This window comes from Schistocerca gregaria, chromosome 7 (genome assembly GCF_023897955.1).
Source record: "Schistocerca gregaria isolate iqSchGreg1 chromosome 7, iqSchGreg1.2, whole genome shotgun sequence".
NCBI classification, from domain to species: Eukaryota; Metazoa; Arthropoda; class Insecta; order Orthoptera; family Acrididae; genus Schistocerca; species Schistocerca gregaria.
Genome location: NC_064926.1, coordinates 397,813,912 through 398,390,627, shown reverse-complemented (window position 1 = coordinate 398,390,627; position 576,716 = coordinate 397,813,912).

Below are 576,716 nucleotides of genomic sequence, written 5' to 3'. Positions count from 1 at the left end.
GACACTCCAACATTTTAATATGGTATAGCTTTCTCATTTCAGATGGTGGACCTGTGAATTCACCTGAAGGGGCAGACGGAGCAACTCAATAAGTTTTTGGTGTGCAAATTTGATACGCCAAGTGGCCGTAGTGGAGCTGCAATCAATTTTTTTAGCAGGATGGAGGATATGAAGGAGCGTGCACAAGTAGTCTGGTGGTATGCAGGGACAAAATCGGCGACCCAAGTGCAAAGAAACTTTCGTCGAGTTTACAACACAGCGCCCCCGTCGTGCAAGACTATAAAGAAGTGGTGTGATCAGTTTTTGGCTACTGGGAGTGTTGCGAAAGGGCATGATGGTGGTAAGCCTGGGATCATACAACATCATGTGGAACAAGTGCGGCGGTCATTCGAACAAAGCCCACTGAAGTCAGTGCGACAAGCAGCTCGAGAACTTCGTATGAAACTTTCAACAGTGCACAAAGTGCTTCAATCAGCAATTACGTTTGTACGCATATAAAGTGCTGGTTGCGCAAGTAATCAAGCCTGATGATCAACCAAAGCGAGAAGAATTTGCATGTGTCATGTTAGATCGGATTTCCGCGGACGAGACATTTTTACCACGCGTGATGTTTACTGACGAGGCAACCTTTCACTTGTCAGGGGCTGTCAATCGTCACAATGTGCGCATCTGGGGTCCCAAAATCCACATGCACCTAGGGAACACATGCGCCGCAGTCCGAAAGTTAATGTGTGGTGTGGTTTGATGATAAATCGCATTGTTGGGGCGTTTTTCTTTCAGGAGCCAATTGTGCATGGAGCCATCTATCTAGACATGTTGGAACAATTTGCCGTGCCACTGCAGCCAAATGTGATGTTTCAACAGGACGGTGCACCACCCCATTGGAGCCTTGATGTCCGAAACTTTTAAATGACACATTCCCGCAACGATGTATTGGCCGTGGAGGTCCAAATCCTTGGCCGCCACGTTCGCCCGACAAAACCCCCCTCGATTGTTTCTTGTGGGGTTATGTGAAAGACCGGCTATACGCTACACCAGTAAAGGACCTGCAGGACTTGAAACAGCGCATAAGAATTGTCATCAACTCTGTCACAGAACAGATGCTCCGCAACACTTGGCACGAAATCGGTTATAGACTGAACATTCTTCGCGCTACCCGTGGCGCCCATGTTCAAGTGTACTGAGCCGTACACCTGTGTATGAAAACTTGATGAGCTGCTGTATGATTCCCTGTATTTGTTCGTCAATAAATTGTGTTTCCTCTCAGATTTTATGAGTTCAAATGTTGGAGTCTCATTGTGGACACCCTGCATATTTCTGGTTTCTGAATTGCCTTCAGATCTTCAACTCCTAAATACATTTCGTTTCAGGAAGAAACTTTGACCTTTAGTTGTGGTCAAAGTCAATCAATTTATCGGTTATGACATACTGCAGATCCATGTAGTAAGGCAAAATCTCCTTACTATCATATTTCATTTAAGTAAACAATAAAAACCTTACCGTTCTGGAAGCGAGTGGCTTTTACATTTGAGAATAGTTAGACCAGGACATTTTTCAATTAAGCGAGTAGCAACAGAGTTTTTTGATCCCATCATAGAATTACAACCATCAGAAGCAAATACTGTTTTCAGAAACATTGTACACAGAAAATGAATGCATTTGATTAGAATAACGGTTTTTACTTGTTGCACCTTCGCCTGCCTTACCACATTCACTGTGTTTAAAAATTTCACAAAGATTCAAAATTTACTTTCAAATTTATTTGTCTCTTTATCAAAATATGTAGTCACCATACATGACGTTTTAACAGATCTTACGTGTGTTCACTCATCAATGAGAACACTGAATTCTGTATGTCTCAGTTTTCTACAAGTCCGTCCTTGTGGATCTCCCCTGTCACGTTTTTTTACGACCTAAGAACATTTAGTGTGACGGAGAGGTATAGCGTCGGCGATTTTAGAATCAGGAAAGCAACTCTCAACGACGCCCTCCAGGTGATCTACAAAACTGAAAGGAAATTGTGTTCTGCTACGAATCCTGCCACTTCTTCGATGCCAACTATTAATACTGATTCAGTCTAAAAGCGATATCTAGATTACTACCGTTAACAGATGTGCTACTGTTCATTTTATTCTCTACTGTGTTTTTTATGACGTACACAATCATCTGTGAGCGTATATAGTCATGGCAATCTGCAAAACCTGTTTCTTGATTTTAAATGTGTTATTTACGACAGACCTTTATATTACGTGCAGTATTTTATCTACATGACAACTTGGCGTGAGGTCCAACTCAAAATGAACAAATTTTAAAACATAAGTTTCTGAAGACCTGAAGATAATAGCAAAGTGTATCAAAATCGGTTGCAAATATTAAAACGATCTTGGCTTTAGAAAATTTTTACCAAGTAAAACAGCTTGTTCCTTCTAACTACATTCAGTCTTTATGATAATGACTCCTTCAACTTCTGTTTTATTTTGGAATAAGGTACAATGAATTACGTAAATCACTAAGAAGGATGACCTATATGATTCACTAACGTATTCAGCATTTATTTTGCCGCACGAATACTGTTAGCGTACAGTATAGTTTCCGGAGAGCCAAAACAAAGAAGAAAATGTTTACAGAAGAAAGTGTAACGTGTGAGTAATTGTTTTTCACTTGCAGTGGTTCCTGATGTGTGAAGGATCAAACCACTTTTAGTGGTTTGGTATAGACCTGCCGAGAGTTCCTTAGACTCCTACTTACCCTCCATCCCTTGTAGCCTAGACTGTTTCGCGGAGCAGTGGAGTTCCACGGTATGCAGAAAGTACTACCCGAAAAACTGCCTTTTCTTTTTCGACATTTTTTTCTTACTTCTTAAAAATTTTATTATGATTTCTGTGTTATTATTTATGAATTAAAATTGAAATAATTACTGAAGAAAACATAGTTTCTCATTTTTTAAAAATATTTTATCAATTTCATTAACCGTCCCACTCATGCGAAAATAAAGAATTTACTTTTATCTTCTCTTAAATCTATAGTCTCGCGAATGATCCTTTCAGCAACCGAGAACTAACCATTGGATGAATCCAAAAGCAGTTGCGCTTCTTAATGTAAGTTTTCAAAAATCGAGACTTGTGATTTTTATGGCTGGGGGAGGGAGGGGGTTGTATGGTTGAAGAGATGCGTTCCGGCATTTAAAACTTAAGAAACTGAGCGGTAGGAGACAGGGTCTACAGGGAGAGGATAGTACCTCAACTACCTTCGGTATCTCTGGTGTAAGACACTCGATAGGTTTCCCAACACAACTGTTCCCTGCAGATTCCAATCGTTTGACAGTAGTCAGAGCGGTTTCCAGCTGCTTTTGAACGCCAACTAACACATCCCGTATTCGAGAACGCCATTCACGAAATTCATTTGACACAGTCGCTTTTTATTGCGTTGGTTCATCACTACAGGTTTCTGTTGCTCACTCTTAAATATGCCTGTTGTATGCCTTTTATCAATGACATTTTGATTCCGCCAGGAAAGACTAATTACGTGGGAAGTCAGTTTAATGGATTTAAGTGTGTCCAAAAGAGGCTATAAACATAAAAATCAACGAAAGGAAAACACGGGCTATACGGAAGTACGAGGGCGTGCTGAAAAGTAATGCCTCCGAATTTTTGATTGTGTTCTCAACATCGGTTCATGTATTACATGCCATGTATCAGTCGACAGACTTTCCGCATACGCTGACGCAAGTTGCAACTAACTGCCATTAGAGGGCTGAGAATTGTTACGTGTAACATGGCGCTGTGTAACGTAACTATGAAAAACCCTCTAGATATTGTCCACACATGAAACTCCCTCTTCTTCAGCATGTCAGTGCCAGAACACACAGGAGCGCTGTGGCATCTGCGAGAATCCGACGCCTTTGGTTCACTGTCATCTGTCATCTTCTTGGCTCTATCCGCTTTTTATCTGTTTCCAGAACTTAAGGAACACCTTCGAGGACTTCACTTTTATAGCGTTGAATTGGTAAAAGCGGAGCTAAGATTGTGGCTCCGTCAACAAAATCAAATGTTCATCAGTGACGGTATCAACAAACTGATCCCCCGTCGGGAGAATAGGTAGTACCGTATATCTATACCTAACACAGATGGCGCCAAGATAATCGAAGTCAGCGAATGTACTTTGAATTAGTTTTGGACGGTTGTCAATCTTCATTAATGTCTATTCATCCAGACATGCAAGTTGTAACGCCGGAAATGCATATCCTCCTATTTTCATCCATTGTACTATAAATTTTTTCCTTATTTTGTTATATATATATATATATATATATATATATGCATTTATGTCGATGTATAATTGGTTTGTTTTGTAAATATTATTTTTATTTTTACGCTGGGTCTTGCCTAGGGCAAACTATGCCATCGAACGATTACATCGATAGGTCGTGTGGTGAACCAAAGTGTTTAGGATCTTTGGTAGGGCTAACTTTGCCGCGTAGAGCGGGGGCAGAGTAGAGTCTGGCTGGAGTAGGGCGGTGCAGCAGGTGTGTTGAGTGACGCTCCCGCGAGTTGCCGCGCTGCCGGGATTTGGCAGCATTTAACTGCGCTCGACTTGCTATGATAGTTTCTGGCACGGTGCCGCGGACGGGAAACATTAGCAGGCACACATCAAGAGCCCGTTTCGCCTGGTGACTGTGTCGAGAAGAAGGTGCGCCAACATCCAGCTTCCGCAACAGCTACAGCCGACAATGAGTGACAGTCGCCACCTCCTCGATCGACGACTTCAAACCTTCAACCAACAAACAGGAAGACTGAAAGCACGTAAAGTTTTAGAACTGTATGGCAGGCCTCAGCTTTTCAAACTATTCTATTAACATCACTAAAACACAGCAACTTAGCATGAACCTTTGTTGCTCATTGACCCAATTGCATTACAAGCAGGATCCCTTCCTTTTCCGAAAGGAATTCGAGTGTCGTTGAAATTCAGACGCCAGCATTCAAGTAATATCATTAGATTTCACTGCTTTAATTTCAAAGTTCAGTTAAAGTATTCATAGCTGACTACAATACTTAGATTACACAAGCACAAGATAAGAGTGCGAGTTTTGTTACCATATTTTAGCTTACCTGTGACTGTAACTCAGCTTGGTACGTATTAAATTTTACTATTAATAATTGTTCAGAATCATTTAATTCAAGTTCAAAGTTAAATCTCTTATTTCTAAGTTGCGTAGATTCAAGTACCTTTTGAAGTGATTGTTGAGGTAGACCAAGACTAACCTTATTTTATTGAATTTCGTAGTGCTTCAGAAACAAAGTTCACTGTTAAATTCAGTCACTAAATTAACTTTCAATTATCCGTTTTTATTAATTATTTTGCTAAATTGAGTCAGAGTGTACCGAAATTTATTACTTATGACAAACATTCAGTTTCCACACAACACGTGTCAACCTTCAGTTGCCACGCTTTTAGTGCTAATTATATGTGCAATAACCTTTCTTTTTCAGTTATTGTAGTAGTTGTCCATAGGACTGGCGACCGTAATTTCCCCAAATCTCGAATATCTAATTAACGCCAGTTAAATGTTAATGTAACGACCGCACATTTACTTTCTTTATTAACTTTAACCCTTTTCAAAATTAATTCCACCAGTTTCATTTGCATTTTTCCTTTCATTTAGATGTAACCCTTTCCTCCCTCTTTACCGACAGATTAAATTCGGTGACGATTGCTTTTCCCAAATTTCCATTAGGTACACGCGGTTTAAATTTTGCTGTCATTAAGGTCAACAAGTGAGGGGGAGGTTACGAAGTAAAGAAATTGCGTTCGTCGCCATGGTGAATATCTTAAGAAATAAATATGAAGACATGAAGGATAAAAATGTGGAAAGTTAATAAAGTTTGTTTTATTTTAAAAGCTTTAAAAGTTTTCACTTAAAAATTCCGGGTAGCATTACTTTGCAGCACACCCTCGTAGTTAGATTAGTATATGAAACGCTAAAAGCAGTAGGTGAGTTGTGCTGTTTGGGTATCATAGTCACTGACGATGGCAGAATTATATAGAATACTGCTGTAGCAAGGAAAGCTTTTCTGAAACGGAAATTTGTTGACCTCGAATGTAAATGTAAGTGTTGGCAAGTAACATCGCTGTATAATTTAAATCAACAGTTGAATATAATTGAATCTGATCAATTACGTTTAATTGATAACTGTTGATGGTGATGTGAAGTGCAACGACCCATTATAAACTATATGTGAATACAGTTTATTGCGATTCTGTAGCGATTGGAAACAGGAAATTCTTTATCAGCTGTCAGACTCATCACACGGGATTACTGATAAAATTCACTTCACTTACAAGTACTCTTGCTATCAAGCTGCGTGGCTAATGACGATTAAGAAGCAAAGTACCGAAAAATTGCGTGTGGTAGTGATAAGTCTTACGACACGCTTTCTCTGAAGTTTATCATTATTTGGTAGCTGACGGGGACACACAGGTGTAATGTGTGTATCTTATAAAATTGAAATCGGTGATCACGTTTCAAAACTACAATAATGGCCACTTCGTTTCGGAGATATTATCCGATCAAAAGTATTCGGACACCTGTATGTAACGCGGCATTGACCACCAGATGTCACGAGCCGTTTGTATGAAAGGAAGTACCAGTAGAGAAACGTTAAGAACAGAATGGATCGGTCAGGAGAGTTTAGTGACTCTAATCCAGTACCAGCAATTTGATGTGACCTGACTAATAAGTCCATCAGGGATATTTCAACTCGTCTAAAGCCACCCGTGACAGCTTTGATGAGATTGTGAAGTGCAAACGCGAAGGGACAACCACAGCTGAATCAAGAACAGACAGACATGTACCGATGGATAGGGACCATCGAACATTGCAGAGGGTGGCTGTAAAAAATCCACGAAGTCACTGGAAGGTATCACTCGTGAGGTCGAAAGTGGTACCAACAGTACAACTGTCCGTAGGTAGTTAAAAGGTTAGGGGTGCAGTGGTCGACCAGCTCCACATAAACCGCTCATTTTTATAGTTAGGGCTAAAAGACGCTCGAGGTGGTGTAAAGGACGACACCATTGGGCAGTGGATGAAAATAAGTGATGCTGAGTAATAAATCACGCTATACGCTGTGCATGGCGCACATAAGGGTCTGGGTGTAGCGAGTGCCTGGAGAACGTTATCTGCCAACATCTGCAGTGTCAACAGTGAAGTATGAGGGTGGTTTTGGAAAGTTCTGGGAGTTACCACGAGAGGTCAGCGTTAGCGCAACGAGTTGTTCTCGTGATATTCATTGGACTGTTGCCTGTAAACACGTGCCATGTCAGTGCTCTTGGAAGAGAATCGTGGCGGTGACGTGGCCCTGTTTTTGTTCACGCGTACTGATTTGCGAGGATAGAAAAAATTGAAATTCGAGCTGTGATTAAGTACTTCGTAAAGAGGGGTATGAAAGCAAAGGGCATTAAGGCCGATATTCAACGGCTACCAAGCGGACAAATGAATTTAAATTTTGTCGGGAGTGCTTAGATGATGATTCGCGCAGTGGTCGGCCAAGATTTGTCACTACTCCAGAAATCATTGCAAAATTGCACAAAATGGTCATGGAGGATCGCCGACTGAAATTGCGTGAAAATGCTCAGGCTTGCCAGGTGTCATCTGAAAGGGTATATCACATTTTAACTGAAGAATTAGAAATGAAATATTTATCTGAAAGATGGGTGCTGCGACTCTTGACGCCGGATCAAAAACGCTTGTCTGGAACCGCGCGACCGCTACGGTCGCAGGTCCGAAACCTGCCTCGGGCATGGATGTGTGTGATGTCCTTAGGTTAGTTAGGTTTAAGTAGTTCTAAGATCTAGGGGACTGATGACCTCAGAAGTTAAGTCCCATTGTGCTCAGAGCCATTTGAACCATTTTGAAAAATGCTTGAGAAGGGACACATCGGAACAATGTTTGGCCTGTTTTATGAGAAACGAACAAGATTTTTTGCGCTTGGTTGTGGTCACAGATGACAAAATAACAGTGAAAGCAGTGAAAACACCCCGATTCTCCGCCACCACAGAAAGAAAAGATAGTTCCTTCAGTGGGAAAGGTTCAAATTGCTCTGAGGTCTATGGGACTTAACATCTATGGTCATCAGTCCCCTAGACCTTAGAACTACTTAAACCTAACTAACCTAAGGACATCACACAACACCCAGTCATCACGAGCCAGAGAAAATCCCTGACCCCGCCGGGAATCGAACCCGGGCGCGGGAAGCGAGAACGCTACCGCACGACTCAGTGGCAATGGCCAGGGCACCAGTGTTCTGGGATGTGGAGGGATTCTGTTTGTGGATCATCTCTCCACTGGGCGAAGAATTACTGGAGAGTACTATGCTAACCTCCAGGACAAATGTCAACAAAAGATACGCTAAAAAAGGGCAGGTTTAGCAAGGATGATAGTCATATTCGATCAAGACAATGTGCGCTTGCGCACATGTGCCGTTGCCATGACAAAATTACACAACTAAGTTATGAATTGTTGCCACACCCACCTTGTTCAACTGATATGGCTCCGCCAGACTTCCACCTCTTTCCAAAACTGAAAATTTTTCTTGGTGGACGTAGATTCACTTCAAACGAAGGATTGATAGTCGGATTTGACAACTATTTTGCAGGCCTGGAGGAAATTCATTTTCGAGTTGTGATCAAGGCATTGGAACATCGTTGGACCAAGTGCCTTAATCTACAAGGAGACTACAGTGAAACAAAAAAAAAATGTTTCAGTGGTGTAAGTACTGTTTTTCTATCCCGTTCCGAGAACTTTTCAAACTACCCCCGTATAAAGGAGGTAGTGATAAGGTATGGGGGTGTTTTTCGTGGCTAGGGTGTGGTCTCCTTGTCGTGCTTAAGAAATCGCCAAATGCGTAGGGTAAGAACACTGCGTGCAGTAGAGGAACACTTGGGAGACAATGATTGTCTGTATCAGCATGACAAAGCACCCTGCCATAAAGCATCATGTGTCAAGAGATGTCTCGTTGGCAATAACAGTCCTCAAATGGACTGACATGCCCGATGTGAGCCCAACGGGCACCTTTGGGGTGAATTAGAACGTCAGCTTCGCTTCGGACCCCTGCGTCCAACCACACGGCCGTCTCTGGTTTCGACTCTGGTGGAAGAGTGGGCTGCCATTCCTTCAGAGACATTCAGACACCTCACTGTAAGTAGCACCCGCAGACTTCAGGCCGTAATAAAGGTGAAGGGCTTGACACATCCCATATGTCCACCAGTCAGTATGGGATACTTTTGATCAGAAAGCGCAATTGTTAATATAAGTGCAGCTTTTCATCTTTGACTAATAGGAATGTACTGCAGGAGTTTACGTACCTGTGCCATTATTTACAGTATGAAAGCGGATCGTGTAATTAAAGATATTTCACACTTCACTGTAACAACTGACAAATTATGGTTGCATACAGTCACAAACCTACGTAAAAGCAGCTCAGCTAGTTAATATAGAGACGGTCTCTATTAATCGGAATTATAATAGGACTCAGAGCAACCAAATTACGTAACCCCCTTGTAAATGAGCACATTTTTTCATTCTATAGAGTACGTTTACATCCCTATTAAGTTACACTAATTATTTTAGACGGCACTTTACTGTTGCTTAACAATACATTACTTATACTGAGGGCTCCAGAATAAGGTAGACGCTGTACTACTGCAACGATGAAAATTAATATTACGACGATGTCAAACTTCATTTTTATGATTTAAAGAAGTATTCATGACATTAAAAATGTAATTATAATTTTATTATTTTCATTTTTGTGCTCAATGGATCAAAGACTTTCTAGTGCACGGAATAAATTAGCATTGTTTGTACTACGAAACTATATATGATTCTTAAGGGTTAAGCATGTAAAAATCCGATGTAAGACATTTTGTTGAGTCTGAATTTTGTTCTCGTATGGTCGGTAAAGAAGGAAAAGTTCCTTAATCGATGTAAAGGTATAAAGACTGTAAAAGGGAGAGAGAGAGAGAGGAGGTAAATACAAGTTATTCAAAACAAATATCTCTAAAGTGTAACGTCTTGTGATTTCCTATAACTAAAAATTGCAAGGTCTAATCTGAGGCTGTCCTGAATAACAGCGAAGAACATTTATGTTATCATATATTTTCTTCGTTTGATCACGGTTGTGATTCGCATGTTTCTTTTTGTTATGCGACGTGTTATGAATATTTTCATTATACGCGCAAACGTGCACACAGCTTTAATCGAACCTGCGTCTTTCGGAAACGATAACTTTTAATCAGTATAATTACGCGAATACCGTCTAAATCGCAACCGTGATCGCAAAAGTGTTTCCTGGACCAAATAATTCTTATAAAATGTGTATTCTCCAAAGCGAGCAGCATTGCACCATCGATGACTCGCAACAATTGAAAGAGTAAAAACAGTGCTTAAATATAAATTGCCACCTTTTAATAATTATTATTATCCCATTAAATAAATAAATAGCATTACAGTGGCTATCCAATCAATAAACAGAGGGCAATTCAACACTCTTTGATTATCAATATTAATGGAACAAAATGGCATAATTCTTGCACGTACGGAAGGTTATTTTACGTGTTTGAAGTGACCCCCACTAGCAGAAAAACAACGTTGATGTCGCTGAACTGTTGACTGAACTACTGCTATCAGTGTTGCCGATGTGATAGCCGCACAGGGCGCCTCGATGGTTTCTCGTAGCTCATTCAGTGTAGCTGGTTTCTACTGACACACTTCGTTTTTCAGGGTCCCCTATAGTTAGAAACCAAGAGGTGTGAGGTCTGGAGACCGTGGTGGGTACTCAACACCTCCTCTTTGGCCTGTCCGTCGTCCGAGTAGGCTCTGACATCTCTGTGGTAGTGAGGCGGAGCGCAATCTTGTTGTAGGTAAAAGCTTTCATTTCCAAACACCACTGGGATGGCAGGTAAAATCTCTGTTAGCAACATATGAAGATACACCTTACCAGTTACGGTACCTTCAAAGAAGAATGGGCCAATCAAACCGCACGATGGACCACAACACACATTAATTCCCGACAGATTAACATGTTTGTCGACGTGAATGTGAGGATTTTCAGGAGCCCAATACATGCACCTGTGGCTGTTTACAGTATCGTTCAGTTTAAATTGCACCTCGTCAGACCAGATCGCTGCAAACCGTTCATCCTCGCGGAGCATACCTTCAGACCTCTCGCACTGCTCCCTGCTTCTATCCAGGTCGTCTTTATTCATCGCGTGCAGTGATCTTGGAATGTACACTTTCCACTTTTCAGCCTTCAAAATACGTCACACCCTTGATCGGCTTACTTTCACGTACACCCTGCTTCACAGATTTTTGAGGTGATCAAGTAAAATGTTGCACCACAGCAGCGCTGGAAGCTGGATTTGTTGACGTTTTTGATCGGCCAGAGCTTTCCTGATGCTCGTCGTGAACAGTACCGTCGGCTCCAGATTTATACCGAATACGATAAACTAACTGTCGTATATTTTGGTGGCAGAGTTGCGTACACATTACGCCACTTCCGTTGTACCTCCATCGTGTTTTCGCTCTTCCAGTACCACTTCAATATGGCATTGTGTTGCTCAAAACTCGTACTTATGTGATTCATTACTGCACTGTCATCTGACGGAAAACGGGCGCCAAAATCTGTTGAGAAAACAATGGACTACGCTACTGCGCATAATTGCAACGATATATCATTTTATTCCAAAGATATTAACTATCAAAGAGTGTCTACATTTTATGGACCCTCTATGTTCGCAGATTAATAACTCGGATACCATATATTATCTCAGCTGTGCTAACGGATTCGTGATTTCCTCTCAGAAAGGTCACAATTCGTAGTAATAGACAGTACACCGAGCGAGGTGGCGCAGTGGTTAGACACTGGACTCGCATTCTGGAAGACGACAGTTCAGTCCCGCGTCCGGCCATCCTGACTTATGTTTTCCGTGATTTCCCTAAACAGCTCCAGGCAAATGCCGAGATGGTTCCTTTGAAAGGGCACTGCCGACTTCCTTCCCTAATCCGATGAGACCGATGACCTCGCTGTCTGGTCTCCTTCCCCAAACAACCCAACCCAATAGACAGTACATCATCCAGTGAAACCGAAGTTATAGGCCCTCAGCTTTTCTCTGTCTACATAAACGATCAAGTAGACAATCTGCGGATCACTCTTAGATTGTTTACAGATTTTACTGTCTTTCCGCCTGCTGTGGCGAAGCGTTTCTAGGCGCTTCAGTCCGCTACGGTCGCAGGTTCTAATCCTGCCTCGGGCATGGTTGTATGTGATGTCCTTAGGTTAGTTAGGTTTAAGTAGTTCTAAGTCTAGGGGACTGATAACCTCAGATGTTAAGTCCCATAGTGCTTAGTTATACTGTCGTTTATCGTCTAGTAAAGTCATCAGAAGATCAAAACGATTTACAAAATGATTTAGACAAGATATCTGCATGGCGTGAAAAGTAGCAATTGACCCTGAACAATAAAAATTGTGAGACCATCCAAATGAGAACTAAAAGAATTTATAACAGCACAACTCTGTGGATGATCATACATTTTCAACGTGTTTTACGAAGTTTGCTTTATTAGTTGTGCTGAATATTATTCTTGTAAGTATGTTGTCAAGTTACAAATGCTATTTCTTATTTAAGAAAGATAATACGTGTGGAATGTTAACACTTTGTAAGTAGACACGCTGGCCTAGTCAGGGAAAAGCTATTGTCAAAGGGTACAATCAATTGTAAATACATTATCGCTGGGCGTGCGAACGAGCCAAAAAAGTAGCAGTTCGGAGTCGCGAGGAGACTGTTGCCGTCTTTCGTTGTTTGTATTCGCCGGTGTGACTAAGCAAAAGTTCGGAAATAAAAAGTCTGTTTCTGAAGTGCGGAGCAGTGAAAACTGAAATAGTTGTTTTGACGGATGTTTAATATGGGCAAGCTACGCGTATGGCACTTTCGGGCACAGTGCAAATGCAGCAAAAATAATTCAAATAACATCAAGAGTACTGTGGGCCCTTGTTATTGGATATGGTATGGCAAGAAGATCAACCTGCGCCCTATTTTACCGCTAAATGAAGACGCTCGATAAACCAACGGCATCATAAAGCGAAGTAAGAACTAGACATTTTATAACTAGAAGTGTAATGGGCTGACCAGCATAGTTGGAATTTTATTACTTTAATAATGTTGTATTCGTGCATATTGTTACGTAAATAATTTTCCTAAGTCGTTATCCAAGTAGTATCCATGATATCCCTTTGTACGAACCGAGATAATCATAAAATGAACTGAGAATGAAGTGAACATTAATCTGCTAGATTATCAAAACATAATTATTCCAACTTTTGGACAATTACGTAATAATGATATCTTTGGCTGTAGTACGAATAATGTCAGAAATAGAATGACTACAACAACAACTACTACTACTACCACCACCACTACTGCTACGTGATCAGGCCCAGTGGACCGCACGCATCTACGAGTTTCCTCCTCCACTGTATTCTGTCCATTGCTGCTATCTGCCATCCATCCACATCTATTGACACTCGGTTTAAATCTTCATGGAGTCCATCCTTCCAACGCCTCTTGGGTCTCCCTGGCGGTCTCTTTCCTGTAGGTGTGAAATCCAGGAGCTTCCGAATGAGTGAAATAGAATAACGCAAAAGCTAAAAGTAGAGTAAGTCTCATAAATAAAATGGTAGTAAAACTTTCCGTAACTTGGACACTGTCAAAGCACAGTTTCTAATTTATACCTTGGGGCATAATTTATAACTTTATTACAAAGAAATATCAGAGTACCTGCTAGGTAAATGACAGTCCTTACCTATGAGTAAATTCAAACAATATTTCTGCTCGCTACAATTACGACAGTCAGCATTACGGTGAGTAACGTAACAAAAATTTTCTGTCCACAGCCAGTCAACAATCTTACTTTAACTGATCTTTGAAAATTAATATAATATGTTGTACGTGTTTGCTATTTGATTATTATCTGACTGCTGTGATATGTGTGGTGTGAAGTACTTGAAAGCGTGTGTTAGGTACTGTTCCTTCGTCATGACGCTATCCAACTATTCTTACATTACATTGCTTACGAGTATAAAGTTCAGTATCAGTTTAATTAATTTGTTCCGGTGAGGAACTGTCGACCGTTCGTTATTTTCATTAATGACATACTTTGAAATCTTTTTTCCAAATTTTCCACAAACTATCGTTAATTAAAAATTAGTTTATCTATTAAAATATATAAAGTTAATCGAACTTTGTTTAAATCGTAATTTCTAAAGTACTGAGCAGTGGCGATTCGGTTATAACTTCATCTACTTATCTCGGTTTTGCATTATCCTTCGGAGTAGATGCCTTTTCCCCACAGATTAGGGGCATTTTAAGTAGACGGTCATATCGATAACCCTAGTTAGTCGGAGAGGTAGGTGGTGTAACATTATATGATTGCCTTATCATTTTAAATCATTCACTAATCGAGCAGTCGCTCGGCAACAGCTACAGTTAGCAAATAATGTTGCGAGAATGTAAAAGGTGAACGACCTGTGACGTAACTTGTTTATTGTCGAAGCGCCGTCAGAGATGCAGTGAGTTGACTTTAAAAACCGCGGCGCGAAAAACGGACAGAAGAAGAACACTTTTACTTTTTTTTTTTTTTTTTTTTTTTTTTTTTTTTTTTTTTTTGATGTACGAGATATTCTCGCTGAACAGTTACTCATTCTTCTCATGTCTCTTGTAACTTTTGTCGGACGCGCATGTCTGGCCGCCGTATTATTATCGTTAAAAATATTATTTTAGTGTAAAGTAAAAGTACAATACTGCATAGCAGTAGATTTATTGTGCGACGTGTATGTGAAAACGTCAGAGGAATTATTTTTATTACGAGAAGTGCCAGTCAAAAAGGCGTCCATGTTAAAATTCTTCATTCTAGTGTAAGTTTATCTTTTAATTGCCATAAATTCAGATTTAAATGGAATTGGTGTATGGACTATTTATTTAGTGTAGAATCTGTCTCACTCCTTTATGAAGTTATTTAATTTTCTTTATGTTTCTGCCAAATAGAGAGTTCACAGTCACGAATTCTTTCGTCGAAATCGGACGGAAGTTGTATGCGGCGAAATATTTTCTCCGCGCCATATTCTACTGGTAAATGCACGATAAACTACGGTCCCTTAGGAAATTCATGTTGAGCTATCCAAAAATAATTATATTTTGAATAGGCATTTTACTCTCCTCTGCAGTGCAACTTCCGACTGATCAGACGATCCAACAAGAAACAGCCGCACACGGTCGGCGTTCGCAAATATACTACCACCGCTGATTATAGCTATATGTTACAGCACAAAAGTAAACATATTGTTATAATTAGCGACTACGAACGGGGGCATTTATAACTGTATGTTTACGTATACACATTACGTAAACATATCGTTATAGTGGGTCCTTTGAATTTCGGTTCCACTGTAAATCATAAAAACTTAAAGGCTGTCCATTGAACTAAATACCTCCCTAGGTATTTAGTTCAATGGACAGCCTTTAAGTTTACAAATCCCTACACTGGAAGCATCAAATAGAAAATTTTTCTTGAATGGCAAACCAGAGAGACCGTTTCATTTCCAGAATTCTCTGAGTGTGTAACGAATCTACTAAATGGACTGCATAGGCAATTCTTGCCGTCCTCTTGCGGAGTACTGGTGCGCTGTATGGCATTCGTAGCAGAGGGGATTGACGGAATAAATCGGAAGAATTACGAAGGGCGCTCGTTTTGCATTATTACGAAAGATGGGTGTGAGTGTCATGAATATAATAAGAGAGTTGGCGTGGCAACCATTAAAACAAAGGCGATTTACGTTGCCACAAGAACTGTGCAAGAAATTTCAATCACCGACTTCCTCATAAGAATGTCAAAATGTTGTTTACTCCCACTTATAGGGAGAAATGATGATCGTGATAAAGTTAGAGAAATCAGCGCTCGCACGGAAAGATTTAAGCGTTCATTTCCCTCTCCTGTTATGCGAGAGTGGAACAGTAGAGCAATACCGTAAAAGTGACCGTATGTACATACTACAAACACGTAAGTGTGAATTGCAGGGAAATCATGTAGATGTAGATGTACAAAGACAATAGAAACTATACTGTATAGATCAAACTGAAATATTGTGTTCCGTACGAGAGGAATCATGTAGATAGTTTGCATTATTTTAGTTTTCGTAATTATCAGACGTTGATCAGAAGGAACAGTTTGAGAATCGTAAATATGTCAATGCACGCACAGTTCAGTGTGAACATTCTGTAACGAAATAGCCGTGTAAAATGAAGCCCATCCAAGACGCTGTATATTTTTCTGTGGTGGTGGAGAACACATTCGGAGACTTTGACAGAGAAAGCGAGAGATACTGATAAGCCAACAGCTTGTTATCGGCAGCCACTGCACATGTTCCGACAACACACGGGATGCCTCGTAGCTTATGTTGTCAGTTGCTACGATTATTATTATGTTGATGACAAACACTCATCTTGTCGACTTTCGGTATTTTTGACCGTCAGCATTCGATCATTGGTGGTCTCCAAAACATGTTCAAATAACTTGTCAGTGTATTTCAATACATTAATTTTAGTAGTTTTCATCACTGACTTTTATTCTTCAGTCACTTCAGAACCAAATACTTTCATTATTATTTACGAGGGGCAAGTCAGTCTCGTTTTTGGTAGTTGTTCCATGTTACATGGGACTGTCCCTGTCTCTTTATTCATTTTAGTTAATGCTTCATTGTTTTTTAAATCAGGGACCAGTTTCTGATTCTTAATTCTATTCCTTCGTTTTTCAGACTGGACATTCATGACTGAAGGAGGTTTTTTATCAATTAAGGAGGACTGAGAAATTTACCTAGACTAGCCACACCAACTGTTACTCTGAAGCATTCTGTAACTCCCTATACCATATGGCATAGCATTTCTAAGTAAACTTCTTTTACTACGAAATTACAAATCTTATTTATTAAATACGTATAGGCCCGATCTTTTTTTTTTTGGGGGGGGGGGTTATGCGATACATACATAGTTTCCTAGCAAGATGCGTTATATTTTCTTGCTTGTTTAAGTCTGTTCGTTCAGTACTTCAAGATTTCACAGACAATAGTAAGTGTTCCTCTTTATCGAAGCATTAAATGTATGAAATTTTATGTACAGGTATATACCAGAAGATACAGCTTTTTGCGAAACGTGTTATGTGGGTCTGTAATCGATTTAAATAAATGCAGCTACAGCGGACTATTGAACTATAGCGGATTACTTAACTTTTCATACACTTTTATACTTTAATGGTTTTAACGCCTGTATTAGAGGAACTGTTGTTCTCTATGAACTGTCAATAACACCTGTATTTTAAGATCTGTTGTACTGTATGAATTGCCTGTGAATTATCTATAACTATTTAGCTGTCTCTGTGCCCGTTTTAAAATTATCTTTACCACTAGACCACCAGACCCGACATGTTGGCGCTAAAATCGTAATAATTAACGAAGAAATGATAGGAAGATAACTTAGTGAAATAAATGGAGCCCCCTGATTGGACAATTTGTACTCTTTCTTGGGAGACAGAGAGTGACTCTTTCGAGCAGAAGGAACGACCAGTTGGTTAGCTGATCTGGAAGGAGATCGACGTTTTTCACATTGAAGACTAAAGTTGTAGTATAGATACCGAGTTACCTATTCGGCAGTCAGTGCTGATAGGTTTTCAGATTGATCTGTGGTTTCATTGACATACTGCAGCATTGTTTCTAATAGTTGCGGTAGCTGAATACATCGTTTACTTTCAGAGCATGTTCTGCATCTACAACGACGATTTATTCTGTTGTGGATTATTGGTCCCACGATTATTTGAAGAGCATCGAAATCATAAATGCAATATCATTTTCAGACGATAGTCTTGGACAACATAAACCCGTTAGGCTGGCCGAGAGCGCTAACGCGCTGCTTCCTGGACTCGGGTTGGCGCGCCGGCCCCAGATCAAATCCCCCCGGCGGATTAACGACGAGGGCCGATGTGCCGGATGTGGCTTTTAGACGGTTTTCCACATCCCGCTAGCTGAATACCGGGCTGGTCCCCATGTTCCACCTCAGTTACACGGCTCGTAGACATCTGAACTTACTCTCACTTTTCCATGGATTACACTCGACGCAGTCAGTTGGGGTACACTAATATTGTCCCGGGGGGGGGGGGGGGGGCAGGAAGGGCATCCGGCCACCCCTTAACCGCCAAATCCGCTTAACGATGGCTGACCCTGCGTAACTGTGGGGCAAGGCTCAAGTCATAGGTAGGTAGATAGAAGTCTTGGACAACATAACGAACATGACACGGACGTTGTTAACTCAGGTAGCTGTTTGTATAGAAGTGCTAGTTGTTGGGAATCAGGAAAATAACATCCCAAACATTCAACACTAAGCCATTTGTCTGTTAAGACATGATCGGCATGAGGTTAGTGAGTCGTGTCTGCGTCCAACTTGGCTATGGAGGCCGGGAAAGAGGAACAGCGGGATCTAGTGCCGGTTTTGACTGTGGGAGTAGTGTCAGGAAGTGAAATTCATCACTGAACGTTTGCTGTATACGGAGAACACAGCATGCAGAGACGACAAAAATCATGGACACCTCCTAATATCGTGTCGGACCTCCTCTTGCCCGGCGTAGTGCAGCATCTAGATGGGCAAGGATTCAATAATTCATTCGAACTCCGTTGCAGAAATATTGAGCCATGTTCCCCCTACAAACGTCCATATTTACGAAAGAGTTGCCGGCGCAGGACTTGGTGCACGAACAAGCCTTTCGATTATGTCCCATAAATTTTCGATGGGATTCATGTTGGGCGATATGGAAGGCTCGAATTGCCCAGAATATTTTCACATAAAAATTCAATCGTTGTTTGGGAGCATGAAGTCCGAGAACGGCGGCAAATGGTCTACAAGCAACCAAACACAACCATTTCCAGTCAATAATCGGTTCAGTTGGACCAGAGGACCCGGTCTATTCCACGTATACAGAGCCGAAACCATTTAGGAGACACCACCAGCTTGCACAGTGCCTTGCTGACAGCTTGGGTCCATGGCTTCGTGGGGTCTGCGTCGCACTCGAACCCTGCCATCAGCTCTTACAAACTGAAATCGGGTCGCATCTGAACACGGCATGGTTTTCCAGTTGTCAAGGGTGCAACGAATATGGCGACAAGCCTAGGAGAGGCGCTGCAGGCGAAGTCATGGTGTCTGCAAAGACACTCGCGTCGGCCGTCTATTGCCATAGCCCATTAACGCCAAACTTAGCCTCATTGTCCCAACAGATACCTTCGTCGTAAGTCCCACATTGATTTCTGCAGTTATTTCACGCAGTGTAGCTTGTCTGTTAGCACTGACAACTCTACGCAAACACTGCTGCTCTCGGTCGTTTAGTGAAGGACGTCGGGCACTGCGCTGCCCATGTTGAGAGGTAATGCCTGGAATCTGCTATTCTCGGCGGACTCTTGACACTGTGGATCTCTGAATAGTGAATTCTCTAACGGTTTCCGAAACAGAATGTCCCATACGTGTAGCTCCAGTTACCTTTATTCATTCAGAGTCTGTTGATTACCGTCGTACGGCCATAATCACGACGGAAACCTTTTCACACGAATTTCCTGACAACAAATGGCAGCTCCGCCAATGTACTGGCCATTTACACCTTATGTAGGCGGCATTACTGTCATCTGTATATGTGCAAATTGTTAACTTATGACTTTTGACAGCTCGGTGTATGTCAGGTGCACGTGTGTGCGTGGAATAAACGATTTCGACAAGGTGGTGTGTCATTGAAAGACAGCTGTCGGGGAGGATCCGCTCATCGTGTCATTACTCCTTCTGTCGTTGCTGCGATGGATGCTGCCGTCAAAAATGACCGACGGCGGGCACTGCAGTGGAAGAAATTCGGCTCATGTTGGTCAACGGTCACGGTACCACTCACGCCATCATGATCGAGCGTCTGAAGCTTCGGTAAATCTGTGCGCAGTGGGTTCCTCACAGCCTAACGGAGCAGCAGAAGTCAAGGAGTATCGACATTACTACAGCAAGTGGTACGGTATCCGATGAAGAATATCTTTTCCTGTCCCATATTGTGGCGAGAGGTAAGGTACAGTGTCATGAATTCCAATCAAGAACAACTGCTTAGATGAGAAACATAGAAGTAGATATCTTCGGCGTCGCAAAGCAGCTTAAATCACTTAATAAAAGTAAGGCTTCCGTTCCAGATTGTATAACACTCAGGTCCCTCTCAGAGTATACTGATACAATAGCTCCATTTTTAGCAACTATATACAATCACTCGCTCACAGAAAGATCCGTACCTAAAGACTGGAAAATTGCTCTAGTCACACCCATACCCAAAAAGGGAAGTAGTAGTAACCCGTTGAATTACAGGCCCATATCACTAACGTCGATTTGCAGTAGGGTTTTGGAACATATACTATATTCGAACATTATGAAGTACCTCGAAGAAAATGATTTATTGAAACGTAGTCAGCACGGATTCAGAAAATATCGTTCTTGCGAAACACAACTAGTTCTTTATACTCATGAAGTAATGAGTGCTATCGACAGGGGATATCAAATTAATTTCAATTTTTTAGATTTCCAGAAGGCTTTATACACCGTTCTTCACAAGCGTGTTCTAAACAAACTGTGTGACTATGGAATATCGCCTAAGTTGTGCGACTGGATTCGTGATTTCCTGTCAGAAAGGTCACACTTCGTAGTGATAGACGGAAAGCCATCGAGTAAAACAGAAGTAATATCCGGAGTGCCCCAAGGAAGGGTTATAGGCCCTCTATTGTTTCTGATCTATATTAACGACATAGGAGACAATTTGAGTAGCCATCTTAGATTGTTTGCAGATGATGCTGTCATTTATTGTCTTGTAAAGTCATCAGATGACCAAAACGATTTGCAAAATGATTTAGATAAGATATCTGTGTCGCGCGAAAAGTGGCAATTGACCCTGAATAAAGAAAAGTGTGAAGTTATTCACGTGAGTACTAAAAGAAATTCGCTAAATTTCGGTTATGCGATAAGTCACACAAATCTGAAGGCTGTAAATTCAACAAAATACTTAGGGATTACAATTACAAATAACCTACATTGGAACGATCATATAGATAATGCTGTGGGTAGAGCAAACCAAAGACTGCGATTCACTGGCAGAACACTTATAAGGTGCAACAGGTCTACTAAAGAGACTGCTTACACCACGCTTGTTCGCCCTATTCTGGAGTATAGCTATGCGGTGTGGAATCCGCATCAAGTGGGACTGACGGAAGACATCGAAAAAGTTGAAAGAAAGGCGGCCCGTTTTGTACTATCGCGAAATGGAGGAGATAGTGTCACAGATATGATGCGTGAGTTGGAGTGGCAATCATTAAAACAAAGGCGTTTTTCGTTGCGACGGGATTTTCTCATGAATTTTCTATCACCTGTTTTCTCATCCGATTGCGAAAACATTCTTTTGGCACCCACCTACATAGGGAGAAATGATCATCACCATAAAATAAGAGAAATCAGGGCTGTCACAGAAAAAAATTAAGTGCTCGTTTTTCCCGCGCGCCGTTGGAGAGCGGAATGATAGAAAGACAGCTTCAAGGTAGTTCATTGAACCCTTTGCCAGGCAGAGTAATAATGTAGCTCTAGATGCAGATTATGAGCGGGTGAAGAAGCGCCAGAGCCAACAATAGAGGCACTTTGATTCACCCCTACCGAAAAAATCCAAAGCTGTGCACGCCAGCTTTGAGGAAGTCTTGATGGGCTTTTTCTTTGACTGCAATGGTCCGCTGCTCATTGACTTTCTGTTACAACTGTAACATGGTGCCACATTTAACACACAGCGATACATAAACACATTACAAAAACCGAAGAGCGCCATCAAGTGCAAACGGCCGGGAAAGGTGACGGACGGCATCATTCCGTTGCAGGATAATGACCATCCACATGTTGCCAAGGTTGTTTCCACTATGCTGCAAAAGTTTTGCTGTGAAGCCCTTACACATCCTCTCCATGCAATTCCAGTGTTTTTGGAACCCTGAATCAAGACATTTGCTTTGGACCAAGAGAAGCACGCCTAGGTACAATTATAGTTGTGTAGGCAACCGCAAACAGTTTTTCATGAAGGCAATGATCGTATAAATGTATTGTATCGGCAATTGCTTTTGAAATAATTAACAGTTTACTTATTTTTTCCATCTGACTCGTTTTCATTTGACGGCCCCTGTGCATACATACGTGCATTATACATACGTAAAAATTTGTCTAAGACAATGGACAATCACGCAAATCCGGGAATTGGAAACAACCCTCCAGTCGCTTACATAAACACACATGCGGACAGACATAAAAAAGTGAAAATAAAAAATTGGGATAAGTAGGCAAGCCTTACATGAACAAATGATACACTAGAAACTGAAAATGACATTTATGTTTGTGTTACGAAATTGCAATGATTGCACAAGAAAAATTGCGACTTTCAACGGGTGTTCCAAGATTAGCTTGATTCACTTTACGCAATTAATTCTGAGGGTTTGACGCAATGGTCATAGAAGATCTTTCTTGGACTGTTACTTAATTATTTGCAACTGGAACTGTTATTAGAAATCAGAATATCAAGTGCGTGCATCTGAATATCGCAGGTTTCATGTAGAGGATCTTTTGTTTTAAATATTAGGCATCAAGTGTTTGCTTTGTGATATAGTGTAAGTCAACTTTTATTTCTTTAAAATATACTGTTAACGTTTAACCATATTTTACTTACAAACCTGTTCTTCCTGTACAGATTCATAATTTTATGTGTTTTCTTAAATATGGAAGCATTTCTTTTGGTTATTGTACACTGAAGAGCCAAAGGAATTGGCACACCTGCCTAATATCGTGTAGGGCCTCTGCGATCACGAAGAAGTGCCACAACACGAAGTGGCATGGACTCGACTAATGTCTCAAGTAGTGCTGGAGGGAACTGATACCATGAATCCGTAAGAGTTCGACGGGATGGATATCGTTTCTGCACAGCACGTTGCTAGGCATCCCAGGTATGCTCAATAATGTTCATGTCTGGGGAGTTTGGTGGCCAGCGGAAGTGTTTAAACTTAGAAGAGTGTTCTTGGAGCCACTCTGTGGCTATTATGAACGTGTGGGGTGTCACATTGTCTGCTGGAATTGCTCAAATCCGTCGGAATTCACAATGGATATGAATGGATGCAGGTTATCAGACAGGATGTTTACATACGTGTAATCTATCAGAGTCGAATCTAGACATATCAGCGTTCACCCATCACTCCAACCGCAAACGCCCTGCGCCATTACAGAGCCTCCACCAGCTTGAACATTCCCCTGCTGACACGCAGGGCCCCTGCTGACACGCAGGGCCCCTGCTGACGTGCAGGGTCCATGGATTCATGAAGTTGCCTTCACACCCATACACGTCCATCAGCTCGATACAATTCGAAACGAGACTCGTTCCACCAGGCAACATGTTTCCAGTCATCAACAGTCCAGTTTCTATGTTGACGGGTCCAGGCAATCCGTGAAGCTTTGTGTCGTGTAGTCATCAACGGCACACGATTGGGCCTTCGGCTCCGATGTCTCGTTGAATGGTTCGCACGCTGGCGTTTGTTGATGGGCCAGCATCTGAAATCTGCAGCTATTTGCGGAAGGGTTGCAATTCTGTCCCATTGAGCGATTCTCTTCATTCGTCGTTGATCCCGTTCTTGCAGGATCTTTTTTTCGGCCGCAGCGATGTCGGAGATTTGATGTTTTACCTGATTGATGATATTCACTGTATACTCGCGAAATGGTAGTACCGGAAAATCCTCACTTCGTCGCTACCTTGGAGATACTATATCCCATCGTTCGTGCGCCGACTGTAACATCACTCTCGAACTCACTTAGCCGGTCGATGTAACCGAGAGGTTCTAGGCGCTTCAGTCCGGAACCGCGCTGCTGCTACGGTCGCAGGTTCGAATCTTGCCTCGGGCATGGATGTGTGTGATGTCCTTAGGTTAGTTCGGTTTAAGTAGTTCTATGTCTAGGGGACTGATGACCTCAGGTGTTAAATCCCATAGCGCTTAGATCCATTTGAACCATTTGAAACTCACTTAAATCTTGATAACTTGCCATTGTTGCAGCAGTAACTGGCCTAACAACTGCGCCAGACACTTATTGTATTATTTAGTCGTCGCCCAACGAAGCGCCGTATTCTGCCTGTATACATGTCTCTGTATTTGAATACACATGCATATAGCAGTTTCTTTGGCGCTTCAGTGTAGTTTTCGTGCACTATTTCATATGCCGTAGTGTTTGTTGTTGAAATGCGATAGAACCTGCAGTCATTTCAATATTACGAAGTCCGATAATCAATTTAATACTAATTTCAGCAAGGAAACATTTAACTTCTCAGCGAGTTACAAATTTGACCAATATTACAAATTTGACCAAAACATTTGCTCTCCAAGACAAAACTGAGGGCTGTTGCTACTTCCAGATGAAATTGCGTTAACTTTCGTAAAAGCTCCGAATTAAGTCAGTCATTTAATGACACAGGCCCCAGTTTCTTTCAACGTTGCCGCCATTGCTTTTCATTTTCATATAAAAATAATTCACAACCCGAAATTGCCTGCCATGTTAATTGCAAGTAAAGTAATTAAATTCCAATTAACGGGCGTTTACCTTAAAACATCATATTGAACTGAAATATTTTAAAGTAATACCAACATTGTGTGGAGTATACTGATTACTGTGAGCAGCAGACTGTGGCGCTTCTGGTTGAAACTATAGCCAACGAATTTTACCCCTCGGAAAAAAAACCTTCGGTTAATGCATTAAAAATATTGCTTCTTGTGCCTTTCCCAAAAGTCTGTGTGAGTTTTAATTTTATGAGTTATCCTTCCCTGTCCTCAAGTCGTTGAGCCATAATAGTATGCATTAGAAAAACTATTGGTATGATACACCTATATACCTATAGTGGCCTGTATATTTCCACTGTTTGCATGTTTATAAAAAGGGATGAATTTATAAGTCTTGAATTACTACCGATTTTCTAAATTATTTGCGTGACAGGTCCCATACGACTGTGAAATATACAGTGTTGACTCTGCAGGTTGTAAAAATACAAATATCATAAAGCTCCTAGGTTACACTCGAAGTTTATCTTTTATGAATATCTCGGACCTATTCTCCTGTAATGTTTTCCTTTATAAACGTGCATGTAAATAAAAAGCTTCACTAGTAATGTGTACCACATTTGCAGCAGGTCATCTCGCTGCTGAACCAGCAAACGTGACAGTCACATCACAATGGTGTGGATATTGTTGATGAATTTTTAAGGGAAGCGTGAGGGTCTGTCCTTTCTTTTTACCTATGTTACCAGTATCGGCTCAGCATGATGTCTGTGATCTATTTGCAAACATAACAATTCCATTTACGATTCAAAACAAAGTGATGTATCTGTATAGTTGTGGAGGCATAAATGAAGTGGTCGCCGTCATGTCTTGGTGGTCGACCATGTCATCATCTTACATCAACATATTTTTACGGGAAAAATTAGATGATGTTTTACACAGAGATGACAAAGTCATTGGATAGCGACATGCACATATACAGTTGGTGGTGGTAGTATCGCGTGCTCAAGGTACAAAATGGCAGTGTATTGGCGGAGCTGTCATTTTTACTCAGATGATTCATGTGAAAAGGTTTCCGATGTGATTATCGCCGCACGACGAGAATCAACAAACTTTGAATGCGGAATGGTAGCTGGAGCTAGATGCATGGGACATTCCATTTAGGAAATCGTTAGCGAATTCACTATTCCGGGATCCACAGTGTCAAGAGTGTGCCAAGAATACCAAATTTCAGGCATTACCTCTCACCACGGACAACACAGCGGTTGACGGCCTTCACATAACGACCGACAGCAGAGGCGTTTGTGTAGAGTTGTCATTGTTAAAGGACAAGCGGCACTGTGTGAAACAACCTCAGAAATCAAATTGGGACGTGCGACGAACGTATCTGTTAGAACAGTGCGGTGAGATATGGCGTTAATGGGCTATGGCAGCAGACGGCCGAATCGAGTGCCTTTGGTAACAGCATGGCATCAACTGCAGCGCCTCTCTGTGCTCGTGACCGTATCAGTTGGACCCTAGACGACGGGAAAACCAAGGCCTGTTCACAAAATGGCGCCCCAGGGCATAATTTCTGGTTGTCGGGATGTATGGCGGGCGACAGGCAGTTGGGCGTCCCAACGCTCTCCGGAGCTGGACATCGGGTCTCAGCTCGAAGCGAGACTCATCACTGAAGACAATCCTACTCCAGTCACTGACATTATAGGCCCAATACGTGTCTGGAGACGCTCCAAACAGAGGTGGGATGCCAGTCTGGCAGTTGCCCGCCATACGTCTCGATAACCAAGAGTTATGGTTTGGGGTGTCATTTCGTGTCATAGCGGGACCCCTTTGGTTGTCACCCGCGGCATCTTTACAGACAGCGGTTGGTCGACGATATTCTACGCCCCGTTTTGTTGTCCTTTGCGGGCTTTCAAATAAAATATGAAATGAAAAGCGTTGGTGTGTGGTGGCCACCAACTACGCGCCCTCCAACTCAACGTTCAAGAATTAAAACTTTTGGCCGGTTTCGTTGTCTAGGGGCTGGGAAACGTGGTTGCCGCATTACAGGCCAAATACTGCTGAGTCTACAGTATACGATAAGAATACACATATGAATCGATTGCTCGAACGTTTCTGTCACTCGGCAGCTGCGAATTATGGAAGTAACATGTAAATTTATAAATGAAAGATTGAAATTAAATAAAATCTCCAGGTACTATCTTAATGACTTTAAATGATGAGTAGGATAGTAGAAGTACTTTTCAGAATGCGGTATATTTCTGCAAAACACTTATTGGTGTCGATAGTCCAGCAATTAAATAACATATATGTTAAATAACAGGGAAACAGTAGATTCCTACAGCACGTAATTACGAGTAGTTATGAACAACAATACAACTCGCGTGATATTCACTTGTAAACGCACTCTACGCCTTCGCTTTAGAAGCCACGGAAATCTCACAAGTACACAAATATTACTATCCGCCGCGACCACTCGCAAACCGCTCCACTCTCTGCAGGTCTGTCACGACCGTCCGTCCGCCGCGCCGTCGCGTCCCAGCCCTTTCCGTGTCCTCTCTGCCGTATCGAGCTCCGGACTGCCCCTGTGTCCTCTACGGAAACTCGCTTCCATCCAGTCTCCCCATTCACGATTGCTGTGATGGGCTAGAGCGCTCGCGCCATGTCTTCGTGCCAACGCACAGTCACACAAACATTATGAAACAAATTCGAAATACTGGATTTACATTTAAATACACTATTGGCCATTAAAACTGCTACACTACGAAGATGACGTGCTACAGGCGCGAAATTTAACCGACAGGAGGAAGATGCTGTGATATTCAAGTGATTAGCTTTTCAGAGCATTCACACAAGGTTGGCACCGGTGGCGACGCCTACAACGTGCTGAAATGAGGAAACTTTTCAACCGATTTCTCATACACAAACAGCAGTTGACCGGCGTTGCCTGGTGAAACGTTGTTGTGATGCCTCGTGTAAGGAGGAGAAATGCGTACATTCACGTTTCCGACTTTGATAAAGGTCGGATTGCAGCCTATCGCGATTGCGGTTTATCGTATCGTGACATTGCTGCTCGCGTTGGTCGAGATCCAATGACTGTTAGCAGAATATGGAATCTGTGGGTTCAGGAGGGTAATACGGAACGCCGTGCTGGATCCCAACGGCCTCGTATCACTAGCAGTCGAGATGAAAGGCATCTTATCCGCATGGTTGTAATGGATTGTGTAGCCACGTCTCGATCCCTGAGTCAACAGATGGGGACGTTTGCAAGAGAACAACCATCTGCACGGACAGTTCGACGACGTCTACAGCCGGCCGCGGTGGTCTCGCGGTTCTAGGCGCGCAGTCCGGAACCGTGCGACTGCTACGGTCGCAGGTTCGAATCCTGCCTCGGGCATGGATGTGTGTGATGTCCTTAGGTTAGTTAGGTTTAAGTAGTGCTAAGTTCTAGGGGACTGATGACCACAGCAGTTGAGTCCCATCGTGCTCAGAGCCATTTTGAACGACGTCTACAGGAGCATGGACTATCAGCTCGGAGACCATGGTTGCGGTTACCCTTGACGCTGCATCACAGACAGGAGCGCCTGCGATGGTGTACTCAACAACGAACCTGGGTGCACGAATGGCATAACCTCATTTTTATCGGATGAATCCAGGTTCTGTTTACAGCATCATGACGGTCGCATCCGTATTTGGCGACATTGAGGAGAACACACATTGGAAGCGTGTGTTCTTCATCGCCATACTGGCGCATCACCTTGCGTGATGTTATGGGGTGCCATTGGTTACACATCTCGGTCACCTCTTGTTCGCATTGACGGCACTTTGGACAGAGGACGTTACATTTCAGATGTGTTACGAGCTGTGGCTCTACCCTTCACTCGATCCCTGCGAAACCCTACATTTCAGCAGGATAGTGCACGACAGCCTGTTGCAGCTCCTATACGGGCCGTTCTGGATACAGAAAATGTTCGACTACTGCCCTGGCCAGCACTTTATCCAGATCTTTCACCAACTGAAAAAGTCTGGTCAATGGTGGCCGAGCAACTTACTCGTCACAATACGCCAGTCACTACCTTACTCTTTATGAAGTGTGGTATCGTGTTGAAGTTGCATGGGAAGCTGTACCTGTACACGCCATCCAAGCTCTGTTTGACTCAATGCCCAGGCGTATCAAGGCCGTTATTACGGCCAGAGGTGGTTGTTCTGGGTACTGATTTCTCAGGATCTATGCACCCAAATTGCGTGAAAATGTAATCACATGTCAGTTCTAGTATAATATATTTGTCCAATGAATACCCGTTTATCATCTGCATTTCTTCTTGGTGTAGTAATTTTAATGGGCAGTAGTGCACTTGAAATTAAATAAATATTCTTATGGCTGGACCTTAAACACGCTCTAATACACATTATTAAATACATAAACAATAAAATAAACATATATCAAAAGAAAAGAAGCAAAGGGTAGGGCAGGAGGCTAATGTCTCCGTGCTTTCTAAAAAACAGTAAAAATTTCACCAATTTCTTCTTGAATAGTATATATCGGATATAAACAAAGACATAAATGAATAAATATGTTTATAAGCATGCTGCTACCGTTTTATCGTGTAACTCTGGAGTACTTATGGCCTGATGCGATCAATAGTAATCGGCCACTTTGACCTCCAATAACTCGTGTACTATTCAAGTTACATGCCTGTAATTCATACCAATTTAGGTTTACACTACTAGCTTCCTACAGACTCGGCGATCGACAAAACCGGATGAAGCGTTTATATTTTGGAAATTCGTTGCTGGGTGTTACTCGTATAATTTACTGTTAGATGCTAAACTTTACACTAATGAAGATATTGAAAATATGATTACACCATCAGAATCGTCGTGCAAATAATAGGAATGTACATGTTAATTATTGAGGTATCATGATTCATCTGGCTACTATTAATTTCTATACGAACTATGAAATGTCGGCCATGATGGTTTCACAAAGTCCGCCAGCTTTGGCCCTCCCGGCGCATAACGTCACCAAGGAATTCCCAGCCACGTGCCCGATGGACCACACGCTGGGGCTACTCCTCTCGTCCGGCAAACGTTCCGCACCACGTGTTTGCCGCCGGGGCCCCGGCTGGCCGAGCGGCCCGTGCGGCCACTGTTCCCTCTGAACATACTTTCAGGGCGCAACGACTCGCCGGTTACCTCACACCTCCATAGCAAGCCATCCTGTGCTTACATTTCAGCAAGATAATGCCCGCCTGCACACGGCAATAGTTTCTACTGCTTATCTTAGCAGCACTCCGTCTTAGGCCAAAAGTGGCCCATCGGGACCATCCGACCGCCGTGTCATCCTCAGTTGAGGATGTGGATAGGAGGGGCGTGTGGTCAGCACAGCGCTCTCCCGGTCGCTGTGATGGTTTTCTTTGACCGGAGCCGCTACTATTTGGTCGAGTAGCTCCTCAGTTGGCATCACGAGGCTGAGTGCAACCCGAAAAATAGCAACAGCGCATGGCGGCTGAATGGTCACCCATCAAAGTGCCGGCCACGCCGGATAGAGCTTAACTTCGGTGATCTTACGGGAACTGGTGTATCCACTGCGACAAGGCCGTTGTCTCACTGCTTATCTCATGCTTGCCAAACCCTACCTTGGTCAGCAAGGTAGTCGGATGTCTCCCCATGTGAGAACGTTTGGTATATTATGGGCAGAGTCCTACAACCAGCACGGGATTTTGACAGTCTAAAGTGCCAATTGGACAGAATTTGGCACGATATCCCTGAGGAGGGCATCCAAGAGCTCTATCAATCAATGCCCGGCCGAATAGCTGCTTGAATGAGGGCCAGAGTTGGAGCAACGCGTTAGTGACTTACCCAATTTGTAAAGCTGTTTTTCGGGAATAAATCACCAAATTTCTCAGAAATTGTAATAATTTGTTTACTTACACACGTACATCACATCTACTGATTTTCGCCCCATTGGGATAATTCATTCGTGGTGCGTCGTTTTTTGTTTTGTTTTAGAGTGTAAAAGCGTTTGATCTGGTCGCCGTCACGTCATGGTGGTCCACCAAGCTATCTTCTGTCTCTTATGCATTACTGTATTTTTACGTGAAAAATTCGAGACTGTTCTGAAATGCTCTCGAGCTTTTACGAATATTCTCGATTGTTAGTTAAGGTTTTCGAATGTTCTAGAATATTCTCGAATGATCTAGAACACAACTTACAAACGGCACATATCGCACTGATCCGCTCCGAAAAACTGTCCTTGACCTCTGAGTGTTGTGAAATGTAGTAAACACAGAGGAACAACTCAGCGGAAAGCCCGCATCTCGTGGTCATGCGGTAGCTTTCTCGCTTCCCGCGCCCGGGTTCGATTCCCGGCGGGGTCAGGGATTTTCTCTTCCTCGCGATGGCTGGGTGTTGTGTGTTGTCCTTAGGTTAGTTAGGTTTAAGTAGTTCTAAGTTCTAGGGGACTGATGACCATAGATGTTAAGTCCCATAGTGCTCAGAGCCATTTGAACCATTTGAACTCAGCGGAAAAATGTTCCCGCCTATAGAGAGAAACAATATAAACGAGTATTATCCTGTCAGAGAACAATTTTAGCAATGAAAATGATGTAGGGCAAGTTGAACAAACAAAGCACTGACCCAGAATATTACTTACAACAGGGGACGAAAAAATAATTTAATCCATCGATGCAAAGATGAACCAAGACAAAACCATGAACTTCAAACGCAATTCCTAAATTCGCTCAATATTCTCATTATGCCCACACAAGTCACTCATTTCAACTAACTTACCATTCAGCTTGGCTGCAATTTCCGGTAAGATTGGCGTAAAACATGACTTTCAATATAGCGCAAGAGCAAACATTCCTGTGTCGCGGGGGCAACTGAAGAGAATCATGTTTCTCGCACGTACAACTATACCTAAAGTATTGGATCACAACAAAAGTTGTCTTTGCCCCAGAAAACGAAAGATAATATGTAGTTTATAGGGGTATACACTCCTGGAAATGGAAAAAAAGAACACATTGACACTGGTGTGTCAGACCCACCATACTTGCTCCTGACACTGCGAGAGGGCTGTACAAGCAATGATCACACACACGGCACAGCGGACACACCAGGTACCGCGGTGTTAACCGTCGAATGGCGCTGGCTGCGCAGCATTTGTGCACCGCCGCCGTCAGTGTCAGCCAGTTTGCCGTGGCATACGCAGCTCCATCGCAGTCTTTAACACTGGTAGCATGCCGCGACAGCGTGGACGTGAACCGTATGTGCAGTTGACGGACTTTGAGCGAGGGCATATAGTGGGCATGCGGGAGGCCAGGTGGACGTACCGCCGAATTGCTCAACACGTGGGGCGTGAGGTCTCCACAGTACATCGATGTTATCGCCTGTGGTCGGCGGAAGGTGCACGTGCCCGTCGACCTGGGACCGGACCGCAGCGACGCAGGGATGCACGCCTAGACCGTAGGATCCTACGCAGTGCCGTAGGGGACCGCACCGCCACTTCCCAGCAAATTAGAGGCACTGTTGCTCCTGGGGTATCGGCGAGGACCATTCGCAACCGTCTCCATGAAGCTGGGCTACGGTCCCGCACACCGTTAGGCCGTCTTCCGCTCACGCCCCAACATCGTGCAGCCCGCCTCCAGTGGTGTCGCGACAGGCGTGAATGGAGGGACGAATGGAGACGTGTCGTCTTCAGCGATGAGAGTCGCTTCTGCCTTGGTGCCAATGATGGTCGTATGCGTGTTTGGCGCTGTGCAGGTGAGCGCCACAATCAGGACTGCATACGACCGAGGCACACAGGGCCAACACCCGGCATCATGGTGTGGGGAGCGATCTCCTACACTGGCCGTACACCTCTGGTGATCGTCGAGGGGACACTGAATACTGCACGGTACATCCAAACCGTCATCGAACCCATCGTTCTACCATTCCTAGACCGGCAAGGGAACTTGCTGTTCCAACAGGACAATGCACGTCCGCATGTATCCCGTGCCACCCAACGTGCTCTAGAAGGTGTAAGTCAACTATCCTGGCCAGCAAGATCTCCGGATCTGTCCCCCATTGAGCATGTTTGGGACTGGATGAAGCGTCGTCTCACGCGGTCTGCACGTCCAGCACGAACGCTGGTCCAACTGAGGCGCCAGATGGAAATGGCATGGCAAGCCGTTCCACAGGACTACATCCAGCATCTCTACGATCGTCTCCGTGGGAGAATAGCAGCCTGAATTGCTGCGAAAGGTGGATATACACTGTGCTAGTGCTGACATTGTGCATGCTCTGTTGCCTGTGTCTATGTGCCTGTGGTTCTGTCAGTGTGATCATTTGATGTATCTGACCCCAGGAATGTGTCAATAAAGTTTCCCCTTCCTGGGACAATGAATTCACGGTGTTCTTATTTCAATTTCCAGGAGTGTAGTTTGAGTAATTTAGTGGCTATACATATGACATGATGAAATGCACATTTTTTTCCGACTGAGTAAACAAATGAAAAAAAGACTAATGGAGGCGGGTCCTTTCAAGATAATGATGATTATTGTTTTAGGGCGGGATCCTTTCCAGCTAGTAGGGCATGAATATAAAGGAGTATGCCGGATTATGCTTATGTTTCTCAGATCTCTAAGGGAATAATCATCCCCCCCCCTAAACACACACACACACACACACACACACACACACACACACACACACACACACACACACACACACACACACACGCCGGCCGCGGTGGTCTCGGGGCTCTAGGCGCTCAGTCCGGAACCGCGCGACTGCTACGGTCGCAGGTTCGAATCCTGCCTCGGGCATGGATGTGTGTGATGTCCATAGGTTAGTTAGGTTTAATTAGTTCTAAGTTCTAGGCGACTGATGACCACAGATGTTAAGTCGCATAGTGCTCAGAGCCACACACACACACTCATACGCTGCTCCCGCTTGTGTCAGTCCCTTCCTGATATTAACATTTAAAGTTTTAAAGCCGTGTGTTGAACGAGCTTCCACTTTATTCTTACGCCAGTTGATATCAAGGAGAAATACAGAAGATATTACGGAAGCTCGGCCTCGATGTGTAAAATGATACCTCCGAAATGATATACAACTGGAAATGTATTTTCAGTTGCTCTGGCAACGCACTTAACGACTCTGCGTGAGTCGATAGAGCCATCGATTTGTGCGTCCGCCTAGTAAAGCCCAAAGTCACGCGCATATTGTCAAAGTGCAACAGATGTATCCACCAGTCTGAAGAACGCTAAGGAAATTTATTTCTCAGGGTCAAGATACATTTACAATATCCAGAATGGATAAAGAAAGGAAACTATAAACGAAAATTGTATACATCGTTAGCTGCTCAGCTGGCGGATATAAATTTCGCACGCGGGATAGCCATGCCTAGTTTCATCATCTTATCTCGAATACCACGTGTCAAAGGAAAACAAGTACGTGAAAGATCAAATTATACCATTCTTGCAGGATGAATGAAATAACACTTACGGGAGGCAGGCAAAAATTCGCCGATTCGTTTTCATTTGCTGTTAATCCATATGTTCTACGTCTGGAATAGCGACGTATAAAATGAATGACTTACTTGTAGTAGAGGACGGACAAAATACTATTTTGTTCCAGATAGGTTGTAGTGTTGAAACAGAGAATATGTACTACTATTCCGCTGGAAATAGATGCAATTGATATAGGACGGTAGTTCTGTGGATCAGTTGTACTTCCTCTTTTGTAGATGGCTGTGACCTTTACTCTTTTCCAATCGCGAGGAATACGTATCTGCTCAAAAGCCCTACATTACATTCTTGCAAAACGGAGATGACTCACTTGCGAATTCTGTTGAAAACTTGAGGACCCCTTCGTACCATGAGGCCTCATTGAATTTTAGCTATTAAAGCTGCCTCTTTAGACCATTGTTATTGATCACTGTGATCACTACGTTACTCATCTTAATAGCAGTACAACTGTAGCTGGTCAAAATGGTTCAAATGGCTCTCAGCACTATGGGACTTAACTTCTGAGGTCATGAGTCCCCTAGAACTTATAACTACTTAAACCTAACTAACCTAAGGACATCACACACGTCCATGGCAGAATTCGAAACTGCGACCGTAGCGGTCGCGCGGTTCCAGACTATAGCGCCTACAACCGCTCGACCACTCCGGCCTGCAACTGTAGCTGTTATCGTACCCAATTGCATTTCAGTTTACCTTTGTCTACCTGCAGATATTTGCTTTATTTCATATCTATTATACAATGAGCGCTGTTTATTAAGAAGCTTTCCGATATTGTCTGTATTCAAAGAGGGTTGTCTACCGTTTTTTATTTTCCTACTCTACACATTCATACTTCCATACACACACTTACAAGCCAAAACATTATGATTACTGCCCACCTATGTCGCGTTGTGGCGTGGCAAATGCATGACAGGGCGAGAAAAGCACTGGGTGTTTAAAATTAATTATATAAAAATAAACTTTAATTGTGAAAAGGGTAAATAACTTACAGAAATGTTTGATACAGCACTGAATGCAGTATTATCTTAAAGTTTTATTCCTGCCCAACAGTTAGTTCCCGACGTTACCGCTAGATGGCATGCGCAAATGAGTTATTCAGTTATCATGGAGTCGTGTAACAGGTGCGGAACGCGCTCAGTGTTGTTTATGGCTTAGTAAATCCAAATTCGCTACTACAGTTCAAACACAGTTCAAGACTAAATATCATAAACCACCACCTCAAAGATAAACTGTTAGTAATTGGTATAATCCTCTCACTGAATCTCGCTGTGTATCACATAGGACGCTGAGTCAGGGTCGGCCAACTGTTTCTGATGTAGCAATTGAAGAAGTTAGGCTACCTTACATTCGTAACTGAGCAAATCAAGGAGCCGTGCCAGCCTGGGACCGAATATGCCTTGTGTTACAGTATGGAAGGTATTACGGAAACGCCTGTCATTCAAACCCTACAAAATGGAACTGTTGCAAACTTTCTTAGTCACAAAGAAGAACGAGCTGAGTTTTGTGTAGAAATGATTGACAAAAGTGCAGACTGGAAATTATTTTCGTAATGAACTTGCGTTCATTGACAAAGCCGCCTCCCGTACCTGCGGCAAAATGAATTGGCATAATGTTCGGATATGGGGTGAGCCGAAACCACGTCACATAATCGAACATGCACCGGACTCACCTAAGTTAAATATTTTTTTAATCTTTGTTTGTAATTGTGAGCTGTAACAAGATTTACTGTCCATTCCTTTTTTCTAAGTCAACTGTAACTGGCATATTGTACCTGGACAAGTTTGATCATTTCTGATGCCTCAATTACAACAGCATATGCCACAAAATTTATTTTCCAGCAAGATAGCACGCCACCACATTATCGTAATGGAGTTGTCTTTTATCTCCGTAGGAATGTGCTAAAATGAATCGGACTTCATGGAACAATATCTTGGCTACCATGACCACCTGATTTAACCCCAGTGAACTTCTTTGTATGGGATTATATTAAAGACGGAGTGTTTCTTCCTCCGCTTCTGGGAAAGTTGATGAGCTGTGACAATGGATAACACAAGTAGTTGCCACCTAACGTCAAGGTTTGCTTCACAGAATTTGATAGGAAACTGATTACAGGTGGGGCATTTCTCGTGTTACAATAGGTAGCCACACTGAACATTTGTAAATAAGACTTGAAGATAAACTGTATTCAAAGTTGTATCTACCATTCCTGTAAGTTATTTACCTTCTTCACAATTAAACGTTACATTTTCTATAGCTAATTTATAAACACCCAATTTACAGGTTGTTTCCGTTAGGACTTGGAGAAATGTAACAGGACAGAGAGAATGCTCCACTGAATAATCTGAAGTAGGGAACTTGGGATCGGAGAAGTTAGCTTAAGGAGATATGGAAGTAAACTTATCTACCGCTTGGTCTGCCATCACTGTTTTCCAGCTTTATTTACAACTAACATGCACACAAGTTTACATGTACTGTGCTGTTTATTTACATGTATATTCTTTATTTCCTGCGAGGAAACAAGGAAGACGAACCTGATTATGAGGAAGTCTACCTGGCCGTCTGAATGGCCACCTGTGGTTGACGTAGGTGCAGAGTTCTACCTGAATTGTTGGAGAACGTACGTGAGAAGGTGTGGATACAACATGACGGTCCACCGCCTCATGTCAATTTGGATGTACGCAACCATCTCAATGCTGTATTTCCTGTAGCTGGATTGGAAGGGGAGGTCCTATTCCATGGCCTGCGAGTCCCCCTGATCTGAATATCCTTGATCATTTCCTATGGGAATGTCTGAAGTCACTTGTGTAAGAGACCCAAGTGGATACGGAGATGGAATTAGTTATTAGAATTGTAAGTGCCTGTGATATGAATCGAAACATAACAGGGATATTTGTCAGAGTGCGTCATGCTTGCAGTGAGGTTGATGGCCGTCAGTTTCAGCACGTTTTGTTAGATACAGTACAAATGGTACGTTCATTGTGACAATGATGCTACTTGCACTTAACTGTAACTAATATAAACAAAAAAGTATGCAGTAAAGTGATTTAATTCTTGTTACCTCCCTTAAGCTGGCATCTCAGACACCAGGTTCCGTAACTCAAATCGTTCAGTGGAGTATCCTCTATGTCTAGTTAAATTTTTGCACGCTCTTGCCGAAACACCCTGCATAGGCGAAGGAGAGACGAATGAGATAAACAAATAAACAGTCGCAGTGTTCCACATCCACAATGGATAAAAGTCTTAAACAAATAAATTAATTAAAAATCAACAATTTCTTCAAATCGCTCTACATTTCATTATTTAATTTTTTCACGTATTATTTCAAGTTTACTTCTGACCAGGAGGTCAATGGCTAAGAGTTACAGTGCGAGGTGCTAGGGCGAGCAGTGTATTTAACACTAATTTCTTCTCGAATCTTCATATGGAAATGATGCTGTAAGCCCCCCACGTTTCTCACTTCTACTGAGAAATGAAAGGGTTGCTCTACCGATGAACAGAATGAAAGTTATGTCCAAAATAACGATTTGATTTATTATGACTAAACTCAAAATAATAAACAAAACACATGAAATAATTACAATACATCAAACTGGATACTCAAATAAATGCTGTGAAGGTGAAGTTGTCCATAAACTAGATAGTGACATTTATGATGAAGTGGTATGTGGCGCTAATTCCTTGCAACTCAAATCTTAAGAGAAACACACAGCCAACCCAACATTAATTGTAGTGAGAAGTCAGACAATGAACACCCAAGACAGAACAAAGTTAGAAAAAGACGAACAGGCGCGCTCTGCTGAGCTCTGATTCTCACAGTGCAAATTCCCTAATCTGCCGGTGCTACGGACATACATTACCAAGCTGTCTTCTTAACTGCAAGGACATGATCTGACGTACCGGAAACGATGGCTGGTTGCTGTCGTGGTGTGATAATGTCGCGAGCATAGCCCGAAACAAATTGTCCTGGTCTGGTTGTTCCAGACTAAAGACTTCCTATCAATACAAATGCGCCTCTGAGGGAGACGAAGAAGGCTTGCCACACAATCACTGACAGTACAGTAATTGATTTTAACAAGCGAAGTCGCACAGTAACTCCGATACAGTCAACTTAAGCCAAAACTGCTCAAGACAGACAACGTAGGCCACTTGTACGCAGAATGCTCAGTTGCCAACTGTACTCAGAAAGTTACGTTGAAGTCGAAACTTCAGCAACTTCGTCAAACAGTTACAATTACATAAAAGTATATTAGACAGCCAACGGAAGGCAGGCTGTCCAGAGCAGCGAGAGCTCAGTCTTGTAACCTACTCCGACCGAAAGGCGAGAGCCGACTCCAACAAGAGCACCCGTACAAAACTGAACACGGAACATTCCCGCCCCCACGACAGTGGCCGTGGTTAAACTTCCAATCAGCAACTCGAAAACCGGCGGAAAATTCCACTCTATTGCCGAAGCACTACCATTCCACCAATGGAGATTCTTGGCGCCAATTTCTGCGCCGATTTTGCTACGTCACGGAGCTATGCCCTGCGCAAGCCAATCACAGTTACGATTTTGTAGAAAACGCGGGAATAATGCGCTCCAAGACTGCCTGTGAACACAAGTCATTCCCACGCCTCGCTGGTAGCCCGCCAGATAGTGTTTTCGCTAAGTTTCTGCAAAGTAACGGAATCTCTAGCCCAGCCGCTCCTCCAGGCCCCTGCAGGCGTGTCTCCGCCGCTCTTATGACAATGTCGGCTTCTGGAAAGCATTTACTCAACTCCCTCATCCCCATCGGCTTAGCCCTTTTAAGATCAGCAGAGCCCGCCTGTCACCGGACCACCCGGGTGACGAGAGATGCTGCGTAGGAGGGCCGCGTGTGAAGCAATAGCGACTTTTCACCGCATGCAATTAGAGGGGAAGATCGAATTACTCAGACTAACATAGAAATATGAGAGGGGGCTCATGCAACCTCTCAACAGCGTTGTACGATTATTAATAACATTCCTTTTTATCCGGTGCGAAAAGGCTGATGGAGTCACATGTTTGAAAATCTACGCTGAAGTTCAGTTCCAGTGAGTCTTGTCCAAAAGACTACGGTTTCACAACTTTGAAAATTTACGCTGAAGTTCAGTTCTACTTAGTCTTGTCCAAAAGATTACGGTTTTGATGTGTGGTTGTCCGAACTCAGCGGACTCAGCGTCCTATGTGATACACAGCGAGATTCAGTGAGAGGATTATACCAATTACTAATAGTTTATCTTTGAGGTGGTGGTTTATGATATTTAGTCTTGAACTGTGTTTGAACTGTAGTAGCGAATTTGGATTTACTAAGCCATAAACAACACTGAGCGCGTTCCGCACCTGTTACACGACTCCATGATAGCTGAATAACTCATTTGCGCATGCCATCTAGCGGTAACGTCGGGAACTAACTGTTAGGCAGGAATAAACCTTTAAGATAATACTGCATTCAGTGCTGTATCAAAGGAAGAAGTTCTTGGATTGCATTATCATACCCTCTATAACGTGTTTCACATAAATATACGGAATGATGAAATGTGCTAGAGGGTAATGAATGTGACCATAGGATCCGCTGAGCTCCGGAGCAGTGACAGCGAACTGGTAAGGGAACCGTATGAATTTCCCCTGACCGATTTTATACATATTGCCAAGGTGTGTACGATACTATGTGTTGTTTTAATATATATGTTGTTGTATTCTGTTCTGTAGGTCAAGTGATGTGCTTTAATTGTGTGCACATGTGCAGTTCAACATCAAATGACGCCACCCACACTAAAATCTTTTTTATGGAAATATTATTTGAATATTTAATGCTCGAAATATGAAACAAGTAAAGAGAAGTGTGAAGCACCGTACTAGCTAGTTTGTTAGCAAAATATGTCAGGTTCTTTTTGCATTTCAATTTCACTGAAATTAATACTGCCGTAATGCCATGGATTCAGAAAGAGAAATATTAGTGTGTTGCACATTTATCACTGACCATTTAGGAGTAAATTAATTTCTATGATTTTACGTAGCTGAGATAAAAGATAGCCATTATGCGGCAAGCGCAAGAATTTAACGAAAACTGGTATTAATCTTTGCAAATTAATTAAAATGGCACCGAAGGTAAATAATATAATTATTCCGCGGCTCTGTGGCGTTTGATACTGGTAATATTCAAGTGAGACGTTGCGGCCTCGCAAATGGCCAACAACAATCAGTCATAGGCTCGCGGATCGCGCTGTATTGCGCGTTCTGATACTCTCAAAAAATGTCATTAGTTTCCTAACATGTAGAGATGCTGAAGATACATAAAGAAAGGTTTTAAGAGCAAATTATTTTCTGTACATTTTTACGTTCGTCTTTCAAGAATCATAAAAGTCTTAATTCACGGCACTGTTCGTAATTCCATATGAATACATATTGTTCTCCCCTGGGCAACCAGTACAACGATTAGGACTTCAACATATGTAAACAGGAAGACACAACTCTCAACCCTGTTTGAGAAAAATGAGGCTGAAAACTTTAGGTGTGCTTATGCTCTTTGTACGGTCACTAACGTCGAAGGCGTCCGCAGCCGAGCGACTGAGCACGAGGTCTTCTGGATCGTATCTCGCTGCTAGTACTTTTTTTCATTCCAACTTAATTCTAACAACATTTTTTATGATTATGTAAATCATCAATATCTAATGAATTGTGTATTATTTTTATAACTCTTACCCTAAAAAATAAGAAAAACATTTTTTGGAAGAAGACTGAAATTAAAAAAACGGCCATGAGAACTTTCAGTCAAATCAATATAGAAAATTCATTTAAATTATTGTATCTACATCTGTGTCAAGTATAATGTGTAATCTACGCAGCACTGCCTGAATCAGGATGATACTGATCGTGCGAAAAGGGAAAACAATATTTACGAAGTATGCAGCATATGAAATGAACGCCGAACTGCCGGCCGGAGTGGCCGAGCGGTTCTAGGCGCTACAGTCTGGAAACGCGCGACTGCTACGTTGGCAGGTTCGAATCCTGTCTCGGGCATGGATGTGTGTGATATGCTTAGGTTAGTTAGGTTTAAGTAGTTCTAAGTTCTAGTGGACCGATGACCTCAGCAGTTAAGTCCCATAGTGCTCAGAGCCATTCGAACCATTTTCAACGCCGAATTTTTGCACGTACGTGGATTTATCAGTGTGACTATTGCAAAACAAACTGTTTTCGGTCATCACACAATTGAGCGGCTTACCACGCCACGCATATCAGCGAATGTTGTTGCAGACAACTGATGGTGTACAAATGACGGAATTTTTATGAAGTCTTCTCTAGAAGCTGTCACTGTATTCTGTTCGATGATGTACGCGCAGGTTTTAGTCATTCTACACACATAAAAAAGTCTTGCACCACATCGGTTCCGAGATTTCGGCAACGTGTATAGAAAATTGGAATAGAGATCAACATAAACATCATTTCCATCCTTTTTATTGCTCCTGAAAACCACACATTGCATGTTGTACCACCATACAGCGAGACCTTCAGAGATGGTGGTCCAGACTGCTATACACACCGGTACCTCTAGTACACAGCAGCACGTACTCTTGCGTTGGTGCATACCATCCACACGTTCATCAAGGCACTGTTGGCCCTGATTGTTCCACTCCTCAACGGCGATTCGTCGTAGATCCCTTAGAGTGGTTTGTGAGCCACGTCGTCCATAAACAGCCCTTTTCAATCTCTCCCAGGCATGTTCGATAGGGTTCTTGTCTGGAGAACATGCTGGCCACTCTAATCGAGTGATGTCGTTATCCTGAAGGAAGTCATTCACAAGATGTGCACGATGGGGGCGCGAATTGTCGTCCATGAAGACGAATGCCTCGCCAATAAGCTGCCGATATGGCTGCACCGTCGATCGGAGGATGGCATTCATGTACAGCCGTTACGGCGCCTTCCATGACCGCCATCGGCGTACGTCGGCCCCACATACTGCCACCCCGAAACAGCAAGGAACCTCCACCTTGCTGCACTCGCTGGACAGTGTGTCAAAGGCGTTCAGCCTGACCGGGTTGCCTCCAAACACGTCTCTGACGATTGTCTGGTTGAAGGCATATGCGACACTCATCGGTGAGGAGAACGTGATGCCAATCCTGAGCGGTCTATTCGGCATGTTGTTGGGCTCATGCAGCGGGAGAGACTGCTTACACCACGCTTGTCCACCCTATTCTGGAGTATTGCTGTGCGGTGTGGGATCCACATCAGGTGGGCTGACGGATGACATCGAAAAAGAACAAAGAAGGGCAGCTCGTTTTGTATTATCGAGAAATAGGGAATATAGTGTCACAGACATGATACGTGAATTGGAGTGGCAATCATTAAAACAAAGGGGCTTTTCGTTGCGACGGGATCTTCTCATGAAATTTCTATCACCAGTTTTCTCCTACGATTGCGAAAACAATCTGTTGCCACCTACCTACATAGGGAGAAATGATCATCACGATAAAATAAGAGAAATCAGGGCTCGCACAGAAAAATTTAAGTGCTCGTTTTTCCCGCGTGCCATTCGAGAGTGGAATGCTAGAGAGACAGTAGGAAGGTGGTTCATTGAACCCTCTGCCAGTCACTTTATTGTGAATAGCAGGGTAATCACGTAGATGTAGATGTGCTACTTGGTGTCGTGGTTGCAAAGATGGACCTCGCCATGGGCATCAGGAGTGAAGTTGCGCATCAGGCAGCCAATTGTGCACAGTATGAGTCGTAACACGACGTCCTGTGGCTGCACGAAAAGCAATATTCAACATGGTGGCTTTGCTGTCAGGGTTCCTCTGAGCCAGAATCCTTACTTAGCGGTCATTCACTGCAGTAGTAGCCCTTGGGCGGCCTGAGCGAGGCATGTCATCGACAGTTTCTGCCTCTCTGTCCTCCATGTCCGAACAACATTGCTTTGGATCACTCCGAGAAGCCTGGACACTTCCCTTGTAGAGAGCCCGACCTGGCACAAAGTTACTGTGCGGACGCGATAGAATCGCGGTGTTGATCGTCTAGGAATGGTTGAACTACAGACAACACGAGCCATGTACCTCCTTCCTGGTGGAATGACTGGAGCTGATCGGCTGTTGGACCCCTCCGTCTAATAGGCGCTGCTCATGCATGGTTGTTTACATCTTTGGGCGGGTTTAGTGACATACCTGAACAGTCAAAGGGACTGTGTCTGTGATACAACATCCACAGTCAACGTCTACCTTCAGTAATTCTGGGAAACGGGGTGATGTAAACCTTTTTTGGTGTGTGTATATGGTCCCTCATCCCGCACCTGTCTATAAAAATAAGGACTACACGAGCGGAGTACATTTTTCATTTTGGAGGAATGGCTTTAATGTTGCAGGTTGCCATTTCTACCTTGAAAAGTATAATTGGGAATGAAAAACAAAAACGGTACCAGCAGCGAGATTCGATCAAGACGCCTCGCGCGCGTAAAACTGAGAATTTTTTTCTCGAAAAAGTTTAAAAGTTGCGCCTTTTTGCTTACAATGCTTATGTCCTGGTCGTACCCTACACACCCCGGCAATAAGTCAAATACCGGCGAATGGAAGTTCGTACCGTCCCCATGTGAGTAACTTCCATATTTCCTTTGCTTGTCTGGGTCTGAGATTAGTCATAATGGCGTTTTGAAGCAGGCGATGGAACAGTATTATGAAATCATTGTCGCAGTTTTGTACTCATTCTACAGTTTCTCCAGAATGTTAACTACTAACAAGTATTTTAATAACGATGACGGTACCAGAGCCGTACGGTAGATATAAAGAGCCATACTCAGTCCTTTGTGAATGTATGTGGTTTCAAAGCTTTAGTCATATACGACGGACAGCTCCGGGCGCGTTCTATTCGAAACTTGGCGGACAACATGCTAGCCTAATACACCCGTGAGCTGCCTCTGCCGTTGCTCCCAGCTAGAATTGTTCCATCGAAGAACGTGGGCCAAACCCCGGTGTCGAATACCGCTACAGCCTGCGATATTACTTCGTGGACGACCGGCTCGGAACGGAACGCAGACGTTTCAAGTAACGCAACCTTTGAATACTCGAGTAAACAAGTTCAAATCCCTATACCAGGAATCAGCTTGTCTTGGACATGACGAAGTTTCCCCCACTTGGGCCTGGAAGTCTGACCTACGAAAGAGGATGTTTCGCAAGGTCTGAACGACCAGCGGCTGAAAAGCCTGCACACGTTCAGCCACCTCAAACGACTGAAATTGCGTCCTAACTGAAACAGACCACATTAGAACTTGAAACCCCGTCATGCCTCGAACAAATAAAATTAAAGACGCCCATAGGGAACCCAAAATACTCACCATTTGGTTTTGCTGCCGGTGCAGTGACAGTGTTTATAGATAAAAGTACTGGGTATTACGTTCACGTGTTAAGAAAACATTGTTTTTTTTTCAGGTAAACCCAAATATTTTCCAGCAACTTTGTGGCATTATCAATGCCAATTCATTATTCAAATCTTTAAAATATGAACAAGTTTTCAATGATAAATATTCTACGAAAATTAGGCTTAAAACAGTTCTTGTGTGTTGTCATTACCTTAATTTTTCTACGTTACGGGGTTGTGTAGAACACTCAGTACATTATCGGATACAGGTAGCCGCTAATATGTAAGTAAATGACGTTAATGTGAGTTTCGTTGGCGAGTTAACATATCGCTTTATACCTAAACATAATTTTGTTGCGCAAAATATATTTCGTGGCTACATCTGCGATTACTTGCATTTAGCTTTCGAAAAATCTTGTTTCCTCTGCATTCCCGTAATCTGTTGAGAAGCGCACACAAACACTACGATTATTTTTCGGAAGGTCGTTCATAAATAACAATTTCCAATTGCTACCTCAGGTAGTTCGTAACGAAAATGAGTCACGCTGACCAAATATTGTGCATGGACGCCACTGATATCCAGCAGAACTACCGAGACCTCAAGATGTCGCTGGGTTTCAGTGTTTTTAAATCTGTTCCTATTTTAGTTGGATGATGTATATGGGCTGGTAGGTCATCAGAAAATGTTCCATGGGAACTATCACTTTATAGAGCTCTGGGGTTTTCTGTGCTTATTTTTTTGAATTTCTTGCATGTTTGCACTATGTGTATTGGCTGACAAGGAGTAGCATTTATGTTCGTGTATTCCTGATCTGTTGAAATAATCTGTTGGTGTTTCCTGTCTTCTGGGCTTTTCCTGTGATATGTTGTCTGTTCTGTATCTGATTCGAAGTCCCTGTTCTTTAAAATGTTGCCTATTCTGTTAACAGTTTTGTAGTTTACAGAATAGGCCACATTTTAAAAAAAATCTATGAACTATTTTGTAGTTCAAAGTATAGGCAATATTTTAAGGAAACAGAACCTTAAAATAGGACAGAACAGGCAACACAAGACAGGCAAAGCTCAGAACACAGGACGGACTCACAAATAAATTCAACAGATCACGAACACATGAAATGGCCATTCAACTCTTGTCAATCAGTGTACCTAGGGCAAAAATGCAAGAAATTTAAAATGGTATACAGAACACCTCAGAGCTTTAAAAAGTAGCAGTTTGTACAACGTATTTCCTGACCACGTAACAGCGAACAACCGTCACCCAAATAAAATGAAAACAGATTTAAAAATATTAAAATCCAGACACAGCCGATTTCATAATATTACAATAGAATAAACCTTCTACATACACAAGGCGTTGCCACAAGGAAGACCGATTACAAACGACTACACCGCGCTATGCAATGTAACACTAACACATTAAAGGAAATATACAGAAAAGACAACTACACACACACACACACACACACACACACACACACACACACACACACAGAGAGAGAGAGAGAGACGCGCACACAAACGCGGAGGGAGCGAAACAGTAAAGAAAATTCCAATTTTAAGCCATACTGACTTGAGAACGAGTGAATGCTAACTGAGACTGACACACAACAGCGGCAGAAACCCTTTTTGTTCGCAGATCGTGGTCTAGTGGCTACCGTTGCTGTCTGTGTATCACGGGGTCCCAGGTTTGACTCCCCACCGGGTTGGGGATTTTCTCCGCCCGGGGACTGAGTGTTTCTGTTGGCCTTATCTTTCATTAAAAAATTGAGAATTTGTACGGGTGCTAATTACTTGCAGTTGAGTGCCCCACAAACCAAATATCATCATCACCAAAAACACTTTGTTTTGGTAAAGCTGAGAATTATTGTTTACGAATAAAATTCTGAAAATACGTGTAGTGTTTGTGTGCGCTTGTCAACAACTTATGGGAATGTAGATGAAAATGGTTTCCGTAAGCTAAATGTATGTAACGTACATATAGCCACGAACAACAAAATTACGCTCAGATATAAAATGATATGTTAACTCGCCAACCAAATTCACGTTAACGTCATCTAGTTGCATATGACAAGCTGTTTGCGTCCAATAATGTGCTGGGGATTCTACACAACGCAATAATGTTGAACTAAGGTAATGTTTTAGGTATAATTTTCAACGAAATTTTGTCTCTTCAAACATGTTCACGTTTTATAGATTTGAATAAATAATACTCTTTAACGATGGCGCAAAGATGCTGGAAAATATGTGAATTTACATGAAAAAAATTGTTTTCATAGCAAACGGAAACTTATACCCAACAACGATAAACCAAACAATCGGGAGACACAGTCATCTCAAGGAAAAAAAAATACGAAGTTCCCATGGACAGGACCCCAAACTAAAAGAAAAGTTAAAAATGGAAGTGCAAAGAGTCAATGAAACAAACTGAAAAAAGAGTGAAACCTGTGACAATATAGTGTAGATGCTCTTATGTGTGAAAGTCATGGAATGGACCACTGCTCTCCGCACGTGCAACAGATATTTTGTAAAGCCATGAATTCGCTACAGTTTGAACGTACGTGGGAGTGAAAGATATGTAAAACCAGGAGCTTGGAAAAATTTCCTTTGTGGCACAAATTTCGACTTTGCACTGTTACCAGAGGTACTTACTGAAACCAGCACTTGAGGATCTGTAGCTATCAGTAACAATAACAATGAGGAATTAACGCGAAGAGCAGTTTTATTGTGTGGTGCCAATTTTACATAATCAAAAGTATTTCAGTAGTGGGAGCGGAGTATCATGTCATGTTAAAGGAGTTATAATTGCCAATGTCTATGTACCAAGTGGAACCGACAGTCACGAAAAATCATCGTTTTGTAAAAATGACGCCCCTCTTCTATTTGCTGCTTTTGATGGAAATCTTATCCTTCGAATTGGTTTTGATTGTGTGATAAGTGTTAATTATCAAATTCGAAACACAAAGAAATGCGCCAAGTCGAAAATTTTGTCCAAGCCCCCGTTTGCACGACACGTGGCAAAAAACACATGGTGAGCGCTCGGCTTATATTAACGTCACTAGCTGAGCAAGGCGAACACATAGAATTTATCTACATCTACATTTATACTCCGCAAGCCACCCAACGGTGTGTGGCTGAGGTCACTTCACGTGCAACTGTCATTACCTCCCTTTCCTGTTCCAGGCGCGTATGGTTCGTGGGAAGGACTGCCGAAAAGCCTCCGTGCGCGCTCGAATCTCTCTGATTTTACATTCTTCATCTCCTCGGGAGGTATAAGAAGGGGGAAGCAATATATTAGATACCTCATCCAGAAACGCGCCCTCTCGAAACGTGGATAGCAAGCTACACCGCGATGCAAAGCGCCTCTCATGCAGAGTTTGCCACTTGAGTTTGTTAAACATCTCCGTTACGCTATCACGCTTACTAAATAACCCTGTGACGAAACGCGCCGCTCTTCTTTGGTTCTTCTCTATCTCCTCCGTCAACCCGACCTGGTACGGATCCCACACTGATGAGCAATACTCAAGTATAGGTCGAACGAGTGTTTTGTAAGCCACGTCCTTTGTTGATGGACTACATTGTCTAAGGACTCTCTCAATGAATCTTAACCTGGCACCCGCCTTACGAACAATTAATTTTATATGATCATTCCACTTCAAATCGTTCCGTACGCATACTCCCAGATATTTTACAGAAGTAACTGCTACCTTTATCTGTCAGAGAGACTACGGGTGCATGTAATGATGGATGTTATTGCCTCTGTCAATGTCTGCGATTACTGCGCCTATCATACCTAATAAAACAAACAAACAAACAAACATCGTCCGGACAGTCCCTGAAGGCCCAACGGTACTGACTGGCAGCCGTGTCATCCTCAGCCTTAGGAGTCACCGGATGCGGACACGGAGGCGCATGTGCTCAGCACACCGCCCTTCCCGTCGCTGTCAGTTTTCGTGGCCTGTGCCACTACTTCTGAATCAAGCAGCTCCTCAATTGGCCTCACAAGGGCTGAGTGCACCCAGTTGCCAACAGCACTCGACAGACCGGGACAGTGACCCATCCAAGTGCTAGCCAAGCCCGACAGCGCCTTAAGTCAGTGATCTGATTGGAATCGTTGTTACCAGTGCGGCAAGACCGGTGACCAACCTAATAAAACACCTGAGTGAAGAATTGTATCGCAGTAGGGAGTTTATGAGGCTAAATGTCAGTTTCTTGCACGAAAACCAACTATGTAAGAAAATAACACAAGCCTGGCATCAGGTCTTGTGGTGCGAATGTCACTACTGTACCAGTAGTTTTCTGCGATGGCGGATATGCGTAGCTAAACCTAAAATAGGGAATATAGTCGCACAATACACCAGGCAAAATTCTACAGAATATTGTCATCAACATTTACAGGACTTCTATTCACACAGTATCATTCTGAAATGACGTTGTCTTTAGAGTAATCAGAAGGTACAAAGCCAAAATAACAGTTCTCCAGTAGCGAAAATTGGGGGCCACCTTAATAAGATCGCATCCCAAAGGTATAGCCTCAGAGGAAATCCGCGCGGTCTTGGTCGGCTTGTCACGGTTCTCGCGGCTCCCCCTCCTTCGGGCATGAGTGTATGTGTTGTCCGTAGCGTAAGTTAGTTTAAGTTAGATTAAGTAGTGTGTAAGCTTAGGGGCCGATGACCTTACCAGTTTGGTCCCATAGGATCTTACCACAAATTTCCAAATATTTCCTTCGATAAAACCGCTTCTTTGCACCAGTTCCTGTAATGGTCAGTCACCGAAATGGGACTTTTGTGAACGATGCCACCGACGAAGAGGGAAACAAATGAGCACGAAACCATAACTTGCGCGCAGGGTTATCGTAGCAATCTCTGCCACAAACAGGAGTTTAACAAACAGGTTTGTCACAGGTTGATTGAAAAGACTGCCAACCGAATGACACGTAATGAAACAATGAACATCGAGGCACCCATGACCAAAGACGACATCAAAAAAATCTGTTAACAAAGTTGAAAAAGGAATATCAACAGGACAGGGCGGTTTCCATGCAGAATTTTACGAACATTACTGGGACCTTTTGGGACCTGTACAGTTAGAAATGGCAAATGGGTTATGGAACGCCGCACATACATAGAGGTTACTTGGGGTACCCCCCAACAACGTGTAGGACTTCCTTTTGCCCGACATACTGCAGCAACTCGTTGTGGCATGGACTGGAGGTCCCCTGCAGAAGTAATAAGTCATGCTGTCTCTTTATAGCCGTCCATAATTGTGAAAGCATTGCCGGTGCAGGAATTTGAGGATGATCTGACCTCTCGATTATGTCCCATAGATGTTCTATAGGATTCATGCCGGTCGATTTGGATGGCCAAATCATTTTCTGGAACGTCCAGAATGTTCTTCAAACCAATCGTGAGCAATTGTGACCAGTGACTTGGCATCATTGTTTGGCAGCGTGAAGTCCATGAAAGAGTTCAGATCATCGCCATATAGCCGAACATAACCATTTACAGTCAAAGATAGGTTTAGCTGGACCAGAGGACGCTTTCCATTCCATTTAAGCACAGCCCACACCATTATGGAGCCACCACCAGCTTGCACAGTGCGTTGTTGACAATTGAAGTCAAAGTCTTCGTGGGGTCTGCGCCATACTTCAACCCTACCATCAGCTCTTACCAACTAACGTAGGACGTCATGTGACGAGGCCAGGGTCTTCCAGTAATCTAAGATCCAACCGATATGGTCGGGAGACCAGGAGAGGTGCTGCAGGCCATGTCGTGCTGTTAGGAAAGCCACTCGCGTTGGGCGCCTGCTGTCATAGCCCATTAATGCCAGATTTCGAAGCGCTGTCCTGACGGATATGGTTGTCGTACGTCCCTCACTGATAACTGCTGTTATTTCACGCAGTATTGCTTGTCTGTAAGCACTGACAACTCTAGTCAAACGCCACTGCTGTCGGTCATCAAGCGCTGGACGTCAGTCACTGCGTTGCCTGTGGTGAGAGGTTGTAACCTCCCCACAGTAAAATATTATAAATAATATTCACATTTAGTGTAACCTCCCAGTAAAAAAGTTCCGAAACATCCCAACAGTGAAAAAAAGTATAATTATAACATTGAAATTTAGCGTAACCTCCCAAAAAATAAATTGCGTAACCTATCAATAATAAAATGTGACTAATCTCTCAACAGAATTGTGGCTCACTTATAACCTTTCAATAATTGACTGTGAATTTAAACAGGTAAATTTTGGACGTCAGCAGTGCTGCGTCATGGCCCTGAAAAATCATTCTGAATAAATAGAAAATACTTACCTCAATAAGGTCGCCGGATAACGCATATATATCTGCTCTTATAATAAATTTTTCTGGCACAGCCCAGTGCAATGCTGGCCGATAGATTTCTCATATATAAAAAGAGCGAGGCTGCTTTTTACCTTATACTACAACGCTCAGGCTCCGCCATCGCTCCGCACGACCGGCCCAGCCAACTCGATACACACGACTGCTAGCAACAACTTGCTGCAACTGTTACACAGTTCCTACTGCACACAACACTGCTCTTTGGTCTGAAATCCTCTTATAGCTTACTATCGCAGGCAGCGCAAGCAATCTATGGACATTACATCTGCTCGAGAATTCCTTAATCATGGACCTCTTACATAACCCTCCACTGGGGGGAAGGGAGGGGGAGGGCAAAAATTTGGCAGCGATGGTGAGTCAATTGGACTTGCCATGAGCAACAAAATTTTCAATACTCTATTTAGTTTACTAAGTCTACAGTCACAGAGTATATACATTATTGATAAGTGCAGAACGTATTAAGAAATGAAAATAGATTGCACACGCACTGAGTTCATAACATATTAAGAAATGACAAAATGTATATGGAATGAGTACATGCACATGCACTGTATAAGTCTTTAGCATTTTTACATGAACTGATCACATTAACAAATAAAATGAAGTGCACACACACTGTAGAAGTCTTTAACATTTGTACAAGAACTGAATACATTATGAAATGAAATAAAGTGCACATGCACGGTAAAAGTCTTTAGCATATTTAGGCCAACTGATCATATTAACAAATGAAATGAAGTGCAGATGCACTGTATAAGTCTTTAGTATTTTTACGTGAATTAAATATATCAGAGAGCGAAATAAAATGCACTCGCACTGCAGAAGTCTTTAGCATTTTTACAAGAACTGAATACATCAGGAAATGAAATAAAGTGCATACACACTGTATAACTCTCTAGCATTTTACAAGAACTAGGAAACGAATGGGAAGGATTGCATCATGGTTGTAGCACAGTAGGTTGCATGTAGCTGCACTGAAAGTCCATATCTTTCTACAGAATCACAACACCAAGAGATACAATCTGAAGTTCTCTTCCCTGAAGTATTTATTAGTGTAGCCAGGACACTGAAACGTTGTATTAATATTCTATATTATCATTTTGGTAGTACATTAGGTACACCAAACAGTAGGACCATAATAAGATCTCCATCATTCAAGATGGTGGACAGCTTGATATGTCAACACCACATTCTTGTAGAATCCATACTTTTACATCAACGCAGAATTAGTGCAAAAACCAAATATAGTGTTCCATGATCATGAAGATGGACAGGACATACGGATATTGCAGTAATTGCTGGTAATTAGGTCAGAAGGTGAAGGATACATCAAGTCTTGTGCTAGTCATCATTCGGAATTATGCAACCGATTTGAGTAATTATGGGCACTCATTGGCTAGTTACTGAACATTTATGTACTATGTATGGAGTATTACAGTACATAATTCATAAGCCATCTCGTTACAGTAATCATTGGCATATCATTTATGCATAAGTCATCTCATTACAACATTTATTGGCATAGCATTTATGGAATATAACAGAACATTATTAACAAGTCATCTTGTTGCAGAAATTATTGGCATAGCATTTATGCATAAGTAATCTCATTACTGTAATTATTGGCATAGCATTTACAGAGTATAACAAAACATCATTCATAACTCATCACATTACAGTAATCATTGACATAGCATTTATGCATAAGTCATCTGATTGCAGTAATCATTAGCATAGCATTTATAGAGTATAACAACATATTATTTACAGAAATTATTGGCATAGCATTCATGCTTAAGTCCTCTCATTATAATAATCATTGGCATACCATTTATACAGTATGACAAAACATCCTTCATAACTCATCTCATTACAGTAATTATTGGCATCATGTCATTTCATTACAGTAATCATTGCCATCATAAGACATCTCATTACAGTAATCAGTGGCATTCATTGGCCAGTTACTAAACATGTAGCAAGTACTGAGTATTACAAAACACTGTTCATAACTCATCTGATTGCAGTAATTATTGGCACTCATTGGCCAGTTTACAAAGTATTCATATAGTTTTACAAAACATGATTCAGTATTATTCACAAGTCATCATTCAAAACAGGAGCTATTGAGGGTAGCACAAAGCTACTGGTGTTTATATATGATATCATGTAAGTGGCATAAGAAATATTTAAAATGTAAGACATTGTAACTATTACTCAAGGTCTGTAGTCCAATAACAGACACAATGGAATCGATACATCAGAAAAATTTGCCTTATATTTAGGACTAGAAATATATCTTAAACTGGTAGCATTATTTAGTTGTATACTGGTAATAGTTGGGGCTGGCAATATTTTTTTTTTTTTTTGCTAGCATTGAGATTGATCATTAATTGCTGGGGGATGAAAATATTTGCTTTTGACTTATTGCTGGAAATAAAGATTAATAACGTCATTTGTCATGAGTCAGCTGTATGAAGTAGAGTATATGTGATCAAATTCATGAATGGTACACACAACTGGGTAAAAAAATGCAAGTATTAGAAAAAGTTTCATAACTAAGCGCTTATAGCATATTAATTTCATGAAAAGCTTCTTCTGGAAAAAATACAAAATAAATTACTGAACTGAAACAAGAAATGCATATTATGCTGAAAAGTAGTGAACTAAGAATTAACAGGTAATGAAATGTGCACTTAATATTATGTACTCTAGCTGTCTTTCCCAAAACATTCAGTCATTATACTATGTGACATAAGACATACTGTCAAAAGGAACTGCAAAAAATACTTAAATACCTATATAGCATTTCTTAACTTATAGAAAATATATAAATTTCTTCATTATCATCATTTGCAAAGAAAAACTTCATTATTCATATTAACATATACTTTATATATTTATTCATCGTCATTTATTATCATCTGCAAAAAATACACTTCATTATTCATTATTGATATCACCATTTACTTCATACATCTATTCATAGTATAGAGCTTCTTACTTCTAGCATATTTCATCACTAAAATTAACATGTGTAGTTCTGTCTCACAGCTTGTATCAGTCGCCTCGTATTCTGAAAGAAAAATAATTAGTTAAGACTGCTATTATACAGTGTGTATAGTATATTCTTGTTAATGCTTGTTAATTCTGATCCATTTACTTTTCATGACACAGTATTGCATTTTCTTTCGTTCATTCCGATGGTGAAATTTCCATTTCATAGTAAACCACTGTGGTTTGTTTAACTTATTTCTTTTACACATTATTGCTTTCTGAAAATGATGAATAAGGATTAATATCTTGCATTTAAATCATATACCCATTAAATAAAAACTTGTTTCTAGTGATATGACTAATCATACAGTTTAACATGACAGAAAACGTATTACATCAAAAACATAGACAGTTTTCAAGTGCGAAGATGTACACACAGTATCATAATGTAGTAGCAAAAAATGTGGAATAGTCAAGATGTTGAGATATCATAAGGCAAAATGTCAATGTCAACTGGTGTTTGTTACATCTTAAAGATTTCATAGTGCATACAGACAAAAATTCTACTTTAGATAGGAAAACAATCACACATACACACAAAAATGAAAAACGTAAACGATCTGATGTGTAACGACAAGAAACGCAACCTGCTAACCTTACCTTCCCGGCACTTGCCAAGAAAAAATATAATCATCATCAGTAAGTGGTCATATCTGGAAATGGCATTACAGTGTGATAAATCATAAAGTACGTTGATCCAATAAAGGGTTTAATATTGGAGACATGGAGATTGCCTTTGCTTTTTCTGGTTCTCAAAGTTTCTATATGTACTACATTGGGGTGAGGAATGCTGCGAATTCCATATGGATCTGCGTATAGAAGTTCAACATTCCAGGGAACATTCCAAAACTTTGAGTGGAACGTATGACCTGCAATACAAAATAAGTGTGTCTGTAATTTTACATCTACTCCTTTACCAGATACTCCTCCTTTTACTTTAGTTTTGCCCAATGGTAACGCAGGATAGGTGTTCTCTTTGTTACATTCGTTGATGTTTCTTCATTTATGACTGACATAGGTGATCCACAATCGATTACTGCGGAAAATGTGGATTATCCAATCTTTACTGCAATGACAGGGTGGGAAATGGTTTTTTGAATAACTGGTTTTTCATGCAAAAATGTGTCTCGGATGTCGTCAAAAGTAATAACATTTTCGTGAACAAGATTCTCTGTGTCAAAAGTATTGCTTACGTTGCTGGAAGATGCAACCTGTACTATATACAGTCAAGTTCATTCTATTGTGCTGTTATTTGCGGAAGGATGCTGTGGCATTTCAACTATTTGTACTGTTCTGTTATTTCGTCCTGGCGTATTTGGCTCGGGATGACACCGACTGTCTGGTTCATTCATGATAATCTTTTGTTGCGGATGATTCTGCTGCTGGTAAGACCGACTGTTACGCTGAAAACTGTGCTCACTACTTTTACATCTGTCATGATAGTCATTACTATACTGCGTGTTGCGATAGGAGTTCAAATGATGCGTCTTCTGTACGTAGTGATTTCCTTGTTGTGCTTTACTATTTGGTGGAGCCGACCCTATACGTGTAGGCGGCGAAACATTAAAGCTTGGTTGGCCTTGCACATTACATTGTTGGTTTGGTATGCTAACCGGCTGGTTCTGTTGTTGTTGTGGGGAAAAACCTTTATTGTTACCGAAATGTGTTTCCTGTTGCTGATAATTTTGACGATACTGATAATTAAAATTTTGTCTGTTGTTTAAGTTCTGGTGGTTGTCATTGCTAGAGCGTCTATCACCTTTGCTATTAAAATAGCGTAGCTGGTCGTAATTACTGTATGCTTGTTGGCCTTGGTTATGATGTGAAAAATTTTTGTTTATGAAAGAATTGTCTGATTGCTGAACTTCCAAAAGCTGTAGCAGATCTCTAAATGCCGAAATATTTTCTTTCTGCTGTCCTGTTAAAAGTGATACTCTTAACGATCGTGGTAATTTAGAAATACATAACTGGATAAGTGCTGATTCACTGTATGGCTCACGTAAGTTGCTGGTCATTGTCTGAAAGTCTACTGTGTGAGTGTCTGCTTTTGTTTTAAGAGTGGAAATTTCATCATGCAATTCAGTGTTCAACTGTTCGTTAGTATTAATTTCGTCTGATACTGGCGCAATGTTGGTGTCTACGTATGTTTTTGCTTTCGTAAATAACTTACGCTTATCTTCCTGTCTCTGTGCCGTAATTGTATCCATGACTTGTTTCTTTACTTCATTCTGTTCCTGTATAAATTTACGGTAACGCGTTTCAATGTTTTGTAGGTGGTGATTAAAACGTTCGTCAATTTGGCTGTTCTGTTGTTCGAATTTCTTGTCTACTTTCGCATCCAGTGTGCGTGAAAGTTCTGCTGACATTAATTTAAACTCGTCGCGTAACTGTGTTGCGTTTTCTGAACATTGTTTAGCAACTGCACTAATTTCATATCTAAGTAATTTGGTTGTGGCTGCATGTGTATTACATATTTCTTGTGCAACGGACCTAATTTCTTCACTACTATTCCTAGCACTAGCCTTAATTTCCTCACGTAACAGTTTTTTTTAGTTTCGTTACATTGCTCGGCAACGGCTGTAATCTGTTCAGTAAGCTGTTCGGTAGAGGTGTCAAGTTTTTCATTAATCTGAGATTTTCATTAAGTTGTTTGTAATTGTTGTCTTGTTTTTCATTCATCTGTTTGAGATTTTCGTTAAGTTGTTTGTTCAATTCATTGAGTTGTTGTTTGAGATTTTCATTATTTTCATTAATTTGTTGTTTGAGATTTTCATTAAGTTTTAGCAATAATGCCATAACTCGATCCATGCCAAAATCAGGTGCTGTATTCTCTGTGCCTGTGATGGTGTATCTGCATGTGTCACGTTTTGAGTACCGGTAACCATTTGGTCATTGTCTGATTCACAAAAAGGTTTGCCAATCGGATGTGCACTGTTGGTCACTACATCGGAATCAAATAAATTTGACGTGTTTAGTGTATATTGTTCAACTTCGTTAGAATCATTTATCTGTTCACTGTGTAAATTTTGCCTATCAGGTGTGTTGAACTGGGCAGCGTTCATTGTAACGGAAAGTGCCGCGTCATCAATTGTCGTTAAATTAAACGTGGACATAACTGAATTTGTTAGTTCATCATTTGGAATAAAATCACTACTGGTGGTCGGCACGCATTGAATGTCAGTAATTGGAGGATTATCATTAAGACACTGGGTATCGCTAGTATTATCCGTCAAATTATTCAGGTCAGCTTTTTCGCTCACTGCACATCGCGATGTACTTTTAGCAGTTTTTCGCGGCATTTTCACAAATCAAAGGTAAGCACAAAATCAAACAAAGACAAAGCAAAAAAGAGCAATAAATTGCCGATGATCTGTGGAAGAAAGACTGACAAATTATTAAATACGTTGCGCCAGATGCAAACTACATTTAACAAAGGTGTAAATAAGAGCAGATATGACTACTTCTCAGAAATTCACAAAAATACGATCCTAGCCGGTTGTCGACAAGTGTAACCTCCCCACAGTAAAATATTATAAATAATATTCACATTTAGTGTAACCTCCAATAAAATGTAACTAATCTCTCAACAGAATTGTGGCTCACTTATAACCTTTCAATAATTGAGTGTGAATTTAAACTGGTAAATTTTGGAAGTCAGCAGTGCTGCGTCATGGCCCTGAAAGATCATTCTGAATAAGTAGAAAATTCTTACCTCAATAAGGTCGCCGGATAACGCATATATATCTGCTCTTACAATAAATTTTTCTGGCACAGCCCAGTGCAATGCTGGCCGATAGATTTGTCCTGTATAAAAAGAACAACTGGTTTGTCTTTGCAATAATCGGGATGACCGAGGATTGGAGAAATTAGTAAATTCTTTAAATTGAAATGAATGATTGTCGAAAGTTACTTTTTATGAGAAAGATTATTATTAAGAGATTTTTTAAACATTATTTGGGACTCGATATAACAATACTACATATGCGCGAGGCTGCTTTTTCCTTATACTACAACGCTCAGGCTCCGCCATCGCTCCCCACGACCGGCCCAGCCAACACGATACACACGACTGCTAGCAACAACTTACTGCTACTGTTACACAGTTCCTAATGCACACAACACTGCTCTTTGGTCTGAGATTCTCTTATAGCTTACATATCGCAGACAGCGCGAGCAATCCATCGACATTACATCTGCTCGAGTGCACTAGCAACAAATTCCTTAATCATGGACCTCTTACAAGGTAATGCCTGAAATTTGCCATTCTTGGCACACTCTTGTCACTGTGGATCTTGGAATTTAGAATTCTTTAACGACATCCGATATATAATGCCCCATGCATCTAGATCCAACTCCCCTTCTGCGTTCAGAATCTGTTAATTCCCGTCGTGCAGCAATAATCTCTGCGGAAACCTTTTCACATCAATCACCAGAGTACAAATGACAGTTCCACCAATTCACTACCATTTTATACACTACTGCCATCTGTATATGTGCACATCGCTATCCCATGACATTCGTCAACCTCTTTGTATACCTCTTTTATTCAAAGACGGCATCATCGTGTCGCTACCTAAGGAAGGCAACACCAAGAATATTAATAAGATGAGGCCCATCACTCACTTAAGTGGTGACTATAAGATCAAGACTACGGCAGATAAACTGTCAACGTACACAGTTTTAAAGAAAAACTTTGAAGCTTAGCGGGTTCTCTAGCGGCATCTGCGACCTCCGCTACATAATAGTAGTCTCTTTGCGCACAGCAAGAATTTTGGTGCCCCTTTGTGCTTCGACTTCGAAAAGGCATATGACCTCATGAGGCACGAAAACCGTTCAGAAAATGGGATATGATGCAAGTTTCACGAATTTAATTAATTGGCTCATTGCAGATGCTTCATCACGGATCTTGATCAACCGCCATCGAGCTTTGAATCCGGCAAGGATGCTGATCCTGGTTGGCTCTGTAGGACATAGCTGCAGAGCCTGTCTTAACAAACATCAAGGCCGCAAATGCTGGTGGGACCATGGGAAACATCAGGAGACGTTGAACAGCTTACGCGGATGACATATGTAATGCCGTACCATCGTCGGAAGATATAGTTTTTGTGGAACCCATCATCAATGATTGTATTGTGCTAATAGTTGGCCAGCTAAATTAAAGAAGAAATGCCTACCATATATCGTTAGCGGCATCGACAACACAGGAAATTGACTGTTATCAACAAAACAGCGCCTACAAATCACTCGACATATACCTGGAGGCAATACCCGAGAAAGTGTCGACACGAAGTTTGGCAGACATGCTAAACAAAACTAGAACCAACATCAAAATGTACTGCGACAGGCAGCTAAAATTGTCATGGAAAGTACAAACACTCTCGTTAATAAATAAGCTGAGTTAGTGCTGGTCCTTCCAGCGTCAGTCCCCATAGCAGACAACATCCAACGACCACAACGCTTCTTTAACCTGCGGGGAAATATTTTTAAAGAGGATTACGAGATCTTAACACTTCCTACAACGGAGGGGTGGCCTAGATCTTACAGCGCAGGATTCGCCGAGCGGTCTAGGGCGCTGCAGTCATGGACTGTGCGGCTGGTCCCGGCGGAGGTTCGAGTCCTCCCTCGGGCATGGGTGTGTGTGTTTGTGCTTACGATAATTTAGGTTAAGTAGTTAGTAAGCTTAGGGACTGATGACCCTAACAGTTAAGTCCCATAAAATTTCACAAACATTTGAACATTTTCAATATTTGCCTAGATCTTACGGACGTAAGGCTGAAACGGAAATCTACGCCCATCAAGTGCAAGAGCAGAAGTATGGGAAATGGGAACCGTACTAGGGACCATAGCGAGTAGGCTTTCACGGCCGGCGTCTTCAGTAATTAAAACTTCCGGGTTAAGAGACCGTGGACCAATAGTACACTCCTGGAAATGGAAAAAAGAACACATTGACACCGGTGTGTCAGACCCACCATACTTGCTCCGGACACTGCGAGAGGGCTGTACAAGCAATGATCACACGCACGGTACAGCGGACACACCAGGAACCGCGGTGTTGGCCGTCGAATGGCGCTAGCTGCGCAGCATTTGTGCACCGCCGCCGTCAGTGTCAGCCAGTTTGCCGTGGCATACGGAGCTCCATCGCAGTCTTTAACACTGGTAGCATGCCGCGACAGCGTGGACGTGAACCGTATGTGCAGTTGACGGACTTTGAGCGAGGGCGTATAGTGGGCATGCGGGAGGCCGGGTGGACGTACCGCCAAATTGCTCAACACGTGGGGCGTGAGGTCTCCACAGTACATCGATGTTGTCGCCAGTGGTCGGCGGAAGGTGCACGTGCACGTGCCCGTCGACCTGGGACCGGACCGCAGCGGCGCACGGATGAACGCCTAGACCGTAGGATCCTACGCAGTGCCGTAGGGGACCGCACCACCACTTCCCAGCAAATTAGGGACGCTGTTGCTCCTGGGGTATCGGCGAGGACCATTCGCAACCGTCTACATGAAGCTGGGCTACGGTCCCGCGCACCGTTAGGCCGTCTTCCGCTCACGCCCCAACATCGTGCAGCCCGCCTCCAGTGGTGTCGCGACAGGCGTGAATGGAGGGACGAATGGAGACGTGTCGTCTTCAGCGATGAGAGTCGCTTCTGCCTTGGTGCCAATGATGGTCGTATGCGTGTTTGGCGCTGTGCAGGTGAGCGCCACAATCAGGACTGCATACGACCGAGGCACACAGGGCCAACACCCGGCATCATGGTGTGGGGAGCGATCTCCTACACTGGCCGTACTCCTCTGGTGATCGTCGAGGGGACACTGAATACTGCACGGTACATCCAAACCGTCATCGAACCCATCGTTCTACCATTCCTAGACCGGCAAGGGAACTTGCTGTTCCAACAGGACAATGCACGTCCGCATGTATCCCGTGCCACCCAACGTGCTCTAGAAGGTGTAAGTCAACTACCCTGGCCAGCAAGATCTCCGGATCTGTCCCCCATTGAGCATGTTTGGGACTGGATGAAGCGTCGTTTCACGCGGTCTGCACGTCCAGCACGAATGCTGGTCCAACTGAGGTGCCAGGTGGAAATGGCATGGCAAGCCGTTCCACAGGACTACATCCAGCATCTCTACGATCGTCTCCATGGGAGAATAGCAGCCTGCATTGCTGCGAAAGGTGGATATACACTGTACTAGTGCCACATTGTGCATGCTCTGTTGCCTGTGTCTATGTGCCTGTGGTTCTGTCAGTGTGATCATGTGATGTATCTGACCCCAGGAATGTGTCAATAAAGTTTCCCCTTCCTGGGACAATGAATTCACGGTGTTCTTATTTAAATTTCCAGGAGTGTAGAAATACTTCTCCCTGACGTTTCGTTGCCAGCTGCGGGCAACGAAACGTCAGGGAGAAGTATTTCTACGACTGGACCATACTAGGGACATCCAATAAGTAATGCGACACATTTTTTTCTCGACCAATTTGGGTTGAAAAAATATGGAGTTTATTGTGGAATGCCGTGGAATATTCCCGCGTCAGCACCTATAGTCTCATGAAGTTTTGATAGGCGGCTGCGCTGTTTGTAGCAATAAAAATGGCGTCTGTAACGGAGGTGCGTTTCAGGCAGAGAGCTGTTATTGAGTTTCTTTTGGCGAAAAACAAGAGCATCGCAGATACTCATTGACGCTTGCAGAATGTTTAGAGAGACCTTCCAGTGGCCTGCTCATGGAGGAAAGTTTGAAGAGCCTTGATATTTTGACCCTGTGATGGTGGCACAATCATTAGTGAGTCATTGGGCGAGGCGTCTGTCATCATTGCACCAAGGTCGCGCGAACCTCTCCGATCCCCATCGAGCTGGCCAGCCTCACACACCTTCAGGAAATTAAAGAAACGACTTTAGCGTGTTCGGCGCCACAAAAATGCAAACCAACTTCTCCTTCTTCTCACAGAAGACTGTGCACACGAGAGGAGCTCAGAAAACTTCGTTGTACTGTTCTTCCTCAGCAACCCTACAGCCCTGATCTTGCATCTCCCGACTTCGTATGTTGATGATGGGGAGGTGATTGATGCAGCAAAACGATGTCTCCGACATCGACCAGTGCAGTGGTGCCATGCGGTAATACGTGCTCTCCCAGTAAGGTGGCGAAAGACTGTCACATTCAACGGAGACTGTGTTGAAAGCTAGCGGTTTGTAGCCAAAGGACTGGGGAACAATGTGGCGTATTGGAATTCTGAACAAAACCAAACTGCTTTCAGAAAAAAAGTGTTGCATTACATATCGAACGTCCCTTGTAGTATTAACCTTAATTAATAGGTGGGTGACAGTAAGGTTGGAGCCACAAGTCGACATAAGAGCGATACCAAGGGTTTTAAAACATATTAGGACACATTTTCTCGATTTCAGTTACGTGAACAAGAAACACAATCCATAGCATATCTTAACAAACAGATGTATGGCTTTTAACGAAGAACAGAAAACAAAATCATCTGGAGGAAATCTACCTTCAGACGAGGTGGAAGATCATCTGCACAAATCTACACACGAACGTTTTAGCATCTAATGTTAAAGCCATGTGGTGCATGGTTTTCAACGAAAAAGTAGGAACCAACGAAAAATTATGCAACATTCGCCCGCAGAGGAACATTCACGCAGGAACCAATAAAAAATTATGCAACATTCGCCGCAGAGCAACATTCACATGTGAAACATGTAGTCCCGCCGATACGTTAATTCACAGGTTCACTTGTGGAACCGCCTCTGAGATCCGGTCTTATATCTGAAAGAGATTTGCTATCATAAATCTCGCAACCTCATACTGCACCGCCATAAAGGAAATAATAAGGTCGCAAGAGCTGCAATACTTAAGCAAATAGTGCAGCAATTTGGATAATCAGATATTCATCTACTTTCATTATTCACAACCGAACATCCGTTTTCAACGACTGTTACTCATATATAGAACTACCACATCAAGTAATAAGATTCCGTAAAAACTACAGACAATTATTTGGCAATTGCTGAACACAATGATCGCACCGGTTGCGAACAGGGTCCGCGCTCTGAGTGTTATGTACAATATTAATTATGTACACGTATAGACACTTCATCCATCCCGGGAACTGAGAATCCCGTCAATTTTTGTCTGTTACCGACACTGGTACTGGCAAGATACCGGTCCTGGAAATTCCAAGACTTTCGAGAAGTTTTAAGTTAAAAGTTGGGTATCAATTGGCAGAAAAATATTTTTCTTGTGATGTAAATACAAGTTAACATATGTCGCACTCTTTCCCTAATGTGTACTGTTAAAGCATTCTTATCGCCAAATTTCATGATTCTAGGTCAACGGGCAGTGCCGTCTAGGTTTTAATGAGTGAACTAGCGAGAATCAAAATATGTAACATAAACGGCCGTATCCTTTGATTTCAGTGATCTGGAAGCTTGCATTTATCACATCGACAAGGGACTATGTACCTTAATATGTGACATGAATCTCAACTTGATGGTATACGCGAAAGAACTTGCCCCCCTTCTAACAGCCGTGTACCGCAAGTCTCTAGAGGAATGGAAGGTTCCAAATGATTTGAAAAGAGCACAGGTAGTCCCAGTCTTCAAGAAGGGTCGTCGAGCAGATGTGCAAAACTATAGACCTATATCTCTGACGTCGATCTGTTGTAGAATTTTAGAAAATGTTTTTTGCTAGAGTATCATGTCATTTTTGGAAACCCAGAATCTACTCTGTAAGAAACAACATGGATTCCGGAAACAGCGATCGTGTGAGACTCAACTCGCTTTATTTGTTCATGAGACGCAGAAAATATTAGATCAGGCGCCCAGGTAGATGCTATTTTCCTTGACTTCCGGAAGGCGTTCGATACAGTTCCGCACTGTCGCCTGATAAAGTAAGAGCCTATGGAATATCAGACCAGCTGTGTGGCTGGATTGAAGAGTTTTTAGCAAACAGAACACAGCATGTTGTTATCAATGGAGAGACGTCTACAGACGTTAAGGTAACCTCTGGTGTGCCACAGGGGAGTGTTGTGGGACCATTGATTTTCACAATATATATAAATGACCTAGTAGATAGTGTCGGAAGTTCCATGCAGCTTTTCGCGGATGATGCTGTAGTATACAGAGAAGTTGCAGCATTAGAAAATTGTAGCGAAATACAGGAAGATCTGAAGCGGATAGGCACTTGGTGAAGGGAGTGGCAACTGACCCTTAACACAGATAAATGTAATGTGTTGCGAATACATAGAAAGAAGGGCCCTTTATTGTATGATTCTATGATAGCGGAACAAACACTGGTAGCAGTTACTTCTGTAAAATATCTGGGAGTATGCGTGCGAAACGATTTGAAGTGGAATGATGCTATAAAATTAATTGTTGGTAAGGCGGGTACCACGTTGAGATTCATTGGGACAGTCCTTAGAAAATGTAGTCCATCAATAAAGGAGGTGGCTTACAAAACACTCGTTTGACCTATACCTGAGTATTGCTCATCAGTGTGGGATCCGTACCAGATCGGGTTGACGGAGGAGATAGAGAAGATCCAAAGAAGAGCGGCGCGTTTCTTCACAGGGTTATTTGGTAATCGTGATAGCGTTACGGAGATGTTTAGCAAACTCAAGTGGCAGACTCTGCAAGAGAGGCGCTCTGCATCGCGGTGTAGCTTGCTCGCCAGGTTTCGAGAGGGTGCGTTTCTGGATGAGGTATCGAGTATATTGCTTCCCCCTACTTATACCTCCAGACGAGATCACGAATATAAAATTAGAGAGATTCGAGCGCGCACGGAGGCTTTCAGACAGTCGTTCTTCCCGCGAACCATACGCGACTGGAACAGAAAAGGGAGGTAATGACAGTGGCACGTAAAGTGCCTTCCTCCACACACCGTTGGGTGGCTTGCGGAGTATAAATGTAGATGTAGATGTACTGAGAAAATTAACAGACAAGGTCAGACAGTTAGATAACAAATGACAAAAAATATTTTTCCCATGTGATATAATTGCGGTTTAATAATTTTCGGATTTTTTGCTTTTGTCATAATATGAAACCTTGTGTTTTTGCCAAATTTCAAGATTTTGGGCCAAAGGGAAGTAACCTTTACATTTCGATGAGTAAATTTGTGCGTATCAAAGTATGTCACAAACATGACGGTATCTTTTGATTGCATTTCCTTAGAAGCCTAAGTTTTTTATACTGCCAAGGAAGCATAGCCGTTAGTATGCGATATAAATTTCTAGTTGATGCGTTTACCAGCCCTTATTATACGATGTTATTGTTGTGGTCTTCAGTCCAAGAGACTGCTTTGATGCATCTCTCCGTGCTACTCTATCCTGGGCAAGCTTCTTCATCTCCCAGTACCTACTGCAACCTACATCCTTCTGAATCTGCTTAGTGTATTCATCTCTTGGTCTCCCTCTACGATTTTTACCCTCCACGCTGCCCTCCAATACTAAATTGGTGATTCCTTGATGCCTCAGAACATGTCCTACCAACCGATCCTTTCTTCTAGTCAAGGTGTGCCACAAATTTCTCTTCTCCCCTACTTATAACTCCCGAGGAGATCACGAATGTAAAATTAGAGAGATTCGAGCGCGCACGGAGGCTTTCAGACAGTCGTTCTTCCCGCGAACCATACGCGAGTGGAACAGAAAAGAGAGGTAATGACAGTGACACGTAAAGTGCCCTCCGCCACAATGCCTCATTATTAGTTAAATTTCTAATCGATGCGTTTACCCGTTCCGCAGGAAAGGGGATCCAAGCATACGCTCGGACAGACAGACGGACAACAAAGCGCCCCTATTAAGGTCCCGTTTTCACGGCGTGAGGTGTGGGACCCTAAAAAAAGAAGGAAGCCGTCACAATTGCTTATTAAGACTGAAATATTCCAAAGTATCGAGCTTTCATTCATACAATGGAAGAAAGCCAAGAAACAGCACAAGGCAAAATACTGCTAAATGTTAATAATTGATAGTAGCATTACAATGTACAATACGAGTAATTTGTAAAGTTCGCAACAGTTACGTATTCTGTGGGAAAAGCAACGATAAGGGCCTGCAAATGTGGAAATTCCAATGGCATAAGCAACTTTGACCAGTGGGAGATTTGTGTCTTGATTCATACTAGTTACAGAATCCAAATGGAGTCTCTTCCTTCGGACATGTTCGAATGAACAAACATAACGTATAAACTGCGAGACACTTATGGCTTCGTGCCTTGGATCGAGCATATCGGAAACTGCGAATCTGGTCGCCTGTTTACGTGATACTGCCGTGAGCATCTACTGAAATTGGTTGAAGGACGTTAATAGCAGGAGTAGGTGACAAAGCGTTGGACGCCCACGCCTCATTACAGAATTTGTACGCTATGTAAAGCAGGAAAGGCCACGATTTGTGGTAAATCTGGCTACAGATCACAATGCTTGCGCAAGTATGAGTGTTTCGGAGCACACCGTTCAGCGTACATTGTTGAACAGTGCTGCACAGTAGACGTTTTCTCTTGGTGACCCAACTACATCGTCAGTTACTGTATGAATGGACGTGAAATCATCGAGATTGGACAGTGGATCAATGGAAACATGTCGTTTGGTCGGGTGACTCACGGTTTTTTGTTAGCACAGGTCGATGATAGCGTCCGGCCACGCCGCCATCGAAGCGGAAGGCTGTTCGATACTTGGACCGTGCCATGGGCGCTGGACAGTGGAGGCACCATGATTCTATGCGTGCTTCCCAACGATCTATGATAGTAATCGAAGACACGATGACAGCTGTGGGCTTCGTGAACATTACTGAGGAACAGCTGCATCCATTCATGCTGGATTTCTCCCCGCGACGGCTGTTACATCTTTCAGCGCGGTACTTGTGTGTTGCGCAAGGCCAGAAGTGTGCTACAGCGGTTCGAGGAGGATAATAGGGAACATCTGTTGATGTTTTGGCCACCAGATTCACCTGATCTGAATTCGAAGGAACACAACTGGGACGCTAACGGCCGTCAGCTCCGCGGCCATAAATCACTGTTTCGTAATTTACGGTAAATGCACGACATGTGGGTAGACATCTGGTGTCACATACTTTCAGAAACCTACCACGCAGGTTTTCTGCTTTACTGGGTGATTTAAACAATTAAAAAAAGCACGGAGAATGTCACTGGGTAGGGGAACGTTCAAAGTTTCGACATACCTGCACTGTTTGTTGTTTGTAGTAACGTGGTGCCTGCACCACAAGAGAAATCATGTTGTGTGTTGGAATTTGACCGAAGTTCAGGTGCAACGTGCATTCCGCTGTCGTTTCAGCAAGAAGGCGCCTAGGCACAACCGGATTTGTGGCTGACATAGAAAATTCTATGAAGCTGGTCGCATATGCGTAGGGGAGAACACTGATTGGCCACCCATGTCTGATGAAAATCTCGAGCGTATCCGAGATGCGTCCACACGGAACCCTCGGAAGTCCACAATACAGGCAGGTCACGAAGTTCAACTTTCTCAAACAACGGTGTGGCGTGTTTTGAAACGACGCCTTGATGTGAGGTCTTACAAGTCGCAGTTACTACAGCAATTGCGCCCCGGCGACCGTTGCAGAATGTGCGAATTTTCCTTTTCAGTTCTCCTGGATATGGCATAGGACACTTTTTCCGAACGACTCATCTCTTCGGACAAATCGACGTTTCATCTATCGCGTAAAGAAACCGCCATAACGTAAGAATCTGGGGGACACAAAATCCTGGTGACGTCGTCGAACTTGGAAGAGACTCACCGAAACTGAATGTGTCTTGTGCCGTTTCTGTTCACAAAGTTTGTGAACCTCTCTTTGTTGCGAAGGAAATTGTACCAGGAGTGTTATACCTGGACATGCTGCAAAACGGGTTGTTCCCTCACCTTCTCATTTTCACGCATGACGGCGCCCCGCCTTAATTTCACGTTGAGGAGAAGGGTTATCATGGCAACAGCATCCCACAACATTGGATTGGAAGATGTGAAAAAAAAAAACGAAGTTGATCATTGCGTTTGCCGCCCACGTCACTAGACGTCATACTCTGCGATATTTTTCTGTGCGGTTACATAAGAGATAGTCTTCGTTCCATTTATGGCAACTACTCTTCAAGAGATGAGAAATGTAATTGTTGTAGCTGTCGATTCAGTAAACAGGGACCTGGTGACTCGTGTGTGGGATGAAATAGACTACCGCTTCGATGTTACTCGAGCACCGCATGGTGCTCATGTTGACTGTATAGTCTAGCCTATGCGAACATAAAACTTTGAACCTTCATCTATCGAGTAACATACGCAATGTGTTTGTATCTTTCATAGTTTGCTTGTAACAAACAACTGAAATCTGTTCTTTCTTTTTGAATCACTCTGCATTATCGTTATAAAAGCGGAGCAACACGCAATTGAGCAAGCAATCGTAATTTCTTATCTCGTCAGTCTATTTTTATATGGCGTGGTTCCTATTCATTTGAACTCTGCGCACTGTTGCTCTACATGTTCACTCCCTGTAGTAAATGATTGTGACAGACAAGGTAACCTACTTCTTATCAGCTTTTCAGGGGCAAATATGCGAAAAAAGAAAGAAGGGACGTTGCCTCTATGACAACGAGGCTTTTGTCCTGTCAAAGGAACCGTCAGGGCATTTAGGTAAATTACCGAACATTTCGATAGCTGCACGAGGATTTTGGGGGTTAAACCACAAATCTTCTAAAGGGGGTAGTTCTCTTTTAAATGTCAAAAAGTCGATTTTTTTAGCTTAAAATTTTCTCTCCGATGTCTCCCTTATTGTGGTGTTCATCCTAAGCTCGCCAGAAGCTCCATTACCGATTTACAAGAAGATTTGTGAAAATCATTCGTAACGGGAAAGAAGTCAACATAGCGGCCAAATTGGCAGCATGTAATTTCAACGACAGCCTGACAGACATTATGGGCATTATGAATGTCCTTGAACTCGTCGTCGTCCAGCCTGCTACAACTTCTGCACAAAAGTGTACGAAAAGTGTATCGAGAGAACAGGGCAGCGGATGGCAGAAGCTGCCAAAGACATCCGCAGGACTACCATGGCGACGAAGGAGATGGTGGAGGACCTCCTTTTGGATCTGGAAGGATTTCTGTATAGTTTAGGAATCGCTAAACAGAGATATGTTGAACTTGACTTCACAAAATGGAACCTAAAATTTTAAGCATGATTTTCTCAAAACCGTATAAAATTTTTCAAATTGGTGGGAAAATAGGACCACGAAGATAAGATACGAGAAATTAGTGCTGATACGGAGGCGTATAGACAATTGTTTTCCCCTCACTCTATTTGCGAGTGGAACAGGAGAGGAAATGACAATTAGTGGTACAGGGTACCCTCCACCACGCACTTTACGGTGGCTTGCGGGTTATCTACGAGGGTAATCCCAAAAGTAAGGTCTGCTTTTTATAAGTACACAGACCTGTTTATTTCTACAATGGTTTACATCAGTTTACAGCTTGAACATCTAGCTATTTTTCGACATAATCACCATTTCTCTCTATGCATTTTTGTAGACGCTGTGGCAGTTTTTGTATGCTCATGTCATACCAGCTCGCCGCCATGCTGTTCAGACAGTTATGAACTTCTTCTTTCACCTCGTCGTCGGAGCTGAATCGCTGAAACCACAGTTAATGGTGACAGGTACTGTGAGACTCTGAAAACTCAAACGGGCAATTCAGAACCGGAGCAGAGGAATGTTGAGCAAGGACGTATACATCCTCCATGACAACGCTCGCCCACACATCGCTCGGCAAACTGTTGCTTTCCTACAACTATTTCAGTGGAACGTAATCACCCACCCACTCTACAGTCCTGACTTGGCGCCCAGTGACTATCACCCGCTCCCTAGTTAATAGAACATTTTCCCTGAAAGCGACTCATCTCCGACGACGAGGTGAAAGAAGAGGTTCGTAACTTTCTGAACAGCATGGCGGCGAGCTGGTATGACATGGACACACAAAAACTGCCACAGCATCTACAAAAATGAATCGACAGAAATGGTGATTATGTCGAAAAATAGCTAAATGTTCAAGCTATAAACTGATGTAAACCATTGTAGAAATAAACAGGTCTATGTACTTATAAAAAAAATAGGAGACCTTACTTTCCGGATTACCCTCGTATGTAGATGTAGAAGCATAACTTGAGATAGGTACGTACGATTTTGATCGGAATTTGATGTCCGCATTCTAAATTGTTATCTCTGCCAGTGTACGTAGTCGTTTTGCAATATCTTCAAAAGTCTATTTCCGATGCGCGCTTTTGTCTCGATGTTTTGGGCGAAGAAACGCGTCATATGCCACTACATTATTAGAATTTAATATTTTTCAGTTCTCTTACGCTAATAGAGAATGTATTGAAAATTACTTATACTTCAATTATTTTATTACAGGTCCAATTGAAGGGCTCCGGGAATTTCCACCAATGACCAGATTTCCGTCTACAAAGGGTCCTTCTGCCTGGTGCAGCGGTTACAGGAGGCGTCCGATGTGGACACAAAAACGATTTCTGTAAGATCAGAAGTGCAAAGTATTAAACTATATTACAGATTCAGCATTACTTTTCATTTTTCATGAAAAATTCACGAAAGTCATCTATCTTTCATGTATTCAAAGGGAACTACCGTCTTAATAGGCATTTAATAAGTTAACCAGTGCGTTTCAGCAGTGAAAATGCTCCTTTTCAGGTAGATTCTTTCAGCCTTCATTGGCGTGAAAGTTGCTGTAACACGTAAACTCGCGGAGAAAGACCAACGTATGTCACACCATGAGACGAAACAAGTTGGCCACAGCTGTGCCTACAGTTAGCGATATTCGGCAGCAAACGGTTGATTTTCGGATGCTTTGATAATTGTGAGATAGAGGAACAGTGGGTACTTTAGACCTAGTGATACGAAGAATATGCTAAAGATAATATGAAGTGCCTTATCTCGCGAAATGAAATGTATTTTACCCGTGAAGAAACCTTAAGCCGCGTGCACACTTAGCGCCAAAATCGTGGAATACGAGTCGTGGGACAAGTATCAGGGCAGTTCCGTGACATTTTTCTTGTGTTCTGTGACTGTTGCTATACAAAAATCGCAAGCATCAGGTTCGCCATCGAAACGCGGAACGTGCGACCGTGATAAGGGGTTTATCGTAGTCTGTATATTTTCCTAAGTGAGACAGAAGACAAAGATTTCTGATCAGAGGCGTATAGGGCTATATCGACAGCAGTAGAAAATGGGATAACGGAAGTAGCGATTCGTTTTGAATAGGAAGGTAGGGCAGAGAGTGAGTTACTGCGAACAGTTCAGTGATAGGGTTGTCCTCATCAGAATCGGCTGCAAACCAATCACGACTACAACAATTCAGGTATGCATGCAAACTTTGCAAGCTGGAGATGAGGAGATAAAGTACTCGTGTATGAGAACGGGTAATTCAGTAATAAAGGGAAATGAAAATCTAATAGTCATGGGGGATTGACATGCCATTGTAGGGGAAGGACCAGAAGAAAGGGTCACACGTTAATATGGACTTGGTAGTAGAAATGAGAGAGGAGAAAGACTAACTTAGTTCTGCAATAAATTTCAGCTAGTAATACCGAATACTTCGCTCAAGGCTCACAAGAGGAGGAGATACACTTGGAAAATTGTAAGTAGGCTGTTTACGTTTTTTTATTGGTAACGCCACATAGCGCTCTGTATGAAAAATCACTGGCTGTGCTGTGTGCAGTCAATGGCTGGTTGGCATTGTTGTAATACTCGCCATTGTAGCGTTGGGCAGCTGGATGTTAACAGCACGTAGCGTTGCGCAGTTGGAGGTGAGCCGCCAGCAGTGGTGGATGTGGGGAGAGAGATGGCGGAGTTTTGAAATTTGTAAGAAGTGGTGTCATGAACTGATATATATATATTATGACTATTAAGGTAAATACATTGTTTGTTCTGTATTAAAATCTTTCATTTGCTAACTATGCCTATCAGTAGTTAGTGCCTTCCGTAGTTTGAATCTTTTAGTTAGCTGGCAGTAGCGGCGCTCGCTGTATTGCAGTAGTTCGAGTAACGAAGATTTTTGGTTAGGTAAGTGATTTGTGAAACGTATAGGTTCATGTTAGTCAGGGCCATTCTTTTGTAGGGATTATTGAAAGTCAGATTGCGTTGCGCTAAAAAACTATTGTGTGTCAGTTTAAGCACAGTCTTGTATAAATTTTACAAAGGGGACGTTTCAAAATATCGCGAGACACGGGAAGATTCCAGTTAGACTACATCATGGTCAGACAGGGATTGCGAAATCAGATACTGAATTGTAAGGCGTATCTGGGAGCAGATATAGACTCGTATTCTAATCTGGTAATGACGAAGGGTAAGCGGAAGTTTAAGAGACGAGCCAGGAAGAATAAATATCCATAGAAGTGGGATACGGAAGTATTAAGGAGCGAAGAGGCTATGGAAATTGCGATAATGAATATCTTAGTAGGGAGTTGAGTTGAAGAGGAATGGACATCTCTGAAAAGCGCAATCACAGTAATTGAAAAGAAAAACATACAAGGTGACAGTTGTTGAATTATATGAAATAAAATCGTCATAACTTCTGAACGGTTTTCGTTGGCCCCGGGGCGTGATGGGAATTAGTATGCCCATGGCCACTCGGTTTAGCGACGAAGCCCACTTTCATTTGGATGGATTCACTGAGAATCCACATTTCGTGATCGAGAAGAGTCTTCACCCTCAACAGGTGACTGTGTGGTATGAAATGACCAGTCACAGAACAATAGGTAAGATATTCCTTGATGGCACGGTGACTACCGAGCGGTACGTGAAGGTTCTGGAAGATGATTTCATCTCCGTTATCCAAAGTGACCCTGATTTCTACAAGATGTGATTCATGCAAGACGGAGCTCGACCCCATCGAAGCAGAAGAGTGTTTGATGTCTTGGAGGAGCGTGTTGGGGACCACATTCTGGCTCTGGGGCACCCAGAGGCTACTGGCATGGGCCTCGATTCGTCGCCATATTCTCTGGATCTAAAACCATACGACCCCGTTTTTTTGGGGGGGGGGGGGCTTTATTAAAGACAAGGGGTACAGCAACAACCCCAAAATCACTGCTGAGCTGAAAACAGGCATTCAGGAGATCATCGACAGCATCGATGGTCCGACGCTTCAGCAGGTCACGCAGAATTCGCTATTCGTCTGCGCTACAATATCGCTAATGATGGCAGGCATATAGATCTTGTCGTATCTTAAATGTATCTGTAGTTACGTTTACATGTTGAATAAAGTGTGTGCACGCCGTAGTTTGTAACTAATTTACGTTTCTTCATGTAGTTCTTGTAGGTACAAGACAGGTAATTGCGGAGAAGTCATGGCTAACAGAAGAAATAATTCAGTTGATCGTCGAAAGAAGGAGCACAAAGACGTTCAGGGAAATTCAGGAATACAGAAACACACATCCTTAGGAATGAAATAAATAGATCCAGGGAAGCTAAGGCGAAATGGCTACATGAAAAATTTGAAGAAATCGAAAGAGAAATAATTGTCGGAAGGACTGACTCAGCATACAGAAAAGACGAAACAACTCTGTGTGAAATTAAAAGCAAGGGAGGTAGCATTAAAAGTACAATGGGAAGTCCACTGTGAAATGTAGAAGAGAGTGCTGGTAGGTGGAAAGAGTACAGTGAAGGCCGCTATCGCCATGAGGGGCGTGAGGGGCGGCGGGAATTATCTCATGACGTGATAAAAGAAGAAAGAGGAGTCGACAGGGAAGGTTAAGGGAAACCATTACTAAAGTAAAAATTTAAAAGAGCTTTGGAAGAATTAAAAATCTAGTATGGCAGAAGAGATACATAATATTCCATCGGAACTTCACAGTTCATTGGGGGAGTTGGCAACAAAACGAGTATTCACACTGGTGTGTTGAATGTATGAGACAGGCGATGTGCCATTACACTTTCGGTAAAATATCATTCACACAATGAGATTTTCACTCTGCAGCGGAGTGTGCGCTGATATGAAACTTCCTGGCAGATTAAAACTTTGTGCTGGAACGAGACTTGAATTCGGGACCTTTGCCTTTCGTGGGCAAGTGCTCTACCGTATGAGCTACCCAAGCACGACTCTCGTCCGGTACTCACAGCTTTACTTCTGCCAGTATCTCGTCTCCTACCTTCCAAACTTTACAGAAGCTCTCCTGGTAGAGCACTTGCCCGCGAAAGGCAAAGGTCCTGAGTGCGAGTCTCGGTCCGGCACACAGTTTTAATCTGCCAGGAAGTTTCATCATTCACACAGTTCCGAAGATAGCAAGAGCCGAGAAGCGCGAGAATTATCAGCTTAACAGCTCATACATCCAAATTGCTGACAAGAATAACGTACAGAAGAATGGAAAAGAATACAGAGAATTTGTTAGATGACGATCTTTTTGACTTCAGAAAGGTAAAGGTACCAGAGAGGTACTTTTGACGTTGCAGTTGATAATGGAAGCAAGACTGAAGAAAAATCAGGACTAGTTCCAGTGATTTGGAAAAACTATTCGACAATGACAGTGGTACAAGATATTTGAAATTCTGGGAAAAGTAGGGTAAGCTATATGGAAAGACAACATTGAAAATAATTCAAGATTCTGATAATATGTACATGAACCAAGGCGAAAAACAAGAGTGGGCTTTTATATGATGAAACCAGTTCATTACATGGATTGCCAATACATATGAAGGCATTGATGTAATGCTGTGTGAGCATTATCTATCAATGTGCCAGCAACACACAATTCATCGTGGATATCGGCAATGCATTGAACTACTCTACATCTAAACAACATTTTGTAGTCAGTTTGATCTCTGGATTGAAGGCCTTAGTGTAAGGAGGGAATACCACTTTCTTAATTCTGTGAAAAGGAAAGAAATTGTGCTTCTTTCAGGAGAAGGAGATATCTCATACATATATGCCACCTTCTATAACTTTTATAATACTATCTCTTATATCATTTTAGTGAAAGAAAGAGATAAATCCTGGAGATATCCCTATTTTTCTCCGAACGTAGTTTTATGAACTTCTGCAAAAAGGCAGCACTTATCGTTTGATGTGATGGTGCAAAGTACTGACGAATTGATTTATTTCGAGATTTCTGGAAGTGAATGTGTTATGTAAGAAATGTATAGTGATTCAGGAAAATGCACAGAGCAGAAGTGTAAGAAAAGGAAGAGAATCCTGGTGCTTGATTTAAAAATATTGTTAAATTTAAACATGCTCATGGTATTTGATACATACAAAAGAAACTTCCAGAACGAAAACAAGCTAACAACTGTAAATGTAAGAACTATCTATGTAATCTTGGTGATGTACAGAAAATTTCATTTCTATGATCTTTCAATGAATTGTTAGATCAAAAGATCGATAATTCTCTTTAGTGGTCTGCTAAGATTGCTGCCCTTAGCAAGACAGAGCGAAATGCGGCGATAAGACTCAACAATTTTTTTCTTCAATTCAACATCATTTCGTAACAAATGTTCTTTTTACTCACAAAAAATTTGGGCTTCGTAGAAGACGAGAAATTGTTTATTTAAACAAAATAAAAACAATCTCCTGTTTGCTATGAGTGAAACGGTGAATAGCACGGCAAGAAGTTCAAAACACTAGACGCAACGATTTCTAGGTTATGTAGTACATAAACAGTATAAGAAGGCAGAATATATCAATAAATACCCCTGCGGACTGCGCTACCTCAAGTAACTTCTACAAATGTATGCAGCTTATAAAAATTATTTAGCATCAAAAACTGTTTTGTACAAAGTACTCACGGTTTTTAAAACGGAGCTTGTTTTTCAACATGTTCACACTGCACAGGTGATCAGAGAGTGTTGGCATGCAGACATACAGAGACATCTGTTTAACCAGTAAGGAATTAAAGCTATTCACCATTTTACTCGATTCACCATATCACCCCGACTTACCCTATATGATGTCACAGTGTCCACATGGATAGCTTCCTTTCTGCCAGACAGCTAGTCTCTCTTTGTCGTTCATGCGGGCCCCTTTTGCCTTCTGCCCTGCCACATGATACATTATACGCGGCGAAATGACCGTCCGCCTGGTGTAAGTCTTTTTAAATGACGCCATTTCGGCGACTTGTGCGTTGATGGGGATGATATGATGATGATGAAGAGAACACACCACCCAGTCCCTGAGCAGAGAAAATCTCTGACCCAGCCGGGAATCGAACCCGGGCCCCTTTGAACAGCTTTCTGCCGCGCTGACCATCTACCGAGGCAGACATTATACATGGTAATATGCCTGGTGCCGCGATAATCAAGTTAGCAGTGACAATTTTTTATCGCCAAATCGCCCCTTTTATAAAGACCTTTAGCGTCCGCTCACTATGAAATATTTTCCGTTTCTTTTTAGATTCAAGCAAACTCAAAAGAATGGACCATATCTTCGTTACCTTTCGCTCGCCGTAGTATTGACGATATTACCTGAATACTAAATTTTTACTAGGAGCGATGGGTGTGCCTATGATCTTTTAACGTTGTGAGTATATTTTAGACATCCTATTATAAGTTTTAATATCCACCAAATGTGGTGACACTGTGCTTTCCTTTTATCATGTAGGTTGCATCTGATGACGCAGATTTTGGTTTGCGAAACCGATTGTGCTGTAATATCCAACAATTTCATAAGCTGTGTCCGCCTGTTAGAGCTGGTAACGTGTTTACCTACCATGCAGTGGGCCAAGGTTCGATTCCCGGCCGGGTTGGAGATTTTCTCCGCTCGTGGAGTGGGTGTTGCGCTGTCCTCGTTATCATTACTTCCTCATCACCGACGCGCAAGTCGCCCAGTGTGGTGACACCTCTCGGCCATCAATGCCACAAGATTCATTTTGTACTTCCTAACATCACACTTTCTTTTACTATCGGCAAAAAATGTCATAGCCTAGAATGTCATCCACTGACGCCTGTTCTCGTCAGCTCTGGATGTGTAATTATTTGACTTATTCAGCAAAAAATAAAACTGTTAATTTTTATATGTATAGTGAATGCTCAGCAAAAAAATTATCAAATGAACTCATTACTTTCTTAAAGCATTATTTTGATAATAAGCTTGCGCCACCTACAAAGTCTCACACTTTTTCCGACGATTGCTGTGTACATAATAAAAACTGTGCTTTGGAACAGTTTGTTTTTGCTTGCATAAGGTTGGGGAGATTTGAAAATATTGTGTGCTGATTTTTAGAACCGGGCCATAGCTTCCTGCCTTGCGACTGATGATTTGGTCGCATTGAGAAGAACATTATGAAAACATGACTAATTTATTAACCTGTGGAATCTAAAAAACTTGATAACAGAACATCATCAATAAAGGTCAGGGTCAGCGATGTTGAACAGGATCATGCCCGAAACTATAGCAGTCATCTAAAGCCAATGTTTCTTATCAGTGTTAAGAGTAAGACGAATGCAAAATTTAGTGTATATAGAGATCGTGTTTTCCGCTGCTGAAGTACATCAGAAGGCTTGCAGTGTTTTGACCAGTGTTTGAGTCAATATTCTGTAAAGAATTTTATTTGATGAACCTTGAACAGCAACTAACACAGACTGCTAAGTTCCATATAACAGTAACTGTCCCATAAGGGGTGTGAAACTCAAGGGTACAATGAAACTTGCATCACAGTGTGTTTGTAAGAGTGACGTGTGGTTCTATGAATCTCTGACTGCGGGATCGGGTTTGTTTTTCAAAATTGAAGATTCTTCTTCTACTTAGAGGATGACTCATTTATCTTGAAAGTCATGGAGAATAGTTTCAATATTGCTTCTTATATGTAATTTATATTTAAATGTGAAAGGCAATATTTCAGGCAAAAAACTATTTTAATATAATTTTCAAAAATTTTCTATAATAATTTTCATTTATGATAATATGAGTGTGCATTTATAATAAAAATGCCTTATAGTGCGTGTATGCAACACTTAACGACTGACTGTTCCATTAAAGTAGACTGAAATGAACTATTAGTTATTTTTTCATACTTCGGAGCAAAAAAGGGATAAGTTCATTTTTTAAATTTGCTGATTACTTAAAAACCGTTACATTCATTTTGTTGCTTTTGTCCCTGCAAAGTAACCTTCAGGTCCTCAATCAACCTGCGTAAATGGTGGTACGAAATACTGTTGTGGACTCTTTAAATTAGTTTTGCTTCCTGGCAAATTTTTAAAATTTGAGTTATCCATTTCTTGCGCCTAGATCTTAAATTTTGGTTTGCATACAAGCAAATAAACTACTAAAATTTACTAGTATTTGAGAATGTTATTTTAAGAAGCTGACTCCACCTGTTACCACCTACAATTTTATAGAGAAAGAGTTTTTGCAATGTATACGGAAATGAAACAATATATTGTTGCGGGATTGTAATGAGGTTTTCACTTTGCAGCGAAGTGTGTGCTGATACTAAACTTCCTGTCAAATTGAAACTGAATGGCAGAGCGGTACTTGAACCCAGGACCGTTGCCTTGTGCGGGGAAGTACTGTACCAAATTTTCCTTTTTTTGGCCGTCTTTCTTTCCATGTGTCCCTTCGTTGTTTTACGTTAGTGATTGTGTGCGGATGTCGCGTGACATCTTTCATATTCTATCCGCGAGAACTTCACTCAGTTTTTTTTTTTTTTTGTTACAGGTGCTGTCGAGTCTCCCGGCCGAAAACGCTGAGCTGTTGTGCTGGTTCCAACTGAGTTACCCGAGCACGACTCACGATTCATCCCCATAGCTTTATTTCGGCCAGTTGCTCATCTCCTACATTCCAAGCTTCACCGAAGATCTCCTGCGAAACTTGCAAGACTGTCACTCCTAGAAGAAAGGATAATGCGGATACATGGCTTATCCACACCCCTGGGGGGATTCCCGGGTTCGAGATCCGCTCCGGCAACGCAGTTAGGAAGTCTCACAAAATATTTCCATTATTATATTACTTGTGAATTTTTTGTGCTTCCTAATAAAATGTAGTGTGCATGAATGTGTGAAGGAAAGCTCTTTCGTTATTTTGTTTATTCCATACAAGCATTGCAGGTAGTTCTGGTACTAAATCGTTGATCATACGTTCGACACATTGTATTATTTCATTGAATTATTTCATTTCCGAAGCCCACACGGTACTCGAACTACTTGTGTTTCAAAATTATTGTTTTAACGCGACTTTTCTGTGTCCTACCAGTCTATGCTCAACATCTCTCAAGTAGAAATGTATTTACGTAGCGAAACCCAAAGGCTGTGTAACAAGATAACTGAAGGACATGCCCACAGGACTTAGACATTTACAGGTAGTAGAGAAAACTCAGCTTGCCTTAACAAAAAAATGCCTTCCGAGAAAATCTTTCTTCGTGAGCATATGCGGCCTTTTTACTGTATTTCGAATGGGGGCAGAAGGACTTGGGCTGTCACTGAAACTTCCACAGATATCTTTACAGAAGGCTAGGAGAGATAATCTCCTAGTGTGACACTCGACTGCTAGACCTGAGAGTAGAGACTTGGATGCTTGCCTTGATGAGACACATTTATGTCTGCCGCTAACGCTACACCTCTTCGTAAGACCTTAAAAAATTAGTCTAAATAGAGTGATCGCATAAATGGTTTTCTTTTTTTAAAATGAGTATCACATAGACATTCCTCTGTGACAGCAATAAATTTCTGAATCTTATTTAAAGAGGAAACAATTAATTTCCATCTGAGATAACTCCTGAGATCTTTGAAACATTTAGCGAAGGAGAAAGAACTGAAGCTGTTGCACTTGTATTATTGCAGTTTTATTTTTAGTCTTATAATGGAACTTCTTAATTCTACAATTTTCAATTTTTTTTACTTTACATGGGAAAAAAGTGAATCAGAAATACAAAAAAAATCATCTATTTTTTTTTATTGACGTGTTAAACATAAGACAACTTTAACCACCTAAGGTGGATGTTACATGTATAGATAATTCATTGGCAAGTAGCTGAATATAAGAGAATTTGTCACGAAAGAGTAGAAAATTGTTAACATGGCCAAACTTCTATTGTATTCAATTGAACAACAGAACACAAATTTGTGTTTGATACGAAAGAGAAATATTCCATTAATGAAGAAATTAATAACTCCTTCAGTGGCTCAGTACGGAATATGTAGTGAGATTTTTTTCTCTGATAGAAAAATATTATGTTGAAAATTTTCTAGCCTTTAGCTAAACAAATTTTTTCAAAATGATTTGCAGGTTTCGCTAACAGTGGTTACAGCTCATTGTCCACACATTTGTTCTTGAGAAAGAATTGACCTAATCCCCTATGTCTTTATGAACTTGAGTTGCGAATATCTCCTTTCACTCCTAGCTATTATCTCGTACAGGAAAAATAAGAACGATTCAGATTTTTACAAAAGTATTGGGAATAATGCCAGTAAAACTTTTTTCTAATTTAAGATAACTACCTTTGTGGAGATCTTCGATCAGGCAGTATTAAAGCTAGATAACAATTTCATTCTTTCGTTTTTTCTCATTGATATCACATTAATTATCATCATTGAACAGTTTCAGGATCATCTATGCTGTTTTGTATTGCACCATCCCACATCGTCAGATCATGATTATCATAAATCATTCTGAAGCTCTTCTATGACTGTCCATAAGCTCAAATCTATATCTCAGTGAGCAGCCAGGTGCGTCAACGGCAACGCAAAAAACATTTTTCTCACAGAGGCGTCCTACTTGACCTTAAACAAGATTCGTTGTTAAACTCGCAAGTAAATTTCGTCTTCACTCTCCTAAGCCGAATTTTCTTTTCATGTTCGAAATCCAAATGATATCTAAATTTGTCAGCAAGCATTTTTGCATCCATTATAATACCCTTAACACCTTCTTCTGACCTCATTTTTTTCTAAATAATTACCAACACTTGCATCCCCGATCCACAAAGTTTTCAGTAAATTCTTGGAGATGTTTGCTAACATGTTAAATAAAATTTCATTTCAGATCAATGTACGACAAACAAATTGGAATGCTTGTAGCTTTCTTGCAAATCTTTCGCCGTTATCCTACAAACGTTTCGTTTTCAGATCAATGTCTACTCGTAAGTTTTCGCTTCTATTATCGGGTACTTTCACCTGTGTCTCTTTTCGTTACTAATCATGTTACACATCATATCAGCTCTTCGCCACACACTGCCTACTGTCGGCAAACACTCAAGCACTTCTGCCACAGTTCACTTACCAGTTCTGTTTAATTAAAAGTAACAAGAACTAAATACCGCCTAATATCTATGAGAGAAATTTATGAATATAATAGGCATATAATTGAGGTCTTATTTCGATAGGAGAGATGGAACATTTGACAACAGCGGTTTGTCAACGGTAACCAAAGTGAATATTCATGGTCCAAGTATGGAAGTCAGCGAGAAATTTATCCAATAATGAGCAAAATTCTGTAATCGTGATTTCTGATACAACTGATTGCGTAAGTTCGGGAACGAACAGTGCCCCAAAAACCAAAAGTTGGATTTGATGGATATTATAGGAAACGTATTGTGTCTAAAACGAAGCACAGGTATTGACTCAATGGTTCTAGCTACATTAATTTGATAAGGAATTGACCAGCATATTTCATTAGTATAAGCTAAGTATGTATTTTCATATTGTTAATATGAATATGGATTCCGCTATTTTGATCCAAAGATCAAAAATTACTAATATCCTATGACTAAATCAATAGAACATAATAGGCATATAACTGAGGTCTTATTTCGATAGGAGAGATGGAAAATTTTATAACAGTGATTTGTCAACGGTAACCAAAGTAAAAAAAAATTTCATATATCAATAAGGCTAGATGTTGAGAAAAAATTAAAGATGTCTGACAGAAAAAAACTATCGAGGAAATCCTGTTGTACAGCAACAAAGAAATCTAACGAAAATGAAAAATTATTATTACCCATAGCGTAGAAACACGATTACCCTTTAAAAATCACGGAAATTCTCATCATGCCCAGCAATGCTAAATATCCAATTTACTAGAATCGCAGGGAATCAGTGATAGAAATGTACCTTCAGATTCCAAGAGGGAGCAAAAATCTCCACTTTTAGACAGAAATTTTTTGCAAGTTTATGTTTTTATCGAGGAAGAAATTCCACCCATCTGGTTTCGTTGCTGGAGAGCAGATCCATAACGGCAGAGGATCAAGGATGTATTTGTTTGTACGAAACGAATTTTAATTTCAAGATCAATGCGTTTTTTACGGGGCGGAAATTATACATTTGTTTTAAGAAAGGAAGAAGTTTTGTTAGTTTCACATAAGAAGAAATTTACCTTCAAGTTTTGCATTATAAAAAAAGAACATAAAGCAATGAAGCGATCAGTAGAAGGAAAAGGAGAGCGAATGAGTGGCTATTAGGGAAATGAGAGGACCGATAAAAAAATTACACACATATAAAATACAAAAGCATTTCCCGCTTAAGATGAGTTACCGCGTTAGAGTTGCGAGCAACACAGTTTGAAGTTGCCAGGAGGTTTTCTCCGTTCATAGAGTTGGTTCACCGAGAATTTATCTATTTAGTGAAGACATGTTTCCCTTAAATTTAGTCATTTGTTTTGTATTTTGTTAAATGTATAACGTATGCAACTTTGTATTTGCCTTCCTGTGGTAGGTTTTCAGTCTAATACTCCTCAAATTGAGCTATCCCTTACATATTCGAATAATGCTCTGAAACTAGGATTGTTCTCACATACTCGAATCAAGTTTTCCAGTAATTTGCGACTGGTTGGCTTCATATCGCTCAGCATAGTGCCGCTGAGGAATTCGCCGCATAGCTGATGTTTGCTTGTTCAAGCCTACACATTGACGGTTCAGACGGTCACGAATATGTACGTTGATATGCTTGCAAGAGTTTGCATGAGTGAAAATTGTTCAAGGCTAAAACAGATAGAACAGTCCGAAACTTGCGCGCAAATACCCTACAGATAGTCAAGTATGTTTGCTCAAAGTGCTTGATCATACTCAGGCTGCAGTTAGTAATGTAGACACATTAAGACATCAGCGAGTGTCTTTGCTTAGCTGCATTGTTTGCCCCGCTCGTGTAACGATCTTTGATTTCTCCTGGTGACGTGATAACCAGCGGGTTCCGCATCATTGCAGATTTTTCAGCTTAAAGATTTCAGACAAAAAATCTGTTCGCTAAATGCTTCCGACATTGCATTTCGTTCAGCTACAAACTGTCAGCTTGTCTTGGAACCCTATATATAGTCCCTAATGTGTTGGGGAGAGGCATCATTGGAAGTTATCTTAACGTCAATAACTAAAGGCAGAGAATATTCTCCCACCTATCCCCCTCGTTTCTTATAGACAGGGAGTGTGCTGTCAGCAGTAGGAGCTACCTCTGTTCACTGAAAGGACACAGTGACATATTGTCACGAGATACGCGACAGCTATATTTATTACAATAGTCTGAGTTGCAAATAGTTATCAGTTCTGCCCGCATTTATTCATTAGATCCGATTAATTATGAAATTCGAAACGTCTTCAGAAAAATATTAAAGTTCTACGACTCATAATTCATCGGCTTTGGAGACCATTAAATGCAATATCAACTAGTTATGTATGATTGCAACTGAGAGTAAAACAAATATCATAAAAAGCCGAAAGGTGAAATATCTACTTATGCTTTTAAAATTTGTGAAAGGCTGAATCGAAATCTTTCGTATAAAAGAAACTTTTTCTTCGTTGTTGAAAACAGAACTGACAATCGTACGTGGAAAAGTGTGTAAACGAGATTAAGTTGAACGACCAGCTGCGAAGAAAACTTTTTGGGGACTGAGAGATGGAAAATCAGGTGTTTATTAGGGTACGAAGTTGTGGATAGACATACAGGTGTCCAGTAGGTATCACTGACAGAGGTTTGTTGGTGTGTTGGAACGTCAAGAAGTGAGTAGTCGTTGGGGTTGAGGGTAGGCCGCAGTATGAAAAAAAGGGGAAGTGGAAGATTGTGTGCGAATGGGAAAGCGTGAGCCCATGGAGGAGGAATGAGTGGGGTGGAGTTGTAGTTTGGGAAATACGGAAGCGTCCGATCCCGCCCGTCTGCTTTGACCGATGACGTCACAAATATGGCGGAAACGCCCATAAACTACGATTCCAATATGACGCATATAAAGTCGTTACGTACACATTATGAGGACGAAAATACATCGAAAAACACACGTTCCACAAAAAGCCTAATTACACTAACAGGACAAGCGCGGGAAATAAGGGGGTTTAGGGTGGGGACAAACTAAATATAAACAAATTTAGACACCCACCCACAAACAAAACGACGAAAAAAACTAACATCACAAAACTCCCCAAATACTACTAAACACAATACCATCTGGAATCGGACACCTCCCTTGAGATATATAGCTCAAAAACATCTAACCTTGAGCTATATAGCTCAAAAACTTCTCCCCTTGACCTATATAGCTCAAAAACATCTTCCGATACCAATACCAACATTCACAGCCACACATTGGGATCGAACACTTCTCTTGACCTGTTATCCTTACATCTCCACATACAGCCGTCCCTGGCCCGAGACGACGGAACTTTAAGTAAGCCTCATTTCTTCACGCCTTCATCCAAAAACCCGAATAGTTGAAGAAATTTTATCAGGGACAACGCACTGTCACCCATCATAGCCGACAACCGAAAACTGTTGACCCTCTCAGTCATATCCATACCTACCAAAGAAATAAAAAAAAAGCAATTTACCATAATTCACACACGACGCTACACTCGCAAACTAAACCAAAAACATCACCTAACACACCACCAGAGAGCACTACCGATCGCATCCAAACGACACCTACAAACACGCCACTCTCACAAACTAAATTCCGCGCCGTCGTGACGTCACGAACAACAGCCTTACGTCACAGGTCAAAGCCGACGGGTGGGAGCGGACGCTGCGGTCGACCCGTAGTTTGTACGGCGAGTAAATATCGAGACGGATTTAGTATGCAAAATGGAGACGGTGGAAATGTCGTTGGAAGACGGTGTAGGGTTGTAAGATTGGTGTAATGTCGGTACATCCCAGCTGCTGAAGCGTACAATGAATGGAAACTGGAGAAAATAGGATTAGTGGAGTTGGCGTATGTAGTAGGTTGTAGGTGATCAATATGAGAAGAGGTTGGAATTTGAGATGAAGGATCCATGTGAGATCGATAAAGGATGCGGTAAGGGAGGGGGATTGCCTCACGATCGAGGATTCGGAGGGAGTGATAGAATTTAGGTCGTACAAAGGTTTCATAGCACTGGAGAGGTGTAATCCTCAAGTTCAGCCAGATTTAGTAGTAATACAGGGCTGCTACCAACGCTAGAGTTCATCTGTTCAAAGCACAAGAAAAGGTAACAGATCGTTGACGTCTGTAGCTGAAAGGTTCCGAAAGGAAATGTCGAATCTTACGCCTGGTATAGGGAATAGTGTGTGGACGTGCTTCGTATGGACTGTTTTGGGCGAGTTTCCCGCGAAGATTTTGAATCGCGCGTCTCGATATAGTTTTTCACACCACGCCAGCTGTAGTTGTTGACCCAGAAAAACAGGAGCCACTTTGAAACTCTTACAACAGGATTGAATTCTTTTAGGTTCTGGCGAAGTTGAATGCGCCAAAGAAGTAACTATCTTGATTCTGGATTAGTGTAAAGTATCATCTCATCTGTAACAATGTCGGAAAACCTTCATTCCAATCCAAAACTTTTTTTGTGAAATCAATTTCTTCGGTGACATTCGTGTAAATGACGTGTCCAGAAAGAAATTTATAAGAGTAGCAATCGTCGATTAGATCACAATCATGGTACCTGATTCGTCAATCTGGATACTGCGCGCGCATCTTTGTTCTTAATCGTGTGTATAAAAATGACAATTTTTAAACCCTGACACTACTAATCCCTTTTCATTAAACACTGTAATACCATAATTAGGAAAATCTCCTGATATCTGAAAGGATCTAAATCCTTTTGTGCAAAAATTCGGATTAGTACACGCAGGAGCAGCGATTTTCGGAGTCATTTGATAAGCTTTCACCCAAAGGCATTGTACTACAAAATGAAAACTAATTCTGTGGGCCTGTAAACAATAGACGGCACTGCATTTGTGTAAATTCGTTTTGGGCTTTAATTTTAAAACGTCTCGTGTAAACGGCCCCAGCCTGTTCGCATATGATGTAACTGTATACAGCGAGGTGACATACATACTGCTAGGTGCAGACTTTCGGGTCACCAGTGCCTGATGCAAAGATTGTCAACTGCAGACATCTAGAAATGTATCTTTCGCGTAAATAAACGAAAATATCAGATACGTTTGACTGCGCTGTAGGCGATTTGTAACGCGGAACAGTTAAAACCTTGAAGTGTCTGAAGGCTTATGTCTGTAGAGATTAAAGTCTGAACGATTACATAAATGTAGCTGCGAAAATGGTAAGCTTCTAAAGTCACATTTACTGGAATAATCCAAATAACTTATAATTGGAGGCCGTTGGAGCCCTCTTTGAATAAATTCGAAATTTTTCCTCAATCTCTGACGCTTTGTTTTGGGGTAAAGGACCCTATACACGTACCGACATACTTACAAACTGGACATGTGTACACGTTTTGATCGACAGACCATAGGATACGCGTTGTCGGGATGTCGCTCGGGTAGCCCCCCCCCCCCCCCCCCCCCCCCCCCCCCCCCGCTACCTGGAGAGAAACAGCGGATCCTGTTATCCTGTTGGTTGTGCTGTGACACGTCCGTAGAATACTGCCAAAACTACAAAACTACCTAGCTGTCAACGTAGGTGCAATGCAAATTGATGAAATTAAGCATTTGATGACCTAACCGCGTAAGCAGGTTTCGTAGAAGTCACTTCAGCAACAAAATCAGTTTCAGACGCTCCCACATCCACATAAGCTAATATATGGAAAAGGAAATACATCTGTACCTTTAAATCACTTGAAATATATATAGAAAACCAAACAGCTGTTTCCTTGACTTATTCCGATACAGTATCTTTATATTTAAGATGCTCTAAACGAAATACTAGCCTTGATGGCGGACAATGACTCCTCAAAATCCTAAAACGTCCATATTAATCAGGGATAACACTAGTTTCAGAAAAATTTCCTGCAAATTTGTCATGTTGACGATCGCATGTTCGGCTATAGACTTTAGCATTCGATATGGGCCTCTCACAAGACTTCATGCACGTGTATCGGAGATATATAGAAACGTCTCTTGGAGTGATTTATAACGATTGTCACAATGATTTATCGACGGTTAAAGCCATCATGGCAGTGCTGTCTCAGGAGTGAATAATCGTCAACTTACAAATTAAGCATGAAACACGCTTGTATTCAAATTTGTCGTATGCAGTTTAAAGGAAACGGAGCATCAAAATTGGCCACAAACATTTCACCATTCATTCATTTAACAATACATAAACGTTGTAAGACTTAGAGTATAACCAAGACGAGACAAACATCACAATGTTGGCGTAATGGATAACGTCGTCGTTTCTGTAGTCGAAAGGTGTGGGTTCCCATTTTGCCACATGCAAACATTTTTTCATGTTAGCTTTATTAGCATATTCTGGGATTCTCTCATGAATGTAATGTATGTTCTGCAACACTCGATGTTACTTACAGTCCTTCTGATTTGAGAATGATGGCTGAAATATTTAACAACGCCCGCGTGTGTGATTAGGCTTAAATCTAATAGGACAGCTTAAATTGCTGCGAGTGAATCGAAGTAATAATTCATATTTTTCCTTGTCACAGTCAATAATCGATCATGTGGTCGTCGATGTTTCTCGTGACATCAAAGTTTCAATTTTTCAGGGAGTGTTGTGAAGAGTTATTCTACTAGTCAGTGCCTAGATCAGCAGTCCTTGGTTCATCCTGCAATACAGACAGCGGATTTTCAACAGTAAAACGAGAATGTTATTCATTCTCGCAGTAGTTAAAATTCCGTGGTACTAATTTTATTTTGCAGATTAAAATTCAATAGTTCACATTTTCTTAAGACTGAGTCGTAACCATTTGTTCATAATTCAATCTTCATTACAATATCCTACAGCTGAGAAAGTGGATAACAGAGGCGAATGCTGACGTTTATCAAATCGAATCCTTCACTTCGGGCTTCGTCGGTCGGAATGCTTTGTTTGGTTTCGGTACTTGCTTGGACCTCGTGAAGAATGGAAATCGGTCACTCACATCTGCAGATCACTGAAGGAGAGTTCGGAAGTTGGTTATAAAATGGTAACTGACAAGTTTCTTCTTCCGGTAAGGAAGTTAAAAAATTCTCTAGTCCTCCCTATACGGTGGTACGTAGTTTGTTTTCTTAGCGTTGCCACTTACTGCATGTTTGGTCGGTGAAGTTCTGCGTTAGATTGCGCGTATCTGCGTACAAATGAGAAATAGAAACTACGCCACATCCACCTTCCCATGCAGGTTACAGATGTTTCAGCAACTTGGTTCAAACTGTCCACTGTCTAGACTACCCAGAGTGTGATAGTGAACGAGTCGCCTCAACATTGCGAAAACATGTTCTTAAAGATTACTGCGTTTTAAGCAGTTGATGTTCTTTGGGTTGCGTGGAATCAATTTCACTCATATAGGGAGCAAAGGAAAGAATGTATAGTCTATTTCCCACATTTGTGAGTGTAGAAATTGTTCAGGCTAATCAATGCGAATACGCGCACAGGTAATATGTTGCTGTAGCCTTAATCAATGGTTGTCAAACGTTTTGCTTAAGAGCCAATAGTGACCCTGTGGGGCGACATGTAGGGTGGGCAATGGCAGTGGCCATTGATTCTGTTTTCACCAAACCTTGGCTATTGATAGAACCTGACTACTTAAGCATTTTGAATCTACGTATAAGGCATCCCGTCAAATATTAACTGAATTGAAAAAAAAGTATTGAAACTACATGCATTTTCTGAAGACTTGCGTAGTGGCAGTCTTCCATACCTAGCCTGTGCTGTTGCTGATGCCATCGCAACGTGATCCCATGTTTTCCTGACTTCTGGGCACGTCTTAAAGCCGCCTTCACGCCGTATTATCTGAAAGGTCGGGCGGTTACAGCAGACAGTTCGCAGTCGGACTTTTACATTACGCCAAATATGTTTTAAATTATGGCATAATTAAATCAAAACTGTCACAAAATGATAGAATTGCGGATAATAGCTTTGTATATAAAAGGGTTTAGAAGAGTTTCATCACTAGCATTATGCGTGTTCTTTGGAAGCAACTAACACTAGTTGAGCGGACAGCTTGGCAACTTCTCACGTCGATTAGTGTGACCGAATTGCTCGTCATGTCGGAATTAGTGATCCACAGAAGAAACTATCAAAATGATACAAAGAAAAAGGAACTAAATGTGTAGACCGAAAGACGTTGTTTAAACATACAGAAAAGTAGTATTACTCTCCAGACAAATGAGCTAACAAGATTGACTTAAATCAGACGACTCACTTTTTTACTAAAAAATAACGGAAGAACTATCACAAAAATTTCGATGTGATTAGAACAAGTGCGACCACTTTGCAGGCAGGAGCGCTGGTATGAGGAACACAGGTTATGGCCACTGCTAGCGTCCTGGCCACTTTGCCACACCTTCCCTCACCGATCTTCGTATGAACTGGTACCGTAAAGCAGGGTGGCTCTGAAAGGCGAGGTGACTTTGAACAGCAATTTAGCGTCTTTTTAAAATGCTGCACTCTGATGTGTAAATATGGAACTAAGGCCAGTCATTAAATATTGCCAATAATCGATACTTTCAGATGATATGACAGCCGATATGAAATAACATTGTATAACAACGACAGAAAATAATTTTTGGAAATGTATGTTCCTACACAACCGCAAAAACATTTGCCTATTATTAGAAGTATTTTTGAGTTAAGAACTTCAAACGAGCTTTTATGGGTAAGATTAACATTTGAACATTCACAGAAAGCATAAAATGTTTATTCTTCGGTGACGTAAAAAAAAATAAAAATATGAAGCTTGTCCTTTAAGGGGTGCCTTTCAACAGCGCATACCCTATTCTTTGACACATCAGCTCCATGTAAAACGTGTTTCATTTAACTTTTCTTCAAAGAAAAGTGTAAAATAGTGTTGGACATGGTCATCACTGATGATGAAATTACACGTATGAGGAAATGGTATTCCAAGGTGGAATCAGAAGATGTTTTTTGTGTGTGTCCTAATGTTCCCATAGTCTCAGATTTGGAGAAAGATGACATTTGTAGTATTCTACCTGATTCTTCGGTAGATATAAGGGGAAGGCTTCATTTTGAGTTAAAATTCGATGTCTGACATCTGCTAGAGTGGACACTTTTTCGTGGCAGCTTCGGCTGTAGTGTTTACAGATGTAATTCTTTAAAATTTGATAACTTTTTCATTTCTTTTATTAAATTCAGACTGTTTAAAATTTATTTCATAACTAGCTCAACACCCATTTCCATTATTAGCAAAATTAATCCGTAATCATTCAAACAGTTTCAGGTGATTAAAGAAACCTCATAAAAATGCTCAAATTTTTATAAATAAGTTGCTTTCAAAACTATATTTATATACAAAATACCATGCTGTTTCATATGATAAGGGTCATTTAACAGTAATTGACATGACTCCCAAAGAGTAGGAAAATGTTTCCATGTTCAAAGTGACCCCGACCCATCGGGTGAAATTGAACAGTGAAAAAAAAAAAGCTATGCGTGGGGATAAAAATGTATAATCACCTTTAACATATTCAGCAACATCTCTTGCAACTTCCTAAACAGTTTCATGTCAATGTCTTCAGAAGTTTCTGTTTAATTCCCAAAAATGGATTTAAAATCTCCAAAGTCACCCCGCTTTACGGTAACCTTCATAAATTGTTTTACCAACGGTAATTGAAAATTAAGATGTATCACAAATGTTTACATTTTTGAATGTATTTTTTCATTCTCTCAGTGCAATTTATTAAAACAGCATTAATAATTTGATCTCGTACCACTTCCTACAAACATGTACCACGTTTGAAGATGAGTCTCTGTAAAGCACATTCACGAATCCTTTACATGCCGTTTAGCATTTTTACCATAGCAGCAGATCGGTGTAACTTGGCCGCGCTCGTGAGCTGTCAGTATCGGAAGACAAACGAAAGATCCCTCCACTCACTTCTATAAACCCTGCAATGGCCGCGCTACATAGCACACTGCCCCTGACGTAAGCAGCAAACTTTACTCAGCTCATGGCAGATACGACCATGTTAAAATTATTTTAAAATGTCATTACTTTCTGTATTGTCACTGAGAAAGGAAAAAATACTTAGTCTTGGTTAGCTGACGTTGCTGGATTTCTGCTGTTAGTTTCCAGATGCACATTCCACTGAAGCTCCAAAGAAACGGCATAGGCATGCCTATTCAAGTACATACATACGTAAACAGGCAGAGTACGGTGCTGCGGTCGGCAACGCCTATCAGACAAGTGTCCGGCACAGTTGTTAGATCGGTTATTGCTGCTACAATGGGAGGTTATCAAGCTTTAAGAAAGTTTGAACGTGTTGTAGTCAGCGTACGAGCGGTGGTACAACATTTCGGAGATAGCGCTGAATTGGGGACTTTCCCGTGCTACCATTTCACGAGTGTACGGTGAATATCGGGAATCCGGTGAAAGATCAAATCTCCGAAACCGCTATGGCCGGAAAGAGATTCTGCAAAAAAAGGGACCAACGATGACTGCTGGGCAATAAAGTGTCAGAGTTAGCGAAACATCGATATGGGCTTCCGGAACCGAAGGCCCACTCGTGTAACCTTGACTACACGACACAAAGCGTTGTGCTTCGCCAGGACCGTTAGACATTGGACTGTTGATGACTGAAAGCGTGTTACCTGGTCGGACGAGTCTAGTTTCAAGTGGATGGACGTTTAGGGGTATGGGAACAACCTCATAAATCCATGGCCCCTGCATGTCAGCATGGAATTGTTCAAGCTGGTAGAGGCTCAGTAATGATGTGGGTTGTGTGCACTTGGCGTCATAAAGGATCCCTGATACGTTTAGATATGACTCTGAAAGGTGATACGTATGTAAGTATCCTGTTTGATCACCTGCACCCATTCATGATCATTGTGTATTCTGACGAACTTGGGCAATTCCAGCAGTATAATGCGTCATCCCCCCACACGTCCAAAATTGCTCGAGTGGCTCCAGGAACACTCTTAAGTTTGAACACTTCCACACAGACCTTAACATTACTGAGCTTTTCTGGGACGCCTTGCAACGTGCTGTTCAGAAGGGATCTCCCCCCCCCCCCCCCCCCCTCGTACTCTTGCGATCGAGTTCGAGCTTCCCGAGCACGGAGTCTAGGGTTCGATTCCTGGCGGGGTCAGGGATTTTCACCTGCCTCGAGATGGCTGGGTGTTTGTGTTGTCCTCATCATTCAAGAAGAAGGGCGAGTTTAGATTGGGCAAAGCTTGGGAATTTGTACAAGCTCCACACAAACCGAACATCATCGTACTGTTGTGGATTTATGGAGAGCCCTGCAGGATTCATGTGGTCAGTTCCCTCCAGCACTACTTCAGACATTAGAGGAGTCCATGCCACGTCGTGTTGCGGCACTTATGCGTGCTCAGGGGCTCCACACGTTATCAGGCATGTGTACCAATTTCTTTGGCTCTCTAGTGTATAAAATACGGCTGGGAACTGCAGGCCGCTGTTTGGCGACCACGGGTTCATGATACGCAAAGCACAAGCTAATTTAAAAAATTTGCTAACTATATACAGGGTGATCTATTGATCGTGACCGGACCAAATATCTCACGAGACAAGCGTCAAACGAAAAAACTACAAAGAACGAAACTTGTCTAGCTTGAAGGGGGAAACCAGATGACGCTATGGTTGGCCCGCTAGGTGGCGCTGCCACAGGTCAAACGGATATCAACTGGTTTTTCAATAGGAACTCCCGTTTATTACATATTCGTATAGTACGTAAAGAAATATGAATGTTTCAGTTGGACCATGTTTTTCGCTTTGTGATAGATGGCGCTGTAATAGTCACAAACATATGGCTCACAATTGTAGACGAACAGTTGGTAACAGATAGGTTTTTTAATTAAAATACAGAACGTAGGTACGTTTGAACATTTTATTTCGGTTGTTCCAATGTGATACACGTACCTTTGTGAACTTATCATTTCTGAGAACGCATGCTGTTACAGCATGATTACCTGTAAATACCAAGTTAATGCAATAAATGCTCAAAATCATGTCCGTCAACCTCAATGCATTTGGAAGTACGTGTAACGACATTCCTCTCAACAGCGAGTAGTTCGTCTTCCGTAATGTTCGCACTTGACCTGACAATGCGCCGACTCATGTTATCAGGCGTTGCCGGTGGATCACTATAGCAAATATCCTTCAGCTTCCCCCACAGAAAGAAATCCGGGGACGTCAGATCCGGTGAACGTGCGGGCCATTGTATGGTGCTTCGACGACCAAACCACCTGTCATGAAATATGCTACTGAATAACGCTTCAACCGCTCGCGAGCTACGTGCCGGACATTCATCATGTTGGAAGTACATCGCAATTCTGTCATGCAGTGAAACATCTTGCAGTAACATCGGTACAACATTACTCAGGAAATAAGCATACATTGCACCATTTAGATTACCATCGATAAAATGGGGCCAGTTATCCTTCCTCCCATACTGCCGCACCATACATTAACCCGCAAACATCGCAGCGATCGTGGATTTTCCGTTGCCCAATAGTGCATATTTTGCCGGTTTACGTTACCGTTGTTGGTGACTGATGTTTCGTCGCTAACTAGAACGCATGCAATAATGTCATCGTCCCGTAATTTCTCTTGTGCCCAGTGGCAGAACTGTACACGACGTTCAAAGTCATCACCATGCAATTCCTGGTGCATAGGAACATGGTTCCGGTGCAAACGATGTTGATGTAGCATTCTCAACACCGAAGGTTTTGAGATTCCCGATTCTCGCGCAATTTGTCTGCTACCGGTGTGCGGATTAGCCACGACAGCAGCTAGAACACCTACTTGGGCGTCATTTGTTGCAGGTGGTGGTTGACATTTCACATGCGGCTGAACACATCCTGTTTCCTTAAATAATGTAACTATTCGGCGAACGGTCTAGACACTTAAATGAGGTCGTCCAGGATACCGAGCAGCATACGCCCGTTGGCATTTTGATCACAATAGCCATACGTCAACACAATATCGACCTTGGTAAACAGTCCATTTTAACACGGGTAATGTATCACGAAGCAAATACCGTCCGCACTGGGGGAATGTTACGTGATACCACGTACTTATACGTTTGTGACTATTACAGCGCCATCTATCACAAAGCGAAAAATTGGTCCAACTAAAACATTCATATTTCTTTAGGTACTACACGAATACGCAATAATGGGGTTCCTATTTTAAAAAAAACGCAGTTGATATCCGTTTGACCTATGGCAGCGCCATCCAGCACGCCAACCATAGCGCCATTTGGTTTCCCCTTAAAGCTAGAAGAATTTCGTTCTTTGTAGTTTTTTCGTTTCATGCTTATTTGTGAGATACTTTGCCCGGTCACTATGAATGGGCCACCCTGTATTTACTGATAATTACTTGACTTTTTCCGTTTTTAAGTTTAAGATATTCCGGGAATTTTCTCTTCTGACTTGTCACGTCAGCATTATGACACCAAGTTTAGATTTTCATGGGCACTAATTAATGGAATAAAATTCATGGTTTGGAGAAATATACTATATTTAACGCTATGGATAGGTTTATGATAATGTGAGTAAGAAGTTAAAATAAAAATAAAAAATGTAACGAAAAAAGTTTCTAACAATCTCCTGTACATGCAGTTAATGTTGACTGAAGGGAAAAGAGATCCACTTATTACATACAGTATCAAAATTAATAATGTTCAGCAGCAGGCCACTTAATGATTATCATATGGTGTTTGCTTTGTGGCTCATCTTGAATGTCCCTCGTTTATACTACACCACCTACCCAAAGTATTTTTAGACATTGTGATAGCTGTTTAATGCTAAGAATTTAACATTGACTTACAATTCATAATTTATTGCGTTTGTGTGTTTTTCTAGTATCTTACAAATTCGTCGAGTACCAAGTTAAACAAGGCAAATATAGTGTCCACCTTGAAAATATAAACGTATGCAAAGACTCAGACATGACTGGCGAATTTTACTCGTCAGTCAGGTGGATGAATTTCCTGATATTCCTGCTTGTGTTAAGCTCTTCTACGGTGTGAACCTCTCGTTATATGGAAGCCGCCTTACAGAGTACAAAGATAATAGTGCTGATAAATCAGCCATGGGGTCCTGGTTCCATATGTTGTGTGAACAAACGACAATTCATGAATTATATATAGTCATCAATTAGATGGTCATTCTGTTCTAAGCGGTTCCGAAGAGGTTAAGAATCTTGCATGTGACAGCCAAAAGACATAAACCTTGAGTTGTTCTGGTCTACCTCACCTTCTCTTTGTGCTAGGTGTAGCAAGTTATTTACATATCGAATCATTGTTTGTTCAGATCTGTTAAACTTCATTATATTTATAGGAGTAGTAGTAGTAGTAGTAGCTTTATTCATCTGTGGATATCTTCTGTAAGGATATAGGGCATGTCAAAGTATTTACAAGTTTAGATCAATTTAAAATACGCTAATTCGTATGTTAGTATTGTGACATGCATAGTTTGGGTGTAAGTATTTCTAGAAAGAAAAAAAAGAAAAAAAACCTGGGGTGTTATGTGGAATGTTGGATATTTTTATCAACCCCCTACTGTTTTAGCTAAGTTATCTTTCAGTGTATAAAATGTATTGCGCAACATGTACTTTAGCTGCCTTTTTAAATAAGTGTATTTTTTCAATTTCTTTAATCTCATTTGGTAACTTATTGGGCAGTTTTATTGCTTGTTAGAAAGTGCTGTTTTGAGTTTATTTTTTCTTGGTAAATGTAAGTTGTCTCTCATGTTGCATGGTCATGGACAGCTGTTTGTGCAGTGATTACCAATGTTCTTTTTGATGTGTACAACTGACTGGTAAATGTATTCACACGGAGCAGCTAAAATCCCCAGTGTTCTGAATGCTAGTTTACATACACTCCTGGAAATGGAAAAAAGAACACATTGACACCGGTGTGTCAGACCCACCATACTTGCTCCGGACACTGCGAGTGGGCTGTACAAGCAATGATCACACGCACGGCACAGCGGACACACCAGGAACCGCGGTGTTGGCCGTCGAATGGCGCTAGCTGCGCAGCATTTGTGCACCGCCGCCGTCAGTGTCAGCCAGTTTGCCGTGGCATACGGAGCTCCATCGCAGTCTTTAACACTGGCAGCATGCCGCGACAGCGTGGACGTGAACCGTATGTGCAGTTGACGGACTTTGAGCGAGGGCGTATAGTGGGCATGCGGGAGGCCGGGTGGACGTAACGCCGAATTGCTCAACACGTGGGGCGTGAGGTCTCCACAGTACATCGATGTTGTCGCCAGTGGTCGGCGGAAGGTGCACGTGCCCGTCGACCTGGGACCGGACCGCAGCGACGCACGGATGCACGCCAAGACCGTAGGATCCTACGCAGTGCCGTAGGGGACCGCATCGCCACTTCCCAGCAAATTAGGGACACTGTTGCTCCTGGGGTATCGGCGAGAACCATTCGCAACCGTCTCCATGAAACTGGACTACGGTCCCGCCGTCTTCCGCTCACGCCCCAACATCGTGCAGCCCGCCTCCAGTGGTGTCGCGACAGGCGTGAATGGAGGGACGAATGGAGACGTGTCGTCTTGAGCGATGAGAGTCGCTTCTGCCTTGGTGCCAATGATGGTCGTATGCGTGTTTGGCGCCGTGCAGGTGTGCGCCACAATCAGGACTGCATACGACCGAGGCACACAGGGCCAACACCCAGCATCATGGTGTGGGGAGCGATCGCCTACACTGGGCGTACACCTCTGGTGATCGTCGAGGGGACACTGAATAGTGCACGGTACATCCAAACCGTCATCGAACCCATCGTTCTACCATTCCTAGACCGGCAAGGGAACTTGCTGTTCCAACAGGACAATGCACGTCTGCATGTATCCCGTGCCACCCAACATGCTCTACAAGGTGTAAGTCAACTACCCTGGCCAGCAAGATCTCCGGATCTGTCCCCATTGAGCATGTTTGGGACTGGATGAAGCGTCGTCTTACGCGGTCTGCAAGTCCAGCACGAACGCTGATCCAACTGAGGCGCCAGGTGGAAATGGCATGGCAAGCCGTTCCACAGGACTACTTCCAGCATCTCTACGATCGTCTCCATGGGAGAATAGCAGCCTGCATTGCTGCGAAAGGTGGATATACACTGTACTAGTGCCGACATTGTGCATGCTCTGTTGCCTGTGTCTATGTGCCTGTGGTTCTGTCAGTGTGATCATGTGATGTATCTGACCCCAGGAATGTGTCAATAAAGTTTCCCCTTCCTAGGACAATGAATTCACGGTGTTCTTATTTCAATTTCCAGGAGTGTATTTCGCTAAGTGTTGTGGATCATTTATTACCTTATACCCCTCCCTTAGAAGTATGTTATTCTGTATTTTCCTCTCCCCATTTCCTTTTTTATAATATGCTGGACTGCTTTGCTTTTATTCTCTGCAGTATATATTTTGCCATTAAATGACTTTTTTTGCAGCAATCAGCATCTTCCTATAGATACTGTGTATATATGATAGAAATTTAAGAATTTTGGATCATTGTGAATCTTTTTCGTGGAACTCAGGTGTTTAAGTATTTGGGAGAACTTCTTAATACCTGCTGTCATCCATCTGTTTTGTGAGATGTTGATACAGACAGACATACTTTTGGAAATGCCTTTTCAAAGCTCAGTTTAAATAATGTGGAGAATTTAGTGAATTTCGTATTCACATTGGTTTTCTTATACACTTCATCCCAGCTTTGGCCTTCTAGTTCTTTTGAGAAGTGGCCGAGCGGTTCTAGGCGCTATAGTCTGGAACCGCGAGACCGCTACAGTCGCAGTTTCGAATCCTGCCTCGGGCTTGGATGTGTGATGTCCTTAGGTTAGTTAGGTTTAACTAGTTCTAAGTTCTAGGGGACTGATGGCCTCAGATGTTAAGTCCCATAGTGCTGAGAGCCATTTGAACCAATTATGTTGACCTTTGTACTTGACTTTATCTAGAACTTACGTTAATTTATTGAAAGTGTCCATTACCACTAAGAGATCTATAAATAAACAAAATGATTTTCTTAGTGATATCAAGCCCTGTGAAACAGCTCATACGGCAAAGTGTTTGCTTCACTTAATGTACTGAAGTCATGTTCTGAACTGTTCCTTTTCTGATATCAATGCATGATCCTCCACCCCTTTGAAATAGTTCTGCAGTAAGTTTGTCTTTTCATGCGATAATACTACATGTTGGATTTCTGTGTCTCTATACCAGTGCTCAGTAATACAAACTACTGTGCAGTTCAAAGATTGGAGCTGAACTTCTAATAGTTGTATTTTATTTTTTGATTGCATGTTTTGGAGGATTGTCAAGTCTGTGAAATGCCCCTTGTTACTCTTTCCAATGGTTTGGTTTTCTGACACTTGGTATATGTGATATTTAAAGCGCTAAAATGTGTCGTGATTTTTCAGTATTTTTTAAACTGTTGGAGATACTCTTTAGACAGGGAACCTGTTGTCTGGATTTATCCTAAAAAACACCTAATTTTCTTATGACAACAGGTATTTGACCATGTGTGACCTGAGATCCACCCCCTACACTTTCATGAATCAGCTGTACAAATCTTCCCTTCTCAGTCCTGTTTCGGTGTAGGCCATGCCTAGTGAAACCCCATCTATTATTAGTCCTTACAGGCGCCAGAGAAACATGAGCCAAGTTGGCTGTCCTCAGAGCCATCGCTACCCCACATGGATTTGCCTCACAGCTCCATCAAGGTGTGGTAGATCATGATGGTAGAACAGCTCAACAAAGTGTACATTGGTGCATGACTCAGGGAAGCTATCGTGTCCAGGTCACCACCTATGTCATATGCCCCGCCCCTGTCCAAACTGTTTCCCACCCCACCTACTATCACTATATGGTCCTCTTTTGTAAAGTCCTTACATAAAGATCCTAGGTCCTCTATCACATGACTTAGCCCTGCATTTGGCTTTAAGATACTGGTGGCCTGGTTTGCTGCCTGTGACTGAGGACCTACACCTCTCCCATGGCTACTACCTAGCAGCAGCACTTTCTTCTTCCTAAGACTTTGTACATTCCTAGGCTTCTTGGCCTCGGTTGAAGTGTGCTGCACATTTCCTGCTCCTCGTTCTCTGGAAATTCATTTCGTAACTTACACATTTAACCTGTAACGCTGTCTTCATAAGGCACTTTGCTGTTTAAAGTGATGTCATGCGAAGTTTCTTGTATTGTTTGCAGTTCTGGAAGCGGATTTGGCATGGGCTTTTCGAAGTAGGGGAGAGGAAGGTAAAACAGTATGTGGGGCAATCCGATTGCCTTCATATGCGACAAGTACTGCCATCGGTCTGATAACGCTCGGAACAACCAGCACCCGCCACTACAGGGAGTTGTAGTGGACGCTTGCGTCTTCCTTCTAGATCCTTTTTGAAGCTTTTCCTAACATTTGGCGATTTTGGTGCTTCTTGGACCAATGTTTTGACGAACTGCACATCCGTTGATGTCGTGGCTACTTGGGTGTGCTGATAAAAGCAAACCACCACCACCCTCCTTCACCATATTTATTTTATCGTGCAAAAGATACATGGAACATCAAACTTACTGTTGTAATTACCGTACAATTTCCGGTTTTCGAGACCTCAGGGACCCAGCAATCGTTTTCTGGGTAGGAGGACTGGTAAGTGCCGCCAGTCCTGTCACAGTAAGATCTTTGCATGTTACTGTACAGCTCGGCAGTAGAACGTTCTGTCACAAGAAAGATCGTCTTGGCCTGACCGCTCGCATGGTGAAAAACTTGATGAAACCCCCTAAATCTCAAGGTGTGCTGTGCGCTGATGAGACGCATCGTTATTGTAGAACAGTCGTTAGCGGGCAATCTGGTAAGCTGTTGCACCTCAGTTGCATAAGGGTTACCTAGGCACACAGAGCTCTGAGTGGACTCTAATTTCTCTAGCTGCTTGTGCGACCGAGATGTAACACTGGAAATTTTTCCACACCAAGTGGAATAGGTGTACTGGTGGTGCGTATTAACACCCAATCCCACAAGAGGGCATGTGTAGCCAGTCTTCAGAGATTCCGATTTTTGAGTTCTTATGTTAACAGTAACAAAGCACACTGCTCGCCTGAATGTGCTTTTAATATTTGAATGCAGCCTTTCTCCTGTCTACATTCCAAAGGATTTGAAGGGCATTCTTGGCACTTCAAAAGCTGTCAAACCATTACACATTGTGACGCAGTTGGCAGAAACTTCTAGTTCCAGCAAGTAAAGAGCCTCCAGAAAGCTAAATCCGCTGGGTATAGACACGGCGCTAATTATTGAACTATATTAAATAAAATCACCGTAACGTCTGAACGGTTTGGAACAGGACGTTAAAACTGCACTATTGGCCGCGGGGTATGATGGTAATTAGTATGTACACGCGCACTCGGCTTAGCGACGAGGACGTCTTTCGTTTCCACGGGTTCGCCAATAAGCGAAATTGGTTAGTTTTGCGATTGATAAGTCTTTCCACCCTCAATGGGTGACTGTGTGATGTCCAGTGTCCAGTCACGGAATAATCGGTGCGATATTCCTTGATGGCGCGGTAGCTACCGAACGGTATGTGAAGATTTTGGAAGATGATTTCATCCCCATTATACAAAGTGACCCTGATTTCACAAGATGGGGTTCATGCAAGACGAAGCTCCACCCCCTTTGATGCAAGTGTGTTCGATGTCGTGGAGCACTTCGGGCACTGCGTTCTGGTTCTCGGATACCCAGAAGCCACTGGCATGGGCCTCAATTGGCCGCCGTATTCTCCGGATCTGAGCACGTGACTCCTTTCTTTGGGGCTATGTTGAAGACAGAGTACAGCAATAACTCCCAAACCTTTGCCAAGTTGAAAATAGCCATTCAGGAGGTCACCAGCAGTATCGATGTTCCGGCACTTCAGTGGGTAGGCAGAATTTCGCTATTCGTCTGTGCCACACCATCACAAATGATACATATCGAACATGTCACAAAATAAATGTGAATCTCTTTAGCGACGTTTACGTGTTGAATAAAGTGTGTTCACGCTGTAGTCTGCAACTAGTTTAGGTTTCTCCTTATAGTTGTCACCTTGTACAGTTGAAACGGAGCTCCACAACACTTGAATTGCGCCAATGCTGTAGGACTGGTAGATTTCTGAAAGAGGAGCTGGAAGCGGTGTGGAACCAAGAAGGAATTGTTAACGGGGAAAATATAAGGGTAAGTTGAACTTGTTTATACTTTCTTTTAACAGGATGAAACTTCAGAGTGCGTCAAGGCAGGTGCCGTTCGCCTAAGCGTGCGACCTTACGTCCCCAGTCCAACGCTCTGTTCAGTGCCAGTGCCATGTCAGGAAACTTAGTTTTATGACAGAGTTTTAAGGGGCCGTAAGTGAAGAACAAATAAGTGGCACAACATTCGGCTCTTATCTAAGGAGTTGTAACTGTTTTAGTGCGTTATGTATGTGAAATGGCTTCATATTAACTTTCGTCTCTTTCTGGAACGTGAATCCGAACACGGCATTTGGTGTGCTTGCATAGACGCTGATAGTCGCCGAATCCAACTGAAATTGTAGGACTGTAACCAAAAATAGACGTAAAACTGCATAGTAAATAAGCTATCCTGGGAAATTCTGCATTGCGCAGTGAACAGTGCTTGTCTTACAGTTCCAGCACGCAAAACTAACAGAATAAATATTCTTCGTGAAATTACAAATAAAATTTGTCACACGTTGTTATTAAAGTGGACTAAAATTTTACGCCTGCAAGGACCTTAGGACACTTTGGAATCCAAGGCAATGCACTTGCCGACAGGCAAACCAAATGGGATACTCGGAAACCGCTCCTAGAAATCAACGTCTCCGAAACTGACCTGCGTTCTGTTTTACATTGCTGGGTTTTTCGGCTTTGGGAGACTGAATGGCATAACAATACGCACAACATACTGCGTGTCATTAAGGAGACTACGAATGTGTGGAAGTCATCCATGTGGTCCTTTCGGATGGAATCAGTTCTCTGCCGGCTCTGCATTGTCCATATGTGGCTAACGAATGGTTACGTCCTCAGTCGTGAGGACCCATCTCGGTGTCGGTGTGGCTCACAAATGACGGTTGTCCACCTCTTGCTCGACTTCTCTTTCAGCAGCTCTGTGGCAGACCATAATGTTGGGCGAAAATGCCTCAACAGCAGCTTTAGTTTGTTTGTGAGGATGGATTTTATCATTTGATCTAAGTTTCAGCACATGTCCTATGTCCCTCTGTCCTCCCCCCTAGTGATTTTAAGGTGGAGGTTTTAATGTGTTGCGGAGTGGCTGGCTTCCTTTTATTCTCATGGTCAGCCAGCCATGGTAATATGCTCTCTTGTTTTGATCTCTTCATGTTTCTTGCGCCTATCTGGTTTTCTTGTCCGATTTTGTCCATGTTAGTATTCGCTGCCCTTCTGTCATTTTTGTGGTTTTCTTCTTTCTTCCATCTGTTTTGTATGTCACAATTATTTTACTCCCACCCTTCTGGTATTACTTTCATCGGAACGAGGGACTGATGAATAGCGGTCTGGTCGCTGCCCTCCTCTTTTAAACAAACCAACCAACCTCAGCCCGCTAGTTCCTATATTCCCTCTGTTGTGTGTCAGGAGGTGGTGTCCCTTTGGCATCGCACATGGTCCTTTCTTCACAGGAATAAGCTCACGATTATTAAGCCTCTCTGTGGCTTGGACGACCACCTCTCGGCCCTCCCGCCAGGAGGTCATTTTAACTTTTTAATCATCATTTCGTAAGTGGCTCTACCCCACCACTTTTTACCCATTGCGCCCAAGTTTTAACTGTCAGCCACTTCCTGATGGAATACCCAATTTTTAACAATTTACGTTCCCGCTTGGGTTTGCCGGCTGAGTTATCGGCCGTTTTAGCAAATAACGCACGGGTTGTCGAACGCGATTTACTTTTTATCCGCCAAAGCATTATGGCGACAGCCATTCAATTTTTAATTTTTGACCTCCGTTTCATTGTGGTGTCTTTTTAGCCGTTTCTTCACGTACCTGTTTTCAGCTGTCTTCTGTTCCATAATTTGACTTCGGCGCAAATGATCCCAGTTGTTTCTTGCGCCCTAAAACAAAACCGAAACCAAAAGATCCCTACAAGATCTACATGAAGGAAGTTGCAGTGTTACTAGATTAGTCATGTAAAGCTGGTTCTTGAAACTATATAAGAAGGCTTTCTTGGCGTAGTTCTTGTCTTCGTGTCTGTCAGTTAAGTTTCTTCGGCATCTCTGATTTCCCATTGATCGAGCCGGTCACTATTCGTGCCGCGCTTCTGTCCTCATTCAGTATACCCACTCAGTTCTATTTGTGGAGTGTGCCATAGAATGGGAAATTCTAGGATGGGTCACACGAATGATTTGTAAGCAATCACCTTCGTAAAGGGATTGCGTTTCCCTGTATTTTACCGAGAAACTTAGGTCCACCGCCTGCTTTCTCCTCCACTGAGCATACCCCCACAAAATTATACCAAACTCTTTGAGTTGGCTGATTATAACTGTGACCAATAGGTGCTAGTCACAGGATACTAAGTTTTTCGTTTTGTGAAGGGCAGAATATTACTTTTCCAAACATTTAAAGTAAGTTGCCCATCTTTGCATAACTTTGAAATCACACCAATATTGGACAAGTTTCATGCAGCTTCTCACTCAAAGTACTAAATTTGGATAACTGAATCATTCGCAAAAAATCTGAGGTTACAGTTAATATTTACACTGATTAATATTGTTCACAAGATCATTAACATAAAGCATGAACAAGATCACACTTAATTCTACATCTGTGATCGACTTTCCATAGAATGTAACTTGAGTGTCCTCCCTACCAAGAGATCTCAATCCAGTCACAACTGTAGCTTCATAGCTCCTTATGAGAGTATCTCCTAAGTGTAGATATGGTACTGTGAGTAAAATGTTTTGTTGGAAATAAAATACTGCATCTACTGAATGCTTCGATTCAAAGCTGTCGGTATGTCATGTGAGAAAACTGGGAGTTGGGTTTCATATTATTGATTTTCGAATTCATGCTGACCGACATATGGCTCATTCTGTTTAACACCACATTGTTTCCGCTCAAAATAAAAAATAAGGTGTCATTGATATTAGATGGCAATTTTGTTGTTCACTTCCACTACCCTTTGGGCACAGTTTATCGGAGGGAACTGCATTACATTGTAGTTTCTGGCTGGGCTAAATTACCTGAAAGTTCAGTGAAAACTGAGATGACAAATTATGGGATAGCGATGTGTACACATACAGACGGCAGTAGTGTCTAGTACACAAGGTATAAAAGAACGTGTTTGAGGCATCACTTGTACTTCGCTGCTTCATGTGAAAAGATTTCCAATGTGATTGTGCCACGCAATGGGAGTTAAGACTTAGAATGTGTAATGGAAGTTGGAACAAGATGCATGGGACATTACATTTCAGAAACAAATTGGGCACTGAGTACTCGGAGATCCAAGGTGTCAAGAGCATACTGAGAATACCAAATTTCAAGTATCGCCTCTCACCATGAACAATGGGGAACGTCTTTTATTTCATAACAGTTGTGTTCACATAGTTTCCAATGCTAACAGATAAGCAACGCTGTGTGAAATAACTACAGGAATAAATATGGGACACATGAACATGTTCGTTATGACTGTGCGGCGAAATTTGGCGTTAATGGACTGTGGCAGCAGATGGCCGATGTGCCTTCACTAACAGAACATCACCTGCAGTGCCTCTCCTGGGCGTCCAGATTTCAGTTGGGAAGAGCTTCTAGTAGGGTTCATTTGAGGCAGATCCCAAGTAGCCATGGACCCAAATAGCCAAGGTACTGTGCAATCTGGTGATGGTTCCGTAATTGTTTGTATGGAATGGACTGATTCATCTGGTTAAAGTGAACCGATCATTGCTTTGAAATGGTTGTTTAGGGAGTTAATGTTCCCAAACAAGGATCTATTTTTATAGATGACAGTGCCATCATTGAGATTAGTATGAAGAGCATTCTGGACAATTTGAGCAAATATGGGCACCTAGTTGGCTGACTTAAATCCCATTAAACATTTATTGGACATAAGATGAGTTTGGTTTATGCACAAAATCCTGCATCAGCAACAGTTGTGGAATAATGGATGACTATAGAGACAGCACAGATCAGTATTTCTGCAGTGGACTTAGTGACTTCAGATCATGCCATGTCAAGTTGGCGCGCACTATACTGGTTACAGAGTGGTCTGACGTTGTGTTAGGGGGTATCTCATGACTTCAATCACCTCAGTATAGATTTTAGTAAGGATTCCATCGGACCCTCAAGCATTGTTAGACTTTAATGGTATCAGTTGTTTCTCAACACCACTGATACATAGTCCAGTCCACTTGTCTGTGGAGTGACGGTTAAATTGGGGCAATTATCTTGGGTTTTCTTTTGTAAAGGATTAGTTGAAAACTGAGATAAGCACTTCTGTTTTTGTTTCACTACCATCAATTTGTTCGCTGCTCGTGGTCTCGCGATAGCATTCTCGGTTCCCGAGTACAGGGTCCTGCGTTCCATTCCTGGTCGGGTCAGGTATTTTCACCTGCCTCGAGATGACTCGGTGTTGTCTTCATCCCCATTAGTCGGAGGAAGGCAACAGCAAACCACCTCCATTATGACCTTGCCTGGCGCAGTAGTGCAGTTTCCTGTATCGTTTCCCTATGCTCTCTCAAGAAACATGGGACTTCATTTCCATTTTCTATCCTCACTGTGTTCCAAATCACATCCCCAATACATGGATATTTTGGTGCCACTAACAGCCTTTACATTCAAGAATAACTTGCATGCAAAAATAACATGTAAAAACCTACTTAATATATTTCAGTGTTCGGTTGTAAGGCTATACCGCCTGTGTGCTTGCAGCTGCGTGGCGCGACACCATCTTCAGCACGGTGCTGGGGCGCGCTTGCGCGGGGGTTGTGGGGGTGCTGTGCGTCGTGTGGCTGGGCATGGAGCGCTACTTCCTCCACGAGGACGTCCTGCCGCCGTCGGCGTTCCTCTGCAGTTTTGGGCTGTTCATCGCCGGCTGCCTGGTGCTCTTAGCCTTTGGCCGCCATCGCTGTCGCAACAGCGATTCAGTCACTGTGGATGCGTGCCTGAGGGACCCAATCAGCTGTCGACCTTTTTGATCACCGACTCGCGGCGATATCTCGCCAGCTTAGTTATTTTTAGTTTGACATCATGTAGACCATGACTTTTAAATTATGCATCTTAAAAACTAGGTACATGACATTTGATTGCTTCTGGAAATTTTAAGTGAGAGGTATAAAGGCTAGAAATAGGAAGGCATGATACATTATAAAAAGAAAACAATGGTCGTTTGAAAACTTGTTAGACAAGCAAAATAGATACATGGGAAAGTGTTGTTAAAACATGATTGTTTCAACCGGAATACAGAAGTTAAGATCCAAAGTATTCGCAAAATTGCATAACGAAATTAATATCCTCCTATATCAGTGTGGAAGTTAGAGAATACAGTGCAATCAGAACAACTTGGAAAGTGATTGCAAGGAGGCCACGAGTGGGAAGGATGTGGATAGAATAAATCTGGAACTAATAATATACTAGTATTAAATGGAAACTGACTTCTGCAGTCAGTGAATAATTGGTGTTTTGGGAAATCCCAGAGGAACACCCGGTACCAAGAATTAAAAAATATATAAAAGACATGAGATATTGGGATGCTCATATTGTAGGGGTCTATCCACTTATTCGTCTCATTAAAAGGAGTCACTTACTTTACTCGAGGAACAGTGAGACTGGTAATAGCACGTCTTGTTCTAAAACATCAAATACAGGAGTTCAGCTCATCACCATTACTGCTCTTACTAAACAATGAGAAGGCCTGTGATAGGTAGGAAGGATGTAATTGTAGGATACTGACAGTGTACCTCTAAACTCGTTGAATGCAATTAAATTATGTAGAATAACACTAACATTAGTATAAGCGAAGAGTTGACTGTTAACTAGAGATGAAAACAGACGTGGTCCCACAAAGTTAAAAAAAAATCAACAGATGACATTGTAATTGTGTTCAGAGACAGCGAAGGACTTCGAAGAGCACTTGAATGGACAGTATCTTGAAAGGAGGATACAAGGTGAACATCAACAAAAGCAAAACGAGGATAATAGGATTCAGTCTAATTAAATCAGGCAATGCTGAGAGAGTTAGACTGGGAAACAAGACACTTAAAATCAGAGTTTTGTTATTTGGGCAGCAAAATAACTGATGTCGAAGTGGAGGATATAAAATGCAGACTGGCGATGGCAAGAAAAGTTTCTGAAGAAATTTAACATAGAATTTAGCTTTGTCAGGAAGTCTTTTTTTGTTGAAGGTGTTTGTGTGGAGTGTATCCATGTATGCAAGTGAAACATGGACGATAGACAGTTTAGATAAGAAGAGCAGAAGCTTTTGAAATGTGGTGCTACAGAATAATGCTGAAAATTAGGCGGATAGATCATGTAACTAACGAGGTGGTACTGTACAAAATTGGGGAGAACTTGTGGCACAACTTGACTAAAAGAAGGGATCGTTTGGTAGGATACATTGAAGCATCAAGGGATCACCGGTTTACTACTGGAGGGAAGCGTGGAGGGTAAAAATGGTAGCAAGACCAAGAGATGAACGCAGTAAGAAGAATCAGAAGGGTGTAGGTTCCTATAGTTACTCGTAGATGGACGCTTCCTCAGGATAGAGTAGCATGTCGAATTGCATCAAACGACTGAAAACATCACATAAACAGTTCTAAAAGAAAGAAATTGTAAAAATGAGCCTTAAAAAGTATTTGGCAGCCTATCTTCAGAAAAACTGCTACTATTCAATCTCTCAGTACGTTATACAAGAAAAAATGTAGTTTCTATCTTTAATTGTAGAAATAAGGTATAAACATACAGTATTTAAAAAACCTTGTAGTTATTAACTGCATATATCCAATTTTTATAACAAATTTAAATAATGTATGTTGTTGGAAAATCATTAGATAAAAATGTCTGTCTAATGTCTGCGTACGATGTAGGTACTAAGAGATTTATATGGACAAATAAAAAAAGTGAAGTGTCGCGCTGTTCCCGTAACTTCCGAGCAAAGACGAGTGACAGTCCAGGGCTTGGTCCACCTTCTGCCAGCACACGTGAAGTTTGGCACGCCGTGGCTGCCCCTGCTCTAAGTGAGCTACAGTCACAAACGAGCAAATAAAGAAATTTTATAGAACGCAGAATTCAACAACAAACCTATTTATAGGAGATCCACAATGGTGGATGTTTCCAATGCAAAATCCTTTCATCCTAGAGCACATGCAGATAGGATTATCTATTTACATCTGGAAGAATAAACCGTACATAAATTTCCATACTCAAATATGCACCCAACAAATCGATTTCAGCCCAGAGTAATACAATCACGCACTATGAAAACCATAAGGACATAATCTAAGAGAACCGCCAATGAAACAGAAAACATCGTATATACCGAGGATGGGCTTATATCTAGGCAACATGTCTAACAAATGAAATGCATTATTTAAAAAATTCAAGAGTAGAATTTGCTTACCAAACCACATTCCCGACAGTATAAGACAAAGTTTAGAACGTTGCTACCGTCATCTCATGTTTGACTCTTAGGGGTCTTTGATGCTCGGTTGTCCTGGGTCCCTCACATTAACTATGCAGTAAGTGACTATGAGAACGCATTATATATACACGATCAGTCTCCAGAGTTTGGTGGGACTTTCATCCCAACTATTTATTGACGTTGTACAGAAAACCGCCGTAGTACGTGTAACATTTGGCGGGTGTATGTGTGGTTGCCAAATGCCATCTCTTCAGTGGAACTATCACAGCTACAAATGATTAAGATGGCCCTGCCACTGACAGCCTACACCTGGGGATTCCCACCAACCAAAGTATCACGTTGTGGTTTTACTCTCAAACATCAAATACCGATTCCTACCGGGATGCTACATGAATGAATCAAAACATGGATAACGTAAATGAATTATTCTGAAAAAATTGTGTACATATGAAGTACATAATTTCGAGATTGGCAGAACATAAGTTTAACTTTCCTTAAACCAAGCCCTCAGTTATTAGATGCACACACAGTTTACTTTTGTTATGGTTTTAGGGCGCAAAAACTGCTACGGTCATAAGCGCCCGTTCTGTGCCTTAGGAAGGGTAAAAAACCGAATGGGAAATCAGCAGCAATGCGAGCGAAACTCAAAAAGGAGGGAAACTAAAAACAGAAGGAAATCTTAAACTACCATTGAGGGGGGGGGTTTCCCCAAAAAAAGCTTGAAATGACCGATTTCATCTCACTGACACAAATAAACTCGTGGACGCGATCGGCTGAGGGCGTGTCATCTGCTAAAATGGAAGATATATCAAATGGCTCTGAGCACTATGGGACTTAACTTCTGAGGTCATCAGTCCCCTAGAACTTAGAACTACTTAAACCTAACTAACCTAAGGACATCACAAACGTCCATGCCCAAGGCAGGATTCGAACCTGCGACCGTAGCGCCTAGAACCGCTGGGCCACCCCGGCCGGCGGAAGATATATCAGGCGACAGCTGTAGACGGGCGAGTAGCGGAGTAAAATAGGGGCACTGAACGTCTCACCGTCCACGCTTGAGAACAGTGGTGACAAAGCGGGGGAGGATTGCCACTTAAGATGTCAATGGCTAAAAAGATAGTGCCCTATCCGGAGTCTAGTTAAAATTACCTCCTCCCGACGACGAGGTCGGGAGGAAGAGGTCCAAACACAGGGAAGGGGTTTCACGTCCTGTAATTTATTATCGGGAAGTGCAGACCAATGTGCGTGCCATAAGAGCAACACGACGATGTAAAACGCTCTGTAGATGGGCAAAGGGAACCATGCGAACGGCGGTCTGAGGAAGACTGCAGCCTTGGCCGCTAAATCGGCTGTCTTGTTTCTGCGGATACCAACGTGTCCTGGGATCCAGAGGAATGCCACAGAGACGCTCCCCAAGTGGAGTAAGTGGAGGCAGTCCTGAATCCGGTGGACCATAGGGTGGACAAGATAAAGATCTTGAAAGCTGAGGAGAGAGCTGAGCGAATCCGAGCATATAATATACTGTAGCCGCTTATGGCGACTGATGTTGTGGACAGCCTGGAGAACAGCGTATAGCTCCGCAGTGAAAACCGAGCACTGGTTAGGAAGTCGAAATCTATTAGGAGTGTCGCCAACAATATAGGAACTCCCAACACCAAATGTTGTTTTTGAGCCGTAAGTGTAAATAAATGTGGCATAGTTCATTTGTGCGCATAGAGTAGCAAATGCCCGACGATAAAATATAGGGGTGTGGGGAGGAAGGGTGGCCTGCATACCCTAAATCCAAGGAGCCGTCAGAAAAAAAAGAGCAAGTGCCGGATGAGCAGGCATGGAACACAGATGAAAGGCGTAACGACTCAGAAAGACAGCTCGCGATTGGACAGCGGAGGTTCAGCAGTCTCAGCATAAAGGCTCTCCATGGGGCTGGTGTAAAAAGCTCCAGACGTTAAACGCAATCCACGGTGGTCGACAGTCGAGACGTCGAAGAAAAGACGGTTGTGCAGAGGAGTAAACTGGGGTTCCGTAGTCAAATTTCGAGCGCACTAAGGTGCGATAGAGGTGGAAGAGGAGCACTCAGTCTGCTCCCCAGGAGGTACCGTTCAGAACACGGAAGGTGTTGAGGGGTCGCAGACAGCGAGCAAAAGATAGGAAACATGTGAGCACCAGCACAATTTTCTGTCAACCGTAAGACCCAAGATTTAGTGACGTCTGCAAACGGAAGGTCGACAGGGCCTAGATGTAGGAAAGGCGGAAGAAACTCCATACGACGCCAAAAACTGATACAAACGGTCTTACTGGGGGAAAAGCGGAAGCCAGTTCCGATGCTCCATGACTGGAGGTGATACACATCCGTAAAACGTCGTTCAAGAAGGCTGGTCCGCTGAGAGCTGTAGTAGATCGCAAAATCGTCAACAAAGAGGGAGCCCGAGACATCGCGAAGGAGACAATCCATAATTGGATTTATGGCAATGGAACACAGTACAACATTTTACACGGAGCCCTAGGTCACCCCGTTTACTTCGGAGAAAGTACGGGAGAGAGTAGTGTTCACCCGCACCTTAAATGTGCGCTCCTTCATAAACTCACCAATAAAAAGGGGCAGCCGACCTCGAAAGCCCCAAGAGATCAGCGTGCGGAGAATACCGGTCCTCCAACAGGTATCGTATGCTCTCTTTAAATAAAAAAATATTGTTACCGTTTGGCGTTTCCTGTGAAAATTGTTCATGATATAAGTGGAGATAGCAGCAAGATCGTCAACTGCAGAACGATGCTTTCGGAAACCGCATTGCGTCCACCAAGGTATCATGCGTGACAGCGAGCCCAGAGGTCGGGGAGAAACTAGACGTGCCTGATAACTGTCGAATTCGACTCCAAACTACCGATGAGGGAGTGAAGGTGTTGAAGGAGCTGCTAAAGAAGTCCCAGCTTGCCTTCTTGCGTCTTGGGGGCATAGATGGTAGTTGTAACTGTAATCGAAGGACACCTGGGAAATGGACACTCGAGTTTGTATCAGCAAGATCGAACCGTTCAAAGCGCCGAGCTAGCTGAACAGTACCGACTGAAAGGTCCAAATGAAAGAAATTTGAGGTGGGGGCATCCAAAAATGTAGGTTCCACAGTGCTGAGGCAAACAAGATTCGCTTGGTGGAAGAGGTGCATCAATAGAGAACCTCGCGGACAAGGACGTAGAGATCCACAAAGCGGGTGGTGGGCATTGAGGTCCCCGACCAGCAAACAGGGGGCGGGAGCTGACCAAGAAGACCAGCTCTTGCCATTGGTGTGGACGATGGAATGTATACGGTACAAAGAGAGAAGGTGTATCCAGAAACGGAAAGACGGACAGCCACAGCTTGGAAGGTTCTGTTTAAAGGCATAGCGTGATAATGAATAGTATTATGGAGATTAATCGTAAGTCCCTCCTGTGCCGGAGTGAGCGCCATCAACAGAGGGAAGATCAAACTGGACTGATTGGAAATGGGGAAAACATTTGAACAGCATATGTAGACACCTTTTCCTTCACTCGGATTTCTTGAATAATTCGATCATATTTGAAAATGGGTCAATCTCTAGAAGAAACACACACATATAGTTGGCTGAAATTGATTGACAGTGAGAAACAGCAGACCTTCACTCTGACAGTTTCAAAAAAACCTCAGTGGACAAGTAAACGAAACGCTACTCATTTACTGTGTTTCCCTGTCCGCCGAACTGGAGTGCGCATATCACCTATAGAAGTATGTACAGGAATTCTACTGCACTGATAACCTGATCGCTGGGGCGTTGGCCACTGTGCAGATGGTATACGTGGTGTACCTGCAATTATCTGCATAGACAGTGGACGCAAATGCTGTCCGCAAACTCCTAGGTCTGAAATTACCTCAGTAAAAGACAGAACACTAGTCAAGATTTCTGTTTGCTCACCAGCAAAGAACGGAAATTCTCCCACAAGGAAGCACTTCGGTGTGTGTCAGACTCCAGAGAGAGTTAAAGGATAGCCACTCGACTAACATAACAACAACTCTCACAGAGGATCCTGTACAAAATCTGATCACGAGAATCTCAACTGTCGCTGTCACCAGTGAAGTCCCTAGCTCGATCCCTATAGGGAACTGTCTTCGATCGCTCCCGGCAGGGAAGTGCTCTCGATCTATCCTCAGAAGGAAGTCCATGCTACGTGGATCAGGAATCTGCCAGCAAATTACCTGAAGCTCATACCTCCCTTCAGAAAGTTTCCTGGAAGGTTCCATTTCCACTTCTATATCCTTAGCACTACGCCAATCAACAAAGCATCTCTGCTTTTCGGCAGGAAGCATGCCCCGGCACTTCTTGTGAGAAGATTCCTCGAAGGTCAGCTCAGGACTATCGTTTTGCCCCTGCTCATTCCTTTGTTCTAGAAGGATGTCATTTTGCCTCCTTCTCGCCCCGATAGTCTTTCTCCAGGTACGCTATTCTTAAAAATTTTCCGTCCCATCGGAGGGCAACCTCCAACACGCTCTGTCTGCACTTAGGGGTTCTGCTGCCTCAAGCATAGCAAACCAGTTACACACTGCTCTCTCTCTCTCTCTCTCTCTCTCTCTCTCTCCCCTCTCTCCCCTCTCTGCTCTCTTTCTCAGGGCAGTAAATTTCCATCCCTGCAGAATATGGCAAGCCTCTCCCCGGCCCCTTTGTAGCCAGTAAGGGCCTTCTGAGGAACGCGTGACCCGTGACCACCTTTGCCTTTTCTGTGAGTACTCAGCTCTAAGTTACGTGCACGCATGCAGTATTGCAGACGTCGTTAGAAGTGGTGCTTAAAGTGTCAGCAAATTAAATGGTTAATAATCTGATTGTACACAGGAAACACTAATCTAATATAAATATAAACCTAGGGGAAAATTACACATATGGCGCCAAAATATTGCACACGCTGTTCACAAGACTTCACGCGCGAGTGACCACATTTTGACGTCGCACACTGTACTATTAAAATCAGAAAGCGCTGTCTATAGACTTCCGTGATAGTTCGGCTCACAACTCGTAAGGCTACTATTAGGTGCAAAACGTCATTCGTCTCAAGTAGAGAGAACTGGACTTTACGCTTTTGCTTTACTGGCGTAAGATGTCTCAACAAGATGTTTATTTTTAGAAACTGAAAACTAGTTTCAGGAGTTTGCCTGGAATTATAAAGAACGAGTACCCATTCTAGCAGAATATTAACAGTAGCAGCTCGTTTTTCTTGTATGTCCTATGAATAAAAGCGGTTTGAAAATAACATCACATTAAGGTTCTCTTGAAAAAGTGGATATTGGTAAAAATTGTTTTAGTAAAACTACGAAAAACGTATCTGTTGTTTAAGAAGTACTTTAACTGAAGACCTTTTTCGAACAACATGAACTAGCTCGTAAATTTTCTTTTGTACTCTATAGACCACTGAGACAAAGTTAATTTTTAATAATTTTGCAAATATGTCAATCTTTCTTTGCTTTTTATTCCAAATAAACATGTTTTGAAAATTTACTTCCTTTTGCGTCTCATTAAATTAATAGGAATGTCCCAGAACTCTTAATAAATGTGAAACCGAAAAATAAATTCGAAATGGCAGGACCCGAACCACCAAATTTACACTTCGTAACTACGCTTATAACCACTACAGCACGATGAACGTGCGAAATTACAGTTTGTGATGTAACTTAGATCTCATAAAGGCTTTAATCACTGATTCGCCATTACGTAACGTTTAATTACTTCAAATCGTACCAAGAACGTGTTTTTATAAATCTTCAATGTACCGTTACCTCGAAAGGGCATACTTCAACACACAAGTTATGATACGAAAGTTTTCAACTACGAAATCCAACACGGCCTGTCCTGAGTACCCCGCCTCGAACTATTGTGAAAGTGGAGAGCAGGTCTGCTGAATTATATGCAGAGTGTAATGCCAAACTGAGGCCAGGTGTGCATGAGGTCTTGTGACAGTGTTACTCTCGTTTTTCCATTAATGTCTATGATAATAGAGATATTTCATTCTGAGTTTGTAGCAGTCAAATACTTGTGTGCCTTTTTAAAACTGCAAAATATAACATTTCTACTTGTCTTCCGTTTTATCACTGTCATAAATATTTCTGGGTATGTATTCGCACGGTCTGTTACGCTGAAACTGGGGAGAAACATTTCACGTTGCCTGTTCTTATTGAGTGCTACGATGAGGTAAACACATTATTGGTTTGTAAAGCTGCAATAATAGTCAATATAATCGGACAGAACAATGCTTGGTAATCATTGGTAGCCAAAAACGTACTATATAACGCATGGCAGTAATCTCATACTGCGGAAACAGAATTTGGGGGACGGCGCTGCTTTTGCAATTCCAGTAGAATGTGTGAAGACATCGTTATTTTGCGATAGATATATATTTGTCTTGTTTTTCCCTCTGTTTATGTATCTTTGATGTATGTAGCGCATTTTTCTTTTGTCCTGTAATATAGAGATAAAGGTTGTTTTCTAGATGAAATATGTAACTGGAAATTATTTCTTTTTTGTACGTAGATAAATATGTTTAGAGTTTATTGATTGTGGAAAGCTTTAATTTTTTTGTTTATCGTTTACTGTAATCAGTTTGGCAGAAAATAGTTGTGTAAATATCTATGTAATTTACTTTGATGTTGTATAAACTGTGGGCGAGAGTATTGAGAGAGAGAGCAATATCGATAGTCGATCCAACAAAGCGTGGATGTGTGTTGTTGGGTAGCAAGAGAGGCGGACACATATTTTACTGTGGGGTCGTGACTTTTACGATCTGGTGAAGATTGAGTTTAGTGGCAAGCGACGTACGTTTTTAATGACTTTTTTATACCAAGACATGATATGATAATAGTGAGTATAGAAACTGGTCAAAGTAAATACTGAGAATGTGCCGTGAGACGAAGTAACTACGACAATGCAACCGATAATGGACGGTATTGTAGCTCTGTGTCTGTGAATTGAACTGGGCTGGTATTTTGACTGTGTTTTCGCACACTCAGGTACTGTGAACTTACGTATTTATTAGCGTTTCGATTAACTGCCGGACACCTACGAGGGCTATCCACAAAGTACATTACGTTTTGGAGTTAAAAATAAATAAGGTATTGGAAATTTTTTTATTATCTACAGATGAAACCCACACTTAAATACTACTTTTCTACATAGTTATCATTTAAATTAAGGCACTTATCGTAGCGATGGACGAGCTTGGAAATTCCTTCGTCGTAAAATTCGGCCGCCTGCGTCTTCAACCACGTGGTTACCTCTCCTTGAAGCTGTGCGTCGTCATCAAAGCGCTGCATAGCCAACCACTTCTTCATTGCTGGGAATAAGTGGAAGTCGCTCGGTGCCAGGTCGGGAGTGTACGGCGGATGAGGAAACAACTCCCAGTTAAAAGATTCGAGAACTTCACGAGTGACATTTACGACGAAGGAATTGCCAAGCTCGTCCACCGCTACGATAAGTGCCTTAATTTAAATGGCAACTATGTAGAAAAGTAGTATTTAAGTGTGGCTTTCATCTCTATATAATTTAAAAAATCCAATAGTTTATTTTTAATTCCAAAACGTAATGTACTTTGTTGATAGCCCTCGTATAATCAGTAACAGTTGTTCTGAACTTAAGCGAACTTTCTATTGCGTGTGAGTACATTCCCACCCAGGACGCTTTTTCGCGATCGCGGCACTCGTAATACGAACTGACTTTCTACAGAATTCGCAGTCGGCAAGTTTTATAAACTGTGTGTGGCATAAGTAAACTTAAATTGTGTGCGCCAGAAACATTAAAACTGTGCACATCCATACATCTGTAACAACAATTAAATCGACCAGCCTGTGGCCTGTAAAACGCCACTGTGACCAGATTTGCAGCTGAATGAATACCACAGCCCGCCCGCTTATGAGGAAAAAATCACCAGGTGGAATCACACGACCGTGGGAGCTGATCTCAGCGTTTCACGAGGACCATCCAGCTGCCGTCGATATCGCATCCATCGTCACAGCACACAAGATAAGATTTAAAAGCAGCGCTCTCCTATCAAAGACTCAAAATTATTGCAAACAGTTTTAATTTGCAATTTCTTTTCCCTTTTGGCTGACATTTACTTAACATTTGTCTTCTTTAGAATAAAAGTGTTCTCAACGAAGTGGTGTGCTCTATGTAGACATCGTTGACTTTCATTAACTGTAGCCATTTCCCTTTTAATTATTTCCATTTTTTTACATTTTAAATCCGCTGCCGCTGCATGTGTATTTTTGTAACTTTTGGAGGATCTGTGTCTAAATTCGTGTGACATAACATTTACCAGAAGTATTGTAATGCGTTGCTACTTGGACAAGGGCGCCCGCCATTGATTTCTTAAACGTCGACCAATGACAGTGAAGTTCGCTTGCTATTGGTGCTAACATTCTGTAGTGGGTAATTCAAAGGTGGGTAGCTGTCAAACCACACGGGTTGTGATTACTTTGAATGAGAGATGAGAGTCGTGTAAAATTGTGGGTTCATCTCTCACCTTTGATATTCTTTTGTTTACTGATGTTAGAAGCAAATTTTTTTGTCAATGTCCTTAAGTCTTATTTAATATGGTTGTTCTATGCTAAACTCGGATAAATGCACGGTCAGATATAGTGTTGGGAAGTAAAATTTGGAGAAACCCCATAAACCATGGACCTTCCCGTTGGTGGGGAGGCTTGGGTGCCTCAGCGATACAGATAGCCGTACCGTAGGTGCAACCACAACGGAGGGGTATCTTTTGAGAGGCCAGACAAACATGTGGTTCCTGAAGAGGGGCAGCAGCCTTTTCAGTAGTTGCAGGGGCAACAGTCTGGATGATTGACTGATCTGGCCTTGCAACATTAACCAAAACGGCCTTACTGTGCTGGTACTGCAAACGGCTGAAAGCAAAGGGAAATTACAGGCGTAATATTTCCCGAGGACATGCAGCTTTACTGTATGATTAAATGATGATGGTGTCCTCTTGGGTAAAATATTCCGGAGGTAAAATAGTCCCCCATTCGGATCTCCGGGCGGGGACTACTCAGGAGGACGTCGTTAACAGGAGAAAGAAAACTGGCGTTCTACGGATCGGAGCGTGGAATGTCAGATCCCTTAATCGGGCAGGTAGGTTAGAAAATTTAAAAAGGGAAATGGATAGGTTAAAGTTAGATATAGTGGGAATTAGTGAAGTTCGGTGGCAGGAGGAACAAGACTTTTGGTCAGGTGAATACAGAGTTATAAATACAAAATGAAATAGGGGTAATGCAGGAGTACGTTTAATAATGAGTAAAAAATAGGAGTACGGGTAAGCTACTACAAACAGCATATTGAACGCATTATTGTGGCCAAGATAGACACAAAGCCTATGCCTACTACAGTAGTACAAGTTTATATGCCAACTAGATTTGCAGATGATGAAGAAATTGATGAAATGTATGATGAGATAAAAGAAATTATTCAAGTATTGAAGGGAGACGAAAATTTAATAGTCACGGTTGACTGGAATTCGTCAGTAGAAACAGGGAGAGAAGGAAACATAGTAGGTGATTATGGATTGTGGCTAAGAAATGAAAGAGGAAGCTGTCTGGTAGAATTTTGCACAGAGCATAACTTAATCATAGCTAACACTTGGTTCAAGAATCATAAGAGAAGGTTGTATACATGGAAGAATCCTGAAGATACTAAAAGGTATCAGATAGGTTATATAATGGTAAGACAGAGATTTAGGAATCAGGTTTTAAATTGTAGGACATTTCCAGGGGCAGATGTGGACTCTGACCACAATATATTGGTTATGACCTGTAGGTTAAAACTGAAGAAACTGCAAAAAGGTGGGAATTTAAGGACATGGGACCTGGACAAACTGAAAGAACCAGAGGTTGTACAGAGTTTCAGGGAGAGTGTAAGGGAACAATTGAAAGGAATGGAGGAAAGAAATAGAGTAGAAGAAGAATGAGTAGCTTTGAGAGATGAAATAGTTAAGGCAGCAGACGATCAAGTAGGTAAAAAGACGAGGGCTAGTATAAATCCTTGGGTAACAGAAGAAATATTGAATTTAATTGATGAAAGGAGAAAATATAAATATGCAGTAAATGAAGCAGGCAAAAAGGAATACAAACGTCTCAAAAATGAGATCGACAGGAAGTGCAAAATGGCTAAGCCGGGATGGCTAGATGACAAATGTAGAAGCTTATGTCACTAGGGGTAAGATAGATACTGCCTACAGGAAAATTGAAGAGACCTTTGGAGAGAAGAGAACCATGTGTATGAATATCAAGAGCTCAGATGGCAACCCAGTTCTAACAAAGAAGGGAAGGCAGAAAGGTGGAAGGAGTATACAGAAGGTTTATACAAGGGAGATGTACTTTAGGACAATATTATGGAAATGGAAGAGGATGTAGATGAAGACGAAATGGGAGATACGATACTGTGTGAAGAGTTTGACAGAGCACTGAAAGACCTGAGTCGAAACAAGGCCCTTGGAGAAGACAACATTCCATTGGAACTACTGACGGCCTTGGGAGAGCCAGTCATGACCAAACTCCACCAGCTGGTGAGCAAGATGTATGAGACAGGCGAAATACCCTCAGACTTCAAGAAGAATATAATAATTCCAATCCCAAAGGAAGCAGGTACTGACAGATGTGAAAATTACCGAACTATCAGTTTAATAAGTCACAGCTGCAAAATACTAACGCGAATTCTTTACAGACGAATGGAAAAATTGGTAGATGCGGACCTCGGGGAAGATCAGTTTGGATTCCGTAGAAATGTTGGAACACGTGAGGCAATACTGACCTTACGACTTATCTTAGAAGAAAGATTAAGAAAAGGCAAACCTACGTTTATAGCATTTGTAGACTTAGAGAAAGCTTTTGACAATGTTGACTGGAATACTCTCTTTCAAATTCTAAAGGTGGCAGGGGTAAAATACAGGGAGCGAAAGGCTATTTACAATTTGTACAGAAACCAGATGGCAGTCATAAGAGTCGAGGAACATGAAAGGGAAGCAGTGGTTGGAAAAGGAGTGAGACAGGGTTGTAGCCTCTCCCCGATGTTATTCAATTTGTATATTGAGCAAGCAGTAAAGGAAACAAAAGAAAAATTTGGAGTAAGTATTAAAATTCATAGAGAAGAAGTAAAAACTTTGAGGTTCGCCGATGACATTGTAATTCTGTCAGAGACGGCAAAGAACTTGGAAAAGCAGTTGAACGGAATGGACAGTGCCTTGAAAGGAGGATATAAGATGAACATCAACAAAAGCAAAACGAGGATAATGGAATGTAGTCGAATAAAGTCGGGTGATGCTGAGGGAATTAGATTAGGAAATGAGACACTTAAAGTAGTAAAGGAGTTTTGCTATTTAGGAAGTAAAATAACTGATGATGGTCGAAGTAGAGAGGATATAAAATGTAGACTGGCAATGGCAAGGAAAGCATTTCTGAAGAATAGAAATTTGTTAACATCCAGTACAGATTTAAGTTTCAGGAAGTCGTTTCTGAAAGTATTTGTATGGAAGTGAAACATGGACGATAAATAGTTTGTACAAGAAGAGAATAGAAGCTTTTGAAATGTGGTACTACAGAAGGATGCTGAAGATTAGATGGGTAGATCACGTAACTAATGAGGTATTGAATAGGATTGGGGAGAAGAGAAGTTTGTGGCACAACTTGACTAGAAGAAGGGATCGGTTGGTAGGACATGTTTTGAGGCATCAAGGGATCACAAATTTAGCATTGGAGGGCAGCGTGGAGGGTAAAAATCGCAGAGGGAGACCAAGAGATGAATACACTAAGCAGATTCAGAAGGATGTAGGTTGCAGCAGGTACTGGGAGATGAAGAAGCTTGCACAGGATAGAGTAGCATGGAGAGCTGCATCAAATCAGTCTAAGGACTGAAGACAACAACAACAGTTGACACCCGAGTATTTTGGCAATATTTAGTGACAGGGTAGAATCGCAATCGTCACACATGGCGACCTTGGAGTGATAGGACAGGGTATTTTGACGCTGTCTTGAAGAATTGCAATCTTCGGATCTCAGTTTCAAAATTTTTATAATTAGTGGCACTGGTTTGTTTGTGTTAGGATCAGAATATAGACAAGATGACTATTAAAGAGGATGCACGTGTAGCCAGTTTTAAAGTGTGGGATGATGAGCAAACGGAAAATAAAGAACATGAAATTGCTATGGAAAAGGATACAGTAATTAAGACAGGACCAGAGGTTAATAAAGATGTAGATGGAACAGAAGGGTTAAAAAGTACGTTTGCTGTACTGTTAGCGGAAATGAGAGGAATGAAAGAGGGCCATAATGGCATAAGAGAAGGTATAGAGGGTATAAATGAGAAAATGGGAGCTCTTGAAAAAAAAGGTGGATGCTGTTAGCAAATGACAAAAGGACATGTGGAAAAACTAAAGAGTTTAGATAGGAAAGCTGACCAAAGGTTTGAGGATTTTAAAAGGGAACTAAATGATGGGATAGAAAAGAAGATTTCAAATATGAAGTTGGATATAGGCAAAGATTTTGACAAATTTAAAGATGATGTTACAGAGACATTTAAAAAACTGATTCGAGCTGATGGAAAAGAAAAAGATTTTTAGGGATGAGGTAAATGGAAGGGTAGATTGCTTGGATAAGTATATTATAGCACAGGCTGAAGAGTGTGATAAAAGACAGACAAAAGTGAAGGAATATTGTGATAGAATTTTACAGGAACGTAGCGAGAAAGCTCAAGTAGAAGTGGGAAGAATCAGGGAGTCCACTTCTGTGATTGAGAAAAGAGTAGGAACTTTGGAAAGAAAAGTAGAAGATAGGAATTGTACAGCTCCATCTGTGGTAGTACATATGAGAGATGGTAGTGGTTTTAATAATATAGTATTTGATCCCAAAGGCAACGTTTACGAAGTCAGTTTACTGTAGAATGGTCTGAGAAAGATAAATTATGGAGGACAAGTGAATGTTTAAAGAGTAAGAGTTTAGATTGGGGAGAAGATGCACCAGATATGAAACTTTTGAGGATTTTTTGTAAGCTTTTCTAGCAGAGTACTGGTCTAAAGAAAAACAGAGTGAAGTAATTGAGGCTTTTAAGAAGGCGCCATGATATAACCAAAATAGGGAGAGCATGAGAGAATATTATGAAAGATGGATCAATAGGTTGAAGCATTTGGACAGTACTTGGAGTGATCGAGGTACAATAGAAGTATTGATTGGGAAGTTACCTCCTAATAGGAGATGTGGATAAATAGGGCATAATAATAATCTGAAAGATTTTCTGAATAGGGGGAGAGATGTGGATAGATGGCAACAAATTGTTCTTTTAATGTAAATAGAGATTCTTGGAGGTACCAAGAGAACAGGGAACAGACCAGTAGAGTGAATCAGGTAAATGGGAGAGGTAGGGGAGAAAGAGGTTGAGGGAATTTTAGGGGTAATGGTAGAGGTTATGATAGGAGGGAAGTTTTAATACGGGAAATGGTACACCGCAACAGTAAGGGCTCATGCTGGGTTAGATCAAGGGCCTACCAATGTTATCAGTTGCCACAATGATGTCAGATGTTTTGTGATATGCACCAATAGGAATACTAATCATGGTGATTGGCAGTGTGGAAGTCAGAACTTGGTAATTGAAGAGATGGGGCCCAAAATGAAGTGTGGGAATAATATAGAATCAGGAGGTTCATGTATGGAGGTATTTTCTCATGTGTACGATGGTGTTACAGAATATGAAAAAGAGCAAATAGACTGGGAGAAGGAGAATGAAGTGATACAAATGGGTAGTATTGAAAATGAGGAGGAAGAGACAAGTAGTGGTAGTAGTGATAGTGAAGGGGGAGAGGAAGAGGTACCAGAGGATATGTTTCTTTTCCAGAGTAATTTGCATAGGAGTAAAAGGGAAGAGAATGGGACAGTTTCTGAAGTTATTGAGGGAGTGATTTCTACTGATTCCTTGAACCAGAGTGTAGATGCTGATGATGAGGAGCAAAAAATTAATGTGTTTATTATTGGCAAGGATAAGGATGTGGCAACTTGTAGTGAGGAGGAAGAGAGTTTGTATGCAATTAGAAGGGAGTCAAGAGAAGAGGAAAGCTCAGAGATAGGTTGTAGAAAATTGGAATATGATAATATTGAAAGAGATTTGTTACATGAAGATGAAGATGTGGGGGATATTAAAGCTGCACAACCTTTTGTGAAAATGAAAACCTATGTTAGGAAACAAAAGGATCTTTTGGATAAAGGGAGTGAAATAAGTGCTGTATCAGAGGAGTTCTATAACTGTATAAAGGAAGGTAATCATGTAATGCACGTACCTGCGTTGGGGTTAAAAATAATGGGTGCTACGGGCAAGTTGAGTAAAGCGGTCAAGTGACAGATCATCTTAGAATTTGAACTTAGGGGTATAAGCTTGGTACATAATTTTTTTTGTTGTTCCTGGGCTCAGTGTGGAAAGTATCCTTTCCATAGACTGGTTGACAGTGTGAAGCAGGAGTAAATTGTGGGGACGGTTTTGTCACTTTTTATAATGGAGGATTAGAAACAAGTGTGAAATTTGATGGAATGATAGTGGGTAGCAATGATTTAGTTGGTCAGTTGAAAATGAGGGTGGTGACAGTAGGAGTCAATATGGGAGATTTAGAGTTCAACTTGGATTATAGGGGTAGCAGAGAGGAGAGAGAGATGATAGAAGAATTGAAGCACCATATGGATAAGGTAGAAGGGTTAAGTAAATAACAAAAAGAACAGTTAAGGGAAGTATTATGGATAAATAGCGAGGTATTTTCAGACAGACCTGGTAAAGTTAAGTGCTTTGAGTGTAAATTAGATGTGAAACCGCATGAACCCATTGCAAGAAAGACATTTTCTATACCATTTGCATTGAGGGAAGCTGTACATAAGGAGATTAAGAGAATGTTAGCCTGTGGAGTTATAGAAAGAAGCAAGAGTGAATACAATAGTCCCTTAATAGTGGTAGGCAAGAAATATGGTAGTGTAAGAGTGGTTATTGATGCTAGAGCTTTGAACGACATAATGAGTAGAGAGACTGATCGCCCCGAAAATATGGATGGGATATATAAGATGAACTGTATGACTAACCTCGATCTCACAGATGGGTACTGGCTAGTTCCACTTGCAGAGGAGTATAGGAAGTATACGGCCATTTTGGTAAACGGTAAATGTTACCAATATACTGTAGTACCCTTGGGTTTCAATATTAGTGTGTCCGTATTCATTCGAGCATTAGACCAAGTCTTGGGACAAGAGTTGAATTCTAGAATAACTGTGTACGTAGATGATTTGTTGATTGCCACCGAGTAATAGGAGGAACATTGTAGTTGGATGATGTTTCAGGCTTTGAGACAAGGGTGCATGACCCTTAGACTTAAGAAATGTGAGTTTGTGAGAAAGGAAATAAAGTTTTTAGGTAGAATATTGTCCACTATGCATATCAAAGTTGACCCTGAGAAGATGAAAGCTGTTAAAGAATGTCCATCTCCCAAGAATCGAAAACAATTGAAGTCCTTTCTCGGTTTATGTAACTTTTATAGAGATTTTGTATCAGGATAAGTATTTAACAATCCAAGTTTAAGTAAGCTATTGAGTCCTAAAGTGCCATTTGTTTGGACCAGTGAGTGTCAGGAAGCTTTTATGCAGCTTAAGGGAGCTTTAAAAAAGGATAGAATTTTGCATCATCCTGACCTTATTACACCTTTTTGTTTGGGGACTGATTCTGGTGGACATGGTATTGGAGTAGAATTATTTCAGGATTTTGGAGAAGGTGGGAAGGAAGATTATAGAACAATTGCACTTGCAAGCAAGTCATTAACTAAGTATGAAAAGAATTGTAGTGTGACAGAAGAAGAAGCTTTGGCAATAATCTTGGGATTTAGAAAATTTAGGGATTATCTGTGGGGGAAATAAAACCATCATATATACTGATCATAGGGCTTTGATATTTTTCCAGAAATTTAGGTTGATGCATATTAGGTTGACAAGATGGGTAGTGGTCATGCACCAGTTTGAATTTGAAATCAAGTATGTTAAGGGTACTCAAAATAAAGTTGCAGATGCATTATCCAGATTACCTTTAGGGGAAAATGGGAAAATAGGACAAGATATAGATGAAGAGCATGTGAAATCATTCTATATTAAGGGAGTTGAAGGGGAAACGAAAATAGAAAATATATGTAAATACATGAGGAGGTATCAAAACCATGATGAGATCTGGAAGATGATTAAGAGAGAGTTTGATATGCCAAATGGTAATGATAAACTGCGAAAATACTATAAAGTGCATGGTGGGATCTTGTTTAGGCGAACTAATGGAACTTCAGAGGATTGGAAGGTGTGTTGGCCTAGTGACTGCATTGATGGAAATACTTGGCTAGATTCATTTGAGTTTAGGGCATGTAGGTGCAAGGAAATGTATACAGAAATTAAGAGAATGTGTGCCTTTGACAACATGGTAAAAAGAGTAAATAACAGGATTGTGACATGTGATAAGTGTCAGAGAGCCAAGGATACAAATCAGACATGCCGGCTTCCTATGCAGAATGTAAAACCTAATGATTTGATGGATATATTAGCTGTCGATTTCTACGGCCCTTTGCCTAAGGCAAAAGGAGGTTTTGCCTACATTTTTGTGGTATTGGAAGTATTTTCTAGATTTATAAGGTGGTACCCTCTGTGTAAAGCCACTGGTAGGGCGATTCTGACTAAACTTGAAATGGACTATTTTGTAAAATTTGGTAAGCCAAAAGCAATACCTTCTGACAACGGATCCCAGTTTACTAGTAAGCATTGGTAGGAAGGTCTTACTGACCAGGGAATAGTGGTAATATATATGTCAACTTTCCACCCAGCCGGGAACCCAACGGAGCGTTATATGAGGGAAATACGAAGTTTATGCTGTGCGTATTGTAGTAATAATCACAGCTCCTGGGGAGACATTGTGGAAAATATTGAGGGTGTAATGAACACAGTGCCTCATGATGTAACTGGGTTTACCCCATATGAGATTATGAAGGGGAAAGATCCTTTAGTTTTGTAGAGGAGAAGTTGTCATTTCCACCGAGGGATGAGTTAAGTTGGGATGAGAAGAAGAAAATACTGAGAGAATTAGTGGAAAAGAGGATAGAGGAGAGGAGGAGACGGCATGATGAAAAATTAAAGAAGGTCGAAATTAAGGTGGGAGATCAGGTATTTGTGAAGAGTTATGAAAAATCTAAGGCAATTAACAATGAGATATCAAAGTTTTTTGATGTGTATTGAGATCCGTTTGAGGTGGTGGGTATACAACATCCGAATGCTTATTATCTGGTGTATCCAAAGTCAAGACGTTTGGTCTGAAGAATATAGTAGATTTGAAACCATATAAACCCAGGGTGTAAGTCCTCCTCAGGGGATTCACTACACTAAGTGAATATGTTCCATAGCATGCACAGGGCCCCGAGCTGTAGTAGTGCTATTTCCCTTTTAGTTTTCTGCACTGCTGCCGACTCTTTTACTATTCTTTGTCTCTATCAAAACAACTCTTCAACAATCAATCTATCTAGAAAAGGAGTCAGTAAAGAATAACCAGATATGACTATTTTACCCAAAAGTGACAGTTTTCAGGATATTGATGAAATATAGATAGAGGAGTGGTTTGGAAATCAAAGAGTAGAGGTAAATTGTTTGTGAACATCTTTGTGTGGAATGGTAGTAGGGTGCTGTAGGAATAATTTTGGTTTGAAGCTGTATTATTTATTCAGGAATAACAAGGAATGTGAGCTATTTGTTGCTGTGTAATTAAATCAATAATGAATAGGAGAAGTCTGATGCATAATAAGTATGGAGTGGAGAATAATAAAAAAGCATGATGGTTTTGCTGATGTGGGTGGCTGAAAAAGTAATACGTGAGTGCTGAAAGAATCAGGAATTTTGATGAACAGTGGTAAGAAAAATTATTAGGTAAATGGTGAAATGAGGCAGGAATAATTGAGAATAATAAACAGGCAATCAGGAATTAGTGGAATATGATGAGAAGTGGTAGGTTAAGATTTAAGAGTAACAGAGAAGAAGCAAGATGAGGATAAGTGAGGAGGGTTATAGGTTGAAGTTGTTAGGGACCTTGCGATAATGTAGTCAAGAGGACTGAGTAGAGTTCAGTGATATGGAATAAAGTGAAAATATGTTTTGTGGTATCAGCAAACAAGGTGGAAAGTGATGGTTGATTTAGTGTTTTGTATCATGAGAAAATTATGGAAGGCTAGGAACTCGGATGATATGCACAGCATAGGTAAGCTTCAATAGGTTAACACCAGTGAGTCAAAACGAAACACAGTTTTATGGAATTTGTCCATAGCTAAATATATTTGCCCACTAACCATGACTAGAGGGAATGCTTTGAGGAATAGTGAGTGATTCGCTTTTGGAAACAGAGAACAATAATTTTGAAACTAACATACTTAATGAGTGAAGGACATGAGGTTTGGGTGATGAACCCCTTCCCCCTTTTCTTTTTAATCTGAACTAGAATTTAATGAAATGAGGGACATGTTTAAGGAGTATAGGATTGTATTAGTCGCTATAGGCAATCGAATTTGAGTTGTAGAATCAATTATTTGAGTACATTAAAACACACAACATTATGACAGACTCGATAATTTAGAGCCATAAATTTTGTGTGGAAACATGACTCAAAAGTGTATGATAAAAAGTGATGTATACAACGAAGAATGGACTAACGAGATTAGTCTTCCGTTATAAGGTATAAGTTTGTTGTAATTATTTGTTTATATGGGAATTTTTTAAATTGTTACTGCTCATACATTTCTTAGTCCTGGATTCAGAATATAAAATAATCAGTCATTTAATTGGTTTGCTTAGTTGAAGTCATTATTCTGTAGGAATTTTGTTGAATACTGTTTTCGTAATTGTCAGGTAGATTACATGTTATTAAATAATATAAGAACTTACTGAGGTAATATTTGTAAATAGAAGCTTTGGATAAGTCAAGTCAACATATACCAGAATATTATCTAGTTTTATGAGGTCAGTTGTCTCATATGGGTCATGGACATTTTATCTTGAGAGGTTTTTGGGAAAATCTCATGATAAAATGGGGGGCACTTGTGAAGACATCGTTATTTTGCAATAGATATATATTTATCTTGTTTTTTTTCGTCTGTTTATGTATCTTTGATGTATGTGGCGCATTTTTCTTTTGTCCTTTAATATAGAGATAAAGGTTGTTTGCTAGATGAAATATGTAACTGGAAATTATCTCTTTTTTGTAAGTAGATAAATATGTTTAGAGTTTATTGATTGTGGAAAGCTTTAATTTTTTGTTTACCGTTTACTGTAATAAGTTTGGTAGAAAATAGTTGTGTAAATATATATGTAATTTACTTTGATGTTGTATAAACTGTGGGCGTGAGTATTGGGAGAGAGAGCAATATCAATAGTCGATCCAACAAAGCGTGGGTGTGTCTTGTTGCGTAGCGAGAGAGGCGGACACATGTTTTACTGTGGGAGTCGTGACTTTTACGAGCTGGTGAAGACTGAGTTTAGTGGCAAGCGTTGCACGTTTTTAATGACTGTTTTATACCAGGACATGATATGATAATAGTGAGTGTAGAAACTGGACGACGTAAGTACTGAGACTGTGTCGTGAGACGTAGTAACTATGACAGTGCAACCGAGAATGGACGGTATTGTAGCTCTGTGTCTGTGAATTGAACTGCGCTGGTATTTTGACATTAAAACTGTGCACATACGGACATGTGTAACAACAATTACATCGACCAGCCTGTGGCCTGTAAAACACCACTGTAACCAGATTTGCAGCTGAATAAATACCACCGCCCGCCCGCTTACGAGGAAAAAATCATCAGCTGCAATCACACGACCGTGGGAGCTGATCTTAGCGTTTCACGAGGACCATCCAGCTGCCGTCGATATCGCGTCCATCGTCACAACACACAAGATAAGATTTAAAAGCAGCGCTCTCCTCTCAAAGACTCAAAATTATTGCAAACAGTTTTAATTTGTAATTTTTTCCCCTTTTGGCTGATATTCACAAAACATTTGTCTTCTTTAGAATAAAAGTGTTCTCTATGAAGTGGTGTGCTCTATGTAGACATCGTTGACTTTCATTAGCAGTAGCCATTTCCCTTTTAATTATTTCCATTTTTTTACATTTTAAATCCGCTGCCGCTGCATGTGTATTTTTTTTATAACTTTTGGAGGGTATGTGTCTAAATTCGTTTGACATAACATTTACCAGAAGTATTGTAATGTGTTGCTACTTGGACAAGGGCGCCCGCCATTAATTTCTTAAACGTCGACCAATGACACTGAAGTTCGCTTGCTATTGGTGCTAACATTCTATAGTGGGCAATTCAAAGGTGGGTAGCTGTCAAACTACACGAGTTGTGATTACTATGAATGAGAGTCGTGTATAATTGTGGGTTCATCGCTCAGCTTTGGTATTCTTTTGTTTATTGATGCTAGAAGCAAATTTTTTTGTCCATGTCCTTAAATCTTATTTAATATGGCTAATATGCTAAACTGGGATAAGTGCATGGTCAGGTATAATTTTGGTAAGTAAAATTTGGGGAACGTCTACTTAGATATGACTCGATTTTGACTGCATTAGTTAACACGGTACTTTTCGGGTATTTTGGCAATATTTAGTGACAGGGTAGAATCGCAGTCGTCACCGAGACACATTTTACGATGCCTGTTCTGATTGACTGCTACGTTATGTCCAGTGGTAGCCCATTATTGGTTTGTAAAGCTGCAAGAATAATCAATATAATCGGACAGAACAATGCTTCGGAATATATAATGCATGGCAGTAATCTCATGCCGCTGAAGTAGAATTTGGGGGACGGCGCTGCTTTTGTAATTCCAGTAGAATGTCACTGTCGAATATGATACAGCCATTTGCATTAAATGAACACAAAAATAGAAGACACTGTTACCTGTTATACTCTGGCTTTTAGCAATAGGAGATCTTTTTCAAAGCTTTGCATATTTATTCCATTTTTCCTACCCTCCAGGCACGTCAATCTGCAGTTATTGATAGACTTCTATATCCATGCTCAGAGTCAAGACATGCGTTCTCGTTAATAAATTCAGTTCTGCCTCCGAGAGAACATAATTTAATCTATACGTACTATGTCAGCAGAGACTTCACTTTCAGCTGTCACTGTTCCTATGTTAAGCATAGCACCTACTTTCTGAATGGAGTCCTGTATAGTGTCCCTCTGAAATATTCAGGCCGATATATTTGAAGTAATAGGACTCTGAATAACATTAAATGGACATAATGACAAATTATGAAAAATGTATTTAATTATCTTCAAAGGAAGGCTATATCGATTGCAATGTAATAACGACATTTATAATAGAGGCACTCGTTCGTAAAACATGGTATCTAACAATTTATGCCAATTGGCGTTTTTGCCAACGTCGGATTCCTTACAGCTGATTTCATAGATTGGTGAAGGAATCTGTGAGAGATGTGTACGTTGTAAGAAATGATATTGGGATTATGTTATAGTAAGTGACAGCTGACCGCAGGTTAAACATTGAAGTAACAAACATGGTGGCCCGACACATTCTATTCTGTAGTGATGAGGAACTTGAATCGAAAGCTTAGAGTGCTAACAATAGTTCTGACTACAGTTCTTCCTGTAATGACGAAGATGAAAGCCCAGAGTATTATCCTGTTTATGAGTGCAAACAAATCGGATTACTCCTTAAAAAGGTTAGAACAGATGCCTTTGTCTTAATTTGTTTGAAGTAAAAGATGGTATGTACTGCACTTACCAAGTTTTACTGCTTGTTCCGTATTGAAACTTTTCAAAAACGGAAATTCTGAATGTTCCTTTCATCAAATATGAACTTTGGAAAACATAAATACAATGCATTATGTATAAATAACCGAAATAGGTTTCATTTTGACTCGCAAATTATAAATATGTGCGAAGGTGACCACGGTCTCTACTAGAGTTGCCATGTTTTACACCCACTAGATTAAATCACTCAGGATTTTTTCTATTATCATGGTGTAACTCAGCTCTTCGGAAGAAATGTCTACTTGAAACGTAAACACAACACTTTTATCTTATGTCCTGTAGTATAGCGACTTAAGCGCTTGACTACCAAGCCAAAGGTCACGAGATTGAATCATGGTCGGATCACTAAGCGTTTTCAGTTAATCTTCGGACAGATCGTTTTCGATAAGATACGAATTACGCCAAATACAGCCGCGGTTCGGCTTCCGCGATGAACTGTAAATCCCTTCTCTTGCAGGTTGGGGATACGGGAACCTCCCAAGTGGCTTCAAGTTGATAGGCTAGCAACAGAATTGGGAGGCACACGGGATTTTCATTATTATCCCTTGCACTTTCACTTTTTTTTTTTTTTTTTTTTTTTTTTTTTTTTTTTTTTTTTTTTTTTTTTTTTTTAGAAAGAAGGGTAATGAGCTCTTCGATACAAGTATTCCTTGTTTTGTTTCAGAAATCGACCGCGCGCAGTATCAACCAGGATTGTGAATTGGAGCCATGTACCAGTAGGTCTACAACCAACAGTCATGATGAAAACAATGCGGGTATAAGGTCACCTACTGCTTCTGGAAAATCGAATCCGCCTAGTACAGTCCGTTATGCAGGATCGTCGGTTTCTCTTGAACAAAAGGATACTGTAGATCTGGAAAAATCAAACTAGAGGTAGAAATAGGAATCGTGGGGAAAAGCAACAGGAAAAAATAAAAAAAATTTAGGTAAAAGGTATTTGTCTTATCGAGGAAAAGAAATCCACAAGCACCTCGAGAAGCAGGCCCAGATTGCCTTTGTAAGAAAAAAATGTTTTTCAAAGATTGATGCTGAGAAACGACACTCGGTGTTTGAAGAGTTCAATAGAATGGGAAACTACAGCATCCAACACACTTATCTATTTGTGCTAATAGATGTTAAAAAGTGCCAGAAGTACGAAAAAGAGTGGAAGTTCTTCTTGAAGAAAATTTACCATTACTTACAATATCATGGTTGAAGGGAAAAAAGTAAAAGTATGTAAAACTGCTTTCCTCAACATCCATGGACTGCAAAATAGTAGGGGGAGAGTCGAAATTTTGGTTAAAAAAAACAATGGCGCTCATACTCCACCATCAGATAAGAGAGGTGCACATGGGCACCACAAGAAAAAGTATCCAGAAGACGATATAAAAAATGTGCATACCTTTATGTCAAAACTTCCCAAATACGAAAGTCACTACACCAGGCGCGAAAATCCTTATAAGATGTTCATGTCTATGGAATACACAGTTAAACGTTGTTTTGAAGAATATATTCGGTTCTGTTCAGTAAGTGGTTGCAGTCCTGTATCTTCAGACAACTTCAGAAGAATATTTACGGAATAATTTAATATAGTATTCTAGTCTCCTAAGACAGACACATGTAAGGACTGCGACTCAATGAGAATTGAACTGCAACAAACCGAAAACGATAAAAATGACTCTAAAGTCCAAGAAATTGGACACAAATTATCGAGACACACCACCTACATTCTGCTGCCGGCCAAAACTTTTTGGTAGTTGCCCCAAAGAGGCCTTGTTCTAACATTTGATCTCCAACAGGCGTTGCCCATTCCAAAATTATCCACTGGACCTGTATTTTACAAAAGAAATTTGTTTTGCTACAACCTCAGCATTCGTGATTTCTCAAATAACGTTGGGTACTTTTCCTACTGGGACGAGGCTAATGATAGGAGAGGAAGTGATGAATTTGCAAGTTGCATATTGAAACACTTCACCGTGAACGACATACAGTGCAAGGGACTGATAGTAATATCAGATAACTGCTGTGGTCAAATAAAAACTGTACAATAGTCGCTCTCTGGCTTAAATTATTGGCAAGTGGCCGTAAAAAACGTGTTGAACATACTATGTTGCCATCAGATAGATTTCGGCCGAGTAGACCAGTATGTGAGGGATCACATGCAGTATGTGTACTGCCCGGAGGAATGGGGACAGATCTTGAGAAACGCTCAACGCTCACCTCCCTTTAATGTGTACAGAATGCAGCAGGGAGATTTCTTTCAAGTTTCTTCACTGAAGGCATTGTTTACAGCACCCAAGAACGTAATTGCTGCGTCTGTCAAACATCTGTTGGTCCATGAAGAACCAGATTCTCTCACTGTTTATAAATCATATTTCGGATCTGGTGAAGAAATATCATTAAAGCTAAATAGTCGTCCTCTTACAGCAGATTTTCTGGGGAAATTTAACGCACCTCTTCCATTGCTGTATAATACACCAAAACCAGTCAATAAGGAGAAATTGCGCTATGTCCTCAGCCTGTTCAAGTATATTCCAAAGGCATATCACGGATATTACACGAACTTAGTTCCTGAGCATTAAATGTAAAATTATTGTACCTATAATCTACTAATAAAACAATTGGTAATGCAACTTTTGGCTGCTTTACTTTATTTCCAATGTGGTTATGTTACACCACTGCACTGTAATCATCCTGAAAAGGCTCCATCTATGTGGTAACTGCCACGTACCAGAAGCAACGTTTAACGTCAGTTGCTGTGAAACATGGTATCTGGCAGATATCATGGTAGCAATGTCTCATATGTGAATGAAAAATATAGTATCTACAGGCTTTCCTCTGATTTTAGTTCTTATATTCGTAAACGAAATGTTATGAGGAGCAGCTAAGAAGAATTTTGCTTTTCAGTACACACAGAATATCTGCGCAACATAATTATGTGAGTTTTGTTAGAGCGAACTGTTTGATATTTTCCTCGCAACTTAACAGCCGATTTCTTGTAAGTTTTCATTTTGTTGGTTACCATGTTTTACGACCTAACCCCTGACTCTTCTAATTTTGATGAGATCGTAGTGCATAACGTTCTCGAAATTAAGATACTTAAGATCACTTCGTCAGATCATTTCTTCTGCTGTATGTAAGGTACTCTTGCTATTGTAATCCGGTAGCTTTTGTTCTACTTGTTTTCGTTCGTAGCGAATAATTCAAGTTTGTATTCTGCGCTTAGTGGAAATATATTTACAAAAAGTGAGAGCATTATGTTAAAGAACCCATGCAAACAATTCTTCCTGAATAATTGCAAGAAGTTAATCAGCATTTTTTTCAGTCTCTGCGAAGCGAGCAGCGGTGATCTTTGACTAGCAACAATTGGCCGCTCTTACGCGGCGTATTTAAATTTATTTTGTGTAACATATCACCACAGCAGAAAGAATTATTTCAAATTACTCAATTAACTTAAGTGCAAATCTTCACCAATTTGATTTTGTCAAAGAATGTATACTTTCAAAGATAAGATTTATTCTAAGTCAGTGAACTTAGCCTGCATTACATTTCGCCGAAAGCATTTGAAGTAACTTACAGGGAGCCTGGCGCTCATTTGAATCATAATTTAATATTTATCTTTGGTCACCTATATATATTTCTTATATTATCCTTTTGTGTTTCATTTAATAATAATTAACAACCACAGAAAGGAAGGTATAATATACCTGTGTTTTTTTTAACTTTAAATGTTTGTAGTTCACACTTCAGAAATACTCGTCTTTTTAATAGTGTCGTTTCACATATTTATTGTGTGCTCCATTACACTGCTCTGTTCGAAGAGCTGCGGATTGAAGTTGAGGATGATTCTGAAAACGTTTACCTCTTTTCCAACAACATACGAGTTACGATAATGGTTATTGAAGTGTGATTCATGTTTTGAAAGGAACTGAGAAACTAGTGTTTCCTAAAGCATCAATACTACTATTCGCAACAGTTAGAGTGCTATTTTAATTTAGCCAAGCCCATGTTACAAAGTGGAAATTTTAAACACAGAATTACTTAAGTAATATACCGAAATGTATGAACAATCAGTTACTGATGTTTCCAGTAACTAGAGATTTTAAATGAAGTTTAGCATAAAAGTAATCAAGCTGTTGCTAATCATGATACTGACGAACCTAAACTGTGTCAGCGCAATCCACCAAAACGTTTCGATCAAAGTAATAACACAGCAAACTCTAAACAACTGAATTTTCAGAAAATTGTGTTTTGAAGTTGTCAACCAGTTGACTGCTTCAGTCAAGAGTAAAATCTTGAATTATTAAAAAAAAATTTGATGATCAATGGAAGAAATTGCTGTTGGACATTCTACAAAACTCGATAAATACACGATTGTAAAAAAATATTGTTATGGAGATTGTGATAAGAGATATAGACATGTTTTGTGACAGGCAAATGAGCAGGAAAATTACAGTGGAGGCTGTATAGTTCTGAAATTATGAATGACTAGAGGACTAATCCAAAAGTTTGTTCTTTATTTGGTTGCTTATTGCAATTCCTGGATCATCCTATTGTAATAACGAAGTTCCCTTTATATCCGTTGAAGTCTTCTGTAATGGCAATCATGTTGCAAGATCGACTCAATCCTATTATTTTACATGTTCAATGCGATATTACCGATAAGCTAGACTTTCACAATTCGTTAAATACATTTACTTCATGACATGCAAAGTGCAGCATGATATTTGCATTACACAGGTGACTGTATAGACGTTCAATGTAATAAACGTTCAATTACAATGCCAGGGACCCATTTTGTACAACTACCCATTCACAAAAAACATCTACTTGGTATCAAATTTGAAAAATTTACAAACAGTCGGTACCCTTTGATGTAAGTAATAGACAAAAGTTTCGGAGTGGCCAAAGCATTTTTCACTGACATACGAGCCAGAACAAATGTTCTGGACTGTGTGGCTAGTCCCGGCGGAGGTTCGAATCGTCCCTCGGGCATGGGTGTCTTGTAACCTCCCAACAGAAAAATAATATAAATAATATTCACATTTAGTGTAACCTCAAAACAGAAAAATTCCTAAACCTCTCAGGCAAATGCCGGGATGGTTCCTTTGAAAGGGCACAGCCGATTTCCTTCCCTCACCCGAGCTTGTGCTCCGTCTCTAATGACCTAGTTGTCGACGGGCGTTAAACACTAATTTCCTCCTCCTCCTTTAAACCTCTTAACAGTAAAAAATATAATTATGTCCTTCACATTCAGTATAACCTACCAACAGGAAAATTGCGTAACCTATCAATAATAAAAAATGACTAATCTCTCAATAATAAAAAAAGGACTATCTCTCAATAATAAAAATGTGACTCACGTATAACCTTTCAATAATTGACTGTCAATTTAACCTGCCAAATTTTGGACGACAGCAGTGCTGAGTCATGGCCCTGAAAGATCATACTGAATAAATTGAAAATTCTTACCTCAGACTAGTCGCTGGATAACGCATTTGTATCTGCTCCTATATGAAACTAAACTTTTCTGGCACAGCCCAGGGCACTGCTGGCCGATAGATTTGTCATGTATAAAAAGAAACAACTGATTTTTCCTTACAATAATGGGATGAGCATGGATTGGAGAAATTAGTGAATTCTTTAAATTGAGATGAATGTCAAAAGTAACTTTTTATGAGAAAGATTATTATTAACAGATGTTTTAAAACATTTACATGGACATGATATAACAATACTATATATGCACTTTTACCTTATACTACAACAAATATCATTAAGTGCACACGTACTGTAGAAGTCTTTAGCATATTTACGACAACTGATCTTATTAACAAATGAAATGAAGTGCACATGCACTGTATATGTCTTTATCATTTGGCAAGAATTTAAACACACTGTATAAGTCTTTACCACTTTTCAAGAACTAGGAAAGGAATGGGAAGGATTGCATCATGGTTGTAGCACAGTAGGTTGCATGTAGCTGCACTGAAAGTCCATATCTTTCTACAGAATCACAACACCAAGTGAGACAATCTGAAATTCTCTTCTCTGAAGTATTTATCAGTGTAGCCAAGACACTGAAATGTATTAATATTGTATGTTATCATTTTGGTAGTACATTAGATACACCAAACAGTAGGACCATAATGACATCTCCATCGTTCAAGGCGGTGGACAGCTTGATATGTCAACACCACATTCTTGTAGAATCCATACTCTCACATCAACAGAGAATTAGTGCAAAAACCAAATATAGTGCTCCGTGATCATGAGGATGGACAGGACATATGGATATTGCAGTAATTGCTGGTAATTAGGTCAGAAGGTTAAGGATACATTACACCTTATGCTAGTCATCATAGAATTACACTAGTGTAACAACCGATCTGAATAATTATTGGCATTCATTGGTTAGTTACTAAACATTTCTGTACTATGTATGGAGTATTGCAGAACGTTATTCATAAGTCATCTAATTACAGTAATTATTGGCATCGCATTTATGCATAAGACATCTTACAACAGTAATCATTGGCATTGCATTTATGCATAGTCATCTCGTTACAGTAATTATTGAGATCATAAGACATCTCATTACAGTAATCAGTTGCATTCATTGGCCATTTACTAAACATGTAGCATGTATTGAGTGTTACAAAACACTATTCATAACTCATCTGATTGCAGTAATTATTGGTACTCATTGGCCATGTACAAAGCATTTTTTAATGCATTATTCAGAAGTCATCATTCAAAACAAGAGTAATTATTGGCATAGCATGTATGCATAAGTCATCATTGGCATCATAAGTCGTCTCATTACAGTAATCATCAGTATTATTCAGGAGTCATCCTTCAAAACAAGAGTTATTGCTTGTAGCATCAATGTGCTAGTATATATATATATATATATATATATATATATATATATATATATATCATATGATGCAAGTGACATAAGACACATTTAAAATGTAAGGCATTGTAACTGTTACTCAAAGTCTGTAGTCGACTAATACATAGACATAATGGAAACAATACATCAGAAAAATTTACATTATATTTAGGACTAGAAATATATCTTAAACTGGTAGAATTATTTAGTTGTATACTGGTAATAGTTGGGACTGATAATAAAAATTTTTTGTGCCAGCAATGCATTGTGTTGGGATCGATAATTGATGAGGTATGAAAATATTTGCTTTTGGCTTATTGCTGGAAATAAGGATTAATAACGTCATGAGTCAGCTGTAGCAAGATTATGAAACAAGTACTGTATATGTGATCACTTTCATGAATGATACACACAAATGGGTAAAAAAAATGCAAGTATTAGAACAGTTTTCATAACTGTTTATATTTAGTATTAATATCATGAAAAGCCTCTCCTGGAAAAAAATACAGGATGGATTATTGAACTGAAAGAAGAAATGCATATTACGCTGAAAAGTAGTGAACTTCGAATTAACACGTAATGAAACGTGTACTCAATATGTATGTACTCTAGCTGTCTTTTCCAAAACATTCAGTCATTATACTATGCGACATAAGACATGCTGTCAAAAGGAACTGCAACAAATACTTAAATAACTACATAGCATTTCTTAATTAGCATTAAATATATAAATGTCATCATTAGCAACATCTGCAAAGAAAAACTTCATTATTCATAATACCATAACTTCATCACTAGCATCACCTGCAAAGAAAAACTTCATTATTCATATTAGCATTTTCTTCATATAACTATTCATCATCATTTATCATCATCTGCAAAAAATAGACACTTCATTATTCACATTCATATAACCATTTACTTCATACAACTATTCATTGTATAGAGTTTCTTGTTTCTAGCATATTTCATCACTAAAATTAACGTGTGTAGTTCTGTCTGACAGCTTGCATCAATCGCCTCGTATTCTGAAAGAAAAATAATCAGTTAAGACTGTTACTATACTGTGTGTATAGTATATTCTTGTTAATGCTTGTTGATTCTGATCCATTTACTCTTCACGATACAATACTGCATTTTCTTTCGTTCATTCTGATGGTGATATTTACATTCCATAGTAAACCACTGTGGTTTGTTTAATTTATTTATTTAACACGGTATTGCTTTGTGAAAACGGTGAATATGAATTAATATCTTGCATTTAAATCATATACTCATTAGATAAAAACTTGTTTCTACTGATATAACTAAGCATACAGCATTGCATGACAGAAAACGTATTACATCAAAAACAGACAGTTTTCAAGTGCAAAAAATGTACACACTGTATCATAATGTAGTAGCAAAAAATGTAGAATAGTCAAGGTATTGAGATATCATAAGGAAAAATGTCAAAGTCAACTGTTGTTTGTTACATCTTAAAGATTTCATAGTGCATACACACAAAAATTCTACTTTCGATAGGAAAACAATCATACATACACACAAAAAAATGGAGAATGTGCACTGTCTGATATAAGACAACAAAAGCGACCTGCTAACCTTACCTTACCTTACCTTACCTTGCCGGGCCAGGAAAAAATACACTCCTGGAAATTGAAATAAGAACACCGTGAATTCATTGTCCCAGGAAGGGGAAACCTTATTGACACATTCCGGGGGTCAGATACATCACATGATCACACTGACAACCACAGGCACATAGACACAGGCAACAGAGCATGCACAATGTCGGCACTAGTATAGTGTATATCCACCTTTAGCAGGAATGCAGGCTGCTATTCTCCCATGGAGACGATCGTAGAGATGCTGGATGTAGTCCTGTGGAATGGCTTGCCATGCCATTTCCACCTGGCGCCTCAGTTCGACCAGCGTTCGTGCTGGACGTGCAGACCGCGTGAGACGACTATTCATCCAGTCCCAAACATGCTCAATGGGGGACAGATCCGGAGATCTTGCTGGCCAGGGTAGTTGACTTACACCTTCTAGAGCACGTTGGGTGGCACGGGATACATGCGGACGTGCATTGTCCTGTTGGAACAGCAAGTTCCCTTGCCGGTCTAGGAATGGTAGAACGATGGGTTCGATGACGGTTTGGATGTACCGTGCACTATTCAGTGTCCCCTCGATGATCACCAGAGGTGTACGGCCAGTGTAGGAGATCGCTCCCCACACCATGATGCCGGGTGTTGGTCCTGTGTGCCTCGGTCGTATGCAGTCCTGATTGTGGCTCTCACCTGCACGGCGCCAAACACGCATACGACCATCATTGGTACCAAGGCAGAAGCGACTCTCATCGCTGAAGACGACACGTCTCCATTCGTCCCTCCATTCACGGCTGTCGCGACACCACTGGAGGCGGGCTGCACGATGTTGGGGCGTGAGCGGAAGACGGCCTAACGGTGTGCGGGACCGTAGCCCAGCTTCATGGAGCTTCATGGAGCTTCGGCACTGCGTAGGATCCTACGGTCTTGGCGTGCATCCGTGCTTCGCTGCGGTCCGGTCCCAGGTCGACGGGCACGTGCACCTTCCGCCGACCACTGGCGAAAACATCGATGTACTGTGGAGACCTCACGCCCCACGTGTTGAGCAGTTCGGCGGTACGTCCACCCGGCCTCCCGCATGCCCACTATACGCCCTCGCTCAAAGTCCGTCAACTGCACATACGGTTCACGTCCACGGTGTCGCGGCATGCTACCAGTGTTAAAGACTGCGATGGAGCTCCGTATGCCACGGCAAACTGGCTGACACTGACGGCGGCGGTGCACAAATGCTGCGCAGCTAGCGCCATTCGACGGCCAACACCGCGGTTCCTGGTGTGTCCGCTGTGCCGTGCGTGTGATCATTGCTTGTACAGCCCTCTCACAGTGTCCGGAGCAAGTATGGTGGGTCTGACACACCGGTGTCAATGTGTTCTTTTTTCCATTTCCAGGAGTGTATAATCGTCATCAGTAAGTGGTCATATAAATATCTGGAAATGGCATTACAGTGTGATAAATCGTAAAGCATGTTCATTCAATAAAGGGTTTAATATTGGAAATATGGTGATTGCCCTTGCTTTTTCTGGTTCTCAAAGTTTCTACGTGTACTACATTGGAGTGAGAAATGCTGCGAATTCTATATGGACCTGCGTATAGAAGCTCAAATTACTGCATCTAAGCTTTCCTCTGTTGGATAAATAATGCGTGCGTACTAATATCTTCTGTCCAACGTGAAAGTCACGGCGTGTACAAACCTGTTTTTGCTGTCTTCTCCGGCGCTCTGCTGCATGTTTGATGTTGTTGAGAGCAATGTCAATTATTTCATGGTGGCGTAGTCGACGAGATGTAGGAAAGGATACTAATTCCTTAATTTTGTTAGGTGGTTCAACATTTTTCAGTATAACAGTCGGAGATAGCATAGTAGATTCATTTGGTATGGAGTTAATTCATCCTGGAATGAGAGTATGTGTGTAACCCAATTAATATGTTTTTTTATGGCAGTATATTCTACATAGTTTACCAATTTCTTTCATCAGTCGTTCACAAGGGTTCGAAGAAGAGTGATACTTGTATATACAGATCGGAGAAATGTTTCTAGCTCGTAACATTCGGGTCCATATTGCAGATCGAAATTGTGGTCCATTGTCGGAAATTACTTTCAATACATGCCCTACATTAAATATAAAATGTTTTACAAATGCATTCGAAACAGGTTTAGGAGTAGCTTTGCGTAACGGAGTGAAGGTAACAAATTTCGAAGTGAGTTCAACAGCGACAAAGATGTAACAAAAACCTCTATTAAATCTGGGAATCGGACCAAAAATGTCTACAGCGGCCATTTGTCTCAATTTAATGGGTACAATGGGATGTAACGGAGGAATATGTGAAGTCGTGTCTGATTTAGCTTTCTGGCAGATTTTACATGACGCTAAAACCCGTCCAATACGTTTCTCCATGTTCGCAAAATAACAGTTGTGTCTCAGTATAAGAAAACATTTTCTGGCTCCATAATGTGCATAACTTAAATGAGTATACCAAATTAATTTGTTAACAAGCTCGTCAGGAATACATAATAACCAGTTGTTGCTGTCAGGGTGAGAGCAGCGAAACAGAATATTATTGCGTACCGTATAATGGTCTCTAATGGTAACATTCTTATCTTTCCACACGTTGTCTTTGCTCTGCTCTTGTGCTATGTCTCGTAATGACGATGAAATGAAATTTTCAAATGCGACTTCTTGAATATACATGACGCTAGAATTTGCTTGGCAGAAGTTGGTTGAGATGTCTTGCTGATTGTTGCTGAGAGAACGAGATAGCGCGTCTGCTACAATATTTTGTGTGCTGGGAATGTGAACAATTGTAAAATTAAATTCCTGTAAATAAGGTTTCCACCAGCTTAACCTGTCGTGTGTAAATTTTGCGGAAAGTAAAAACTGTATAGCTCTATGATCTGTGTAAACGGTAGTATGTCTTCCATAAAGAAAATGCCTAAATCTGGTAAATGCCCATACAATACATGTTTCAAGTTCTGTAACAGAATAATTACGTTCAGCAGGTGACAGAATTCGACTTGCAAAAGCAATGTTTTTTGATTATTTTAGTACCGTCTTCTTCAATTTCCTGAAAAATGTGTACGCCTAAAGCGGTGTTAGAACTGTCGATGGAAATGGAAAAATTTCTAGTAAGATCTGGGTGTGATAAAAGAGGTGCATTCAACAAGGCATGTTTCAAATTAACAAATTCAGACTGTGCTTGGCTATCCCAGGACAAATAGCGTTTTTACCCGTCAATTGGCATAATCTAGCGGTGTCTAAAGCAGAGTAATGAATTAATTTACGGAAAAGTTAATTAATCACAGAAAGCTGCGTAATTGTTTCTTTGTCGTTGGAAAAGTAATGTCACGTAAAGCTTGAAGTTTTTCCGGATCAGGCGCAATGCCTTCTGCTGAAATAATATGTCCAAGAAATTTTATAGAAGTCTTGCCAAAGTGTGATTTGCTAAGATTAACTGCGAGTCCTTGGGCACGAAAAGTTTGCAACAGTTGTTCAGGAATCAAATTGTGTTCAGACCAGTTAGCTTCTGCAATAAGGATGTCGTCTACATGCGTTGTGATTCTGTCTTTAAGTTCCGTCGGAAGTATAGCATTCAAACCGCGAATAAATGCTGCCGAAGAAATTGTTAAACCGAACGGTAATTTGCAAAATTGATAACAATCACCAAAACAGAAATGCTGTGTACTTTCTGCAGTTCGGATGGAGCTGAATTTGCCAAAACCCCGATTTCAAATCTAATGTGGAATAAATAGCAGTACCATGAAATTTCTGTAGTTCTAGTGTTTGTGGGCGATCTGTTTCATTAATAATAATGTCATTGATATGACGCGAATGAAGTACGAGGCGAAGTTATCCATCCTGTTTCTTAACAAAATGGAGCGGGTTTATGTACAGACTAATTGCCGGTTCAATAATTCCTTCGTCAAGCATAGATTTAAAATCTTCCTTAACTTGCTCTATGTGTGTATATATGGAATGGGATGCTTGGCTTTAAACGTGTCGTGCTGTTTAACTTGAAACTCACACATAAAACCGGACATAGTAGCAGGGACGTTGTCAAAAACTGGCGCTTGCTGTAAAAGAATTTTACGTAGCTCTGTACGTTCGTCGTCTGTATTTGCACTGCTCTGTTTAACTTTATCAGAAATCATTTGCATAACGTCATAGTCGGCTTCGTCTGATGTATTGTAGTTATGAACATACGTATCTGTGAACAATGTGGAATGACAGTCTATGTTACGTGATGCAGAAAAGACCTCTGTCCGATTAATTGTTTGTTCTTCTGCAGATAAAGCGTGTTGAAATTCTAATGCCTGTTGTACATTTTCATCCTTTAACATTAAATAGGAATTTTGAAAGTCAATAACCACGTCGTGTTGTACCAAAAAAACTCGTACCTAAAATAACGGCTTGTCAATAAGGGAACAATCCAAAAATTTGAGTGGAACGTATGACCTGCAATACAAAATGGTGTGTCTACAATTTTACATCTACTCCTTTACCAGATACTGCTTCTTTTACTTAAGTTTTGCCTAATGGTAACGTAGGGTAGGTATTTTCTTTGTTACATTCGTTGAAAGTTTCCTCATTTATAACTGACATAGGTGATCCAGAATCGATTACTGCTGAAAATGTGTATGATCCAATCTTTACTTCAATGACAGGGTGGGGAAATGGCTTTTTTTTTAATAACTGGTTTTTCATGCAAAAGTGTGTCTCGGATGTCAAAAGTATTGCTTACGTTGCTGGAAGATGCAACCTGTACTGTATCTAGTCAAGTTCATTCTGATGTGCTGTTATTTGCGGGAGGATGCTGTGGCATTTCAACTATTTGCACTGTTCTGCTACTTCGTCCTGACGTGTTAGGTTCGGAACGATACCTACTGTCTGGTTCATTCATGATAATCTTTTGTTGCGGATGATTCTCCTGCTGGTAAGACCGACTGTTACGCTGAAAACTGTGCTCATTACTTTTACGTCTGTCATGATAGTCATCCCTATACGGCGCGTTGCGATAGGAGTTAAAATGATGAGTTTTTTGTACATACTGATTTCCTTGTTGCCGTGAGTTACATTTGGTGGAGCCGACGCTATACGTCTAGGCGGCGAAATATTAAAGTTTGTTTGACCTTGCAGACTACATTGTTGAACGGGCTGGTTTTGTTGTTGTGGGAGGGAAAACCTCTATTGTAACCAAAATTTGTTTTCTGTTGCTGATAATTTTGTCGATACAGATAATTAAAATTTTGTCTGTTATTTAAGTTCTGATGGTTGCCATTCCTGGAGCGTCGATCACCTTTGCTATTGAAATAGCGAGGCTTATCGTAATTACTATGTGTTTGTTGGCCTTAGTTGTGTGAAAAATTTGTTTATGAAAGAATAGTCTGATTGTTGAACTTCCAAAATCTGTAACAGATCTCTAAATGCCGAAATATTTTCTTTTCGCTGTCCTGTTAAAAGTGATACCCTAAAGACCGTGGTTATTTAGAAATACACAAATAAGTGCAGATTCACTGTATGGCTCACTTAAGTACTGGTTTTGTTGGACCATGTGTTCAAAAAATTGCGTGACAGTGGGAAAATTTGAGTTGTCATAATTCGGTAAGCTAATTAATTGATCCTTAATTCCGCGCTGTGTCGTCTTCGACCAATACGCTGGCAAAAGCATTCTGAAATTCTTGTACCGAGTAGCATTGTCTCGCGATCGGTCTCATACGAGTTGCCGTTTCACCTTCCAAAAAACTGCAAATAAATTCAAGTTTGTGTGTTACGCACCAAGTTGGTGGAAAAGCTAAATTGCTGTATCCAATCCAAGGGGTGAATCTGCGTTCTATCATTCCTAAATACCTTAAATTTTCTCACGGATAGAAAGTGCTTATAATCAAAATTATCGTCTCGAAATGTCTGAACAGGTTCAGGATTGTATGCTAATCTGTTTGTAACTGTTCGGAATCGGAGTCGCGTACTCTCTGTAAATTACCTAAATTATACTGGTTGTGTGAGTGAGAAATGTTCGGAATGTGGCGTATGCTGTGCCGTGTTAGAGGCTGAAACATTTTTCATCTGTCACTTATTGCTGTAAAGCCGACACTTTTCTACTCAATGTATTATTGGACGAACTCATCTCACTGCCTGCTGTAAATTCTGGAATTCGGGTGTTTGATTAAACGAAACTGGTGACGTATCGTCTGATTTGATGTCATTGTTAATTTCGATAACGTCAATACGACTGGCCAATTCATCAAATTTTTCAGTCAGTGCTTTTACGTGAACGTCGTTTTTAGTGTCACAAGCATTAATTTGTTTTTGTATTTTACGTGTGGTTAACTGTGATTTCGTCTGATAATGTAGCAATGTTGTTGTTTACGCATGTTTTTGCTTTCGTAAATAACTTACGCTTATCTTCCTGTCTCTGTGCCGTAATTGTTTCCACGACTTGTTTCCTTACTTTATTCTGTTCTTGTATAAATTTACGGTAACGCATTTCACTGTTTTGTAGGTGGTGATTAAAACGTTCCTCAATTAGGCTATTCTGTTGGTCAAATTTCTTGTCTACTTTCGTATCCAGTGTGCGTGAAATTTCTGATGACAATTTAAACTCGTCGCGTAACTGTGTTGCGTTTTTAGAACATTGTTTAGCGACTGCACTAATTTCATCTCTAAGTAATTTGGTTGTGGCTGCATGTGTATTACTTAATTCTTGTGCAACGGGTCTAATTTCTTCACTACTATTCCTAGCACAAACCTTAATTTCCTCACGTAATTGTTCTTTAGGATCATTACATTGCACGGCAACGGCTGCAATCTGTTCATTAATCTGTTTAAAGTTCTCAATTTGTTTGATCGACCTGTCGTGTTTTTCATTCGACTGTTGAAAACTTTCATTAAGTTGTTTGTTCGATTCATTAAGTCTTTTGAAATTATCGTCTTGTTCTTTCGACTGTGAAATTTTCATTAAGTTGTAGCAATACTGCCATAACTATCTCCGTGCCAAAATTAGCGACTATTTTCTATGCTGTGTGTTGGTGTATCTGCATTTGTCGCTTTTTGAGTAACCATTAGGTGATTGTCTGATTCAGGAAAAGGTTTTCAAATCGGACGTGCTCTGTTGGTGACTACATCGGAATCAAATAAATCTGACGTACTTTTGAGTACATTGTTCACCTTCGTTAGAAACAATTATCTGTTCGTTACGTAAATTTTGCAGATAAGCCATGTCAAACTGGACAGCGTTCATTGTAACGGAAAGTGCCGCGTCATCAATTGTCGTTGAATTTCCAGTGGACACAATTGAATTTGTTTGCTCATCATTCAGATTATAAACATTACTGGTGGTCGGTACGCACTCATTGTCTGTAACTGGAGGATTATCGAGACACAGTGTCGCTAGTATTATCAGTCGAATAATTCAAGTCGGCTTTTTCACTCATTACTGATCGCGATGTACTGTTAGCAGTTTTTCGCGGCATTTTCACAACTCAAAAAGTTAAGCACAAAATCAAACAAAGACAAAGCAAAAATGGAACAAATACAGTTACAACAAAGAGCAATAAATTGCCGATGATTTGTGAAAGAAAAAGTGACAAGTTAGTAAATGCTTTGCGCCAGATGCAACCTACCTTTAACAATAGTGTAAATAAGAGCAGACACATAACTGACTAATTCTCAGAAATTCACAAAAATACGGTTGTCGCCAAGTGTAACCTCCCAACAGAAAAATATAAGTGATGTTCACATTTAGTGTAACCTCGAAACAGAAAAATTCCTAAACCTCTCAACAGTAAAAATATAATTATGTCATTCACATTCAGTATAACCTAACAGGAAAATTGCGTAACCTATTAATAATAAAAAATGACTAATCTCTCAATAATAAAAATTTGACTCACTTATAACCTTTCAATAATTGTATTTAACCTGGTAAATTTTGGACGTCAGCAGTGCTGGGTCATGGCCCTGAAAGATCATACTGAATAAATTGAAAATTCTTACCTCAGACTAGTCGCCGGATAACGCATATGTATCTGCTCCTATATGAAACTAAACTTTTCTGGCACAGCCCAGTGCATTGCTGGCCGATAGATTTGTCATGTATAAAAAAAGAAACAACTGATTTTTCTTTACAATAATCGGGATGACCATGGATTGGAGAAATTAGTGAATTCTTTAAATTGAGATGAATGTCAAAAGTAACTTTATGAGGAAGATTATTATTAACAGATTTTTTAAAACATTTACATGGGACTTGATATAACAATACTACATATGCGCAAGGCTGCTGTTACCTTATACTACAACGCTCAGGCTCCGCCATCGCTCCACCACGACCGGCCCAGCCAACTTCACACTGCTCACTAGCAACAACACTGTTCCTAATGCAGTCAACACTGCTCTTTGGTCTCAGATTCTCTTATAGCTTACATATCGCAGGCAGCGCGTGAGCAATCCATCAAAATTACATCTGGTCGAGTGCGCTAACAAATTCCTTAATCATGTACCTCTTACAGTGTGTGTTTGTTATAATTTAGTTTAAGTAGTGTAGAAGCTTAGGGACTGATGACCTTAGCAGTTAACTCCCATAAGATTTCACACACATTTGAACAAATGTTCTGGTGGACACTATATGAACGAATTTTTCTCCATACCGAAGACCTTGCTGCCACGTATTGGATAACCATAGTGATAGTTGCCTGACAAACTTCTTGTTCTGTTTTCGGCTGACGTAGAATAATTAACTTACCTAGTACTGTTTAGCATGAACAAGACCATGTAGCACGGAGAATTCCACCTGCATATCTTATCACTATCCTGAGGTCGTCTGTGGAATCTGTCAGTCGTAAGATATATTCTAGACTATTTCTTCTAAATAACCAAGCTGTATTCCGTTTTCGTTTCAATGAATAATTTCACAGAAGCTTTCCATGTCCAACTTGTTTCTTCGTCCAAAGATGGTTTCCAAACGAAAATCCGCAATCATTGGGGTTAGTGTGTTCTGTAAATATAAAAATTTACATCTTTGTTCTTTATAAAAGACTGCGAATTCTCGAATATTAACTTGATAGATCTCACTGTGTGGTTTGGTATATTAGTTGCTGTGTCGTCTGAAGTCTTAAATCCGCTATGGGGTTAAGACATTTAGTTTCAGGTTGGCACTTCCAAATAGACATTTTACGTAACTGAGGTTCACAAGGCTTATTCATTCCCTGCTCCTCTTTACTCGAAACTGATGTTGAGATGTATGTACGTAGGTGGTGCTAACCTTTGAGCTGTATATTCGTGTATCCCTCTTCCAGTTTGCTCAAAATGTAATGCTTCTTGTGGCGAGAGTTCAGATGTCACCCTTTCAGGTAAGGCCTATATACAAGAGCTCTGGGTACTATTGTTCCTTGTGGAGCCGCCCTATTGGGACTAAAGCAGACGATGCACTTTAAGGTCAATAGAAAAATAAGCATACGCTTTTGGAAATTATCATTCTGGAGAATGTGTACCGTTTGGGTCGGAAATTGTCATTGTAAGTGAAAATATTGATCATGCATGAGATAGATTTTTCAGCTGCTTTGAATAAAACGTTATGCTGTCATGAACATTATGGTACCTGCTAATGGAAATATTTAAGAATTGTGATGCAGCACTATCGCAGCAAGCCACGGCTGTTACGTCTGCCACTGCAGCAACCAGACGCACAGTTACGTATATTGTGCATATTACTGGCGCTATCTTTATGTAGATAAATTTGTCTACGTGCAGTATACGAATATGAAAATGTCACTATTTTCAGTCAGCTTCCGAGATATTACTTAAACCTAAATACTAACTTGTTTATGGCATTTTAATATTTACTGTGTTTGTGGAATGATCAAACACATCACGAGGAAGTTATGCAATGTATCATGAAAACCAATAGTAACTCATTACCTGCGAAACTGGCTCGTTTTATATGCACACAATACAGGCAGCCGAAACAATCTGGTCAAGTTCACTAGCCATATTATTGTCACCCAACTCTTAATATTCGGATTGAATATTGAATTTCAGGAAGGATTGCCTAGTGTAACATTTATCTGTTTCCTAGATACACTTGAGGGAAAGAATTAAGGAGAAGGTCCTTTTCTCCTTAAGTGCAGGACATAATTTATAGGTTGTACCTTAATCCAAAAATCACCTACAGTGCAATGAAAACAGGTACAGTTCTCGATCAGTAGCATGGTATTTTGCTTTCATAGCTTCGAACCAAACCAGTATCTGAAATGACTGACGTGAGGATTATGCAGTGGTTCACAAGCAAGTACTAGTAGTACAAATTTTTATTTCACAGCACTTAAGTGAAAAACTATACGTTATTTTTGCCAAAAAAGGAAGTTGCAGTGGGTGTTGCTTACACTTAAGGAGACGCAATGAAACTACAGTTTGTTATGTAGCAATGGTGACCTAGTACTAAAGCTGAAATCTTTCAGTCCTTCAGTACAGGTATATTGGACGCAACGTTACTGAGTTAATTCAACGTTTTTGATAGAGGTAGGTGTGAGTATAATATATTTCTTGAAACAAACTAAGGTTTATAAATAAAGTTTTGCATGGAAGGTTTATTCTCAAAAGTACAACACTCATTTAAATTCCTGGAAAGACAGTATTCTTGCTAATGGCAGTAGGCAATTTGGAGTCTACTGAAATTCATCAGTCTCTGTACCAACAGCACATTCCACTTTTACAGTAGATCTTACAGCCTTATTTGACCATTAGCAAGGGTTTGATGCAGAAACTACATCTGGTCCGGATGTAGAAGGTGGTTGTACATTATCTGTATTGCAGCTATCCTCTCATCTTCTCAGTCTGTGAAGAGAGAATGATATGTAAATGACAATTACTAAAAGCATTTCTCACTGTTTTATTTGATTCATGAACTACACTCTTACCCCTGTTTTCAGTCTTTTCTGCAACTGAAAAGTAACAGTAGTTCAGTGTTACTACAGATCAGTTGCAATTCACAAATTTCTTCACAGATACTTCGGTGGCTGAAAGAAAGTTACGAAACATCGTTATTTAACTAAGGCTGTTCATCTAAAGAATAAACATTAAGTAGGAATTCACCAGCATGTCGACTGATTCTATGTCACAGTTGCAATTATCAATGACAATTTAACCAATGACATTTACTGACCCATGTAACTTTTTGTTTGACATCCCTCCTAACCACGAAACTGCACTTGCAGCTACATTGGTCTGCTTGAATGGCAGTGTCAGGGCTGAAAACTGCTACATTGAAGTTTCTTCATATGAAACATTTCACTGACTACTTTGTAAAGAAACAGACTGCACAAATTCGTATTTGACAGTTCATGGCAGGAGAATTGATCAACAGACGAATTTCAGTACTGTAGAGTTTTAAACAGAAATGCGTAATTAGCTCGCCGCTAAGTTGTTGCCCCTCAAAGTACCATTTCAGGCTGTGCAAGTGATTGGAACATGCCCTTACATTAGTGGCTTACATTCTACAATCTAATAAAATTAACAGATACATTCTGTCTAAAACATGGAGACTAATAAGTAACCCACCATTACCATCAGTTTTGGTTACTGACCTTGGTTTTTGGCATTTTTCGTTCAGAAGATACTGCTTTCTGTGAATTTGAGATGCCAAATATCGTAGGAATTGCACTGGTTTTTATCAGTGTTCTATGAACTCTTCTGTAACTGAATACTCAAAGCGAAGCTTAAAGGAAACAATCTTTTTATAATACATGAGATTTCAGATATTACTTCAAGTAGTGAATTTACGTACCTAACAAAGACGGTAGCGTGAAGTTGTTTTCCACTGGTGTTTTGTACAGTTCTACGAACATTCTGATCTCCAATTTTCGTAGGAAATTGGAATAGAATTCATAGAATGTTTATCAGCTGTTCAGTATATTTTGATACAATTGGCTTTGTCAGTGTGTAAAGTATAGTTAACATAATTAGTCCATCAGATTTATGAATGAACAAACACTCTAGTACGAGTACAGTTCCAGCTGCTGATACACATGTTACCAAAATGTCGTTACTGGAGCACACACACACACACATATATATATATATATATATATATATATATATATATATATATATATATATATATATCACAAAATTAGAACTGTATATATTACATTTGCAGTTTGATTACTTACAGCTAGTCTTATTATTATATGAAATTTTACTGACACATGCAACTACCCAGTGTAAGTTCTTTGAAGTCACTACGAACCCATCACTAAATTCTCACTCTTTTAGCAAAATCTCAAAAATTTGTGTGAAAGTCCAGCAAGCTGTTTGTGGCATTTTGTTGACTTTAATGCTCATGCAGCGAGGTTGGGAAAGGGGCAGAGCGAACGAGGGGACTGTGAGGGGGTAGGGGTGAGGGGCGGTGAGCGAGCTGCTCGAGTGATTTGTCTGTCCCACAATCGCCTTATCAATCAGAATTCTAAGTAATTTCACATCCTTGTTATCAGATTTCATTGCTCTGAGATTGAAACAAAGTTATGTTTTCTTATGGACAGCTGGTTACTAGGTACCAGTGATTAGTTCTGAGATTGATTAGTTCTGAGATTCTGTACAGTGAGTGAACACTTCAAGTTTTTCCATCTGTTATCAGTGTGATGTCAGAATAGAGAGCATTCTCACAAGGTATGTAACTAATCATTTATATATCCAATGAAGAGGAAAGGTACAAGAACCTATCTTTGGCGTACCTTTGACGCCTGATTATTTACATGTACTAACTAGCCTGTCATTCTAAATATACTTGATTTATATCTCATTCCACAGTGAGCTAGTTTTATAAATAGTCTTGTTGGACACAGTCAAGGCTTTGCTCCACTCATTAAGCATAGCACATGTATCTTATCTCTCTCCAACATCCTCATTATCTAGCAAATTTCCTACTGCTGCCATTTCATCTAAAGCCAAACCAATACGCAGTTTTTGAAAAGTCCTTTGCTTATGTTTTTAGTTTTCTATTATTTTAGATACAATTTAAATAATTGTAATTGGTCTATGAGCACTAGAGAGTTGCCAATATTTAACACTCCAGTGATTTTAAGAGCTTAATGGAAAACATCTGCCCTAGTTCCGTTTGCTGGATGAAGTAATGGCATTTTAATTTCGTTGGACATACCCTCTATGACAAAACAACTCATTCCATAAAGTCTGATTTTAGAAAATCAGAGTTTGTTAATCGCATTGGTAATATTATGGACTGCAGTTTTAGACCATGGGAAGGTAGCTATATTTTTTCTTTGGGTAGAAGTGTCTTGGTATCTGTGGTGGTGTTGCAACTTAAGTTATTACATTCTCAACAGTTCACTAAGTATTCATTTACTACATTAGAATCTGAGAGAATGGTATTCTCTCTGTGCTGATTTACTTACTTTTGATGACATTCCACGCTGCTTTACTACTATTTTTTGATTTCGAAATGTATCCACTGTTTCAAACTTTGCTATTTCAATTTCGGTTTCGTAGACTTGTTTGAGTTTTGCATATATTTTCTTACCTTTAACACTTTATAGATCTTTAGCTATAAGAAACCTTTTTATTCAGTTTCCCAGTACACTATATTTTAGTATCTTATCGTAGTTGTTTAGTGTCAATATTCTTATAAATGGTTGGGTACTTTTGGTATACTTTGATGTCTGAAAACAATACTGCATCCACCAATAGTTATCTGGGTGTTCACTTTACTGGAACAGTCTGATTTCAGCTCCCTTACATTTTTAAGGTTTACTACTCTGTACATTACGAAGTTTTTGGTACATTGTAGAAGTGACATTTTAGACGTAGACCATGTCAAATAGTCCAAATTTCACCACACTACATTCTATATAATCTAAGCTAATTGGTTATTGGTCATTATGTTGTCTAAGGATGCTCTTGGCCTTGTAGGTTGTTCATTGATGCAGTAGAGATTAATTATGTGAGTTACGTTTTTTCCCTTTATGTCTATATTAATGTTAATGTCACCCGCTAAGACTAGTTCGTGATTTTTGTATTCTGAAGCTTAGTATTGTTTGTTTATGTATGCATTTTTTTGGTCAGTTTCTGGCGTTCGGGCGATAGAGAAATTTTGCTAATTCATTGAGTATGAAGTTAGTTTTCCGTTTTATCTCTAGTCCGTTTCGAGGTAGTCCGTGTGTTTTATGGAATCCGTTGTCTACCCTATTTACACCTACAATTGGAATTTTTGTTATTGTGTTGAAATATTTTATGATGTTTGCTTCACTGATTTCCTGGCTTATGCAGAATTGTGCTGATTCGTAACTGTGTGCCATGTTAAATAGTACATTTGTGTGCGTTAGCAAATACTTTTCCAGTTCTAGACAGGCAAGATGCGTATCACTTTTGTAGGAGTCATTCGAACCACCGGACAAGACATCAGAAATAGTAGGCTAACTTCCACGGATTTTGATAACTTTATGTCTACGCACCTCACTTGAATCCAACTGAATTCACCATTTCTTCACTCATATGAGAAGTTAGGCCAGGTCCATGGCTATCTTCAAGAACTAAGCTTTTGCTTTGGGTTTAATTTCAGATATTATCGATAACGTGTATATCTTTTAGGACTCTGAAGACATGATTTTTTGTATCTTCATTACTATTCACTGTGGCAGTGTTTTTCTGAAGGCAGTTTGACAAACTTCAGAGTTCCTGCATCACTAAGGACATCGAAACAGTCTCTGCAGTATCAGATCACTTCTTTGTTGCAGCATTGTTCTCCAGTTCGACGAAAATCTGAATGTTTTCATGACTCATTTCCACTGGTGAAAGTAGTCTAAATTACTTCTGAATGAAGGGTCAACCTACAACACTGATAGTTAACTATTTGGTTGCACAATACACATACCGGTTTTTGCTGTTTTGAAGCCCTTTTACATTACTTCACACGTTCATTTTCGTGAGCAATAGTCTTCACATCTATTTTCATGGGCCTTTGTTTCACCAGTGCACTTTATTCACTCCATGCCGTAGTAAGTTGTTTTGACAATGATATATCTGCTATTTAAACGAAACTGCTCCCGTGGTTTTCCTTTTCTCATTCACAGTAGTGGCTTATTTCGTGTCCGCATTTCGAGCAAAACAACGAGGATAAGTCAATTATTATCTTCAAAGTAGTTATAAAATTTTATTGTAATCAAGTAGGAAGCTTGCAAGAATATTTTTCGATATAGTATCCATGCGTTTCAAGGCACTTGGTCCATCGTTGTACAAGCTTCCTCATGCCCTCATAGAAGGTTCTCAGTTGAGCTGTGAGCCAGGAATTCACTTCTTTCACTGCTTAGTCCGAGGCAAATCGACGGCCCCTTAATGCCTGTTAAAGTGGACCAAACAAGCGACTGTTAGAAGATGGGGCAAGATCGAGGCTGTATGAAGGATGATCCAGTACTTCAAATTTGAGTTTCTGGAGCGTTTCAACAGTGTTGGCAGCAGGATGCGGACGGGCATTTTTGTGAAACAACTTTGACAGCAATCCTCTGCGTTTGTTTCGAATTGTATGCTTTAGCCTGGCAGTAAGCATCTTACTGTGACGTAGACTTTATTGTTGTGCCCATTTCCCCATAATGTCCCACGGTAAGCATCAGTTTGGAGCTAACTTTTTCTTGCACGGTGAATTTGGATTTTTCCTTTCCATACTCTGCCTTTTACTCTCCGGCTCGTAATGATGGATCCATGTTTCGTCACCAGTAACGATCCTGTTTAAGGTGTCCCCATTCATCATCATAGCGATCCAAATGTTTTTTGCAGATGTCCAAGCGCATTTATGCAACTATGAGAATTGTTCTGGGACCCATCTTGCACAAACGGTATGAAACCCAAGTCTGTTGTGGATGGTTTTGTAGGCAGAACCGTGACTGATTTGCAGACGATGTGCCACTTCGTCGATAGTTAATCGCCTAAGGAGGTCATTTCACGTGAACGCTCAATGGTTTCTTCATTTGAGGGGGTAAACGGTCGTCCGGCTCATCGTGCCTAACACTTGTACGACTATTTCGGAATTTTTCAATCCGTTCGTAGACACTCCGTTGTGGCAAAACACTGTTCCCGTACTATACCGAAAGTCTTCGATGAATTTCGGCCCCAGATACGCCTTCCGACCACAAAATACAGATCACTGAACGTTGATGCACTTTGGTGCAAATAGACAGCGGAGCAGCCACGATTAACAGCACGACAGCGACAGGTAAACTAACCTAGCAGCTTGAAAATTGCAAAGAAAGCATTCGTCATCAACGTAAAACGACACTAGTACCAAAACAAAAAAATAAATTGTGGATAATAGACATACCCTCTTAGTTCTTGTTTTGAATGGACACTACTGCTATAGTGATACGTAGACTTTAAAGAACATTATTCCGTTACCCACTCTTTGGCAGCAAAATTCTGCTATTTTCTTGCACACGTTCGTAATAATACTTTAATGTGCTTCCAACACACAGGAAATCATTAACGTTGTTAACCGACTATCTTAACTGCAGTCATTTTTGAAATAATGTAGCACTTAACGTAGTTAGATTCACTGTATCAAATTTTCCGCGTTTTAAACATTTTTACGCTCTTTGTTGTGTCTTGTTTACAGAGGTAAGTATTTCTGCTACGGTTCGGTGCAATACAGAATCCCATTTCGAAATTTTCTAACCAGACTTACTTTCTGCCGACGAAAACTGCCTACGAACACAGTTACTTCAGTCGCATTGAAGACCTAAAATGGTTGCCATCAGAAACTATCTTTTCTAGATCTTCCCTTTTCATGTGGTCACACCGCTTTGTTGGCAGTGCCTCATTTCTATGATCTTTCTCATGTCAAGTAGCTGTCTGGTGTTTTCACTTTGTCTCAATGTCAGTTTAAGAAGTGAACATCTCGGCTACTTCCGTTCTTGTTTCCTCTTTCTTTGAATCAAGTTTCCACTACCACACATCACAGCAGGCTTTGCCACCCCATCCTGCAGCTTTTGAGTTAACGCTTTCTCCTTTATTTTTACCACAATATCTCTTAAAACTTATAGCGTTCTGTTTGTCTATTTTGAGCTCCACCTGAATTAATTTTGAGTGCAGTATTGATAAATTTGTCTCGGCATCTTTAGACAAATTTATCCATTCTATTTTATTGTTTGACACTGTTCGTCGTTTTTTATGGGTACTACATTGATATGTTTACCAATATTGTCATTTGATAAGTTTGTAATTATTCAGTTTAACCTCATTTTCTTGTATCATTGTCACGTCTTTCTAGGAGAACCTGATTGTCCATGAACCGAAGTGTCAATATATTTGTTCCTCCCAGGTCAACGCTTTCGATTTTCAGAATTCCATTCTTATGAAACTTCGTTTGTGTGTGTTTATCAAAACGAATGGTGGGACCGACATCTTTGTTTTCGTACCTGGTTAACAGTAAACGCTTGATATACACTGATGAATTATCATATAGTAATTTAACAGTATTCACTGAAGAGGTACATTGTAGTCAGAATTTCTCAATTTCATCACCCCTATTCTAGAGGCCTTGTATAGTAAGTGCAGTAATGGTTTGTTGCGCTATTTTGGAACAAATGTCAGTAAGTCCCGCTGTTACCAAAGCCACATTGCTCCTCATATGTGTTTCTGCTGTTACAGGAGTATCCTTTTAACGATCGACGAATAAATTTTCTAAGCAGCACTTAAAATGGATTGACCATTATAATATGAGCATTCTAATACATAACCTTTCTTGTTCATACTTGTTATTCTTGCTACTTACCTTTCCTCTGGGATTTTTCCCCTAGCATAAATTATCCAGGAACTGCAGTTCTTTAACATTTAATACTGGTATGCGCGTAAGTTCCAGATTTATTTTATTTGTACTTCTAGCCTTTCCATTCCAGGCTTACTTTAAAATACTTTCCCAGAGTCAATCTCAATGCGTTGTTCTCTTCAACATACACAGTATTTGACAGTACGACTTACACTGACTAGCAACTGTTTGTAATAATTAAAATATTCCTTTCTTGGCATTATACAATGTCATTTCCATACGCAAGTTTCCCAGTGCCTTGAATGGAAACAAGCTTCTGTTAAGTCATTCTCATTTTTACCAACCTTTCCCACTTGTCTGTTTATTTGGAAGTTTTCCAACTACTGCCCTTCGGCTTTTATACTGTATCATGTCTTCCTGTATCTTGCCTTAATACCTCTCGCTTAAAATTTCCAGAAGCAAGAATGTCATGTACCTAGTTTTTAAACGCGTAAGTTAAGTCATTTTCTACGTGATGCCTTAAATTAAGATTAATTAAGCTGGCGACAGAGCAGCGAGTCTGAGTATAAAGGCATCCGGCTGATGGATCCCTCAGGCATTCATCCACAGTGACTGAATCACCGTTGCGACAGCCATGACAGCCAGCACCAGGAGCACCAGGCAGCCGGCGACGAAGAGGCCGAAGCTAAGGAGGAACGCCGACGGCGGCAGGACGTCCTCGTGGAGGAAGTAGCGCTCCATGCCCAGCCACCCCCACACGACGGACAGCACCCCCACCACCCCCGCGCATGCGCGCCCCAGCGCCGGGCTGAGGACGGTGTCGCGCCACGCATCTGCGAACACACAGGCGGCATAGCCTTAAAAGCAGATACTTATACTGTATAGACTGAAGTACGTTTTTACATTTAGTTATTTCCGCATACAAGTTATTCTTATATGGAAAGCGGCACCGAGGTGGCCATGCATTGGGAAAGAAATGGGAACAAATTTAACGTAGCAAAGCTAAACCAGAAGTGCTTAACTATAGTTTCAATAACTCCTTTACGAAGGAAAACCCAATTTAATCCTCGTACCATTGAACAGGTAAGTGAAATAGGTGTTTGCGTGTGTCAGTGGCATTGAGAAACGCCTAATATTAAAATTGAATGAAGGCCCAGCGAAACACGTATCAGAAGCTATAGCGAATTTTCAGCCAAGCTGTCGCCTCTAGTAACTATCATCACAGACCCCTATTGCGAAAAATCCTGCGCAGTCGTTGGAAGAAAAAACAAGTCACACCCATTTGCAAGAAGGGTAAAAATGATCCACAGAATTACCATCCAGTATCTGTGACATGCAGGTTTTAGAATCTTAATATTTCGAGTGCAAACAACGTAGTGTCAAACGGAATGACCATGCCAACCAGCATCTATTCGAAGAACATGAATCATTTAAAACTCATCTCCCTTTTTTCTGATGCCACTGGATCAAGGCAGTCTAATTCAGCATGATATCTACGATTTTCTGAAAGTGGTTCTGATGACGTAACGAACTAAATTTATGTCTTCGTTGAGGATGCAGTAAGTTAATCTGGTTTGGTTAGTTGGGGTATAAAGGGACCAAGCTACAGTCCCTTTCTCCTACCGCAAGCAATGATCAAGGCACAAAACCACCCAACACCAAATCTAAAAAGAAAACGATTGGAATTAAAAACGGAGAAACCATACTCCACAAGGAAAAGTAGAAGGTATTTAAACCACAGCTCAGATGGTCTGGGCTGGCTGATCACAATAAAAGAGTGAGTGAGCCACTCTGCAACACAAGTAGGGAAAAGACGACCACCAAGGCGAATGCAAAGAAAAAGTGACAGAGTTAAAATGGAGGGAGGGTGTCTGACTCAGAAGGCTGAATGCCCAGCTTTAGATAGTACAATGAAAAACCCACACAAATAAAACTAAACTAGATCTGCTGTTGAGGCATTGTCACAACACCGAAGGTAGGGTGCTGGGAAGATTAGAAATGGGCAGAACAACATGCTGTGGACAACAGTCAAGTGAGCCACAGTGACTGAGGTGGGTTCTCATGACAGAGGAGGTAGCCATGTGTTACCCACGTATGGCCAATGCGGAGCTGGAAGATAACCTCAGAGTCCCTGTGAGAGGCCCGCATGGAGGTCTTCCACCCATTCGTAGTCTTCTTGTTGGCACACAATTTGTTGTGTGTACTGAGACTATGCCATTCCGTCTCCCAAAGCTTAAAAACCTTGCGGCGTAATAAGGATCGCAGGTCAGTTACAGGGATGCCGATCTCTAGAAGCAGTTTCCGTGTAGCCTGTTTGGCCAGACTGTCGGTAAGTTCACTTCGTGGGATTCCGACGTGGCCTGGGGTCCACACAAACACCACGGAATGACTAGACCGTTCCAGGGCACAGATGGACTCTTGGATGGTCGCTACCAAAGGATAACAGGGGTAGCACTGGTCGATAGCTGGTAGGCTGCTCAAGGAATCAGTAAACAGCAGACTGAACTCGCCAGCGCATGAGCAGATGCACTCAAGACTATAAATGGCCACTAGCTTTGCAGTGAAAACACTACTGCCATCTGGCAAGGAGTGCTGTTCAATATGTCCTCCATGAACATACGCTAAGCCAACGTGACCATCGGCCATCTAGCTGTCCGTGTAAACCGCTTGATGGTTACGGTACATGTCAAGAATCTAGAGGAAGTGACAGTGAAGAGCTGCAGGATTAACTGAGTCCTTAGGACCATATGAAAGGTTCAGCCAAAGCTTCAGCCTAGGTGTACACCATGGATATGTATGTGAATGGACTTCAAGTATAGGTGATAAAGGCAAGGACTTTAGACAGAAAAGCTGGGACGCGAACTGTCATCTTAAGCCCTGACCTGGGCTTCCTTTACAATAAAGGAACTGCCGTAGGTGGGAAGAGGAGACGCTAATTAGGATGCTCAGGATAACTACGAATGTGTGCGACACAACTGGCCAGCAGTTGTGCACACCTAACCTTCAATGGAGGGACTCCTGCCTCCTCCAGGAAACTTCACCAGCGTCCTAAAAGCTCTCGTTGCCAGTCTAACACCACAGTGGTGGACTGGGTCTAATAAACGAAACTGAGGGCGCCGCCGAACCATAAACCAGATTCCTATAGTCAAGGCGAGATTGATCAAGGGCTCTGTAGAGCTGCAGCAGCGTTGAGCTATCGGGACCCCAGTTGGAGATGTTCAGGCAGCAGAGGGCATAGAGGTGCTGCCAGTACTTCCGCTTAAGCTTACGAAGGTGAGGTAGCGAAGTCATTCAGGCGTCGAAAACTAATCCTAACAACCGTTTTGTGTCCACTACAATGAGTGGATCGTGATTAAGATAAAGTTCTGGTTCCGGATGAACCGTACAACGGCGACAGAAGTGCGTAACGTATGACTTTGCGGCCGAAAACTGGAAACTGTGGTCTAGAACCCATGACTGCTCCTTGTGGATGACTGTACTCACTGCTCAGCAACAGCAGTACTGGAGAAGCAGAATGAAATACAGAAGGCGTCTGCATACAGAGAAGGTGAGACAGAGGGCCCGACAGCTGCTGCTAGACCGTTAATGGCCATTGAAAATACACAATACAGAGCCTTGCAGTACCCCATTCTTTTGGATATGGGAGGGAGGGGGGGGGGGACTATGGGAGGCACCAACTTGGATACGGCAAGTAGGGAGCGATAGGAAATTTTGGATAAATATCGGGAGCGGGTACTGGAGACCCCACTCATATGATGTGGCAACTATATGCCGCTGGGTCGTGTCTAAACCTTTTCGTGAACCAAAAAAGACGGCAGCTAAGTGTTTGCGTCTTGAAAACACTGTTCGAATGGCAGACGAAGGAAACTAGATTATCAATGGTAGAGCATCTTGGCATGGATCTAGTAGGCCAGAAGACTCAAGGCCCCAACTCAACTGCCGACACACCATACGTTCTGACAGCTTTCGAAGGACGTTGGTGATGCTGATGGGAAGATACCTGTCCACATCAAGTGGGTTTTTACTGGGTTTGGGCACTGGAATGGAGGTGCTTTCCCGCCATTGCGACGGATAGACGCCATCACACCAGATCCGGTTGAAGATGAGACGTCGCTTGTAGTCAGACGAGAGATGTTTAATCATCTGACTGTGGACCCAGTCTTTCCCAGGAGCTGCGTCGGGGCAATGCGCAAGAACACTGAGGAGCTCCCAGACTGTAAATCGAGCATTATACGGTTCGCTGTGACGTTCAGTTAACTAGAAAGCTTTCCTTTCCATCCGCTGTTTGAGGGTGTCAAATGCTGGGAAATAGTTCTGACATGGAGGCTCGAGCATAGTGCTCGGCAAAGCGCTGTGCCATTGCATTTAAATCGGTAAATGACAAGCCATTGATGTTAATGTTATGAACACCTATCTGGGTCTGGTACCCATCAACATGTATGGTCTTCGTCCAGACTTGGAAAGGTGACGTATGGCACCCAATGGTCGAAACATACCTCTCCTAACACTTCTATTTCCGTCCTTTTACATGTTGGCGAACGCGGGCAAGAGCCGTTTAAAAGCTGTTAGGTGCTCTAGGGAAGGTTGCCGCTTATGTCGCTGTACTGACTTTCGGTGCCGGGAGGGGGAGGGCGATGGCGCTAGAGGGCACCCTAAAGGACAACAGATCGTGTTTTCCGCCGCAGAAACTATCGTTCTAGTGACCTGCTCAACTACCACATCGATGGTATCTTGTGGCGGAGACAGCAGAGGAAAAAACTTCCCAGTCTGCCTCGTTTAAAGACCGTCCTGGTAAATGACCAGGGAAAAGGCGCTGGTGGCGTGACAGATGGGAAAGTGGTCACTAACACAGAAGTCATCATGGGCTCTCCAGTGGACAAGTAGGAGAGGTCCTGGGCTGCAGAGGGATAAATCAATGGCAGAGTAAGTGCCATGAGCCACAGTGAAATATGGCACCAGTATGTTAGAGGCAGAGGTCGAGTTCGAGTTGAGGCACGGAAGTTTCGACATCTCTACCTTGACTAGTAAGCATGGTGACACCCCAGAAGAGCTTATGATCGTCGAAATCTCCCAGAAGTAGTAAAGGTTTATGGAGTTGATCTATCAGTGCAGCCAATGCGTTCAAGGGTATTGCACCATCTGGAGAAAGATATACGTTTCAGACAGTTATTTCCTGCGGTGTCCAAATCCTGAAAACCATAGCTTCAGGAGGGGTTGGAAGGGCACAGGTTCATTGCATACTGAGTTCAGGGTATACGCCAACTCCACCTGACACTATTCTAGTCGCAAAAGTTCTTGTAATATCCCCTGTAGAAGCTAAGGGCAAGGGTCCACTTTTCCGGGAACCAGGTTTCGTAGAGGTCAATAAAGAAAGCAGGTGCAAAGCTTAACAGTTTCGGTAGCTCAGCCAGGTGGTGGAGAAAACCGCAGCAATTCCACTGGAGGATGTCATCGCGAGGCTGGGAAGGCATGAAGCATGCAAGGAGGCAGGTTACGCCTCAGTCACCTGCTGCCACAGATTGAGTATTTGTATCAATTTCTATTGTGGATGAGGCATCAGTGAGATCCAGGTCCTCAGGGGACACAGATCTCCACATCTGCAAGTGCAGAACTGGTAGGTAGTAGTTGTGTTAGGGCCACTGGATAGTTCTTTTTCTTATCAGATTTCTTTGCTTGCCCTCTCATCTTTAGGAGCTTGCTGGGAGGGTTTCTTTGACAGCTTCCGACACACAGGAAGACTGAAGCTATTCGACCAGTAGCTTTTGGTTCCTTTAGCCAATGGAGAGTGTCTGCTGTGGCATTAGTGAAGACCTTGGTAGAGAGGGACCCCTTCCACACGAGAGGAGCTGGAGGAGGCTGTTACTTCTGTGACTGGAGGGAGAGACCGATGTTACCTGCATTTGGGAAGCCTCACTCCTGAAGTAGGTACGTTGGGAGCAATGAAAGACTTTCCCCCTATCACCAAGGAGCCGCATGTATTCTGGAGGCCTAGATGGCCCACTGTTCGTGGCACAGAATGTGGTACAACTGGCACTTGTGATGGTGACAGTAACGTAGCTTCAGCGTATGTGGATGTGAACTTCAACCAAACTAATCTTTCAAATTTACGTTTAGTCTCTTGGTAAGTCAACTGGGCCAGGGTCTTTTACTCCATGACTTTCCGTTCCTTTGAGTATTGTGCAGTCTGGCGAGGGGGAGTGCTACTCTTCACAGTTGATACAAGAGGGAGGTGATGCACATGGAGTATCTGGAGGCAGTGGACGTCTGCAGTCTCGGCATGTGGCGCTGGAAGTGTAGTGGGGAGACATGTGCCCGAATTTCCAGCACTTGAAGCACTGCATAGGTGGAAGGACATATGGTTTAACGTCACAATGGTAAACCATAGTCTTCACCTTTTCAAGCAATGAAAAACCCTCAAAGGCCGAGATGAAGAGACTGTTAGCCACCATATTGTCTTTATGTCTTCTGTAAATGCACCGGACTGCAAGAGGAGGCTGCAATAGAAAATAATCCCCTGGGCCATGTTGAGGCTTTTATGGGGAGTGACAAACCGAAATATCACTCAGTCAGTCACAAGCGAGTAACGCCCTGGATTGGGCTGGGGATGCTATCTGAATCAAGACTGCACTGCTTCTCATCTTTGACAGTGAGGTCACTTTCCCAAACTTATCCTCAAGATGTTTAACAAAAAATTACGGCTTCATAGGAGGAAAGGAGTTCCCCATCCATTCTGCTACAGACTAAGTACCAAGGCGAATATGGTACCGTTCTTTTTGTAGCCCTATGTTCCTCCCAAGGTATAGCGAGGGAGGGAAACGATTTTAAGTCATATCTTTCAGCATTGTACTATCTTGCCCTTAGGGACTACTGGCGCCGTGAAGTCGCCAGCAAGAGATGATTTAGTCCACTTCATTGCGGGTCATTCTCCCTGATGCCACCCACTCCGATCAGGGTCTCTCCCCACAAGCGTCACCCAGCCAGAGAAGGCCACCTGACATGATGGCTGTTGCCAGCTGTCCTGGTCCCCCACGAAGACAGGCATCTACTACTTCATTAAATATCAGGCATCTACTCCTTGGCGTACATGGGGAGTTTACAGCTCAGGCATGAGCAGTGCGATCCCTGTGTTTTCAGGGGGCTACCACCAAATGAGTACATGACAGCCCACCATAACGGACTTGCTACGAAGCTGCATACTGGGTGCAGAGAAATCCGATATTGTTATAAATGGGAAAGAGGAAAGGAGACAACGGAAGAAGATGAGACACCCTGGGAAGTGTCCTCACCCAAAGAGTTGAATTGTAGGTAGAGATGCAAAGCCATGACAAGAGGTGCAGTCTGTGGCTGGTTGGCATTGTTGGAATATTCGCTATTGTACGTGTTGGGCAGTTCGATGTGAACAGCATGTAGCGTTGCGCAGTTGGAGGTGAGCCACCAGCAGTGGTGGATATGGGGAGTGAGATGGTGTTCTGAGAGCGGATGATCTGGACGTGTGTCCATTAGAGAGTAAATTTGTAAGACTGGATGTCATGAACCGAGATATATATAACTTTTGAACATTATTAAGGTAAATACGTTGTTTGTTGTATCAAAATCTTTCATTTGCTAACTATGCCTTCAGTAGTTAGAATCTTATTTAGCTGGCCGTATTGGCACTCGCTGTATTGCAGTAGTTCGAGTAACTAAGATTTTTGTGAGGTAAGTGATCCATGAAAGGTATAGGTTATTGTTAGTCAGGGCCATTCTTTTGTACGGATTATTCAAAGTCAGATTGCGTTGCGCTAAAAATAGTGTGTGTGTTTAGTGATCAGAATAAGTAAAGAGAGAAATGTGAGTATGTTCAGTTTTGCTCAGCGGTTTAAAAATCAAATAACCTAAGGAGTTTACCAGCACAGCAATTCATAAATTTTTCCAAAGTGTACGTTTCAGCAGGTCAAACCATATGATGGGACCTGAACTTACAGGGCCAAAAAGCGAGACACTTTAGTCGCCTCTTACGACAGGCAGTGATACCTTGGGCCTGTTCTAAACCCCAGACCCACAGGAGTTAATATGGGTGTAGTCATTAAGAGATTTAGAACTGCACGTTTGGCGCAAGTAGGTGTGTTGGGACTGTTCATACTCAAGATGAATAACGATGTGGACATTTTTAATAGTACCTCAGACCTTATGCAGATGATGCAGTAATCTACAAGTATTGTCTTGAAGGATCTGCCTAACTAAATCTTGGTAAGATTTTGAAATGACAATTACAACATGTTATATATATTCAGGAATGTAAAATTGTGCACTTTACAAAACCAATGAACATAGTATCGTCTAATTCGGTTACAGTTTGAATTGATTGACTTACATATCCACGTGTAGCACTTCAGAAATATGGAAAGGAAAGACGATGTAAGGTCAGTTGTGAGTAAAGCAGACGGTAGAAAATTTTACCTGTTGAATACTGGTGAAATCAACCTGCCTAAGGACATTCCTTATGAATCGCTCATGCAGCTCATCTCAGAATATTCTTGTGTATGGGATTCTTATCAAATAGGTCTCAGAGGACCGGAAGTACAGTATACAAAAGAGAAAGGCACCATTTATGGTCGCAGGTTTGATACAGAGGAGTGAAAAATGCTGATTAAACTCAACTGGTGGACTATTGTTTTGTTTTAGGGCCCAAGAACAAGGATCATACGCGCCCATGTCAGAACCATAGAACACTAAGAGTATTCAGAAATGACTACACGTTAAGCCCAGTCGACATAAGACAGCTAAAAACAGGGTCGTGGAGAAAAGTCTAAAATAACCCACAGAGGAACCGAGGTGCTGACCTAAAGATTAAATGTCTTTCGCCGGATTGCCACGAAAAAAGAACGCCGTCGACAGCCCGCGCGTCTTTTGCTGAAACGGCCGATAACTCAGACGGCAAACACCATTGAGAATGTAAGCGGCTAAAAAAGGCATTGCGTCAGCAAATGGCTGACCGTCAGAGGTTAAGAGCAATGGGCACAAAGTACTGGGGGAGCTCCACTTAAATGACGATGGCTAAAGAAACAGTGCCACAGACATACGTGAATGAGCGGCAATCATAGAAACAAAGGCGTTTTTCGTTGCGGCGGGATCTATTCACGAAATTTCCATCAACAGTCTTCTCCTCAGATTGCGAAAACATTCTGTTGACACCCACCTACATAGGGAGGAATGATTACTATAAAATAAGAAAAAACAGGGCTCGCACAGGAAGATTTATGTCATTTACAGGGTGGAATGGTTGAGAGCTTTAAGATGGTACATTGAACCCTCTGCCAGGCACTTTATTGTGAATAGCAGAGATCACATAGATGTAGAATACGCAACCTAAGTAAAATTATCTCACGCTGAGAGGGCTGATAGGAGATCGACCAAGCCGCTGGGAGAGGCTTAATTCCCCAAAGCTTGTTCCCATGAAGGGAGGAACAGTGGTGATTGCCAAAGTGACACCACCTCAGATGGTAACACAGATCAGAGGGAATCTAAGTACTAGCGGGCCGAGCTGCGAGGGCTCCAGCCTTGGCAGCAGCGTCAGCAGCTTCGTTTCCTGTCACATCGATGTGACCAGAAACCCACAAACATCACAGTGGCTCCATCAAGAGTGAGCAAGTGACAGCATTCCTGGATTTGTTGCACTAAAGAATGGACAGTGTAAGGAACATTGAGGCTCTGAAATGCAGAGTCAGAGCAAGTGACTTAACTGAAAAGCCTTTGCCTCCAGATGCACTGCATGGCCTGATACAGGGCGAAGAGCTGTGCTGTAAATAGTGAGCAGTATTCCGGAAGCCGATACCGAAAACTGTCGGTACTAATGACGAAGGTACATCTGACAGCCATCAGTGTACACAAAGGTACTATGAGAATTTCCCTGCGAAGGTCGTGAAAGTTACGGCGATGGAGCAAGGCAGGAGTGGTTTCCTTAGGAAGCGATTGAGGCCAAGGTAAAGGCGGTCGCCGCCCGAAACCAAGGTTGTGAAGGGTTCACACCCATCAAGAAAGTGACAGAATGAAGTGGACGGACCAAGAGTCGAAAGCGAGCTCCAGGAGGTAACTCGAGGACGTGTGCCTTACTGACGATTAAAGAAATCGAAGGAGGCGGCTTAGGATGGCGGTCAGCCAGGGTTGACGAACGGCATGCGTGTCTACTGAGGAGAAAGTCACTGGTTGGTCAGCAGTAGTTCGCCAACTTCAACATACGCCCCAACTGGGCTAGTGCGAAAGGCGCCAATGGGCAAACGGGTGCCGCGATTATCGATAGTATTGAGGTGGCATAAGAGGGATGGATGGGTGTGCAGATGCATAAACGAAACATCCATACATTCAGAGTCTAGTTTAGAACGAACAAAGGACCAGTGCAAACGGAGGAGGGTGATTCGATCTACTCCATAGGAAGTACCACTGAGGTCTGGGATATTGAGGGAAGGCGTACAGCAGGTTGCCAGAAAACGTGTAAGGATCAAGAAAGTTTCCAATCGAGCATGAGCCCCAAGAATTTCAGTTTCAATGAATGGAAGAGCAACAGGCCGAAGATGTAAAGACGGTGGAAGAAATCAATTTCTCCGTCAGAAATCCATACAAACAGTGTTGTCATTGGAAAAAACAAAATCCATTGTCGATTCTCCATGACTAAAGACGATCAAGACATCGCTGAAGACGCCGCTCAAGGAGGTAAGTCCGTAAGAACTACAACAGATGGCAAAATATTTCAATGAAAAGTGAGCACGAAATGCCTGTCAGGAGTCCGGCCATTATAGGGTTAATGGCGATAGCAAAGAGAACACTCAGGACAACACTGAGGCATGCCGTTTTCCTGAATAAAGGTTTCCAACAAGGCAGAACCCATATGCACCTTGAGAACTGTCTTAAAAATTCCTGCATGCAGCCGCAGAACCTCTGATTGTTGCCAGCATCATATTCTATCTATGCTTTGTAGATCTAGAAAAGGCATATGACCGGGTTCCTAGGAGGAAGTTATTGTCTGTTCTACGAGATTATGGAATAGGAGGCAAACTTTTGCAAGCAATTAAAGGTTTTTACATTGATAGCCAGGCAGCAGTCAATTGACGGTAAATTGAGTTCATGGTTCAGAGTAGTTTCAGGGGTAAGACAAGGCTGCAACCTGTCTCCACCGTTCATATTATTTATGGATCATATGTTGAAAACAAGACTGGCTGGGTGAGATTAAGATATGTGAACACAAAATAAGCAGTCTTGCATATGCGGATGACTTAGTTCTGATGGCAGATTCGAGTGAAAATTTGCAAACTAATATTTCAGAGCTAGATCAGAAACGTAAGGACTATGGTATGAAGATTAGCATCTCCAAAACGAAAGTAATGTCAGTGGGAAAGAAATATAAACGGATTGAGTGCCAAATAGAAGGAACGAAGAACAGGTGGACGGTTTCAAGTACTTAGGATGCATATTCTCACAGGATGGCAACATAGTGAAAGAACTGGAAGCAAAGTGTAGCATAGCCAATGCAGTGAGCGCTCAGCTACGCTCTACTCTCTTCTGCAAGAAGGAAGTCAGTACCAAGACTAAGTAATCTGTGCACCGTCCAATCTTTCGACGAACTTTGTTGTATGGGAGTGAAAGCTGGGTGGATTTAGGTTACCTTATCAACAAGGTTGATGTTACGGATATGGAAGTAGCTAGGATGATTGCAGGTACTAGTAGATGGGAACAATGGCAGGAGGGTGTCCACAATGAGGAAATCAAAAACTGGGCATGAACTCTATAGATGTTGCAGCCAGGGTGAACAGGCTTAGATGGTGGGGTCATGTTACACGCAAGGGAGAAGCAAGGTTACCCAAGAGACATGGGTTCAGCAGTAGAGGGTAGGAGTCGGGGCAGACCAAGAAGAAGGTACCTGGATTCGGTTAAGAATGATTTTGAAGTAATAGGTTTAACATCAGAAGAGGCAGCAATGTTAGCACTGAATAGGGGATCATGGAGGAATTTTATAAGGGGGGCTATGCTCCAGACTGAACGCTGAAAGGCATAATCAGTCGATGATGATGGCTTTCTCCAAATCGATGAAACTGCTAGTCTGGTGTTTCCACAGAAAACCATTCATGACGTGGATGGACAAAGTGACGAGATGGTTAACTGCAAAACGGCGTGCTTGAAACCCACACTGTGCAGTCTATAGTAAGTTCAGAGACTAGCCATCACACCTGAGCACGAATCATACGTTCTTTTACCTTGCAAACGCACATGGTGAAGGGAATGGGATGGTAGCTACAAAGAAACAGTGTCCTTACTGGGTATAGATACGACAGTGACTTCGCATCAGTGTCCAGGAGACATGCCCTTTACACCGATACTGTTGTATGTATTAAGCACGAAGTGTTTGCCTGCAAGGGAAAGGTGCTGCAACATCTGAATGTTAACTGCGTCTGGCCCTTGACTGGAGGATAAGGATGAAGTGAGCATGCTCTAGCTCCCTCATAGTAAAGGCAGCATTGAGGATTCTGTGAAGAGGACATCGCCTGAACCACCTCCACTCTTTTTCCAATCGAGGAAGGCAGGGTGACATGGAGCTCGAAATCTCCCCAAAATGGCGGTCCAACGTGTTGGAGGCAGGTATGAGAACCACTATGGCATTATCTGCTACTTTTAGACCACGAACTGAGGAATAGACCTTGGTCCCCAACAGCCATCAGAGGTCTGCGCACACAATGGAAGAGGGAACGGAGTGGAACTGTTAGAAGCACTAGTAAATGAAACCCAACTAGCCTTTTTGTATCCAGAAGAATGCGACGACACTGTGCGTGGAACGATTTATAATGAATGCAGTTTTCGATAGTAGGATGACAGTTATGAACGCTGAGAGCACCTTTCCACTCGAATTGTGTTAAGTTATCTCAGTCCATCAAGGTTTAAGACACTGCGCTGTAAAAGGAAGTGCGAGGAACGGAACTTTCTGCAGTGGTAAGGGTGATATTAGTAAGATTTTCTACCTCGTCACAACAACTGGGGAAATGATGTTTGTCGAACGTCGTCAAGTAGGAATAAAACCTCCAGTCAGCTTTAGAAATCTATTTGGGTGTGCACATAGGTGGGGTTAGGAGTCAGCAAACACATAGCACACAGGAAATGTGTCACTGGAGGATATGTCAGAGAAAACTGACCACTGGAGACGGGCAAGCTGGGCAGTGCAGTAGGCTAGGTACAAATTGGAATATGTATGCAGAGTCTGAAAGGAATGTGGATGCTCCTGTGTTAAGACAGAAGACGTTAAATCGATTTAGAAGGTCAGCCAAGAGGGTCCAAAAGGGGATGTTGTCTAAGTCACTGAGCAGCGGAAAGGGCTGAGGGAGCTGTCCAATATGCTAGAAGAAGTCTGCTCTGGTGACATCAAATGACTGAGGAATGTAAATGGTACAAAGGGAAAACGTCAAAAGAGGAAGGTAAAGGCGAACTGCCATAACTTGAAGGTAGGTAGCCAGGGAGATGGGTTGACTATGAACGCCATACGACAGATGGACTGCCACCCTTAGGGGCGAAAGATCAAAACGGACTGGGAAGAAATGTGTGAGCTCAAAGTGATGGTGAGGATGCAATTTTGTTTCTTGAAGGCAGAGAAAAGTGGACATTGATTCTAAGAGCAACCATAAATCCTCTTTGTTGGATTGAAGACCATGTACGTTCCACTGGAAGAGAGTCGGGACAAAAAAACTGATGGGAAGTTATCTTGGCAGTTGCAAGTGCTACCCTGCAAAGACACTGCTACAGGGAAAAGGCAGGAGGATCCTGCTCCACGATATCTGCAGAAGTGTTGGCATTCTTCTCCTGTCTGCCTGTGTAGTCCAGGGCAGAAAAACGGTTGGTGGCGCGAACCAGCAACACGGACATCGGCGAATGTATCACGTGTCGATACCGTCAATGAGGACCTCTGAGTCAGTGAAGGAGAAGGTTGTTGGCCTTTGACTTCTTTGAGTCTTTGCAACTGGCAGAAGACTCAAGTGTTGGTTGGCTGGAGGGACACAATCTTCACGAGACTTGTGCTCCTTTCCGGGCTGCTGGTCGTGTTGGTGATGAATTCGCTCCGTGAGGCGAAAGTTTGGTGGCGTGTTGTACAGCTGGAGCAGGAGACAGGGACGCTACCATGATGGGGTGCACCCACCTTATGTCACTGTTCGCACTTCAGGTCACACCTCCTGAACACCTGACAGAGGGACCAATCGGCTATTTGGGGAGGCAGCATCTCTAGCAATCTCCCTTACCCGTCCTGGCCTATACCAAGGGCATGTGCGAACCTCACCTGTCTACCTAGCACTGGGAATTACGCGTTACCCAGTCACCTGTTACGCATCAGACGCGTGAGCCGGCCTTCAAAAGTGCACAGGGAGGAACAAGGAAAAAGAGGAACCTCGAACGCCGAATTGGAAGGAAGGATAGAAGGTGAACGAAGAAAGGAAAGTAACGAGACCCTGGAGACTCAGTTACTGGAAATCCAGAACATTCCCAAAAACATCTCAGAGATTAAAAGGAATAGCAAGATCAGACATGCAGAACAGAAGGGAAGAACCAGTAGAATAAGGTAGACAAACGATGCCGACGCAGTGTACATGTTTCAAGAATCAGCTTTAAATGTTTAATGATACACTGCAACTCCCTACATATCGCCGCTGTAGAGATCATGAGTACAAGATTGTATTAATTACAGCATGCACAGAAGCATTTAGACAATCTGCCCATGCTTCATACATGAATAGAGAAATATTGTACAATGGGTCATTCATGTGCCATGTACTTCAGTGGTGTATCTACCGCTGCTGTGGAGGTTGCATGCAGTGTCACTTTGGTTTAATCTCAGTTTTTTCATAATTATAGTGAGTTTTACGTATTCATACCCAATATGCTCTTAACGTGTCTATTAGTCACACTGACTTCACTCACTTTGAAGTGTGCACTTAAGTGTGGTTCAATTTTTATTTTGTCTATGTCCTATTACAACATAACACGGTATCTTCGTTCTCATAGTTTTTTATTTTCGATATTGTGGTTCTCTCTTCACTTAATTTATCTTGTCACTATGCTTAATTTCGGTCTTATTTTCTATTTTACATATACTGTACCACTTATTTCCTGGTTATTTTATTTACTACACTGTACTTCATATATTCTAGATTATACACTTGCTTTTCTTTTATAAATTCTGTCTCAGCTAGTAACTGATCTTTCACTTTTCTTCGCATTTCTTCGGTGCTAGTTCGTGCTACAGCCACTTAATGGAGGATGTGTAGGGTCGCCTCCTTTCATTCAGCAGAACTGTCAAGCTGTTTGGGTAATGCTGGGTATATTCAACAAGCGGCTGCAACAGAGCTTATGTTAAGAGTTCCTTTTTGCAGATAGGCATTCTGCTTGTCTTTAACGGCATATTTGCTTTACTGTTAGCTTTGCTTTAATTTCTGGTTTTTCGTAGTGTCTTCAGTTAATATTAATTTCGTCTGTAAGCGCATATGTCTGAATTTAATCTTGTGTTTTCGGCGAGGCCCAGTTTAGTGTCATCAGTTGGCCCACATTTAAGACGCACTCGCATAGGCTGGCTCATACTGGATACCTTTGTAATTGTTTACACGCGACTTTCGTTTTTGTAGTACGCAATTAAGGTTGTAAGATGTGGTTTTACAGCCATAACGGCCTTTCCTCATTTATTTTGTTTAGTGTCCTTTGTTGTCTTGGTACACTAACACCTGAAGTTGGGATTGATGTTATGAAACCACGAACGTTGAAATTACAACTGCAACGGATTTCACTATGAAAAATACTGAAACTACCTGTATCTATTATTTACTAATCTAATCCTGTAGGACCACAGGCAACTTGACTGGGCATGAAACGAGACAGTACATGTAACTACACCAGGAAGCTAAAGTGACGAATCCTATGCAGGCAGTATGCTGAGTATACTAGCATAATCAACACTAACAAATTTGCTTAAATTTCTTCAAGGACCTTTGACAATAGAAGTAGCGACCAATGAGGAAATTGAGACTTTGAAGTTAGCACTTCGGCTAAGATTTCTTTTTAATTCTTGTGTTAGCTTATTGACACAGAACCCTACAACTTTCTGTAAAAAGATCAAGGACATGCGATCGAAAAGCACATTAGATTTCTGCCTAGTATTAACCCATTGGAAGCTTCTATTTCTTAAGAATAAGCTCTTATTGTTGGAAACGAGCGACATGAGTCAATATATGTCTAGAGGCCTATCTCAGACTTCCTAGACAGGAACACAGATACACGAGAGTTTTGTTAACCTTCACACTACTCGCTCCGCCCGTTTTATCTGTAAGTACCCCGGAATACAACGCCGTATGTCTTAAACGAATGAAAATTACCGAAGTAGACTAATTTTCATATTGTACTGTCAGTGGACAGATTGTTCAAGTGGTAAAAATAGCAGCAATCAGTTTTTGAACACAATCCCGAACTTGGGCTTTCCAAGACAGCTTGACAGTACACGTTTCACGACTCTTATTTTGTTATGAAGTTATTGCATTATGTATTCCTCAGCATTTGCTGTGTCAGTGGATTTTCCTTCCCGCAGGACGCAAACTACGATTATAGAAGTACATAAAATCTGGTTTATGCGAAAACATGTGCGTCATACTAGATTTGCGAGACTGCTGTATGTTACATACGTGCAAATCAACTCGCTATTTAAGGAATCGAGTTTCGTGTATTTTACCATAGTCACAAACGTGATTCATGATTATACCTTACTTCCCTCGGGGAGGGAGCAAGAGGGGAAGTTACTGCACATTCGTCCTAGAATTACCAAGGCATACTGAATTTTCGCGTAGCAGCACTCTGTTTTAGTGCAAAGTAAACCAGGTAACAAGTGTCTTACGTTCTTATTGATTTAAATCTATGAAGGAAAATTCGAAATAGACTATTACTAAAATTAAGAGAAAACTGATCTGGTTCAGAGTCTTCTAATATCTGGTACAGGCAGTGCGTCACAGTTCCATCACCCAACTGAAGTAGTACTTATCACATTCCCACAATCATTTTTTGACATTATGGGCATATTCTTAAGTTTTGCTTCTGCTAACAGGTTTCCGTGTATGCATTAGGAACAGACTCACTGTCCTTGCAAACAGTCTAGGGACTGTTTATTTGTGATGTGTAAGGGATGTCAGAGCAGAAATTACAGTGGCAGCTTGAAAACTAGCAAACTTACGCGCATTCGACTAGACAGTTGTGAGCAGACAATCAAGTTGTGGGCGTACTACTGCAGTGTGCAACGTTGTGGGTAATTACAATCGGGCAACGTATCTGAATCAGTTGCGCATGACATTCTCCAGAATGTTTTGAAGAAAACTGTGTGCATACCTTGGCTCCCAAACAAAACTGGCACGTGGATTGCAAAGTCGCTTGCTAAGTCGCTTGCTAAGTCGCTTGCTAAGTCGCTTGCTAAGTCGCTTGCTAAGTCGCTTGCTAAGTCGCTTGCTAAGTCGCTTGCTAAGTCGCTTGCTAAGTCGCTTGCTAAGTCGCTTGCTAAGTCGCTTGCTAAGTCGCTTGCTAAGTCGCTTGCTAAGTCGCTTGCTAAGTCGCTTGCTAAGTCGCTTGCTAAGTCGCTTGCTAAGTCGCTTGCTAAGTCGCTTGCTAAGTCGCTTGCTAAGTCGCTTGCTAAGTCGCTTGCTAAGTCGCTTGCTAAGTCGCTTGCTAAGTCGCTTGCTAAGTCGCTTGCTAAGTCGCTTGCTAAGTCGCTTGCTAAGTCGCTTGCTAAGTCGCTTGCTAAGTCGCTTGCTAAGTCGCTTGCTAAGTCGCTTGCTAAGTCGCTTGCTAAGTCGCTTGCTAAGTCGCTTGCTAAGTCGCTTGCTAAGTCGCTTGCTAAGTCGCTTGCTAAGTCGCTTGCTAAGTCGCTTGCTAAGTCGCTTGCTAAGTCGCTTGCTAAGTCGCTTGCTAAGTCGCTTGCTAAGTCGCTTGCTAAGTCGCTTGCTAAGTCGCTTGCTAAGTCGCTTGCTAAGTCGCTTGCTAAGTCGCTTGCTAAGTCGCTTGCTAAGTCGCTTGCTAAGTCGCTTGCTAAGTCGCTTGCTAAGTCGCTTGCTAAGTCGCTTGCTAAGTCGCTTGCTAAGTCGCTTGCTAAGTCGCTTGCTAAGTCGCTTGCTAAGTCGCTTGCTAAGTCGCTTGCTAAGTCGCTTGCTAAGTCGCTTGCTAAGTCGCTTGCTAAGTCGCTTGCTAAGTCGCTTGCTAAGTCGCTTGCTAAGTCGCTTGCTAAGTCGCTTGCTAAGTCGCTTGCTAAGTCGCTTGCTAAGTCGCTTGCTAAGTCGCTTGCTAAGTCGCTTGCTAAGTCGCTTGCTAAGTCGCTTGCTAAGTCGCTTGCTAAGTCGCTTGCTAAGTCGCTTGCTAAGTCGCTTGCTAAGTCGCTTGCTAAGTCGGGCAGCTAGGAGGGTACAAAATACTCGCTTGCTAAGTCGGGCAGCTATCGCAATCTTGTCGCTTGCATTTTTAATGCCGGCACGCCCACCACGGATGCACGCTTTGGCAGGGCGAGCACCCATTCTATTTCCAATACTTTATCATCATACCTGCCCGCGTTAAGTTGAATTCTTCTGCCTGACTCATGCAGAACTGTCATCGCCAGAGGGTGATACGGGGCTATAGCGCTGCCGCGGTTTGCTTGAAATGAAGAATGTCTACATGTGTTTTAGCGAAAAAAATAAGATGAAACTGTCGCCAATATGTCTACCACAAAGTGAAATTGCAGAAATTCACATGATGGGCCAATGCTCTGGCAACATTGCAGCCAATATGAGGGACGAGTTCAACATCCCGTAGTTCTTTTCACATAACTGTACGAGTATGAGTATACGTGGAGTACTAAGAATTTAAACACCATTTTTATTGGTCCAGTTTCAAGACTGGACCGACAATTTAGGTTACACCGCTGTAGTCCCCTTCGAATTCAGTCTCATTAAACAATTTCATGGTGTAGTATGCGAACATTATGCACTGGAACTTAGGATCATTTTTGAATTTAGAAAATAGTCATTACTTAGCACAGACGATGTTTCTTCATCCAACATTGATTAACTGTTCCCCATCTTTATGGGTGGTTCACTAGTAGGTACATACTTTTCCACCATATTGGAAAGAATAGACAGGTTCTATGTGACCTGTTTAAAAATGTGGGGTCAATTGACACTGTTACAAACAGTTCTGCCAGGCCCCATCCTCATCCCGCCCCCTCCCATCTGACAACTTATTTCTGCAGTAGCTAGTTGACATTTGCCTTACAAGTCACAGCAGCTTAATGTATGAAGAACATGGAAGCACATTATTTAGGTCAGGCTGTGTACTTACACTGTGCAGTTGTCTAAAAACACTGCAATGCACTGCATTGACTTAACAGTAGTATCTCTAAACTGCCTGCATTAAACACCAAATAGGTGAAAATGAATTAAAGCTTACATTTTATTTAGGGTATACTGCACTTTTCGTATTTGGCACTCGTTTTGAGTATGTTTTTCACTTTGCTCTTTGTACATTAACAGGATAAAACAATCAGGACACTGAAACTTCCTGGCAGATTAAAACTGTGTGCCCGACCGAGACTCGAACTCGGGACCTTTGCCTTTCGCGGGCAAGTGCTCTACCAACTGAGCTACCGAAGCACGACTCACGACCGGTACTCACAGCTTTACTTCTGCCAGTATCTGCCAGGAAGTTTCATATCAGCGCACACTCCGCTGCAGAGTGAAAATATCATTCTGGAAACATCCCCTAGGCTGTGGCTAAGCCATGTCTCCGCAATATCCTTTCTTTCAGAAGTGCTAGTTCTGCATGGTTCGCAGAAGAGCTTCTGTAAAGTTTGGAAGGTAGGAGACGGATACTGGCAGAAGTAAAGCTGTGAGTACCGGTCGTGAGTCGTGCTTCGGTAGCTCAGTTGGTAGAGCACTTGCCCGCGAAAGGCAAAGGTCCCGAGTTCGAGTCTCGGTCGGGCACACAGTTTTAATCTGCCAGGAAGTTTCATATCAGCGCACACTCCGCTGCAGAGTGAAAATCTCATTCTGGAATCAGAACACTAACCTACAACAGTGGCCCCCATTTGATACGTTTCTACACAACCTAAATATATGGCTCCATCCACAACTGCCCGAGGTTGGCAGCTGTATTTAAAGCCCATGACCATCCAGTCGAACAGCTGGGCTGTAGCCTGACATCGAGATTGTGCCGGCTAGCGTTATACTTACGACGTAGCCACCCATTGTCTGCAGCATATCAACCAGCAACTGCATGGGGTCCTGGTAGTCAGCCCTCCATGACTACCCCATGGTACAAGACGTGCAGTGGGGTCAAGAGATCGGCGCCACCGCTCTCCAGCCTGTGAGGTCCGGGCTCAACTGGGGCAGTCCTGCTGCGTGAACCTGCCTGTCCCTCGCCACCAGTAGCTGCCCTGCCATCATCCATAGCCAGCTAAGGTGGCAGAAAGACTTACCGTGCCATCCTCTAAGAACGCCTGCATGGCATGCCCATGCCAGCACACTCCAGTCCCCATTGTCTTCGCCTGCTGTCCGATGGAGACACACTGCTCTACTATCGTCAGGTTAATTAAAAGTTTCAGCAAGAAGCTGGATGCCCACATCTCTTCTCTCAGCTCAGACAGCTAACCACTCGTCCACACCTTTCTAAAAACATCCATTACACTGCATCTTCTGGATCGTCCTAAATATTTTCTTTTGTCCACTCATTGTTCAGAGCTACTGCTAACCGTGAGCTAGAAACAAATGTGCAATGTTATTCACTGCTATTCATTGTAGCTCCAAGATGAGACTTCACTTTTAGAAAAACCAAGAACGTTTATTCACATGAAATGGAAGTCACAGAGATAATGAAATACATAATTCTACCGTGCCGCGATATTTTCCCTACCGTATACCACCTCAAACGATGTGAACAGTTGGATTGTATAGGTAATCACACTTCGCTCAGGAAAAGTAACGTTCCAGTAAAATTCGCCTGTCACTTCGTTAGACCCATTCCCTCGTTTTCTCATGTTTCACAGCAAGACATACTTGGAGGAGGATGATTTCTCCAATTCTTATCTTCTGGCTTCTGCCGACGTTCTGAACTTCATGGAAGCTGAGTAGCAGTGAACTGCCTTTGCTACAACGATTCAAGTCTTCTGTTAGCAGAAGAATTCAAGTTCCAGCACAAACTATGTTACTTGACAGCTATACTCTCAGTGAAGTAGTAAATCATCTTACCATGGGGTGTGCTAGTGTGAGATGTCTGTTTCAGTGCTTAGTTTGAAATCTCTTCGTCTAGACCGCTTTGGCCAACTAAATTACGAAGGAATCATTTTACTGAACGAACTACTCTTTCCCACCAGCCCCCACATCAAGCCACACAAGGAACGATGAACTATCAGGGGATAGTTCTTTGGGCGATACACTGATGTGTTCGATCAGATTTAAGTGTTTTAGTAAGTTCCGAAATTTCTCGCTCACTTGTCAGAAAGGCTTAGCATTATCACTGCAAATCGTATGCAGGATGTCTTACCTACTAACAAATCTTGACATGGCTGCTAAGGACCTTTCTGTGGTGGTAACGAACTGAAGGTGTATGGCGCTGGTTATAGCACAAGCAAACAGAACAATGTAACATTTGGTAATGAGTTTTTTTTAGCAAAGATCCTGCAAAGTTGATCCAAAAGGCCTCAAAGGCGGTGTATGGTGTCACCTGTGGGCAATGGGGTCTCTTACTTCACCCGAAAGGCAATTAGCTATTTTGCATTGTAAACAGTGCTGGATGACAGCTTACAACAGAGGACATGTACAATTCAAAATGATCAAGTTCGAGATATACAATTCGATTCCAAAGGTGGTATAAGCGTATATGTACATTTCACTTACATTAAAACCTTTGTGAAATTATTTCCTTCCAAGGTCGCTCAATTGAGATGTGGATATTGCTGACGACCTAGCCGCAGTAGGCCTCCGTGTGAGTATGGATTTTTATTTTTGAACCGCTGGGCAGTGGTAGATTCGATTAGCACTCATTTCTGTCCTTACGGATTTAATTCAAAAGTGGAGATGCGAACTTATTTGTTCTATAGTAAATTATCCAAGGTTTTCTGTTAGTAAGTATCCATCAGAGGCAGTTGTGGCTGTAACCTTCCAGTGAGAACAATCTTGTGACTCCTGTTACTACCTTTATAATTTGAACAAGTGAAACTTGCCGAAGTTTTTATGGTCTCACATTCTCACTTAGGAGTGAAATTTGTGGGACATAGAGAATTTTACAGCAACAATGTTTTCATAGTGAAATGAGCTCTTCAATGAACACCTGAAGTTTTCAGCCACCTTGTGAAGTGGGAGGTGAGTGGCTAAATACTTGTGTTATAGCACAAAATATTTAAATACAGATTTTTTGTTCTTACATGTCATTTTGCTCACTTTTGTAGTAGCTTCAGACAGTTTCTGGCTACAGGGGGAGGGGGATTTTTCGTTGGCCAGACAGGCCAGTTTCATTATTTTAAGTGATTAGTGAATGGTGGCGCGTAACTAGGTCACGCCAAATCAACCGATTTCGTTCAGATTTGTGGTGTACGCAGGGCTTGGCCATAAATGAAGATGGCGGTGCATGAAGGAAAAATCGCACTTCTGACGCAGGTCGGGCCAGGTCTTCATTTATGTTAGCGTGCTTTCCAGTGAACAGTTATCGTTGCAGAAACATGCTTTTCATGAAAATAATGCAAAGGAAAATTTTGGATGGTAAATTTCCAGGAAAGGGTTTTAATGCAAATGCGAAACTTAGTTTATAAAATCAAATAGCATTATTAGTTTACAGTCGATTTGCAAGTGCTGAGCTGACAGTCCTCAAAACTGGAGAAGCAGTAGTGATATTGCACAAGCCGCATTTTACATTGACGTGGTCGTTTTGAAGTTTACAGAAAAACATTACATTTATGAAATGTTTCGTCACATAAGTATGGTCAAACCGCTCTTAACGAAGTCATTTACAATTTAATCAATTCGTTCTTGGCTAGTTATTTGCAAAGCTATTTGCAATCCTCTGTGTTCCTTTTGCACTTTCCTGTAAGAAAATACAATATACCGAGCATTATTTCAGTTTATATGCCTCAAAGTAAAACTCTCAATTAAAAAAGGTCACATAGGGACTCCACTACTCCCCCCCCCCCCCCCACCCTGGAATTACCGACCTGTAATTCAGTTACGCCAGCCGTTGCCCGTTAAGTACACTAACTTAAAGTGGCTAATGTCTGGATTCTCGCATAAACCGCAGCAAAAATGCTGTTCTGTGCGCTTTGTCATATGGCGTTCACTTCTGTGACTCATTCCTTGTATAACCTTTCATATTCCACAGGTTTGGAAAAATCTAATGACTAAGCATGGTCCCTTTGTAAGCTTAGGTCATACACAACATTCTTTGGACTGCTTCGAACATGTGGTTTAGAGAACATCCTGCCAAGAAGCAGCACCTTACAAAAACTGCTTTAAGAGCACAATGGCCAATGAGGATGCCTACATACCGCTCCTGGTTCTGGCTAGCTGAAAAGCCCCTGTGTTTATTTAGTAATTATGTCTAGTGGTTTGGAGCTCACGAAATACGAGGCAGCCACCAGCTGTCATGTGGTGTAGAAGTCTGGTGCGAAGGTGGTGTTTTAGTTTACGTATTTCTGAAACCACGAATAGCTGATCGTAATCAACGAAGTTACTTAATCCAGTACGAGTGACAGATGTCCGGGTACGTTCCAAGTGCAGGCTTAGAATTCTTAGACACACTCCCTTTATGTTGCAGACCAGTGAGTGTGGACTTATTCCGTAGATATCTCAGATGGTAGCATCGGTTCATTAGCAAGCTAGGAGAGCTTTTGATGAAGACCTATTTGGCTAGTTAATTTATGACCATTTCAAATAAGTACATTCTTTTATTTGATTACCTGCCCAACAAAATATTTCTAAAATGTTTCCTGCAGTCCATGAGTCAAATACTTTGGCCTCAGAGGAACCAACTCGGCAAAAACGTTTTAAGGTCTAGTCTCCATGCTAACAAATAGAAAGTATTTTTAAAATTAAGAGAAAATGATACATTTTAATTCCATATGCAAAGAACATTGAAAGTCCATCACAGTAAATAGTTCTAACTTGATGAGAGAGTACCCGGCAGTTGATATCTGGAGAGAATAATGTAGTGACAGATCTTTGTGTTTTGGCTTGCCTCTTATTAGTTCCGGATAATCACTACACAGAATATCGGTTATGAAGTGATGCAGCTTTCAGAGGTGCATGAACAGCTTCCCGTCACTTGAACCACGATTCAAACTCATTTCATCGAGGCAAACCCTACAAGGCATTGTTTTGCCATTTGGCAGCAAGCCTCAACTCTTTTGTAGAATGTTAAAAGCATGTGCGTATGGTGTTGCTACGTGGGAACGCAGGGAGTTCGATGGGTGGAGTTTTACCGTTTTTTTGTGTCGTTATGTTGACCCAACAGTCAAAAAGATATCTTCATTGGAAGTCTGTACATAAATGAACACTGAATTGGCTGAAATTTTTTTCTACTTCTTAGAAAACACCTAAGAAATTTACACAATATGTAAAACGCTTGAAGGAAGAAAAGATTGTTTTTATGTTTTTGAAGTATAATTATTTTAGCTTTTTGCCACACGGAAACAATATGAACTTGCTACCATGAACTTGTCCCAACTTTTGCAGATTCAATAGAATACCGTACTACTTTCACACTGTTTATATAGCACCAATTACATCATGTTCAGCTCCAACTGGCAAAATTCCTGTAAAAATTTTTTTAGCATTGGACGACACTGACAGCGAAGAAGTATTTGCAGATTAGTTATTCTCATGCAGTCTGAAGCAAAATACACACGCCAAAACGGTCTGGTATTTTTTACACCTTGTGTAAGCAGTCCAAAAGAATATTTCCATACGTTTATTGGAAACGAAATGTCGGATTAACGAGTTTAACAGGCTGTACGTTATAAAATCGAGCCGTTTACTGCGTTAAAAGGGAGTAACTGAATGAAATGCAATAGAAAACTATGTGGCTACGCTGTGTTGCACTATATGATGTAAATTGCTTAGAACATACATGTCAAATGTACGCTGGTAGTTGTAGCTAAAATTAACATCTTTCTGACAGATACCAGTGGAAATTTAAGATTCGCTAGTATTGCACCACAGCAAAAGAATTATATGACAAGTGACCCAGTAGTTTAGATTTGGGATCTGAATTATCAGAAAGGTTTCTCGCGTACGTATGCACATGTGTATGTAGCGAGTGAAGTGTTATGAAACATGTGTATAGGGTGCAGTGACACGTTGAGATGGGTGGAGATTGTGAAATTTAATAAGTTACTTGTGAAAAAAGTATTGTATACTAGAAGGATATCTAATGACTGTCTAACTAGAAATCTAAATGTAAGTATACGAAATATTTTGACATGTCGTATAGCCTTAAGAGATATAAGAATGAATAAAGCAGCCACCATCAAGTACATGAAGTGGTATTGTAACTAAAGATTTAGAATGGTTGTAGAACATAAAAGACTGTATTCCATGATGAATATACAGCACTCTGCTGTAAAGTGGCAGGCGAAGAGATTTGTGACATTACGCTAAAATCTAGTAGAAAATCACTGGGTTTGCTGCTACAAATTTAAGTTTCAGTCTCGGTAACTAACCCCAAAACAGGTCATATTTCTTACTACTTCGAAGCTAATTTGGATTGCATGATCAGCTGTTGTCATTAGGTAGGACTTTAGTAATTTCACCTCTTGATCTCTAACCATTTTTAATAACTTCATATCGAAGAACAAATATTTCCATACGTTGGTAGAAACTTTTATTGTCACTTCGTTTAATTGTAATTAGAGCTTTTCGTTACGAACAATCTAATAACATATCGAACACTGATTATAGTCTGAAAGATGTAGCAACTTTCAAATTATCAGCTTGCTATGCTATGCTATTGGGTAACACCCAAGTATCCCTTATTTTTTTAACTCAAAACGAAACCAGATTAACAACATAAACAGTTTATTTGGGCTGCTTTATTATATACTGAAATTCTGTTCACACGAAATACTTGTTTATTCATATTTGAAACTTTAAGCATGGCAAAAATACCTGACGTAACGTAGTTTCAGTTAAATTAACAATGTAATTAGCATTGTTTATTCCTATTTCACTTATTTTTCCATGGAAATAGGTCTAATTTTATCTTATTTCATGCATTTAAATTTTGGAAAAGATTACGTAATTATTAGCGACATCTGTAATTGTCATTAGCGAATTTACTTTAAGCAACAATACCTCAGGGTGTTTAGGACCAGTGAGAAAACGTATGCAAAATCCAGTACGATGTAAAACCTTGATTAGCAGTGTGTGAAGTAATAAATTTTATTCCTGAAACAACTGTCTTTCAACGTGTTGAGTACCATGGTGTTCTCTGGTCTGTATTCAGTAAGAAACATACAGGCATAGATATCTGCAACAAAGTATTGAAATAAGTTATGATCAACGATAATTTTGAACAAACTTAGCTGCACACACCCCAACTATAAAATCATTTACTTCAACTACTGTTTACTATACGATATAATCAGCTCTTGGGAGTCTTAGATACTGTGGACACAGTGGTAGCTTTGCATAGTATCCAGATACGTTGGTTGGTTTGTGGGATTAAAGGGACCAGACTGCTATGGTCATCGATCCCTTTTTCCAAATACTAAAAATACCCACAGAGAATAAAAACGATTAACATAATAGAGCACAGGCGACACAGAACAAGAGAAATTAGACAAAGACCAGACAAGACGAACTAAAAACACAGTGTGACGGTGGTTGGCCAACCATAGAAACAAAAAAGGAAAAGCCAAGCACCAAGAAACACATTAAAAACACAGGCTAAAATCGTAGGCCAAAGGCCAGAATCAACACAAAAGGACAAACACTAAGATTATACGATAAAAACCTTCTGCCCGAATAAAATGTAAAACTAAACCAGCCATAGCAGGGTTATCAGTTAAAAGGGCAGGGAGCATATCAGGCAGTGCAAATGTCTGCCTGACCACAGCTAAAAGGGGGGAGACCAACAAAATATGGGCCACTGTCAAAGCCGCCCGTAGCGACGTAGAGGAGGGTCTTCCCGGCGCAGTAAATAACTGTCAGCTGGGAGTGGCCAATGCGTAGTCGGCAAAGGACTACTGAGTCCCTGCAAGTGGATCGCAGGGATGACCGCCACACAGCTGTTTTCTCCTTGAGAGCACGGAGTTTATTACACACTGTCAGTTCGCGCCATTCACCGTCCCATAGAGCAAAGACTTTGTAGCGTAAGTCTGCCCTCAAATCAGTCTCTGGGAGGCCAACATCCAGACGGTTTATTGGTGGCCTCTTTCGCCAGGCAGTCATCTTCATTGCCCGGGATACAGACATGACCGGCAGTCACCACAAAGACCACAGAGCAGCCGCAACGGGCAAGAGTATGCAGGGACTCCTGGACAGCCATCACCAGGCGAAAACGAGGGAAACACTGGTCGAGAGCTCGTAAACCGCTCAGGGAATCGCTACAGATCACAAAGGACTCACCTGAGCTGGAGCAGATATACTCTACGGCTCGAAAGATGGCGACCAGCTCAGCAGTGTAAACACTGCAGCCAGCTGGCAAGGAACGTTGTTCGGAACGGTCCCCTAGAGTTAGCACATAACCGACATGACCGGCAACCATCAAGCTGTCAGTGTAAACAACGCCAGACCCCTGATACATTGCGAAGATGTTAAGAAAGCGGCGGCGGAAGGCCTCCGGAGGGACTGAGTCCTTCGGGCCCTGTGCCTATTCCAGCTGAAGGCGAGGGCGAGGCACACACCATGGGGGTGCACGCAGAGGTGCCTGGAAAGGAGGTGGAAGAGGTAAAGTCCCAAGCCTGGAGAGAAGCTCTGACACGGACAGCTATCGTACATCCAGCCCTGGCCTGACGTTCTGGGAGATGAACGTGCGACTGTGGGAATAGTAACCGATAGTTAGGATGCCCAGGCAAGCTGAAAACATGGGCAGCATAAGTGGCCAGCAAACGTTGGCGCTGTAACCGCAGTGGAGGGACACTTGGCTCCACTAGTATGCTGTCTGCAGGGCTGGTACAGAAAGTACCACTGGCAAGGCATATCCCACTGTGGAGAATTGGGTCCAGCATCTGAAACGCAGATGGGGATGCTGAGCCATAAGCCAGGCTCCCATAATCCAGACAGGACTGGATTAACGCCTGGTAGAGCTGAAACAGGGTAGACTGGTCGGCGCCCCAGTGGGTGTGGCTCAAGCATCTCAGAGCATTTAGATGCCGCCAACACGTCTGTTAAAGCTGCCGAATATGAGGCAGCCAAGTCAACTGGGCATCAAAAACCACACCCAAAAACCTGTGGGTCTCCACCACAGCAAGAAGTTCGTAGTCAAGATAAAGCTGCGGCTCAGGATGGACTGTTCGGCGACGGCAGAAATGCATAACGCCGGTCTTGGCAGCCGAAAACTGAAAACCATGCGCTACAGCCCGAGACTGCGGTTTGTGGATAGTGCCCTGCAGCTGATGTTCAGCAGCTGCAATGCCAGTAGAGCTGTAGTAAAAGCAGAAGTCGTCAGCATACAGAGAAGCGGAGACAGAATTTCGCACCGCTGCAGTGAACCTGTTTATTGTGATTAAAAACAGGCAGACACTGAGGACAGATCCCTGTGGTACCCCGTTCTCCTGGACTTGGGAGGAACTATGAGAGGCCGCGACTTGCATGCGGAAGGTACGATACGACAGAAAATTTCGGATAAAGATCGGCAGGGGGCCCCGAAGACCCCATCCATGAAGTGTAGAAAGTATGTGATGACGCCATGTCGTATCGTACGCCTTCCACATGTCGAAAAGGACAGCGACCAGGTGCTGACAGCGGGCAAAGGTAGTACCGATGGCCGACTCCAGACTCACCAGATTGTCGGTGGCAGAGCGGCCTTTGCGGAACCCACCCTGAGACGGAGCCAAGAGGCCCCGAGACTCCAGTACCCAATTTAAGTGCCGGCTCACCATCCGTTCGAGAAGCTTGCAAAGAACGTTGGTGAGGCTAATGGGGCCGTAGCTGTTCATCTCCAAAGAGCTCTTGCCCGGTTTCAAAACGGGAATGACAATGCTTTCCCGCCATTGCGACGGAAACTCACCCTCGACCCAGAGACGGTTGTAAAGGTCGAGGAGACGTCGCTTGTAGTCCACTGAAAGGTGTTTCAGCATCTGACAGTGGATGCGATCCGGCCCAGGAGCAGTATCAAGGCAAGCGGCAAGGGCACAAAGTCCCACTCACTGAGTGGAGCATTGTAGGATTCAGAATGGTGGGTGCGAAAAGAAAGGCTCTGACGTTCCATTCGCTCTTTAATGGAGTGGAAGGCCAGGGGTAATTGGAAGAAGCAGAACTCAGAGCAAAATGCTCTGCCAAGCTGTTGCCAATTTCGTCGGAGTCTGTACACACTGCTCCATTCAGTGAGAGCGCAGGGACGCTGACAGGGGTCAGATAGCCAGAGGTGTCGGATCTTGGCCCAGACCTGCGATGGAGAGATTGAGGCCAATGGTGGACACATACCGCTCCCAGCACTCCGGCTTGCTTTGGCGGATAAGGCGGCGGGCCCCCGCACGCAGCCGTTTGCAGGCGAGAGGTGTTCTATGACGGGATGTCGCTTGTGACGCTGGAGCGCCCGCCGGCGATCTTTAATCGCTTCAGCGATCTCAATCGACCACCAAGGCACAGTCCTCCGCCGAGGGGACCCAGAAGAACGGGGAATGGCAGATTCTGTGGCAGTAACAATGCTGGTGGTGACAGTGAACCACCGCATCAATGTCGTCATTAGGGAGAGGCTCAACAGCGGCAATGGAGGAGAACAAGTCCTAGCCAGCCATACTCATAACTCATCTGCTAGGGCGCCCAGAAGAGTGACACTGTGGCAGTGACAAAAATCAGAAAGTCGTCACTACCACACAGATCGTCATGCACTCTCCATTGGACAGAAGGTAAGAGGCTAAGGCTGCAGATCGAAAGGTCGATGGCGGAGGACGTGCCATGCGCCACGCTGAAGTGAGTGACGGCACCATCATTTAAAACTGAAAGATCGAGCTGTGCCAAAAAATGCTCAATTTTGGTGCCTCGACCTGTTGCCACTGACCCACCCCACAGAGGATTATGGGCGTTGAAGCCACCTAGTAAGAAGAAAGGTGGCGGCAATTGGGCTTTCAGCGCAGCCAGGACATGCTGTGAGATCACCATCCGGTGGAAGGTGAAGACTGCAGATGGTAACAGCCTGGGGCGTCCATGCCCGAACAGCGACAGCCTGTAAAGGTGTTTGTAGAGCCACAGACTCGCTGTGCAGAGAGTGAAGGACAGAGGCAGACGCCACCAGACACCCTTTCATAAGCAGCCCGGTTCTTATAATAACCCTGATAGCCATGGAGGGCGGGGGTTCGCATTGCTGGAAACCAAATTTCCTGAAGAGCAATGCAGAAGAAAGGAAGGCTGTTAAGTTGTCAGAGCTCAGCTAGATGGTGAAAGAAACCGCTGCAGTTCCACTGGAGGATGATATTGTCCATGGCTGAGAAAGGCTTGAAGGGACTCTGAAGGTAATTTACGCCGCTTGTTCTCTCTGCCACCGATTCAGTACCCAAGGGAGTGAAGTTCATGGCGTCTGAGGGACCGGTGAGAACCAGGTCTTCAGCAGACGCCAAAATCTCGACCTCGTCCTCTGACACTGAGCTTGTAGGAAGCAGTGTGACGGGTGCCACAGCAATGCCGGGATTCTTGGATACCTTTTTCACTTATCTCGCTGTGCCTTCAGTGGTTCTCGGTGGGAGGGCTTCCGCGGGTCAGTCTCAAGGACGGACGATGACCGTAAGACCCTAAGACCAGCGACCAGTGGTTGTTTCAGCCACTTGCAGGTGTCCACTTGTGTACCGGTCGGAACTTGCGAAGGGAGTTCCCCAAGGGACCCCTTCCTGGCGAGAGGAGCCGAAGAAGTCTTACGCTTCTCCGCCTGGGAAGGGGGAACTGATGTCCCCAATGGTTGGGAGGGGGGGGGGTGTTGCTCCTGAAGTAGATGGAGCAGGAGCAACAGGGAGTTAACAGCCCCCCAACATCAAGGGGGCAGGTGTGGTCCTTCGACTCAGAGCTGACTGGAGTTGACAGAACTGCAGCAGGAGTGACAGTTGCGGCATAAGAAGATGTCATACACACTGGATGAAGCCGATCATATTTCCGCTTAGCCTCAGTGTACATTAGTTGGTCCAGGTCTTGATTTCCATTATTTTCCTTTCCTTCTGCAGAATCTGACAGTCCGGCGAGCGAGGCGGATGGTGCTCTCCACAGTTGACACAGGTGGGAGGTGGGACACAGGGAGTGTCAGGATGGGATGGTCGACCACAATCGCGAAATACGAGGCTGGAAGCACAGCATGAAGACATATGGCCGAACTTCCAACACTTTAAGCACCACATCGGGTGAGGGATATATCGCTTGACATCACAACGGTACACCCTCAAAGGCCAAGATGAAGGCACCAGTGGCAACTTTATGATCCCTCGTACCACGATGGACGCGCCGGACGAAATGGACACCTCGTCGCTCTAAGTTAGCGCTCAGTTCGTCATCGGACTGTAAAAGGAGATCCCTGTGGAAAATAATGCCCTGGACCATATTCAAACTTTTATGGGGCGTGATAGTAACGGAGACACCCCCCAGCTTATTACAAGCTAACAAGGCCCATGACTGGGCAGAGGATGCCGTTTTTATCAATACCGAACCGGACCTCATTTTGGACAAGCCCTCCACCTCCCTGAACTTTTCCTTTAAATGCTCTACAAAGAACTGAGGCTTCACGGATATAAAGGATTCCCCATCAGGTATGGTACAGACGAGATACCTGGGCGAATACGTCTCACTTTCATTCATTGCCCTTCGTTCCTCCCATGGAGTGGCCAGGGAGGGGAACGATTTGGGGTCATAAACATTACCTTTAAAATGAGCCCTCGAACGCTTAGAGACTGCTGGTGGCTGGACACCAGCAAGAGAAGATGTGCCACGCTTCATTGCATGTCACCCACCCTGATGCCACTTACTCCGACCAAGGGCCCTCCCCACGGGCGCCACCCAGCCACCCAGCCGGCAGTCGCAATGCCCCAGGGAGATGAGCATCTACACCTTGGCATACGTGGGGAGTTAACGGCGCAGGTATCAGTAGAGCTATCCCTGTGTTGTCAGGAGGCTACAATAGGGTACATGGTGGCCCCATCACAACGGACTGACTACCGTGCTGGATGTTAGGTAACATGTAGGCCATTGTCGCCATCAGTGCAGAAAGTGACACTGCACATTGCATGGCGAAAGCTGCATGCAGAAACGAATCCATGCCCAAGAGATGGAGAGCAGTCAAGACAGCAATCCAACAACGAATAAGCTGGCGAAAAATCTAAACACAAGATGGACACAGTGCACTAAGTAAGGCGCCATTCCCAGTCGGCTCGCTCTTCTCAAAAATTTTGAGAGATGGAGGTCAAACCCAACAGGGGACCATCACATAAGGCTGAAAAGTTTGAGACTCCTTTTAGTCGCCTCTTACGACAGGCAGGAATACCACGGGCCTATTCTTACCCCCAAACCCGCAGGTGGGTCCAGATACGTTCCGAACATGTATGACAGTGAATCCTCCCCTTTTATACAAAAGAAATGCTGTATCAAGCGGAATGGATTGGCGAAACACTTTAGCCGAGTTCATGAAGGTTATAGGTTGACGTTTGCTGTTCCAGGTGAAGGGATACAAGAAGGCAAGCCAGCCCTAAGTAGGTGTATTGATTTACCACAAAGGAGAAACCAGCCACTGTTTTACTGAATAGCATAGGATATCTGCCTTTTGTGGGTACGGAAGGATGGCGCAAGGTTCATACTAATGAGTAATGAGAGAATTGTGTGAAAGGCAGGGTGCGTTGACGTCCATATTTCATTGCAAATAAGAACTGTTACTTGAAATTACAATCTGACGTGGGGTACAACTGTTCGAGAGCACAACAAAAACTTATGAAAAATTGCAAATAAAATGCAAGACGTTTCTCACATGACTCTTCCTTACGTTATTTAGAAGTACATTTATGTCATAAAATAGTTTACACAGAACTAGAAAATATTGAGTTTTCTGCAAAGTATATTTCTATAAAGTGTTGCAATATGACAATATTGAATAAATAAAAATTTAACTCAAATATCTAGTTTTAAAATTTAGTTACTGATTTGTGTAAGACCCCCTCCCCTTGACTTTTTTCCACTAAATTGAACAAAGTTGAGTGAACAGTAAGTCTTGCAATAGAAGGTTTACGGCGGAAGAAACATTTTTCTTCTCGCAAAAAAAAAAAAAAAAAAAAAAAAAATTACACCTGTGGCCGTGTGTACTGTTGGACCTTGATGTGACAGACAACATTCCATCGCTGTCGTCTTCACCTTAGAAGTTATTTTCTCCAACAAATCAAGGTCTTCAGTGAGATCACTCAATTCCGCCTGACAATCTGTAGCGTTTATCACCTATTCCTTCAAAATCAGACCCCTGCAACGTTTACGTTTCGTCGGGTTATTCTTCCATACTCACCTACTTTAAGCTCAATTCTAGGGCGGAGTAGGAAGTAGTAAACCATCTGAACAAGGAATAGGTCGAGTATCACATTTATCGAACCGTTTCGCTTCATTGGCATTCCTGGCTTCGTACGTGGAGGGACGCGGAAATGGCAGTAATCTGTATGGTTTGGAGGTTTCCGCCAAGCCATAGTAACAGCGAATACCATGGTTTATTTGTTCCATTTTTCAACCGTTCTCACGTAGCTCAACAAGAGTCAACGTACATGAGCCGCCGGTGCCTTATGGTACCTTCACACCAAAATATAGATAGGGAAAAAATGACACCTCCCAAGCAAGAATGAATCTTTATTGTGGTTTTCCGGTTCAGCGGGTGGAAATAATACGGTAATCCAGGACCCGAAACATCGTCAGGCAGTTATCGGCGATAGTTGCTAATATCCAGTTGGAGGTGGTTTACTGAACTTAAGCGGTTGACATATTCCTGTCCCATATTAGGACCACAGGCTTTCGTAAAAGCAGATAGATGGCTGCAGGAGTTATGGTTACTTATAAAGTAACAGTGAGAAATTTAACTGTGTTTCGCGGGCCAAACCGAGTCTGACGATCCTCATTACAAATGATACTACCCGTGTATCACAATAGAATCTGCGTGCGCCAATAAACGTTCCCAGTGGAACAGTATGTCACGTTAGATTTCGTGCAGCGGCACGGAATCTCCGAAGACGCACGAAAGGAACGTTTCACGATATCTAATCAATGTACGTACTACACACTTGTTTGCACAACGCGCTGATTGTGAGAAGAGTAACAGGGCTCCCCAAGAAGGAATGTGGCACATTCGCTGTTTCAGTGTTACAACGTACATGCATTTTACACGATCATTATAATGAACCTTGCATTTTTTCGCATTCCGCAAGTTAAATTGTGAGCAGGTTTTGCCATGAACGAGAGAAATGAAATTCGTCAATGCTTGTAAGTTAAAACCGCTATTTTTTGCACATTCCTGGTTTTGGCATCCTTCCAACACGTCTTCCGTACATCGCTTCAACAAGCCTTTCAATATTCATGGCCCTATTTTCAATATTTTCATTGCGCCCTCCCGATCTCGCCACGGCTTCCTTCCTCATACGATAGCATACTTGTTTTGTATGTCTTGACACTGAAGCTCGAAAGTCACAAGCCTTAGAAATTACCGACAACTAGTAAAGTTATTGCTATTTTGCAACCCTTCCGCCACATTAACGAAACTAGAATCGATTGGCATCTACTGCTGTCTTACAGGCAGCGCATGAAAACCTTGTGGATTACCTCATGGAAGTGCGGGATGCAGGGTGCCAGGACGCGAGGAGAAATTTTTTGTCTTAGTGCTGACAACTCATGGGCAATCACCTGCAATGTCAAAAAACACAAATAGCATGGGTACTTGAATGTACGTTATAGAGAATCATTTGTAGCTTTCCACACATCTCAGTAGACACTGTGCAGGTGTCAATACTTCAACGCGAGCCTAATGTCCCTGTATCGATTTTCTAGCACCATAAATCTCGAGCAAAGTGTTTCTTGCACTGTGTTCGAAAGGCGGGGCTTATCCCTCGAGGCAGCACGCTTTCCCACAAAATTTGGGAACACGATTCCTCAACTTGTGCGTCAAAGCTTTTTTTTTATTAGGCCTTGGGAATTAATATAGCTGTAATTACTTGCTGCCTGTTCAGAGCATGGAAATGCAGTCTTAAGTCCTAATTGAGACGAAATGTGAATGGTACAATGAATCCAAGCTTAACTTACTACTCCTAGCCAGTACGTGACACTGACTAGTGCCATGTTGGTTAGGTCGCTGACTTGGCAGCAATGGGACAGAGCTTATTCTAAACAAAGTGTTCAGAATGTCGCAGACATGTAACGACATGTATTTGTGCCATGGATTTTCATTTTTGTTATGTCAGTGTATTCTGCTTTGCTTTACTTTCAGTAAATCATTCCGTTTATTAATTTGCATGAAACTCTTACCCTATATTTAGTGTTATCACGGCTAGCTAGGTGGACGTATCCGACAGCTCGAGAATCGCTGCCTTAAGCCGTTTTTACACGATCAACTGACAATCTACTACTCTGGATCAGAACAGGCAGGGAAAGGGGGACGTTGGTGGCTCGCTTTTAATGACACTATACAGCCGCAAGATTAGAATAGTACTTGTTCCGTGATCATGAATAGGACACTTGGTAATGGTGTGGGACGTGTCAGGTTAATAAAAGGCATCTATGCAAGATATTACATCATACCAAATATTACATGACTCAATATTTTTAATTTTGTGGGTTGGGAAATTACTATATCCAAATATTCATCTAATGAGTAGGAGTTGACATTAAGAAATTCTTTTAATTTCCTTTTAAATGCTATATGGCTATTTGACTTTTGATGCTATTAGGTAAGTGAGCAAATACTTGTGGCAGCATGATTTACCCCCTTCTGAACCAAAGTTACATTTAACCATGAGTAGTCATCATCCTTTCTCCTAGTGTTGTAGCCATGTACGCTGCTATTACTTTTGAATTCGTTCGGATTGTTAAATTTCGTAAGTGCGACAGCAACGGCTTTGCAGTTCATCCAAACACTGAAAGAAGCACCAGCAGAAATTTTAAAAACGTGTAGACGAGAGCAGGCGTCCGATAATGATTGTCTACAACAGCCCGAAATGACGGCTACTGGTAGCTGCGAACCTTCTCAGACCAATGACAGAACTTGACAGATCTGAAGGTACACGGCTTCACCCACATACTTGATTGAACCTATTCTACTTGGCAAAGAACCGTGCCAAATTCTGTTTCAGAACCGCCAACAGTACAGGAAACCATTTCAGATTGCCTACAAATAGCAAAGCGCCCGTTAAAGATGGTATTAATGCTGAAATGTGGAAGTTAGGAGATGAACTCAATATGTAGATGTTCAACAGACCTGGGAAAAACGATTCGACATGCCACACTTACAGATACCCGTAGTTTGTAGGAAACAAGTGGTAGACTAAAATAAGTAGAGGTCTGTCTTGCTTGTTGATTACAGAATTTGTTCTGAAACTCTTCTGAACCGTTTGAACATACCGTCTACCTAAGTGGGAACTAGCACGCAGTGTTTATGAAGGATCAGCCGTCTGCGAAACAGGTATGGAAGCTGGAGACAATGGCTAGTGTAGCAGCACAATTTGTTATCTTTGTGGACTGAAGTCTTTTAGCCATGGACAACTTTGAAATACTGGAAGAGTTCAGAGCAGACAGGAGTATCAATACCAACGTACCAGACTAATATAGGAACTAAATTCATTACTCAAGCCTGAGCTACTTGATATACATTTGTTTTTTCAACATGGACGCTGTTTCTGCCACTGTAACTTCTGGACAAAGTTTCAATATAGTGGGGGAAAACATGAAACTTTATAAACGTCCGAAATTCTGGATGCTAAGTCAATGTTACATTCTTTGTCTTTGCTGATCAGTTAACAATTATCTCTTTCTAAAGATGAACCTAAATATACCGCAAGAAAAATAGGACAGCGGCAAAGGTGGCTTCTAGATACGTTACATGCAAAAATCCGCATACAAAGTAAATTTCCTCTAAAGACTAGATATGGGACGATTTTAAAGGAATCCTCCAATAGCTTTTGATTCATTTCAGTGCCATTTGGGTCTTACGGTGACTAATTTAGAAAGAACCATGGAACTTACCAACTAAGAATCGCTTGAAACCGCTATACCAAAATCTGTGTCATTGTGAAATAGTGAATTTCTTCCGGAAGCGCTATAATACTAGAGACCATAGCTGTTTGAGGCCACTAGAAAGTTGCACAAACTGATAACCATGGGCAGAACATTCTCAGGAAACCATTCGACGAGAAAATGAAATTTGCGTGAAGCGAATATCTGACATGTACAGGTTAAGATACGCTAACATCGAGCGCAAGAGTCTCGAGAATTATATGGTCATATATACTGAAGGGTTTAAGAAGTTTTCGCAGCTGCTGTTCAATATGTACGTCAAAGAAGCAATGGCGGAAGTTAAAGGGTCCAAGAATGTGTTTCAAGGTGAAAGCGTATCAGTGAAAATTCGCTGATATTGCTTTTCCTCAGTGAAAGTGAAGAATTACAGAATGTGTTGAATGAAAGTCATATGGATTGAGAGTAAATCCAAGAAAGACTAAAGTAATGAGTAGCAGAAATGAGAACAGCGATAAATTTATTATCGCAATTGCGGAGAGAAAGTTTAGGAATTATGCTACTCAGGCTTCAGAATGACCCATAGACTGAGAAAGGACGTAAGACTTTCACTGGCAAAAAAGAAATCATCAGAAGAGGTTACTGGTATCAAACATTAAGGCCTTAATTTGAGGAAGAGTTTTCTGAGAATGCTCCTTGGCAGCACAGCAATGTATGGTAGGTAAATGGACGGTGGGAAACCGAAACAGAAGAGAAAGCTATCGGGGCTTGGTGGTACAGGCGAATGTTTAAAATTAGGGAGACAAAGCATCGAATGGGGAGGTACTCAGCAGATTCGACAAGAACTGTCTAGTAAAGTCATAAGTAGTTCAAAAGTAATTGCTGAATGACACGATAATTGTCTAGTGCATAACTTTGCGGTTATCTCTTAGTAAGGAAAGTTGTGTCATCCGCATGAGCACAAAAAGAAATCACTTAAATTTCAATTACACGATAGATCACAAATCTAAAGGCTGTCTCAATTCGATTGAATAAGAATTACAATATAAAGACTGGCCGAAGACTACGTTTCATTGGCAGATCCCTTAGAAGATGCAACAGGTCTAAGGACTGCCAACACTACGCTTGTTCGTCCTCTGCTACAGTACTTCTGTGGTTTATGGGATTGTTAACAGAAAGGCTTGCCGAAGTACATCGAAAACATTCAGAGAAGTGCATCTCGTTTTGTATTCTCACGCAGTGGGGGATAGTCACGCAAGTCAGAATCGAGTAGGGATGGCAATCATTAAAACCAAGGTGTTTTCGTTTCAGTAAGATCTTAACGCGCAATTTCGAGCACCAACTTTATCGTCTGAAAATATTTTATCGTCAACCTACATAGATGGAAATGTTAAGGGAAATCGGAGCTCGTACCGAAAGATTTTGGTGTCAGTTTTTCCTATGCCCTGTTAGAGAGTGAAATTAGTATAATAGTCTTAAGGTAGTTCGAAGAATCTTCTGCGAGGCACATAAGTATGATTTGCAGGGTAATCACATAGATGCAGAAGGAACATACGGAAAACACTGACAAGAAGGGACCAAATGATAGGACTGAAGACATCAGCGGTTAACTTCCATTGTACCAGACGGAGCTGTAGAAGGTAGAAACTGTAAGGACAGATTGGAATACATGTAGTAAATAACTGAAGAGGTACGTTGGAATAGCTGCATGGAGATGAAAATGTTAATACAGGAGAGGAATTCATGCCGGGCCGTATCCAACCAGTCAGAAAACTTACGCAAAAAATATGAAACTGTGCATAACAACACACCAAATACCTGCCCGACAAAGTCAACTTCCGTCGAAATCATTTGGTCATATCTAACTACGGAATTATAAAACATGCCCATCACAGAACCAAACCTTTCGAACGTTAGCACCTATGTACGTTCATAGGAAAGCATTAAAGTGAGGCTAGCAATAAAGATTCAGAAGAACCATAGACAAAACAGTAATTCAGCAAGAGTTTGGGTGGACAAGAAGACAATCAAGCCTTCTAGCAAGTTTAAGCTGCTCCGTAAGAGGATGAAAGTAAAAAATTTATCAACATCGTTACGAAAGTCCCAAAACATTTTGTACACTTACAAACGAAGGCAATCTGAAGCACGTCTATGAGCAAATGGTTTCAATAAAACTTCCTGTTTACATACTGCCTTAGGCTCCAGCAACTTCTAATTTTAGCATTCTGAAGAAAGCACTTGAGGTATAGGGTGGCGTAACGGCGTGGGACATTCAGAATGAACCATGAAACAGACAAGACTTGATCAGAAAGCGGCCTGTTCCTTAACGTCTGTACATGGCTATACTGTGTGTAATGCAATGGATGTCATTTTGTTCTTGAGTCAACATTAATTCCATGTACAACCGAAGTGTAATGTTATAAATATTTACTTCACATTGTTGATATTCATTGTAACTGCTTACATAGAATTAAATGTACATTTCTCTAAACCATGTATTTTGTCACAGTAATTATTTTCCACATAATGCTGAGCTGATAGTTGCAACAAGTCTGACAAGCTGAGATTTTCTAATCTAGACGTTAAGCTTACAGAACGGAAGTAAGGCAATTTTTTTTGCTTGTGCCAGTGTATCTGCGCTGCAGAAAAATTTCGCCATTTTTTAAATTTCATGTACTTCGTGTTACGTTTGTCTTTACGCATATTCGCACCGATTCATGGCCAGAACAATTACGCTTACTATAGAAATTGGAAAACGTATCTCCTTCGCTCTATCCACGAGGGAGAAGTTGACTCCACACACTCCAAAAAATAGCAGCTCCGTATAAATGCAATAAACCCGAGAAACATGTTCACTTAAGGGTAAAAGTTGGAGACCCTCTTCACTATGGCACGATTGGTAGGACTGACAGTAGCCAGAAAACTGCATGGAAAGGAGGGTGGGACCCAGTTTCTGTTTCCCAATTTGTGCTTAGATGTGCATGATCTAATGCAGAACTTCCACTGACCAATCAAATAATAATGCACTAAGCCACAACGCGCACACAACCGAAAAGTAACCTTAATACCTATCTACTGGAGCGTGCAGATAATTATTTTAAGCTTCCTTAACGAAGAATGAACTCAGTTGCTATTTACAACCAACCTTTGACTTCAGGAACATGACACTTTCCCCACTACTTCCTCCACAGAAGACCCATGACTCATCGCAGGCAATATGCATAACCGACTGGTTTCCACGAGGTTGACGTACCGAATCTTGTTAAACATTAAGTCCACTCAGCGAACGAAGCCCAAAGAGTAAGATGATTCGATTTTAACAAACTTGACCGATCTCACTGGTTACCCACTTCCTCTAGCAATTCCTGCCTCCTGTTGATACTTATATCCTACAAGACGAGCAGGAAACAGACCAGTTCTCTCCTAGAGTGAATATGTTTACGGTGAGCTGTTTATCTGAAGACGAGTTCTTCAATCACCATCCCCAGTTTATCGCTCTCCCTGCTTCCCAAGCGCTCTATCAATTCTCATCTACAGCCCGTAGGTCACTGCGCGAGATGTGGCTGAGGATGGTGTCCCAGCATTTTTGATTAAATGAAGCGTTCGATACCGCTTTGGTAAACTGAGCGCGCCTTCCAGCCTAACTTGGTCCCTTGGCTACGCTAAATACAGATCAGTGTCTCAATAACACTACCAAAATGCAGATAAAAGAAATATGGTCCGTGTTCTCTCTGCTCCACACGTCGCAATCTTGATTTACTGAACTATTCCGATCTTGGTAGGCTCATTCGCCCATGATTTTTATTTCTTCCTATTTCATTCGGTGATGGCACAAGGGTACAATGTACTACAATGAGCTCAAGTTGTAGCCTCGTTGTCACTAGGTTATGAGAGATGAAGTATTTGACGTTTTTGCAATCAGAGATCCTCACGCTGCCAAACCTTTGACGAATCTTTGACGAATCTTCCAAAGAACTGAATTTCTCCCATTAACCCAAATCGCTAAGCGCCCCAGGCTGAGGAGAAGAATACATCCAAAGACGACTTTTCAATCACCTCTAATTATACGTTCTTCCAATAAATGACACTTCAGTATCTTACCAATTCCACGGCTAGATGTATTCGAACTTAATTCATTGCAGACAACCTTTTAGCTACTGTACGGTTATAACTGATGCAAGTTATGCGCATATAGCGTAGTTAAAACGACAGCCGATCGTAGTTTATTACTGCGAATTCCACTGCATGTATATCTAAAATTAGCTGACAGTCTCTGCACCAGGCATTTATCACCCAAATCTCGCCACCTGGCAACAACGTCACCTTGCTGTATACAACTGGTCGTATGCCAACAGCTGAGAGGAATTTAAATAAGCCGCCAGGTCATTCATACTCAGCTATTTTAAAATTAAGGGCAGTTTCCTTGCACTTTAATGCCTGCAACTCAGAACGAAGTGGCACAAATTCAGTGGCCTCTATTGTTTGCAAGCCCACTGAATTAGTTTTTCTTCATTTACTTGTAATTTATAGGTAAAAGCATATCAACGACTTCTAAAATCTTTGCTTGTGTTAGTAGAGAAGTATGTTTTAATTTAATTTCTCGCCCAAAACGATCTACATCCACTCAAATTCACCGTACGTATTACCTAGTTAATGGTTTTACAGTAATTGCTCAAGAAGGATACAAAATAGCGCCAAGGCTTTAAAAGTAGCCTATATTGTGTGCACGATTAAGAACGAAGTTGCAAGCCCAGTGTCCAGGTTGTTTAAGGCTTATGATCTGTACGACAATGCCGACTGCTACTCAATGTCCTGATGCTGGACACATCTCTATTTACAAGTGTCGTGGAAGAAATCTGATCTCGCGAAAAAGAAAAATATGCCAAATTAATAAGGATTTTATATCGGTATCGCCGAGATTTCCTACATTTGTATTGTAGAGAGTGTGTACCACACCAACTCAGAAGAGCCAATGCTCTGGCGGCATTCAATGTCCTGAACACCGAAAACATTCAACTAAGCCTCTTACTCGAGTTTCAGAATGGCTCCCGTTTTCTGGAATGACAATTCCGTATGTTACGAGATGTTGCTTAACCCCTACAGCTGGCGTTGTCCGTGAAGCTCACCATACGGAGACACGCCAGTCAGAATCCACGGCGCCAGAAACTCACCCTAAATAGTCTATACAACGCACGCCCACACCAGGGATAAAATTGAGCATTTCCTTTCGCAACTTGGTAACCACCCGCGTTACAGACCCACCTCATACCGAGCTGTTATTACCTTTTTTGCACTTGATTCAATGGATCTATGGGTAACGGAAGGACAAGGCTAGCGTTGGCATCTGGTTCAGTTCCCAGGCGGAGAATTACGAGATGTTAATGTACAAAATTAACAAAACTGCATAAAATTAAAGGGTAATTACCTTGAAACATGAAGCAGGTGTGTGGAACATTTAAACCTCCAACAGAAGGTTTCTGAAAAGAATCTATTTAGGATCGAACAGCCCTTTTCGAATTCCCTTCGTACATATCGTTACAGCCCTGCCTCACTATAAGTAGCCGAGTATTGAGTTTACAGTTCCATACCCTCTCCCACGCGTATGCACTCCAATAAAATTTCTCAAAATCCTTGAACAGCAGGCCAGAGGCGTACAAATTCACCTTCCAGCAGCCTGCCCCTATCTCCCCCGCTAACATTATAGGAGCTCAACCAGGCGCGACGGGAACAAGTGTATGTACCCAAGCAAAGTAGTTAAAGCTTGAGTTTCCACAAGCTTGGCAAGCGTCGCGGGACCCGTTCAGCCTGCTGCACTTTGAAACAGGTTGCGGCTGTCAGTCCAACGTGATTAGCCATGTCTCTGTGTAATTTCACTCCAGCTTATTTACCATACGGGGAACATACGAACAAAATTTAACTCAAGGGAGACAGTAGAAAGTAACTGGGGAACATACCAGTAAGAAAAACAGAGTGCAAGTTCAAGGGAAAAGTGTGTACGAGGCAGCTTCGAATAATTTGCTAAGCACATGGCAATGCAAATCGTGGAAAGTTTCTGAACACTCATTAGGGAACCTCTAGTAGGTCATTTGTAAATTTGACTGGCAGTTTCCTCATTCCATAAATATTTCTAATGAAGACAGTGACTAACAAGTGTGTGAAAATGTGATATGGACTTTAGATGATCTAGCGGTATACAGTCTTTCTAAATTTAGGATAAACATTTAAATAGCAAATGATAACCACATTCTGTAGTGCAAAGAAAGCTTAGTACAAAAAAGCTGTTTTCAGATGTACTTAAATTAACACGGAAAACTTTGGTTGTTACAATGCATTTGGAGAATTTAGAATTAACTGTTTTGGCCACTTAAAATTAATTCAGTGAACCCTTAATACACATCCTGGAAAAATTAAAAGTTTGCTGTAACACACTAAGGTTATAGGAGATACTGCCAAAGCCTTACAGTAAATGGCACGACTGACATCTTCCAGGCTCTTAGGTGTGAAGGAAAGGTTCTAGTTTCAGAGAGTTCTGCTTACTACAGAAAACTGAAGACCTGCTGGTTCGAATCGAGAATAGCAAGTACTAGTCGAAACAAATGTGAAATATCGAAGTAAGCCCGGAATACGCCGGAAAGGAAAACTGCAAATGAGATTCACCTTGTTCGCACTGTTTTAATCTGCGACCGGGTAGGATTACAGGGTTTAGGACGATTCAGATTCCCTAATATTCTACCCATAAGCGATAAGCCTGAAATACATCATTCCTGATTACTGAAGGAGAAACGGTAATCATTTAAATCCCTCAGAATTGACTAAGAAAAAACTTCAAAGCATAGCACGGCCCAGCATTTACCGCACTGTTTTAAAAGAAAACTTACATTGTGTAAAAAATATGCACAGCCTATTTCATCTAAATGCGGGTATACATGTAGAGCAAAGTTCATCGATCAAGAACTGTCAGCGATTTTCTCAACGTTTGTTATATTTCCCGTAATAAGTCAGTAAAGAACATTTATTTAGCTAGTACTATAGATCTAGTCTCGTCTTGTTATACTGTTAAAGGACTACTTCCGAACCAAATCAGGTAAACAAGATTCCTTTAGCTTGATAGGGTTGCCATTACTGTTCCTAGAACGCTCCTGCGCCTTCACAGATACATTCCAGTAATGTAAGATCACATCCTCTTCCAACGAAATTTCAACTCTCTCCCTTTCCCAGATAAATACATCCCAATGTATACCATCTTTCGAGGCCCCTTGTTCATATTACGGACTACCTACAATCCAAGCGGCTACTCACTCCCTGTCCTTCCGACTTCCACCCCAACAAAACACCAAACTACCCGACTTTTGTTATATCCACAACCTCTCAGCCCACTGTACACATTTTCCAGCTCCCAATTATTTCGTCGCCGCCAGTCAATTCTTTGAGAAGACTATATGCAGCGTTTTAAATTCTACCTTAGTTTTGTTTTAATTCGAAAACAAATGAAACTTCCTGTATCTAAAAAAGATTCCTCCTTTTATTAATTGTAATATATTAACGTACTTCACCTAGTTTAACATTCATCAATCTCGGCTGCAATTTGACACTCCCATTACTTTTGATCACATTTAATGATCATCAGAGCTGATTAATCACAGATTGTAAAAAGAATTCTTTTAAGAGACTTTTCCTAATCTATGAGTCACATTTGAGGATAAAAAGTGAATTAGACATTAAGTGTAACAAGTCGCAACTGACAGTTATGAATGTTAAGAAAATTTACAGTCGCACCATCTCTTGGGACAGTATGTCATCCAGTATTTTGATTTGTTTTTCGGCTTCATGTATGGCACCGATCCTTCAGCTGAAGAGCGGGTAGATTTCATGGCCGAGAGATAGCCCAGCCTGTAAGAGGCAAGGGGTAGGGATGGAAGGAGAGGAAAAAACAAACTACCTTTACTCACGCCCGGGCTCTCCAACACATTAAAAACGACGTATATACTTCTGTTTGAGATTATATGTATATGAGAGGAGACGGTGGAGTGGGGAGGGGGGGGGGGGTGCGGATCTAAATGTTATTTCGTTACAGATTATTAAGATTAGATTCCGTTTTCGTTCCATAGAACCAAAAATGAGATCTTTCTCGTGGGCGTGGAACACGTCAAACATACCAATCAAGAAATTCGAAGGATGAGATAGTCAACAGAAAAAACTGAAGTTTGTTGTTCAACGAATTGCAATATCGGAAGCGCTTAGCGAACACAATTTAAGCCTGAAATCATGAAGTCGAAAATTCTACAATGATGGGCAGCCTGCAGCTTCTGACTTTCAGAAAAACTACCCACCTCCCATTTCCTCAAGTGCGTACTCCATGTCTCCCGCGTCTGTGGTGGGGAGCTGTCGATCAGACCTGCTCCGTAAACCTGCGTGCTGTTTACTGTTCGCTGGTGGTCAAAGCCGACCGCCGTAGAGGCACGTCACCAGGAAAGATCAAAGACCATTACACGAGGGGGACAAACGTCGCAGCTAAACAAACACGCTCGCTGATGTCTTCTAAAGGAGCTTACACGCGTGACTGCTGCCTCCGAATGATCAAGCATTCTGAGCAAACATACAGGGTGGCGCACGAAATGTGTTACCATTTTGTTTTTTAATATAAACTTTACTGTCAATACAATCTGAAAGGAACATATACTACAATGAAGAGCCGTCCATGGAGATTTGTTCTAACTCAGCTCATGCTCAATATGTCCACCATTTCGTTTCCTAACTTCCTTCAAACGAACACTGAAGTTACTGATTACCCTACGGCACATGTCTTCCGTAATTTTGCTGCAAGCTTGAAGAATAAGTTTTCTGAGCTCCATTAAATCACGTGCACGTTTCGGAAAATTTTTTTCTTTTAGGTACCCCCAAAGAAAAAAGTCACATCGATTGAGGTCTGGACTATTGGGGGGCCAATTGTTCCGTCATTGAAGGAACCTGGAAGACTGAGTGAAATGATCCGCATGTCGAAATGCTCGTGTAAAAACTCCAATACAGTGTTTGCAGTATGTGGCCTTGCTCCATCTTGCATGAACCGCTGTGTGTTGAAGGACAAGGCAGTAGCAAGAAGCTGTGGAATCAAGCTATTGCGAAGCATGCTCAAATAACGCTCGCTGTTCACAGTTTCTTCAAAGAAAAAGGGCCCAATAAGTCCGTGACTGGTAATTGCTGCCCAGGCTGAAATCCTCGGAGCATAATGTTGTCGTTCATGATGCACTTGTGGGTTTTCAGTGGCCCAAAAGCGTACATTTTGTTTGTTAACCACACCGTCTAAATAAAAATGCGCCTCGTCTGAAAACCAAACGTTGCTGAGAGTTTCTTCCCTATCCTTCGCCCACTGAGCAAACAGTAGTCTCTGCTTCTTGTGTTCTTCAGTGAGCTTTTGTGCACATGTCATCTTGTATGGATACATACAAGGTCACTTTCAAGAATGCGTTGAACGGAGCGTCTGGATATTCCTAGTTACACTGCTGCCTTTCTACACGATTTCCCGGGACTTCTCTGTACAGCAACTCGTACCGCTTCGATATTCTCCGGCCAACAAAGAGGCATAGGTCGAGGTCGCTTCGCTTCCAATACTGTTCCTGAAAAAAATTATCGTACAACCTGTGGATGGTCTTCTTGCAAGGGACCCATCGTGTGTTAAACTGTTGTCGAAAATGCCTCTGAGTCACAACAAGGCTTTTCGTTTCATGAAGAAGTAATACAATTGCCGATCGTTGTTGTGTCGTCAGTCTTCCATTGTCAGCCATTGCCGCTTACTAGTCTCCTAGCGGCAGTATCTTGAATTACACGTCATTTCGTAACTCATTAGTTTTTCCCAGCTGTGCTGGTACTGCTGTAGAGATCCCAGCGGGATATCTAATGTGCGTCGTAAATTGTGAAACAAACAATTGGTAATACGTTTCGTGCGCCACCCTGTACTTGACCGTGTGTAGGGAGATTTTGCGCAAGTAATCGGATTGTTCTACTTGTTTGAGGCTTGGGCTACTTTCAGTCATGCAAATTTGTGCAAGCATATTAACGTGCACATTGTTGAGCATCTGAACCGACAATGTGCCGGTTTGTACATGCGTACACCAGTTGCTGTAGGAAGTTCAAAGCGGCAGTATGTCAAGCGATATGAAAAAATTACTGGTAAAGGTTATTCGAGTCTATGAAAGCCAGCACGGTTTCAGGAGCAGTAGGTTCGGAACCTACCTCGATATGGCAAAGAGAAAGATGCATGCGTTATACATTTAACAAAATACAAAACAGCTAACCAATTTTAAGATAAACGTGTGTTCATTAAAAAGATTAGTTCACCCGGAACCAACAGGGGGGGGGGGGGGGGGGGGGGAATGGAAAAAAGAAATCTGAGGTCAAATACCCTTGAAAATTAAAACGGTATCGACCCGCTATTTCAACCCGTTACCTTATCTTTCTCGGCCGATGCTCTTACTTTTTTTTTTTTAATTTGGCCTTTCCTTTCCCCTACAGCTCATCCATTGTCTTTCCTTCCCAGCGTTGTATTACTGGCTCCTTTGATATACTGTTTCTTTGTCTTATTAATGTAAAACTTGAAAATAAATAAACATTCTTCCTTCCTTACAATGGAAATGAGCGTTTGGCGTCATTGGCCGGGAGGCTCCTTACGGCGCAGATCCTGCCGCTTTGGTGCAGGTCTTTTTACATACGGCACCACATTGGGCGACCTGCGCGCCGGATGGGGATGAAATGCTGACGAAGACAACACAACCCGACGTAGCCAGGAATCGAGCCCGGGAGCCGTCAATCCGTCACGCTGACCACTCAGCTATCGGGGCGGACTCCTTACAATAAATACATAATATTCACTCCTAAAAAGGACATTCTCCTTTAAATTAAAAATCGTTTTACATGAATTAATAAATCCTGTCTACTTTGCCTTCGTGGACTTGCTCCTCGGCAAGGACAACAGGAAGGGGAAATTATTATTTCTTGAAAAGAATAAAAACCCGTAAAAACTTCTTTCTAAAAATGGAGATTTAACCAATACCTCTGTTCACTGCCACTAGTCTGTGTGGTAATACACGGTCAAAAACTGGTGAAGTTATCTTTATATCTCGTGTAATGTACCAGTTTGTTGTGCTCTACTGTCAGGCAACACCAATTATCTTCAAGACTCACGCGGTTTTCTTGCTAATTGAGTAGTGGGTATAACCGGCTAGGAGCCAGAGAAATTCTGTGCTTCATTTTTGTATAATAGGGCCTGTTTCGAAATAGAATGTCTTGTGGACTGTACGTGGATGGCGGAGTAAGTATTATGATTGCAAGTTTTTGTCTTGTCCTCTGTGTAATTCCACGCTTGTCACACCGTATTAGGCGGTGTCGTAACGTATCCTCTGTGTTGCAGCAAGTACACATTGGCGAGGGGCTAAGACCTATTTTGTTTAGTTTGATGTTTGTGGGAATCCGTTGGTGGATAGCCCTGTTCCACAGGTAGTGCATTTTTATTTATCAGTGGGTTATGGATATTTGCCCACATCTTTTTCAAATCCTTGCAGGTATACCCAATTTCAACTTTGTTTGTATATTGTTGGAATACTGGTCCTAGCTGTTGAATTTCCTGCAACTGATTGTTGCATATAACTATACTCTGCGAGGAATGGGTGGAGGTGTCTTAAGATGGAAATTGAGGGCTTACGTCAGTTGGTGGTTCTCAACTTGGTGGCTTTATCCTGTTGACGATATAGCTTGTAAGGCTGCTTTGAAAGTGTTGACGGTGGCGAAGCCTGTTTCACAGGAAGATGGCACTATATCTTCTCCAATGTTTAAAAGTTGTAATCCTCTTCTTCTCATAGGATATCTGCATTACGAGTATATTGTGCGGAATTTGAAGCGTTTCGCCTTGCTGTAAAAACCACCTATAAGTCGTTTCCATTCTACGTGATATTCCCGCTGGGACTGGAAGTATCTGTGCTACATATAATATTTTAGGGAGCACCGCATTATTTATGCATTTTATTTTGTACTTGATATTAAGTTGTCTGTGGTAATACCGCTGCAGCCCCTTTCGTATACCTGCAGCCCTAGTCTCCAATTGATTGCGCTAGCTCGCTGCGGGTGTTTCGTGTAACGGCGGTCTAGTACTTTCATTATCACTTGAACTATCCAGGCACCACTTACGATCCACCCTCATAGTTTCACTTCTGCCAGTACATCAGTGTATATTTCGCGAAATGGTCTTCCAGAGAAAACTGTGAACTCATACGGAGGCCAACCAACAGCAATTCATCCGCCGCGCCATTCGCGACAGGAGAAGGAATGAGCAGCATCGTCGGTGGTACACGAAGTACGCTCTGCCACACTCGGTAAGGTCGCTTGGGGAATGCACCACCAGATGTAGTAGAACAATATGCGTAGTGTAAGGTCTGTAGTACAGAACTGTTTTTTTTTTTTTTTTTAATTTTCTCCTAGGCCACAACCTAATACGTGGCTCTGAACTCTTGCAGAGATGGACATTGCTGGGGCACACGCTGTGCGCCAATTATACCGTGGTGGCATTCGCTGACGTTGAGGCAACAGGAATAAATCATAATTTAAGTGCACTTGAGTGTGGCATTTGCAAAAGAATAATGGCCGAAGGGAGTAGATGCACCAAGTGCACAGATGTAAATAGATTAAATTAAAATCATTTACCTTTTGCGAAAAAGCACGTTTCGACCCATAGGCGTCTGCAACGTGAGGAAGGGAGAAGAGGGCAAATGAGGCACCTGGCCCCTACTGAAATCTGAGGGCACAAACCTTATTTTTGCAGATTTTAGCAATGGTTCCCTGCGATTCTAGTAAATTGCAGATTTAGTACTGCCGGAGGCAATGGGAATTAGCGTGATTTCTAATGGTTAGTTGTATTTATATACTTAGGGAAATAATAATTTGGCATTTTCCCATGGCACTTCCTTTTGCTGTCCAACAGGATTTTCTCGATAGCTATGAAGTTTTTTTCCCTATTTGACATTTTTAATTTTCGATGAAAATCTAATATTGTTGGTGAATAAGAAAGTGTATTTCAATAAATAATTTAATGTCTTATTTTAATAAGTCGTTGAATTCTATGGATTTAATCAGAAGAAGAATATAGTCCTTTATTGTAGAACAAAAATAGTGGCAATTATTTATATTAAAAGCATTGAGTCAATACCTGTCGTTCATTTGAGACACAATAATTTTGCTATAATTCCTATAGAATTCAGCTTTTGGGGCACTAGACTTTCCCGAACTTACAGAATCAACTGTATCAGAAATTGCAATTATACAATTTTGCTCACTCTTGGATAAATTTCTTGCGGACTGCATGTTTGAAAATGAGTATTAACTTTAGTTGCCCTTGACAAATCCTATTACTCAATTACTAATTATTTTCCATCTCTCAATTATCTGCCTGTTATGGTAATAAAATTCTCTCATAGTTATTACGGGGTATTTAGCCCTTGTTACTGTGGTGTAAACGGAACCAGCAAGTGGACTGTGACACGAGTGTTTGAGTGTTTTCCATCAGTAGGCAGCATGTGGCAAAGAGCTGGTACGATGTGTAGCAAAATTAATAACGAAAACTGACGCATGTCACGTATCGTAGTAGAAGCAAAAACTTTCCAGTAAACATTGATCTGAGAACTAAACGTTTGTAGGATAACTGCGAACGTGTTACAAGAAAGCTACAATAACTCAAATTTCTTTGTTTTACATTCGTCTAGGATGAAATTTTATTTAAGATCAACCATGTCAGCAAATCTTTCCAAAGAATTACTGTAAACCTACAGACGAAGGGGTGATCAATGATTCAGTGCAAGAACCACCTGTACTACAGTTATGATACAAATAACATAACAGAAAAAGCTTTCATTCACACACTCATGCCCACTATATTTCTATTAAGATTACGAATATGGAAAATTTACTAGTAATATAGCAATGAAGACATTTTGCGGAACTTCCTAGCAAATTAAAAATGTGTTCTAGAGTAGAACTTGAACCTGAGAATCCCCCAAGCTATGGCTAAACCATGTCTTCCCAATATCCTTTCTTCTACGAGTGCTAGTCCCGCAAGTTTCGTAGGAGAATTTCTGTGATGTTTGAAACGTAGGAGATGAGCAACTGGCGTAGATAAAGTCGTGAGGGTAAGCTGTCGGTCTGTAATAAGGTCATTCGTTATAATTTAATTCTGCAACAATACATTATTTCATTTTGGTATGCATTGCAGATATTCTTTGGCTGTAAACTTGCAGTTTGAAACACGAGGAGTCAACTATTTAAAATAATATTCTCAAATGCTGTACTAGTAAATTTTAGGAGTTTATTCGCTTGTAAGGAAACCAACATTCTGAGATAAAATTGATTACAAAATGTTACTTAGTTGTAGAGCAGTATAATGCTTTGCCGGCGTCCACAACAAAGAGTCTGATGTTGGCACAATAGCTGATAATTCTCTCGCACCATTGTGTCATAGATACTCGTCATCCATGTAATGAGGCGGCTTCCTCATAAAAAAAGCAACATGTTGGCGATACAAACCTCTGCGCCATTTTCAGCGCGCAGAATTCATTGTACCACGTTTACCACCGACCACCGCCGTTCATGACGTAACACCAAGACCAACGTTACGAAAGCAGAAAACGACAGCAGCGCTCCTAGTGGCATGGCAGTGTACTTTGAATGCGAGAAACCATAGTGCGAAAATCCGTATTTTTAATTCGAAATATGTGATTTAAAAGAAAATATTTTTGCTGTTTACTTGATAGGTAGTCTAGCAGTAACGTACCTGCTTGGAAACCGAAAGGATTTTGCGAACTAGCAACGTAATATACTTGAAAAATCTCAATTAAGAACTAAGATTAACTTCTCCCGTCTGAGATCACAGACACTTAACATTTTGTGAATGATGTTGCCGCCGCCTTTTCACTGTAAAATTAAAAATTATTTATTTGTAAAACCATATATTGGAATTGGTACCTTGTGACCATAATTACGCATTAGCTCCAGTCAAAACCAAAAAATCATCTGACATGACATGACAGTCACACTGGTTTCATCGCATTGTGTTTCTGAGTACGGCTTCTTGTGAGTATTGCACCCTGCGAATTGCATTGTGGATATATTGCTCGTATTATTCTTAATTTCTTGTCATGTTCGCAATATTGTGTTGGGTAAATCTCCCCATTCGTATGACACTCCAGTCTTCAACAATTTATGTCGTGGATTTGTAATATTAGTGAACAGTGACAGTAATATTTGGCTAACCAAAAATAGCTTTTTAACTCCTTGCTAGATTTCCGAACTGGGAAGGTCTTTACCTTCTCCACATTCCACTCTTCTGGCTCTACACTTTTATCCACTATTAATGTACTAAGAGCCAACAGCCTTGCCGCAGTGCTAATACCGGTTCTTGTCAGATCACCGAAGTTAAGGGCTTGGATAGCAAGTGGATGGGGCACCGTCTGGATCTGCCGAGTGCTATTCGAGAGCGGAGTGCACTCAGCCCTTGTGAGGCCAATTAAGGAGCTACTTGATTGAGACGTAGCGGTCTAACATTCTGCGTGGTGTCTGTTTGTTCTATATCGTGTCTCCCTACCACTTTCGCGCAACGACGCTCTGAGCGTGTTTTGTAGGGAATTGACTAGTTTGAACCTGAGACCTGTTGCTGGTAAGGAGACGCCAGACCACACATGACATGTAGAGTTCAGAAGAGGTCAGTGAGACTGGCGATGATATAACCAAATACTTAATGATTTCAGCGTCAGCTCCACTGCACTCCCTGTAAAAGAATCTTAATACTAACTAAATTTAGTGGAAGGGGTTCAAGGCTTTCCTATTTTTAGTTAGCTGGTACAATAACTTCGAAAAAGCAGTTAAGTTTACCATTGGAAATTTTATTCTACCCACAAAACATTGTTTATAAATTGCACTATTGATAAAAGGAAATGTTTTAATACAGGATGGTAAAAACTAACTGCGTTCAACAAAAATGTGAACGAATATTTCCTGAATAGGTTTCCAAGTTCTACAATGGATCGAAGGATGACCTATGCCATATCACATCTATAATCTAGGCTTAAATTAAGTTTCACAAGAGAGAAAACTATCAAAATGGTCTACAGTTACCCTCCATTATCTTTAATTACTTATCTAACTTGTCGTAAATTACAGTGGCTGATGTGGCTTCTCAATAACTATATAACAGAAAAATCATCGCGTTTCAGATTTTTACTTCAAGTGGCAAATGTGAACACCATGAGCTTTAATTGATGATCGACACTAGTATTACGCAAAAAAGGGGTGTAACAGATGAGACTTCTGCAGTTCTGAGTGAAGCTTTATGTGTTGTTATGCGGCATCGCGTGCGTTCATTACCTTGTCGGTGTTCGTCTGGGGGTGGCGGGCACCACAGCTCCGCTCACCTCGCCGTCTCGGAAGCAACTCTCTCCTAACTTCTCCTTACTACAATTTACCGAAGTTGGTTTAAAAAACTATCTGGCTGTGTTTTCATCTGACCAATCAGGGTCTCAGTGTTAACCTTAAGCTCCGCCTACAAAAATTCTGTCTATCCAATGAGAAACATTATACTTTTCGTGGTGGGGCAATGTTTTTAAAGTTTGCAACGTAACAGAGACGCGAAAAAGTCTTACGCTAAAACTTGCAGCTGGTGTGGTCCTTTTAGTGTTATCGTAAGATCTATACTGTTCTTCTGGAGGGCTCTATCTTTTAACATGGGCTGGGGGATGGTCCTGACTAAACAGAGACGCGAAAAAGTCTTACGCTAAAACTTGCGGCTGGGATGGCCCTTTTAGTGGTATTGTAAGATCTATACTGTTCTTCTAGAGGACAGTAGCTTTTAACATGGGCTGGCGGGTGGTCCTAGCAGTTAGCTGGAGACATGGGTGTCCGTCCCCTATCGTAGGGCCTTCTAGCTTAACACAGTTCTGCTCTCGGCTTCTGTTCTCGTTTCTCCCCTCGGAACCGCGTCTGTCTCGCGGTGGGAAGGTATGACATGCATTTAGGCATTCTTGTGTTAGTCTGTGGTATTCCATTTGCTCACTCATTACTCGTATTACTTTGCTTAATTTAATTTCACGATTTATTCGGAGCTATGTGACATACTACTGAATTTGCCTATCATGTCAGGGTTTTCATGGAAGGTGTTGGATTTGCCTGACACCTTACAGCAGCACCGGTCACGAAAACCGACAACGGCCAGGCCAGCGGTGTGCTGACCACATGCCCCACCGTATTTATACTACGTTACATTACATTAATACTTGTTCCATAATCATGAATACGAGGTTTCGCAATGATGTGGAGTGTGTCAAACATAAGTTTTCATTACACAGTATAATTAATTTTTTTACTGTTACTACTTCATATCTAAAAATTCATCTAATGAGTAGAAGGAGTTGTCATTCAGACATTCTTTTAATTTGTTTTTAAATCTTGGTTGGCTATCCGTTAGACTTTTAATGCCGTTTGACAAATGACCAAAAATTTTTGTGGCGACAAAATTCATCCCCTTCTGTGCCAAAGTTAGATTTAACCCAGAATAGTGAAGATAATCCTTTCTCCTAGTGTTGTAGCTATGCACTTCGCAATTACTTTTTAATTGGGGTGTTTATTAATAATAAATTTCGTAAGGGAATACATGTATTGCAAAAATACTGTGAATATAATGAGTTTCTTAAATATATGTCTTCAAAGTGATCGTAACTAGGCTCCAGCTATTAGTCTGATTACGTGCTTTTGTGCAATGACTCCTTCTTCTCTTACTGATGAATTACCCGAAATGGTGAATCAAAACAGGCATTTAGGCTAATTTAGTAATATTTTTATCACCAAAATTTACAATAACCCGAATAGCATAAGTAATGAACCTAACTGTTTCAGCAGATCATCAGTTTTTTTCCCAATTAAATTTCTCATCAATACAAACGTCCAGAAATATTTAATATTCTACCTTAACAACAGACTTATACTGAACGTTTATATTTATCAATGGTGTTATGCCATTTACTGTACAGAACTATATATACTGTGTTTTCTCCAAATTTAGTGAGCGTCCATTTCCAGATAACCACTTCATAATTTTCTGAAAGACATTATTTACAATTTTTTCAGCTGACTCTTGTTTGTTGGGTGTGATTACTATACTTGTATCATCAGCAAAAAGAACCAGCTGTGCATCTTCTTGAATATAGAGTGGAAACATTAATATACACTCCTGGAAATTGAAATAAGAACACCGTGAATTCATTGTCCCAGGAAGGGGAAACTTTATTGACACATTCCTGGGGTCAGATACATCACATGATCACACTGACAGAACCACAGGCACATAGACACTGACAACAGAGCATGCACAATGTCGGCTCTAGTACAGTGTACATCCACCTTTCGCAGCAATGCAGGCTGCTATTCTCCCATGGAGACGATCATAGAGATGCTGGATGTAGTCCTGTGGAACGGCTTGCCATGCCATTCCCACCTGGCGCCTCAGTTGGACCAGCGTTCGTGCTGGACGTTCAGACCGCGTGAGACGACGCTTCATCCAGTCCCAAACATGCTCAATGGGGGACAGATCCAGAGATCTTGTTGGCCTGGGTAGCTGACTTACACCTTCTAGAGCACGTTGGGTGGCACGGGATATATGCAGACGTGCATTCTCCTGTTGGAACAGCAAGTTCCCTTGCCGGTCTAGGAATGGTAGAACGATGGGTTCGATGACGGTTTGGATGTACCGTGCACTATTCAGTGTCCCCTCGACGATCACCAGAGGTGTACGGCCAGTGTAGGAGATCGCTCCCCACACCATGATGCCGGGTGTTGGCCCTGTGTGCCTCGGTCGTATGCAGTCCTGATTGTGGCGCTCACCTGCACGGCGCCAAACACGTATACGACCATCATTGGCACCAAGGCACAAGCGACTCTCATCGCTGAAGACGACACGTCTCCATTCGTCCCTCCATTCACGCCTGTCGCGACACCACTGGAGGCGGGCTGCACGATGTTGGGGCGTGAGCGGAAGACGGCCTAACAGTGTGCTGGACTGTAGCCCAGCTTCATGGAGACGGTTGCGAATGGTCCTCGCCGATACCCCAGGAGCAACAGTGTCCCTAATTTGCTGGGAAGTGGCGGTGCGGTCCCCTACGGCACTGCGTAGTATCCTACGGTCTTGGCGTGCATCCGTGCCTCGCTGCGGTCCGGTCCCAGGTCGACGGGCACGTGCACCTTCCGCCGACCACTGGCGACAACATCGATGTACTGTGGAGACCTCACGCCCCACGTGTTGAGCAATTCGGCGGTATGTCCACCCGGCCTCCCGCATGCCCACTATACGCCCTCGCTCAAAGTCCGTCAACTGCACATACGGTTCACGTCCACGCTGTCGCGGCATGCTACCAGTGTTAAAGACTGCGCTGGATCTCCGTATGCCACGGCAAACTGGCTGACACTGACGGCGGCGGTGCAAAAATGCTGCGCAGCTAGCGCCATTCGACGGCCAACACCGCGGTTCCTGGTGTGTCCGCTGTGCCGTGCGTGTGATCATTGCTTGTACAGCCCTCTCACAGTGTCCGGAGCAAGTATGGTGGGTCTGACACACCGGTGTCAATGTGTTCTTTTTTCCATTTCCAGGAGTGTATGTTACAAACAATAACTAGCACAAGAATTAACTCTGTGGGTCACTACTCTTGGTATCTTACCAGTTTGAGGAATCTACAGATTTTTGTAGACTATCTGTACTGTTAATTTAAACCTTCTGCATTCTTCCATTTAAATATGAATTAACCAATTTCTGCACTGTCCCACTCATACCACAATAATTAAGCTTACGTAGAAGAATTTCGTGATTCGCACAGTCAAAATCCTTTGAGAGGTCACAGAACATCCCAATGGGTGATGTTCGGTTATTCAAAGCATTTAATATTTGATCAGTGAAAGCATATATAGCATTTTCTGTTGAAAAGCGTTTCTGAAAATCAAACTGATACTTTGTCAGTACTTCATTTTTACAAATACGTAATGCTACTCTTGAATACATTACTTTTTCAAGAGTTTTGGGTAAAACTGTTAGAAGTGAGATTTGGTGGTACTTGTTAGCATCAGACGAAAGCCCCTTTTTAGGCATTGGTTTAACAACAGCGTGTTCCAGTCTATTTGAAAAAATGCCCTGTTTCAGTGAGCTATTACATATGTGGCTGAGAATCTACATCTACATGGTTACTTTGCAATTCACACTTAAGTACCTGGCAGAGTGTTCATCGAACCATTTTCATACTACTTCTCTACGATTCCACTCTCGATTGGCGCCATGGTAAAAAGGAACACCTAAATCTTTCCGCTCGAGTTCTGTTTTCTCTTATTTTATTATGATGATCATTTCTCCCTTCGTAGGTTGATGGCAACAAAATATTTTCGCATTCGGTAGAGAAAGTTTCGTAAATAGATCTCGCCGCAAAGAAGACCGCCTTTGTTTCAGTGACTGCCACCTCAACTCGCGTATCATGTCAGTAACACCCTCACCTCTACTTATCTGTTCGGAACAAGCTTTTAGTACCCTGTTGGAAAAGACGCATAACGGCTTAGGATGATACAGCGGCCAGTTGGTAGCGTTGGGCCTTCGTGGCCAATTCGGACGGTGTTTGTTTCTTTTTTAGCGTTCCAAGAATTTTACCTCCTTTCTCAGAAATTAATACTTATGTAGTTCTAACTTTAATCTATGTGCCCTTAACCAGTCCAAGATTTCCTTCAGCTTATCGTTATGTTATGTCATCCAAATACACTAAGCACAGAGAGAACATTTGTTAGCCTCTGAAGGGTACTTTGTCTATACTTAAGCCCCATTGGCATCTTTTTGTACTCGTGTTGCTGAAATTTTGCATTGAATTCCGTCTTTTCTCTGTCGACTGGTTCCATTAAAACCAGATAGCAGCCGCCGGCCAAATCTAAAGTGGAAAAATACTAGGCTCTCCCTGACCCAATACCTCACTTACGTTGGACATGGGAAAGGTTTCATCCACCGACATATCGTTCATTGTCCTATATTTTAGTACGAATCAGTATTTTATTGTTCCACTGGCCTCTCGTTTCTTTGGTAGTAGCAACATAGGTTCCTTCCCTGGACTTCTTCATTAACCGTCTTCTTGCTGTAAAATGCCTGTTGCGTTTCCACTATTGTACATGTAGATACACAGCCATACTTTGTGTTCTGTCAATGGCGGAAGTGCATGTCTCACCGTTTGACATTTTGTCTCCTTTTAAATAAAATGCGCCACAATATGAACTACAATGTTTTTCCATTTCGTGTCACTCTTTGTTCAAAAGGTAGGATATGATCGCTTCACTAACTTGTGCAATGTGAGTTCGTCAGTGTTCATCCTGTTTGTTGCATCCTGCGTGGCTCATGTTGGCGCCACTTCATCAGTTCGCCTAATACTTTACTGTACCCAGGTCTCACATAGTTTTCCCTTTCTCTATGCGTAGCATAGATTCGACTGTAAACACTCCGAACATGACTTCTAGTCTGGAAATAATTATCTCTCTTTCGTTAGTGGAGTAATACCTTACCTCAAATATATCAGCCAACGATCTTGCCACAGTGGTAAAGCCAGTGTCCATCAGATCCCCGAAGTTAAGTGCTGACTGCCTTCGCTAGCACTTTGATGGGTGACCATTCGGGTTTGCCGAGCGCTGTTGGCAAGCAAGGTGCACTCAGCACTTCTGAGGCCAACAGGGTGCCACCTGAATGACAAGTAGGAGTTATTCTGGTGTCTTTTTCTTGCCATGCTATTTTGTCTAAGAGGTAATACAAGAGTTTTCGTCTCAGGATTTATCACTGAGTTGGGTACGCTACTTTTCCCTCCGCCATTCTGTGATACACTCCGTTTCATTGTATCTCTGTTTTTTGTGGGACTCTCTCTCCTATTCGTAGATCCCTGTTTCCTGTTCCCATCCATTTATACTCCCTTTGCAGTCTGACTCGAGGACTATCACAGAATACGCCCCATTTCGTCTCTGTTAATGCGTGTGGTTGCCATCTTATCCAGAGCCTTCTTACCACCTTGCGGACTTGGAAGAGCAGTTGAACAGAATGGACAGTGTCTTTAAAGGAGGACATAAGATGAACATCAACAAAAGCAAAACGACGATACTGGAATGTAGTCGAATTACAGTGGGTGATGCAGAGGGAATTAGGTTAGGAAATGAGACACTTAAAGTAGTAAATGAGTTTTGCTATTTGGGGAGCAAAATAACTGATGATGGTTCAAGTAGAGAGGATATAAAATGTAGACTGGCAATGGCAAGGAAAGCGTTTTTGAAGAAGAGAAATTTGTTAACATCGAGTATAGATTTGTCAGGAAGTCGTTTCTGAAAGTATTTGTATGGAGTGTAGCCATGTATGGAAGTGAAACATGGACGATAAATAGTTTGGACAAGAATAGAATAGAAGCTTTCGAAATGTGGTGCTGCAGAATAATGCTGAAGATTATATTGGTAGATCACATAATTAATGAGGAGGTATTGAATAGAATTGGGGAGAAGAGGAGTTTGTGGCACAACTTGACAAGAAGAAGGGACCGGTTGGTAGGACATGTTCTGAGGCATCAAGGGATCACAAATTTAGCATTGGAGGGCAGCGTGGGGGGTAAAAATTGTTCAGGGAGACCAAGAGATCAATATACTAAGCAGATTCAGAAGGATGTAGGTTGCAGTAAGTACTGGGAGATGAAGAAGCTTGCACAGGATAGAGTAGCATGGATAGCTGCATCAAACGAGTCTCAGGACTGAAGACCACAACAACAAACAACTTCCACCATTTATTCTAATTAGCTTCTCATCTTAGTTAATCACAGTTTTTTTCTTTCTTCAGGAAGTCGCTTCCTATTAGACTATCATATATAAAACCCGACTCTATGGTACTCATGCTTCACTGGCACCTCTCAGTTATCAGTAATTGCAGATCTGTGGTTCCCAATATATCTCCTGTACCTTGCGTCACACCCTTGACCCAGTGGATACCTTCCCTGACAATTACTGTTTGCTTGGTAAGCTTCTCATCTTTTATTATGTACTGTGGTATCTATTAACAGCCGTAATTGTGTAAGTGGGCTGCTTCAGTGTTGGCAGCGCTGTGTAGCGCTTTGTATTGGATCTCTGACTGCGCTTTCTTTGTAAGAGACTCTGTGGCCGGTCGGACTCGTTGTTGGAAGTTATTCGCCAGTACTGTTGGAAGCTAGTCGCCAGCGGTGACGGAAGTAAAATTGGGGAGTTGGAGGTGAACAGCCTGCAGTAATGGATGTTAGATGTCAGAAGTTAGCATTGATGGAGGGTAGAGGTCTGAAGTAGGCTAACGATCTGTACATGTTCGACTTGGAGATTGAATATTATTCATGATAAATGAAATGAAATGTCCTGTGACTAGGGCCTCCCGTCGGGTAGACCGTTCGCCTGGTGCAAGTCTTTCGATTTGACGCCACTTCGGCGACTTGCACGTCGATGGGGATGAAATGATGATGATTAGGACAGCACAACACCCAGTTCCTGAGTGGAGAAAATCTACGACCCAGCCGGGAATCGAACCCGAGCCCTTTGGATTGACAGTCTGTCGCGCTGACCACTCAGCTACTGGGACGGACTGTTCATGATTATATACCTTTGTAATAGATGTCAATGACGATTTATATTCGTGTTTGAACTGGATGTCACATTATTAAGGTAAAAAAATACATTATTTGGCTTGCAACAAAATCTTTCCTTTGCTAACCACATTGCTATTAGTAGTTAGTGGCCTTAGTAATTAGAATCTTTTATTTAGCTGGCAGGATTGACGCTCGCTGTATTGCAGTAGTTAACGTATTGAAGATTTTTGTGAGGTAAGTGCTTAATGAAATGTGTAGGTTATGTTAAGATTTATTTTTAGTCAGGGCCATTCTTTTGAATTAATTATTTGAACTCAGCATGCAATTTTTTTGAGCAGTCAGATTGTGTAGCGCTAGAATATTGTAGGTCAGTGTTGACGTGATAAGAAAAAGTTAAGAGAAAGTAGACTCAGTACGCTCAGCTTTACTCAGCTGTTTCAGAATCAAATAACGTAAAAGTTTCATATTCTCAGTCCTTCTGCAATTTAAGTACAGACTCACTCATTTGCATAAAGAAGTTTCAACTGCTTTCCTACTTTACAACAATAGACTTCACAATCTATGACTGTAATTTTTGGCCTTTTCTTCGTGTTAACAGGTCGCCATTTCTTGTTCGACACTTTTAGTTTCAAAATCTTAAACATGGCTGCTATTCAGCAACTGAATAAATTTGAAGAGATCGAAAAAGTCAACCAACCAGTTGAAAACCAAATATCTTCTTCAAATGGAGTGATGTAACAAGGCCCAATACTTCTGAAGAAGATATTTTTATAAATATCGAAACTTACATCAAGGGCTAAATAAACCTTTGGGTTGCAACTGGTTGACTGATTTTTTCAACCTGTTCACTTCCCCTTCTATTTCTGGATTATGTTCCTAATTTCTCATTGCATTAGGGGGCTAACATGCCCAATTTGTTGCCCTTGTAAGACCTAAGTGCTTTACAGTCTAGTGGTTTTTGCATTTTTCACAAATGATAATCTTTTTGCATTCGGATTCCGTTTGACCGGGTTCATCGCATTAGTAACAAATATTATGGAAGCTTTCGCTCCTTCCTCCTTTGTGGGCATCACTACCCATTGTACCTTGGTGCTATTTTTGGCTCCCTACAATCCCTACTCACGTGAACCCTTTGCCCATAATTATAAAATCCTCCTTCTCCCCCTCGGGAACTATCCTCTTTTTCCTTGACAACGGCGCACTTTTCTCCTGCAGTGCCATTTCCCCTGCACCACCTAGGGTAATCTGTTTACCCCGACTTGACACTACTGTCTGAATCCCATCGCTCGCTAGGCCTGTACGGAGGAAGCCCGCCCTGGTGCGCCTACCAGGTATAATGCACCTCGCAGCTTTGGATCCCTTGTTACTCTGATGATCGCTTCTCTGAATGCTTTTGATAATTCACGTATTCGGCTTGCTCATAATGCAATTTCTTGTAGACATAAAAATCAGTTGTGGGTTCTTATCTGAACAGTTCTCTTCTAATACTGATGTTACTTGATCCCAATTGTTGTCCTGAACCTAGACGGCTAACTTCGCCCTAGTATCCACCTTAATTTTGGACTTGATGTATTGGAATAACAATGGTTATCATCCATTCGAACTACTCCAAATACGGCGTTCGCATTTTCAGTGAGTTCCGAATTAATCCCAGCAAATGACTAATTTACCAATACGAGAGCATCCTTTGCACTGATGCCTATGATATCTGAGCTACAGTGGAAATAATCTTGTGTTATTACAATGTTATACACAGTATTAAAATTATTGCTGGCCAGAATTCTCTCTGTTGCAGATGCTGCTGTTCCGCTGGTTTCCCTCGTAGTTGCTCCTACAGGTATTTCTAATTTTTCTTGGGTCTCCTTCAACCTGTCTAGCCTGGACAACTTCACTACTCTTCGGCTGGGCTTTCGGGATTGCTTCTGCTTCTTTTGACGTGTTCCACAGATCTGGTCGTCGATCTTCTTGCAATACTCAGTTTGTGGGACTGATTCCGATAGTCTTTATACTTCTCCTCCGATTTTCTATTACCTTATTCCCTACTTTGGAATACTTCTATAAAACATACGCAACCCCACATCGGACATCAAAAATGTTTGTGTCACGATCCACCTGCATGGTGAAGTCAGAACATTGACGACACTTGGGCTGAGATCTGCTAACTTCACTTTAATGGCTAGAGAAAAAGTTTTCTAGGGTATTTAGCAGAGGTGATGGAACGGAAGCAAGAAGTCTTGTAGGAAGTTTATAAAACCCCAGATTTAATAATTAACGAACAGCTTACTAGCAGTAGACAATGGTTCTTTAACATATTTGACGATTTATTGCTGAACAAATTAAGGTAAAAAGTACGCAAAAAAACTTGCATTTTCATACAACGTTCGGTTAGTTTGTGGTCATTTTCACGCTTAATGCTTCATTTTGTATTTTTTACCTCATGACCCAGGTTTTAGCCTGATCATTATTTTTATTATATTATTTCTATATAAATTTGCTTGATGAAAAAGCATGTGACTTTAAAGTTGTCTCTGTCTTATGTTGCTATTAACTCAATTATTGTACTTTTTAAATAGTTTTATTGCAAAGCTCTGAAATTTGTTTATAACTGCCTGCTCTCATGTTATTAACTGTTTGCATAAATTTTTTAATTGACAATATTATTTCTGTTTTAATGAAGTATCAGCGATGATGGCAGCGCTACACGGCGTACGCCACCTAGCGCCAACTAATGTAGTTCTATTAAGTATGAACGGTCTCCTGTGACATCATTCAGCTGTTAGTAGCATCCATGTTTAGTTCAAATCTTATTTCTCTGTGTTGAATTGTAAAACTTATGTCACTTTTGACGTTACTTGACAACTTTGTCAAAGTTGTAAGTTCACTTTGTATCAAACGGTATGTATTATGTTTTAAATCTTTTGTTGCTACTTGGTAGTTTAGTACGAGGACTCCATTTATACATGTGTGTAATTTTAAAAGATTGTAACAATATATGTGTTTCACCAGATCATCTGAAGATGATCCCCCGGAATGCGTAATGAGTAATAATAAAATAAATAAAAAAAAGAGTTCCAGAAACATCCTGTGCGTATTATTTCGCGACCAACCAACTATTTTAAAGCCACTTTTATTTGTGTGACATCCAAATACAATTTAAGAAATATTTATTTTTCTGAGGAATTCAACCTTACTCTAAAAGGTGTCTTACAGTGGCTTTTTATCCATCAATAATTACACTCCAACACTCTAGAAACCCCCAGCACCTTGCTGGGCCGCTAACTTTTACTGTCAGAGATGAGTGATTTGACAGTGACTCGTTCTGATGATACCATCAAATACATTAATCAAGATAAAAGACGAGGATAAGACGGTGCCCGTTTTGCTATACACTGAAAACTGCCAATTACGCTGTGTTGCGACACATGCAGCTAAACACTAGGAAATAACTGTAAGGCGGCACTTGATCCTCTGTGTATTCAGACACACAGAAATGCCATTATCATATATTTATATTTATGAAACGCTCTACACATTCTAAGGAATTACTATCGCAATATGGCGGTATAAATAATTTTAATCCGTCATCTGTGAAGTTCGACGTGTTCTCATCATTCCTTTACACCAAAATAATTTCATATGCATTCTTTCAGCGTGGATACCTAGCTCAACGTCTGGCGCGGTTTGTAACTCACAAGGAGTGCGCCTTCGACCTTGATGGTTGGAACCTTAGTGATCACTGTGGTGTGTCAGTTTTCATTCGGTGTTGATAGCACACTTTACTGGTTTGTTTTGAACATTTGTTGAGTGTCGACTATTTCCATTTTGTGAAGTGTAGTAAAAGTTGATCTCTGCATCTCCCGGACACCTATTTTCTGTCACCCTCCTTAGGCACGTGGTCATTTATTAGCAGCAAATGTTTTTCCTCAAAACATTCTTCATCGTCGTAAATGTCTTCAAAGCAGTCATACAATCTATATCATCAACGAGATGGAGCCACCAAGTAGAGAACCGCCAATCGATGTATGCCTCTTCAATCCCCATCTCAGATACACTCATTCCCCGGAGAGTATGGCTAGAACAATCAGTTATAGGAAATCCAACAACTAGGAGGGTACACAGTCAACAAAACACGAAATTAAGAATAACTTCAAGGACTGGAAAAAGATGTGAGCAAATGTCAGTAACCCACTGATCGATTCAAATGTTCGACTCATGTGGCACTGACTTCACCAGAAACAGATCCCTACAAACAGCAGACTACATAAAATAGGGCTGAGCCCTCGGCAACGTGCACTCGCCGCAACATAGAGGATACAGTAGGTCATTGCTTAATATGCCGTGAGATGTCTCAAATTTAATAGTGGATGAGACAAAAACTTGCAGTCATAACGTAGTTCAGAAGGCATTTTATTTTCAGAGAAATCCATTTATCCAAGAATGAATCACAACACATTTCTCTGTCCCCTATATGGTAATATCTATTATTTCATTAACAAGAAAACCGAAATGAATCTTGAAGATTGCTGGCGTTACCTGGCAGTGGAGCAAAACAAACTAATACAATGCACGAAATACAAAGATAACTTTGCCTGTTTCTTCGCTGCTGTACTACCATACTGACCCATGTTACTGGACAGAAGTATTGATTAAACCTTCACTTTTAGAAAGCAATTTTTACAAGTTCTTGTTCTCCTCAAGAAAATGAACTTCATCCTTTGTTTTTCTTGCTTAAGAGCTCATCCAGGACGGCAGAAGAGCCTGGATTTATTTGTTTTTGTTATTTTAATTTCAAGAAGAATATACTTTTTACGAGTGGATATTATATTTTTGTTTTGAAGAGGAGAAGAACTTCTATTAGTTTCACAGAGGAAGAAATTTGCTTTCAAGTCTTACTTCCTAAAGACAAAGGAACAACAAAGCAATGAAGCTAGAGATGGGCTGTAAGACGAAATGTTAGGCCCAATTAAAGAAAAAAAAAAGAAAGCAAGGACATTTCCCGGGAAAAGTAATATTCCGGGTTAATCGACAAAGTTTTAACCTACTAGGACGTTTCACCTTCAAATTTTTTTCCTCTTGTTGTGTCTGGGATAATTTATCTTTTAATTAAAGATATATTTACCTTAAAATTGGTCAGTTACTATTTATTTTGATAAATGTATACCAGGTGAGGTATACAACTTTCTACTTGCCTTACCGTGATAAGTACTGAATCTATTTGCCCTGCCTAATGCCGCGCTGGGTTTTGTATACTGGAGTAAACTTTGATAGAAATTTACGACAGATTGCTTCGATATCACTCGACATAGTGCCGCTACGGAATTCACTCCACAAATGGTGTTTGCTTGTAAACAATAAACGTTGTCGGTTCAGATGCTCACGAAAGTGCACGCTGGTATGGTTGCAAAAACTTGCACGACTGAAAACTGATCAAGCCTGAAATAGGTAGAACAGTTCGAATGCTTGCGCAAAATTATCCTACTGACGGTCAAGTACGTTTGCTCAAAGTGCTTGATCACTGAGATACTGCAGTTACGTTGGAAGACACGGTTAGAAGACATGAGCGGGTGTCTTTGCAGTGTTTGTCCCCCTCTTGTAACGATCTTTGATGTCTGCTGGTGACGTACCCCTGCGGTAGTCGGCGTGACCGTTACCGTGCAGTAAACAACAGGCAGGCAGACGGAGCGGCTGTGATCGACAGCACCACAACACAGCCGTAGAAGATATGGAGTACGCAATTGAGAAAATGGAAGGTGAGCAGGTGTTTGAAGAGCCAGAAGCGGCATACTGCGGAATTTCGTGATTAATGTACCCTTTAATTAGCTGCAACAAAGTATCGTTTGAGTTCTCTACCTCTTTTTCGCTGAAAGCTTCTTAGCAAACAGAGGTCTGTATGTCGTTCTTAATGTGTTGGGGAGGCGCCTTGAGGATAACGTATCTCTCTCGTTACATACGGGCTAGGGGTGGTCCGCCTGAGGTAGAACCTACCGAATTTTTCAGCTAAACGATAGGGACCATACAGAAATTTATGTGAAATAGAAAATCGGAAAGGAAAGCGAACGGATAGGTGGGAATTACTTTCCGCCGCACAAGGCATTGTAGTAATGAAATGGCGAAAGTCGAAAATTTCCACCGGACCGGCACTAGAACCCGGATTTAACGCATCTCAGGAGCGGTTGCCTTAACCGCTCCGGTCATCCGGACAAGATCTGACTCAAATTTCCAACTGAAATACAGCGTGCCTCGTCCATTAACTCCTACTCTCAAATTACTCATAACAGTAAGAGTTCGTCTGATCTCACTGTATCTGCACTAAAAAAGTTGTCGCTCTGTTACTGTAACGTATATGCTTGAGTGGTGTCTGTTCTCATCACTGAAATACAGACGTTACTACACACAAAGGCGAAAAACAAATTAACATAAAGTATGACATTGTCATGAGATGCCACAACTAGACTACATAAAATAATTACCTTGGTTGCGAATACTTCTGATAACTAGTCTCGATCCCTTTTAATGCTCTTCAGATATGGATAATCACCAAGTGTCGGTTTTCGAAGATTTTTCATTTTTTTACCTGTGGTTGTCTGAAGATTAAATGTGATCGAAACAAGTTATGAAGTGTGTAATTGCAGCTAAGACTGATACGAACAATAATAAAGGTAAAAGGCGAAATATTTACTTTTAAAATGCGTAAAAGGATGAATCTAAGGTTTTATATAACGGAAACCTGATTTCTTTTTTTGAAATCCGGAGAACTAAACGATAAAACAAAATACATTTAAAATGAGGTATAACCCATTCTTAGAGTTAACTAGCTGGGAGGGAAAGTCTTTGGGGAGGTGAGCTGGAAAATTGTTCAGTAAGGTATCAGGGTGTAGATGTAAATGTTGTCAGATTGGTGGTATCGATGCAGCTTCGTTGAGGTGGACAGTGGAAAGACAGGAAGTGAGCATTAGTTTGACATGTGGGTGAGGCTGTAATATGAAAAGGGTGGAGCGGAAGATGTGTGAAGGGGAAAGCGGGAGTTATGAGATAGGATGAGTAGGATGGAATTGCAGTTCAAATGATAAATATGGTGACCGAATTCATTGTCTGGGAAAGGGAGACGATGAGAATTTCATAGGTAGGTCTGGGGGTCATAAGGCTGGTGGAATTTGTCGGTACATCTCAGCAGCAGCGCCGTTCAATGAATGGAAATTAGAGAGGAAACAATAGCGTTAAGAGAGTTAGGCTGTAGGTTGTTCAAAGTTGATCTGTGTAACTTCGAAAGTTCATGACACAAAGGATCCGTGTGTGGAAGGTAAACGGATGCGGAAAGGGATGGAATGCCTCGTCCTCAAGGATTTAGAGGGAGTTACAGGATTTATAGGTCGGATCAAGACTGATTGCAGTGGAAGTGATCCTGACGTTCAGCCAATTAGTGAAATAGTGTTGCTGGTGTTAGTGATATATACTAAGTGAATTCGAAAACTGCCGTTAGATAATAAACGCAATCCTTAAATTTTGTTGGTGGTTTGTTTTCTAAATTCCTGCTTCACTTTCCCAGGTAATTGCCGTTCACTTTCACGCACAATTAGTAACGTTGTATTACATGCAACACTTGTTACTTGCGAACTGAACCATATGCCAGCTGTAGTCTTGAGTTCAAGCAGTTGCCTATAGTTCGTTGATTAAAGCCCAAAAACAGGTAATAGCAGATCAGTGTGATGTCCGGTCTGCGAGGCGGATGGTTGAAAAATTCCGAAAGGAAAGGCCGAATTTTATCCGTTGTACGGGGAATAGTGTGGATGTGCATCGTGTGGACTATTTTGGGAGAGTTGTCCCCGCTATAGATTTTGAATGGAGCATTTCCTATGTGGCGTGTTTCTCAGAAAAAGTCAACTGTAGTTGTCGACCCATGTTCCATAATATCAAAAGAATTCCCTTGTCTTCCTAAAAACGGGAATCATTTTGAAACTCACGTAAGACGGTTTCTTGAACTTGTTTTGGCGAAGTTGAATGGTGCCATAGCATTGTTTTGATGCTGGGCTGTAGTTGTCATATTCTCTTCCGTAATAGTGTAGGAAAACAAATTTAGACTACGCCGATCAAAAACGTCTATCCGATTGTCATTTTTGTTTTCCTGCGGAATCATATTTGTTCAGTGACATTTTTGTGAATGGTGATGCGTTCAGCACAAAGAAATTCATCAGTAGCAATCGGCAATCTGATCACAAATTTGATCCTCCATTAGACCGATCTGGATACTCGGCCTAAAACTTCTTGGTTAAGCATATAGAAGAGCCACTTTTAATCTTACTCTACTAACCTTCTCATTCATTACTGTAATACTATTAACTAGGTGCATCTCCTCATGAATGAATCTAAATAATTGGGGGGGGGGGGGAGAGAATCTTATTAAAGAACACACTTGGCAACTGACAGAAGTAACGATTTTCGAAGTGACTGATATGCTTTCAACCAAAACATTAAAACTAATTTTGTGGGTTTGTAAACAAGATGGCACTGTATTCGTGCAACTTCGTTCTGAGGTGCAGACATCCAAGTGTAAGGAAATTGCCCTTAATTTTAGAATAGGTCAGTATGAATGACCTGCCGGCTTATTTCAGTATCTTATGCTGTTCGCATACGACGCACTTGTATACAGCGAGGTGACATCGTTGTGGCGTTACCGATCTTTGGGTGACCATTACCTGCTGCAAAGATTGGCAGCTAGTTGTAGACCTTACGCTATAGATAATGAATAAACCGAATCAGTTGCAGTCCTAAAGAATCTAAAGTGCTCAGTCGGGAGCAATTTAAGTTGGAATGATTACATATGAGGAGCGCCGGAACAAAAGCCGATACGTCCAGTTTTGCTGTATTCGCGTGTTTGAGCTGTAGGGGCGGGTGGGGGGGGGGGGGGATATACGGGAGTAATAATACATGCTGCCGCAAAATTTTCAGCACAACACGACATATTGTTTTATGGTGTTTCTTTTTATAGCTTGTGAAGCTATTTAGAGATCACTATTTGTTACTTTCTGTATTAACAGCAAATGCTCATTTATCGGTTTTTGTTCCGGCGCTCCTCATATATCTAGTCTTGAAAATAACAAGTCACATTTATTAGAATAATCCAAAGAACCTATAATTATAGGTAGTTAAAAAGCATTCATTTGCTGGTTTTTTCAGCCTTTTCTTCAGTCGTCGACTTACGTTAAAGGCAGTGAAAATGTTCGAAGACCTTCGCGATTCAAGGATTTGGCAGCGTGAGGAAGTCTGTCAGCTTCCAAAAGGAGTGAAATATACTTTCTCCCACTTGCACTTAGCATAGTGACAACAATGCGAAAATTGTACTAGATCTGTCGGATAACTTTCATTCTGCTTGTGTGCCATTTGCGACTGGAATAGGAAGGAGAAAAATATTTGGGACAACTTAACATACCGAAATCGGGTATCAGCTAGGTTCCGTAAATTAAAGGAGTTATGTGCGTCGTCACACACATTACTTTTGGGTCAAGTTTTTATAGTGTGTTGTGATGACACTAATATGTAGCGTGGCCTTAGGTCTAGGTTAGCTCCGAAGTCGTATTTGGTTGATTTGGCAAAGCGGTGCCGAACCCACATAGAAACTGGAAATCGGTCGCTCAGATGAGCAGAATATCGGGTTAGTTGTGGATCCTTGGTGGCGAAGTAATGTTTCGAAAGTTGGTTATGAAATAGTAACTGATACATCTACCTTTCTTTTAAGGAAACGTAGACTCCTCTAGTACGTTCTCGTACGGAAGCAAGTAGTTTTCTTCGAATATCTTTCTAGTGTTGCGACTTAATGCATGAGTGGTCACTGAAAGTTCTGCATCAGATCATGCCCATCTATGCACAACCTGAAAAAAATATTGCACCCAACCCACTACCATGCAGGTTAGATACTTTAGCCGGCAGGATTCAAACTGGTCACCATTATGACTACCGATAGTGCCATTACCAACAAATCACTTTTACATTTAATCTAAGTAAGCTTGTTCTCGAGGTTGACTCCATTCGTAAGCAGTCTTCAGGTTGCTGGTCTTGAGGCTGTGTGGCATCAAATTGCCACCTCTTGATGGAGCGAAGTTGCTCGGTGGTGTATTTTACGCTTATAGTGATTGCAATGGTTATGGCAATGAATCAATGCGAATACATTAACAGACGAATTTCAGTTGTTGTAGCCTTCAGATGTTCCGTGAAGCACAAGAAAGTTAAAGAGAAGCTAAAGGTTTTTCTGCTAACGGCCTTGCCGCAATGGTAAGAGTTAAGCACTATCGGGCTTGGCTAGCACTATGATGGATGACCATTCTACATCTATACCCATACTCCGCAAGCCACCTGACGGTGTGTGGCGGAGGGTACCCTGAGTACCTCTATCGGTTCTCCCTTCTATTCCAGTCTCGTATTGTACGTGGAAAGGATTGTCGGTATGCTTCTGTGTGGGCTCTAATCTCTCTGATTTTATCCTCATGGTCTCTTCGCGAGATATACGTAGGAGGGAGCAATATACTGCTTGACTCTTCGGTGAAGGTATGTTCTCGAAACTTTAACAAAAGCCCGTACCGAACTACTGAGCGTCTCTCCTGCAGAGTCTTCCACTGGAATTTATCATCTCCGTAACGCTTTCGCAATTACTAAATGATCCTGTAACGAAGCGCGCTGCTCTCCGTTGGATCTTCTCTATCTCTTCTATCACCCCTACCTGGTGCGGATCCCACACTGCTGAGCAGTAATCAAGCATTGGGCGAACAAGCGTACTGTAACCTACTTCCTTTATTGTCGGATTGCATTTCCTTAGGATTCTTCCAATGAATGCCTAGCATCTGCTTTACCGACGATCAACTTTATATGATCATTCCATTTTAAATCACTCCTAATGCGTACTCCCAGATAATTTATGGAATTAACTGCTTCCAGTTGCTGACCTGCTATTTTGTAGCTAAATGATAAGGGATCTATCTTTCTATGTATTCGCATCACATTACACTTGTCTACATTGAGATTCAATTGCCATTCCGTGCACCATGCGTCAATTCGCCGCAGATCCTCCTGCATTTCAATACAACTTGCCATTGTTGCAACCTCTCGATACACCACAGCATCATCTGCAAAAAGCCTCGGTGAACTTCCGATGTCATCCACCAGGTCTTTTATGTATATTGTGAATAGCAACGGTCCTATGACACTCCCCTGCGGCACACCTGAAATCACTCTTACTTCGAAAGACTTCTCTCCATTGAGAATGACATGCTGCGTTCTGTTATCTAGGAACTCCTCAATCCAATCACACAATTGATCTGATAGTCCGTATGCTCTTACTTTGTTCATTAAACGACTGTGGGGAACTGTGTCAAACGCCTTGCGGAAGTCAAGAAACACGGCATCTACCTGGGAACCCGTGTCTAAGGCCCTCTGAGTCTCGTGGACGAATAGCGCGAGCTGGGTTTCACACGACCGTCTTTTTCGAAACCCATGCTGATACCTACAGAGTAGATTTCTAGTCTCCAGAAGTCATTATACTCGAACATAATACGTGTTCCAAAATTCTACAACTGATCGACGTTAGAGATATAGGTCTATAGTTCTGCACATCAGTTCGACGTCCCTTCTTGAAAACGGGGATGACCTGTGCCCTTTTCCAATCCTTTGGAACGCTTCGCTCTTCTAGAGACCTACGGTACACCGCTGCAAGAAGGGGGGCAAGTTCCTTCGCGTACTCTGTGTAAAATCGAACTGGTATCCCATCAGGACCAGCGGCCTTTCCTCTTTTGAGCGATTTTGTTTCTCTATCCCTCTGTCGTCTACTTCGATATCTACCATTTTGTCAACTGTGCGACAATCTAGAGAAGGAAGCACAGTGCAGTCTTCCTCTGTGAAACAGCTTTGGAAGAAGACATTTAGTATTTCGGCCTTTAGTCTGTCCTCCACTGTTTCAGTACCATTTTGGTCACAGTGTCTGGACATTTTGTTTTGATCCATCTACCGCTTTGACATAGGACCAAAATTTCTTAGGATTTTCTGCCAAGTCAGTACATAGAACTTTACTTTCGAATTCATTGAAAGCCTCTCGCATAGCCCCCCTCACACTACATTTCTCTTCGCGTAATTTTTGTTTGTCTGCAAGGCTTTGGCTATGTTTATGTTTGCTGTGAAGTTCCCTTTGCTTCCGCAGCAGTTTTCTAACTCGTTTGTTGTACCACGGTGGCTCTTTTCCGTCTCTTACGATCTTGCTTGGCACATATTCATCTAACACATATCGTATCATGGTTTTGAACTTTCTCCACTGATCCTCAACACTATCTGCACTTGAGACAAAACTTTTGTGTTGAGCCGTCAGGTTCTCAGTAATCTGCTTTTTGTCACTTTTGCTAAACAGAAAAATCTTCCTACCTTTTTAATATTTCTATTTACGGCTGAAATCATCGATGCAGTAACTGCTTTATGATCGCTGATTCCCTGTTCTGCATTAACTGATTCAAATAGTTCGGGTCTGTTTGTCACCAGAAGGTCTAATATGTTATCGCCACGAGTCGGGTTTCTGTTTAACTGCTCAAGGTAGTTTTCAGATAAAGCACTTAAAAATATTTCACTGGATTCTTTGTCCCTGCCACCCGTTATGAACGTTTGAGTCTCCCAGTCTGTATCCGGCAAATTAAAATCTCCACCCAGAATTAACATGGTGTGGAAATCTACTCGAAATATTTTCCAAATTATTCTTCAGGTGCTGAGCCACAACAGCTGCTGAGCCTGGGGGCCTATAGAGACATCCAATTACCATGTCTGAGCCTGCTTTAACCGTGACCTTCACCCAAATCATTTCTCAATTCGAATCTCCGTCAATTTCCTTCGATACTATTGCAATTCTTATCGCTATAAACACGCCTCCCCCTTCACTGTCCAGTCTCTCTCTGCGGTATACATTCCAATCTGAGTTTAGGATTTCATTACTGTTTACATGTGGTTTCAGCCAACTTTCTGTTCCTAGTACTACATGGGCGTTATGACCGTTTATTAATGAGAGCAGTTCTGGGACCTTTCTATAGACGCTCTTGCAGTTTACTATTAGCACATTAATATTGTTATTCCTTGTTGCATTTTGCCTACTCCTGCCTTGCCGCGTCTCAGGAGGCGTCTTGTCGGGCCTAGGGAGGGAATTCTCTAACCTAAAAAAAAAACCCATGTGCACTCCACACGTACTCCGCTACCCTCCTAGCCGCTTCCGGCGTGTAGTGCACGCCTGACCTATTCAGGGGGACCCTACATTTCTCCACCCGATAGCGGAGGTCGAGAAATTTGCACCCCAGCTCTCCGCAGAATCGTCTGAGCCTCTGGTGTAAGCCTTCCACTCGGCTCCAAACCAGAGGACCGCGTTCGGTTCTGGGAACGATACTACAAATAGTTAGCTCTGATTTCACCCCGCGAGCGAGGCTTTCCGCCTTCACCAACTCCGCCAACAGCCTGTACGAACTGAGGATGACCTCTGAACCCAGACGGCAGGAGTCATTGGTGCAGACATGAGCAACAATTTGTAGTCGGGTGCACCCAGTGCTCTCTATCGCCGCCGGTAGGGCCTCCTCCACATCTCGGATGAGACCCCCCGGCAAGCAGACAGTGAACACTGGCCTTCTTCCCCGACCTTTCCGCTATTTCCCTAAGGGGCTCCATCACCCGCCTAACGTTGGAGGTCCCAGTAACTAATAAACCCCTTACCCGTGTGCCTGCTCGGACCTTGCTGAAGGAGCGGCCACATGTCCACTCACAGGCAGAGCGGGCGATGCCACACGGCCAGCCTCGACATTGAACCTCCGCCTCGTGCCCCGCGAACGCCGCTGAACCCGCCACTCCCCTTGGGGAGAGGGTGGCCCAACCGCGCCCGGTACCCGCGAAGATGTCTTGACAGCAGGGTCAGTGGGTGAAGCATGTAACACCTGGGGTGTACCTTGCGACGCACCAGACTCCCCACTGCCGCTACACTCAGAGGCAGCAGCCTGAAGACGGCTGACCGCGGCCATCAACACGCTCAGCTGTTCGCAAAGTGTGTCCAGCTCCTCCTGCGTCCGTAAACAGCAGTCACACATCCTATCCATCCTAAGGAATCAATTTACTATAGTGTTAATCAACTTTTAACTAGACTGCTAATTCACTAAAGGCGGTTGATTGACTAAACTGTGATTTCTAACCACTTCTTGTAGAAAACAAGGAAAATAGCACTACCTGTCTCTGGACTGTATTGAAAACAAACACTAGCACTACTAGCACTATGGCTGACTAAAGGGACTCTCTGACTGCTGAGCGCTATTAGCAAGCGGGGTGCACTCAGGCCTTGACGCAAATTGAGGAGCTACTTCACTGAGAAGTAGCGGCTCTGGTCACGAAAACTGAATGGCTGGGAGAGTGGTGTGCTGAGCTCATGCCCCTCCATATCAGCATCCAATGACGCCTATAAGCTGAGGTTGATAGAGATCTGTTCAGACGTAGTGAGTAAATTTATTTCCGGAACACATACATTCGGGGAAGACGAAAGTTACGCCCCTCTTCTTCGTTCTGTAAGCTGAGATTAGTGCCAAAATTTCTCCGCTCACCTGTCACGTGTTCTGACACAATTCCGTTACGTGAAAACTAGTTAGTGTGCCAAAGTACAGGGTTTGGAGAAAAACAACTATAATTGTCACTTTAAGCACAGTTAAATGTGAACAAAATTGATAGAAATAACAATATACGTCGGTTGTATATGGAGCTAAGACTTACAGGGCAAAATGAGACCTACTACATTACACACTGTACCAAAAATTAATGAACAGATTCTAACGTTCAGTAAAAGGTCACTTAACGATAACATCTTGTCTGTTTCATGGCTTATTCTGGATGTCCCTCTGCCACATCCCCAAAATGCTTTCTTCAGACGCCTAAGCTTAGCAATCGTTGAGAGGCTAAGACAGTATATAAACTAAAAGTTACATTGAAAACAGTTGGTTGCAGTCATGTTTCAGCTTCATTTGTACGACCATATAATTTTTCGGCACAGTTTAACAATGGTGAACAATTCTCTTCGTTCTGTCCCTTACAGGAGTTTAAACTTGCTAACTGGCTCCAGGGGCTTTGCCTTACTACCCTCCTAAAAACGCTCCACGAATTCACTGTTTTGTCTTTTGTTCTCCTGACCAGTTATGCCCAGTTTCCCTTCAAAGCTTCACAAAGGATCTGCGGTTAGGCGCTAGTGTTGCAAATATTACACAATTCATTACGCTTTCTTCTGTGATGTGCATGTCTTAAGTCTTACGTAGTTGCTTCTAACCTTATTTCGACCGTCGTTGAATTTATAATGCTGGGTAGTCATTTGGGAGTCTGTGGTTGTCTTCTATAAATGTGTCCATATAATTTGACTTCTCTTGCACTAAGACTAGTGGACGTACGTTAACCTGTCGAGGTCAGGTGTTCACTTCATCCAAGTTTCCCAAAAACGTTTCCCTCTATATTTCTGAGCCTTGGAGTGGCCTCCAACAGCTTTGGGTCTCTGAAACGTATCATAGTGCTACCGACAAAATGAGTGTCAATTCCTCATTGTGATAAGTTGTTGGTAAAGTGGTTCCACATAATTATGAACGCCTTTCGAAGCTCGATGGCTCTCTAAATTAGCCCTAATGTGAAACCCTGATAGCATTAAGATGTCTCAAAAGGTATATGGAGGATTCCTCTGAAACATTCCTGTATACCATCTTCAGTGGAATTTTCCTACTGTTCGATGCAGAATTTTCCATGTAAGATACCGAGAAGCTGTCTTTGCCGATATTTTTTTCTTATGGCATATTTAGTTTCTTCATACAGTGGTCATTGTTAAATTATCAGCGAAGGCTAAGAACTGAACATTCAGTTAGCATCCAAAGTTTTTTTACTTTCATTGAATTTCATGTCTTAGCTTCCCCCAATATCTTAAAACTTCGAGAACAAAGTTAAAAACGGCAGGCATGATGTCCTCTTGAACCATAATAGTATTTGAAAAGGCTGAGATTTGAGTAACAAATTTTACTGTATAATTCATCAGTGTGGATGATTAGTTCTGATACTCCTTTTTGCTCCGAGCTCTTATAGGATGTTAAACTGTAGATACATACATTAAATTCCACAAAGCTAGTGACTATCAACTGTACTTGCACATCAGCGGATCATTAACGTAGTCTCCATGTTCGATCCCTCCCAGGGGCCTAAAGAACCTTTTGAGGGTATGTGTGTTGCGCATATGGGGCCGCAAGCTATTGCAGTCTCCTTCCTTTCTCCAGACTGCATTACTGTCATGGTTCCTCTCCATCCCTGTCCTTGCTCCTTTTTCCCTGCCCATTCCTTTCCCTCTTGGCGGACTTCTTTATATCGACCTGGCTATCCTCCAGGCTTTGCTTTGGTGTGTGCTGTTTAGTTTGCTGTTTCCATCTGATTTTCGGCGTTTTTGGTCCCTCTGGGGTTTCTCCATTTGCAACGTTTTCCATTCAATGTGAGCCATTTGGGGATGAACTCCTAACCTCGTTTCCATGGTGCAGGCTCCTCTCCCCCTCCTATCCCTTTCCCCCTTGCACTATGGCCCCCTTCCTTCTAGCTCACCAAAAAGGTAGCCAGTCCATGTGGTGGGGCTCTTAAGTACCCACTTGGCTGAGCCTCTAATAACATGGGGATCACACTGCTAGCACCTGAGCTGTTAACGGCTTGTGTATGCCAAGGAATCGATGCTCATCACTTCGTGGCATCAGAACTACCAGCAATGGCCGCCGTGCCAGACTGCTGTTGCTGTGGCTGGGTGATGCGGACGCCTTGCACATGAAGCGACAAAAGCTTCAGCATCCTGGCCATTCTGTGGCCATATATGATATGACATGACACTTCTGAGCCTTCGGACTTTCCCTCTCTGCCCCCCCCCCCCTTCCCACTTGGGAGAGGGTCAAGCTCACTGGCTTGGGTTGAAACATTTCATTCGGTACCTGGTTTGTACCACGACAGATGGCGATTGCTCTGCCACGACTAAGACTTTGTTTTTCGTGGAGACGATTGAAGATAAGTATGGCGAAGTGGAACCTGAGTAAAATGCTGTCTGGTTCTTTGTGCGTAAAGACTTATGCTGCCCAATCTGAAGCCCCGCATGCTTTTGACAAACTCGGTGACATCCTGGTCTCCGTCGCGCCTCACCAATCTTCTAACTCTTTATAGGGCATCATTTTCCACCGGCATCGTCTCCAAACTGACGAAGAGCTCTGTGCAAACCTCGAGCGGCGAGGAGTCCGATTTATGTCGTGTACAGCAAGGCCTTGGACAATTGCACTGACACAGGCGCCTTTATCCTGGACTTCAAGGGGGATATCGTCCCAGAGAATGTGAAGGTGATGGTGTATCGGTGTGATTCAAAACTTATATTCCGCCACCGGTGAGATGCTTTAAATGCTTATGGTTTGGACACATACCTTCCCGATGCACCTATGATCCCCTCTGCGGTGACTGTGGGCACCCCTCCATGAAGGTAGTGCCTGTGCTTCCCCTCCAATGTGCCTAAATTGTAATGCATAGTAGCATCCCCCTCACTCGCCAGCATACCCCATGTATGTGAAAGAATGGTTTAGAGTACAAGAACTTAGTTACCTACACTGAGGCTTGTCGAAAGTATGACAGGCTCCATCCCATGCCTGTAACTTCTACTCTCGCTTCTGTTACGTACATTCCTCCTCCTGTGTTGGCAGAAGAGCAAACACCGTGTTACTAGAGGAGGCCGAAATGCGCGTGTCTTAGCTCAGGTAGGCTGGCGTGAGGAGGGAAAAACTATATTCACGTGAGGTCTGGAACATGAAAAGGAATTAGAATTCAGAAAGCGGACGTCATTAGTTTGATAATTAACTTTAATCCATTAGTGATGAACTTCGCTCTTGACGGTACATGAGTCACAATATTATCTGTTCAGAGGACATAGTAACTGAATATGGCGCCTTCCTAGGTCGTAGCAAATGACGTAGCTGAAGGCTATGCTAAACTGTCGTCTCTGCAAATATCATCTGTAGTCAGTGAACCATCGCTAGCAAAGTCGGCTGTACAACTGGGGCGAGTGCTAGGGAGTCTCTCTAGACTAGACCTGCCGTGTGGCGGCGCTCGGTCTGCAATCACTGATAGTAGAGGCACGCGAGCCCGACGTATACTAACGGACCGCGGCCGATTTAAAGGCTACTACGTAGCAAGTGTGGTGTCTGGCGGTGACACCACCTTCCTCCCCCGCAAATCGGCGGACGGTTATTGTGTAAGCCCTCCGCCCGCCGTGGGGAGGACCCCATGTTGACATATGCGACGAGGTGGGGAGCCTAACAGGCGAGGCTGTACCACCCGCACCCTGGCATTCGGACCGCGGGGAGCCAGGGAACGCCAGAAAACCTACTCCAGGGTGCACGAAAACATGCTGTGTATGCGCCTGTAGAGACAGGAGGGGCCGAAGGGTCGATCTCCATCAGGCCGGTGCACCCGACGGGCGAAGGCGTCATATGGTCCGGAGCGGGCAAGAGTTCCATGTCGGAGGACAACTGGTCACGGGGAGCGATCGGCGGCGCGTGACTGAGAGGTGCCCGACGGCTGTAGCGACGCGTCCACTGCGGGCGTCGCCGGCGGGAGAAGCGGCGGCGGCGGCGGCGGCGGCGGCGGCGGCGGAGTCGCGTCGCCACGGCGCAAAATTGAAGGAAGCGTCGGTAACACCTGGGGCTGAGGCGAGCCAGTAGATGGGTCCCCGGGGAGCTGACTGGACGGCACCGTCGCTGAAAGCAGACGGCGAGCGGCAGAGCCCGTGCGACGACAGAGGCGTAGCTGATTGATACCGGCGCACCTCACCAGAGGCCCCCAAAGCAAGATACATAGTGCGCCCGGGGTAGCGAAGAATGCTCCCTTTCGAGCCAACGCCGTGAACCTCGATAGTAGTAGTAGTAGTAGTAGTAGTAGTAGTAGTAGTAGTAGATTATGTCGCCTGGGGCAAAAGCAGGTGTCTGCCGCTGCACAGGAACCTGATGCGGCGGATGTAGCAAAGACATCAAGGTTCGATGAGGGCGACCGTGGAGAAACTCAGCTGGCGAGCGACCATCTCGGGGCTGAGAGCGATACGAGGACAAAGAGCAATAACTCGTCCTCCCGAGAATGCGACTCTTTCAACTTCAACATCTGTGACTTGAAAGTCCTGACCAATCGTTCAGGGGCACCGTTTGACTGGCGAAAACTGTGCGGACGTCAGATATTGAATACCATTGGCCTTGCAGAATGACTGAAATTCTGCGGACATGAATTGTGGGCCATTGTCGGAAACAAGTCTGTGGAAGACATTCAATACAAAAGATAGCGGATAACGCTTGGATGGTGGCAGATGACGCCGTGGAAGACATCTGGAAAACAAAAGGAAAATTACTGAATGAATCTGTCACAACCAACCATCGAGCATTCGAGAATGGACCAGCAAAATCGATGTGTAAGCGTTGCCAAAGGAAAGTGGCTTTTGGCCATGCAGATAATTTTCGTGGTGGTGGTGATTGTTGTTCCGCACGCCATGCATGAAGAGTACAGTCGTAATCGTGGCATCGATTCCGAACCAAGTACAGTGCTGACAAGCAAGTTGTTTCGTTCGCGCTATACCCCAATGTCCTTGGTGGAGAAGCTTTAAGACAGAGGACTCTAACGAACGTGGGACCACGACGCTGGACTGTTCATTATCAGAACGCAAAAGCAAAACACCACGTCGAACAAAGTCTCTCCTTGTGAGGAAAAATTCGGAGAACCAATGGGTCCCCGATACTTGACTTTGACAAGGGCCATTGCGTAGCAACAAAACGCAAAACGGGAGCAAGGATAGGGTCGGCAGTTGTGGCTGTATCTACTCCACGAAAATCAATCGGAAACTATTCGACCGCGTCATCGGTTTCCGAATCAATGAACATGCAAGCAAGTTCGGAGGAATCGAATGCCCTATCCTCAGCAACAGGCAAACGGGACAACGCATCGGCGTTTCCGTGCTTAGCAGTGGACCGATACATGATATCGTAGCCGTACTGCAAGAGGAAAATAGACCAGCGAATGAATTTCTGCGCTGTTCGTGGAGGTACAGGCTTGTTGGGATGAAAAAGCGATGTCCAAGGTTTATGATTATGGTAACGGGACGACCATACAAGAAGTCATGAGACTGTGTAACACCAATTACGAGAGCCAATGCTTCTTTCTCGATCTGTGAATAGGTTCTTTGCGCAGACGAGAGCAATTTGGATGCAAAGGCAAGAGGGGGACCGTGCGTGCTATCTTTGTGCGCAAGCACAGCACCGATCCCGAAATCCGATGCATCCACCTATCTGGGGATCGAATGGCGTAAGGCAAGTATTGGAGAGCAACGCAGATTTCAACCGGCGAAAGGCGCGTTCGCATTCCGTCGTCCAGACGAACGAAACTTCTTTACGGCGTAAGCGATGAAGCGGAGCTGAAATGGAGGAGGCATGCGGGACATATCTGTGATAATAGTATTTTCCCAGCACACTCTGTAGCTGCTTCAAATTGTGGCGAAGGCAAGTCTTGTATAGCACGGAGGTGTGTGGGACTGGGATGTACGCCTTGAGCATTGAGTACATGGCCCAGGTATGGGAAGCCACGAGCAAAAAACAGATTTGTCCTTCCATAAGCGAAGACTATTTTCTCACAAGACCTGAAATAATGTTCTGAGATTGGCTAAATGGTCTTCAGTCTTTCCGGAGATCACAATATCGTCCAGATAGTTTGCTGCAGTAGGGACCGACGCACAAACAGTTTGTAGATTTTGCTGAAACAATGCAGGGGCCGATGCACACCCGAATGGCATGCGTTTGAATTGATACAAACCAAGATGCGCGTTAACCACCAAATCGCGCTGGGATTCTTCGTCCACCGGCATTTGCAAAGTATGCATCTGCTAGGTCAAACTTCGTAAATATTTGCCCGGGGAGAGTTTGTCAAAAACATCTTCCGGGTGGGTAAAGGAAAAGTTGCAATCACTAGTTGTGGATTCACTGTTGCCTTAAAGTCCACGAGTCCCAATTTTCCCGAAGGTTTTGCCAAAATTGGCCAAAAAAATTTGGCAAACGGTGATGCCCAGAGAAGCCTGCACACGTTCAATCACACCTTGATTCCAAATCGTGTAATGCTTTTCAACCTCATCACGCAATGCGTGGGGAACATTGTGCGCTCTGAAAAATTTCGGTTGCTCGTTTGAGTTCCAAATGTGCTCTATAGTTCTTAGCGCAACTGAGGCCCGGTGCAAAAATGTCTGCAAATTCTTCACATATACGAGAAACACTCACTGTCTGAAGGCACAGTCTGGTTCACTGATAGGACCTGATTTACTATAGGCAAGTTAAACAACTGAAATAAAGCGAAACCAAACAACCGCACTGTAGAAGAAGAACGAAGGACGTAAAATGACACAAGTTTTGTTTGCCCTTCGTATGTTGCAAGAAGACTGCACTGCCCTAACACGGGATCCCTTGACCTGAATAGCTAGTTAACGTAACATTTGCAGCACGCAACGGAGGTGTGCCCAGCAGTTTGTGTCCTCATTGATCAGTGAAACTGCAGCTCCGGCATCGAGCTGGAATGGTATCACTTTGCCGTTAATGTTAAAGTCAAAAAAAGTTTGTCCTGCTGACGACAGGAGCGACTGTCTCGTGCAACGTGAACACACTGGTACAAAATCACTTGCGAATTGACGGGAGATCCAGCGATGCTGAGGAACACTATTTTTGGGACGAACAGTGACTGTTAGTGAGAGTGGCACTGGGCGGAGTGGAATGAACGGCATGAATTTCCATGGGCGAAGTTTCGCGAGCCTGAGAAGCCTTGGTTCGATTCCGATTCAGGCACGAAGCAAAGAGCCTGGAATGGTTTGGAGTTTCCGATCAGAGTTTTTTCTGACACACTCTGAACATGTCCTTTTTTATTACAGTAAAAGCAAATAGCTTGGCGTGACGGGCAATTCTCACGCGAATGTTTAGTAGTGCTCCGCGGGCATGATTTGATCACTGCATTAGCTTGCCGGCGCGTCACACGTGGCTGAGAGCCTGGCGGCAGCGGCGCGGCCGGGCGCGAGGGCTGTTCACTGCTCGGTGCAGCTCGCCCGGCGGGCCGGTTAACCTGACACACTGCTGGCGAAGTTTCAAATGATCCCTGAGCAAAGTCAAGTGTCCTGCCGATTCAATATGCCCATCACTTGTTGAAGGGAGGGATTGACTAGTTTTAAAATCTGCTCTCGTATACGAACATCAGAAGTGTTCTGGGCAATTGCATCACTATTCTGGGCAATTGCATCACTACCATAGTATCTGAATATGGGAGTCTACATGACACTCAAAAGCACAATCCCTAGTAAGGCCTTGCAAGGTTGCAACCCACTCGCGATTTGTCTGACCTGCTGTACGTTTTGTACAAAAGAAGTTATACCGTTTCGCAACTACATTGACTGTTCGAAATACGCATCTAATGGAGACAAAATTTCTTCATAGGACAAAGTTGCTACGTCGCCTCGGGGAAATAATTTGACTATCTCACGGTAGGTTTGCACACAGACGGACGACAAAAGAAAAGGCTGCCGCTCGTAACCTTGAATTCTGTAGGCGGCGAGATGGAATCCAAATTGGCGTGATCACTCCGTCCAGCTTTTCAGTGCAGCATCAGAAGGTCGGAAGGGCGGTGCAACTGCGTGCCGTGGCTGTTAGTGGTGGAGCGGCGGCTGCCGCATCGTTTTGAATTGGACGTTGATCCTGGACGAGCTGTCCAAGGGCATCCAGTAATGCTTGCATTTGCTGATTATGTAAGCGATAAAATTCGGACAGTACATCTGGGGATTGTGGCGAAGCCATTACACAATTAAATCAGGGCAGTATAGATAACACCATCTCTACACTCGTCGCCAATGTTGTGTTGGCAGAAGAGCCAACATCATGTTACTAGAAGAGGCCGAAATGCACGTGTTTTAGCTCACACAGGCTTGTGTGAGGAGGGAAGAACTATACTGACGTGAGGTCTGGAACATGACGAGGAATTAGAATTCAGAAAGCGGACGTAAATAGTTCGATACTTAACTTTCATCCATTAATGATGAACGTCGCTCTTGACGGTACCTGAGTCACAATATGATCTGTTCAGAAGACATAGTAACTGAATACGGCGCCTTGCTAGGTCGTAGCAAATGACATAGCTGAAGGTGTGCTAAACAGTCGCCTGTGCGAAAGAGAGTCTGTAGTCAGTGAACCATCGCTAGCAAAGTCAGCTGTACAAGTGGGGCGAGTGAGGGGTCTCTCTAGACTAGACCTGCCGTGTGGCGGCGCTCCGTCTGCAATCACTGATAGTGGCGACACGTGGGTCCGACGTATACTAACGGACCGCGGCAAGTGTGGTGTCTGGCAGCGACACCACACCGCCTCCTACCCCCTCTTCTTCCCAGCCCTGCCCCATTCTCCCCACACCTTCCACCTCTCCCTCACTCTCCCAGTCTGCTTCTCCCTCCCAATCTGTACCCATACCCACCGCTTCGGGTGCTGCCCCCCCCTCCCTCACCAGAGAAGCGCTCCCCTTGTTTGGCAGTTGCTGGTACTTACTGGCACCACCCTGAAAGGCTATATGCAGCTCCATATCGACCACGCTATCCGCATCTGGTGGGTGCCAGATTGCCCGGTGTAATACCGTACCCAACTTCACTGCAGTCTGCCCTGGTCTTCCTTCACAAGAGAAGCAGAAACGCAACAAGGGCAAGGGCCCTCCGGTACCCCCTGAGGAACCACCTTCCCCCCACCAGCCAATTAACCCACAGTCTGACCCCACCTACATGGACATAACCCCTTACTTATCAGTGACAGTCAGAAGGCAACTCGGTGGCGTGACTGAGTCCGGTCTGTTGTCTTCCCATTTGGACTCCAGCATTAGAATTTTCCAGTGTTATTGTAATGGCTATTTGCGTCACCTCCCAGAGTTGCAGCCCCTTCTTTCCTCCTCCTCTGCTGCTTGCATAGCTCTCAAAGAGACCCATTTAGTTATTTCTTACTTGCACACCCTTAATTGGTTCCACACTTTGTCGAAACCGAATTGGTTCCTTGTAGGTTTCTAGAGGGGCCTGCACCTTGGCCCACAAGGCCATTGTTAGTAAATGGGTTCCCCTCCATGCCACTCTGGAAGCAGTTGCTGTCAGGGTCCATCTGGCCACTCAAATCACAATCTGTAATCTCTGCCTCCTGCCTGACAGTTCGCCTGCATCCCTTGCCCTAACCACTCTTCAGCTACTCCTTTCGCCCTTTCTGTTTCTAGGGGACTTAAATGCCCACAACACTCTTTGGGCTAGTCACATGAGTACTACCCTGGGAAGGACAGTTGAAGCTGTTCTGGCTGGACTTGACCTCCCGCCTAAACACCGGCACCCACCCTTTTGTGTGGCACACAGCACTTTCTGTGCCATTGACATCTCCATCTGCAGTCCCGGTGCTCTTACTTCCATTCAGTGGGGTGTCCATGATGACTTAGGTAACAGTGATTATTACCTGATTATTTCGGCCTTCCTTCAGTATATATCATTCCATCACCCTCCCAAGTGAGCCTTCTCTAAAGCTGATTAAGGTGCCATCTCTGCTACCATCTCCCCTGCACTACCAGTGGTATTGATGAGTCTGCTCTCCTTCTGGTCTTTAATCGATTCTGCACCTGAAACTGTTGCCTAATCAAATTTCAGAAACGGATTTGCTGGGAACGATATGTGGCTGGCATAGGACTGCAGACCCTCTCCACAAGTCTGGACGAAAATGAGGCGAATTTTTGGCCATCGTCATCCCACCAGCGTTGAAGGAATTTCTGTGCATGATATTGTATTTACCCATCTGGACTTAACTGCCTTTATCTTTCGTTTCTCGCTGCTTGGAGCCTTATAATGCCCCATTTAGCGAGTGGGAATTCGCTGGCGCCCTCGCACTATGTCCTGACATGGCTCCTGGACCAGATCAGTTACGTAACCAAATGCTCCAACACTTACAGATGGCTGGCCACTGTTGTGTACTGACTTTTCCAACCGTCTGGAATGAATGTGTATTTCCTACCCAGCGGCAGGAAAGCAACTTTATTCCAGTGTTGAGGCATGGGAAGCCGCCTCTTCAGTTGGATAGCTACAATCCAATAATCCTTACAAACACCCACTGTTAGCTCCTTGCACAGCTGGTGAGTTGGCAGCTGCTTTGATCCTTGAATCCTGCGACCTTTCTCCATCAACTCAACGTGGTTTTCGCTGTGGCCGCTCTGTGGTGGACAACGTTGTCCACCTGGAGCCTATCTGGTCGACTTTTGCCCATTGGCGACACCTCATTGCAGTCTTCTTTGATCTGCATAAAGCCTTCAGCGCCACCTGGTCCAACCACATCCTCACCACCCTTCACGAATGGGGCCTTCGTGGCAATGTGCCTGTTTTAATCCATAACTTACTTCCTTGTCGTTCGTTCTGGGTCCAAGTTGGTTCCTCCTACAGGGTTCCATGCTAGGCGTCCGTCTCCTTCCATTCTACAAAGGTCTGGTCCAGTCCATTAGACTACAGGAGTCATGTCTATAGTCGTGTATCACCGTCGACGTAGTAGATGCTAGACCCCATCCACCATTGTGGGGTGCGACTTGCGATTGGTGCCTTCCAGACTAGCCCTGCAATTATTTTTCTTGCAGAGGTGGGGATTCCACTGCTGCGAGTTTTGCGCCAACTGCTGCTGTTACGTTATGGGCTCTGCATTTTCTGCACCCCAAAGCACTCAAAGTATGGTCTCCTTTATCCTTACACAGAGATGAACCATCCATGGCGGCGGTCACGATGTGGGCTTACCATAGCTGCCCACATTCAGTCGCTCTTCTGAGCTCCAGCACTTACCTTTACTACCTCTTTTCTCTCCTTACGTATGTACCCCTCTGTGGTGGATCCCTTGGCCACAGCTGTCTTGATCTCTCCCTCAATTCAAAGGATTCTGTCCCTCCAGAGGCCATTCGCCACCAATTCTACTGCCTCCTCAGTTCATTCCAGGGTTCAAAAGTGTTCTACACCGATGGCTCCATTGTTGCTGGACACACTGGTTATGCTTACACCTATGCGAGACACACAGAACTTCGTTCCTTGCCAGATGGCTGTGGTATTTTTACTGCAGAATTGGTAGCCATCTTTTGCACACTGGACCATGTCCGCTTCAGCTCAGGACTGTCCTTCACTATCTGTAGTGACTCCTTTAGCAGTTTGCAAGCTATCGGCCAGTGCTTCCCTCGTCACCTGTTGGTCATAGCTACCCAGGACTCCCTTTCTCCTTGATAAATGTGGATGCTCAGTGGTTTAAGTGGTTTTTATTTGGACCCCAGGCCGCATTGGGATCCCTGGCAATGAACTTCCGATAGACTGGCTATATTGGCTAACTGGCCACTTCTTGCTATTGGCATTCTGGAAATATTCCTTCGCTCTGCATTATGGTGTCATGTTTCGTGACTTTGGAATGCTGAATGGCACTCTTTGCTGAACAAGTTGAGGGCGATAAAAGATTCTGAAACTACATGGCGGTACTTCTTACAGGCCTCTCGTAAAGCCTCTTTCGTCCTTTGCCCGCTGTGCATCATCTATACTTGGCTGACTAACCATTATCTCCTCTGTCGGAGGATCCTCCCTCTCCTTCGTTGTGGATCAGTGTTGAATGTGGTTCCCCTCTTACTGGACTGTCCTGACTTAGTCGCCCTGCGACAGACTTAAAGCTTTCCTGACTCGCTACCTCTGGTGGTAGCGCCCCAGTGGCTGATATAGTTCTAAGATTTCTTCGTGATAGCGATTTTTATCGCTTTATTTAAGGGCGGGACCTTCAACCTAATCGGTCGGTGGAAGGAATTGCAGGCTTTCTTGCTACCCCTTCGCTCTGATTGGACTGGCTTCAACTGGACTTTGTGGTTCACCCCCGCACTCAGCATTCCTACTCCTTTATGGAGTCCGTTTTATCTTGCGAGTCTATCTTTTCGACCTGTGCTTCTTCCTTCATGCCCCTGTCATTAGTCACTTTCTTTCCCTCCTCCCTTCTCCCTTCTTCCTTCCTTCTGTCAATAATTTGCAGTTTTATGGCCATAATAGTTCCCTCTTTTAGTGATGTTTTATCGGTTTTAGTTATTCCAAGGTCAGGGGGACTTACCACATATTTTGGTCCCTTCTCCAGTCCAAGCAACTAATCCAGGTTCCATATTTGTTGTTCAAACGACAGACTCTTCATGGATCCTGTCCGGAAGTCATCAGGCAGGTACTGTTGTAAACAGTTTAGAAACTTTTTAGAAAGAAGCCTATGTCTGACAGGCAAGAAATAAGCCTCCCCTTACTTCGGTGTGCCTCGTCTTCCAAATGCCGTAGGTGTATCAATACTCATTTCTAATCACGTCAAATCGTTCTTTCTCCATATAGCATCTACATATTCTTTCTCCTAACTTCAACGTTTCAGCAGTAATACCATCTTCAGCAGGGACTTTGCTCTTTCTAAGCAATCTGATAGGTTCCCTGTATTGTCAGAGGTTCTGAGACCTGATTCGGTATGGGTTTTTCAAAGTATGGGAGAGTATGACCTGTGCTGCCACCAGTCTGACAGCGATAATAATTACTAGCAGCCGCCATATTAGGGCGTTATAGATAATGAGATCATTAGCGGAGGACTTCTCATTTCCCTTCTAGACCATTTCAGATTCTGCTGAAATTTTCTGATGCTACTGCCTCTTGGGGCAATGTTTTCATAAACTGCTCAGACATTACTGTCCTGACTATGTTGGATGTGCCGGTAAAAGTCTGTCAGTAATTATGATCCAGAAGAGACAGTTGCTCGTGTAAAAAGGGCTTAAGCCTACTTGCGGATGTGCGCGATGCTTAGTGGGAGTAATGTCCTCCCGCTTCTGATAAAATCACGAACGTGCAAAATGGCTGTTTTGACTTACATTCATAGTAGTTTGTGTTTATGGCAAAACCTCAAAGTTGCCCTTGCAGGGTAGGAAAGAATGTAAGTTCATTATAACGAAACTGTAAAATGAACATAATGGGTGGTCCAGAATTATTTTGTTTGCAGGACTGCAGTAAAGAAACTAGCAAAATTTGAACATAGATATGCTGTCTCATACCATTACCTATAAGAAGTTTAATCTGTTCTCATGGCCTCTCAACGCACCATCCAAATACATAAACGCCTGGAGACTGAACAGCGCTGTCACTAGCGACTTGACAGACTGTTATCCAGTGGAACCCTTCTATCGACAATTACCTCTAAGTTGACGAAATTGCGTATGTGATGGTCATTTAAAACACCCCGATGTGTTCTTACAGATTTCGTTTTACGAAACATAGCGGTCGCCATATTCCATAGCGTTAAACATTATATTTGGTGGGTTTTCTTTCTTATAAAGAACGTGGTGTGAATATAACCAGTGTCTAAGCATCAGGAAGTTGATATAAAAAACGTCGTTTTAGCTACGATTTGTTACAATAAAATGGAAGGAAACGATAAATCAGTAGATAAAGGCTTCCTTTAGTTCATGCTTATGTGCTACGGAAGTATACTAGTGCCTCTTTTGGGTACAGTTTGCATGTCAAGTATGACATCATTTGTAGGTACAGTGTTTAGTGTGTGTATACCATTTAAAGAAAAATGGTTGCCAGGTCGAAGTTGTAGCACAGTTCATAATATGAGCTTTTTTAACATTTTCCTTTCTTAGAGATTCTCGGGCTTTCTTAATCGTTTAATAGTATTGTCAAAAGTGCAATTTATTACAAATAACGTATTTGCTGTAATTCTGGTTCCAAATGTCAATGACGGGAGTGTTTCCCCAGTGGCCGGAAATCTTAACGTGAGAGCTAGTCTGCATGAAATGAAATGATCGTATGGCATTTATTGGCCGGGATATCACCTTCGGGGTTCGGCCACCGTATTGCAAGTCTTTTTAGTTGACGCCACTTCGGCGAGTTGAGTGTCGGAGATCATGGAAAATGGACACAGAACACCCAGTCCCCTGCTGGGAATCGAACCAGGGCCCCCTTGTGTGGTAGGCGATAACGTTACCGCTGCGCTACCGAGGCGGACAGTCTGTAAGAAAGAAAATAAGTTACACACGGCAATTTTTTTATTATGACACTTCGTGTAAAATATATCTTCGGGTTTGTGGACTGGTTCATGTTCGTATCTTGCCTGCAAATATCTTTTTCAGTGATCGTGAGCAGCTTCGAAAAAAGTTTCTTCTGTACGAATGGAATTAAGAAACGAATCGATATGTTGATATCTGGTGAAGTTATTTCAGCGTTGGTGGTCAATAAAACATTGAGAATGTGGATATTACGCGTGCACAAACTGACGTTAGACACAATACATCAACTACTCAATTTAACACCGAAAATGGGATGAAAATTGAATTGAGTTAACGAATTAATTCTGCTAGTATGCATCTCAGATCGTTGTACAGCATTGTGCAGTGTTCCTTCACCAGCAGTTCGCTGTTACAGCCACCGACGAATCCAGAACCCCTTTAGCGATTTTGTCCACGCTTCAGTCGCAAGCAGAGTTAAAGCAGTTGCTCTACACGCGTCCATTGTCGCAAGGAAACTGAGCTTTGCGAGACAAACTCGGCAACGGTCGCCGGAGAGCGCTGAGAACGCAAGTCACGATAACGCACACTTCCCGTGTGAGGACGGCCATGTCTGTCGTGAGGTCGATATCAAGCGGGCGTTCGCATCAACGTTAGCAGCTTCGTCCAGTGTGAGGACGGCTTTGGAGATACTGGCTTCCCAGGGGACGAGTCAATGCCCCTCAACACATGAGCTCTGTTATCAATGGTATCCATACTCTAGGGCCGTCCCACTCCATTCGCATGTAAAACATCACCAGTAGCGTCACTCTGTTTATTCTTGCGATTAAAATGGAGGGGATTTCCTCGACTGCCATCCTTCGCTTCATCTCTGCAGAATTGCCAAAGCGCTCATTCTCTCCCAGGGAGAACCTTCCATCCATGCTCTCTGGCACACACTGATGATTCACCCCCAGGCTGGAGTTGCCATATCGAAACTTTATCCAGAATTAAAAATACTGCAGTCAGTCAAACACACATTTATGGCCCACGCTGTAACTCTAAAACTTTAAATGGGGCACATTCGTGATTTTGGCGCCCTGTTAACAGCTTGCAGGATACTGAGCAAACACGAATGTGGGACATAGATTAGATACCGTGAAACGTTCCTTCCGTCCATTCTTCGGAGCTTCCGTGTCGTAGCGCTAAGTCGCACTCATCTGAATCTGAATCCGCGCGGTGCGTGAGACTGATTACGGGACCTCCTGTTCCACCGTTTTACTTGGAAATGTTCATTGGCGCTCCCGGATTAAGTATCTGTTCCGATACGCCTTCAATAACCTACGTAACTAGTGTCCGGAAAGACGAGATAGGCCTGGATTATGTCACCGCCCGGTTCTATACATCGTCTCCAACTGGTTCAAAGTAGCTCATTTCTTTTTACACCTGCTGAGTTAAAAAATCATAACAAAAATAACCAATTAGGTCTTGCTTTGTAGATAGTGACATGACATTTTATCCAGATATAGTTAGGGCAATTTTTTTGAAGTTGTCACACCTGTATGACACAGCGCTCTCGAACCGTTCGAAGGTTGCATGACTGTTGCATGACTGTTTCGTATTGTTTGTGTTGTTAACTGTGTAGAATTTCCTGTTGTCGAGAGGTTTTGTAGTATAAAATTTGTGTTAAAACGCCACGTAAATGTGTAGGTTTTTCTTAAAATTGCAGTGAAATGATATTCATTGAGATGCAATCCGGCTTCACTAGCGAAGGTCTGTCACTATTAATTTGGTATGAACGTAGACCACACGTTAAGAGCTCCGCATGTGCGTTGCAACTTTTGAGCTGCACCATAAGAATAGCTAACAAACTAAACAAAACCATGGCTTTTGTTGTGACGAACGGTTCAACAAGCTAATATTAAAAATGCTACTCGACTTAGATTAAAATTACTTGAATTGGTATTTATTTGCCGCTACAGCGCTTTAACATCAGCTGGTTACTGATCGGCTATAGCTCTCTCTCTCTCTCTCTCTCTCTCTCTCTCTCTCTCTCTCTCTCTCTACATCAGCTGGTTACTGATCGGCTATAGGTCTCTCTCTCTCTCTCTCTCTCTCTCTCTCTCTCTCTCTCTCTCTCTCTCTCTCTCTCTCTCTCTCTCTCTCTCTCTCTCTCCACAAATGCTGTTAATGTGTAACTCAAAACAGTAACAGAAGCGGCCACCGCAAGGTAAGACTGAAATGGGAGATGCTCTGCCACCAGCTGATTTTAAGTTAACAACGGCTGAACTGCGGCAGCCAACAGCTTTTTTAGCCCTGAATTTAAACTCATGTCCTCGTACCTCCGAATTGCCCCGGCGGCCCCCAGTTGCTTGGTGGAACGAGGCATGCCGTGACGCAATACGTGAGCGGCGACGTGCTCCTCGCATTTTCAGACACCATCCTAATCTGGCGAATTGTATCCACTATAAGCAGTTACGTGCGCGATCCCTTCGCGTCATCCGCGATAGCAAGAAGGCAAGCTGGGACTTCTTTACTAGCTCATTTAACACCTTCACTCCCTCCTCGGAAGTTTGGAATCTGATTCGACGGTTATCTCGCGCGCCTAGTTTCTCCCCGGTTTCTGGTTTCACTGTTGCGCATGATAAATTAGTGGACCCTGTCGCAATTTCTAACTCATTGAGTCAACTTTGCTGAGATTTCGAGCTCTTCAAATTACTCGCCAGCGTTTCTCCCGAAGAAATGTGCAGCGTAAGTGCGACCTCTTGCTTCCTCTTCTCAAAATCGCGAAAGCTAAAATACCGTATTCTCCACGCGGGAACTCCAACATGCACTCTTCTCGCTCCTCCGCCCCGGACCGGATGGTATCCACATCCAAATGTTGCTGCATTTACCGTATCAGAGTCGGCGTTGCCTCCTTAACCTTTATAATCGAAGTTGGACAGACAGTACTCTCCCCAGACGATGGCGGGTAGCTATCGTCGTTCCTATTCCGAAATTTCTCTCAAGAGTAGTGTATGTAAGGTTTTGGAGTGTATGGTGAATTGCCGTTTGGCCTAGTGGCTGCAGTCCCGAAGTCTTTTAACACCTGCCCAATGCAGTTTCCGAAAGCATCGTTCTGCAGTTGGCCATCTTGTTGCTCTCTCCACGTATATCATGAACAATTTTCTCCGGAAACGCCAAACAGTAGCAATATTTTTTGATCTGGAGAGAACATACGATACCTGTTGGACGACAGGCATCCTCCGCACACTGTTCTCTTGGGGCCTTCGAGGTCGGCTGCTCCTTTTTCTTAGCGAATTTATGGCAGAGCGCACATTTAAAGTGCGGGTGAACACTACTCTCTCCCGTACTTTCTCCCAGCCTTCTTGAACGACGTCTTCAAGGCTCTCGATCGCCTCCACTCTTGAAGCATCAAAACTGGCTTCCGCGTTTCTCCCAGTAAGACCGTTTGTGTTAGTTTTTGGCGTCGTACCGAGTTTCTTCCACCTTCCTTACATCTAGGATCTGTCAACCTTCCGTTTTCGGCCGTCGCTAAATTCTTGGGTCTTTTGTTTGACAGGAAAATGTGCTGGTCCTCCCACGTTTCCTATCTTTCGGCTCGCTGTCTGCGATCCCTCGACACCCTCCGTGTCCTGAATGGCACCTCCTGGGGAGCGGACCGAATGGTACTTCTCCGCCTCTATCACGCCTTAGTGCTTTCGCAATTGGACTATGGAAGCATAGTTTACTCCTCTGCTCGGCCGTCTATTCTTCGGCGTCTCGACTCTATCCACCACCGTGGATTACGTTTAGTGTCTGGAGCTTTTTACACCAGCCCTGTGGAAAGCCTTTATGCTGAGACTGCTGAACCTTCGCTCTCCAATCGGCGAGCTGTCCTAAGTCGTTATGCTAGCCATTTGTCTTCCATGTCTGCCATCCCCCTGCAGGTTCGGGGGTTAGAATAGGCCCGCGGTATTCCTGCCTGTCGTAAGAGGTGACTAAAAGGAGTCTCAAACTTTTCGGCCTTATGTGATGGTCCCCTGTTGGGTTTGACCTCCATCTCTCAAAATTTTCCGGAGAGCGAGCCGATTGGGGAAGGGTGCCTTACTTGGTGCATTGTGTCCATCTTGCGATCAGACCTTTCGCCAGCTTATACACCGTTGAACTGCAGTCCTGTCCGCTCTCCATCTCTTGGGCATGACTCTTTTTCTGCGTGCAGATAACACCTTGCACTGTGCAGTGCCTCTTTCTACACCGACGGCGAACATGGACCACATGATACCTAACATCCAGCACGGTAGCCAGTCCATTGTGGTGGGGCCGCCATGTACCCTGTTCGTTGTAGCCTCCTGACAACACAGGGATCGCTCTACTGATGCCTGCACCGTTAACTCCCCACGTATGCCAAGGAGTAGATGCCTATCCTCCTGAGGTATCGGGACTCCTGGCAACGGCCATCCTGCCAGGTGGCTCTTGCCGTAGCTGGGTGGCGCCCGTGGGGAGGGCCCTTGGTCGGAGTAGGTGGCATCAGGGCGGATGACCCTCAATGAAGCGTGGTACATCGTCTCTCACTGGTGGCCAGCCGCCAGCAGTCTCTAAGCGTTCTCGGGCTCAGTTTAACGTTCAGAAGTATGATCCGAAAAAATTCCCCTCCCTGGCCACACCGTGGGAGGAACGTAAGTCTCAGGATGGCAGTAGCAGTTACTCGCCCCGCTTCTTAGTTTGTACGAGGGTTGATGGGGAGTTTTTCTCTCCACAAAGCCTCAGTTCTTAGTCGAGCATTTAGAGGACAAGTTTGGGGAGGTGGAGGGCTTGTCAAAAATGCGCCCTGGGTCAGTCCTGATACAAACGGCATCCTCTGCTCAGTCACGACGGTTACTCGCTTGTGACAAGTTGGGATGTTGCCGTTACGATCACACCCCATAAGAGTTTAAATATAGTCCAGGGAGTTATTTACCATAGGGATCTTCTTTTGCAGTCTGAAGAGCTGCGCGCCAATTTAGAGCGCCAAGGTGTACATTTCGTCCGGCACGTTCATCGGGGTCCGAAGGAAAATCAGATTGCTACCGGTGCCTTCATCTTGGCCTTCGAAGGGGATACATTACCGGAAAAAGTCAAGGTGATGGTCTACCGATGTGACGTTAAGCCCTATATCCCTCCCCCGATGCGGTGCTTTAAGTGCTGGAAGTTCGGCCATATGTCTTCTCGCTGCACTTCCAGCCTCACATCTCGAAATTGCGGACGCCCATCACATCCCAATACTCCATGTGCCCCACTTCCCATCTGTGTCAACTGCGGGGAGCACTATTCACCTTGCTCGCCAGACTGCCGAATTTTCCAGAAAGAGCGTAAAATCATGGAATACAAGACCCTGGACCGACTAACCTGTACTGAGGCCCAAAGGAAATACGACCGACTCCATCCTGTGAGAATGACCTCTTCCTACGCTGCTGCAACAACACCTGTGCTAGCCCTGTCTGTTTCTCCAATTGTGGCCGGATCGACTAGTAGTACAACTCCTTCCCCCTCGCCAGTGGCGGGGCTCTACCCACCAGGCTGCTCCTGCGCCACCTACCTCAGGAGCAACACCATCCCACCCATAGGGGACATCCGTCCCCACTTCTAAGCCAGAGAAGTGTCCAACTTCTTTGGCTTCTCACTCTCGCAAGGGGTCCCTTGAGTCTCTACTTCCCAGGTTTCCGCCAGCGAGAAGCCTGACGACCGACAATGGCGTAAGTGCCCGCAATCAGCTGGTCGTACGGCTTTATAATCCTCCTCCGTCCCGGAGACTAAATCGGTCAAGCCCTCCCAGCCGGTGCGACCCAAGGAACTGCGTGAGAAACCAAAGAAGAGCTCTCAGCCCAAGGAACTCGAGGTGGCAGCCATCCCACCGCAACCTTACAGCTCTGTGTCTGAGGATGCGGTGGAGATTCTGGCGTCCGCTGAGGCCCTCCATCTCGCCGGTCCATCAGACACCATGGAAAGCACTCACATGTGCTAAATCGGAGGCAGCAGGTGACCCAGCGGCGTAATCTCCCTTCCCAGACCCGTCAAGCCTTTCTCAGCCATGGACAACACCATCCTCCAGTGGAACTGCAGCGGTTTCTTCCACTATCTACCTGAGCTCCGACAACTTAACAGCCTTCACCCTTTCCTCTGCATTGCTCTGCAGGAAACCTGGTTTCCAGCAATGCGAACCCCCGCCCTCCATGGCTATTGGGGTTGTTACACGAACCGGGCAGCTTATGAAAGGGTGTCAGATGGCGTCTGCATCTATGTCCTGAACTCTCTTCACAGCGAGTCTGTACCTCTCCACACACCTTTAGAGGCTGTCGCTGTTCGGGTGTGGACGCCACAGGCTGTTACCGTCTGCAGTCTTTACCTTCCACTAGATGGTGATGTCGCGCAGCATGTCCTGGCTGCTCTGATAGCTCAATTGCCTCCACCTTTCCTGTTACTGGGCGACTTTAACGCCCATAACCATCTATTGGTGGGTCGGTGGCAACAGGTCGAGGCACCACAATTGAGCATTTTTTGGCACAGCTCGATCTTTCAATTTTAAATGATGGTGCCGTCACTCACTTCAGCGTGGCGCATGGCACGTCCTCCGCCATCGACCTTTCGATCTGCAGCCTTAGCCTCTTACCTTCTGTCCAATGGAGAGTGCATGACGACCTGTGTGGTAGTGACCACTTTCTGATCTTTGTCACTGCCACAGTGTCACTCTTCTGGGCGCCCTAGCAGATGGGCTCTGAATAAGGCTGACTGGGACTTGTTCTCCTCCACTGCCGCTATTGAGCCTCTCTCTAACGATGACATTGATGCAGTGGTTCAATCGGTCACCACCGGCATCGTTACTGCCGCCGAATCTGCCATTCCCCGTTCTTCTGGGTCCCCTCGGCGGAGGACTGTGCCTTATTGGTCGCCTGAGATCGCTGAAGCGATTAAAACTCACCGGCGGGCGCTCCAGCGTTACAAGCGACATCCCTCAATCGAACACCTTATCGCCTTCAAACGGCTGCGTGCGCGAGCCCGCCGCATTATCCGCCAACGCAAGCAGGAGTGCTGGGAGCGGTATGTGTCCACCATTCGCCTCCGTCACTCCATGGCAGGTCTGGGCCAAGATTCGCCGCCTCTATGGCTATCGGACCCCTGTCAGTGTCCCTACGCTCTCACTGAATGGAGCAGTTTGTACTAACTCCGACGTCATTGCAAATCGCTTGGCAGAGCACTTTGCTCTGAATTCTGCTTCTGCCAACTACCCCTTGGCCTTCCGCTCCATTAAAGAGCAGATAGAACGGCGGAGTCTTTCTTTTCGCACCCACCATCCTGAATTGTACAATGTTCCATTCAGTGAGTGGGAATCCCGCAGTGCCCTCGCCGCTTGTCCTGATACCACTCCTTGCTGAGATAGTATCCACTCTCAGATGCTGAAACACCTTTCAGTGGACTGCCAGCGACGCCTCCTCGACCTTTACAACCGCATTTGGGTCGAGGGTGAGTTTCCGTCGCAATGGCGAGAAAGTCTTGTTGTCCCCATTCTGAAACCGGGGAAGAACCCTTTGGAGGTGGACAGCTACCGTCCCATTAGCCTCACCAACGTTCTTTGCAAGTTGCTTGAACAGATGGTGAGCCGGCGCTTGAATTGGGTACTGGAGTCTCGGGGCCTTCTGGCTTCGTCTCAGGGTGGGTTCCGTAAAGGCCGCTCCGCCGCCGACAATCTGGTGAGCCTGGAGTCGGCCATCCGTACTGCCTTTGCCCGCCGTCAGCATCTGGTCGCTGTCTTTTTCGACATGCGGAAGGCGTATGATACGACATGGTGTCATCTCATCCTTTCTACGCTTCATGGATGGGGCCTTCGGGGCCCTCTGCCGATCTATATCCGCAATTTTCTGTCGTATCGTACCTTCCGCGTGCACGTCGCGGCCTCATATAGTTCCTCCCAAGTCCAGGAGAACGGTGTGCCACAGGGTTCTAAGTGTCTGTCTGTTTTTAATAGCCATTAACGGGCTCGCTGCGGCCGTGGGAAATTCTGTCTCCGCTTCGCTGTATGCTGACGACTTCTGCCTTTACTACAGCTCTATTGGCATTGCAGCTGCTGAACGTGAGCTACAGGCCGCAATCCGCAAGGCGCAGTCTTGGGCTGTAGCGCATGGTTTTCAGTTTTCGGCAGCCAAGACCTGCGTCATGCATTTCTGCCGGCGACGCACTGTTCACCCGGAGCTGCGGCTTTATCTTGACGGCGAGCTTCTTTCAGTGGTGGAGTCACATAGGTTTTTGGGGGTGGTTTTTGGTGCCTGGTTGACTTGGCTGCCTCATATTCGGCAGCTTAAACAGACGTGTTGGCGGCATCTAAACGCTATGCGATGCCTGAGCCACACCGGGTGGGGCGCCGACTGATCTACTCTACTACGGCTTTACCAGGCGTTGATCCAGTCCCGTCTGGACTACGGGAGTCTGGCTTATGGCTCAGCATCCCCATCTGCGTTGCGGCTGCTGGACCCAATCCTTCACAGCGGGATACGCCTTGCCACTGGAGCCTTCCAGACCAGCCCTATGGGCAGCATACTTGCGGAGGCAGGTGTCCCTCCACTGCTGTTACGACGCCAACAATTACTGGCTGGTTATTCTGCCCATGTTTTTAGCTCGCCCGGGCATCCAAATTGTGTCCTGTTCCCGCAGTCAGTCGTCCGTCTGCCAGAACGTCGGCCCCGGTCGGGTTGTCCGATCGCCGTACGTGTCAAACAGCTTCTCTACGGGCTTGAGTGTTTCCCTGTACCACCTCCTTTCTGGGCCCCTCTGCGTACACCCCCATGGTGTGCCTCGCCCTTGCTTTCGGCTCGACTTGGCACAGGGCCCGAAGGACTCAGTCCCTCCGGTGGCCTTACGACGCCGCTTTTATTCCATCCTGGCCACGTATCAGGGCTCTGGCGTTGTCTATACCGACGGTTCGATGGTTGCTGGTCGTGTCGGTTATGCACTAACTCTAGGGGACCATTCTGAACAACGTTCGTTGCCGGCTGGCTGCAGTGTTTACACTGCTGAGCTGGTGGCCATCTTTCGTGCCCTAGAGTATATCCGCTCCTGCTCAGGTGAGTCCTTCGTTATCTGTAGCGATTCCCTGAGCGGTTTACGAGCTCTCGACCAGTGTTGCCCTCGTTCTCGTCTGGTGATGGCTATCCAGGAGTCCCTGCATACTCTCGCCCGTAGCGGCAGGTCTGTGGTCTTTGTTTGGACCCCAGGCCATGTTTGTATACCCGGCAATGAAACTGTTGACCACCTGGCGAAAGAGGCCACCAGTGCGCCATCTCTGGAGATTGGCCTCCTGGCGTCTGATTTGCGGGCAGTCTGACGCCGCAAAGTTCTCTCGTTTTGGGATGCTGAATGGCGCGGTCTGACCACCCCTAACAAACTCCGTGCCGTCAAGGACACGACGACTGTGTGGCAGTCATCCATGCGAGCCAACTGCAGGGACTCAGTCGTCCTTCGTCGGCTCCGCATTGGCCACACCCGAGTCACGCACAGTTATTTACTGTGTCGTGAGGATCCCCCTCTTTGTCGTTGTGGGGCGTCCTTGACGGTGGTCCATATTCTGTCAAAGTGCGCCCTAATAACCGTGCTCAGGCAGACTTTTGCAATGCTTGACACACTCTCTGCTCTTCTATCAGATAACTCTGCCATGGTGGACTTGGTTTTGTGTTTTATTCGGGCAGGGGGTTTTTATCCTTTAATCTGAGTTTTTTTAGTGTTGATTCTGGCTTTTAGCCTCTGATTTTAAACTGAGTTTTTAAAGTGTTCTTGGTGGTTGACTTTTCCTCTTTTCCTCTACGGTCGGCCAACCACCGTCATACTGTGTGTTTTAATTTTTGTCTGGTGTCTGTCAGAGTATTTCATGTCCTGTTTCGTCTGCTGTCTTTCCTGTTGTTCGTTTTTTATTCTCTTCGGGTGGTTTGTTTTTATGGAACAAGGGACCGATGACGATAGTAGTCTGGTCCCTTTAATCCCACAAACCAACCAACCAACAATGCCTGCTAATCCGGCCCAGGACATTTTTTCCCACGCCTCCTTGGATTTAGGGTTTGCTGGCTGCCCTTCCTTCCTGCTATCACCGGGAGTCCGCTTCCGTCAACTGCTCCATTCTCTTTCCTTCCGCTTTCTAAAACTTTCTTGTTAACTTGGGGTACAGCACCGCCTTGGCTCAGTCCCCGGACCTGCCTGCTCAGACCTTTGTCAGTTTCCCAAAGATGGTACCCCTTCACCTTTTTATCGCCGCACATTTCCTGCTCTATGAGCACAAATGAAGGAAGCCACATTTATTTACACTGATGGCTCAAAAACATTTTGGTGTTGAGAGTGCCTATATTGATGGCGACACACCCAATCGAGTTTTGTTTCCCGACCAGTGTTCGGTTTTTACTGTGGGGCTTTACGCTGTTCTCCAGGCTGTCTAATACATCTGTCGCCATCAGCGGATACAGTATGTTATCTGTTCAGATTCTCTCAGCTCTCTCCTCAGTCTCAAAGCTCTACGCTGTCCACCCTCTGGTCCACCGTATTCAGGACTGCCTACGCTTTCTCCACTTGGGGGCGTCTCTGTGGCGTTCGTCTGGATCCCAGGACACGTTGGTATCTGTGGAAATGAGGCGGCCGATATAGCGGCCAAGGCTGCTGTCTCTCCTCTTCGGCCAGCTATTCGCACGATTCCCTTCGCCGATGTACGGAGTGTTTTATGTCGTCGTGTTGCTCTTTTATGGCATGCACATTGGTCGACACTTCCCAATAATAAATTGCGGGACGTGAAAGCTCTTCACTGTGCTTGGACCTCATCCTCCCGAACGCGTCGTCGGAAGGAGGTAATTTTAGGTAGACTCCGGATAGGGCACTGCATTTTTAGCCATCGACATCTTCTAAGTGGTGATCCTCCCCCACTCTGTCCCCACTGCTCTCAGCTGTGGACCATAAGACACCTTTTACTTGAGTGCCCCTATTTTACTCCGCTACGCGCCCGTCTACAGCTGTCGCCTGATACATATTCTATTTTAGCCGATGACACGCGCTGAGACGATCGCGTTCTCTAGTTTATTAGTGCCAGTGAGAGTTCAGTCATTTGAAGGTCTTTTTGGGGACGAATAACCCCCTTCTATAATGGTTCTTTAAGCTTTACTTCTGTTTTTAGTTTCTCTAATTTTTTGAGTTTCTTTCCTATTGGTGCTAGTTTCCAGTCTCATTTTTACCTTTTCCTAAGTCACAGACTGGGCGCTAATGACCGTAGCAGTTTCGCGCCCCAAAACCATAACAAAAAACTCACCAGTACGCTGTGTTCTACTGTAGCACATGGTAGTGCTGTATCGCACACAGCAAGACTATTCACATCTCAGCCTAAGTTGATCACCAGCAAAAGTATACTTTACCCACCATACTGAAGTTCTGTCCTTGCGACCTAGATGACGCTGCTGGCACAGTATGCGCAGATACAAAGCTTCTTGTGTCGAGATGGACTAACACCCGTCCAAGGCGCATCCATTTCAAACACAGAGCCGCGTCACTTCCAACAGTGGTGTTCCCTGCTGCTCACGATTCTTCGTGGTAGTGACATCAGACTCCACCGTTTAATTAAATATATTCACTCCGCTTGTAACTGCTTCATGCTCTGAGTTGTGTACATGGAGACAAAGCCTAAACATTGCTTTAATAAATGCAGCGATTTCCCTGCTATCCACAACAATTAAATGTACGGTGGGATATACAGGGTGTTTCAAAAATGACCGGTATATTTGAAACAGCAATAAAAACTAAACGAGCAGCGATAGAAATACACCGTTTGTTGCAATATGCTTGGGACAACAGTACATTTTCAGGCGGGCATACTTTCGAAGTTACAGTAGTTACAATTTTCAACAACAGATGGCGCTGCAAGTGATGTGAAAGATATAGAAGACAACGCAGTCTGTGGGTGCGCCATTCTGTACGTCATCTTTCTGCTGTAAGCGTGTGCTGTTCACAACGTGCAAGTGTGCTGTGGACAACATCGTTTATTCCTTAGAACAGAGGATTTTTCTGGTGTTGGAATTCCACCGCCTAGAACACAGTGTTGTTGCAAGAAGACGAAGTTTTCAACGGAGGTTTAATGTAACCAAAGGACCGAAAAGCGATACAATAAAGGATCTGTTTGAAATATTTTAACGGACTGGGTACGTGACGGATGAACGTGCTGGAAAGGTAGGGCAACCGCGTACGGCAACCACAGAGGGCAACGTGCAGCAGGTGATCCAACAGCGGCCTCGGGTTTCCGTTCACCGTGTTGCAGCTGCGGTCCAAATGACGCCAACATCCACGTATCGTCTCATGCGCCAGTTCACACCTCTACCCATACAAAATTCAAACGCGGCAACCCCTCAGCACCGCTACCATTGCTGCACGAGAGACATTCGCTAACGATATAGTGCACAGGATTGATGACGGCGATATGCATGTGGGCAGCATTTGGTTTACTGACGCTTATTTTTACCTGGATGGCTTCGTCAATAAACAGAACTGGCGCATATGGGGAACCGAAAAGCCCCATGTTGCAGTCCCATCGTCCTGCATACTCAAAAAGTACTGGTCTGGGCCGCCATTTCTTCCAAAGGAATCATTGGCCCATTTTTCAGATCCAAAACGATTACTGCATCACGCTATCTGGACATTCTTCGTGAATTTGTGGCGGTACAAACTGCCTTAAACGACACTGCGAACACCTCGTGGTTTATGCAAGATGGTGCCCGGCCACATCGCACGGCCGACGTCTTTAATTTCCTGAATCAATATTTCGATGATCGTGTGATTGCTTTGGGCTATCCGAAACATACAGGAGGCGGCGTGGATTGGCCTCCCTATTCTCCAGACATGAACCCCTGTGACTTCTTTCTGGGGGGCACTTGAAAGACCAGGTGTACCTCCAGAATCCAGAAACAATTGAACAGCTGAAGCAGTACATCTCATCTGCATGTGAAGCCATTCCGCCAGACACGTTGTCAAAGGTTTCGGGTAATTTCATTCACAGACTACGCCATACTATTGCTACCACATGGTGGATATGTGGAAAATATCGTACTATAGTTTCCCAGACCGCAGCGCCATCTGTTGACAATTGTAACTACTGTAATTTCGGAAGTCTGCCCGCCTGAAAATGTACTGTTGTCCCAAGCATATTGCAACAAACGGTGTATTTCTGTCGCTGCTCGTTTAGTTTGTATTGCCGTTTCAAATATACCGGTCATTTTTGAAACACCCTGTATCTCCTTTCGGTTGGGTCTGCTGACGGACTCGCCTTAACTTCCACGTTAGGTCCTTTCTCTGCACCCTGTTCGTACTCGTGTCCTTTCAAAGTCCTGCTCATTCCACCAGCATGCTGAACAACAGTACTGTACACTGCCATATGCGTACGCCACGGAAGTGCTACCAGGCCTCTGTGTGCTCGTCACCCTTGAATCTATTAACAGGCTCTATTAAGGCATAAATATATTCACACTATGTACTGCCATCATTAATCTAACATTTTATCATTTAATAGATATTTCAGCTAAAAGTTTCTGAATTGTTACTCTTAATAGTTAAAATTATTTACAGTGTGCTCATTGCTACGATAGCACAATGCTACTTCTCGTATGGGGCACAGTTCTTTCCTTAGAGGGACCTACAATAGATTAGTTAACAACTGCAAATTCAGTATAGAATCTGATAAGGATTTCATTGGGTCCTGGAGCTTTGTTGTAGTTAGCAGATTTAATCTGCTGTTCAAAGCCACTGACTTGTTTCTCTCCAGTGGTAAGAATATTCATTTGGGCAAGACTCCTGGGCTTTCATTTTAAAAAGAATATTTCAACATGGAGTTCAGCTCTTTCCTTTGCTACTCTCAATTTGTTGCCACATCATACACACGACTGGAACATGACTTTGGTGCCACAAACAGACTTTACATGCGACTAGAATAGAATAATTATGCGAAAACAACTGTGTAGAAACCTGCTTTATATTGTTGAACTATGTGGTTGTGAGGTAACGCCGCCACTGTACTTGCAGCTCCTTGGCGCGACACGATCATCGACCCGGGGCTAGCAGCCTGGTGCGCAGCGGTGGTGGGGTTGCTGTCCATCTTTTGGGGTTGGATAGGAGTGACCCGCTTCTTAATCCACGAGGATATTCTTCCACTGTCGGCGCTCTACTGCAGTCTCGGCCTCTTCGTCGCCGGCTGCGTGGTGGTCTTAGCCGTGTTCGTCATCATCGCTTCAACGGCCCTTCACTCGATGGGGCTGCGTCGCTGACGAATTCAGTAGCTGCCGGCCTTTTATTCACTGACTAGAGGCACTAACATGCCAGCATAGTTACCATGAGTCTGACATCATAAATGTGAATCTTTTAAATTACGCATTCTAAAAACGAGATGCATGGCATGTGCTCGCATCTAGAAACTTCAAGCGAGGGGTGTAAAGGCCAAAATCTGGAAGACCTGGTACAGTATAAAAAGCAAATAGCATTAGTTGGTAACTTACTGGACAAGTAAATAGATAGGTGGAAAGGAAGTCAAAACTAGCATGATTTAATTGAAGCTCAAGTTCTGAGTCAAAATACTGGGAAACGTGGCTGGGAAATCACAAAGCAGACTGTACAATACCAAGAAAGGAATCGTTATAGTTTTATAAGCAGCTATTTGTCGAGCTATGAAAATACTGTGAATCTTCAAGAATACAGTGCAATAAGAATGAAAGACCGGGAAAGTATTGTAAAGGAGGCCAGGAATTGGAGGGCTGCAGGTAGAGATGGAATAAATCTGGAAAATTCAAAATGTACCAGTATTAAATGGAAAAGACTTACGCAGGTACTGCATAATTGGTCTTGAGGAAAATCATAGAGGAACGAAATTTTGCAAGAAGTATATACAAGAAAGGGCAGAAATAAGAATGCTATTATCATAAGGGTATTTCCATTTTAAATGTTGCTTATAAATTGTATTCCTCCATCATTAAAAGTAAACTGAAGATAATGGCGTAAACATTTGTAAAAGGGAACACTGTGACATTCGTAAAATAGTCTTGCCAACAACCTCACACTCCTGCGCTTTCTAGACAACAATGCCTACGGTAAAGTAGGAGGGTTCAAACTACGAGAAATATTTACCGATTACAATGTAACTCCAAATTCGTTGAATGCTATGAAATCATTGTAAGATAACGTTACCACTGGTAAAAACAAAGGATTGTTACCAAGGGATTAAAACCACTGTGTGGTCTCATATCCAATTCAAGATATAGCGACAAAGTTTTAGAGGAATGGAATTCTAGTACAACAAAATTTAAAATATATAATGAACCCATAGTGTGTAACTAGCACAATTTTTAGATACGTGATGTTTATAGGTAGTATGAGTAAAACTTGCAGCCACGATATGTCATAAAGATAGTTGCTCCTGACCGCCTCACTGTTAATCACTGTAGCAAATACTTCTACCTAAGTGAAGGCTAAAGGCGACCCCACTTGCAGACTGTCTCGCAGGCTGATCTCCACTATGAACTGCAGCTACAAACAGAAACCCTGGAACTCCGTACTTGAACTGTCGTGTGCCGACGCCCATCATGAACAGCAAGTTGCTGCCTGCGGCCATAACTTACCACAACGCCGAAGTACATCTGACTGGCGGCGGTGAGGTGGTTGCTGATTGGGCTGTGCTTGTGGTTGGCAGCGAACTCCAAAGCGCCGCCCATGGTGCCAGCGGGAAACTTTCAGCGCATCAATTCTGGTTGTCCATTGTTGAGGACACAACAGTATATGTTCATCAACAATTGGAATGGTACGTAATGCAATGATGTGTATATTTGTGTTACGAACTACTTATGTATACCCTGCTTTTTCATTATCTTACGTATCTCTGTTAATCACGTGTGTGTATGTGTAATGACGACATCCATACAAAAATTGTCTACAGATGAGTAAATATGTAAAGAAATATAAATTCCAATAAATAAAACTCAAAGCGTACAAAACATTGAAAGAATAAATTCACATTTTTGTTGGTGACCAGATTCTCCAAAGGAGACGCTTTACAAACAACTTGAACTAAGTTTCACATATTTATTGAATGAGTACATACAAACAAAAATATGGGAATGGCAAGCACATAAGCTAAACCAGTGATAGTAAGATAATAGAACAGATAATACATTTAAATATGTCGGGGCATATACATCAATGTACAGGAAACCCAGACGTGGTTCAAAATATGTAGAAACTTCAGGCTATAAATGGTTTTGTAAAGAGGTAACTTGGCCAGATAGGACACACAGCGCTAAGACTGCACAACATGGTGGCGAAGCTTGCTTTCATGTATGGTAGTGAAAACTGGATTAAAAAACAGAGGAACGAAGTGAAACAGTTCACTGTTGTTAAACTTACTTCTCAGATTAACATCAAGAGCCACAGTGTGAAATGCAGACAGCAACTTCAGACGAAAGGACGGCAGAAGAGATCAAGCACTGTAACATTTATGTACTAAATCGATTATAGCTCCTCTGTGTAAATTCGATGTTTCATCTACATCCATACTCCGCAAGCCACCTGACGGTGTGTGGCGGAGGGTACCCTGAGTACCTCTATCGGTTCTCCCTTCTATTCCAGTCTCGTATTGTACGTGGAAAGAAGGATTGTCGGTATGCTTCTGTGTGGGCTCTAATCGCTCTGATTTTATCCTCATGGTCTCTTCGCGAGATATACGTAGGAGGGAGCAATATACTGCTTGACTCTTCGGTGAAGGTATGTTCTCGAAACTTTAACAAAAGCCCGTACCGAGCTACTGAGCGTCTCTCCTGCAGAGTCTTCCACTGGAGTGTTTCTTCTTTGGATTACACATACGGCATTGATGGATCTTACTTTCGTAAAGATATATCAACCGAAGTTGTTAAAGTAGTTCTCAAAACTGTTGACTTATATTATAAATGTTACGTAAAGGTCTACGGGTTGCACGCAGCCGTACGATACGGACACGCGCTGGCCAGCCGGCCTATCTGGAATGCTGACAATTTGCTTCGTCAGTAGACTCACTGCTACGGAGAGTACGCGATTGGCCGCCGTCCGCAGCGGGCAGTATTAACTAGCGAGGCCTCGTGCGCGAATGTGTCTTTTCTTAGCTCACCATGGAGCCTTTCGACACCAACGTTAATTAGCCAGGGTTAGGATGTCAGGCCCAGTGATGATGGGTGCGCGTAGCGTGCGTTTTTTATAATCCGCCTTTCTTAATAAAACTGTTTAAACTACTCGTGTTCGCGTATTGTCGTACCTCAAGGACCCACCGCTTACAAATCCTGACAAAATGTTCGTGTAATCATCCGGGGCAGCAACACAAATTACCCCCTTATAGAAGTGGTCAGCATGGGGATAATTAAAGAAAATCTACAGTCCTGAAGAGGCGCAGTAAAACGTGAACTTCGAGCAGCTGCAGTGTGAACATCTTCAGACTACGCGAGGATATCCAACGCTGGAATTCAGGTTGGTCTACTCCAGTTTGGCTAGAATACGAACGGCAGTGATGGATTTTTTTTACATCTGAATGATTCATAGCCGTTAAATTAGACGAAATGTCGCAATCCAGTCAGAGTAACATTGTCGATCTACAAACAAGAAGAGATTCGGCAGTTAAAAGCACAGAGAAGCGAGTGTGACATTGACTGGTCAAATGATATTTCATCCAGTAGAGGTACGACTGCAATAAAGAATTTTTCATCATTGCCATCAGTACCATTGTTGAGCGGGAAACCCGAAGATGTGAAAGTGTTTACGAAAAAACTTGAAGGTACCGCCCTGTTAGGATGATGGGCAGATGCTGATAAGCTAGTGGTTGCCAAATTAAGAATTCATCGAGCAGCACAAGATTTCATTAATGCGGAGCCTACTTGCGTGAAAACAGAAGATTACAATGAGTTTAGAATGATTGTTATTCAGAGATTTAAATGTAAAAACGCGATCAGATGTTACAGGAAGCAGCTTCAGTTTGCAAATGCGACGAGATGAATATATCGAGCAGTTCGCCGACAGGATTCGAAAAATCAACGCTGAAACGTACGAGTTAGAAGATGAAAGTCGCATTCAGTAGTTCGAAGCCGACCAGAGAGCCTGGGACACATTAATTCATAGATTGCACGGAGAGGAAGTAAGCAAAGCTGTTGAATTGGCGCGATGTAAAACGAACGCTTCAGGAAGCAGTAGAATCAGCTGTTGGCTTCGTTGAAGCATTAACACGACCGAATGTGATGCAGAAAGAAAACGCACTGTTTAAACACAACAGTACAATGCTACAGATGCAATAAGCTGAGTCACAAGCGTAAGGATTGTAAAGAGAATCGAATCTATCGTTGCGGGATGCAGGGTCATGTTTAGAGATTGTCACAACACGAAAGGTAATGCGAACAACAATCTTCCAGATCTTTAAACGAGTACGGGCCACAACTCCGTCCGCCCCTTGCCAGGGACAGTGATCCTTGTTACTTCCAGCGAAAATCAGACCGAAAATTACTTCGTGATAGATGCTGTATATCGTGGGAGAAACACCGAACTACATATTGACAGCACAGACCTCATTAATGTGGTGTCACATAGATACCAAGATAAACTGAAATCGCCGCTATTGAAAGTGCAAGGGTTAAACGGAGGAAAGCTACGTAACTATGGAGAAGTTGACGTAGAATTAATTCTTCGCCAAGGCCAAGACGAAGGTGAAAATAAAGATACACAGCAAGGGTGCAAGTAGTTTCAAATGACGAAACGCGTTATGACAGTGTACTTGGATCTGGTTTCTTGTCCGCTAACGAGGCAGAGATATTTGTCACAGAAAGAAAGATCAGACTAGGCCGTACTGACTACAACGTAGGAAATGTTTCTTCAGATCGTACTCAAAGGAGCAGCAATAATGATGTCATGGGAATGGACCGCCCAAACGATGCATCGGTTCAAACTGTCAGAATCGATGTTCAAATTGATCACCCTGAGCAAAGTCCCAAGGGAGCAGGAAAGACAATCTACGTTGAAGTCACCCCGATGCAAGGAAGGAACGTTGTTATTAATTGAGCGATCCGAGTAACGTGTTATTGGATACAATGCATTGTTAAGTTGCTAGGAGTGTAGGTGAGACAATGTCGCAAAGTCCTGATTACAATAACGAGTATGATCAATGAGGATGTTTTGCCACGAGGAACAAAATTTGCTGAAGTTTCGAGCGTAAGTAACAGTGGCGTAATACATATTCCAGGTGAGGTAACAAATGCTGCAGTTATACAGATTTTTGTAAGAGTACCGCAAAATTACGAGGAGACGAAGTTAGTAATGAAGCGCAAGATTTGAAAAGATACATTTGACAGCTGATGAACAAAAGATTTGTCAGTTTTGTCTGAGTATGCAGATTTATTCCGAGAACGTTAAATTTCACCTGGAACTCATTTAGTTCAGCATCGCTTGCGTACAGGGAATGCAGACCCAGTCATGCAGAAACCTTACCGAATTCCATTCAGTCAGAGCGAGTTGGTAGAAGACATGGTAAAAGAACAATTAGAAGCCGGAATTATAGAACCAAGAGATCCTTCAGAACCACCGTATGTGTTCGCCTGTTTTAATTGTAAAGAAGAAATCTGTTTCTGGAGAACAACAGTTCCAGTTTTGTGCTGTTTACCGATCTTTGAATGGTGTGACCACACTCGACATTTACCTTACCAAATTTAGTGGAAACCTTCGATTACTTGGGCGGATGGCGAATTTTTTCAGTACGTGATTTAACAAGTGGCTACCACCAGTTAACAGATGATTAAGCGAAACCCTCATTTGTAAGAGCAACAGTATCTTCGTATGCCGTTTGGTCTTAGTAATGCTCCAGCTATATTTAAACGCCTGATGGATTCAGTTTTACGAGGGCTCACAACCACACAAGCGATTTTTTTACCTTGATGATGCAACAATGTTTGGTGAAAACATGAAGCAGCATACTGAGTCTACAAGCTGTTTTTGAGCGTATAAGAAACGCAAACCTACCTTTATCAACAGATGAATGTAATTTTGCACAAATTAAAATTAACTACCTTGGTCATGCTATAACTAGTGAAGGTGTTCGGCCTGATCCAAAATTGAAGATACAAGGAATTTTCCTGATACATAGAATTTGAAAGAACTACAATCATTCTTGGGATTGTCAAATTTCTACAGACTATTTATAGCTGGTTATGCGAATATAGAACATCCAGTGACACAGCTACTGAAGAGTCACATTTAATTGGTCAAGAGTGCAAAAGGGAAATTGAAGAACTTAAAACTGCTCTTAACACAGACACAGTGTTAGCCTATCCGGATTTCAGTAAACCTTTCAATCTTGCAACAGATGCATCCAACTTTGCCATAGGTGCAATATTGTCTCAAGAAGGTGATGGTCATTAACATCGAATCTCATTTGCTTAAAGACAATTAAACAAAGCAGAATGTAATTATACTAGTACTGAGGAGCTTTGTGCTTTTGCTTTCGGTACAACACATAACAGATCTTCTTTAAGAGGAAGAGAATTAACAGTTATTACTGATAATGCCGCACTTAAATGGTTATCGAGCTTAAAGGATCCAAGTTCCAGATTAACAATATGGGCATTAAGACTGGGGACTAATTTCAGGTTGTTCACTGACCTGGTAAACATGGGAATGCTGATGCAATGAGTCGAAAAAGTCAATGTTTGTGTTAAGATATGTCGAGAAGAAGAGTTAAAGGCAGTTCAGGAAGATTAGATTCACAATACAAATTATGGAAAAATCAACGTTTTGTCGAAATAGCCGGATTATTGTAAAAAATCACTAGTAAAGGAAACTGCCTAGTTATTCCAGAAAGCATGAAAGAGCAAATTATGAGAGCAACATGATTCTTTATTATCAGGACATTGTGGTAAAAAGCAACGAACATTAAAGTAGCTCAAACGTTTTGCTTTCTGAGCCGCAAAGCTAACGTTTGAGTTTGTTTCCCAATGTGATTCCTATAACAGACGGAATATTGTAGGAAAAAGTAGAGCACCATTGCAAGAACTGCCAGAAACAAGTGAACCATTTGAACGAGTAGGACTAGATGTTGTAGGGCTGTTGCCTAAGACTAAGGATGGAAACAAATACGTATTGACAATGCTAGATCATTTCTCTACTTTCTCATGATACCAATACCTAATCAGAGCGCTGAGACTATAGGTAAGGTTTTTGTAAAAGAATGGATTCTTGAGTTTGGATCACCGTTAAGTATAATTAGTGATTAAGGAGCGAATTTTATGAGTGAATTACTAGACTTGTAAACTGATGCAGTTAAGGACTGCATCACCACATCCTGAAGGAAATGTAAGAGTCAAGTGTCCACAGAACAATTATTAAAATGGTTAGCCATTATGTGACCAGCGAACACAATTAAGGTGTCTGTTTACCATACTTGGCAAGTTGATACCATGCCAAAATGCACAGCTCAACTGGCCTACGTACACATGAGATCGTCTACAGAAGAAGAATGCATTCACCCTTGGACTTTGCACAATTGACTGACGGAATCAGCGGTTCTAGGCGCCACAGTCTGGAACTGCGCGACCGCTACAGTCGCAAGTTCGAGTCTTGCCTCGGGTATGGATGTGTGTGATGTCCTTAGGTTAGTTAGGTTTAAGTAGTTCTAAGTTCTAGGGGACTGATGGCCTCAGCAGTTAAGTCCCATAGTGCTCAGAGCCATTTGAACTGACGGAATCAGCAATGTACATGTAAGGGATCTAGCACGCAAGCTAAAGGAAGCATGGAGGGGAAACAGCGTAATCATCAATCCTTTCTTCAGCAAGCAAGGCAACACGATCGCTAAGCAGCAGTGTCGCAGTATCGAGTTGGAGATCTTGTGTAACTGAGCGATGTGGTGTCAAGGAAGAGTAGTCAAAAAGTGTAACAAGTTTAAGAAGTTCTGGAAAGACCCATATCCAATCATGGTGTTGTCGCCAGTCACTCTTAAGCTCTAAATGCCCTTTCGTTCGATTATCGTTCATGTCAATCGTGTAAAGCCATTTCTGGCTAGATCTCCTGTAGTATCGCAAGACGACGAGGACCGACCGAGAGACAGACTACCTGTTCTCAAACCCAGGAAGCGAGAATCGCGAGGCCACAGTGCAGACTTGGAGGACGAGGCATCGCCACGTTACGAGCGATCCTGTTCTAGACGCCCCTACAATCTGCGTAAACGTGTGTAGTGGGTGAGAGTATATGCGTGTTTTTGTCATGTGCTTATGTGAATGTGTTGTGAAAATTCAGTATTGAAGCTATTACACGAGTGCACAAGTGAAACTAAACCTATTATTCCACAGGTTTCCACAAGAAACTCATTTATGTTCATTGCTAACTATATTATTTAGAACTAAGTAACCATGTTCATTTATATTCTAATGCTTGGTATGATAGCGTGTTCTACTAATGATGTAGTAATAGTACCACAAAGTACAGGTGCTTTGTTTGAACCACAATCAGACATGGTAGTTTCAACAAGTTTTACGAAACTTGTCCTCAAGTACAATCTGAGTGAAATCCAGCAACAGTTCAATTCTGTAAAGAAGCAAATTGACCTAATTCGTTCTGTTAAGGGTAATGATAAAATTTGGGAAATATGTACATCGTGGTATAACTGGATCACAGCCAAAATGCAGGTAGTCTAAACTTGCTAATTGTGAACAAGAGATTTACTGTTTTTTAAACACAAATTTAATTAGGCATAAACGAGCATGGTTTCATTTTGGAGGGAGTATCCTTTGTACTGTATTTGGTACTTTTAGTAGAGATCTACTGGAAGTTGAAGGCAAAATACTGTTTTGAACAACAGCCCAGTACAAATTAAACTAACCTCTCTAATGAAATTATCGTATCAAAGAATATGCAAAGAACAATTACTAACCACACAGTTTTCATTGAACAGATTGTAAAGCAATTTCTCACATTTACACGTAATTCCTAATGAAACGAAAGCAAATATCCAAGAACATTTCCAAGGATTAAGTGCTATGAGTACACACTTAGCTTTAAACACTTTTTTTGTTAAGCATTACTGATGGTTTATCAAAAGCTAGAATTTATGCCCTGAAAGTAAGAACAGCCTTAGAAAGTAGTTCAAACGATGGTTTGAGCAGTGTGCTACTACATCCAGAATAATTTTACCGATCCTACTATCAATTGAACGAAAGCTAGACGCAACGTATACTATGATTTACCCTGTTATCTCTTACAATTTATATGCTTATGATAAGTTACCCACCACGCATTCCTTAATGACTGAAGATAAATTGTTAATGTTTCTATTCCCATTGCTAGGTCAAAGCATAATTTTGAAATGTATAAGATTTATACTTATCCTGTGAAATGTAGACAGGTAGGAATTCATGCAAAGCATGTACTGAATAATTATCTACTGATCAGCAATGATCTAAGATATTTTGTATCCCTAAATGAAAATGATTTGCATATGTGTAAACGTAGTCATAAGGTAATTTGCCATGAATCGGGAGTATTCTTCGACAGTGTGTACAGCTGTGAGAAAGAATTATTCATGAATCATCCTCAAAGAGATAATTGCCCTAGAATTTTAACGCATCTTTATGATCCATTTCTTAAACGATTTTTTGAAGGTATAATTTTCTCATTTAACTTCACCCTTGAAGTCACATTCACACGTAAAAACTTATACACATGAGCCACCCTTTACACTAAAATTGAACAGTGGATTTATCTTGAATGCCATCCATTGTCATTTATCATGTGAACTATTTGATATGCCCAGTGTGTTGCCAACTACATTTCACGCAACTGGAAATTTGCCATTAACTAGAATGTTATCTGTTTATTACAATGATTCATAGATAACATATTGAAAGTTTCTTAACAAGTTTCTCTGAAGACAATTTAAGGACCTCCATGGAAATGTAATCTCTTCCAATAATAAGATGAATTTCATTGAAGCAGCAAAGTCCTTTGACTCATCCAGTAATGTTAATGGGTACTTGATTGTCAGTATTGCTTTTATTGCTTTTGTTAACTTGGCTTTTGTCAACAGCATTTGTCATGTGTGAAATAATGATCTTGAAAGCACAATTCTCTGTACCGAACGTTACTGTGTCTGCAAATGAAATACATGTTGCAATTCCTTCTGATTCCACAAATGGAGAAATAGATTCATAACGTCCAAGAGGTCTTTTTGAGCCACCTGTGGTTGCTCTTTCTTTCTGAGGAGAATAATGTGAGGGCTTATGGGTTGCGCGCAGCCTTACAGTACGGACCCCCCTCCTCGCCAGCTGGCCTATCTGGAATGCTGACAATTTGCTTGGTCAGTAGACGCGCTGCCTCGGATGCGAATATCTAGCGAGGCCCCGTGCGCGAATGTCTCTTTTCTTAGCTCACCATGGAGCCTTTCGATCCGACTGTAATTCGCCAGTGTTAGGATGTCAGACACAGTGATGATGGGTGCGCGTAGTGCATGTGTTTTATAATCCGCCTTTGTTAATAAAACTGTTTAAACTTCTCGTGTTCACGTATTGCCGTACCTCAATGACCCACCGCTTACAAATTCTGACAAAATATTCATGTAATCATCCGGGGCAACAACACAAACTACCCCATTATAGTTAAAATATTCATGTAAAAACTTGTTAACGTGCTGGAAGCATAGAACTGCACACGATGTAAATCCTGGAGGGGAAGTCCCTCTACACCGAAACGCTTCACCAAGTGTTGAAGGTGGTTTGTCCCATAGTAGAGCGTATTGGTTATTGAATGGTGGCATTTATTGGCTTGCTCTGAATCACGAAAGATATTTTCAGAGCGTTTTACATTAACTGTCACGATTACCCTTGATGGCTTCACACGTTCGCCACAGATGACCACAGCAATACTTTTATTATAAGTAACGTTCAGTATAGGACTTACCAGCACGGGCGAGTAATTTTCTGAAAGTTTGATAGTTCCATTCTTAACTGCATGTTGAGAACACTTATTTACCCTATGTCATTTACCTGGATGTTTCCTTAACCTAGTGCTGAAATACTCAGTGTGTCCTAATTTACTTAACTACGGGATCATTACTGCTGTAATACTTGATACTTGTGGGGTAGTAATTTTCTCAAGTGTTCAATCTCTTGTATGCAATTCTCCATGTGGTCAGTAAAGTGTGTACTTAATGTTTCAAAAGAATGTCAGGAAAACGGTCTTGTTGGAGTTTCCAATGCTTATATAAAGATTTGCTTAATAATAAGAGACCAGAACATTTATCATAAAATCTAGGTGTAGGACGCAAGATTCCAGACCTACACACACCTACTTTACAGATAGTGTAACAATGCCTTTATTCATGTATGTATATTACTACAGTACATTGTTAGTAGTAGTACGAAATCCGTCATAGAATAGTTTCTAGGTCCCTGACCTTGGGTTGAGCCAATGGTTAAGAAAAAGTCAGTGAAAGTATTTATGAAATTCAGTAATCATTCTGTGGACTTCTGTGTTTTGTGAATATAACAGGCAACTTGTTCAAACGATGACAGATTCAGAGTTCGTGTGCAGTGGAAGAAGGGGTAAATTCAATGTTTTAACGACGTTCTTGAAGCTATTATACTAAAATGCAAGACAATCGTGATCAGTAGACTGCTCAAAGAATTACACCACCTACAGGTCTCTGAACATGGGTTAATATTAAAGAGCAACAGGCAATACATAAGCTTCATTATACTACAGACCTTAGGTGACATTGAAAGCAGCTAAGTAGTCTGTTCAGACGTGTACATCTGAAATTAAATAAAGGTCGTTATCCCTCTAGCATATGTCTGATGGAACAGCTAGACTGTTCCATAATAGCGAAGTATAGACTTCAGACTGAGTCTCACGTGGCGTGAGAGAGGAACGAAAGGTTAGCAGCTCAATTAACTCACCTCAAGGAACTTCGACACTCTCCAGAGGTAAAGTAACCGCAGGTAAGATGGAAAATTTATTTCAAAAAGAACAGATAGGTACAAGCGCCAATGGGTTTAACAAGGATAAGTTCAGGATTTCGATTGGCATTGTACTTTCTCCAACCATTGTAATTTAATCTGCCTCGAATAGGGTAGCAAGAATTGTTTAAATACAAATGACAATCTTAACAAACTCACTGGTAAGGACTTCCAGTGTCCAGTTACACAATGGGGCGACTTACGATCAGTCACCCCTCGCTCCCCTCCCCTCCACTCCACTCCCCTCCCCTCCCCTATCCTCTGGGAAATCACCTGAAATTTATAAGGTCTTTTAAAGAGGAACGCCACTCCCTACTGCCCCTCCTTTCTGCTCCTTTCGTACTCTCCCCAGCCCCTGGACCAAACAGAAACTGCCCTTTCCCTATCATCATCATCATTCATAACTGTGGCACTTGCATGGGTAGAATTCACTCTGGAGCTTCTACGCCATGTGGACAAGATAAGGTTGTCTACTTAACAAAATTACGTTAGGGTATGCCACTCGACGTCTACTAGTTACAAAAATTAAATATTACGTGATTTTTCGTCATTAGACGCACCAGCACTTACCACAGCCAGCCAGATAGGAAAATAATTCCACAATTGTAAATATTTTTCAAAATTTGTTTTTGTGCACATATTCCCCAATTACGCATATTCATGCCCTGTTTTGCACAATATTTCATATTTCACAATTTCTAAATTATTCCAAAATTTTATCGAGTTACAGGAGTTGCCCCACTGCTCCGATATCAGCATCGCTGTCATGATGCTCTCAGCCAAGAACAATACAGCATGTGCCCAAATAAATCACTGCCAAGCTACCACTACATTATTAGATTGTGTGATATCAAAACAAAATTTCTTCCAACCAAAAATACTGTGTGTACAAGAAAAAGCACACACCACCACCACAAAATACACACTTAGAGCTGACCAGTATCTGCAAACACCATGGTGAACAGCATGTCGCCTGCAGGATAGCCAACACCTCTAACACCAATTCTTGGAGAACGGTAGTGAACAGATTATGCCAATGAAGCAATTTGATTATTTTTTTAGATGTAAGTCTCTGACCTAGTTGCTGGCGCAAAAGGACTGATGGTGGTATTACGGTATATTGTTAATTTTTACTTATGGACCGTCTGACAGCAACTGAATAAAACACAATTTTTGTGCTATACACATTTTCGCCTTTATGTTCTGCAAGGCATCATCAGTGGCCTGGAATATGTACATATGTTAGCTATTTTATTTACATTTTTGTCATTGTGCCTATAGGTTATAAACAGTCCCGGTGGTTGGTATTTCCTATTAGGTTGTAATGTTTTGAACTGTACTTACATTACAACCTAATAGGAAATACCAACCACCAGAACTGTTTGTAACCTATAGGCACAATGACGAAAATGTAAATAAAATAGCTAACATATGTACATATTCCAGGCCACTGATGATGCCTTGCAGAAAATAAATGCGAAAACGCGTATAGCACTAAAATTGTTTTATTCAGTTGCTGTCAGACGGTCCATAAGTAAAAATTATCAATATACCGTAATATTACACGCATCTGAGGAAGACAGGACTATAAAAATTACTGATGGTGGTATATCGAGTGAGGGGCCTCCCACCTGCGGGAGTAACCAGCTCTGGATGATGGAGAGTGACGCTGCACACAAAAGTGATAGGTCTGAAGGCAGATTTAGGATTGATGTCGGGAGAGAGGTAGAAAGGAGGGATTAGTGTCTGGAGCTTACCTGCAACGCAGCACACACATTTGTACCAATGTGTTTGGACGTCATTGTCCTTCTTACCGTGAGTGAGATATCCCTCACTTGATATAGCACGAGTCACTCATTGCACCGGCAGTCAGACTGGAGATATTATATATATATATAATAGTGCAAATTTCTTATCCATGGGTTGATGCTCTGTGTTAATGACCAGACCATACCGCACCACTGGTGTTACAGGGTTTGGCTACCCTGCAACCTTTCGTTCTGTTGGTAGCAGACATTGGTCAGGTCACTATCTAGGAACATATTTTGCAGCGCTGTGGTAATTATTAAACATGTCTTTCGTTGGAAGCACTAGGATTTGTCTATGGCATCACACAATCTAGTACCGTAGTTGTGACTAAGCAGGATTTCGTCTTTCGCTGTTTATTTCCTGTAGATAGTTTCTTTTTGTCCGATAATGGCCAAAACTGCAGTGGTTATAGAAGTTGCTATTGTGTGGTTAGTTTTACCAAGGTGTTGGTTTCTAACTCATACAGTAAGACATATGCACTAGTGCTGATTAGTACTGTAGTGGTGGCTCAGCAATGATAAATAATTCAGGCAAATGCTGCACTGTGATTCGCTGAGATCAAGATGTCAATGTGACTTTAGGAACAGTGGGATAGAATTGCATAATTGAACAGAATTTTGCTAAAATCCGTAAATTGTGGTAAATATGAAAATCTGTGTGGAAACATTGTTGAGAGTACTTAGATAACTGCCTTGGTGTGGTCGCTGCTGGTGACTCAGATTACAAAAAACCACGTTTAATTGTTAACAATTAAAGTTATGTGCCTTAACATCACTTGGTACTAACAAGTAGAAGCTGATCCCCTTCCTGTGTTGTACACCACCAGAGTAAAACCCACCCACTCAAGTGCCCCAGTCAAAAAGATGATCAGGAGGGGTAGCTTCAGTTTTATTGGTCCAGTGCGGACAGGACAGAATGGGTGGATAGTGGTTGGGGCGGCTTCCTTGACGATCTTTACGGACTACTGATGACTCTCTGGTGGTAGGGGATTGACATGTGACATGTGATCTTGATCATTCTCCCAAGTGTGTAATGTCCTCATCAGTGACCTTCTTGCCTGCGCAAGAAGTCCCCTCCCGTCTGGATGTTAGTGCCAAACGGCCGAAAATACCGCAAAGTGTGCTTCTCACCCCCCCCCCCCCCCCCCCCCCCCCAATCCACCCAGGCTGTGTTGCATGCACCGGTGTGGACCTGGTGTCTCAAGATATGGACACTCAAATTTGTGGTCACAACCAGTTAACAAAGCTGTGGCTGTTGCTCTGGTGGTAACACACATACCTGCGCTTACTTTGCTTGCCGAGTAAGGGCTGGTTCAACGTGAAAAAGGCAAATAGTTCAAATAATTGCAACACTCGGCTACATTCAGGAAATGACACATCTGGATCAAGTTTCAACACTTAATGTAATTACTAAGATTACAAGGAATGTAAGAGCGAGTTCAGAGGTTATGTTCTGCTGGCAGTTCCATTCCAAAACTTCTAGCTGGCAAAGTTTAAATGGAGTTAAGTTCAAACTTTTTCATTGACTAAATCAAACTTAACTCTACTTACATGAAAATTAAGATCGTAAATTACTAAACGACCGATACAGGGTGACAGTAATGGAATTTTATGAAAAAAAACGTAAATTAGTTACGGAGTGCACACTCTTTAACGTGTAAACGTCACTACAGATATTCCGATTTAGATTAAGCCATATTCGACATGCCTGCCATCACTGGCGGTGGTGTGACGCAAATGAAAAGTGAAATTTTTCATGACCTGAAGTCGCAGAAAGACGATGCTGTCCACGACCTTCTGCACGGCTATTTTCAGCTCATTTCAGCTCATTTCAGCCTCTGGCACATAAAGCTAATGAGCTAAGGCTGTAATCGCCAGATACTTCTGAGACTGATCAACGTATTAGATGATATTGTTACTCTGTTTAAATGAAGCATAGGCGACTTACCTATAAAGTTTGATGAAATTCGAAGGAATGACTTAACGGTAAAAGTTTATAGAATTGATAAGAATCGATATAAGATGCACCCTGTCCGAAAGTCCACTTAGTATTTACCAACATGCTGACTGAGCATAAGGTCGAGGCATGGAAAGCTATTAGCGAGAAGTTATGACTGCTAAGGTTAAGACTCTTGGATAGAGAGCAGACACTCAGATCTCAAGCCAATTACTGAATCTCTCAGCAAAAGGAAGGAAGGAAGGAAGGAGGGAGGGAGGGAATGACCTTCAAACTGATCACTGGTGAGTGTTACATTACGTATTTCGAGATTGTGATGCGGCAGATTACAGCACTACTTAACATGCACACACCTGAAGGCAGGTATGCCGTGCGGAGTGGCTGAGAGGTTTGAGGCACCATTTCACAGGGTGCGCGGCCCCTCCTGCTGGAGGTTCGAGACCTACAGATGTACAAACCGAAACTGAATCTTCGAAAATTTCCCTGAAAACATTGCAGCGTATGCTCTAGTTCCAGTGGACTGTCTGATTAACTATTGTCTACTCACTGCTGTTGTTCAGCAGGCTGTATAAATGAGCAAGTGCTGCGCTATACCCAGAGCATTTCACAGTGACATCTAAAGTTGTGAACATCATTGCAGACATTCAGTGTTTTTATGATGATTCGCGTAGTCAGTCCATGTTAGAGATGTTGCGTTCGTAGCATACACAGAACATGCCGATGCCATAATAGACACAGTCTCAGCAAGCATTTCATCGCCTAGACCTTCCAAGTATGTGAAGTGCTCTAAAACATGGAAGAGTGCAAAGTGGAATTAAATGGGATGATTCTGGTATATCCTTTAAGCACATGGTGACCACACTAATACAATGGCCTTTGTCAAAGGTGAGGATAAAATCGTGTGGACATGGCGCATATTCAAGTTTGCTGCTATTTGAAACTTGGAATCCTGTGGATGTCTTGCTCCTCACCAACTCGAGAAGAAAATGCTGTGTGAAAAGTGTTTCTGCTCATGAAAATGTGAAATTACTTTTAAGTTGCATAAGGAATAAATAAATGAATTGGTACCTCGATATTTGTGTACTTCCTCTCACGCTTCCGTAGCGCGAAACGTTACTCAGGTATTGTGCCTGTGCTTCTCCTCAGACAGAGAAAATATAATTTTAAGCCAGTTTGCTATGTTTTTGGAAGCGAACACGACCACCTTCTGCCATAGTGAAATATGTGCTGCGTGATATGCATATTCCCATTCAACCATAACAAGTATTTTCTTATTCTACATATTAAACCTCATAGCACTCATGTTCAGGAGAAAACTAATGTATTTTAAGTGACCTGCCCGTGTTTTATATACGCACACTATGCAATGGAGACAGGTTTTCTGTAAATGATGGCAGCAAAGACCTATGAGAACCAACTTTTTCGTTTAATCAATTATCACAGATAAAACTTGGTCCAACTGTGTGTTGGTGATTCTGTTACTTTTCTTACAATGAGATTGAACAGTCAAGCAGAGGTACTTTTAAAAAAATCTGGTACTTTTTGTGATAGGTTTTTCACTGAGTTTGAACTGTGAAGCAGAGGTACTTTTTTCCTTACTCTACTACTATTAATAATAACTGAAGCCTACAACAAACAATTTTGAGCAATGTGACAACATATTTTTGCTTACAATGGGCTATGTATCCATTCACATTAGTAGCACTGGATGCATCCAGAAGGATAATGAAATATTTTTCTTACAATATAATGTGTATTCATTTACGGTTGCAGTGCTGGATGTATCCTTGAGGATGGTACAATAATGAAACTGGACATACAGTAATGGCATTTGACTATTGGAAAAAAGAATACCGAAGCTAATCTGACTTGGATGGCTACTGTAGATGGTACACACATTTTCTACATAAAGGACGTAGTGTCCTACAGTTTTTTCTACATACAAACAACTGTTTACGTAGAACACAGGGTATGAATGAAAACTATTTACAAAACAATTTACAGAACATACAGTTTGCACAAAAACTATTTACAGAACACGCATGGTGTGCATGAAAAATTTACATGGCATACTTAGTATGCATGAAAAATTGATCAAATGGCACTTATGGTGTTCATGAAAAGGGCTGTTTACACTATAGCACACATGGTGTGCAACCTACTTCTATTGTTTACACTATGATGAGCAGGTCATACTGTTCCACATACATTCACTCATCTTACAGACACAGATCACTCCCTAGCCTTCTCTCCACCCACATCATGAAATGAGTTATGTTAGTATGAAAGGGTTTCAATCACATCCTCACAAACGACCTGCTTATCACCACGACATGACACGTCAATTTTAGATTGCCATACAGTGCACACTTCATGCTCTTGAGACTGAATACTAGTTTACTGCACCATGTATTATGCTTCTAGTAGAGCACCACGAACACCGCCACACAGGCACTACAAGCAACCTTTAGCTATGTGGGCCCCTGATGTATCACAATGCACACCCTTAGTCCACCTCTGGGTGGCACGTCCAAATGTGCAATATGCGTACGTTTTTCTAAATGATAACTAATTGAACTAATCTACCTCAAACGTACTATAAAAATCATGATCCCATACCAAATACGTCATTCAAAGCTCTCATAGTATCACAATGGTTCCGAAAAAATATGAACAGTTCACGAAGTACAGACAACATATAGTTTCATAAGTGTGAAGTTATCCAACTGTGTAATTGTGTAAACATGTCAGTGATGTAGTAAAGTGTTTCTCTGTTAAATAATTAGGTAGCTGTGTAATTCATCTGTTAGAGAAATATGATAGATGTGTGAAGTTGTATAAGCAAATACCATAATAGCTAGGGCTCCTTGTGCTTGCCAAACACAGGGTACACAAAGTAAGCGTGTACCCCCTGAGGATTAATGTAACTATAAGAAAGTGAAATGCTTTGCGTATAGATATCGTAGTTTTTACGTACCTTACCGTGATCAAGAAAGCACTATAATTTAGCGTATTGTTGTGCTACGAAAAAGGCTGTCTCATTGTAGCTATACCACAAAAGTTACTACTAAAACATGTTTTTCTTTCCAGAACAATACATAAAAACTGTGCAGATATAAAACAGATACACCGCAAAAGCAACATTGTAAATTGTCATTCATTAGTGGCGTCGCGATAAAATCGTGTAATTGTCACATAAACCAACCACTGTGTCATCTGGTATCTCACAGAAAGTACTTTAAATCCAGAACGTATTTTCAAATAAACCAAAATGTGGCATTAAAATCTCATTAGCAGTACCACCATATATCCTACGTATGTAAGCCTGATAGTCGTTACGTAATCGTGCAACTAACAAGCAAGAATGTACAAATGCAACACTGTGTCGTCTGTTCACTATAACAATGCATTCGTAATTTCTGTTTAAAAATGTTCCCTAGGTTCTTGACTGGATATTTAACTTCAAACATTATTGCATGATAAGAGTTTCAAAGTGTGACAATGTACTAGCAGCGTGAAGTGAAAAATTTTATAGGAAAGACTAAGATAAAAGGCAGAGTATCTCTCAATAAATGGTTTTACATGTGAAATGTGGTGCAACCCTTTACTCTTCCTAGTGGACAGAGTTTAAACTTCAAAGCAATTATCATGCTGTATACGTCGGTAAGGAATACTGGAATTTGTCTCAACGTTAGCGTCTGTTATTTTTCTCTGAGCCAGCCGGCGCACGTGGCTGCCTGCGGTGCGAGTCATTTTCTCTCTCTTCGTTGCCGCGCGTCGTTATTGGGATTAGGAGACCTAACTTCTACAAATTCACCTTGACGAGAAGGCCCTGCCCTGTTGGAAGCTCGCCAGTTGTGATGAAATTCAGGTCTGTAGTTTTGTCGGTAGATTCCATAGTTTTTCTTGTCGGTCACGTGGTGGAGAATTTCTCCCGGAATCGTAACTGCGCGCTGGAACGTTACGTCTAAAGTTATTCTGCCTCCCTTGATAATAATTTTGGTTCCCATATTGTCTGTTTCTCTGATTGTCTCTGTGATAGTCACTACTGCGGAGAGGTGATCTTTCCCTGTAATTCTTACTACTCTGCCAACGGTTTTCATACGGGTGGTGTCTGTTTTGGTCATGATCTGTGTTGTGAGAATAGTCTTGTCGTGTCCAGTTATTATTTCTTTCATCGCGGAATTGCGGCGGATGTGACCTGTAATTGTTGTGCTCCTGTTTTCGCATTCCGCGATTGTCAGTGTCAATTTCCAATTCTTGTAACAGTCCCTGAAAAGCTTCAATGTCGTCTTTGCAACGTCCTGCTAAAATAATATGTCGTAAATGTTCTGATAATTTGATTAAGCAAATGCGGATGAGTTCTGAGGGACTGTATGGTTTTGACAGGTACTGATTCTTGTGCAACATGTCTTCAAAATATTTCACAAGACTGGAGAATTCAGATCGTTCGAAATGTATCATCATGATGCTATGTTTTACTCGTCTTGTATAGCTTGAGACCAATATGCTGAGACGAAGGCATGATAAAATTCTCGTTCACTGTGGCAATCGTGAAAGACCGATCGCATTCTTACAGCTGGTCCATTCCCTAAATAGCCACACACAAATTCTAACCTGTGCTCTAATGACCAGTTGGGAGGAAAACAATGAGAAAATTGATGAAGCCACGCTTGTGGATGAATGTCGTTGCCGGAATTCTTAAATGTTTTGAATTTACATGTAGTAATAAACAGCTTATAGTCAAAATCATCATGTCGGCGAGTCGCATGTCGGTCATTGTTACATCGTTTCGGCGGTTCCATCTCAAAATTCAATGCTCCTTGCCAATTTCTTTCATAATTTCCGAAGTGTCCTGTGTTATTATTTTGTGGTTGTTCCGTATTTCTATGTCCCTCTTCCCGTACTGGCGCGCGATTGTCCTCTAAATATGTAATTCTTGTATTACTTGTGCTAACTGATCTTGTACTTCCCGGATTTCTCTTTTGTACTGTGTATTGATTTGATTTTGATTTTGATTTTGTTTCAATTTTCTAATTTGTTTATACTTTTCAGTGTCAGTGAAGGCTAGAGGTCTTCTCATTCAGATCATCTACCTTTGTAGATAAATTATTTAGCTGATCCGAAGGTTCGACTACTTTCTCTGCTGATAAACTAATTTCCTCTATGTGTCTTTCTGAACCAGTTTTCAGAGTATCTACTGTGTCCTTTAAGTTTTCCTGAGTTTTTGCAATTTGCGTAACCGAATCGGTAGATGCAACTGAGTCAATTTTAGTTTGCATTTCTTTTATGGCTGCTTCGTGATTTATAATGTATTTTCATGCCGCGAAAAAATAGGTTGAAAATGTTAACAAATTTGTGTTCTTACGTCATTACAGACTTCTTGACGTTTCGATTCAATGTTATGTAACTCAGTAGTTAAATCTTCACATGTTTGTTCATGCGTGGTGTCTAACTTTTGAAGATTTTGTTCCATAGTGTCTAACTTTTGAAGCTTTTGTCCCATTTGATGCATTAATTGTAATAACAATGGACTGGTGTCTGAAACATGTTCCTCAGTGCTTTTCGGCAGTGAATTTGCACCGGCAACATCCACATTTTAACAAGCGGAAAATGTCTTGACTCATTTGAGAAAACTGTGAGAACCCAAAACCTGAGTCTACATGATTTGCAATATTGTATTCTGTCATTCCCGATTCCTGAGGCGAGCTGTTGCCGACCGATCGATCGATCGATAATGCTTCCCTGTTCACTACCTGTTTCACTGTCTACACCATTATTTGACGCCCTCTCCATTTCCCTATGCACAGTTACCAAATTACTACTTTGAATGTCTGTTAATTCATTACACAGTGGTGCTGGTAAGCTACGCTCGTCGTCACTATTATTTCTCAGTTTACTTTGGAGTCTAGTGTCACGTTTTTCACACGCCATTATTGTCACAATATTTCACACGACAACACAGAAAAGCACAATTTGAAGAGCAAAAATAAGAGAACACATTAACATAGCGCTGAAAATAATATCTAGTTAATTGCAAGCGCAGCTGCGAAATACTTGGTGCAAATCTACATGCATGCCACAACTGTTTGTCTGTCCAACAATGAAAGACTGCAACCACAAAGGAGATTCTCTCTACAATTACGCGCTATCAATAAACAAAAGCTACACTAATTACACAAACTATAAGAAAAAATCAGAAGATTCCAGCGAGGTATCCTCGGCTAAGGGTCGACATATGAAACGTCCCCTTAGGTAAATTATACATGACTGTGCTTAAACTGACACACAATATTTTTTTAGCGCAACGCAATCTGACTTTCAATAATCCCTACAAAAGAGTGGCCCTGACTAACATTAAACTATACCTTTCACAAATCACTTACCTCACAAAAAATCTTCGTTACTCAAGCTACTGCAATACAGCGAGCGCCACAACTGCCAGCTAAATAAGATTCACACTATTAAACGCACTAACTACTGATAGGCACAGTTAGCAAATGAAAGATTTTGATAGAGAAAAAACAATGTATTTACCTTAATATTGCTCAAAGGTCATATTATATATATCAGTTCATGGCATCCAGTCTTACAAAGTTACTGCCTCTGTCCAGATCATCCGCTCTCACAACTCCGCCATCTCTCTCTCTCCCCACATCCACCACTGCTGCTCCTCACCTCCAAGTGCGCAACGCTACGCGCTGTTAACATCCAGCTGCCCAACACTACAATGGCGAGTATTACAACAATGGCAACCAGCCACTGACTGCACACAGCACAGCCAGTGATTTTCATACAGAGCGCTACGTGGTGTTACCATTAAAAAAAACCTAAACAGCCTACTTACAACAGAGGTGAGGAGTCGCTCAGTCAGCATACATTACAAAGAGACAGAGCTCCTGGTGGTGGTAGTTCTTAAACTTCTTTTATAGTAAACTTCTTTTTCCAGTAAACTTCTTTTTCCAGTAAACTTCTTTTTCCAGTAAACTTCTTTTTCCAGTAAACTTCTTTTTCCAGTAAACTTCTTTTTCCAGTAAACTTCTTTTTCCAGTAAACTTCTTTTTCCAGTAAACTTCTTTTTCCAGTAAACTTCTTTTTCCAGTAAACTTCTTTTTCCAGTAAACTTCTTTTTCCAGTAAACTTCTTTTTCCTATGTTGGCATCAACACATAATGGTTTATTGGCTGAGTAATCAACTTGATGTTTTGCTAAATACTCACTTGAGGAAAAGTCATTGAGGCACCTGAAGCAAATATGCTGTTTATGCCCATGTTTACTCAACTGGGAGAAAAGGAGTCAGGACATCGTTTTCATTCTCACCTGAGAGTAACAGTATATTAACTTGCAGCTTGAGCTAACCTACAAAATTATATTAATAGACTGGTCCGATGCTTTTGTGAGTCATTTTAACATTATCATCTGGCTTGTTCTTCTTCAGGCCAAAAACATTAACCAAAAGTACCCCCCCCCCTTCTGATTCTAGTTTGGTGTGTCCTGAAGTTAAACAGGGAACTGATACAGTAGTATGATTTTTGGTTTGTACTTTTGCGACACACACATGCAACCGTATCAATATCTGGCATCATCGTGCCTGTACGCAAAAAAATATTGCTCTGTGGTCAGAGATGCCAGGCATGGGTAGCTGTTTTAAGTGCACGTTGGACGAGCCTTAGGGATCTGGTAGTCCGGACGACAGAGGACAAGGTAAGCCATGTAGTGAGAGCTGGGTGCATGCTAGTTTTGTATTGGAAGCGTGACAAGTGCTACGGCATCGTCTGAGTGATGGGTCAGTAGCTGGGAGGTTGATTTTTAATCAGTGGATGGCGGGAAGCGCATCACATCGGAATTAATGCCTTGCATTCTTACTGAATTTGATGAGCGTCAGCATTTAGTTTGGAATCTGAACTGAGTCTTGGCTGGAACAATAATTCGCCCGTCTTTGATCGACTCCAGTCACATGCAGGGTCATCCTACATATTAAATTGTTTTCGGTTATCAAGTCTCGGGAGGATTTTTCCTATTTCTTCTGGGACACGTCACTTCGGATGTAGTGCCGAAAAGTGGTTGGGCTTCTCATTGACTGTAGTCTCACAAAATGGTACCCTGGCAGTGCTCTGCAAATTTCCAAATTGTGTGGCTAATCGGATGGATTTATTTTGTAAACTTTCTTGGGCTGTACAAATCATACTGAACTATGTGTATGGTATTGTAGAGAAGTGATGTCTGCTTCAGGGCACTTTGTAATTGTGAATTCATGTTCTTAGGTTCCACTGCCCGAAATTTACATGTAATTGGGTTAATTAATGTCTGTGAATACAAAGCTACATTTAACTCTATTGTTTCAAATCGCCTCATTTTCAAGAGGCACGGTGAATGTTAAGTGCTGATAATCATAGTTTGCGAAGTTTGGAACTTCAGTCAACATTCTAAAAGATTTGCATGATTTTAATATTTTAAGAATTATGTGTTTTAATGTTTAAGAAAAAGAAACTACGAATTTTCTGTATACCTGTATACGCCTGTGTAAACTAAGGAAACCCAATAAATGTTCTGCTACTGTGCTCAACCGCTTATCATACCAGAACTGTGGTGTTCTACCTTGACTAGCCCCAAAGGTTACCTTTAGAAACCTTCAGAGATAGTTTCAGAACTCAAACTATCAAAGCTGTAACATGTATTAATATCACAAACATATTTCTCTGGACTCTGTGGATGTTTCATGTAATTTCTTTCACAAGATACGATTGACCAGACGAAACAGGCATTGTATGTTTTATTATTGACATTAATGTAGGCATGTTTGGCTGGTGAATCCTTCGGTAGCTTGATATAGGTGGACCCTCCATTTATTGGGTAATGGAAATGTGAGTGGATAATGACATGTAGAAAAAAGCTGAGTTCTTCCCCAGATACTCTAGTGGCTTGGTCTGAACAGCACTTAAGGTGACGTCATAGGAACACGCAGTGATCGAGATGCTCTATGATATCACATCGTTTTTCCCCAAAGATGTACAGTAATTTTCTCCTTGGCAGCCTCTCTCTCTTCGGGGGAATGCGATTGTTTGCTCCACTATACTACACTGGATTTCACAGTGGGATATCGTTGATCATTTACGATGTTGTTGAGCTCTCTCTCCATGACAGGGTGGCATGCAAACTGGAAACTTGTGACATTCTTGTACCACCTTACTGAATTCTCAATCCATGTCAATGAGATGTGCTCACCAAATGCGTCCTCAGTCACTATGTGGTCTAGTTCTGGGATGACATTTGTGATCTGATGCTCGGTAATAGGTTGAAAGAGGGGACTGCTGCTAGCCATACAACTGTTATTAATATTAGAACTAACTGGTGGTGTAGATGGACGATGTTAGTGTGGTGAACAAGCCCCATGGCTCAACCAGAACGAACAGCTCAGCTATGAAGATGCTGGCCACGGCTGCATGTTGCAGCGCCACTGTTCCTGAGACTGGTGGCATGTGGGACTGTCCCTGATGGCTGCTGTTGGCCGCTACACAGACTGTGCATGTGGAATCCGCACAGGCATCAGGTGAGGAACTAGCTTGCCACTGGACACTGCTCATTGACTAGCTGTAGAATGAAAAAAGTAGATTAATTAAACACACAATCACGGTGATTGCAGTGGTAGGAGGGGAAAAAATATACTACAAATAAAGAGAGAAAAATATAAAAATTACGTGAGTCTGCAGCATTGCTAGTGTCATCATCCTGGCGCCGGGAAGCAATCATCTCACTGAGGTCCTCGGCTATTGCACCTGCCCATTCAGGCATGGCCCGCTGAAGCTCTGATTGCCCTCAGTGATTGACTATCGCAGAGATCTCAGTCACAGCTGTCCTGTAGCCACTGGTCAGATCTAACGGTATCTAGAGACTTCTTTAGAAAAAAAGTCCCTCCTGTCTAAAAACACACATCTCATCTAGGAAATAGATTATATTTGCTATAGCAGAAAAAAAGAAGAAATAAACGGTATTTTTGGAAAAAGATTATGTAACAACCAATTTGGCAGTACTATTATCAATACAGGTACATACGTGACTGATGAGGAGACAGAATGCACAGCTGGAGGCAGACCATGGCTGGAGGTTGTTGTGGCTTTTCCTCCTCCACCATAACCTCCAGCTGAGCCAGCATTCCTGGCAAATAGTCTGTAAGAAGAAAATTCGACCATCAAACCATTGCTACTACTACTACTACTACTACTACTACTACTACTACTAGAACAAATCACACAATTTTTTATACTTACAGGACAGTCGTGGCTACTGGTTTTCCACAAGAGGTCAGAGAGTCTGCCATGGACTCTCCTCCTCCTCCTCCTCCTCCTCCTCCTCCTCCTCCTCCTCATCATCATCACACTCCAGTATAAAATCCTGGAGGTAAGCTGTAACAACGGAAAATAAACGGAATTGCTGACTAGAAATTCACTAAGAAATTTGACACTGTTTTTTTTCACAGAGTTCTGGAAATAAAAAGTTATATGAAAGTGTGGCAGTTGATTGTCTTCCGAAGGTCCAGTCTTTTTAAGTGATGTGTTTAAAGGTGTTTTCTTAGATGCTGGATCAGCTTGTTTGGGGGAAGAGACCAAACAGCGAGGTCATTGGTCTCTTTGGATTAGGGAAGGACGGGGAAGGAAGTCGGCTGTGCCCTTTCAATAGAACTATCCAGGCATTTGCCTGGAGCGATTAGGCAAACCACAGAAAACCTAAATGAGGATGGCCGAATGAAGGATTGCACCATCGTCCTCCCGAATGCAAGTCCAGTGTGCTAACCACTGTTCCATGTCGCTCAGTTTTCTTAGATGTATTTCGAGTTGTAGGTGAAGTGAACAACCTACAGGGTAATGTATTTATTTAGATTTTTAGGTGAAGGGAGCTACCTATTTCGAGTTTTAGGTGAAGTGAGCGTCCTATTTCGACTTTTAGGTGAAGGGAGCGTTCTATTTCGAGTCTGCCAATAATAATACACCCTTGTCAATTTGCTATTTCAGGCATCTGTTGTGTAATTATAGTGATCTTTATGGTAATGCAATCTTTACTTCAGTTTCTAGCTATTTTCCATCAGGATAACACTTCTTGGAAAATAAATAAATAAAATAAATTAATAAATAAAATACCTTGGCTGGCTGGGGTAACCCAGCGGTTCTAGGTGCTACAGTCTGGAACCGCGCGACTGCTACAGTCCTGATGTCCTTAGGTTAGTTAGGTTTACGTAGTTATAAGTTCTAGGGGACTGATGACCTCAGAAGCTAAGTCCCATAGTGCTCAGAACCATTGGAACCATTTGAAAATACCCTGCCCTGTATCCATACAGAATTACTGTTTCCCAATGTTTTCAGAGGTGACGTTATAGGAGGGGTATGGGGAGGGAAAAGGGGGAGGAGGAAATTTTGTCAGTGGAGCTAACCCAATTGCCCTTTTACCACCAAAATTTCCTGCCAATTTTCAGGTGTGGAGGTGGGATTGGTGACATCATGCGAGGCTGTAGGCGACCGCCGCAATTTTGAATAAATCATTTGGGACTGTAGCGGCTTTGTTCCACTGTTCATATCTCTGTGTCTGCATTTGTTTGACATTCCATAGACCCACCACGTAACGTTGTGGTGCAATGAAAGTAGACAATGCAGGTTAATAGGGGCTTTAGAGAACAAAGGTTGTAAGTAGACAGTAATTTCCAGATGTAGATGTGCAATTCAATTTTCTTTATTTCCGTTATCAATTTGTTATGCAATTTACTTTGAAGCATCTAACAAGTGACACTTTTGACCTCGAATGTTGAGAAATGCACAAAACCATGCTTAGTATAACATTTATTCATAAAAAGAAAACATTCGTCTGTATCATTTCCGCACAGAACGCTGCTTTCACCGCAGGAGACATTTTAACAGAGAGAAACAAAGTAACAAGATATTAGTAGTGTAGGAAGGAAATTATATGTAATTCAATGACGTCAGTGTAACATTATATTTTCAATCAACAGTGCCAAAAGCCTTTAACATTAAAGCGCAAACCACACTTACTGTACACACCTGATAGTACTTACTTTAGTCCTCATCATGCAGATGTGGGATTTCGATGAAATGGTTAAAACACAGTGAAAGAGAACAATGTGCACACCTCACTAAAGCCACGTTTTTACATTCAAAATAATTTTCGATTCAGGCAGTCCAATAACAAAAGCCACACTAATTAAATTCTCAAATAACGATATGGGTATGTCAATGCGCTGTGATCATGCATCTTCGCCTTTGGTTTGGCACACTGTAGTCTTACATATCAGCAATCCTTCTAATATACAACTCACATTGACAAAAGAAGAAAACGTCAAGGGGTTGTCAATGTTTTGTTCTTTTCAGTGGCAATATCTTCAGAGTAACATCTTTTTTGGAAATCTTGCAACGCTCTTTTCACTTTTTACGAGTTTGCCAAGGACTCAAGACAGAAAACGTTGCATGTATTCTTTGGTCATTTTTCCATTTTTGCTTGCTCCCACATGAATGTTTCGGGGGCAGGTTGTACCAAGTTTTTTTTTTTAAAGTATTTGGGCTGAAAATGCCTTGTGTCTCTTGAAAACAGATGTACAGCTCATTTCCCAGTCTGTCTGTTATGGATAAAACTACATCAGTTATGTAGAATTATGTAGAATGTCCTATGTGGGACAGTGTTGATGGGGAGGATATTTCATACTGGAATTGACTCTGGTTACTGTTCCACATATTTCTTTTCTCCACATCCTGCTGGCACAAATATGCTCGCCTCCTTCACAAACCGTTGTGCCTTGTGATGCGTACTGTTATTGTCTTCTACGACTTTATGTGTGACACGTGGATTAATATGCCTGCCTGAAATGCCGTATTCATCCTTTAGATTGTCGATAAAAGAAATCGAAGCTTTGAAATTGTTAAAGGCACTAGCTTAGAGGTTTCTAGTGTTCATATTTGCAGATGTCAATAGTGAACTGTAGATCCATACGATCTTGTTCTGTCAAACTGTGATATTACAACCATTTTATAGTTCATAATTGCGACAGTCCGTTTCCTTTGAAACGAGCTCCTTCTCTCCTTTTCCTAAACCCACAATTTAGAATTAATCTGCAATTTTATTTACTTTTAATGTATTCATGTCGTTTCATTAGTTTATTAGTTTGCTATAGAAATTGAAGCCTCGGTTGTAATAGTCTTCATAAACGATGTCTAGTATGCTTTTATCGGTATCTTCTAATACAATGAGGCACGACAGTTTCAGTGGAGGTAGTTCGTACTTACTTCGACTGATTGAACAGCCACCTCCGGGTTCTCCCTATCACTCAAAATCATTACCTCCGTCCACCGTCAGTCATTTATTTTGTGTCATCCCCATTATAACTCAGAAACATTGTATTATACATCCGCGAACCCCTTTGCCACGACCCCGATTTCATTTCCATGTTCAGCACGTCGTAACATTGTCCATACTGTCTGGACCACATTCGTAGGGTTAATTCTCTTCATAAAATAACTGTACGCAGTCTACACAGTAACCCACATGTGAACGCTCGAAGAGAGACATTCATACTGCAGCTATTCCATTCAAGCAACTCGAACACTCGTTAGTGCAGCTACTAGGTGCCACCGTCTGATGGCTAGAGCCCGGATTTTAATTACCTAAAAAACAGTGAAACATGCAAGCATTTATGACCTAAAACTTATATAAATATGATCTTAAAAAATAAAATATGACTTAATAGAAGTTTATTTAAAGCATTCTTGTTTGTTTATTTAATTTTTTATTCACCATAAAGTAATACAAAATTCACTTCTCAAAATATTGTTAAGTATAGTTCTTTCTTTCTGTAGTGTTTGTGGCTAATTTGCACCTATTTTTTGAATGTCTGAATGTTTTAGTTTCTAAAGACAAAGTACAGTGAAAAGATCATCTGTCGAAACAATAAAGCAATGTTTTTATTTCTACGTAGTATTTAAACCGTTCCACATTATTTAATGCCGTATGTCAATCTTCAGTATCTGCAAAGCTTCACTGGATCACCCAGGTGAATTTTCAGGTTTTCCATCGTCAAAAATCTACGGTTGTCGCTGAGGATAGTTTTGTACCTGGAAAAGCTCCTTTCCACTTCCCAAGACGTCACTGGAGCGTACCTGAAGGCAGCCAGGTCACTGGAGTTCAGTTTTGTTTCAGTATCTTCAAATGTTGCGGCATTCCCTGAAAGACTGTCACTAATTTTGCACAGTGTAGAATATCCAGGATTCCGTTGGAGAGCACTTTGCAATTTGGTTTTCACTCTGTCAGCCACATGACCACGAGCTCGACCCACCTCACTCTGCACATGTTGCACAATACTCAGGGCCTCACGTAGCTGAGTGCCATTAGCTTCCAGTCGTTTGGTGGCTTTTGAAATCACTGAAACATTGGCGTTGATATAGGCCAAGTTTCGAGACAATGTATCTGTAAAAACTTCTTTCACAATTTTGATAGCGCGTGATTCATCGCTATCAAGCTCATAGAACATTGTTTATATTTGGGTGTAGTTGGTGCAGTAATACACAGCGGCATTAAGCCAAGAACCCCATCGTGTAAGAACAGGTTTAGGTGGGAGGGGCTTTGAAGGTGCTTGTACCTTGAATTTCTGCACCCGTAGCGGAGCCTTCACATGGATTTTCTTGCCACAGGAAATTAATTTGTCCACGTTAGGGTAATTTGATCGCACCTCTTCGCCTACTCTGTGCAACGCATGCGCAAGTCAAGTGGCGTACACCATACTGGGGTAGAGAATCTGAAGCCCTTTGGCTGCTTTAGCCATATATGAAGCACCATCTGTTACAAGCAGCAAAACGATGTCTCTTTTCACACCATCCGGCCACAGTAGCTTCAGAGAGTTGTCAAACAAATTAGCAGTCGGCGAATTGTTAACTCTATCGAGAGCTTCACACGTTAGTAGGAACATATCTCCAGGGCCGTCAACTTTTAGAACACCAACAACAACATTTGCAATATGTCGCCCACTAATCTACAGCCAGATCTTTTGCTCTGCAATAGTAATTCGTATTTTGTTGAGCACATCATTGTAGCATACGGATAAATACTTCTTTCTCAGTGTAGATTCATCTGGAACTGGATGTGTTGTGCACTTCTCCAAGAACCGTCTGAAGCGTGCAATGTTCAGCTTTTCCAGTGGGATGTTGCAGGACACCATCATCTCACACAAATCCTTGCAAAATGATTGCACGGTTGACGATTGACTTGTCTGTTCAAATAACAGCGTTTGCCTGCTGTTATTTTCAGCACTTCGTTTCACACAGGTGCTGTGTTTAGCGGTATTACAGTGTTGTTGCACATTAAAGCGCTTTTCTACACTAACTTTAACTTCACACAGTTTACAAAATAACATTTTCCCATCAGTACTAAAGATCTTCTCTCCAAGTTCTCGAACATATCCTCGCCACTTCACGCTGTCGGAGCACTTTGCTTTAGGCATGTTGAATTAGGCAAAGGCTGTATTCAAACTGTTTACTGGGAACACCTGTGCGACTGCGATGATTATTACTGCAGAAGCCGCCTTTGTTGGCTCTGAGAGCGTATTGTCGACTCTAAGCAACAGTATTTTATGTTCGCGAAACGACTGTTGTGGTAAACCGATTTTCTGCTACAGTCCGGAGAAATAAAGCTGTGTACTAATTTATGTGTTTATCTTTCATAATAGCACGTTAAATATTGTCTCATGAGCAACATATTCATTTTCTTATTCGTGTACCACGTAAGATACGAGAAAAACGATATATCCATTTTTGGCAAAAGTTGACGGAAATATGAAATATTATATTAAAAGTTAGCTGCAATATGACCTATTACTAAAACTTATTGAAATATGACTTTATATACACAATCAAAATACATTTTTCGACACTAAAATGCCTAGATTTGTGTATAAATTGTTCTCAAATTCACCCTGTAGTTCAGAAAAAAATGTCATGTCATTAAAGTCCGAGCCCTACTGATGTAGAGTTGTGCATGGAAATAACGCAGACTACTGTTGTTTTAATCTCTAAGTGTTACTCTAAGCATTGTTTCTTAGTTCCGAGAGTTCAAGGTCTAAGGTATCACTCCTAAGTATATACTCCAATGTCTGACGAAAGCAACAACCAGTGCCACAAATTAGTGGCGTGTTTAACTATTTCAGTTTCTGTATTGTCTCAGCAAAACGATAATTTTTTTTATTACTTTTTCAGTTATACATCTTCATTAGCTATACCAAAGATTTAAACGAAACGAAAATAGCAAAAAGTGTTGTACATAAGACAACGAGCATTTACAATTTCGATCGTCCACGACACTATATTCGAACGAAATCGTTTCGAAAATAACGTCGAGGACACGTTGACGCAGGAGACGCATACACATACAAACACAATAGTGAGTAGTGACAGAATTTCGCGCGCGTCTGATGCACAGCACTTTTTCATTGGTAGTCGTCTGGTGGCTCCTTATTGGTCGCTAGATACAGCGCTCAGACAGTGTACAGGGGAGATGGCTAGACACCGGGTTAAGTCAGTACTCGCATTACACTACCCACAGTTTTTTTTTTACTTTTTTTTTTGTTTAGAATAGAGACATGCAAAAATGAATACCCAGGCAGGGGCGGGTTTCGTAACGCCAGAAACACCCACTTCTCGATATTGAGGCCAGTGTGGGCCCCAGTGATATCCATCTCTACGAGATTATAGAGCCACGTGTTACGTTGTGAGCCTGAGCGAAAACACACAAAAAATGAATGCTATACTACAGACCTTACATAAGTCAGATGGTTCTACTACTTTGCAGCATCTCTTCCCTTTCCGTACTCCCTTTCTATCCTGCAGCTATTCTGTTTCCCCTCCCTTAGGGAACATATTTAGGATATTTTCCGAAATGGATTCCGAAGTTTCAGTAGCTTTAGTTCGGAACAATCCCTCGTCTGCTTTTTCCCTCTTCCTTCACTGTCCTTCTCCTCCCCTTCCTCCAATTTGGCATTTGAGGTTTCTCTTCGTTTCTTCCCTCCCCCCCCCCCCTCCCTCCCCAGTGAGCCCCTGAAGAGAGGACCACGCTTAACAGGTGACTGGGTAGAACCGAAGTCCCAACCCTGGGTCGACAGATGGGGTTCGCATGCACCCTCTAGCACAGGCTGGGACCTGGGAGGACTGATTGGCTGAGCTGTTACCTGCCCAACTGCCATCTGGTCCTTCCGTCTGGAGTTCAGGAGTTATGACCAGAGGTGTAAGCTATTATGTAAGGTGGGGGAGCCCACCTCTGAGGGGCCCCCAATCATAAGGAGCGCACCATCACAGATACTGGCAATCATGGGGGATTTTCTCGCAATGAACCAGTCGTCTTCATCTCAGTCTACGTCTACTAAACCTAAACAGAATGAGGCTGAAGATACAACGACTCTCTCAGTTGCACCTCGGTTCCTCGTTGTGTCACATACCAAAGCAGGTTAATCTTTTGCAACAGTTAATCCGTTTATTATTCAGAAAGGTGTTGATGCAGTTGCAGGCGCTATCAAATCCTCACTTACGGAATGGGACTTTGCGTCTTGATTCCAGTTGCGATTTTAAGCCCAACAACTGCTTACAGCTGCAAACCTCCATGACTACCCTGTTGATGTTGAGGCCCGTCGTATGCTGCGTTCTTCACATTATATTCACTCAGTGGCTAGATGGTCTGACCTAGGGGAAACCCAAAATTATCTGTCTGATCAGGGCATCACTGCTTTCCACTGGGTAACAAAAATGGTTTATGTAAACATAGTGCCTAAACTCACTCTTTTTCTCTTATATGATCTAGTAGTGCTTCTGTCAAAGATTAAGGCAAGCTATGAAGTCATCAGAATCTGACTGTTTATTCCAAACCTAATGTGCTGCTACCACTATCAAACTTCTTACAAAAAAAAATGGCTCTGAGCACTATGGGACTTAACACCTGGCCATTAGTCCCCTAGAACTTAGAACTACTTAAACCTGACTAACCTAAGGACATCACAAACATCCATGCCCGTTGCAGGATGCGAACCTGCGACCATAGCGGTCGCGCGGTTCCAAACTGAAGCGCCTAGAACCGCTCGGCCACTCCAGCCGGCTTCTTACAACACTAAAGTGTCCTGTGCTCTCAAAAACGGCCAACTGTGTTACTTTTGGTAGAGATCTCTTGAGGGCTTTTTTGCCCACTTCTTCCTCTATATCAGTTGCAATGGCGACGATGCCACGTCATCCCTTCAGTGTTCCGTGTACCTCGATGAGCTGGCCGACCAGTAGGTCCGAGTGAAGGAAGAAGGACGTTACCCTGTTGCTCTAAAGTTGTTGGCTCGTCGAAAGCACCACATTTTACCATCCAACACTTATGGTACTCTTCTTGCTACACTTCACTCCACAAAGGACATGGCCACACAGACATACGACCTCCAATTCAGTACTGCAGTTGCGAAATCATTTAGTATCATGATAGCACCTCCACATCCTTCTCCTACAGCTGCGCAGTAGGCCACCAAATCTCTGCCCCTGGCAGCGAAATCATCTGCTACACAACCCGCAGGCTGGAAACGGCAAAAGGAACACCGTTGTGAAGACTTTTTAAGCCCATCCAGCCAACAAATGTATGAGTTTTCGTCTGCCAACTGCAAAGGCTCTAACAAATCGAACAAGTGCAAATGATCTTCTCCTTCTCGGAGATCCTCTTCAACAATGTCGCCGTGTGATACCCTCAACCAGCTGGGCCTCCATTACGACGGTGCGCAGCGACTACCGTTTGTCTGCCTTGGAGTCTGCAGACCAGTCCAGGGAGAATGCCCACACCTCCATAGAACGCCGGCCGGTCGGTGTGGCAGTGCGGTTCTAGGCGCTTCAGTCTGGAACCGCGTGACCGCTACGTTCGTAGGTTCGAATCCTGCCTCGGGCATGGATGTGTGCGATGTCCTTAGGTTATTTAGGTTTAAGTAGTTCTAGGGGACTGATGACCACAGGTGTTAAGTCCCATAGTGCTCAGAGCCATTTGACCCATTGGAACCTCCATAGAACAATATCCTCCCGCCGTTGCGTCCTGCAGCAGTGAGTCTTCGAAGGCAGGCACTCGGCAGCCTTCTAGGTGACTGCCCTTCATTTGTTCCATCCTCCCAATTCCCTGATATGAGTCTTCTCCAATGGAACATTCGTGGCATTATATCCAACACAAAGGAATTACAGCTGCTCTCGGAACTACAGCGTCGGGTTTTTTTCTGCTTCCAGAAAACGAAATTGTATCATCGTGACGACTTTGACCTCCTGCATTTCTTTGTGGTCTGTTTTGACCTTCTCCCTGGGGGCCGCATCCCATCTAATGGGGAGTCATACTGCTCATTCAGGTTGACGTCCATAGCTAAATCATCCAATTGAACACCTGGCTGCAAGCTGTTGCAGTCCTCATTTTCCTTCCTCATTTCACCTTTTCTCTTTGTAACGTCTACATCCCTTTGTCATTCGCTGTCATCAAGCCAGACTTACTCCAACTTATGCGTCAGCTCCCTCATTCCTTTTTACTGCTTTGTGACGCCCACCATGCCCTTTGAGGCTCTTCGAGAACCTGTCTAAGAGGTTCCCTCTTGGCTGACCTTCTCAATCAACTCAGCCTCATCTGTTTGAACACTGGACCCCATATGTTCCTTTCAGATTCCACGGACACCTATTCCCATTTGGATCTCTCGTTATGCACTGCCCAGCTTGCCTGTTTTCTAACGTGGTCCATTCTCTCTCACACATACTCAAGCGACCATTTCTTGTGCGCTATTCATTTGCTGACTCCTAACCCAGCTGCATGTAAACCCAACTGGCAACTTTCTAAGGCCGACTAGATGCTTTACTTCTCCCTGGCGATCTTCAACGAACAACATTTCCCCAACTGTGATGACCAGATAAGAGTTCCTTACGAATGTCATCCTTACTGCCGCAGAATGCACCGTATCTCGCACTTATCTATCATCCTGTTCCCGGTCCCCTGGTGGTCTAAGGTGGGCCGCGATGCCATTGCGCTTGGAGGCGTGCCCTCTAAGTTTTTAACCGTCATCCTACGATAGCGAACTGTATTCGTTATAAACCAGGGGTCTCCAAACTTTTTAGTTCACGTGCCACATTCACTCCTCCACGAAGTCATAAGGCCAAAGATCTACCTAGAGGGATTAAAGCACCCTAGCACTCCATGATCACCGTAATGTAAGGCTAAAGGAAAGACGAAATCGCAAAAATCTTAGGGTGTGGGAATAGGTAGCATTGAAACGAACTACGATTTTTATGTAATTACATAATTTTGATTGGTGGACGTGACCGAAATTCTGGCGTATTTTATTCTGGCGAATTTCACCGACAAAAAAGTATGTCACTGCACATTCTTCACGAAAGCGTCCTGCAAAGTTAATGAAATCTCAAAATCATTGTTAGCAACACTATTACTGCAAGACGTAACAGAGGAAGAGTATGTCAACGCATTGCTATTTCAAGCGGCGCAGCAATAAGTTTAGTTATGTAGTCTCGTAGCGAGTAGCAGAGCCAATGTCGCGATGTATTGGTCGTGATAGGCCTCTAAACTCAATTGTTGGCAGTAGAGGTACCACCTCAAATATTTGGCTGGCCAGATACCGGGGATGTCCGGCCAGATAACGCGGGCAGGTTTGCCGGCCCTCGCGGGCCGGTTTCGGCCCGCGGGCCGTAGTTTGGAGACCCCTGTTATAAACGGTTGCTTGTGCAGTGCCGTCGCAATCTTCTGGATAGTAAAAAACTATTTGGATTTCCTTTATCAGATCTTTTTTCAATTTCACTCCCCCCTGTGTCATGTGGGACCGATTTGCAATCCCCAGGTTATGGACAGCCCGCAGCAGATGATGTCATTGTGCACCCTATTGCTATCTCCAACACCTTGAGCCGATATTTTGCGGAGATATCGAGCTCCACCAAGTATCACCCCGCCTTGCTCCCTCAGAAACGAGTGGAGTAGGCTTGGGTAATATCCTTCTCTTTTCAGAATTGTGAATGCTACAATTCCGCCTTTACTACGAGGGAGCTTGACCATGTTCTCACCTCATCCCGATCTTCCGCCCCATGGCCAGATGACGTTCACATTCAGATGTTGCGGCACCTTTCTCTTGTGGGAAAGCACTTTCTCCTTCCATACATAGAATCGGATATGGGTAGACGGCATGTTTCTCAGACGCTGGTGTGGAGCTACTGCCAGACCTATATCTATGCCTGATAAGGGCAACCACCTTCCTTCTAGCTAACGCCCAATTTGTCTTACCAACCGTGTATGCAAGGAGCTGGAATGTATGGTTTATGACCAGCTGGTAAGGTGGCGCGATTCTCGTAATCTACTAATCGTTGCACGATGTGGGTTTCTTGTGTCCCGTTCTGTAGTTAGTCACCTCGTCACTTTGTCAACCCATATAATGAACGGTGCTCTGCGGAAATAATAGACTGTGGTCGTATTTTTTGATTCGGGGACTTGTCTCCTCCGTACTCTAAACATGTGGGGCATTCGAGGCCGCCTATCCCATTTCCTTCAGGCATTTTTGAAAGACCGAGTCATGAAGGTAAGTGCCGGTAGGCACATCTTTGTGCAGGAGAGTGGGATGCCTCAAGGCTCCGCCTTGATTGTTGTCCTCTCTGCTATAGCCACTGACTCTATTATGGACTGTCTCGCGCTAGGTATTTCGGTACACTTTTCGTCGACGACTTTGTGATCTATTGCATTGTTCCACGGACTTGTATCCTTTGAAATGAGTCTACTGTGGCACACATGTGTGTGGCACCCGAGTATGGTAATATTTATGTAAACTAAGGTGAAACTAGTGTATGATAAACTATGTATGTCTCTGGTAGGCTTTATAATACGGGTAGCCGACTGTGCACGGCCGCAGAGCCCAAGATACTGCTTCTGGTCTGAGACCAGAATTGGAATAAGAGAGCGCTGAGCGCACAGTTGTAGGAAGCTGTCTGTAACCAGCTGTTTGTAAGCGAAAGGAGATGGAGTAGGCAGTTTTGTGGTGCGCTCTGTGAAGCCACCAAGTATTAGACTAATAAAGAAATTACGAGAACATGGAAGCAGAAGTCTTAATGCAAGTAAGATAAAGATCTTAAATAATTATGATTTTCGTTTTGCCAGCGCATTAGTATAGATGAGTTGGCTGATAATTTGTAATTGTTGAGTAACCCCAGAATATACGTAGACTGATAAAAAGGCTAGTTAGATATTTCACTTTTATGATGTTTCAAAGATTTGTTAACAGAGCTATATGTACTTTGACGATTTGCATTTTGCTGGTTTAGTGAGGTTAGATAATACTTTCTGCATAAATTTCATTGTTCGTGAATCAATTAGAAAATATGATGTATTTTTCTGACTAATGTAACTTCGGTTGTCAGATGTTTTTGAAAAGATAAACTTAAATTGCATTGTAATTTTGCTAAAAAAAAAAAAACTCTGTGTTAATAATTCACCACAATCAGTGCCCCCTCCCGGCCAGGGTCAAATGTTTTTCAAAGAAGTTGGATTTTTCTTAAATGTATTCATTTATCAGCCAAAAGAATTTCGTGGGCATTTCAAAGTATTATGGCCAGCACTGCACACCGCTGAGCCTGTAACTAGCATTTAATTTTTTTATATGAGACCAGAATATATTGTGTTACACTGCAGCTGCTTTAGGCGTAAGACAATTTAAATTTTTTTGTGCACTCACCATCATTTTGGAAAGGGATTCGTCTTAACGGACAAGGATTCTCGTGCTCATTATGCACATCTTGTGAATTTGTTCGTTTATCACAATGAAATGTCTAGATCAGAACCGCCAGTATGTTCTCCAGACGTGAATCCTACTGAACGTGGCTGGGATACATTTAAAAGGGCTGTTTTGGGGCAAGATGACCCACCAACCGATCTGACAGATTTACACCAAATTGCTGTCGAGGAGTGGGGCAACCTGGCCCAACAGTGCCTTGATATCTACTGGACAGTGAGGCATAATGATTACAGGCGTGCATCAATGCGAGCGGACGTGGCACCGAGTGTTAGAGGTACTGGTGTATGCTGCAGTCTGGAACAGAAACTCAGAAAGTCTACATTATTATTGTACAGCTTCCAATTTTTTGTTTTCATGAGCAATAACGACAGCTCAAATGTTATTTTTATATATCGCTATTTCGTTTTTATGTAAAGGGCCAGGTACTCCTAGAACTGTGGTAATGCAACACTTTTTTTATGTGTGTATTTTTAAAAGGAAATTACACCTTCAATGGCGTCTTCAGCGATGTTTCGATTGTCTTTACTCTTGGAGCATCTACAATGGTTTTCTCTTTCCCTTGGACAAAACTATTTGTAAGAATTTCTGCCGGCACAGTGGGTTTCTTTCACCATCCTTACATCTTCGGCCTGTTGCTCTTGTGTTCGCTGAAATTACGAAATTACTGGGTCTCATGCTTGGGTCTTCCCACATGTCTTACCTGGCCACATGCTCTATGGGCGTTTCGTTTATTCATCTTCACGTCCATCCATTTTACGCCATCTTAACACAATCAACCATCATGGAATACATCTGGCCACTGGCGCCTTTTCACAAGCCTTTTTTAAAGTCTCTATGTAGGAGCTGCCGAATTACTAATGTCATACTGACGTGATGTTCACGTCAGCGCTATGCAAACCATTTGTCTTCCACACCTGACCATCCAAATTATGACCCCTTTTTCGATGACTCCCTGACATCCAGTATAAGGCGCGCTCTTTCTCTGTTGCTTCCCGGAGTTCGCTTTCGGCTACTGCTCCAACAGATTAACTTCACACTCCACGTTCCCAAGGGGTGTGACCCCTTCACAGCGTTGGCTTCATCCAGCAGCCCATGCCTCTCTTGGACTTCATTCGCTTGCCAAGGATACTACTCCGGATTCGATCATCGTTGTAAGTTTCTCGTCCTTCGCATACAACTTAGCAACAGCACCTTCATGTACACTGATGGCTCTAAGATCGACTGTGCCGTCGGGCATGCTTCGTCATTGGCAACGACAACTGTCGGCTTCCAGAACACTGCTCGACTTTTACAGCAGAGCTCTTCGTCCTCTATTAGGCCATCCATTACTGCGGCGACACATGCTTTTTAATTGTGTCATATGCTTCGATTCTTTCAATACCCTTCAGAGCCTCTGAACGCAATATACAGGTCATCTTTTAGGGCGCCGCGTCCAACAAAGCTTCCACTTGCCCGCTCTTGAGGGAGCCACCGTGATGTTCATGTGTGTTCCTGGTCACGTCGCTCTGACAGGAAATGAGGCCGGTGACGCTGCTGCCAAGGCTGCAGTCCTCCTACCCCGCCCTGCTAGCTCTTCCTTTCCTTCGGATGACCTCCATATTGCCGTCTGTCGGCAGACGGTGTCACTTCGGCATCACCACTGATCTTGTATTCATGGGAACAAGCTCTGGGGAATCAAACCTCTCCCAACAGTTTGGCCGACCTCCTCTCGGCCCTCTCTGCGCGAATAGATCATTTTAGCTAGGTTGCCCTTTGTGCACTGTCTCTTTAGCTGTCGCTACTTGTTAAGTTGTGATCCTCCACCACTTTGTGCTCATTGTTATCAACATTTCACAGTTCGCATTTTCCTGACCCCATGCGCATTTTTAATCTCTTACGTTCGAGTGTATGTTTGCCATTTGAGTTATCCGTCGTTTTAAGGAATGACACGCTCGTTGCCGATCGCGGTTTACTTTTTATCCATCGTAGCAATAAGGCGAAGGACACTTAACCTTGGGTTAGGGACCTCCGCTGTCTCTATGGGATATTTTGTGGACCTTTCTCCAAGAGGAAGTCTTTGTTTTTAGCTCTCTTTCCTTCCGTCGATTAGTCGTAACATATAGTCGCTTTTCACTTTTTTTTACTTATTGGTGTTCTAAAGCTATGATGTGGGTGCTATGACCTAATTTGCTTTTGCATCCAAGCCGGCCGGAGTGGCCGTGCTGTTCTAGGCGCTACAGTCTGGAACCGGACGACCGCTACGGTCGCAGGTTCGAATCCTGCCTCGGGCATGGATGTGTGTGATGTCCTTAGGTTAGTTAGGTTTAATTAGTTCTAAGTTCTAGGCGACTGATGACCTCAGAAGTTGAGTCGCATAGTGCTCAGAGCCATTGAACCATTTTTTTGCATCCAAAAGAAAAAAAAAGTTATCAACCTGAGACTAGGGCCTGAATATGAGTGTGACTGCAACGATACTCCCAGAGAGAATGATTACTATCAAAAAATACAATTCATAAACAACGTGAAACTGCTAATAATATGGTATCTAACATACATATTTCCAGTTACAGCGGGAATAGCACGTATGATAGAAACTCCGCACAATGTACTATGAACGAGGAGGATTCCAGATAGTAAAAGTCAGCGAAAATGTGATGTCGTCTTCCAGTGAAGCAATCTTCATCATCGTCAACATCTTCAAAGCAGTTTTACGAGCTGTATCATCAACGAGATGGAGCCACCCAACTGAGAACCGCCAACTGATTCCAAGATACAACTCCAGGTGGGTGTAAAATGAATGTGCGCAACGGAAAATAATAAACGATAAACTGAAGATTTGGCCCTGTCTCACTACCCCCTGAAGCAGATCTTAGGATCTCTTAATTCTGTAAATTACAATCTAAGCATAAATGAATGATGGAGGCAACTAATCCTACTTAATGATTAACGTTGTTCCTGCTTCTAAATTTATTGTAGATTAAAAAACCCTTTATATTACAAAGTTTACGTTTCCTAAATAAAATTACTAATCAATTGCCCAACTCTTCCCCTTATTGTGACTGCGCGATCTAATATAAATAACGCGAAATGACTGACATCATCCACGTACCAAACACTAGAAGACACTACTTTCATAGATGACCTACGGTGGTGTGGAACCTCAGTGGAAATAAACTTACGTGATCACAGCTGTTCGGCTTTTATAGCCCTAACAAGCCGAAGCAATTTGCGATATCACCATATGTACAGCGTCTGGTGCGTCGAAGTGATGGTTGTCGTACTCGTCTGCAACAATGGAAGAACTCCAGCCACAGATAAACTCTTTCAAACACTAGGACGGCAGAAGGCGGTCCTCTGACTAATACTGTCTTCTCCTATCTGGGTTCTACAGACGAGAAACGCGAACTCCCAGCCTCAAGGACGGAGTTCAGATAACGTAAGTATAGGCAGTATAGGCAGTATAGGCAGAGGAAGCGCTCTCAGTTACTGAACTCTGCGTACTCAGCGACTTCCAACCCAGAGGTGAAGTCCAGAATCGTATAGGTTCGCAACAGTACAGTGCCTAACTGTTCTAACTATAAACTTTCCTGAGAGCAAAGACAGCAAGTCCGTCTGTACCAACAAAGCTAATATCGAGCGACTGTCACACACGGGCGATCACAACGGAAGACCTCGTCTCTCCACCGCTGGCTTCCCAGCACGGTTCAGATCCTCACCATCGTAATTCCGAAAACGAATCATATTCCCGAAACCACGGCATATTCTCCCTCCCTACAGATTCTTCCGAACGCCGACCAACCATATTTTAGTCTTCTGTCGTCCAGCGCGGAGAGTTTGCGAGGAAAAACCTATACTCGTACAATGGTACGCTTCTGAGTAAAAATCCTTGGAAATAACCCAGAATGCGTGGTTTCCGAGGTGCCGCTTCTTCGTTCCTCTCACCTGCGTCAAAAATTTGCAGAGTTTGGAAGTATTATCTGGTTATCCGTCCGACTCTTCTACAACAGCCGCCGCCCGTCACCCTGTTGTGCTCCAGAGCTCAGGTGCCATGACGTCCGTATAGCGACTTCCTGTGTTAAAGCAGGACCAACACCTTTGCGGCCCTTCCACCCAGAGCTTGAGTTCTGCCTGGCGTTTCATCTCCACTGCCGTTCCAATCACTACTAGTATAGGCAATCATTCATTACGCCGTTTTTGTAATAAAGACACTCCATTATCTTTCATGCAATAAGCGTTAACAATTATTTATAAGGCGTACGTGACACGGTCAGTCTCCTTTAAATATTCATATATACGATGTACCACCTATCCAATGATATCTAATTTTGATTGTAGTTCACAGCAAAGTATGTGGATGAGTGCTTCTAAGGTGCGAAATTACAGCCCCCTTACGTGATCTAAACCACATTAATCCCCATCTTAGATACCTCCCATCATTCTTCGAAGAGTACAGTTACATAGAACAATCAATCGCAGCAAATCCAACAAGGAAGATACAGAATGGCATAAACGAACAATACACGAGCAAAGTTGAAACTGAGAATAAAATCGAGAACTAGAACAAACCCACTAATCAATTCAAATGCACCAGCCCTGTGGCACAGGGTTATGCACCAACAGATTCCCACAAACAGCAAACTACACAAAGTAGGACTTACCCTCTCGCCAATGTACACTCACTACAACGTAGAGTATACAGTATGTCACCGCTTAATATGTTGTGAGAAGCCTGGAATTTAGCAGCAGACTAGACAAAAACTTGCAACCATAACGTGTACCTGGCCGGCAACATACATTTCAGGAGTCATTCGATTTCTTTTATCCAAAAATGAAGGAAGCACAGTGAATTCTCTGGCTCCAATCGCCGGTTGTATATTATACTTTTCAGGTAAGAAGACAACGGAACATTTCTTGTGTTATTTGACAATGGAGCACCATCAATTGCTACAATGCGCGAAATGCCAAGGTAACTTTGCCAGATTTTCGACCACTGTACTACCATAACAACCTACGCTGCTGAACAGAAGTATTCGTTTCATACCCACTTTTAGAACGAAGTTTTTACTAGTTTCTGTTCTTCTCAAGAAGGAAAAATTTCACCTTTCTGTTTTCCTTTCTGAAGAGCACACCCACAACTGCAGAGTTGCCAGGATTTATTTGTTCATACGGCAACACATTTGATTTCCGAAGAATATCCTTTTTACGAGTGGAAATTAAATCTTTGTTTTAAGAAAAGTAAGAATCTTTATTAGGTTCTCAGAAGGAGACATTTACTTTCAAGTCTTACTTCAGAAAGACTAAGAATCAATAAAACAATGAAGCTACTAGCAGGAGGCAGAGCAGGAAAGCCAGTGGATGGGCTAAAAGGGGAAATGGGAGGCCGAACTAAAAAAAATAGCGTAAAATAACATTGCCGCTATAGGTAAGATAGTGGGCTAGAATAGTGGGTCGGCACGGTTTCAAACAGTTAGGACGTTTCACCTACTATTTTTTTTGTTGTCTTTTCTGTCTTGTTGTTGGTTTTATGAGAATTGATCTTTTTATGAAGACATGTTTATCTTAAAGTTGGTCAGTTGTACTACGTTAAATGTATAACAAATGGAACTTCCTCTTTGCCTTACCGCGTTAGGTTTTCAGTCTAATACTCCTCAACTTGGGCTGGTTTTTATATATTCGAATAAACTTTTCCAGTAATTTTCGACTCACTGGTTTAATATAGCTCGACATAGTGCCACTGCGGAATTCACACTACAACTTTTGTTTGCTTGTACAAGCCTACACTTTGGCGGTACAGACGCTCAAGAGTGTTCACGTTGGTACGCTCGCAGCAGCTTCCACGACTAAAAATTGTTCAAGCCTCAAAAATGTAGAACAGTCGAATACTGGCCCAAAATTACGCTACAAACGGTCAAGTGTGTATGCTCAAAGTGCTCGATCATATACAGGCTGGAGTTACGTGTGTAGACACCTTTAGAGGACATCAACGAGTGTCTTTGCTCAGCCACAATGTTTGGCGCCTTCGTGCAATGCATGATCTTTGATTTCTTCTGGTGACGTGACCATACGGTGGTCGGCGTTGACCATCACTGTGTAGTAAACAGCAGGCAGGCAGACGGAGTGGGTCAGATCGCCAGCGCCGCCCACCAGACATGGAGTACGCACTTCAGGAAATGGAGGGTGAGCAGGCTTCTGTAGAGTCACAAGCCACAGGATGCGCATCGTTGCAGAATTTTCAACGTCTCTGCTTAGGACCTTAATTGTTTCCTATGTGCTCTCGATATTGCATTTCGTTCGACTACAAACTTCAGCTTCAGTATTGCGTTGAGTGTCTTTTTCACATAATCTGGTGATTAGCATACATATATATATATATCTCTCTCTCTCTCGTGTATGTGTGTATGTATGAGAGAGAGAGAGAGAGAGAGAGAGAGAGAGAGAGAGAGAGAGAGAGAGAGAGAGAGAACACTACAGACGCACCAACTCGACTGACTGACCCGACCGACCAATTTCGTGGCAGCCTACAAACGTACCTCCCGACTGCACTCGGGGCGATTTCGAAACCAGCCTGTTGTTGTGATTCATCTGAATCCCATTGTTTGTTCTAAGAGATTCAGCTTGGTTTTACACAAGAACAGGGGTCTTGGCTGTTTTAGAGGTAACAAGGCAAACAATGGGGGGGGGGGGGGAAGAGAAACCTATAGACAAAGTGGCTAAAGCGAGTAAAGAAATTTACCCACATGCTGTCACAAGCAGCTGCGAACCGATTTTCGTAGTTAACTAAGAATGTATGAAATGTGCATTTAGGAGCTGGAGAACACAATAAAACCTTAACTAAAAAGAAGTCATGAGAGAAGCTGTAAGCTGGGATGAAAGGTTTAGCCACACTAATATTTCTAGTGACTGCCTGATGTTAAGACTTGAAATACAGCGTTGTTGTACCACCACAATTACTGAGTAAAGTGATACCTGAAACCTGTGACGTAGTAGACTGAGGAAAAATATTACTGTACAGCAAAATAAACGATGTTCATGTAAACGTTAATGTATTGATATACATAACGTAATCTGGAGTTCCTTAACCCGCTTCACATTCGAAGAAAGACGGTGGCGCTCATCATATAATGTAAGAATCCATAAGAAATGAAGCATCTAGTAACTGTTAGAACTGTAAAAAAATTCCCCACTTTCGTCTACGTAGCAGACGGCTTGGATATAGTGTAACTTCTTTTAATACTTATACCAGTACAGCAATTATGTTTAAAGAATTAACCCCCTTTCAACGTCGATATTGCGGTTTTTATAACGCTTTCGGTAGGTATCGGATGTAAAGAGTGAAAACATAAATTCAGAAAATATTTTATCTTTGCCACACTAAACCATTAGGGATTCCTTGTTGTGGTCTTCAGTCCTGAGACTGGTTTGATGCAGCTCTCCATGCTACTCTATCCTGTGCAAGCCTCTTCATCTCCCAGTACCTACTGCAACCTACATCCTTCTGAATCTGCTTAGTGTATTCATCTCTTGGTCTCCCTCTACGATTTTTACTCTCCACACTGCCCTCCAATACCAAATTGGTGATGCCTTGATGCCTCAGAACATGTCCTACCAACTGATCCCTTCTAGTCAAATTGTGCCACAAACTCCTCTTCTCCCCAATTTTATTCAATATCTCTTCATTAGTTATGTGATCTACCCATCTAATTCCTTAAAGAATGAAAAACTGTTTTGCATCTGTATTGCTATACTCTTCACACAACGTGTGCCATAAACCTCTCTAGTCTTTAAGTTCCTCCAGAAACTGTCCTTAAGGTATCGTCCGCCTCGCACCCTGTTGTGTATATTAAACGGTATTTAGTACCATGTGCGGTTGGCAAGGCAACGTTATACACAACACAATTTATTGGGTGATGTGGAGTGTTTGGAGGGGGGGTGGGAGGCGGGCGGCGGCGGCGGTCCGTCAGACATTCCAAGGAAATTTCGTCGGTCAGCCAGCCAAAACTCGTACTCACGTACAATCTGTAGGTCGGTCGGCGCGTATTGGGCAGTTAACAAAAAGGGCTTAACATGTTCTTAGCTTGTTGGACAGCAATCATTGGAACTGAGGGTAACGTCCGACGTGTGTAAAGGCAGGATAGGTTCCTCTACCTGCTACTGGCTTGGGTGGGTTATTTGCGGTAAATCTACCCGCTCTTCAGCCAACGGATGGGTAGTACACACAAAGCCAACCAAAAACTGTCTAGATATGAAACAACTATTTTCAGGTATTTATTAAATAGTATCAGTTGCACATACTTCATAACTATTTTTGATCGCATTTAACCTTCAGATATGGTTGATCACGAACTGTGAAGTTATGCATTTTCACATTTCACAACTCGTGGCTAATTGTATCTGCATGTGATCGAAACTAGTTATGAAGTATCATTGCAACTGAGACTGGTACAATAACATAAAATTGAAATATGAAATATTTACTCGTTTTAATGAGATAAACCTAATGTTCTTTATAAAAGAACTTGATTTTCTTCGTCTTTGGAATTAAAATAGAACTAAAATGTGAAAGTGCTTTTGAGAACGTTTCATAAACGGTCTTCACAAAAAATTTCGAGTATCTGCACTGCTCAAAAAAAATTTTGTGAGTGGGAAGCTGGAAAATTAGGGGATCGGTACGGTAGGGAGTTATGGATGTAAGTACAGAAATCAGATGGGTACTACAGATGTTTTTTTTTTTTTTAGTGGGTATTGGGAGAAGTTAGTGACAAGCCGTATGGGCTGCGGGTGGCTGTAATATGAAGAGGAAAAAGGGGAGGCGGTAGCGACGTGAAACAAAGTGGGATTCATGAGATGGGATGAGAGGGATCGAATTGTAGTTCGCTACATATCGGGGCAGATTTCGTTGTGTGGAAAAGGCGGGAGGTTGGAATTTCGTTCGGAGAAGATGAGAGTGTAAGGTTGCTGGAATGTGTCGTTACATGCCAGCTGCAGCAGTGCAGAAGGAATATGAGAGCAAACAGGATCATTGGAGTTGGCGTGTGTATTGGGTTGTTCAAATCTGGTAGTTGATAGTATGAAGAAGTTGAAATATTTTAGACGGTGAAGGGTGCACGTGGGAAAAGTAAACTGATGCGGAAAGTGAGGCGGAGTGCATTGTTGTCGATGGAATGACAGAATTTAGGTGGAGCGGGTATTGACCCTGGGAGAGAATAGATCGGATCAAGATCCCATATCGATAATGGTGTATTACTGAAGTTCATCCGGTTTTAGTAGTGAGGTAATGCTGCTGCGGTTCGTAATATAGACGAAATGAATTCGGAAAGTAAAGGCTGTTGGATTATAAATGCATTCTTTGAAACAAGCTAAGCTATTGTTGGTTTTGGCGGTTTGATTTCTATAAACTTACTGCTCTTTACCAAGTAATAGCCTTTCACCTGAGACATTTCTCGTAACGGTACCATACGTTCAGCATATGTTTCTCCGCCTGCGAACCGAGCCAGGGGGCCAACTTGGGTCTTCAGTTCTTCAGACCGTTGCCTATAATCATTGATCAGAGGCCAAAATCGGGTAACAAAAGCTCGCTGTGATGGCGGGTCTTTGAGGTGAGTGGTTGAAAAGTTCCGAAAGGAAATGGCGATTTTTATCCTTGGTATGGGGAGTGGTGTGCGAACGTGCGTTGCATGCACTGTTTCGGGCGAGTTTCTTGAACCGAGAAATTGAATGGCGCGTCTCAAAAGGAACCCCTTGAGTGAGAGATCGCAGGGTCGACCTTCAGTAAGACTTATTTGAAAGAGCTGTTAACAGCTACAAAAAAAATTTGCTGCTACGACTCACCATGTGGATCAAGAGGACGACAGAAAATAATTCTGAGAGGTACAGAGATCAAACTTGTGTGGAACGTACGTATTACAGTTCACACAATGGACATCGGCGACATTCAACAAATATTCAAAACTAATAACTTGCATCACGAATACTGAACGAAAAACGATTCGCCACAGTGAACACAAGGATTCGCACCATAAAGATCGAAGGAAATTCCTTGGCAGTTACAAACCTTACAGGGCGTTCAGCTAGGTATCCACTCTTGGAGTGAAGGCTGAATTTGTCCAGTGATTCCAGGTGGTATGAAGTGCAAGGTCACGCACTTCTCTGGACGGATAGTTTGCTCTAAAGGAGTAACATTCTTATACGCAGGCCAGGAATCAAGTAAGTCATTTTGACTACTACTAGCCAAAAGCAGTACTCATACCATAATTGTAGTTCCCTTACGCCAATTTTCCCACACTTACAGCTGTTATGTAAATGTTCCCTACTATCCTTGCAAGATTCACACATACGAGAAAGAATCGAAGGCGGCAGAGCACCTCCAACTCCTCTAAGCATAATAAGTAACCGTCCAGCCAATTTACGAACCAGGTTAACATTCGGCATACGTGTAAGAGTGCGTTAAAGTATTGATAGTTGATGTTCATACAACTCTTGGAACCTCTAATTCCCAGGGTTCGCTTCACATGCATTTCCTTCTCAAATCCCGATTGGTTGGAGTTGGAAACAAATTGTTTACTGAACGACAGGATACGTTTCTCACCTACAAATTTTCGGGTCGGTCCCGTGAAGTTATGCAATCATCCACTGCTTCCCTTGAAAGCACTGTAATCTGTCGCGTGCAGTTTCATGTGCTTAACTTAGGTCACTAACATGCGCATCTTTTAAAGTGTATCGAGCAGCCTTGAAACGCACAAACACCAGTTTTTGTAACAAATGTGCCTTGTCCTGCCTTAAATATCGGAAGGTTTGCTTACGCCCTACACTTCCATATTGCTGCGGTCTGATTCTAGATCTGTTTATAATGTTTTTAGTATGCTGAGGATGTTCTTCCGTGTACGTAATTGCGTTTTGCACCCGCCGCTAGACAACGATTGACATTAATTGCTTTTCGCTGAAGACAGAATTTCTGGTTCTCTGCCGACAATGAAGATGAAATACATGGTCTGACAATTGTTTCAGTATCACTTTCACTTTTTAAGTACGTATCCATCGTACTCATATGTACTGTCCGCCGAGTCGTGCGTACACGACACCACACAGTTCACCGATTCATCTTGCATAAATGCTAAAATTTCATCAGTCACTTTTCTCATTCTGAGAGATACCTTGGATTTTCCTCTGACGAAATGTCAACTTGAACCGTCGTTGTAGATGTAACGAAATGTTCGCGTTGTTTATCATTGCCGTTGCTCAGCGCTGTAGAGCTGTTGTGGGTTACTCGTCGACCAAGTAGTCAAACTACGCTCCCTAGCCTCATGCTGTGCTAACCATTGGATATCTACAGTTCCGCCCGCTTTTGGAATTAGCAGCCAATATTGTGGTTGCATGATAGACAATACGTGAGGCCTTCAATGACGTAAACATCACTGGCCTTTTGCGACCTCGCACTAAAGGGGTTCCTTGTCAGTATGCTGTGTCTCAGAACACGTCAGCTGTAGTTTTGACCCATGTTCCTTAACATCAAAAAAATTCCTTGTCATCCCAGAAAAATAGGAGGCATTTTGAAACACGTGAGTTTTCCTTGAAATTTTTAGGTTTTTGCGAAGCTGGATGGCGCCACAGCATTGAATGTTTTTATTCTTGGTTGTTGTAAGATTGTTTTCACCCACACGAGTGTAGGAAAATGAATATTGACGATAGCGATCCGAAACGCTTGTCCCCTTGGCCCTTTTTTCTTTTCTTTTCTTTTCTTTTCTTTTTTTTTTTTTTTTTTGCGAAATCGATTTCTTCTCAGGCGTTCGTGTAAATGGTGATATGTCGAGCACGAGGAAATTTGCTAGAGTAGCAATCAGTAACTGTCGATCACACCACAAATGTAGCCCGTAATTCATCCGTCTAGATACTGGACATAAGACTTCGCTCTTAATCATGTATATAAAAAGGGCCACTTTCAAACATACACTACTTACCTTTTCTACAGTCATTATTGTAATGCAATTAAGGGGCTCCGGAAGACCTATCTTTGCTATGTTAAAATAGCGCTTATAAATTACTTGTCTCAGTAAATATTCGTGCTAAGAAGTTGAAACTTTTACGCTTTGTTTATTGGAGTACTGGCTACAAACACAAGGATTTTTAAACATTTGAATTCAGTTTTTAGAGATTAATATTTACTATTGTAACAAAAATTCACTACATTTTGTGCCTTTTCTGTTTATAAATTCAACAATATATCGATTTTGGGAAAAAGGTTAACTTACGCAGAAGGGACTGTGTAACATTTCCTGAAGATTTGAAGCCAATTGGTTTGATAGGTCCTGAGAAAACATGTAATTTGTATGATAAAGTAAAACTTTTGGGAATCGAGCAAAAAAATTCGGATTACCTTTAGTGCATTCCAGGTCCACAGGATTATCTTCATCTTCTGCAAACTCCTCCAGCTTCCTCATTGTCCTGGTGTTTATTCTAGCTTATATTTCTAGGCTGTTTACAACCCTGTCAGCAGCCAGAAGACGTACTGTGTCTAAGGCAAGCATCGTTCGTACCATATTTCGAAATACTTTCTATTTTACAACGTTACCATTATTGAAAGTACCGACAGCATCATACACAACAAAGTGAAATGTTTCTATTCCAACAAACACTGTCTTGGAGATTATTAACCGTATAGCACTATTTACACTTCCATTACGGTTTTGAGTTTTTCCATGAAAACACAACAGTTCAGGTGCTGCTAAGACTCTGAAAACAGGTTTTATCACTCTATTGCCGCATCAGGCAGTCTATATTTGATTGTACACTTCACCAATTAGGAATCCCCTGTTCTGCTTAGACAAACTGTTTTCTCCTTTGGGGAAGAAGTAATGGCGATTTTCACCAGTTGAAAAAATAGGAAAAAAGGATCCAAACAGCCTTCTTCATTTCGTCGACACTGTATTTTGCCTAATAGTCATTCCATAATAGTTCATTTTGTCATTACTCTGTCAGTTAACCTTCCATTCTCATCCAACCCTTTGCCATCACTGAATTTTGTTTTCTGCACGAAGCTTTGTCGCCAAAGTCCTGATCCCATTCGTTTCTGTATGTGTCCAGTATACTCAAATTTCTGCACTGAAACATCACCATAGGGCTGCAGTTCTTGAATTGGTTTCTAACTCTCAGGATCTCCGTTACTAAGGTAATTCACATATAGCACTTTGTCACATGCAAGAGGACATTGAAAAATACTGGCAACACCACTCTCTTCCATTTCTCCACTATTACCACCTATAGTTAGCTGTGCAATTATTCTCATCTGTACCTTTATTTTTTATTTTTTTGTGGATACCTGCAATATTTAGATATTACTGCTACATCTGAAACTTTCCCTGTATACATTTTGGTGGCAGGTAGTACACCATGAATAGATGGCTCCGTTTATGCAAGGTACCATCGAATGTTGCAGTAAAGTCGCCAGTACCCCTGTTTTCTATTACTGCCTCTTCCACATGTTTCTTCATAGATTTTATACAGACATATTCTTTACACCCTATAAATCTATTATAGTTTCACACATGGTCGGGGATTTTGAAGATTTATCATACCACAGAAAACTACACCTGCAGTAGCACCTTTACCAATTGTACGCAAGCATTAAAAAATCTGATGTTCACAGATTTTGCTACCATTTTCTTCATTTGGAGTTACTGTAACACTGTTCCAAAAGGTGATCATGTATGAAAACTTACCACGCTTCAGTTCCATTTCGCTGGCAGGTCATAAGAGATCTTTTTGTAGTGTTCCAGTCCGCCTTCACTGCACTGAACACATCATGCAGTTTGCAAGAATTCCGTTGAGAACCGACATATCACATATTTCATTCACATACGATTCGCCTATAAAGCCATTCTTTTCACTATCTGAACCACGCTCCCTTTGCGAAGTACTTTTTCTCACTTTCATTGCAGCGGACAAGTGTGTTCACGGTACTAACTCCTAGCTATGGCTTTCCAACATTTCTCCTTTCCTTAACAGCATTCATAGTGTTTCTAGTTACTTTACGTTTGCCCATGATTATCCTTCAATAAGACTTCAATGAACAAAATTCACGATGAATATTTTCACGATTACAGAAGAGTAACCCACAATTCATTCAATCAAAATGAGTAAATTTTACATAAATTGAAAGAGAAAAGTTTAGATTTTTAAACTGCAAAAAATAAAAATGGATTAATTCAGGATTTCGTTCCAGAACTAATATAAATCGTTAAATTTTAGTCAAAGATGTTTGAGTGAATGTAATAGGGACTGCACACAAACTACGCATCAGACTGGAAGTACAGATTACGTGCCACTATTACTCTACACGCTCTGTCAATAAAACACACTTAGTGTTGAAGTGCGTTAGCGGTGAAGGGTCACCACATTGTCAGTAATGATCATTACAATAATTAGGATTTAATTAACTCTTGTGCACAATTCACGTTATCTGAAACCTAAATACGCTTGTTCAATGAGCTGTAATTGGGTTGCTGTTAACAAGTTAAAGAATCCTCAGTAAAATTGCGTACTTTATAATTCATAACTTGCGCCGATGATGGCGTTATTATTAAATGGTTAAAACTTCTTACTGACATCAACTTCGTAACACAAAATAACGATAGCTATCGCTGGTTATTTACGTTATTCACGCTAACGATCGGTGAAGCTTACTAAGCGAAGATCTTCCGCTTGCTGCTATAAAATAGAACCACCTAAAAACATTTAATATATATTTACCTTGACCAACGTTTCACCTACGGTAAATCATAATTTCTTAAACCCTTGTTCAGTTAAATGTAATAAACAGTTTATCACGATAATTCCGAACATAGAAACCAAAGTTATAATTTAGTTACAATCCAGTGACATGCCGATAGCTGCGATACTATTAATTCACTTAAAATTTGTAAACGTTATTTCTTGTTCTTACCTTTCCTTATTTATTTCTCATTAATCCTTAAAATAACCGTTAATTCAATAAAGAAGTTAACACTTGCCTTTTTCTTTGAGTCTTCCTTTTCTCTAATTATTTATTTTTAAATCGTCGTCAAATCTCAGTAGGACATTAATCTTTAGACTCTAGTTCTTTGATCTGGAATAACTGACTTCTCTCTAAAAGACTGACTTTTAACTACTTTACATCACTGTAGCTCTTTATTATTTACGCCAGTTGCGTATCTTCCAGTGTGGATTCAATTCTTTCCACTGTAGAATTAGACTCCGAACTCAGAATTCAGTTTAAAATTTCTTTAGTAGGATTAAATTGTCTCACATCTTCCATGTGAAGGAGTGACATTCATAAAATCTAAATCTCTCTCACATAGGTATAGAAAAGACTAAACAAAAACAGATAAAATTCTATGTACCACCACCACCACCACCACCACTTTTGTACCAACTTTGATACGACAGTGAAGGCTCATTCACTTCGGTGTTGGTAATCGCACTCTCTAACTATTCCTGAGACATCCACTCGTCACACTACCAAGGAATAGAATTGGATATCGTTGAATAAGATGAATTGGTTCCGCTAGGGTAGGAAGTCTGTTTTCAAAGATTAGTGGAATAAATTTTACAGGCAAAAACTGCATCCTCTTTTAAACAAATCTTGCCAGTTCTGATTTCTGGCTTTATAAAGCACCAATTGAGACTTAACGCCACGGTTCACAAAATCACAATTATAACGACACAAACCCTGTGTACGTACTCAGATATGTACACCAGCATAAACCACTCATCCAACAACTTGATTCGCAATGACTTAGTCTTGCGTACACCGGAAATACCACGAATCAGTGCAGTGACTGACACATTCAAAAATAAACTTCTCCAAACATGGACCACAGTTTCACAGAAATTGGAGCATAACTTTACAACAGCACGCTAGTTAGTTCCTTCCTACACTACATCAACACTAATAAATTTATCCATGCTACTGCAGTGTCAATTAATTCCTTCCGCAAATTTTATCGTAGCAAAAATAGCATCAGTCTTAAGACTCAGACTCAAATTGGCTGAACGTATCCTTCTTTCTCTCGCAGAAAGACACAAATTGGAGATACACTTCTAGACATGCCTAACGACTGTCACATAAGTTCTGATAGACAACACCGCCGCGTGGTATGGCCGCATGGTTAGAGGCGCCGTGTCGCTGGTTGTGTGTCGCTCTTAGCGTAAGTTAAAGTAGTAAGTCTAGGAACCGATGACCTCAGCAGTTTGGTCCTTCAGAAATTCGCACGGGCACCACCAACCGAATACAAACTCTCTCTCTTCATGATATTCTCACACAATTTATTAGTCGCGATCCCACCTATGTCCGCGATCTGTTGTCTTTCCCAGTAACTGTTAGCGGCAGTAAGTTTGCAACTACGAGCTTTAGTGTAGGCTTCCCTAGAAAGACTTAAATCAGAACTGAACTTCTAAATCCCAAAAACTATAGGGGGACCAGTTTTATACAATAACTTCACAATTCCATTGCTTTTAACAGTTAAATGTAAGTTCTTCGGCGGCCTTCGTCTCGTTGAACTCGCTGTGATGTGTGACGTATTACAGTGACAGTAATCCAGAGACGATACTTGACTTTTCTACATTTGCACACTTAAGCTTCAGATGTGGAACATACATACATTCGTAACCATCCATCACGTATTTAATACTTCCCAATCGCTGAGTTAATATGTTAAAGCGAATCAATGTCCGTGGCGATACCTAAAACTTAGACTCGAAGGGCAAAATGAGATCTACTGCATTAGGCACAGTATCAAAATTTGCGGACAGGTTTTAAAGTTCAGTAACAACCCGCTTAGTAATATCTTGCGGGTTTTGTGGCTCATCCTGAAAGTACCTTGTTGATATTCTATCACCCTCTACTCCAAGTCCTTTCTCCCGACATCTAAGAATAGCGCTCCTTGTGAGGGACTGAGAATATTATATATATACTGAAAGTTGTACTGAAACCAGTAAGTCGTAGACATACTTCAGCTTGCCGTTAAATTTTTTGGGAAAGTCATGACGATGTTAGGAAGATTTTCTTAGTTTTATCCGCTTATGGTGCAGTTTAAACTTGATAGTTGGTTTGTTTGATTCTGCCTTAATAGCCTCCAAAAAACTCTACGTGAATTCAATATTTTGCCTTCGGTTCTTCTGACCATTTCTTGCTAGTTTAATTTCAAAGCTTCTCCTTGAATCTGTGCTTCGGCGCTGTCTTCGAAAGGCTGTATGTTTCATTGTGGCTTTTTTCTGCGATGTGAATGTCTTGTAAATCATCCAGAGTTCCTTTAAACCAGATATTGGCCGTCTGTGAATTTATAATGCCGGGTAGTGATTTCGTAAGTTTGCTGTTGACAACTCTAGAAATAGGACCGTGTAATTCCTAACTTCCCTTGCCCATTGCGTTAATGGGCGTATGCTAGTGTGTAGATGCAAGTGTGCGAATTTCAGCCTAAATATGTCAGTGGTTCTGTTTCTTCCGTATGTCGAAGTAAAAAAAGTGCTGCCTTAATTTCTTGCAACGCTAATTTTTCTTCATAGCATGACTCAAGAATTTTCTTTTGGGAAGTACTCAATCATATCAGAATAAAATAGAAATGTCTAACATTTTTCGGAACATTTAAAAATGCTTAAAATTATCGCCAAATGGCAATACTGAAGGTCTCAGATAACCTTGATACACCCAACTTCGAAAATGATTCGGGCTAAAAATAACTTCTGCGTGCCGGAGTGGCCGTGCTGTTCTAGGCGCTACAGTCTGGAACCGGGCGACCGCTGCGGTCGCAGGTTCGAATCTTGCCTCGGGCATGGATATGTGTGATGACTTTAGGTTAGAACTAACTAAGTTCTATGCGACTGATGACTTTAGAAGTTAACTCGCATAGTGCTCAGAGCCATTAAGAAATAACTTCTATTTACAACAGTTAAGTTGAAAAATCGCCATAAAAATGAGTCCAGCTCTTCCTTCGGCGATACAGTAACTGCTTCATATTGATTGTGCTGTAAATAGTACAGGGTTTTGTTTTAGTTCTTTTGACGTGTAAAAATCTTTGAATTAAAACTTCACGGAAAAAGGAATTATTTGTTAAATTTATAGTGAAATAACAAGTAGGTCACTGAAACGCAATGTGGCTTCACTTGCGAAGACATCCTGTTACTATTTTGGCATGAAAGTAAGAACTAGAACACATGGGCTGCGCGTATATGTTGCAACTCTTGTACAGTTTCACCACGAGAATGGTTGAAAAATTAAAAAAGAAAACTATGGCTTTTACTGTGAATAAGACTTGGCAGGAGCCCACGCACAAAGACGGGTTTGTAAATGAAGAAGAGGAAGCGTTAGACAAAAGTATGCCGCTCGACCTCGACAATATCCAAACCGTTTACCAGCTCCTATTTTGCCCAAAAATTGAACTTACTGTAGATAAACAATGTGGTTGTAGGACGACCTGATAAACCGTCCATATCATCGGTCTGACTTTGACGGAGGAGGTAACAAACTTAACAGCGAGGCGGGATTGTGTGATACCATTCATTGATTTTTGGCAGAAGGCACAACTTAGTCAAAGAAACGGCAATGGAATGCTCTCCAACGAGATATCGAGGTCTTACAGTAGCCGACGTTCCCCTAGAGGTATACTTCGATTTTAGAATGTTCTTCTTCCCTGCGACGTTAAGTGCTTGATGAAATGTTGCTATGGTTTTCAGTCCAGAGACTGGTTTGGTGCAGCTCTCCATGCTACTCTATCCTCCGTAAGCTTCATCTTCCAGTACCCACGGCAACCTACATCCTTCTGAATCTACTTAGTGTATTCATCTCTTGGCCTCCCTCTACGATTTTTACCCTCCACGCTGTCTTCCAATACTAAATTGGTGATCCCTTGATGCCTCAGAATATGCCCTACCAACCGATCCCTTCTTGTCAAGTCTGCCACAAATTCCTCTTCTCCCCAATTCTATTCAATACCGCACTAGTTACGTGATTTAACCATCTAATCTTCAGCATTTCTCTTGGCTTCTATTCTCTTTTTGTCTAAACTATTTGTCGTCCACGTTTCACTTCCTTACAAGGATACACTCCATACAAATACTTTCAGAAGAGACTTCGTGACACTTAAATCTATACTCAATGTTAACAAATTTTTCTTCAGAAACTCTTTCCTTGCCATTGCTGGTCTACATTTTATATCGTCTCTACTTCGACCATCATCAGTTATTTTGCTCCCCATATAGCAAAACTCCTTTACTACTTTAAGTGTATCATTTCCTAATCTAATTCCCTCAGCATCACCCGACTTAATTCGACTACATTCCATTATTCTCGTTTTGATTTTGTTGATGTTCATCTTATACCCTCCTTTCAAGGCACTGTCCATTCCGTTCAGCTGCTCTTATAGGTCCTTTGCTGTCTGACAGAATTCGAATGTCATCGGGAACCTCCAAGGTTTTATTTCTTCTCCATGGATTTTAATTCCTACTCCATTTTTTTTCCTTTACTGCTTGCTCAATATACAGATCGAATAACATCGGGGATAGGCTACAACCCTGTCTTACTCCCTTTCCAACCACTGCTTCCCTTTAATGCCCCTCGACTCCTAAAACTGCCATCTGCTTTCTGTACAAATTGTAAATAGCCTTTCGCTCCCTGCATTTTATCCCTGCCACCTTCAGAATTTGAAAGAGGGTATTCCAGTCAACATTGTCAAAAGCTTTCTCTAAGTCTGCAAATGCTAGAAACGTAGGTTTGCCTTTCCTTAATCTTTCTTCTAAGATAAGTCGTAGGGTCAGTATTGCCTCACATGTTCCAACATTTCTACGGAATACAAACAGATGTTCCCCGAGGTCGACTTCTACCAGTTTTTCCATTCGTCTGTAAAGAATTCGCGTTAGTATTTTGCAGCTGTGACTTATTAGACTAATAGTTCGGCAATTTTCACATCTGTCAACACCTGCTTTCTTTGGAATTGGAATTATTATATTCTTCTTGAAGTCTGAGGGTATTTCGCTTGTCTCATACATCTAGCTCACTAGATAGTAGTTTTTAGGCCTGGCTCTCCCTAGGCTGTCAGGTCTAATGGAATGTTGTCTACAGACGGGGCTTTGTTTCGATTTTGTTGTTTCAGTGCTCTGTCAAACTCTTCACGCAGTATCATATCTCCTATTTCATAATCTACGTTTTCTACCATTTCTATAATATTGTCCTCAAGAACATCGCCCTTGAACAGACCCTCTATATACTGCTTCCTCCTTTCTGCTTTCCCTTCTTTGCTTGGAACTGGGATTCCATCTGAGCTCTTGATATTCATGTAAGTGGTTCTCTTTTCTCCAAAGGTTTCTTAAATTTTCCTGTATGTTGTATGTATCTTTCCCCTAGTGATACACACCTTTACTATTTTACATTTGCCCTCTAGCCATCCCTGCTTAGCCATTTTTCGCTTCCTGTCGATCTCATTTTTGAGACGTTTGTATTCCTTTTTGCCTGCTTAATTTACTGCATTTTTATATTTTCTCCTTTCATCAATTAAATTCAATATTTCTTCTGTCACCCAAGGATTTCTACTAGCCCTCGTCTTTTTACCTATTTGATCATCTGCTGCCTTCACTATTTCATCTCTCAAAGATACCCACTCTTGTTATGCTGTGTTTCTTTCCCCCATTCTTGTCAGTCGTTCCCTAATGGTGTCCGTGAAACTCTCTACAACCTCTGGTTCTGTCAGTTTATTCAGGTCCCATCTCCTTAAACTCCCACCTTTTTGCAGTTTGTTTTAATCTCCAATTCATAGCCAATAGATTGTGGTCAGTCCACATCTGCCTCTGGAAATTTCTTAAAATTTAAAACCTGGTTACTGAATTTGTCTTACCATTACATAATCTGATACTTTCTAGTATCTCCAGGTTTCTTCCATGTATACAACTTTTTCATGATTCTTGAACCAAGTGTTAGCTTTGATTCAGTTATGCTCTGTGCAAAATTTTACCAGACGGCTTCCTCTTTTATTTCTTACCCGCAATCCATATTCACCCATGTTTCCTTCTCTCCCTTATCGTACTATCTAATTCCAGTTACCCATGACTATTAAATTTTCATCTCCCTTCACTATCTAAATAATTTCTTTTATCTCATCATACATTTCTTCAATTTCTTCATCTGCAGAGCTAGTTGGCATATAAACTTGTACTACTGTAGTAGGTGTGGGCTTCGTATCCATCTTGGCCACAATAATGCGTTCACTATGCTGTTTGTAGTAGCTTACCCGCATTCCTAGTTTCCTATTCATTATTAAACCTACTCCTGCATTACCTCTCTTTGATTTTGTATTTATTACCCTGTGTTCACCTGACCAGGTGTCTCGTTCCTTCCGCCACCGAACTTCACTAATTCCCACTATATCTAACTTTAACCTATCCATTTCCCTTTTTAAATTTTCTTACCTACCTGCCAGATGAAGGGATCTGACATTCCACACTCCGACCCATAGAAAGCCAGTATTCTTTCTCCTGGTAACGGCGTCGTCCTGAGTAGCCGCACCCGGAGAGCTGAATGGGGGACTATTTTACCTCCGGAATATTTTACCCAAGAGGACGCCATCATCATTAAACGATATAGTAAAGCTGCATGCCCTCAGGAAAAATTACGGCTGTAGTTTCCCCTTGCTTTCAGCCACTCGCAGTACCAGCACAGCAAGGCCGCTTTGGTTAGTGTTAAAAGGCCAGATCAGTCGATCATCCAGACCGTTGCCCCTGCAACTACTGAAAAGGCTGCTGCCCTTCTTCAGGAACGACACGTTTGTCTGGCCTCTCAACAGGTAACCTTCCGTTGTCGTTACAGCTACGGCACTGGTATCTGTATCGCTGAGGCGCGCGAGCCTCCCCAACAACGGCAAGGTCCATGGTTCATATTTTGTTTTATAAAACGGTCAGAGTAATTGAAGTCTACTCAGACGCCTCCAAGCCTACTATGAAAGCTATATTACAACGGCTAGTCTGTGCAGTGATTCTTTCTCCGGAACCCAAGAGACAGGCCAAAAGACAACAATCTCTCACTACATAATTCTCTTTAGTCTCAATCGCCCGCCAGGTAATAATCCATCAGCTTAGAACTTCCAATTGTCGTTAACTGTGATGTAGATATTAAATGTTCGTGGCATATGCAATTAGTTTTCTTTCTTAATCCTTAAAAATAACGTACTTCAACGTAATGCATAGCACAGAAACTATGGCAATACAGTTTTGCCATATCAGCTTCTTTCAAACCAAAAGTAGTTTGATTTCACTTTCCAATCAGTACGAAAGTAAATCACACAAATATCTCAAATTCGTCTGAAATAAATGTGGTGGATCATGAATTACCCCTAGGCAAATAGGTCTTTCTTCAAGCGTGTTCAGGTAACTGATTGTACCTTACGATCTGCTGCAGCCCCTCTCTACTCCACTAGGTCACCAGAACTTGAAGCCAGTCCGTGTGGTGGGGCAGTTAGGTACCCATCCGGCGGAGACCCGTGACAACACAGGGATCACACTTTATATCTGAGCTGTTTATTGCCTCCCTTGTATCCCTAGGAGTGGTTGCTTGTTCTGGAGCATTGGAACTCCCAGCAATGGCCAATGTGCCACATGGCCCTCGCTGTTGGTGGGTGGCGCCCATGGGAGAGCTTCTAATCGGAGTGGTGGTATCTGAGCAGATGCTATGTCTGAAATGTATCAAGCTCCAAAAATACAGCCGTTTTCCTAAGGCCATCTCTTCTGTTTGTAATGGATTATTGAATGCTGCTTCTTATGACCCTGTGGCCTTCGCTTTTTTGGCTACATACTGGAAGGAGCCCCCCACGAACCATGGACCTTGCCGTTGGTGGGGAGGCTTGCGTGCCTCAGCGATACAGATAGCCGTACCGTAGGTGCAACCACAACGGAGGGGTATCTGTTGAGAGGCCAGACAAACATGTGGTTCCTGAAGAGGGGCAGCAGCCTTTTCAGTAGTTGCAGGGGCAACAGTCTGGATGATTGACTGATCTGGCCTTGCAACATTAACCAAAACGGCCTTGCTGTGCTGGTACTGCGAACGGATGAAAGCAAGGGGAAACTACAGCCGTAATTTTTCCCGAGGACATGCAGCTTTACTGTATGATTAAATGATGATGGCATCCTCTTGGGTAAAATATTCCGGAGGTAAAATAGTCCCCCATTCGGATCTCCGGGCGGGGACTACTCAGGAGGATGTTGTTATCAGGAGAAAGTAAACTGGCGTTCTACGGATCGGAGCGTGGAATGTCAGATCCCTTAATCGGGCAGGTAGGTTAGAAAATTTGAAAAGGCAAATGGATAGGTTAAAGTTAGATATAGTGGGAATTAGTGAAGTTCGGTGGCAGGAGGAACAAGACTTCTGGTCAGGTGACTACAGGGTTATAAACACAAAATCAAATAGGGGTAATGCAGGAGTAGGTTTAATAATGAATAGGAAAATAGGAATGCGGGTAAGCTACTACAAACAGCACAGTGAACGCATTATTGTGGCCAAGATAGATACGAAGCCCACACCTACTACAGTAGTACAAGTTTATATGCCAACTAGCTCTGCAGATGATGAAGAAATTGAAGAAATGAACGATGAAATAAAAGAAATTATTCAGATAGTGAAGGGAGACGAAAATTTAATAGTAATGGGTGACTGGAATTCGAGTGTAGGAAAAGGGAGAGAAGGAAATATAGTAGGTGAATATGGATTGGGGCTAAGAAATGAAAGAGGAAGCCGCCTAGTAGAATTTTGCACAGAGCACAACTTAATCATAGCTAACACTTGAATTAAGAATCATGAAAGAAGGTTGTATACATGGAAGAACCCTGGAGATACTGAAAGGTATCAGATAGATGATATACTGGTAAGACAGAGGTTTAGGAACAAGGTTTTAAATTGTAAGACATTTCCAGGGGCAGATGTGGATTCTGACCACAATCTATTGGTTATGAACTGTAGACTAAAACTGAAGAAACTGCAAAAAGGTGGGAAATAAAGGAGGTGGGACCTAGATAAACTGAAAGAACCAGAGGTTGTACAGAGTTTCAGGGAGAGCATAAGGGAACAATTGACAGGAATGGGGGAAAGAAAAACCATAGAAGAATGGGTAGCTATGAGGGATGAAATAGTGAAGGCAGCAGAGGATCAAATAGGTAAAAAGACGAAGGCTGGTAGAAATCCTTGGGTAACTGAAGAAATATTGAATTTAATTGATGAAAGGAGAAAATATAAAAATGCAGTAAATGAAGCAGGCAAAAGGAATACAAACGTCTCAAAAATGAGATCGTCAGGAAGTGCTAAATGGCTAAGCAGGGATGGGTAGAGGACAAATGTAAGGATGTAGAGGCTTATCTCACTAGGGGTAAGATAGGAGACCTTAAGAGAAAAGAGAACCACTTGTATGAGTATCAAGAGCTCAGATGGAAATCCAGTTCTAAGCAAAGAAGGGAAAGCAGAAAGGTGGAAGGAGTATATAGGTCTACACAGGGGCAATGTTCTTGAGGACAATATTATGGAAATGGAAGAGGATGTAGATCAAGATGAAATGGGAGATACGATACGGCATGAAGAATTTGACAGAGCACTGAAAGACCTAAGTCGAAACAAGGCCCCGGGAGTAGACAACATTCTATTAGAACTACTGACGGCCTTGGGAGATCCAATCCTTACAAAACTCTACCATCTGGTGAGAAAGATGTATGTGACAGGCGAAATACCCTCAGACTTCAAGAAGAATATAATAATTCCAATCCCAAAGAAAGCAGGTGTTGACAGATGTGAAAATTACCGAACTATCAGTTTAATAAGCCACAGCTGCAAAATACTAACACGAATTCTTTACAAACGAATGGAAAAACTAGTAGAAGCCGACCTCGGGGAAGATCAGTTTGGATTCCGCAGAAATGTTGCAACACGTGAGGCAATACTGACCTTACGATTTATCTTAGAAGAAAGATTAAGGAAAGGCAAACCCACGTTTCTAGCATTGGTAGACTTAGAGAAGGCTTTTGACAATTTTGACTGGAATATTCTTTCAAATTCTGAAGGGGCATGGGTAAAATACAGGGAGTGAAAGGCTATTTACAATTTGTACAGAAACCAGATGGCAGTCATAAGAGTCGAGGGACATGAAAGTGACGCAGTGGTTGGGAAGGGAGTAAGACGGCGTTGTAGCCTGTCCCCGATGTTATTCAATCTGTATATTGAGCAAGCAGTAAAGGAAACAAAAGAAAAATTCGGAGTAGGTGTTAAAATCCATGGAGAAGAAATAAAAACTTTGAGGTTCGCCGTTGACATTGTAATTCTGTCAGAGACAGCAAAGGACTTGGAAGAACAGTTGAATGGAATGGACAGTGTCTTGAAAGGAGGATATAAGATGAACATCAACAAAAGCAAAAAGACGATAATGGAATGTAGTCGATGCTGAGGGAATTAGATTAGGAAATGAGACACTTAAAGTAGTAAAGGAGTTTTGCTATTTGGGGAGCAAAATAACTGATGATGGTCGAAGTAGAGAGGATATAAAATGTAGAAAGGCAATGGCAAGGAAAGCTTTTCTGAAGGAGAGATATTTGTTAACATCGAGTATAGATTTGTCAGGAAGTCATTTATGAAAGTGTAGCCATGTATGGAAGTGAAACACGGACGATAAATAGTTCGGACAAGAAGAGAATAGAAGCTTTCGAAATGTGGTGCTACAGAAGAATGCTGAAGATTAGATGGGTAGATCACATAACTAATGAGGAAGTATTGAATATGATTGGGGAGAAGAGAAGTTTGTGGCACAACTTGACCAGAAGAAGGGATCGGTTGGTAGGGCATGTTCTGAGGCATCAAGGGATCACCAATTTGGTATTGGAGGGCAGTGTGGAGGGTAAAAGTCGTAGAGGAGACCAAGAGATGAATACACAAAGCAGATACAGAAGGATGTAGGTTGCAGTAGGTACTGGCAGATGAAGCAGCTCGCACAGGATAGAGTAGCATGGAGAGCTGCATCAAACCAGTCTCAGGACTGAAAACAACCACCACAACAACAACTGAAAGGAGGACTAGGCTTGCTGGCTTTTGGTTAGACTATCTGCTATTTGGTGTGTACTACGATGCATAGGGACACATTCACAGGAACAAAGCCGTTATTTTTTGTGGAAAATGTCGAAGAAAGTTTGGCAAAGTGGAGTCTTTCAGTAAGATCATTCCCTTCTCTTCTCTGCCCTTCTATTACATTTTATTCTTTTGCAGCTTTGGGACATCATCCACCAGCTGTTCAACCTCAGGTGGGTTTTACTGGTTGAGCTCTGCTTCATTTCTCTCCGCTACAATTTCCATCTCCCCTCCTTGTCCTCTTCCTGACGTTCTCTCCCAACCACTGCCATTTGGTTAGTTCTTCGGCCCCCAGTTTGGATGAATCTATTCTGGGGTTGAAATGCTTACATTACCTAAATGGTGTTCTGTTTGTTCCACCCACCCTTACAGGAGTTTGAGATTCTATTGTTTCCACAGCAATGGCTCTAAATGTCCTAGCCTTTTCTGTTGGCATGGAACACAAAGTATTGCCACATGTAGTTACTGCAGAGCTGATGGCCATCTATTTGGCTGCCTGCTTCCGCAAGTAGCCTTGCCTCACCCAAGTTTTGTCTTCTATGGACTCGATGAGTGGCCTTCAGGCTATTGCCCTGTGTTTTTCCTACCACCCCTTGGTCTGTTGTTCATGACGTTCCTACTGGTCTTGACCATGCTGCTTGTTTGGTTGATTTCCTATCGGTTCCCATCCATATCGGAATCTTGCGTAATAATTTTGCCAATCATTTGGTTGGGGGTGAGGGAGGGCAGCCACTTACCGACCCTACTTGATGACTCCATGATGGATTTGTGGCTTCATGTCATTCATTTTTTCTGGGTCGCTGGCTGATTCTTGGGGTGCTATCTCTGTTTGTCTAAACTTAATGCAGTCAAGGGACTCGCAAGACATTCTTCGTATTTGTCCACACCAGGTTAACCCATCACTTTCTAGTCTATAGTGCGCCACACCCCTCTGTAGCTATGGGACTCCAATCATGATCAATATTTTGCCGGACCTACTTTGACGTTTGGTACTTTAAACACAATACGTCCTCCCACCTTTCTCATCCTTGATGTTAGATGCTCCTCACGTCGCTATGTCGATCCTCAGTTTACTTCGTGAAAGTGTTTTGTCCTTCAACATTTAAGTGTCTGAATTTCCTTTCCGATTCGGAGTCCTTTTGTTAGCGTTGACGTTGGTCTGTGAGACGTCAGGCAGCGCCTCCACTGTGACACAATGCCCAAATTTTCTCTATATTTCGTCTTGTATTTTGTATTGTTTCGTTTTTCCTTTTCTTGCGTCATCTTCCACTGGTGTTGCACGAGTTTCTGTGGACATGGTATGGTTTGGGGACTGTCGGGATGGGTCAGTGGCAGTGCTGCGGCCCTATAGTGTATAGCACCTTTAGTTACATCTGTTGTCAACCTTCTCCGCCTCCCTCATTTTCTTCACTCTGTGTCAACCTGACGTTCATTGCTACCTCTTTTTCTTTTCCTTGATAGGACTGTGCTCTGTTATTCTGCCTTTCGTTTCTGTCTCTTTAGATTGTGGAACAGATAAACATGCTGTTTGCTCCCACCTTCCTCTCCCTCCAGTCAGCCAATTACTATTGAAAATGGATTTAACCTGTCCAATTACTTCTAACTTTTCCGATATTTTTCAGTTGTCTGATTAATTTTCACGCTGAATCGAACAGTTGTATTAGTACAGAACATACAAAGATTACTTTGGCTGACTGAGGTACCCAACTGTTGGACATAGCTCACTGCTGCAGTATGTGTCTGTTAATAAGGGTGCAGGGCATTGTTAGTACTGACCCACCTGCCAGTACTAAGTTCTTGCAGGTCAGTCGCACTTCTCCAACCTGTGAAACACCCTTACAATGCAATTATTCATAAATTGCACTCCTCCTTATGTGTTATGCCTGACACATCTTTGAACCCAACCACGCTTTGGGATTTTGATTACAACTACCAATAAAGGCAAACTAATTCTGATAGAACTCAACTATATTGTTTGCCCGTTCGTCATTACGTACACGATTTAAGAGATGGTGACTATAAGTATTCAGAGCTTGCTCAAATGAGTGTCCCATTACCAACGGTAATTCGTTTTACAATTACAACCCAGGTAATCTGTGTTGGGAAGATAACTTTAATGCACTTTATATGAAAAGGAGGAGGAGGATGGGGGGGGGGGGGGAGGAAAGGGAAGGGATTATCTGCTGCATCAGAATTTTGTGTGGCTTCAGTGTCGGCTAGTGAAAGTGTGCTGGACTTGGATTCGAATCCAGGATCTCATGCTTAAGGGACAGTTACGTTAACCATTGTGCTACCCAGGCAGTGATTGTCACAACTGAGTATACTGTCTTGGCCGACCCATATTTCCAGCCAGCGCAAGCTATTCGCTGCTCATGTCCTCCATGCTCGCCGCTTAGGGATTGCAGCAGGTCAGATGTAGTAGTGCATCTGCACAGTGTGCGGTGAATCCATTGCCAATCAAATCAATTATATGAAAGAATGGTGTCTCTTATTTTTCGGACATGTCCGGAAGCTGCAGCCGATTTCAATAATCCCTCCCCTTTCCTTTCTCCTACCCCCTACCCCCTCCCCCAAGCCCCCTGCAATTTACATAGTGTTTCGTATCTGTGGCTTCTTTTGGACTTGTCCAAAAGAAGGGGCACCATACATTCGTATAATTATGAATGCTTTTGACTTGTGGGACTTCTCACACTTTGCCAGGATGGTTACGAAGGCAAAGGCCATGACAGACAATACAGCATCAGAGTAAAGAACGGCTTGCCCATACAGTGCTAGCCTATCTTCACACAAGGGAATGCAGTGTAGCACATGCCATGAGCTTGTGCCCAGTTGAACCACCGAGCCGCGTCTCCTCTAACAATGGCAAGTCTCACTGCTGCTAAAGATTCATGCTGGCAGTGATACCAGATCCCATTCAACAACCAAATTTATTCGCTCCACTTGTATTTACCTCACGCTCTGAGTTACATACGTGGAGACAAACTTGAACGTAGCTTTAATAAATGGGGCCGCATCCCTATTTTCCACCACATGAAAACTTAAGGTGGACTACTTTTCCTTTTGGCTGCGTCCACTGATAGGCTCACCCGAAGTGACCAAAGAGGAAATCTGTCCACCACAGAAGTGCGGCTTAACTTCTTAACTGAGATCCGTTCTCTGTATTATTGCACCGGTTTCAATACCCTGATTGCTCCAACTGCCATGCTGTACAGTGGTATTCTATGCCGCCGTCTGCTCCTATCCCCAAAAGTGTCACCTGGCCTCACCATGCTCCAATCATTTCTGACTCAGTTGATAGGCTCCCTTAATAAAACCTAAATACCTGTGCACTATATACTCTAATCGTTAATCTGCTTTTATCATTCGTACCCTAATTAGCTCTTAATCATTCAACAGTTTTTCCAATTAATTGTTTCTGAATTATTTTTCTTAATTGTTTAAATTATCTGTGTGAATGTTAAGTGTTGAGGTAGCACAATGCTACGACTCAGAGAACAATTCTTTCGTGAGAGCCACGCGGTCTAGGGCGTCTTGTCACGGTCCGCGCGGTTCGTCCCGTCGGAGGTTAATCCTCCGTCGGGCTTGCGTGCGTGCGCGTCAGTATAGAATCTAATAGGGATTTCATTGGCTGCTGGACATATCAATTTCAATGAATTCACCTGTTTTTCAACGCCACTAACATTTAACTCCTTTTCAGTGGTAAGAAGATTAATTTTCGATCACACCCCAGGGTTTTCCTTTCTAAAGGAATATTTGAAAACGGAATTAGGCATTCCTGCTTTTGCTTCGCTGCCCTTCATTTGTCTTGGTCTTATCCTCACGCCACTGGGCACTAACTTTGGTGCCACGAATAGCCTTCACATGCGATCAGAATATAGCATGTATGCGAAAACAGCTATATGTAACCCCCCAGGGATCCACAACTCTTTTGTGAATACGTGCGTAGCGAGCATGGGACCCCGAGCTAATGTGGCCCTCATTCCTATCCAGGCTGCAAACCTTCCTTTTCCGCATCCTTCCCTATCCTCCATCTTCGCCCTCCTCCCCTCGCCTCACCTCTGGCTCTTTCCTTCCCTTTCTCCCCTCTGGGAGTATATTTTGTGCCTACGACCGGAGACAGACGCTCGAAAATGTAACACATTTTTCACGTTCTCTGCTTGCATGTCTTCGTTTTTCCTTGTCCTTTTCCTTACCTCTTCTCTTTACCCTTTTCTCCGCTGCAGCGTTTGAGAACACTCTTCTTTCCTTTCCCTTTCTTCCTCCCTGGGTATGTCTTAAGGCCGACCCACGCATTTTCATGCGTAGCCAGCGACGGTGTAACGCTTAATTCCCCGCCCCAGGTAGACAGGTAAGACACGAATGTCCCCCCTGGTAATGGCCAGGCACAGGGAGGGGTGATTACCCGAGCTGATACCTTCCGAAAGTGCCGATTGGTCCCTCAGTCCGTTTCTCAGGGATGACACCTGAGGTGTGAACAATCACCTAAGGTGGGAGTGCCCTCACAGAGGGCCCCCACAAGAGGAGCGCGCCATCGGAGACGATGGAAATAATGGAGATTCTTCTGCAATGGTTTCCTCATCTTCCACTATGTCTGCTCAAAAGAGCAAGTTAACTGAGTCTCAGCTACACAGTTCTTCCATCGTTGCCAGAGTTCCTTGTTTCTCTGTCTGACGAAAGTCACGACTTCTACATGGTCAACACTTTCATTATTCAGAAAGGTGACCCCCCTGCGGGTCTAGGGGTTAGAATAGGCCCGACGTATACATGAATGTCGTCAGAGGCGACTAAAAGAAGTCCCTCCCCCTCAAGGGGGTAGTTAGCGCCTGCGTTCGGAAACGGACGGTTCCACGACCTATATTTGCGGTCATTTTGGTTTTTCACTTCTTGTTTCTTCCCTCCTTAAGATATTTTTCTTTGTTCATCTCCATCTTACTTTCCCCTTGCCACTTTCCCCCCTTGCCACTTTCCCCCCCGCCCTTGCCACTTTCCCCCCCGCCCTTGCCACTTTCCCCCCCGCCCTTGCCACTTTCCCCCCCGCCCTTGCCACTTTCCCCCCCGCCCTTGCCACTTTCCCCCCCGCCCTTGCCACTTTCCCCCCCGCCCTTGCCACTTTCCCCCCCGCCCTTGCCACTTTCCCCCCCGCCCTTGCCACTTTCCCCCCCGCCCTTGCCACTTTCCCCCCCGCCCTTGCCACTTTCCCCCCCGCCCTTGCCACTTTCCCCCCCGCCCTTGCCACTTTCCCCCCCGCCCTTGCCACTTTCCCCCCCGCCCTTGCCACTTTCCCCCCCGCCCTTGCCACTTTCCCCCCCCGCCCTTGCCACTTTCCCCCCCCGCCCTTGCCACTTTCCCCCCCGCCCTTGCCACTTTCCCCCCCGCCCTTGCCACTTTCCCCCCCGCCCTTGCCACTTTCCCCCCCGCCCTTGCCACTTTCCCCCCCGCCCTTGCCACTTTCCCCCCCGCCCTTGCCACTTTCCCCCCCGCCCTTGCCACTTTCCCCCCCGCCCTTGCCACTTTCCCCCCCGCCCTTGCCACTTTCCCCCCCGCCCTTGCCACTTTCCCCCCCGCCCTTGCCACTTTCCCCCCCGCCCTTGCCACTTTCCCCCCCGCCCTTGCCACTTTCCCCCCCGCCCTTGCCACTTTCCCCCCCGCCCTTGCCACTTTCCCCCCCGCCCTTGCCACTTTCCCCCCCGCCCTTGCCACTTTCCCCCCCGCCCTTGCCACTTTCCCCCCCGCCCTTGCCACTTTCCCCCCCGCCCTTGCCACTTTCCCCCCCGCCCTTGCCACTTTCCCCCCCGCCCTTGCCACTTTCCCCCCCGCCCTTGCCACTTTCCCCCCCGCCCTTGCCACTTTCCCCCCCGCCCTTGCCACTTTCCCCCCCGCCCTTGCCACTTTCCCCCCCGCCCTTGCCACTTTCCCCCCCGCCCTTGCCACTTTCCCCCCCGCCCTTGCCACTTTCCCCCCCGCCCTTGCCACTTTCCCCCCCGCCCTTGCCACTTTCCCCCCCGCCCTTGCCACTTTCCCCCCCGCCCTTGCCACTTTCCCCCCCGCCCTTGCCACTTTCCCCCCCGCCCTTGCCACTTTCCCCCCCGCCCTTGCCACTTTCCCCCCCGCCCTTGCCACTTTCCCCCCCGCCCTTGCCACTTTCCCCCCCGCCCTTGCCACTTTCCCCCCCGCCCTTGCCACTTTCCCCCCCGCCCTTGCCACTTTCCCCCCCGCCCTTGCCACTTTCCCCCCCGCCCTTGCCACTTTCCCCCCCGCCCTTGCCACTTTCCCCCCCGCCCTTGCCACTTTCCCCCCCGCCCTTGCCACTTTCCCCCCCGCCCTTGCCACTTTCCCCCCCGCCCTTGCCACTTTCCCCCCCGCCCTTGCCACTTTCCCCCCCGCCCTTGCCACTTTCCCCCCCGCCCTTGCCACTTTCCCCCCCGCCCTTGCCACTTTCCCCCCCGCCCTTGCCACTTTCCCCCCCGCCCTTGCCACTTTCCCCCCCGCCCTTGCCACTTTCCCCCCCGCCCTTGCCACTTTCCCCCCCGCCCTTGCCACTTTCCCCTCCCCCCGCCCTTGCCACTTTCCCCTCCCCCCGCCCTTGCCACTTTCCCCCCCCGCCCTTGCCACTTTCCCCTCCCCCCGCCCTTGCCACTTTCCCCTCCCCCCGCCCTTGCCACTTTCCCCTCCCCCCGCCCTTGCCACTTTCCCCTCCCCCCGCCCTTGCCACTTTCCCCTCCCCCCGCCCTTGCCACTTTCCCCTCCCCCCGCCCTTGCCACTTTCCCCTCCCCCCGCCCTTGCCACTTTCCCCTCCCCCCGCCCTTGCCACTTTCCCCTCCCCCCGCCCTTGCCACTTTCCCCTCCCCCCGCCCTTGCCACTTTCCCCTCCCCCCGCCCTTGCCACTTTCCCCTCCCCCCGCCCTTGCCACTTTCCCCTCCCCCCGCCCTTGCCACTTTCCCCTCCCCCCGCCCTTGCCACTTTCCCCTCCCCCCGCCCTTGCCACTTTCCCCCTCCCCCCGCCCTTGCCACTTTCCCCCCCCCCCCCGCCCTTGCCACTTTCCCCCCCCCCCCGCCCTTGCCACTTTCCCCCCCCCCCGCCCTTGCCACTTTCCCCCCCCCCCGCCCTTGCCACTTTCCCCCCCCCGCCCTTGCCACTTTCCCCCCCCCCCGCCCTTGCCACTTTCCCCCCCCCCCGCCCTTGCCACTTTCCCCCCCCCCGCCCTTGCCACTTTCCCCCCCCCCCCGCCCTTGCCACTTTCCCCCCCCCCCCCGCCCTTGCCACTTTCCCCCGCCCCCCCCGCCCTTGCCACCTTCCCCCCCCCCCCATGCCACTTCGTTCGAAACTATCTGTCCTCTCTTCTTTTTCCTCTTTTTCCTTCTTCCCTGTGCGCGCCTGAAGGCCGACCCACGCGTAGCCAGTGACGGGGTAACGCGTAATTATCCGCCCTGGGTAGACCAGTAATTCACTCAAGTACCACCTGGTAAAGGCCAGGCCCAGGGAGGGGTGATTGCCTGAGCTGATACCTTCTGACCATTCCGATTGGTCGCTCCGTCTGTTTAGTGGGATTTGTGACCTGAGGTACAAACATTCACCTAAGGTGGGAGTTCCCTCTGAAAGGGTCTCCGCAAGGAAGGAGCGCGCCATCGGAGACGCTGGCAATCGTGGGGATTCCTGTGCAATGGATTTCTCTTCTTCTCTCTCGACTTCTGCCCACAAACGGAAAGTTGACCAGCCACCAGTGACAAAAGTACTACCACCTGCCCCACAGTTCCTCGTATTTTGTCGATCTGAGGACGGAAAAGATTTTGCCTCTGTCAATCCTTTAGTTATCCAGAAGGGCGTAGATGCCATAGCCAGATCTGTCAAGTCTTGTACCAGGTTGCATAACGGTACCTTGTTACTAGAAACTGAGAGCGCCTTTCAGACACAAAAACTGCTTCGGGCCACAGTCCTGTACACGTTCCCTGTCTGGGTGGAGGCTCACCGCACTCTGAATTCGTCTCGTGGTGTGGTATATACTAGATCACTCGACGGATTGACTGACGAGGAGATTCAGTCTTTCCTCGCTGAGCAGGGCGTGACGGCTGTCCATAGGGTCATGAAAAAGGTCAACAATGACCTTGTACTGACCCAGACACTTTTCTTGACCTTCGATAGTGTTCAGCTGCCGTCGCGCATCAAAGCGGGCTATGAGGTTATTTCTGTTCGCCCCTATGTCCCGACACCTACGCGCTGTTACCAGTGTCAGCGTTTCTATCACACTCGCCATTCTTGTTCCAATGCGGCTATATGTGTGACTTGTGGCAGGGATGCCCATGAGGGTGACTGTCCACCTCCGTCTCCCCGTTGTGTGAACTGTCGCGGTGACCATGCAGCGTCCTCCCGTGACTGTCCCATCTACAAGGAAGAACGCTGTATACAAGAAATTCGGGTCAAAGAGAAAGTGTCCACCTCGGTTGCTCGCAAGCTATTTGTGAGTAGGAAGCCCACGCTGCTCCCAGCGGGGAAATACAGTACTGGCCTCGCCTCGCCTCGCCTCGCCTCGCCTCGCCTCGCCTCGCCTCGCCTCGCCTCGCCTCGCCTCGCCTCGCCTCGCCTCGCCTCGCACTACCAGGGAGGTGGCGACGCAGACATGCGATCTGACTTTCAGCACTACGGTCGTCCGTTCGGCCAGTGCTAAGATCGCGCGGTCGACGTCTCCTCTTCCTCCCGTCACCCCTCAGACACAAGCACCTTCATCAGCTTCTGCCAAGACGAAGACCAAGAAGTCAGATGCACTGGCCGTCAAGAAGGAACCGTCCCGTGCAGACTTCCTACATACCTCGAACTCCCAGCCATCGACCAGTACTTCCACTAAACGACCTTCCAAGAAGGCTCATAGGAAGCACTGTTCTTCTCCGCCACGCCGCATTTCTTCTCCTGCACCACCCAGCGGTTGCCGCCCCTGGCCGTCATCCGTTTCGCCTGGCCGCACCGCTGGTAGCCGAACATCTGGCTGTTCACCTGCTGAGGAATCTCCCCCTCCCGACCATCTCAACAAGACGGCCGATGAACCTATAGAACAAATGGACGATGACTGTCCGCCTACTGATAGCGGCGGCAGTGCTCGCTCGAACCCAGGCCCTCCGTGACCTTCGAGGTGACCCCTTCTTGCATCTTCTTCCTCTCACGATGGCACTTATTCACTGGAATATTAGCAGCATTCGCTCCAACCGAGAGGACTTGAAGTTGCTGCTCCGCCTGCACCGTCCGCTCGTCGTAACCCTCCAGAAAACGAAGCTACGCCCATGTGATCAAATTGCCTTGGCACACTACACCTCTGTGCGTTTTGACCTACCCCCTTTGGCAGGTAAACCGGCTCATGGAGGGGTTATGTTGCTGTTCCGGGGTGATATTTGCTATGATCCCATCACATTGCACACCGCCCTGCAGGCAGTTGCCGTCCGAATTACTCCCTCTTTTACATATTCCATTTGTACCGTTTACACTTCATCGTCGTCTGCCGTTACCAGGGCAGACTTGATGCAAATTATTCCTCAGGTACCTGCACCATTTTTGTTAACTGGAGACTTCAATGCCCACCATCCCCTTTGGGGCTCTCCAGCATCCTGCCTGAGGGGCTCCCTGTTAGCAGACGTTTTCAACCAGCTCAGTCTAGTCTGCCTTAATACTGGCGCCCATACTTTTCTTTCAGACACATCTCACACCTATTCCCATTTAGACCTCTCTGTATGTACTACCCAACTTGCACGCCGGTTTGAGTGGTATGCACTTTCTGATTCATATTCGAGCAACCACTTCCCGTGTGTTACCCATCTCCTGCATCATACCCCCTCTCCGTGCTGAGCTAGTTGGAACATCTCCAAAGCAGACTGGGGGCTCTTCTCTTCCAGGGCGACCTTTCAGGATCAAACCTTCACAAGCTGCGATAGTCAGGTCGCACATCTCACGGAAGTCATTCTCACTGCTGCTGAATATTCCATCCCTCACACTACTTCTTCTCCACGTCACGTACCGGTCCCCTGGTGGACCGCAGCATGTAGAGACGCTTTACGTGCTCGTCGACGTGCTTTACGCACCTTTAAACGCCACCCTACAATGGCGAATTGTAACAATTATAAACGATTACGTGCACAGTGGCGTCGTATTATTAAAGAAAGCAAGAAAGCCATCTGGGCTGCTTTCACAAGCACCTTCCACAGTTTTACTCCTTCTGTTGTCTGGCGTAGCCTGCGCCGGCTATCTGGCACTAAGGTCCACTCACCAGTTTCTGGCTTGACGGTCGCGAATGACGTCCTAGTGGCCCCTGAGGATGTCACCAATGCCTTCGGCCGCTTTTTCGCAGAGGTTTCGAGCTCCCCTTATTACCGCCCTGCCTCCCTCCCCCGAAAACAGGCAGAGACTAGGCCACCTAACTTCCGCTCCTCGAATCGTGAGTTATAATGCTCCATTCACCATGCGGGAATTCGAAAATGCACTTGCCTGGTCACGGTCCTCCGCTCCAGGGCCTGATTCTATTCATATTAAGATGCTGAAGAGCCTTTCTCCTGCTGGTAAAGGTTTCCTTCTTCGTACTTACAATCGCATCTGGATTGAGGGACATGTTCCCGCATGCTGGCGCTAGTCTATTGTTGTACAGATTCCTAAGGCGGGGAAGGACAAGCACTTGCCTTCCAGTTATCGACCCATCTCGCTTACCAGCTGTCTGTAAGGTGATGGAGCGAATGGTTAACTCTCGTTTGGTTTGGCTGCTCGAATCTCGACGCCTACTTACCAATGTACAATGTGGATTTCGTAGGCGCCGCTCTGCTGTTGACCATCTGGTTACCTTGTCGACCTTCATTATGAATAACTTCTTGCGGAAGCGCCCGACCGCGCCTGTGTTCTTTGATTTGGAGAAGGCTTACGACACCTGTTGGAGGGCGGGCATTCTGCGTACCATGCACACATGGTGCCCTCGCGGTCGCCTCCCTCTTTTTATTCGTTCCTTTTTAATGGATCGACAGTTCAGGGTACGTGTAGGTTCTGTCCTGTCAGAAACCTTTCGCCAGCAGAATGGGGTGCCACAGGGCTCAGTTTTGAGCGTCGCTCTCTTCCCCATAGCGATCAATCCAATAATAGATTGCCTCCCAGCTGATGTATCAGGCTCCCTTTTCGTGGACGATTTTACCATCTATTGCAGCGCGCAGCGTACATGTTTCCTGGAGTGCTGTTTTCAGCGGTCTCATGACAGTCTTTACTCCTGGAGTGTCTGTATTAACTCTGGCGCTACAAAATTTCTCCCACCGTTCTTACGACTCGGTCCCGTTGCTCTCCCATTAATGGAGACAAAATTTTTAGGTCTTACATTTGACAGGAAACTTAGCTGGTCTCCACATGTCATATTTGGCTGCCCGTAGTACCCATTCTCTAAATGTACTTCGTGTTCTCATTGGTATGTCGTGGGGAGCGGTTCGAACCGTCCTACTTCGCCTATATCGGTCGATCTCCGCTCCAAGCTGGTATAGGAGCTTCGTATACTCCTCTGCACGGCCGTCCATCTTACGCCGCCTCAACTCCATACAACATCGGGGTTTACGTCTTGCGATCGGAGCGTTTTATACTAGTCCCGTCGAGAGTCTTCATGCTCAAACCGGGGAATTGCCACTCACCTACTGGCACGATATACTGCTTTGCCCGACCACCCGTCCTATCATTCCTTTTTTGACGACTCTCTCGACCGTCAATACAGGTTGTATGTGTCTGCCCTGCTACCCCCTGGACTTCGCTTTCGTCGCCTCCTTCAACACCTTGATTTTTCACTCCCTGCAACCTTTAGAGTGGGCGAGAGCCACACGCCACCTTGGCTCCATGCTCAGGTTCGCGTTCACCTTGACCTCCGCTCGCTCCCAAAGGAGGTTACCCCCGGTTCAGTATACCACTCCAGTTTCGTCGAACTTCGTTCGAAGTTCATTAATATGACCTTCATTTATACAGATGGCTCTAAGACCAATGACAGCGTCGAGTGTTCTTTTATTGTCGGGGCACAAAGTTTCAAATACCGGCTACATGGCCATTGTTCGGTCTTCACAGCTGAGCTCTTTGCGCTCTACCAGGCTGTTCTTTACGTCTGCCGCCACCGACATTCTCTGAGTGCCATCCAGAGCATCAGTGATCCGTATCCGGTTCACCCTTTCAAGCACCGGATCCAACGCTCTCTTCAGCAGCTGGTGGACGACGGGTCTCCAGTTAGCTTTGTGGGTTCTGGGCCATATCGGTATCCCTAGGAACGAAGCTGCAGATGCCGCGGCCAAGGCTGCGGTCCTCCAGCCTCGGACGGCTTCTTGTTGTGTCCCTTCATCTGATTGTAGTATGGTCATTTGTTGGCGCATTTTATCGCTGTGGCATGCCGATTGGGCTGCACTTAGGGACAACAAGCTTCGGGCCTCGAAACCTATTCCCGCAGCTTGGACGTCCTCCTCACGTCCTTCTCGGCGGGAGGAGGTCGTTTTGGTCCGGCTACGAATTAGACACTGCCAGTTCAGCCATCGCCATCTGCTGACGGCAGCGCCGGCGCCGTTCTGTCCATGTGGCCAATTGCTAACGGTCCGCACATTTTAACGTCCTGTCCGGATCTTACTACGCTGCGTCTTGATCTTGGCCTGCCATGTACTCTGGATGCCATTTTAGCGGATGACCCAGGAGCTGCTGCTCGCGTTCTTCGTTTTATCAACTTGACACACCTGTCTAAGGACGTTTGATTATGCTGTAGTTTTTTAATCCTATGCTTGTTAATACTTCTTTTATAGTGTTGTCCCTTTTAGTTGCTGGTTTAACCTTGTGCCTCGCGGTGCATTCCTAACTTGGTCTGGGCGCTAATGACAATTGTAGTTGTGCGACCTAAAACCACAAAAAAAAATCGGGTGTCAACGCAATTGCAGATCTTGTAAAGTCTTGTTTCAGATTACAGAGTGGCACCTTGTTCTTAGAAACAGTTAGCGCCCTCCAGGCACAAAAATTACTGCATACTTCACTGCTCCACACCTTCCCTGTCCGGGTGGAAGCGCACCGCACTTCAAATTCCTCACGTGGATTCGTTTATATACGCTCCCTCGACGAATTGTCTGACGAGGAAATTCAACATTACCTGTCTGACCAGGTCGTAACGGCTGTTCAGTTATGAAAAGGGTTAACACGAACATCGTTCAACCCGCACTGTCTTCTTGACATTTGACAGAGTTCAACTCCCATCGAAAATAAAAGCAGGCTATGAGATAATTTCCGTTCGCCCCTGTGTCCCAAACCCTATTCGTTGCTATCGGTGCCAGCGGTTCAATCATACCAGCCAGTCCTGTTCCAACCCGGCCAAATGTGTTGCATGTGGCAAGGATGCCCATAAGGGTGCTCGTCCACCTCCGTCCCCTCGTTGCATCAACTGTATGGGTGACCACGCTGCTTCCTCTAGAGACTGCCCCATTTTTAAAGACGAAAAGCTCATTCAGGAAATCAGAGTGAAGGAAAAGGTGTCGACCTTAGCTGCTCGAAAATTATTCGCCAGTCGAAAGACCACTGAGCCTCAGACAGCAGTGTCCTTGCCTCTCCTCATCCAACAAAGGAGGCGGCGATGCAGACTTGTGATCTCACCTTTAGTGCCACGGGCGTCAGATTGGCCAGCAGAAAGATCGCCTGTTCAACCTCCCCACTTTCGCCTGCTCACTCTATGGCTCACCCTTCATCGGGTTCTGCTAAATCTCGAGCCCAAAAGTCAGACACCCGGACTTCCAAAAAAGAGCATACTCATGAAGATTTTTCACGTACCCCAACTTCACAACCATTGATTTCTCCTTCATCTAAACATCATGGTTTCAAGAAAGCTAATAAGAAACCCAGTTCCTCTCCTCTGCTACAGCGTGTCTCACCTACAGCACCACCTGGCGATAATCGCCCTCGGCCGTCTTCTGTGTCGCCGAGGCGCACTTCTGCCGGCCGATCAACTGGCCGATCGCTCGTGGCAGGAGCTGCTCCTGAGCAACCTATGGATCAGGATCTTCTGCCTTCGGCTGAGTGCCGTTCCACGCTGTCGGTCGCAAGCTCTGAGCAGTCGTTGAGTTGACAGTAACCTTGGTCACATTCTTCAATTTTCTGTCCACCCTATGTCCATTAGAATATCCGCGGCATTTGAGCCAGTCGGGATGAATTGTCTTTCCTCTTTCGATCCTACTCGCCGGTCATCTTCTGTCTTCAGGAAACAAAGCTGCGTTCCCACGACTGCTTTGTTTTCCCCCATTTTCAGTCAGTCCGATTTGATCTCCCCTCTGTTGAAGGCACTCCAGCACATGGAGGACTCATTATTCTTCTCGATGATACCCAATCCCCTTAAACACTTCCTTCTAAGCTGTCGCTGTCAGTCTTTCCCTTTCTGGATACACGTTCTCTCTTTGTACTGTATACATTCCATCGTCCACATCAATGGCAAGAGCTGATCTTTCATCTTCTTGGTCAGCTTCCACCCTCCTATTTGCTGGTTGAGGACTTAAATGCCCACCACCCGCTTTGGGGGTCTCCGCATCCTTGTCCGCGTGGCTCACTATTGCTAGACGTCTTCCACGCGGGTATTGTTTGCCTCAACACTGGCGACCCTACATTTTTGTCTGCCTCCACGACCATTTCTCTCATTTGGACCTTTCGGTCGGTACTGTTCCGCTAGCTCAGCGCTTCGAATGGTTCGCCTTTGCTGATACACACTCGAGTGATCACTTCCATGTGTCCTTCGATTGCAGCCACAACTGCCACGTATGCGCCCGAGACGCTGGAAGTTTGCCCAAGCCGACTGGAAACTTTTTTCGTCTCTAGCGACATTCGATGACCGTCACTTTCGTAGCGTCGACGACGAGGGCACTCATATTAGGGAGGTTACTCTTACAGCTCCGGAACGTTCAATACCTCGCACCTCCGAATTGCCTAGCCCCCCCCACCCGTTCCTTGGTGGAACGAGGCATGCCGTGACGCAATGCTTGAGTGGCGACGTGCTCTTTGCGTTTTCAGACACCATCCCACATTGGCCAACTGTATCCGCTATAAGCATCCCGTGCGTGGTGCCGTCGCGTCATCCGCGATAGCAAGAAGGCAAGCTGGGACTTCTTTACTAGCTCATTTAACACCTTCACTCCCTCCTCGGAAGTTTGGAATCTGATTCGACGGTAATCAGGCGCTCCTAGTTTCTCCTCTGTCTCTGGGCTCACTGTCGCGCAATATACCTTAGTGGACCCTATCGCAATTTCTAACTCATTGAGTCAACTTTGCTGAGATTTCGAGCTCTTAAAATTACCCGCCAGCGTATCTCCCAAAGAAACGTGCAGCGGAAGTGCGACTTCTTGCTTTCTCCTCTCAAAATCGCGAAAGCTACAATACCGTTTTCTCCATGCGGGAACTCCAACATGCACTCTCTTCTTCTCGCTCCTCCGCCCCAGGATCGGATGGTATCAACATCCAAATGTTGCTGCATTTATCATACCATAGTCTGCGTTACCTCCTTCGCCTTTATAATCGAATTTCGACCGACAGTACGTTCCTGTTCCGAAACCTGGAAAGGACGATCATCTCCCCTCTAGCTATCGGCCCATTACTCTCACGAGTAGCGTGTGTAAGGTTTTGGAGCGTATGGTGAATTTCCGTTTGGCCTAGTGGCTGCAGTCCCGAAATCTTTTAACACCTGTCCAATGCAATTTCCGAAAGCATCGTTCTGCAGTAGACCATCTTGTTGCTCTCTCCACGTATATCATGAACAATTTTCTCCGGAAACGCCAAACAGTAACAATATTTTTTGATCTGGAGAGAGCATTCGATACCTGTTGGACGACAGGCATCCTTCGCACACTGTTCTCTTGGGGCCTTCGAGGTCGGCTGCTCCTTTTTCTTAGCGAATTTATGGCAGAGCGCACATTTAAAGTGCGGGTGAACACTACTCTCTCCCGTACTTTCTCCCAAGAACACGGGGTACCCCATGGCTCCGTGCTGAGTGTTGTACTGTTTGTCATTACGTTAAATCTAATTATGGACTGTCTCCCTCGCGATGTCTCAGGCTCCCTCTTTGTGGACGATTTTGCAATCTACTACAGCTCTCAACGGACCAGCCTTCTTGAACGACGTCTTCAAGGCTCTCGATCGCCTCCACTCTTGAAGCATCAAAACTGGCTTCCGCTTTTCTCCCAGTAAGACCGTTTGTGTTAATTTTTGGCGTCGTACCGAGTTTCTTCCACCTTCCTTACATCTAGGATCTGTCAACCTTCCGTTTTCGGCCGTCGCTAAATTCTTGGGTGTTTTGTTTGACAGGAAAATGTGCTGGTCCTCCCACGTTTCCTATCTTTCGGCTCGCTGTCTGCGATCCCTCGACACCCTCCGTGTCCTGAATGGCACCTCCTGGGGAGCGGACCGATTGGTCCTTCTCCGCCTCTCGAGCGCCTTAGTGCGCTCGAAATTGGACTATGGAAGCATAGTTTACTCCTCTGCTCGGCCGTCTATTCTTCTGCGTCTCGACTCTATCCACCACCGTGGATTACGTTTAGTGTCTGGAGCTTTTTACACCAGCCCTGTGGAAAGCCTTTATGCTGAGACTGCTGAACCTCCGCTCTCCAATCGGCGAGCTGTCCTAAGTCGTTATGCTAGCCATCTGTCTTCCATGCCTGCTAATCCGGACCATAACATTTTTTCGACGCCTCCTTGGATTTAGGGTATGCAGGCCGCCCTGCCTCCCTACTACCACCAGGAGGCCGCTTCCGTCAACTGCTCTATTCTCTTTCCTTCCGCTTTCCTTAATCTTTCTTGACAACTGGGGGTACAGAACCGCCTTGTCTCCGTCCCCGGACCTGCCTGATCCGTGATCTTTGTCAGTTTCCCAAGGATGGTACCCCTTCACTTGTTTATCGTCGGGCATTTCCTGCTCTATGCGCACAAATGAAGGAAGCCACATTTATTTACACTGATGGCTCAAAAACATCGTTTGGTGTTGGGAGTATCTATATTGTTGGTGACACCCCAAATCGATTTCGGCTTCCCGACCAGTGTTCTGTTTGTATTGCAGAGCTTTACGCTGTTCTCCAGGCTGTCCAATACTTCCGTCGCCATCAGCGGATACAGTATGTTATCTGTTCAGATTCTCTCAGCTCTCTCCTCAGTCTCCAAGCTCTCTACCCTGTCCACCCTCTGGTCCACCGGATTCAGGACTGCCTACGCTTTCTCCACTTGGGGGCGTCTCTGTGGCGTTCCTCTAGATCCCAGGACACGTTGGTATCTATGGAAATGAGGCGGCCGGTACAGCGGCCAAGGCTGCAGTCTCTCCTCTTCGGCCAGCTATTCGCACGATTCCCTTCGCCAATGTACGGAGTGTTTTATGTCATCGTCTTCTTTTATGGCATGCACATTGGTCGACACTTCCCAATAATAAATTGCGCGACGTGAAAGCTCTTCCCTGTGCTTCGACCTCTTCCTCCCGAACGCGTCGTCGGGAGGAGGTAATTTTAACTAGACTCCGGATAGGGCACTGTCTTTTTAGCCATCGACATGTTCTAAGTGGTGATCCTCCCCCACTCTGTCCCCACTGCTCTCAGCTGTGGACCGTAAGACACCTTTTACTTGAGTGCCCCTATTTTACTCCGTTACCCGCCCGTCTACAGCTGTCGTCTGAAATATCGTCCATTTTAGCAGATGACACGCGCTCAGCCGATCGCGTTCTCGAGTTTATTAGTACCAGTGAGATTTCATTTGAAGCTCTTTTTGGTGACAACCAACCCCCTTTCTATAGTGGTTTTTTAAGCTTTTCTTCTGTTCTTAGTTTCTCCAATTTTCTGAGTTTCGTTCCCATTACTGCTGGTTTCCATTTTCGTTTTTTACCTTTTCCTAAGTCACAGACCGGGCGCTAATGACCATAGCAGTTTTGCGCCCCAAAACAAAAAAGCTGTATGTAAGAACCTACTTATATTATGTTCAAATATTGGTTGTAAGATAACGCCATCACTATGTTTGCAGCCCCATGGCGCGACACGGCAACCGACCCGGAGCTGGCGGCTTTGTTTGCAGCGGTGGTGGGGTTGATGGCCGTCCTGTTGGGTTCCCTGGACGTGGTGCGCTTCTTCGCCCACGAGGAGAACCTGCCGCTGTCGGCGTTCTACTGCAGTCTCGGCCTCTTCGTCTTCGGCTGCCTGGTGCTATTTTTCGTGCTCGCCTCAGCGTTCTTGCAGTGGCTGGGAGTGCGAGCCTGAGGAACCAGCAACTGCCCATCCTTTACTCACCGACTCGCTGTACTATCTTGTCAGCTTAGTTCGACATTATCTAAATTACTCCTTTTAAATAATGCATTTTAAAAACAAGGTATCTGACACGTGGTTGTTCACAGCAATTTCAGGCGAGAACTATAAAGACTAAGAATTGGAAGATATGGTACAGTATAAAATGCGAAGAGCAGTAGTTCGCGAACTTGACAGGTAAACAAAGAAAGCTAGGAAACAATTGTTAAAGCATAATAATGTCACTGTAGCTAAAAAGTTTCGTTTCAGAGTATTCGGGAACTTCTGTAGGGAAATAAGACAAACGAAAGATTGTGTAATACTGGGAAAATAATTTACACCATTAGCAACTATTTGTCCTGGAAGATAAGCTCTATTATACAAATAGCGTGAATGTTCGAGAACACAAAGAAGTCAGAATGACTATATTAATGAAGGCCAGGAACAGGAAGGCTACAGGTGCAGATGAAATAGATCTGGAACACAAATTTTCCAATTCGAAATAGAAACGATTTGTGGAGTTATTGGATAATTGATAATTGGGGAAAATTACAGAGGAGTGAAGAATAAGCACACATAAGAGGGAGAGTAGAACGTTCGGTCCCGGTGGAGGTTAGTCGTCTCTCGGGCATGGCTGTGTGTGTGTGTGTGTGTGTGTGTGTGTGTGTGTGTTTGTCCTTAGGATAATTAAGTAGTGTGTAAGCTTAGGGATTGATGACCTTAGCAGTTAAGCCCCATAAGATTTCACACACGATTGAACATTTTTGGACAAATTAGAACGTTCATATTATAAGAGTGTATCCATTGTAAATGCTGCTTACAAAAATTATTCGTCTGTCATTAACAAGAAACTTCAAGTAACTGCGTAAACAACTTTACGCGGAGAGCAGTGTGACATCTGTAAAATAAGCTCTCGTTCTGAAAAAACGGATAGAAGAGAGTTCAAGGAACCACCATTTCTGCTCTTACTAGTCAGAGTAGGACGGATTAAATTACTCGAAATATATTCCGACCACAGTTCAATGCTGTGAAATCACAGTACGATACCACTAACATTAGTATAAACGAGGAGTTGACTGTTCATCAGGGACTAAAACAAGGGTGCTTTAAAATAAAGTTTTATAAGACTACGGTTTTTTATACACGGAGGTGTGTGGAGTTTAGTAATACGTCAATTTCCAGACGACCAGGTTCTCCTAGGACAGACTAAAACCGCTTTAGAAAAACTACGTTACCGTAAACGGAACAAAACTAATGGCAATAGAAGGGAAACACGTAAGAGCTGAACTGTGATAAACAATAAAATAGAACAGCTAAATTCGTCAAAACGTTTTGGGACAGTTATTTCAATGCCGTATTCAAAACTAATTCAGATGTGTTAAAATATATATATATAGATCCATGACGCTACAAATGGTTGTAGGTGGAGGTACTTTGGCAACTACAGGGAAAGAGACAACATTAAGACTGCACAACGTGCTGGCTAAGACAGCTTTCATATACAGTAGTGAAAACTACATTCGAAGAGGGGAACACAGAATGGAACAGCTAAGACGAGTTTCCTGAGCCCACTTCTTAGATTAACGTTAAGAGCCGGAATTCAAAATGAAGACCATACAGCAACGTGAGTTGGGTAAACAGAAGAGAATGGGCGCTGTAACATAAAATTGCAATTATTTTGTGTAAATTCTATGTTCCTTTGAATGCTGTAATATATGTTAAAATATTCTATGGTTTACGACAGAAATCATGTATCTCAATTTCCTGAAGCTGTAAGAAAGTATTTCTAAAAACCATTATATTATAATAAACATCTGTTAAAATATTTATGTAAAACTGACTCATGCATAGGAATTGAATTGTATGCAATGTAAAACCTGGAGGGGTGTTCTTCAACAAAGGAAAAATCCCGGAGTCCTGGCGTCAAGAAGAAATTTACAGAGCCGTTTATATAAAGAGCGATGATTACGTTTGACAACCTTATACCTAATCTATAGATCACCGCAACCTCCACCTTAACTGCAAGGAAAGTTCAGTAGTGCACTTACTTGCAAGGGCCAGTAATTTCTTGAACGTTTAAACGATAATTCCACTTCTAACTGCATGCTGCGAACACAATTTGTCCTGTCACTTGTACCTGGATAGGTACCTTTCGCTAATGCAGAAATATTAATTGTCATAATTCAATTGCTGAATCACTATCAAAATAATTAACATTTTGGAGTAATAACTGTCAAGTGTTTAGTCTTTTGTATGCTTTGATCCACGTGGTCAATGAGGACAGTAGCTGTGGTATTTCAAAAGAATGACTGCTAGAAACAAGGCCTGAAAGCCGTTTCCACTGCTTACACAAGATAGATTAATAAGATGCATCAGAATAAAATATTGATCATATAATCTGTGTTGGCCACAAGATTATCAGGCGTACACTTGTCTTTTAAAGGTTTGCAATAGTGCTTTCATTCATATACAGGGTGTTACAAAAAGGTACGGCCAAACTTTCAGGAAACATTCCTTACACACAAAGAAAATGTTATGTGGACATGAGTCCGGAAACGCTTACTTTCCATGTTAGAGCTCATTTTAATACTTCTCTTCAAATCACATTAATCATGAAATGGAAACGCACAGCAACATAACGTACCAGCGTGACTTCAAACACTTTGTTACAGGAAATGTTCAAAATGTCCTCCGTTAGCGAGGATACATGCATCCACCCTCCATCGCATGGAATACCTGAAGCGCTAATGCAGCCCTGGAGAAAGGCGTATTGTATCATAGTCGTCCACAATACGAGCACGAAGATTGTCTACATTTGGTACCGGGGTTGCGTAGACACGAGCTTTCAAATGCCCCGATAAATGAAAGATGGTTGAGGTCAGGAGAGCGTGGAGGCCATGGAATTGGTCCACCTCTACCAATCCATCGGTAACTGAATCTGTTGTTGAGAAACGTACGAACACTTAGGCTGAAATGTGCAGGAGCTCCATCGCGCATGAACCACATATTGTCGTACTTGCAAAGGCACATGTTCTAGCAGCACAGGTAGAGTATCCCGTATGAAACCATAACGTTCTCCATTGAGCGTAGGTGGAAGAATATGGGGTCCCAATCAAGACATCACCAACAATGCCTGCCCAAACGTTCACAGTAAATCTGTTGATGACGTGATTGCACAATTGCGTGCGGATTCTCTCAGCCCACGTGTTGATTGTGAAAATTTACAATTTCTTCACTTTGGAATGAAGCATGATTCGTAAAGAGAACATTTGCATTGAAATGAGGATTGACACATTGTTGGAGGAATCATTCGCAGAAGTGTACCCGTGGAGGCCAATCCGCTGCTGATACTGCCTGCACACGCTGTACATAGTACGGAAACAACTGGTTCTCCCGTAGCGCTCTCCATACAGTGACGTGGTCAACGTTACCTTGTACAGCAGCAACTTCTCTGACGCTGTCATTAGGGTTATCGTCAACTGCACGAAGAATTGCCTCGTCCATTGCAGGTGTACTCGTCGTTCTAGGTCTTCCCCAGTCGCGAGTCATATGCTGGAATGTTCCGTGCTCCCTAAGACGCCGATCAATTGCTTCGAACGTCTTCCAGTCGGGACACTATCGTTCTGGAAATTTGTCTCGATACAAACGTACCGCGCCACGGCTATTGCCCCGTGCTAACCCATACACCAAATCGGCATCACTGCACTGACTGCAAAACCACGTTCGTGATGAACACTAACCTGTTGATGCTACGGACTGATGTGCATGATGCTAGTAGTACTGTAGAGCAATGAGTTGCATGTCAACCCAAGCACCGAAGTCAACATTACCTTCCTTCAATTAGGCCAACTGGCGGTGAATCGAGGAAGTACAGTACATACTGACGAAACTAAAATGAGCTCTAACATGGAAATTAAGCGTTTCTGGATACATGTCCACATATCTTTTCTTTATTTGTGAGGAATGTTTCCTGAAAGTTTGTCCGTACTTTTCGGTAACACCCTGTATTTCTGTTTCCGTGTATTATTACTGTGTTTTGTTAGAAGTCGTAGTAGACAGAACAATTTCTGGGTGCCACACCTGGTGTTGTCATTAGTACAGAAAATCGTATAGTGAAAGTGTTCTCGAAATTCAGTAATCATTCTAGAAACTTTTTTTTTTGTAAAAACTGGCAACAACCTATTGAAGCAACAAATTTAGTCTTCCCATGTTCCACTGAAATTCTTCTCATTAAGAAGTCTCACACGCACAATCAGTTAGTAACATTTGACTCTGTTGTTCTGAAAGGGGCATCAGTCACATTTTGACAAAATGTGGTTCAGAGCTGAATATATTCAAGACTGTATGTACCAGCTGTCATTGAAAACGGCGCAAATTATCGTAATTGCCATGGTTTGCAAATTCTGTATGTAATGATTATTAATTGCTTGCAGCTAATATTATTTTAGTTATATTCTGTTCAGTCGTTCTGAAAAGATGAATTCTGAATCTTATTCTCTAGAGGAAATAATTCCAAAATATGTAACATATAAAAATGAGTTATAATCTAAATATGAGAATAAGTGTAAAATAAAAGGACTTGAATACTCAAATTCGTGGCAAAACTGGAAAGAACCACTGCCCCTGATTTAAAGTAAGCTGGTAACTTCAAAATATGTTAACTTCAGTGTTATGAAATTATGTAAAACATGTTAGAGATCTTAAGCTTGACCTACACAATATAAGTACCAAATTGACCTTGGTTGGAAACAGCTTAGGGTAAGGTTGGGAACTGGATCGACAATAACCTTGATAATACCTGAGACTGGTTAATGAAATCACCAAAATACTCCTAGATTAGGCTATAATAAGTACACATAGGAACTGCGCTGTGAATAAAAGCAACTGTCCAAAGAGTAGTAAAAACGTTACTGCTGTAGATATCTCAAACGTTAGGTTTAGAGTGCAGTAATTACTTTCTTAACATGGGCTAACAGATGAAAGTTGTAAGTTTTAAAATACCATTACTCTGATCAAACTTAGGATAATGTATGTAATATATATGAACTTCTTGCCATTAACCATGTATTCATTGTGGAACTTGTTGAAAAATTTTGTGATGGTTAAATTTAGGATAGGCAGTTTCTTTCCAAATGAAAAGGAAAGTGTAAAAAGTTCAGTGGCTGACAAAACGTCAGTTTTAAAACCATTTCATGATTCTGGAACGAAAGCTAGGAAAGACCTTTCTTGTCAAGGACTGCTGACTAAAATGTGTTCACTGTAACAGACCTCGAAAGACAAGCCAAAATGAGTCCGTAATATTACTTATAGCGTTCCGTGTGACGTAAAGAAAAATGAGGTGTGCAACAGTTTCACTGAATCTGTATGGAGTATCATAAAAAGAATGTATCACTTCTGGTAACAGGTAGGACACCAAACGAAAATATGAGAATAAAACTTGTAGAATTAAGGCTGTATCTGGAGAAGTATTGAGGAAATGTGAAGAACATTATTTTCATGTAATGATGGCAATATATGCAACTGCCGTATCAAAGAGCTCAACGGTGACTAAACTGTTTAAAAGATGCAGTGTTTTTGTACAAAATACCAGGAAATGACAGTAACTATCACAAATTTTATTTAACGTATTTCAGTGAAAATTACAGTTAAAATTCCAGTAGACCACTGAAAGACACATTCGCCACAAGTGAGGAATTAGGCACAATATTTAAAAGCAGCTTCCTCAATGAAAATGCAAACCACGTTGCAATAGTTGTTAGCATAAACATTTAAAAATGAATATCAAAAATATAAGTATAGAGATATTACACGAGTAGTAGGGTAAGGGCCGCACCACCCCAATTTTAATACCAAATTGATAAGCAAATTAATAAAGTTGATTTATTAATTATCCCCCTCCACCCCCCAGCCTAGTCTCCTGGATGATATCTTTTTCTCCAAATGCAGATGGATTGTAACGTGTTCTCATTGATGTATGGCCTGCTCCACCCTCCCCTCCCTCCTCCACCTTTGGTGGGGATATAGGCTTTTCAAATGGCCAGATCCTAATGCTTCCACACACAATGCTCAGATTTTCAGCCTACAAACATCCTCCCCCCCCCCCCCCCACCCTACCACAACCCCAGGAGAAGAGCGTGTGGTTGCTGAATGCCTTGAGGTGACAGTCCTTGACCAGTGCAAGAGGATGTACTGCGTACAAAAATTGAGAAAAGGGAGCAAGAAATCTTGCCCCCAAGTGCAGCTTCTCCGTTTGACTAAAATATAGCAGCACAGTCTTGCAACCTCCCCCCCCCCCCCCCCCCCCCCCCCCCACACACACACACACACACACACACACACACACACACACACACACACACACACACACACACACACACACACACACACACGCCCCCCGCGCAAGCGCACGCAGAAAATCTATCACTGTTAGTGTTCGTTCTCAATCAGTCGTCGCCTATAAGTCAGTGGATATGGTCTCTAGTCAGAATGCACTAGAAATACTGTAGAATGATCGGTTTGAGGGAGTCGCTAATACCGCTTACATATTAACTTCCTTAGCCGAATCGATTTCAAAATATGGTAATTGTATCAAGAGTTCGCTTCGTGGTCTGATAATACACGTTCCTATGAACACCGTCACGGTATTTGTCAGGAAAAACATCCTTATTCAGAGGTAATGTCGTACCCAGATTCGTAAAGCGGGTATAGCTTTTAACATTGATTTGTGTAGAACGAAGATCGCATGTGACAATAACATGCAGTAGCTGTTGATCAGGTTGTAACCTCCCCACAAAATAAAAAAATAGGAATAGTATTCACATTTAGTGTAACCTCAAGACAGAAAATTTCCTAAACCTCTCAACAGTAAAAATATAATTGTCGTTCACATTCAGTATAACCCACCAACAGGAAAATTGTGTAACCTATCAACAATAAAAAAATGACTAATCTCTCAATAATAAAAATGTGACTCACTTATAACCTTTCAATAATTGACTGTGAATTTAAACTGGTAAATTTTTGGACGTCAGCAGTGCTACGTCATGGCCTTGAAAATTCATTATGAACAAACTGAAAAATCTTACCTCAATTAAGTCGCCGGATAACGCGTATATACATTCTCCTATAAGTAATGTTTCTGGCGCAGCTCAGTGCAATGCTGCTCGATAGATTTGTCGTGCATAAAAAGAAGAAACTGATTTTTTCCTTTCAATAAACGGGATGACCAAGGATTGGGGAAATTAGTAAATAGTTTAAATTGAAATTAATGGTTGTGAAAAATTACTTTTTATGAGAGAGATTAAGAGATTTTTAAAACATTTACATGGGACTTGGTATAACAATACTACATGTGCGCGAGGCTGCTTTTACCTTATCCTACAACGCCTACAACGCTCAGGCACCGCCATCGCTCGCCACGACCAGCCCAGCCAACACGATACACCAGACTGCTCGCTAGCAACTACTTACTCCTACTGATACACAGTTTCTACTGCATACAACACTGCTCTCTGGTCTGAGATTCTCTTATACCATACATATCGCAGACAGCGCGTGAGCAATCCATCGAAGTTACATCTGCTCAAGTGCGCTAGCAACGAATTTTTTAATCACGGACCTCATACAAGGTATTTCAACATGTGGCAGATTACTTGTGTCTAAGACACAGTGGTAGCACTTGCCGGAACAAATCTGAAAGCCATGCACACCCATCGTCGTTTTTCGGTCGGTATTATTTCGTATCATAGGCAATCAGCTATTGACTAAGTATTAGTAGTAGGGGATGTGTTATATGTTCACATTTGAGCATCATGTTTATAAAGTATGTTTGTGTAAAGGAAATGACTATGTGCAGTCGTAAGGAAGGTAGATATATTTGCATTTCCAGAGCCACAGCGTTCAGCAGGGTGTATTTCCGATACTTCGCTCATTGTCGAATGCCATTCAATTGAGACCGCGATCGTAATATTTCATTGTAAGCATAATGATAAAATATATGTGATGGATTTTCTAGAATGATTGCGTGTATCCACTGCCTGTGGCGGTTGTGATTCACGTTTCCCATTAACGGCAGCATCCGTCCAAATGCAAAGGCCTGTTGGAGTGTAGGAATGTATTTGAGTTAACTTTAACATCCTCTAGACGACCGAATAGCGAACTAATACTTAGTATGTGTTGGACAGCTTTCGTGATTAAGTGGAAATTTGACAATGGATATGGAGGTGCGTTTGCGTTGAACTGTTATTCCCTCTCGTGTAAATTGTTTAGGTAACTGCATCTGCAGATTTGGCGCCTTTATTTAGTTGAGAGATCGATTATGGCATGTGGATCTAGTACGTGAAAGAGAGTTGGCTTGTAAATTGTAGGCATTACTTGGAATCTGTTACATCAGCGAGATCGGTATTCGCCAGTGCAAATACCATTTTTCATATGTTTGTTTCTAGTTACTCAGTAGTCTAGACTACGCTCCACCTAGCAAAAGTTTCGGGTTTGTAGAGAAATAATTTCCAGTCTATATCTTTGTTGCGCGAGTGATCGGAAGGCTACTGCTATGTACTTGATATCGAGAAGTACCGCGAAAATAATATTACGGTAAACCATGCGAAAATACTTGTTCTTGTATTCAGGCTCCTGTCATCAGTGGGAGAGCGGTGTAATTGAGTAGGAGTATTGCCGTATTTGACGATATGTATGGCACTTTGCGAGGTTTAATTGCCGGTGTAATATGGTGATAAGTGTAAAATAGCTTTCTTGCCGCTGAGTCATGTCTGTAGAAAGAATGAAAAGGTGTACGGTGCTTCCCTAGGACTGATGAGAATTGTGAAATATAGTGTGTGTGTGTGTGTGTGTGTGTGTGTGTGTGTGTGTGTGTGTGTGTGTGTGTGTGTGTGTGTGTGTGTATTAGAGATTAGATTAATACTTGTTCCATAGATCATGAATACGACACTTCGTAATGATGTGGAACGTGTCAGGTTAAAGAAAGATGTCTGTACAAGATATTACATTACACAAAATATTGCATGACACTAATGCTTAAGTTAGTTTTTTTCCCTCCCTTAATTTATATCTAAAAATTCAGCCAATAAGGAGAAGGAGTTGTCATCTAGAAATTCTGTTAATTTATTTTTAAATGTTGGTTGACTATCTGTCAGGCTTTTGATGCTGTTTGGTAGGTGACCAAAGACTTTTGTGGCAGCATAATTTACCCCCATCTGTGCCAAAGTCAGATTTAACCCTGCATAGTGAAGATCATCCTTCCTCCTGGTGTTACAGCTGTGCACACTGCTATTACTCTTGAACTGGGCTGGATGATTAACAACAAATTTCATAAGTGAATATGTATACTGTGAGGTTACTGTGAGGATCCCTAGATCCTTAAATAGATGTCTGCAAGATGACCGTGGGTGGGCTCCAGCAATTATTCTGATTACACGTTTCTGAGCAATGAATACTTTTCTACTCAACGATGATTTACCCCAGAATATGATACCATACGAAAGCAGTGAATGAAAGTAGTCATAGTAAGCTAATTTACTGAGATTCTTATCACCAAAATTTGCAATAACCCTAATAGCATACGTAGCCGAACTCAGACGTTTCAGCAGACCATCAATGTGTAGCTTCCAGTTTAACCTCTCATCAATGGACACACCTAAAATTTTTGAAAATTCTTCCTTAGCTACAGACTTCTGTTCAAAGTCTATATTTATTACTGGAGTTGTTCCATTGTAAAGTTAGTGTGGTTTATGTTGTGGCATGACAAGGGAAGATGACTGCGTGTGCGATTATGAGGGACGTGTAGATTCAGCACATCGATAAGGGCGAGAGATATTTTGTGTGGAAAATTGTGCGCTATAGATATTGGGTTTTGTTCCACAAGCACAGCCGTCACGGGGAGACACAACCTGTACATACACTCCTGGAAATGGAAAAAAGAACACATTGACACCGGTGTGTCAGACCCACCATACTTGCTCCGGACACTGCGAGAGGGCTGTACAAGCAATGATCACACGCACGGCACAGCGGACACACCAGGAACCGCGGTGTTGGCCGTCGAATGGCGCTAGCTGCGCAGCATTTGCGCACCGCCGCCGTCAGTGTCAGCCAGTTTGCCGTGGCATACGGAGCTCCATCGCAGTCTTTAACACTGGTAGCATGCCGCGACAGTGTGGACGTGAACCGTATGTGCAGTTGACGGACTTTGAGCGAGGGCGTATAGTGGGCATGCGGGAGGCCGGGTGGACGTACCGCCGAATTGCTCAACACGTGGGGCGTGAGGTCTCCACAGTACATCGATGTTGTCGCCAGTGGTCGGCGGAAGGTGCATGTGCCCGTCGACCTGGGACCGGACCGCAGCGACGCACGGATGCACGCCAAGACCGTAGGATCCTACGCAGTGCCGTAGGGGACCGCACCGTCACTTCCCAGCAAATTAGGAACACTGTTGCTCCTGGGGTATCGGCGAGGACCATTCGCAACCGTCTCCATGAAGCTGCGCTACGGTCCCGCACACCGTTAGGCCGTCTTCCGCTCACGCCCCAACATCGTGCAGCCTGCCTTCAGTGGTGTCGCGACAGGCGTGAATGGAGGGACGAATGGAGACGTGTCGTCTTCAGCGATGAGAGTCGCTTCTGCCTTGGTGCCAATGATGGTCGTATGCGTGTTTGGCGCCGGTGCAGGTGAGCGCCACAATCAGGACTGCATACGACCGAGGCACACAGGGCCAACACCCGGCACATGGTGTGGGGAGCGATCTCCTACACTGGCCGTACACCTCTGGTGATCGTCGAGGGGACACTGAATAATGCACGGTACATCCAAACCGTCATCGAACCCATCGTTCTACCATTCCTAGACCGGCAAGGGAACTTGCTGTTCCAACAGGACAATGCACGTCCGCATGTATCTCGTGCCACCCAACGTGCTCTAGAAGGTGTGTGTCAACTACCCTGGCCAGCAAGGTCTCCGGACCTGTCCCCCATTGAGCATGTTTGGGACTGGATGAAGCGTCGTCTCACGTGGTCTGCACGTCCAGCACGAACGCTGGTCAAACTGAGGCGCCAGGTGGAAATGGCATGGCAAGCCGTTCCACAGGACTACATCCAGCATTTCTACGATCGTCTCCATGGGAGAATAGCAGTCTGCATTGCTGCGAAAGGTGGATATACACTGTACTAGTGCCGACATTGTGCATGCTCTGTTGCCTGTGTCCATGTGCCTGTGGTTCTGTCAGTGTGATCATGTGATGTATCTGATCCCAGGAATGTGTCAATAAAGTTTCCCCTTCCTGGGACAATGAATTCAGGTGTTCTTATTTCAATTTCCAGGAGTGTAGATTGGTGTCAGACTGTATCAGAAATTGTAATATTTAATTGTAGTTACACTGGTAAATATGTTCCTGGCTTCCAATATTCTTGTGAGTCTCATATGATCTGAAGACGACTGTGGTGTGCGTACGGTAAGACCTTCGGTACACACGCCATCAGATTATTTGACATGTCGCTCTAACGAAGTAGGCGAGTGTCAGAACTTGATTAATTTTCGCACACATTTATTAAACTAATAACAAGCCTAAAAATTACTTAACTTGGTTCTGGATGCTATTACAATTGACAATCTGAAATTCCTTTGGTCTTGGTATGTTGATCTTATTCTCACATATCTCTGATACTACAGTGTCTATACATTTATCTTCATGGATATGTACAGGAATATGATAGTCTTATTAGGCGCAGACTGAAACTTGAATGTAGACTAATGCAGACTGAGTAATCGGAGGTCTGTACACTCGTTATGATACCTCGAGCGTTAAGGTATCACTGCGCGAGTGTGATACGCGAGGAGAAAAGGGTCTACGTTAGCAGCAATCCCATTGGCTGCATTAAATATTAATACGCGGATCGACGGAAGCAGAATTTGGTCCGTTTTTATGGCAGCGCCATCTCGTAGTGCGGAGACGGACGAGCGCTGCGCCTGCGCTGTTGTGCTTAGCGGGGCGCGCTCTAGTGGGAAAGTTGTGTACGCGCTGACTACGCGGAACTATGTGCACAACAACGACTTTGTCGGTTTAACTGTTAATGCAATTTAGCGATCTGTGCAAAATAATTTTACCGCTGAAAGTCTCGTCTTCAGAAAGAAAGAAAAGCTGGATGGTGCTTCGATGCTGGTATCATCAGTAATTCGGCGGGTAAATTCGATAAGAGCCAATTATAATGCTCTATTCATTCACATCCTTTGTGCTGGGATACAGGACCATCTACATAGCGGTGAGAACGTTTGCGTATGTTGAGAGCAGGAAGGGTAACACATGGAGTATGTGCCATGTTAGGAGCGTTGGGAGAGTGCATTCGACGTTATTTTCGTAATCAGGTTCTGTTAGGGCAAGAATTTTCCTGCATACAAGCTGAGGCATCAAAAAAAGCGAGTGTTAAGTATTTCTGGGACACTATACAATTTCCGCGAGGTCGACTGAGTTTTTCTTTTTTTTTTATATAGTCATGTGACATGAGTATAAGATGAAGTCTTAGATGGCGAGTCACCATGCAGACATTTCGCGGCGAGCTATCAGTCACGCTGGGCTGTTAAGCAGAGTAGCAATGAGCCCTGTGCTATCATCAAAGGTAAACACAAGTGCTGTTCCGAGGTGTCCCGCGTATGGGGGCTGCGCCTTGGAGTTCTGTGACGTCAGTATATAACAGTGGCTGTATACCTGAAAATAGATGCAACTTTCACATGCGTCCGGCTGTGGCTCGTGGCTGACAGCAATTGCGTCCCTGCTAGGCCGCGCCAGCACCTTTGTCTACGTGAACACGTATTGTGGCAGGAATTTATCTGGTTTAAAATACGAAAGGGATGTCGCCACCTCTTGCCTGAGGGCACCTGTGTGTCGTTTGACAGCTGACAGCCGCGTCCCTTGGCGGGGATTGCGGCTAACCTCCTGTGCGCTCTATTGGACAGGGGTGTTGGACGGTGCTTGTGCATGCCTTTGTTGTATCATTTTGCAAGCAGGTCTAAGCCGCGCTGTGCGTTATTTGTATTGATTTCGTGTCTACACATCTAAGTACTGTATTATTTAGGAGGAATCATGTGCGTGCTGAAATTATTTCGGAATATTAGTTGTTTGCATGTCTGCAGACTGTGTGTTGTGACCCCCAAACACATCAGGGCGAGTGTTTTGTGTCAGTGTGCTAAATATACTCCATCCCTAAATAAAATCTTCCAAAATAGACTGCACTCCTTACTTACTCTCCCCAGCAGCCCAGTGCAGCCTGAGTCAGTTTCGCATCACTTTCCCCCCTACAGACCACCATCCTAGATTAGGTCACAGGAGGTATGGCAGTACCCTGTGGTGGCAGTAATGTGTACTAGGTCATTTGGAGTCTAGATCTCGTTGTGGAGACATTGCTTGCAAAATAAAAACTTATGTCCATCAATGCCAGAGTCGTTTCCCCACCATTTCCCCCCACCGTCTTGGATTATATCGTGCACTGTGCACGTTAGACCTCAGTGCACGTTAGCCCGACAACATGGGCTGGTAAGGGGATGTGGCGGTCGTTTGAGGATCGTGGTGGAGACTATAATGCTTCCGTCAAAGTCCAGGTGGGAGTGGCATTCACGAACATTAATTCAAAGTCCCCAGTAGCACTCTCTGGTGGTGTCAATATGTACTAGGCCTTGTTGTGAACACATTGTATGCCACCATCTTGGATAACAGTATTTGCGTGACCTGTTGTCACAACAGTGTCCTCTGGTGCCAGTACCGGGTACTAGCTCCAGACCGTGTGGTGAACTGTTTGCCGCCATCTTGGATTACGTCAGACGAAAGCGCCCTCCGGTGGTGGCGATGTGTGCTAAGTCAGTTGGAGTCCGGAACATGTGGTGAACACACTGAATGGCCAAATTGTATGAAAATCATTAAATAAAGACTTTCGTCAAAGTCCTTTTCGTATGAATCCTTAGGAGGTGGCGGTCGGTTGACTGAGGCTAGTACAAATGTTCTTTCACGCCGTTTTCTTAGCTTAGTAGAGATGTGCCGACTGATCTTTGTTTACCACCAAAATTCAAACTTGGCGTCAGTTCATAGGAGGAGGTGATAGTCCGATGAATGTGGTTAGCCTAATTGGCCTATCTTCCCGCAATTTTCTTAGGTTAGTAGAGAAAACAGTGGTGTGATGCATTATCATGTTGGGATTTGAACTTCCTGCCCTTTTTTCTGGGGAGGGGAGAGATTTACTAGCGGTTGAGGTGTTAATTAATCGATCAATTTAATTAAGGAGTCAATCAAATTGATAAGGGTGAGAGGGGGCCCTATTCCAATAACTCAGACCTGAAAGTGTACCTGTTGCAGTGAGGGGAGTGGGGGGGTGGGGACAGGGAACAATAGGTTAAGTGCCTGTCAAAGGAGAACAATATTTTGCCCCTGAGTGCACACCTGGTCCTGGATATAGGCAACCAGCAGTAACAAAATGTGCTTGTGAACCATGTAGCCCCCCCCCCCCCCCCTACATACCATCTATAGTTTAGGTCCATCCACGTACTCCTCACACGGTCCTAAAGACTCGGTTAACCCCAAAGTTCTCCACTGTCACTTCCTCTCGGTTCTTGACATGTACTGGGACCATGAAGTGGTTTATACTGATGCCTCCATGGCTGATGGCCATGTTGGCTTTGCGTATGTTCATGGAGGACATATTGACCAGCACTCTTTGCCAGATCGCTGCAGTGTTTTCACTGCAGTGCTGGCAGCCATTTCTCGAGCTCTTGAGTGCATCCACTTACGACCTGGCGAGTTGTTTCTCCTCTGTACAGACTCCTTGAGCAGCCCACGACCTATTGGCCAGCTACCATGCTACCAGTGCCATCCTTTGGAAGTGACCATCCAGGAGTCCGTCTATGCCCTGGAACGGTCCAGTCGTTCCGTGATGTTGGCGTGGACCCCAGGCCACGTCGGAATCCCAGGAAATGAACTTGCTGACAGGCTGGCAGAACAGGCTACACAGGAACCGCTTCTGTAGATCACCATCCCTGTAACTGACATGCGATCATTATTACATCATAAGGTTTTTCAGCTTTGGGAGACGGAATGGCATAATCTCAGAATGCAAAACAAACTGCATCTGTTATAATCTGTTATAATCGGGCATCTTTTAAAAAGAAGAAAGAAAAACGACGGTAATGTCCTCTTTCCACGATAATAGGCGTAGTCAAGTTTCTTTTAGTTTTATGAACAAAGTTGTTAAATTCGACTGCAGAATACGATTTGCATCTCATTTTACAACCTCTAACGATGTACACTGCTACCGATTACCGATTTTCAAAATTCATGTCCACCTTGCATAAAATGAGGGAGAAAAACCATCCACTATTTTGATGCAAAAACTACCGATCACCAGTGTCCTACATATTTCATCAGTAAGGTAGAGAATTAACTCTGAAGAAAAGAACCTATATTAATCAATTTATTTCAACTTGGACAAATTACACGATATTAGAGCGTCTCTTGTTGAAATCAGTGTCTGCAAATAAATTGTAACACATGTGCGTATTAAAAACATTTAAAGCATATGAAATAACATTAGAGAATAGTCTTTAACGCCATTAGTTTACACAATTATTTTACGTCTGACAATAAAAAGCTGAAATTCAAGAGAACGTTGCTGTTTTGTACAGTATGGCAGGTCCCTTTTTACCAATGTGATGCTATATCGCACTGCCGTTTTAGACAAATCGTGAGAACATGTCTTGTAATGGAGCTTCCTATACGATATTACCCCGTCTCTCTCTTCCACTATATCGAGAACAAATACTGTGTGCTTACAATTGACTTTTTGCCCTGTAACTCTCCTTTACCAATATGTCTGTAAATTTTGTAAGCAATTCCATCATCACAGCCTGATTCATACAATCTACTCAAATGTTGGGAAAAAACATATTTCTAGGTTCCAAAACAAGCTATAATTCCAGTGGTGTCTACTTCACAATTAGAGGTTATGAAGAATGAAATAATACAGCACGTGCAGTGAAACTTATTTTTGAACCTATTATAATGATAGAAAAGAAACAGTTAAAATTCCACGATAACAGATACGGCCTATTTCCATTGGTTTCAGGAGCAAAGTTGGAATTTTTGGAAACGATTTGCATCAAAACTTTAATCTGTTATACCACGCCTTGTAATGAAACCTGCTGTAAGATTTTATCTTTTTGCTGATTTATCTAGAAACAAATGGTCTGCATGATGGCATGTATCATATTACATATACATGTATCACACCATTGGAGCAGGTGGCCAGTGGTCAAAGTTGCTTGCACATACCTGCATGAAGTTTTGTTGACTATACTGGAGGTAGACTAAGCCCAACATCCTGGCAATCACAACAGAAGGTTCCTGCGTTGTTCATCCATTAGCAGTTTAATACACGGATTTTTTTTTTTTCAACTGTAATATGATCTAAGCAGTGTATGACTACAGGTTTGTATAACGAAATAGACTTTTTGTTACAATGACTTCGAACTGTATGTCAGGTGCTAAGACAACATCGTTTCGATCCACTGGCTCTCAAAGAAAGCTGAGCATCGCATGGTGTAAATTATGCAGTGTCCGGTAGGATGGTAGAAATAAAACACAGATGTTTCTCATTCATAAAAATGTGAAACACATCGGAACTTACGGAACAGTGGAAGTCTGGGCCATAGTAGTGTGTTTCAAAGAGCTATTCGAAGGTGATGACGTATACAGTTAATCTCATCTTTCACAGTGATGGGGTAGCAGATGTCTAGTGTTACACCAAGACACCCCTCAAACTACCGATGTAAAACACAAGTGTCTTGCACTACATTATATGGACACGGAAAGAAACGTGCCCTTTATCCACAGTCGGGTGTTGTAACTACCATTTCATACAAATTAGCTCCGAACCAGAGCAGCACATCTGACATTCATATCATGTGAATTCAACGGCTAAGGAGTGTTTATCAAACACAATTCATTACATCAATATGGTGTTGCACTCCTAGTGAAACAGGAGGTACGGACTTAATCAGACTAAAGATGGCGCCATCTCCCGAGCTGGAGAGGCACCCAGTGTCTTCAAAATGAATGACAAGTGAGTCTCCCTTAATTGGATCCGATGATTGCTATACTTTCAGAGACTTTAGAAAGGGTAAATATGCAATTAAATTTTTCCTCTGATTACAACGCTGACGAGTTAGTGAAGCATATTACATTCCAAATGAGTATACATGCTAATGGCAGCATAGCAGCTGACAGTGGCATCATAAAGAATTTATACTGAGGTATGAGGTTAGGGATCATTGAAATAGATTGGTAGAAGGTGTGAGGTAGACTAACGTATATCGAAGGGAGTTTAGAGAGTTGAGTAAGACACTCTTCCCCCTCCCCCCCTCCCCCCTCGTTTGCCAATAAGTAACACCTTGATGGTGGGCAGAATCGTCGCCGTCATGACAGGCTATCCGGTAACGCCGCTGTAAAATTTAAAAAAAATTAAATGAGCTCTATGGAAATACGCACGCGACAGCATCAGCTATGTATTGAAATTCACTAAGTATTTTCTGTGTGTTAGCAGATCCTGCCATAGATACCTGGTCATAATGAGTCAGACCATACCGCTTTTATAGCGAATCTCGCATGTAGTGATCGGTAGTCGTAACTGCAAAGAGCACTAACCAATACTACATGTAAGCTGTATAAAAGGGCTTACGCAGAATCGCGGGACACTGATCGGCAAGGGTGTTAACGAGGTGAGTGAGTGAGTGAGTGAGTGAGTGAGTGAGATATATATATATATATATATATATATATATATATATATATATATATATATATATATATATATATATATATACCTGAAAAGCATTAAGTACAATGCTAAGCGAGGAACTTGATATCACATCGAATATTCAATCTAAAAGAAACTTCCGCATGTTACTAGTAAGCGTAACAGTACGGGTAGGGTTTTTGATATCAATAAAAGATTTAAGAAATAGATCTAGCAACAATCTTTTTTTTTTTTTTTTTTTCCTCATGCGGCGTTGTTCTCAGTTGTTCAATATTGCTACCACCCAAAAGTGAACTAACATAGTTAGATTTCTTTAGGAATCAAGTACTGCCGACATAAATGGAAATGACCATACTGTATAATTCGATTGAAATTTGCTGTCAATGAGCAGTAGGGAAAATAATAGTCGAATTAGTTTATCCATCCAAGAACGTATAATAGATGGAATCGAGGCCTCGTATGCCATTAGGTGCCTATCAAACTACTAATTGAAGTATAGACTTTTAATATTAATTTTACACGGAGGCTACTGTACTTACAGAATTTGAAACATACTTTGCCATAGACGTGTACAAAGAAAAGAAAGTATGTCTGAACTTGTTAAGTCGTAAAAGCATGTACATGCATCCATATTGTTAACTCTGATAATACCTTCACCATGATGCATAAAAATCAGCAAGAAGTGAAAAATCGGAAATTCCCCGACTCGCACTTCGCTAATATTGGTACCAACACCGACCAGGTGCTGTGGTTGAAATGACGCACGAAAGCAGCAAGTCTGTGAAATCGCAACCAAGGGACGTCCATGTTTGCATGATTCGCAGGGACGAATGCGACCAAACAAATATACTGTTTATTAGCGTAATTTACGACATTTTCTGTGGGAGTAACTTGAAAAGCGTCAAAGCTTTTCATGTTTATAATTAAAGGAGATAATTGCTTTTAAAATCAGTCATTAGTTTATTGCAATATATGAAGTGTGATGGAGGTGAGTTATTGTGTCATTAAGCATCGGTAGAGGGCTATGATTCTTCTCTTTGCAAACTTCGTACACTTTGTGCATGAAATGTATTCTTCTTATGCGTTCTTAGCTGGGAAGGCCGGCGACCAGGTGGACGCAGGTAGTGAGCGGCGGTCTCGCGCCTATGTCGGCACACTTCACAGAGGGCACCCAGAGGATTAGCGACAGGCGAAGACGCTGTATACATCAACACGGTGCCAAGGGAAGCAGTGGACATTCGTACGTGTGCCCGAGGCAGCGGAAACTACAAACTTCGAGCGAAAAAGAGTTTTTTCACGATTCTAGGTAATGCGGACAGAGTGGCGAGTTGAATTGCAACAGCACGACTTGGGTGTCCAAGAATCTTTGGTGGGCCGGGGAATTTTGACCGTTTCCCGCGAGCAGACCACCTGGGAACGTAGCGGCAATACTCAGAGGGAGAAGTCACTGTGTTACACAGTGTCGCTCTCTATTCCTCGCGGAATGCGACGGCAAGGAGGGAGGAAATTTTGAAAGGGACTTCTTCATTGGCAAGAATCTAATGTTCGCTTTGAAAAATAGTATGAGCTACGTAATTTGCGGAAGGGCAGAGACAAGACGCTGCAGAGGAGCGGCTCTCTCTCCAGGTGCGAGGAGCGCACTAGTATTGGGCATTCCGGATAATGCTTCTGAGGAGGCAGGAGTTCACTCTTGAATGCTTCCGATTAGTCGCAACGATGCTCCTATCGCTTCTCATGAGACAATGCACTTTTCATTCGTCGCAAACAGCGTAGAGGGTAAAGTCTGTCAGATCCAATCAGGATCACATTTTGATTTACTACATGTCCGATGATGGTAGTACTGTTAGAACGGTTTTGAGCTTTGTTTAATGCAGTTTCGCGTAGGTTTGCACTTGCAGATGGATGCATACCGTCGTCCAGTAATGATAACTTCCATTAGCAGTTTTTGCCACTATTTTCAGCGCAGGGCATGTTAGATGCTATCAACTACGTCGCCGGCAGAATCTTAATGCAGCCGCACGCGCGGGCCGGAGTGGCTAAGTGGTTCTAGGCGCTTCAGTCCGGAACGTAGTGGCCGGGTGGTTCTAGGCGCTTCAGTCCGAAACCGCACTGCTGCTACGGTCGCAGATTCGAATCCTGCCTCGGGCATGGATGTGTGTGTGATGTCCTTAGGTTAGTTAGGTTTAAGTAGTTCTAAATTCGAGGGAACAGATGACCTCAGATGTTAAGTCCAATAGTGCTCAGAGCCATTTGAGCTATTTTTGAACCAGCCGCACGCAGTCAGCCGACTCCACCGCCACGCGGACCACGCTATGAACATGGTAATACAGAAAACGCCCGCTTTCCTAGGTGCGCATTCTTCTTTTGCTTTCTTCAATTTGTTTGCAATGTGCAAGATGCTCATAAAGACGCAAGGCACTGTATTCACCGTTTGCCCGCTAAGAGAGTCATATGTTCAGATGTTTTTTTTCTTTTTCTTTTAATTCGGTCCTCATTTATTACACGAGGTCAACCTGTCTCGTATAATTTATTTATATGTTAAATTAGAATGAAGTCATACAATGCTCATGTTTAAAGGCAAATGCCATGGTAGGCACCTTATATAATCCATTTGTTGTGAGCTCTTGGTGTCAATTCAATTCTATTTTTTATATACTTTCTACAGTATCTGGCGACCCAAATTGTTTTATTTTTGTTTATTATTATTTGAATAATTTTTGAGTAAATGTTTCATGAATTTGATAACATTTCAATAATTATTGCCTGTGCAGTTTCACTGAATAAACCACTTGTAAGTTGAACAGCACTCCTTGCATTTCATTTATAGAATCTAAATAAAATTCACACCTCCCACACGAGATATCTTGCAAACTTTGTGCTCATTTACCTCCGCTACCACAAAATTTGAAGTAAGTCCCCTCATTTACTTTCAATAGCCACGACTTTCTCTGTTACATCAAAATATATTTGATTTAGGTTATTCCTCGAAAAATAAGACCAAAAGATGTGCAATTTCAGTGTAAAAAAATTAATAGGAATAATGTCAATATTTATTATAATTCTATTAATTTAAGTGATCACCTCATCTATCTCCCAATAATTTGAAGGTTATAGCTTTGGTTTGATGAATTTGTAGTGCAGATCCTGTAGTGCCTATACTTTCTCATCTGAGGTTACTTTACGTGATAAAAAGGCATTCGCATTGTACTATAAGAGAAAGGTGATTTCTCTTGAGCAGATCCAGTGAATCATTTTATTGAATTTCGGGCAAGAGCGAGACTCGTCCCTATTAATATGAAGCTAGGTGTTTCGTCCTAGAAATTTCTTCGGACATTTCGTCACAGTCATATATATATCGAATCAGTAGAGAGTTGACAGCAGCTGGGTAACATTTTGTGCTGTGTATGGTGATAAAGCTATTTGAACAGAGAATGGTAAGAAAACGGTTTTTCTCGTTTTTCATTGTTACTAACTCTTCAGGTTTTGATGGGCACTTAACGCACTAACCTACATTCATCTGAATCAGGACACTCAAGAACTAGCGCATGTAATGAACTTTGGTCATTCTACTAGGAAAGAACATTCGCTGACCAGCTTGCTAATTGGTCAAGAGCATAGGGACTGGGAACACTTCAGAGAGCCGATAGTGATAGTTGCAAATACACAGTGCATCACCAGTCGCCAATCACACTGGTGGAGGAAAGAGAACATTTTACACTGAGGGCAGTCAGTTACATTGGTGATGGTCTCTGTGCGCTCTCGCGTGTGCGCTTTGATTGGGAACTAAAGCGCATTGAGAAGTGCTCAAGCGCTGTTTACTAACTTCGCCTGGAAGGATTACACACACATTTTTTGTACCGATCTGAGTATTCATTCAAGTTCCGCCTGCGGTTCAAACACCACCGCTTATAAACACTGTGATTCCCTTATCATCGCCCGACACCGTCTCCTCCTCCTCCTCCTCCTCCTCCTCCTCCTCCTCTTCCAGCTGAAACTCTTCTCTTATTTCACTTCATAGCTCCTCATCTGCGGATAACATCGAAACGGATGTATACAGAGTTGAATTTATTGAAACACTTGCATGATTCTAAATGCCTAGAAATATTTTCGACTACATTGAAAGCATGCGGGGTCAAATTCTTTGGTATTGCACTCTGTATTGGTAACATCAAGGGTGCAATAGGGATTCCTCGGTGAAATGCAGAGGAGAGAGCGGATTGGTGGAAAGAGTATATTGAAGGCCTCTATAAGAGCGAGGACTTGTCTTAACGGTCCATAAAGACAGTCCTGATCGTTCATCACAGTAAAATTGCAGTGTTTTTTTTCAAAGTCTGAGAAATAAAAGAAATTGCACTTGGAAGTAGTGGATTTCTAAGCAGTCTTGAAGAAGTAGTGTTGTCCTTCCAATGAAAGACAGTGCTGACTCTTGACATGCAGACAGGTAATGGGCCACAGCAGAGTCAGTCGACGTTGAAGACTATCGGTAGGTAGGTCATCAGAGCAGACCCACTGTAGTCCTGGTAGAGATTACTATTGGTGGGCCACCAGAGGTGCAGACCCACTGCAGTCCTTGTAGAAATAATGGTATTGGTGGGTCATCAAAGGTGCAGACCCACTGTAGTCCTTGTAGAGATGGCCAGCAGCCATCTGTTTGACTGTGCAGGCGCACAATCACCATTGAAGAGTCTTGCGGATAATATAGCAAGCCCATAACCACCACTTGTGCACTCACAAAAATTATTTTTGAAATGTCCTTACAACCAGCAATGCTGTTATCCAGTCCCTTACTGAATTATTAACACATGTGCAAACACTATCAGTCCCTACTTCTCACATATTGTCCATATACTATGACCAACGGAAACGTGTGAAGTGAAATGTAATTTACAAGTTACTTAATTTGATGAACTGGTGTCAATTACAATTTTATAACATAAGAATACAATAACAAAGGTACAAAATATATCATTAAAGAACATAACAGTACAGATAACTTTTGCAGTAATACAGGCTTTACAAAAGAATCGAAATAACAAATACATCAGTGTTACAAAAAATTTCGACATAAGTACATACATAAAGATCAGAATAACTTTTGAAACATTAACTTCACACATGAGCATTAGAACAAAACAGAATAAATAATGTGTAAACATCTTTACAAAGTAAATAAAATGTTATTAACGCAAATTATATTTGAGGATAACAGTATTCCTCATCATAGTGAATGTAGCTTAGTATTAGAAGAGAAAAAATTCTATGAAACAGCACACAGAGACAGGAAGAAAACAAATACACAAGGGTACACAAACACATAGTGGGATAACGCAAGGAAAGGACAGGGTTTGTTTGAATGCAGTATTTTGCATAGAGATATCCCTTAATTCATCATTATTCCCAAAAAGTCCTATCTAAACCTGCTTTCTGTATTCTGTTCACATCCTCTTTCAAAAATAGTTTTTCTCCACTGCACACTACTTTTTTTGGCCAAACCATTTTCTTATAGCTTCTCAATGCTTTTCTTCCAATTCATCATAGTTAGTTTCTTATATAGTCTACCCCCTCTTAAGCTAACTTAAATCTACTGAGCTCAGATACTAAACTAAGGGACGAGGCAATGCAGCAGCACAAAACGATTAACACAAACAGCAATGATAAAAAAAATGGAAATTGGCAAAAAAAAGCAGCAACATTACAACTAATATAAGGCAATGCGCAGCAAACAAGAAAAATAAATCAGTAATAAAATTGGCTTAACCTAGTAATACAAAGTGACATTCAGTAGCACTATCAATGGCAAACAGCCGCAGCAAATGCTATAACTTATACCTAAACATGACAAAGCTCAAGGAGAAAAAATGTTATACTAAAGACAACAATGCAGATAAGGGAAAGTTATAATCACATCTTAATGTCTATGTAATTAAAGTGGTGCACCACAAAAATTTATTGTAAAAAAATATTACCATGTACTTGAAAAGACAATTCTGTATGCAATTTCTGTGAAGGGAAATGTCTTTTTGTGCTACTTCGTTTTTTTTAAGTACATCATAAAGTTATTATTTACTGGATCTGTAGGCATAAAATATTTATATTAGTACATCCATAAATTTATTTTAACCAATGCTTCAGTGCAGTTAGAAACTAGATATTAAACAAAATGAGTAAATAAATGCATAAAGCATGCCACATGGCATTTCTCTCAACTAGCAGGACAATAGCCATGAAATGTTTCTCGTCGTTTCATTAGGCATTTTAGTAAATATCATAAATTAAGAGCTCCACAGTGTAATCATATGTTTTCAAGTTTGGTCGTGTAGTATTTGCGATGCTTTCTACAAAGGAATCTCAATAGCGATGATAATGGCCTCTCTTTTTTTCTCCACCTGTGCCTCTGACAGGCAAACACTAATGGCTTTCTTTTGTCAGGTGGTTGTCGTGCAGCTGGGTGCCCACGACGCATTACATGCAGGTGGTCACTTAACTGTCTTATCGAAATATTTACGACACCAGTTTCCGCTACAGTGGCAGTTTCATATAAAAAAAATTAACAGGTCAAGAATTTGCGTTACAAATCTGTAGAAATAAAATCATTTAAAAATAATAGTGTTCAAAAATTTTCGACAGCATAGTGATACATTCATGCATATACACACATTTCATAACTCTTAAAGTACGATTCTCGGTTTCCAACATCCTTTTCCACAAACCAGAGTTCCTAACCACTACCCATTATTCCTTACCTTATTCGTCGACACTTCTTCAATATTTCATCATAACAGATACGTAGCATAATCAAATAACTCATACAGCATCAGCTTATTGATCATAAACATACCGCAACAGCATAATACACATAGTCATCGTAATAATATCATAATACCTCAATCAACTCTCAAAATCGTCGTAGCTTCCTCCAATATTTTCAAAACCTAAAAAAAAAAAAAAAATTCTCTGCTCACGTCAGGTGTCATCTGCCTCAAACGTACTTTAAAAATCATGATCTCATACCAAATGTCATTCAAAGCTCCTATAGTATCACAATGGTTCTGAAAAAATATGAACAGTTCACAAAGTACAGACGAAATACAATTTCATAAGTGTAAAGTTATCCAGCTGTGTAATTGCGTAAACATCTGTCACTGACGAAGTAAAAAAAAATGTTTGTTTCTCTGTTAAATAATCAGATAGCTGTGTAATTCTGTGGTAGATGAATATGGTACCGACGTGTAAAATTGTATAAGCAAATACCATATTAGCTAGGGCTCCTTGTGCTTGCCATACACATGGTACACAAAGTAAGCGTGTACCCCTCTGAGGATTAATGCAATTGTATCCTCAGGTGTTGCAGATTACAGCAATGGAATGAAATGTATAACGAAAAACTTTCTTTTTAATTCAACAATATTGATAAATAAATGGTTTAAGTACCAAATTAATCACTCAAATGCGTGCCCTGTAGTGCTAAATGTGCGTTTTGCTGTAAGATAATTCTGTGGAACTGTCGTAGTTATCGTCCTCTGTAAGCAAAGTTCTGCTGAAGCCAATGTACTTATCTCATCATAAACGAAGGTGAAATGCTTTCCCTATAGATATGGTAGTTATTACGCTTATTGCCGTGATGAAGTAAGTACTGTACTGTAACATATTGTTGTGCTACAGAAAAGGCTGTCTCATTGTAGCTATACCACAAAGTTACTACTAAAACATGTTTTACTTTCCAGAATAATACAGAAAAACTGCAGATATAAAACAGATACACCGCAAAAGCAACAATGTAAATCATGTCACATATTAGTAGCGTCGTGATATAATCGTGTAGCTATTAGAGAAACCAAATGCTAAGTCATCTTTAATCTCACCGAATGAACTTCAAATAAAGAATGTCTTTTTAAATAAACCAAAATGTTGCATTAAAATCTCATTAACAGTATATGTTCTAAGTATGTAAGCCTTATAGTCGTTACGTAATCGTTCAACTAACAAGCAAGAATGTACAAATAACAACACTGTGTCGTCTGTTCTTTATAAAAATGCATTCGTAATTTCTGTTTAAAAATGTTCCCTAGGTTCTAGACTGTATAGTTAACTTCAAAACATTGTTGCATGTTAACAGTTTCTCAGTGTGACAAAACATATTACAAATGTGAAGTGAAATGTTTTATGGCAAAGACAAACTTAAAAACAGAGTATCTCTTAATAAACGGTTTTACATGTAAAATGTATTGTAAACCTTTACTCTTCCTAGTACGCAGACTGTCAACTGAAAAGCAATTATCATGTGGTTACGTCGGTAAGGAACACTGGAATTTTGCTCAAGGTTAGCTTATGTTATTTTCTCTGAGCCAGCCGGCGCACGCGGCTGCCTGCGGTGCGAGTCATTGTCTGTTTCTTTGTTGGCGCGCGCCGTTATTGGGATTGGGAGACCTAACTTCCACAAATTCACCTTGCCGAGAGGGCACTGCTCTGTTTGAATCCCGCCAGTTCTGATGCAATTCAGGTCTGTCGTTACGATCATATCGTCTGTCGTCATGACGGTAATTTCTGTAACTAATTTCTTGTCGGTCACGTGGTGGACAATTTCTCCCTGAATAGTAACTGCGCGCTGGACCGTTGCGTCTGAAGTTATTCCGTCTCCCTTGATAATAATTATTTTGGTTTCCATATTGTCCGTTTCTCTGATTGTCTCTGTCATAGTCATTACTACAGAAATGCGATCTTTCTCTGTAACTATTATTACTCCGCCAGTGGTTGTCATATGGGTGGTGTCTGTTTTGATCACGATTTGCGTTGTAAGAATAGACTTGTCGTGTCCAGTTATTGTTTCTGTCGTCACGGAATTGTGACGGATGTGAACTGTAGTGATTGTTTTCCTGTTTTCGCATCCCGCGACTGACTGTGTCAATTTCTAATTCTTGTAACAGTCCCTGAAAAGCTTCAATGTCGTCTTCGCAACGCCCTGCCAAAATAATATTCCTTAAATGTTCAGGCAATTTCATTATGCAAATGCGGATGAGTTCTGAAGGGCTATATGGGTTTGAAAGATATTGGTTCTTATGCAACATGTCTTCAAAATATTTGACAAGACTGGAAAATTCAGATTGTTCAAAGTGTTTCATCATCATTATGCTATGTTTTACTCGGTCTTGTGTAGCTTGAGACCAATAAGCTGAGAGGAAAGCATGGTAAAATTCTCCTTCACTGTGACAATCGTGAGTGACCGATCGCATTCTTACAGCTGGTTCATTCTCCAGGTAGCCACACATAAATTCTAATCTGTGTTCTAATGACCAGTTGGGAGGAAAACAATGAGAGAATTGATGAAGCCACGCTTGTGGATGAATGTCGTTGCCAGAATTCTTAAATGTTTTGAATTTACGTGTAGTAATGAACAGCTTATAGTCAAAATCATCATGTCGGCGAGTCGCATGTCGGTCATTGTTACGTCGTTTCGGCGGTTCCATCTCAAAATTCGGTGTACCTTGCCAATTTCTTTCATAATTTCCGAAGTGCCCTGTGTTATTATTTTGTGGCTCTTCCGTATTTCTATGTCCCTCTTCCCGTATTGGAGCGCGAGTGTCCTCTGAAATACGTAATTGTTGTATTACCTGTGTCACCTGATCTTGTACTTCCTGGATTTCTCTTTGGTGTTGCGTACTAATTTGATTCAGACTTTGTTTGAATTTCCTAATTTGTTCGCACTCTTCTGTGTCATTAAAGACTACCGGTTTTGTGTCATTCAGATTATCATCTACCTCCGTAGATAAATTAGTGAACTGATCCGAAAGTTCGCAATTGTGTTTTCCTTTACAAAACATGCTCGATTATAAGAGATGCGTTGACATAAAATACAATCATTACCTGCAGTATTTTCACATTCAGAACGGCGGGCACTTGGGGTGTCGGTGTGTGCTCTCCCTAGGCAGCTGTGCTTCAGTCAGGGGTAGCGTGTGGAGCGGGGCTTCTGTGAAGTTTGGAAGGTAGGAGACGAGGTACTGGCAGAATTGAAGCTGAGAGGGCGGTTCGTGAGTCGTGCTTGGGTAGCTTAGTTGGTAGAGCACTTGCCCGCGAATGGGAAAGGCCCCGAGTTCGAGTCTCGGTCCGGCACACAGTTTTAATCTGTCTGGAAGTTTCATATGCAGACATTCTTTGGCAGTAACGACAGGAAATCTTCCAGTTCATCAGAGAATCTCTGACCTGTTTGTCGTTCATTGCGACAATCGAATTGCTTCCTCCTGCCTGCAAATCTCCATCGTAATGTGACCGGTAATGAAACATCTGAGTAGGACTTACACACGGGAGGTATCTATAGTTGCAGGAAACTGGTGCTTGATTAGGTAGTCAGTGCTTCAGCAGCTGAAGACGCGAGGCAGGCGATGGGTGTAGGTAGGCCTACCCACAAAACTTTGTAAAAGAAATATTGTACTACATGGCTGATTAATGTCGTTGAGCACATCTGTGAGCTTCTGGATATACCCTTACAGTCCTATTAAAAAAAAAAAAAGAAGTCTAAATCCCGTGTTTAACAAAATGCGTTATTTGGTAACAAATACATTCCGACATGTATTAGATACAATCAAATCAAGCATTAAGTATTGGATATCAAGATTTTACCACGAATCCTCCAATGTCCTGGTTCTCAAATACCGTTAGAGCTCAGGCTATGTCCCGTCTACGGCATTCTCAAGATGAAGCACAAATCAGCTGATGTCGGAGTTTACTTCATATCCGGTGCTGCTGAGAGAGTAAGCAATATAAACGCCAGTATTTCTTGCGTGTGATGATTTCCTCTTCTAGCTAGCAACTTCTGGGTAATTTGTTTATGGAAAATGCATTTAATATACGTTGCGCGATAATTATAACCCACATCTATTAATTCAACGTGGTATGACTTGTCTGTGTGTGTGTGTGTGTGTGTGTGTGTGTGTGTAGTTCTCTGAGCTCTGATTATTTAACAGCACGCGACTCACCGCCTTGTTCATATAGGATTGCGTGAGGCGCCTTTAGTATCTGTGCAAAATTGATGTTTACGTGAAGCGTCCATAGACAAAAAACGTAGACCTAATCTCAGGAATTATATTTAATGTAATCACATTAAAGTATTGCTGCAGGATATCTTTACCGTAGCAAAATTAATTACAAGAAACCTTTGAATTAATAAAAGATTTTGCTTCTTACACGAAATAATCTTTGTTTTGCCGAGAAGCGGCCAATGCTTATACTGAACTGAAAGTTTTGGTTTTAACTTTAATAGGAAATAAATTAATTTATGCACTTTCTTTTTTTTACTAATTATGATTGCGAGTCTTTTGAAGCGTCTGTTGATGTCTGAACACAATGAAATTATAATGACATTATTCCTACGCGATATGTTCGGCAGTTCTTGTTGTTTATCCAGCGTACTGAAAACCTTGAAAAATAAACCATATTTTTACTTCTGCATGAAGGTCATCGTATACATGAAAGAAAAATGTGCAATTAGCATAAATTGCAATAGATTCTTTAAAATTCACAACTCATAATGCGAAATGGCCACCTTCCTGGCTGGAAGAGAGGGTGTCTAATAACGGTGGTCTTTTTGGTTTCTTGCACCAGCGAGTAAAAAGAACAATTACTTTGCTACATATATTCTATCCAGTTATTTTAGAGAGTCTTTTGCTCTGTTATTATTTCGTTTCATTACAAATTACCGTTCTGACAGTTAACTACAAGCGCATTTTTGTGGTCCCGCGTGATATTTTCAATACTTTCAAGTTTTACAATTTTCATTTTAGTTCGTTTTGTGTGCGACTTGTCGTCGCACAATTTAATATTTTCTACCCCGTATCGGTACATTGTCCACACATCATATTAGTGAATGTCTTGCCCTTGTGTAAAAGAAGACGACTTGTTCCAAAACCAATAACGGAATGCTGGACTTGTTACCCGTTAAGTTCAATCTACTTGCTGCTATTATGTGAACTCAAACTGGGCAATGCCTTTTTCCTTGAAAAGACTATTAAGTATTGACAATACAGCCAACGTAATATAAATTAGGACTTGTACACACTGCCATCCTCCAACCCCTATTTTTGTGAGCTGCGCAAGGTCCCATACAGAATCCGTAAGTGTTGGCAATGTGACGTCTCCTGGCAAGACATTTACAAAATCGGTAGGATAAAAAAACATTTATCTGTATTATTATTATTATTATTATTATTATTATTATTATTATTATTATTACTATTTCATTACTGTATGAATGGTTGTAGGTTATGTATAAAAGGAAATAATTTTTCTTTTTTTATGTTTGTACAATATTTATGTATTTATACTTCACAAATAACGTCTGTGGTCGGCGAATGTATGTATCAAAGCAGATAATGATAAATAATTACAAAGATGCGTATTAAATTGTTTATAAATAGTGGAGGTTAAAACATTACTCTCTCTGTGTCTTCTTGTAGCCGTTAAAGTTGTAAGAGCCTGCGACGCTCGCTAGAATGCCTAGGTAGGCTTCGTTTGTCCTTTGATCGAGGAAACCGAGAAAGACGCCATTGGAGGTTGATATTTGTAAAAGGTGTGTACTTTCAATTTATATTGATTTTTTGAATATAGAAATTGTTAAATTTATTACCTGTAATAATTTGTTGCTAGCTTGTCCAAGATGCCGTTTCCAGCACATTAGGAATTTTTCATGACGCAGAGCCGTGCGGCGATTGTGGAACCGCTGCCTCGAAAAATTCAAATTAAATTGAATGAAAGCAATTTTCCCGCAATATAGCGGGCAGGTAACGGTACATTAAAATTCTCTCTTTCAGACCGAATCTCCGGGCGGGGACTAGTCAAGAGGACGTCGTTATCAGGAGAAAGAAAACTGTCGTCCTACGGATCGGAGCGTGGAATGTCATATCCCTTAATCGGGCAGCTAGGTTAGAAAATTTAAAAAGGGAAATGGATAGATTAAAGCTAGATATAATGGGAATTAGTGAAGTTCGGTGGCAGGACGAACAAGACTTTTGGTCAGGTGAATACAGGGTTATAAATACAAAGTCAAATAGGGGTAATGCAGGAGTAGGTTTAATAATAAATAAAAAATAGGAGTACGGGTAAGCTACTACAAACAGCATCGTGAACGCATTATTGTTGCCACAATAGACACGAAGCCCACGCCTACTACAGTAGTTCAAGTTTACATGCCGGCTAGCTCTGCAGATGACGAAGAAATTGATGAAATGTATGATGAGATAAAATAAATTATTCAGATACTGAAGGGCTACGAAAATTTAATAGTCATGGGTGACTGGAATTCGAGTGTAGGAAAAGGGAGAGAAGGAAACGTAGTAGGTGAATATGGATTGGGGCTAAGAAATGAAAGAGGAAGCCGCCTGGTAAAATTTTGAACAGAGCACAACCTAATCATAGCTAACACTTGGTTTAAGAATCATGGAAGAAGGTTGTATACATGGAAGAACCCTGGAGATACTAAAAGGTATCAGATAAATTATATATTGGTAAGACAGATATTTAGGAACCAGGTTTTACATTGTAAGACATTTCCAGGGTCAGATGTGGACTCTGATTGATTATGAACTGCAGATTAAAACTGAACAAACTGCAAGAAGGTAGGAATATAAGGAGATGGGACCTGGATAAACTGAAAGAACCAGAGGTTGTACAGAGTTTCAGGGAGAGCATTAGGGAACAATTGACAGGAATGGGGCAAAGAAATACAGTAGAAGAAGAATGGGTAGATTTGAGGGATGAAATAGCGAAGGCAGCAGAGGATCAAATAGGTAAAAAAGACGAGGGCTAGTAGAAATCCTTGGGTAACAGAAGAAATATTGAATTTAACTGATGAAAGGAGAAAATATAAAAATGCAGTAAATGAAGCAGGCAAAAAAGAATACAAACGTCTCAAAAATGATATCGACAGGAAATGCAAAATGGCTAAGCAGGGATGGCTAGAGGACAAATGTAAGGATGTAGAGGCTTATCTCATTAGGGGTAAGATAGATAATGCCTACAGGAAAATTAAAGAGACCTTTGGAGAAAGAAGAACCACTTGCATGAATATCGAGAGCTATGACGGAAACCCAGTTCTAAGCAAAGAAGGGAAAGCAGAAAGGTGGAAGGAGTATATAGAGGGTCTATACAAGGGCGATGTACTTGAGGACAATATTATGGAAATGGAAGAGGATGTAGATGAAAATGAAATGGGCGATATGATACTGCGTGAAGAGTTTGACAGAGCACAGAAAGACTTGAGTCCAAGTAAGGCACCCGGAGTAGACAACATTCCATTAGAATTACTGATAACCTTGGGAGAGCCTGTCCTGACAAAACTCTACCATCTAGTGAACAAGATGTATGAGACAGGATCGAAGCACCTTCCGCACAGAGGACCGCGGGATGTTCAACTGTCGTGAAACAGCACGTGCACTGCCGACGATCGGGAATTGCGCGCAGCGTTGTCTGCCATGGCGACAGCGATTTCATCAAACACCAGTGGTGCAATCGGTCCTGGAGCAATGCCTGGTTCTCCAGCTGGTTCAGACTTCTTCATCATGCTCCACACAGCAGGTTGAGAGAGAGCACCCTTTCGTAATCCTTTCAGCCGGCGATATTCTCGAAGTGCAGCTGCGGCATTACTGTTGTTTTGATAACAGAGCTACACCTATAAAGCCTTGCTCCTTTTGTCCAAGCTCATGTTGACACGCCAAAAAGCGCATTGCGACTGGTCAGATTTGTGAGACTGTGAAATACGATGACTGATCACGGCACCTGGTGGCCATAGTTGGAACTGGACATTGCACTGGGTCGCGTGGAAATCATGCACACTATAATCTGGACATTAACGCTGCCAAGTTTGGTACTCGTAGGGTAAATGGATTCCATATTATAACCTGTTAAATAGGGATAGTTTAATTATAATATATTACTTGGCAGTAGCAGTGATCATAATGCCATGGAAAATAATAATAACAAACACTATTCCATGACAGATACGACTGCTTTTCAGATTGTTATGACAATTGTATTGCAGGCGTTTGCTGATATTACAAAACACCACTCAAACGACCTTCCTGTCGCCAGAAATTTCAGTTGCTCCTAATCGTTTTCTCACTGCAATTTGCTCTCTATTACCTTCATTACTTCCTGCATGCTGTTCTGGGACAACATTAATAATTTTTCATAAGCAAGAAGAGACATCAAATTTCAGTGAGGAAATTAACGTGGAGTACGTTGTTCATTTTTACTCTACTACTCATTTATGCATACTTTATTTTGTTGTTTCTTTTAACAGTTCCTTTAACAAACATAATTACTAAAATAGCAACACACAATTAATCGCTTTTCAGAAGAAAACACTGACATAACTATTGTGTGATGGCTACTTCGATATGTTCGTCTAATAATATGGTATAGTTAATAACTATCGAGTTGTAACTAACCTGTTTCTACGGGTTGTTACGTTATTATTGGGAATGGAAACGCTTATTGATTGTGAAATTAATGTGAGAAGATTAGGGTCGCTACAGACTCTAACCATACTACTAATCAAAGGTTTGGCCGAGTCGGAAAATAAATTAATTTGATCACAGACCAAAAACTCATAAAATTGCATACATCATGATGTCGCTCATAGGGGATGCGATGTAATTAATAGTATTTCCCGTGCACTGTTCACGAGAATCAACCATTGAAAATAAAATAGCACATGCATGAACATTGTGCAGAAGATCAGTTCCCAGCAACACACCTGAAAATAAGACTTAATCCAAAGCATTTGTTTTAAAATAAAAGGGGAAACTAATCACTAGACCTGTGAGTAGGAAACACGTTGGATGTGCAAACAGGAAAGCTACAAGGTGAGTGGCTTAGGTGCAAAAACGTAACCTCGGAATACAAGAGAAAATTGTGGATAAAATCATTTATTCCTAAGATATGCGAGGCATGTACACAATTCCTGATAACATTAATTCCTAAAACATTATAGAAAAGCATTGACACATTCACCGTTATAATGTACACCTAAAATCTTTGCTGTGAATCATTCATACAACTTCTGTTGCCTGATAACTGATCGCAATAACTAATGAAACGGTACATGTTTCGCAATACACCCGCGTGCCCACGTGGTTTGTGGAGACGCAATTTCTAGGTATCGTGGCCAAGTTGGAACAATATCACATTACATAATCATGAACAGTTAACATTCTTTAAAACAAACATGACATCGGACAGTTAGTTGACTCTAATGTTCCGACTATCGCAGACTTTTTGCAGCAGACTACGCCACCGTCTAGCTACGTGACACACAACCACATTCATTCATTCAATCACACCACTATGAGCGTTATGAGAAAAGAGAAACAAGGAAAAGAAAGAGAAATGCTAGTGAAAATGGGCTACCGGACTAATGAAAGGTGGCTACAGGAACCTTTCAGAGTGTGTCGAGGCCTCTCACGTTCCGGTGGTACTGGGAAAGATGCGGCCAGGGCCGTTTGGAAGTGGCGATTTGGCAACCCCATCAACTCGAAGGTGGTCTTCATTAGTCCTGAGAGATCGGTGTCCAAACTACCTGGCAAGGTTGTGTCCATGATTCTTCGGCAAACACTGCTGTCCACATATCTCCGTGTCCGCATTCCGTAGACACACCACGTATTGGTGCACTGCAATGAAGGCAGACATTTGCAGGTTTTAGGGGTATTTCTAGAATAGAGATTGTAATGACACAGTAATTTCAAAGCAATGAAGTACAATTAATTTTTCTTTCTCTTCAATCTCAATTTGTTACGTAATTTACTTCGGAGCATCTGACAGGGGACACCTTTGATCTCGTGCGCTCGGAATCGCGTGGATCCGTGCTTACAGTAACATCAGACCATAGAAAGTGGTCCATGTCATTTCCATGCAAAATGTTGCGGGCTACCAGAAGTGACTTTTTAATACAGGGAAAGAAAGTAACAAGGTATCAGTAAGATAGTAGGAAAATTATGCGTAATTCAATAACGTCAGCAGGAAAATTATGCGTAATTCAATAACGTCAGCGTGTCATTACATTTCCATGAACAGTGCCAAAAACACTCTGCATAAAGTAATTATAACAGCACAAAACACACATACACACACACACACACACACACACACACACACAAACACACACACAAACACACACACACACACACACACACACACACACACACAAACAAACAGCCTACATACCAGGTAGTGATTAGTCGGTCGTCATGGTGCAGATGCGGGATTTCGATGCACTCGTTAAAACAGTGGAAGAGGACAATGCGCACGCCTCACTAAAGCCACGTTTTTTTTTAATATTCAAAATCACTTCCGCATTCACAGATTACTATATCAAAAGACAAACTAATTACATTTTGAAATGACGATATGGGTAAGTCAGTGCCATAACTTGACTTCGTCAACCATATTGCAACATAGTCGTATACTTTGGTAGGGAAAATTGATTGTAAATCACAGTGAAGTATCTTCATTTGTTGTTTGGTAGATTGTAATCATACAAAATCAGCAATTCTTCTTATATAGGGCTTATACTGTCGAAAGAAGTAAACATCAAGCGGCTGGCAACATTTTGTTGTTTTAGGTGGCAATATCTTCGGTATAAAATATTTTTTTTTGTAATACTTGCATGTAGATATGTACGATCTGTATGACCTGATCACATATCAGCCAGGAATAGGCTCTTTTCACTTGTTACACGTCTGCCAGGGACTCAAGTTAGAAAACTCTCATGTGTTCTTCAGTCAGTTTTCCACTTTTGGTTGCCTCCACGTGAATATTCCGTTGCCAGGTTGTACAAAGTTTCTTGGAAATATTTGGGTCTAAAATGTCTTGTGCCTCTTGAAAACAGATGTACAACTTGTTTGCTAGTCGGCCTACAATTGATAAAACGACATCAGATGTGTAGCTGTGGTAGATATATTGAAAGACCTCAAAATGTAGTTTTCTCTCCTGTGTGGGACAGTATTGATGATGGAGGCATTCCATGCTGGAACTGACTGTGTCACTGTTAAAATGTTTCCTTTCACCACAGCCTTCACTTTCGTAAATATGTTCTGTTCTTCCACAAACTGTTGTGCATTCTGACATATACTATTATCATCTTCAAAGTCATTACCTATGAAGAATGTTGCAATATGTCCGGATGAAATGCAATCAGCCTTAAGATTGTCGATAAAAGAAATAGAAGCTTTGAAATTATCCAAGTCAACCATTTTAGACACCTCCAGTGATCATATTTGAAGATGCCAGAATTTAACTGCAGATTCACATGTCCTTGCTCTATCAAATTGCGATACTATTTGCTCTTTTATTGTTTGCAACTGCGCCAGTCTCTTTTGAAACGAGCTCCTGCTCGCCTTTTGCAAGACTTGTAATATACGCTGCTGGGCATTAAAATTGCCACACCACGAAGATGACGTGCTACAGAAGCGAAATTTATCCGACAGGAAGAAGATGCTGTGATATTCAAATGATTAGCTTTTCAGAGCATTCACACAAGGTTGGCGCCGGTGGCGACACCAACAACGTGCTGACAGGAGGAAAATTTCCAACCGATATCTCACACACAAACAACAGTTGACCGGGATTGCCTGGTGAAACGTTGTTGCGATTTCAAGTGTAAGGAGGAGAAGTGCGTACCATCACGTTTCCGACATTGATAAAGGTCGGATTGTAGACTATCGCGATTACGGTTTATCGTATTGCGACATAGCAATGTCTTGTTGGTCGAGATCCAATGACTGTTAGCAGAATATGGAATCGGTGGGTTCAGTAACGCCGTGCTGGATCCCAACGGCCTCGTATCACTAGCAGTCACGATGACAGGCATCTTATACGCATGGCTGTAACGGTTCGTGCAGCCACGTCTCGATCCCTGAGTCAACAGATCGGGACGTTTGCAAGACAACAACCATCTGCACGAACAGTTCGACGTCGCCCAGAATGAGAATTTCACTATGCAGCGGAGTGTGCGCTGATATGAAACATCCTGGCAGATTAAAACTGTGTGCCCGACCGACACTCGAACTCGGGACCTTTGCCTTTCGCGGGCATGTGCTCTACCAACTGAGCTACCGAAGCACGACTCACGGCCGGTACTCACAGCTTTACTTCTGCCAGTATCTCGTCTCCTACCTTCCAAACTTTGCAGAAGCTCTCCTGCGAAACATGCAGAACTAGCACTCCTGAAAGAAAGGATATTGCGGAGACATGGCTTAGCCACAGCCTGGGGGATGTTTCCAGAATGAGAATTTCACTATGCAGCGGAGTGTGCGCTGATATGAAACTTCCTGGCAGATTAAAACTGTGTGCCCGACCGACACTCGAACTCGGGACCTTTGCCTTTCGGGGGCAAGTTTTATATCAGCGCACACTCCGCTGCAGAGTGAAATTCTCATTCTGGAAACATCCCCCAGGCTGTGGCTAAGCCATGTCTCCGCAATATCCTTTCTTTCAGGAGTGCTAGTTCTGCAAGTTTCGCAGAAGAGCTTCTGTAAAGTTTGGAAGGTAGGAGACGGATACTGGCAGAAGTAAAGCTGTGAGTACCGGACGTGAGTCGTGCTTCGGTAGCTCAGTTGGTAGAGCACTTGCCCGCGAAAGGCAAAGGTCCCGAGTTTGAGTCTCGGTCGGGCACACAGTTTTAATCTGCCAGGAAGTTTCAGTTCGACGTCGTTTTCAGCAGCATGGACTACCAGCTTGGCGACCATGGCTGCGGTTACCCTTGACGCTGCATCACACACAGGAGCGCCTGCGATGTTGTACTCAACGACGAACCTGGGTGCACGAATGGAAAAACATCATTTTTTGTGATGAATCCAGGTTCTGTTTACAGCATCATGATGGTCGCATCTGTGTTTGGCGACACCGCAGTGAACGCACATTGGAAGCGTGTATTGGTCATCGCCATAATGGCGTGATGGTATGGGGGGTGGTGCCATTACTTACACGTCTCGGTCACCTCTTGTTCGCACTGACGGCACTTTGGACAGTAGACGTTACATTTCAGATGTGTTACCACCCATGGCTCTACCCTTCATTCGATACCTGCGAAACCCTACATTAGAGCATGATAATGCACGACCGCATGTTGCAGGTCCTGTAATGGCCTTTCTGGATACAGAAACCGAGCGAGGTGGCGCAGTGGTTAGCACACTGGACTCGCATTCGGGAGGACGACGGTTCAATCCCGTCTCCAGCCATCCTGATTTAGGTTTTCCGTGATTTCCCTAAATCGTTTCAGGCAAATGCCGGGATTGTTCCTTTGAAAGGGCACGGCCGATTTCCTTCCCCATCCTTCCCTAACCCGAGCTTGTGCTCCGTCTGTAATGACCTTGTTGTCGACGGGACGTTAAAAAAGAAACACTAACACACACACTGGTTACAGAAAATGTTCGACTGCTGCCCTGGCCAGCACATTCTCCAGATCTGTCACCAACTGAAAAGTCTGGTCAATGGTGGCCGTGCAACTAGCTCGTCACAATACGCCAGTCACTACTCTTGATGAACTGTGGTATCGTGTTGAAGCTGCATGGGCAGGTGTACCTGTACACGCCATCCAAGCTCTGTTTGACTCAATGCCCAGGGGTATCAAGGTCGTTATAACGGCCAGAGATGATTGTCCTGGGTACTGATTTCTCAGGATCTATGCATCCAAATTGCATGAAAATTAATCACATGTCAGGTCTAGTATAATATATTTGTCCAGTGGAAATCCGTTTATCATCTGCATTTCTTCTTGGTGTACCAATTTTAATGGCCAGTAGTGTAGAATTGATCTGCTATCTGATTTCTTTTTAATGTGCGTATAGCGCCTTATTTGTTTGTTATAAGAATTGTAATCACGATTGTAATAGTCTTCATAAATGTTCTCTAGTAAGCTGCCGTCAGTGTCTTGTAATACACTAGGCGTCGACTGTTTGGGTGGAGGTAGTAGATCTGGACTATTCCTGTTGTTCCGGAGATGATCGTCATATACTGCTTGAACAGCGACAGGTTCAAAGTTTTCTGTCCTTCACAATCAGTGTATCTATGTAGCTAACGTCGTGTATTTTTGTCTCATCCCCATTATATTTCTGAATTTTTATTATATAATATATCTGTGAACTGTCTATTTTGGATTCCAGTTTCATTTCCACATTCAGCAAGTCGAAACTTTGTCCCTAATATTTATACCACATTCACAGGATTAATTCTCTTCATGATATCACTGTCCACAGTAATCCACATGCGAACACTCAAAGAAACACGTTCGTACTTCAGCTGTGTCATTCACGCCGCTCGGGCACCTGTTAGTGCACCAGACGTGTACTAAGTTTTGCATGGAAATGACTCAGACCACTGTTGTTTTCGGGGTCGAATGTTGGTCTAAGCATGATTTGGTCCGGTGTCGAGCGTTCGAGGTCGAAGGTGTTGTACCGACACACGGTACGAGACATTAAATCGTACGACGAAGCGTCAGACACAACAAACAAGGTATAACGAAATTGTAAAAGACTCTGAAAATGTACGTGCGATTAGCTGCCATAATAGTAATTTATAACAAAATGAAATAATAATGGTACAAACAGACTCTATAAGATAATTGTATAGGATCTCTGCATTAATTATTCTTTTACTCGCTTACGACAGAAACGAAAAAGATCAGCGGTATTACTCACTATCTGTTCTACTCTCGAAGCTAACACACGCTACGGCAACAATTTCACATTTTAAGTGTAAATTTTTAAGTAATATGTGTTAGTTTATGCTGATTTTGAATTTTTTCTTTCGTATGCCTAGTGATCTTCATGCAGAAATAAAAATATCATCTGCAAGATTTTCAGCACGCTAGATGAACAACAAGAATGGTCGACCAATCACCCATTCTTGGCAGACATCTTGAATGGAAAGAATTTCATTAGAATTTCATTGTGTTCTATCATTAACGGACGCCTTTAAAAGACTAGCACTTAATTATCAAGAGAAGGAAAGTGATTATTCAAATTTATGTTGTATTTGAAGTAAAAACTAAGGACATTACGTTCAGATCAGATATTGCCAGCTTCTCGGCCAGACGAAGAATATTGGTTAAAAAAAAAGGAAATACTTTTTTTCATTACAAGGTTTAGTTTACTTAATTTTCGCTACAGCAATGATACCATGCAGCAATATTTTAATATGCTGATACGAGATACAATCCCGTAGATTATGTTTACGTTTGCTTTCTTTTTGGTATAAACGCTTCACGTACACATCAGTTTAATAAATTCTGAAAGCGCCTCACGCAATACTACACTCCTGGAAATGGAAAAAAGAACACATTGACACCGGTGTGTCAGACCCACCATACTTGCTCCGGACACTGCGAGAGGGCTGTACAAGCAATGATCACACGCACGGCACAGCGGACACACCAGGAACCGCGGTGTTGGCCGTCGAATGGCGCTAGCTGCGTAGCATTTGTGCACCGCCGCCGTCAGTGTCAGCCAGTTTGCAGTGGCATACGGAGCTCCATCGCAGTCTTTAACACTGGTAGCATGCCGCGACAGCGTGGACGTGAACCGTATGTGCAGTTGACGGACTTTGAGCGAGGGCGTATAGTGGGCATGCGGGAGGCCGGGTGGATGTACCGCCGAATTGCTCAACACGTGGGGCGTGAGGTCTCCACAGTACATGGATGTTGTCGCCAGTGGTCGGCGGAAGGTGCACGTGCCTGTCGACCTGGGACCGCAGCGACGCACAGATGCACGCCAAGACCGTAGGATTCTACGCAGTGCCGTAGGGGACCGCACCGCCACTTCCCAGCAAATTAGGGACACTGTTGCTCCTGGGGTATCGGCGAGGACCATTCGCAACCGTCTCCATGAATCTGGGCTACGGTCCCGCACACCGTTAGGCCGTCTTCAGCTCACGGCCCAACATCGTGCAGCCCGCCTCCAGTGGTGTCGCGACAGCCGTGAATGGAGGGACGAATGGAGACGTGTCGTCTTCAGCGATGAGAGTCGCTTCTGCCTTGGTGCCAATGATGGTCGTATGCGTGTTTGGCGCCGTGCAGGTGAACGCCACAATCAGGACTGCATACGACCGAGGCACACAGGGCCAACACCCGGCATCATGGTGTGGGGAGCGATCTCCTACACTGGCCGTACACCTCTGGTGATCGTTGAGGAGACACTGAATAGTGCTCGGTACATCCAAACCGTCATCGAACCCATCGTTCTACCATTCCTAGACCGGCAAGGGAACTTGCTGTTCCAACAGGACAATGCACGTCCGCATGTATCCCGTGCCACCCAACGTGCTCTAGAAGGGGTAAGTCAACTACCCTGGCCAGCAAGATCTCCGGATCTGTCCCCCATTGAGCATGTTTGGGACTGGATGAAGCGTCGTCTCACGCGGTCTGCACGTCCAGCACGAACGCTGGTCCAACTGAGGCGCCAGGTGGAAACGGCATGGCAAGCCGTTCCACAGGACTACATCCAGCATCTCTACGATCGTCTCCATGGGAGAATAGCAGCCTGCATTGCTGCGAAAGGTGGATATACACTGTACTAGTGCCGACATTGTGCATGCTCTGTTGCCTTTGTCTATGTGCCTGTGGTTCTGTCAGTGTGATCATGTGATGTATCTGACCCCAGGAATGTGTCAATAAAGTTTCCCCTTCCTGGGACAATGAATTCACGGCGTTCTTATTTCAATTTCCAGGAGTGTATATTAACAAGTCGGTGAGTTGCGCCCTAACAAATAATCAAAAAATTATTTTACGAAAGTATAGATTTAGGTCCCTCATATTATCATGATTCTTTCTTGTGTCCGCTGCGCCAAATAAGTGCTTCACTCACGCTCTCGCTGGACGTAATTATCAGGAAAGCGTGCTTAAGACGGTGTCGGACGTGGGCTGTAACGGCATATAAATGGCGCCCAGCGTGGGATTCGAATAAATAAATATTGCTGGTCGGTATCCAACTTACAAATCAGAAAGTTTGCTGTAGCGAAATTTAATGTTAATTAAAAAATTAACAATACTAGATTATATCTATGTATGTATACTAACAACTTTGTACAGTTTGTAATTCTGTAAATTTTTGTTTCATGTACTTATAACAATTACAATCCATTCATGAGCACGGAAAATAAGTACCTCGAGCTGCTGGACTGGGACAGACTGTAGCTGCCATAAGATTATTGTACAAAATAGGCCATAAGATTATTGTACAAAATAGACGTCGGAACCTTGATGTGGAGCGACGAGTAACTGAGATTGCTTACCAAGGTATGGATACGACTGCATGAGCTCCCAAGTTCAATACCAGAATCATTAGGTAACTGGAGGCCATACAGAGTGCTTACTCGTTAAATAAAGTGTGACATTTAGTACTTTGGTTAGTGCAGTTGGCTACATAAGTTTAAACAAAATGCTTGTTTTATTACAGTGTTTAAGTTCAAGTGTAGCCTTTTTTTCAATTAACGTAGACATTTTGTGAGATAGGCTGTGTGGCTGTAGATAGTTTAAAAGTTAGATTCAAGAGTAATTTTAATTTTTCTTGCCACGACTGAGTTTTTCAGTGTGAGTTAGTTGGGATATAGTGTATTATTGTGTGTAGAGTGTATTTGTTTGTGTGAGATTAAGTTGTGTATTTTTGTGTCTTTTGGGGGTAACAGTGTTAATATAAATACGGTTAAAACACGCAAAGATAAAAAACTAGGCATGGACGAAATAACAGAGTTTGAATATGAATCTGTTTCAGTAGTCCACAATTCGGAAACTGAACAGAGCAATGTAGAGGAAATATTGCCTGCTGCTAACGGTCAACAGCCGGAACAGCAGACAGGCGTCAGCACAGCTGACGACTCGAACAAAGCCAGATCAGTTGTAAAAACAGCTGACGTGGTGCCACAGCCGGCACCGATGATAACTTTCTGGCAGTGTTGCTGGAAAATCTTGAGTTTAGTGAAAAAGAAAGAGAGACACGCGAAAAAGAGGAACTTTTAGAAAGAGAGAAACGCGACAATGAGGAGCGTCTCGAAAGAGAAAAGGTTGTAATAGCTCAAGTGAAGAGTATATTAGAAGTAGAGCGGGAGGAAAATGAAAAATCTATAACTAACCAAGTCAAATCTATAATAACCGCATATCGCTTAGAGAGGGAGGAAAGAGAAAAAGCAGAACGCTTAGAGAGGGAGGAAATAGAAAAAGCAGAACGCTTACAAAGGCAAATGAAAGAAGAGGAACGTGACGAACGTTTAGTTGGCCGACTAAACCAGATTTTAGATGAACGAGATAAAGTCATCGTAGCGATTCTTAAGGGAGAAATAGATGGGCTGCGGGAACAATTTTCCGGATTGGTAACACAAAGCAAGGGTATTGCAAAGAAAGATGAGAAACTTGACGAGAAGGTAACTGAACTCTACAGAGCACAACAAACACTGGAGTATCAGGTGATATCGCTGGTTAAAAATCTATATGAAATAGCTGTCAGCGTAGAAACAAAGAACAAGAAATAGCGAATGCGTTGCAGAGATTAAATATAGGTGTTGAGTATGAGAGCCAGGACTCGAACACGCACTTAAACGCGGAACTAAATGAGATGCAGCAACGTACTTTTCGTTAACAAAGGGAAAGTGGTCGTAGGGAACTTAACAGCACACCACTCACTAGAACTCGGCATGGAAACGTACCTGTGAATATGTCAAATGGTGAGCATTTGGCTTGCAATAATACCAAGAAGTATAGCCCGTGCAGTTACGGGAGCATCGTTGGTGCGGCAGATGTGGGTGCAGTGGCAACTGTCGCACAGGTGAAACATGAGGAGTCGCTTATTAAGCACAGGCAGCTGTTTATTAGCGGAGATACAGTTCTCAGGGCAATGGAAGCTGCAGAGAATGTCAGGTATACACAGATTTTGAGAAGATGTTTTTAGCTCGTTTCTGGTCGTCATGCGTACAAGAACAACTCAGAGAGCAAGTGTATTTCACTGAACCTTTTAATCCCGGGAAAGGCAATCTTCGAAAATACTTCGAAAGATATTTAAACACGACACGATACTGGGACAAATTCGTGCTTTATATTATATTAAAGGGAAAGTTACCAATTTCAATTAGGAAAATGCTTGTTCATGTGGCTTATACTTGTTCATGTGGCTTATATGGACCTCGAACAATTTACGGCCCCTGTAGATTCATTAGGTTTAATACAAGAAGACGACAGGCAAAACGAATGTGGCAATGGTGGGCCAGGATCGAAAAGTAGTAACAATAGGCAAAGAAACACGAATGGAAGCAGTCCGAGAAAAGGTGGACAGAATAGAGAAAGTGATTACCAAGCCGATCACTGTAGCAACAAAAAAAAAAAAAAATAGTCACGGTGGTTTGGCTGGCTACCAATACAGTGGGAATAGTAACAGTTCCCTGAATAAAAACGGAAACGGATATTTTAATAGGAAACGGAGGACTGAAGGAAGTTGTAACAGTTCTTTCGCTAGCAAGAATATGCGAACTGCAGATGAGCAGTGGCCCTGCAAATTGGCAGACACAGCACGTTTCCGACGACCGGAACGTGCCAATGAATAACATAAATGTTATACCAGTGCCGCCGCCAACTACGCAGCAGCGTTGGACACCACAACCGCAATGTCCAAAAACAGCAACAACAGGAACAAAATGAAACAGTACATATTGTGGAAGTGGTTGAAGAGCAGCAACCCGGATGTTCCGGGGCGGTAAACTCCAACCGACGTACTCGTATGTAAGCCTTCCACATAGGGTCGGTATGGCAGAGGGCGAAGGCAAGATAAGCGCGCAAGCATTCATGTTGAGATATAATGAAAATGAAAATCTCATGGAGGAATTAACTGCTGAACCGAGACAAACTCAGCAACAAAAGTTTGACTTAGTACAAGCTGCTTTAAGGGGTCCAAACCATGCCTATCTAACCTATGTTAATTTAGTGAAGTATTTGACCCATTTCTGAAAAAAAATTTGATGCTGGACCTTAATATTTTTGCTGTATGTTACATGATACTAATAGAGTCAACTTACTAAAATATACGTTATCCATTTTATAGTTTTTAAGGTCCGCAGCTCGTGGTCTCGCGGTAGCGTTCTCGCTTCCGAGCGCGGGGTAACGGGTTCGATTCCCGCCGGGGTCAGGGATTTTCACCTGCCTCGAGATGAGTGGGGTTTGTTGTTGTCGTCTTTATCATCATCACTCATCTCCATTACGGTCGGAGGAAGGCAATGGCAAACCACCTCCACTAGGACCTTGCCTAGCACGGCGGTGCGGGTCTCCCGCGTCATTCCCCTGCGCTGTCAAGAATTATGGGACTTCATCATCATCATAGTTTTTAAGAAATACTTTTTTAATTTATTAACCAAAAATAGTAAGTTTTTTGTGCAGAAAATATTTTTTTGTGAACTTCCTAATGGGGGAATATTAATGAATGTAGTACCAGAGGAGCTTTCTATGTTATGCAGAGTCTCTGAAAATTTCATTCATTTATCTATGATAGTTTCTGATATAATGGGGCGTATTACTGAAAAATTTAGTTTGCGGGAAACTGACTTTAAAGAAAAAACTTTTGAAATTAATTAAAATTGTCCTGCAGCATATGATGGCCCTTCTTTGGCCTCTAGCAATTCTTCCAGCTTTTTTCTTTTAATATTAAAACTGTCCTGCAGCATATGATGGCCCTTCTTTGGCCTATAGCAAGTCTTCCAGCTTTTTTTTCACCTTGCTGGATGTTTGTCTCGCTTTCTTGGCCATATTAGATGCAGACCTGTCTGCATCGGCTATCCTCATTTTATCGCAATGTTCCAGCTCAGCGATCATATTTTCCTAGGATTATTCCCAGCTTCTTCAGTAGCCTACACTTTCCAGTATTACCACAATTGAATGTAATAACAACATCATGAACTCCTAACTTCATTGTATGCATGCCTACAAATACAGTTTTAGGAAGGCGGTTCCAAATTATGCTGTTGAAATATTCATTTGGGTTCTGGTCTGCCCATGCAGACATTTCCTTGAAAGGTCAGGATAAGCCCAGTCTCTGAAAATAGTTTTAATTGCTGTAATAACAGCAGCAGGAAGAGAATGCTGGTGAAAATAAGATTATCCAGTTGCCTGAGCCCTATTGTATTTGCACCACGAATTCTCTGCTGATGGACACAATTCATTACATGGCTTATCATCAGCAGAGGACTTATGGCAGAATATGGCCCAAACATCTCCCTTCATTGCCTCCAGATTTTCTTTATTTCCCCAATTGCCTGCCCATAGGATACCTGCAAGTTTTCTATTTCAGGTTTATTCACCGACCCTGTCTGGTCAACAGTTTTCCATCTTCTAATTTTTTCCTCTCATATCAACAGTTAGTTTTCTCAGCCTTGTTCCCAAACGTTTTCGAACATGGCCTACGCATTCTGTTTTGCTAATAATGGCATCTCCTTATGGCTCGGAGTTCACCACATTGCTGTGTGCCTTACTGTCACCATCGCCCAAATATCTGGTGTACCATACGCCTCTTGTTTCTACGGATCAATGAAATATTTGTTGTACTCCATGAACCTCCATACCACCACTTGTTCCTCTAAAATTAGTCACACAGTTTTGTTCTTTATGTTCATTGACTTTACAGCATTTGCAATATTTATACATTATCTCCACATCTAACACTTTGCCGGTGTCTACACTTGTGGCAGTCACTACTCCATTCAGAGAAGTATGTCGCCTTTTCTGCCAAATTCCATCAAGTGCAACTGCAATATTCGAACATCCATCATTTTCTTCCACTGCTTCCCTAGCAGCCAGTTTCATGCTTTCCTCACTGACCTCACATACAGCTTTCTCTAATATTGCAGTCAGTTTTTCAAATTTATTTGGTGGTTGATGTAAGTTCATCACTGAACAAAATGTTCTCCGTGCAAGCATGCCCTTGACAATGGATCGTAAGGCATAAACTAATCTTGTATTGATTTCATAAGGGCCACTTGCATCTGGTTTTGAAGAAATCATAAATGAAATGCCAGCCGAGCATTTAGTGCAAATTAAATCCAAAGCAGTTGTTAGACCTTTTCGCCCACTCGCACTCTCACAAATTTTCACACTCTGTGACTCACCACACTGTCTAAATTTTTGAAATTTAGTAATTACACCTAGATATAGAAAAACAAGCGATGAAATGCTCATTCTTGGTCGTTAGGAACTTACTAGTATCTTGTATCCTGGGTTCGGATATGTTGCATGAGAGGAACACAAAGATAGACCTCTCTTGTGTGACATGCACCTTGAAAAACCACAATGAGATTATTGAATTGGCACTAATAAAAATGCTACCACACATAACAATTACTGTAGGCAGCTTCAGGTGCATATCGTTGACAAAAAGATACTGCATGTAGAAAATAACTGCTACAGGGGGACTTACAATAAGATAGTCCATGATACTGAATATGAAACAAGGCAAATCATACAAGGTATTGAAGTAAAGGTGTCGGAATTGAGTTACCTCAACTGTAACCAAAAGAATGAACTGACTCACTTGCTAAGCAAGTATAGTCAGTTATGCTCTGAGAAACCTGGTATAAAAAGTGGATACACTTATGACATGCAAATTAAACTGCACGATATGTTTTGCTGTGCCACGTACTCTATGCCATGGGCTAAAAAGCAAGCTAAAGAGATTCAACAAATGCTTAATTGGCAAATAATAGAACATTAATTGTCCCCACACAGCAGCTCTCTGCTCGCAGTTGCTAAAGCAGATGGAAGTATGCGGTCAATTTTGGATGCCCAAGACATTAACAAAATCATTATACCTATAAGAACCCGACCTGTAAACCTTGAAGAACAGATTCAAAAGTTCCAAGGACTTGAATTCCTTACTAGTCTAGACCCGAAAGCGTCGTATTGGCAGGTGTTGCTAACAGAGGCCTCACAAAAATACACAGCTTTTACATTTGCCGTTTGTACTTACCAATTTCGAGTGATGCCCTTTGGGCTTAGTGTAAGTGCAGGAGTCTTTATTGAAGCACTGGACACCGTAATCGGACCGGAATTACTGGAAAAGGTAACCTTGTATGTGGATGATATATTAATCGCCACGATAACATGAAAAGAACACCTTGAATTATTAGATCAGGTGTTAGCTAGGTTGGCAGAAACGGGAGTTACTGCCAACTTAAAGAAATCAAAATTTGGCCGGTCAGAGATAAAGTTTTTAGGACATACAGTGTCACCCATAGGTATAACGCCAGACCCAGGCAAAGTTGGAAGCTATCCAACATTTGCCGTACCCCAGTACAAAGAAACAATTTTTCCGGGGATGGCGTCATTCCTTAGACATTTCGTGCCCGTGCAGCTGCTTAATTGTGAGGCACTGCTACGGTTGTTACAGAAAAATAAACCGTGGGTGTTCACGGAGGAGTGCAGAAAGGCCTTTGACAACATAAGAAGTGCACTGTTGGAATCAGAAATTCTTCATCACTCAGACATATCAAAGGATTTCTATCTGGCCACAGATGCTTCCTTTTGTGGCCTCGGAGCTTGCTTATATCAACTAGAGAAAATGAGAGACAACCTGAAGTGCAAATAATAGGTTTTCGCGAGCTGCGTATTAACTTCATGTGAGTGGGCGTACTCGGCTACGGAGTTAGAAGCTCTGACGGCAGTGTGGGCACTAAGGAAGTATCATTACTACGTTTGTGGAAAGAGGATGATTATATTCTGTGACCACCAAGCTCTTAGTTACCTACTCACTTGCCGATTACTTCACACACGTTTAAATATGGGGGTACTTGCATTTCAAGAGTACGATTAACAAATTAGGCATGTCAAAGGTAGGGCAACGTAAATGCGGATGCATTATCCCGGTTGCCAAAAGGTTTGCCGGGATTCACCGAATTGGTGGAAAGATCAGTAGAGCATAAGATCTTGCTGATAAAAGACACAAGTAGGAGACGGGCGATCTTACGCATGTGCAGTAATATGCAAATCCAGCATAAGGCTGACCCTGTATGGAACAGAATAATGACTTCACTTGAAGAAAACCCGATCGAGAGCTTACACAAAAACCATAAAGTACATGATGGACAAGAGAGATCGAAACAATGGTGCATACGTATTCCTGCAGATGCAGTCGACAATGTAATTATAAACACGCACCGATGTTGGAGTCATTTTGGGATTAAGAAATGTGCGGAGAAAATTGCAACATATTGCTACTTCCAGAACCTGAGCCGATGTGTCAGAAAACTGGTGCGCTCGTGTACAATTTGTCAGAAGGCAAAACCTATAAATCTGAGCACTCGTAATGTGTTACACTCAATCATCCCAACGAAACCACTCCAAATAACATCAGTCGATGTCACAGGACCCTTACCGGTGGCTAGAGGTGGGGCCAGGTACATCATAGCTGTCTACGACATATTTTCAAAATATATCAAAATTTATCCGACAAGAAACTCCACATCGGCCACCATAGTAATAAAACTGGTCACCGACTACATTCCGCTTGTGGCAAAACCTGTGACTTAGCCCTCGGATAACTCGGCCTATTTCAACAGTCGAAAATCGAAACAGTTTCTTTGAGAGGCAGACATCAAACACATAGTAGTGTCCCGTTTTAGTCCCAGTATGCATCCAATGGATCGATGTTTTCGTGATCTCAATCGGTTCATAAGAATATATGCCTCACATCAGCATACAAAATGGGTAGATCTAGTACCAATTTTTTTAAAAAATAGTTGTAGTAACCTACCACATGAATCGACTAGGCATACACCGGCCAAAATCATGACATCAATAGTTACGCTAGATGAATGGGTAAAACTAATCGCTAGGATACCCAGACATGTGCCACAGGAGGAAAGATTATAAAAATTCTTTGTGACGCTCAAAAAACAAGCTGGCCTAAGACAGCAGAAACACAACAAACTGTTAAACAGGGTACACCAGTACCACGTGGGAGATTTAGTATTACTGAGGTCACATCCAAAAGCCTCTAGTATAAAAAAGGTTAACAACAAGTGGGAAGTACACTCCTGGAAACGGAAAAAAGAACACATTGACACCGGTGTGTCAGACCCACCATACTTGCTCCGGACACTGCGAGAGGGCTGTACAAGCAATGATCACACGCACGGCACAGAGGACACACCAGGAACCGCGGTGTTGGCCGTCGAATGGCGCTAGCTGCGCAGCATTTGTGCACCGCCGTCGTCAGTGTCAGCCAGTTTTCCGTGGCATACGGAGCTCCATCGCAGTCTTTAACACTGGTAGCATGCCGCGACAGCGTGGACGTGAACCGTATGTGCAGTTGACGGACTTTGAGCGAGGGCGTATAGTGGGCATGCGGGAGGCCGGGTGGACGTACCGCCGAATTGCTCAACACGTGGGGCGTGAGGTCTCCACAGTACATCAATGTTGTCGCCAGTGGTCGGCGAAAGGTGCATGTGCCCGTCGACCTGGGACCGGACCGCAGCGACGCACGGATGCACGCCAAGACCGTAGGATCCTACGCAGTGCCGTAGCGGACTGCACCGCCACTTCCCAGCAAATTAGGGACACTATTGCTCCTGGGGTATCGGCGAGGACCATTCGCAACCGTCTCCATGAATCTGGGCTACGGTCCCGCACACCGTTAGGCCGTCTTCCGCTCACGCCCCAACATCGTGCAGCCCGCCTCCAGTGGCGTCGCGACAGGCGTGAATGGAGGGACGAATGGAGACGTGTCGTCTTCAGCGATGAGAGTCGCTTCTGCCTTGGTGCCAATGATGGTCGTATGCGTGTTTGGCGCCGTGCAGGTGAGCGCCACAATCAGGACTGCATACGACCGAGGCACACAGGGCCAACACCTGGCATCATGGTGTGGGGAGCGATCTCCTACACTGGCCGTACACCTCTGGTGATCGTCGAGGGGACACTGAATAGTGCACGGTACATCCAAACCGTCATCGAACCCATCGTTCTACCATTCCTATACCGGCAAGGGAACTTGCTGTTCCAACAGGACAATGCACGTTGCATGTATCCCGCGCCACCCAACGTGCTCTAGAAGGTGTAAGTCAACTACCCTGGCCAGCAAGATCTCCGGATCTGTCCCCCATTGAGCATGTTTGGGACTGGATGAAGCGTCGTCTCACGCGGTCTGCACGTCCAGCACGAACGCTGGTCCAACTGAGGCGCTAGGTGGAAATGGCATGGCAAGCCGTTCCACAGGACTACATCCAGCATCTCTACGATCGTCTCCATGGGAGAATAGCAGCCTGCATTGCTGCGAAAGGTGGATATACACTGTACTAGTGCCGACATTGTGCATGCTCTGTTGCCTTTGTCTATGTGCCTGTGGTTCTGTCAGTGTGATCATGTGATGTATCTGACCCCAGGAATGTGCCAATAAAGTTCCCCTTCCTGGGACAATGAATTCATGGTGTTCTTATTTCAATTTCCAGGAGTGTATTATATGTAGATCCACATGGGATTATTAACATACGACATGAGGGATATTATGTTTTGGCAAATCCTGAGACACAAAAGGTGCGTAGTCTTTACCGACACAAAGACTTGAAGCCCATTGTGTGAAAGGAATGAGCAAGACTATTAATCGAGAAATGAATGCAGATCATGTAACAAAATTAGTTACAGTAGTGTAAGGTTATTTTTTTTCTTGTGTTTGTGAGTGAGTGTGTGTGTGTGTGTGTGTGTGTGTGTGTGTGTGTGTGTGTGTGTGTGTTGTTAATATGTATCTAAATGTTTATGCATATGTACATTTATGTGCCTGTGTATGAAAGCAGGATGCCTGCATGAATACATGAGAGAGCAAGTGAACAGTGGCAACAAAAGTGAATTACTAATGAGGGCATTGCACTTAGAGGAAATTTCATAAAATCACTATGTGAGTAAGGAAATGTAGGCAATTTGATGCTCCCTAGATTACTAATGTGCGCCTCTAACTAATGGACCAATATCAAAGAATTTTTGAATAACCGTAAGGACAGAATTGTCAAACTTAAGTATTCAAGTTAAACTTTTATCACGGTGGAAGGTATAAGCCTTCACACGTTAAATACTTGGCGGTAATGTGCTCGTATCATGTTGTCAAAAAGCAAAGTAAACACTAGATAATAAATCAGTGTTGAGAGCAAATGTGATAGTTAAATGTACTGAACTTAATAGTGCAGGTGACGAATTGGTTGAACTTTCTGCGCTAGAGAGTGAATCAGTGTTGAGAACAAATGTGATGGTTAAATATACTGAACTGAATAGTTCATGTGACCAATTGGTCGAACCTTCTGCATGAGTGGACATTGGCTACATAAATCCTAGCGAAATGTAAAAACTTTTATTGTAAAAAATGTTCAATGTGTGCTACATAACGAAAAAAAATGAAAGCGCTTATAATGGACACTTCACACGTATAATGTACAAACTGTCTGCGAAAAGTGCATTTTTAGTGTAGAACAATCTGGACGCTAAGGAGCGACAGTGAAAGGTCAAAAAATAAACAAAGGGCAAATCCAGGAACTATGTAGGTGGAAAAGTCTGTGAGTACAACCACACTAAGGAATAACTGTGACACACAGGAAAGACAGTGAATCTCTAAATAATATGTAAATTTATGACCAAAGTCCGAAGCGTGTGGAAAGGTTGAACTATTAATGTGAAGTTTCAGCTACAAAATAGTGATATACAGTGTACAAAGCTGTTGAAACATCACATGCATAAAAGTGTTAGACGTACTGTCAAACTGCGCAGTCCGCGTATGGCAGTGAGTAATGTGAAAACACGGAACATCCGAACGCTTGAAGTGACAGGTGTACCAACATGCAGCGGAAAATCCTTATGGAACACGACGACTTTATGAACGCTCTAGGAAGTAAAAATGCACTGCGTGTGTGTTAAGTTATGAGCTGTGCTTTTTATTAACCAGTGAGGTAGTAGAAGCCAAATCCTAAATGTTGTAAAGTGCTGGACTAGTGACGTTCAAACCAAAGTACATACACAAACAATAAGACAGTGACACGTGTGGCTAAACAATGATTGTGAACTAATCAAAACATTTTTTCAGCTTACATCTGCATGTATCTTCATGATAAGAAGCCTGATGCGCGGTGGACTTGTTTCACGCTTGCTCCGGGGTGGTGTGATGGCGTCCAGATTGTTATACACTTAAAATGCACTTTTCTCAGGCAGTTTGTACATTATACGTGTGAAGTGTCCATCATAAGCTCTTCCATTTTTTTACGTTATGTAGCACACATTGAACATTTTTTGTAATAAAAGTTTTTACATTTCGCTAGGATTTATGTAGCCAATGTCCACTCATGCAGAAGGTTCGACCAATTGGACACATGAACTATTCAGTTCAGTATACGGAACCATCACATTTGTTCTCAACACTGATTCATTCTCTAACGCAGAAAGTTCGACCAATTCGTCACCTGAACTTTTCAGTTCAGTATATTTAACCATTACATTTGTTCTCAACACTGATTCATTCTCTAGTGTTTATTTTGCTTTTTGACAACATGATACGAGCACATTAATCACAAGTATTTAACGTGTGAAGGTTTATGCCTTCCACCGTGATAAAAGTTTAACTTGGATAATTAACTTCGACAATTCTGTCCTTACGGTTATTCAAAAATTCTGTAATATTGGTCCATGAGTTACAGGCGCATATTAGTAATCTATGGACCATGCAAATTGCCGATATTTTCTTACTCACATTGTGATTTTATGAAATTTCCACTAACTAGGTGCAATGTCCTTATTAGTAACTTACTTTTGTTGCCACCTTTCACTTGCTCTCTCATGTATTCATGCAGACATCCTGCTTTCATACACAGGCAAATAAATGTACATATGCATACACTTTTAGACGCATATTAACCCGGCGGTGCAAGCACCTGGAAACAGGACGGCAGTATACGCAGCTGGTCTCACCGACCCTTGCAGTTTCTATCTTTCTGAATTTGCATTTAGATGTATACTATGGAGGGAAGCGTTATTAAATGAAGTAATATCATTAAAAATCAGTTTAGTAAATATATTTAAGGGATAAATTTAATATTTTGGTCAAAAATATTTACACAAATGGAGATACATAAAATTTAACTGTTATCAAAATAATGCATGTGTTCAATCAGATATTTTGTCGATACAGTCTTGGCACACAGTAACAGAAAGTTCAAGGCAAGTCTATTTCTTGCAGTTCTTACAAAGATATCCTGTTTTTCTGTTTTTGCTTCTGCAGTCCACACACCGTCTTCGTGAAGTCGCATTTGATTCCACTTCAGAAATTTTCACACTGCAAAGCTCTCCAATTCTCTCAGTTATCTCCCAACAGCTGATCAGAGCGCGGTGGGCGGGACCCGCTACTGCGATAACAATGCGCAGCTATCCGGCGGTCAACGACCGCCGGTAGGAGGAGAATTTCCGATCGTTGTCGCACCGTTCCAGCGCCACCGAGCAGGAAAGTCGACCGACGGGAGCATTCTTATAAATTCTCATAACACACATGTAAACCTCTGTAACTTCGTATTATTGATAAATTCTCCAATATTGACTGCGAGAGACATGAATGAAAAGGTTTCTGTGCTGTATGCATCTCTTAAAACCTGTGTTACCTATGTAAAGTGGATGTACATCGAAAGTGGGTGAACTAGAAAAGTGAACAAAATTATCCATTAACTGCATATTTTCATATTGTATGCCCGATGACATGAATCAAATATGTAACTTGTAAATATTTTTGTAAAAATGGTTGTTTACGGATCAATGTAATCGAATGATAATGTTACAGACGAACTCCGTTTTTTAGTTAGAACGCGTTCTTAGTAGTTAAAACTAGTTTATTCTGAACCACTTCATCAAGACGTGTTTTGCCCAGTTAAAACTAATTTTAACTGATTTTCGCTTTTGACCAGCAGTAAATTCTAGTTGTAGTTAAGGCTATCAGTATCAACTAGTTTCAAATAGAACGCGTTCTATCTAAAGTAGACAGTACTCCGCAATGTACTTTCTTTCAGGAGTGCCAAGTCTGCAAGGTTGGAGCCATCACGGTAGCTCAGCGTATTCGGTCAGAGAGCTGGTTGGCTTCTGTAATAAAAAACTGAGTGAGAGGATCAACAACGAACTTGAACTGATGGCATGTGGCGCCCGCAACGACCAAATACATCGACCAACAACGAACAAAATGTAGCCGGCAAGGTAGCTCGGCGTGTTCGGTCAGAGGGTCAGCTGCCCTCTGTTATTAAAAAGAAACTGACTTCACCGATCAACAACGTACTAAAGCGGGTGTCTTACGACGTCCGCCCCGAGCAGTTGTTACGAACGAAACCGAACAAAATGAGATAGAAAAAAAAAAGGATGGTAGAGCACTCGCCCGCAAAAGGCAAAGGTCCCGAGTACGAGTCTCGGTCTGGCACATAATTTTAATTTGCCAGCAAGTTTCATATCAGCGCACACTCCGCTGCAGAGTGAAAATTCATTCTAGACAGAACTAGTTTTCACTAAATTTATTTAGGGACAAATTTTAAAATTAAGAGCATCTACGTGTTGACTGAAATAAAAAAAAAACAGCATTTTTGTATTGTGCAATGTAATATTTATTGAGAATATTTATCATACATCTAATTCATTAATATTAACTTCAGCAATACAAAAATAACCATACACTGAATAAACATTGTAAGGAACATTACAGAGCCATATTAACAGTATTAGTTACGTAAGTGAAAAGAAAATAATCATACCGTAAGAAGTATAATAATTACTCATACATTTGCCGAAAGTTTTTACAGTCTTAATAAAAGAGAAACGTCCCAAAAAATTTGCAATTAAATTTTGATTATTTGTCATTGCAAGACAAACTGTCGTGACAATTTCAGTTGCAAAGGTTTCCTTTTTTTGCTACAAAAGATCCCTTTTGAAATACTTGCCTTCTAACACACACAACGAACAAATTCTTGTCCTGATCCTAAGGCTGCCATATTGGCAGCAGTTCTTAATGGTACCTTTGTCTCTGGCACGTCTTCCAGCAGCACGAATTTCTCTTTGGACACGTCGGATTCGGTTCTGGAAGAGAACTTCTAATTAGCTTATTTGAAAGGCGATTAGGTACTTAATACATATTATAAAATATATTACAATGTACGTATTAAAACATAAAATATTAATTAATTACTTGAACATTTAGCAACATTTTCAGAGCATTAAATCAATGAAGTAACGAATATGTCTGACATTTGTCCTTAATTATTGTAATCAATTCAGAAATACATATCTACAATACAATTTGTCGAGTATCCCATAACACATGTTACAGTCAAAACCTGTTTTTAGTTAGAACGCTTTCTTACTAGTTGATACTGATAGCTTAATTATTGTAATCAATTCAGAAATACATATCTACAATACAATTTGTCGAGTATCCCATAACACATGTTACAGTCAAAACCTGTTTTTAGTTAGAACGCTTTCTTACTAGTTGATACTGATAGCTTTAGTTGCAACTAGAATTTACTGCTGGTCAAAAGCGAAAGTCAGTTAAAACTAGTTTTAACTAGGCAAAAGGCGTTTTGACGAAGTGCGTCAATAAAAACTAGTTTTAACCAGTAAGAACCCGTTCTAGCTAAAAACGGGTTTTGTCTGTAACAATACCATCATTCAAAATCAATAATTGACAGTACCGGTAGTTTGAACAGTTTGAAGACTCCAGCAGGGTTTTTTCTCTTTGCCCGTAACCTAAATATGGGAGTAAACTTATTGCTTACCGGCATTGTTCAGTCATACCAAGCTGTTCTCATCGGTTGAGTAGTGTAAGGGCAAAAGGTAGTGGAATGCCCATAGTCAAATTAGATGACATAAGTGTGGGAAGCAACATGTGTTATCATGAAGGTGGTATGACTGTTCGCAAATCACAAGTGTTTTTGGCCCATTCATACGATAGGGACCTTGTACCAACACACGGTACAAAACATTAAATCGTGTGACGAAAAGTCAGACACAAAAGCAGACCATAAAGAAAGTTGTACGTAAAAACCTCTGAAAATGTGCATGTGATTAGCTGCCTTAATAGTAATTTATAATAAAATGAAATAATAATTGTAGAGACTGACTCTATAAGATAACTGTATAGGATCTCTGTATTAATTATTCTTTTACTCGCTGACGAAAGAAACGAAAAAGACCAGCGGTATTACTCACTCTCTGTCCTAGTCTCGAAGCTAATCCACGCCATTGCGACCATTTCACATTGTAAATGTAAATTTTTAAATAATATATCTTAGTTTATGCTGACTTTTCGTATGCCTAGTGACATTCATGCACAAATTAAAATATGATTTACCAGATTTTCAGCACGCTGGATGAACGACAAGAATGGTCGAACAACCACCCATTCTTGGCAGACATCTTGCATAAAAGGAATTTCATTAGAATTTCATTGCGTTCCGTCATCAACGGATGCCTTTAAAAGATTTGCTCTTAATTATCAAGAGAATGAAAGTGAATATTCAAATTTATGTTGCATTTAAAGTAAAAACTAAGAACATTACGTTCAGATCAGATATTGGCCGCTTCCGGCAAGACGAAGAATATTGCGCTAAGAAGAAAAAAAAGGGAAAAAGAGGAAATACTTTCTTTCATTACAAGGTTTAGTTTACTTAAGTTTCACTACAGCAAAGATATCATGCACCAATACGTCAATATGCTGATACGTGATACAATTCCTGAGATTATGTTTGCTTTTTTCTTTCTTTTTGGTACAAACACTGCACAAAGACATCAGTTTAATAAATTCTTTAGAATTACTACATTAAAAAGGCTACAGTAACTACACTAACAAAGCGCGCGCTGTTAAACAATCAAAGAATTATTTTAGGAAAGTGTCCATTCAGGTCCCACGTATTATCGTGATTCTTTCTTGTATTCGCTCCACCAAATAAGTGCTTCACTCACTCTCTTGCCGGGCGCAATTATCAGTAAAGTATATTTACGATGGTGTCCGGATCTGGGCGGTAGCGACACAGTCTCCTTTGTAAGTTAATACTACAGTGTGGGTCGAAATTAACAACCAGTTCAACAAGTAAGTATTTGTTTAAATATTTCAGTGTAGTTTTTCCCCTCTTCCCAGTGATATGTTTTGAGTTGTTTTAGCAAAAGTTTAAACGACATAAAAATATCAAAATGTGAAAGACAGCTGCACTACGTAGATCGAAGACACTATTTGTTGCTGAGAAAGGAGTTGGTGGCAGCCATATATGGACTCTGGAGCTCGGCTGTTGTTCTGTCCTCCCGTATCTGCATCTGGGTCTTTCACTGCGTCTATTTCGGTGTTCTCTTTTGTGAACGACGGTGGTCGGTGGCAAATATGGTACAATGAATTCTGGGTGTTGGAAATGGCATGAAGGCTTGGATCGCCATCGTATTGCTTTTACATGAGGAAGCCATTTCATTACATGAATTGCCAGTACCTACAATGTCAGTGACATAATGCTGCGGAAGTGTTATCTATCAACGTGCCAGAAACACACCAGTAGGTGCGGACGTCGACAACGCACTGATATGCTCTACAGATAAGTGACACTTTGTAGTCAGTTTGATCTCTGAATTGAAGACGGTGCAAGAAGCGGATAATTCTACTTTTTTTTTTTTTTCAAACCAGTTATTAAATATCGTGTAAGGAAAAGAAACTGGGTATATGAACTTCCTACTTGACTAAAGAATTCAACTTATTTTTCCCGCGTTTCACTTTTGCTTTGTTATTGTTTCTTGTCCTGCGCAGACTGGTCTTTTTTAGTTTGGAGATTAATTAAATAACTACACTGTATTATTTCAGTACGTCAGATAGTATATTCTGTTAATACTTTCCATTATTTTTCCCACTGTAACACAAAATCATATTACACAATATACTTTTACAGAGTAAGCAACGCTTTTACGCGGAAAGTTACACAAAAATGAAGACAACTTTCTGAATACTGTAAAATATTCTAAATAGACAACACGTACCATATCACTTGATCACACACAGTAAAACGTACAAATAAACAGTACCAAAGAAAAAAAACATTACTTTTACTTTGGGAAAAACTATGAAATTATGATACACAACAATCTTTGATGGAGGTCATCAAATATGTTCAAATAATTACTGAACAATGACAGCGTCGCTTGACCGGGTTGAAAGTTTTTGACAGGTTTTTGAGAAAGATGGAACCTGACGACAGCGTTAAAAGTGCCATAATGGATTAAAAATGCTTTCTCACAAAGTTAGACTTCATTTGGGATTTATAAAGAAAAAAAAATCCTGTTCTGTAAAGTGAAGAAACAATTTACCTACGACGTTAACGATTAAACTATTGAAGGAGATCGCTCCTGTAAGGTAAATATTTCCTGCCCTGTTGTTGACACCGCTCTCTGTTCACTATGATCAACATTTCTCAAGAAATAATTTGTGGACAAGCAACGTTAACCTTTGTTAGTGATACTTGAAGCCAACAGATTCTAATTCTACTTCGAAAAAATTTGCGTAGTTGAAGGCTAGAACATTTTCCGTGTGAAGTTCACAAGTACGGGAAAAAACTGTAAAATCATGTAAAATACTGAACAACTATACGAATTATTCGTTATTTCGTTAATATAATATTTTTCTTTAGTGTCACACACAAAGTCTTTTTTCGTGTTCTGCTGAATACATGAAAACTTTGGCCATGTTAATAATTTTCAACTACTTTCATGGCAAATTTTCGTGAAACTGGTGAAATATCTTCACATGTGAAATCTAACTTACATAGTTATACATCAGTATAAAATTAGATATTTTTTGTATCTCTGACGTACGTATGCCACTGAATGTACCTACACGAATGTGTCATTGTAAGACACAGTTCAAGGGATATAACTTGACAAATACTCAGATGCGTGAGAAAATGCCGCATCATGCATACATTCATAAAGTTTTAATAAATTTATTCTTTACCACTAAGACACACCTGCAGTGAGACAGCTTAATGAAATCCCTGATACGTGGCGCGCTTTTGATAACTTTCAACTGCGAAGCGCTAACGGCTCCAAGCGAAAACAGTCTCCAACTACTGGACTACGAAGAAACGTTGCCATATGGACGTTTACAAAATCTCGTTGTAGACACTCGAAGCAGCTGCGCCAGCGTAAGGAAAGTGTCTCGATATTACGCTACAAACGGTTCATTTTTTTGTTTTCGTTTACAATAGAAAATTGTCAGACTGAATACCCAAGCAATGTCGGGTTTGGCAGCTGAAAGTCAACGATTGTATAGCAGTGCTTTGTAAATGTTAACCTAAATTCATTGTCCAAACATGATCTTCGTCAGAAATTTATCCACGAGTCAGGAAAATTTTATAACTGCCATTTTTTATGTAACTGATTCTGTAAATTTGTAACGTATAGTGCCCCGAAAGTTAAAATTGGTAGGAGTTACAGAAAACCGACTGTGTGTAAAACTACTGATAGGTACTGACACAGTGGTTTTAGGCAAATCGTTTTGGTATGAAACTGAATGTTAGTATGTTGATTCAACGATCAAAAGTACACGCTTTACGAGTAAATCCGTAGTATTCAACGCCTCATAAAAAAACTGCCATATTCCACTGATATTAGATTTTCACCAAAAATTAAGAAATTCCAAGCAGAAAAAGTCACGACGAGAGAGGAAATCCTGTTGAATAGCAACAAAAAATATCAGGGATAAACGCCAAATTATTAGTTCCCAAAGGGCAGAAACAGTTAAAGTTTAAAAATCACGGATATTCCCATTGCGGTCGACAATACTAAATCTGCGATTCAGTAGATTCGCAGGGAACCATTGCTATGAATGTGCGAAAGTAAGGTCTGTACCCTCTGATTCCAGAAAGGGTGAAGTGTCCCCTTTTGTCCCTCTTGCAGATGCCTATGGGTCTAAACCGCCTTTTCGTCGAAGGTAACGGATTTTAATGTAATTTATATACACGTATGCTGTTGGAGCTTCCAATCCCTTCATCCATCATTATTTTGCAAATGTCACAATGAGGTTCAATGAAATTTCAATTTATTCATGTTACCTTAAAGTCAGCAAATCCCAACACTATATAAATGGCACTCATTGTGGGCCCCAGCTTTATCCATCTCTGCAAGAGGCTGAGAGAATATACAAAAAAGAAGGCTGTACCAGAGCCCGTACATAGCGCAGACTCTTCTACTATATCCACTGCTGTATTCCCCAAGCCACGTTACCGTGTCTGGCAGAGAGTATTTCGTGTGACAGGCGTGAACGGTTCACGGAATAAATTGCTGTTGGCATGCCTTCCTATGAACTTACATTCCGATTTTCTCTACGAGGTCGTTTCGCGAGATATGGACTGATGTACTGGCGGAAGTGAAGCTGTGACGCCGCCCGCGGTGGCCGAGCGGGCATGGATGTGTGTGATGTGCTTAGGTTAGTTTGGTTTAATTAGTTCCAAGTTCTAGGGGAATGATGACCTCAGATGTTAAGTCCTATAGAGCTCAGAGCCATTTGAACCATTTTTTTTTTTTTTTTTTTTTTTTTTTTTTTTTTTTTTTTTTTGAAGCTGTGACGGTGGATCTTAAGTGGTCCGTGGATAGCTCAAGTGGTAATGTGACAAAACGCCCACACCGGACTAACACGATCGGCTTGAGAGTAGGTCCTCCAGGCCGACTGCAACGATACTCCCTTAGAGAATTGAATGCCATGCAAAAGATATAGCGCGTAGGTAACGTGGCACTGCTACTATGGTATCCAACACACACACTTACAATTCCAGTGGTAAAAGCACGTCCGATGGAAATGGCTGTTAGGCGGGTTGTGCAGAACTGCGAAATGCTTAAAACTCCACACAACGTTCTATGTAGGGGAATGATTACAAATTGTAAACATCAGATAAAATGTAGTGCAATATTTCCGCGAAACATTCTTCATGAACGTCAACGCCTTCAAAGCAGCCTAACAAGTTATATCGTCAATGAGGTGGTGCCACCATGCTGAGTACCGCCAGTTGATTTAAGCCACATCAATCCTCACTTTAGACACCTCGATTGTTTCACTGACTCATCGAAGAATATAGTCATATACAACCGTCAATTGCAGGAAATACAGCAAATAGGATGACACAGAATGCGTTATACCAACAATACACGAGAAAAGCTCAAACCTAGAATAACTTCAAGGTCTGGAAAAAGATGTGGACAATTAACCGTAACCCACTCGTCAATTCGAGTGCATAATCCATGTGGCACAGGGTTACTGACCAATAGACTTCCACAAACAGCAAATTACACAAAATACGGCTTAGCCCATCGCCAATGTGCACTCGTTATAACACAGAGAATGCAGTATGTCACCGCGTTATGTGCTGCGAGAAGCCTGAAGTTTGGCAGTGGACGAGACAAGAACTTGCAGTCATAACGCGTACGTCGGCTTCTACGCACAGTTCAGAAGACATTCTATTTCCACAAAAGTCATTTTATCCAAGAAAGAAACGCAACGCATTTATCTGACTCCTAGCCAGTTATACCTATTACTCAAGTGGAAAGAAAATCGAAATGAGTCTTGAACATTACTGATGTTACCTGACAGTGAAGAAAAATTATTGAACAGAGGTATCTGTTAAATCTCCACTTTAGGAAAGAAGTTCTTAGAAATTTTTGTTCTTCTAGAGAAACAAGGATTTCACCCTTTTGTTTTCGTTACTGAATAGATGATCCAGAACGGCAGAGAAGCCGGATTTATTTGTTCACACGAAAACAATTTTTATTTCTGAAGAATATCGGTTTTTACGAGTGGCTGTTTTTAAGAAAGGAAGAACTTTAAGAGTTACTTCATAAAGGCAAATAAACAATAAAGCAGTGCAGCCAGAAGTAGAAAGCAAAGGAGGACAGCGAATGGGTGGGCTATAATGGGAAATGGGAGGCCTAATTTAGAAAAGTAATATAAGAACGTTGCCCGCGAAAGGTAATTTCTGGGTTAAAATAACGGATCGACAAAGTTTAAATCAGCCAGCAGGTTTCACGTTAGTTTTCTTCCTTAACCCTGTTCTTGTTGGTTCTGAGAGACCCTTTTTTTTTATTAAAGACATATTTATATTAAAATTGGTCAGCTGTTCTGTATTTTGACAAATGTATAACGTATGCAACTTTCAGTGACAGGTTTTCAATCTAATGCTCCTGAAGTTGCGCTGAGTTTTTTATACTCGAGTAGACTTTTCCAGAAATTTGCAACTGTTTGTTTTTTACCACTCGATACAGTGCCGCTACGGAATTTGGCCCACAAATGATATTTGCTTGTGCAGGCCTGCACGTCATGGGTCCAGACGCTCACGAATGTGCACACCCGGATGCTTGCACAAGCTTGCACGACAGTAACTTGTTTAATTCTCAAACAGGTTTAACAGTCCGGATACTTGCCCAAAATTACTCTACACACGGTGAAGTATGTTTGCTCAAATTGCTTCATCATACAGTGGCTGCAGATACGTGTGTAGACACGTTTCGCAGACATCAGCGAGTGTCATTCCTCAGCTGTAGTGTGTGACCCCTCATGTAACGATCTTTGATTTCTGCTAGTGACGTGCCCCTACAGCGATCGGCGTTGACCATCACCGTGTAGTAAATAGCAGGCAAGTACACAGAGCAGGTTTGATCGAGAGCACCACAACACAGCCGCAGAAGCCATGCAGAACGCGGTTCCGGAAATGGAGGGTGAGTAGCCTTTCAGTAGAGTCAGAAGTGGTAGGATGTACATCTTTGCAGAGTTTTTAACAACGCGATTTAAAACCTCAATTCTGTTTGCTAAATGCTACCAGTATTACTTTTTGTTTGACTACAAACTATCCGCTTCAGTTATTGTTTTGAGTGTCCCCTTCTACATAATTTGGTGATTAGTATGCCTTGTTGTTTACCGTAAGTCCATTGTTAATGTTCGAGATCGAGATTTCGCTTGGTTTTACACAGAAACAAAAATGGGGGGGGTTTGCCTTGCCTGTTTAGAGGTAACAAGGTCAAAAAAAAGGCAGAGAAAACTGTGGACAAAGAAATGGCTAAGGCAAGAAATAAATTTACCAAAGTGTTTAGCTTAAGTAGCTAATGGCGATGATTTTCCTAGTTAACTAAGAATGAATGAAACATACATTTTGCAGATGCTGAACGTCACCAAACCCTTATTAACTAAAAAAGTCAAGAGAGGCTGTAAGCTGCGAGGACATGTTAGCTACTTTGATTTACAGCGACTGGGAGAAGTTAAGAAAACAAATTAAGTGCTGTTGTGTCTCCAAGGCCACTGACTAAAATAATTCCTGAAACCTGCGATAAACCCGATGAAGTTTACCTAATGAATTAACGTCCATTGTATGTAGATATTGCGGTTTTTGGATTTCGTTTTCGATAAATATCGGAACTAAAAGCAGAAATCGAGGAAGTAGACAGATTTTCTTTGTATGTGTGCCAAACAAAACCCTTACCGATTCGTTAAAATAAAACAGTATTATTTATTGCTATACTTCCCGCACAACGTGTCCCACAAACGCATGCAGTCTTTAAAATTGTCTAGAAACTCTGTCCGCAAAGGTTAGTTCATCACACACCCTGCTAAGTATTTTAGAACAGTATTTAATCCCGCGCTCAATGACAAAATACAAACTTTTGTCGGCCGGTTGGCACGACAGCACTAAACAGGACGCAATTAGTTGGTTCGGGGAGGTCGTGTGGTCCTATCCATATGGCATCCTGACAAGGAAAGTTCGTCGGTCGGTCAGAACGCTTACACGACCAATTTGTCGGTCGATTGGTCGTGCGTACGTAGGCCCTTAACAAACAGAACTTGCGACCTTATATGGTAGGTGGCGGAGGCCTCATGGTCTTATTCCCGTCTGCCTTCAGGCTAGGGCGGACACTGATGCCGGATGTGCACTGAGCTAAGAGTACTAGCCTGAAGCTAGTATCCGAACTTTTCTTCTAGGGACTGCTGTCAAGGCCGGCTGGAGTGACCGAGCGGTTCTAGCCGCTAGTGTGGAAGCGCGCGACCCCTACGGTCGCAGATTCGAATCCTGCCTCGGGCATGGATGTGTGTGATGTCCTTAGGTTAGTTAGGTTTAAGTAGTTCTAAGTTCTAGGGGACTGATGACCACAGATGAAGTCCCTTAGTGCTCAGAGCCATTTCGAACTGCTGTCAAGGTGCAACAGCAAGCGTCTTAAGGACTCTAATGCGGCGAGTGTTGGTGGGTCGCTCTCGACGTTCAGGGGTACCTAGATAGGTGTAGTCTGTCTTTCTTAATGTGTTGGAGAGGCATCCTAGGAAATGAGGATAATACCAGGCGTACGTAAAGGGGAGCGAGAGAGTGAGCGCTTTCTTCCCCTCCATTCCCTTCGTCCTTTACTAGTGGGCTGTCAGCGTTGGAACCTAGCAGCTCTTCAGCCAACGAATGGGTACCACATAAAAAGCCGAAAAACAAATTAAAATAGGGGATAAAATATTGTCACGAGAAATGAAAAACTTTTAGTGTTTTTATAACAGCCAGTCGCAAATACTCACTTCATGACTATTTTTGATCATATTTGATCTTCAGATTAATCACGAATAGCCTTCAGATAGGTTTCAGTTTCCACGATCCGTGATGTAACCGATGTTGTTGTTGTTGTTGTTGTTGTTGTTGTTGTTGTTGTTGTGGTCTTCAGTCCTGAGACTGGTTTGATGCAGCTCTCCATGCTACTCTATCCTGTGCAAGCTTCATCATCTCCCAGTACCTACTGCAACCTACATCCTTCTGAATCTGCTTAGTGTATTCATCTCTTGCTCTCCCTCCACGCTGCCCTCCAATGCTAAATTTGTGATCCCTTGATGCCTCAAAACATGTCCTACCAACCGATCCCTTCTTCTAGTCAAGTTGTGCCACAAACTTCTCTTCTCCCCAATCCTATTCAATACCTCCTCATTAGTTACGTGATCTATCCACCTTATCTTCAGTATTCTTCTGTGATCAAAATTGTTATGAAGTCTCATTGCAACTGAGACTGACACAATAAATATTGTACAAAACTGAACGGCGAAATATTTACATACTGTTCTCAAATTTGTAAGGTGAACGTAATGTTTTATGAAAAGATACTTGCAATTTTGTTTTTAGAATCAAAATAAAACGAAGATATATTTAAAATGCAATATAAAAGGGGTTCTCAAACGTTGAAGGACCTGCACTGAAAAGTTTTTTGCGAGGGGAGTTGGAAAACTGTGTTCAGTAGGGTAGGAGATTGCGGATGTACGTACGGTAGCCCGATGGGTAGTATCGATGTTTTGTTTGAGTGGGTATTGGGAAGACTGTGGCCAGTCGTATGGGTTGTGGGCAGACCGTAATATGAAAAAAGTGGTGGTGGAAGAAGGGATGTGACAGGGAAAGTGGGTTCGAATTTTAATTGATTACATATAGGGACCGATTTCATTGTCTGGAGAAGGGAGACAGTTGGAATTTTTTTAAAGTGTGGTCTGTAATGTTGTGTCGTTACATCCCAGTCCTCGCAGCGTAAAAGGAAATGAAGGGAAAATAATAGCACTATTGGAGTTGCTGCATGTATTAGGTTGTTCAGAGGTGGTCAGTTAGTGTCAAACGGCTGGAATTTGTTGAAATGCTGAAGGATCCATGTGGGCAAAGTAAATGGATGCGAATAGGGTGGCGGAGTGCATAGTGTTGCAGGAATTTGGAGGAAGTGACAGAATTTTGGTGGAGCAGATATCCATTCCTGGAAGAGGATAGGTCGCTTCAACGTTTCATAGCGGTCGAGGGGTGCAGTCCTGAAGTTCAGCTGTGTTTAGTAGTGAGATGATGGTGCTGCGGTTTGTGATGTATACGAAGTGAATTTGAGAAGAGCCGTTCGATCACAAATGCAACTTCTGAAAAAGATTTTGTAGCCTTTTCTGTAATTCTACTTTCCCAAGTACTTGTCGTTCATTTGACACACCTTTAGTAACGTTTAACTCTGTTCAACGCCTTGTCTCACCGCCTCAAATTTGAGCCGTATGTGAAAGCTAGTCTAGAGCTCTACGAACTGTTGCGTGCAGCCGTGGATTCAAGCCCAAAAACAGGTAGTAAGATTTCGGTGTGATGGCGGGTGTATTAGATGGGGTGCAAGAAAAGTTCCTTAAGGAAACCCTCAACTTTCTCCCTGGTGCGGGGAATGGAGCGTGAATTTGCGTTGCATGGACTATTTTGTGCAGAGTTTCCTGCTCCGCAGAATGGCGGGTCTCAGAATGAACCATTTGAGTGTCCAGTGACAAGTTCAACCTTTCGTAAGGCTTATTTGAAAGAGTTGCGTCAACAGTTATGACAAGAAATGTTAGCTGCTATGGCTCACGACGTGCATCAAGAGGGCGAAAGAAAATGATTGTCAGACAGGTGCAGATATCAACCTTGCATGGGACGTATGTATTAGATTTGCCAAAATTTGCATCGTCTAGTCAAGAAATGTTCAAAAAACCAATAACTTATACCCTGAACATTGAATGAAAAAATAGCGCGCCAATGTGATCACGAGGATTCGCACCATAAAGATCCGAGGCGAACTCTTCGGGAGTTAAAAACCTTACAGGGCATTCAGCTGGGCATCCACTCTTTAAGTGAAGGCTGAATTTGTCCAGTTGAACTGCAATGTGTCTTTTCTGCAGTGACAGTTTGTTCTAAAGCAATACGATATTTAAGGGCAGGTCAGGAAACAATTAGAAGCAAGTTACTTTAACCAGCTATTGGCCAAAAGCAGTGCTCATACCATAGTGCAGTTCTGTTATGCCCATTTTCTCACTGTTGCTTGCTGTGACGTATATGTTCCCCACTGCCCTAGCAAGATCACTTGCTAGAGAGAATAGAAGAGGACAGATCACCTAAAACTTCTCTCAGCGCAATAACTAGCCTCCCACCCAAATTACCATCCACATTAAGTCGGCTAACTGTACACGAATGGGTTAATCCACTAGTGTTAATTTTTATAAACTTCTCTTGGCACCTCTAATTTCCAGGGTTATCTTCATATGAATTTCCTCTTCAAATCCCAGTTGGTCGGAGGTGAAAACAAATTCTGTAGTGAACGATGGGACATGTTTCCATCCACAAATTTTCAGGTCGATTCTGCAGTTTTCATGCATTGTCAAGTCACGCATCGTTTGAAATTTCATTTGTTTGTCAATTGTGTAGCAGTGTATTTCATATCTCACTTTTCTCATCTGCAAAATACCTTCATCTACATGCATAATCCGCAAGCCACCTGACGGTGTGTGGCGGAGGGTACCCGGAGTACCTCTATCGGTTCTCCCTTCTATTCCAGTCTCGTATTGTTCGTGGAAAGGATTGTCGGTATGCTTCTGTGTGGGCTCTAATCTCTCCGACTTTGTCCTCATTGTCTCTTCGCGCGATATACGTAGGAGGGAGCAATATACTGCTTGACTCTTCGGTGAAGGTATGTTCTCGAAACTTTAACAAAAGCCCGTACCGAGCTACTGAGCGTCTCGCCTGCAGTCTTCCACGAGTTTATCATCTCCGTAACGCTTTCGCGATTACTAAATGATCCTGTAACGAAGCGCGCTGCTCTCCGTTGGATCTTCTCTATCTGTTCTATCAACCCTATCTGGTAGGGATCCCACACTGCTATTTTTTAGCTAAATGATATCGGATCTATCTTTCTATGTATTCGCAGCACATTACACTTGTCTACATTGAGATTAAATTGCCATTCCGTGCACCATGCGTCATTTCGCTGCAGATCCTCCTACATTTCAGTACAATTTTCCATTGTTACAACCTCTAGATACCGCAGCATCATCTGCAAAAGCCTCAGTGAACTTCCGATATCATCCACCAGGTAATTTATGTATATTGTGAATAGCAACGGTCGTATGTCACTCCCCTGCGGCAAACCTGAAATCACTCTCACTTCGGAATACTTTTCTCCATTGAGAATGACATGCTGCGTTCTGTTATCTAGCAGCTCTTCAATCCAGTCGCACAATTGGTCTGATAGTCCATATGCTCTTACTCTGTTCATTAAACGACTGTGGGGGAACTGTATCCAACGCCTTGCGGAAGTCAAGAAACACGTCATCTACCTGTGAACCCGTGTCTATGGCCCTCTGAGTCTCGTGGACGAATAGCGCGAGCTGGGTTTCACACGACCGTCTTTTTCGAAACCCATGCTGAGATCTACAGAGTAGATTTCTAGTCTCCAGAAAAGTCATTATACTCGAACATAACACGTGTTCCAAAATTCTACAACTGATAGACGTTATAGATATAGGTCTATAGTTGTGCACATCTGTTCAACGTCCCTTCTTGAAAACGGGGATGACCTGTGCCTTTTTCCAATCTTTTGGAACGCTACACTCTTCTAGAAACCTACGGTACACCGCTTCAAGAAGGGGGCAAGTTCCTTCGCGTACTGTGTAAAATCGAACTGGTATCCCATCAGGTCCAGCGGCCTTTCGTATTTCGAACAATTTTTTTTTCTCTATCCCTCTGTCGTCTATTTCGGTATCTACCATTTTGTCATCTGTGCGACAATCTAGAGAAGGAACTACAGTGCAGTCTTCCTCTGTGAAACAGCTTTGGAAAAAGACTTTAGTCTGTCATCCTCGGTTTCAGTACCATTTTGGTCACAGAGTGTCTGGACATTTTGTTTTGATCCACCTGCCTCTTTGAAATAAGACCAAAATTTCTGACGAAATGCCATTTAGAGAACTATTGTTGTGGATTACTTGTTGATTAAGTAGGGCAACTACGCTCCGTAGCCTCATGCGGTGTTCATCATTGGTTACCTCCAGTCCCGCCCCTCTGTTGTAACTGGCAGCCAATATTGTGGTTGCATAGTAGACCATATGTGAGAAATCCAGTGACGTAAACATCACTGGCCTTCAGCGACCTGCACTAAAGGGGTTCCTTGTCAGTAAGGTGTCTCTCAGAAAAAGTCAGCTTTAGTTGTGACCCATGTTCCTTAACATCACAAGAATTCCCTTGTCATCCCAAAAAAGAGCCATTTTGAAACAAGTGTAAGAGTATTGCTTGAATTTTTTTTTGGTGTTTGGCGAAGCTAAATGGTCACAGCATTGAATGTTTTGAGTCTTGGTTTCTGTTTGCTGTATATTTTTCTACAGTCTTGTGGACGAGAACATCATAGATTGACGATACCGATCCGAAACGATTGTCCCCTTGGCACATTTTTGCGAAATCAATTTCTTCCGTGAAGTTCGTGTAAATGGTGATGCGTCCAGCAAGAGGAAATTCATCATAATGGCAATTGGGAGATATCGATCAGATCACAAACGTGGCCCATGTTTCAACCAGTCTGGATACTGAGCATGCGACTTCGATCTTAATCATGCATATAAAAAGGGCCCCTTTTTAGCACTCTACTAATCTTTCATGCAGTCATTACTGTAATATCAATAAGTAGGCATATTTGATGATGAAACCGAATGGATCTAGATCCTTTTGGACAAAAAAATCGTATTAGGGCCCCCAATTTGCAATTGACAGCGACAACGATTCGGGAAGTCATTGTGGTATGCTTTCCTACCACCACATCCGAACTACGAATTCGGTTTGTAAACAGAAGGCACTGCATTTGTGCAGCTTCGCCCTGAGTTGCAAATAGGTAAGTATAAGGAAACTACCCTTGATTGTCGAATACGTCCCCTATAAATAACCTGGCGCTTATTTATTTCTGACGCTATTCGCGTACGACACAAATGTATACAGCGTTGGGTGAAAAAGGTCTGCTGCAAAGATTGGCGGCTGACTATATATAAATCTAGCATTTCTTTTGTTCTTCTTTGGCTACTGCATTTATCCCGCATTGTGCGCAGGGTCGGAGGGGTAAGGACGGATTTGGCATGGTGAATTTGAAGAGGTGGCCAGATGCCCTTCCTGCCGCCACCCCATACTCCCTGGGACGAAATTAGTGTACCCCAGCTGTCTGCATCTAGTGTAAATCGTGAAATAGTGCGAACGTGTGTCATATGTCTTCGAGTCGTGTAACTGAGGCGGAACGTGGGGACCAGACCGGTATTCACCTATTAGCATGTGGAAAACCGCCTAAAAACAACATCTAGGCTGGCAGGCACACCGTTCGCCGTCGTTAATCCGCCGGGCCGATTCGATCTGGAGCCGTCGCGCCTACCAGAGACCAGGAAGCAGCCCGTTAGCGCTCTTGGCTACCCTGGTGGGTATAAATACACTCCTGGAAATGGAAAAAACAACACATTGACACCGGTGTGTCACACCCACCATACTTGCTCCGGACACTGCGAGAGCGCTGTACAAGCAATGATCACACGCACGGCACAGCGGACACATCAGGAACCGCGGTGTTGGCCGTCGAATGGCGCTAGCTGCGCAGCATTTGTGCACCGCCGCCGTCAGTGCCAGCCAGTTTGCCGTGGCATACGGAGCTCCATCGCAGTCTTTAACACTGGTAGCATGCCGCGACAGCATGGACGTGAACCGTATGTGCAGTTGACGGACTTTGAGCCAGGGCGTATAGTGGGCATGCGGGAGGCCGGGTGGACGTACCGCCGAATTGCTCAACGCGTGGGGCGTGAGGTCTCCATAGTACATCGATGTTGTCGCCAGTGGTCGGCGGAAGGTGCACGTGCCCGTCGACCTGGGACCGGACCGCAGCGACGCACGGATGCACGCCAAGACCATAGGATCCTACGCAGTGCCGTAGGGGACCGCACCGCCACTTCCCAGCAAATTACGGACACTGTTGCTCCTGGGGTATCGGCGAGGACCATTCGCAACCGTCTCCATGAAGCTGGGCTACGGTCCCGCACACCGTTAGGCCGTCTTCAGCTCACGCCCCAACATCGTGCAGCCCGCCTCCAGTGGTGTCGCGACAGGCGTGAATGGAGGGACGAATGGAGACGTGTCGTCTTCAGCGATGAGAGTCGCTTGTGCCTTGGTGCCAATGATGGTCGTATGCGTGTTTGGCGCCGTGCAGGTGAGCGCCACAATGAGGACTGCATACGACCGAGGCACACAGGGCCAACACCCGGCATCATGGTGTGGGGACCGATCTCCTACACTGGCTGTACACCTCTGGTGATCGTCGAGGGGACACTGAATAGTGCACGGTACATCCAAACCGTCATCGAACCCATCGTTCTACCATTCCTAGACCGGCAAGGGAACTTGCTGTTCCAATAGGACAATGCACGCCCGCATGTATCCCGTGCCACCCAACGTGCTCTAGAAGGTGTAAGTCAACTACCCTGGCCAGCAAGATCTCCGGATCTGTCCACCATTGAGCATGTTTGGGACTGGATGAAGCGTCGTCTCACGCGGTCTGCACGTCCAGCACGAACGCTGGTCCAACTGAGGCGCCAGGTGGAAATGGCATGGCAAGCCGTTCCACAGGACTACATCCAGCATCTCTACGATCGTCTCCATGGGAGAATAGCAGCCTGCATTGCTGCGAAAGATGGATATACACTGTACTAGTCCCGACATTGTGCATGCTCTGTTGCCTGTGTCTATGTGCCTATGGTTCTGTCAGTGTGATCATGTGATGTATCTGACCCCAGGAATGTGTCAATAAAGGTTCCCCTTCCTGGGACAATGAATTCACGGTGTTCTTATTTCAATTTCCAGGAGTGTAAATCTAGCGTAGCTGAAGTAAATAAACGTAAAGACCCAGTGTCGTTGGACTACACTATGGGCGATTTATCACTCCATCAGTTACAACCTTAGTCTCGAAAGGATCATGTCAGAGTAATTTAACTTGGAACGTTTGCATGGATCTAGCTGTGGAGATGGTAAGATTCTGAAGTCACATCAATAGGAAGAATCCAGTGCGAGTTAGTCCTTTAATAAACTCAGTTTTTTCCTCAGTCCTGGACGCTTTGCGATTTGGATCAACGGCAGTGAAACGATTCGATTGAATGGACGATTTGCCAGTTTTGCCAGCGTGGGATCTTACCCATCCCAAAAGGAGTCAAATGTACTTTCTCCAACTTAGAATATGGATAGTGGCAACAAGGCCAAAATTGTACTAGTTCTCCCCCTGTGCCATATGAGTGGAATATGAAGAAACAAAAATTAGGGCAACAGAACCTACTGAGAGCAGATGCCAGGTTAGTACCGTAAACTATGGGACTTATGTGCGACTCAGATGTGCGCAGGCTGAAAGAGAATACAGACAATTAGTGTGTATTGAACATACTGAGTTGACGCTGATCGGCTATGTAGCCTGAGGTCAACGTTAGGCCGGAAGGTGTGTGTGGTTGTTTTTGCGAGGTGGTGTCGAACCCATGTGGAAACTGGACGTTCAGATCTGCATATTTCCGGAGACGTATTGTGGATCCTTTGGGCGAAGTAAAGATTCAGGAGTTGGTTATTAAATAGTACCTAGCAAGTTTTTTCTTACAGGAATTCTGCAGCATGTTCCTGTACAGAAGAATGTGGTCTTTTTTGTAGGATTTTGTGAATTTGTGGTATAGCGTATGATGGGTTGGTGCAAATTCTGCATTAGTGCTCATCTGCCTACGAACTGGCAAATAGAAACAATGAACTGCACCACTCCCCCCTCCTCCCTTCCCTTGCAGGCCACAGAAGTTTTACCCTGTAGAATTCAAACTGGCCACCATGACGACTACAGATCATGCAACAACGAGTTTTAAGTATAAATGTTCTTAAGGCTGACCACGTTTTTAAGCTCCTGAAGTCCTTTGAGTTATGTGGAAACACTCGTGGTTGGAGTGAAGAAAACACTGCATGGTGGTGTATTTCCTATGTCTATTGTGTGTGTGATTCTTCAGGCCATCAATCAATGTGAACATGCATACTGAAAAATCAGTTCCTCTGGCCTTTAGATGGTACTTGAAGTAAAAGAAATTTTAAAAAGTAAGCATATTGTTTCTGCAGGGAAGATAAATTCGAGGAAGTACTCGGCTATTTCTGTTCTGTAAGACTAGGGTCGAGTGCTCAGATTTTTCTGTTCACTTTGCAGACTTCTGTGTTCTGACACACAGTTCAGTCATATGGAAACTAATTATTGTGGTAAAATACATGGTTTGGAGATATTACATAATTACAAAACTATGTAATGAATTGTCAAAGTAAGCACAAAGTTCAAATAAAGATTAACAATATTTAAATAACATTATTTATAACAATAAAATTCAGCTGTTCATGGAGATAACGTAGACTTAAAGGGAAAAATGAGACCTGTTGCATTTAGACACAGTATCAGAATTCGCAAATAGGTTTTAACGTTCAGTAACATGCCGCTTAACAATATCTGGTCTTTGTGGCTCGTCCTGACTGTGCTTCATTGATATTCTGACACTCTGTACCATGTCCTTTCTTCAGACAGCTAAGAATAGGAACTCGGTGTGAGAGGCTTAAACATAAAAACTGAAAGTCGTACTGAAACTAGTAGGTCGTAGTGTTTTAGCTTTTCACTAAATTTTTTGGGAGAGTCATAACTGTTAGGAAAGTTTTCTTAATTTTATCCACTTACGCAGCAGTTCAAACTTGCCATATGGCTTCATGGTTTTTTTGTCCTGCTAAAACTCTTCATGAATTTGTCTTCGGTTCTCTTGACCATTTCTTCCTAGATCTCGTTCAAAGCTTCCCTACGAATCCGTGCTTTGGCGCTGGTTTTCGAAGGGCTACACTTTGATCTATGGTTTCTTCTGCGATGTGAATGTCTTGTAAATTACCCGTCGTACACTTCAACAAGATTTCGACCATCATTGAATTTACAATATTGGGCAGTCATTTAATAAGTCTGCTGTTGTGAATTCTACAAATGCGGCCGTACTATTGTCATCTTCACTAGCGCACTGTTAGTGGGCGTATGTTAGTAGGTAGATAAGAGTATATTAATTTCAGCCCAAGTACGTCTCTCTTCTCCACAGGTTGAAGTACAAAACGTATCTTCAAAATTTGATGTAACGTTAGTTTCTTCGGAGCAGCTGTCAAGAATTCTTTTGGGAAGTAGTCCATCGTATTCTAGACAAAAAGTCAGATGTCTAAAATTATTTAGGAATTTTTACTAACATTTGAAATTATCACCAAGTGACAATGCTGTGGGACGAGATGATCTTGAGGTACCTATTTTCGTGACGACCGCTATAGCAATTATCGCCGGTAACACTATCCATTGACGAAAATGATTCGGGCTCAAGAATAGCTTGGTTGAGTTGAAGTCACTATCACCATAAAAATAACCATTTAGGTCTTGCTTTGGAGATCAATGACTTTCATATTGTTTTAAATAAAGCAGAATATCCTATGTTAAGGTTCTTTTGCCGTGTAAAAATTGACTCAAAACACGACGAAAAACTTACTTATTAGTTGCATTTATAAATATCAATTATTTCACTGAAACGCAGTCTGTCTCCACTTGCGAGCACTGTGTGCATTATTTTGCTATGAAGGTAAGAGAAGTCATTGGCTGCGCGTATACATTGCAACTCTTGTCCTCGAGAATGGCTGAAAAAATTAAATCAAACAAAAAATAAAACTAGTGATTTTGCTGTTACTGCAGTCTGGCGGGAGCCCACAAACCACACGGATAAGTCAATGAAGAAGAGGGAGCGGTCAACACCATCAATGGGCTACTCTACCTAGAAAATGTTCAGACCGTTTACCAGATCCTATTTTGCACCAAAAGGTAGCTTAAGGTAGATCAACGGAATGTAGATAAACACCCCGATAAGCCTACGTCGTCTCAGGAATCTGATTTTAATGAGCAAAGTGATAAACCTCATTGAGTGATACCGCATTGGGTGGTCTCATTCAGACCTCGAAGGAGAAGGCAGAACTTCTAGTGTGGAGAAAACAGCAGTGGAAAGTTTTCCATCGTTACGCTAGGTCTCACAGTATGAATACGGCCTTACGGATAAAATTCCGTTTCTTTAGGAGGAGAAACACTCTTACTGCGACATTAATGGCTCGAGGAAATATTTTAATTAGAACGACCCAAGTGATAGAAGTCTATAAATACACTTCTTAAGGCTTAGTTTGAAAGCTGCATTACTACGCGACGGAGTGATCGCCGGATAGTTACGTTATTTAAGGAAACAGGAAGTGTTCAGCCACATGTGAAACGTCAACCACGACCTGCAACAAATGATGCCCAAGTAGGTGTTTTAGCTGCTGTCGCGGCTAATCCGCACATCAATAGCAGACAAATTGCGTGAGAAACGAGAATCTCAAGAACGTCGGTGTTGAGAATGCTACATCAACATAGATTGCACCCGTACCATATTTCTATGCACCACGCGTTCTGTTTAGCGACGAAGCGTCATTCAGAAACAGCGGTAACGTAAACTGGCATAATATGCACTACTGGGCAACGGAAAATCCACTATGCCTGCGACAACTGGAACATCAGCGACCTTGCCGGGTTAATGTATGGTGCAGCATTAGGGGATGAAGGATAATTGAGTCCCCATTTTATCAATGGCAATCTAAAGGGTGCAATTTATGCTCATTTCCTACGTAATGTTCTACCGATGTTACTAAAAGATGTTACATTGTATGACAGAATGACGATGTACTTCAGACATGATGGATGTCCGGCACATAGCTCGCGTGCGGTTAAAGGGGTATTGAATAGCATATTTCATGACAGGTGGTTTGGTCGTCGAAGCACCATACCATGGCCCGCACGTTAAGCGGATGTGACGTCCCCGGACTGCTTTCTGTGGAGAAAGTTGGGTATTGATCCACCAACAACGCCTGACAACATGCGTCAGCGCTTTGTCAATGCATGTGCGAACATTACGGAGGGCAAACTACTAGCTGTTGAGAGGAATGTCGTTTCACGTATTGCGAAATGCATTGAGGTTGACGGACCTCATTTTGCGCATTTATTGTATTAATGTGGTATTTACAGGTAATCACGCTGTAACAGCATGCGTTATCAGAAATGGTAAGTTCACAAAGGTACATGTATCACATAGGAACAACTGAAATAAAATGTTCAAACGCACCTACGTCCTGTATTTTAATTTTAAAAACCTACTTGTTACAACTGTTCGTCTAAAATTGAGCCATATGTTTATAACTATTGCGGCGCCATCTATCACAAAGCGAAAAGTGGTCCAACTAAAACATTCAAATTTCTTTACGCGCTACACGAATATCTAATAAAAATGGGGTTTCCTATTTTTAAAAACGCGGTTCATAGATTTTTGACCTATGGCAGCGCCATCTGGTTTCCACCTTCAAGCTAGGCAGGTTTTGTTCTTCGTAGTTCCTTCGTTTGACGCTTATTTCGTGGGATATTTGGCAAGGTCACGATCAATGGACACACCCTGTATATCTCTACACTCAGTAAAATACTTTCAGAAAGACTTCTTAGCACTAAAATCTGTGATAGACGTTAACAAATCGCACTTCTTGGGAAGTGCTTATATTGCAATTGCCAGTCTGTATGTTATATCCTCAATACTGAGACCAGTTATTTTGCTGCCAAAGTAGCAAAACCCACATACTACCTTAAGTATCTAGTTTCCTAAACTAATTCCCTCAACATAATATGATTTAGAGTACATTCCATTAGACTTGTTTTGCTGTTATTGATGTTCATCTTGTGACGTTGTGGTCTTCAGTCCTTAGACTGGTTTGATGCAGCTCTCCATGCTACTCTATCGTGTGCAAGCTTCATGTCCCAGTACCTACTGCATCTACATCCTTCTGAATCTGCTTAGTCTATTCATCTCTTGGTCTCCCTCTACGATTTTTACCCTCCACGCTACCCTGCAATGCTAAATTGGTGATCCCTTTCTGCCTCAAAACATGTCCTACTAACCGATCCCTTCTTCTAGGTAAGTTGTGCCCCAAACTTCTCTTCTCCCTCATCCTATTCAATACGTCATTAGTTACGTGATCTACCCATCTAATCTTCAGCATTCTGTAGTACCACATTTCAAAAGCTTCTATTCTCTTCTTGTACAAACTATTTATCGTCCATGTTTCACTTCCATACAAATGCTTTCAGAAACGACTTCCTGAAACTTAAATCTGTACTGGATGTTAACAAATTTCTCTTCAGAAATGCTTTCCTTGCCATTGCCAGTCTACATTTTATATCCTCTCTACTTCAACCATCATCAGTTATTTTACTCCCTAAGTAGCAACACTCCTTTACCACTTTATCTCATTTCCTAATCTAATTCCCTTAGCATCACCCGACTTAGACTACATTCCATTTTCCTCGTTTTCCTTTTGTTGTTCATCTTACACCCTCCTTTCAAGACAGTGTTCATCTTATATCCTCCTCTAAAAGCCCTTTCCATTCCGTTTACGTGAGCTAACGAGAATACTTAGGGCAGGTGAGGGGATATACTGTAATAGGTGTCTTTAGGAAGGTGCGGTGGTAGCTAGTCTAGACAGAGGTGAAAGTGCAAACAATGTGCATAGAACGTTCGCAGATGTCTTTCATTAACAATCGTAAACAATTTCTGTTTATTGGAAGAGTTTTAGGAAATAATCCTCCACCTGTAAAAGAGACCTTGTGGAGAACACTAGTGTGACCGGTTCCTGAATACTGTCGCAGTGTTCCGATCCCACAGGCCGGATTAGAGGAACACGCTGAAGAAATTCGTGGTGGAGCTGCTAGAGCTGTCACCAGTGTGTTTGATCAACATCTTAGTATTATGGAGATATTTTAGTGAGTCATATGGGAATATCTGGAGCTAAGGCGAAGCCCTTTTTTAAGAAAACCTCTGAGAAAATTTAGAGAATCAGCATTTGAAGCCGACTGCAGATTGAGTCTACTGTTGCCAGAGTACATCTAGCTTAAGGACCAAAAAGAGAAAGTAAGGCTCGTAAGGAGGCATATACAAACTTTTCTCACTCGGTTAGCGACTGAAATAGGTAGCCTCCGCCATGCACCTTGGCGTGACATGCAGTGCACGTATGTAGATTAAGAGTAGTCTGCAGCATCTGCGGGGGATGATTCTCGGACCAGTTTGCTGGCGTGAGCGTGCCGATGCACGCGTTCTAGAGGACGTCAAAGCACGGCTGTCTGCTACCCCAGCTCACTATGCAGGATGCCAGGGCGGCTGCCACGGGCCAGGGACAGAGGATCGCCTAACTCGACTGCGCCGGGTGTTGAACTCTGACTTCGCGATGGGGAGCCGTGGCGCTGGGTTTCTTGACATCACTGTCCGTCTCGGACCTCGTGAAAGTGGCGGAGGGTCGGCTGCCAGGAGCCCAGGCTGTCGGTGATCCACATCCTGGAGGTGATTCTGGTGACTCTCAGAAGTACAGTGCTGGTTGGCACATTCTGGACGTCATACTTCTTCCTAGCCTTGGATGGAACTGGTGGGTTTAAATACCACTGGCTGGCACCGATTAACTCAGAAGCTTGGGTCATGCTGAAACATCTCGAGGTTCAGGTGCAAGTGTCCTCAATTGGAAGAAGGTAGACACGGTTGGTGCATCGACAGGTTTCGACCTACGGCTGCAGGCTACGTCGGCAGCCTGTGTGTATGTGGAATGTGGCTGAGTTTTATCCTGCTGTAAAAATAAGAGATATTGCAAAGCACAAACGCCAAAAACGAAAAGTGTAGTATCCCACAAAATAAAGCTGGTAAGCTTTAATTATTACCTTCTATTGTGTGTCTACCATAAGCAGACTTCTTCAGATACTAGCCTTAAGACAATGTGTCCTAAACAAGATCAGGGTGTACTTAGAGACTCTGATACACAGAATAGACTGGGTATACCGCCTACCTCTAAATCAGGATGAGTGCAGTCATTTGACATATCAAAGCAAGTAGCAGAAAATGAGTTGTCAGGTGTGTTGGGGGGGGGGGGGGGAGAGGGAGGAACAGTGGTCAGCTGAAAAAATAAGTTTGTCAGGCGATGAAACATTCGTTGGAACAGTTTCCCCAGGTACTATGAAAGCTGAGATCTAGATACTGTCATTAAAAGTTGGACTCCTCATCCTTACAATGTCCACGCTAAGCAGTACATAGATTTCCCAAACTTTAAAAATGATGTAAGGCAGGTCCAAATTTCCATTGCACAATGTTTCCATACACCACCTTTAAGGGTTGTTCAAGAGCTGGGTAAAGAAAAGATGCCTTATCAAGTTGCTCGCTCACAAGTTACTGGCTCGCTCCATGGACATGGCCACGCAGACATGCGACCTCCAATTCAGCTCTGAGGCTGTGAAATCGCCCAGTGTCAAGATAGCATCACCCCCCCCCCCCCCCCATCTAGCTGTCACAAGATGTCACTCGCACCAAGAGGCGAAACCAGCCACTACACAACCAGTAGACTGGGAAGGACTGGATTACTCCTGTGAAGACTCCCTCTATCCCTCCAGTCAAACATCAGTCTTACCGTAACCAGAAGGGCTCGAACAAGTCCACCAAAGGCAAATGGTCTTCTCCTGTGCCACGTCGAAGATCCTCTTCGATGGTGTCGGCAGGTGATACCTTGGCCTGGCCAGCCTCCGTGTCGCCAGTGCGCACCAACAACCGTATTTCGGCGTTGTGCTCCATAGACCGACCACACAAGCAAGCAAATGCTTCTGTACCCATGGAGCAGAATCCTCCTGCTCCCATGCCCTGTAGTAGCGACTCTACCGTCTGTCACTCAGCAGCCGTCGAGTTGACAACCCGTCCATATCCTCATGACTGTCCTCTAATGGAACGTTCACGACCTTCAGTCCCACAATGAGGATTTATGGCTGCATTTAGCACTGCAGCATCCCTTGTGCTCCCAGGAAACGTAATTGCGCCCTCGCGACCGCTTTAACTTAGCTATTTCTTACCGATTCGTTTTAACCTTTCCCTGAGGTCAGCATTCTGCCTCATGGGGGCGTCATGCTGCTCTTGCGAGATGACATTCATAGTCAACCCGACTACCAATCTTAAAGCTGTTCCACTTCGGCTTTTCCTTCCCCATCTGACTATTCTCAGTGTACCATTTATGTCCATCTTAGGCTGTTATCAAAGCAGACGTCCTTCAGTTTATTGGGAGCTCTCCCCCTCCCCCATTTTCGCTACTCGGTGACTTTCATGCACATCATCCCCTTTGGGGGTTCTCCCAGGACCTGTCAAGAGAGGTGCCCATTTGGCTGCCCTTTTTAACCTACTTAACCTCTTCTGTCTTAACACTTGATCACCCAGTTTCCACTCCAACTCCTCGCATATCTGTTCCTATTGGGACATCTCATTGTGCACTGCCCGTCTTGCCCCTCATTGATTGGTCTGTTCTTTCTGACACTAACTCGACCGACAATTTCCTATGTGCTATCCATTTGTTGACTCCTACCCCATCCACATGCATGCCTAAATGGCAGCTTCCTAAGGCTAACTGGCACCGTTACTGCTCCCTGACGACCTTAGAAGAAAGATTTCCCCAGTTGTGATCACAAGGTCGAATCTCCCTCAAATGTCATACTTACTACTGCAGAATATTCCATCCCCCACAGTTCCTCTCTGCCACGTCGTGTCCCAGTCCCTTGGTAGACTGAGGCATGCTGCGACGCAATTCGCACTTTTAGACGTAGTCTCGGCGTTTTTAACCGCCTCCCTTCGCTGGCAAACTGCATATATCATAAACAGACGCGTGCAAAGTGTCGTCGCGTTCTTCGGGATAGCAAGAGCTAGCCGAATTTCATCCACTGGTTCTTTTAACAGTGCCACACCTTCCTCTGTCATGTGAGCCACCCTCCGACGGCTCCATTCCCCAGTTTCGCATCAGTCACAGACGATGTCATCGAGGACACCTGTTGCTATCTCTAACACCTTGGACCGCCATTTCGCTGTAGTTCCAAGCTCTCCTTTCGAGTTCTTCCCACTATCACCCTGCTTTCCTGCATTGGAAACTAGCGGAGGCGGCTCAGGCGATACCCTTATTCTCTGAATCATGAGTGCTACAATGTCGCCTTTACTATAAGGGAGCTAGATTATGGTCTCATTTCATTCCGATCCTCCGCCCTAGGGCCAGACGCCATTCACATTCAGATGTCGCAGCACCTTTCTCTTGCAGGCAAGCACTTTCTGCTTAACATGTATAACTGCACCTGGGCAGAGGGTACATTTTCTGGATGCTGGCATGAAGCCACCATCATATCCATACCTAAACCTGGTAAGGACAAAAACCTTCCTTTTAGCTACCGCCCAGTCTCTTACCAGCTGCGTTTGCAAGGTGATGGAAAATATGATCTATGCCCTGCTGGTGTGGTGGCTCGAGTCTCGCCATTCACTAACGAATGCACAGTGTGGATTTAGAGCGCGGCGTTCTGCAGTTGATCATCTCGTTACTTTGTTCGCCCATGTAACGAATGGTTTTCTGTGGGAATCCTAGACTGTGGCCGTGGTTTTTCGATTTGGAGAAGGCCTAAGATACCTGCTGGAGAACTGGATCCTCCATGCTCTTGACACATGGGGCTTCATTGGGCGCCTGCCATTTTTTCTTAGGACACTTTTAGAAAACAATTTTCAAGGTGCATGTGGGTTCTGCTTTTACGAAAACCTTTATCCAGGAAAATGGTGTACCTCAGGGTGCCGTCTTGAGTGTTGCCCTCTTTGCTATTGCCATTAACCCTAAAATGGCCTGTCTCCCACCAGGCATCTATAGCTCTTTTTGACGACGATTTTGCCATCTATTGCAGTTCTCCGTGGACCTCTCTCACTGAGCGGCCCCCTGTGGGTCCACGGGTTTGAGTAGGCCTGAGGTATTCCTGCCTGTCGTAAGAGGCACACAATTCGGCCTTTGCGATGGTCCACTGTAGGGTTTGACCACCATTTTTCAAAATTTTCCCAAAGAACGAACCAATTGGGGAAGGGCACATTGCATGGTGCACCATGTCCTTCATGCACTGAGATCTATCGAATCCATCCTAGACAGAGATATAAACTTTTTCTCATTCTTCAAGTGTTGGGCGATGTCACCCTCCTGGGTGCGATTTTTCATAAACTGTGCGGTATCGTTATCTACACTGACGATGATTATAGACTTGTTTGCTTGGTTGCACCTGATATCCAGCATGGTAGCCAGTATGTTATGGTGGGGCCGCTATGTACCCTGTTGGTTGTAGCCCCCTGACCACACAAGGATCGCTCTGCAGATGCCTGCGACGTTAACCCCCACGTGTGCCATGGGGTAGATGCTCATCACTCTGGGGCATCAGGACTTCTGGCAATGGCTATCCTGGAAGGTGACCTACGCTGTGGCTGGGTGGCGCCCATGGGGAGACCCCTTGTCGGAGTGGGCGGCATCAGGGTGGATAACTCGTGATGAAGCGTAGTACACGATGTCTTGCTGGTGGTCAAACACCAACAGTCTCTAAGCGTTCGCAGGACCAATTCAGTGCACAGAAATACGACCCCAAATCGTTACCCTCCATCGCCACACCATGGAAGGAACGTCAGACTAAGGATGGCAGTGGCTCGTACTTGCCCCAGTACCTTGTATGTTAGAGAGCTGATGGGGAGTCTTTCATGATGACGAAGCCTCAGTTTTCGGAGGTGGAGGGGTTGTTTAAAATGCGATCTGGGTCTGTCTTGTTCAAAACAGCATCCTCTGCCCAGTCACAGGCGTTATTCGCTTGTGACAAGCTGGGGATGTTTCTGTAACCATCAAGCTACATCAGAGCTTAAATATGGTCCCGCGTATCATATTTCACAGGGACATTCTTTTGCAGTCAGACGATGATCTGCGCTCCAATTTAGAGTAGCGAGACGTAAATTCCGTCCAGCGTGTCCACCAGGGTCCGACGGATAATCAGATTGCCGCCAATGCTTCATCTTGGCCTTTAAGTGTGACATTTTACCCTAGAAGGTAAAGGTGATTGTCTACCACTGTGATGTAAAACACTATTTTCATCCCTCAATGTGGTGCTTTAAATGTTGAAGTCCGGTCATATTTCTTCCCGCTGTACTTCAAACATTACATGTCGAGATAGTGGACGCCAATCACATCCCAATACTCCATGTGCCCTGCCTCCAATGTGTGTAAGCTGTGGAGTCGCTTTGCTCGCCTGACTAGCATTCTCCAGAAAGAAAAATCGTGGAGTACAAGAACCTAGATTGACTGACCTACACTGAGGATAAGAGGAAATTTCAACCCTTACATCCTGTACCATGGACATGGTCTTACACCGGCGTTACAACAGTTCTAATCCCATCAGCTGTGACTACCAGTCTTCTCTGAGGCAGAAGACTACACCTGCCCCTTAGATGGTGGGGGCACTTCCCTCCCTGTTGCTCCTGCACCACATCGTTCAGGAGCATCACCCCCAAACCATCAGGGATGTCCATCCTAACGTCTTAGCCAGAAAAGCATAAAATTTCTTCCGCTGCTCTCGCTAGGAGGGGTACCTTAGGTCACTCCATTCCCAAGTTTGTGCTAATGGGAAAGATAAAACCTGTGAGTGGATGAAGAGCCCAAAAGCAGCTGGTTGTAGGGCTTTATGGTCATCAGTCACAGACTGACTGAAATCCTCATTCACAGGGAAATTCAAGGAACAGACAGAAATCCAAAAAGGTCCCCAAGAAAAAGAGAATTGCGGTGGCACCCACACCACTATCTCCAAACTCTGCGTCTGCAAATGAGGTGGAGATTCTGGTGTCCACTGAGGACCTAAGTATCGCTGGATCCAGACAAAATGGATGTAGACTGCTCAGGCAAAAATTTGGTGACAGCAGGTGACCCTGAGGAGTAAACTACGTCACAGAATGTTCCATTCCTTCCCAGTCTCAGGATGTCGTCACCCCCCCAGTAGAATTGAGGCGGTTTTATGCACTTCCTGGCTGAGCCATGGCAACTGTTAAGCTTTACACCTACTTTCTGCATAGCCTTCGAAGAAACCGGGTTCCTGGCGACGAGGACCCCACCTTCGATGACTATAAGGGATACTAAAGGAACTGAAGAGACTGTAATTGAATATCACATGGAGTTTACGTTTGTCTGTTGTGAGCTGGTGCCCCTTCAAACCCCTCTTCAGGCTGTGCCTATCAGAATGACACAGGGACACAGGGAGTAACTGACTGCAATGTATATCTTCCTCCAGTTGTAGTACCCCTGAATGTATTAACTGCACTGATTAACTGCCTAAACCTTTCCTACGCTTGGGAGATTTTAATGCCCACAATCCCTTGTGAGGTGGCACCATGGTTACTGGCCGAGGCAGAGATTTCGACCTCTGCATATTAAATACTGGGGCCATCACACATTGCAGTGTTGTCGCGTCCCAAGCGTGGGTTTTGCGAGGGATTGAGCGACACGGTTCGTAAACGGGAATTAGCCGGTTGACCTAACTGAGAGGGAGACTTTTGATCTGGCTAAGATGTTAAATTCCCTGGTGTGAAGGTACAAGGCTAGGATGTTGGTAGAAGTAAACTCGTATGGACGTTATAAAAGTTCTAATTTATTCATAAAGAATACAGATCACCCTAACTGCGTAATGATTGTACCTACAGAATAGCCAAGCCCATTACAGAGACGGTGACTGACTTCCACCGTTCTGGCTGCCTGATAGAACTTTCCAGCACTTTGCTGCCCACACTGGCACCCTACGTCAGAGTCCCGCGGTCGCTGCCTAAACGCTCATCGGCGACTATCTCCAACTGTCTGCCTGCAGCCCGCCCTCAGCCCAGGTCGGCTGCTACTCACGCTGACTACCGTCGCTGCCTAAACCCGAGAGAGAGAGAGAGAGAGAGAGAGAGAGAGAGAGAGAGAGAGAGAGATCCCCGGAGCGGCGTGCCTCCGAGTTTTGTTAGCTCTTCCCCTTCGACCCCGCCAGCGCTTGGCATGACGTAGCGTCGAGTGCAACTTTTCCTTATTAGGGATTGTTTTAGTATTAACTTCAGTACTTTTCTTCAGAAGCTGGGTGGAGGGGTAGAGGGGCCTCTCCCTATATGGTCACGCACTGCGTCCTGAGCCCTTCATTGGCTCCTCATGACGTAGTGCGGTCCCCACCTAGGGCCCTCTTTCTTTCTCTCTCCGCTCCCAGACTTCTCCCTCTAGCCAAGAGTGTTGATACTGCAAGTTATTGCTTATTAAGGGACCTGCCCAGAGCGCCTTGTTTATCTTAATAGCTGAGTCTGCTTCCTTGCTTATCACGCGCAGCTGCCTGGCCGCTTGGACCGCCGCCTCGGCTATCTGGCTGCGTCGTTATCTTTTGTGACCCCTCTGACACGCCTGGCGTCCCCTGTTAACTCTATCTCCCCGTATGATTTCTGGTGTATCGTCTAAGAACAACTGCATTTAGACTTGGCTTTTCTGCGGTTACAACAGTGTGGCTCATGGTAGATACTCGGCCATTGATTTATCAGTTTGCAGCCCAGGAATTCTCCCATCTATCCACTGAAGATCACATGACGATCTGTGTGGTAGTTACCACTTCCCCATCTTCCTTTCACGGCACCGGCATCAGGCACACGGACACCTGCCGAGCTAGGTTTTAAACAAGGCGCACTGGGAATTTTTCACCTCTACGGTCATTGCTGAATCGCCTACAGGGTAATATCGATGAGGTGGTTGAGTAGGTAACAACAATCGTTTCTGTGGAAGAAAACGCTCCTTAGGTTTCCCCAGTGAAAGCCAGTCCCTTGGTGGTCGCCGGAAGTCGCTGAAGCAATTAAGGAGCGTCGACGAGCTCTACAGCGGCATAAGCAGTATCCTTCCCTGGAGAACCTCATAGCCTTTAAACCGCTCCATGCCTGCGTTCACAAACTTATCAATCGACGGAAGCAGGAGTGTTGGGAAAGTAATGTCTCGGCCATTGGGTGCCATACATCACCTTCCCAAGCCTGGGCAAAGATGGTACATGTTTTCGGGTACCAGACTCCAACAGATGTTCCCGATATTAACATAAATGGCGTGTTATCTACCGACGCAAACGTCATTGCCGAGCACTTTGAGCACTATGCTCGAGCCTCTGCATCGCAAAATTACTCCACTGCCTTTCGCACTCTCAAACGGCGGCTGGAAGGGAAACTCGTCTAGTTCACTACACTCTACAGTGAATCCTATAACGCCCCATTTACAGAATGGGATCTCCTTGGTGCCCTTGCACATTGCCCTGGCACATCCCCTGGGCCAGATCGGATCCAGTCATATGATAAAACATCTCATCTGACTACAAGCGAAATCTCACTGTCATCTTCAGCCATATCTGGTACAATGGCTCTGAGCACTATGGTTCAAATGGCTCTGAGCACTATGGGACTTAACATCTATGGTCATCAGTCCCCTAGAACTTAGAACTAGTTAAACCTAACTAACCTAAGGACATCACACACATCCATGCCCGAGGCAGGATTCGAACCTGCGACCGTAGCAGTCACGCGGTTCCGGACTGATCGCCTAGAACCGCGAGACCACAGCGGCCGGCAGGTACGATGGCGTCTTTCCATCCCAATGGCGGGAGAGAACCATCATTCCGGTTCACAACCCTGGTAAAAACCCGCTTGATGTGGATAGCCATCAGCCTCACCAACGTTCTTTGTAAACTGCTGAAACGTATAGTGTGTTGGCGGTTGGGTTTGATCCTGGAGTCACTTGGCCAGTGGCTCTACTATTGATAATCTTGTCCTTAGTTTGCCATCAGAACAGCGTTCTAGGCGCAAACACCTGGTTGCCGTCTTTTTTTTATTTACGAAAAGCATATGACACCACCTGCCGACATATCTTTGCCATGTTATACGAGCGGGTTCTCAGAGACCCACTCCTGATTTTTATCCGAAATTTCCTCTCGCTTCGTACTTTGTGTCCACGTTAGTGACTCCCATAGTTCCCACATCCCCCCCCCCTCCCTCCTTCCAGGAAACTGGGGCTCTGCAGGGCGACATTCAATGGCTATTAATGGTCTAGCAGCAGCTGCGGCGCCGTCTCTCACCTCTGTAAACAGACGACTTCTGCGTTTCCTACTGCTCCATTAGTACTAGACATATCGATTCTTAGGACTAGTTTTAGACACCCGATTGACGTGGGGACCTCACCTTCGTCAGCTTCAGCGCAAGTCCTGGCAGCACCTCAATGCCCTCTGCCACCTGAGCAACACGAAATGGAATGCAGATCCCTCTACGCTGCTGCAGCTCTACAGAGCCCTTGTTCATATCCAGCTTGACTATGGGAGTCTGGTTTAGGGTTTGGCAGCGCCCTCTTCGCTGCGTTTACGGCACACAGTGGACCACTGTGGCGCTCGCCTAGCGACAGGAGTTATTAGGACGAGTATGGTGACAAGCTTCCTTGGGGTGGTAGGAGTACCTCCATTGCAAGTTTGGCGTTCACAACTGCTCTCCAGTTACGGTGCACACGTTCGTAATTCCCCTGCGCATCCGATCAGTCTCACGGCAGTTCATCTCCCACAACCGGCGGCCTAGGTCAGGGCTTCCAATTGTAGTTCGTATCCGATCCCTTCTTTCCAAACTGGATCCTAGCCTTTACCACCTGTACTTGAGGTCCATTCATGTACAACTCCATGGTGTAAACCTAGGCCGCAGCTTTGCCTGGACCTTCGCATGGCCCTAAGCGCAGTTAACCCCGCAGCTCTCCGCTGTCACTTCCTCTCGATTCTTGACATGTACTGAGGCCACGAAGTGGTTTCCACCGACAGCTCGATGGCTGATGCTCACGTCGGCTTCGCGTATGTCCGTGGAGGACATATTGAACAGCATTCCTTGCCAGATGCTTGCAGTGTTTTCACTGCCGATCTGGTGGTTATTTCTCGTGCCCTCGAGCACATCTTTTCATGACCTGGGGACTTGTTTCTTCTGTGTACTGAATCCTTGAGCAGCCTACAAGCTCTCAACCAGTACTACCCTCGTATTTGTTTGGTAGCGACCATCCATGATTCCATCTGTGCCCTGGAACGGTCCACTCATTCAGTTGTAATTGTTGGGACCTCAGATCACGTCGGAATCCCAGGCAACGAACTTGCCGACAGCCTGGCCAAACAGGCTACGCGGTAGCAGTTTATGGAGATCGGCTTCTCTCCTACTGACCTGTGTTCGGTACTACCCTGCAAGATTTTGCGGCTTTGGGAGACGAAATGGCATAACTTCAGCATGCACAACAAACTGGGTGCCATTAAGGAAACTACGAACGTGTGGCAGTCCTCCATGCGGGCCTGTCGCAGAGACTCTGTGGTTCTCTGCAGGCTCCACATTGGCCACACTTTGGTGACATGGCTACATCCCGTGCCCACCTCGGTGTCGGTGCGGCGTCCGGCTGGCAGTGGTCCATATCTTGGTGAACTGTCATCCTTTGTCTGCCTTGCAACAGTCTTCAGTTTTCGGACTCGTTGCCATTAATTTTAGCTCAAAACGCCTTATCGGTTAATTTAGTTTAAAGTTTTATACGTGGCGGTGAGTTTTATCATTCTATGTAAGTTTTGGTGTACGTCTTTTCCCCTGTGCGTTCTCCACTCCACTTTTAGGATGGATGTTTTAATGTGTCGCAGAGTGGCTGGCGTTTCCTTTTTAGTCTCGTGGTCGGGCAGCCACGGTCATCTGATGTTTTTACCCCCTTCTACCTGTTTCTTGCTTCTCTCTGTGGTTTTCTTTTCCTGTTTTGTCCATGGTAGTGTTGGTTGCCCTACTATCTCTCTTCTGGTTCTTCCTTTCTCCTGTTCATCTCGTTTCTTTCCTTCTTTCCCTTGAGTAATTATTTTACCAGGAACAAGGGACTGATGACCTCACTGTTTTGCCCTCCCCCCCTTTTAAACAAACCAACCAACCAATCCATCCAAGATAACATGCTGTGCCCTCCCTATCATAGATCCTCAAAAGTCACAAAATTGGAGTGATACCCCATACTATCATACTTTTTGACAGTAAGCATAGGTGTGGTACTGAATCAGATGGTTTTCAGGAATCTAGAAATACTGCATCTGCCTTCAGCCATGGTTTCCATGTGAAACGTGAGTTGGGTTGCACACACTTGATGTTAGTGGAATCCATACAGGTTTCCTTGGACGTTTTTCTATTAACACCTCGTTGTTTGAGAACAAAATTTGTTCAAAGTTTCTACAGCAAACCGATGCCAAGGATACTGGACGGTAATTTTGTGGATTACTTCAAGCATATTAAAATTTTTATTCATTCTTCATTACTAGAGGAGCGCCGGCCGTGGTGGCAGAGTGGTTCTACACACTTCAGTCTGGAACCGCGCGACCGCTACGGTCGCAGGCTCGAATCCTGCCTCAGGCAAGGATGTGTGTGATGTCCTTAGATTAGTTAGGCTTAAGTAATTCAAAGTTCTGGGGGACTGATGACCTCAGCTGTTAAGTCCCATAGGGCTCAGAGCAATTTGAACCGACTAGACAGGCATTCTGTTAGTAAAAGCGTGAATGGCTTTTCAGACCATGAAACAAATTTTAACAGTAAAAGGTTTTTGTACTCAAACCAATCACATATTTAATTACAAACTATGTAGGAAAGTTAATCCAACAGCAATAGGGTTCTTTAAAACTTTTCAAGGAACAAGTCGCAGGATGTTTATAGTGCCAATAACATGGAAGATACATACCATGCTTTCCAAAACACATCTCTCATGCTCTTTGAGAGTTGCTTTCCATTAGAACATTCTAAACGAGGTACTAGCAGTAATGGGCAGTGTGATAAGGATATCAGTGGGAATTATATCAAAATGTTAGTAGTCACAATCAAGATACAGTAGCCCATTACAAACAATATTATAAGGTGCTTAGAAATGTTATTAGGAAGGCAAAGAGTATGTGGTATGCAAATATAATAGCTCATTCACAGGATAAAATTAGAACCATATGGTCAGTTGTGAAGGAAATGCCTGGTCAGCAGCACAAGATCGACGATATAAAGTCAGTTCGCAGTAAAAATATTTTTGTTACTAATAAATGAAATATATGTGCAGTATTTAATAATTATTTTCTGAGCATTGGTGGTGAATTAAATAAAAATTTAGTTTCTACAGGAAATCGTACAAGTTTCTTGGCAAATGCCATTCCGATATTGTCTGAAATACTCATGTGATACAGAAAATTGAGTCAATAATTAAATCACTGAAGACTAAGGACTCTCATGGTTATGATGGAGTGTCTAGCAAAATATTAAAGTACTGTGCTGCACATGTTAGACCTGTATTTAGCCATATTTGTAACTTTTCCTTTAGGAATGCGCAATTTCCTGAGCGATTAAAGTACTCAGTAGTAAAGCTGCTTTATAAAAAGGGAGAAAGGGATAGTGTAGATAATTTTAGACCTATTTCTATGCCATCAGTGTTTGCAAAAGTTATTGAAAAAGCTGTGTATTAAGTATAATTGATCATTTTACATACGATTTGTTATCAAATGTACAGTTCTACTTTAGAAGTCGTTTAACGACTGAAAATGCTAGTCTTTTTCTCTGTGAGGTACTGGATGTTCTAAACAAAGTTTCGAACGCTTGGCGTATTTTTTGATTTAAGAAAGGCATTTGACTGTGTTGATCTCACAATATTGCTCCAGAAGTTGTACCATTACAGATTATGGGGAGTAGCTCACAATTGGTTCACCTCTTACTTTAGCAACAGGCAGCAAAAGGTCATAATTTACAATGCTAATAACGGCTGTGATGTGAGATCGGAGTGGGTATTGTGAAGTGGGAGGTGCCCCAAGGATCAGTGTTGGGGTCGCTCCTATTCCTTATTTATATAAATATGCCCTCTAGTATTACGGGTAACTCTAAAATATTTGTTTGCTGATAACACTAGCTTGGTGGTAAAGGATGTTGTGTGCAACATTGGCTCGGTTTCAAATAGTGCATTACATGACACCAGTTCATGGCTTGTAAAAAATAAACTAACGTTAAATAGCAGTAACACTCACTGTTTACGGATTCTAACACCCAATTCAACAAAACCTGACGTTTTAATTTCACAGAACGGGCATATGATTAGTGAAACTGAACAGTTCAGATTTCTAGGAGTTCAGATATAGTAAGCTGTCGTGGAAAGGCCATGTTCAGGATTTTGTTCAGACTTAATGCTGCCATTTTTACTATTCGAACTGTATCAAGTGTGAGTGATACCTCGTCACGAAAATTAGTCTTTGCTTCTTTTCGTTTGCTTATGTCGTATGGTAGATTTTGGGTTAACTCACCTCATTCTACTAGGAGGTTTTTGGCTCATAAACGCCAATAAGTGGTGAGAGTTCACGAACCTCTTGCCGACCTCCGTTATTCAGGGTGTTTTGACAATGGCCTCTCAATATGTATACTCCTTATTGTCGTTTCCTGTTACCAATATTAGTTTATTCCCAAGAATAAGCAGCTTTCACTCGGTTGATACTCGGCAGAAATCAAACCTGCATTTGGATCGGACTTCCTTAACTGTAGTGCAATAAGGTGTGCAGTATACTGCTGCATCCATTTTCAATAAGCTGCCACTCGATTTAAAAAATCTTAGCAGTAACCCACGCGCTTTCAAATCGAAACTGAAGCTTCCTCATGGGTCACTCCTATTCCATCGAGGATTTCCTTGAAAAATTAAGCTAATTGTTATTGTATTGCTGATAGCGTTTACTTAAACTTACGGACTGAAGTCTTTAAAGTTCATGAACATTTATTCTTATTTATTACCTTTGTTGTAATTTCATGTACTGACCCGTTCCATAACCTTGGAGGTTTGTCCTCAATTTGGTCCTACGGAACTTGACGGGTAAATAAAATTCTTGTCCTTTTTTGTTGAACATCTTGAGGATACGTTGGGGGAAGTGACAGCACTGTCAAAGATGAGAAGCGGTGCAATCTTGATTCCGACAGTATCCCCAGCCCAATCCCGGGCGTTAGTCGCTTGTGACTGGCTAGGTGATATTCCTGTTTCCGTCTCTCCCAATAAGTTCATTTTATCTGGCGCTTATAGGGGACCCAAAGAAGAGTTGCTACCGTTGCCTTCACCTTGGCCTTTCAGGGCGAGTCATTGCCTGGATAGGTCAAGGTGTTTACCACTGTGATGTTAAACCATGCATCCCTTCTCTATGCAGTGTTTTAAGTGCTGGAAATTTGTGCACGTCTTCCCACTGCACTTCCAACGCCACATGACGAGACTGTGGACGTCAACTGCATCCAGATACTTCCTGTGCACCTCCTCCCATTTGTATCAATTGCAGAGAGCAGCAGTCCCCCTGCTCGCCAGACTGCACAGTACTCCAAAAGGAGCAGAAAATCTTTGACTAAAAGACTCGGACCAGTTGACTTGCCAAAACGCTAAACGTAAATTTGAACGATTATACGCAGTTTGGTCGATTTCCACATATAATGCAGCTACATTACCATCGCCATCACAAGTACAAGTTGTACCACACTCTCTGCCACGAACAGTGGGCCCTCCAACCCCTAAAATACATCCGCCCCTTGATGGCAGTGGAAAAATCTCCTCCTGTTGATCCCAAAATACCTACTTTGGGAACAAGCCCCTCCCCTCCCCCAAACGCAGTGGACATTGGTCTCCTCCCCCATCCAGAGAAGCAACAGCCCTCTCTGGCTCATCTTGCATGGATGGGGTCCCTTGGGACCCTCTCTCCCATTGTCTCCACTAACGCCACAGTGGACACTCGCCAGTGGCTACAGGAGCCAGAAGTTGCTGGACAATGAGCTTCAGTCTTCATTCCTGAAGCTACTTCAGAGAAGTCCTCCCAGCAAGCCCTTAAAGAGAAGCGAGAGGGCATGCAAACTAAGAAGTCTGCTAACAAAAAGGACTCCTGACGTCCCCAACACCAGCGCTTCCTACCAATTCTGCATCTTTGGACGAGGTGTAGATCTGTGTCTCCTGAGGACCTGGATCTCACTGATGCCTCAGCCACAACAGTAATGGATACAAATACTCAGTGGCAGCAGGTGAACCTGAGGTCTAACCTTCCGCCTTGCATGCTTCATGCCTTTCCAGCTTCACGATGACATCATCCTCTAGTGGAATTGCTGCGGGTTTTTCCACTGCCTGGCTGAGGTATGCCAACTGTTAAGCTTTACACCTGCTTTCTCAATTGCAGTCCTGGAAACTCGTTTCTTGGCATTGCAGACCGCTGCTCTCCATAGCTATAGGGGACATTATAAGAACTGTAGCGACTATAATAGTGTCAGGTGGAGTTGGTGTCCATGTTCTGAACTCTGTGATCCTGTGCCCCCTTCAAACCCTTCCTAAAACCGCGACTGTCAGAAAGACGATACAGGAAATAACTGTCTGCAATGTATATCTTCCTTCAGATGGTGTAGTATCCCTGAATGTATTAACTGCACTAATTGATCATCTGCCTAAGCTTCACCCACTTTTGGGAGATATAACACCCACAACCCCTTGTGGGTTGGCACCATGGGTACTGGTCGAGGTAGAGATTTAGGAACTTCCCTCTCGCAACTCTACCTCTACCTCTTAAATACTGGACCCCTACACATTCCAATGTGGCCCTTGGCACTTACTTGGCCATCGATTTATCCCTCTGCAGCCCAGGACTTCTCCTGTCTGTCCACTGCAGAGTCCACAATGAAGTGTGGTGGTGACCACTAACCCATCTTCCTTTCACTCCCCCAGACGACTACCAGATGGGGTTTAAACAAGGCAGACAGGGAAGCTTTGTGACTTCGTCAATTTTTGCTCTGTCATGAGCAGACTGTCGGTCCCACCCACTTGTCCAATAAATTGTGTGATCATGGGGACCTACGAATGTGCCATTCTTCCCTTCTCTCCCAGCAGGAACCTACCAGCCTCCGCCATCTTTGTATTGACCCATGTGCTGCCTCCTTGTCGTTTTTGGGCCACCCTCAAGATCTTTCTCTGGATTGCCTCTGTTTTTTGGTCTGTAACACTAAATGTGCCCTCCCACCTTTCTTTTCCTGATTTTTAGCGAATGACTCTCGCATGGCTATGTCTGCCCTCCATTTTCTTTTTGAAAATGGTTTGTCCAAAAAGATTTAAATATCTGCAATTTCATCAAGAATTTGAGATCTTTGGTTAGCGTTGGCACTGGTTTGAGAAGCCTTTCGTCTAACTCAACACTAGCTACGTTTTCCTCCCGCTTTTCCCCACGTTTTGCTTGGTGTATTGTACCATTTCCCCTCTTTTCTTGTCTTATTCTGCTGGAGTTGTCCGAGTTGTCGCGAACACAACGTTGCGTAGCGCCTTTGTGGTGTTATCTGCTGTCGCCCTTTCCGAACTCCCGTCCCCGCCACCCGTTCCTCGCTCATCTTGCCACCCTGACATTCCTTTTGACTCTTTATTGGGCATTGACTGGATTGTGGTGTCTGTTGTTCCTCTCTTAGTTGGTCATCTTACATCACGTGACCAGTGACCTCACTGTCTAGTGACTCCTCCCCTCAACCAACCAACTACTGCACTTTCAAATGTGTGTGACGTGTGCTTTCTTCCAACTACTTGTAAACTTTCTGATCCCCTCCGCTATTTCATTAATTTTCACTCTGAATCAAACAGACTGTGCTGCTGCAGAAATTTCATCGCTAGCCTCTGAAGGACAACAGACTGTTGGCAATAACTCAGTCACAGTAGGTGGCTGTTTGAAAGGGATGGGTGGCACTTACAGTACTGACCTACATGCCAGTACTGCGTCCTTGCTGACCAGCTGCACTTCTAGAACCTGCAAAACTCTGCTGGCCACTCCTCTAGGGCATTACCCTTATAGTGCATACATAGGAAAAGAAGTCCACTACTGTCCAGCTACACTATTGATGATAAAAAGCTGGAAATAGCATCTGCCGTAAAATATCTAGGCGTAACTATCCAAAGCGACCTTAAGTGGAATGAACATAAAAACAGATAGTGGGAAAAGCAGACACAACGCTCAAATTCATCGGAAGAATATTAAAGTAGTGTAACTCATCCACGAAGGGAATAGCTTATAAGGCGCTTGTTCGTCCGATTCTTGAGTATTGTTCATCTATCGGGGATCCTTATCAGGTAGGGCTGATAGAGGCGATAGAGAAGATCCAACGAAGAGCAGCGCGTTTCGTCGCGGGATCGTTCAGCTGGCGATAGAGCGTTACGGAGATGCTAAACAAACTTCACTGCCAGACATTAAGAGACGTTGTGCATCACGAAGAGAGTTACTATTGAAATTTCGGCTTTTAAGTGATTACACTAGGTTTTTACATCCCAAGCCCGATGCGTTGCTACCAAGGTTACTCACCCTCGTGCCCTATAAAAACACGGCCAAATGTGTTACTTGTGGTGGAGAAGCTCACGAGGGCTATTGCTCGCCTCCTTCTCCCCGCTGTATCAATCGTCACGGCGACAATGCCACCTCATCCAGTGAGTGTCCCGTGTATCTTGACGATGGGGCCATTCTGGAGATCTGGGTGAGGCAAAGGCTGCTTTACCCTGTCAATCGCAAGTGTTTGATAGTCGAAAGCTCTGCATCTTACCATCTGGCACTTGATGCCATTCTTGCTACGCCTTGATCCACAAAGGACACGGCCACACGCTTGTGACCTCCAGTTCGACACAGTTGTAAAATAACCCAGCATCTCTTCCTGCTATACAAGAAGCCACCAAATCTTAGCCTCCAGTGGCGAAACCACCTGTTAGACAACTGGCGGCCTGGAAAGGACAAAAGGAATATTCACACGCTTTCAACGCCCCTCCAGCAAAGAAACATCTGAGTCATCTGCCAACAGCAAAGACTCTAAGAAATGAAAGGCAAACGGTTTTCTTCTTCCCCGATTCGGAGGTCCTCTTCATGGTGCCATCGCATGATACCCTCAACCAGTTCAGTATTCTTACCCCCCCCCCCCCCCCCCCCCCACACACACACACACACACACTCGAAGACCTCATTCCATCTTATCGGGAAGTTACGCTGCTGGTCCAGGATTATCATAGCTGGACCATCTTGCTGAACACTCACCTGCAAGGTGTTGGTCTGCATTATCGTTCCCCTCACTCTACCTTTTATCTTCATCCTCTGTCGTCTGCTGTCACCAGGCCAGACTTCCTCCGCCTTATTGGTCACCTCCCACAGTCCTTCTTACTGCTCAGTGACTTTAATGCACGAGATCCCCTTTTGGGCTCTTCCAGAGTCTGTCCCAGAGGTGCCCTCTTCGCTGCCCTCAATCAAATATACCTCATCTACCTTAACACTGGAGCCCTCACGTTGCTTCCAGAATCCGAACACACCTACTTCCATTTGAACCTCTCGTTCTGCACTGCCCAGCTTGCCTGTTGTCGGTTCTCTGATACGTAATCGAGCGTATATATGCCGTGTGCTACCAACTTACCGACTTCGGTTCTAATGTATGTTTGCTGTCAGAGTTATCAGCTGGTTTAGCGAACGACGTGTGCTGAGTTTTACTTTTTATCCATCGTAGCAATATTGCGGATGGTATTTAACCTTTGGTTTGGGACCTCCGCAATCTCTACAGGGTATTTTGTGGAACTTTTCTCCAAGAGAAAGTCCCTGTTCTTAGCTCTTTCCTTCCGTCGATTGGGCTTAATATATAGTGGCATTTAAATTCTTTTACTTCTTGCCATAAAACAAAATATATTTGCTTCATCTGTGATTACCTCATGTTGTGAGTGATGTTTATGGGGACAAACTCTAAACATTGCTTTAAAAAGTACGATGACTTCCCGTACTGTCCACGACAAAAAATGTATTGTGGACTATTACTCCTCTTGGCTGAGTCCGCTGATGGACTCATCCACAGGGGCCAAAGAGGATGGGTCTCCACGCAAAAACTGCGTCTTAACTTTGTCGTCGTTCCTTTGTATCACTGTAGATGCTCCTTACCTTTCGAGGCCATGCTGGTACCAACTACAATGTTAAATGTTGACACTGTGCACCACCATCTGCTCATGTCCCCAAGAGTGCCACCTGGCCTAATGTGTTCCAACCACTCCTAAGTCAACTGACTGGCTCGCTTGATTAAAATTTAAATATCACACTATGCCCTCCAGTTGCTAACCTGCTCTCATAATTCTTATTGTAATGAAGTCCTGCATCATTCAACAGGTTTTCAGAGTAATCATGCTGCTGAATTATTATTCTTGAGCATTTAAATTATCAGTGTGAGTGTGCACAGTGTTAAGATAGCACAATCTGTCCCATATAGGGCACAGTTTTTTCCAGTTAGAGGTATCTGCGATGGATAACAGTTAATAGAGGGGTAACTCAGCTGTGAATTCATTGCAGAATCTGATAGGGATTTCATTTGGTCCTGGAGTTAAGTTAAATTTTAATGATTTCAGCTGCTTTTGAATCCCACTGACACTTGTTTCAGCCTTTTCGCCGGCAAAAGAATTCAACTGGGACTATTTTGCTTGGTTTTAGTTTCTAAAAGAATGTTTTAAGAGTTTAGTATTTCTGTTTTTGCTTTGATACCTTCAATTTCAGTTCTAGTTGCATCTACACGCCTCAAGCAGCCTTTAAATACGACCAGAATATAACATGTATGCGAAAATTGCTGTATGTAGAAACATACTTAATATTCTGTTCACTTATTTGGTTTTAAGGTGACACCGCCACTAGGATTGCAGCTCTGTGGCGCGACACGATTATCGACCGGGGGCTGACGGTCGTGAGTGTAATGTTGTTCGGGTTTCTGTGCCTCGTGTTGGGTTGGCTGGGCTCGGCGCGCTACTTCCTGCGCGAGGAGATCCTGCCGCCGTCGGCGCTCTACTGCAGCCTTGGCCTCTTCGTCTTCGGAAGCCTCGTGATCTTCGTGGTGCTTACAGCAGCGGAGCTCCAGTTGCGCGGGGTGCGTGCCTGATGAGGGACCAACCAGCTGGCCGCCCTTTACTCACCGACCCGTGGCACTGTCTAGCCAGCTTAGTTACCCTTAGTTTGACATAAAGTGAATTACTCCTTGTAAATTACGCATTTTAAAAACATGGTGCAAGACATTTGCCTCCTTATACAAGTTTAAGGCGAGTTGTATAATGCCGAGAAACTGGAGGACCCGCTACAGTACGAAAAACAAAGAGCAATAGTTCACAAACTTATTAGACAAATAAACAGAGATAGCTGAGAAAGAACTGTTAAAAGAACCTGGATTGCTTAACTGCTCCTCAAAAGTTTACATTCAAAGTATTCGGAAACTATGTTGGGAAATAAATGAGTTTATAATACCAGGAAAGTAATAGTTACAGTTCAAGCAGCTATTAGTACAGGAAGACAAGTCCTGCTATACAAATTATGTACATGTCAGAGACCACAAAGGCCAGAAAGGATAAATGTATAGATGGAATGTACCTGGATTTTACAAAATATTAGTATTAAATGGAAAGATTTGTGCAGTTACTCAATAACTGGTGCATGTCGAAAATCTGAGGAACGAAATGTAGCACGATTAAGTATGTAAAAGAAAGGAGAAAGTGTGTGTGTGTGTGTGTCCATTCTAAATTCTGCTTATAAAATACACTCCTGGAAATTGAAATAAGAACACCGTGAATTCATTGTCCCAGGAAGGGGAAACTTCATTGACACATTCCTGGGGTCAGATACATCACATGATCACACTGACAGAACCACAGGCACATAGACACAGGCAACAGAGGATGCACAATGACGGCACTAGTACAGTGTATATCCACCTTTCGCAGCAATGCAGGCTGCTATTCTCCCATGGAGACGATCGTAGAGATGCTGGATGTAGTCCTGTGGAACGGCTTGCCATGCCATTTCCACCTGGCGCCTCAGTTGGACCAGCGTTCGTGCTGGACGTGCAGACCGCGTGAGACGACGCTTCATCCAGTCCCAAAAATGCTCCATGGGGGACAGATCCGGAGATCTTGCTGGCCAGGGTAGTTGACTTACACCTTCTAGAGCACGTTGGGTGGCACGGGATACATGCGGACGTGCATTGTCCTGTTGGAACAGCAAGTTCCCTTGCCGGTCTAGGAATGGTAGAACGATGGGTTCGATGACGGTTTGGATGTACCATGCACTATTCAGTGTCCCCTCGACGATCACCAGAGGTGTATGGCCAGTGTAAGAGATCGCTCCCCACACCATGATGCCAGGTGTTGGCCCTGTGTGCCTCGGTCGTATGCAGTCCTGATTGTGGCGCTCACCTGCACGGCGCCAAACACGCATACGACCATCATTGGCACCAAGGCACAAGCGACTCTCATCGCTGAAGACGACACGTCTCCATTCGTCCCTCCATTCACGCCTGTCGCGACACCACTGGAGGTGGGCTGCACGATGTTGGGGCGTGAGCGGAAGACGGCCTAACGGTGTGCAGGACCGTAGCCCAGCTTCATGGAGACGGTTGCGAATGGTCCTCGCCGATACCCCAGGAGCAACAGTGTCCCTAATTTGCTGGGAAGTGGCGGTGCGGTCCCCTACGGCACTGCGTAGGATCTTACGGTCTTGGCGTGCATCCGTGCGTCACTGCTGTCCGGTCCCAGGTCGACGGGCACGTGCACCTTCCGCCGACCACTGGCGACAATATTGATGTACTGTGGAGGCTTCACGCCCCACGTGTTGAGAAATTCGGCAGTACGTCCACCCGGCCTCCCGCATGCCCACTATACGCCCTCGCTCAAAGTCCGTCAACTGCACATACGGTTCACGTCCACGCTGTCGCGGCATGCTACCAGTGTTAGAGACTGCGATGGAGCTCCGTATGCCACGGCAAACTGGCTGACACTGACGGCGTCGGTGCACAAATGCTGCGCAGCTAGCGCCATTCGACGGCCAACACCGCGGTTCCTGGTGTGTCCGCTATGGCGTGCGTGTGATCATTGCTTGTACAGCGCTCTCGCAGTGTCCGGAGCACGTATGGTGTGTCTGACACACCGGTGTCAATATGTTCTTTTTTCCATTTCCAGGAGTGTATATTTGTCTATCATTAAAAGGAAATGTAAGATAAAAGAGTAAACATTTTTACTGGGATCCTGTTTTAACTGATAAAGATCGACAAACAACCGCTTCTGCTCTTACTAGACTAGAAGGCCTACAGTGTGATAAGGAGGATTAAATTGCGAGAAATATTTACCGATTACAATGCACCTCTAAATTAATAGAATGATGTGAAATCACTGTATAACACTAACATTAGTGTAAACGAAGAGCTGACTGTTAACCAGCGACTAAAGAAAGGGTCTGATTTCACCAATCACTTTTAAAATACCAGGGTTGCCCGAAGGTAATGCACCTCATTTTTTAGTTCTCTGCTGGAAACAATGTTGCGAACGCTAAATGTTACGTCTGTATTATTGGAAGTCTCCTGAGTGAGCGCGCCAAGCTTCTGTCATTTCAGACAGATAACGTAGCTGCAGGACAGTTTACAAATGGCGTCTGTAGGTGATGTACGTCACAACCAACGTGCCGTCATTAAATTTCTCACTGTAAAGAAAGAAACTGGGTTTTCACAAACGCTTGTGCAAAGTCTACGTAGCATCTGCTGCCGATGGTTCCACGATTTGCAGCTGTAGGGGAGACCATCCACGGCTCACACGTGACGGGTCTGACCCACGTAATTCCCTCGAACTTGAACTTGTTTCGTGCATTAAAGGATGTCATTCGCGGAACCCATTATGAGGATGATGATGAGCTGACTCACACGGTGAAGTACTGTCCCCGCCACCAGCACAAGGACTGGTACTGACGGGGCATAACCGCCCTCGTAAATACAAATATATCTGCAAAGTTTCAGAAGACTGGAACTCTAAGAAACGAAAGTGTGGAGTTGGGAAGGAACGAATGTACTAGCAGAATTCTATTCTCAGATGACCAATCTCTCCTAGAAGACACTGAAAATGGTTTATAAGAAAATTATGTTGAACTGAATTTATTGTATAACTGTGCCTGTAAAAGGAATAGAAGTAATGGCAGTGGAAGGTAAACAACTAAGCGGAGCTAAAACAGTGATAAACAATAAAGGAAAGAACAGGTAAATACGTTAATCTTGGGCCAGATATTTTAATGCCTCATGCAAAACTAATTCAGATGTGGTTCAAAATGTAGAGAAACATGACGCTATAAATGACTCTGAGGTGCCTCTGTAGAATTATGGGAAAAGAGAGAGAGCACTAAGACTGCACAACGTCATGGCTAAGCCTGCTCCTACAAACAGAGGTGTTCATCTCAAGGACAGTCTTAACCTATACGTAAAGTCCTTTCTCTGTATCACTGCGCTTGCTCCTATCCTTTGAAGGCCGTGCTGTTCCTGTTCGCCACGCTGACTGGGTACGCCACCGTCTGCGCATGCCCCCAAGAGTGCCAACTGGCCTTTGCCTGCTCCAGCCACCTCAGAATCTATGGACAGGCTCACTTAATTAAAACTTAAGTATCTCCACACTCTGTGGTCCAGTCGGCAGCTTGCTGGTGTCACTCACTCTTTCTGAAATCAGCTCCTGCATTATTAAAAAAGTTTACTAATTGTTTCGAAATTATTATTCTTACACGTTTAAATTAAGAAAATCAGAAAAAGAACAGATTTGAAGCAGCTGAGAGATGTCATCTATCAGATTAACGTTAAGAGCCATTGTGAAATGGACACCAGACAGCAACTTGATGACAGAATAGATTAAGCAGTGTAACACTTCCATACGATCTCCCTTATGTGAATGATTCATTTCTACCAATACTGTAATATGTGTTGAAATATTCTTTGGATTACACATGCGCCTATGGAAACGGTGCTTCTTATTTTAGTATAGCTATATAATCAAATTTAATATGTGAATGTATTTCTTAAACACATTGTTTTATAATGTGTGTTAAATTACTCGTAAAACTGGTTCATGCATAGAAAATGTAGAACTTTACGGACTGTAAAACCTCGATGGAAATCCCTCCACAACGAACAGTTTTAGACAGTCGAACATGGTTTGGCACGAAGTGGTACAAGCCGACTTCGTCGCACATAGTCGGTGGGCAACATCCAACCAGTTAGTCCTGAATGATGAATGAGGCAAAAATAGCAGCATGCCTAGATTACGCCACAGATCTGTATTTATATTGGTTATTAAACCATAGCATTTATTGGTTTTCACTGAATCATGAAATTTGCGCATAAAGATGTAATTACTGGGTAATCACCACAGCTATTGACTACCATGGTTCCTGGTGTGTCCGCTGTGCCGTGCGTGTGATCGTTGCTTGTACAGCCCTGTCGCAGTGTCCGGTGCAAGTATGGTGGGTCTGACACACCGGTGTCAATGTGTTCTTTTTTCCATTTCCAGGAGTGTAGTTTTACAACCTTCCTCTGTTGTGTGGGCAACCTCAGACAGCTCTTCGCGCTATTCCCAAAAGTGAAACTGAAGTTGAAAGGTTGCCGGTTCGACACAAGTAACTGGGGCAATTAGTTAAATCTATAATGCTGAAAATTTTTTTGACAAAATAGTATTTTAATTTTCGGAAAGTTGGGGTTTGCAGATTTATGCCCTTTTCAGAACCTGTTATTCTTCTGTATCCATCTCAATATTACTGGCTAGCGTTGCTGCCTCTAGATAACAGGGTCCCAGGTCGATTACCGGCTGGGTTCGGGATTTCCTCTGCCCATGGGCTGTGTGTTTGTGTTGTCATAATTATTACTCGCGGCAGTAGTTAGATTGAACTGTGAAAAAATTGCGACTTCGTACGGGAGCTGATGACCGCACAGTTGAGCGCCCCACGAACTAATCATCATCAAATATTACAGTCTTCCAATTGTGAACTACTAAAGCCGATTTTTTGTGCTTTTATCTTAAGTAGTTTCTTATAATCGATACTGTCTATAACTTCAAAACAGTGTAAGTTAGTGGGATTAGTTTCTTGTCAATGCGTTTTATCATCTGTGATATTCGTGACTAGCTTCAGTACTAATACACGCTAGCGTGCTGTTGTTTTGTCAGATTCACAGAACAAATTTACGTCCTAAGTTAAATGCAGCATTTAGTTTACTTGGTTAGTAGTATATTTGCCTGGACTTACTTTGCCTGATTAGGCTGGCTATTGTAATCAAATGTATAATCAGGTGTGGTTCCCAACTTTAATTCAGTTTTATTATCACTAAAATAACAACCGTTGCCTTTCTGTAATTAATCTTACCGGTAACGAAATTTAGTCAGTTAACTTCCCATGAAAACACGATCAAGGTTAAATTCAATTCCTTGCGTATCGGTAACATTATGAACGACTTGGTTCGGAAGCAATAGCGTATAGTATTTTACACTAACAAAAAGATGTTATAACGACGTCAAAAGGATGGCGCCTGTCACGACAAACATATTTCAAGCGAACTGAAAGACACGATATAGGGCGACGGCCAATGTAAAGATACACAGTAGCTGCTAAATTCGTTACATACCGAAACATAGCACCCATTCGTTGCAATGAAAGAAGGGGTAAATCCATTGTTGTAGCCACGTTTTGAAGCTATAACACTAAAATGCAAGGCAATCACCTTTTAATAGAAGGCTCAAAAGGTTTGCATCACTATCTCTGAATGTGTGAGACGATTTGAGAGGAACAGGCAACGAATAAACCTTAAGATACTAGGAAAGTTGTGGCATTAAGAACATCCAAATGAGTCTGTTCGAATATGCATAGGATGAAACTAAAACATTTACCTTATAGCGGATTCTGTGTCTAAAACAAGAGCTATGCAGTTCCGGAACACTAAGATATGAACTTGAGTGAATCATTTAGCACGAGAAGAGATGGACGTAGTTTTTAGTGGTCCGCTCAAGACTCACCCCAAAGAACTTAAACACTATCGACAAAGAAAGTGACTGAACGTAAGTGGGAAAATCTATTTAAAAAGAACGTGCTCCTTTACGGATAAGTGTAAACCCCAGTGACCTCTACAACAGGGGTAAGTAGAGAATTTTGATCGGAACATTCTGCTCTATCCAGTCGCTATAAATTAGTCTCACAGATAGCAGGATAGCAAGGGAAGTTAAGACTGATCTTACCTCAAGGTTGCTGATACCGACTTTCGGTGTCCAGTTACGTACTGGAACTTCTTGTTATCAAGAGCTCACTTTACTCTCCCCTCCCCCTCATGCATAACGATGTGGAATTTAGCCCTAATAAGTGTAAGACTTCACATTTATATCCTCATTCCTTTATTAGTTACCCTTTTGTCCCCGCACTATAATGGTTTCTTCATTTCACTAGTCATTTTATAACCCCCACCATCCTTCTACACCCATCCCCCTTACACTTACACTCCATATGCAACAGTCTTAAATGAATAATGCATAGTATTCTTCACCTTGTGTTTCTTCTCAATTGTTTATTACCTCTCTAAGAAGTAACTATGATCAGTAATGTCACATTTATCTTTCTTATATGAATTAACCCACTTTGGACTTTCATCTGTGGTAGCTGATTAAGTTGTTGACATTACTGTCATCTGTAAATCATATAAGTAAGATGCCACTACTGTAAAATGTAAATAACATTTATAGCACCAAGACTGCGGCCATATGTATCAGTACCACAGTGCACTCGTTTGTAATTGTATCTTATCAACCATTAACAAATACTAGGATATCCCTACTCTTTATATTCTTTAAATTTAAATGTGCTGTTTAACATTAAATCGTTTGATTCTTTTACTTACTTTTATGTACAAGACACAGTTCACATGCCTATGTTGTTTGCACTTATTCCTAAGTAATGTTCTACCACAAATAACAGGATTTACATGCCTGGTGATACGTCATAAATATCTCCTCAAATCTCACTGGTTAATTAATGAGTGAGCAGAATAAGTAATTGCACTGTATTATGTTAATTCTGAATTGAGGCAAAATTAAACTACTTAGGGTTGGCCATGTGTTGATTTCACGTAAAAGCTTTATATTTACCTACTAAAATGTACTTTGATCAAGTCAATGATCAGCTGGACTGTTATGTTTATGGATGCAGCGAATATTATCACCAGGTTCCGTACTGTTTACGAGCAGGCAACATTATTGTATACAAAGATAAACAAATACTGCAAAGATGTAACCACTACCAAAGAAAATAAATTGCTCCTAATCTTTCCTATCCTACAGGACACAGTCCTAAGGTTAATAGGAAATCACCTGCTTGTAACAGTAATTTCTTTAACCAAGACAATTTGACACTTATCCAACTACCATTCAGTCAAGATGGTATACTCAGTGATGAAACAAAGCAGTAGGCTTTACCAGAAATATTGACCCTTACACAATGTGTCGAATAATGTTTTAAATACGAGAGTATGGCATCTTCAGCACTGTATAACACTTGTAAGTAAGCATTATAAATATAGATTCTTCTATGGTTATATCACTTGTTATGTATTTCACTGTTACTGTCTAATATGCTTTCAGAGAACATTTCATAATGGCACTTCGAAGCCGAAATCCTGATAATTTAAATGTAATACTGCAAATAGTCTAATGGCAGTACCAACCTTAAAGAAATCTATACAAAAATTAGTAATCTTTAAAATGCATGTGAGTGTCACTAAATTAGTTCCAAACTATTACGCAATCTGGACATAAAACTGTAGCAGTACTTGGTTAAGTGCTGATCAAAATGTAAAATTTCATAATTTAATTTTTAGCCCTATTCGTTTTTATATGTATATTACTAGGTAGTAGCATTGATCATCATGCCATGTAAAATAAGAATGAGAAAAGAAAAATGTTTCTTTGCTTTTAGTTAACTAAAATCAATATTACATGACTGTTATAACTGCTTTCAGGTTTGTAAGACAACTGTACAGCTGACGTTTGCTTACATTAAAACATGAAGTATGACTAGAATGATTTTCCTGTCGCCAGAAACTTGTTACTCCTAACCGTTTTCCCATTGCAATTTACATTCTAGATACGTCTACTACTTTCTGCATTGTGTTCCGTGGAATCATTAATAATTGTTCATAAGCCGCAACAGACATTGGATTTCAGTGAGCAAATTGACACAGTGTACGTGTTTCTTTTTACTCTACCAGTAACATGCATTTTTTACCTTAGCTCACCGGCGTCACCGAATGGGGATATGGAGGGGGCATGTGGTCAGCATACCGCTCTCCCGGCCGTATGTCAGTTTACGAGACCGGAGCACTGTTTCTCATTCAAACAATACAGTACAGTACTGTGAATAACTATCGAACGTGTTGAGACTTCTCGCATTTCAGTGATATCGGAAAGATGGGGACATGGCGGCTTGAAAGAGTAGATTTGCGGACTCCACCTCCACCTGCACCTGCACCTGGCTGTAGGCCATGCATCGTTCCGATGGATTGGTGCCCAAACCCCTGGCACAGGTGGTGTTCACGACACTGTCAGCATATCTCCATGTTTGCATTTCTTTGGCTTTCCGTAGACTCAGCAGGTATTGTTGGGCTGCAATGAAAGCAGAGATTTGTAGGTTAATACATGTATGTTGAGAACAGATTGTAATGACACATTAACTTTCAGTTACTGATGTAGAATTAGTTTCCTTTTTATCCTTTCTCAGTTTATAACGTAATTTACTTTGAGGAATCTAACAAAGGACATCTTGGAATTCGAATGCTCAGAACCGCATGAAACCGTTATTAGAAAAGAGAATGGTCTCTCATTTGCATTCTAAGTGTTTACCATGTGGCATTTTAATAGAGAGAAACAAATTAAAAAGATATCAATACCCTAGGTGTCGAAATTACACGTAATGCAGGGACTTCAGTGTATCGTTAAATTTTCAGTCCACCCTCTACTTAAAGAAATTGTAATAGCACAAATCAGACATCCTGCACGCCCAAAGTGCAAGTGCACGTGCACGTGCTCGTAATTATTTATAATGCAGATACTGCATTCCGATGAAATGGTTAAAACAAAATGAAAAAAAAAAAAATGTGCACACCTCACTAAAGCCACATTTTTACATTCAAAATGACTTTCGCATTCAGTCCTATAACGAAAGCCACCAATTTTCAAATGGTGTGGATGTGTGTGTCAAACTTGTCTTTCGCCAAGCATATTACATCACCGTATATTTTGGTGCAGAAAATTGATTGCAAATCAATTAAGCTTGATGACCAAATAATGATCACATAAATTCACTTGTGCTTTAGCACACTGTAGTCTAACAAAATCATCAATCCTTAAGATTAGACGTTATATTGAAGAAAAAGTAAATTTCAAGTCGTTGATAATGTTTTGTTGTTGTCGATGGTAATATCTTCAGCATAATAACTTTGTTTCGAAAAGTTGCATCTCTAAGGGTACGATCTGTATGACCCAACCAGGAACCACACAGCAACAGGCTCTTTTCACCTGCTACATGTTCGCTAAGGACTGAAGCTTGAAAACTTGTAATGTGTTCCTTAGCCACTTTCCGATGCCTCCACAACATTGTTATGTGGGCTAGTTGGTCGAAGTTTCTTTGAAATATTTGGCCCAAAAGTGCATTGTGCCTCTTAAAAGCAGATGTAAAACTTGTTTAGAAATCTGCCTGTCATTGATAACTATCAGTTGAATAACTGATAGTAGCACTACGGGCAGACTGCAACATAGTAGCTGTAGTTCTCCTAGACGACACAGCGTTGAAGAAGACATTTCATACTGGAGTTAACACTGGTAACTGTTCCAAACATTACCTTTCTCCGCTCCCTGCTCTGACATAAACATATCCAGTTCCTCTGCAATCTGTTGTGCCTTCTGAAGTACACTATCATATGCCTGGATGAAATAATATTCAAACCTCAGATTGCCGGTGGAAAAAAGTCGAAGTTTGTGAATTTGCCAAATCGAAACATTTTAGAGACTTCTGGTGCCCACATTTGCAGAAACCAATAGTGAACAGTAGATCTAAATTGCTCTTTCATAATTTGCAATTGCAACAGTCAGTTTCCTTTGAAACTAGCTCTACCTAGTCTTTTGCTAGACACATAATTTAGAATTAATCTGCAATTTGAATTACATTTAATCCACTTATAGTGCCTCATTAGTTTGTTATAGAAATTGAGGCCACAATCGTAATAATACTCATAAGTGTTCGCTACAGTAGGGCAAAGCTGGTCCAGTCTCCATTGTTACCAAATTCATTCAAGATGGCGACTTTCGTGGGGTTCCCCACCTCCACTCCTTGGGGGGGGATAGATGTGGTAACATCACACTCCTCCCTCAACGGCGACTTCCCCCCCCCCCCCCCCACCCACCCCCTGCCCCACCCCCTCCCTTTCAACACATTAGTCGGCGAGTCTCTGTGCTGAGCTGCCGGAGAAGGATGTAAGGTACTGTCTTCATTCATCTACTTTACTTACTTTTCTGGAAGTTATCCTGTTTCTGGATTTTCGTACAGCTGCCTCTCCTCCCCCACTTGTGAATTTGGGGAAAAAAAGCTGGAGTGGCGAGAAATTTGTTAAATTGACAAGCTGTTGTTGTTTCACAGAAGAGTTTATTACATATAAGCATGCTGCTGAGGACAGCCCCAGTAGCCTCCAACGTGAGGTACGAAAAGTGGCGGTAATGGATAATTGTAGAGTGAATACTTTCAGCAAGTAATGGTGATGCAGTGGGATGTATTGAAGATGCATTTTGCAAATCATGTAGACCGTTGTCTGTGCTGGAGCTGTTCATGTTTGCTGACATGGCTGGTCAATCCACAGTGCAGAAGACAGGTTCATCCTACTACACTACCTTAGACAGAATGAACCAGAGGCGCTTGCCTTGGCGTATGGGGCTCGACTGAAGACATTTCAAATGGGTTTTGTTCCCCATTCTGATAGCAAGTGTGTGTATATGTTCATCTTACTGTGCGTTCTAATCCACAATACTACTGGAAATTGTTGGGACACTTTCCTACATATGCTGATGAAAGAACTGCCCCCTACTGATCTGTAAGTGTGTAAGTGCTGAGGAAATTGTACACAGATCCATAGTATGAAGGGATAGGGGCACCAAGCTGTCACTGAAGTGTAAGAGTTACCGTCTACCGATCTAAAAGCGTATAGCTGCTGAGGAAGCTGTTCGCATATATATGGTTTGAAGGGATAAGGATAGAAACTCACTGAAGTATTGGAAGGCCATTACATGCTTCCAAAACAGAAGCTGCTTCACTGTTTGTCATGGAAAAACCACCATTTGTATACAACAGGTCCTAAAAAAAAGCACGTGCACAGTGAACTGAGAAACGTATCTGTAACAACTGCCACAAAACCTGATCCAAAAGATCTCGCCAGGAGAGGGTGGAGTCAGCTGCTTGTGTTTTCACCTTTGTATGGATACAGAAATAGGTAGTTACAACCACTATAACCTTCGCTCCCCTCCCTCCCTCCCTCCCTCCCTCCCTCCCTCCCTCCCTCCCTCCCTCACCAAATTGAGAGATCACATCGTTGAAAAACAATTACCGGATATTTGCGATTGATTGCCATGAAGTGTGTGATGTCGCTCTGTCCTGTTGGAAACCAGGCTTACTGAACGTTTGGAAAGTTGTTAAACACATGTGTAACGGAAGTTTGTGACATCTCCACATTACTATCGGCATTGACATTTGTGAAGCCCCTGTTCATTTGCGAAAAAATAGTCCGATAATCCCATGTAATGAAAGACCACACAATACTGTCACTTTTGTAATGTGTAAAGGGCGCTCATGAACGTCACCAGGATTTGTTTGCCTATTAACGGCAGTTCTGTTTATTCACATAACCTAAGAGATGAAAATGTGCCTCATCGGACATCTATAACTTGTTAATTCATAGTCATTGTTTATTTTTATCATTTGATAGATTCCTAATCATAATGGGCAACAAAAAATGTTTGAAATGGCTCTGAGCACTATGGGACTCAACATCTGAGGTCATCAGACCCCCTAGAACTTAGAACTACGTAAACCTAACTAACCTAAGACATCACACACATCCATGCCCGAGGCAGGATTCGAATCTGGGACCGTATCGGTCCCGCGGTTCCAAACTGAAGCGCCTAGAACCGCATGGCCACTCCGGCAGGTGCGGTAATCATTGTCCTTAAATTATTGCACCATCTGTAGTTTGTACATACGGAATTTTAAATCAAGATGAAGAATCTGTTAGGTTCTGTCTTGATCTGACAGCAATTTAATTAAAAAGGAATTACACCAAACACGTTTTGCTTTTATTTACAAAGCATCTTCTGTGGTATGTTGTAAATTGGATACACACGTTTCTACATTTATTTTTTAATTAAGTTCCAGACAGCCACCCTCCTGTCATTTGATGTAGAGAATACATATTTCAAAATACCGATAACTGAAACAATAAACATTATAGAACAAAATCTTAAGTCTGAGTACACTTCCACATGAATACATCAAAGAAAAATTCAGGCTTCTAGAGCTAATAACAGAACAGAATTGTTTTCAGTTCAATAATGAATTCTATTTACAATGCGAAGGATTACCAATGCGATCTCCAGTGTCTGGAATCATAGCAAACTTATTTATGAACCATGTACAACAGATTATATTCAGCAAAATAGTGTCAGATAAGTACAACATCCTCTACTGGATTACATATACAGATGATATCTTGTGCCTGATAGATGAACCAAACAATAAAATTCACCAGTTACACAGACAAAAATTATGTTTGTGATAAGATACATTTTACAATGAAGAAAGAGAAAAAAAGTTAAATTTCTTCGACATCACCATAGATTCAAAATAACCAAAACAAATTTGCCATATACTGAAAGCCGACAACACACCCAATTATACACGAGACATCACAACACTCCAATTCTCAAATGCAGGCAGCACTTAGATACATGCTCCACAGACTAAACATAGTACTGTTAGATACAGGCAATAACGAAAAATGAATACTACAATACAAATATTCACAAACAATGGATACAAAGAGAACTTACGAACAAAGCTGAACAAGGAAATCATGAAACAGAAAAGAACTGCCAACTGTCACCAAAACAAGGACAAAATCACACACATACACAAAATACAAGAAAAGAAATAACACAAAGTATGAAAGAAACAAAGTAAAAGATGGTTCACAATGACATACAGCTACAAATAGACACACAGGATATCCAATATTTTTAAAAAATAAGACATAAAAATAGCACTCAAACCAACAACTCAATTCAGAAATACTCCCCAAAAACAATAGGAAAAATTGATCTGTATCAGTAATCAGGAAGATACCAACTGAAATGCAATATATGTGATGGAAGGTACATACGTCAAAGCAGGAGGACATTTGACACCAGATACAAAGAAGATGCAAGAGCATAGAAGTGTAGGACAAAGATAATTGAACTCTAGCAGAACACTTACACCAAAATCAACATAAAATTACACCCAGACACAGACATTGATATCAAAAGGATAAACAAACACCACCTCACCAACAAGTAAAGTACCACGTCCAAAAATCAATAACAGAAAAAGAACTCATAAATGGTCAGAGCAACTTGGCACACCACACTCTCTTTAAACTACATTAAAAATACAAATATAACCACAGGCTCCATTTAACACTACAATCTCCTCTCAGATCTGTCCCGTAGTCACTGTCCCAGCCATCACTGTTGTCCCCCCCCCCCCCTGAATAAAAAAACCTCCACTCCTTAAGTCTCTACCTGCATACATGCCAATTTCAGTATATACACTCCTGGAAATGGAAAAAAGAACACATTGACACCCGTGTGTCAGACCCACCATACTTGCACCGGACACTGCGAGAGGGCTGTACAAACAATGATCACACGCACGGCACAGCGGACACACCAGAAACCGCGGTGTTGGCCGTCGAATGGCGCTAGCTGCGCAGCATTTGTGCACCGCCGCCGTCAGTGTCAGCCAGTTTGCCTTGGCATAAGGAGCTCCATCGCAGTCTTTAACACTGGTAGCATGCCGCGACAGCGTGGACGTGAACCGTATGTGCAGTTGACCGACATTGAGCGAGGGTGTATAGTGGGCATGCGGGAGGCCGGGTGGACGTACCGCCGAATTGCTCAACACGTGGGGCGTGAAGACTCCACAGTACATCAATATTGTCGCCAGTGGTCGGCGGAAGGTGCACGTGCCCGTCGACCTGGGACCGGACCGCAGCGACGCACGGATGCACGTCAAGACCGTAGGATCCTACGCAGTGCCGTAGGGGACCGCACCGCCACTTCCCAGCAAATTAGGGACACTGTTGCTCCTGGGGTATAGGCGAGGACCATTCGCAACCGTCTCCATGAATCTGGGCTACGGTCCTGCACACCGTTAGGCCGTCTTCCGCTCACGCCCCAACATCGTGCAGCCTGCCTCCAGTGGTGTCGCGACAGGCGTGAATGAAATTTAATAACAAATAGCGTTAATCATAATTATAATTACTGAAGTGCACTATGCTACTTACATTGGGAATACAATATTAATTACTAGTGATATGTTGGTTATCCGCACGTCTGTATCTCGTCCGTGCGCAGTGAAAATTTCCTTATATAATTACTAGTATTCGCAAGTATGCAGTACGCAGTGACTTTTTCTAAAATTTAAGAGCTTAAATTACAGCGGCCAGTCTAACGCGCGAGGCTCTCCCTCTACGCCATTACAGAACAGATAACAGAAGATGTAATTAATAAGACTATACATCCTTTCTGTGTCTCACATGCGACTGCGCACAAGATAACTTGCATTGGCTTTCATGCTTTATTAAACAGGGTTCTCTGATTAAGTAAGAAGTAGATTTACATGCTATGGCTAAAAATGTGCCTTTAAAAGGGGAAGGTGCCGACTGTGAAAAGAAACACCGTAAGTAGCTTGCAGACAAACTTTATAAAGAAAACGCTGTTTTTAACCTAAAAGAATTAAAAAATAAATGTACAAACGTGTGTATACAATTTACAGAAGGCGCTTTGAAAATAAAAGCGAAACGTGTCTGGTTTAACTCTTTTTAATTACATTTCTGTCAGCTCAAGACAGATAATCTACAATAACAGACGTTAACAGATGCTTTGGAAGATGGCTATACAAAGAAACGGAAGATGAAAAATTCTGCGAACACTCTCTGGGGACATTCCAAATACTCCTGCTTACTTAAAAATTGAATGGCATTCGTATAATTCCTTCGTACTGCCTTTTTTGTGTCTGAGTGTATGTGAACTTTAATATTGTGTGAACAGTTCAATTTACTTTTCCTGTGTTTCACTTTTTTCTGTTATGTCTTGTCCCGTATAGAACTAAGTTTTTTTTAGTTTAATTAAATAAATGCATTGTTTCAGTAGGTCAGATAATAGATTCTGTTCATATTCTCCATTATTTTTTCCTCTGTAACAGGAAAGCATAATTTTTGATATAAAACACACGGTCCTCACCCGGAAGCTACATAAAAATTAACACAACTTTCTAAATATTGTAAAATATGCTAAATCCACGTTACTGTTCTATAATTCATGCTGTATCATTTTATCATACTCAATGGAACCAATAAAAAACAGGAAAAACACTTTACTTCCTGAAACATTATGAAATTGTGATACACAACCTTGTTTGAGGGAGGTTCCAAATATCTCCAAACAATTACTAAAACCTTGTGTGTGTTGTGGATCGAGCTGAAAGTTTTGGCTGTTTCTTTGAAGAAGATAAGATCGGCAAAAGGCGCTAACAATGTGATAACTGAAGCAAAAATGTTTGCTCACACATTTAGATCTCATTCGAACCTTAAAAAAGAAAAAACTCGGTTCAGTGGACTGAAAAAACGATTTACCTACGTGTTTAACGATTAACCTATTGAAGCAAAATTTCCCACTTCATGTTTGACACTACTGTCTGTTCGCTACGATCAACACTTCCTGGGTAACGAATGTGTGGACAGTTACCGATTGTTAGCGATATCAAGTCAATAGATGCAGACTGTATTATGAAAAATTTTGTTTAGTTAATGGCTAGAAAACTATCAATGTGATGTTTTCAGGTACGGAAGAAACTGCAAGGACTTATAACGGAGTGAACAACTGCTCGATTTATTCATTGTTTTATTAATAGCATATTTCCCTTTCGAGACACCCAAATTTTTGTTTTCCTGCTCTGTTGACTACATTAAAAGATCGGCCACATGAACTATTTTCATCTACTTTCATGGCAAATTTTCTCGCATTTTGTTACTTACTGGTGATTTGCTATGTAAAATTCAATGTACATGGTATGCCGCTAAATGTATCTGAAGGACACAGTTCAGCAGATGTGACGCCATAAACACAGAGATCCGTGAAAAATGCATCATGTATATAGTTCTAATACTTTTTTTAAATACTAAGACATCCCTACAGCTGAATTAACTTCAGGAAATCCATGACACCTGGCAGAGCTTTTATCGGCTTTCAACTGCGAATCGCAAAGGGCTATAAGCGAAAATAAGCTCCATCTATCGGCTATGAAGAGGCGTTGCCACAGAGACGTTTACAAAATAGCATCGTAGACAAGCGAAGCAGCAGCGTACAGGAACTGCCCAGATGTTATTTATAAACACCGTTCATTTTTTGTTTTAGTTTCTAACAGAACACTGGCAAAATGAAAACCTGGGCTACGTCGGGTTTGGCAGCTAGCAGTCAATAATTGTGTTAAGTGGCTTGAAAATGGCAACCGAAGTTAGTATTCAAATTCCAAACGTGGTCACCAGCAGAAATTTATCCAAGAGCCAGCAAATTTTATCGTTGTCATTTTTCTTATAACTTATTCGGTAACATTTAGAGCGTATAGTGCCTTTGAAGCTACATTTGTTTGGAATTACAGAAAATCTAATGTGTGTCAAATGACTGACAGATACTAATTCAACAGTTTTAGGTACACTGCTTTGACATGCAACTGACTATCGTATTTCATTAGTATAAGCTACGTATAAATTCTTATATTAATATGAATACAAATGCTACTATTTTGATTCAACGATCGAAAAGTACGTGTTCTTGCGAATAAATTCATAGTATTCAACGATTTATTAAAAACAATTGTTATACATCAATAACATTAGATTTTAAACAGCAAGAAACGTCACGACGGATGAGGAAATCCTCTTGAATAGCAACAAAACATACCAGGGACAAATTCCAGATTATCATTTCCCAAAGGGCAGAAATAGAATTAATCTCTAAAAACTCACGGAAATTCTCATTGCGGTTGGCAATGCGATTTAGTACAATCCCACGATTGCTGAAATTGTGTGAAAGTAAGGTAACCTCTTATTCCAGAAAGGGTCCAGTGCCCACATCCCCCTTTTGTCCCCCTTGGAGACACCTGAGAGTCGAAAACCCCCTTTTCGTGAAGTGTATTTTAATGTAATATATTTTCTTGTAAGCAGGTGATTCACCTGCTCCCTTGATCTATTATTGTTTTGCAAGTATCACACTTAGGTACAATGAAATTATAATTTATTCATGTTGCCATAACGTCACCAAATCCCACCACTATATAACTGGCACCCAGTGCGATGATGATTGGTTTGTGGGGCGCTCAACTGCGCGGTCATCAGCGCCTGTACGAAGTCCCTGTTCCTTTACGGGCCAATCTACCTACTGTCACGAGTGATGAGTATGATGATGAAATAACAACATAAACACCCCGTCCCGACAAGGAATCGAACCCAGGACCCCGTGATCCAGAGGTAGCAACCCTAGCCACTAGACCACGAGCTGCGGACGGCGCCGTCTGGGTCGCAGTGATATCTATCTCTACAAAATTAGTGTCACGTGCTACGTTATAAGCCTGAGAGAAAATACAAAAAGGCTGTACTACGGACTTTACACAGCGCAGATTATTGTTACATCTTCTGTTACATTCCCAAAGGCACATTACCGTGTCTGGCAGAGAGCACTTCTTGTATCATCTTCAACGCTCTACTTGCCTATTCCAGTGGTGAACGGTGCGAGGGGAGAATTGCCGTCCTATGAACATGAATCGTTCCAATTTTCTCTAGAAGGGCGTTTCGTGAGATATGCACTGGTGTACTGGCACAAGAGAAGCTGTGAGAGTCGATCGTAGGAGGTGCAAGGATAGCTCCAGTGATAATGAAAATACTAAATCTGCATTTCACAAAACACCCACAACGGACTAGCACGATTGACTTGAGACGAGGGCTACTGCAACGATACGCTCACATAGAACTTAATACCATGCAAGAAATAGGTGCAAAGGTAAGGTCGCACTGACAAAGATATGGTATCCAACACACTGACACATTTCCAACTCTAGCGGTAATAACACGTCCGGTAGAAATAGCCGTTAGGTGGTTTGTGGAGAACAGCGGAACGCTTGAAATCCCTATGGAAGGGGATGATTACAACTCGTAAACGTAAGGCAACATCTAGAGCCATTTTTCCTTCGAAACATTCTTCAATATCGTCAACACTTTCAAACAAGCCTTAAAAGCTGTATCATTAACGAGATGGAACCACCGAGCTGAATACAGCCACCTGATGTAAGCCGCATGACAATCAATTGCAGGAAATCCAACAACTAGGAAGACACAGACTACAGAATACCAGCAACACACGAGCAAAGTTGAAACTTAGGAGTAACTTCAACGACTGAAAGAAGACGTGGACACACATCAATAACCCACTGATCAACTCAAATGCACGATCCATGTGACACAGGATTATCCGCCAAAAGATTCCCGCAAAAAGCAAATTATACAAAATAAGGCTTATTCTCAACGTCAATTTGTACTCGTTACAACATAGAGGATACAGTATGTCACAGCCTAATATGCTGTGCGAAGACAAATGTAGCATTGGACGAGACAAAAAACTTCAAATCGTAATGTTACTTCGCCATCCACGTACAGTTTAAAAGACTATTTCTTTTATCCCGACGTAAAACACATTGAATTCTTTGGCTCCTGTCCGGTTACATATACTACTCATTTACCAAGACAAACGAAAGATATCTAAGGATTACTGGTGTTACCTGACAGTGGGGCACAATAAACAGCTACACTGTACGAAATACAAAGATAACTTTTCCAGATTTTTTACCACTGTATTACCGTGCCGACCCAGGCTACTGAAGAGAGGTATTGGCCAAATCTCCACGTTTAGAAAGAAGTCTTTATAAGGTTTGTTCTTCTCAAGAAAGAATCCTGTTTTCCTTGCTGAAGTGCAGGTCCACAACGGTAAATGAGCCAGGATTTATTTATTCATCCTAAAAGAATTTAATTTCAAGAAGAGTGTACTTTTTACGGATGGAAAATATTTGTTTTAAGGAAGGAAAAACTTTTAGTATTTCTATAGAAGACATTTACTTTCAAGTCCTACTTTGCAAAGCCAAAGAAAGAAAGCAACGAAGCCAAACGTTTCGTAATAAGGGGAAATGGGAGTCCCATTAACAACAACAACAACAACAAAAAAGGTAAGAGCATTGGCCCCGAAAGGTAAGGTACCAGCTTAGGATAGCAGGTCGATACCGTTTTAAACTACCAGGACCGTTCACCTTAGATTCCTTTTTCATTCGCTTCTTGTTGCTAGTTCTGGGAGAAATGATCTTTTTGATGAAGACATGTTTATCGTAAAGTTGGTAAGTTCTCCTATATTTTGTAAAATGTATAGCAAATGCAACTTTCTCGCTGCCTTACCTTTATGGGTTTTGACTCTAACAGTCCTCAAACTAGGTTGCCTTTTATATACTCCAACAAAATTTCCTATTAATTTGGAACTGATTGGTTTCTTATTGCTGGACATAGTTTTGCAGTGAAATTCGCCTCACAACCTTTGTTTGCTAGATCAAGCCTGCACATTTTCGGTTCAGGCGTTCAAGAATGTTCGGGCTAGCCTGCTTGCACAAGCTTCCACTGCTGAAAATTTGTCAAGCCTCAACCGAATAGAACAGTCCGAAAACTTGCCCAGAATCACTCAACAGACTTTCAAGTATGTGTGCTTAAAGTGCCTAACCATTCGTGGCCTGAAAGCCTGCAGTGTGGACACCTTTAGAACACATCAGCGAGCGTCTTCACTCAGCTGCAAGGCGCGCGTGCGCGCGCGCGCGCGCGCATGGCTTTGATCAGCGTGAAGACCTCTCAAAGGCCGACCAACCGACCGACCAATTTCGTGGGAGCTTACAAACGTCCCAACCGACTGCACTCACAGATTTCAGCACCGCCCTTCTGTCACTCATCTTAGTACGTTGTTTATGATCTACGAAACCCCAGTTTGGTTTTGTACAGAAACAAATACGGTGATGTGCCTTCGTCGTTTGAGGTAACAATGTCAAAAAATCAGAAAAAAGCTGCGGGGAAAGAAGTGACTAATTCACGGGAAAAAAAAGTAGCTGGAAGCCGGTGGTTTTCGTAATTAACTAAGAATGTGTGAACGAGCACTTCTGAGCAGCTGAACATCAAACCATTGCAAACGAAAAAGAATGAGAGTGGCTGTTAGCTGCACGGACAGGCTGTTAGCTCCACTACAATCCCTGGCGAATGTCATAAATTAAGAGGTCCTCAAATACAGTGCTGAAATACAGTGCTGTTGTGTTGCCGCAATTACTAACTAAAATTATTCCTGTAACGTGTAACATAGATTCCCGATGAAATACATCATGGTAAAGCAAAATAAATGGAACAAAATGTTGATGTAAACGTTTTAATTTATTTGTATACATACCATGAAAGGTAAACTGCAAGTTTAAGAAAGGCGTTTCATATTCGAAGAAAAAAAGACCACACGTGGCGGTGAAGCACATTATCTAATAAATACAACAAACACATTAGATTTGAAGCATTCAGCGACTGTTATAACTGAAAAAAGTTCCACACTTTGCTCTTTGTAGCAGAGGGCTTGGGTGTAGATAAGACTTTTCTTTAACCCTCACACCAATTAAGCAACAGTTAAAATCTGTTACGTCGATATTGCGGTTTTTAGATTTCATTTCCGGTAAGTATCTGAAATGAAACCTAAAAACAAATACAGAAGATCGATGATCTTTAATTCTCTCTGTGCCATAGGAAACTATCATTGATTCGTTAAAAAATGAAAGTGTTTTATTTCTTGCCTGTACCTTGCTATCCTCCTCGCACAATGTGCCTCTCAAACATCTACAACCTTTAAATTAATCCAGAAACCCTGTCTTAAAGTTTCGTCGTCCTCATACCCCGCCAAGTATTGTAGAACAGCATTTAGTCCCAGGCGCAGTGACAAATTACCAACTTCTTTCGGGTGGTTGGCACGACACCATTACATCCGACACAGTTTGTTGGTTGAGGGACGGGCGGCGACTGTCGGTTGTCCTTAACGCTAGACATACTAAGTTGGTCGGTCAATCAAAACGCTTACACTTCCAAATGATCGGTTGGTTGGTGTGTAGGAGCCTTAACAAACTGAGCTTTATTGTCGTTCGTTATGGTTTGGAGCTGCATCGTCGGAAGTGAAGGTAACGTCGGGCGTACATAAAGGTAGAGGGATCGCAATTTCTTTCCCCTGTCAACCACCACGACTACTACGGGTCGGGCTTTAGCAACAGAATCTACCCACTCTTCAGCCAAAGGATAGCTACAATACACGGAGCCAAACAATAAGTTACAATAATGGATGATAAATTGTGATGAGAGGTGAAATAACTAAATTTTTAAAATTATTTATCCTAAACGTCTGTTGCAAATTGCCACTATCTATTTTCAATCATTCAGATCAGATTAATCACGAATTGTGAAGCCTTCAAAAAGTTTTCGCTTTTCACAATCCGTGATTAACCGGATCTGAAGATTATTAAATGCGATGGAAACTAGTTATGAAGTGTCTCATTACAGCTGAGAGTTATACAATATCATATAAAACTGAAAGGTGAAATATTTCATCTACAGCTACATGTCTACTCTGCAATTCACACTTAAGGGCCTGGCAGATCGTTCATCGAACCATTTTCATACTTCTTCTCTACCATTCCACTCTTGAATGGTGCGTGGGGAAAAAGGAGCACCTAAATCTGATTTCTCTTATTTTATTATGATCATTTATCCATACGTAGGTGGGTGTCAACAAAATATTTTCGCTTTCGGAAGAGAAAATTGATTGAAATTTCGTAAATAGATATCGCCGCAAGGAAAACCGCCCTTGTTTCAGTGACTGCCACCCCAGCTCGCGTACCATGTCAGTGGCACTCTCACCCCTATTGCGCGAGAACACGAAACGAGCTGCCCTTCTTTGCACTTTTTCGATGTTCTCCGTCAATCCTTCTTGGTAAGGATCTCGCACCGTGCAGAAATATTCCAGCAGAGGACGTACAAATGTGATGTAGTCTGTCTGTTTAGTGGGTTTGTCGCATCTTCTAAGTGTTCTGCCAACAAAGCGCAGTCTTTGTTTCGCCTTCCCCACAATATCATCTATGTGGTCTTTCCAGTTTACGTTGCTCGTAATTGTAATTCCTAGATATTTAGTCGAATTGACAGCCCTTAGATTTGTGCTGTTTATCGTATACCCAAAATTTATCGGATTTCTTTTAGTACCCAAGTTGATGACCTCGCACTATTTTGTTCAGTGCCAATTGCCACTTTCCGCAGCAGCATACAGAAATTTTCTCTAAATCATTTTGTAATTAGAACTGATCGTCAGATGATTTTACTAGACGGTAAACTGCAGCGCCATCTGCAAACAATCTAAGGGGGCTACACAGGTTATCACCTAGATCATTTATTTAAATCAGGAACAGCAGAGGGCTGAAACGCTCCCTTAGAAAAATTATAAACGACTGTGCTTAAACTGACACACAATAGCTTTTAGCGCAACGCAATCTGACTTTCAATAATCCCTACAAAAGAATGGCCCTGACTAACATTAACCTATACCTTTCACAGATCACTTACCTGACAAAAAATCTTCGTTACTCGAACTACTGCAATACAGCGAGCACCACTACTTCCAGCTAAATAAAAGATTCAAACTACTGAAGGCACTAACTACTGATAGGCATAGTTAGCGAATGAAAGATTTTAATCGAATACAAACAATGTATTTACCTTAATAGTCAGAATATATATCAGTTCATGACACCAACTCTTACAAATTTCAAAACTCCGCCATCTCTCTCCCCACGTCTACCACTGCTGGCGGCTCACCTCCAACTGCGCAACGCTACACGCTGTAAGCATCCAGCTGCCTCTGCTCAACACTACAATGGCAGACAACAATGCAAACTAAACACACACTGCGCACAACACAGCCAGTGATTTTTCATACTGAGCGCTAAGCGGCATTACCAATAAGAAAACCGAAACAGCCTACTTACATAGCCTCCATGCTCCCCACAAAAAATTTTACAAATTGTTTTGGGCACTGGCCAATAATGATTTGATAAAATTTTTCATCATTACTGTAACAAAGATATTAAATGCAATGTTGGCCAAATCTAAAATTTTCTCACAGTCCATATAGACAGTCCTGATCATTCATCACAGTAAAATAGTAGTGTTTTTCTCAAAGATTGAGCAATAAAAGAAAATGCACATGGAAGTAGTGGATTTCCATGCAGTCTTGAAGAAGTAGTGTTGTCCTTCCAACGAAAGACAGTGCTGACTCTTGACATGCAGACAGGTAATGGGCCACAAGAGTCAGTCGACATTGAAGACTATCGGTAGGTAGGTCATCACAGAGCAGACCCACTGTAGTCCTGGTAGAGATTACGGTATTGGTGGGCCACCAGAGGTGCAGACCCATTGCAGTCCTTGTAGAAATAATGGTATTGGTGGGTCATCAAAGGTGTAGACCCACTGTAGTCCTTGTAGAGATGGCCAGCAGCCATCTGTTTGACTGTGCAGGCGCACAATCACGATTGAAGTGTCTTGCGGATAATATAACAAGTCCATAACCATCACTTGCGCACTCAGAAAAATTGTTTTTGAAATGTCCTTAGAACCAGCAATGCTGTTATCCAGTCCCTTACTGAGTTATTAACACACGTGCAAACACTATCAGTCCCTACTTCTCACATATTGTCCATATACTATGACCAACAGAAAAGTGTGCAGTGAAATGTAATTTACAAGTTACTTAATTTGATGAACTGGTGTCAATTACAATTTTATAACATAAGAATACAATAACAAAGGTACAAAATATATCATTAAAGAACATAACAATACAAATAACATTTGTAGTAGTACAGGCTTTACAAAAGAATCGAAATAGCAAATACATCAGTGTTTCAAAAGTACATACATAAAAGATCAGAATAACTTTTGAAACATCAACTTCACACATGAGCATTAGAACAAAACAGAATAAATAATGTGTAAACATCTTTACAAAGTAAATAACATGTTATTAATGCAAATTATATTTGAGGATAACAGTATTCCTCATCATAGTGAATGTACCTTAGTATTAGAAAAATTCTGCAACATAAGTCTTATCAGATAAACATATAAAGACAGGAAGAACATAAATACACAAGGGTACACAAACACATAGTGGGATAACACAAGGAAAGGGCAGGGTTTGTTTTACTGCAGTATTTTGCAAACAAAACTTCCTTTACCTCTCGGAGATCTCCCTTCTTTCTTCATTATTTCCAAAAAGTCCTATCTATACATGATTTCTGTACTTTTCTCATATAACCTCTCAGTGCATTTCTTCAAATCCATCGCAATTCATTCTCTTATATAGGCTACCCCCTCTTAAGCTAACTTAAATCTACTGAGCTCAGATGCTTAACTACGGGACGAGGCAATGCAGCAGCACAAAACAATTAACACAAACAGCAATGACAAAAGAGTGCAAGTAAGCAAAGCAAGCAGCAATAAATGTAATAACTTATACCTAAACATGACAAACCCACAAGCAGAAAAAAATCGTACACTAAAGACAACAACGCAGATAAGGGAAATGTATATTCACATCTTAATGTCTATATAATTAAAGTGGTGCACCACAACTTACTCTACCATAAAAATTACCAAGTACTTGAAAAGTAAATTATGTATGCAGTTACTGTTATTAGTCCCTTCTTACTGTTCTTTCCTTTCCAAGTGCTCCTTTTTTAGGAATGTGGATCATAAAATTATTATCTAACAGATCTGTTGACAGAAAGTGTTCACATTAGCAAATACATTTAATTTTATTTTATAAAAGCAATGATACAACTCACCTGGAAAACAGATATCAAATGAAATAAGTAACTATGGACAAAGCATAAAAATATCATCCAATAGTCATGTGACATTTCATAAGTTAGTAGAATTCTCTCAACTCTCGTAGAAAGACGTTTGTTATAATCAGGTGTCAGATGTAAGTATCTTTCTCAGTAATGAGCGTGTCGTATTTGCGGTGCTTTCTACAAAGGAATGTCAATAGCGAGGATAACGGCCTCCTTTTTTTTTCACCTGTGCCTCTGAAAGGCACACACTAATGGCTTTCTTTTGTCAGGTGGTTGTCGCGCAGCTGGGTGCCCACGACGCATTACGTGCAGGTGGTCACTTAACTGTCTTATCGAAATATTTACGACACCAGTTTCCGCTACAGTGGCAGTCTCATATAAAAATATTTCACAGGTTGAGAATTTGTGTTACAAATCTGTAGAAACAAAATCCTGTATATATAACAGTGCCCAAAAAATTTTCGGCGGCATTGTGGTACATTCACGCATTTACATACATTTCGTCTCTTAAAGTACGATTCTTGGTTTCCAACCACCTTTTTCACAAACCAGAGTCCCTAACCACTACTCATTATTCCTTACCTTATTACACATATACATATTCGTCCACACTTCTTCAATATATCATCATAACAAATAAGTAGCATAATCAAATTCCTCATATAGCATCAGCTTATTGATCGTAAACATGCCACAACAGCATAATACACATCGTCATCGTAATAATATCATAACACCTCAGTCAAATTCTCAAAATCGTCGTAGCTTCCTCCAATAATTTCAAAACCTAAAAAAATTCTCTGCTCATGTCAAAAGTGTCATCTACCTCAAACGTACTTTAAAAATCATGATCCCATATTAAATATGCCATTCAAAGCTCTCATAGTATCACAATAGTTCCGAAAAAATGTGAACAGTTCACAAAGTACAGACAAAATACAATTTCGTAAGTGTGAAGTTATCCAACAGTGTAATTACGTAAACATCTGTCACTGATGTAGTAAAATGAATGTTTGTCTCTCCCAGTTAAATGATCAGATAGCTGTGTAATGAATGTGTTAGAGAAATACGGTACCGATGTGTAAAGTTGTATAAGCAAACACCATATTAGCTAGGGCTCCTTGTGCTTGCCGCACACATGGTACACAAAGTAGGCGTGTACCCCCCTGAGGATTAATGTGATTATATCCTCAGGTGTTACAGATTACAGCAATGGAATGAAATGTATCACAGAAAACCTTTGTATCATTGTACTTCAAATATCTTTAAAAATAAATGTTTTAAGTACAAAATTAATCACTCAAATACGTGTACTGTAACGACAAACTGTGCGTCTTGTTGTAAGATAATTATGTGGAAGTGTCGTAGTTATTGTCCTCTGTAAGCAAAGTTCTGCTGAAGTCAATGTACTTACCTCGTAATAAAGGAAGTGAATTGCTTTGCGTATAAATATCTTAGTTATTACGCTTATTGCCGTGATGAAGACAGTACTATGCTGTAACGTATTGCTGTGCTATGGAAAAGGCTTTCTAATTGTAGCTATACCACAAAAGTTACCACTAAAACATGTTTTACTTTCCAGAATAATTCAGAAAAAGTGTGCAGATATAAAACAGATACACCGCAAAAGCAACAATGTAAATCGTGTCACATATTAGTAGCGTCGTGATATAATCATGTAGCTATTAGAGAATCCAAATGCTAAGTCATCATTAATCTCACCGAATGAACTTCAAATAAAGAATGTGTTTTCAAGTAAACCAAAATGTTGCATTAAAATCTCATTAGCAGTACTGGTAAATGTTCTAAGTATGTAAGCCTTATAGTCATTACGTAATCGTGCAACTAACAAGCAAGAATGTACACACACAATAACACTGTGACGTCTGTTCACTATAACAATACACTCGTAAATACTGTCTAAATAAGTTCTCTAAGTTCTAGACTGGATAGTTAACTTCAAAACATTGTTGCATGTTAACAGATTCTTAGTGTGACAAAGTATACTAGTGACGTGATGTGAACAGCTTTATGGCCAACACAAAGTTAAAAAGCAGATTATCTTTCAATAAATGGTTTTACATGTGAAATGTGGTGTAAACCTTTACTCTTCCTAGTACGAAGAGTTTCAACTTCAACGCAATTATCATGTGGTATACGTCGGATTCTGTAGGTCCATTGTATACTAGAAAGAATTTGTGACTCTAGTGTTTCTTCTTATGTGACAATGAATTAGCTTTAATGAGAACTTTCTGACCAATATATAATTTCTTTGGATTTGCTTTACCGTGTAATTTTCTCCTTTTGTTTGCAGCAGAATTTATATTTTTAATAGCCAAATCAATTATGTCTTTGTGTCGAAGTTTACGTGTATTCGGAAAAGGTACAAGCTCTCTGATTCTGTTCGGTGGTTCTTTATTCTTCAGTACAAGAACAGGTGGTAAGGCAGTGGAGTCATGAGGCATCTCAATCAGCACGTTTTGAAATAAGTGTAAATATCTGTCCCAATGCTGATGCTTTTTGTGACAATAAAGTCTGCAAAGCTTATTGATTTCTTTCATAATCCGTTCAGACGGGTTACAATGTGGTGAGTACAATGAAATAAAAACAGATGTGATTTTATGGTTACGAAGCATGCGTGACCAAACAGCAGATCTGAATTGCGGTCCATTATCTGAAATGACTTTCCTAACGTGTCCAACTTCGCGTAAGAAATTTTTAACAAAGGCGTTGGATATAGACCGTCCAGTGGCTTTACGTAACGGAGTGAAAGAAACAAATTTTGAAGTAAGTTCAACAGCGACTAGAACGTACGAAAATCCATTAGATGTTCTGACAAGCGGTCCCAAGAGATCAACAGCAGCAAATTCTTTTAATTTAGAAGGAATTATAGGAAACAATGGAGCACGATGCGAGACAGTAGATGGTTTCGCCTTTTGACAAAGTTTACAAATAGACAAGACTCTTCGAATTCTCTTTTCCATATTGTTAAAATAACAAGTCGTTCGAAGAATATGATAACATTTTCGTGGACCAAAATGTGCATAGCTGAAATGAATGTACCAAATGAGCTTATTAACGAAATCGTCTGGAATGCACAGTACCCATAGCTTGTCATCAACAGTGCAGCGTTTGAACAGTATGTTGTTTCTAACCAGATAATAATGCCGAATCTGTGTGTGTGTCTTTTCATGCCATTTATTTTTGATGTCTTTCCAAATCGGATCTTTATCTTGTTCATGAGCAATGTCCTTTAAAGATGTGGTGATGAAGTTTTCAAAGGCGACTTTCTGAATGTAAAGAATACTGAAATTTTTCTCGAGGTTGCTTTCTGTGTTACTTTTCTCAAGCCCAGCCGGTGCACGGGACAGTGCGTCCGCAACAATGTTCTCCTTGCCGGGAATGTAGACTATTGTGAAGTGGAATTCTTGCAGAAACAATGCCCAACGTTTTAACCTGTCATGATTTAATTTTGAAGACATAAGAAATTGTAATGCACGATGGTCACTGTATACTTTTACGTGCTTACCATAAAGAAAGAAACGGAATTTGTTAAATGCCCAAACGATAGCTAAAGCTTCTAATTCAGTAACGGAATAATTTTTTTCAGATTTTGTTAGCACTCGGCTAGCAAAAGCAATGGTTTTATGAACAGTAATGTCATTTTCTGTGGCTTCTTGAAATAAATGGGCACCAAGACCGACTTTAGAAGAATCCGTGCTAAGGCAAAAATCTTGTGAGAGATCTGGATGAGCTAGTATTGGCGCGTTAAGTAACGATTCTTTCAAAGAATTGAATTCCAACTGTGCTTGATCGTCCCCGTTCCAAATAGTATTTTTTCCAGTGAGAGAACAAAGTTTTGGTGTAACTAGAATTTGCATATTCAGAAAACGACGGTTAAAATTTACGAGACCTAGAAAACTGCGTACTTGTTTTTTGTGGATGGTACTGGAACGGCTCTGATTGCTTCTAACTTTTCAGGATCCGGCTGGATGCCTTCAGAAGAAATAATATGTCCCAAAAACTTCACTTTTGTCCTACCGAATTCAGACTTTTCCAAGTTAACTGTAATTCCAGATTCTGCAAAAATATGTAACACGCTGTTGAGGATGCGATTATGTTGTTCCCATGAGGCTTCTGCTATCAGAATATCGTCCACATATAAGGTGATGTGACGTTTTAAGAGCTCAGGTAATATGGAATTTAGCCCGCGAATGAATGCTGCCGAGGAAATGTTCAAACCAAAAGGAAGTTTCCGAAACTGATAACAAACGCCGAAACAAAGGAAAGCTGTGTATTTTCTACATTCTGGATGAAGTTCGATCTGGTAAAAGCTGGATCTGAGATCAATGGAAGACAACACTTTTACACCATTAAAATTTTGAAGAAGTTCTTCCAACGTTTGCGGCCTGTCTGTTTCAGGAATAATGATAGTATTGATTTGTCTCGAATCTAAGACAAGCTTGATCGATCCATTTTTCTTCTCAACAACATGTAATGGATTGTTGTATGAGCTTAATGCAGGCTCAATAATGCCCTCGTCAAGCATAGATTGTATTTCTGTTCTAACACGGTCCCTATAATGTGCTGGAATTACGTATGGTCTAACACAAAATTTAGTATGCTCACGAACATGAAATTGGTATTGAGATCCCTTGATTGTTCCTGTTTTGTGTTTAAAAACTGTGGAATGTGCTTGTAAAATCTGAAAAAGGTCCTGCCTATCAGTGTCATTACAATTCTCAATTGTTTGAATTTTATTCTGAATTAACTCATTAGTTTCAAATGTGCCGTCGATATCATCCCTGTCAGTACTTGCAGAGTGATTGTTAGTGTCTAGTTCCGTAGAAAATTCCGAACTGTTGTCTAACAGAAGGTAAAGCCGATTAATTTCCTCGTCATGGTTTGAGAGCCAATCTTCAAATTTCAAAGCTATTGACTTACCTTCTTTCTCTAAACTTATTTCAGCATCGTGAAAGTTTAAGATTGCTTTGTATTCATTCAAAAAGTCTACTCCCAGTATAATTTCCGTCGACAACAATGGAACAATAAGAAAGTTCATAGAGAAGCTGTGGCTCTGACAAAAGAATTCTAAGTTGGTTTGTTGGCGTACATCTACACTTTTTCCAATGACTGCACCTTGTAATTTAATCTTGCGTGACGGAAGTGTGGGGCAATCGTTCGATTTGTTGCATTTGCTAAAAGCTGATTCACTAATTACTGAAATGGGACTGCCTGAGTCAAGTACTGCCGTAAATTTTACGTCATTTACAGTAATGTGAATCACAGGATATGCAATGTTGTTATGTTTTACGTCGTGTTCCTGGAGTAATATGTCCCTAATGTCTTCCATTTTAACGTAATTACTAGCTACGGCAGCTGCGTCGTCAGTTTCATAAGTACGTTTTGAGGCTGCCAGCGGTATGATTCATTGCCTATTGTGTCTTTGTTGGCGCGCGTCGTTATTGGGATTTGGAGACCTAACTTCTACAAATTCACCTTGTCGAGAGGGCCCTGCTCTGTTTGATTCCCGCCAGTTCTGCTGCAATTCAGGTCTGTCGTTACGATCATATCGTCTGTCGTCATGTCGGTAGATTCCATAGTTTCTTTCTTGTCGGTCACGTGGTGGAGAATTTCTCCCTGAATCGTAACTGCGCGCTGGACCGTTGCGTCTTAAGTTATTCCGTCTCCCTTGATAATAATTATTTTGGTTTCCACATTGTCTGTTTCTCTGATTGTCTCTGTGATAGTCATTACCGTGGAGAGGTGATCTTTCCCTGTAATAATTACTACTCTGCCAACGGTTGTCATACGGGTGGTCACGATTTACGTTGTACGAATAGCCTTGTCGTGTATTATTTCTGTCTTCGTGGAATTGTGACAGGTGTGACCTGTAATTGTTGTGCTCCTGTTTTCGCGTTCCGCGATTGTCAGTGTCAATTTCCAGTTCTTGTAACAGTCCCTGAAAAGCTTCAATGTCGTCTTTGCATCGTCCTGCTAAAATAATCTGTCGTAAATGTTCAGGTAATTTGATTAAGCAAATGCGGATGCGTTCTGAGGGGCTGTATGGGTTTGAAAGATACTGATTCTTATGTAACACGTCTTCAAAATATTTGACAAGACTGGAAAATTCAGATTGTTCGAAATGTTTCATCATTATGATGCTATGTTTTACTCGCTCTTGTGTAGCTTGAGACCAATATGCTGAGAGGAAGGCATGATAAAATTCTCCTTCACTATGACAATCGTGAATGACCGATCGCATTCTTACAGCTGGTTCATTCTCCAAGTAGCCACACATAAATTCTAATCTGTGCCCTAATGACCAGTTGGGAGGAAAACAATGAGAGAATTGATGGAGCCACGCTTGTGGATGAATGTCGTTGCCAGAATTCTTAAATGTTTTGAATTTACGTGCAGTAATGAACAGCTTATAGTCAAAATCATCGTGTCGGCGGGTAGCATATCGTTCATTGTTACGTCGTGTCGGCAGTTCCATCTCAAAATTCGGTGCACCTTGCCAATTTCTTTCACAATTTCCGAAATGCCCTGTGTTATTATTTTGTGGCTTTTCCGTATTTATAAGTCCCTCTTCCTGTGTTGGAGCGCGACTGTCCTCTGAAATACGTAATTCTTGTATTACCTGTGTCAGCTGATCTTGCACTTCCCGGATTTCTCTTTGGTTTTGTGTATTAATTTGATTCTGATTTTGTTTGAATTTCGTAATTTGTTCGCACTCTTCTGTATCATTCAGATCATCATCTACCTTTGTAGGTAAGTTAGTGAACTGATCTGAAAGTTCGGCTACTTTCTCTGATAGTGAACACATTTCCTCAGTGTGTTTTTCTGAACCAAGTTTCAGAGTGTCCATTTGTGTTGAAATCGAATCTACTGTGACCTTTAAGTTTTCCTGAGTGCTTGCAAGTTGCGTAACCGAATCGGTAGATGCAACTGAGTCCATTTTAGCTTGCAAGGTGTCGTGATTTTCACGAACAACAGTTTGCAATTCTTTTATGGCTGCTTCGTGATTCTGTAATGCGTTTCCATGCCGCGAAGAAATAGGTTGAAAATGCTCACAAATTTGTGTTTTTACGTCATTACAGATTTTTTGACATTTCGATTCAATGTTATGTAACTCAGTAATTAAATCTTCACGTGTTTGTTCAAGTGTGGTGTCTAACTTCCGAAGATTTTGTTCCATTGTGTCTAACTTTTGAAGCTTTTGCTGTGTTTGTCTCTGATTTTGTTCCATTGTGTCTAACTTTTGAAGATTTTGTCCCATTTGTTTCTGATTTTGTTCAAGCGTTGTGTCTAACTTTTGTAGCCTTTGTCCCATTTGTTGCATTAACTGTAATAATAGTGCACTGGTGTCTGAAACATGTTTCTTAGTGCTTTTCGGCAGTGCATTTGAACCGGCAATATTCGCATTTTGAAAAGCAGAAAATGTGTCTTGATTTATTTGAGAAAACGGTGAGGACGCAAAATCTGTATCTACAGTATTTGCAAGATTGTGTCCTGTCATTTCGGAATCCTGAGGCGAGCTGTTGCCGACCGATCGATCGATAATGCTTCCCTGTTCACTAATTGTTTCACTGTCTACACCATTATTTGCAGCCCGCTCCATTTCCCTATGCGCTATTACTAAATTACTACTTTGAACGTTAGTCAATTCATTACATGGTGACGCTAACACACTGCTTTCGTCTTCACTGTCATTTCTCAGTTTACTTTGGAGCCTAGTGTTACGGTTTTCACAAGCCATAATTGTCATAATTTTTCACACGACAACACAGAAAACACAATTTGAAGAACAAAAATAAGAGAACAAATTAACATAGCACTGAAAATAGTATCTAGTTAATTGCAAGCGCAGCAGCGAAATACTTCGTGCAAAACTACATGCATGCCACAACTATTTTACTGTACAACAATGAAAGACTGCAACTACAAAGGAAATTCTCTCTATGATTACGCGCTAGCAATAAACAAAAGCTACACTAATTACACAAACTACAAGGAGAAAATCAGAAGATTCCAGTGAAGTATCCTCGGCTAAGGGTCGACATATAAAACGTCCCCTTAGAACAATTTATACACGACTGTGCTTAAACTGACACACAATAGTTTTTTAGCGCAACGCAATCTGACTTTCAATAATCCCTACAAAAGAATGGCCCTGACTAACATTAACCTATACCTTTCACAGATCACTTACCTCACAAAAAATCTTCGTTACTCGAACTACTGCAATACAGCGAGCACCACTACTGCCAGCTAAATAAAAGATTCAAACTACTGAAGGCACTAACTACTGATAGGCATAGTTAGCGAATGAAAGGTTTTAATAGAGTACAAACAATGTATTTACCTTAATAGTCAGAATATATATCAGTTCATGACACCAATTCTTACAAATTTCAAAACTCCGCCATCTCTCTCCCCATGTCCACCACTGCTGGCGGCTCACCTCCAACTGCGCAACGCTACGCGCTGTAAGCATCCAGCTGCCTCTGCTCAACACTACAATGGCAGACAACAATGCAAACTAAACACACACTGTGCACAGCACAGCCAGTGATTTTTCATACCGAGCGCTAAGCAGCGTTACCAATAAGAAAACCTAAACAGCCTACTTACAGGGCCTATGACACTACCTTGTGGAACACCAGACATCGCTTCTGTTCTACTCGATGATTCAACGTCTATCACTACGAACTGTGGCCTCTCCGAGAGGAAATCGCGAATCCAGTCACACAACTGAGGCGATACTCCATATGTACACAATTTGATTAATAGTCGCTTGTGAGAAACTTTATAAAAAGCCTTCCGAAAATACAGGAATATAGAATCGATCTGAGATCGCTTATCGACAGCACTCTTTACTTCATGGGAATAAAGAGCTAGCTGTGTTGCACAAGAACGATATTTTCTGAATCCTTGTTGGATATGTATTAATCAGTCATTTTCTTCGAGGTGATTCATAATGTGCAGTGTATGCTCCAAAATCCTACTGCAAATTGAGGTCAGTGATATAGGTCTGTAATTCATTGGATTACTCATATTTCCTTTCTCAAATATTGTGACCTGTGCTACTTTCCAGTTTTAAGGAACAGACTTTTTTTGTCAAGTGAGTGGTTGTATATGGTTACTAAGAAAGGCGCTACTGTGTGTGCATACTCTAATAGGAACGTGACTGGTGTACCATCTGGACCGGAAGACGCCTTTCTTAAGTAATTGAGTTGTTTCGCAACACTTAAAGATATCTACTTTTGTCACTCATGCTAACAGCTGTTCTGGTTTAGAATTCTGGAATATTTACTACTTCTTTCGTGAAGGAATTACGGAAAACTGTATTTAGTAACTCTGTTTTAGTGGGACCACCATCTGTATTATTTCCATAGCCATTGCAGAGTGACGGTATTGACTGTTTCTTGCCACTGGTGTTTTTTACATACGACCATACTATTAGGGTTTTCTACCATATTTTGAGACAATATTTCGTAGTGGAAACTATTAAAAGCATCTCGCACTGACGTCCGCACTAAATTCCGAGCTTCCGTGAAACTTACCAGTCTTGGGGATTTGCGTTCTTCTGAATTTGGCATACTTTTTCGTTGCTTCTGCAACAGCGGTCGGACGTGTTTTGTGTACCATGGCGGATCAGTCCCGTCTCTTATTAACTTATGCGGTATGAATCTATCTGTTGCTGTCGATACTGTATCTTTGAGTTTGAGTCATATTTGGTCTACACTCACATAATTAGCTTGGAAGGAATGGAGACACTCTTAGGAAGGCATCAAGCGAATTTTTGTCTGCTGTTTTAAATAGATGTATTTTGCGTTTATTTTTAGTGGTTTTGGTTGATATGGTTTTCATTCTCGCTACCATTACCTTGTGTTCACTAATCGCTGTATCAGTCATGACTCATTCTATTAGATCAGGATTATTTGTGGCTAAGAGGTCAAGTGTTTTCGCAACCATTTAAAATTCGTGTCGGTTCATGAACTAATTGTTCAAAGTATTCTCAGAGAAAGCATTTAATAACGTTTCGGAAGATGTGTACTGTCTACCACCGGTTTTGAACACGTATTTTCGCCAACAAATCGAGGGTAGATTGAAGTCTCCACCAATTACAACTGTATATGTAGGGAACTTATTTGCAATGAGATTAAAGTTTTATTTGAAACGTTTAGCTATTAAATCATCTGAGCCGGGGGGTTCATAGAAGGCGCCATTTATTATTTTGGTACGGCTGTTGAGTATAACCTCTACCCATAGAAATTCGCAGGAACTATCCATTTCAACTTCACTAAAAGATAAACTGCTACCGACAGACTGAAACACATCACCACATACTTCATTTAATATAAATAGGGTTTTAAAATTTGTAAGGTGAATCTAGTTTTCTATACAAAAGAAACTTTTGTTTTTGTTTTTGGAATTGAAATAGAACTAAAAGATAAAGACGCAGTATAAACGGTGTTCTTAAAGTTGGAGGACCTGAACCGAGGGAAAAGTGTTTTGGAAGGGGAGCTGGAAAATTAGTTCCACAGTAGGGCAAGAGGTTCCGGATTTAAGTGAGGAAGTCAGATGGATAGTTCTTATTGATGCAATAATTTACCAACAGTCGCATGCATTGTAGAAATTTATTTTATAAACTTATGTGCTACCAGTTTCGGCATTACATTGATGCCATCTTCAGGCCACACACGTCATAATCGTAAAATCGCTATACACGGAAGGAGCCATATAACTGGATCCGTGAATCAAATCGTTATGCAAAAGCTCTTGGTGGCCAGACGACGCAGACGTTGGTAATCTATTGCGTCAAGAAATACATGCCAGCCGTTGTCCCACGGTCCATAATCGATCAACGAAAGTCAGATGGATAGTGTCAATGGCTTGCCTGAGTGGACGTTGGGTAGATAGGGTATTCGTATGTCTTATGCGTAGTATGTAATATGCATAGAAAAATGGGTAGCGAAAGAAGGGAAGTGAAAGGGAAAGTGGAAATAATGAGATGGGGTAAGTAGGGTCGAACTTTAGTTCATTACATATCGTGGATGATTTCATTGTCTGGAGAAGGCAGACAGTTGGAATTTCTTTGGAGAAAGATGTGGGGTTGTAAGGTTGGTGTAATGTTGTTACATCTCAGCTCCTGCAGCGCAAAAGGAATTGCGTTAATGGAGTTGCCGTATGTATTAGGTTGTTACAAAGGTAGTCATTGTTAGGGTGAAGAGGTTGGAATTTGTTGAGATAATGAAAGATTCATGTGGGTAAAGTAAACGGATGTGGACAGGGTGGCGGAGTGCATGGCGTTACAGGATTCCGAGGAAGTGACAGTGAAAGGTGGGTACACTGAGTCACAGCGCCAGAGATTGCGCCAAAGAGTATCATTCCGCCGCCTCCACTGGGGCAGTTGTAGTTCAGAGGTTGTCGTGGGAAGTGCTTGTTAATAGGATGTCGAGAGCAGTACTAGTTGAGAGCATGTCGCGTGCAGTTATTGTTCTGCTGGGAGAGAGAGTAGACGTTGTTAGGTTGGTGTAATGTATAGATGGAAGGTGTTGCAATGATTACAATGTATTTTTCGTCAATATATATGGAGGTAACAAAATTTTTTTAAATTTCAAATCTCCTTAATAATAATGCCTCTTGGTCACAGATTCAGTCAACAAACACCAACAAGTGACATCATTTCAGTAGAGGCAATTCCTTCAGTGGCATCCAGCATCTGTTGACAACAAACGAGCATCTGGCTCGTATTCATGTATTAGACTTATAATTCTGGTTTCTATGTGCAATTATGGTTCATGTAAATGGTGTTTAAAATTTCTTGTCGTATTGAGGAAGAACCGTGCCAGGTACACGTACGTTGAGCCACACTACCACACACAGAACAGTGACACTTGTGCTTTGTTCTTTCGTAGCTTTCATAGTTTCTGGGGACTTAATTAATAAATTGTGGTGACGGAAGTTTCCCTTCATTCTTTATTGTAATTTTATGCAGTCAGATTGCGTACTAATACTACTCAGGGCCAACTGATTGCGAGACTTCGTAACCGGACATACAGCTACTAAAATTACTTTTAATGTATTTTTTTTTAATTAAGCCTCCACGCTACAGTTTCGTTGAAGATGATATTCATTCCTGGGAGAGGGCAGGTAGTTTAAAGGTTTCATGGCGGTGGAGAGGTCTAACCCTGAAGGTTACCCAGTTTTGGTAGTGAAATAGGACTGCTGCGGTTCGTCATACACACGAAGTGATTGCGAGAACTGCGGTTCGATCGCAAATGCATTCCTTGAAAAAAATTTTTGCTGTCTGGTTTTTCTATAACCGTACTTCACTTTCGCAAGTACTTGCCACTCACCTGTATGCACTTTGCGTAACGTTGCACTGTGTTCAACCTCATATTTCTCCGCCTGAAATTTGAACCAGATGCCAAAGCTAGTCTAGAGCTGTACGAAGTTGATTCAAGCCCAGAAATAGATAATAAGAGCTCGGTGTGATGGCGAGTCTGTCAGATGGATATTTGAAAAGTTCCTCAAGGCCCTGCCAAATTTTATCCCTGGAACAGTAAGTGGTGTGTGGACGAGTGCTGGTTTTGTTGGGCCACGTCCCATAAAATCAAGAGAATTCCCTTGTCATCATAGGAAACAGGAGCAATTTTCAAACTAAAGTAACAGAACTGCTAAAATGTTTTTGGTTTTGCCGAAGCTGAATGGCACCACGGCATTGGCCGTTGAGATTCTGGGTTGGTGTAATACATTATGTTCTCGTCCGTACCAATGTAGGAAAGCAAATCGTCAGAATACCGAGCCAAAAACCCATGTCCACTTGGCATTCTCGGTTTTTGCGAAATCAGATATCTTCCATGTCGTTCGTGTAAGTGATGGCTGAGCACGAGGAAATTCTTCAAGTACCAGTGGGCAATCGTCGATCAGATCACAAACGTGGTCCGTGACATCATCCGTCTGGATACTAGGCATGCAACTTCGCTCTTAATCATGTACATAAAAAGGCCCAGTTTTAAGCTTCAACTCTACTAACCTCTTCAATATTCACTGTTGTGATACCATTAGTAAGGCACATCCCATGATGAGTCTGAATGGATCTAGATACATTTTTGCAACAAAGGAGGGAGGGAAATTGGAGTTGCTGACGGAAGAATTTCTCTCTTCAGATGAATGGTTCAGCGTCAACATTTTCACTCCACGAGAGAGGATCTTTTTTGTTCCGTATGTAGGAAATACTATCGCCAGGGGGCAGAAAGTGAATAATCATTGAGGATGCTAAAGTTTGTTAAAATCGAATCATTTTACTCTTCAGGATTCGTTTGCTTAGTCTTGATCTTCAAAAAATTTCGTCAGTCGCTTCGTTGAAACTGGAAATCGGTCACTGATATCTGCAGGTTGTCGGAGGAGAGTTGTGGCTTCTCCATGTTCCGAAAGTTGGTTATCTAGTAGCTGACACATATAATCTTCCGGCAAGGAAAATTAAAATAATTCTCAAGTACTTTCCCATAAGAAGGCAGGGACTTACCTTTTTTATTTTCTTAGTATTACAACTTTGTGCATGACTTGTCGGTGAAACTTCTGCATCTCATCGTACACATTTAAGCAGAACCTGAGAAATAGCTGTGGCCAACCCTCCTTCCCGTACGAGCTATAGAAGTTTTAGCCAGCAGGATACAAATTGGCCAGAGTAAAAACAAGCGATCTTAGTACCCATAGCGAGGTAATCCCTCCAACACTTATTCTGAAGTAAACATGTTCTTAAGGTTGACTGCTTTTTGAGATATTGCTGTTCTTTGAGGTCTGTGGAATCAACTTGTCACACAGGGATGGAGCGAACGAAATACTGTATGGTGATGTATTTCCCACATCTGTAGTGTGCACAATAATTGTTCAATCATGAATCACTGCGAGAAAGCATGAAGATAAACTACCGTAGATATATTCGGAGAAGTGCCAACGACCTTGTCACAGTGGTAACACTGGTTTCTGTCAGGTCACCCAAGTCAAGCGTTTGCGGGCTCGGCTAGCAGTTGGATGGGACGCTGTCTGGGTCTGCCGAGTGCTGTTAGCAACTAGGATGTACTCAGCCCTTGTGAGGCCAGTTGAGCAGCCACTTGACTGAGAAGTAGAGACAGCAGTCACGAGAAATGGCAACGGTCAGGAGAATGATGTGTTGACTACGTGCCCCTCCGTACCAACATCAGGTGATACCTAAGGCCTTCAAGGCCTGTTCGGGTGGTGCTTTTTTATATCCGAAGAAGTAAATAATGACTTGGGCTTTTTTCTGTTCTGTAAGACTAGCGTCGAGTTAATAGATTTTTCTGTTCACTTATCAGTCTTCTGTGTTCTGACACACAATTAAGTTATACGGAAATGAAGTACTGTGGTAATGTACGTGGTTTGGAGTAATACGTATTACAAGACTATGTAATGAATTTTTTCGATGTAAGCACAAAGTTAAAACAAACATGAGCAATACATAAAGAACATCATTTATTACCGTACCGTTCAATTGTACATGGAGTTATTGTAGACTCGAAGGGAAAAACGAGATCAATTGCGTTAGACACCGTATCAAAATGAAATTTTCACTCTGTAGCGGAGTTTACGTTGATATGGAACTCCCTGATAGATTAAAACTGTGTCCCGGACCGAGACTCGAACTCGGGACCTTTGCCTTTCGCGGGCAAGTGCTCTACCGTCTGAGCTACCCAAGCACGACTTTCAAACCTTATTTCGGAAACATCCCCCAGGCTGTGGCTAAGCCATGTCTCTGCAATATCCTTACTTACAGGAGTGCTAGTCCTGCAAGGTTCTCAGGGGAGCTTCTGTGAAGTTTGTAAGGTAGGAGACTAGATACTGGCGGGTCGTGAGTCGAGCTCGGGTAACTCAGATGGTGCGACATGGTAGCAACACTCTGTGATAAAAAAACTGAGTGAAAGGATCAACAATGAATTGAACAGGCGTCATGGGACGTCCGCCCCGAGCAAGTACAACAATCAATAACAAAACGAGACTAAAAAAAGGTTGAACACTTAACCGCGAAAGGCAAAGGTCCCGAGTTCTAGTCTCGCTCCGCACACAGTTTGTCTGCCAGCAAGTTTCACCGTGTCCAAATTTTTAACGTCCAGTAACATGCCGCTTAGCAATACACTTGTTTTGTGGATTAACCCGAATGTACCTTGTTGATATTTTGCCACCCTCTACAAGAAGTTATTTCTTCGGACAGCTAATACCAGCACTCGTTGCGAGAGGCTAAGACAGTATATAAACCGAAAATTCCATTGAAACTAGTAGTTCGTAGACACATTTTAGCCTTTTTTGGGACAGTCGATAGGTTTTCTTAGTTTTATCCACTTACGGAGCAGTTTAAACCTGCTAGCTGGTATGATGGCTTTGTCCTTCGTGTCCTCTGAAAAATGCTTCATGTATTCACCGTTTTGTCTTCATTCTTCTGACCAATTTATTCCTAGTTTTCCTTAAAAGGCTCTCCTCAAATCTGTGCTTTGTCACTGTAGGTTTTTCTGCGATGTGAATGTCTTTTAAATCATCCATAGTCATTTAATCAGGTTTCGACGTCGTTTAATTTATAATGTTCCGCAGTAACTGGGTGGGGTCTGCTGTTCTACACAATCTGATCAAAAGTATCCGGACACCTGGCGGAAAATAACTTATAAGTTCGTGGCACCATCCATCGGTAATGCCTGAATTCAGTATGGTGTTGGCCCACCCCAAGCCTTGATGACAGCTTCCACTCCCGCGGGGATAGGTTAAATCAGGTGCTGGAAGTTTTCTTGGGGATGGCAGCCCATTCTTCACAGTGCTGCACTGAGTAGAGGTATCGATGTTGGTCGGTGAGGCCTGGCACGAAGTCGGCGTTCCAAAACATCCCAAAGGTGTTGTATAGAATTCAGGTCAGGACGCTGTGCAGGCCAGTCCATTACAGGGATGTTATTGCCGTGTAACTACTCCGCCACAGGCCGTGCATTATGAACAGGTGCTCGATCATGTTGAAAGATGCAACCGCAATCCCCGAATTGCTCTTCAACAGTGGGAAGCAAGAAGGCGCTTAAAACATCAATGTAGGCCTGTGCTGTGATAGTGCCACGCAAAACAAGGGGTGCAAGCTCCCTCGATGAAAAACACCACGCCTTAACAGCACCGCCTCCAAATTTGTGTTGGGACTAGACACACTGGCACACGACGTTCACCGGGCATTCGCCATATGCACACCCTGCCACATTGTTTGTGATTCGTCACTCCACACAACGTTTTTTCCACTGTTCAATCGTCCAATGTTAACGCTCCTTACACCAAGCGAGGTCTCGTTTGGCATTTACCAGCGTGATGTATGGCTTATGAGCAGCCGCTTGACCATGAAATAGAAGTTTTCTCACTTCCCGCCTAACCGTCGTAGTACTTGCAGTGGATCCTGTGTGATAGTCTGGATAGGTGTCTGCCTATTACACATCACGACCCTCTTCAATTGTCGTCGGTCTGTCAGTCAACAAACGAGGTCGGCCTGTACGCTTTTGTGCTGTACATCTCTTTTCACGTTTCCACTTCACTATCACTTCGGAAACTGTGGACCTAGGGATATTTGGTAGTGTGGAAATCTCACGTACAAATGTATGACACAAGTGACACCAAATCACCTGACCACGTTTGAAGTCCGTGATCCGTGAGTTCCGCAGAGCGCCCCATTCTGCTTTCACGATGTCTAAAGACTACTGAGGTCGCTGATATGGAGTACCTGGCAGTAGGTGACAGCACAATGCACGTAATATGAAAAAAGTGTGTTCTGGGGGTGCCTGGATACTTTTGATCACATAGTGAATATGGCTCAATAATTCGCATCCTCTCTTGCACACTGTATTAGTTGGCGTATGTCAGTATATAGAGGTATGTTCATATTTTCAACCCAAATATCCGTTATGTTTTTTCCACACGCTGAAGTATAAAACTTACCCTCATATTTCTTGTAAAGTTAATTTTCTTTCATATTAGCTGTCAAGAACTTTCTTTTGGCAAGTACTCCATCGTATTCTAGAATAAATTAGATATCTAATAATTTTTCGGAACTTGTGCAAATACTTCATATTATCACCACGTGGCAATGCTGTAGGTCGGTGAAATGTCGTAGAGGTAGCTACTTTCGTGATGGCCGCTATAGCAATTATGGCCGATAGAATGTCCAGTAACGAAAAATGATTCGGTCTCAAAAGTACGCACGTCAAAAGAAGTGTTGCATCAGCTCGGTTCCCAGAACACCTGAAGATAGACGTTGACTGTTGATATTGTATCAGTCTCTTTGACTGTTCAGATGTCCCTAAACCCCCCGAAATTTAACAGCCATGCATGAGCAACGCCTGTTACACGGATGGGGTCCAGCAGCTGATCAGTTCCCGTCATCCCACCAGGAAAGATGGTACACGCCTCGTGTTGTCTCTAGTTCGACGACTTGACCTTAAATACCGCGGTTCGATCGAGTCCGCATGGTTACTTTGTATCAGGAAGGGCTCTCAACAAGGGACGTGTCCAGGTGTCTCGGAGTGAACCAAAAGCGATGTTGTTCGGACATGGAGGAAACACAGCGACAGGAACTGTCGATGACATGCCTCGCTCGCGGAGCCTAAGGGCTACTAATGCAGTGGATGACCACTGCCTATGGATTATAGCTCGGAAGAACACTGATAGCAACGCCACCTCGTTGAATGATGCTTTTCGTGCAGCCACAGGACACTGTGTTAAGACTCAAACTGTGCGCAATAGGCTGCATGCGGAACTTCACTCAAGAAGTCCATGGCGACGTTCATCTTTGCAACCACAAGACCATGCAGTGCGGTACAGATGGGCCCAACAACATACCGAATGGACTGCTCTATGCTGAATAGCCATTGAGAAGTGAGACAATCTGGACCAACAGCGCCTTGATGGACCTGTGGCTAGTATGCCACGACGAATACAGGCCTGCATGAATTAAAGAGGACGTGCTACTGGGTATTAGAGGTACCAGTGTGCACAGCAATCTGGGCCACCACCTCTGAAGATCTCATTGTATCGTGGTACAACATACAATGTGCGGTTTTTATGAGCAATAAAAAGGGCGGAAATGTTTATGCTGATTTCTTTTCCAATTTTCTGTACAGCTTCCAGAACTCTCGGAACCGAGTTGATGCAATACTTTTTCTCATATGTGTAGCTTATTTCGTCCAGTTGAGTTGAAAATTCACCATAAAAATAACCGTCTAGTCTTGCTTTGTATATACAATGACTGTACCATATTCTTTGCACTTTAAATATGCACAATTTTATGTTTTGGTGTTCTCTCGTCGTTTAAAATTCGTTGACTCAAAACGCAACTAAAAAAAATTAGTGGTTTAACATCCGGCTTCACCTGTGACGACTACCTGTCACCATTATTTTGGTAAGAAAGAAAGAGACCAGACGCTCTCGGACCGCACAGCACTTCGCAACTCTTGTTCAGTTATAGCACAAGAATGAGTGAACACAATAAAACTATGGCTTTTGCTGTGACTACGGTGTCGCGCGAGCCCACAAATCATGTCGATAACTACCATTTCCGTTAGATTCCACGTATAAAGCCAGATTTGTCAATGAGGAGAAGGAATGATTCGACATCATAGGTCTGCTACTCGACTTAGACAAATTCATACCGTTTAGCAAATCCTACCTTGCCCCAAAATTGAACATAAAGTAAATAGACAGTGTGGCTGAAGAACAGCCCGACAAGCTTTCCACAGTGGAGTCAGGCGGAAAAGTGATCTCGTTCAGAGTTTGATTTCCCGAAGACGGCAGAACTTCTAGGGTCAAGACAACAGCAGTGGAATGTTCTCCAACGTGACAAGTGTCTCACAGTATAGACACGGCCATAGATATGTAATTCTGCGTTTTTCTTCGAAAAAAAAATCTTGTTCCCTGCTATGTTAATGGCTTGATGAAATATTTTTATTTGAATCACTGTTCAACTGATTGATAGCTGTTCATAAACTTCTCCTAGGCTGGTCTGTAAGTTGTAATACTTCACAACGGATTGCTTGTGTGCAGTGGTACTCTGGAACTCACTAGTGGCAGGCCAAAAGACAACAATCTGTCACCATATAATTCTATTGACACTGAACTAGTTTAGAACTGTTAATTGTTGTTAAAATGTGAAATGAGGCTTCAAAATTGTTTGCAAGTGCAATAAAAAGGGTCATTCTTTCTTACTCCTTGAAAATAAAATACTTCCCTTTAATGCGTATCACAGAAACTATAGCAAATACAATTTTTGTCATTTGTTTCTTTCAGTAAGATTTTACTCGGAAAGTAAAGGAAATACAAATGTTTCGTCGTTCCTTGTAATAAGAAAATAATATGGTTCACATCAGGAGGGAAATAGTCGCACAAATACCTCTGAAATCTGTCGGGAAATAAATGATTTCTCACTAATTAATCCGTACTAATATACGCCTCTTTCTTCAAACATCCTTAGGTAACTGATTACATCTTACGATCTGAGGCCTTTTTTTTTTTAGCGATCAAGTCAACACTCAGTAATATGAATATGCCGAAGCAGAATTCCTCCCCCATGCTGGGAACACACTGGCGATTCTGTAGCTCGTACTGGATTAAGTAACTTGGCTGATCATGATTAATCAGCTATTTACGACTTCAGAAATACATAACAAAATCACATCTACCCCGGACGGAACATGAGTTCTACAACCCACGACGGGTGCTGGCTGAAGCCTAGATTTTGTGTAGTCAAAACGGCTCCACAGAATTATTGAACCTACAGGCCTTTCAGCCAATCAGAACCAGGGGCAGAATGTAGGTATTCTCTTTGGATATTTCATGCTCCTGTTTACGGCAGCTTGTTTAAAGTGCAGTCTCCTGGCAGGATGTTCAGAACATTTCCGCAAAAGATGATGGAAACCCCGTCGCGAGAATTACTAGCTCTTGATATGAGCCGCTACCCAACAGTTATCTATTTATGGTGTTCATTGTGAAAGACTACCGTCAAACCTCCTTACCTAGGGACGCCAGATGAAAGTTAATGTCGTCAAGCCCTGAATGAAAATTGCCCAGCGGATAACTGGGGAGGGGAGCTTGAGAGCGCTACCTAGAGAGCGTGTTCTTTCTGTACGATACTAGGCAAGGGGCTGGAGGGCTCACACGCTGACGTTTGGGTCCCTGCATTCTGAATCTTTTATTTTAACTGAATTCCTTGAACTTGACTTCTTTAAGATTTTTAGGGTATGTTAAAGATTGATGACAATTGATTACCTATTTATTTTAAGCATTATCAGTCGACTTTACAACGATTGCGGCAATTTTCCAATTTACAGATACTACAATTTTACAACTTATAGCTCGGGTATATTATATACTAATCTGTACGCACATTTCTATGGGCAAGATGGAATTGCGTTGGCTAAATGTATCCCACCGGTCTCCCAATATTTTACATGGGACATCCACTATGTGAGGAGGATAACGGGCAAACTGGGGACCAGATACATTAACACGGGTCAAATTTCCGAAATTAGACGAGAACATTCATTTCCTTACACAATCCGAAGCTGGAAACAAAAGAATTAGTGCACATATTCAAATACCTCTCATCCAGGCGCGAACATAGAGACCGACGCACCGAGGGCACGTCTGCTCACGTACCCGTCTTCTTTAACACTCCCGCAATATCGCGGGCACCCGGAGGTCTTCCTCGGCCCTGGTGGAAGGGATAGTCGAACCACTTGGCCGTGACCAACCTCTCCACCCCAAACCTAGTGACACATGAACGTCCTTGACTTTCACCTGCCTGTGCTCTCTCTCTGATCCCCTACCCAGGAGTAAGGTTGGCACTACTATACTGCAGCACTACTTCCCAACTAAGATTTGGCCACGCTTTATGGGAAGGTGTGAGGAGGATTAGGAAAGTTCATGCGCAGATTCACATTCACGTACAAGAAATGCATAATACACGACACATATAAATACGTATTATGAAGCTTAACACATTTCTTTCCACCCGTCCACATGGGTTCTGTTGCACCCGCGGCCGGCCGTGTCGTGCAATAAAATTGGCGGCGAAGCCGCCTCCGTTTGTATTTCCCAGTGGAAGCGAGCAGCAAAACCTGTTGCTTATGGGGCAGAAACTACTGTACCGTTTCAAGTGGAAAAACCGAACTATCATCTTCAGACCGACAAAAATCACCTCGTACCTGAGGCCGGAAACTGGCTAACGTGACCAGAAAAGTGAACAGAGGAAGTACATGTTGGCGGCCAAGAAACGCCACATTTTCACGATTTTTCTTAGGTGCTGTAACTGTAACAAGTACCGTATTTAGACATTCACTCCTCGCATAATGATGACTGATACCACTTCAGCTGTTACTTGAAGGGCTCAGCTCGTTATAAACAGCATTGTTACTGTAGAAAAATCTAACCGAGAATAGAAATTTACATTCGCTACTCTCTCGCAGCGATCAGGGTGAACGGTAACTCTGAACAAACAAGAATACTTAGGAGAGGCCACAAGATGTACTGTAACAGGTGTTTTTTCGGAAGGTGTGGGTGAGTGCGACCAGGCTGGAAGTGGGCGAAGATGCAGACAATGTGAGCAGTCAACTGTAGGTTGAAACCCTATTTTATTAATCATGAAAACTTGCCAGAAGCCCATGCAGTTTGTGGTTCACCCCTTGGAAATGACTGGTGACTGCGTCATCAATACAGTGCTGGCCAGCACACTGTTTGTCACACTTCCACTCAGCTGCTGGATGATGGAATGGTCCTCTGGAGGGTTAAATAGTACTTCCCAGTACTGACCATGAAAGAAGCGTTGAAATATCTCGAATAGGGGCCAGTGTCAGGTGTTAGTGTCCATACTCAGAAAGTGGTTGAGGCGCAAGTGGCCCTACTTTACATGAAACTGAACTAAACTGTATCGAAACACATCTCGGAAGAGCCAAATGACTCTGACAGACCGGCATGGCATCCTCAGCCTAAAGGCGTCACGAATACCTATACTTCAGGATGTGTGTTCGGCACACTGCTCTCCTGGCTGTTGTTAGTTTTCGTGACCAGAGCCACTACTTCTCAGTTAAGTAGCGCCTCAATTTGCCTCACAAGGGCTGAGTGCACTCCACTTATCAGTAACTCCTGGCAGACTGGAGGGTCACCCAGCCGAGAGCTAGCCAAGACTGACAGCAGTTACCTTGGGTGATCTGATGGCAACTGACGTTAGCAGTGTGGCAGCACCATTGGCCCTACATTGCATTACTTTACATTGATATTTGTTCCATAAATTATGAATACGACAATAGTAGGGAGATGGAAGCATGGGTCCAATTTTGATATCAAATTTAAATGTAAGATAATTAAATGGCCCAATTAATTACCTCCATGCCCACCTCCTGGATGACATCATGTTTTCCTCAGGCTGCACATGGGTCCCCACATATCCCCCCTACCCCTCACACTCCTGACTCTAGAGGTAATTTGGAATTTTGGGACGTGCACGGTAGCCATGCAGGTTGCATGGGGGCTTAATTAAATACTATGCAAATAATTTTAATTTTAGTTGCTGTTTGTTCGGTTACGCAGTCTCGTAACCGGTTGGTCCTACTCCGAAATCTGACTGCACAGAATAACAACAAAGAATGAAAGGAAATTTCCGTTAACACAATTAATTAATTAAGTCCTCAGCAACTATAGAAGCTACGAAACAACAAAGTACAAATGTAACTGTTCTGTGTGTGGAAGTGTGATTCAACGTACACATCTGGCACGGTTATACCTGAATGAGATAAGATATTTTAAACACGATTTACACTGAAGTAATTTAAAAAACTACAAATACTATAATTGCATATAGAAACCAGAATGACAGTCTAATACAAGAACACGAGCCAGATGCTTTGTTGACTAAACCTGTGACGAAGAGGCATTGCTATTTAGGACATCTAAAATTTAAAAAAAAAATTCTTTACCTTCACATATATTGACGAAAAAGTACACTCTGATCATTACAACATTCCCAATCGAACAACATATGGTGTCTTGCCCAACAGAACAACTGCACACGACATGCTCACAACTAGTAGTCTATCGACATCGTCTCAACAAGCACTGATCACGCCTACCTCAGAACTACAACTGCCCACAGCAACTTCTCAGCTGGAACTGCCAGTGTAGGTGGCTCGATAATACTCTTTGGCGCAATCTCTGGCGCTGTGACTCAGTGTAGCTACCTTTCATATGCCCCTCCTCCACGGGCTAGAATTTGATGGTATTTCTGCCAGCATTGGTGGTGAAAATACCACCAAATTCGTCCAAAAAATACAGACAAAAATAAAAGATGATATTAATAAGTAAATATCACATAACTAAATAAATTTTGGCTTTGCACTGACCCTTCAATAACCTAATAAATAAAATACAGTAAGGAACACAAATGCTTGCATACATGTGATTTTACATAATAGTTTACACAACTATAATTCAATCAATGGCACCAGCAATGACGAATAGGTGTAGGTAAGAGTCTCATAACATTCCATCAGCAGTATTTAAAGAGCTCCAAGAGTGGCATCCAGTAATGGCGAGCAGGCGCAGACAACATCAAGTGACATTATCTCAGTAGTAGTAGTAGCAGCAGCAGCAGTTCCGTCAGTGGCACCCAGCAATGTTGAACAGGTGCAGACACCAACAAGTGACGTCATTTCAGTAGAAGCAATTCCTTCAGTGGCACCCAACAATATTGAACAGGTGAAGGTAACAGTCCATAATATTCACTATCACTAATTAAACAGTTCATCAGCAGTAATTAAACATTTCCAAGTGGCACCCATCATGTTGAACAAGTGCAGGTAACAGTCCATAATATTCACTATCACCAATTAGACAGTTCATCAGAGTTCATCAGCAGAAATTAAACATTTCCAAGTGGCACCCATCAATGTTGAACAGGTGCAGGTAACAGTCCATAATATTCACTATCACTGATTAAACAGTTCATCAGAGTTTATCAGCAGAAATTAAACATTTCCAAGTGGCACCCACCAAAGTTAATACGTGTAAGCACGAACAACAGTTTGTATGCACACACAATTGCTTTTACAAAATCATTATCAATGCTCTTATACTAAACATCAAATTATAGTAAGCAGACAAATGATATCAGATAATTGTCATATTAACTATTACAATACCCAAATGTCACTAAACCTATAATATTTATAGGTGTCAGTGCAAGCACAACAAACAAGTAAAATAGTATTTAGGAGGTAGATCGGTATCAATTATTTGGGATTAGGAAAGGAAAAAACACAAAACACACTCACTCATCTTTCATCCACTTTTAAGTACTACTTTGTTATTGAATTGTGTTAACTGTGTAAATGCAATTCCGTCAAAATTTGATGCTCAATATGTGTATCAAGTAGTAGTGGTACAGTGTATTACAGTCAATAATAGTTAGTCAACGTCATAGTCATCATGTCAAGACCAATGTTTGCCAAGCCAACTTTTTCTGAACAACTGTCAGTGTGCCATGATATGCAAATACTTCCTTTCTCCAAAAACAAAAAGTATATACTGCTTATTGATTTAACAAAGTGTGTGTGTGTAGACAGTCTTCTAGTGTTCTAGTCTGCCATCTTCATCCTCCTTGTTCCACCTAAACCAACAACAAAAAATGCTCCTCACTTACTTTACCTCTTATTCACCAAAACTCCAATAATCATCAGCATCACATAATCTTAATACTTGAACAATACCTCTTCAATACGTCGATACATATAAACCTTATCACCAATATCATTTACCTTACATCTTGTCCACCAAAACTCCAATAATCATCAACTTCTCACAATCTCGATACCTCAATAATACCTCTTCAATACGTCGATACATATAAACCTTACCACCAATATTATTTCACTTCCATAACAACTCTTCCTTTAGTCAGTCTCCTCGAAGAAGTACAGATAAAATCCTAGTGCAAACTTCAATTCATCATCCCATACAATCCGAAGACACAATGTCCACACACAACCTCGGTGTAATCCATCTGACCCAAATCTTCTACTCATTATTAATTATAAAATACATTTTGGTTACCATGTCCATCATTAAATAAAAGAAATGCATACATGATCTCTAACAGCCTTTAGTTTGAATAACTTTCAGTAAGTAAGTACGAGTACGGATTGTGAATGATCGTAATATTTCACAGTGTGTACACCACTTCAAGAATCATGGCAAAACAGAAGCAAACATGTGGAGTATTTCTTGTGTCAAGTGTCACTTGCTATTTCAATTGCTCACGAAGAATGCAGTGTAATAACTGTAAATGATCTAAACCTAGTTTTGGTATGTCATGTCGTTAGCTTCCTTCCTATTAGCATAAATTTATACAGCTTCCATAAAACCTCCAGCTCAAGTGACTTCAATGAAGTTTCTTGTACCAATGTCGTTCGTAGAATTATAGCAGTTCATTTTCTTATTTTAAAATATAAAGCACTGAGCGTAAGCAAAACATGCAATAGCGAGTAAATATACCAGTAGAGAACAGAACGTTAACAAGTGCATGTAGCACAATCCTTATAACGAGGCTCTGCCAAGCAAACAATCTATAATTAATACCATAGTGTGACCTAAACTCCATGTTCGTACACCGCATATCAGCATTTATATAGACCAAATTAAATAGTAGTTATGACAACAAAACATAAATGTGTAAATATGCAATCCATACGCAAAGCAGCAAATATATATCTTACATAATAAACAGGTCATTAGCATCTTATCAGCATAAGCAAATAAATGTTCATCTGTAATCTTAATAAGTAAACATGAAGGGGCAAGCAGATAAATCACAAAGTATAACTTACGTACATAACCATATCAGCACAACTAATCAGGTGACAATTATGATTTAAATAAAAAAGCACAGCAGGCACATAAAAAAAAATATGACATCAGTGGAAAAGCAGTGCAGGCAAGCGATGCGTAATATACATAATTAACAACCCTGTTCGTTAATCAATCATTGTCAAAATCAGTTAACACAAAGTATAAATCACGTAATCGCGAGCAGCAAATTACGTCTAAAGTACGTACCTAAGTGGAAATATGTTACCTGAAAAATAAACTCAATTAAGTTACCTTTTTAGTTTATTACTTCTTCGAAATTACATTCTTCCTGAAATTTTCTCGATAGAAAGTCCACTTAACGTCGGACACACAGAATTTACCTGAAGTTCTTAAATATTTTATACAACTGTATCCTGAAAAATACTGAACGTTAAAAACATAATTTATCAAGTCACTATAGCTTTATACTGAATTTAATTAGAGAAATTAGACTGTGTATTTGTTTACGGATGTTAGTGCATTCGCACTGAGCGCTCGATCAGCTGTAGGTACGCATGACGTAAGAAGTAATTGTTTGCGGTCAACGACTGCCTTGTGCGGCGCGCAGACTTGACTGTTGCTTTGAGTATGTGCCGCCGCCAGAACACGGCGCGGTATCCTTGTATTCTCTGCGTGTTTACGTGTAACTGTTAGTTTCTCAAAAGTATGTCATTCCACAAAAATTTTAACGTTCGATATATGATGTATTCTCTTAGAGCGCCGTGATTTAAGAGTTTCTACTTCGACAGTGCTATCATGAATAATTTTGCGAACTATAGATGGACCGTTATAAAGCAGAAAAAAATTGCGACACAAGCCTTTTCCTTTCTGAGACAAACGATGAGACTTAATTAACACCTTTTGTCCAACTGACAAGGTTTTTAAACGACCAGGACGTTTAGCTGATTTCTCTCTTCTAGTAGCGGCAGATGCAATATTTTGTAAAGCCAGATTGACAACTTCAGAATGCCGCAGTTTCCGTGAAGGCGGAAAAGGAACGATTTCAGAAATGCGTTTTGTCGGTGCTTTATTTTTTAATATCAATATAGGCAGTAAAGAAGTTGAATCATTAGGGAGTTCATTCAGAATGTTTTGAAAAATATGAAGATACTGATCCCACGTTCTGTGATTCTGATGACAATAATGTCGACACAATTTATTGATTTCCTTCATCCATCTCTCTGAAGCGTTAGATTGAGGGTGAAAAAGTGAAATGAAAATTGGTTTAATCTTACGACGCCGTAGAGTACGAAGCCAAATTTTAGAGCGAAACTGTGATCCATTATCTGATATAACCTTATCAACATGTCCCACTTCTTTAAGAAAATGTTTGATGAAAGCATTAGATACTGAACGAGCTGTTGCTTTGCGTAAAGGTGTAAAACATACATATTTTGATGTCAGTTCCACTGCTACCAAAATGTACGCAAAACCATTAGTAGAACGAACCACTGCACCGAACAAATCGACTGCAGCCATGTCCTTTAATTTCGCTGGAATGATAGGAAACAACGGCGCTCTGTGAGTAATAGTTGGCGGCTTAGCTTTTTGACATAATTTGCATTTGTCAAGAACTGATCGAATACGCTTTTCCATATTACTGAAGTAGCAATTTTCTCGTAATTTATGAAAGCATTTTCTGGGACCAGAGTGTGCATAACTGAAATGTATATACCAAATCAATTTATTAACCCACTCATCAGGAATGCAAACTAACCAAACAGAGATGTCGACCGATTTTCGTTTAAAAAGAATATCATTGCGAACTAAATAATACTGTCTAATCGCTACGCTTTTCTTTCTCTTCCCACTTCTCCTCAATGTCCTTCCAGATTGCATCCTTATTTTGATCCTTAGCGATGTCCTGGAGCGAAGACGAAATAAAATTTTCAAACGCAACCACTTGAATATACATCAAACAATAATTTTTTTCTTTGCAGTCCTCTTCAGCACTTTGTTTCTAACCCATAGGTGCACATGATAAAGCATCGGCAATAATATTTGAAAAACCCTGTATGTAAACAATACTAAAATCAAATTCCTGTAGATACAGCGCCCATCGTGACAATCTTCCATGAGTTAATTTTGTTGACATAAGAAATTCCAGAGCTCGATGATCGGTGTAAACCTTAGTATGTCTGCCATACAAAAAGATGCGAAAATTTGTGAGTGCCCAAACAACAGCTTCAAGTTCCGTAATCGAATAATTCTTTTCTGATTTAGAGAGAACACGGCTTCCAAATGCAATAATTTTCTGTACTACAACGCCGTTTTCTTCTACCTCTTAAAATAAGTGTGCACCTAGGCCTTTGTGTGATGAGTCCGTCGCCAAACAAAAATCTTTAGATAAATCCGGATGTGAAGGAAGTGGAGCAGCAACTAAAGCATCACGAAGTTTTTCAAATTCTGATTGAGCTTCCTCATCCCAACACCAATTAGAATCCTTTCCAGATAGTTCACATAAACGAGGTGTGGCCAAATTGTCCAATCTAACAAAGCGTCTAAGAAAATTACAGACACCAAGGAAACTACGAACATCACGTTTTATAGTAGGAATAGCATAATTACGAATAGCGTCTAGTTTCTCTGGATCAGGAAGAATACCTTCTTTAGAAATAATATGACCAAGAAATTTCACCTGAGAACGACCAAATTCAGATTTTTCCAAGTTCACTGTAATGCCAACTCTTGCAAAAATACGTAATAATGAGTCCAAAATTTTGTTATGCTCACTCCAAGAACGTTTAGCAATAAGAATATCGTCAACATATGAAGTAATATTGTTACGAAGATAAACAGGTAAAATTTCGTTTAAACTACGAATGAATGCTGCTGAAGATACAGTAAGTCCAAACGGTAATTTCCGAAATTGATAACAGTTACCAAAGGCTAAAAAGGCAGTGTATTTTCTACAATCAGGGTGGAGTTCTAGTTGCCAAAAACTTGCGCGAATATCAATCGTGGATAAAACTTTAATTCCTTGGAAATGTTGAAGTTCATCTAGATTTTGTGGACGGTCAGTTTCAGGAATGATGATATTATTTATCTGTCTGGAATCGAGAACCAAACGAATTGACCCATCCTTTTTAAGAACGACGTGTAATGGGCTGGTATAAGGACTGACTGCTGGCTCAATAATGCCTTGATCTAACATGTATTGAAGTTCACTCTTAACCTTGTCTCTGTAAGCCAAAGGAATAGCGTACGTTTTTCCTGGAAATGGTGTGTGTTCTTTTACTTTAAATAAATATTGTAAGCCTTGTATAGTTCCTGTGTGATGACTAAATACTGTAGCATGTGAAGTCAAAATGTGGTGCAATTCTTCTCTTGCAACGTCATATGGCACTTCAGCTTTGATAACCTTTTCATTAATTAATTCTTCACTATTAATTATACCATCCATTGCGTCTCTGTATCTATTATCGTTGCCATGAATGAACACATTGTCGTCATAATGCTCAGCGAAAACATCAGAGGTATGAAACCTTAAACACTTTGCGACTGATTCAGATTTCGTTAAACACTCGAAAAATTTCAAACATCTCGGCATTCCGGCAACAGTCAAACTCACACTTCCTTCCTTAAAGTTTAAAATTGCCTTATGTGTGTTAAGAAACTCCATACCTAATATAATTTGTGTACTGAGTAATAGAACAATAATAAAATTAGCAGAAAATTCATATCCTTGACAAATGAAATTTAAGTTGGTCTGTTATTTGACTTCCACACTTTTTCCAGAAATAGCTCCTCGAATTGTAGTTTTAGAAACAGATAACACAGGACAAGCAATAGTTCTTACACATATACGAAAAACTGATTCACTAATATCATTCAATGGGCTCCCAGAATCTAAAACTGCAGTGAACTTATTCTTACCCACACATACTTTAATAACAGGATGTAAAAATGCGTCTACATTATTTTCCTTTTCGTCTAGCAAAATGTCTCTCACGTCTTCCAGGCGTACGTAGTGTAAAGTCGTAGTGTCATTACTTTCTGAACCGCCTATATTGCTGCCAGAAACCGAAGCTACAAGTCATTGTCGATTGTTTGCGTCACGTCTTTGATTATTCGCGTCATTTCGCTGATCAATTTCTACGATTTGCACTTGTCTCTCTGAATTTCTATCACGTGGAGGATGCCAATTAGATCTCACCCGTCTGTTACATGTAAATTCTTGGTTGTGTCACTTATTAAAATTTCTGTTTCCTGGCTATCTGCATGACTACTTCTAGTGTAATTTCGACTGTCACTTCTGAAATTACTGTTAGATCTACCACCCTGGTTATTTCTGTAGTAAGAATTTCTATTATTGTATGAATAATTACTGCCTTGATGATACCGATTACGGTTTCCGTATGATTGGTCATTCCGGTAGGAATTTCCGTTATTATAATTGTCTGTGTAATTTCTGTTAGAACGTCTGTTATAAGGCATACAGCTGGTATCTATTATCCTGTCTATTTCGTATGTGATCCTCAAAATTACCCATATAACGTCCGTTCCAATCATTATCCCGTCTCTCTGAAAATCTATTGTCATTACCGTTACTGAAAAAATTACAAGAAGTCCCATCGTCGTTGTCATACTCAAGTTCTTGTAGCAAAGTCTTAAAAGTCTCAATGTCGTCTTTACATCTTCCGGCTAAAGCAATTTCTCTTATCGATTGTGGCAGCTTAGTTAAGGAAATGCGAATTAATTCAGCTATAAGCGTTGGAAAGGAACTGATTCTTTCGAATCATATCTTCAAAGTATTCTGCCGGCGTGCGGAACTCCGACTGTTCAAAATTACGCTGCATAATAAGACTATGTTTGACTGTCTTACGTGTTTTCGGACCAATATGCCGATAGAAACGCATGATAAAAATAATTTAAATTATTACAATCTCTAATAAGTGCGCGCATCCTCGTCGCCGGTTCGTTTTCTAAATATCCACACATAAATTCCAGTTTGTGACTTAGTGGCCAATTTGGTGGAAGTGCGTACATAAATTGATCTAACCATGAACATGGATGTATGTTAGAATTGCGAAAGATCTTAAATTTCCGAACAGTTAAAGAGTGTTTATAGTCAAAGTTTACGCCTCGTGGCGACAAAGACCTACCGCGTCTGTCCCATTCCCAATGTCGATTATTGTCAAGTTCGCGCACCTGGTGCTCTCTTGTTGCTTCTCGTAAATGAAATAAATTATTTTCTTCAAAGCCCTCTGCTATCTGTGATTCTAAATTTCTTCTACTGTCCTTTCCTACGATTTCGCTTTCAATTTGTTTGACTTGCTTTCGTAACGCCTCAAATTCCCTTTTAACGCGTTCATTAAATTTTCCTTGATTTTCAACATGTTTATTTATGTTCTGGCACTCTTCGGTTTCTGCAAATGGCAATGGAGCTGTATCATCTGAATCTCTGTCCCCATTTAAACTATGATTTGTCAATTTATCTGAAATCTCCTCAGCTCTTTCCGATAAGTGACCTATTTGTTCTTTGTGTTTATTTAAGTCTTCCGTAAGTGTCGCGACACGGGTTTCAGTATTGACACATTTAGTAGTTTACTGTTCACATTGTTGTGTTAGGTTATTAATTCTTTCCTTTGGTACAGATTCCTTGATTCATTCAAATATTTCTTCCTTATCGTGTGCACGTTGTAAATTTAATCTATTATTGTGAGCATTCAAAATCGGTTGTACTTCTCTAATTTCTTTCTTTAATTCATCTTTCATGTTTTTAAAACGTCCCTATTCGTGACTGTAACCGAGTTTCCATTGTTCCCATCTCAGTTTTAATTGTTCCTATTTGTGATCCCAAATTTAATATTGCACTCATCAACTGCTCCATATTAACTGGTTCGAAATTCTATTCGCCCCTAACATTTCCCGTAAAACTAACGTCCTTCGCCGTAGCAGTAAAGCTATCTGTGTTCGATACTATTCCAGAATCTTCTGTCATTAACCTCGTACTCAGAAAAATTTTTGATTGTGAAAAATTTTGAACTGGTTCCGGACTATTTTCCCGACTTATTAAATTGTTTTCTACTTCATTATTCATCATACTGTTCTCCTGTGTTGGCGAGTTCGCCATGTTAACAATTTCGTCATTCTCACTACCGATCGTTTTTGCCTTCTTCATCGATCGCGTAATCATTTACAAAACATACAAAACTCGTCACTATACGAAAATTACACACAATAACACTTTATCACCAACAATACCAGTCACACGAAATGCTTCCCGACCAACACGATTAACGAACAATTGAAATCCTCATAATTGCACAAAATGGTCAAACCCGTATACAAGACATCAAAAATTAAATTCTGCAAAAATACCATTAGAAGAATGACAAGACAACTACAAATGTTCATTACCAAATCTACGCATGCAATATTCACTACAATTACTAAACTACAAATTACTACAACAATACTACTGTCTGCTATTTTTACTATCAAAAGAATTAGAAGGGACGATCCGAAGCAGCGGTCGCCACGTGCATGGGGGCTTAATTAAATACTATGCAAATAATTTTAATTTTAGTCGCTGTTTGTTCGGTTACGCAGTCTCGTAACCGGTTGGCCCTAACTAGTATTACTCCGCAATCTGACTGCACAGAATTACAACAAAGAATGAAAGGAAATTTCTGTTAACACAATTAATTAATTAAGTCCCCAGCAACTATAAAAGCTACGAAACAACAAAGTACAAATGTAGCTGTTCTGTGTGTGGAAGTGTGATTCAACGTACACATCTGGCACGGTTATGCCTGAATGAGATAAGATATTTTAAACACGATTTACACTGAAGTAATTTAAAAAACTACAAATACTATAATTGCATATAGAAACTAGAATGACAGTCTAATACAAGAACACGAGCCAGATGTTTTGTTGACTAAACCTGTGACGAAGAGGCATTGCTATTTAGGACATCTAAAATTAAAAAAAAAAATTTCTTTACCTTCACATATATTGACGAAAATGTACACTCTGATCATTACAACATTCCCAATCGAACAACATATGGTGTCTTGCCCAACAGAACAACTGCACACGACATGCTCACAACTAGTACTCTATCGACATCGTCTCAACAAGCACTGATCACGCCTACCTCAAAACTACAACTGCCCACAGCAACTTCTCAGCTGCAACTGCCAGTGGAGGCGGCTGAATAATGCTCTTTGGCGCAATCTCTGGCGCTGTGACTGAGTGTAGCCACCTTTCAAGGTCTGAGGCGCCTTGTCACGGATTGCACAGCTGCCCCCGTAGGAGGTTCGATTCCTCCCTCGGGCATGGGTGTATTGTCCTTAGCGTAAGTTAGTTTAGGTTGGATTCAGTAGTATGTAAGCCTGTTGACCGATGACTTCAACAGTTTGGCCCCATAGTCATTACCACAAATCTTTTAGGAATTTTTGCGGAATTTGTTTATACCAGAGATATGCTTATGTCCCCTCCCCCCAATCCGGGAATTGGTGGGAAATCAAAAATGGCGGTACCCTTTCTCGGACTCACTCTAGTCCTTCTGGATGGAAACACCAAGTCCACCCCCCCCCCCCCCCCACCACCACCACCACCAACAACAACAAATGAAAACTGCCCAGATGCACGACAGGAAGGTTAGGTAAGAGTACTTCATTAATTCTGGGCGAGAAACTGAAGTGAAGATCGCTTCTAATTACACAGTTAATCATAAAGATCGTTGGTAATTACACAACTAAATGCATAGCACTACACAAGGACTGCCTAAAATTACAATACAGCTCAAAAATTGACGATACCATACAGCTGTGTTGTCCTGCTGGGAAAATTTTCACAACTCGACACGAATCTAGTGCAGATACAATCACCACTCTTCAAGCTGGTGGGAAAAAAAGGCTGCTGTGTAAGGTACTATCTATATTTTGTGTTTTGGAGGGAAATATATTCAACTGACGAGATGCTTATGTTGAACAGGAGTTTAATAAGAGCATTACCTGTAAGCGTACAGCTGAGGACTGTATCTATCGTTGTTTGACGTCAGAGACCGCTACAATCGCCTGCTTGACAATCATCCTGCAGCCCAGATTATCGGAACAAATACGTGCTATAACTGATGGAAAAAATGCATCAGTGTTCCAATTACACTTATAAATTGTCGTGAAAAATAACAGCACTCGTAATGAATGGGTCACATTGCAACACATGTAATGGGGAACATCGTCGTCACAAAAGATAGCAGATGGGGGCGGTGGTTGACGATCACAAACTGCCGAAAATTATAGGCCCTCTTACCTCCCCTCATCCTCCCTCCCTCCCTCCCTCCCTCCCTCCCTCTACGGACGGTACAGGGCTTTTTCACACGGTCAGCTGCTACCGCGGAACGTCTCATGGTATTTTGCGGCGTACCACCACTCTGACGAAGGACGAGTGGGTATGCCGTGAGCTCGCGGTGAAGCGACCGGCCTCCACCAATGCAAAAGCATGTAGACCCAACTGACCAACTGGATATAAATGAAGGCCGCACTGACCCACACGCCACCCATCTGGTTGGAGCCAGTTGTGTCCGGCAACTCTCACACTGGACTAACCCCACACTGCCATCGCAACTGGTCGCCATTCTGCTGTGGAGAACACTTTTATTTAATGTCAGCACCTCTTATAAAGCATGTTTTAAAAAGGAAACACAATCAGGACGATAATGAATGTCCTCTTTCCAGGAAGATAGGCACAGTCCATTTTCTATTAGTTTTTGGAGGAAAATCAGTATAGTTTTCATGTATCTCGTTACTTTGCGATATCCAACGAAGTGCGCCGCAGTCGATTACATATGATTGGACTCAAGGAGCCTACAAATGTCCTTGCATAAAACTGGGGAAGAACTTCCACTATTTTGCTGCGAAAATTGCCGATCACCGCAGAATGTCCTCGTTATTTCGAAACCATCATTGGAATAAAGAAAAAGAGAGAATTAAAACTCCAAAGAAAAAGCTTAGACAAATTGCACAACCTGATAGCATCTCTCACGTTCAAATGAGTGTCCGTTAATTAGCTCACATGTCGGAAAGCAATATCATTTTATGTTTGACAACAACATGCTATAATTCAAGCGGATGTTGCTGTTTTCTACACTATGGCAAGTCCCATTTTAACAATGCGATGCTAGATCACACTGGCGTTAATGAAACAAATCATGAGAGCATGTCTTGTAATAGAAACTCTAAGATTTTACCACATTTGTCTTTTCTGTTACATCGAAACCAACTACCATATGCGTGCTTACAGTTCACATTTTGATGCATAACTCGTATAGGTATGAGAAGGGCTTTACTATACTTTCAGCTACCTGCTTTAAACTACTTTTCAAGGTCGACCGACTACCCACTTTAGTCACCTTAAATACGCGCACATGGATCATTGTATATAGGAAATGTCTCAGGATTTTTGGTAGATTAGCGAGAAAAAATATTCTAGTACCCAATCTGTATAAACTTGTGCATATACATTTACATGCAAAACAACTCTCTTCTTATTTTTGTTGGATATAATTTTAATAATGTCCAATTTAATTTTTAACTTATAAGTAAAAGTACACATCTGAATCATCTATTTCTTTCTCCACCAATTAATTTGACAAATACAGAGAAGATATATTCTCTTAGTCTAGTATATATCTTTCTGCTGTGAACTAACTCTTTTATGGCTTTAACAGTTAGTTGACTTCCTTACGGCAGTTCTCATGGATCAGAATCTTCGGAGATTTTAGTTTTTCCTCTTATTTGGTGCATGACGTTGTTGTAACACACACATCTTCCTGGGTGTAGGCTGCCAGTCCTTCTGCTGCACATTCTTGTGGAATTTCCGTATTTAACTTCAAGTTTACAGCTTTTGCGATCGAACTGCCATTAAAGGTTGTCATTCCGTTGGTTTTAAGTTCTGCAAACCGTTACTCTGCTGCTTAGTGCATGACAAGCATACGACATCTCGATATATCTTGTATTCCCCTGTCGTAGCCAGATTTCTCCATTCGCTGCGTTTAAAACTGTATGGAAAACAGGCCAGCACATGCACAATAACCTCTTCCTTTTCAATTTACAGATTATATTCTTCGTTTATTGCAGTTGTTTTCTGCATATACTCCAGTTTTTTTATCATTACTTAGATGTCCTCCACTTCCAGTTTCGCTTTCCCTGCGCAGAACACACCAACTGCACTCAAAGGTGTAATTTCTTTAGTGGGGAGTGGTTTAAGCCTGTGATATGATTACTCTTAGGAGTTGTGGAATATCGTTGCTCGTGTCAACCAACTCCAATTCTGCAATATCTATGTCGGACGGTATTGCGGAGAACAATTTTCTATACTGAGAAAAATAAGTTTCTTCTGCTTTAACATAATAGCACTGCATAATACTAAATAGTCTTTATTGGAGTTAGGGTTAAGAATCTCCACGTAGTTTATAGATGGATAATTAAAGCTGCATGTAGACAGGACGTAACTGATGAGCTTTCCTCGGTCAGTCGTATCTGGAAGAGTTAATTGTACCCCTGTCAGTTTTCGGATATTCTTATTGCCCCAGTACATAAACTGCAGAACGTTATTAAACACAACAACAGTAGCTCTGCACGTTATCCGTTTATTGAAGCCCCTGGCAGCAAGAGGCGCTGAGTGAAGTGGAGCCGTTTCTAAATACTGTTTGTTGCTGTCTAATGCAAGTAAACCCTAGTACACAGGGTCAAATACACTGCCCATTCTGAATTTGCGTGTTGTAGCCTCTAACCTGGTAATGCCACGCTGCCTACCCAAGGGAGATCTAAAAGTTTCTCATAGTCGCGTGTCTGGACACTTCACAAAATCCATAATCTGGTTATCAATATCTTTCTTCACTCCCGGACTTGCGATTTGACATATAAATTTGTTACATATCTTTACAGGTGAACCGTAACGCGTTATACAGTCTATTACAACTTTCTTGTTGTTGTCCACAGTCACATAGCTGTTTCCCTGTCAATCTCCTTCCATGCAGAAGACGTGGTTGGTATGAAGTAGTCGCACACCTCGATTTTGTTAAAAATTCCAGCAAAGTCTTGGGTTATGTCGAAATCCAACAGGTAACAGCCGTCCACACGTAACTGTTGCAATATTCCAGGCGGCTCTTCGAGCAGAACATCGATTTTAACGTCAGATAATTACGCTTTATATTTTCTCATATTTCATATTTTATATTTCCTCAAAATAGTTTCCAATGCTTCCTTGCCAATTTTTTTTCCCATATCCCTGTTTGTCACACCCTCGTTCTCTTGATGGAGAAAAGGCAACTTCGCCTTGACGCCATGTTTCGCAGTGATGAAATGGGAAAATTTACTACGTAGATAGTACTTAAATTAGCCACACATCTTTCTGTAACGTTACGGACCATCCTCTCTCTAATTTTTCTTGAGAATCCACTTGATCACAGATTTCAACAACCATAATGTTGTGGCAAAACGGTTCAGTAATAGGTGTAAGGACATCTACATTCTTCTCGTTAAGTAAGTGTGCAATTTTCGGTGCAATTTATGTTGCCAATGTCAGTTGCCAGATTATCCATGCTCTGCTGTAATAACCACAAACCGAAGCGTTGGTCTGTTGGTCTTGTCTTCCTCCCTAAAATCCAAGGGATGTTTAGCACTTCGGAAGACTGATCAGTTGCGGCTACCAGGACTCCTTTTATAGTCTAAAGATCCAACTTGGCAGCATTTTCGGTAACGTGATTTCCGGTCTTACACTCTACATACTTCTAGCCGATTAGCGCTATTTTGTGTGCAAGGTGACCGTCGCAGGGAGGGAGACTGTCCATCGCGAGTACCACTCTCTCACTCCGCGCAATTTCGCTACCAGTACCACCCTACCCCACACCGCAAAACCCCACTATCATGGTCGAGTACATCGCTACGCTACTCCATCCATGTATTGCACTGTAGTACCTTTACCGCAATCGTTTCTGGGTACGTTGTTATACTCAACTGTACGAACATTGCGGTGTAGCAACCCGTTTAAAGAAACGCGTTAAATGAGATAATTAAATCAAGACCGTTAGCTGTCGACAGGCGTTAATATACATCAACGGCGACAATTGAAAATGTGTGCCCCGACTGGGACTCTAACCCGGGATCTCCTGCTTACATGGCAGACGCTCTATCCATCTGAGCCACCGAGGGGACAATCTTCGGACTTGTCCGAAAGAACAGATACCATCTTCATATAGTTAAGGCTAACCGGCGATTGATCTCCTTCTGTGCTGGATGCACACGCGTTGCCCGAACTCTTATTGGACTCGGTAAGATTGTCTGCCGCGAGTAAAGAGTGTAATGGGCAGGGGTACTACGAATGTAGTGTGTGGACATTAAGTTGGGAATGTGGGTCTCACGGGGAGCGTGCGAGGGATAAATTCTTACAGTCGCAATATCCTCTGAACCCTCGGTGGCTCACAAGGCGACAGCACGACCATGAGGTCGGGGGTTTGTCCGAAATTTTGTGTGGTGAAAGAGGACCTCTATCACCTCACGTGGTTAAAATATTAGGACGCACTATCCGGAAAATCTCGGGAAAAATCGATCCCAAGTTTCTAAGGTGCCTTATGAGTATAAAATGTTAGTCCATTGCTGAGCCGCCGTCTGGCGTAGATGTTTAGGTCTCGGAATCTTATGCCAGAGTTCTCGGGTTCGATTCCTCTGGCACTTTTTCTTCATCTCTTTCATTTTCTTTTGTTATTCCATCAATAATTCACAAATTTTTGCAAACCTACATTATCTTTAACAAATTGTCCAACAACACAATTCATGGCGGTGGGTTGTCCAATTTTAATTGTAAATTATATGAGGGGATACATTGGGTTTTTAATCAGAATAACAAAGTCGATTGCGAAACATTTGGTTTTTATACATATAATAATTAAAACAAGAACCGCAGTGGTAATTATCGTAAAAACAAACAAAGCTATAATTTTTGCGACATCTTGCGTAACATATAAAGGCGGATATTTTTCGATCACAGGGCGTTTGCAATAAATCTGTACAAAAACATGCCCCATTAACTTTTACGAAAATGTTTTGAGTTTCTGATAATTTTGAGGCAAACCAGACATATTGAATCATGTCTCGGAATATTGGTGACAGTAATTGACGATGAATTATAGAATGAACTTTCATACAATCTTCCCGGTAATTAATTTCACGATTCTTCTGTAACAATTCGCTGCAATTTTGCAAGCAACAGAAGAAAAAATGTGCCGCAGGAGGAATCGAACCCAAGACCTCTGGCGTAAGGTTCCGAGCGCTAACCATGTAGGCCAGACGGAGGGGGCGGCAATAAACTAACATTTTATACTCATAAGGCACCTAAGAAACTTTGGATTGATTTTTCCCGGGATTTTCCGGGTAGTGCGTCATAATATTTTAACCACTTGAGGTGTTAGGGGGCCCTCTTTCACCACACAAAATTTCGGACAAATCCGCGAACCTACGGTCGTGCCGTCTCCTTGCCAGACGGATAGAGCGTCTGCCATGTAAGCAGGAGATTCCGGGTTCGTGTCCTGGTCGGGGCACACATTTTCAACTGTCCCCGTTGATGTATATCAACACCTGTCGACAGCTTAGGGTCCTGATTTAATTATTTCATTCTAAGAGAGCTGCATGGTCACCGATGCTATCTGTTCTTTCGGACATGTGCGAAAGAACAGATAACATCTACATAAACATGTCAAAGTACAGCGCTGTACTAGACATTCCAACTACTGTGCCGGCTCTATCCTATACGTAAGGATGGTACACACATGGCGCACTCTCCCTCCCTGGCACGGACACATTACACACACAATAGCGCATCTTGGCTGGGAGTCATATAGTGTATGATCGGAAATCGTGTATTGGAGCATGTACTATGACAAAGGACATACGAAAAATCTGTTTATCAAGCCCCATTCCCCCTTCTATCTGATTAAGAGGGTGGATAAATTATATCGAGACGTCGTGGGCTTGATGTCATTCACTTAGCAACATAAGTTTGCAAAGCTTAAAGCAAAGGAATAACAACCGTTAACGCCAATTCATTTGCAAAACTTGTAAACTTAGTTCTATGCGGAAATTCCACAAGAATGTGCCGCAGAAAGACTGGCAGACTACACGCAGGAAGATGTGGAGTGTTAAACGACGCCATGCAGCAAATAAGAGCAAAAATTAAAATCCCCGAATGCTTACGTCCAGAAGAACTGCCGGAAGAAACTGAAGTAATAGTTAAAGCAATAAAATAGGGAATTCGAGTATGTACCTTCTCCGTATTTGTCAAATTATTAGCTCGATGAAGAAACAGATGAAACTTCCTGGCAGATTAAAACTGTGTGACGGACCGAGACTCGAACACCGGCTAACTGGTTGTGGGGGCGGTTCAGTGTGTGTGGACGTCAGACATAAATGCGCTCCAACCAGGGGGCGGCGGCGTGTGGGTCAGTGCAGCCTTCATTTGTCTCCTATTGTTCAGTTGGGTTTACATGCTCTTCTTAGCGGACGACCGTCGCCTCACTGCGAGCTCGTTGCATACCAACTCGTCCACGGTGGAATTGTGGTAGGTTGCAGAAAAACCGCAAGGCGATCCGTGATAGCGGCTGGCCGTTTGAAAAATCCTTTGTCCCGCCCGTAGGTGGAGCGAGGGATGAGGGGAGGTAAGAGGGCCTCTAATTTCCGGCAATTTGTGATCCTCGTCGAGGAGAATTCACGCTCAATCATTGCCTCCTCTGTAATCTCTTGGGACGACGATGTTCCCCATTACATGTGTTGCATTGTGACCCATTCATCACGAGTGCTGTTTTTTTAACGCCAATTTTGATGTGAAATTAGAATAGTGATGCGATTTTTTCATCAGTTATGGTAGCATGCGTTGGCTTCGATTACGTGGACTGCAGGGTGATTGTCGAGCAGGCGTCAAACGGCGATAGATACAGTCCTTAGCTGTATCCTTCCAGGTGATGCATTTATTAAATTCCTCTGTCAAACATAAGCATCTCGTTAGTTGAATAATTTCCCACCAGAAACAAAATACGGGTAGTACCTTAAAAATGGTTCAAATGGCTCTGAGCACTGTGGGACTTAACATCTATGGTCACCAGTCCCTTAGAACTCAGAACTACTTAAACCTAACTAACGTAAGGACATCACATAACACCCAGTCATCACGAGGCAGAGAAAATCCCTGACCCCACCGGGAATCGAGCCCGGGGAACCACTACCTTAAATCAGAGCCCTTTACCTTCACCTTGTAGGTGAAGGGTAGAGTTTGAGGGACTCTGCCACTAGTTCCGCGTAATATTGTGAATTTTTTTCTCCAGCAGGATAACACCAGTTGTATGGCATCGTCAAGTTTAGAGCTGTATTGCGATTTTATGCAGTCTTTGTATAGCGCTATTCATTTAGTTGTGTAATTAGGACTGAAATATACGATTAGTTACGTAATTAGGAACAATCATTACTTCAGTTTCCAAACCAAAATAAATAATGTACAGTAACAAAAACTTCCTCTTTTGATCTGGGGAGTTTGCAGGTGTTGGGGAGTGCACTTGGGCTTTCCATCCAGAAAGACCACGGTTTGAGTCCTGGAAGGAGTGCAGGCATTTTGAATTTCGTGGGAAGTCAGCACAGCTCTGGGACAAAAAAATTCCCCCAAAATTCTAAACTGCCGCCAGGCCAGTAGGGTAGGTGGACGAGTGGTACAGGGAGGGGGAGAGGGAGGGGGAGGGGGAGGGGTGGGGAGGTTGTGGGGACCCAAGTGCACGCTGAGGAAAACACGTTGAAGCGAAACAGGCGCTGTACCGTTCGTGTGATACAGAGGCAAGAGAGGGTGACGGGACTTGCCACAGTTCACTGCTAGTAGGGCCACGTCACCTTAATGCGTCTGCGAGTAGCGCACAACTATTGCACCACAATTAAGTGCAAAATTAAGTTAAAATTTCCTATTCAAACTTTGTTAACATTATAACATTTTAAATGTAAAGTCTTCAAGTAATCAAACCAATAGAGTTCATAAAAATTAAAATTAAAAGTACGTGGCGCTAAATAATAAAGACAGAAAGCCAGAATTTGGTCATAATGTGCCAATGCATATCAAAAATAAATGTTGCAAGTTTAAAAAGGATAGAATAAAAATTACAATCAGAATACACGTTGAAAAATTGAAGACGCTAAATATTAGCGTTATAAATGTAAAAATTTGTATGATGCTTCAGTTCAACTTAAAAATATCTAGGAGACCACGTTAAGCTACCTCTAATACTAACAGAGTAATTGAATGAAAACCAAATTTGTAACTAAAATATACCCATTTGTAGTATATTAAGTGCCTGCAATTTTAATGCTAGAAAATTTTGGTAAAAGCACAGGAGAACTAACTAAGTTATAGAGCTATAGCAAATTTTAGTACCGAAATATTAATAACAACCAATACAAGGTCTTTTAAAGCTATACTTCAGAGGTAACGATGTACAGTCCGTTTCACTCTACAAATTCTAGATTGCAAAAGTTTTATTCAAGCGAGATGAAACTTTTTCTGTGATTTCAACCAACTTACCTGAGTGCAGGTAAAGATTAAGGAGATTCTAAATTCTTTCATAACTTTTTATTAAAGATTGTGTGTCCGAGAAAGCGGTAATTCAGGGACTGCTGCCGTGTGCATAAGGCAGGTGACAGCTGGTGTTCCCTTGGCAGTCCGCCGCAACACATATATAAATACGGCCCAAGAGGCAGGACAAAGGTTAACTTCACACTCAGCCACTGTACGACACGCGTCTGTTACACGTCAGATTGCGCTCTGCCTCGGATGACGTCAGAGACGGACTGTGACAAAACGCGCATTTTCTGTAATAACTGATAGTCAACTCGCGAGGAATGTACACTGTAGTCGATCGCTTAGATTTTCACTAAAGTAACCGTCAGTATGGCATCCGTGAATTCTTCAAATCCACGTGGCAAGTGGTAACTATTATTCCCACTTTTTTGGCGATCAATTATTTCGAACATATATTTGAATACTGGTAGTCAGGGAAAAAGGCTATTTGGCAGGAACGTATGGTAGAGGTCGTCTCTAAACTGATAAGTGCTGTTTAGGATAGAAAGACTTACTGTCGTTTGAACATAGTGACTTTCAAATTGTTGAGCGTAAGATACTTTGCTAATTTTAGGTATGAATTGGAACTCTGTACCTTCGTTTATAATCGTAGTCCTGACTCCGCTGGGCAAAAAGAGAATAGAAACATATCTTTCAGTGGGCTGGACAAGCATCCGGTTGTGCAGACTGGAAACTATTGTCAATATGTTCTCAGTCGCCGCCCGGGGTGGCCGAGAGGTTCTAGGCGCTACAGTCCGGAACCGAGCGACCACGACGGTCGCAGGTTCGAATCCTGCCTCGGGAATGGATGTGTGTGATGTCCTTAGGCTAGTTAGATTTAAGTAGTTCTAAGTTCTAGGGGACTGATGACCTCAGAAGTTAGGTCCCATAGTGCTCAGAGCCATTTTTTTTTGTTCTCAGTCGCTTTCTGGTTTACCACAAAAATAGTTGTCAGCCTCGCGTGAGGAAGATGGCGAACTACATAAACTAACAACAAAGTAAAATATATAAAAATTTTACTCGCCGCCCCACATCATCATCCAAGGGTGGAGCGCCGTGGGCGGAAGGGTGTAATTAACCACCAAAAGAAGTTTTGTGTGTGACCAAATTAAAATCAGTCTTACTGCAATAGTATATAAAAATTCTCATTTAAGCTCATCCCCTTTGCATAGTCAAACTGACATATTTAAATATTAAACAGCAATTACAGTTGTTGCAGCTTATTAAGCAACTCCACTCTCCCCTTGATTTGTAGCTCATACTTTTAACTCCAGTATTAGAACAAATATACAGTTAACCCATTTAGAATTCTTCTGTAACATACCATAAAGAACATACCCACAAAATATACAGATTCGCACAGTAAAATACCTCTAAAAAATTAACATACTAAATGTACACAAGAAATTGCCTGACAAATTAAGCTAACATGTATGCCCATGACAATACGACCTCCAAAGTCATTAATCCAAGGACAATTAATTTTACTTCGGCAGCTTACATAATGTGGTCTCACTGCTTTAGGAAACCTCTAAATAAGCTTAATCACCTCTGTTCTGTTAGCACTTGATGTATAGCCAATCACAACCATTTGATGCTCGCCTAAAAAAACTAAACTCTTCCCTAAGAGGCCATGAAGGCCCAACAGTACAGACCGGATGCTGTGTCATCCTCAGCCCACAGGTGTCAATGGAAGTGAATATGAAGGGGCATGTGGTCACCTCACCGCTCTCACAGCTGTATGTCAGTTTCTGAGACTGGAGCCGCTATTTCTCAATCAAGTAGCTCCGCAGTTTGCCTCACAAGGGCTGAGTGCACCACTGTTGGCAACAGCACTCCCCCTGCGGGCTGGGGGTTAGAATAGGCCCAAGGTATTCGGGCCGGTCGTAAGAGGCGACTAAAAGGAGTCTCACTTCTTGGCCTTAGGAGTTCAGTTCCCATTACATGGTTTGACCTGCCACTTTTCAAATTCTACAGAGGTGTGGGCTGCATGGGGAAGAACGCTTTACGTGGTGCATGAGTTATTTATAGTGCCCTTAGATCAGAGCTCCTGAATGTCTTGTCATGGTTTTGCATCTCCACCTGCGATTCAACTATTTGGGTGAGTATACTTTGCGGGGTATGCCATCTTCTTCCGTTGTCTCCTGTCCTCTTTTGCCTCCATGACAATACTGGATTTCTCTGCGCCCAATATTCAGCACAGTAGACAGTCTGTTGTGGTGGAGCCATCATGTACCCACCTGGTGGTAGCTCCTTGACAACACGGATCGCACTGCTGATGCCTGAACTGTAAATTCCCCCATATGCCAAGGAGTAGATGCCTGTTTTCCTGGGGCATCAGGACTCCTGGTAACGGCCATCATGCCAGTTGGCCTTTGCTGTAGCTGGGTGGCGCCCATGGGGAGAACCCCTGGTAGAAGTGGGTGGCATCAGGTTGGCTGACCCACAATGAAGCGGACTGTCATCTCTTATTGGTGACCATATTGCACCAGCAGTGTCTAAGAAAGGCAAGATCGAATACAATGCTGACAGGCAGACCCTAAATAGTTTCCCTCCCTCACTACACCATCGGAGGAACTTAGGGCTACAGAACAGAGAGAACCAGATTCGCCTTTTTTTGTCTGTAACAACTGATCGGGACTCCTTTCTACATACGAAGCCCCAATTTTTCTTTGAACACCTTGAGGATAATTTTGGAGAAGTGACAGCGCTGTCCAAGATGCGAAATGGCGCAGTCTTGATTCAGGCAGCATCCACAGCCCAATCCCGAGCGTTACTCACTTGTGACAAGTTGGGTGATACTCCTGTTTCCGTCACTCCCTATAAAAGCCTCAACATGGTCCAGGGAATCATTTTCCATCGGGATCTCCTCTTGCAGTCTGACGACGAGCTGCGCGCCAATTTATATCGGCGTGGTGTTCATTTCACTTTTCAGTGTGGCTCGAGGTAGTTACTCAGCAATTAATTTATCAATTTGCAGCTCAGGACTTCTCCCATCTACCCACTGGAGAGGACATGACGACCTCTGTGGTAGTGACCACTTCCCCATCTTCCTGTCACTGCCCTGGCATCAGGTCCACGGACGCCTGCCCAGATGGGCTTTAAAGAAGGCAGATTGAGACGTTTTCACCTCTGCTGTCACCGTTGAATCTCCCCCACATGGTAACATCAATGTGGTGGTTGAGTTGGTAACTACAACGATTGTTTATGCGGGGGAAAACGCGATCCCTCTTTCTTTTTGGTGTCCCCGGCGAAAGATAGTCCCTTCGTGGTCGCCGGAATTCGAGGAGGCAAAGACCGTCGGCGAGTTCTAAAGCTGCATAAGCGGCACCCTTACCTGGAGCACCTCATAGCCCTTAAACGGCTCGAAGCTCCCTTTCGCCAGCTTATTAAAAGACATAAACAGGAGCGTTGGGAGAGATACGTCTCGACCATTGGGTGCCATACGTCACCTTACCAACTCTAGGTAAAGATCAAACGAGTTTTTGGGTACCAGACCCAAACAGGTGTTCCCAGTGTTAACATAAATGGCGTGTTATCTACCGACACAAACGCGACTGCCTAACACTTTGCTGAGCACTATGCTCGAGCCTCTGCATCAGAGAATTGCCCCCCAGCCTTTCGCACTCTCAAACTGCAAATGGAAAGTCCTTTAGTTCACTAAACACCACAGTGAATCCTATAACGCCTCATTTACAGTGGGAGCTCCTCAGTGCCCTTGCACATTGCCCTGACACAACTCCAGGCGTCTTCCCATCGCACTGGCGGGAGAGCACCGTCTTACCAGGGCTGAAACCTGGTAAAAGCCCTCTTGATGTGGATAGCCACCTGCCCATCATCCTCACCTGCTGGAACATACGGTGTGCCTGTGGTTGGGTTGGATCTTGGAATCACTTGGCTTACTGACCTCCGCCTGGGTCGCTCTATCATGGGTAATCTTGTGTCCCTCGAGTATGCCATGTTAACAGCCTTTCCCAGACACCAACACCTTGTTGATGTCTTTTTTGATTTACACAAAGTGTAGGACACCACCAGGCAACATCATATCCTTGCCACATTATACGAGCGGAGTCTCAAAGGCCCACTCCCGATTTTTATGAAGAATTTCCTGCCGCTTCGTACTTTCAGTGTCTAGTCCCCCCCTCCCCTCCCCTGCCCCCCCCCCCTCCCCTGCCCCCCCCCCCCAATATTTGGGAGAATGTGTCCCACAGGGCTCTGTATTGAGTGTATCTCTATTTTTAGTGGCCATTAATGGTCTAGCAGCAGCTGTACTTCCGTCTGTCTCACCCTCTCTGTATGCAGACGGCTTCGGCATTTTGTAGTACTCCACCAGTATTGGAGTTGCTGATCGGCGCCTGCAGGGAGCCATCGACAAGGCGCAGTCATGGGCACTAGCTCACAGCTTCCAGTTCTCGGCCGCAAAGTCATGTGTTATGCACTTCTGTCGGTGTTGTACCGTTCATCTGCAACCAGAACTTTACCTGACTGCCGATGCCCTCACTGTAGTGGCGACACATCGACTTTTAGGACTGGTTTTCGACGCCAGATTGACTTGGCTTCCTCACTTTCGTCAGCTTAAGCGGAAGTGCTGGCAGCACCTCAATGCCCTCCTCTGACTGAGCAACACCAACTGGGGTACAGATCGCTCTACGCTGCGTCAGCTCTACAGAGAAATTATCAATCCCGCCTTGAGCATGGGAGTCTGGTTTATGGTTCGGCAGCACCCTCAGCATTGCGTTTACTCGACCCGGTGCACCACTTTGGCGTTCGACTAGTGCCGGGAGTTTTAGGACAAGTCCGCTGACCAGCGTCTTGGAGGAGGCTGGAGTCCCTCAGCTACAGGTAAGGCGTGTGCAACTGCTCGCCATTTACGTTGCACACGTTCATAGTTCTCCTGGGAATCCAAATTACCGTCTCCTTTTCCCACCCACGGCGGTTCATCTCTCGCATAAGCAGCCCAGGTCAGGTCTTCAAATTGCTCCCGTGTATCTGGAGTTCTTGTCTTTACCACCTATACTCGATGTCCATTTACGTACACCTCCTTGGTGTACACCTATGCCACGGCTTCGCCTGGACCTTACACATTGCCCAAATAAGTCAGTTCACCCCGCGGCTCTCCGCGACACGTCCTCTCGATTCTTGACATGTAGCTCGATGGCTGATGGTCACGACGGCTTTGCGTATGTCCGTGGACATATTGAACATCATTTCTTGCTGTAGTGTTTTCACTGCAGAGCTGGTGGCTGTATCTCGTACTTTTGAGCACATTCGTTCATGTCCTGGGGATTCGTTTCTTCTGTGTACAGACTCTTGAGCATCCTAGAAACTGCCGAACAGTGCTACCCTCATCGTCCTTTAGCAGCGACCACACGTCCACATTTATCACCAACCGCCAAGTAACTTCAGACGCAGGCTTTGCTACCAACACACAAATATCAGTCTTCATTAGGCGGATTTCACATCATATAAACCATGTCATTAATGTTGCCATCACACATGCTTTAGTCTCATCACAGCACAACTACCCTCTCAGGTGCAATAGCTGAATTCTGATTCTGACTTCCTTAGTGTATATTAATGTCGCCAAAAATAAACGCTTAATATTAACATATCAGCCATAACTATCTACCTCCTCACAAAATGTTCCCCCCACTTAATTCATTATTGGAAAACGCCATGTGATTTTAACGTGAATGAAGGGGAACAGCTGGAACACAATTTGGAAAACAGAGCTTTTGTTGCATCTGGGATGTTAATGTTTAGCATTGATTCAGGAAATAAATATGACAAATGGAATAATTAATGCCAAGAGTAAAGAAGTTGTGAATGAACCGTGACAGAAGCCCCAGTAACAGGGGCTGACGTACTAGGAAATGTATTGAAACCATGAAATAATACACTGCTGTCCATTAAATTTGCTACACCAAGAAGCAATGCAGATGATAAGTGGGTATTCATTGGACAAATATATTATACTAGAACTGACATGTGATTACATTTTGACGCAATTTGGGTGCATAGATCCTGAGAAATCAGTACCCAGAACCACCACCTCTGGCCGTAATAACGGCCTTGATACCCCTGGGCATTGAGTCAGAGCTAGGATGGCGTGTTCAGGTACAGCTGCCCATGCAGCTTCAACACGATACCACAGTTCATCAAGAGTAGTGACTGGTGTATTGTGACGAGCCAGTTGCTCGACCACCATTGACCAGACGTTTTCAGTTGGTGAGAGATCTGGAGAATGTGCTGGCCAGCGCAGCTGTCGAACATTTTCTGTATCCAGAAAGGCCTGTACAAGACCTGAACCATGCGGCCGTGCATTATCCTGCTGAAATGTGGGGTTGCGCAGGGATCGAATGAAATGTAACGTCCACTGCTCACAGTGCCGCGAACAAGAGGTGGCAGAGATGTGTAACCAATGGCAACCCATACCATCACACCGGGTGATACGCCAGTATGGCGATGACGAATACATCCTTCCAATGTGCGTTCGCCACGATGACGCCAAATACGGATGCGACTATCATGAGGCTGTTAACAGAACCTGGATTCAGCCGAAAAAGTGACGTTTCGCCATTCGGGCACCCAGGTTCGTCGTTGAGTACACCGTCACAGGCGCTCCTGTCTGTGAGGCACCGTCAAGGGTAACCGCAGCCATGGTCTCCGAGCTGATAGTCGATGGTGCTGCAAACGTCGTCGAACTGTTCATGCAGATGGTTGTCCTGCAAACGTCCTCCTCTGTTGACTCAGGGATAAAGACGTGGTTTCACGATCCGCTACACCAATGCTGATAAGATGCCTGTCATCTCGACTGCTAGTGATACTAGGCCGTTGGGATCCAGCATGGCGTTCCGTATTACCCTCCTGAACTCAGCGATTCCATATTCTGCTAACAGTCATTGGATCTCGACCAACGCGAGCAGCAATGTTACGATACGATAAACCACAATCGCGATAGGCTACAATCCGACCTTTATCGAAGTCGGAAACGTGAAGGTACGCATTTCTCCTCCTTACACGATACGTCACAACGACACCAGGCAACGCCGGTCAACTGCTGTTTGTGTATTTGAAATCGGTTGGAAACTTTTCTAATGTCAGCACGTTGTAGGTGTTGCCACCGGCACCAACCTTCTGTGAATGCTCTGAAAAGCAAATCATTTGCATATCACAGCATCTTCTTCCTCTGGGTTAAATTTCACCTCTGTAGCACGTCATCTTCGTGGTGAAGCAATCTTAATGGTCAGTAGTGTATATTGATTATGACTAGGTACCAGCCGAAATCTATATTTGCTTTAATAAAGCCTGGAAGGAAAGGGCGACTGATTGCTGTGGTTTATCATTTTAAAAGTGACATCACATTCATTGAGTGTAGTCCACATTCCTAATGGAAGGTATCTCGATTCATTCAGAATAACCGATTACGTTACATATTCTTCTTTTTATCTGTCTGACTTCCCTATTATGTTTGTGGGTGTTGGAGAAAACAATACCTTTATTCCCAGATACATTTAGCAATAACTGAAAACTACACACATGAATGAATTGTGTAGACATGAACAGCACGGAATAACTAACTAAAGCTAAGTCAAAGAATAGCTATATCACTGCACGTAAATAAACACTTCGCGGAATGTTTATGAAACACTGTACACTTGTAGGGGATCGATTGTCAGAAATACACTCCTGGAAATGGAAAAAAGAACACTTTGACACCGGTGTGTCAGACCCACCATACTTGCTCCGGACACTGCGAGAGGGCTGTACAAGCAATGATCACACGTACGGCACAGTGGACACACCAGGAACCGTGGTGTTGGCCGTCGAATGGCGCTAGCTGCGCAGCATTTGTGCACCGCCGCCGTCAGTGTCAGCCAGTTTGCCGTGGCATACGGAGCTCCATCGCAGTCTTTAACACTGGTAGCATGCCGCTACAGCGTGGACGTGAACCGTATGTGCAGTTGACGGACTTTGAGCGAGGGCGTATAGTGGGCATGCGGGAGGCCGGGTGGACGTACCGCCGAATTGCTCAACACGTGGGGCGTGAGGTCTCCACAGTACATCGATGTTGTCGCCAGTGGTCGGCGGAAGGTGCACGTGCCCGTCGACCTGGGACCGGACCGCAGCGACGCACGGATGCACGCCAAGACTGTAGGATCCTACGAAGTGCCGTAGGGGACCGCACCGCCACTTCCCAGCAAATTAGGGACACTGTTGCTCCTGGGGTATCGCGAGGACAATTCGCAACCGTCTCCATGAAGCTGGGCTACGGTCCCGCACACCGTTAGGCCGTCTTCCGCCCACGCCCCAACATCGTGCAGCCCGTCTCCAGTGGTGTCGCGACAGGCGTGAATGGAGGGACGAATGGAGACGTGTCGTCTTCAGCGATGACAGTCGCTTCTGCCTTGGTGCCAGTGATGGTCGTATGCGTGTTTGGCGCCGTGCAGGTGAGCGCCACAATCAGGACTGCATACGACCGAGGCACACAGGGCCAACACCCGGCATCATGGTGTGGGGAGCGATCTCCTACACTGGCCGTACACCTCTGGTGATCGTTGAGGGGACACTGAATAGTGCACTGTACATCCAAACCGTCATCGAACCCATCGTTCTACCATTCCTAGACCGGCAAGGGAACTTGCTGTTCCTAAAGGACAGTGCACGTCCGCATGTATCCCGTGCCACCCAATGTGCTCTAGAAGGTGTAAGTCAACTACCCTGGCCAGCAAGATCTCCGGATTTGTCCCCCATTGAGCATGTTTGGGACTGGATGAAGCGTCGTCTCACGCGGTCTGCACGTCCAGCACGAACGCTGGTCCAACTGAGGCGCCAGGTGGAAATGGCATGGCAAGCCGTTCCACAGGACTACATCCAGCATCTCTACGATCGTCTCCGTGGGAGAATAGCGGCCTGCATTGCTGCGAAATGTGGATATACACTGTACTAGTGCCGACATTGTGCATGTTCTGTTGCCTGTGTCTATGTGCCTGTGGTTCTGTCAGTGTGATCATGTGATGTATCTGTCCCCAGGAATGTGTCAATAAAGTTTCCCCTTCCTGGGACAATGAATTCACGGTGTTCTTATTTCAATTTCCAGGAGTGTAGGTCACTACATGACTCCCCCCTTTAATGCTAACAAAACCGCAGATTAAATTTCACACGCCGTCCAGCTCTTGTAACTATTTCTTTCTTGAAACCGGGCGGTGCGTCACGTGTGTCAGTGGTTGTGTCAGGGAGTGGTGTAGTAGTCCTCGACGTCGGTCTTGGTGTTGCAGTGACTGGTGTTCGCTGAGCGTTGTGGTGTTCATTGGGTACAGGAACACATATTGTAGCTTCTCCTGTCTTCTCTGGTTTGTGTTCAGTGGTAGCTGTGGTGTCTGTTGCGTCCAGAAATGCAGGCTTGACACTTCTACTGCAACTGTGGTGGGTGTACCGTTAATCATTATGCGGAAAGTATTGGTATCCCTACTGACTACCAGATATGGTCCGTCATATGGTGGCTGCAGTGGTTTACGCACAGTATCATTGCGTAAGAATACATGCGTGCACTTGTCTAGCTCCGCAAAAACGAACGAGTGTCTTGCAAGCTGGTTTCTGGGCATTGTTGGTCTCAATTGGCGTATATGCTCTCTTAATTTTGTGGCGAATTCTGAGGCTGTGATTGTATCATCTGCCATGCTGTGCAGAAATTCTCCAGGTAGGCGTAACGTTTGTCCATACACCAGCTCTGCTACTGTTGCTTTCAGATCACTTTTGAATGACGTTCGTCGACCCAAAAGTACGATAGGTAATGTCTCTGTCCAATTCGGTGTTGCGTGACATCTCAGTGCTGCCTTTAACTGTCGATGAATACGCTCAACCATTCCATTTGATGCGGGGTCGTATGCCGTGGTGCGTATGCGTTTGATACCTAATAACGAAGCCAATGCTTTGAAAACGTAGGCTTCAAATTGTCTTCCTTGATCAGTTGTAATTCTCAATGGAACTCCAAACCGGGCAATCCAACCACGAAAAAATGCTAGAGTTCTAGTTTCTGCAATTATGTCCTTCATTGGAAATGGCTCAGGCCACCTAGTAAATCTGTCAATCACCGTGAGGCAATAACTGTAGCCTTCCGGTGTCGAGAGTGGGCCGATGATGTCAACATGGATATGGTCAAAACGCTGGTTTGGTGGAAGAAATGTGCCTAATAGTGCCCTGGCGTGCTGTGTGATTTTATTCCGCTGGCACGCCAAGCATTGCTTCACAAATGCTTTACAGTCTGTGTGCATACATGGCCATACAAATTTTTGTTTGACCAATCTGAGTGTGGCTCTTACTCCTGGGTGTGACAGATTGTGCATTGATGCAATGGCCTGTGTTCTGAATTGCTGTGGCACAAATGGACGTATCTTTCCTCTTGCTACGTCACAGTACAACTCAATGTTTGCTTCCGGAAATGTCACGAGCTGTAGCTTCAATCCTTTCTCTTGTTGCAATAGATCACACAACTCACTATCAGCCCGCATCTCGTGGTCGTGCGGTAGCGTTCTCGCTTCCCACGCCCGGGTTCCCGGGTTCGATTCCCGGCGGGGTCAGGGATTTTCTCTGCCTCGTAATGGCTGGGTGTTGTGTGATGTCCTGAGGTCTAGTTAGGTTTACGTAGTTCTAAGTTCTAGGGGACTGATGACCACAGTAGTTAAGTCCCATAGTGCTCAGAGCCATTTGAATCATTTTTGAACTCACTATCACATTGTTGTGCATGCGCGAGGGCGTCGTTATCAATGGCCTTTGTCACTGCTTCCACCTGTGCGATGCCATCTGCTACAGTGGACACTGCTTCTATGCGAGAAAGTGCATCAGCTGGAACATTCAACTTCCCTTCCACATACACAATGCTGGTCGTGAACTGGCTGATATAATCTAAGTGTCGCAGCTGCCTGGGTGATGCCTTCTCTGGCTTTACCTTAAAGGCATAGGTAAGCGGTTTGTGATCTCTGTAAATCGTGAACTGTCGCCCTTCCAAGCCGTGTCTGAATTTTTTTACTGCCACATAAGCTGCGTACAGCTCACGGTCATATGTTGCCCAACGTTGATGACATGGTGACAACTTATGACTATAAAATGCATTGGGCTGCCATAACTGATCAATTTGTTGCTGAAGTACGGCACCAATTGCAGTGGACGAAGTATCGACCATGAGACCAAGTGGAGCATACGCGACAATGTGTGCTAATTGCGCGGCCTCTGCTATAGCTTTTTTTATAGCGTGAAACGCTATGTCCACCTCGATAGTCCAGTGCACACTGTGGTTAGGTTTAGGTTCACCTTTAAGTGGTTCATTCAATGGTGCAGTTATCAATGCAAGATTGCGAATGAATCGTTGGTAGAAATTCACTACTCCAATGAATTGTCCTAGTTCTCTGACTGTGACAGGGCGGGGGTATTTGTTTATGGCCTCTACTTTACTGTGAGGCGGTCGAATGCTCTGTGCATTCACCAAATATCCTAGAAAGTGGACCTCTTTTTCACCAAAAACACACTTGGAAGGATTAAATACTAGTCCATGTTTTCGTAGGCGGTCAAACACTTGTGCCAAATGCTGTAAGTGCTCCTCTTCCGATGCAAACATCACCAATAAATCATCTATAAACACATAGTAAAAATCTAAATCTCTTGTAACCTCATCCATAAAACGTTGGAAGGTCTGGGCGGCATTACATAGTCCGAATGACATTCGGGTGAATTCAAATAGACCGAATGGTGTTGTCACCGCTGTTTTAGGAATGTCTTCTGCAGCTATAGGGATCTGATAGTAAGCTCGAACTAGATCAATGGTAGAAAATATAGTCTTACCGTGAACATTTGCAGGAAAGTCTTCTATATGTGGAACTGGGTACCGGTCTGAAATGGTCCTTGCATTGAGTTGGCGATAGTCACCGCAGAGGCGCCATCCATTCTTATTTTTAGGCACGATGTGAATTGAGGATGCCCAACTGCTACTAGAATCTCTGCAGACACCTTCTGACATCATGCTGCGAAATTCCTGGTTTACCACTTTTAGCTTTTCGGCCGTCAAACGTCTAGGCCGAACGTGAGCTGGCTGCCCTGGCGTGGTCAAAATGTGGTGGACGGTTGTATGCTTGACTGGTGGGAGAGTAGACGATTGCTGTGTGATCTCGGGGTATCCTTTCAGTAATCGTATTTATGGTGTATCGCCTGTGACTGCGTACCTCTAGTGGTGTGATACAACGGACTTTTCCTGTTGTATGCAGACTAGTAGTCAAATCTAACAGTCGCTGGCGTCGCAGATCTAGCGGTAAGTCATAGAAGGACAAAAAATCTGCTCCGATAGTAGGATGTGATATATCTGCCACTGTAAATTGCCATTCAAACACACGGCGTAGCCCCAAGTTGAGGAATAATGTTACTCGACCGTATGTTCTAATTTTGGAGTCATTGGTGGCGTATAGATAACAGTCGTCGCAGCTCCGGCGTGATAGGCGATTTGCTGGATATACGGACACTTCTGCGCCTGTATCGACGAAAAAATAGTTTTGTTTCGCGGTCTGTCACAAAAAGTCGGCGAGTGTTTGCACTGGAAGTTATCACTGCTACGGTGTCTGCCTCATGTTTCCACTTGCAAGGTGGTGTACACTTTCGTGCATCATTGCCAAACATCTTGTGGTACCAGCATAAGTTCTGTAGAGATGGTGATCGATTGTGACTTCGTGCCCGTCGGCGGCGTGGCCGTTGGCGGTTGTGCGTTGTTTGTAATGCAGCTACCTGTGCGGTCAACTCTGCCAGTGGTGATTGTAGGGAGACTAACGTCACTGTGGGCGAAATTTTTTGTTGTGGCGTTAATGTTGAGACACTTGATGTGGGATACATTTCAATTAACCTGTCGGCCGTTTGTACCAGTGCGTTTAAATCACCTGCACATACCGTGAGAATTTTCTGAGTATCTGACGGCAACCGAGACAGCCATATATTTCGTAGCACATCATCAGTTACAGTGTTATTTGCCAGTGTGTGCAAACGTCGTAAGAGTTGTGAGACTAACGTCACTGTGGGCGAAATTTTTTGTTGTGGCGTTAATGTTGAGACACTTGATGTGGGATACATTTCAATTAACCTGTCGGCCGTTTGTACGAGGGTCGGTCAAAAAATTAATGCCTCCCATTTTTTTCTACTTAAAAAAATTAAGTTAAGTGAAAAATTTGAATTTGGCGCCATTCCTCAAACCTTCTTCTGCAATCCACTGCAGTAGTAACTTTCTGTGTCAACAGGTGGCAGCACAGCAGAAGTTTGTAAGATGGCCGACATCGATGTTCGTTTGAGACAGCGTTGTGTGATTGAATTCTTGAATGCAGAAGGTGAAACGCCCATACGCATTCATGAAAGACTGAAGAAGGTGTATGGTGTTGTGACAGTGGATGTCAGCACTGTTAGACGATGGGCTCGTCGTTGTAAGGAAGCTGAAGGGCAAACACCATTGACTGACGAAAAGCGGAGCGGCAGGCCGGTGAGTGCAGTGACTCCACACAACATTCAGCAAGTTGATGACATCATTCGTGGTGACCGTCGGGTGACTGCAGATGAAGTGTGTCGCATTATTTCTCTTAGTAAAGGCAGTGTGATCACGATTATTAAACAATTGGGGTACTCAGAAGTTTGTGCATGGTGGGTTCCAAGAATGTTAACCGATCAGAATAAAGAGGCAAGGAAAACAATAGCCTCCCAACACTTGCAGCGCTTCCGTTTGGAGGGAGATGAGTTTCTGAAAAAAATTGTGACCGGGGACGAAACATGGGTGCATTTTTTTGATCCCGAATCAAAGAGGCAGTCAATGGAGTGGCGTCACACAAGCTCGCCAAGGAAGAAAAAATTCAAAACTGTGCAATCGGTAGGGAAAGTTATGGCAACAGTTTTCTGGGATACAGAGGGTGTGATTCTGGTTGATTTTTTGGAGCAGGGATGCACAATAAATTCTGTTCAATACGTCACAACCCTCAAAAAACTTAAAGCACGTCTTCAGCGAGTTCGCCCAACAAAATCAATGGCAGATGTTCTTCTTTTGCATGACAATGCAAGACCACACACCAGTCGTCACACCTCTGACGAGATTGTCAAAATTGGATGGGAAGTTTTGCCTCATCCCCCTTACAGCCCTGACCTGGCACCATCAGACTTCCATCTGTTCGGGCCACTAAAAGAAGCTCATCGTGGGATTCATTTTGAAGATGAGGAGGCCGTCAAAACATCTGTGCGTCAATGGCTTAGGAAGCAGAGCTGTGATTTTTACCGTGCTGGGATACATGCCCTTGTTCAAAGATGGACCAAAACTGTAGAGATGGGCGGAGATTACATTGAAAAATGACAAAATGATCCTCAATGTTGTGGTTTTCAACCTATGTAATTGCATTTAAATTTCCTGACAATTAAACATAGAAAAAAAAATAGGAGGCATTACTTTGTGACTGACCCTCGTACCAGTGCGTTTAAATCACCTGCACATACCGTGAGAATTTTCTGAGTATCTGACGGCAACCGAGACAGCCATATATTTCGTAGCACATCATCAGTTACAGTGTTATTTGCCAGTGTGTGCAAACGTCGTAAGAGTTGTGATGGAGTGCGATCTCTGAGTTCTTCAGTGCGCAGTAGCTTCTCTAGCCGTTTTGCCTCTGATTGTGACAAACGCGTTATTAATGCGTTTTTAATGGATGCATAACGATCGGTATCCGGTGGTGCGGCTAGGAGCCCCCTGATGGCCAGCAGGGGGAATCAGGGAGGTCACTTTGCACATGACACGCATTAAGCTTAAAGCTGGCCATTCCTCTATGGCCATCTTTAGTTGGGAATGGATCTTTTAATGCTGCTTCGTGTAACCCTGCAGCCCTGCCTTTTGTGGGTGCGCACTGGGAGCACGGCCAGGTTCGCTGGCTTGGGATATATCTCTTTCCCCGCTACCTAACCTGCGCTAGGGCTGATGGGTACACTTTCACTTCCAAAGAGCAGTTATTTTTCGAGGGAACTGTCGAAGATAAGTTTGGCGAAGTGAACTCTTAAAAGTTGCGGTTGGATTTGCTATTGATGAAAATTTCTACTGGCACGAAGCCTACAGCTCTTTGTGTCTGTGACTATCTTGGCAACCTCCCAGTCTTCGAAGGAAGGAGACGAGTTACTGGGCGAATTAGAGCTGTGAGGACGAGTTGTGAGTCATGCTTGGCTACTTCAGATAGTAGAGCACTTGCCCACAAAAGGCAAAGGTCCTGAATTGTCTCTGTCCAGCGCACAGTTATAATCTGCCGCGAAGTTTGTCTTCGAACTTCGTTCAGGAAGACATTTTTCATAAGAACCCTATCGTTCAAACTTATGAGGAACTCCGACCAATCTGGAATGGTGGAATGTTCATTTTGTTAGGTGTGTTCGGAAAGTGTGTTACGTATAGTCGTATTGATAACAGCACCTTTATTCTGGCATTTGAGAGGAATACCCTCCCAGAGAATGTCAAAGTAGTGTGTTATCAGTGTGATGTGAAGCCATACATCCTGTCACCTAAGAGTTGTTTTCGGTTTCTCTCGTTTTGGTCACATGTCTTCCCACTGTACAGTGAATCCCCAATCCTGTGGACACCCACTAGTGGAATGGAACACCTGCTTTTCGCCACCCATGATCATGATCCACATTAGATGACTTGACCAATACTTAGGACATAAAAGAAATTACAGGAGTAGAAGTCTACTGATCACTTACCCTACACTGAGTCTCGTCAGAAATTTTACCACCTTTACCCTGCGTTTCACATTTCTGCCTCTGTCTTACTCCCCTCTACTCACCACCTCCCCTATGGCTTGCAGTCTCTCCCTACAGGGTACCGCCTCCCTTACCTGTCCAGAGAAATTTTACTTGTCTTTATTGAATGCTATTTGTTCGGGGGATGCACAGTCTCTCTCTCTCTCTCTCTCTCTCTCTCTCTCTCTCTCACACACACACACACACACACACACACACACACACACACACACACACACCTATTGTTTATGCATGTCATCCTCTCCCCTTATTGGTGGCAGATGGTGACCTGATGGTGTGACTGGTTTCGGCCCTTTTGCCTCCCATCTGGATCCCAGTTTCGTACTTATTCAGTGGAACTGTAATGGATACTACAGTCACCTTTGAGTTGATATTCCTTATTGCCTTTTACTCTGTAGCTTGTGTTGTTCTCCATGAATCTCATTTTACTGATGCTCTATCACTTACTCTTCATGGCTTCTGTGCCTTTTTTCGGAACTGGGACGGTCTCTTGAGGGCTTCTGGTGGTGTCTACACTTTGGTCCATATAGACATTGTTACTATATGGATCCCCTTTCACACCGAATTGGAAGCAGTTGTCGTCCACATCTGCTTGGACTCTGTGGTCACTGTCTGCAGTCTGTATCTCCCTTGTGGTAGGCCACCTGCATTTGCTGACCTAACGTCCCTCCTTCAGAAACTACCCACACCCTTCCTCCTCCTTTTGGACTTTAATATTCGTCACTCCTTGTGGAGCAGAGCTTTTTCATCTAGTTTGGGTCTCCTCATATACAAGTTTCTTACAGACCACGATCTGTAGCTTCATAATGATGGTTTCTCTACCCATTTCAGTTTCACTAATGGCACCTTCTCTGCTACAGATCTTTGGCTCACTTCCCCAAATTCCCACTTCTCCCTTCATCACACTTGTCACCCCATGATGATCTGTGATGGTGACCACTTAGGTTGATTCTATCTTTCCCTTCCAGGCTTCCAGTGTCCAGGTTAGCCCACTGGGCTTTCCATGCATTGATTGGCCGTTACATATCTCCCAGATCGTGTTTCTTCCCTGTGTCATGTTGTATTGGAGAAATCGTCTGTCATGTCATACAATTATTTGCACCACTGGCATTGCTATACCAGACTCGACAGGCCTCTTTTGGCACTAATCCAATCAACGGGGGAGCATTGCCATTCCCACCTGTGATTGCCACAGGCCTTGAAAAGCCTTAACCAGCACTTGTCCTCTGCTGATCTCACTACTCTTAAACGTCATCACCCCAGAGCCCATTACTTAATCAGAGCAAGAAGGTGTTGTGGGAATCTGTTTCCTGTCTAAGTTCTTCTGTTCCTTTGTCATGGGTGTGAGCTATATTCTGCTCTCTTCAGGTTGTCACTGGCAGTTTTCCATCCCCAGCCTTACCTTTCAGAGTGGACTTCGTGCACGATTCATTGGTGCTCATGGTACACCTTGCAATCCATTTCACAATGGCACTGGTATCAGATCCCTAGCCAGCCACCTTCCTCCTATGGAAATGGTGGCCAGGGGCTTTCCATTTAGGTTTTACCCCTTGTCAGACGTAATTCTACAATAAACCATTCGCTGAATGGGAGCTTCTTCTGGTCTTCTCCTCTTCCCACAATTCAGCCCCTGGCCCTGATTCCAACCACAACTAATTGCTTCCACACCTCAGACCTCCACGATACCAGTATCTGCTCAGAGTGTTTAATTGTATTTGGCTCCAAGGCATTTTCCTCTGTCAATGGTGAGACAGTACTGTGGTTTCTGTCCTTATGCCTGGCAAGAATCCATCGTCCCTTAACAGTTACTTACCAATCAGACTGACCAATGTACCCAGCAAGTTACTAGAATGGATGGTGGGTTATCGGCTGAGCCAGGTCGTAAACTCTAAAGACCTTTTGTCTCTTTATCTGTGTGACTTTTGGGAGGAATGGTCTCCAGTCATTCATCTGCTTTGACTGGAAATCACAGTTCAGGAGCTTTATCTCAGCGCCGCCATCTTGTTGCAGATTTCTTCAATCGTGCCTATGGCAAGAGAAGACCAAGACATGCCCCCAAGACCGAGCGAGGTGGCGCAGTGGTTAGACACTGGACTCGCATTCGGGAGGACGACGGTTCAATCCCGCGTCCGGCCATCCAGATTTAGGTTTTCTGTGATTTCCCTCAATCGCTGCAGGCAAATGCCGGGATGGTTCCTTTGAAAGGGCTCCTATTTACTCTCAATGACTGTGGCCTCTGGGGGCCCCCTCCCGATTTTTTTTCACCAGTTCCTCTTCCATTGTTCTTTCAGAGGTCGGGTTGGTAATGTCCTCAGCTCTTGCAGGCTTCTGTACAACGTTCTGTACAGAGTTCTTTCTCATCACTATTAATGGACTTTTAATCTTCCATTCGACTGCTGATTACCCCTCCTCTGCATGTGAATGATTTCTGTATCTGGAGCAGTTCCCACTCCATGTCCTCTGCAGAGCAACAGCCCAAGGTGCCATCTGGCACACTTATGTGTGGACATTCATATGGTTTTCTATTCTCTCCCTTCAATTGCAGGTGTTGCCTCTTGTGCCTCTTTAGTATGGTCCATCCTGATGCAGAGCTCTTCCTCGATTCCCAATGCCTGACCATGATCCTCCAGTTCTATTTTTTAGGTCTTCCGCTTGACGACAAGCTTACTTGGACGCCTACATCCACTTTCTGAAGATTGGCTATTTCTGTAAACTCAATATCCTTCACTTCCTTTGGCCGCAGTTCGTTCAACTTTCTCTCCTCTTTTATCATACCTTAGTTCTGTCCTGTCTGGACTATGATTAGCTTGCCCTTCGATAATGCTCCTCATGAATCTGGTCGACCATTTCGTTATCTGTTTGGCCTTTGGCACTAGCGCTGATGACAGTCTACTGGTTAATGTAGGGATTTCCTCCCCTTTTCGATTCTGTGGTACCAGTGGTTTCCTATGCCACCGCTGTCTGTCCTTTCCCTGTTGAGCCCTCCTGTTCTATCCTTTTGCTGCTTCAGGATGGTGCCCACCTGCTGCCTGCTGTTAGCTGGATCGGGCTCCCTCTTAGCTCTAAAGCGATTTCCCTCATCCCTCTTTGTCCTGTTTCCCATATTCTGTCTCGAGCGCCTTGCCTCCCTCGGTACGTTCCTTGGCCATAGATTTGGATAAATCTCTTCCAGGGACCAAAAGCCTCCAGCGACCCAGTGGGGTTCCATTTGTTTCGCCACTCTTGGGAGTTTCATGGTGTACACTGTATACTGACGGCTCTAAATTCAACAGTCATGTGGGATATGCCTTCATATTCTGTTGGCACAGAACAGTACTCTTGCTTAGCACTTGACACACACAACCTTCTCGCCAGTCTTGACTACTGCTTGCTCGATAGTTCCTTTGTGTTCCCAGCCATATGGGTACCCTGGGTAATGAGCTTGCTGACAGCCTGGGAGGAGGGAGGGGCATCCCCCTACTGGTCATTTTCCTTTATCCCTCTGGTTAGCGGATTTGCAGCTTCATGTTATTGTGGCAGTGCCCTCCTGTAATACTTTGATTCCTGGCTGAATGAGGAGAGAGTGGTACAATAGGTGGGTGGCCATGTTCCTCTCACTTCAACACAAACTGTACACTTGGTTAAAACAACTTTATTACAGGAACCAAATGAGTACTTGACTTCAGTTTTGTCCAGTCTGGAGTTTGGTGGCTAACAGCAATCAAATATCCTGTCCCAATTCTTGAGTCTTGTCCATGTCCATATCACAACTATATACAATGACTAACTGTCCCTCACAGCTAACTAAGGTATGAGGCGACGACTATAACTATCGAAGACTAGAACACAGTGCGACGTACTGCTGCAAGCTGAGTCCCGATGTGACATACCGAGGTTGAGAGATTGAGGAGGCGACGGCGGCGGCGGCCATTGTTGCCTATATGCACGGTGCCCCAGGGCCATTATCGGCACGTAGCCTGGGGGCATCGGGTTGGGGTTGTTTGGGGAAGGAGGCCAGACAGCGAGGTTATCTGCCTCATCGGATTAGGGAAGGAAGTCGGCCGTGCCCTTTCAAAGGAACCATCCCGGCATTTGCCTGGAGCGATTGAGGGAAATCACAGAAAACCTAAATCTGGATGGCCGGACACGGGATTGAACCGTCGTCCTCCCGAATGCGAGTCCAGTGTCTAACCACTGCGCCACCTCGCTCGGTCTTGGGGGCATGTCTTGGTCTTCTCTTGCCATAGGCACGTCTACTTCAGCCCGTGCTATACAATGTTTCCTAATGCCAACGGGTGTGCTGGCGAAGGCATACGCTGCCACTCGCGTCCAATTTTTGCTCAGTCGTGGGGAAGTTTTGGGGGAAGGGCAGGTGAGGGCCACCCTTCTGTCTAATAAACTTCATCTGAACAATGCCACGTTGCAAGGTTATGGCCGTCCTTGGTTTTCTTTGTGAGAATGGTTTTTCGTCTCAGATTTAAGTACCTAAATTTCCTTCCAGAATTGGAGTCTCTGGCTTAGTGTTGGTTTTGCTTTGGGAGGTATTCGGCCTTCCTTTCCCCGATGTCAGTGAGGCTTCCCTCACTCATATTTCCTAAGTTTTGGCTGGTCTTTTGTACTGTTTTGGGCACACTTTTCTTGTCATCTGCCCCTGGTGTTGTCCCAGTTGTTGTGATCATGGTATGCTGTGGGAATTGGTATGGGTCAGTATTGGTGCTGACATCCCTTTGTGCATAACGCCTTTAGGATGCCCCCTGCTGTTGGCGTTCCCCACCTAGCCCACTCCTGTTCTTTACCCTTCCTGCAGCTCGATGTTCCTTGTGCCTGTTTGTTTCATTTCTGTTGAAATGTGAGCTGTATACATTCTTCTTCCCACAGTTTATCACCTTACATTGTGGCACTAATGCCCTTGCTGCTTGATTCCCCGTTCCCCCAATCAACCAACCAACCAACCAACTACTTACTAATGTTGTAAATGGGTGTGATCTGTGCTTTTATCCAACTACTTGTGTCCTTTCTCATATCCTCTTGCTGTCTGATTAATTTTCACTCACCGTTTTGTTGGTGAACACAACAAAATTACACTGGCCGACTCAGAGAGAAGACTATTGGGCATTACTTACTGTCATAGTAGGCAGTAATTCAAAGGAGTGTTTACCACTGTTAGTATTGACCTACCTGCCTGTACTGCATCCTTGGTAGCCAGCTACACTTCTCCAACCTGTGGAACTCTCCTTATCTCTGGTGCGTTATGCATATGTTGCCCTTCAATGTGTGAACTCTGCTTAATGAATCTTTCAATCCAACTACACTTCAGGATTCTGAATACAACTACCAATAAAGGAAACATAATTCTGGTAGAACTATATTGTGGAGGCCCAGTGTTCTCAAATTAAGTGGTTGCACATTAATCATTAGGTACAAAAATTCAAAGATGGCGCCTATGACAATTCAGAGCTTACTCTAATGCGTGTGTGCTGTTACCAGTGGTACAAAGGCCACAACAAACTTTACTTAGATAAGAGTTTTATAATTACTAAAACTCAACATCTGTTGGCAAGACGCCTTCAATACTCATCATGTGGGACTTCTCACACCTCACCATGATAGTTGGGAAAGTCATAAGTAATTTGATAGTTCGAGTCAACAAATCTCACAAACTGTGTGTCACGACCAAAGGATCATCGTCGATAACGATAATACAACACACAATAGAAAATAGCTGACATGTATGCTGTGGTCATCAACATTCACACAAGGAAATCCTATGTCATATGCCATGAGCTTTGTTCGTGACACTTTAAGTCTAAGCCTCAGCAGTTGGTCACCAGAAAGAAATACAGCTTGTGCAACTTACATGACGTTGCTGGCGCAATATGGCCAAAAAAAATCGCTGTGTCGAGATGGAGCAAAACTTGTTGCTCGTCTGTTCAATCCACCATCGAACCGTGTTTCCGAAAATGAGGCGTCTACCCACTGGTGGCAGTGATATTAGCCCAACTGTTTAACGAAATATATTCACTAGGCTTCTAATTACCTCATACTTTGAGTTATGTACATATAGATAAAACCCTGAAGATGTTGTTGTTGTTGTTGTCTTCAGTCCTGAGACTGGTTTGCTGCAGCTCTCCATGCTACTCTATCCTGTGCAAGCTTCTTCATCTCCCAGTACCTATTGCAGCCTACATCCTTCTGAATCTGCTTAGTGTATTCATATCTTGGTCTCCCTCTACAATTTTTACCCCCCACGCTGCCCTCCAATACTAAATTGGTGACACCTTGATGCCTCAGAATATGTCCTACCAACCGATCCGTTCTTCTAGTCAAGTTGTGCCACAAACTCCTCTTCTCCTCAGTTATATTCAATACCTCCTCATTAGTTATGTGATCTACCCATCTAATCTTCCGCATTCTTCTGTAGCACCACATTTCAAAAGGTTCTATTCTCTTCTTGCCTCAACTATTTATCGTCCACGTTTCACTTCCATACATGGCTACACTCCATACAAATAATTTCAGAAACGACTTCCTGACATTTAAATCTATACTCGATGTTAACAAATTTTCTTCTTCAGAAATGCTGTCCTTTGCCATTGCTAGTCTACATTTTATATCCCCTCTACTTCGACCACCATCAGTTATTATTCTTCCCAAATAGCAAAACTCCTTTACTACTTTAAGTGTCTCATTTCCTAATCTAATTCCCTCAGCATCACCCGACTTAATTCGACTACATTCCATTACCCTCGTTTTGCTTTTGTTGATGCTCATCTTATACACTCCTTTGAAGACACTGTCCATTCCGTTCAACTGCTCTTCCAAGTCCTTTGCTGTCTGTGATTGAATTACAATGTCATCGGCGAACCTCAAAGTTTTTATTTCTTCTCCATGGATTTTAATACCTACTCCGAACTTTTCTTTTGTTTCCTTTACTGCTTGCTCCATATAGAGATTGAATAACATCGGGGATAGGCTACAACCCTGTCTCGCTCCCTTCCCAACCACTGCTTCCCTTTCATGTCCCTCGACTCTTATAACTGCCATCTGCTTTCTGTACAAATTGTAAATAGCCTTTCGCTTCCTGCATTGAAATGTATGGTGGACAATTTTTCCTTTTGGCTGGGTCTGCCGATGGACTCGTCCACAGGGACCAAAGATACAGGGTGTCTACCCGAGAACTGCTTCTTAATTTTTACGTCAGGTCCTTTCTCTGTACCACTGCGCCAGCGACTATCCTCTCATGGCAACGTTGGCTCTGCCCACCATTCTGTTAGCCACCACCTGCGCCTTCACCCATGCCACCTCGCCTTCCCATGCTCCAGCCACCTCTGAATTAACTGGCAAGCTTGAAACCTTCCCGTCTAATATTGGATGAACGTTTGCTTGCTGACTGAACGCTGCGTCTCTTAAAATCTTTTAACTGCTGCTCTGTCAAGACTACCTGCTGATTATTACGACGAAACATAAAATGTGTTGTCGCCGTGGCCCTCAGTCGTTACCTGAAATTATTAAGACTGATTCTTACCTTTAATTATTTATACTGGATCGCCATCTGACTGCTACAGCAAACTGTGGAATGAATACACTTACTTCTCTTTAACATAATTATAAGCTGCTGGTGGAGTTTCATAATACTTTGTGACTGGAATTCTTTAAGTTGAAGTTAATTTAGATTTGATAAAAGCTGAAGCTCAGTTTAGACTTTTCTTTTAAGATAACAATAAATTCCGTAAAGCATTTACGTGAATGATTTTGGGATAGAAAATTCTTAATGCATTTAATCTGGTAGAAGTTAACTATATTCTGAGAACGATCTTGACAAACAATTAGAAGGGGTATAGTTCTTTACAAAAATTCTTAAAAAGTAGCGTTGCGCTACATACCTAATTTTCCATCAAAATTACATAACTATATTCTGAGAACGATCTTGACAAACAATTACAAGGGGCATAGTTCTTTACAAAAATTCTTAAAAACTAGCATTGCGCTACATATAGCGAGTGGCTGGCGAGCACACCGCTTCTTTCAAAGTGTTAATTCATACCTCGCTTACAGCGACCTCCTCTCATGTCTCGCTAGCTACGACTGCCTCGTCTCACATCTTACTCGCAACTGCTCGCTTCCAACGCTCAATGCTACAAAAGTGCGGTCTCGCCGCCAACAATGGTTTTTGGTGCAGACAATCCCTGCTACCATTACAGATGTATTACTGCGCGCTGTTTCCCGCTCTTTCTCAAAATGTATCTATGCGCGGTTTCCCGCTCTTTCTCAATAATACACAATGCAATTTAATTAACAAAACAATTTGAATAAGAAACAGTTCAGATAATTACATGCTAAAACAGTTTAAATACGCCTATTACATAATTACATATGCCGCTACTCGGCTTTCTTAAAATTTTACTACGTTGTTGAGTCATATGGACTCAACATAAGTGTAAAATTTGATTATAGAAAATAGTTTGAACAAAGTGTATACACAAATGCTGTCATACGAAATGATTTGTCTATCTCTAATAAAGAGAATATGTAAATAGAAAGGGTTTTAGTAGGAATTGTACATCAAGTAAAATTTGGTTCCCTTAAATTTAACAACAAGAATAAGAGTAAATGTGAAAATCAATATACAGATCATATGAAGCAATTGAAAGTTTACATTATGAAACATTTAATTCAAATTGGCATCTCTTAGTACCACAATTAAGGAAGGTACAAAAGGAATTGGATAGCATGGTCAAAGCACTGGCAACTGTCTGTGAATGCACTCAAAAGTCTGTTCCTTTCCCTCACATAGCACAACACCAGGTTTCGCCATGTGGTTCCATCATCGCCTTGCTCCATAGTTTTAGTGTACCCAAACACTAAGTACGTCGTCGAATAGCCTGAGTTGCCGCAGCCACATCAGGATTAAGTTCCATCTCCAATGGTCCATTAAGGTTGGTGGTGTGCATCTTGGTATGCAAACACCTATTGTCGTACATCATACTGTGGTGTGTATCTAGGTATGCAGGCACCAATTGACATACATCGGGCTGTGGTGTGCATCTAGGTATGCAAACACCTCGTCGAGAACATCATTGGTTGAAGTCACGTGTTTCACAATTCACTGATTCTGTGCTCAATAACCATGGGGATGCACAGGAATTAAGGTACAGGTAAAATTGTTTTGGCAATGGGTTCACGGACATTGTTAGTACCATAATTTGACTACCAAATAATTTTCCCTATGACAAAATATGTTGTGTCGTAATTTGTAACAATATGTAGTTTTAATTTAAGAATTCTTCCAGAAAATTATTCCCATATATAAAAGACATAAAAGTTCCTACTTATTCAGTATTTGATAGTATACAGATTTGTTATAGACAAGTACATTATTACTTATTCTGTATTTACATATCTTAGTTTCTTACATCATTAATTATAAATTTTGTTGACAATGCATTTCTTGACTTACTGTCCTAAAATTTTATCTTCCATTCAGGGGTGTAGTCGTCAGTTATGAGTCGTTAAATGTCAGGTCATAATATACAATAAAATTACTGTCATAAAATTATTTAAAGTATTCTTTTGCAGCTGAAAATTAAGGTAAACATTATTCTGGTTAGACATTGTAATGTGTGGTCCCCATCCATAGTGTTGCAATGTGTCACATGCTAGCAAAATTATTTCTTAACATTATACATTTCTTATATACTAACATAACATACACATTCTTCTTCTGCATCTGTGTCAACTCTCTGCATAACCTGTTATAAACATTCAGCATTAATTAACGTCAGCGCACGGCATGACTTATTATAAAACATTCAGTATTAATTATCGTCAGTGCACGGCATGACTTCAATAAACATCTTCTGGTACTTCTCGTCCGCTCCTGGCATGACCTATAAAACACTTTATCATAATATTAACTGCTGCAAAATCACGTCAGCTCCCGGCATGATCTATAAAATTTCTGTAATGACAATTAGCGTCAGCTATCTGCTTGACCTAAAGATTCACATCCTTATTCTAACTAAAACTACGTTTCATTTTGATGACGTGTGACAACAATGCTGCATTCTGGAATAAAGAGTACATGTTAATGTTACCACTAAAATAATTGAGTAATGAACGATCTATATTATCAGTTTAGCTATTGCAAAAATCGACATTTTCTTAAGTAATTATGTCACGTTATAAAAAAAATTTCTTTCATTTATGAGCTCTCAGTGCACAAATTCATACGTCGTGTCGTTGTCTGCATGTTCTCTTTAAGTTAGGAAATGTTTCTCGTGTTTTTATTTGTCTTGGCTGGCGTAGCATCATTAAGTACTGCTGTGTTCTTTAAGGTACGGTGAAATATTAGCGGCCCGCTGCGTGTCGCGGCTTTGTTACTGAAGCGCGCTGAAACTACCATTGTTGCATACTTACGTGTCACGCCGTCCTTTCGTCAGCTGAAATGCAAAAATTTAAGTCAAGAAATGTTTCACGTTGGATACATGATGATTCCCTAATGATTTCTTCTTACGTAGCGTTTCCACATGCACTACATTAGCGTGTGGAATATTACGAACTCTGTAAGGGCCTGCATACAGAAGTTCGAATTTACGGCATCTGTGCTTACCTTTGTTGGAAAGAAAATGAGTGCGAATCAGTACTTTGTCGCCAATCTCGTACTTCTGTAGTCGACTTACCTGCTTCTGTTGTTTCTTCCGCCGATCTGCAGCTCTTTTAGTGTTTGCTAATGCTGTGTCTATTATTTCACAATGTCGAAGCCTACGCGTCTTAGGAAAAGTAATTAGTTCGGTAATTTTGTTCGGTGGGTCTTTATTTGTCAGTATTACGGTTGGTGATAGCATCGTAGATTCATTGGGTATGTATTGCATTTATCACTTCTTGAAACTGTAAAATATATTTATCCCATGTTGTATGTCTTTTATGACAATAAATTCTGCATAACTTCCCGATCTCTTTCATTATTCTTTCTGATGGGTTGGAAGAACTGTGATATCTTGATATGTAAATAGGTTTTGTTGTAGTGGATTTATATATTGGCTGGCTGCTGGTTCTATTATTCCTTGATCGATCATTGCTCGTAATTCTTTCTTAACTGCTTCTGTGTGTATGTGTGGGATTGGATAATGCTTTGCTTTGAAGTCTCGTGTGGTTTCACCTGAAATTCGTACATAAATCCTGTCATTGTTCCTGGAAGATTGGCAAAAACTGCTTTGTGTTGTACCAGAATATTTTCAAGTTCTGTGCGTTCTGCGTCGCATTTTGCTACACTATTGTCTACCTTGCGTGTAATTGTCTCGAACATATTGTACTCCTGTTCCTCTACCAAGTCATTATTAAGTGTGTTCGTGTATAGTGCGATATAACAATCGTTATCTTGAGAATCAGTAATAATCTCGATCCTGTGCATATTTTGTTCTTCGGAGGATACTGTGTTTTGAAATCTTACGATCACTTCCCTGTTTTCCTTTTGTAGTGTGAGGTATGACGATTTGAAGTCAATCTTCGCATCGTACTGAACAAGAAAATTTATTCCTAATATCACGTCTGTTGTTAAATTCGGAACTATCCAACAATCACTGTGGAACGTTTCCCCTGCAAAAACAAATGTTAATTGTGTCTGTCTTTTAACTTCAATGCCTTTTCCTGCAAAAGCTCCCTTGACCTTCGTTCTGTTTAAAGGAAATACTGGGTAATCATTATTGCTATTGCATCTGTTAAATGTGTCTTCGTTAATTACGCACATAGGTGAACCTGAATCAATTATCGCTAAAATATTGTGCGACTGTAAATTTATCTCTATTATTGGGTGATATATTGTTTTCTGTAGGATTGGTTTTTCCTGTAACAATGTGTCTCTCACCTCGTCAAATGTAATGGCATTTTCGGTCGTTATGTTTTCTCTGTGTGATTTCATAGTATCGACATTAAGAGATTCATTGCAGGTTTTCTCTAGTCATAATTCTTCCGATATGTGATTTTCAGCTTGGGAGTTTGGTATGTGTTCTATCAACTGTACAGTTCTGCCGTTTTGATTATTAGCAGTGTCTGGTGGATGAAATCTGGTGTCTGGTACATTCATACGGTAACGCAGCTGTTGGGCCCTGTTGTAGTTTCCGTTAAAATTGTCATTGTGGAACGTCCTCGGCGGTCTGTGTTCGTTTTCTTTTCTCCTGTCGTTATAACTGTGACTGTACGGCAGCCCACCTGCACCCCGTAGAAACGTTTGTTTTTGTTCATTTTGCGGTCGACCCGCGTAATGGCCTTCCCCGGTCGCATTATCTGAGCGATGATTCATATGCAAATTTGACCTATTCGGTTGCGTGTTAAGTCTCGGATTCTGTTGCTGTCCTGAATATAAATTTACCGTGTCAGTATAATGTTTTTCATTACTCCTGTTTTCGTTGTCATTTTCGCTGCGAAAGCGTTTACTCGGATTGTTATTACCAAATCGTGTTTGTTCAAAAGTAGCTGAGTTTGTTTGTTTTCCGTTCTGTCGTGAAAAATTTTTGTTAACAAATGCGTAGTCTGCCTGGTGTGCTTCTAATAGTTGTAAGATGTCTCTAAAAGCGGATACATTGTCCTTTTGTTGCCCTGTCAGTAATGACACTTTCAAAGCTCTGGGCAGTTTTGAAATGCAAAGCTGTATTAATGCCGATTGACTGTATGGCTCGTTGAGGTACTGGTTCTGTTCCACCATGTACTCGAAAACTTGTGTGATTGTTGGAAAGGTAGAATTTTCAAAGTTTGGCAAACTAAGTAGCCGATCTTTTATGCTGTTTTGTGTAGTGTCAGACCAATATGCTGATAAAAATGCTTCCTCAAATGCTTCTACGGAAAAACATTGTCTAGCAATTGGTCGCATTCGTCGTTCTGGTTCTCCTTCAAGAAAACTGACAATAAATTCTAACTTATGTTGTACTGGCCATGATGGTGGAAGTGCTCCCCTGAACTGTTGGATAAAATCCAACGGATGTATTTGCGCCCTGTCGTTTTTAAATGTTTTAAACTTTCTAACTGAAATAAAATGTTTGTGATCAAAACTGTCCTGTCTGTGTGTGTAAGTGTTGTCGTATTGTCTTGAATATGGATTCGGGTGTCTTTCTTCCTGGGTAAAATCTCTTACTCTCTGAAGTCTACCAACATTATATGTATTATGGATCTGAGGCATTTCGTAACGGTGTGTGTTCTGTTGAAAATGATTATGTGCGGCGGTTTCTTGTGCGTCCGCTATCTCTTGCTGTAGAGAATTTATTTGCTGATGCAATGAATCATTACGCGATTTTAGATCTGTGATAGTTTGTTGTATATTTGTCAATGGCGTGTTATTACTATTAGAGTTCTGTTGCACTGGGACTGGTGCAGTGTCGTCTGATCTCTCGTCATTGTTAGTATCTAAAAGATCTATTCTTGTAGTGAGTTCATTGATCTTTTCTGTCAGTTCGTTTCGTAATTTACGGTTGCTTTTGGTGACTTTCTTAAAATCTGCCTTTAAATTTTCTGTGTCATGGTTAATTTCTATGTGTTCTATTTTGTCAGTTAGTGTCTGAACGTCCTCTGTTAATTTATCTTTAACATTCTGGATTTCAGTGTCTGTAGAAGTTTTCACATCGATTGTCTGTGTTTGGATTTCTGTAAGCCTGTCTTGTATTTGATTATTTGTTTCTTTGACCGTTTCGATTTCTTCCGAGATCGACTGTATGTGATTGTCTACATATGTTTTGCCCTGGGCAAACACTTTCTTTTTGTCGTCCTGACGCTGTTTAGTGATTGTTTGTAGTAATTCTTTTCGTTCTTTATCCTGCGATCGCACCAGTTTACGGTGACGTATCAAACAGTTTTCTGTGTGATTGTTAAAACGTTCATCAATCTGAGCGTTTTGTTTAGCAAAGTTTTCTGTCATTGTTTCCCGTATACTAACTGCAAATGTTGCTTGGTTATCGGATATTTCTTGAATTTTGTCGCGTAATTCTTGTGTTGATTGTGAACATTTTTCAGCGACTGTTTGAATTTCTACTTTGATTTCGTGTTTTAGATTTTGGTACATGTTGTCTAATTTCTGATCTGTGTGTGCGTGTTCTGCCTTAATTTCGTTTTTTAGATCTTGTGACCTTTTTTCTAATTCTTGTGACCCTCTGTTAAAGTTTTGATTCATGTCTTGTCTCATTTGTAGCAAAAATGCCATTATTGGATCCGTTTCGGATTGACTTCTGTGTGTATTTGTATTCGTTGTTAAAGGCTGTAGATCTGTGTTCATTTGAACATCCTCAGATGATTGTGACTGCGTCACGTTTTCCGTAATTTCGGAATTTTGGTCATGAGAACTGTTGGATCTGCTACGCAGGTTGTGTAGCTGTGTACCGTTTGAATCTAAATCAGTGCTTAATGGAGTCTCTCTGTCTGACTGCATTGTAGTGGTTTCGTTACTGAAACTGTTATGTCTACTATGCGGAATTTGTGACTGTGTACCGTCTGTTGCATTTAATGCCAAATTATTTTGCACTACCGTTTCATTGTCTGTGGGCATATCTGAAGTTACTTGTTCGTTAAACCCTTCCATATTGTTACAGTTATTAAATGTCTGTTCACCTAACGTTTCAGAATCAGGGTTTTCACACGTATTATTACTGCCTATTCCAGAAAAGAATCTCTCGTCAGTATTTTGTACAGTTTTATCAGTTTGAGAACGAGTAATTATTCTGCGGGACATTGTCTATAATCATCACACGCAACAAAAAGTTTTATCAGTTTGAGAACGAGTAATTATTCTGCGGGACATTGTCTATAATCATCACACGCAACAAAATATATCACTGTTCAAAGCGGATTCAACACTGAACAAACACTTTTCAACGCCGAATCAATAAAGCAAACAGAATTGCCGATGACCAGTGAATAAAAGTTATACACTTTAGTATATGCGTTGCGCCACTTAACAGTAACTTATTCACACTATTATCAAAGTCAGTATATTCATATCCACAGTAGATTCACTAAAATGTCGTACTGAATGGATATCGCCAAGTGAAACCTTCCCATCTAATATTGGATGAACGTTTGCTTGCTGACTGAACGCTGCGTCTCTTAAAATCTTTTAACTGCTGCTCTGTCAAGACTACCTGCTGATTATTACGACGAAACATAAAATGTGTTGTCGCCGTGGCCCTCAGTCGTTACCTGAAATTATTAAGACTGATTCTTACCTTTAATTATTTATACTGGATCGCCATCTGACTGCTACAGCAAACTGTGGAATGAATATACTTACTTCTCTTTAACATAATTATAAGCTGCTGGTGGAGTTTCATAATACTTTGTGACTGGAATTCTTTAAGTTGAAGTTAATTTAGATTTGATAAAAGCTGAAGCTCAGTTTAGACTTTTCTTTTAAGATAACAATAAATTCCGTAAAGCATTTACGTGAATGATTTTGGGATAGAAAATTCTTAATTCATTTAATCTGGTAGAAGTTAACTATATTCTGAGAACGATCTTGACAAACAATTAGAAGGGGTATAGTTCTTTACAAAAATTCTTAAAAAGTAGCGTTGCGCTACATACCTAATTTTCCATCAAAATTACATAACTATATTCTGAGAACGATCTTGACAAACAATTACAAGGGGCATAGTTCTTTACAAAAATTCTTAAAAACTAGCATTGCGCTACATATAGCGAGTGGCTGGCGAGCACACCGCTTCTTTCAAAGTGTTAATTCATACCTCGCTTACAGCGACCTCCTCTCATGTCTCGCTAGCTACGACTGCCTCGTCTCACATCTTACTCGCAACTGCTCGCTTCCAACGCTCAATGCTACAAAAGTGCGGTCTCGCCGCCAACAATGGTTTTTGGTGCAGACAATCCCTGCTACCATTACAGATGTATTACTGCGCGCTGTTTCCCGCTCTTTCTCAAAATGTATCTATGCGCGGTTTCCCGCTCTTTCTCAATAATACACAATGCAATTTAATTAACAAAACAATTTGAATAAGAAACAGTTCAGATAATTACATGCTAAAACAGTTTAAATACGCCTATTACATAATTACAAGCTCGCTTAGTTATTACTTTAATACCTCCACATTACTAATCGTTACTGTTTTTATTCTTCCTATTGTAATTAACTCCTGCATCCAACAATTATGTTTCTTAATTTTGTAATTGTTCAAATTTGTATAAGTTTTAGCATGCACAGTGTTCACACAGCGCAGTGCCACACCTGACACGGCTTTGTCTCAGATGGATCCGCGATAGATTATAGTTAAGAGGGACTAACTCGGCTGCGAATTCAGTGTAGAATCTGACAGGGATTCTTGGAGCTTTCTTCAGTATTAAGGATTTCAGCTCCTTTTCGATGCCACTCCTATACATTGGCAAGAACTCAACTTTTTACTCTCGTAAAGTAATGTTTAAACAGGAAGTCCAGCATTTCTAATGTTGTTTAGCTACCCTCAATTTCAGTACCTGTCTTATCCACACATGACTGGGCATTAACTTTGAAGCAATTAGCAAACTGGCAGTGTGCTTGCAGCTCCGTGGCGCGACACGACCATCGACCCGGCTCTGGCGGTCTCGTGCGTGGCGGTGGTGGGGATGCTGCCCATCGTGTGGGGCTGGCTGGGCGTGGCCCGCTACTTCGTCCACGAGAACTTGCTGCCGCCGTCGGCGCTCTACTGCAGCCTCAGCCTCTTCGTCTCCGGCTGCCTGGTGCTCTCTGTCGCGCTAGTCATTGGCGCCGCGAGGGCGCTTCAGTTCTTATTTTGACATAATGTAGGTCATTCCTTTTTATTATGAATTTCAAAAACGTGACATTTGCTTGCTTCTAGAAATTTAGGGCGAGAGGTATAAAGGCTAGAAACTGGAAGAGGTGATGCAGTATAAAAAGCAAATTGCGATAGTTCGCAAACTTATTCGATAGTTAAAAAGATAGCTGGGAAAGTACTGTCTAAAAAGAGAGAATGACTGAGTACAAATGTTCAGATACAGAGAATTCGGAAACTTGTGTAGGGAAATAAACGACAAAGCAAAGTCGTAATACCAGGGAAGGCATCTTACACTATTACAAGCTGCTACTAGTCCAGGAAGAAAAGTTCTACTACACAAATAATGTGAATGTTTGAGAATACAGTGCAATCAAAATAAGACTTGTAACGTATTTTAAAGGAGGCCACTAACAAGGCTACAAAAAAGATGCAATAAATCTGACAATTATAAAATATGTCAGTATTACATGGAAAAAATTGGGCAGTCTTCGATAATTGATGTTATGGGAAAATCGTAGAGGAAGATTAGTAGCATGAATTATAGACATATACAAGAAAGGAGAAGTATTAGTGCGCTAGTATTACAGGGATCTATTCATTTTCATGCTGCTTATAAAATTTATTCCTCTGCCATTAAAAGGAAGCTCCAGGCAATAGTAAAAACATTCTTACGAGAGGAACACTTACTTTCGTAAACGGACGTTTTGTTCTTAAAAAAAATTTACAAAGGAACTTATAGAAAAGAGTTCAACAAACCACCGTTATCAGTCTTACTAGACTACGAGCTGTATAAGGTAGGAAAGATGAAATCAAGAGAAATACGGACCGCAATGTACCTCTAAATTCGTTGAATGCAACTAAATCGCTACACAACAACATTAACATTAGCATAAACGAAGAGTTGACTGTTAACCATATGATGTCTCAGCAATCTCTTTTGAAAATTTTAGAAGAACAGAATCCTAAAAATCGAAAGTGTGTGGACCTGGGAAGAGAGAGAATTTATTAACTTATTTGTAGACGAGCAGGTACTCAAACAAGACACCGAAAGCTCTTTTTAGAAGAAAATGACATTAAATTTAATAATACTTTACAGATTTATTGAATAATTGTCTGTAAATGTAGCAAATAATGGCAATGGGAGGGAAAGGCGTAAGAAAAGCTAAACCAATAATCAACAATAAGATAATAGAACAGGTAAATTCGTTTAAATATCTAAGGTCAGATTTATTAATACCGTACACAAAACTAATTCAGATGTGGCTAGAAGTATACAGAAACATAACGCTATAAATGGTTCTACAAAGTAGTACCTAGACAAAACTACGGGGGAAAAGAGAACATTAAGCCTGATCTTATGTATGATAGTGAAAACTGTATTCAAAGAGAAAAAGGAACGAAGAATTGAAAAAACTGAGATGAACTTTCTGAGGTCACTTCTTACATAAATTTTGGAGAGTGAAGACGTCAGACACACTACATGAGAAGACAGTAGAGGATAAGCACTTTAATAGTTACATGCGAAATAGATTGTAACTCCCTTATATAAATTAGAGTTCCTATGAATATTGTAATGTTATTTTTTCATATTACACATATGAAAATACTATTTTCGTAACGTTACATAACCAAAGCTAACATACGAATGTGTTTCTTGTTTCATAATGCGTTAAAATATTCATGTTAAACGGGTTCTTGCGTGGGAAATGAATTGCACGCAATATAAAACGTGGACAGAAGCGCCTCCGCAGTGAATAGCTTCAGCAATGTCGAAGACGGTTTGGCACGAAGTAGTGGAACACGACTTTGTGGCACCTACAGCAAGACTGGATTATTTGCTCCGAATCATGAAATTCCGGCGTCAAGAAGATATTTACAGGGTATTTTACATAAAGAACCATGATTACGCTTGACGATTTTGTACATGCGTAGCAAAACACCACAGCCAACTACTTCAGGTTAAGTAAAGTTCAATACTGTACTTAATAGCATGGGGCGATAATTTCCTAAATGTTCAAATTATAGTTCCATTCATAAAAAAGAAATGTTCACAATGTAGTTGTATACAAATTAATTTGCGATGTGTATGTATAATTAGTAATTCAACATCATTACGACCTATCGTTCAAAATGATTCATGGAACATGTCACTAACTGTTGTCTGACAACACACATTTATCCCATGTCATTTACCTGGTTAGGTACCTTTTCCTAGAGCTGCAGTATTCTGTGCGTCCTAATTTATTCGGCTACTGGAGTATTACTGTCCTAATAATTAACATTTATTGGAGTAATAAATTTCTGGATTTTTTCATCTTTCGTATGCAATACTCCACGTGGTCAATAAAGCGAGTTGTTGAAGTGTTTCAAAAGAATGAGTGAGAGAAAAAAGTTTTATTGCAGTTTTCAATGGATATAAAACATTTCCTTAATAAAAGTAACAGAATAGAAAGTGTATCATAAAATCCAAGTGTAGACCAGGAGATGCAAAGGCCTACGCTAAAATGTTTACAGATTTTTAATATTGCGTCTATTCGTGTACTTGCGTTCGTGTGTATTATTACTGTGCCTTACTAGAAGTTTGTAGTAGCTTGCTTTAATAATAAATATATGTCCAAGTGATGCTAAATGTTACTATCTCTACATAAAGGAAAGCATTACCTTCTCAATAGTCTTAAAATTATGAGCTACAACCTTAAGTGTTATGTATGAAATTAGTGCGTTTACTCATGGCACTTCTATTGCCCAAGTCTGCAAACATTTTCAGAACTCTAATGAATCATCAAATTAACTAATTTAACCGACTGAATTTTTAAATGCTGGTGTATTCGTGTATCACCAAAATAAAATAAAAACAGTGAGTGATTGGGAATATGAATGAGAACAGTGACCTACTGGTTTACAAATGTTTTTATTCATGCTTTCATAAGTACAATCGAGCTTATAAATCTTACACAAAAAGGACAAACATAAATCAGAAAATGATTTTTGATTGGTAAAGCATTTATTAGGGTGGAAACCATACAAATTTGCCCCCGAATTAATCCCTCTTACAACGCGATCTGACTTTGTTTACATGAATCCACTGAGAGGCCCAATTCTATTCAAATGGAATCAACTACGACCAAGTGCACCACAAACTGTGGTTCACAGGACAGCGATCTGTGACTGTCATTTAACATCCCTAAGCCGGTGCAGCAATACCTTACCCTTTAACCTTGATTCAGGTGGCAGCAGAAAACGGCATGCTGTGGGCGATGAGTGTCGGGATGTGGCAGCTGTAATGTTCTGATGCGTCCACGAAAACTTAAACTACAGGGAATGGCGTTGTGGTTATTAGAACGCAGGTAACTTCCCTATCAGAGCCCTGAAGTCCTGGCAGATTTCAGTGTGACGTGCACCTGTTCTTTGGTCTGGCCGACAAATTTGGCTCCCAGGCACGACAGAGCATGCTGGAATTGTCAAGTCAGACGGCCGACTCAGGACGAATAAGTTCACCTTCGTGACACACGATATGTCAGATATGATACGCAATTCCACTGTCGATACAGCTAGAAACTGTCACTGGATGTTAGTCTATCACAAATCTCACCCACTAGAGATAGACCTGACGTTCTGCTGGCTTGGAAGCCCATTCAGACTCAGTAGAGGGTTCTGATGCTGGGGAAGCATGCATCTGCTTTGCATATGCTGAGAGGAGTCAATGAGCGACTCAAAATCTCTCGTCCGTTAAAAAAAGTTATAGACTAGGGAGGCGTCGTTCTCATGGTAAGAATGGCTATGTTTCGGCAAAAACATCTACCTAGACAGAACTATAGCCCCTCTTTTACGGAGAGATCTTATCTTTCCAGGACGACCATTTAAAATTCCTGAAAGAAGGCCGTTAAGCTTCCTAAGCAGTCGTTCCCATGAAATACATGGGTTACCGATCGCTAAAAGAACCTGGCGATTTCCTGGCGTCAGGGTAGTTAGTCTTGCCCCATTAAAAACACATCCACAAGACACTCCTTGGGTTGTCACAGCTTGTAACATGAGAATGCTTGTAGTTTTATGACCATCCAACCATTTGCACAAAAGCTCAGATTACAGCAGTCTCTCATCAATGGCTTCTTCACCCAATTTCCACCAACTGGCTCTTTGCGATGGTCTGTTGCCTCCCCCAGATAAAATATTTCGTGAACCGGTGCCCTCCTGCTGCGACCCTACGTGGGGAGAGATGAGTGACACAGCCCAAAGTCCCCATGCAGTTAAAATCCCCAAATCACTCGCCGGCCGGAGTGGCCAAACGGCTCTAGGCGCTACAGTCTGGAGCCGCTCGACCGCTAGGGTCGCAGGTTCGAATCCAGCCTTGAGCATGGTTGTGTGTGATGTCCTTAGGTTAGTTAGGTTTAAGTAGTTCTAAGTTCTAGGGGACTGATGGCCTCAGAAGTTAAGACCTATAGTGCACAGAGCCATTTGAACCAAATTACTCGCACAGCCACGTCGCTGGACACAACATTCATGGCCTGCAATCATCTTCCTCCCAGTTCTCCATCATCTTCACCATGGCCCTTCAGGTGCAAGTTCTCTACAGGGTACACCTGCAGTTCCTTGAACATTCTGCCCACAGTTTCCTCATGTAAAAAGTTATGTCTCACACACTGAATATAGTACTGAGAAGACAGATATCATGACTTAAAATATGAATATTAATCTGACTGACAGTGTATTTAAAATTCCGGAGAAGTGTGTCACCTCTCACCGTCAGCAGACAGAACAGCTTCTGTATGAAAGGAGAGTCTCGCGGCGATAATATTGAATAAAATGTTCTCGTGTTTCCAACAGCGTCAATAGCTTAAAACTACACGAGCTTTCGGCCAAGCACTCCTTGATCATTGTCTAGTGGCCAAGGAGTGCTTAGCCGAAAGCTCGTCTTGTTTTAAGCTATTGACGCGGTTGGAACCCCGAGAACATTTTATTCAGAACAGCTTCTGTCTGCCACCTTGTGTTGAGCCAATAGCTGAGCAAATATTAGTGAAAATGTTTATGAAAGTCAGTAATCATTCTAGACACATACGTATTTCTTGTAGAAATAACCACCAACTACTTAATAAAACTATTATCATTCAGCGTCCTCTCAATGAATGTGCATTTGTTGCGACGATAGCCTGATATCTATCAATATTACTGCCTCCCAGTAATGAAGTACTCCAGCCATTTCATAACAGATTCCCGTGCTCCCCTCCCTTAACCACTATTTGTTTGTAATGGTCACTTTCAAAACAAACAGTATACTGTTGGGGAGGGAGGGAGGAGAGAGAGAGGGAGAAGAGAGATGATTCGTTACCAATACATTTTCTTTATTTTTGCTCATATCTAGCTTCTTTTCCAATACATCCTAATGTGCTTTTACTTAAGCGTCAGGTTTGCAAAAAAAAGTTGTCCCAAGTAAAGTTACACACCAGTTAGTTTACTAGATTAGTAAATTAACTAGAAATTACTTCGCCTAATTAGGCTGGCGACTGTATACATACGCATCGTCAGATGTACTTTTCCAACTTTAAAACCGTTGGTTTGATTCCTGCTAAAACAACTCCCTCTCTGTTTCTGTAGCTTATCTTTCTGGTGATGAAATTTAGTTCGATAACTTTTCCTTAGCCCACGATCTCGGTTAACTTCTTATTGCCAAACGAGTAACAGTATCGGCAACTTGCGCTCCTAGTAATAGTTTATAGTGTTATACTCTACCAAGAAAATGTTATAACAACATAAAAAGGACGCTACCTCAATGCCTGCCATGAAAGCATTTCATGGTAATCAAACTGGAAAACGGGATATAAGCCGACGGCCAATGCGCAGATGGAGACAATAGGTGTGCTAAATTCCTTAGGTATCGGAACTGGCAAGCATCCGTTCCTTGTAACGGAAGGAGTAAATCCATTACTACAGCCACGTTCTTGAAACTGTAACATGAAAATGCAAGACAATCGTATTCAATAGACAGCTCAAGCAAAGGATTACACCACCTACAAGTCTCTGAACATGAGTTAATATTGAAGAGGAGCAAAAAATGAATAAGCCTTATGAAAATAGGATGTGAAATTAAAAGGTCCATATGTTCGGATATGAAAACCTGAAACTACGTAACGCTCTGTATCTAACGGATTAGCTACACAGTTACAGAACACCAAAGTACGAATGGACTTCGGTCTAACAGAACCTTAAGTAAGACAATAAGACGCAGTATCCAACACACCAAAGCCATACTGCCGACTGTCTATCGATTTAAAGGACAAATAGGTGGTTTTGTTATTTATGGAAGACCTTTACACCAATCACGATTATAGATCTTCGTTTGAGAACTATTTTCGGACAACCAAACACAAGGTACCACTGGACGTTCCTTAGAAAATCCTAACTAACAGGAGAAAGGCAGCTTGATTATGTAGAAGAGACGATCTGGAGCATTTCCTAAGTGAGCTTATTGTCCTTAAAGAGATTTCCGCAACAACTTAGAGAATAGTGATCTTCAGATTTAGGTAGGGTCTTTAGTGCTACATGGTCTTGATGAATCTAAACTTACTGCTAAGTAACTCATCCTTTGAAAGCTTACCAGGTATGTTCATATTAGCACATTACTTGCATAATACAATCAAAGACAAAAAATGGATGAATCACGAAAGAATTGTCGGAATGGGACGGAAATCAGTAGATATGATAAACATGTACAGACAAAAAAAAATAATTAAAATGCTAGAAACATTAGATAATTTGGTTAAGAGAAAGAGCTTCGCGAACTGAGAAAGTCAGTAAGTTGTTGTTCCCTCTCTGGTCCTTACGCCAGCAGTTATTTAGATGGGCATTGATTGACATATTTGTTGGATGTCCTCCTGAGGGATATTGTACCAAACTGTGTCCAGCTGGCGCGTTAGATCGTTAAAATACAGAGCGGTTTGGAGTTCCCTGCCCATAAACCTCCAAATGTTCTCAATTGGGGACAGATTAGACATCCCTGGATTTGGCAAGCATGAAGACAAGCAGTAGAACCTCTTACTGTGTGCGGTCGAAAATTATCTTGCTGAAATATAAGCCCAGAATGACTTCACATGGGGAGCAACTAAACGGGATGTAGAATATCATTGACGTACCTCTGCAGTAAGGGTGCCGCAAATGACAACAAAAGAATTCCTGGTAAGAAAAGAAACAGCTCAGAAGACACCCACTTTAGATAATCGAGCTGTATAGTGGCAATCAGGTTGGTATCCCAACACTATCTGGAACGTCTACACAGACTTCTTTGGCCTGGAGTCTCACTGACTGCAGTAGGACAGTCTTATGTGATGAGCCTCGTTTCGAACTGACAAGCGAAGATGTCTGGAACGCTCCAGTGGTGGGGTACAAACCTGTCACCCGCCATACAGCTCGACAACCAGGAGTGATAGTTTGGGCTGCCATTCCGTTCAGTGCAGGACCCCTTTGGTTGTCATCTGCAGCACACACTCAGTACAGCGGTAAGTCGAAGTTATTCTCGTCCCATTTTGTTGCTCTTCATAGTAAGCGATCTTGGGCTTAAGTTTCAGGAAGGTAATTTCCCCCTGCAAACGACTAGAGTTTCTACTGCTTGTCTTCGTGACTGCCAAACCACGCCTTGAGGAAGGTTGTCAGGGGACTCCCCAGCTGAGAACGTTCGGAGCATTAATCGGGGCCCTCCAACCATCTGGGGAATTCGACGATCTAACGCACCAGTTGGGCAGAATATGGCAAAATGTCCCCCAGGAGGATGTCGAAGAACTCTTATCAATGCCAAGCCGAATAACTACTTGCATAAGGCCACAGGTGGCCAATGTGTTACTGACTTGTTCAATTTGTGATGCTCTTTCTCTTGAATAAATCACCTTTTTTTAAAACTGTAATCGTTTGTCTGTCTGAACATGGACATCACATCTTCCAATATCTGTCTCGTCCGAATGCTCCATAGTTTGTTTTCATTGTGTGTATGTGTGTGTGGGCGCGCGCCATATGGTAGGTACGATAGGCAATAATGTCTCTATCAACAAAACTTTCCAGTCCAGGAACACTAGGTACTCCCATACCTCCACGTACAATGGTTACAGTGAGCCAACCATTACCATGATCGAAGGTATCGTTAATGTCAATACTAAAATTAAGTCTGCAACTACAGAAAACACAAGTCTGTCGACAAGGGCAGTAGCGGCAATACTCTTAACTGGTGTGCGGTTCTTCTTGTCTCCAGCTGTTGTGGCGAACTCGATGTTCTCGATGGTTTTGTAGACTGTCTGTTTAGAACGGCGACGGGGTAGATCTTGAGCTAAAGACCACACACACACACACACACACACACACACACACACACACACACACACACACAGTTACAGTTTTAGGTGCGTGGACTTCCCCCACCTGCAAATAAAATAAAATGTGATTTTTTTATTGTGTTAGCTCTTATTGCGAGGGTTTTGATCCCCATGATTGAGTTCACTCCTTCTTTACTATATGACATTTGCCGTAAGTTGTACATGCATTTAGGTATGTTGGTATTATCTACATTCAATCTGCATTTATGGTTTCACATATATTATCCATTTAACATATTATACATCCTTTGGTCAAATTCGTTCATTCTGGGTACATGTGTGGGAAATCATAAGATACTGTCTACAGACATTACCTTAGAACTTTAAAGACCATACTTTGTTTTCGCACTTGTATCATTTTACTGTTGTTGTAATCCAACCACGTTGGCTGCCTACATCGGCTATTCGTTTCTGTTTATATTACGTCAGAATTTTTTGTTTTTACGATACCGAAAAATGTTTCTGTAACCGCCAAGATACGTGCTCACGTGGTTGTGCAATTGCGGCTATATTCACACTATCATATGTATTTCCACTGACTGCTGAAACGGTTGCAGTATGTTATGACATAGTTGTAAACTGGCCTGTAACATCCAACGTAACTAAGACTGTTTCCGGTTTTACTGTCTTACTACGTTTTTGATAACAGCGTATTTCATAATTATGGTGACAATACTTGCTTTCAGTAAATTAGAAAACGAGTCGGGTTTGCAATAGCAGTAAATATTTTTAACGTCCATAAGAGGATAGTCAGTTGCTTAATTTCTATATTCGTATATATTCCGCGATTTCTAGTGATTCTTCCCTTGTTCAGCGATCACAGGCTAACGGTCACTTAACCATTTATTGTGTACCAGTAAATATCCCGATACTTCAAAGAATCTAACGCCCACATATAAAACAGCTACGAACTTCCAATTATTTTACAAATGATTTAACGTGCTAAATATTTGACGTAAAGTATGTAAGCGAGAAGAAGTTTAGAAAAGGTTTGACGTTGTGTACAGTTTGTTAGAACTCACTGAGAGCTGTTAGTCCCAAATTCTGGAAGAATGAAGTTCAGGTATTTGCAGGTATTTGTGCCCCCGTCAGTTCTGTATCAAGGACAACATACTTCCTAACTGTAACACTTGTCTCACTGTTTTAAACTTTAACATAATAGTATGTCTCATTAGTTTATCATATCAGCACTTCCAATTTTTATATTCGGCCAATAATTATACGAAGTATTGGAAATAAAATATTCGGCTCCTCTTGAGGCAGCTAGATAGGCAACCTGCAACTGAGAGAAGGTTCTGAGAGAATCGCTTATCTTTAGTAATAAACAGTGGTAGAACATTCGCTAACCAGTTCTTCCTAATTTGTTACGTGGACATGTGTTCATGGGTATCTTCACACAATGAGTCTTAAGTCGACCCTTATGTAAACACTGTAGTTGTGTTCTTCCGTCCTGCGTTTATTAACTTCAATATTTTTTTTCCAACTCTATCATTGTGATCCAGCGTCACACTGTGGCGAATTGTTTGTGCTGTAGTTGAGATGGATGCTTTAAATCGTATGTACACAGTCAGAAGCGTTTGGCAGAGGGGATTGCGACATTGATCTCAACTACTGTACGGCTCTGTTGAAAAGACTGAAGCTACGATCCGTGGCTATTTCTGTACGTATCAAAGGAAACACTGTATTTGGCTCATTCCATGCCAATGTACGATGCTGCTCATCGCCCACACATTGGTCACAACATTGGACAATAATTATGAGAGAGCGCCCACACACGGAAGCCTCCATTCAATTGAATTCATGCACTCAAAGCAAGCATGTCTGCCGGGCAGATTACGATCGGTGCATTTCCGTTTCGAACGTGAATAATTTTGTCATTACAAAACAAAAAAGTGCAGAATATGGTTGACAATGACTAACACATTCATACAAATCCTTCAGTCTGACGTCCTATCGTGTGACCTTCAGAATTAGACAAGCTTTGGAAAATTGTCTAGGATCAGTGTTTATGCTTTAATACACCCTTTACTAGGCCATATACATAAGATACATTCAATGCTGAAAAATTCCAGAATCAATTGGAGACATGTGTAGTTGAAGTTTTCGAGAATAGAATTAGGAGAAAACTTTCTCAAAAAGTTTATACAAGTCGTATAGAGCAAATGCTTAAACTTGAAATAAAATGTTATGTGGATCAAATACGGAATCTCTGACTCGCTGATCAATTACTACCTTACCCATCCAGCCAGTCGAATATACAAAGTAGTTTTTGGGTGCTCGAAAGTTTGTGAAATTAATACTTAAGACACGACCTAGCTAAACTAGCTTTCTCCTGAATTAGATTATAATCTGTTCATTATATAGATAGAAACTTTGGAAAATGGCTACAGTATCCAAGTAAAAAAGCATACCAAGACTGTTCCATAGAGTAATTTGCACTTCCTTTTGATGCAAAAGGCTTATATTATAATTTGAAATTACACTTTAAAGCAAGTTTCTGTTCGTAGGATGTTACAGGCCTTTCTGCCCATAATCCATATTTTCTAAGGTAAAAACATTTCATTCGAATTTCGAGACACCAACAAAAAATTACCTGACTCTCGTCTGTTGCAGGTTTTCAAGAACCGGTTGTAATTTACAAATACAGAAAAAAAATATAATTCACCATACCTTCTATCCAGTAACTAAATTTTCAGTCACAATAAAAACATACCTTACGGTGCTGACGTTTCGGATATGTTGAAGCACAATGCAAATATTTGTCAAGATTCTCCATCGCCACAAAGTACTCGGAACATATTATAAAGTACATGGCAAACACTTGAATGAATCAAGCTTTATCGCAACGTAAACACACACATCAAAGCACACAAAACACAGCAAAATTACGGAAAATACAAAAAATATACACACTTATAATCTTATTTTAGATATGTGCGTGTATTTATACCTTGAGCAGGTACGATTCTCATATGAGATTCAGCAATTGCTTATTTGTTTGTTCGCCATGCAGCCGCACCGACTTCTTGTTCTTCATAGCAGGAACCATAACTGTCTTTCTTGCTGGTGCAAGAAACTCAACAACTTGCACGTTACTCCACTATGAATGAGACACTGTTTTCAAACATCTGACTTATAAATACAAGCGACAAACACTCGGGTTTCAAAACAACTAACACTGGCGCCAGTGTGTGATCGGCGTTTCGGTATTGGCCCAACGCCCTTTGATGTTCGGTCGAAATACCGACAAGCCATGGCGCCGTATGAACGTTGGGCCCAATCGGTTTCATCGATCTACTCATTGGACCAACATTGGTGGCACCGATGTGTGGACCTGTCCCAATGGTAGGCCTACAAAAATTGCTGTCAAATAATGGAGTATGCATTTACTTGAACTAATGACGCTATGAAGCAGAAGAATGCGTCTGGTAACTACTATGTGTAGAACTATGAACATTAAAAACTAAAAACGATTCCATCCAGAAGATAACTGTGCTAAACAGTGAAGAACAAAAAAACTGAGACTTCCGTTAACAGAGTACAGACAAATTGTAGTAGTTTGTTTTATTTATAAAATCTGCCTTTTCTTGCTGCACTGTATTTTAGTTCTATCAGGCGCGCTTCGCTTTTTTGTTTTATTTAGACACGCTCAGCGGTATCTAGAATAATAGTTTTGTTTTAATATGTGTAGACTAGACAGTTCACGTCTCGGGTTGTATGTAAATAAGTGATTATTTACAGTTCTTCGCGTTCATGGTTGGCAACAGCGTTTCCTGACATACGGTCACGCTATAGCGCGATGTTTGGTCGAAACAAAAAACGAATCGTTTACTGTTTCAAAATCTACAAATAACCCACCAAAACAAAACTGTTTCATTCTAGATTCCACTGAAAATGCCTTGAAGTGAAAAAAGCGAAACGCGCCTGAGAGAAATAAAATACAGTGTAGGAAGAAAGGTTATTTTTATTTACAAAACAAATTTTTCTGTGCTTGGTGCGGAGGATGGCCACACAAATATGAAATTGAATTTGGTTCCCAAAGGGAAGACTGAATTTATTGCAGTTAAAATATGAAATAAACAAGGCTTTGAAAGAGGGGTTCCCTCAAACTTCAATTACAGCAACTAATATTTTTTCTAAAATTTGTGCATTTCAAACGAATGACTGTATTATTTTCGTTCCAATTTAAAATTTGAATGGTGACATTCGAGTAAGTTAAAAAGCAGCATAGTCTTCCAAATTCTACTCCCGCAGTAAGACGTTGTTGCCACGTCTTCAGCAGTACATTTTCGTCTAGCAACCATTAAAACCCACTGCTCTGTCTGGTTGTACTGATTATTATTATTGCAACGCCACATACCATTTATTCCTTTGTACTGGACATAATGTAGCTTTCAATTATAATAAGAGAAGTAAAATGTTTGCCGCCAGCTTCAGCGCAGTGGAAGTGAGAATACATTTACCTTTTAACCTCGACGGGAAAGCGAGCAACTAATGCAGTTGCAAACAGATAGCGGAATTCGTCGGAAACAGTATTCTACAAACCGTCAGTCCAGTGGTGAAACTGAAGGCAGCATACGCAGACACGAAGCAGAAAGATTAAATCCTACAATTATAAATGATATGCCAATATTTGACCACTATGTAGTGACAAAGAAATATCGATATAAGTACTTAGAGAAATTTTAAAAAAAGGATAATACTTAAGGCGCACGTGAAATCATTTTGACGACACACGCTGTATCGAAAACTGCATGAACTGCTATCGACTTTCCCTTTGTCTATCCGATGACGCCGGAAATGTTCTGTAAGGCTCTGGTAAAATTATCTGGTAAAACAAAGTATCAATCAGAATAAAAAGCAGTACAAGACTACATGTACAAAAGACTTCAAAGGAAACTTAGCCTCAGCGTGTAATGCCGAAAATGCATATCCTCCTAATTCCATCTATTGTACTATAATTTTTTTTCCTTGTTTTGTTACCTCAAGATATGACATTTCTGTGCCTTTATATATTGTAATTGTTTAACTATATGCATTTATGTCGATGTATAATTGGTTTCTTTTGAAGATATTATTTGTATTTTTACGCTGCGTCTGGCCTAGGGAAAACTATGCTATCGAACGATTACATCGATAGGTCGTGTGGAGAACCAAAGTGTTTAGGATCTTTGGTAGTGTGAACTGTGCCGCGTGGAGCGCGGACAGACCAGAGAGGTCTGGCGGGAGTAGGGCAGTGGAGCAGGTGTGTTGTGTGACGCTCCCGCGAGTTGCCACACTTTCAGGGTTTGGCAGCATGTAATTGCGCTCGACTTGCTATGTTACGTTTTGACATGGTGTCGCGGACGGGAAGCATTAGCTGGCGCACATTAAGAGCCCGTTTCGCCTGGTGACACTGTCGAGAAGAAGGCGCGCCAACATCCAGCTTCTGCAACAGCGATGGCCGACAATGAGTGACTGTCGCCACCTCCTCGACCGACGACTTCAAACCATCAATCAACCAACAAGGAAGACTGGAAGCACATTAAGTTTTAGAACTGTATGGCAGACCTCAGCTTCTAAAATTGTTGCATCACAAAATTACAGCAACTTAGCATGAACCCTTGTTGCTCATTGTCCCAATTGCATTACCAAGCAGACTCCCTTCCTTTTCCTAAATGAACCCGAGTGTCGTTGAAATTCAGACGGCAGCGTTAAAGTAATATCATTCCATTTCACTGCTTTAATTTCAAAGTTCAGTTAAGGTATTCATAGCTGGCTACAATATTTAGATTACGCAAGCACAAATTAAGAGTGCGAGTTTAGTTACCATGTTTTAGCTTATCTGTGACTGCAGCTCAGCTTGGTACGTACTAAATGTTACAATTGTTAATTGTCCAGAACCATTTAATTCAAGTTCAAAGTTAAATCTCTTATTTCTAAATTGCGTAGATTCAAGTAGCTATTGAATTGATTGTTGAGGTAGCCCAAGACTAACCTTATTTTGCTGACTTTCGTAGTGCTTCAGAAACAAATCTCACCATTAATTTCAGTCACTAAATTAACTTTCAATTTACCAGTTTTATTAATTCCTTTCCTAAATTAAGTCAGAGGTAGAGAAATTTATTACTTCCGACAAACTTTGTTTTCACACAACACGAATCAACCTTCAGTTGCCACGCTTTTAGTGCTATGCTAATTATATGTGCAATAACCTTTCTTTTTCAGTTATTATAGTAGTTGTCCATAGGACTGGCGGCAGTAATTTTCCCCAAATCTCAAATACCTAACTAACGCCAATTAATTGTTAACGTGACGACCGCACATTTACTTCCTTTATTAATTTTACCCTTTTTCTCAAAATTAATTTCCACCAGTTTCATTTGCATTTCTCCTTTCATTTAGATGTAACCCTTTCCTCACTCTTTACCGACAAATTAACTTCGGTGACGATTGTTTTTCCCAAATTTCCATTAGGTGCACGCTTTTTAATTTTTCACTGTCATTGTGGTCGATAAGTGAGGGGGAGGTTACAAGCAGTGTATAAACAATAAAAGAATATTTAGCGGCTGATCATTTTATTAGAAGAAATTTTACCAGTAGCGAAGAGTTTTCGAGAGATCTGATGTTTTGAAACGGCATTTATTCATAGGACACATAAGAAAAACTGATGATTTATCTGGGAGTACGCATTAGGAGTGATTTAAAATGGAATGATCATATAAAGTTGATCGTCGGTAAAGCAGATGCCAGACTGAGATTCATTGGAAGAATCCTAAGGAAATGCAATCCGACAACAAAGGAAGTAGGTTACAGTACGCTTGTTCGCCCAATGCTTGAATACTGCTCAGCAGTGTGGGATCCGCACCAGGTAGGGTTGATAGAAGAGATAGAGAAGATCCAACGGAGAGCAGCGCGCTTCGTTACAGGATCATTTAGTAATTGCGAAAGCGTTACGGAGATGATAAACTCCAGTGGAAGACTCTGCAGGAGAGACGCTCAGTAGCTCGGTACGGGCTTTTGTTGAAGTTTCGAGAACATACCTTCACCGAAGAGTCAAGCAGTATATTGCTCCCTCCTACGTATATCTCGCGAAGAGACCATGAGGATAAAATCAGAGAGATTAGAGCCCACACAGAAGCATACCGACAATCCTTCTTTCCACGTACAATACGAGACTGGAATAGAAGGGAGAACCGATAGAGGTACTCAGGGTACCCTCCGCCACACACCGTCAGGTGGCTTGCGGAGTACGGATGTAGATGTAGATGTAGATGCTATAGTGGCTACCCGCCACTTCTAATCTCAGACGAAACTCTAAAACCAGTCCTCCGAATTTCTAAAAATAAACTGGTGGCGCTGAGGCACCTTAACGAACACTGTTGAACGTATACACTATTGAATTCAATACTGGCTGGCTTTAACTTGGTCTTCTTGCTTGTAACTCAAGGAGCCGGCTCTCTTTCTGAGTTGACGAAGACTGATAAGGAAAAAAATTGTCATAGCGTATCAGATTTCGGAATTACTTCTTGCAAACACTCTAATCTCTCCCTTCACTTCAGCCCAGGCCACATCAATGCAGATGATACATCTGTGAACAACTTACTTAGAGATCAGCGTATCTTTCAGAAAAAAAAGAGCATGACGTCATGTTAGCCTTACCACGGAAGTCGACAGACCGTCTTGGCTACAGCGTGTGAAATCAAAATGACGTACATTGTGCGTGAGGTTTTGTGAACTGAGTATTAACACGAAAAGCTATGAGGCGTCTTGTATTTCGTCTGCATAATATCGAATCCACCACAGAGAATATCGACGTTACCCATTGGGGAGGGGGGGGGGGGGGAGAGAGAGAGAGAGAAAGAGAGAGAGAGAGAGAGAGAGAGAGAGAGAGCGGTAGCCAGCAACTGCCGACAGGTGGCGTTGTCAGCGAATAGTCTGGTCCCGCCACTAGAGGTCACAAAGCCATTATAAGCAGTGGCTGAAAGCTTGCCATACACTTCATCCTCGCGACATGCTATTGGAATCTGGCTGTTCCCTACTTTGCCTCTAATATCAGCAAACGACTCACGTGCAGTTGAGCTGATTCCCCATTCCCTCAACGAAACTTGTTTTTATTGTCAAATATATCGTTTCAAACTACTTGTTGGCTGATGTTTGGGTGTGGGAGGAATGGCTCCCGTCGCATGTGAAGCCCCAGGGGACGCTCACCTGACTTCATTCACCTGCTTCTATCTTGTTTTATTTTTGTCGATCCAACTGATATCCAACACGTGTTAGCATCCTTATTGTTACTGTTACGAAACATCTGGCTAGAAGGAACTCTTTACTCTGTAACTGTCTCCCCCTTATTTGAGATGAAGACCGGATGCAGGGGGCACCCTGGGACACTTCGTCGGCTCTCACATACATACTGGCCTGGTCCATATACTACTCCTTCAATTTTTGTCGCATTTATAGTATAAATATTAATTTCAGTGCCTACGTTTTACCACTCCTGTATAGATAATTCGGACGAAATTCTGAAAGACTGCGCTAACTCCACTTGAACTTCCTCTTGCCCGCAAAACTGATGACGTCGCTCTTCAGCTCTTAACCCCCAATCGACCAATCCTTCTATTCAAGTTCAGTGGCGGCCGGTGATAACGTGTTTCAGCACACTGTATAATATCGCACTTAAATTGTCCAGTTTCTCTTAAGATACGTCCTGGTATACAAATAAAATGTACGACAACATGTTTTGCAGTGCCCTATCTGTACCGAATAGAAACCAATGTAGAGTGCTGAAATGGTCAGCGGCACTACGCTCAACTCAGAGAAGGGACACTGATGTCTGATGTCGACTGCACATACCCTGATTGAACGTCATTCCTTATGGCACTGAATGCTACAGTGTGTTGTTCACAGCACCAGTTCAGTATTTTTCTTTGACAGTGCATATAAAGTAGTGTGTGAGCGTAGAGTATGAGGAATTTTAGAGGAGCGGTTGCTGAATTAGTGCCATGGTTGTTAAAGTGAACTGAGTGGCAATTAGCTGGCACAAGTTCGATTCCAGCTACCAACACACTACTTTTACTTCATTTTATTTTATTCCTCACAATGTTAAGCCATTAATTATCAAATTTAGATCTAGTTCAATTTCGATATGTAAAATTAATATTTTAATTTAGGTTACTACCCTCCTAAGTCAAAACGCTATAGGTAGTCGTAAAAAGGAGAGTATATGGATTCATGAAAAAGAGTTAAATTTGTTGATGTGATGTTTGCAACGCAAGTTTTGCTTTCCATGTTTGTTATTCGGGAACATTGACGAGTGGGTACAGGTAGGGTTGCCATCCGTGCCGATATATCGAGACCGTCACCGTTATGAACCACCTGGTACAGACATCCAGACAAGACCCAATTTTATCCCGATTTCGCAAAATACTGTTGAAACATGGTTCAACTGCTGAAATAGCGCCATCTGATGGCGCAAACTATAAATTCAGCCTCAGTCTTAAGTGTCAGGTTTGTTGACCAGATGGCGTTGCATGCTGCGTATCCTGTATCGACGATGCAAGCACCTAGATCCAGCGCCATCGTTCTAGGAAATACCAGACTTCTCCAGTGGTACGGGGCTGGAACTGTTTAAGCAGCGCCATGCGGAAGAATCGGGTAGTTCCCACTTACCAGCGATCTGATAAGACGATTCTTTCTAAATGTGATACGAACACGTCAGTAATGTCTGAAGTGTTTATTGCAGGGCCGCGTGAGGCAGCCGCGCGGTCTGACACCTTGCCACGGTTCGCCCCCCCCCCCCCCCCCCCCCTTGGAAGTCAAGTCCTCCCATCGGGCATGGCGTGTGTGTGTGTTGTCCTTAGCGTAAGTTAGTTTAAGTAGTGTGTAATCCTAGGGACCGATGACCTCAGCAGTTTGGCCATATAGGAACTTACCATTAAAAACAAATAAATTATTGTTGGCATGTAGGACGTGAAGTGTTAGTGACGCGAACTTCGATGAGTGAAGTGTTATTTTCGACTGTTTACCGTCTGATAAACTTACTATATATGATCAAAAGTATCCGGACACCCCCAATAACATACGTCATATTAGGTGCATTGTGCTGCCACTTACTGCCAGGTATTCCATATCACCGACCTTAGTAGTCATTAGACATCGTGAGAGAGCAGAATGGGGCGCTCCGCGGAATTCACGGACTTCGAACGTGGTCAGGTGATTGGGTGTCACTTGTGTCATACGTATGTACGCGAGATTTCCACCCTCCTAAACTTCCCTAGGGCCATTGTTTCCAATGGGATAGTGAAGTGGAAACGTGGAGAGGCACGTACAGCACAAAAGGGTACAGGCTGACCTCGTCTGTTGACTGACAGAAACCGCCGACAGTTGAATAGGGTCGTAATGTGTAATAGGCAGACATCTATCCATATCATCTCACATAAATTCCAAACTGCATCAGGATCCACTGCAAGTACTATCACAGTTAGGCGGGAGGTGAGGAAAAATTTGATTTCATCGTCGAGCGGCTGCTCATAAGCCACACATCAGGCTGGTAAAGACCAAACGATGCCTCGCTTGGTGTAAGGAGCATAAACATTGGACGATTGAACAGTGGAAGAAACGTTGTGTGGAGTGACGAATCACGGTACACAACGTGGCGACTCGATGGCAGGTTGCGGATGTGGCGAATGCCCGGTGAACGTCATCTGCCCGTGTGTTTAGTGCCAACAACAAAAGTCTGAGGTGTGGTCGTGTTTTTCATGGAGGGGGCTTGCATCCCTCGTTGTTTTGCGTGGCATTATCGCATCACAGGCCTACATTGATGTTTTAAGCACCTCATTGCTTCCCACTGTCGAAGAACAATTCGGGGATGGCGACTGCATCTTTCAACACGATCGAGCACCTGTTCATAACGCACGGTCTGTGGCGGAGTAGTTGCACGACAACAACATCCCTGTAATGGAGTAGCCTGCACAGAGTCCTGATCTGAATCCTATAGAACGCCTTTGGGAGCTTTTGGAACGGCGACTTCATGCCAGACCTCACCGAACAACATTGATACCTCTCCTCAGTGCATCACTACGTGAAGAATGGGCTGCCACTCCCCAATGAACCTTCCAACATCTGACTGAACGTATGCCTGCGAAAGTGGAAGCTGTGATCAAGGCTGAGGGTGGTTCAACACCGTAATGAATTGCAGCATTACCGATGGAGGGCGCCACGTACTTCTAAGTCATTTTCAACCAGGTGTCCGTATAGTTTTTAACACATAGTTCACCTTATCGTAGCTTACGAAAATGCCTAAGAATGGATAGAGAGAATGTCACTTTTCGGATGAATACCCAAAAGAGTGATCTTTTATCAAAAGAGGATGTACGGATCAGGAAACATTGGGAGAAATTTGTAGCGGTTTTTTCTCAGTAACTCACGGAGGTAAGGTAGATGTGAGGCATCATATTGCTACGAGGAATCATACAAATAGGTTCGCGTTATCATCGACATCAAAGTCTATTTCTACATTCATGATCAAAGAAGATGCCCAGGAGGAATTGTTCGTTGCTGTTGCAGAACTAGAAGCAGCTTATAAAGTTGTCAAGCATCACAAGTCCTCAGTTCCTCTTGACTGTACCGTAAAACTTACTGCCACAATGTATCCTGACTCCAACGGAGCCGGAAAGCAGCCTACAATCAGCACCAAAGCTTTAGCAATTGTTAAAAATATTCTCCCATAGCACGTCGTGTACGAATGCATAAGACAATTGTAAGAAGTTTCTTTTTACGGCGTAGGCACCGGTGCATCGAACCACATGATTGAGAAGATGTTTCCGTTAGTTGTTCAATACTTCACTGAAACTGACTGAATCCAACAGAAGCTAGTGAAGTTTGATTCGCTGAATATCAAAACGTCAGAGACCATTGCAAAGTTTTGTTCAGACACTTTAATACAACTATAAATTTCATTAGATAAAGTAATCGTTTATTGGGGGGGGGGGGGGGGGTTCATCGACACGGCAGCGGAATGTGTTTCACCAAATTAAAGAGCTAGAAATAAATGTAGAAGGAATTGGATGGCCTGCCATGTTTTCCACAATACTATATTAAGCGTTGCTGGAGTGTTAACTGTCGACATTCAAATAATCGTCCTGAAAATATCTAATTGTTTCTCAGTATATGCGCTAAGGACAGAGAAACTGAGACAGAGAAACTGCTTATACGTTGATGTCAAGCATCAGACTCTTGTTGTTGTTGTTGTGGTCTTCAGTCCTGAGACTGGTTTGATGCAGCTCTCCATGCCACCCTGTCCTGTGCAAGCATCTTCATCTCCCAGTACCTACTGCAACCTACATCCTTCTGAATCTGCTAAGTGTATTCATCTCTTGGACTCCCTCTACGATTTTTACCCTCCACGCTGCCCTCCAGTACTAAATTGGTGATCCCTTGATGCCTCAGAACATGTCCTACCAACCGATTCCTTCTTCTGGTCAAGTTGTGCCACAAACTTCTCTTCTCCCCAATCCTATTCAATACCTCCTCGTTAGTTATGTGATCTACCCATTTAATCTTCAGCTTTCTCCTGTAGCACCACATTTCGAAAGTTTCTATTCTCTTCTTGTCCAAACTATTTATTGTCCATGTTTCACTTCCATACATGGCTACGCTCCATACAAATACTTTCAGAAATGACTTCCTGACACTTAAATCTATACTCGATGTTAACAAATTTCTCTTCTTCAGAAACGCTTTCCTTGCCATTGCCAGTCTACATTTTATATCCTCTCTACTCCGACCCTCATCAGTTATTTTGCTCCCCAAATAGCAAAACTCCTTTACTACTTTAAGTGTCTCATTTCCTAATCTAATTCCCTCAGCATCACCCGACTTAATTTGACTACATTCCATTATCCTCGTTTTGCTTTTGTTGATGTTCATCTAATACCTTCCTTTCAAGAGACTGTCCATTCCGTTCAACTGCTCTTTCAAGTCCTTTGCTGTCTCTGACAGAATTACAATGTCATCGGTGAACCTCAAAGTTTTTATTTCTTCTCCCTGGATTTTAACACCTACTCCGAATTTCTCTTTTGTTTCCTTTACTGCTTGCTCAATATACAGATTGAATAGCATCGAGGAGAGGCTACAACCCTGTCTTACTCCCTTCCCAACAACTGCTTCCCTTTCATGTCCCTCGACTCTTATAACTGCCATCTGGTTTCTGTACAAATTGTAAGTAGCCTTTCGCTCCCTGTGTTTTACCCCTGCCACCTGTCGTTAATGCCAGCAGCTTAGAGAATTCTTAAGCGCTGGATACCATTAAAACAACTTTTGACACTTACTACAGGCCACCAAAAATAATGTCAGGTTTTTCACTACTTCGATCAGTGAAATTTACTTCATGTTCCTAGAGTCGACTGTGCTTGAAAAGATATATAAAAATCGTGGAGAACAATAAAGTCTGAATAATTAAAATGATAAATCTAAAATACGTCTGAATGAAAGGATTTTCTTGGCATGCAATCCAAGATGAATTTTAATAAACCAAGAAATAATTATTTTGCTTTCGAAATTTGAGGAAGAGACAATAGCTGGCTGTACCATAGCATTTGATTACTTACAGAAATGGACTGCCTCTTTTAATAAGTATGTAAAGTATTTGATTGAATGACGCTGTCTGAAACCACAGATTGTGTGATGATTGGAAACACTATTATACAGGGTGAGTTACAAACTAATACCCCAAGAATAACTCCGGAAGTACGGTAGGAGCTGAAAAGTTTGTGGGACTAATGTTGCTTGGGACAACGGGGGCCATAATATGACGGTATTTTGTTCCAAGGTGGAGTCGCTCGAAAGATATGGTCAACTTTATTTTTTTTCTAGTAGGGTGCTATAGTTTGGTACTTATTTTCTGATAGCGGCTCTCGAGACAAATCCAATGATGCGTAACAGTAAGGTCTTTGATGGTCAACTAAGGTCGAAAAGGTGGCATGAAAGTCCATTTACAGAAGGTGTTCGATGTGATGACCATTTGTATCATTGCAGTGCTACAATCTTCTTATCATGGAGTGAGTGGTATTCCTTATCACATCGGCACTTATCGAAGCACATGCTCTGATAATTCTCTCTCGCATGTCTTCAGGTGTAGTTGGAACGTCTTTATAAACAACGTGTTCTACGAATCCTCACAAGGAAAAATCCAGCGACGTCAAGTCTGGCGAACGAGCCATCCACGACACATCTCCTGCGCGTCTAATCCCACGATTGGCAACAGCAATGAACACTATAGAAAAGCTGCAACAGGCGCACTAGGAACGGTGGATGGACTCACAAGCCTAGCAGATGTAAGTGTAGGGGGGAAGGGGAATGGAATGAATGACTGGGATGCGATTTAATTGTTTTCACTTTGTTGATATTTTCATGTATGCTTTCGGTTTAGATTCAAATGGCTCTGAGCACCATGGGACTTAACATATATAGTCATCAGTCCCCTAGAACTTAGAACTACTTAAACCTAACTAACCTAAGGACATCACACAACACCCAGCCATCACGAGGCAGAGAAAATCCCTGACCCCGCCGGGAATCGAACCCAAGAACCCGGGCGTGGGAAGCGAGAACGCAACCGCACGACCACGAGATGCGATTTCGGTTTAGATTGCCATTCAAAAGAATTATAATCAAAATAAGTAACATGACATCTGAATGGCGGTAAATGAAGCAACAGACCCTTTAAAACCGGTCAATTGATTAAACTAGGCATACGCTTACCGTTGCACTGAGCACCCCTTTCGGCATTGTTGCGATAGTAGCGTGTCGTAATTGCTAGGGAGCCATCTCGATCCATCTCAATGCGATGGCAACTCGCTCGAAAGTGCAAATATTACTCGGTGACATCCTTTCTAAATGGGTTCAGTAGGATTATGTCAAGGTGACGTGTAGGTACTGCGGTACAGGTGTATTGGGCGCGCCTAGCCTGTCAGAAGCGTGTGATCCTCAGTTATCAAGCCACTGCGCCGTCAGAGAAGGTGACAGCAGAGCTGTCCGGTTATTTTTCTAGCAGCACTTCCGAGTGAATTCGGAAGTTCTAGCTAATAGAAAAAGGGCTAAATTCGGCGACATGACACTGAAAATCTGGGTCAGAGTGAAAGGTAACTACTAAAACCAGTAGAGTCACACAAAATCCCAAAGTACCGTTCGATACGAAATCTGGTACTGTAGTTATTGATGGATCGGCGTTATCCATACAACCAACACTTTATTCTGAAAGATGGTCTACGCTTAATTAATTTATATTTCACAAATTATGAATGGGATATAAATAATCTACATGTACATGGAAACGGCCAGTTTAAAAATTTACAAGCACAGGTTACAAATATTCATTGTGTACTTCTGCTGTACAATAAACATCCGAACGGAGCCGAGCTCGTATCGAATAGATCTCTTGCGTTGTTGAGTTCATTGCAGCTTTAGTAGGGTTCCGCAGGTCGGTCAGAGTTGTTCATTGAGGTGGAATGTAATTACCTCTTTTACAAAGCCATACATTTCCTTGTGATTTTCAACAAGACTCTGCATAAGTTGTAAATGGTAAGGCGTGTAAAGCTAACAGCGTCTCAAAACTCTTCCTACAATTGTTTCAAATGTTCCGAGTTTTTATAACTCCGTTACTTGACATATTTGGCCAATGCACAAAACTTCCTTCAATTCTTCTCACGTCTTCATTCGACCCAGGCAGATACGCACAGCTTGTTCAAATTTCTGAAACCAATGGTTTTTTTCCCGCTTGGTAGTTCAATGCCAAATCTGAACTAAATGAATACCAAATCCGAACTAAATGCTCTCTTCACTGAAATATCCGACTCCAGAACGCTTGCAACCAGCAGCAATCATCATCACTCTAGCAGTGGTAATCAAACCTGCGCATGCTCTTCCATCCAACGGTGTGCAGATTACTCATACCTGATTTATATTTCAAGCAATTAATTAAAATGGGTCTATCTTTGTAAGTAGCAACGGCCTTGCCGCAGTGCTAACACCGGTTCCCATCAGATCACCAAGTTAAGAGCAAGTTAAGAGCTGTCGGGCTTGGCTATCACTTGGATGGATTACCGTCTGGGTCTGCCGAGTGTTGTTGGCAAGTGGGACGCACTCAGCACTTGTGAGACCAATTGAGGAGTTACTTGTAGAAGCACTGGTCACAAAAACTGACAACGGCCGGCAGAGCACTATGCTGACCATGTGCCTCTCCGTATCTGCATCCAGTGACGCCTGATGGCTGAGAATGACACGGCGGCCGGTCGGTGCCATGGGGCCTTCAAAGCCTCTTCCCACAGTGTTTGTTTTTCAGGTGTTGGAACACCTCTGGGATGAGTCACAAGGTCGACTTCAATCCAGACCCCAGCATCCACAACAGCACAACCTTCTTTGCTTTCAGCTCTTGACGAACGACGAACTGCCGTTCCTCCAAAGACTTTCGGACCTCTCATTGAAAGTGTCCCCAGCGGATCTGAAACGGTCATTAAAGTGATGGGAGGACACACTCCACTTTAATGTCCACGAATAGGTGTCTGTATATCTTTCACCAGATAGTGTACCTACATGCCTATACTACATCCTTTTATGTTTTGCACAAAGTTGTAGGCTGAATACCAGGGACTTATTCCAGCAGTGTGTGGTCCCCTAGAGCAATGGTTCCCAGCCTGGGGGTAATTACCACCTGAGGGGCAAATTGAAATTTTCTGAGGTGTAAAAACAAAACGACTGGATTCGGTTTATGACAAACTGAATTACTTTCAAATGATCATTACTGTTATAACAGTTTTGTAAGATTCTAATACTCTTCAAATAAGTTAACAATGATTGCTTTTTCTCAGTTAGTAGGATTAAAACGGTGTTTACAGGTTCCTCGCATACTCCACCCGCCAGACACACATGCTGTGCTCTGTCCCATACACTGCTGATGATAAAAGTGAGACACATACGAAACAAATGCTGACTATCTCAAGAAATGTCTTCTCCGAGTTGTAGATAGCGCCTTCAGTAGTCTATAAATTGCTTCATTATTCGCTTCAAAACAGATAAATGAATTAATTGACAGCAAGACACAGCAGTAACTACATATGGGTTAACATAATGCTGTACACATTATTATTATTATTATTATTATTATTATATAACATTCTCAGACGTTATGTCTGGTTAAAAATGGAAAGTGACACAGACCTTGATCAAGCGTGACTTCCTTTTAACTGTACGGTATATGTTACATTGCATTTAGGAACTTTCGGGTAATTGAACATGTATCAATAATTACAGATTTCTGTAGTTGTATACACTCCTGGAAATTGAAATAAGAACACCGTGAATTCATTGTCCCAGGAAGGGGAAACTTTATTGACACATTCCTGGGGTCAGATACATCACATGATCACACTGACAGAACCACAGGCACATAGACACAGGCAACAGAGCATGCACAATGTCGGCACTAGTACAGTGTATATCCACCTTTCGCAGCAATGCAGGCTGCTATTCTCCCATGGAGACGATCGTAGAGATGCTGGATGTAGTCCTGTGGAACGGCTTGCCAAGCCATTTCCACCTGGCGCCTCAGTTGGACCAGCGTTCGTGCTGGACGTGCAGACCGCGTGAGACGACGCTTCATCCAGTCCCAAACATGCTCAATGGGGGACAGGTCCAGAGATCTTGCTGGCCAGGGTAGTTGACTTACACCTTCTAGAGCACGTTGGGTGGCGCAGGATACATGCGGACGTGCATTGTCCTGTTGGAACAGCAAGTTCCCTTGCCGGTCTAGGAATGGTAGAACGATGGGTTCGATGACGGTTTGGATTTACCGTGCACTATTCAGTGTCACCTCGACGATCACCAGAGGTGTACGGCCAATGTAGGAGATCGCTCCCCACACCATGATGCCGGGTGTTGGCCCTGTGTGCCTCGGTCGTATGCAGTCCTGATTGTGGCGCTCACCTGCAAGGCGCCAAACACGCATACGACCATCATTGGCACCAAGGCAGAAGCGACTCTCATCGCTGAAGACGACACGTCTCCATTCGTCCCTCCATTCATGCCTGTCGCGACACCACTGGAGGCGGGCTGCACGATGTTGGGGCGTGAGGGGAAGACGGCCTAACGGTGTGGGGGACCGTAGCCCAGCTTCATGGAGACGGTTGCGAATGGTCCTCGCCGATACCCCAGGAGCAACAGTGTCCCTAAATTGCTGGGAAGTGGCGGTGCAGTCCCCTACGGCACTGCGTAGGATCCTACGGTCTTGGCGTGCATCCGTGCGTCGCTGCGGTCCGGTCCCAGGTCGACGGGCACGTGCACCTTCCGCCGACCACTGGCGACAACATCGATGTACTGTGGAGACCTCACGCCCCACGTGTTGAGCAATTCGGCGGTACGTCCACCCGGCCTCCCGCATGCCCACTATACGCCCTCGCTCAAAGTCCGTCAACTGCACATGTGGTTCACGTCCACGCTGTCGCGGCATGCTACCAGTGTTAAAGACTGCGATGGAGCTCCGTATGCCACGGCAAACTGGCTGACACTGACGGCGGCGGTGCACAAATGCTGCGCAGCTAGCGCCATTCGACGGCCAACACCGCGGTTCCTGGTGTGTCCGCTGTGCCGTGCGTGTGATCATTGCTTGTTCAACCCTCTCGCAGTGTCCGGAGCAAGTATGGCGGGTCTGACACATCGGTGTCAATGTGTTCTTTTTTCCATTTCCAGGAGTGTATATACGTTTGGATGTAGGTGTATTGCGTTAATGTACTGGTGAATATTGTGTGGTATGACTCCTGTAGTTGATAGTGTAATTGGTATAATGTCAACTTTACCTTAATGCCACATGTCCTTGCCTTCCTCAGCCAGTTGGATGTATTTTTCAATTTTTTCTCCTGTTTTCTTCTGTATATTTGTTGTAGTGGTTATGGATATTTCGAATAGTTGTGTTAATTTCTTCTTTTTATTGGTGAGTATGATGTCAGGTTTGTTATGTGGTGTTGTTTTTTTCTGTTATAATGGTTCTGTTCCAGTATAATTTGTATTCATCATTCTCCAGTACATTTTGTGGTGCTTACTAGTATGTGGGAACGTATTGTTTTATTAGTTTATGTTGTATGGCAAGTTGTTGATGTATTACTTTTGTTTCACTGTCATGTCTTCTGGGGTATTCTGTATTTTTGCTAGTATTGTACATCCGCTTGTGATGTAAGCTACTGTTACTATTCGTTGTTTGCAAAGTCAGCATTTATCTGTTGTGGTATTGGGATCTTTAATAATATGCTTGCTGTAATATCTGGTTTTTATTGTTCGATCCTGTATTGTTATCATGAATCCTTCCTTCTCACTGTATATATTGTCTTTTCTTAGCCATGTGTTGGATGCATCTTGATCGATGTGTGGCTGTGTTAGATGATACGGATGCTTGCCATGTAGTGTTCTCTTTTCCCAATTTACTTTCTTCGTACCTGTTGATGTTATGTGATCTAAAGGGTTGTAGAAGTGGTTATGAAATTGCAATGGTGTAGCCGATGTATTTATATGAGTGATTGCTTTGTGTATTTCGTTAGTTTCTGCTCTTTCTGTAAAGAATTTTCTTAAATTGTCTACCTGTCCATAATGTAGCTTTTTATGTCGATAAATCCCCTTCCTCCTTTTCTGCTTCATGTGAATCTTTCTGTTGCTGAATGTATGTGATGTATTCTATATTTGTGGTATCGTGATCGTGTAAGTATATTGAGCGCTTCTAGGTGTGTGTTACTCCATTTCACTCTTCCAAATGAGTAGGACAATATTGGTATAGCATAAGTATTTATGGCTTTTGTCTTGTTTCTTGCTGTTAATTCTGTTTTCAGTATTTTTGTTAGTCTTTGTCTATATTTTTCTTTTAGTTCTTCTTTAATGTTTGTATTATCTATTCCTATTTTTGTCTGTATCCTAGATATTTATAGGCATCTTTTTTTTCCATCACTTCTATGCAGTCGCTGTGGTTATCCAATATGTGATCTTCTTGTTTAGTGTGTTTCCCCTTGACTATGCTATTTTTCTTACATTGGTCTGTTCCAAAAGCCATATTTATATCATTGCTCAATACTTCCGTTATCTTTAGTAATTGGTTGAGTTGTTGATTTGTTGCTGCCAGTAGTTTTAGATCATCCATGTATAGCAAATGTGTGATTTTGTGTTGCTATGTTCCAGTAATATTATATCCATAATTTGTATCATGTAGCATGTTGGATAGTGAGTTCAGAGCACGGCAGAACCAGAAAGGACTTAATGAGTCTCCTTGGTATATTCCACGCTTAATTTGTATTGGCTGTGATGTGATATTATTTGAATTTGTTTGGATATTAAGTGTGGTTTTCCAATTTTTCACTACTATGTTTAGGAACTGTATCAATTTAGGATCTACTTTGTATATTTCTAATATTTGTAGTAACTATGAGTGAGGTACACTATCAAAAGTTTTTGGTAATCAATGTATTTGTAGAATGAGATTTCCACTCTGCAGTGGAGTGTGTGCTGAGATGAAACTTCCTGGCAGATTAAAACTGTGTGCCGGACCGAGACTCGAACTCGGGACCTTTGCCTTTCGCGGGAAAGTGCTCCACCAACTGAGCTACCCAAGCACGACTCACGCCCCGTCCTCAAAGGCAAAGGTCCCGAGTTCGAGTCTCGGTCTGGCACACAGTTTTAATCTGCCAGGAAGTTTCAAAGTATGCGTAGTGTACCGACCTTTGTTCAGTTTTAGCTTGGTATGTTACCTCTGCATTTATTATCAGTTGCTCTTTTCATCCTCGTGCTCCTTTGCAGCAGCCTTTTTGTTCTTCATTTATAATTTTGTTCTGTGTTGTATGTATCATTAATTTCTGTGTAATGACTGAAGTTAATATTTTGTATATTGTGGGTAGGCATGTTATGGGGCGATATTTTGCTGGGTTTGCTGTGTCTGCTTGATCTTTAGATTTCAGATACGTTATTCCTTGTGTAAGTGTATCAGGGACTCTGTATGGGTCTGCAATGTAACTGTTAAATAATTTAATTAGATGTGAATGTGTTGAGGTGAACTTCTTTAGGCAGAAATTTGCTATTTTATATTTTCCAGGGGCTTTCCAATTGTGTGTAGAATTAATTGCTCGGATGACTTCATGTTGCAAAATTATCACTTCAGGCATTTGTGGTATGATCTTGTATGTGTCTGTCTGTTTCTGCTTGTATCCACCGTGCATGTCTGTTATGTTGTAGTGGGTTTGACCATATATTGCTCCAGAAGTGTTCCACGTCTGTTATGTTTGGTGGATTGTCTATTTTAATGTGTGTGTTATCTACTGTCTGGTAAAATTTCTTTTGGTTTGTGTTGAATGTTTTTTTGTATCTTCTAAGTCGTTTGGCCAATGCTTGTAATCTCTGCTTCGTTTCATCTAATTGTTCTATCGCTTCTTGTTGTGAGATTTTACCTAACCTTTTTCGTTTTTTTCTGACATTTCATGTTTTATAAATTGTGTTAGCTGTCCGATGTCTTTTCTCAGTTTTTCTATTCTGATCTGTGGCTTGTGTTGCCATGCTAGTTTTGTGTGTTTCTTCTGTGTGTTGGTTTGTTCTGATCTCTGCCTAGTGTGTATATTTAGTGTAGTGAGTGCTCTTATATAAACCAGTAGTTGGAACTCTTCCATAACTGTTATTATTATTATTATTATTATTATTATTATTATTATTATTATGTGGTCGGACACAAAGCATTAACACCCTGAAGCCTTCCAATTTCTGCCAGTTCAGAAGTAAGGAGTCCAACAATCATGTGATTTACAATCAGTAAGTATAGTGTTCACATTTTGACTTGGTTGATTTTTAAATGGCGTTATGGTGTGCAGGTCAGACCAGTGCCGCAATGGAGAGGAATGCACGGGAAGGATGTTTCGTAACAACTGTCTACCGTCACTGTGGATAGTCAGCTTTCTTATCTGAGAATGAAGTGCGGATGACACTTACAATGCACCACGAATTCCTTCGTCATTCATTCTAAAACACAGTGTCTAATTGCAATCAGTGGTAACGGTCTAAGAAAGGTTGGCAACCACTCTCCTAAGTAGCAGTGAGTGATGTTAACCGCATGTTGTCCTACCATCTAGTGGGTAAGTCGACAAATAAGCAGCTCGACCAATACTTATACCCAAACAACAAACAATAAAAACCTTAGCTCCTGTGACCAAGTTGTTATTTCTCAGACGTACCCTCATGAAGCGTTCCTCCAACAATTCCAGAGAGATAGAATGGAACAATGATTTGTTTTAGGCACAGATCATTTGCGCAGGGATTTAGGCAAATGATCGGGCGTTGATGATCTGACTGTAGATTCCTGTATGTTCGGCAGAGACAGATGATGGCGTGTGTATCATGGACCCTAGTTCATGCCATACAGACGTTACCATCATGGGCATAGCGTCAACACCTACCTCAACGGTTTCATCTTGGCAAGAGGAATGCGTGATATCATGTGACCCTTTGAGATGCTGATACCGTACATTCGGTTGTCCAGTTACCATCAGTCCATGTGGATTTTTGCCTTGCATCAAGTGCACCACCGTGGTGCCCTGCAGCAAATAGACGTACAAATTTGTGATTGTGGACTGTCCATTCCATAACGTAGGCGCAGGTTTGAATGCTATAGCTGATCACTGGGTCTTCTCAAATTATGAAATGTTTAGTGAATTGGCTGCAGTGTGTCTCATCCATTTGCTGTTAGAATCCATTGTCTACGGTGATCCCCATCAGCAATACGTTGTTGCTTCCTTGAATCAGACCTAGTAAGGTGGAGCAGCTGGAACTGCATTTGAGTTGAGTGGGATCCAAACATGCCAATGCGTTTTTGGACGTTTACTTAAATCAGTTAAGGTTAATGTCAGTATGTTTCACTTCAAATGGACACAGCCATCTTTTGTCCTTGTACTTTTCCTTGTGCTTACAATAACAATGGAAGGCAAAGAAGAAGTACTCTTATTATAACAGAGTGTAAGACAAAGCGGCAATCTTTCACACATTTTATTAGTGTTGTACATCGAAGCAGGAACGACGGAAATGAAAGAAAATTTCAAAGATGAGATTATTTTCAAGACGAAAGGAAATCAGTCTGCAGAGTTGCTAATGACGCTTCTGTCCTCAGTGGAATGAGGAAGAATCATATGACCTGCTGAATGGAAAGAACAGGCTAATGAGCATGGACGTAGATTGAGGGAAAACCGAATAAAGCTGAAAAGAACTAGGAGTAGTTGGAATGAGATTAGTGATTAACTCAGCAGCACACTTGGGGACAATGACAAGATGAAGTAGAGGAATTGTTCTACTTTAGAAGCAAAATAACAGACGATTGATGAAACAAGTGATATGTAAAAAGCACGCTAATCGAGATGAAGAGATCATTCCTACCCAAAAGAAGCCTTCTTTTATGATGAAGAAAGCATTCCTACACAAAAGAAACCATCTAGTATCAAACGTGCACTTGATTTGAGGAAGAAATTTCTAGGAATGTTTGTTTGGAGCACAGAATTGTATGGAGATGAATAATGGACTGCTGGAAAAAAGAAATGAAGAGGATCGACACGTTTGGGATGTGGTGCTATAGAAGGATGTTGAAATGACGGACAGAGCGATAATAAATGAGGAAGTTCTCCGCAGAATCGAGATGAGGAAAGTTTTGTAAATACGAAACCGCAGTGCATGAGGAATAGAAACAACTATCAGGGAGTCACGTCGGCGGCACGATAATAATATTTTAGTAAATTTCTCTCCTCCCACCCTCCCGTCTTTCACCACCTGCTGTCGCTACCTATACCCCACCAATTGTATGCTGAAGAACTTTACCCAATAACAAACAAGGGAAAATATCTTTTTATAGCTGAAGGTGACACTGGTTTTCAACAGAGTTCAGCCAACTGGGGACACCTGGAGATGATCCCACCAGAGTGGTTGAAACATGCAGTACTGAAGAAAAGTATGAAAAGGAAAGTAACGTGGCCTTAACAAACTAGAATATATTTATTACATTGAATGACAATGACAACGAAATCTTCAGACTTGCATGAAACAAATTCGATATACCGAGTGTCTTTTCTAAGACTCGTCAGGCGCATTTTCTCTGGTATTTGGGCAGAAATCTGCAATTTCTTTTTTCCATTGCGTAGCTGGAGTCAGCCCAAATAATTACTTCTCGTCACGTCTTTCATGCGACCCACATTGTCAACAGAAACCAGAATTTCGCGTGTCCATCGACAGAGCGCTTTCAAATTAGTTTAGCCAGATATTCCTTTTATTATGTATTAACAGGGACAGTAAAACATGAAGTATAAACAGCAGTCAAGTAACGACTCAATAGCGCTGCATCCAGCGCGGGCCAGACAATGCTGTCGCTGCTCACTCACTGGTTATTCTTCGAGTTTTACTGCCCTCGTTAATATCGATAAAACAAATACCGCACTAGACTAATCTGGATGCTGATGATGATTGGTATGTGGGGCGCTAACCTGCGCGGCCATCAGCGCAGGGGCCAACCTGGAGCCGCTCTATTGAATGGGCACGTGAAATTCCGCTTTAAAAACAATTTTCGTCGTTTTTTCTCTGTTTTCCGTCGTTTCTTAGTTGCTTCGAAATTCGTGGAGGTATATTCCGTCTACGAAACTAATTGAAGGTAGTTTGTTTATTGCCATACGCGTTTACTTTCCTTTATTTGTTTTCAAAAATGTTCAAATGTGTGTGAATTCCTAAGGGACCAAACCGCTGAGGTCATCGGTCCCTAGACTTACACACTACTTAAACTAACTTAAATTAACTTACGCTAAGGATAGCACACACACACACACACACCCATGCCCGAGGGAGGACTCGAATCTCCGGCAGGAGGGATCACGTAATCCGTGTCATGGCGCCTAAAACCGAGCGGCCACTCCGCGCAGCTTTTATTTGTGAAGCATCTTCAGTGGCCTGTAATACATGTTTCTTTTTATAAACATAATAAAGGAGAACCAGAGATGAATACACTAAGCAGATTCAGAAGGATGAAGGGTGCAGTAGTTACTTGGAGATTAAGTAGCTAGCACAGGATAGAGTAGCATGGAGAGCTGCATCAAACCACTCTCTGGACTGAAGACCACAAAAAATAATTGTAGTTAGAGTATATTATTGTTAAATTTTGTCATATTTTTCTATTTTTTTTTAGGTTAGAATCAACTTTTATAGCACAAATTTCGGTATGCGGAATTATAGTTTGATAAGCAAGTATCATCGAACGATAATTTCACATCCCGAAATTTGTGCTACAAAAGTTGATTTTAACCCAAAAACAAGAGAAAAGCATGACAAAATGTAACACAAATGGCTCTGAGCACTATGGGACTTAACGTCTGAGGTCATCAGTCCCCTATATCTTAGACCTACTTAAACCTAACTAACCTAAGGACATAACACACATCCATGCTCGAGGCAGGATTCGAACCTGCGACCGTAGCTGTTACGCGGTTCCAGACTGAAGCGCCTAGAACCGCACGGTCACACCGGCCGGTTAAATGTAACATAATAACATACGGTAACTACCACATAATACAGTTGTATTATATTGTATTGTATGTTAACCGGGGACCTAGAAAAGACG